At 41.3% G+C, this 520,517-nt stretch overlaps 1 protein-coding gene and 1 long non-coding RNA gene across 8 annotated transcripts; both read right to left on the bottom strand.

Annotated features, from left to right (window-relative positions):
- Positions 1-82,087: 82,087 nt before the first annotated feature.
- LOC142823734 (uncharacterized) lies at positions 82,088-86,142 on the bottom strand. Its single transcript, XR_016348771.1, has 3 exons — positions 85,969-86,142; positions 82,657-82,730; positions 82,088-82,514 (listed from the first exon to the last, which is right to left on the bottom strand). It is a non-coding gene; the product is annotated as an uncharacterized LOC142823734 (long non-coding RNA).
- Positions 86,143-98,633: 12,491 nt separating this feature from the next.
- Positions 98,634-449,184, bottom strand: MID1 (midline 1). 7 transcript variants are annotated; one of them, XM_006120186.5, is made up of 11 exons: positions 448,954-449,184; positions 245,031-245,746; positions 230,571-230,687; positions 164,464-164,559; positions 136,267-136,374; positions 131,407-131,555; positions 124,211-124,338; positions 120,698-120,841; positions 105,769-105,930; positions 103,038-103,245; positions 98,634-101,804 (listed from the first exon to the last, which is right to left on the bottom strand). In XM_006120186.5, the coding sequence occupies exons 2-11, from the start codon at positions 245,688-245,690 to the stop codon at positions 101,456-101,458; spliced, it is 2,121 nt and encodes a 706-aa protein (XP_006120248.1). In that variant the 5' UTR covers positions 245,691-245,746; positions 448,954-449,184; the 3' UTR covers positions 98,634-101,455. The 7 variants fall into 7 exon arrangements, with proteins under 7 accessions (XP_006120248.1, XP_089631348.1, XP_006120245.1 ...); XM_089775222.1 differs by lacking the exon at positions 448,954-449,184 and adding an exon at positions 351,289-351,400; XM_006120183.4 differs by lacking the exon at positions 448,954-449,184 and adding an exon at positions 351,169-351,306.
- Positions 449,185-520,517: the final 71,333 nt, after the last annotated feature.

Raw genomic sequence — 520,517 nt, 5'->3', positions numbered from 1 at the left:
CAAAAATCTTATTTGGGCAAAACTCCCATTAGGCATCAGGACTAGGTCTTCTAGGTCTACACACATGTTATCCAAAAGCTAAAAAGAAATGCTTCAATCAGATGTGAAATACCCACCTGGGGAAGTGAAAAAACAGATTGACAGAGCCAAAAAAATACCCAGACACGAACTACTTCAAGACAGACCCAAAAGAGAAAATAACAGAACTCCTCTTGTTGTTACCTACAGTCCACAGCTCAGACCCCTCCAACGCATTATACACAATCTACAACACATCTTGGAAAATGATCCCTCACTCTCAGAGGCCTTAGGAGAAAAATCGATTCTTGCTTACAGACAACCCCCTAACCTGAAACGTATTCTTTCTGATAAACATGCTACACAACCACATCATAAGCTTCCAGGAACCCAGCCCTAAAACCAAAAAAGATGCCAATTCTGCCCACATATCTATACTGGCAAATTCATCACTGGAGCAAACAACATAAGCCACAAAATCAAAAGGTCATTTGACTGCACATCCAGTAATTTGATCTATGCCATCAAATGCCAGTAATGCCCCACTGTTATATATATTGGACAACCTGGACGGTCTCTGCGGGAAAGAATCAATGGATACACATTGGATATACCTAAAGAGAACATACAGAAACTTGTTGGTGAGCATTTCAGCCTGCCAAACCACAGTCTGATAGACCTGCAAGTAGATGTCTTGCCACAAACCAGCTCCACAAGCCAGATCCACAGGGAGGTCCTGGAATCACAGTTCATCCGCAAATTCAGTTCACATGCTAGTGAACTCAATCGTGATATGGGTTGGTTGGGACACTGCCTACTTAAAAACCACTGAAAGTGCTAACAGCTCTCTGAGTGGTATTCTTCCTGTCTTGAGAATCTATTGACTTTGATTGTTATCGGCTTAGGTTTAATTACCCCTTCTCCAGATACTTAATGATGCTCTGTCTCCCATCCTCCTCCCTTTTTCTTTCTCTCCCACCTCTCCTTCTCCTCTCCTATTTATTTCAAGTTTTCATATCCAAAATCATAACTCCATTCATCTGAAGAAGGGGGCTGTGCCCACGAAAGCTCATGATCCCATCTACATGTTTTGTTAGTCTATAAAGTGCTACCAGAACATTTGTTGTTTTTTTCTGAAACAGACTAACTCGGCTACCCTCTGAAGCTCCAGAATATCAAGAGGCTGTCAAAGCTCTTCAGACAAATAAGAGATGGATTCATCACCATTTTCTCCTCTGTCTTAAAAACAGATGGAAACTGAAAAGGAAATAAAAATCCTTGTGTTGTATATTAAGGATAACTATTCTAATAAAGGATGAAAAATGAGCAGGGAGAAAAATACCCTCCACAGTAACCACTCAGCAAAATACAGTTGTTGACAAAATGATAACAGAATTTCCTTCCTTCCTTGAATAGAAAGCAGTAACTATTGTTTTTCTTACAATATTAGTATCTCTCCTTGCAAGTCAATATGGTTGGCTGGAAAGAAACACACAACTCTCCTATTTATCTTTGGTTGTCTTGGTAAATGTCTCTCATCCAACAGCCGCTGAATATTAGCAAGTGATCTAGTCTAAGGGTTCTCAACATTTTTCTTGCCCCCTTCCACATCATGCTATAATATTCTACAGATCACTTATGGAACAAAAACTGTTTGTCAGTAGATGAGTATCTAAAACCAGTGTTAGGGGGTAGCAAGCAGCACAATTGCCCAGGGCTTCAGAACACAGGGGCTGCGGTGAAGCTAAGTTGCTCAGGCTTTGGCTTCCAAGTAGAAAGAAGGGGCTTGGGATTTTGACTTTTTTCCCTGGGCCTCAATGATTCTAATACTGGTCTTTCTCTCTGGTTTATTCTGGCAGACACCATGAAACCTGCTCAGACCCTTGGTTGAGTGATGCTAGCCTAGTCAACTAACCCATACCAAAAGCTAATTTTGCCTGTTGTACATCCCCCTTCTCTTCTGAAAATTCCAGTCATCTGAAGAAGTGGGCTGTGCTCACGAAAGCTCATGATACCATCTACATGTTTTGTTAGTCTATAAAGTGCTACCAGATAATTTGTTTTTAATTTCTGAAGATAGTGACTATGGATGCTGAATGAATAGTATCATTTATTCGCAGTTCTTCAGGTCTCTTTCTTTCAATAGGATTCATCAATGCACAGACAGTTTACAGTAGAGAATTTCAGCAAAAAAACCCCTCCCACTCAGGTATATAACTCAGTGTATATAAGGTTCCTATAGCATCCAGAGTTTTTAACACTGTGTCAATAAGCCCAAATCTATGGTTGCCTCCAGACCTCTCCCTCAGTGATGGCAATGGTGGTGTCTTATTCAACAGACTTAACCCCCTAAGAAAATGCCGAGGGGGACATTATGCTGTTATCCTGTAACATTCCAGCTACTAGAGAAAAAAGAGATGCTTTTCCAGTATGTTACACTCACCCCATTGCCTACCAACCTAACCCTAATCAATGCTAACTTGGTCCCCCTTCTGCAAACGTCAAGCTCTGCATTTAGCAGATGAAATGGCAAATCAAATGAGACTTAATTATGTCCTGTTTGCAATTTCTAACATGGCTGATCTGCTCCATCACACATCTTGATGTCATTGAACTGTATGTTAATGTGTCAAATGTATCAGACCTAGTATTGTTTAGAAACACAGAATTTGTAATTTATATTACTAGAAAAATGAACAGAGGTTAAACAGAAAAGAACCCTTTCACACATGTAAGGTATTTAATGAATCCACACTAAACACATTTCTAAGTCTCTTTGAATCTTACTTTTAAGGGGGTTTTTTTTGCCCCGAGAGGAATTTCTAATCTTCAGCAGTGAAAGGTCAATATATTAAAATAAATATCCTGAGGGAGTTACCGGATGCCTAGATATCAGCCTTACTTGGTGGATGAATAGCAGGTAAACACAGTTTATTTATGCAAAAAAGGTACAACACTGGGGCATTTTTAATGAGCTCAAGATGATGTTTAAAAATGCTTCACATGGTTCTAAAAAACACAATTAGCTTGGGCACAGCTTCCCACAGGGAAGGCAAAGAATGAAAGCTTCTCACTTAGGCATGCAATTAAACTCCTGGCTGATAGAGCTCTCCAGGGGGGTTGTCTTTTGATATGACTCATTTGTGTACATTGTTTTAATTCAATAGGCTCAACTCCAACTGGGCCAGTGCAGGACACATGGTGCCCTGCATATCCTTCACCCCCTGGTGGCTCCATTAAAAGGTTATTGATTCCAGATTTTGACCAGAGGGACAGTAACAACAGTGACTAACAGAAATGTAGAGGGAGCAATCTGATGCTCATCCACTCTCATTTGTGTTTATACAGAAAAGGAAGATGAGAGCACAGAAAATTGAGTCTATTTATCTGTATGTGAAATCTTTTGGGAACTAGGAGTGGTCAGCCTTGTCCCAAGAGAACAAAAGTTTTACACTGCTAGACCAAATTAAAATTCACTCTTCCCTTAACCACAATCGGTTTTCTAGTACAGTATTTCTGTCTTCTTCCTACTGATGCCATCCAACTCTTGCATTACATTTTCCAATAATAAACTTTACATGAAAGTCCAACCAAAGAATTATTGTTTTGTTTTGTACACTATGGATAGGCAGACACTTATCTTTGCAGGGGCTGAATGACTAAACAGAGGTTACTAAAAAGAATATCTACTTTATTCCATGGTTCACTGTGTTCTTGATTCTGCAAACACAGATGATGAACTTAAAAGGCATGAGTAGTCTTGCTGGAATCAATGGTTATGCTCGCATGTTTAAAACTAAGCATGTATGTAGGTGGTTATAGGATCAGGACCTTTACCTGGTCACCAAGAACTGATAATTTGGCAGTAGGGAAAATAATTTCCAAAAGATATACCTGCATCATCTCTGATGTTGCTTTACTCCTCAATCCTGTACGTGTGGACTCATGAGGTGGTTTCACATGGAGCATCACTGAAGTCCACTTGTGTGCCACAAGAGGCAGTAGTGGAACCGTAGTGAGAACAGTTAAAAAAATACCAAGAATAGGTTGCTGAGTTTTGTTTGTATGTAGCAGTGGCTGTATTCAAACAAAATGGGATTTTTTGCTCATATGCTTGTGAAAGTAAAACAAAGACAATTCTTAGAGTGACATATTGTGTAAAATAATCAAAGACATTAGCTATATCAAATATTGGGTGCCTTAAATCGAAGAAATATTTGTTTCTCAACAGAAACTGGTCAGACCCAAATTAAAATTACTTTCTAATCAAATCATCTCTTTTCTCATAAAAAATCTTCCTAAAGTTACAAGAAAACACCCCCCCCCCCCCAAATCCATAACAAATAACTGGCACTGTTAACATTTTTCAAGGATGAATTGAAGATGGCTTATGTCTATTTTCCTATGAACTGCAACTATACTATTTGCCTTAAAAAAGAATCCACTTTGTCAAGGAAAATTGCCTTCATATTAAATAAAATAATTGTTCATCTGTCACTAGAGGAGATTAGAGCTTTACTTGATTACAGACTTTTTCCTAGATCCTTGGCCTCTTTCTTACTCTATACAAAGCGGGTTGTTGTTTATATTCACGCAGAAGGATACTATTTAGACGAGGAAAGAAACTGATTAAGTGAGTCAGAAACAAATTTCAGTTTGTTCTCTTGCCATTTTGCCTTCCCCCTCCACACCTTTTATGTTTCTCCTTGAGTTCGTCTCATAGCTAAGGAATATAGTCTCAGAGGAGTAGCTGTGTTAGTCTGCAACTGTAAAAACAATGAGCAGTCCTGCGGCACATTAGTGACGAACAAATTTATTAGCTTATGAGCTTTTGTGGCTAAAACTCACTTCATCAGATGAGTGGGAGTGGAAATTAACGAATCAGATTCAGTGACAGAATTGTTCTCTAACAAATTATTTAAAAAGTTTCTTCAAGCAGTTTCAGACAAACAGTAATTAGATGAGGTTGTCAGTGCTTTGCAAACAACCTGTTGGGATCTTAAGCGTGAATAAATATCTTACCTGGTTAATGTACTTCAAAGACAATTTCTCCGCCTTTAATATTTGCATCTCTACATCACATGCTGTGAATGAGACACATCTGCCCTGACTTAAGTAGCTTCATTAACAATGGTCCTACAATTGTTAAGTAACTTTTTTTGCTGTTATATATATACACACTCCAGATTCTGTCATTTCCATTCCAACTCATCTGATGAAGTCACTGCATATCTTCCACTCACCAAGCCAGTCACCCATGGAACAGAGTGTTGCTGTGGAGTCTAAGCCTTGTATTAGTGGCACCTCTCTGCTACAGTGTGAACAGAAAATGTGCCCTGATTATGTCTTGTCACCTTGTGGCGTGGGTGTGTAAGAAATAGCTCTGTCACACTGTCTGTAGTGGATTATAAATGTAAGTGCTCAGCTCAGGACAGACTGTCTGAAAACATGACCAATACCACAAAGTGGAATTAGATTTCACCAACTCAGTAAGAAATGTGAACTTCTGGATTACAGTCTCCCCATGCAGTCACAGATTCCTTTGTCCCCCAGTCTATCTAGCCATTCACACAAATTGGACTTATTGGCAACATATTATTCAAACAAACAAAAAAATGACATGAGATATAAGGTTTCTCCCAGTCCTAAAAAGCCAGTCACTTAGCCCAGATCAACGGATTCGCCAGATCAGAGGTAATCAGTTATTTTTTGTCAAGGTCCACATTTTTTGGTCAAGGTATAGTCAAGGTCCAGACGCCAGAGAAACATTTAATAAATAATAATAATAAATAATAGTAAAAATGAACTAAAAAGATGTTCTAAGTCTGTTCAAAAGCATCTTGTGGTCTAGGTTTTATCCAATCTTCCTATGATCTACCCCTGCTCCAGATCTTACATCAAAGACAACAATAACAGCCAATTCTATAGTAAACTAGCTAAAGATTTATTAGCTAAGACAAGAAAATTAGTTATTAAGAGGTTAAAACAGGTAAAATATTAACTACAGTTAAAACAGTTTGTAACTCCAAACGATGGCAATGGTATAATAAAGTGCCAGTTTCCCAAAGGTCTTTAGGGCTACCCAGAATAACTCCAGAGATCTCTGTCGTCTTGTTCAGTTTTGAGTCTTTGACTGCAGCAGCATCAAACACAATGATCGCTTGCTTTGAAATTGAAATGTGTTCAGTTAAAATCCTTAAGTCTGTGGTCACCAACCAGTAGATTGGGATCTACAGGTGATCTTGGAGCCTCTCACAGGGGATCCTGACTGATTTGGCCAAGAGGCTAGCAAGTGCCAGCTCTTCAGATACCTTTCCCTCTACTGGTGTGCACCCCCTGCCCTTTGAATTGGAGCTGCCTCCCCCACCACTGGGAACCTCCTGCTTGCTGTGCAGGGCAGGAGAGGGCAGGGCTGGATTAAGGGGGGAGGGGCTAGCCAAACAGCTACCCGGGGCGCCAACATATGGGGGGTGCCTGATTGAAGTGGTAAGGGGCGCCGCACACCTGGGGGAGGGAGAAGAGTGGAGCTGATGTCAAGGTTCCCCCTCTCCACAGAGCAGGGGGGTGGGCACAACAGGACCTGGAATGGAGTTTGCTGGCTGCTTTTGGGAGTGGTGCAGGGCCAGGGCAGGGGTTAGCCTACCTTAGCCCCACTGCACCACCACCCAGGAGCAACCTGAGGTAAGCAATACCCAGTCGGAGCCCACATCCTGAAACCCCACCCCAGTCATGAATCCCCTCCTGCACCTCAAGCCCCTGCCCTAGCCCCGAGCACCCCGCACCCCCTGAATGATCCAGACATATTTCGTTACATTTGTGGCAGTTTTGTTCCTTGTTCCAAAGTCTTGATTCCCAGGTTTTATACCAAAGTAGGTGTGACATACATTTCTAACAAAATCTGATATGTTCTGTCTTTGCTTCTTTGGATCATTCAGGCAACCTCAAGATGCCATGTTAGGGGATTACCTGAAAAATGCAGAAAATTCAGAAGAAATGCAGAAAAATGAAGAAAATACAGCCGTAAATATCATTTAAAACATAAAAAATGAAACCATTCTGTTTTGTTACTCCTATAATATATAATATAATAATTTGGTGACCCTCTTCTACAAAATTAAGTTAGATGGCATTTATTTTGATGAATTCAATTAATTTGAAGTATTAATAAGTCACAGCATATAATATATAACACGTTATAATAGCATTTTTGAAAAATTAGACTCCAGTTTTCAGAAAATCTGTACATCATGGGCAAAAATGGATATAATTTTTTAACTCAGTACCCCAAAATTAGTTATGATCAGTTACTTGTTCTCAAACAATGGAACCCATGCAACAGGGTGTTACAGGTCTGTCAGCTTAACTTCAGTATCCAAAAAGATAATGGAGCAAATCATTAAGCAATCAAGTTGCAAACACCAAAAAGATTATGAGATAAGTAACAGTCATAATGGATTTATCAGGAACAAATTATGTCAAACCAATAGGCTGTGTCCAGACTCCATGCCTCCGTCGACGGAGGCATGTAGATTAGCCACATCGGAAGAGGGAAATGAAGCCGCGATTAAAATAATCGCGGCTTCATTTAAATTTAAATGGCTGCCCCGATCTGCCGATCAGCTGTTTGTCGGCAGATCGGGAGAGTCTGGACGCGATGCCCCGACAAAGAAGCCTTTCTTCATCGACACAGGTAAACCTGGTTTCACGAGGCTTACCTGTGTCGATGAAGAAAGGCTTCTTTGTCGGGGCATCGCGTCCAGACTCTCCCGATCTGCCGACAAACAGCTGATCGGCAGATCGGGGCAGCCATTTAAATTTAAATGAAGCCGCGATTATTTTAATCGCGGCTTCATTTCCCTCTTCCGATGTGGCTAATCTACATGCCTCCGTCGAAGGAGGCATGGAGTCTGGACACAGCCATAGAGAAACAAGCCTTGTGGATAGAGGGAAGCAATAGATGTGCTATATCTTGACTTTAATAAGACTTTTGATATTGTCTTGCATGACCGTCTCTTAAACAAGTTATGGAAATACAATGTAGATAGAGCTAGTACTAGGTGGATACATAACTTGTTTGTAAACCATATTCAGAGAGTAGTGATTCAAAGGTATGCTGGAAGGACATATCAAGTGAGGTCCCACAAGGATCAATTCTGAATCTGGTACTGTTCAATATCTTCATCAATAATTTAGACTATGGCACACAGATAAATTTTGTGGATATTACCAAGTTGGAGATTTGCAAGTGCTTTGAAGGAGAGGATTAAAATTCAAACTGGAGAAATTGTCTGAAGTAAATAGGATGAAATTCAGTAAGGGTAAATACAAAGTTTCCACTTAGGAAGGAACAATCAGTTGCACACATACAAAATGGGAAATGACAACCTAGTAAGGAGGACTATGGAAAGGGATCAGGAGAGAGGAGTCATTGTGGATCATAAGCTAAATTTTACTCAACGGTGACACTGTTGCAAAAAAGCAAGCTTCATTCTGGGATATTGTGATGGGATAGACTAGGTTTGGAGGCCCCCTGTTGGATGCCTCATGGACCTGCCTAATCTCAGCCCAAAAAAGAACTGAGGAAAAGTCCTCCAGACAGCCTAGAATAGATGCAGGGGAGCGGATAATCTGAGGGGCTGCAGAAGTGACCATTCAGCGGAATATAAAAGAAAGCAGTAGAGGCAGAGCAGTCAGTTGCTGCCTAGAATTTGAAGAGGATGAACTGGGTGCCTGGCTGGCTGGAAGAGCAGCAATACCATGGACAAGTCAGTGTGGGTAGTTAGAGTCCAGAGGTTGCTGACTTTTACAGATACATTAACTTTTGAGGGTAGGACAAGAAGCAATGGGGTTTAATTACAACAAGGGTGGAGAGGCTCAGATTGGACATTAAGAAAAATTTCCTGTCAGGATAGTTAAGCACTGGAATAAATTGCCTAGGTAGGTTGTGAAATCTGTCACTAGAAAGTTTTAAGAACATGTTAGACAAACACCTGTCAGGGATGGCCTAGATCAGAGGTGGAAAAACTTTATGTCAGGGTCTGCTGACCCACAGAAAAATCAGTCAGAGGCCACCAAAACAAACAAACAACCAAACAAAAAAACCCAAACCAACCAACCAAACAAAAAACCTCTTACTAATGTGTACTCCAGCTGAGGAGAAAGACACACCCAATATTCCCCTCGGACCCCAGAGCCGAGGGGGGCCCAGGCTAGTAGATTTTGTGTGCTCCAGCCCAGGGCCAGCCCGAGGCATTTTGTGCGCTGGGCTGTGCAGGGATCTGCGGCCATGGGGAGAAGGACGATGCTGGCTGGCGCTGCGGGGCTAGCGCTGCGGGAGCCTGTTGCGTGGCACCTGATGGCAGCTGTGAGGGATGCCGCGCACCCCTTACAGCTGCCATCAGGCGCCCCTCATTGGTTGGTGCCTTGGGCAGTTGCCCGGCTTGCCCATGCCTCAGTTCAGTCCTGCTCCAGCCCTACAGTGGGATGGTAAAAGGCTGGCGCACCAGCACAGACTCCCCAATACTGGGGGGAGGGAGGGGTTTCTAGAACTTTAGTGAAAGCCTGGATGAATGATTGTAGCAGGTTTTTTTTTTTTTCTGGTTTAAAAATGTTTTCCTATCCCTCCACTGTTCACACAGTATCTAAGCAAAGGTTCTTGTTCATAACCAGTTTACAGAAATTAGTCTAAACAGGGCCAAGAATGTCTTTTATCTCTTCTATCACCTGAAACCCTATACTGCATCACAGAAATACCCATTAGCAAGATCCAGTTTTAAAAACAAGGAATTAAAAAAAAGCACCAAAACATTGCAGAGAATAGTTCAAGACATCACAGTGCACAGGGAGAAGCCACTAAAATAAAGTCCAATCTAGACAAAGAAAAAGAATCCAGCCCACCTCTTTCTCATCCCAACTAAATCAAGAGACAGAGGGAATCCTCTATTTCTGATGTTAGTGCAGGCTTCATGAGCAATGTATTTACCACATATGAAAAGCAGTCAGATATAAATCCCTCAAGCAGGATTAACATTTTCCACAATGTTATAATGAAGTTTATGATGTGTATTTTTTCTTAAAGACCCAGCTTTTGGATGTCATGAGATTATGGGGTTTAAAAAAAAGCTTAAATTTTTAAAAAGTTTCTAGCCCTCATGGTTTCAGAGAAAAAAAATTGAAGCAATGACTCAAGTGAAGTTTAATGACTCAGAAACTAGAAAGCAAATAAAAAGATCATAAAATATTTAAAAGGTTAAGCCAATATTGTGATATTTTGAAGCCTGAAATGAGAAAAATAATAATTATTTCCACTTAAAATATAGCTAAACAAACAATGACAAAATTATTATGGTCATGGTTTAATAAACAGCTATGGTAGATCTCCTGGAAAACCCTTCATTTTTGTTAAATTTAGAATGTTAAAAATTGCATTTGGATTATTTTATCCATACTTTATAAAAAAGCAAAGTTCAATGAAATTGCTAAACCCCCGACACAGAATTTAATGAGATTTAAATGTCATTTAAATATCCTCGTCAACTATCTGTGTTTGAAGGACAATTCCTGTTTATAAATAAACAGTATATTTACCATTTTCCCCACATAGAACTCCTCTAAAAATGAGTTTTAATCCAACGTATTTTAATAGTTTCAGAAGGTAGTGGCTATTTTCTCCAAGCTCTCCCTCCGCTCCCATAGTTTCTCTTCACCTTAGCTTTTCTCCACATCTGCTTTTTATCTTCTTCTCCCATCCTGTGCCTCTAACCCCCTTTCCCTCCACTATTCTTTCTGCTTAACTGAACCCACAAAAATGCAAAATGTAAGAATGTCAGACTGGATCAGACCCATGCTCTATGTGCCCCAATTTGCTGTCTTCCAATAGAAGGGGAATGAGCAGAACACTAATTAGTGATCCATCCCCTTTTGTGCACATCCAGCTTTTGCCTGTCAGAAATGAAGGACACTGAAGGCATAGGTTGCATCCTGATCATCTTGATTAATAATCACAGATAGACCTAGCTTCTGTAAACATATCTAATTCACTTATACTTTTGACCTTTACAACATCCCCTGGCAATGAGTTCCACTGATTGACTATGTGTTGTGAGAAGTACTCCCCTTTGCTTTTACTAAACCTGCTGCCTAATTAATTTGACTGGGTGAAGCAATAACTTTCTCCACACCACTCATGATTTTATAAACCTGTATCATATGCCCTCTTAGTGTCTATGTGAGGAGAGATTAAAAAAAATTGGAGTTTTCATCTTGAAAAAGAGATGACTTTTTCATATACTTAATCATTTTGTTGCGTCTTTTCTATCTTTTGCAATTCTGATACATTTTTGAGACGGAACAGCCAGAACCATATGAAGTACAGGCAGTCCCCGGGTAACGTACAAGATAGGGACTGTAGGTTTGTTCTTAAGTTGAATCTGTATGTAAGTCGGAACTGGCGTCCAGATTCAGCCGCTGCTGAAACTGACCAGCGACTGACTACAGGAAGCCCGAGGCACAGTTGCTCTGCCCCGGGCTTCCTGGAATCAGCCTCTGATCAGTTTCAACAGGCTGAATCTGGACGCCAGTTCCGACTTACATACAGATTCAGCTTAAGAACCCCAGGCGTCCCCAAGTCAGCTGCTGCTGAAACTGATCAGCGGCTGATTCCAGGAAGCCTCGGGCTTCCTGCAGTCAGCGCTGGTCAGTTTCAGCAGCGGCTGACTTGGGGACGCCTGGGGAAGAGCAGCTTGGGTGCTGCTGGGTTGCTCCAGTAGCGCCGCTCCTCAGCGCTACTGGACCAATCCACCAGCACCCCAGCTGCTCTGCCCCAGGTGTCCTGATTCAGCCACTGCTGAAACTGACCAGCAGCGGCTGAATCAGGACGCCTGGGGCAGAGCAGCTGGGGTGCTGCTGGGTTGGTCCAGTAGCACCCAAAGCGGCGCTGCGGGACCAACTGGCAGCGCCCCAGCTGCTCTACCACAGGCGTCCGAGAAAAGCCTGGACTGCTGGGGGGGGCGTACTAGCTGCGCCCCCCCCCCAGCAGACCAGGGAGACGCGGGCGGGGGACCGAGACGCACCGGGGTCCCGCCACCCGAGTCCTCCGCGGCTTTGCTCCGCATCCTGGCTGCCCGCTGCCCGCGTACTTCCCGGCTTTGCTCCCCGTCTCCCTGGTATGGGGAGACGTGGAGCAAAGCCGCGGAGCACGCGGGCAGCGGACATCCCAGACGCGCCACGGCTGTCCCGTTGCCGGCGTCCTCAGAGGCTTTGCTTCCTGTCTCCCTGGTCTGCTGGTCTCCAGCAGATCAGGGAGACGGGCAGCAAACCCTGTTCGTAACTGCGGAGCCGACATAAGTCGGATCTACGTAACTCGGGGACTGCCTGTATTCAGGATGTGCAGTAGTTATGGATTTATATAATGACATTATTATATTTATTTTCTTGGTTCCTTTCCTAAAGGTTCCTAGCATTCTGTTAGCTTTTTTTTTTTTGACTGCCACTATACATAGAGCAGATGTTTTCAGAGAACTGTTTACAATGACTCCAAGATTACATTCCTGCGTGGTAACAATTAATTAAGATCGCCTCATTTTATATGCATGTTTGGGAGACTGTTTTCCAGTGTGGATTACTTTGCATTTACCAATATTGAATTTCATCTGCCTGGTTACTCTGTGTTGTGAGCTCCCTCTACAACGCTTTGCATTCAACTTTAGACTTAACTCTCTTGAGTAATTTTTTATCATCTGTAAATTTTGTCACTTTGGTTTATCCCTTATTCCCGATCACTTATAAATATGTTGACAGCACCGGTTCCAATACAGAGCCTGGTGGGACTGATCCTCTTTCCACTTTATCCCCCTATAAGAAACTGCGCTTCCCCCCTCCAACTCCATTTTGGGTCAGGACAATTATAAGATTGTGAAATTTCAGTTGACCAAAATGGACTGTGAATTTGGTAGGGCCCATCAATAGTATATTTCTACTGCAATGTTATTATTATTCAAGCATGGAATTTCTATCTATAGAGACTCTGTGGTATAGATTGAGACATTTAATTTTTTTATTATTTTCATTCTGTGCTTTCTTTCACCATGCCCCATCATCTGGAGCTACCCTGTCATTCTTATATATATATTGTACCCTGGTATTACCATGTCTCATTGGTTACCATTATTCTATTATATCAATATTCTCATTTAATATCATCTGATTATTTAGACTTCTAGCATTTGTATACAAGCACTTATAAAATTATATCTATTTAGTTGTCTGCCATTATGTAAGGGTATGTCTACACTACAGAATTTTTTGGGGAAAATGGCCGTTTTTCAGAAAAAATTTCAATTACATCCACTCTGAAATTGCATTGTTTTGAAAGAAAATAGAAAGAACAGAAGGATTTTTCTGACATTGGTAATCCTCTTTCTACAAGGAAGAAGCCTTTTTCTGAAAGGCTTCTTCTGAAAAAAGCCTGCAGTCTAGACGTAGCCTAACTAAATGGGACTCTTTTTCAGTTGACTGTTTCACTTAAGTTCCTGTATCAATTTCTCTTCTCTTTACTAGGATAGAAAGATTCCCTGTTAATAGATCTGGCAGGGACTCCTGTTCCCAAAACAGTTTAAACAAAAAAATCTAGAAAAATACAACAATCTGACCCAAGATACAGATTATTTTACATAGAAAAGCTCCAGGATTGAGAAGCAAAGTCTGATGTGCCTCCAATTGCATATTATGATTTGGATAATACAGTTACTGGTGGAGAGGGGAGGCAAGGCTGGAAGATGTGATGAAGATAAAATAGCATCTGATACTGAGAAACTGTAATTATGAAGGGATTGATGCCAACTGGCATAGCTGAACATCTTTCAACCTTAACAGAGCCAGGAATATTTAGGCTCAGACTGAAAATAAAGAGTCACTGTGTCGGGGTCCCCAGCCCCCGCCCTCTTCTACCCAAAGTTAAAGTAGGCCCTGAGGCCTAGTCCACACCCTGGGGGGATGGGGTAGGGGAGTCCGGGCCCTCCCTCTCCACTGGAACCCAACCCAGGGCCCTAGTAGTGGTGGGTGGTTCCCACCACTGGCTCGGCAGGGATTTCTCCCCAAAACGTGCCGAGCCCACTGGGGGGTTTCCTGCCCCTTGCCCTGGGTTGCTTCCTACCCCAGCCCAGTGGCTGACAGAGACCACACCTACAGAAGCTGGGCTGGCGGCGGCCGCAAAGTTAGCAGGTCCCGTGTCTGGGGCAGCAGCGAAGGGGTTGTCCACTGTGGCGGGGCGGGCGGCCCCCCGGAATTGGCGTTGCGGGCGTGCTCAACCCAGGAATGGTAGCAGCAAGGGCGGCAGTCCCAACACCTCTGGTTCCAGCAGCAGGTCCGCCTGTGGCTCTGGAGGTTGGGCCAGAGCTCCTTCCTCCCCGGAGGTCAGCCGCTACTGAGCGGCCCGGCAGCCTTTTATACTGGGGCTGCGATGTGAGCATGCCCAGCAGGGCTGTGGGGGAGGGGCATATTCTACCCAATAGATGGGCTTTCCGCCCCCCTGTTCAGTGCGGGGCAGGCCAGCCCCGTCACAGTCACCTTGATTGTTAGGCTTTACAGAGAAGTAAAATTTTACCCAGTTACATTTAAAATGTTAAAGCACAAGAACTTTTTTTGTCAAAACACACGTGTGGATGCATAGGGATTACAGTAATTTTACTATATTATGAGAGGAGATAATATAAACAGCTGCCAAGAAGAAAGGGTCTTTGATAATAAAGGGATAGTAGGTACTAATTTCCCTGACCTTGGTTCTATGATGTAACAGGTAGAAGAGCACATTACAGTGTCAAGAACGATTTTTCTACACAAATGTATCCTTGCTTCTGTCCTACACTTTATAGAAGCCGTGGTGTTTTGTTTGAACAAAGTCTTTGAGTCTGGGATGTGACCTCTGCTTCTCAAGTACTACAACAAAAGCTCAATGATGAAAGAGTAATATAAAAGCAGCAACCGATGAAGACTGAGAATGGGTCGAGGGGACTGATACAGGTACTCTAGCTATGCCAATAACCTGGAACTGATTTTTCCTAAAGTAGGGTAAAGTAACTGCACAGTAATTTCTAGGCAACTAAGCGGCATTAGATTTCAGGATTTTTTGAAAAGTGCTTGAGGGCTTTATATATGATGTATTAGTACACAGCAGCTGGTGCTCATCAGTGTGTTGCACTCCAAATGTCCATGTGGGTCTTGCTGCTATGTATTTAGTATGGCAGGATAGATCAAAGCATACTGAGGGACTCATGGTACACAGCAACATAGGCCACATGACACTTTGTGGAAAAGGTAGATTTACTCCTCAGCTTGCTATGAACTAAATGTTCAGATAGATAAGCCCTTGGAAGCATGTCACATTGAAATCAAGGCTTACGCCCTGAAGCTTGAGGGCTAACATCCTTTCTTATTTCATTTTGCCCTAACTGTGGGCATTTTATCATCCAGGTGAACATCTAATCCTCTGCGAGCGGGGCTGAGAGGAAAATCCTTTTCAGTTCAAATAAATATGGATCCCAGCTAGAAAAAAATAAATCAATATGACTGGTGCTACCAAGTTACAGTAGGCACCTATCAAAATTCCACCTAATGTCTGTGATGTTCCTGCCATTCTTTCCATGCTCTTAATGATCTGAAACTGCCATTTCCATTAAATCTAATTTAAAAATCACTGTGTTTGAATACAGTAGGGGAATATCTGATGTAACACAAGGTCCCTGGCCAGATACATAGGATATCATTTTGGGCATGGAATATTTATTCTGACATTTAGAATTCACCGTTTTATTTTGAAGCTACATCAATTGCCCTTCTGCTGCTTGGGGACAATCCTAAAGTCCTTACATAGACTGTGGGTCTATAATGATCACTAAAACAGCATTCTGTATGGTTATGATGCACTGCTTAATTGCTATTAACATGTGCCATCTTCAAAGCAGAAAAGCAGATTTTAAAGCTTATAACCGTTGCTCTTCTCCTCATTCCTGACAGTAGCAATAAACATTCAGGGTTTTGTGCTCCCTGTCTACCAAATTTTAGATTTAATTTTTGAATTTGATAAGAGAAGAGAAGCAGTGCATAAAAGAAATTATTTGGTGCAAAAGCTTTCAAAATGACCAGAATAAAGTTATCTACGAGTTAAATAAAAACTATTGTCCAATGGGAAAACCCGATTAAGGAAAATGGCCAGGTGAAAAAGAAATACAATGCATAATACACAGAGAATGTATTTATTGGAATAGTCCCAATCCCAGATCAAAGATATTACAGAAATGGTGGGAATCCCTACAGTGTTTTTAGTGCCAGAAAATGTTCTTTAAGCCTCACAGGAAAGGCTAGGAAATTCTTTCAGTATCGTATTAAAAAGACAAACAGGGTGCCTTTACACTGCACCCGGAGCTTGAAATAAGCTATGCAAACTGCATAGCTTTTTTTGAGTTAATTTAGAAATAGCTTATTTCTAAATTTCGTGCTGTCTACGTACTTATTTCAAATAAATCGCTATTCCAAAATGTCCCATACTCCTCATGGAATGAAGTTTACAGAGATGTTGGAATAGCGAGCACATTATATTTCGAAATAATGGGCACACTCAAAAGATGCAGAATAGCTATTTGGGGTATCCTGAAATAGTTCTGCAGTATAGACGTAGCCACAGAGTGAATGAGTGAGTGAGTGAGTGAAAGAGGAAAAAAATCCGCGAGCTATGAGTTGTTAAACTTCTGATCAGAATTTCCTCTACCCTCCAAGGCTAATGCACCATGTGGCAGTTCTTTCAAATACTATTCTGATGTGAAGGGAAGTGTGCACGCGCGCACGCACACACACACACACACACACACACACACACACACACACTTTTGAACAGCAGCCAAAATGCAGCAGGGGGGCCTCCACATCAGAATTTCAAAGAATCTCACATGGGTACACATGGGCACAGGAATGAGTTTGAGACCTGAACTTGTTTCTCCTTTCTGAAGCCAGGACTGGGCATCTTTTTAAAACAAAACATGCTAGTTTGGATAGTCTGAAAAAGAGGATCGAGTGGAGCATGGCCAAAATGTGGCTGCTCATGCAGATTCTGGCTGCATATACCACACTGGGATTTTGGGGGGAGGGGGGAAGAAAGCTTTCCTGTGCCATTTGGCACTACTACCCACACCTCTTCCAGCATCTCCAGGACAGATAGAGCTCAGAATAAGACTATCTGCAGCACCTCATTTTGCAGCTGCTTCCAAGAGATATTGTAGTGTGGCAAGGGGGCACCTAATTACTTGGCACAAGTGGATGATAGCTGTGAGATATTGGAGACAGTTTTCACCATGAGAAGATCAAATGTTGCAAATTTCCATATATGCTGAGAAGTAACACCACACCACGCCCATACCTCACATACATTCTCTGACTCTTGAATTCCTGTAACATAGATACATTCATTCTTTGACTTCACAATAAACATAAAATGTCTTTGGCCAGAGAGCTCAGCAAAATATGGTCCCCTAAATTTATTTTTTCTCCTCAAACCATTGAATAGTGCTTAGTGTCTCCATTGTGCAATGGAGGAAAGAACAGGATAGCAATGAATATGGATCAAATCAGGGCCCAGAACATAAAAACATCCCACAGGGTCAGTCCATCTAGCCCAGTGCCCTGTCTCCTGACAATGGTCAATGTCAGGTGCCCCAGAGGGAGTGAACGGAACAGGTAATCATCAAGTGATTCATCCCCTGTTACCCATTCCCAGCTTCTGGCAAATAGAGGCTAGGGACACCATTCCTGAACATCCTGGATAATAGGCATTGATGCACCTAACCTCCATGAATTTCTCTAGCTCTTTTTTGAACGCTGTTATAGTCTTGGACATCACAACATCCTCTGGCAAGGAGTTCCTCAGGTTGACCATGCATTATATGAATGGGCCTCTGCATAAGTCTGAAAATATAGTTCATGCACATTCATTACCATGGCCATCTCAAAGCCCAGCTCATTTACTCACTCACTTCCAACAGCACTGACTGACTGGGAAATCCCAGCCATCTAGTGTGAAAATTGGGCGTGGGACAGGAGCATACATGGGCTCAAACTAAGCATCTCAATGGGAATTTGGATGCCCTAATAAACCTCTGAAGAAATGATTATGTATGATCAGGAGACAATTTACAACCCGTACAAATACAGATGGGGGAAGAGTTCACATTCAGTAAAGGTAACTAATGGGAGTTTTCAAAACTCAAAACCATCAGGCTGCGTCTAGACTGGCCAGTTTTTCCGGAAAATCAGCCGCTTTTCCGGAAAAACTTGCCAGCTGTCTTACTTACACTGACTTACACTGACTGTAAGAAATCAGTGCTTTTTGTGGAAATACTATGCTGCTCCTGTTCAGGCAAAAGTCCCTTTTGCGCAAAACTTTTGTGCAAAAGGGCCAGTGTAGACAGCTGAGATTTGTTTTCTGCAAAAAAGCCCCAATCGCGAAAATGGCGATTGGGGCTTTTTTTCGGAAAAGTGCGTCTAGATTGGCCACAGACGCTTTTCCGCAAAATGTGCTTTTGCGGAAAAGCGTCCGTGCCAATCTAGACGCTCTTTTCCGCAAATGCTTTTAACTGAAAACTTTTCCGTTAAAAGCATTTGCGGAAAATCATGCCAGTCTAGATGTAGCCTCATTATTTTCAATGACTCTGGTTTGGCTGAGACCAGAGGTAGCTCTATAAAATACCACAAGAAAAGTTATACTCACATTAAAAATCATAGATAGCTAGTGCCAGGAAGACCTGGAAGTCTTACAGGAAACCCTGTCCTTAGATTTTGAACCTGACTCCCTATCCAAATAAACTCCAGAATAAGATCCAGAAAAATATCCAAGCCAAACTGGACACTTAGTCGGTTCATCCATCTGATCTGAGCTCTCCAGCTCAGACTCAGTTTGTTGGAGGTTTTTCTTTTTAAGCTTATTTTATCTTGTATGCCTGTTTGTGATCAGGAGAAAAGCTAATGAAGATTTCTGACTGAAAGAAAAGAGGGTGGGCAGCTCGGGCAACTTCACAACTATAAAGAGGGACAGAACAGGAAAAGAGCTAGCTCCCAGCCTGGTTACTAGGCAACCCAGAAAGCTCAGCTGGGCCCAATGAGACCTTCTCCAAATGGTTGTCCCCCATGATTGGGCAAAAAACCCATCAGCCAGCTATGTAAACCTCACAGTGGCAGCAGCACAGCATCTGTTGAATGTGTATTATGCCTGCAGCTGTGCTTGCCCTGCTCCTGTTTTCAGTCCCTTGTTCCAGTCTTTGCCTCCAAGCCCTGCCTCTGATTCCAGCTTTGGTTATGAATATGATCTTTGGCATGGCTCTTTGTCCTGAGCTCTGGCTTCACCTCAGCCCAGTACCGGATACCTGGATCTATATTAACCATTACTCCAAACTGCCACTGCAACCAGCAGGCAAGGCAAGATAGACTTCCCACATCCTGGGAGATTACACACAGATCTCTAGCTCAGGCTGGAGACACAGTGCCCAACTGAACTACAAGAAAATTATTAATGGGCTGGTTTTTATTTTTGTTTGTTTTTTTATGAGGAAATATGCCATTATAGTTCTTTTATTCTCTCAGGCCCTCCTTTGCATTTGGTTATGGGATAGTTGAGAGTAGGTCCCAGAGTGTAAGGTCTTCTGAAAGATAGGAAATGTGTCAGCTTTATGATTTCAGACATCGGGCCAGGTAGTGTGGACTCTCTAGTCTTTCCATAATCTATATACTGGGCATGGTACACCAATGACTGCATCCTTTTTATGTGTACGCGTTGTGACCCAACTTGAACCATGTGATCTACTCAACCCCAGTCTTATTATCATTAGCTCAGTTGTCCATAACCACTGGGACCCAATAGTCTGAGATATAGGCTGCCCTTGACATCTTATTAGGCTTCTGAACGGGGGCTGTGATTTTTTTCATGAATACTTTATGAAAATGTATAGGCCCTCAGTTTTGTGCATACAACCAGTAAGATTGCACAGGTGCAGGAATGCAGAATTGATCTGTGTATGAGATGAAGTGGAAGCAACATGATGGCACCAAAATCTCTTGATAAATCAGACATGTTTCAGATGTTATATGAACTTTATGCTCCCTTTATTTTCCAGAAGTAAACCTCAGCCCATGAATAGTCCCTTCCATTTTCATGTGCCATACTCTTACCTTCCTGCAGAGGGCAACTCATCTTCAAAGAGTTGCATAGGAATGATGTGGATACCCTGTGGCCATGTAGCTCTGTCAACTTAAGGAGCAAGTCATGGGAGAGTAAAAAGAATGGGAAATTCTACAGAAATTGCTGAAGCTTTCTGAAATGGTTGTTAATATACAGAAACTGAATATTAATAGTTTTCCCAACAAAACTATTTTTCATTTGAAAATTGAGGTTTTGGCAAAATGAAAGTCTTCAAAAATAGTGCCTGTTTTTGTTGGAAAAATGTTGATATTTTCTCAGAAAAACCGAACAGCTAAAAATAGAAATATTTTGATTAAAATATGGTGCCACAATGCCTCATGGGAGTTGTAATTTGGATGTCTTGTTTACCCCTTTTAGTTCTGTGGGCTAGGATTTCTGGCTGGACTACATCTCTCATAATAGGGACTCCTACTACACATCCCCTCCCTAAAGAAGAAAGAAATTGATGGACCGTGGGAGAGGCATAAGGATCTTGTGCAAAACGGGAGTTTTGTGCAAAATGGAAGTGGCTACAATGCTTCTTTTTGCACAAAAACCCCTTGCAGAAAAAGAAATGGCAGAAAATATGCTAATGAGATAGCGACTTATGCTAATGATTCCCTCATAAGCATATTTTCTGCTACAAAACCTCAGTGTAGACGCACCCTGCACTGCAGAGAATCAGTACTTTTCAAGCCAAATCAAGAGCTCCTTATCATAATACTGTACTAGACTTCAGTCTCATTTAAGTCCACTGAAAGTCTTACTGCAATGTAACTGAGGTCAGACTCTAACCTGCAATGCCATAAGACACAAACCCATCGTAAACCAATTTGGCTGAAGGGAATAACCCTAAAGATTACATTACTTTGGCGACAACAGTGTTGTCTGATTATTTTTTGGTGGGGTGCTGGAATTCATCTGTTTAGCATCTGTGGCAAAGTTGGTGGTCTTTAGTTTTATTCGGCCCTAATCCATTGGACAGTCAAAAATAAATAATCATTGTTTCAGAAAACAATAAGAAAAGGACAAATAGAGAAGGGATGAAGGCTTCCACTGTGTGCAATTTTCAAAACCTCTGGAGAACAGACAGAAGAGCTGCAGGGACTTCTCAGGGAGTGCAATTTATTGAGAAATTGTCAAAGCTTTCATTCAAAGAGACTGACTCCACAATAAATGGGAGGAGTGTGGGGGCAGTAGCTTAGAGCAAAAGCATCTTACGTTTCTTAACAAACATTCCAAGGTTATCATAAAACAGTCCTGTGTATTTGTGCTGCAGGGTTCCATTAAGTGAGATTCCTTCCCTAGCAATCCACACTGGCTACAGGTTTCACTCAATAGCTTTTTGTCTGACCTTCTGGGTAATTGCACATGACCTATAGTGGGTTTTTTTTTTAATTCACTGAACAAAAAAGTGTTGGGCTTATGGCTGTGAGGCTCCATATCTTATTTTGTGGGGCCAGCATTAATATTTAAATCCTCTGTGGACTGGATTGCTTTTCCATATTGTATGTAGTAGGATTTTTTTGAAAGCAGCTATTGGATTCCCTTTCAGTTTTCTGTACGAGCTAATTCCAAATATGCCAGAAGATAGCAGAGGGACCTGCCTTTTTTATAGTTACCTTAAAAAGCAGAATTACCTCCTGCATTTCAAGGTTTTTACATGTGTCAGAAAAAGATGGGATTTGGTGACCACACAATTTCCCACCTATAAAACATGCAACACATTGAGTTTGATCATCAACAAAGGATTCCTTTATATATTACAAGTTAAATATTTATAAAGTGTTCAAGGGATTGTCACATTAGTAACTAACCAACTCTATTTGTTAATGATCAACAGAACTGCCATAATTAGAGAAGGCAGGAGAGGATGGTAAAAATCACAACTGTGCAGAACATTATGGGAAACCGTACAAATGACCAGGAAAGAAGCAAAGTCACGCTTCACAATAAAACAAAGATAACAAAACAATTAAAGATAAACCTAAGGACTCAGGCTCTTCTGTGGGAAGCTAATAATAGGGAGCTCTCTCCAAGCACCGGGAGACAGCAAAGGTGTGTGTGTGTGTCGGGGGGATGAGGGGTGGGAGGGAGTGTCTGCTTCATATTCTAGAATGTCTGATTCTCAGCCCTCTCTCCTTCAAATTTGAAATACCAAGCTCTTCTCCTTCCCAATAATACACCTTCATATGAGTGTCGGAGCCTCTGGACCATAAAGGAACTTCCCTTCAAATAGGGATTCTGAGATTTTTTCCTGAGATATCTGAAAACTGACACCAAAGTGCCCCTCAAAACCAGCTCCCTATAATTTTCAACACCAAGTCCTAAGACAGAGTACAACATCAGGTCAGTTGGAAAGAAAGAAAATAGTATCTGGAGGTAGACAAATAGGGAGAGGGTCTTTGTATACAGCAGAAAAAATTACAGCAGTTATCATGACAAAGTATGTTTAAGTGATGTGACCACAAATAACAATGAAAAATAGGTAGGTAAGGCAGAATAGCAAAGGAAAACTGGATCATTTTGGCTAATAATAACATTAATAAATCCTTCAGACAGCTCATCCCCAACCATTTATTGTCAGCAGAGGTACCTAGCAACATTTTCCACCTTAAAGGATACTTGCTGTGGTTGACATGAAGAAATGGCATCTCTAGAACTGATGTAGATAGATCACAGAGTGATGAGAGTCATGGGGTGCCTGTGACATATTACTTTCTGACAGTCTGGAAACATTAGCATTCCAGATATTGGACACCTGAGCTGACTAAAAGAGGGAAGCAACATCTTACCGTCGTCTAACTAGAGCCTTCCATGAACTCTCAGCTTGAACCGGCTAGCTGAATTGCTTGTCTGTATCTGGCTCACTGAGACTAAAGGAAATTATTTTGTCTACCTGCAGGAGAAAAGATTAATTCTAACAGGGTTTTATCAAAGAGGAATCCAACTTCATTTTAGTTAGTGTTCCAAATGCGATTGGAATCCCCTAGGATATGGCAAATGGGTAAAGCTCAAATCTGTTTTTACATTTTGAAAATAAAATTGGATATTTGCTTCTGAACTCGTAGTCAAGTGTGCAGAGAAATCAGATTACACAATGAGAGTCATTAGTAATAATCACTTTGCCTCTAGTAATATTTTCACTAGAGGAAAAACAAATTATAGACATTGATTTTTAATATCAAATCTCTTTTCTTGGAAACACCAATGTCCTGGAGATGTCATGTTCCAGAAGCCTGTGATAATTCATTCTGATGGTTAATATACAATGAGGGGGAGAAAGTAATGCATGAAAATACTGTACTGATTTACAACATTGCTCAATCCAATAGCCTTTAATTTAATTTATTTATTTATGGCATGGGAGTGGAAATCAACACAGTATTTGTTCCATGGAAAATGCCTTACAAGAGTAAGGGCACACATTATTAAGGTGGGTTACTATTAAATGTATTGTTTAAGCACAAAGTTAAAACATAAATCGCAACTTACTGAGAAAATTACAACATTTTCTCAAGCCTATGGCAATTCTCAAAGCAACTGGGTCACAGGGTGCAAATTTTTGAAATACCAACTTTGTAATAGGAGGAAAGCCACAGAGATGAGTGAACATGAAATATATACACACATATTGCCCATATTAGCTAATATGTCATCCACTTTAAACAGCACTTAACAGACCTTTACATTGTGAAATAGTTACAGACATTTTTACTTCAATGTTTTGGCTTGGGCCATGAAAGAGACTCTTCTTGTTATGTGAGGTTTCTGGCTATGACACAAAATAGAGATGTGGGGAGTTTTAAGAGGAAACTTCTCTTCTTAAAACTTCCAGTCCACTTGTGCAGATTTAAGATGGGGGTGAGCTCATTTGAGTAAGAGAGAGGAAGATCATTGTAATTATTTCCTAAAACTGAGTTTACCATTAGTCTTTTGAAAGCTTCACCGAGTCACGTCTTCTGACTAATTAGAAGCCCACACTCAAGAAGCGTGTTTTGCCCATTGGTGAGAAATCACTAGACATGGAGAAGTGACACTAAGGCATTTATAATGGCCAATATTTTCAAAACTAGAATCAAAAGCTAAAAATCCTAATTTAGACACCTAAATAAACATGGCCTGACTTCCAAAGATGCTCACCACCTGCAGCTCTCCCTAACTTCAGCAGGGTCTCACTCTTTTCAATACATCCAAATTAGCCACTCCAATGGCCTCCTCCAAATCTCTGTTCTGTACTTTTTTCTATGAATCTCTGTTGCTGTCTCAATTTCCCTCACCAGGATGTTAAAACATCCCTCCAGATAAATTAAAACTCTCTCCTGTCTTCTGGCAAAATGAGATTCTATATTAAACGCTTCCCTCCTCATTGTTTGCCTTGATTGCAGGATTCTCATTAGCATAGAGCTTCATTTTCTTCCTGTTCTTGGTGAAGGCGTGTAGAGAGCATTCCCTCCTTTGTTTTCAGTCATGCCAAACTTGTGCCTGGAAGCGTAAGCAGATACCCACTCAGGGTCTCAAGTCCACATGATTTCTTCACCTCAGATTTTTACTCCCATCCTGACAAAAAAAGCCGAGGAACCCACAACCTTTCACTAAACAGTCATTCCAAAAAGCGTCCAAAATTCCCACCCCAAGCTTCCACAACTCCCAGCCACCTCTTTCCATTTCAGGGCTTTTTCATTTCTTCCTATTATTTCAGCTTCACGTCTAAGTGCCACCTAGGTTATGTCTACACTACGGGGCTGTGTCTACACTGCACCCCTTTTCCGGAAAAGGGATGCAGATTAGACCAGTTGGAATTGCAAATCCGCGGGGGATATTTGCAGTTACATGGCTGCTGCTTTTTTCCAGCTTGGGGATAAGCCAGAGAAAAGCGTCAGTCTAGACGCGATTCTCCGGAAAATAAGCCCTTTTCCAGAGGATTTCTTATTCCTACTTTCTTATTCCTTGAATGTAGGAATAAGAAATCCTCCGGAAAAGGGCTTATTTTCCGGAGAATCGCGTCTAGACTGGCGCTTTTCTCCGGCTTATCCCCAAGCCGGAAAAAAGCGGCAGCCATGCAAATGCAAATGCCACGGGGGATATTTAAATCCCCCGCGGATTTGCAATTCCGACTGGTCTAATCTGCATCCCTTTTCCGGAAAAGGGGTGTAGTGTAGACACGGCCTGGGGGTTTTCTGGGATAGTGGAAGTATCCTGGAAAAACTCTGCTGTGTCCAAGGAAAACGTTTGCTCTTCTGATTTTTTTTTTTTGCGGAAGAGCAGACATGCTCTTTCAGAAGCTCTGTCTTCCTCCTCCCATGAGGAAGAAGGGCTCTTCTGAAAGAGGAGGCTTTTCTGAAATTTGGCCCAATGTAGATGGTGTAGACATAGCCCTAAACTCTTCAAGTGGAGAAAATAGAAATTAGAGTTCCTTCCTCCTTTTCTTCTCTCAAGCCCATTATATATCCTGCCTCACTTCTCACAATGACATGATAAAGAAGCCTAAAGTATCCATCTACCCCCGGAACCATGAATCTAAGCATTTTACAATCAAATAGAAACCAGGGATAAGTCGCTGAACATCCATGGTGATCTATATGGGAGAAGATGCTAGAATATATACAGCAGTCGTTAGACGAAAATGGTTGCAATGGCTCAATTTTTTCTTCTAACTTCTCAGCCTTATAGAGTTTACCATATGTTAGTTTTGGAACGAGTAGGGTATGAGAGGTTTTTGGGGGGAGAAAGATGATGGTAGTTATTTCTTGCCTTATGGACAACAATTTCTGTTTGCTTTAAGTGCTTTGGTGAGAAAGCCCTGTTGTATTCTGTCACAGATCACTCTAGCTAATTATAATTATGGAGAAGTCATTTGCAAAGCTTTGGAAATAGTTTGCCTCTTCACACGTTACTTTCAGTTTTCCAAGCCAGTTTGGAATCCATTTAAGGCCATATTAATGACAGTTTAAAACACAAATCAGAGGGAGGACATCTGTAGGGAACAGTATACAGTTTAACATATCATTCATAAGTTCCCTTATATGTTACAAATGGAGAAGAGAAATAGCTCCCAATTTTCTAACATCTGTGGTATTTTTGACACAGGTGACCTAATGGTGAGAATGACATTTTCCTCACAGTTACTTTCCATAAAATAAATCTGTCAATCAGATCTCTTAGCACAGTCACATGCAGAAACACAGAAAACTAGAACCTAAGAAAAGAGAAAAAGGTGCTCAAAACTTACTCTGGAGGAATTAATTAGAGCTGGTTAAGGATTTTTTGACACAAACTTTTTTCTCCCTCAAAACATGTCAAAATGTGGAAATCAAAGCTTGTCACAGGAAAGAGCCAGCCTTGACTAAATATCATTGAGATGGTTGTAATTTCTGCTCATAAAGTCAGAGAGCGCGCACGCGAGAGAGAGAGATCTACCATAATATACTCTCTCACTCAAAGTGCCCTGGGACACAATGGGTCACAGGCCAGGGAGATAAAAAATGTATGGCAAGCGAACCCCTCAATACCTGGCTCATTTTTCAGAAATTTTGTTTTGTATAAGGGGCACACCCTCTCTAATTGGCTAACTTTTCCAACCTGCCCAACCACTGGGAAAGAGCAGCCAATCATAGCTGCTGCAGGAAGCAGGGCTTCCTCTCCTCAGGAGCCAACACAATTTCCTTAGAGAAACAAAAGCTCAAAACAGTTCAATTCCCTCCCGATGGCTCTTTTGCCCCCTGCACTTCCCTGCAACCCCAGGCCTAGAATGCAGAAAGGGAACTTTGCTGCAGCTGCTCCAGATCTGGGATGGGGTGGGGGGTGGGGTGAGGTGAAGGACTCCAGAGGTGAGGCTGGGGGACAAAACTAATGTGGGAGCAGAATTAATTGCTAGATAGGCAGGTAAGGGTGATGGTAGCCCCTTCACCTTGTTTTTCAGACCACATCAGGTGTTGCCAATTGTCCCAGAAAGAAAGTAACTCATATTACTTAACAGGCAGATTTCTGATATGGGGGAGACTAAGGGCCAAATCAAACTGCTTGGCCTTGAACTGGGTCTCAGAGGAGTGCCCTAATCACTAGCATGCCAGGAGGTGGGTGGGGTGCCATCTGCCTCTCTTCCTTGTTTTTCCATGACTGAAATGGAAAGGTCTTGATTTTGTTCCCGTGCAGAACAGACATTTTTGAAATCTCAAACTTTTTCATGGGACAGGAAGACAATTTCCTGCCTTGCTCTAGAGTTAATGCTATGATATAAATTGGGCTTTAAGGCAAAGCCTAGCTGCATGTTTCCACGGGAACCAGCTGGATAACTATGGTACCTCCTGTGGACTCTGGGGAACTGCATTTTATGAGTCTGTCTTTTGATTTTGTCAAGCTGAAGGCCATTTCCTTTTCATAGTTCAGTGTGGATCAGAAGGGCTACCCCAAGGGTGAAACTTCAGTTGTGAAACCCACATTTGTGGTGTGATTAGACCCATCCAAATGACCCCCGCCCAGAGAATTTACTAGTTCAGCGATTCCAGAAATACCAACTTGCCGAGTAGTGCTTCCATCAAAATAATCTCAGTGAAATTACACTGTGCCAGTTAAAGCAATTCTTTAATAAACCTGTATGATAGATTCATCTTGTTCTCCTGGGGGAGAGCTAGAACATCCTTCCTGGACACTCCCCCTGAACTTATACATGAGTTAGTGGTTAGAAAGCTCTTTAAATCAGAGTCAAATTTATCTTGATTAAAAACAAATGTTGCAAATCAGTGACAGTTGCAGACAGCTGAAGGTCTGCTATTTGTAGCATATAGTTGGAATGAACTGGAAGAGACAGAGTAAAGAACACATCATACAGACTTATATTTTTTTTCTTTTGCTCTCCAACTGCATCATGCCTTTTTTTTTTAAACAAGGTGACAGGTTTTCCATACATGATAACAATATTTCACTCTGCAACATATGGACTCTCTTATGAAAGGTTTAGGCGCAAACATCAGATCTTAAAACAGTCTGACTATGAGTAATGCACCGAAATTTTGCAAACTTCTTGTTTTCTTCAATGTCAGACCATGAGGTAAATGCACTTCACTCACTTTATAAAGATAAAGCCCTCCTTATTTTAATTTGACTCAGAGTAATCCATATCTGCTAATGTTTCACAGCTGTGTACAGGAACATTTAGGCAGAAAAGTGGGATACACCTTTGAACTGTAGTCAGTTTAGACTATGGAAAAGACATCAACTGAAAAGTTTAAAACAATTGGTCTTTAAAAGTAATAACTGCGAATGACACTTAGCATTTTACATGTTTAGAGAGTTGCATAAAAACTGAGTAAATAATAATCCCAATCCTCTGAGTATAGGACGGATGTGTATGTTTTACGGGTTGAACCTCCGAAATCTGGGACTCTGGTCCAGCAACCATGGTCCAGCAGTGCAAACCCAATGGGAGCCCCGTCCCCAGGATGGGACAGCAGAGGGACCGGCAAGCCTTGGCCCTGGGGAGCCCTGGCCAGATGGGGCAGTAGCAGCCAATGGCAAAAGTGGGGCAGGTGGCAAGCCCTGTCCCCAGGAATCCCCTGGGGATTCCCAGTCGGGCAGGGGAGAAGTAGGACCAGAGTGGCTGGGGAACTCCATCCCTGGGGAGCCTCAGTGAGCCAGATCCCAAGTCCAAGCCCTGCAGGCTGGAGACCAGTGGCAGTGGGGCCAGAGCAGAGCCAACAGCAGGGAGGGGGAGCATCCAGGAAGGCTGGTGGCAGAGGACCATCCCTGATCCTGCAAATTGCCTCATCCAGGATGGGTCAGGTCCTGAGGGTGCTGGACAAGGGAGGTCCAACCTTTACTCATTTTACAAACTGGGAAACTAGATCATAGAGACAATAAATAACTACCTTCCACATCCTAATGACTTAACCAACCAACCTAACAATGGGTACTTATAGAGGTGCAAATTGTTCTTATCAGCCTCTTGTAACTTGAACAATCCAATTCGCTATTTTTTTCTCTTTTTTTTTCTTTTCCCCCTCACCTTCTCTTGTTTATTCTTGGATCTGGACTTTTAATACTCCAGTAATCAGAAGAAGTGGATTGTACCCATGAAAGCTCATGATACCATCTACATGTTTTGTTAGTCTTTAAGGTGTTGCTAGACTATTTGTTGTTTTTTAAGTTTTTCCAGTTACAGACTAACTCGGCTCCCCCCTGGAGCTTTTACTCAAGATAATACAGTAAACCAGAAGCAAAACTGGGATTAAAACTTCTTGGATCCTCATCTGATGTTCCAAGCAGTAAGGTAAATAAATTAAATTTTTGCACATAAATTATTGAATTGAAACCTGACAAAACGTATGATATATATTGTAGCATATATTGCAGTGGTGAGAGAAGTGGAAGATAAGCAATTAACATGCTATCATGGTACAATCTTTGGGGATGATGTCAAGAATGATCTAGCACTTGGATATAAAATCAAGTGCTTGAGGAAAAGATGTACTAGAACTATATTTCTGCTCTAAACACCTCCTACTTTGCACATGTATTGAAATCCAGATACAGCTCTGAGTGCAAATTTTGCAGCTTTCTCCATCTTTAGAAATGATCAAATCAAAACCCTCCATAAAACACCAAGAAAATTTGGGGTGGCCTAGATCTGACTCCAGAGCCACATTTTGAGCCATCTCTATTGATATCCTATTTTGGCCATTCAGTTTGCAAATTTGGTTTACCTAAGATTTAGAAGTTACAGATGTCAAAAAAGTTCTTGGAATAGCTATCTAAAGAAGATGAGTAGAATCATTTTCAAGATTCCTTTGAGTTCAATGTGCACTTCAGAAAAAAAAGTTGACAAATTGAGGCAGACAATTTAACGGATATAAGAATGGCTTTGTTAGTTTTGAAAAACCAATGGATTAATACTAGTTTAATGTTGATATAGCTACTAATTTGCAGTAAGTCCACATGTTAATTTTCTCCATTAAGCATCTAGTTCCAATTATGGTGTGATTTTACACTGATAGGATAAAAAATTGTGAGAAAACAGTTACTATGCATACTCCTTTGTGGGAACTACTGTATTAACATTTTAATTTTGGAAGTACGGTGTGGCTTTTACTTCTAGGTCACTACCGTATTTTCCGGCGTATAAGACAACTTTTGATGTTAAAAAACATCCCCCCAAAATCGGGGGTCGTCTTATACGCCGGGTATGCGGCTTTGCAAAGCCTCAGGGGAAGCCGGCGGCGGGGCATCCCAGGCGCGCCTGAACTGCCCCGCCGCCGGAGTCCCTCCGCGGCTTTGCAAAGCCTCGGGGGAAGCCAGCGGCGGGGCATCCCAGGCGCGCCTGAGCTGCCCCGCTGCCGGAGCCCCTCCGCGGCTTTGCTCTGCTTTGCTCCCCGTCCCCCTGGTCTGCAGACCAGGAGGATGGGGAGCAAAGCGACGGAACACGCGGGCAGCGGACAGCCCAGATACATCTGGGCTGTCAGCTGCCCGCGTGCTCCGCGGCTTTGCTCTGCTTTGCTCCCCGTCCCCCTGCAGACCAGGGAGACGGGGAGCAAAGCAGAGCAAAGCTGCGGAGCATGCGGCAGCTGATAGCCCAGACGCATCTGGGCTGTCCGCTGCCCGCGTGTTCCACCACTTTGCTTCCTCTCCCTGGTCTGTTGGAGACCAGGGAGAGGGAGGGCCCCATTCGTAACTGCAGATCCGACATAAGTCGGATCCGCGTAACTCGGGGACTGCCTGTACAGGAAATCCTTTTTGAAATGCCTGGTGCACCTAGTACTTTTGATATTTGCACAACTTCTTTCTGTTCCCCACCTTTCCTCCTGTGCTTTCATTTTAGTATTTTAAATGATACATTTAATCATCTGGGAGAGGCATAAGGATCTTGTGCAGGAGAGGTTTTTTTGCACAAAACGAAAGCAGTTACACTGCAAAAACCGCTTGCGCAAAAATAAATGGCAGAAAATATGCTAATGAGATCACCATTTATGCTGAGTCCTCATTAGCATATTTTTCTGCCGCAAAAATGTGTAGTGTAGACAAAGCTGTAAAGTGCTTCAGCAGCTGCACCTTGCAAGCACTAGGCCTGCTGGATCCCAGTAAACACCCAGACACATGGCTAAGCCAAATGGTATTTTCTCATGGCAGAATAAGGTGGCAGATACTCTCTACACAGATTCTCTAAACACAGAAGGTTAAATAGTTACAGTTCAATGTTTGGGGCCCTGTGGCAGCCAGTCAAGAGGCATAGCTCTGCAGTGCTTGGGATGCTCGCTCCTGTTCAGTCTCTATTCAAACAAATAGGAGCTTTCAGGTTTCCAGACCAGGCTTAGTTACTGTCTCTCAGCACCCTTCTGCTGTGGCTCCCTGTTCAGTTGCTGCTGCACCTCCATAGGTCCACACAGATCTGCACCCAGCTGTAATATCCAGCAGTTACAGCCTGTTAAACAGGTAGCTCTGTCCACACTTCACAGGATTCCTGTAAAGTTCTTTTTGCCATGTGTGACGGCGCGTTGGGGGTTCCCCGTCTCCTGCACCCCGAAATGGCACAAACAGACTGCACCAGCCGGTGGAATAGAGGAAGTTTATTGCCTCTCCAGGATACAGCACAGCACAGATGTAGTCTGGCCACAGAGCTGGGCTAGGATGCCTCAGGCCCCCTTGAGATGGGGGAGACTGGGCCCCTAAACTCCAGCCCCTTCTCCTAGGCTCTCCGCCATGCTCTCCCACAGTAACTAACTAAATTCCCTTCCAGCCCTGCCCCCCAGTCAGGGCCGCATTCCACCGTCCTTTGTTCCTCTCCATGGGGGGTGTCTGGCCACTGGTTCAACCAGTTTGGCATTACCTCTGCCTAGCGAGGCTTTCCCTGCTGGGTCTTGCTCCAGACAGCAGGGGTCACCACAGCCCAGCAAGTACCCCCACTACGTCACACCATGTGCTTCTCATCACCAAATAGAATCCAGCTACATCCTTCCTGGTTAAAGACATTTCCTCTTACTTTGCCAGAGGAAAGGGGACCATGATGGGAATTATAGTCCCTTCTTCACCAAAAGGAAGGGGATTTGAAGTCGGGAGCCTCCTTATAGTTCCCAACTTAGTAGATCCATCACAGAAGTCTCACACAATACCTTTCCGAAAGAGTATTTAGGTTTTGTTTCTAATTCTCTGTGTGTATGACCTCAATATAATAGGATAGGACTGATGATGCTAGATATTCTAAACAAAGGTATGATTCTGCAACCCAGTGTTGTCCCATGGGCCACAGTGAGATTTTCCACATGAGATTTCTCACAGTAGCAGAGACTGTCAATTTGCAAGACTTTGTCCACGATGCTTAAGGATGTGTTTTATCACCATTAACATTGATTAACACCTGTTGATTCCAGTTCTGTTCTTATAGACCTAGACCCCTGTGTCATGGGTGATTTTATGCTTGTTAGAGGACATTATTGGAAAATAAGATAAACTGAGGGCATAGCTTATTAAATTTGGAACATGCACTAGGGAAATACATGCACATGAGTAAATGGGTTGTTAGGATTGTTATGATTAAAGGCCTGTTGTATTAAGCACTCTGATTTAGTTGACTAAGACAGGCCTAAGGAAAAAACCCTGAAGTGTAGATAGGAGCAGTTTTTGGAGTACTTCAGTAACCACAGTATATCAAAGTTTCACAAGAGGGAAGTTTTGAGAGGTTTTGGGCAATCAAATTGCTATTGAGAATATAAGCAATTAGACCTCATTTCCAATATTATAGAATTAAGACATACATTATGTAATTCATGAATATTAATGTTAAATTATGGACACCCCCAAAGGAGAAGGACTTGACCTTGAAGTATAATGAGTTTATATGGTACCTATGTATACTATTACCATTAGGAAGGGTATAAAAATACTATCAGAATTCCAAAATAGCTTATTTCGAAATAACACATCTACACTACAGGAAAGCCTCAAAATTAGTCTGAGGCAGGCTTCCCTTATATGGATGGCTATCTCAATTTAGAGCCCAAGGAGGCACTGGGGAGTAATTAGTCTGAATGGCCCTGAGGAGGAGCTATTTAGAAATAGCAGCAGTGGAGTGTCCATACTGCTATTCTGAAATAGCTATTTCCGAATAAGTGTCATTCCTCGTGGAATGAGGTTTACAGATTTTGAAATAAGCCATCCCTTATTACAAAATTATTTCAAAATAACAGAATTGCTGTGTAGACACTCGCATTGTTATTTTGAAATAATGTCCATTATTTTAAAATAACTGTGTTGGGGTATGTCTACACTACCCCGCTAGTTCGAACTAGCGGGGTAATGTAGGCATACCGCACTTGCAAATGAAGCCCGGGATTCCACGAGGATTACAGCTAGTTCGGATTAGAAGCCTAATCCGAACTAGCTACTCCATGCCGCGTGTAGTCGCGCGGCACGGGGTTCGAACTAGCCGGGATTTAAAAATGGCGGCGCCCGGCTTATGCAAATGAAGCCCGGGAAATTCAAATCCCGGGCTTCATTTGCAAGTGCGGTATGCCTACATTACCCTCCTAGTTCGAATTAGGAGGGTAGTGTAGACATACCCAAGTGTAGATGTACCCTTAGAGAATAATAGAGTGATAAGTAATAGCCAACATGGAGTTGTTAAGAATAAATCATACCAAACCAACCTAATTCACTTCTTCAATAGTGCCACTGGTTTAGTGAACAACAGAAAGCAGTGACTATGTTACATCTTGATTAGTAATACTTTAGACATAATGCCATATAATATTCTCATAAGTAAACTAGGGAAATATGGTATAGATTAAATTATTAGAAGTAGGTGCATAAGTGGTTAAAAATATTCTAAGAGTGGGTAATTATTAATGATATGCTGTCAAACCAGCTGGAAGGATATCTCTGGAATGATCTTGCAAGAGTGTGTGCTAAGTCCAACATTATTTGATATTTTTGTTAATGACTTGGATTTGTAAATGGAAATCTGAGTATTCTAATGTATACGGTTATAAAAGAAGAGGTGTCTGTCATGCCATCTGTCACAGAGAACACTGGGAATACTCAAGGATATACTGGAAGACTCCCTGCCGCTGCCCCCTGCACCAAAGTGGGACATGAAAAGCGGCCCCTCTCCTCATCCTTCCCTCCACACCAAAGTGGGCGGTGAGGCTTGAAAAGAAGCACAATGGGGTGTGTGGGAGAAAAATGAAAGTGGGGGGGCTGAGCGCCTCCCCAGCAAGTGGCCGGTAGGTATGGCGGGGAGCTGGCGGCGGTGGTGGTACCATGCAGAAATGTGCCCGCTGGGGTGGGCAGCTCACTGTCCGGAGCCCCACACTGCTCCTGTACCCTGGGGTGCAGCCTGTCTGGAAGGTGGGGGCGGCAGGAGCCACAGATCATGGAGGGGGGCAGCGCCTCACAATCCCTCGAGCAGCTGCTGCCACAGCACAATGACTTCTCCGAGCAGCATATTGGGCCCTCAGACAAAGAGAAGTGGGAGATGATGCGAGTGGTAGGGCTGATAAGTCCCTGCCTGATGCACTCCTCCTGTCCCTCTCTGGGCCCCTTCCCCAGCCGGTGCTCCATGTGTCTTCCCGCACCCTGTCTTCCCCTGCTCCTGCCCCTTGTGCTGCCCACTCACCCTCCCACCCCACCTCACCCCCACATCCTCCCGTCTCTGCCTCCCCTTCGCATGCTGCACTGCAGCCATGAGGCAGGGCTCAGCTACTAATAATACAAAAGTAGTAGAATCCTGGCATAGAAGATTCATTACAACACTTCCTGCACAATCAGACTAAAGCAAGGGATCAGGTAGAGGTCTGGTGTCATTAATTTGTGACCACAGTAAGGACTAATAAGCAGAGAAGCCCTGATTGATAATTAAAGGCAGTTATACCAGATTAAGTCTAGTATAATGATTTACACTAGCATAAGTGAGAAGAGAACATGAATAAATAAAGAGGGATACTTATCACCACACTGGAATCTGTAATATCTTCATCATCTCCATCGTTCTCCTTTTGTATTTTCTGAGGAAGGATAAACATTGAAGAGAAAAGACAACTGAAAAAAAGATTAGAAGAATGATTAGTAAAAGCATGTAAACTTTTCTGTCCAGTAGTTATTTGTTAGTTGTGAGGATACTCTGAAACAGGTGGAATTAGTGACATAATTCAGCAGTACAAATTCTCCACTTATTAATGAAAGAGAAAATAATTGACACCAAGGCAGGTTGATTGATGGCACAGAGATGTTTGAGTAAGTATGCAGATCAGATGCATGAGCATCATTAGAAGATACCACTATGCATCCACAAATTGAAATGAGCAGCAGGTGCATGGCTGCTGAAATGGGAAAATAAAGCTGGCAGTTTCAAAGGGCAGAAAGATAACATTGCCCTGGGAGACATTAATTATGATGCAGCAGATCTGAAAGCTCCCTGAACCACCACCAGCAGCCACCAGCAGCTTCCCAAGGGATGGAGCTGACACCCTTGGAAGGTAGGAAGGCTAAGGGGGCCCCTGAAGGTAGGGAGGGGGGGTGGCTTCACCAGTGATGCAATGCATAAAGTATCTTCCTCTGGACCCTGGGGTTGATTTTGTTGTCCACCCCCTCTCCCCAAAACAAACAAACAAACAAACAAACAAACAAACAAACAAACAAACAAACAAAAAACCCATGACAAGCCAAAAGTCAGCAGAGCTCTTCTGTTTCAGATAGCAACTTCTCTGCTAGTAACAACAGGAACTGCTGAAGAACAGTTAAAGGACAAGCACTGATTATACAGTTTGGAATGGAATCCTATCGGTCAGATACAGTATCTAAAGTCTTGAAAATCTTTCCCAGGGAAGATACTGTATCTGATATGATTTTGATATTGATGGAAGAGTGACCCCAAATAATGCCTAAACCATTTGTATAACATGGATATCGCCACAGAAGTTGTATTTTAGGTTGGATTTTCCGGCACATATGTAGTAGAGTGCTTTTGTGAGGTGAAATCTCAGTCAAGAATGAGGGCCAAAAACTGCTCTCAGACTTCCCAGTGTAAATTCACAATAACTCCATTGACTTCAATAGAGCTATATGGAATTTCACACCAATGTGTAAAGAAATGAAGATGGAATTTGGCTCTGACCATGTTAAAGAAAGAAAATACCAATTTATAAATGGGATCAGTGACTTAGACTTTCAATGGCTTATTCTCTTTTGGCAATCAGCCATGCTGCTTTTAACGGCAGTTTGTGGTGGGGTGAGTCTGGAGCTTTAAATATCTCCCTGGTTACACTGTGAATTTAAAAAGCAGCACAGGTGCCTTCAAAAGCCGCAGCCTTTCTAGCTCTGGGCAGGGATGCTGCATAAAAGAGGAATGTTCAAAAGTGCAGTTTTGAAGCACACTAAAAGTAGGATGTTATAACTAATTATTTTAACCGTATATTAGCTTCTGGTTACATCAAAAACCACTTAGGATTTTCATCTATTATGCTTACCTTAGACCATAAGGTTTCTAGTTCCAACCCTTTGTCATTTCTTGCTTTGAAAAGCAGATTCTGTAAAAGTACCCTGACACTTCAAAGTGACGTCCCTAGTTCATGGAACAATATTTGAAAAGCATTTCTTCTCTCCCACCATAATAGAGAAGCAAACAACCTGGAAGCTAGAATTTACTGCCCATAAAACTCTGTACATCCTGTCAAAATTAGGATAAAGAAAAGTTTTCTTCTTTTATGCAACCATTTATATAATTATCATGAAAAATAGAAAGAGAGGCTGTATTCACACTTTTTTTTTGGACAGAAGGATAAAAATTACAACCCCATCATCAAAGTATTCCATTATGCCCGGGGCAGGTTTAGCTTTATAAATTGTGACTGTGTGGCTGTCCCTTTACATTCTGAACACTCACTGTATAGCACAGTTCATGGCTAGTGGACTGAAGCCTGAAGTTGGAACTGGACCTAAGAGTGTAGTGGGTGGTAACTGTAACAAGGAGCATTCCAATGTGCTAATTCTGAGTGAAATTCACCTCTGCTTAGAAGGCCAGCCACAAACATTGACACCCCTTAAAGGCTTATGAAAGTGGTACCTAGACCTTGTGATCTTTATCTTTACAGGAGGGTATTTCACCCTTATAACATTTTGTGTATTTCTTACGTGCTATTTGCTCTTTTAGCCAGCAGAAGCTATTGATTTCTTTGGCTGAGTGGGCAGCTGGAGAAATAACAAGAATTTCTGGCAACGAGGATGGGATGATTTTAAAAGAGCAAAGCAGCCAGTGAAGTAGCAGTGAAGGAAACGATATCTGGTTGAAAGAAAGAAAAGGTAAAATGGTTATTTGTGGAAAAGTGATCAGGCTCCATTAGAGTGGAAGAGATGAAGATTTTACAGTGTATGTACAAAGGCTACAGCAACATTTCTATGCCAAAAAGATTGAAATTGCATTAAAACAGATTTCGTTTCATTTTTATACCATTGTCTGGAACATAAACATTTGCAGTCCTGAAAGACTTATTGAGGAAGCCCTTGAGAAGCAGGAGAAATGGATGATAAAAACCTTATATGAAATACTTTAGAAAGAGTCCAAATACATACATACCTCAAACATCCTCAAAGGACGGTAGAGTTTCATTTAAGAAACAAAAAGGAGAATTTGACTCTGACTAGTCTTTTAGGGACTGATCTATTTCCTATTGAAGACAATGGATCCACTCCCTTCAATGACAGTTCTGAGTTCATCCTCAGAAAAAGGCAGACTGGTTTTGATTCACTGTCCTCACCTAAGGTTTCAGACAGAGGAGGGAAGCTAATTTCTCCCTGGGGCTTTTACAGAAAGAGACTACTCAATGAAGATTATCTTCAGGGATACAATACATCAGAGCACCGCTCACATACTCCTCCCCACAGCTAGCATCAATGCCTCTCCAGCCATACTTCCCAGTACAGGGATCTTAAACCCTCAGTTATTCTGATGGAAGCCAGTGTAACTGAGAGGTGTAATGAGCTTACTGTGATGCAGAATATAAATCTGAATATAAATGTGAATATAAATCCATGTGTATGCAAGAGTGGTGAGAAAGTGAAGAAATCATCTTTCCTCTCAGCAAAGTAGAAGACTAGCCAGTAGGAAACACATAGGCTATGCTGGGCGAGTGTTAGTTGTGAACTGCGATGCTTCACAAAGGTGGAATAAGCTTCACCACAGTAGAGACAAACAACATAGAAGTGCCAGCTTCATCACGCAGAAGGAGAGGGGAAGTCCCACGCTCATATTTTCACACCAGAACCCATGAAGAAATTCTAAGTGAGTCGGCCAGAATGCCTCTGGGATTTCCCATTACTGCCACCCATGACACCTCTCTCCTCCCCTCTCATAAAATGCCTCACTATGAGCCTGAACTCTTAGTTCTACAATGGATACAAAATGGCTATGGTTTCAGGAAGCGTACGTTCCCCAGGCCATGGACCTAAGTTTCCAATGGATCTATAGGAATACATTTTGAAAAAGGAGCTCAGGGGCATGGTGAATAAACAGGAAGTTGAGGGGGTGGGTTAGATAAACCCATACAGGAAGGAAAATTGAATAAGGTATCCTTTCTCTTGTAAATAATGTGTTAAAATATGTGCCATACTATAAAGGATAATCTCTGAGGGGTTTGCTGTAACACTGCTATTAATATCAATATAAGCCATGCAGATAAATCCTTGCACACAACTATAAAGAGGTGCCTTGTAGAGTCCTTCTCTTTCATAGACTGAGGCTATGTCTACACTACAGACTAAAAAGTAGCCCAGCTATACTATTTCAGCTGCACCATTGTAAGATCTCCTGTGTTGCTCCTCTATGCTAGATGGAAAGAGCTCTCCTGCTGACATAATTAAATGACCCCTGATGAGTAGCAGTAGCTATGCTGGCAGAGTGTCTCCCAAGCTGTGTCTATACTACAAAGAAAAGTCAGAAAAAGATACACAAATTGTGACCCACAATTTGAGTATCTTTTTCTGCTTTTCTTCCATAAGAGGTTTTTCTGACATTTGGCACGGGGCCAAATGTCTGAACAAAACCTTCTTTCAGAACATCCCTTCTTCCTCATAGAATGAGATTTACAGGGATGCTGAAAAACATGTCTGCTTTTCCGACATTTTTTTCGGAAAAGCAGATGCATTCCTCTGGTATCTTGGAAAAGCTCTGTAGTCTATGCGTACCCCCCACTGACATAGTGCTGTCCACACCAGAGCTTTTGTCAATGAAAAAGAGCTTATGTCGATCAGAGCTCTGTTTTTTCAACAAAAGTGCTGGTGTAGACAAAATCTGAGTAGCCTAGTATTATATAGCATAGCATATGCCCAAGCATTTCTTTCATTATAAATTCAGTAAGAGCAAACTGGAATAATCTAACATTAGCTTGTCATGATAAATTCCTGGGAATGAGTTCTTTTCTAGATTCTCTTATCAATTGGTCTAGTTGTTCCTCTTTTCACTAGTTTGTTTGGTACAGCAATTTAATCCTGTTTCTTCTCATCACCGTGGAAGGAAAAGAAAGCTGAATAGATTTTCATGAATGGAAAATATTTTCAAAGTGATCATCTCAGCCACACAGGGACCAATTTTGTGTTACTAAAGCTGCCTTTAAGTATGTGCCTTTTTATGAACACTTGGGAAACTGAAACTTGAGTAGCACAGTTGCAAACTCTCAATAAAAGGATACCATGAATATTTTATGGAAAATAGGTTTAGGCTGGGATTTTCAAACTGCCCTAAGAATGAGTTCTGTAAAACAAGGGGAATTCTTGAACAACATCCTACTGGAAAAAATCCTTGAAAGTTGGAGCTCTGATTCCCATTTCTACTTTTGAAAGACTTCCCTGAACTTTTTTTAAGGCAGTGATTTGATTCTTGTGTCCTGGAAGGTAACAGGAGGTATGTGTGTGTGCCTTCCATGGCTTCAAGGGAGCCGGCAGCCACCTCTGAAGCCCCTGCCAGGGGTGAAAGAGGAGGGCACCATCCTGGTCGGAGATCCTGGATCCCATTGAGATCTGGGGAGAGGAAACAAATATTCAAGATCTCTGCACTAGGCACAGGAATGTTAATATCTATGGCCAGAAGGGCTGCAGCCACACCCAGAAGCAGGTCAGGATGAAAGTGAAGGAGCTGAGGCAGGCCTATACCAAGACTAAGGAGCACAGCTCCTGCTCTGCAGCAGCACCTCAGACCTTCCAGTATTTTAATCAGCTCCACCACATCCTGGGAAAGGGGGTCAATTCTTCACCCTTATTGTGGACTCTGTCCGGAAGATGCCTACCGTCAACATCCAGGATGGTGTGGCTGTGGAGTCGGAGGAGGAGGAGGTGCTGGAGGAGGAAAATGGGGAGGCCAGCACTGACAGCATGCCCCCCAGCCAGGAGTTCAGCTTGTCCGTGGAGCGTCCCCCATCCCGAGGATGTGTCCCAGGGCTTAGATGAGGCTGGGGGAGGCCCATCAGGTGAGTTCCATTACTTTCCCTAGACACACATGGGGGAAAGCAGCAGGTGATGACGGGCTGCACACTCCTCACCTGGCCTTCTAGATCTGGGGATTGCACAGCAGCCAGTGCATGTGGGTGCACATGGAACACTAGTCTGGAGCAGACAGCCACAATGAGGTTGCCACAAGAATCTTTAACTCCTGCTTACAGGGTTCTTGCACAGGCAGGCCTGCCTTACTCCTGACCCTGTGGTGGTACACCTTCCCACCACAAGCCACCACTAAAGAGGATGGGGTCAGAGACACACACACAGCAGTGCTGCACATGGCAGATGGGCATGTCCACACTCTTGGGGCAGCATCTGCTCCTGGGCAAGCACGGAAAGGCGAAGGACACTGGTCCCCTGCTGGGGGAGACTGCCAGAAGGGGAAGGAGGTGGAGGGGACCCCAGTAACACCCACCCTGGCAAGTGGTATCTGCTGCTGATACACACCTCCCCCAGCACCCTCCCCCCCTCCAGAGAGCAGGGATAGAAGTCCTCTCCGTGTTCATGGCACAGAGGGAAGCAGAGCAACTCTGCTGCTCTCCTCCCGCCCACAGGCTCCTGGCCTGGCTGGCCCCTTCCCATGCCTGCTTGTCCCTGGGATATGGGGGGAGCAAGGCTCCCCCCTCGGATGTCCATGTCCCTGCAGGGAAGTGCCTGCTGTCCAGGCCTCAGATGGCCTTGCTTCAAAACCTTTCGGTTTCAGCTCAGAGCTGAGTGCTAGGCTTCAGACACAGTGTCTCCTGGGATGACTGCCCATCTCGCTTTTCTTCACAGCTGGACCAGCTGTGAGTGAGGCACAAGCCACATCTCCCATGCCATCCTCCCGACCTCGCATGACCCGCAGGCAGCACTGACCCCATGAGGATCTCCAGTGGGAACACTCAGGCTGCCTCCATTCCCTGCACTGGTCTCTGGACTAGCAGGACCAGAGGTTGTATCCTCAGAGGAGGGGGTTGGGAGAGGAAGGTAGAGCAGGGGAAGAGAGGGGTGTGGGATGAAGATATTGAACAGAGCTGGTCCCAAAACAGACCCCTGCGGAACCCCACTTGTTATATCTTTCCAGCAGGATTGAGAACCATTAATAACTACTCTCTGTCTACGTCTAGACTGGCATGATTTTCCACAAATGCTTTTAACGGAAAAGCGCTGCTAGATTGGCATGGACGCTTTTCCGCAAAAGCACTTTTTGCAGAAAAGCGTCCGTGCCAATCTAGACGCGGTTTTGCACAAGAAAGCCCAGATTGCCATTTTCGTGATCGGGGCTTTTTTGCGCAAAACAATACCGCGTTGTCTACACTGGCCTTTTTATGCAAAAGCATTTGCGCAAGAGGTTTTTTGCCCGAACGGGAGCAGCATAGCATTTCCGCAAGAAGCACTGATTTCAGACAGTAGGAAGTTAGTGTTCTTGCAGAAATTCAAGCGGCCAGTGTAGACAGCTGGCAAGTTTTTGCGGAAAAACTTGCCAGTCTAGACGCAGCCTCTGAGTACAGTTATCGAGCCAGTTATGCACCCACTTTATAGTAGACCCATCTATGTTGTATTTGCCGAGTTATTGATAAGAATATCATGCAAGACCGAATCAAATGCCTTACTAAAGTCTAGGTATACCAAATCCACCACTTCTCCCTTATCCACAAGAGTCGTTATCCTATCAAAGAAAGCTATCAGATTGGTTTGACATGATTTGTTCTTTACAAATCCATGCTCACTGTTCCCTATTACCTTGCCACCTTCCAAGTGTTTGCAGATGATTTCCTTAATTATTTGCGCCATTATCTTTCCTGGTACAGAAGTTAAACTAACTGGACTGTAGTTTCCTGGGTTGTTCTTATTTCCCTTTTTATAGATGGGCACTATACTTGCCCTTTTCCAGTCTTCTGGAATCTCTCCTGTCTCCCAAGATTTTCCAAAGACGATAGCTAGAGGCTCAGATACCTCCTCTATCGGCTCCTATGATGCACATAGGCGTGTCCATATCCCCGATCCTGATGGTGCAGTCAGGAAAAAAAGTGCCAACATGCATCTTCTGGAACAAGCTGGAGTTCCTGAAGATGCGGGTGTTGATGTCCATGAAGCGGCCTCAGTGGTCCATGAGGGCCTGCAGGACCATGAAGAAGTACCCCTTGTGGTTGATATAATCTGATGACCGGTTGTCAGGGGCCCAGATTGGGATGTGGATGCCATCAATGTTCCCCCCGCCCCCGCCCTCACACCGTTGGGGAAGCCCATGGTGGCAAAGCCAGCAAGGATGAGATCCACGTTGCCCAGTATGATGACCCTGCACAGCAGGATAGTGTTGATGGCCCTGTAGAAGTAGACAAACATAGAATCACTGGGTTGCCAGAGCCCTCGGGAATTTCCCTAGCCCAAGCCCCTTCCCCCACACCAAGACCAACCCTAACTTGCCCCATCCCCCAGCAAGGCTTTGTGAAGCCAGAACTGGTCAACTTCCCGGGAAGGGAGCTTCCACCCCCCTTCCCTAGAGTACCCCATTCCAGAAGTTCACCACCCTCCTGGGACAATAGCACAAGAGAATCATACCTGCATGACCACAACCCCAACGGTCAATCTCCCCATGCTGAACTGGTTCCCAATGGAGCAGTCTGGAGTGGCAAACGTCCAGAGTGCGATGGCAACTCGCTTCTGGAGGGGGATCGAGGGTCACATGTGGGTGTCCTGTTGACTGAGGTCAGGGATGAGCCACTCTCACAGCGCCATGAAGGTGTCCTTCCACATGCAGTTCTGAAGTCGTTGCTGATCGTCCCACCACTCCATGACGATGCAGTCCACCAGTCGGAACCAAGAGCAGCGATGTGCTGCATGAACAGCACATGGAGAAAGAAGAAGAGGTGCCCTACAGGGAGTCCTATTCCTGCTTTGCCATGAGGGCAGCCTGCAGTAACTGCACCAGGACATGCATCAGGAGGTCAAAGAGCTGGCAACTGCTTTGCAGTGAGTCCAGCTCCATGGCTGGGAATGCTGTGGTGTCTGCAAGGACAACCAGAGTATGTGAGAAAAGTTTGCTGTCTCTCAAGGAGGCAGGCAAAGGTGAAGAGCCTGACACACAGTTGGGGGGGGGGGGGGGCCTTTAAGCACGAGACTTCAAAGTAGGAATAAGAGATCCTCCAGAAAAGGGCTTTATTCCGGAGGATCGGGCCAGTCTAGACGCTTTTTTTCCGGCTTTTCCCCAAGCCGGAAAAAAAGCGGCAGACATGTTTATTTAAATCCGCGGGGGATATTTAAATCCCCTGCGGATTTCCCTATTCCCACTTTCAAAATTAGCATGCCCCTTCCGAAAAAGGGGCCAGTGTAGACGTAGCCAGATAGTGATAACTTGAGATACCACTGCCCCCAGCAGAGGAATCTGGGTGTCTCCCTTTTCACTGCAGCTGGCTGAGGCACATTCTAGACTCGTCTTCTCTTGTTTATTAATAACACCTTCATCCCCTTCCATTCACCTCCCCCACCTCAAACATTCACACCCAGGGGCAGCCCATCCATATTGGCAAACGAGGCAGTCACCTAGGGCGCCAAGTTAAATGGGGCGCCAAATGGTGGCGCAATATCATTGAGGGGCTTGGAGGTGTGGGCACCGATTGCATGGTTCGCCTAGGGCACCAGTTGCTGGCAGCTAGTCTAGGGCCGCTCCTGTTCGTACCAGAGTCCAAGTCTTGTTTCTTGGGAAACATACTAGTGTAAATAACAACTACACTGACTTCAGATTGGTCTCCTAATATTTACACTGGTGTAGGTCATGACCTGGGCAGCTGTTTCTTGCAGCTCCCCTTGGCTGCAAATAGCGAATTGCAGCCAATGGGCGCCTGCGAGGCTCTACGGCTGAGGAACCAGTAAGCAAACAAATTGGAGCTGCCTGGTAGCAGCTTTCTCAGAGTGGCCCCACGGACCACTTTGCGAAACACTGCCTTAGGAAAAGGATGGGAGAACTGTTTTGTGAAGAGAATTCTGTGCTTTGACACAGAAAATTGGGATTTTCCACTACACATCCTGTTGCTGTCAAAAACATGACTGTGTAGTAATGGCCATCTGAGGAGCAGCCTTCTAGGGCTCCAAGCGATAAAAACTGCAGCTGGTAAAAGTATCTTGGAGGCAAAACAGCTTTAAGAATGAGGTGCTGGGAGGGGGACTGGTTGAAGCACATCATGCTGGAAGTAAATCAGAGCTAGTCACTCCTGGATAGTCTGGCTGACGAATTTCCTGCCACATATTTTTTAACAACAGAATAAAATTTCTGCTAGTGTAACCCTTCTGATAATCAAAGTTGGCAGCAACAAGGGCCAGGTTCAGTATCTAGGGGCTCCTTTTCAACATTACAACACAAAACTGGCTCGAGCCTCACCCAGTGATCTGGAATAATTACATACCACCCTCTGGGTGCCTCTAAGGGCACCTCTAGACTACATGGCTCCGTCGACGGGGTCATGTAGATTTGTTTACTCAGCAAAGGCAAATGAAGCGGCGATTTAAATAATCGCTGCTTCATTTAAATTAAAATGGCTGCTGCGCTGGGCCGTTCAGCTGTTTGTCGGCACAGCGCTGTAGTCTGGACGCTCCGCGGTCGACATCAAAGGCATTTGTCGACCTCCCTGGTAAACCTCATCCCACGAGGCATAATGGGGAGGTTGACAAATGCCTTTGATGTTGACCGTGGAGCGTCTAGACAAATAGCTGATCGGCACAGCACGGCAGCCATTTTAATTTAAATGAAGCGGCGATTATTTAAATCACTTCTTCATTTCCCTTTGCCTACAACCCTAATCTACATGGCTCCGTTGCTGGATCCATGTAGTCTAGATGTGCCCTGAGGTTAAGTCTACACTGCAGAGCTTTTCTGAGATACAGAGGTATCCTGGAAAAGCTCTGCTGTGTCCAAGGAAAATTTCAGAATAGCAGACACATTTTTTTTCAGCATCCCTGTAAACGTCATTCTACGAGGAAGAAGGGATGTTCTGAAAGAGGCTTTTTTCCTGCGATTTGGCCCCGTGTAGATGAGCCAAATGTCAGAAAAACCTCTTTCGGAAGAAAAGCAGAAAAAGCTACTCAAATTGCAGATCTTTTTCTGACTTTTCCCCGCAGTGTAGACATAGCCTGACAGCTGACCTGCCAGCCAATCAGCACTTGGCCTTTACCTATTGGCTGCTCTGTTGGCCAATGAGTATACCACTCCTCCAGGTGCTCTGCCATCCAGCCAATCACCAGTCTGCCAGGATGTCTTCAGGTCTCAGCACTTAACACAGCTCCCAATGATTTCAGCTGAAAGTGGGGCAGTCTCTCGAATGAGAGACACTGTCCCAAAGCAGATCTAATGCTTATACCCAGGTATCAGTAATTCTAGCTCTGCAGTGTGTAACAAAACTCTCAGTTGAGACTAAATTAGCTCTGTTATTTTACACGGGGGAAAAAATGACATCAGACCCCTTATGCAAGCCCCACCCTCTCCCTGGGCTTTGGAACCCACATTCCCTGCCTAGTATGTACCATTTAGTTGAGGGTGAGTCCCACAATCAGGGTACACCAAGCACAGTTCTGCTGCCCCTCAATTCACGCAACAAGGATAATAATGCTTTATTACACCTGCCCCAATAAAAAGGGGGCTGGGAACCCTACAGAGCAAAAAGTGATTATTTGGGCAAGTAATCCCATCATGCTGAGCACTGAGGCCATGAATGGGCACAAGGGCGTCCGTGGGCTGAATCAGGGCCTGGAGGTGGGGGGAAGTGTGCAAAGTCTCCTCCTGCCCTGCACGGAGTGCACAGCGCTTAGAAGCGCCACGTGCTCCTGACAGGGTGGGAGGAGACTTTGCACACTCCCTCTGCCCCCGGGCCAATCCAGGCTTGTGGGCGGAGGGGAGCACATGAAGTCTCCTCTTGCCCTGCAAGGGGCTCAGCTCTTAAAGTCAACAGCCAGCCACAGGGAGGGGGCAGGGACAAGAGATTTCATGTGCTCCTCCTCCCCAGGTCCTGATTGACCTGGGGGAGGCTGGAGGGAGCATGCAAAGTCTCCTCCCACTGTCAGGGGCACAGGTACTTAGAGGGAATCGCCAGCTGTTCAGAACTGCTGGTGGTTCTCCCGGGGGGGGGGGGGGTGACAAAGACTTCATCACTCCTCCACCCTCAGACCAATCAGGGTCTGTGGGTGGGGAAGCACGGAAATGTCATGGCCCTACCCTGGGCCACTTCAAAAATTTCTAAAGTGGCCCCCAGTCTATAAATCATTGCCTACTCCTGACTTAGGCCATGAAGGTGTATCCATGAAAACAAGATCAGATTGTGAATTCCTCTTCCACAGCTCATGACTAGATGTCAGGAAAAAGCTCATTCAGACTTTGCTTACACCTGCTTTACTCACACAATCAATCCTAGTGGTTTGAGTGGGACTCATGCTACTTACAGGAGTTCAGCAAGTAGGATTTGGTCTAGAGGCCTGTGATGCTTATGGCAAATTCCTAGGGAATTTAAAGAAAGATGGTACCCTGTTCATAGATTTTTTTTGTAAACAGCCAAGAAGAATTCCACAAATAATCATATCCATTTTATAGAATGATATAGGGTAACTATACAAATCTATAGAGAGGATGTCATTCTTAGTCAAGCCAACAGATCCAGAGAACATTTTCATTAGAACTATACTGCTTTCTGTTCTATAAGGTTAGTGTGATGCAAAGACAAATATATAAAGACATATAAAAAAGTAATATTGTTTGTATTGAACTTTCCTGAGCTTTGGTTTTCCTCATCTATGAAACGATATTGAAAGGTGCTATATTTGCAAACTACTATAGATAATACAAGGTTGTAGGACAGCTTGACTGACACTCCTCCAGATGTCAAGATGTTTGATAGATGTCACAATTAACTATGAACGTTCAAGCACTTCCAACCATTGTGAGAGCTAAAGCAACACACAACCTCACAGGCATCTTTCTATGTATGTCATTTACCCATCACAGTTATGCCTACCAAGCCACTCACTGATTATACTTCAGCATTAGAAAGTTATTTGCTGGCAAGGAAATGTTATTCCTGAAAGTATCATTCTTTAAAGGCTAGAAATGCTCCTTTCCCAAAGAGATATCTGTACCTCACTAGCCCCATTCTTTCTCATGCAAGTCGCTAACACCCTCTAGTAATGCGTTGCTCAGGAGAAACAGAAGCCGGGATGTTTGAACTCTGAAGAAGCAGAGAAGAGACGGAAAGCAATTGGCTGTGGAGAACTGGTTCAGCAGAAACCAATACGCTGGGGGGACACGTTCCAAGGCTTGCACAGCAGCGGAACCTGGGGTCAGCTGAGGGCTTCCAGTTTATCCTGGGCTTCCTGTGGCAGTGGAACCAAGGGTCAGCTGGGGATTCTTCAGCTGACCCCGGGTTCTGGGGAAGTGCTATGCAGAGCCTAGGATCAGCTGGGGAATCCCCAGCTGACCCTGGGCTCCTGGGCTGCCCCTTTCAAATGCGTGCGGAGGTGACATTTGAAAGGGGCAGCCCTGGAACCCGGTGTCAGCTGGGGACTCCCCAACTGATCCTGAGCTCTGCACAGCACTTCCCCAGAACCCGGGGTCAGCTGGGGACTCCCCAACTGATCCTGAGCTCTGCACAGCACTTCCCCAGAACCCGGGGTCAGCTGGGGAATCCCCAGCTGATCTCGGGTTCTGGGGCAATGCCACCCGGAGCCTGGGATCAGCTGGGGATTCCCCATTTGACCCCGGGCTCCACTGCCCCTTTGAAACATGCGGAGGGGGCGTTTCTAAGGGGCAGCTGCTAAATGCATGTTTCAAAGGGGCAATGGAGCCCGGGGTCAGCTGGGGAGTCCCCAGCTGATTCCAGGCTGCTGCCCCTTTCAAGCACCGCAGCAGCACTTCAAAAGGGCAGCGCAGCATTAATGCCTGCGATTAACACGATAAAAAATTTAACGTGTTAATCCTGGACTGAGTTAATCACAGGTATTAATGCATGTCAATTGACAGCCCTACTCTGCATGTATTTGGCTCCTGCTACCAAACGGACTAATTGCATGTTGGCTTGGGAAATGAAATTGGGCTCAGAAATTGTCTCCTATGATATTGGAAAAGGCTCTCAAACAGTCAGACCATTTTAAAATAGCAGGAGTGAATCACAATATTCAAATCTTTTTTTAAAACATTTAACCTAAAAGTAACTTGCAATCTTTGCTTTTAAATCATTTTTAAGAGAGTGAATTTAGGCTATTTTCAAACAAAGCAGGTTGCAATTACTGTGACTGTAAAAGTCCCTTTAAAAATCACAATTTGTAAACAGAATGCTGACAGATACATAATGTAGTGGTGCTACTGGTCAAAGATATTCTAAATAAACATTTGACTTGGTTCCCTTTTCATTAATTCTTGCTAATGAGTTTTCAAGTCTTCTAAACTTCTAATCATGGCTGATGGTAGAAGATGCTCTTCACACTAGGCACAGATTTTTATGTAAACTCACCTGGATAGATGCAAATAGTAAACATTATCCAACCGGCACATCCAATTCTTTCCCTCTGCATGGGCCCAATTCAATTGCCATTAAAGTCAATGGGAAAATCTCCCTTGAATGAATGGGCCCCAAAGGGCAGTCTGGTATTGAAGTTAATGGGGACTTTGCCATTGCTATACAGTGGAAATTAGACAGGAACTAAGAAGTAGTTTATTGCAATCCCAGTCTTCTTTTATATCCCATACATCATAACTGAAATAGCCGAAGAGCTGATATAAGTATTGCTGTGAGTGAAGTGGTGGTATTGCTAGACAATTGTAACCAAGCAGTTTTCTTTTTATTGTCCTCTTACTACACACAGTTGCCTCAAAGTGAGACTGACTAGTCCAATTCTCATAACTGTGGGTTTGCCACGTTGTCATGGAGTTTTCTATTGCTAGCTCTAAATTGACCTCCACGAACATGTCCAGCTCCAGAAACCACCTATTTATCTCTACTAACAGATTTCTACCCCTCTTTTTCTGCTGCTGCCAGGTCTTTGTAGAGGGTTAGGCAGGAGGAGAGTTGTCTTTTAAAACAAACTCAGACAGGAAATACTTGTCAGCATGCAGAGGTTAAAGAAAATGGCTGGGGGAAAAAACTTACAATCCTTATTTGACCAGATTTTGATTACATGTGTCTCCCAGAAGTGAAACCAGAAAGGAAGTTTGAAAGGAAATTCTTCGTCTAGTGTTTTCTTCTACATACACACAAAGGAAAACTCAGCAGCTGCAATAATCTCTGTCTCTCATAAACACATTTAACAAAAGCATGCTAATTTAACAATATTTAAGCATCTGGACAGTTTTGACTGAATAGTAGATCTATTTGGACATTATATTTATCCAATGCCCATTTCATAAGAATAAATGAAACAAATGTAAACTTCTGAATATAAACTGAATTTTCTGTCCTGTTCTTAAAATTAGATTTCTGTGGATTTTGCATTAAAGCAACAACAAGGCATCTTTATTTTAGTACCGGCATAGGCTGAGTCTGATTTGAAACATTTTCTGTCATGGTGCTCTGATGGTAGTTTTTTTAAAAACTTATCAAAACAAGAGAACTTCAAGCGATACCCAACTACATCACAGCAATAAAAAGTAAGTAACCCACATAGATGACATCAAATACACTGAAAAAAGAGTACACTCTATCAGATAAAATAATGACATCAACTCATAGAACAAGGCCTCTCAGAGGCTGTTTAGCAGGACCAGTGCTTAGTTTACCCTAACATTGAATTACACAGGATCCTATGCCAAGGACGCAGTGAACACAATAGTATTATTGTGCTCTCCAAACATGTAGGCCTGAGGGAAGAAACTGCAGTGGGAGTTATGAGCAGTATGTTTTAGTCAGAGAATTCCCAGCCAAGAACTTCGTCAGCTGTTCCACTTTGAGCCTCCATGGGAGTTTATTCAGCTCAGAGTTAGATACATCCTTTTGAAAACACCTCCCCTCCCCCCCTCCCCGGCCAATCCTCGACATTCTGTAGTTCCCTTCTTTTGAGCCACATGAATTTGACATAATGCTCTGCTGGGGTAAAATAACTCTCTGAAAGCAAGACTACATTATCTTTGCCTTTCCCATAGTAGTCACCCTGTGAATCAGAAGGGCGCATTTCTTCAGAGGCTCAACCAAGTTTTAAAGGAGTAGCACACTGCTCTGTGACCTTCCACCAAGGGAGAATTAATCAGGCTAGAACTGTTAATAATGAAGAGAAATTAGCTACATGAATTTCAGTTCAATTAATGGTATTTGTCTACTAAACATCTATCCTTTTACAAATAACATGGAGGGCAGAGCTAGGTTTGTCAACTGTCTACTTACACAAACACTCTTGTCATGCCCCTTCCTGAGGGCCCACCCTGCCCCTTCTTCAAGGTCCTGCCCCCGTCGCTCCATCTGCTCTCCCTCCATCACTTACTCTCCCTCCCCCTACTCATTCACTTTCACTAGGATGGTGCAGTGGTTTGGGACTAGGAGGAGGTGTTGGATCTGGGCTGGGACCAAGAGGTCTGGAGTGTGGGAGAGGGCTCTGGACTGAGCCTGGGACAAGGGATTACGGAACAGGAAGGGTTTACGGGCTCTAGGAGGGGACTCAGATCTAGGACAAGGGTTTGAGGTGTGGGAGGGGGTGAGTGGCATGAGCTCCGGCCAGGCAATGCTTACCACTGGTCAATGTCACAGAGTGGCCAAGGCAGGCTCCAATTCCCTGGCTCCATGCTTCTCTCAGAACCAGCCAATGGGAACTGCAGAGATGTTGCTCAGGGCAAGAGTAGTGCACGGAGGGGCCATAAGGAAGGGTGTGATGGAAGTAGCACAGGGCCTGGGCAAGCACGGAGCCTACCCTAATCCCACTGGACTTTTAGCAGCTGATCTCCTAATTTGGCCTGAAAAGCGCAATTCTGGGAAACTCCCAGCAAAACCCAGAGTGTTGGCAACCCTAGGCAAAACAGATGTACCATGTCTTGTTCGTCTCATTTATTTAGATTAGTTGCAAGATGTTTCTGCATTAGTTTAGTGCTGAAAACTCTAAATAAAATTCTTCAGTCAATCCTAATGCAAAATTAACATTTATTGATCTTACTCTATGGAAATTTATAATGAAATCAGGAAGAACTAAATCCCACAGCTTGAGTAAACAAAACCACAATGTGTGGGTTTCTTAGGCCAATCTACATCCCCCTTCCTTCTTTGTAGGGACTAATTCAATCCAATTATCAAAATGCTGTAGAATCACTAATAAGAAACTTACATTTTTGAAAACAATTTCTGACTATATTTACAAAATACAATAAATGAAATGCACACTTTCATATGATGGTTAATAAAAGACAAATATGATGTTTTTGTCATTTCTGGTTCTGGTTTTCAGTGCACAAAAATTGCTAACCCCTTCCCTCCAAAACCCATATGTCACAGAGATTATTTCATTTGCCAAAGTACAAAAATGAAGAACTAGGTAAGCCTTATCAAGCTGCTGATATTTAGTTCCCAAGTTCCCACAGCAGAGTTAGCAAGATACAAGACTATGAAGAGAAAGAGCGGAAATTAGCCTGTCACTCCAGGAAGGCAATGGCTACTGATCCAAGGAGATGTCTAATCTTAGCAGCTTTTCTAAACAGTTTACAAGAAAAACAACAAAACAGTGGGAAGGAAGGAAGGAAAAGGACATTGACAGGAATGTCTCTTTTAGGATATTGCTGATGGGATCCCTTCTACTGTGGAGGGTCAGAGGGAAATGAGAAGGACTTTAGATGTTATATGGAAAAGAAAGTAAGGCTTTTGAGCAAGTATTTGTGGGGGGAGGAGGTATCCAGAGTGGAAAAACAAGGTTTTTTAAACCTTAAGAAAATATTCTAGGGGTTGTTTGCAAATAAGCAATTTAACCCCCGATCTTCTTTCTTGAAGCTTTTAGCTGTCATTTTATACATGACTCCACATTTTGTAGGTCTCCACTGTGGAGGCTATAGATGACATTCGGTAACGACATGTTACTAGACTATTTACATTTATATAAACGACTATTGAAAACATTCTAGGCCCGGGATTTCCAATCTAGTGTCATACTAGTAAAAATAATCCATTTGGACTTTGACATACAACAGCAAGTTTTTGAATTCATTCTGATGTATTTCCATTCCTACTGCTAAGTATGCATTTTGCAGTGTGCAAAATAGAATGAGTTGGAAATGACATGGAGGGCAGGAAGGATTTTTTTATTGGCAGTATTCTACACAGGAGGAATATGAACTTCCATGTGAACTTCTGTGTATATGATTAATATTCCACAGAGAGAAATTGTCTAAACTGAAGTTTTCTTCAAATAAAAATGTAAACATTAATTACATCGTTCTTGAAAGCACGCACTAAGCATTTGTAACACCAAGAAATGCATTTAAGTTTTCCATCAAGTTACAGGCATTTTATCAAAGTGACAGGCAGAAATAAATATGTAAATGTACAAAAATGAGTTTGGCGTGATGAAATGGGTAACCTTGAAAAGCTAACAAAAAAGCCCTCACACAACCTAACAGTCTTCCTTCAGACAAAAAAGAAGTTAAAGGAATGTAGGAGCAGATTCATGAAGAAATTTAGGCACAGAGACACTGAGCATCTTTTAGTGTCTAGAAAAGCACAAGGATCCATAAAGCCTGAGTTAGATACCTGGGCTTTTTATGTAATGAATGAGGAAAGATAGTTGCTTTGGAATGGGAATCATAAAAAGCCAGCAGGCTAGGCATCTCTCCACCTAAGCTAATCAATGGAATTATGTCAGGTTGGAGGAGGTCTCAAGTGGCATTCCACAAGGATCTGTTCTGGTTTCTGCACCAGTCTCCCCTCCGCCCCTGTAATCTCCCAGATTGCCCTGGGATCCATTGATAGGACAGTTGAGGCAGCTGCTCTGAACTGTCCTATGGCAGGGACAACTGCTTTCAGGAGCTTAATATAATGGAGCAGGTATATTGACTGAATCCTGATAAGGCTAAGCCTGCTACCTAACCCAAAACATTAAAAGACCACATTGTGGAAGGGGTCTAACAACCTGAATGATATCCCTCCCTCTACCCCTCAAAACAAGAATTAATTCAATCACTGCTTATTGCGTGACTGCCATCTACTTCTAGGCAAAAATACGCTTTAATTGGGTCAATCTTTGTTGTAAAAGGGAGTTTTTAAGCCATGAGCCATGACATAAACTAAGTTCATTAACACAGGAAACACGGCAATGGATATCCTCAGCCTGTTTGATTCAGCAAAAATTATTGCCTTTTTAAGTGAACGTCCATAAGAAACATCCAACCCCTCATCTGTTCCCCCAAATGGGGTCAAGCTATATCCTCTCAAAAAGATATTACAGAAATCAGTGTTCAGGAATTTGGAATTGTTGTTATTAAGAATTATTTTCTCCAGCATTTTGGCATTGACATGTTCACCACACCTCATGGAAAAGTGCAAGCTGCAACCCTACCTTAGGTAATAACAGGGTTTATCTATGCCCAGGGAACCTAATCCACAATAGCCAGCAGTTAGATCATGAAAGTCCAAAGCTGAAGGGTTTAGATCCCTTATAAAATTCATGTTTATTTATTTAATTTACTATAACTTTACACATTCCATAAAAGATCTAACCCTTTTTGGAACTAGGCTAAACATTGGGCGTTCAATGATACTTTGTAGAAATGAATTCCAAAGGCTAGTTATGCATTGTGGGAAAATGTACATAATTTCTCTTTCTGCTGAATGTTTTATTATTTATGGACAGTGGCTAACTTGGACAATGAATTTGGAAACAATTTTTAAAAATAATGATAAAATGGGAGGTACAAGCATGGGCAGTGCGGGAAGGTAAGACTGAGGGAGGGAAGCCCCCAGCTTAGCACCACGGGGAGAGTGGAGGGCATGCAGCTCCAGTTGCTCTGGCCCCGGAACACTGGGAAGGGTGGACGCAGGGGGCAAAAACACTCCACCCCCCCAGTATGTTTACAGTAGGTATTCTGGGGGGCAGAGTGTGAGTTGGGCGATACCTGGCAGTTTGAGAAGGCCTATGATGTACCATGGGGCAGTGGGTAAGAGGTAATAGGAACTAATCTAAGACCTCTGAAGTACATCATAAATGCAGCTGAGGAGTTGACAGAGGGAACGTGTGCTCCATACTGCAAGCTGGCATGGAGAACACCTGGACGTTGTAAACAAAAATCCTCAAAAATGATCATCAAAATTTTTCTATCCAGTTGTTACTGGCTGAAGTAAAACAGATAAGCAAGAAGGTGCATTGCCATTGCTAATGGAAATTAAAATAAATAAAAAGTACGGGTATGAAAGTAACACTGCATTACAGGCAGTCCCCGACTTACGCGGATCCGACTTACATCGGATCCGCACTTACGAACGGGGCTTTCTCGCCCTGGAAGTCGGGGCGAGAAAGCCCCGTTCATAAGCTGCTCCGGTGCCCCTGGTCTGCTGGAGACCGTCTCCAGCAGACCAGGGGCACCGGGCGGGTTCCCGCGCTTCTGAGGCTTTGCCAGAGCAAAGCCTCAGAGGCGCGGGGAACCGCCGCTGCTGCCGCTTCAATCAGGGTGCCTGTGGTCTGCGGGGGACCGTCCTGTGCCTGTGCCTGTGGTCTGCTGTGGTCTGCTGGGGTCCCCCGCGGCTGCGGCTTCAGTCCGGGAGCCTGTGGTCTGCTGGGGACGGTCCCCAGCAGACCACAGGCACCCAGATTGAAGCGGCAGCAGCGGCGGTTCCCCGCGCCTCTGAGGCTTTGCTCTGGCAAAGCCTGAGAGGCGCAGGACCCCGCCGCGGCTGCGGCTTCAGTCCGTGAGCCTGTGGTCTGCTGGGGACCGTCCCCCTCCCCGTGTCCCTGGTCTGCTGGGGAGAGGGGGGGCAGCTAGTGTGCTCCCCCCCCCCAGCAGACCAGGCTTTTGTTTTGGACTCTGGGGCAGAGCAGCTGGGGCGCTGCTGATTGGTCCTGCAGCGCCCGCTCTGGGCACTACTGGACCAACCCGGCAGCACCCCAGCTGCTCTGCCCCAGGTCCTGATTCAGCCGCTGCTGGTCAGTTTCAGCAGCGGCTGAATCAGGACGCCTGGGGCAGAGCAGATGGGGTGCTGCTAGGTTGGTCCAGTAGCACCCAGGAGCGGCGCTACTGGAGCAACCCAGCAGCACCGCAGCTGCTCTGCTCCAGGCGTCCCCAAGTCAGCTTCTGCTGAAACTGACCAGCGCTGACTACAGGAAGCCCCAGGCAGAGTTGCTCTGCCCCGAGGCTTCCTGGAATCAGCTGCTGATCAGTTTCAGCAGCAGCTGACTTGGGGATGCCTGGGGTTCTTAAGTTGATTCTGTATGTAAGTCAGAACTGGCGGTCAGTTTCAGCAGTGTCTGAATCTGGACGCCAGTTCCGACTTACATACAGATTCAACTTAAGAACAAACCTACAGTCCCTATCTTGTACGTAACCCGGGGACTGCCTGTACACTAGAGGCTGTGCTTTGGATGTGAAATATTACCCTTATCAAGAGGCAGAATAAGCCATCAAGATGGCAGCAGGGATCCAAGATATACATTGTAAAAAATGACACAGGAAGAGAGGCTTAAGTTTATGTACAAGAAAAGACTCAGAGGAGCAGTTTGTACAAGTTCTGAAAAGAATTCATTACTCTTAGATACATTATTCCTGCAGCCACTGGTCAGAAGAAGAAGGCAGAAAATAAACTTTAGGGAACTGGGAGCATAATGAGAAAAGCCCACTGCCTACAAAGCAAAAGCAAAATCTTAAACAAATTGTTCACATGGCATTTTGAAGGAGGCAGAGAGGAAAATAAAGGCTAACTGAAAAGACCTGTTGGACTTTCTCCAATTATTGTTTTACATCATGTGCCAAAAGAATTTATTGTACTATTTTCACTGCAAATTTATTTTTTTATTCTCATTTTCCCATGAGAAACAAAACTATTCATTAAATGCTCTATAAAATAAATATGTACTTTACATGCATTTTTCTTTTTTTATGCATATTTCTCTGGTGTAGTATGAAAAGCACACTACAAATCAAACTGTATGAAAGCTAGACCTCAAGAATTTTGGATTCTTAAGGACAAATTTTGTTTACTACACTGCTAGTATCTGGTTGAAACTAGATTTGAAACTGTGTCATCTGTATATTGATGATATTTCAAAGGAAATTTGGCCAGGAATAAATTACTATTAGAGAGGATGCCCAACTAGTTGAAAACCATACTCAAAGATTATACTCAATAGTTCACTGTCAAAGTGGGAGAAAACCTCTAATGGGGCAGTCTATCCAGCACATTCAGTAATGGAGTGGAGAGTATGCTTATAACATTTGTGGATGACACCAAACTGTTGCAAGCATTGTGGAGGGCAAGATTAGAAATTCAAAACAGCCTCGTGAAATTGGAGAATTAGTCTGAAATAAGCAAGATGAAAGTCAAGTCAATACTAGGGTTGCCAGATGGTTTCAACAAAAATACCGGACACACTTGACATTACATCACAATCTACATTACATCTTATTTAGAAAATACTGGACATTTATATTTTCTCAATTTGCTTCCTGAATAGAAAGCTCAAATACTAGACTGTCCGGTTCAAAACCGACACCTGGCAACCTTAGTCAATACCCGTGCATAGTACTACATTTAGGAAGGAAAAAAAATCCAGTGCTAACTAACTACAAGACATGAAGGAATCTCCCCAACCTGAACATCTTCACCACAAATAATCAGCTTGAGCCCAAGGCAACTGGCATGGGCCAGCTGCAAGTTTTTAATTGCAGTGTAGACATATGTTAGGGCTCCACAGCCTTCTCTTGTTGAATCAGTTCAGTGGGACAGAATCTAGTGCAGCAGTCAGAAGTCCGAGAGGAGCCCTGAAGCCACTGTGATCTCTTGAGTGGTAATTCTAACTAGCCATTCAGCCACTACAACTTGCAGTCATTCATCTCACTCAGAATATCGCAAATCTCACTTTGCATCTCCTGAAGCAGGGGTTCCAAAACTCTGGAACGCATACCCCAAGGGGCTGTGAGCTATCTCTGGAGAGTATGTCAGAGAATTGTGTAATGGTGGATTTTATTTATTAATTATTTTATGTTGATTGAATTTTCATAATACGCTACTCAGACAAAACTCTAAAACTCTCTGGGAATTTGTTATATAAAATATGCTAGTTAATTTACGTCAAAATGTAACATTGAGAACACAGATACACAGAGACCCTGGCATACAGAGCCCCGACATCCAAACACGGTACAGTATGAGTTCAGTTGCCTTGCAAACGTCCAGTCTAACTAAGCTCAGAACTAGGCAGAGGGGGATGTCAATTGTATATTTTACACTATATTGTACGTAACCATGAAACAGATGGCTAAAAGACAGATAGTGTTAAGAAGAATACACAAAGTATCAGGGATAAGAAGGGTAAGCATATACCAACAGCTTGGAAAGGGATATGCAATAAGAAAGGGTTAGGAACCTCTCCCCTAAAGTGCTTGAACTCTTGAGAGCAAAATGCAGGACTATATTCTAGGCATAAGCAAGAAATCTCCAGGGTTAACCCCAAGGGATGAGCTTACTAATTACAAACGCTTCTGGAACCTAAGACTATAGCTCACAATGCAGATTTACCTGCTTTAATCTTGTAAATAACTCATATTTCTTTTCTTAATTAATAAATCCTTAGCTAATTTATTGCTAGGGGGCTGGTCCCCCTGCTTGCTACGCTCGCCCAGGGAGAGCCCAGTCCCAAGTCCCAGCTCTTCCCCCACATCCTCTGGCTGGCTCTAGCTCACCCTCCCTGCCAGCCAGCCCCAGCTGTTCCCCCACCTCTGGCCACCAGGCAGGGCAGGACTGGGCCCTGGCGCACTAGCCCCAGCTCTCTCTCTGGCCATGAGGGGGGCCAGGCTGAGGCTGGGCGAGTCCCGGCTTGCCCCCCAGCCACTGGTCAGCCTCAGATGGTGGACAGGACCCAGCCATATCAGCTCCTCACCAGCAGCGCAGCTGGAGCAGCCCACATGTAGCAGCTGGCCCCAGCAAGCAGCAGAGGGCGGAGGCGAGGGAGCAGACTGACATGATGTCATCACTCTGTCATCCTACAGGAAATTTTTTTTATACAGAGAGAGAGAAATAGCATTGGCAATAATCATGGTCTCTGCTGCTGGGATCTAAGGTGCAGCTGACCTGACATAAATAATTGGTCCTTTGGGACTGGGTGTACCTTGAACATAGTTGTATTTTTCTGGCATAAGGGGCCATCTATCACAAGGACAAGTTTGCCTTAAATGACAAGCTACATCAGAGTGCCCTAGCAGACTGTCTGTGACTCCTTGGGTATTTGGTTGGTTATAGTGCCTGATAAATTTATATTCAATACTTGGTTTGTGAAATCTAAGTACAGAACTCACAGCCAGTTTGCTGTTTGTGCTCCGCGTCTTAATAGTCTGCCCCGAAGATGGTACACATGCTCTTGAGTCACTGCATGTATTTATCTAATCCAATATATTTTACTTGGAAAAATAGCTTTGAAAAATAATATTTTAAAGCTGTGATAACAACCATAACAAGAGATAAATAATGTGATCATTTAAATGAGAATAACTTAAACGAATTAGGTCTAAGTCTTCTTTCTTTGCACCACATTCATAGTTTGTATAGTTTCAGTCTTGTGAGAAAGGCATTTAAATGTGCTTAAGTTTTTATAGAAATTACCTGAAATATTATTTTTCTAACCTGGCTTTTTGGGATGTGTGTGATTTTGGATGAGAGGCCTCATATTTCTTCTGTAAGGTTTCATTGGTTGGAAAAAAATAACCAACATTTTACAGTAGTATATACATTAAAATCATGCAATTTTTAAAATATGAAGCCCTAGGGTTGCCAGATGGTTTCAACAAAAATACTGGACACACTTGACATTACATCACAATATACATTACATCTTATTTAGAAAATACTGGACATTTATATTTTCTCATTCATATTTTCCCAGTTTGTTTCCCAAACAGGAAGCTCAAATACTGGACTGTCTGGTTCAAAACTGGACACCTGGCAACCCTATGAAGCCCCCAAACAGTGAACCAGATATAATTTACAAAACTCTGGAGTAATATCTATGAGGAGAAATGCTTCTGGATTTATACCAGAATCACTAAGACCAGAATCTGGCTTTCTAATTTTGGGTAACATATTAATGAAGCTCCAGTCTTATATTAGCTACTGAAGCTTTCCCATATTATGCCAGGAATGAAGTGAAAATGATCTGAGGGAAAATTCCCTCACTGTGGAGAGACTGTTAGGCTTACATTCTTCCTAAACTTTATGGAGTTTAAGTTTACACCAAGTTTATTAGCTTTGAGCACAATGAATTCCAAAACATGAGGAAGATAGATTAAGGAACAACCACAAGAACAGAAAGTGTTTTGTAGACCTGATTTTTCACTTTATCCAGCAGGCCCCTTTTTGAAAACAATGAACAGTTTGAGGCAGACATCTCAGCAAAAGCAGACAAATATCTATGCATGACTAATATATGATATTAAAGGATATGAGTGTTTGTACTTGACAGACAGTTGTTGCACAAAGAATATAACAGTGTTTTTCTTTCTTCCATCCTGTATTTATATATGGATGGTTTGTTTATATTTCTGAAAGCCTTAGTGCCCAGAATAGCAAAACGGGGCCTAACTGAAAGGATTATTTGAGAACCATGACTTGTAAGTGATAGGATTGTGCAACCATCCCCTCCAACAAGAAAGATTCACTTTAGTTTACTAATCTATGAAGAGATTTTGGAGCTTTCCCAAGAATCTTATCTCAAAATGAGGTTGCATTAAGAGAGGTTTGTCCAGTATAGAAGTGAGCAGCTACCGTCCCAGGAAGCTGTTTCCTGCTTCTGTTATTGGATGCACTTGATAGAGGAGGGAATGTAAACATTCATGAGCATTTGAGGGGAGATGCTCAGAGAGCTAGATATGGAAAACTGCAATGAGGAAGCACAATTAGAGAATTTAAGCAAAAGTTCTGTCTGGAGAAAGAGTTAACAGCAAAGTCCTGGACTGCTAGAGCTTTCTTTAGTGTACTAGGTTTGTAGGAGGTATGTACAATCGGATATACATTATGGGTGCGTCTAGCAAAAGCAGCTGCTTTTGTGCAAAAACTTGCCAGCTGTCTACACTGGCCACTTGATTTTGTGCAAGAGCACTTATGTTCTACTGTCCGAAATCAGTGCTTCTTGCACAAATGCTTTGACGCTCCCATTCAGGAAAAAGCCCTCTTGCGGAAATGATTTTGTGCAAGAGGGCCAGTGTAGACAGGCAGCTAAGACATTTTGCGGAAAAGCAGGCTAAACGGAAAAAAGCCCTAATGGCCGTTTGGAGACTCTGTAGCCACAGTCAGCTCCTGGATTTCCTGGTAACCCGAGCCCACTTAAAGCAGACACAGGCTGCTGAGGTCCCGAGGCAGGAGCCCTTCTCGGACCTCTGGCCACAGCTCTGCCATGTGGCCCCTGCTGTCCCCAACGCCACCCCAGACCACGATGGTAGCTCCAGGGGGGATCAGGCACCCATACCCCCAGCACAGGAGGCCCCCAGGGCTAGAAAAAGACGGGCCCCATCCTGGTTGGAGCCCACACCTCCGCCAGGGTGCAGCACGCAGAACGGCACACTGTCCCATGCCTGGCTGTGAGGCACAGCCAGCTGCTCCTGGGAAAACCGCGGCATCATAGCCCGTGAGCATGGCCCCCACGGAGCCCCTCGCCTGCTCCTGGTGACTTGGATGGCCCCCCGAGGGAAGTCCTCACTGCGGCCACATATGTCCCTGGGCTACGTGTGTAAGGACTAGCAGGAGGGAGAGGGGGGAAGCGCTCGGGCTGGCCCTAGGGCCACCTGAGTTTTGCTGCAAGGATGGGACACTCCCCAGTCACTCTCCTGGTTCCATCCAGGAGACATCCCACATGATGGGGATCTGAGAGCCCAGACCACATCTGCTAGATGTGCTCCCAGACACTGTGTGGGGATTCATCTCACTCCCTGTCAAACACCATTGATTAGCCCAAAGCCTCACAGCCTCCACCAGCAGTGAGTTCCACAGGTTAACACAACACAAGCGCCCTCCCACCCTCCACGGGGCCAGGACACAGACTGGTGGTTACAATACATGGAGGAGGACCCTACTCCAGGGGCGGTCCTGTATGCAAACATACAACACGGGGGATAGGGGGGTAACCGAGTGGGCCCAAGCCACACTACTGTGGGGTCACCTGGGCTCAAGGGTGGAGGGCATGAGGTGTGGGGACAGTGGCCGGGCTGCCTGATTGACCCATCCTTTCTTCTGTTCCCTGCAGCGGGACCAAGCACAAGCCGGGGACCCTCTAGCCGTGCAGCAGCGGCAGCAGCAGCACCCCCAGCCACCCAACCACCACGGCGGCATCTCTGCCACCGGGAGCAGCTCCTTCGGCGCCACGTGCAGGCCATCAAGAGTGTCGAGGCAGCCATCACTTGGCGCGTGGAGGCGGACATGCAGTGGCACCAGGAGGCCTGGGGCTCCTTCCAGGCCCAGTGCATCCACATGGCGGATTCAATAGCCACCCTCACTGCACACATTGGCCATGCCATCCATTATGGCATGGCCTTGCCCCATGCACCCACCATCTCTCCCCTAGCACTGTCCCTGCCCCCTCCTGCCCCTGCCCCTCCTGCCCACCTCCCCGTTCAGCCTGACCCGACGTGGCCTGCCCCCCATGTGCAGGTCTGCCCCCGCAGGAGCGGTCACCTCCCAGGAGTAGCTCCTCCCCCTCCCAGTTCAAGGTCTCCTCCCACTCCCATCCTAGATCTCCCCACAGAAAAACTGTGTTTGGTGTTTATTGGGAGGTAAGGGAAGGGGAGGGGAGGGAAGGGGTGGGGGAAGGATAGGAGATGGGAGGGAGTCGTAAAGGGAAACTGAGGCAACCCTACTATGGGGCCTGGGAGAACATGTTCGTCAGGGCCTCCTGGATGCACACCCCATCCTGGTGCGCCTGGCGGATGGCAGCTGTGCGGGCCTGTTCATAGGCCTGGCCCTCGGCTGCCAAGATTGTGGAGCACGCAGCATGCCGCCACTACCTCCGTGGCATTCCGCTCACCCATCTCGAGATGAGTGAGCAAACACCAGAAGCGGGCTTTCAAGTGGCCGAAGGCGCACTCCACTTGATTGCGGAGTTGAGAAGGTCGTTGATCCGGGGACGGTTCTGGTCCGGCCGCCCCGTGTAGGGCCGCATTAGCCAGGGCAGCGGGGGGTGGGCTGCGTCCCTGATTACACAGATGGGCATAGGCACATCCCCGACAGTAAACTCCCACCAGGGGAAGTAGGAGGCCTGCCGGACCAGCCCGTATAAACATCCAGGAAGCGGCCAGGGTGGTCCACGAGGGCCTGGAGTACAATCGAGTAGTACCCCTTCCTGTTCATAAAAAGGGCCCGGACGGGGATGTGGGTTGCATCCAGGGATCCCCCACAGTTGGGGAACCTGAGGGCAGTGAAGCCAGCCACCGTAGCATCCACATCGCGCAGGCGGATGACTCTCGGGAGCAGGAAGTCATTGATGGTGTGGTCGACCTGCAGAAACACAGGGGAACACATCACATAAGGCAGGGTGAGTGTGCGCTTCCCTTGGGCCCCCCCCCCGTGATGCCCTCGGTGCTCACACACACACACAAACACACACACACACACCAGGGACCCCTTACCCCATGCCCCCTCTCCCCTACCAGCAGGCCTGTGCAAGGGTGGGATGGCCTAAACCCCTGGGTGACCCAGCCTGGAGTCTTGGCTGCCCCTGGGCATGGAGTGCAGCACCCTCCCCCCACCCCACTCCCCCTGGGACTTACCTCCATGACGATGACACCGACGGTGGATCTGCCCATCCTGAATTGGTGTGCCACCGATCGGTAGCTGTCCAGGGTGGCCAGCTTTCAGACTGTGCTGGCGACCCTCTTGTCGACGGGGCTGGGTGCCCGCAGCCGGGTGGTGGCTCTCTGGAGTGCAGGGGCGAGCCAGGCACACAGCTCCAGGAACATCCGCTTTCGCACGAAAAAGTTCTGGAGCCATTGCTGGTCGCCCCATTGCCCCAGGACCAGCCGGTCCCACCAGTCCGTACTGGTGTCCAGTCTCCACAGTGGCCTCTCCACGCTGGGGTGGGGATGCCACAGGGACGCCATGGCCTCCCTGGTGAGGGAGTCCAAAGCGATCTGCACCTCCAGGTCCTGGAACAGGAGGGCAGCACCCTGGAGCACCAGCTGCAGGCCCTCCAAAATGGCCAGAAGGGGCCAGGGCAGGCACATGGCCACCCCTGGCTCCATGGCAGAAAAAACAAGGGAGATGAAAAAAACAAAACAGGCAAAGGCACTAAGTGGCAAAAGGCAGTGGTGACCAAAAAGGCAGAGGGCAACCACCAAAACTGCTATGGCTGTCAGTCCCTGCAAGAGGTCCTATAGCACGCAGCAGAAGAGCAACGGCTGTGCAGGGAGATCCCTTTAAACACGTGTCTCAAAGGAGCTCCAGCCCCCGCCCCCGGAAAGGGCTGGTGCCCTTTTGCCCTCTGCAAAATGGTTCCAGGCTTCTGCTTTTGTGCAAAAGTGTCCTGCCAATGTAGACGCGCTTTTGCGCAAAAGTGCATCGTTATAACGATAACTCCGGGGCCAATGTAGATGCGTTTTTGCGGAAATACTTTTAACGGAAAAACTTTTCCGTTAAAAGTATTTCCGGAAAATCATGCCCGTCTAGACGTAGCCTATTAGTTTGTACTTTTTCTCACTATCCGTGTCCAGACTCAGGGGTTTTTTCGGGAAAAGTAGCCTTTTCCCGAAAAAACTTCCCCTGCGTCCAGACTCAAGCCGCGTTCTTTCGAAATTATTTCGAAAGAACGCGGCTTTTCTTTCGATGGCAGTAAACCTCGTTTCACGAGGAAGAACGCCTTCTTTCGAAAGTCCCTCTTTCGAAAGAAGGCATTCTACAATGTAAAGAGGCCGTCTTCGAAAGAGAGCATCCAGACTCGCTGGGTGCTCTCTTTCGAAAAAGCGGATTTCCTCTATCGAAAGATCCGCCTGCAGTCTAGACGCGATCTTTCGAAAGAGGCTCTTTCGAAAGATGCTTCGAAAGAGCCTCTTTCGAAAGAAGCCTGCAGTCTAGACATAGCCTATATGTATAGCCTCATAAAGCATGATTAATTTCTTTATCATGGTTTTGTGTGATCTTTTCCCCTGCCGAGAATATAAAAGTTCTATTTATATTTTAAGTTCTGTTTTGGACAAGAGTTAAAAGAGAAGTTTGGGCTAAGAAACTGCCAAAACCCCAAATCCACCAGGATAGTACAAGATTCATTGATACGAAATCACGTTTATGACAAAAAGAAGCAGGGAAGACACTCTCTGGATTTATTCTTCTCAAATGCAAAGTTAGGAATAAATTATGTTGATCAATTTTTTGATAGTCTCTAGATTTTTGACTGCTTGGAAATTTAAGAAAATTCCAGGAAACAAGAGAACCAGCTCCTAAAAATGCGTTCGCTCCATATTTTCCTTCCCAACTCTCCTCCTGATATACAATCAATCAAACTTTCCAAACAATCATTTTCTAAAATCTTTCTAAAGCTCCTCCAGCAGAAACTGAACTAATTTGGACTGATTTTCCCTGTAGGACCCTTCTGCTGATTGAAATTATGTGTCTCATTTCATTCATTCAACTGTAATGACTTTCGCCCTATTTTCAGGCCATGCTGAATTTTTCCTCCTGCAGATGGCATCAAAAGAAGGCTCGTGATGCCATGTGGCATCTGTGAAGCAGAAAAAGTATGCCTACAGCTCTTTGAATGAAACCATGCAGGAAGATCAGCAGTAAAGTGCTCAGCACTGTCTTCTCCCCCACTCTTTCCCCAGGTAACAGTGATGAATTTGTGCTCCGAGCTCTTCTAAACACAGTTTTTTAGTGTGTGAGAATACAAAATAGCTAAACAAGTAATGAAATACCTGCTTTGTCTAGTCATGTAAAATGTTTATTTTTTAAATATTTTCTGAATTTCCATTGTCTCTTGTGGGAACTAGAGAGCACCATAGAAGAATTTTATACAGGGAATGCACTAATGAATAGATCTACAAAGGGACTTAAATGCCACACTGCTCAGAATTTCAATGCCTAAATTTTAGATGCTCTGACACCCAGAGGAATCCAGACAGGGCCGGCCCACAACATTTTGGCATCTGAGGTGAGGAGCTCAAATGATGCGGCCTGCCCCCTTGCTTGGGCCAAAACTCTGAAAGGTCTCAATTCTGCCTTCTTCCTGTTCTACACCTCTCATGGTACTGCTACTGCTCTGCTACCTACATATGCACCAGCAGCAGACACAATTTTCTACATTCTGGGTCCTAGAGGTGCCCCCCTCCCCACAGTCTGGCACCTGAAGCAGCCGCCTCAGTTCACCTCATGGTAGGGCCAGCCCTGAATCCAGAGCCCCAGTTATGCACTCAGCTTGGGTAGTGGATGAACAGCTGGCTGGGGAAGGCAAGACCTGTCCCTTCCAACTGAGGCCCCACCAACATAAGCCAGGTATAAATCCATTTAAGAGTGTCTAAACACAGGGCTGCACCGGTTTAACTAAATACGTTTATAAAGCATACCTTTAAACAAATGCATTCAATTGTGTCTGTGGATCAGGCCTCATTCACAGAATACCCCAGAAGAAGCCCAGTCAGTAGTAGTGCAATAAGGACTTAAAGGAACTACATGGTAAAGCAATACTCTCCCCTCCAAATATTAGTTTAACTTACTCCTATGCCAAGGTGCACACTTTGTCCAGTATCCCTGGCAACACCTGCACAGCCTCACATAGACCTCCATTTTACTGCCAAGCAGAACAGCATGTCCATTGTAAATATGTGTCCAGGCTATTGCAAACATGAGACTAGAGGAGCAGGATGTACTAATGTTTTTGCAGTTCTAATAACCAAGTAACATGCAAATTTGGAAGATGGTAGATAATTGATAGTGGCATGATTCTACTGAAGGAATAAATGTACATTGAAAAAAGACAAAGGAAAGTCAAAAATAACACCCGCATTCTCAGTGGAAGCTACTGAATGGATTCCATGGAATGTGAACCAAAAGTAGAATACAGACTGTCGGACCCAATTAACAAAACCTCCCAGTTGTCCATGTTTAATGTCAAAATATTATGAGACATTCAGAAGGAGACAGCTGTTAGACACTCAATGATACAGTTACTGACCTCAGCAGGAAAGGTTAAAAAGAACCACAGATCTGAACAACATCAGAGTGCATATGATAATGAAAGCCATGTGACACAATCAACACTTCAAGAGGACTTAAATATAATGAAAGATGTAAAAGACCCAGACCCAGGCCCAAGCCCTGAGGCGCACCAACATTTATAAAGCATAAGAATGTGAAAAGTTTGATCTTCACATGAAACAGAGAAGAATTATTAGAAAGATAAGACTCCACTCTACTGCACTCTAAACCACAGAAGTTTAGGATGATAAATGACTGATGGCCTCAAATGACTGATGGTGTCAAAAACAGCTGTTTAAGCAAGTAAAATGGCAATAAATCCATTCCAGTTTTTCTGCAAAGTGTCAGTAAGCACGTTGGCCATTATTGTCTCAATATCACAACCAGCATAAAAACCTAGCATGGGTTTATTGTTTGGCTAAATAAAGTGTTAAGTTTGAGCTCACACCTGTTAAAGTATGCTTAGAAAGGAAAAGTAGTAAGTTTTATAGGATGGATCATGATGGACAGTAAAGACCCAAACCTGATTCCACTGTGAGTTTTATCGAAGATGCAGGAACAGAATCTGATCTTTATTTACACTGGTGTAATCCAGTGACTCATAGAAATAATAAACATTGAAATTCTACACATACTGTCCTTGGTTCAAACAGCCTTTTTTTTTAAAAAAAAAAATAAGCATCCTGCTACTCAATAAACCTGCCAGTTTCTATCCTGTATTCCCAAGGCTTTAGGGAGCCTACTGTCCTAAAGCAAAACTTATGTGCTGCTAGGCATTACATAAGACAGGCTGTGCTTCTGGTTTTCAATCTGTTCTAGGTGATTGATAGGAGGATTTTAAGAATGTTTAATTAAATTTCAAGATAGATAACAGCATGATATAAGTTTTGTGTTGTAATTTGGCATCCATGACTTTTTTTATAATGTCAACAACTTTTTTTTTCTGAACAGTTATTATCCTGTCCAACTCTATTAACACTTTCTTTCTGAACATTTTAAAGGAACTCTAGGAATTTAAAAGTACATTGATCTACACAATCTTAAAGTATAGTCTGTAGGAACCAATCATACATTGGTAGAGGAAGATTGTCTTGTCAGACTGATCTTTTCTAACTTCTAAAGTTCAGTGATAATTTGTCAGATACTGTTATATTTACTGAGAACGTACAGTTTTTAAAGGTGTAATACTACTAAAAGAACATTCCACAAAACGGTATGTATTGTTGATATACTGGCAAAGAAACAGACATGTGGGAAATCCCCAAAAGAAGTAAACAGTGGAGCACAGAATCCTTAGCTGTATTACTAAAACCAACTCCCGTCCTGTTGTGGAAAATGTAACAGTTGGCACATTTGTGTCTGATCAGTCCATACATCCTTTGTAGCTGAACTTTGTAGCTAAGTTTTTAAGCACATTTATGTGATTGTCCATCTGTTTCCTGCATCTCTTTTTAATTAACAGTTTCTTCCCAAATCTACCATCAGCAACCATGGTAGTGTTTTCTTGAACCTTGGCTTATATTTATAAAGGTAACATATTACAATTTTATCCAACAACGATTCTTCAGAGAAGGTCTTATTGTCTTTCCTAAAAGGTCACATAGTTTAAATGTAAAGTGAAATTATTATTCATTATTATGAGTATTATTATTATTATTTTAGTACTACCAGTAAGTCCCAACCTAGACTGGGACCAAAGTGCTGTACAAACATATAGGCTGTGTCTACATTGGCACCCTTTTCCGTGAAAGGGATGCTAATGAGACACTTGGGAATTGCAAATGCTGCGGGGGATTTAAATATCCCCCGCGGCATTTGCATGAACATGGCTGCCGCTTTTTTCCGGCTTGGGGTTTTGCCAGAGAAAAGCGCCAGTCTAGATGGGATCTTGCGGAAAATAAACCCTTTTCCGGAAGATCCCTTATTCCTACTTTCAAGTAGGAATTGATCCTTTATTCCTACTTTCAAATCCCTAATAAGGGATCTTCCGGAAAAGGGTTTATTTTCCGCAGGATCCCGTCTAGACTGGCGCTTTTCTCCAGCAAAACCCCGAGCTGGAAAAAAGCGGCAGCCATGTTCATGCAAATGCCGCGGGGGATATTTAAATCCCCCGCGGCATTTGCAATTCCGAAGTGTCTCATTAGCATCCCTTTTACGGAAAAGGGTGCCAGTGTAGACGCAGCCATAGTGAGAAGCTATTCTTGTCCTAAGGCCTTAAAATCTGATCACCTTAAAAAATCAAATATCCTAATTATTAGAACAACTTGTCATTTTGCAATTTTTTGTTCTTTTTTGCAATCTATAACTCACTTGTTCTTTTCATATTGTGAAAGTATAAAGACAACAGAAGTTCAGTATTAGAATTGGTCGATACTTTTATTTCCCTACCTACGTTAGTGAAAATGTCTGGATGTATGTTGAAATTTGTTGTTGTTTTCTTCAGAAAATGAAGACACAAAAAGCAAAAGCAGGTGTGTGTTTGGAGGGGAGCTGATTTTTTGTTGTTTTTTGTTGCTTTTTCTTTTTCAGTTTTTCAATTAACCCTGAATTCCATTCCATTCTCCATAAACATTTGTTTAATCATAAAATAAAATAAAATAAAATAAAATAAAATAAAATAAAATAAAATAAAATAAAATAAAAACAATCTAGCTCTGCCCAAGATACTTTCAGCTATCCACATATCAACTAGTGAGGGTTCCTTGTTGCCTGTATTCTATTTACATTCATCTGCGTGTGTACATTAAGCCAGACTGGCACATTAAACTGGAATAGCCATGTGAGATTGGAGTCCAATTTAAGCCCACTTGCTGTAGGTTCCAAATTCATGTTTTGTTGAAGCTTTCCGATGAAGAAAAATAACATGTACTAAATGTACAGCAGATATTCTTTCCATATCCAAAACATCTGTTGGGTTTATTTAATATACCCAAATAGATTTTTTATATACATATAAAATATTCAAAATAATTTACAGGCACTATATTAAACATTTATATAGCATGTTGCAACACTGCATAGCATATCAAATGTGTTTCAAATGTAGCTACGATATTTTAAAATGTCCCTAATATATTATGCAAGTAGAGACAGATGAATCTCTATGCAAGCATTAGCACTATAGGGAACTGGAAAAAATCAGTGAATTATCATGAAGTAGTTTTTCTGTTACATATGTGTCATGTACAAAATATACAATGATGCAGTATGAAGATTTTGGGGTGACCTGCATAAGGATTCAGAAAAGCATTTAAGCATATGCATAGTTTTAAGTATAGGAATATTCCTATTGAAGCAAATGAACCTATTCACATGCTTTTGTTAGGCCTGTAGTTTGCTGAGTCAAAGCCTAACTTATTTTTGAATTGGCTATTTGTGAAATTTGAAGTGATTTCAAACAATTACTGATAAAAAATCTGAAACCACACCATCATGAATTCCTCCTCCATTGTGTGTGTGTCTCTCTCTGGCTATGTCTAGACTGCAAGCCTCTTTCGAAACAGGCTTTTTTGAACGTGCTTTTTTGAAAAAGCCTCTTTCAAAAAAGAGTGTCTAGACTACAATCAGTACTTTAGAAAAAGCAAGCCGCTTTTTAGAAAGAGAGCACCCAGGCAGTCTGGATGCTCTCTTTCGAAAAAGTACAGCTTGCATTACATAGTGCCTTTTTTCAAAAGAGCACTTTCAAAAAAAGGCATTATTCCTCGTAAAACGAGGTTTTCCACTGTCAAAAAAACTGCTGTGTTCTTTCAATTTACTTTTGAAAGAACGTGGCAGCAGTCTACACGCAGCAGAAGTTTTTTCGAAAAAAGGCCACTTTAAAAAAAAAAAAAACCCTGTAGTCTAGACACACCCTCTATATCTACCCAATAGAGATGGAGGTGATATCCATGCTTTCATACATCTACTTGATCTAGCTCTCATTGAGCTAATACAACTATAAAGGGCAGTGTGACAACAGTAACATGAGTTGGAACAGAAGAGGCAAAGCTTCGCAATCCGGGTTATGTACTCACCGGTTCCATGGGAATATACGTGGCATAGCGAAGCCATGCCTCTGCTGCCATTCCCCCTGCTGCTGTGGCTACACTGCTATTTATACTCATGCTAGTTCTCATGAAGGTAGTCTGAGTATGCATATGCAAGCAGAGAAATCACACCCTTAGCTCGTAGTGTAGACATAGAATAAAAGTGTATGCATCAATATGAGCAGCGGCGGATATAGGGCAGGGCTCCGCCCTTCAATAGGCCCCGCGCCAGGGGTGGACTGGCCGGTGGGATACCGGGAATTTCCCAGTGGGCCATCCGCCGAAGGGCCGGATGGCGGCTGCTGGAGGAGGAGGAGGAGGGTGGGAGGATTGTGGCAAGGCGCCGCAGCCCCGCACTTCTGAAATTCCCTGGCACCGGCCAGTACGGGCCACGTGAGCGTATGCACAGCGTACTGAAACGCCGTTCAACAGTTGAGAGGGGACACCCGGGCGTGGTGTGGTGTGGCGTGAAATGATGCCACAGCCTGGGACTTTAAAACCGCTCGGCCCAGCATTGACCGCATAGTTCGGCACGTGGCCTGGATCCTAGACCGGGGCCACGGCCGCCCTTACACTGGAAGGCAGAAGTTGGATGGTAGAGGAAGGGGCTTGTGCTGAGGGGAGGGTGGCAGATCAGGAGAAAAAAGGGGAGGAGAGACAAATGCCAGGGGGCCAAGTGGAGACAATGAGGAAAAGGGCAGGAGGGGAGGTGTTAGTGGGAGGAGGGACAGGGTGATTCTGGGAGAGGAGAGGGTAAGGGAACTGGGGACTAAAGAGGGGAGGGGGAGGTGCTGGGAGAAGGCTTGAAAGGAGGGGTGGGCGTGAGGAAGATTGGAGGCATGTGTGAGGGCGTGAGGAAGGTTGCAAGGCATGTGTGAGGGCACAGGAGCATGAGGGGAATGGGGACAGAGGGTGGGGAGGGGGTGGGCATCAGGGAAAAAGAGGGCAAAGGGCGCAGGGGCAGTGAGGGAAGGGGGAGGCACCAGGAGGGTGCAGGTGTCAGGGGATTCTGGGGGTGAAGCAGAAGGGCAGACACCTGCAGGGGTGGGACCAGCACCAGAGGAGAGAGGCGGTGTGTAGAGGGAGGTGTTAGGAGAGGGGATGAGGAGGGGTAGCTCACATGATCAGTGTGGGGCTACTGGAGGAATGGGCACGGAGGGGACCCCTTTTTCCTGTTTTTTCTCCAAAGGGGGGGCACCGCGATATTGTGCTGCCCTGGGCCCCACAAAACTCTCATCCACCCCTGAATAAGAAAGAGAGAGAGAGATAAACAGTGGATATAACTATTGCACACATCCACCCCTTATGAAAAAAGCTATTTGAACAGACAGTCTCTCATCCTGTGTTTATAAACAGCCTAGCACAATGAGACCCTACCCTTAATAGGGGTCTACAGGATGTGCCATGCTAGAAACAATAAGTAGGCATAAGAATTAGCTAGTGAAGGTTCAAATCGCAGTAGGATACAAACAATAACTATCTCTGGAAATCAAAAAAGAAACTTTGGGTACAGTGTTTGGTAAAATGAGTTGGATGAAAAAAATAACAACAAAGTCAGTGGCTTGACTTCCATTAAAGTCAATGCGAGCTGCCATGTAACAGCCAGTACAGAAGTTTTAAAATTTTTACTCTATAAAATGTTAAAAGACTAAAACAGCAGTTGGAGTGCTCTTGGTGGGAGTTTGCAATTGCTGACAAGGTACACATTGCTGAAAAAGCTATGAGTGATTTGACAGCAGCAGGAGTGCTTTTAGTGTTTTAGTTGAATTCCACTCTTTGACAATTACAGTAGAGTAGTGCAGAAAACATCAAAGCACCAGAAATCTCCGCTGTTCATAATAATTATTTAAGCCTTTGAAAATGTTACAACTCAGGGTAGGGAGGGAAAAAACAGTATTTACCTCTTGTATCCCCTATATATTCTCTCAGTCCTATCCTCTTCATTGTATTTTCAGCTATACTTCCAGCCCAGATCCCCTAAATTTTATCTACTTCCTTGTTCCAAGTCTTATCTTATTTCTTACTTCACCTTTCCTGTCTTCCCCCTGTTACTAAATGGATTAGACTCATATCAACCTGACCTGTAGTGGGGAACGTCAGATTCTTGGTATTTGCATCACATTCTCCACAGTTGAACCAACATCCAGCCAGCTAACCCACTTTAAGTTCTCATTAAGGGCCATACTCCCTACTGTAGCTAGAGGATGGGCAAGAAGCACATAGGCAACTAAATTTCTTCTGAATGCTCTGTGCCTGGAAGTTCTGAGTATCCTGGAACTAGAAGGCCCATATAAGAACAACAGTGTAGGCTATTCTCCTCCCTCCTTGGATTAGTTGGACGAAAGAAGAAAAAGTGAGGGCTCAGGACTTCAGGGGGTGCAAGTGACAGAAAGGGACTTCACTCAGAGGATGAGTGAGATGTTTCTGCTTACAATTTATGGTAGGATTGGGGATGGGGAGGTTAAGAGAAGACAGAGAAAAAGCATCCAATAATGCTGAGCTTTCCTTATCACGAATGCCTGGTCATGAAAGCCTTTACATTTCTTAGCTGTTCACTTCTACTTCCACTGGCTCCCTGACTGTTACCACACGCGAGTAATGTTAGGGGAGAGAGATGTATCTCACATAGGGTTGCCAAGTGTCTGGTATTGACCCAGACAGTCCGGTATTTTTGCTTCCTCTCCAGTAAAAAAATTCAGAAAATACCAGACACCTAAAATGTCCGGTATTTTCTGATTTTTTTCCTGGCCAGAAGGTGAAAATACCGGACACCTGGCAACCCTAGCTCCCAACCCCAATACCCTCAGCTCCCCACCCCCAGAACCAATGCTTACCTGGTTCCGCAGGGAAGCTAAGTTCTAGCTTGAACAAAACCACAGAATGGCCTCCGGCAAAAAGCCTAAAGACCAAGGGGAAGCAATGCCTTCCCTGGGTCTTAGTGTTCAAATGCTCTCCTGTTCCTATCCCTATTCTAACTCTGCACTCACTCTGACAGGGGCTATGCTGTTTTAATGTTTTATTTAATTTATTTATTTATTTATTTATGCTTAATAAGTCTCAGAGTCCTTTGCTCAACAACTTTGGTCTCCCTCCCTTTTTTCCCCCTCAACAGAATCTTGTGCCCCGGTGTTTGTTTCTTTTGCAGGGGAGGGGGAAGATAAGGGGGAGGTGTTCGGTATTTTTGGTTCAACCATCTGGCAACCCTAATCTCACAACTACACTGACACTAGGACAAACATCCCAATTTCAATACAATTAGTGCTCGAACATTTCCAGTGTACTGGAACATGTGATCACCCGACTAGAGTCCCCATTCTGATGAAAGCACATCTAAAATTGAGTGAGTGGCTTTGTATCCTGCAGTGGTGCCAATGTGGAAGGTGGATTTTATAGCACTAATTTATTCACTATGAAATGACATCACCAATTGTTTTGCAGTAGCCACAAAGAGCCATCATGGTAGCAAATTTTTGCCATTACTTACAAGGGCTAGATTTATACTTGAGACCTTCATGCCCTAGAGGAAATCTCTTAATCCAAATAGATCAAAGTGGTTTTGTTATTTTTTTAAACAGAGGCCATTCTACCTAGTTCAATGTAAAACCATTTAGAAGTCAGTCCATGCAGCTTTAACTTTCCTGTGAGTGTCTTTTTAAAGTGGTAGGATAATTTACAAATCAGGGGATGTTTAACAAGCTTTGGAGTTTAATGAGTCACTTTAATCCACTTCGCAACCACAGTCGATGAAGTGATAAAAACAAATGATAGCCGTCTTAAAAAGCATCTAGAAGTTTTAAAGGACAACGGCCTTCTTAAATTGAATAAACAAATACAATTGTTCACATATGGGGAAAGCCCGGTAAAATCTGCAGCAGGCTGGTCTAATGTTGAGCAGTCAGGCCCACTGGAGATCCTAGCACTCTATGGCAGCCTGAAAATTTGGTGGCAACTTCAGGTATGTAAAAAATGGAGGATTTTATCTGTGAAATATGAAAATGATTAAGACATATCAGTATGGTGGTATTTACATAATTCATGTTGCCAGAAGTCCAACTCATGGCTCATTCTCTCTTGTACAGTAGTAGTGTAAACATAAGCATTGCCATACTGGGTGAAATCAATGGTCCTGCTAGGTCAGTATCTTGTCTTCAAGAGTGACCAGTACCACAGAGGGAGTATATAGAACAAGGTAGGTGGCATGATCCACCCTTGTCTTTCCCTCCTGGTTTCTGAAAGTGAGAGGTTTACGGTCACCTGGAGGCTGGGGGGTTACATCTCTGACCATCTTGACTAATAGCCGTTGATGGGAGAGTAGGGAACTATCTTCATTATGTTTCGGAGTTAATCTTCCATTTGGATGAACAGGGGCAACTCACTGCTCTTAGACCTATTGTTCCAGGCTGTCCGCATACCCAGAGGCTATGGCATTATTCACATTTCTCAAACGTGATGGCGAGCAACGTCTTCTTTTTTTTTTCAAGAAAGCATGAATTGTGGAGCACAATGCTATAACAAGGGGTGTATAATATGTCAGCTACAGAATTCAAGAGACTCTGAATAGAAAGGATATGTATGCATATAGAAATTCAAGAACACTACCCCATGAATAATTGGTAGAGGCCATTTACACTGGGTCTCAGAAGACTGCACTACTAAACTATTAAACATGAGGCCACAAAGAATTCTCATCCTACTTCACAGAAAAGATAAACCCAATATGACAAGAACTCACTGAGGCAGAAAACTTTCAACCAGATTGGTTGGCATTAACCATCTCACTGCCTTGACATAATTCAGTCTCATTACACATAATGAAGCTCTAGAAACACTGAGCAGTATTTAGCTACCCTGGTAAAAGAAGCCTGCACTCTTCCTGGGAGGTGAAAGTCAGAGAAAAGCTGCTCTCTGTTGCTCACAGATATCGTCAACACCTCCTTCAGAAACCCCAAAGTACTAATCTCCCTGGGGAAAAAGCTGTGATAGTTGCAAAACCAACACCAGATGTAAAAAAACCTCTTTGACCATTTCCCCACCTACATCCTCCCATTCCTGGTCAAAATCAGTAAAAGGGCAGCAACAAGAGATAGCATGTGACACCTGCCAGCTTTCTTCATAATAGAGCTTTTGGTTCAGGAACCACATGTAGCCAGCCATAGAGGTCCTGAAAGTTTACTTCCGTGTAACAATGAATACGGGCCATATTTCCATGCTCTTGCGACTTGACCTTTCAGAATGGTTGACCATATGTAGTGTACCCTTCAGAATCTTCTCCTCCCTTCAAAAGCCGTGTGTCATCATTCGGAACGGTAGTGAGATGCCACAATGCAGATGCTGCTCAGTTCCACACTGATGAAGCCAGCTCTGTCATAAAAACGTGGCGGTGTTTACAGAGATCAGCACCTGGATGAAGAACAGCTGGCTCAAACCAAGCCATCGGCGAGTCTAGTTGCAGGGAGGAAAGTTTTGAAGAACTAGTTGGGGTTGTGCCCTCCCCTTCCAGCAAAGTCATTTCCCCCTGTCACTAAATTAGTATGAACAGACCAGTCTGACTCAACATTGGGCCTAGCTAGCCAGTATGTGTGGAGAAAAGTGCTTTCTTCCATCACCAGAATAGAAATGAGACACCTCCAACTTCGATTAGAGGCTGGACACTGGCTTCCAGCAATCCAGCCATTTGTCACCTGTCAACTGGCATTCTGTAACACGTAAGGTTCACTAGAACTGAAGGTACAAATAAAGTGGTGGCTCCAGCTAGAGCTAAGAGTTTCCTCCCATGAGCAGAATGAATTTTGTGTTGTGCACCAGTACTGAGTACATGCGGCTTGTTTGGATGTGGCACTGTGGCACCCAAGTTACTAATAAATACCTTATAAACCTCTACCTTTTCCCTCTGCTGCTATGTCTCCTCCCCTTGCTCTATCAGCTCTCCTGGTGCCTGCTGCCCCCCAATCCCTCACCCTCCTCTGCTATCCTGACTCGGATTCCTGCCCTTCTCACTGCACTCAGCCCTCATAAGACCTGCCTCCTTCCACCAGCCCTTCTCTCCTCCCTGTGCCCACTCCTCCAATAGCCCCATTCTGATCATGTGAGCTACCGCCTCCTCATCCCCTCTCCTAACACCTTCCTCTACACACCTGCCCTACCTCTCTCCTCTGGTGCTGGTCCCTCCCCTGCAGGTGTCTGCCCTTCTGCTTCACCCCCAGAATCCCCTGACACCTGAACCTTCCCTTACCCCAGCACCCTCCTGGTGCCTTCCCCTTCCCTCACTGCCCCTTCCCCCTTTGCCCTTTTTCCCTGATGCCCACCCCCTCCCCACCCTCTGCCTCCCATTCCCCTCATGCCCCTGTGTCCTCACACATGACATGTTCCATCCCCACCTTCCTCATGCTCACTCCTTCTTCCAAGCCTTATCCCAGCACCTCCCTCTCCAGCCCCCAATGCCCTTCCCCTCTCCTCTCCCAGCATCACCCTGTCCCCCCTCCCACTGACACCTCCCCTCCTGCCCTTTTTCTCATTGTCTCCACTTGGCCCCTGGCATTTGTCTCTCCTCCACCCTGTGCCTTTCCCTTTCTTCTCCTTACCTGCCCCCTTCCCCTCAGCACAAGCCCCTTCCTCTCCCACCCCTTCCTCCTATTCCCTCCCCCCTCCACCTACCTTCTGCCTTTCAGCTTGTGGGGCTGGAGTCTGTGAGCGGGCCCCAGCTGCTGGGCCATGCAGTGCAACTCTGGGCCTAGTGCTTTTAAAGTCCCGGGCTGTGATGTCACGCCACGCCCAGGCATCTCCCCTGTCACCTATTGCGCAGCATTTGAGCACGCCACTCGTGCTCCCTCAGCCCCACCATGTCTTGTACATGGCCAGCGAGTGGTGCCAAGAAATTTAAAATGCAGGGCTGTGGCACCCCACCACAATCCCCCTCCTCTCCCAGCAGCCTCCAGCCAGCCCTTCAGCCGGCCCTTCGGAGGACAGCCCACCGGGAAATTCCCGGTGTCCCGCCGGGCCAGTCCGCCCCTGGCAAAGACCCACTTCGTCAGATGCATCTGACGAAGTGGGTCTTTGCCCATGAAAGCTTATGCTCCAATAAATCTGTTAGTCTAGAAGGTGCCACAGGACTTCTTATCGTTTATGCAGATTCAGACTAACACGGCTACCCCTCTGATTTTTCCTAAACAGTAACTGTAGATTATACTCTGGAGTCCCAAATACATTTCCCTTTATACAGGGAGGGTATGTCTACACTACCCCGCTAGTTCCAACTTGCGGGGTAATGTAGGCATTCCGCACTTGCAATTGAATCCTGGGATTTGAATTTCCCGGGCTTCATTTGCATAAGCCGGGCGCCGCCATTTTTAAATGCCAGTTAGTTTGAACCCCGTGCCGAGTGGCTACACGCGGCACGGAAAAGCTAGTTCGGATTAGGCTTCCTAATCCGAACTAGCTGTACTCCTCATTCCACGACCTCCTCATTCCTGCAGACCAGGGAGATGTGGAGCAGCTTTTCTCACCCCGGAGTACAGGGGCGGCGGGACCGCGAGGTCCCGCACTCTGTGTCCTCCGGGGCGAGGAAAGCCCCATTCGTACCTGCAAGTCGGGGACTGCCTGTATACCCGGCGTATAAGTCGACCCCCGATTTTTGGGGGATGTTTTTTAGAATAAAAAGTCATCTTATACGTCGGAATATACGGTACTATATATTTGAGAGAGTTTATCTGTTTGTGTGTATGTCTGTTTGTCTCTCTGTTCAAGAACTCCTCATGAAAGGAAAGAGCTAGGGCTACCACATTTGAAATACAGCTTCCTTTTATCCTTATTTAAAGCAAGAGAAGGGTTTGGTTGTGCTAGGAAAATGGGATGTGCCTGAAATGGGACGGCTTCTTATAAAACCAAACAGGTAAGAGACAGAATCACCAGGCAGGAGAAAGGGGCTGGCTGGGGGCATTCCTCCTCCCCAGCTGGGACTGCCTCTGCCCTGAGCCTCCACTCCTAGGCACTCATTGGGGGGGGGGGGGGCTGAAGCTCCCCCACCAAAATGTATATGGAAACATTTCTGGCTGTTCCACTTTGTCTGGGAACGAAAGGAAAGTACCCAGTTTGCTGCATTCCTCATTCTGGCAGGGGAGCTCAGGGGGACAGATGAACCTGGACCTGCCCCAGCCAGCAGACAAGCCCCCCCTGCCCGGCTGTGCCCACTGGAGCTGCAGTGGCCTTGGAAAGGCGCTTCTCACCTGACCCCATGCTGCTGTGGTGAGAGAGGGCTGGGCTTGTCCTTTCTCCTCAGGGCAGTCTGCAAACTGAGCTTGTCGACCCCAGCCCCACCCCAGAGCAATGTTTTAACTGAAGCATGTACATTTTCATTTTATTTTCCCATAAAACAAAAATTAGTGGAGTTAAGGACTCATGCAACGCTGGGTAAATCTTCCAGTGTACTATATGACTAGGTGTAATTTGTTAGATGTTCTGTTGCCTGGTTTTTGATCACTCTTCCTTGCCCCTTTTTACTCTCATGTGTAACTCATGCAGTGCATCCTATTTAATAGGTTGTTTAAAAAATATCCCAAGCCCTGACTGTAAAATGAAACCACTTAGATACTTATAATTGATCCATTTTCCAGTAATGGTATTCTACTTGGAATTGTTTGGGCTGGTGTGCAGCTCACCAAACTTTATGATCTTGAATTATAATATGGCATTTCCTATAGGTACTTGTTCAGCACTAAAGGAAACCATCACTAAACTTTGATGGTGAGAATCCTATAGCACGACTGTGGGTTTCCATTACTGTGTTTTAGAACAGAAGTAATCCAAGAATTTATTGCTGCCCTTTTATGCTGGGACAAAAACATGCTACTTTATGACACTATTAAACACCTTGGATTTTTCCCATGTTGGAGATCAAGCTTACAACATTTCAAAAAGGTATATAGCACCTTTCATTATTAAACCCATTGTGTAAAATCATATGGCTTGCCCGTTCTGTTTATAGTCCTGGAAGATACTATGTCTGGTAAGTCTCTTTATTGCAATTCAGTGCCATGCAGACATTACTGTCAAAGATGACACATCACTCTATCACTATGGCTTGTTAGTGAAGAACACCTGGTATAGCCGCAGCAAAGGTTATTACATTTCCCGTTCACAATGGAGGCTTTTAAGAACTAACAATAGACTATCTTTTTATAGCTGGGATTAAGTTTAGAATATGACAAGGAGATAGAGGCACTCTTCTGTTTGTTAGATTATTACCTGACATTTTGAGCAGGGGAAAAATTATGAGATGCTTTTATTTCAAAACCTGTTTTAAAATGTCATGTTTTAAAAATGTTTTTCTATTTGGATATGTCCCCCAACATCCACCCTTTATGGGTGAGAGTTCATTTAGAAGAAATGCACTGATTTTCTTTTAACCTTAAAATAGTGAGTTTGTGTGTCTGTGTGTAGCTGCAATGGAACAAATTCAAAAGGAATTAAGACTCGTGGTTTAAAAGTATGGGTAGTTCACTAGAGTATGGTGAACTTTTAATCACTTGATATTTTACATGAAGACTGGGTATCCTTCCAAAAGATAAGGTCTAGTCCAACCAAGATTTACCTGTCAAACTCACTGGGTGACATTCTATGGCCTGTGTTATCCATGAGGTCAGATTAGTTTATCACATTTCTCATTTCTTCCTTCAGAATGTTTGTGTTTGGGTGTCTGTAATGGGTTTGAATAAAGCACTATGCTTATGTTAGGCATATTTCTTCTAGGGATGTTAAATTTTGATTAATTGTGTAATTGAGTAGTCTGTGATTATTGTACATTTCAAAGGAAGAGGAGCAACAGTTGGACGGGTGTGAACGGGACTGTTTCAATCCCTGCTCGGCTGTTTCCCCACTGTCCTCTGCTCCCCCGTGGAGACAGTGCTGGGGTGAAACGACTTTTAAGATGGCTCTCCCAGCACTTGCTCATGGTGATAGAGGCAGCAAGGGGGGGAAGCGACTAGTCAAGCTCCTACTTAACTACTCGATAAGCATTTGCTAGTTACTAACATCCCTAATTTTTTCTCCTTTCTGTACCCTATCTTATTTCTTTTCTAGGTTATAGAGTAGAGTTTAGTTTTTTTCAGGATTTTGATATATTGATAATACAATTCAATAACTGAAAGAAAGAAAATGACACAATCTTTCATAGAAATATATTTCCTAAATGTTGAATAAGCTGTTATGCATCATATATATTCTCTCTAGGAAAATTCTCTGAAGTTATTATCTTTAAAAAGTAGTTATTGTCAATATTCTCAGCTATTTCAGTTTACTTATAATGCGTGGAACAATTATGAATATTCACAATAATTTTTCACAGATAACACTTTCAGCAAGTTTCTCCTATGTTTTAGTACCTATTACTATCACAAATTCAAATGCAACATATGCAACGAACTAGCATGTGCACATACATATGCTTATCTAGGACTCTCCTTAGGGAGGACTTCTCCCTTTATAGTCTCTGTGGAATGGAGTCCAAATCCTCTATATCAAGGGCGAGCAGTAATACGGCGACAATTCACTATTCTGCGCCTCTGCAGGTATCATCAGTTGCAGCTCCTGGTGGCTGCAGATTGCTGTTCCCAGCCAATAGGAGCTGCAGGAAGTGGCACGGTCCGGGACAACACTTCCTGCAGCTTCCATCTGTGGTCAACAGGAGCTGCAATTGCCGTTACCTGCAGCTATGCAGGTAAATATAGTGGTGGCAGCCCACTAGGGGCTAACCCTAGTGGACCAGATATGGCCCACAGGCTGGTATTTACTTATCCTTGTTCTGTGTGGAATACCAGTATCTTAAGGTTGGGAAGTAAATGCTAATCTCATAGGGTATGTCTACACTACCCTCCTAGTCCGAACTACCTAGTTCGAGCCCTGTGTAGCCGCGCTGCACGGGGTTCGAACCAGCGGGGTTTTAAAAATGGCGGCTCCCCGCTTATGCAAATGAAGCCCGGGAAATTCAAATCCCGGGCTTCATTTGCAAGTGCAGTATGCCTACATTACCCTGCTAGTTCGAACTAGCGGGGTAGTGTAGACATACCCATAGTCTCCTTCAGAGTCCCCATGTTTCATTGCTGCCTCAGACTGCAATTTGCATGGCCTGTTTCAAATTCCTGTCATCTTCTCCAGTGGGATGAAGAAGCTTGCAGTCTGAATCCAGCAAACTGGCAAACTCTCTGGGTCACAATTCTGATCCTTGGCCCTTGAGCTGCTGTTCCTCTGAGTCTCAACCTGACTCCCATTTCCATTAAAAAAAACTCTTCCCTTATTTTTAAGTTCATATTGGTTCCATGTTCAGATAGTGACCAGGGGAGTGTTCTGCCAGGATGCATGTCCACAACGGAAATCACTCAATTACCTTCAATGAGAAAATTAATATGCCTAGGGCCCTCAACACTCAATGATCTGGCCCGTCCAGCAGCGTCCACTTCACCTCCCTTCTTGCCCTGGGACGATTGCAAGCACACAGAATCCCTGAAACAAAATCAAGAAACTACTACTTGTCCTGAAAGTTTCTTCCCTTATTTATGCCACTTAATCTTGCAATGCAAGTATGTGGAACACACAGATACACATGCACAGTTACACACATAAATTGTATAGTCAATTAACTGACCTTAATCTTTTGTTTCATTATGAAATATACTCAAGACCAAAAAGCCATTATCAGTCAGGTTGATTGCTCCAAGACTACAATAATATAGCAGAGGGAAAAGGTTCAGATGATATCAGTCTCCAGGAAGATGGCTTGTGCAGTGATTTTACATTCATCTTATGCAGAAGGTGAGTTTCCAGAGTTACACATTTTTGGTATTATTTAAATGATGGTTTTACAAATTGTACATCTCTTGCTATGTCACTGAAATCCAACCCATCAACTCATTCCAGTTCCCTAGCTTGGTGTGCTGTTTTTTCTTATCTTTGTTTTGGACCCTAGCGTTCCAGGTATAGGTCCCTAGCTTGTAGTAAGACAGAATGAATGTATCTTCATTTTGACAATTTTCCTATTACTTGTGCCAAACGTGTATTTCAGCAAATGTAATGAAATACTTCACGTGTGTGAGCTGGATTATATAAAAGGCATAGGTTTTTAGCTATATAGCCACTATTATATTACTATTCTGTACTCTGTACACAATTAAATATGTACATTGTGGATAATTTGTATATGCATATGATATATAGATAGTTGCCCAGCATATATTAGACAGCACATGAAACACTTGTTTGTTGTAACAAAATAGAAGAAGTCATTAATAAATAGTATAAATATATAACTACTTACTTACTTGATTTCACTCACTCCATAGCTAGATAGCTAGGGGGCTGTTTTACATGATTTTTCTTGAACCCTTTAAATCACAAACTCAGGAAGCAGCCTTGCAAACACTTTCTACTAGCACTTCTTACTGTGACTAGTCACACTGAAATCTAAGGGACCATTCAAGATAATAAGCACTCCTTTCAGTAAGCTTTTCAGGCTTTCAGATATTAAGAAAAGAGAAGTGAGCTTCTGTGATTTAAATAGCTCCTCACTTAAAATGATTAAAGACTTTTACTATCCTACTGCTTTTGAAAGCAATCGGTCAGCGCACATCTGGAGCTCTGTGCAAGAGCTGTGGCATTCAGCAAGGTTTCTGTTTCTAATTGATTTACTATGAAGCTAAAGTGACTCTTAAGATAAACACTGAATCATTCTCAGATTTAAATGTTTGCATTTTTTCCCTTACATTTTTCATTGAACGTTTATTTTAGTTTTTTAAAGTGGAACCTAAAAGCCAGATTATTACATGCCAGGCTTGCTTGGAGCCACTGATGTATCTCTTAAAAAATGCAAGGCTGACTTTAAGTAAAATACAAATATGTGGCAAAGTGTGTCGGAAAAAGTTCCAAGCCCGAGGTGCCAGGACACTATTTAAAAGGTGCCTGTGGTTCAAACACTATACTAAGGGACAGCAGGTGACCCATGCATGCACCTTGCTGAGCAGTTACTCACGTGGAGTTTGAGCCTGCTCATAGTGCAAAGGTTAGGGCTTCTCAGTGGTGCAGATTCTTACCTGTGCTTTGTGTGGAGAGCAAGGCTCCCATGGCTGACAGGTAGCAGAGGAGGTTCATGAACACCCAGCTCTGTAGGCATGCACAGTGGCAGAAGGGTCATGCCAGGCAGAGGGGGCACATAGTGCTACCTCTCCTCTGGTCATGCTATCCAGGAGGCAGCAGGTAATTGCTAAAGATGATGCTTTTCCTAATATTCTCCCATGCTCACAGGATGCAAGAAATGGGACTGTCTGCACAGACAGGGACCAGACAGTTACATCATGAGTCCCTCAGCCCTGAACACATGCAGCCACTGCCAGGATCAGAAAGCACTCTTTCAAAGCACACACACTACCTGTCCACAGGGGCCTGGACCCAGTTGCATGGATGGGCTTTGGATTGCCAGCTATTCTGGAGCATTCTCAGCACACTTCTGCTGGGTAGCATCATGAGCAGTGGCAGGATCTAGCGCTTGATCAGCCCAGCTCATTTCAGTAGAATTTCTCTTGGGCATTACTACTCAGTAGTATGAGTAAGGGTATGTCTACACTACCCCACTAGTTCGAACTAACGGGGGTAATGTAGTCATCCGCAATTGCAAATGAAGCCCGAGATTTGAATTTCCCGGGCTTCATTTGCATGAAGCCGGCCGGCGCCATTTTTAAATGCCATCTAGTTCGAACCCCGTGCCGTGTGACTACATGTGGCACGGAGTAGCTAGTTTGGATTAGGCTTCTAATCCGAACTAGCTGTACTCCTCGTGGAATGAGGAGTACAGCTAGTTCGGATTAGGAAGCCTAATCCAAATTAGCTACTCCGTGCCACGTGTAGCCGCGCGGCACGGGGTTCGAACTAGCCGGCATTTAAAAATGGCGCCGGCCGGCTTCATGCAAATGAAGCCCGGGAAATTCAAATCCCGGGCTTCATTTGCAATTGCAGATGACTACATTACCCCCGCTAGTTCGAACTAGCGGGGTAGTGTAGACATACCCTAAGGGGGTTGCAATCTGGCCTTATAGGAATGGATCATGGTTTACAGGCAATCAGAAAAGAGGAATAGGTTTGTCTTATTTATAGTCCAGGTATAACAAATGGGTAGTGGGAATCTAGACTCTGAAAGTCAATAATATTGTACATTCTTTTTCCTAACCTCACTCTTTTAGCAAGCTAGAAATTGTTGCTTGATTTACTCTTATCCTGGATCCCAACTTCGGGAGAGTTTCACATAATTTTTCTGATGGGAGTAGTCCATTAGTTTTTCAAGTCTGATGTAGACACGTCTGAACTCCACACCTGAATCAGAGCCCCCTTTCTTTTCTGCTAGCTCCACTTTTCAAAAAGCTGGTGGGATTTCTAGTGGTGAATCTCATGCTTCACAAAGTGGCAACAGAGTGCTGTGGGAATGGCTTTTGTCCCACTGCCGTTGCCTGGACAAATGTAAGCAGGACTGCTGCTGTTGATTTAGTAGTAGAGAAACTATGCCCATCTACAACCAGTAATTAAAGGAGTCATCGCAGGAAGAAAAGGGTTTTTTTCGATGTACAAAACTATTTTTAAAAATGGATTAAGAGAATTTTTAATTGTCCTGGTTTTCAGATATTCTGAAAATTGCATCGGTGGCTCTAACTTACTTTTAAAGTAGGGACTAAATATAATTTGTAACATAAAAGCTTACATTTTTCTTCTTAAAGCTGTTCTCAAACACTAAATAGAATAATTTTGATTTTAATCCTATATTACATTTAGCATTACTAGAACAGTAATATACTATGTTTTGATAAGACAGCTTCCTAAAATATTAATTAACAACACTCACTTTAGATCTTAAATGCTTGAATAAACTGGTAAGACTCTAGACTCATCCAATCCATATTTTAAAAAGTATTCATACCTTTTCTTTACAGTAAGCTTTTTCCCCTTTACTCTTGAAGTAAACCAAAGTCAACTTCAGCAGTTGGTCTCAGTTCTGTAAAGCATATATGTTACTTTAAACATGAATAGTTCCATCAACTTCATTGAGACTACCCACAAGCTTAAATATCTTGCTGAACTCGGACCGTAATAACCTCCTGCATTGGCTCGACACTCATTCAGAGAGGGAACAGTGCCAGATGCAAAATTCCCAATGCCCATAAAATCCTGATCTGACCCCGGGTTGCCTATGATACCAAGTGGTCCCATGGCACAAATGCGACTATTCGAGGAATGATTAACCACTTATTGTAACGTGCTGCTGCCAGGAAAAAAAGCACAAGCTTCATAAATCCTGTATGGTATTTGGCTCTGCTAAATCATATATATTTCATTGTAAGTAATAAAAGGTGACTAAATAGGTGTGATTCCTCTGGCATGGGCTTGCTGAGTGATTCTAAGGAAGTTTAGGTAGGGTATCTGTGAGCCAAGGCCCCAGGAATGTGATGAAAAGCTATCACTAAGCCAAATGTGAAATTTAATATTTTGTTTACACTTGTGACTGTAATTAGTGGCTCATCGATAGTCCCCTAACAAGACTGTTTTTAAAGAGGAGAAAAACTCTTCTAAACTTTGCTTTATTCATCTCTCCCTCATTTCAAGACTCCTTACCTCCCCCCCCCCCACAAATGCATACACACACCCAAATCCAACCCTCTTTTACTTCATTAGCTTTAATACACCTAGAATCATTTACATCAGAATTGAATCCTCCCTCCCCCCCACAGGACTCGTTCAGAAGAGCAACACTTCAATGAAAACACCGGCAGGAGAAAGTTTGGGGAGCAGCAAGGCAAGAAGCTCAGCAAGGGTCTCCTTATAGAGTTTGCCCCAGCATCATTCCACTGCAGAAGGGGAAGATTTGAACCGCCTCCATCTTTGTTGCTGTGGCACCAGGGCAGGAGGCAGCCATCCACACTTCAGTGCTGGCTCTGCAGCTTTTCTCAGACCAGTCATGGCTACTCAGGGGAGTCGACAGCCTGCACTGGCCTCTGTGCTTCCAGAAGGGGTGGAGCCTCAGAAGCAAGGGTCAAGGCTGGGGCAATCAGCCCTCTGCACAGCCCGGAGCACAGTGCACCCCCTGTCCCACAGCTTCTTGGAGTGCGTGGCCCAGTGCTCCAGTGGCAATTTAAAGGGCAGGTCTCCAGCCACTGCTACAGCACCAGTGGCAACCCCATGCCCCTTTGAATTTCTGGGCTCCAGGGAAACTACCAATTCCACCCTTCAAACCCCACCTCCTGTTGGCGAGCCTGTTTAGAAACATCTTTTTCCCCCTACACAGGACTCTGGTATATTGCACATTAACATAATGTGAAACATTGAATGACTGTCAATGTATCAGAACCCACTGAGCCACTGTTAGAGGGCTTGTCCCTTCACCTTCCTGGTACTTCTCATGTGAACAAATAACAGAAATATCCAATGTCTGGAGATGCAAACAATTCGATGTTCATTAGGGTTAGCTTCCAGCAAGCACAATCCAGTTTTCTTTCCTTTTTCCTGTGCTTTCCCCCAATTTCTTACTGTTTGCCTGTAATGTATATAGTCATATTTTCAGATATACCCTACCCAGTCATTCTACTGAAATTTAACTAACCAATCCTAACTTATTGTAGCATGATTATCTAACCAAATATATCCCACAACCTTAATTGGCTTCCATCAAGCAAAATTCATTATACAGGAGACAGAAGCAATCAAAGAACCAGCAGACACCATACAGATAAACAACAGAGAAATGGGGAGCATAATAATTTATCAATAAACAAATGAAAATTTTTCAACCCCAGCTATTGATAAGTGGGTCCTTGCCAGACAGAAAGCTATCAATCTAAGTTACCTTTAAATATTCTAGACTCTAACCTTTATCTGACGGTGATAGATCAGATGGCCTTTCTAAGAGTCCGAAATTGCTTTATTTCAGTGTGACTGGTTTGGAATGTGCCAAGAAGTGACCGCACATTTCTTAGCTTATGGATGCTCCTGCTGCTTAACTAAAAGCCTTAGCTCAAGAACAAGACCTCAGACCATAATATACAGACTGTGATTTTGATTCTTTGCTTTTATATCCCTGTGATTCTTAAGAGGCCAGTCTGAATATCTAGATCCTAACACCCACATTTTTCAGAGGTCTTCCACATACTCCTTGAAGCTTGTGAGTGTCACAGGCCTCAGTAGGTCACAGCTGAGAATGCCAAATTCAGAACAGACCACTGAGAAATAGGGAAGACCCATCCCAAAACATTTTTAAAAAAATAGTTAGCGTATACCAGGCCAGTAACAAAAGTGAACTTCTGTCTCATCATATTGTTTAACAAGAAGTCAAAAATATAGTCTCCTTAGGCATTCCAGCTTTTGATGAGTGGTTACTGAAAACCAGTTTCAATAGTTACAGATTACTTTCCAATCCCAAGGGACCAACCACCTTGCCAAATAATTATATAACTCAGATCTTACCCTATAATCACACTGATGCCAATCCTTCAGTAACTAAATACTAATGCATGAAATATTAAAATAAAATAAGAGAATTATAAATGGTTAAGGTATATACATATAAGTGATTGCAAAGTCTGTATATCAAGTTTAAGTAATAGAACAGCTAGCTTGTAAAAGTCTCTCTGGAATTACTCAGACTGAGAGTCATCAGTCATTTTTCAGAGCTTCCTTGATAGAAATCCAGTCCAGAGAAGTGAAGCAGGAAATGAAGATGAAATAGAGACATTTCAGGCATTGTTTTTATATCGTCTACCCTGTGGATGGAATTTAAATAAGGTTGACAATTCTCCTGGACTGGACCGCATTGCTGCGAACAGCATCTGGTTCTGCTGGCTGGGAAAGTTTTCAACCCTAAAATTTACTATCCCAAAAAGCCCACAGCCTTTGTCTGGGGAAAGTTACTGACCCAAGATGAAGACCAGAGTCCCATGAGCATATCACATTTGTGCCTCAGAGTCTGGGACATCCAGGAAGATCTACTGGGCTGAATTTCTTCTATGGCACATTGTTAGCGTGAAGTGTCCTTACTGGAACGCCAACACATAGCTATCTAGTCCTGATGTAAATCCTACCTGGTGGTTGTCACCTAGGAATATAAACCAGGTATCAGATACTAATACAGAGCCAACAGTCATAACTTCTGATAGAGATAATATATGGATTTAATCAGTGTAATCATATTTGATAGAGTGCAACTTTTCCATTGACAGCTTTTATGGCATAATTTGTACTGGATTTACTGAAACTGTATAACAGTAGTAGGAACGTGGCTACCCACGGTCATCTTTCTCATATACAGTATCACAGTGGGTTGGTTGCATTCCCACCAGATGAGATTCCCAAGGGAAAACATGATTCTGTACACCAAAATCTACATGACACAAGCTAAATCATTCTTTGCTACGGACTGATTCCTATGTGCAATCAATCATACGATTACTGTCCAGATGAGAGAACAATGCTGCCATATGAAAGTGATTCCATCTGCTTCAAGTTTGATATCATCTGTAGCAGACACCTACATTTATCTTAGCTAATTAGCTAATACAGGTACAAACTAGATACGATTAAAAAGTATCTAGCTACGATAATATCAGGAACTATTTACATATTTACCAACAAAACACTTAGCTTTGTTGATTACACTGTTCAGAGAGTTTGGAGTCTAAAGTATTTCCACTGACTCATATTATTAATATAATAAATACAAATACAAGAATATCTACAGAAAAAAAAAGAACATTAAGTGAATCCTGTTTTAGGAGTCTCTTTGTTCTGTTGCCAAAGAGATTAGCTTTTATTTTTTTTGCCCAAAGGGACTCTTCATTGAAGCATCATTGTGAAGAATTTCCTTTGAAAAAACTTTAAAAGGGCTCAGTGTTGGAATAGTGGATGGTGGAGATTTCCATATTCAATATGAATTTCACATATGGTGATCCACCTTGGATATAGTCTACATGCATGAAATCCTGGCTCCATCAAAATCAGTTGCAAATTTACCATTGACTATAATGGGGCCATGATTGTTCATTCCATGTGCCTGTCATAAATCCTGTATTTTACCCAAACACATTTATTTAGCTGTGAGATTAATAACATTGAAGATGATCTAAAATGAAAGAATTGTAAAAATCCAGTTTTTTCTCCACTATTGATGATTCATACACACAGAGTTTAAGGTCTGAGAGGACCATCATGTTCATCTAGTCTGACCTCTTGATTATTGACCCCACACCTGAAAAAGACTCCCTAATTGCTGGGTGCGTTACTGAGAAGGTAAGAACACAAGAATGGCCACATTGGGTCAGACTAAACGTCCATCTAGCCTAGTCTTACAACAATGATCAGTGCCAAGTGCCCCAGAGGGAATGAACAGAACTGGTAATCCTCAGGAGAGCCATCCCCATCGCTCATTCCATTTATACTAATTTAAATCTGATGTTTCTTTATTTTATTTGCTCAGCTTGGACAATCAGAAAATCATTAGCATTTGCCACTGAGGGGAACCTCGCAACAGTTTCTTCCCAAGCAGAACATTAAGGGCATGTCCAGACTTCATTGTTTTTTAGAAAAAACTACTGTTTTTTCTAAAAAACTTCACCTGAGTCCACACTGCAATCGCGTTCTTTTGAAATTAAATAGAAAGAACGCAAGGGTTTTTTTTGACATTGGTAAACCTCAAATTTCGAGGAAGAATGCCTTTTTCGAAAGAGCTCCTTCGAAAAAAGACATGTGTGGATGCAGAACAGGGACACTTTTCAAACAAAGAGGCAATCAAAAAAAAGCACAAGTGCCCTGGTGTCCATTCTGTGAATAGCAATCAGGGCTTCTTTAGAGAGAGCGTCCATGCAGTCTGAACACTCTCTTTCGAAAAAGCAGATCTCTTTTTCAATCTGGTTTTGAGGTGTGGATACTCTCTTTCGAAAGAAGCTTGCAGTCTAGACTGTGATGTTTTAGTTTTTTTAACCCTTTTTTACCTTTTTCGCTCGGTTCAGCTGCTGCCGCTGTTGTCTTGTGTCTCACTTTTTGCCAAAGCTCACTCACTAGGCTCTTGCCATTTTGATGCTGGACTATCAGGAGTGCCATACAATTGGATGCTGGACTATTGGAGTTTTACTGTACATCAAGGCAAAACTCAAAGAACAATTTTAGTATGGGTAACAAGCTTATTTTTACATTGCTTAAAATATGCATGAAGCAAATCATTACTAGACAGTAATTCAGTCTTATACATAGGCTAATAGCTTATTCAGTTTCCAGTACTGCTGAGAAACCAGAATTGTTCATACTGAATTTATTCATCTTGAATGGTTTCCCAGTATTAATAATATGGAACACTCACTTCATAGATTCAAAAATGATGAACTCATATTTCATCCTATCTACAAGACCACACTGTCAAGACTTGAATAAGAGAGACTTGTTTGGAGACTTGTTTGAATAATGCATTGTGATTAATAGCTGTGATGAATTTAACCTGTTCTATTTGTGTTAGCATTCCCAAACTGATCCTGATTTCTGGGAATGGTTTTGAATTTGTAAGAATTGGCTGAATAGGGTGAACAACCTTCTGGGTGGCTTCTAAATTGTTATTTTGCTTGTGTGATACTGAGTGTTGATCCAAATATATGAAAAAACACATGGAATGACATGACTCAAACTGGTGGGATTTTTTAAACAAGCCATTTTGTCTTGCCAAAAATATTGGTTTGTCAGAACTGAAACTGTTCATGAAATCCTTCAACAATTTTTAAACAAATTACTTTGAATAATCCAAACCACTATTTTTTTCAGACTTTCCAATCACAACATTTGTCAAGATTTCAACATTTCCCCCTAATGGAAAAATGTTTCAGTATCTCAAATGATGGGATGTTTCCTGCCCAGCTCTAAATAGGACTCAATCAATGAATGGTAGAGACACTGAGCCAATCATATTTGCAGTGGGGTGTGCTATACATTCTTGTGGCCCGGGGTCCACTCTGGGCATTCACCGGTTGTTGTGTTGTGCTGTGGGTGACCCCTACTGGCCTGTGTCTGTAAGCACTGCCCAGCGGGGAGAGGGGGTGGTCCCTGAGGGCCGTGCATGTAGACCATGACTAGCAACTTCACATCTGGCCAGGGGAAGGGGTTTAAACAAAGGAAGGGTGTGGCTACTTGGGGGGATGAGTGTTCTGCAGTTTTGAGAAGGGACAGTCTGAGCATGGGGATGCATAGAGGAAGCAGACTAAAACCAACATAGGGGATTCAGGGGCCTGTGAACCCCTTCCCACCCTCCACCAAGGGAGCTAGGGCTGTCGGCCTATCCTATGCCTATGTCGAGCATATTTCTGAGAAGCAATAAACCCTCTCTATTCTACTGGCTGGCGGAGTCACATCTTGCTGCGGACAGGGGTGCAGGGTCGGGGGTCCCCAATGCGCCGTCACACTGACCAATATTAGTATTTTGCACTTACAAAGTGCTTTTCAGACCATAGATGTTCAAATGCTTTGTCAAAATAGAGGAGAATCATTATTCCCATTTTACAGATGGAGAAACTGAGGTGGCGGGGAGAGAGGGTGACATGATTTTCCTAAGAAGAAAAGAGATGCCAGTGTCATTTGCAAAATAAAGCCACGTTTTCTTATACCCAGACCTAGTCTTAGTCCGGTAGATTACAACTGCTTTCATCTCACATGATTTACAGCTCAATGCCTTCACCATCAAGTTCAGAGGAGCACAACCGATGCCAAATGAATCTCCAGAACTTATTAGATTTGGCCATCATTTGTTGTCACATGGATGGGTAGATAATAGCAGAACTGTAACTGCCAAGTCCAAGACTGAGGTTTGGATTAATTACACTGACCAAAAAAGGACAAAAGCCCTTATATGTTGATATAGAAAGTGCCTACACAGAGGTGCTACAGTGGCACAGCTGGAATGTAAACAAACCCTGAGTACAACTGTACCTTTTATACATGACATGATTGTTTTTATTCTACTTGCTATTTTGATGAGAGTTGGTGGAAAAGAGGCCATTTCCCCCACATTATTTCATGTATTTATTTAATTTTCTGTAAATTTTTAATATTTTAAAACTAAGACTTTTGGAGCAGGGAGAGAAAAGACAGAAAATGGGGAGAACCCCAAGCCCCGATTCCCAGGCAAGTTATTTTTCCCTGTGAAAAGATACAAAAATGTGAAAGGAAACAAAACATTCTCAGGAAGATTTTCATATCATTTAAAAAGCTGAATGGTGTTCCACAGTATTTCATTTCCCACCAGCCCAAGTTTTGTTTCATTCATCACGCAGCAGGAGACACCACAGTGATTTCATTGTACATCTTTCAAGGTGTTGATTGCAAACTAATACAAGCTACAGTGAATTTTCTAGAAAATGTCTAACAACAAAGCAGCCTCAAGAGGAATTTTTAAAAAAGTCCAATACTCCAGGAGAGGAAGTCTCTCGATACACTAGAATAGTTATATAAATTATGACAAACAGCTGGAGGAAGTACACTTTTCAACTTCTTTAGAGAGCATTCAATTTTTTAAATTGAAATAACAGGAAGAATGTATTGTATCTTAGCTTATGGCCCAGCTGTTCCCATGTTAAATGTAACTCAGTACCTGCCAAGAGAATACTTCTGCATACTGCCTTAAGGAAATAGTTGAACATTGCCCGAACAATTCAACCAAGCAGAATGCAATTGAACTGTATACTTTAAAACACACCTGTGTTGGGCTTGAGAAAGCTCACGAGAAACAGGATGGCTTTTCTTGCAGCTAATGCACCTAGTCCAAAGAACTGATTTATTAGGATTGCTGGGCAGATAGCACAAGCATTTGTGCTTTGCTGGATTTTTTTGACTCCAATGGAATCTGAAGCTGATGGGCTTGAGTCTCCTCTGACTTGTACCCATGTAAATCAGGAGTAGCTGCTTTGAAGCCAACAAATGTAAAACTTGGGTAAGTGAAAGGAGAATCAGAGCCTGAGGGCTGGGAATCTCTTTCCAGCTGCTTTTGTTCAGATTAGGACTTCAAACACGCCCTTAAACTATAACTTTCTGCATCACTGGGGAACATAGGATGGGGTCAGGAAGGGAAGCAACAGATGGAAGGATGAGTGCAGACTTGCTTTTTTATATATATGTAGCTGGGGATGCAACTACACTAGGACAACGAAGGGATGGCAGGTTTCTATCCATTCTATATTTTTGAGCAGCAGTCCCCTTCCCCATTCTCTCACGACGTTTGTTCTTAGAGGCAACCCTATTAATGTGACACTGTCAATCATACACCAGGGGAACAAGTGATGAAAAAAGATAGAATCACAATCTTCCTTATAACTAAACTAGGGAAGTAAAATGTTAGCTGGTTAACCAGGAAGCATCACCCTTAGGGTATGTCTAGACTACATCCCTCTGTCGCCAGAGGGATGTAAATTAGACGTACCAAAATTGCTAATGAAGTGGGGATTTAAATATCCCACGCTTCATTCGAATAAAAATGGCCGCCACTTTTTGCCGACACAGCAATTTGCCAGCAAAAAGCAGCAGTTTAGACAGGGATCAGTCGACAAGGAAAGCCTTTTCCGGTCGATCCTGTAAAGCCCATTGCATGAAGCATAAGGGATTGGTCGGAAAAGGCTTTCCTTGTTGACTGATCCCTGTCTAGACTGCTGCTTTTTGTTGGCAAATTGCCATGGTGGCAAAAAGCGGTGGCCATTTTAATTCTAATGAAGAGCGGGATATTTAAATCCCTGCTTCATTAGCAATTTCGGTATGTCTAATTTACATCCCTCTGGCGACAGAGGGATGTAGTCTAGACATACCTTTAGTAGGTAATGCTTGCCAGTTATGGTTTACCATTAACCTGTGGGGGCTGGAGCAGTGCCCTGCCTGCCTTGGGCAGAGGGCTGCTCCGGCCCCATAGGGGGCTGGCTTGCTGGAGACAGGGGCTGCTCCTGCATCATGGACAGCCCTGGCATGTCACAGGGAGGGGCTGCTGTGAACGACCTGAGCAGCCCCTCCCTGTGATAAGCCCAGGCCCACCATGGACAGAGGCTGCTGCAGACACCAGAGCTGCCCTCACTGCCTAGGCCCCCGTTGATTGGTTAACCAGTTAAGCATAATGTTTAACCGGTTAACCAATTCAATGGGATTTTACATCCCTAAACTAAACACACCAGAATCTCACTTGTAAGGCTGCAGTACATAAAGATTATCCCCACTGGATTGGGGTGGGAGAGACTTACTGTAATCATAGAATACTAGGACTGGAAGAGACCTCGAGAGATCATCAAGTTCAGTCCCCTTCCTTCATGGCAGGACCCAATACTGTCTAGATCATCCCCGATAGACATTTATCTAACCTAGTCTTAAATATCTCCAGAGATGGAGATTCCACAACCTCCCTGGGCAATTTATTCCAGTGTTTAACCACCCTGACAGTTAGGAACTTTTTCCTAATGTCCAACCTAAACCTCCCTTGCTGCAGTTTAAGCCCATTGCTTCTTGTTCTATCCTCAGAGGCCAGGAAGAACAAATTTTCTCCCTCCTCCTTGTGACACCCTTTTAGGTACCTGAAAACCACTATCATGTCCCCTCTCAATCTTCAAACTAAAGAAGCCCAATTCTTTCAGTCTTCCCTCATAGCTCATGTTCTCTAGACCTTTAATCATTCTTGTTGCTCTTCTCTGGACCCTCTCCAATTTCTCCACATCTTTCTTGAAATGTGGCACCCAGAACTGGACACAGTACTCCAACTGAGGCCTAACTAATGCAGAGTAGAGCGGAAGAATGACTTCTCATGTCTTACTCACAACACACCTGTTAATGAATCCTAGAATCATGTTGGCTTTTTTTGAAACAGCGTCACACTGCTGACTCATATTCAGCTTGTGGTCCACTATAACCCTTAGATCCCTTTCCGCCATACTCCTTCCTAGATAGTCGCTTCCCATTCTGTATGTGTGAAACTGATTGTTCCTTCCTAAGTGGCGCACTTTGCATTTGTCCGTATCAAACTTCATCCTCTTTACCTCAGACCATTTCTCCAATTTGTCCAGATCATTTTGAATTATGACCCTATCCTCCAAAGCAGTTGCAGCCCCTCTAAGCTTGGTATCACCTGATACCATGATAACATTTTACAAAGTTTATGAAGGCTGGATCATCTTTTCTGAAAACTAAAGGCAGTAAAGTTCCCCCTTACTTCTCAGTAAATATTATATTGGTGAGATCTTGGTGGCAATGATTAAAACAGTAAAAGGGGGACTGTGTTTCTAACCAACTCATCTTTGAGCACTCTTCCAAACCTAGCTCTTCTTCATAATTCTGGCCATCCCAATAAGGATTTTAGTAAATAACTCAACATAGTAACATTATATGTATTCTCAATCAAGTCTTACTCTGCTTTCTGACATAAGAGTATTTATGCTCCTCCCAGAGGAGGCTGAGTTAGCTGAGACAGATGCTGAGTTCTGCAGTTAATGGAGCTACTCCTGACTTACCCATGTATATCTAAGAACAGAATAAGTGTTTCACTTTATGGCAGGGATCTTCCACGTTTTCCATAGTGCAGCCATATTTTAATTATTACTACTACTAGTAGTATTGTAGCAGTTAAGAGGTCCAACCACGGACCAGGACTCCACCGTGCAGGATGCTGTGCAAACACAGTAAAAATAGCTTACAATCTTAATATAAGACAAGAGACAACGAATGGATACAGAGAGGTGAGTACAAGGGAAAACAATGAGGCAGAGGAGAGTATAAAGGAGAGATAATGCGTTTTGTTTACATATGCTTTGGGGGAAATTCTCCCAAGCATCAGGAGCATCATGGGAGAATGTGCAAAGGTGCTTGTTTGAAAATTTCACAAGGGACGATGGGGGCTGGCATCATGGGCCTACTAGAGAAAGGAGTCAACCCTTTAATATTGAATGAGAAATGATAGTGTTGCCCTATTGATCTAAGCAATGAGGTTAAAGTTTGAGGCCCTGGGATATTCTAGCTGGGAGTCCAAATTGGTGGGAGTCAGGTATTTTGCTGATATAATCTTGTTTATTTACAAGGAATGTATGAAGTCCTGTGTCTCTGAACACAGAAGGATTCACATACCAAAAGGTGCAGTGTTTTAGCTTATGAGCCCTCAACTCTCTTGTGACCAATACCAAATCCCAAAACTCTCCTGCTGTCTAGATTTTTTCCAAGGTCCTATTGTACTTTCAGGTTCTTGCTCAGCTTTTCTTGCTTTTTTTTTTTTTTTAAATTTTGCCCCTCTGTTTTTATCTGTGACCTCAGTGTCTGTGTATTCTCACACTCACACCTACCCAAAACAATGCTCAGCCCAAAATCTCTAGTGTGGATTCATACAAACCTTTATTCTTGGGTCTCTCTTATATTTACAGTTATATTAATTGAAAGATAAAGTTACACCTATCAAACTCAGTGGGGTTGTAACTCAACCCATAACAAGAACTGATTTAGCACATAACAATAGGTTGGATGGGGAAAGGTCCAGATGAGGCTGGAGATGGGATAGAGTAGGGGGTGGGGGTTAAGCTGGGAGGGTGGAGCAGATGTTCAGGCAGACAGGGAATGGGGACAGAGCTGGAAGGGCAGAGTGGGGTGGGAGGAGTGAAGCAGAAGGGCAGGCGGAATGGGGCAGACTGGGGCAGGAGGCAGACTGTGACTGTGAGGGTGCAGAGCTGGGTGGGGTTGGTAGAGAGGCTGTTATTGTTACACTCTCTTAACAGCCCCTCCCAACCACAGTGCTCTGGGTGGTTGCCAGTGTTGACCTCCCCCAAAAAACCGGTCATGGGGGGGGGGGGGAATACATTGTGACTGAGCCATGGCAGTGACACAATACAGAAAAGGGAGCCAATGGAAAACTGCAAAGAGGAGTAATGGTCACCCATTTGCAATCTCACACATACCACCCTCCCTTCCCATTTGTAGTCACATGGACCATCTTCCGCTCCCACTCGTGATTACACATCAGCCTTCTTGCAACTACAGCAAATGTTTACATAGCAATGTAATATCAGGAAAATATTCATTGTACTTGTAGCTTCTTTTAATGTAATTTAGCAGCTAAAAAAGGGAAAGAGCCAGTAATCCACGAGGAGACAAATCTCGATAGCGCACACACAAATGTTTGTGAACCACAGATGGGAACCACTGCTCAGTGAGGTTCCTTTGCTCACTGAGCCAATTAGAGACTTAGCAATCAGGAGGAATAAAGGCAGAAAGAGGAGAAATGATGTCAGTGAGCAGCTTTCCTTTTCATCTCTGGAAAATGGGTCCAGCCACACCCTTAACCATTCGGACATTCAGTTCTTGCACTTAGTTTGCTATACGGGTTTGCTCCATTGAATCCCAACTTGGGCTTATGGCTTTAAAATGATCATTGCACACATGGAGTCTTCACTGACCGTCAGATAGCCGCAGCAGTTACAGAATCCCCAAGGAAACCTCCCCCAGCTCTGCCATACATTGTAAAAGCGGCATGTTTTTGGTTCTTGTCTAAGATTGCAGTTCCCCCATATTTTACTTTGTTCTTACAGACCATGCAAAATGCCACAGACCCACAAAAGCCAAGTTTTGAAATGGATGCTTTTATTGTATATTCGGGCATTGAAACAACTGTAAAATAAACAGATTTTTGTTTTTTGAAAATGTCCATACAAATACCAAGTACAGCAAACAGTTCCCCCAATCACAGTCCATACAGAATACATAATGGTTCAAAAACAAGCTAAAAGGGATGGTCAGACACTTAATTTATTGAAAATTAATCTGTATTTATATGTGTGTGTTTATCCGTGCACACACAGAACACTGATAGAATTAATAGTTCATTCGAGGAATGTGGTTTGGCTTAAAATGAAGTATTCACTATTGAAATATAAATCCCATAGCAAGGAATACTACTGTAGATACCAGACCATTTTTTTCCCTCTCAGCCATTGTCAACCTTTAAACACATGGTTGATATTTAAAATGAAAAGAAAAAAATGGGGGGAAGTCTCCAAATATTCATGATACTGTTTTCAATCCTGTTTGATCGCTGCAAGCCTTGTATGATCAGTTTGCCCATTTCTGAAATTGATTTTCAGATATATTTTATCATAATTCCATGAAAAAGAGTGGTATACAACTTTGCCATGTATATTGTAGTAACACACTCTATTCTGCTAGGCAGAAAGTTGGCATCCATCCCATGCTGTCACTTTCTTCCCTCCCAACACCTTTTCACTATTGGTTTGGGGTTTTCTCTCTCTCTCTCTCTCTTTTTTTTTCAAATGGTGCCCTGTCTACTGTATATAATAACTTTCATATTTTCTCACATGCCTTTCAAACAGTCAGGCCAGATCTGCGGAACAAAGTACATCAAGTCTCATTGATAATATCACAAAACACCATTTCAGATTTTTTTTAAATTCTTGGGGAGGGGGCCTTTCTTTATCATCACAGACATTAGAATAAACAGCATGGCATACAGTACGTACATATTTTTCCCTACATATGTCAACTCAGAGAAGGTCAGTGGCTACTCTCTGTAAACAATGGAACGCTGCCATGACAGGAAGTGATGGCTGAACCCTAGATGTTGTCAGACTTATATTTCTCCATTCATTCCACAGTAAACAGAGGACGTATAGAGAATCAAAGGAACATGAGCAGCAATTAATCTCTGTTTAAACAAAACCTATATCATGTATTCATTATTTTCTTCATAAGCGTCTTTCTTATCACTATCATAAGGCAAACTGTAGTATACCATTGTACCTGAAGAATCAATATTTAAAAAATCTGAAGCCAAACTTGAGACCCTTTCATGTTGGGCCCATTAGCGAACAAAGTGCATTAAAGTGTCATTTTCAAAGGACACCCAAAGCAAGGTTTAAAATGACTGAGCCAACCCTTTCCTTACACCTGTATTCCATTTATCCTTATTCTAGGAAGGCAGATATTCATCTTTTGCATATTATCAACAAAACCCTTTTCATTGTCTCTCAAGGAACATCTTTAAAAGGCATCTACCATCTTCCACATTTCAAATATTTCTCAGGAATCTCTAAAATAATCATTTATACAGAAATATGGTAATAATCACAAAGGACCCTATTCATTTAAAAATTAATGGGCAAAATTCATCTTTTGGGTATAGTTTGTACAGCTTCTACTCATCTCAGTGGAGCTGCAGCCACTAACCCCAGGGCTAACTCAGATCCCCTATGTGCAGGTGAAACTCAGACTAATATTACTGCTGCAAATTCGTCATTTACTCCTCATTGACGAAGAGCACTTTATCCCATTAAACAACTCAATGCAACAATACATATTTTTTGTTTCATTGGCTGCTTGTATAATGAACTTCAGTACAGTACTTCTCAATGCAACGTTCATATACCAGGTATCTTTGCTCTTCTTTACTAATACACTACAGTGTGATACAGTGAAACTCTTGCATTTCCTTTAAAAATGTGTTGTAAGTTGTCCACCTCTCACTCCAGATGTACAGGCTTTGGATTGTTGTGGTGTACCTCTAAATTCAGTGGTATGTCCCCACAACTCAACTGTCAGAAGTAAGCCACCTCCAATCACAATGGAACCTTAAGTGATGCATCATCTCATCAAAACAGGAGATAGTCAGACTTTGAATTGGTTGTGCTGCTCCAATGTTGCTAATTTTCTGAGATGATATCAATCTTACATATCCTCAGTGATCCGACTGAGACAAAAGTGAAGCACTGATAGATGGGAATCACTAGGTGATTTATCCATTGACATTTCCAGAAGGTATTCCATGTTTCTTTGTGAATAAGTTTAACATGCAGACCTATTCATGAACAGAAGTAAATAAACCCTTCTTCTTTTTGTTGTACTGGAAAACTCCATTTCCTTCCCTGTTTATTTTATTTCACTTTTTTGGTATGCACATTCTGGTGCACAAAACTGAAGTTGAGAGATGCTGCACACAGTAAGATCAGAGTTCAATGTAACATCAACAGTATATCAATGTGTCCGTTGCACAGTTTCCAGGAAACAAAACTCCTTCTAGTTATCCCCTTGTAAAAACAAAAGTGTAGAAAAGGTTTGTGAATGGGGCCCTTATCGTGCAAAAACAATGAACTTTAATCCAGATAGCCAAATTGAGGAGTTCTTTATATAAATAATTTATAAATCTTCCTGTAAGAGACTAAATACAAAATAGTTCCGAGAAATTATTAAAGCCACATCTTGCCCTTTAATACAAAATACACAGCAAAGAGAGATACCCACATTCAGTTCTGGCTGGAGCCATCTGGGATGTTTTGTATGCCACATTGTCAAATAGCTCCACTGAAGGTCCTGTGGGCAGAATTTTTGCAGTCCATCAGAAAGCTGGCATTATATCCCTTTGCTTTTAGCAGTCACGGAAGCTGCTCAATGGAGTCTAAGTGATCTGGGATAGGCAGGCCCGTTATAATTGTCAAACATTTATTCCACACTGTGAACGTGGGGCACACAGGCTGTGCAAATGTTATGTCAAAGGTGTAAAGGTGTAGAGAGTTCAAAGCATCATAAAAGGCAAGAGAACCATTGTCGTAGTCCAGCAAAATCCCAACACGACGGAGGTGAGGAGCAGGCTCTATAGGAATTTCTTTGCTATTATGTCTCACCACCCAGGCATTATTACAACGGCAAAGCACCCAAGAGGCAGAATTCTTTCCAATCCACTCATGTTTTGGTGCTGTCTTGTAAGAAATACCAATTGCATACCTGCAAAACAAAAACAGTCTAGAAAACAAATGTTTTGTGCCATGCTGTTTTCTATCAATAAAGGGTAAACTTTATCCTGAAAGACTCTAAGGGATGCACTCTCTTTTGTTTATGCATTTACATTCTCATTAAGTAAAGGATAATTAAAATGTCATGCTTAATTAATGTTCCTCCTGGCTCCCAATGTTGTGACTGGAAGGTCATGCAAATCTTGTTGTCCACATTGCTGTTTACAGTTTGCTATGGCAATACTTAGAACTCTTAGCTAAAGATAAAAGACCATTTTTATTCACAAGGAAAAATGGTATGTGCCAAACCTTTGCACAAGAATTCTAATCCTTGCTGATTTAATACATGATGCTGCAGAAAGGTGAAAGCATCCGAGTATACATGGAATGCCCATTTATGACTTGATAGAACCTCTTCTGCCAGGTCTTTGTCAACTTTATTGTACTGAGCACTGGGCCATGTGAGGCAACTGTAGGGGTATGTCTAGACTGCATCCCTCCGTTGGCAGAGGGATGCAGATTAGGCAGGTCGACATTGCAAATGAGGCAGGGATTTAAATATCCCGCACCTAATTTACATAAAAATGGCCGCTGCATTTTGCTGACTTAGCACTTTGTCGGCAAAAAGCGGCGGTCTAGAGGGGGATCTGTCGAGAAGGAAAGCCTTTTTTGACAGATCCTGTAAACCTCCTTGCAGGAGGCATAAACCTCCTGTAAACCTCCTTGTGGAAGCAGGGTCTAACCTGTGATGTGATGTGAAGTCATTAGCAAATATGCATTGTTCTTTTTAAGGAGAATGGGCACTCCAGGCCTCACAAATTTCCCATTCCTTTTATTCCTAGTACTATCACAACACTTGAATCCCATATCATGGTGTCTCTCTTCCTGACCAAACACGTTGGGCACAGCTACCCACAGCACCTACAACGGCTGTTCCACATGACAGCCAAAGGGGCTCATTTAGAATGAAGGGATGCTCCTTTTTATCCCCTATACTCTACAGCCCACTGTGGAACACATACTCGCAGCATTCCCATTCTCTGCAGGCCTGGGAATATTGGAACCAAATCTGACTCCCCTATGTAGCAGTTGTCAATAGACCATCAAGCTGCTTTCGTGTTCCATTCATATTGAAGAATGTTGTTTCAGAAGCACTAACATGTACTAACATGGAAACAAATGCAACTTTTTCTGGTGCTACAGTAATTAAAAATCTGACACATACCATGTACTCCCACTTATAACCACTTCCCAGTAATGCCGTCCACTGTCAATAAACACATTTCCAGCTACTCCATAGCTCCCTTGGCTGGTGAAGCGCTCAGGTGTGTGGCTCTTTTTGGAAGAAGTTTCATCACGCTCCACCGTCAGGTTATCATGTGACACCTTCAACTTTCTGTGGGCAGATTTGGGGTCCAGTTTAAATGGCTGGCCTGGGCACATACACAAGGATGACAAAAGAAAGGTTTGCTTAATTTTAACAAGCACAAGTAAAGTCAAATGTTTGGATAATAAAATCTCTTGTGTTAAACAGCTGAGGCTATATAATAATAATAAATAATAATAATTAATAATACTTATTTTCTTCTCTGGACCAAACTTAAATATACTGAGCCAAACTGCCTCCTAATACACTAAAAAAGAACGATCTTTGTAGATTAGTATTCAGATAGATTGCCGTACTAGTTACTGCTAAGAAAACCCCAGTGTTAATGTCACACTCATTCTCTGCGACCAAGAGCTAACTTGTTCATGAATTGTTCATGTAATTGAAACCAAAAATATGCCATCTCTAGTGATGGCTTTTTTGTTATACATTAGATTTTAGAGTACCTCACATTCCTATTAGTTTGCCAACCATAAAAAAAAAATGCAATAATGGCTTTATCACTATTGCAAAAATGCACTACTTCATAATCCCATAGTATACAAATCAAAAGAAGTGCTACTCTGCTTTGTTCTTTCATTCTCTAAAGTTTTATTTGTACTGGGATGCCAACAATGCTGGATCCTCTGAATTAAAATGAAGGAAATGAACTATAACTTGGTCCAAACATTCTGGTACAAAAGCATTACTGCTGTAGCTGTTGGTGGGAATTTTCTGCTGTAACACAGGGTCTGTAGACAATAACAGGAAGCACTTTGGTAAAACGAGCTCTGTAGATACATAATGGCTGCTATGACTGACAAGCTTACCCATGTTAAAAAGCAGAAAGATCTTTTTAATTCTGCCAGAGAATTTCTGAATGACAACTGGAAAAAAATGACACCAATAGCCCACAAGGTCCTTTTTGTGTGTGTCCTTTATCCTTTTCCCTATAAGGGCAAATCTTCTTAAAAGTTCAAGATCTTTGATTACATGAGTGGAATGTGGAAATAAGCATTCCAGGGTTCTCTGTGACCGTACAGACTTGATTCATGTAAACTTTAAGATGACGATTCCTTTGTATTTGTGAAAGAGCAGCTAAGTAATTTGTATGCAGTGGAATCAAAGTAATTAAAGTTGGCATAAAAATGTCGAATGAGATTGGTCTGAAAAGTGATAACATGCCTTATTACAGATCTCTCGGAAAGCATTTCAAGGAAAAGGTTCTTCCAACACGGTCTCAAACATTATTTTTTGATAATAAAGATGAAGGAATGGCTTTAGATGTAGAAGTATATATTCTTTCATAATATACATATAATTATGCACATATCAAGAGTAAAATTTACCCTTCAGAACATAGGCTTTGACACATTTTTCCCCCACAGATGCTAACAGTATCTGCTTGCTTCTACCACTGGGTAGCAGCAAAATACCTCCTATATGTCTCTCTACCTGTTTTCTACTCTGTACTGGTGAAGTATCATCTGAAGCATGTCTTTCTCTGTACTGGTTTGCCACAGGTCTGATTGTGTCACAGGTACCTGACAGTAAACATCACTTGTTTGTCACACTGTATATCTCAAAGTGAAAAGGGAAGTAAGTTTGCCCTTTCCCATATAAGTCGTTCAGAAGAAGGAAAATACCTGTTTTACTTAAAACTGTGTTTACCACTACACACATTGTTTTTACTATATAAATTGATAACTTAGGGTCAGAAGTGCTGGCCAGGTAGATAGGGGAGGAAGAAGAAATGCACCACCTGCCCATAATAACCTCTCCACCTTTTCATTATACACCAAGCAACAGTTCCTCCAGACCCAACATTCCCTACCCAATTCCCCAAACTGTCTGTAGCCTAAAAGGACTGAAGGATTGGCTAAGGCATGACAATGAACCACAGATAAAAAAACCCCAAAAACTTAGAACCACTGCCTTGAAGTGCTAGGCTATATCCACTCAATTTGGTTCAATCATTTTCTTAAAAGTGGGATCTCTGACTATATCATCTCCACATAGTTTTTAGAATAAATTCTGGGAGACTCCCATCATCATAAAACAGGGATTATTCAAGAGGACCAATTCTAACAATGTAATTCCATTTATAAAAGAAATAAAATTCCTATAACAATAGATGGAAAAGGGCAAGACAATATGAGAATAAAACAACAACAACCAAAAGAAACATTTTCAATCATTTTTTCCTACAGTTGTTTCTGATAGAGATGTTTTCAATGATGTAGACACATCACTGGACCTCCAGAATTACAGAGATCCCTCTGTGTCAAGCACTTTGAACAAGGCAGCATGCTTTATCCTGCTGCACCTTTCAAGCATGAAACCTATGAAGGAAGGAGGAGAGATACTGTGGGAGTGCCTGTGTGTTTGCTGGATTCCTTGTTACTCATTTACACAAGTTCTCTCTCTTTTGTTGTCTCTCTTTCTCTTCCTATATATATCTATAACTCCATGCCTCTGTAAACTCCACTCCCATTCATCTGATGAAGTGGGTTTTGCCCACAAAAGTTTATGCCCTAATACACCTATTAATCCCTAAGGTGCCACAGAACTCCTTGTTGATTTTACTCACTGTTTGTCTTCAGCTTGCCAGGCTCACTGTTCCGGCTGCCTGCCTGATTAATGGCCTTGACAACGAAGATGTACTTAGTGCCACTCTGTAACCCATGCACGGTGTAGTGATTTTGTTTGATATTTGGAACAATCATCCAACTGTCGGCTGAGTTACATAAACCTGTAATTTCAAACCAAACACATTAGTCAGAACATGCTAAATACTTTGTAACTATGGGAGACACAACTTTGAAGACTCATGAATATTTACATTAACCTGAAAATGCATTAAACAATCCATGAGAAACTTGCCTCTTTACTTTCATAAGTGCTGTAATATTTACCAATTGGTTCACTAATTTCCACTGACTTATTCCACTTGCCCCCAACCAGCGTACCTTTAAAAATCTTAATACATTAAATCAACCATGAAAAATGGACCTTTAAAAAACTGTGTGGGGACAATCTGGAACTTTCAACTGTCCCTAAGCAAAGAATGGTTTATTGCTTAAATTTAAGACTATAGGGTGTGGAAATGCCATCAGTCTGTTTTTTGACTTAATTAATTTTAGTTGCATGCTGTAGGATTTAAAGCTAATGTGACTCATCACCATGAGGTTTCTTGAGGCATTTTTGCTGACAGTCTCCTAAAGTTCACTTTTGAGGACCTGAAGCAAGTTGTTGGCGGTGAGTAATTAGTATTACTTTCCATTGCATATTGTTATAAACTTTTATTGTGTGTGAGATGCATCCAGATGAGGGTATAACATAAAAAGAAGCTAGGAAGGAAAGAAAAATGCTGGCTAAACCAAAAGGAGAAAACATCCCACAGTGAGATAGATTGAACTGTGTGGAAATGTTTCCTACAAGATGGTGGAAGGCTCACTGAGCCAAATCATTTACAAGTACTATGTTTAAAACAGCAGTCGGTCTAATTAGCCTTTAGGTGCTATTGTATTATAAACATTTATAGAAATAACAATGCTGATAAAGTGTATAGATTTACAGATATGTAGGAAACTTTTCCAAACTCAGGCTGTCTTGTTTTTTCGTTTGAAAGCCCATTAAGGATAGAGTTTAAGATTCGTCCTTTAATTTCTTAACTGTCTTACTTTCTATCAATGTTCTTTCATTAGTTCATTCTTTCCATCTAGGTACAGTATTTATCTAGACTTCATCACCATAATATCACTATGCCTCACAATTATTAGGGAATGTTATCCTCACAACAATGTAAGGAGGTATTACTTTTATTTTTCAAATGGGGAATGGAGGCACAGAGAGACGAAGGCCTACTTTTTATAGGTATTTAAGTGTGTGGCACTCAGCATTGCAAAGGCTAACTGATTTAGGAGCTTAATTCACAATAAGGGATTAAGGCAGGATTTCAGATGCTACATTCCTAACTCCATTTTGAGAACGTTAGGCTCCTAAATAGTTAGATATTGCAAAAATGTTTGCCATAACATTTAAATACATATAAATAATCTGGGCCTAAGCATATGTCTACATTGCAATAAAACCCCCACAGCACCAAGTCTCAGGGCCCAGGGCAGCTGATTCAGGCTTGCAGGGCTAAAAACTGCAGTATAGACAGCTACGCTGCAGTTTTATAGCCCCAGAGCTTCAGCTACGCGAGCTTCATCTGTGGCCAAGGCATGGATCTTTTATTGCAGTGTAGGCATACACCAAGTTACTTACCCAATGTAAAACACTGGAATGAAGTCAGAAATTCAACTCAGATCTCCTAACTCCCAAAGCTAGTTCTACAGCTTTTAGACCATTCTTCTGAGTAAGTAACAGTAGCACTAAATTTACATTTTTGTATTTTATCTTGTACAAAGTAGAATGTCTGAGGGGTTCCAACTTACTTTGGCGTCTGCTGACACATCAAGGAGATGGGTATTTTGATACTAACTACTGTCAAGATAACCAACAACTTTATTGACTAGACTTGAAACATTTTTGTTTGTTGTTTTACAACAAAAATAAATTCTGGTCTCTTTGTTGTTCATAAGCCAGTCAGCTCTGTGATCCTACTTATTTCTCCAAAACATCAGCTACAAGAGCTTTAAACTATAAGAAACAGTTTGCAGCACTCTCTTAAAAAAAAAGATGTTGAAAAATTAGATCAGACAAATCCATCATCCACCCGTCCCCTGAGAAACAAACCTTGCAGAGGCTCCCGTACTGTCTAGCACCTATAGTAATGCCTACAGCATTATCTGTCCATTTCCTGTTCTATGCCTGTAGCAGATCTACTGAATTTTATTTTTATTCTACTAGGGGGTTGTGGCACCTGCTTCCTACACTCACCAACCCCTCCGCCCCTCTCTGGGGGTAGGCAACCCTGGCTTTCCCCCCCGATCACCGGGGGGGCCACGCCACAGCCACGCCAGCCCTGGCTCTTTCTCCCCTCCCCCGGGTGTGGCCATACCAGTCCCAGCTCTTCTTCTCCTGCTCCTCTGCCCCTAGCTGTGCCAGCCCCAACTCTCTTTCTCCTCCTGCCCCCAGCCGTGACCTCGCCAGCCCTCAGCTCTTTTTCTCTCCCACCCCGTGGCAGCACCAGCTCTTTTGATTCTCATTAGAAAGGATAATGAGACACTGTGGATGGATTCTGAAGAATTTCAGTGCTTGATAATGGTTCTTTCTTCCAGTTTTTGAGATGCCAATGACATACTCAACTGATGTTCCGCAGAAGTAATCATCATCTAAAAGAGGTCCAATTCCTGCTCCTATTAATATCTAAGGAAGTCTGCTGCCAGCTTCAACAACTGGTCAGAGGTAAACAGGTCAGAGGTAAACAGGATGAGGTTTAATAAAGAGAAATGCAAAGTGCTCCACTTAGGAAGGAACAATCAGTTCCATACATACAAGATGGGAAGCGACTGTCTAGGAAGGAGCATGGCGGAAAGGGATCTAGGGGTCATAGTGGACCACAAGTTGAATATGAGTCAACAGTGTGATGCTGTTGCAAAAAAAGCAAATATGATTCTAGGTTGTATCAACAGGTGTGTTGTAAGCAAAACTCGTGAAGTCATTCTGCCGCTCTATTCTGCACTAGTTAGGCCTCAGCTGGAGTACTGTGTCCAGTTCTGGGCGCCACATTTCAAGAAAGATGTGGAGAAATTGGAAAGGGTACAGAGAAGAGCGACAAGAATGATTAAAGGTCTAGAGAACATGACCTATGAAGCCAGGCTTCATGAACTGGGCTTGTTTAGTTTGGAAAAAAGAAGATTAAGGGGGGACATGATAGCGGTTTTCAAATATCTAAAAGGGTGTCACAAGGAGGAAGGCGAAAATTTGTTCCTCTTGGTTTCTGAGGACAGGACAAGGAGTAATGGGCTTAAAGTGCAGCAGGGGAGGTTTAGATTGGACATTAGGAAAAAATTCCTAACTGTCAGGGTGGTCAAATATTGGAATAAATTGCCAAGGGAGGTGGTGGAATCTCCCTCTCTGGAGATATTTAAGAACAGGTTAGATAGACATCTGTCAGGGATGGTGTAGACGGAGCTTGATCCTGCCTTGAGGGCGGGGGGCTGGACTCGATGACCTCTCGAGGTCCCTTCCAGTCCTATTATTCTATGATTCTATGATTCTATGAACTGAAGGATAAAGATCATTCCTATGTTGTTATGTCTAGAATTTACCAAGTGTCCACACTAACAACTGTACTCACAAGCAATGTTGCAAACTCATGGCTTGATTCAGGAAAGTTTTTCTATTAAGCCCTTACAACCAAGAAGTTAATAGGACTCAAGGATGGATTTCAGCTTGCAATTACTTGTGTCCTGAATTGGGGCCTCAGTCAGCACCAGCACATAAGAACAAACCTGCTCATCACACAGTTAGAAAGAATTAAATCTGTTCAACTACTAGTTTCAGAGCATTCTGGAATATGGGACTCCACATCCGGCACTGGAAAAATACAGGGTTTGGCATTCAATTGCTGTTACACTGTCCTGGGCAGAGCTGATTCAGGGAGGGATCCAAGGTGGTGCTGAACACCCCCTTCATGGTGCTGTACACTGTCTATTGCTACGAAGTGACTGGGGGTAGAAGGCACTGAGCTCTCACAGAGACTCTCAGAATAAGGCCATTCACTTCTTTTTCAACCTCTTCTGGGGTTTGATCCTACAAAGGTGTTGCACATCTCCTGGAAAATGCTGATCACCTTGTGCTCCCACTGACTCTTCACAGCCAGAGTCATCCCTTAGTGCTTGTTATGCCCCATCCTTCCGAGCTCATGTGAAGTCGACAACAGTAGTAAGAGGCATGCTCCTTGGTACCATGTAAGTTTTCTTGATACAGTAATGGTCATTTATTAAATCACCTAGAAATCTGAGATCTGAATCGATCCCTAGAACTCTCCAATTAAAGTACATTTTTCTAGCTTGCTTTGGAAACTTTCAACAATATTGAAAACCTGATGAAATCCATCAGAGGATAGTGAAGTTAAAATTATCTCAATAAAAAGCCAATCTAAAACCTGCATTCAAATAGGCATCTGCAGAACTGTAGAAAATGCAGATATATTTGTTATGGGATTTCACCTTCTAGATTTACATATATTATATATTATCTATAAAATTAACTATATGGACAGATTAGGTCATAATTATTTATCTGAACATTAAATTTAGACTCTAGGATCTTGGCATAACTACACCACTGTAAGATATCAGGATATCTTGCTCCTAGAGCCTTGGTGTCTAACATGCTAGCCACTAGTCACATGTGGCTATTTGGCTAGTTCAGTGTGGCTAGTTAGCTTCAGAACTGGTTAGACACCACGGTATTAGAGGTTCATTGAGAAAATTTCTGCAGCCCGTGTCTATTGATACAGAACAGAATGTTTCCAAATAGAATGTTTTGGGGTCAAAGCTTTGTTTGATCATGTGGAAGGTGTCCAAGGATAATCAATGCTCCCTTCAGGAAGATATTTAAACACACACAGTGAAGTCTATCCATATAAACTCATGTTTAAATTTAATTTGAAAAGGGATGCCTTAATGATTATCTTTGGAGGGCAGTCACATGACCAAATAACACTTTGGCCCCAAAAGCTTAAAGAGTAAAGTTATGAGGATGTCCTCGACTGCACTTATAAAATAACCTAAAACAGATACAACCCGCAAGGGCCATATACAACTACAAGCTGGACCTCCCTGGTCTGGCAGCCTTGGGACTTGACTAGTCTGAAGGAGGGAGTTTCCCAGATTAAGGGAGTGTAGCCCCTTCTGCTGCCAGACTCCAGGCTCTACTAGGATCTGTCAGCAAATCGCCAGACTCCCCTGCCTCTGGGCTACTGGGCTCCCACCTCCTCGGCCAGCCTCAGGGCTGCTGGGGGCCCCACTGCCCCAAAGCTGCCAGACTCTGCTGTCTTGGGGCCGCCAAAGCTCCAGGGCTCTGCTCTTTTACTGCTCCAGGGCTCCTCTGATCCACTATCCAGGGGCTGCCGAAGCTCAGCTGCCCTGGTTCCAGTGGAGCTCCACAGCTGCAAGGTTGCTCTGGGGTGTCAGGACTGCCCTGCCCTGAGTGGGTGCTCTCTGGTCCAGGAGCTTTCTGGTCCAGCAACATCCATGGTCCTACCAGACCATGGATGTTGCCCAGACCAGTGTCCTGGACCAGAGAGGTTCAACCTATATTACTGATGGCAGAATATTTTATAGCCATTTTAAAGGAACGTTTAATACCCCCCCCCCCAAAATTCTAGGGCCAGACATAATGGAGCAATCACTTCTTTTATGACATCAAGTGAGTTAGGAACAGAGGAGAATGGCGTGAACATGGAACAAATGATGGATAGGCAAGCCTGGAAAAAAAATGACCTGGCAACCTGAGCCCAGCTAGCTGGAAAAAGGGAAAGAAGAGGGTTTGGAATGACCAGGCAACTGAGCGATACGATATGAACATTTTACAGTCCTTGAGGAGTTGCCACTAGAGCCGTGTGCACCCTTCACTCTCTACTATGGCCAATGGTATAAATGCAGCAGAGGCACCGTTCAGCATTATGCACAGGAGTTGGCACTATTGCTCCTAATCACAACATGTGCACATATTGTTTGTAGATCCAGGTTTCTTGTTTCAAAAATGTAGGGCTTTAAACAATAGGAATTAAGGCTCCTGCAGGTGGTAAAACAATGTAGGCATCCTAGAAGAATTTAGGGAATGTAAATTACATCCTGAAATGGGTGCAGTGACTACAGTGATACCCAGGCAAGATGTGTGAGTTTTTGCTGAAAAAAATAATTAAGTTTTCTACAATCTGGAGGTAATAATTTGTAAAGTTATTTCCCCAGGGTGGGTTGCTGATGCACTTTAAAAACCAGACAAGAAAAATCCCAGTGTGTAAATCCTACTAAAATTTACACTGTTTTAATAAAACACTTCTTTTTTAAACTACGTCAGGAACACATAAGTCACAGGAAGTTTATCTAATCTTCCAAGCATTTTAATTGTTTAAAAATGCTTTATTTCAATAAATTTATTACCAACTTACATTAGTGGAACAATTACAGTGGAAGAGTGGGACAGATATATAACCCATTCTCTCCACATTCCCACATGGATGAATTAATATAGACGGAATTTCTGTTAAATACACAACAATTTTTCAAAGCAAACTAATCTTTGAACACTGTTTTAACAGGCTGAGGTTTTCCTGGTTTTATCCCACATTTGGCACATTGGTTATTGTTATATTAAAGAGATACTCACTGAGAAGGCACAGTAGCATTTATGCACCATGGATTTTCTCTTAAGAATATAGGAAATCCCTTTTAGTGAATTAAAAATCTTAGGAAAAGACAGTAAAATTTTCACAATTTCACGTCTTGTTGACTTTCAAAGATATTAACTATTGAAAATGTTAACCTGGGCAATTTCTGTAGGTTTCACTTTACCTAATTGAAAGATAAAAAACCTGTTTTCCCACCATTCTTTGGGTTCTCAGGACCATCATAAACACACAGTGAGGGTAACAACAATAAATAATATGTTCTGTCTTAGCAGAGTGTTCTTAAAAAAAGAAAAAGAAAGACAATCTGTACCCCAAGGAATTTGTATTTGAAATGCATCAAAACAGCTCAGTCACTAAGTGACCAAGGGAGAAAGGCACCTAGTGAGGTTCAATGAAAGTTGTAAACTTAGCCCACTTGTCAGACTGAGGACTTGATTCTCGTTTATACTAAGGTCTCTTTAGGGTACCTTGACACTAAACCCTTAGCTCAAAATAAGCTACGCAATTTGAGCTACGCAAATTGCACCGCTTATTTCAAGTTAATTTAGAAATAGCTTATTTCAGGGTTTACAGGGACATCGGAACAGTGCACCCATTATATTTTGAAATAATGGGCTTCTTTCAAAGATGCGGAAGTATCCCAAAATAGTGTTGCAGTGTAGACAAACTTAGAATCATAGAATCATAGGACTGGAAGGGACCTCAAGAGGTCATCGAGTCCAGCCCCCCGCCCTCAAGGCAGGATCAAGCTCTGTCTACACCATCCCTGACAGATGTCTATCTAACCTGATCTTAAATATCTCCAGAGAGGGAGATTCCACCACCTCCCTTGGCAATTTATTCCAATATTTGACCACCCTGACAGTTAAGAATTTTTTCCTAATGTCCTATCTAAACCTCCCTTGCTGAACTTTAAGCCCATTACTCCTTGTCCTGTTTCAGAAACCAAGAGGAACAAATTTTCTCCTTCCTCCTTGTGACACCCTTTTAGATATTTGAAAACCGCTATCATGTCCCCCCTTAATCTTCTTTTTTCCAACCTAAACAAGCCCAGTTCATGAAGCCTGGCTTCATAGGTCATGTTCTCTAGACCTTTAATCATTCTTGTCATTCTTCTCTGTACCCTTTCCAATTTCTCCACATCTTTCTTGAAATGTGGCGCCCAGAACTGGACACAGTACTCCAGCTGAGGCCTAACTAGTGCAGAGTAGAGTGGCAGAATGACTTCACGAGTTTTGCTTACAACACACCTGTTGATACAACCTAGAATCATATTTGCTTTTTTTGCAACAGCATCACACTGTTGACTCATATTCAACTTGTGGTCCACTATGACCCCTAGATCCCTTTCCGCCATGCTCCTTCCTAGACAGTCGCTTCCCATCCTGTATGTATGGAACTGATTGTTTCTTCCTAAGTGGAGCACTTTGCATTTCTCTTTATTAAACTTCATCCTGTTTACCTCCGACCATTTCTCTAACTTGCTAAGGTCATTTTGAATTATGTCCCTATCCTCCAAAGAAGTTGCAACCCCACCCAGTTTGGTATCATCTGCAAACTTAATAAGCGTATTCTCTATCCCAATATCTACATCATTGATGAAGATATTGAACAGCACAGGTCCCAAAACAGACCCTTGCGGAACTCCACTAGTTATCCCTTTCCAGCAGGATTTAGCACCGTTAACTTACATTGATCTGTCAGTGTAAGGGGCCTTAATGTGGGAATAAATGAGGTTCAGGCCCTAAATGTACATGTAATCCATCATATGGTTCTGGATTAGGTCCTGAACCTGCAGTTTGATCCATGGACCCTCCTGCTAAGAGTGTAAACTGTCCAGGAGAAAAAAAGAGTGTAACTAGACAAAATAAAGTATTATGCTCCCAATTTTACAGAAGAGGACCTAAGGCAAGGAAAATAAGGTACTTGGCCAAGGACACATGGAAAGTTTATAACTGGGCTGAGAATTGAATGCAGATCGGCTGAGTTCCAGTATAGTACTTTAGTCACATAATCATCCTTCTCTATGATAAAAGTAACAGAGATTGTAGCCATCAGGTTAGATTTTCATCTCTCTTTCTCTCTCTCTCTGCCTATTTGTTATCTAATGTTCTACTCCTCCTGGTCATTGAGAGAATCAAGCCGGTTTTGGTTTTTTTTACTATATATAAACAAACAAATAAAAAATAAGCCTCATTTTCTCAGTGACCAAGAAGAGGCGAATTAATCTCTTGCCTCCTGTATTTGGTTTTAGAAAGAGCCATGAGGGCTGCTGAAAAATACAGTGTGCTGCATACAGTGAAGACAGAATTAAAAGCTGACCTTTACTGCAACATACTAAAGCAATTCCATGATGTTAAAAAGTACTGAATTTTTTACAATATTATGTTTCACATTGTTTAAAAGGGGGTAAAAAACCCCAACTAGTACACAGTCATTATAAAAAGGCATTTATAGCATATAGATTACAGATGATTAGCTACTTTTCAGAGATGCTAATGTGCAAACAGCTCCTCAGATAATATTAGCTTTGAGAACAACTACTGTACTAAAAAGCTGCTTAAATTAAAGTTCTATGTTGTTATAGAAACACTGCTGCCAGGCCTGTGGTAGTCAAGCAATTTGGCCACATTTGGAAATAATCTTTCTTGTATTAATTAGGGACTGGATCAAATGTTAACCTCCACATTTATACGTTAATAAAAGATATTTTAATTTATTATGTTGGACACAAAATGCATCAGCAACGCTTAGGTTTGTTTTTCTTGCTGAATTCATAACAATCTCCAAATGACGTATGCTTTTCATGAGGGAAATGTAGTAAAGACAGAAAAGTGCAGCAAATCTGGCTATGCAGTTCTAAGAAATGGATTCCAAAACAACAACTTACATAAGTAGAATGTGTGGGCATGTATCCAAAGTAATTCATATAGCCTCTGGGGAAAGAAGCATATTGGCTTTATACAGTAGTCTAGCTATTTCCTCCTGACTAATTCATGGCCAGAAATGGACAGACACTCTGGATAGTAGTAACCTGCAGTAACAGCAGCTAGTCCATGCATTGTTTGGAGGGCGAGGTGAAGTGAAGAATGCCTTTTATGATGAGGCAGTATGTAAATCTCTCAAATACAGGGAAACCCACTTTTACTGGAATAACCTTATGTTAAAATAGAATAATTTGTTTTAGAACATCAAAATGAGGACTAGCATACCCAGCAACAGTGAACATGCACTTATAATAAAGTGTTCTGAGAAAAATAAAATTGACTGTAAGAGGGTTTCACTGAATATGCCATTTATCTGAAAATTCAACAGATTAATACTCTAACATTCCAACTATATTCTCAGAAAGTCAAATATAAAAACAAGAAGATTATACTGCATTGCAGGATAAAGAGCATGATCTACATGAAGCAAAAAAATACTCAAGAACACTCTTGGTCAAAACAAGAGGTCATGGGACCAATTTCTCTGGCTACGTCTAAACTATAAGCTTTTTGCTCAAGAAGCTTTTGTTAGAGATCTTCTGCAAAACTTCTTGCACAAGAGTGCATCCACACTGCAAAAGTGCATCGAAAAAGCAATGTGCTTTTGCTAAAGAGAGCGTCCAGATTGCATGGATGCTCTCTTGAAAGTAAACACTGATTGGTATGCACAGAATGGCCACCAGGGCATCTGTGCTTTTTCCCCTTTCCTCTTTTTGCGCAAAAACCCCCTCTTCCCCATCCACACATGCCTTTTTGAGAAAGAACTCTTTCACAAAAAGGCAATCTTCCTTGTAGAAAGAGGAATACCAATTGCACAAAAACCCCTCTGTTCTTTCAATTCTCTTGTGCAAAAATGCGCTTGAGGTGTGGACGCTCTGCAAGTTTTTCCACAAAAACTCTGTAGTGTAGACATAGCCTTTAAGTATGATTGGAAGTTTGACCTAATCATTGTCTACAGGTTTACATCAAAGAAATCAGGGCAGGCTTATAGGAATTTTCCGCTTGGCACTGGCATTTGCAAGAAGGAAAAGGCATCTCCATTATAAGGCATAGGACTTAATCTCGGAGAGAAAAAAGGGAGCTTTACAAGTAGAATAATGTTTATACTTTTTTTATGATCTTGAATAAAACTTTATAGAGTTCCATGGCTTACAGATGAACAAAAAATGAAAACAAACAGCCATCCATTTTTCATACATGAGAGAAGCCAGCAGAAGCTATGAATGTTTTTAAAAAATCAGTTTCTCCAAAAATCATGGGACTAATTCTGATTTCCACCAGTGTAAATCAAGAAAGAAAGTCCACTAAAGTCAGTGGAGTTGCAATGATGTAAAACTGGTAAGATGGGAGAATTAGGTACAACATATTGCCACAGCATTGCTACATTTGTTTGAAATATTAAAACCCATTTTATTAAAAAGCTCTTTAAGATGCTTACTTCATTCATTAGTTTTTATCTGATGTGTTAATGGGTACAAAATTTTTTATTAGGTACATAAAATAGGAAGTGTGTCAATTACATTTCATACCATACGCCGAGCATTTCAGACTGTGCAATTCCAAAAATTATCATATTACACCACCAAAACCCAATTGTACTTGTTTTGTAGGTCACCTCCACATGTGAAACCTACAACATGGCCTTAAAAGGAGATACTTCATTGAGTATTCACTAGTAAACTAGGAATAGAAAGTCTCAGAGTACAAAGGTGCAGAAACTGCAATCACACCTGCCATCATTTACATTTGACATCAAAACCCTTTCCTCTCTTTATAGCATGCCTTCTGTCAGGCATAACACCATGTATGAAAATGGGTCAGGGAACAAGCAGCATGCTACATTGTTGCACAGTCCTGTCCACTTGTTAGTGATTAATCAGAGAATCTTTTCTTTGTGTTGTCTGCCTTGCTCTAATTCCTTTGGAGTACTCTTAAGCCGTTATTGAATGAAATCTATCAATTAACAAGGGTGTACAAGTGTATGCTGAAGTTTACTTGGCCTTTCTACTCAGCTCTATTAAGAATTTAGAGGCTGTTGACAAGAATTAAGCCTACAAGTGAAATACTAAATGCAGGGTTCACTCAAGTATTTGACAAGCATGTGCTTTCAATATCCTAGCACTCTTCTTTACAAAATGATGCTCTGTAGTGTGATAGCACTCAATTTCAGACCTCCATGCAGAGTGCAGCTAAGTAATCCATTTAGCAGGGATAGTAAATGCTCACACCATTTTCAAGACATAGTAATTAAGATGGTGAGTGTGAGAGGCTTGACCCTAGCCACAGGTGTGAGTGCTAAAACTTGGATTAGATATTAGACTTCCAAGCCTGTGTTCAGAGCCCACCTCTTTCCCAAATATTAACAGCAGGAATTGCATTTAGACACAGCCAGGACTTTCATCAAAGCATCTCAAAACATAGGTGACTATTCATCCTCTCAATTAATCAGTCTGGTACAGGTTGGACCGTCCTGGTCCAGCACTCTCGGGACCTGAACAGTTCCAGATGAGGGATTTTGCTGGACCAGGGAAGGTCATTTCTGCCCTCCTTGCCGTAGCCCCCTCCAGCTCTGCCCCACCCATGGCTTCCCAGTGAGCTCCTCCCTCTTTCTGGGCCCCGCTACTCTGCCGAGCAGCATCACTGCCTCTGTGCGTCTGACTCCTGATGCCACACCCAGCAGCCCTGCTACCTAGGCATGTGCAGGGCTTCCACTGCAGTGCCCAGCAGCCCCGCTGTCTCTGCACACTGGGCTCCCACTGCCCTGCTGGGAATCCCTGCCGCCACACGTCAGATTCCTGCTGCCTTGCCAGCCTGCAATGCTCCCAGGTGTGAGCTCTGCACCAGGACTCTGTGGTCCTGGAACATTTGTGGTCCTTTTGGATCACAGATGTTGCTGGACCAGACAGTCCCAGTTTAGAAAGTTTCAAGATGTTGTATTATTTCCTTTATGCAGATGGGGAAAAATCATGCTGAAAATCACAGGACCCAACAAAGTCAGAGTTGGGCATCTATCACCCCTGTAGCATGAACAGTGCCTAAGAAAGGGATGCACAAAATCCAGCATGTTAGATGAAGTGCTTCCTCTGTTAGTCAATGGGAGATGCAGACGACAGGGGTGTGCCCTATGCCTCATCCCTTTTACAGAGGTTGATGCCTAAATCCAGGCTGCAGGGAGACACCTCTCTCTGTTTGCGATCTATAGCCAGACCCAAGGTTCGCTCTAAGCTGCACGGCAGTACAGCACCGCCGCTGCTTAAGGAGCCCCACCCAGCCACGGGCTCAGTGCTCCCTGCACGGAGCTGCCTGGGTGGGGGAGAGGCACTTCTCCCTCACCTAGAGCAGCAGCTCCTTGCTGAGGACAGAACTAAAATCTCTCCAGCTCACAGGGACTGATTCACTGCTCCGTCCTCAGCAGGGACCTGCTGCTGTTGCTGAGGGAGAAGTGCCCTTTCCTAATCCAGGCACCTCCCTGCACAGAGTCCTGAGCCGCTGGCTGGGCAGGGCTCATTAAGCAGCTGCGGGGCCATGCTGCCACATAGCTTAGAGGGAACCTTGCCCAGAACTCCCTTTGCTGGAGTCGGGCAGCTTAGGCTGCTGTCAAACTTCACACAAAATGGGGAAAGAAAGACAGAAGACAGTAGGGAGGTTGAGCCAGGGCTTACTTAATTCAGGAGAGTACCCTAATCACTGGACTATAGGTTTAAGGCAGGCATCTTCCGATTCCAAAAATCTGGGATTTAAGTGCTTAAGTTGCTTTGTGGATTTGGGCCTATATACAATAATAAAATTTAGGAGGTTCATTACTGGTAGAATATTTGCCCAGAAACAAGTTAACCTATAAGCAACAACAATTAAATCTGGTCTTTCATAAAACTCATAGTACCAAGGTGAAGGCAAATGTTCTACTCTAAATCACATAGGACAACGCAAAGGGTTAATGCAATTATAAAAACTGAGTCAAATACAATCACCACGTCAACAGCTTTTCCCACTGATGTTTACTCCCTTTGACTTTAATACACTGAAGCCTTGTTCATACTTATGCCGAGATTGATGCTTTGGAGATCAATTTTCTGGGATTTGATTTAGTGGGTCTAATAAGAACACACTTAATCAAATGCTGAAGGTGCCCCATTGACCCCAGTTCTCTACAGGTTTGCAAGAAGTAAGGGAAGTTGATGAGAGAGTTTCTCCCTCCTGCAGTGGGGCCACCCTAGAAGTTTGATTTAAAATATGTTATCTCCAGCTTCACAATTCTCATAGCTGGAGTTGGGTATTTCCAATTGAATTTCTTCCCCTGTATAGACCTGTCCTAAGAGAAGCTTTCCACTGAAATGAATCCCTGCTTTCTGCAGCCCTACATACAACAGTAGTGGAAAAAACTTTAGTTTTATCTCAAAGGTAAATTTTTCAAAAACACTTAAGTGACTTAGGAGCATGAGTCTAACTGAAAGTCAATGAGACTTCTCAGCTTCTGAAATTGGCATTTAGGCTCCTTAGTCTCACAGATGCTTTTGAACAGAAGCACTTGAATAGGCTTTGATCAAATTTTATCTCTGAGTACCTGAATAATCCCATTTAAGGCAATAGCACTACTTACTTAAAGTTAAGCATATACTTGAATGTTTTGGTGTATCAAGGCCTCAATCTGAAGAAATCAGATTTTCCAAAGAGCAATAGTTTTATTGAGTAATGATTTCTTCGAAAAATCTCATTGTAAGTGTTTGTATGGAAGCTACTAGCTGCTCGTTTTAGGAAATATGGCCCTGGCCATTTGGCTTTGTCTATACTGTACTGGGAATACCATTGCTCAGAATTTATAACTACAGTGTCTGTCTGTCTGTCTGCCTGTATATTATATAATTCTCTTAAAATAATACAAATAGTTTACAAAATTATGAATGCTTCTTATCTCTTATGAGATGGATTGTGTTTGTATAATTTGGAATCTATTTTTTTTAACTCCCACCCTACTACACTTCTAGCAAATGTATGCATAACCAGAAATTCAATCCATACAAGTTTTAAATTTGAAAATCCTTTCAAAATCATTATAATCATTTGACATTAAATATAGAAAACGAGCAATACAAAATGTATAGGAATTATGTGTTTTTCCAATTTCTTCTTGACTTCTGCATATATTTCTATTTGAAGGCACGTTATTTCCTGAAAATCACAATCAAACAAGATAAGAAAATGAGAAGATTTATACTTACTAATCACATTTGCTTGCCCAGTAAAGATGGTGTACTGCAGCTCATAAGAGACCACACTGAACTCATCATCTGAGGTCCAGTGGACAGTGATTGTGTCGTAAGAAGCTGTACAGAGTTCTTCTCTAATAGTTGGAGAGTTAGGAGCTGTGAAAAACCAAAAACAACTATTAGTGAAATGAGCTGACTGACTCAATAGAGTACTTTATCTTTCACCTCTGAGATTAATATGCAATTTTTAAATGGGGTTTTCTGGCCATATGTTACCACTGATTTTTAGGCAGAACATAGAAATGTTGCGTAGGACAGAACTTTGGGATGCCAACGTCTTGCTAACTTCAATGGGAACTTTTAAAAAATTGATGATATGGTTCTTAAATGTGTGGTTTAATTACCAGTATCCAGGAATCCGTTTAATAAAATTGCCACCACCATTAATCATTTCACATCTATGTAGCTTTAATATGAATAGCCCCAATGAGCCCACTGATTACAGAGAAGCTCATACTAAAATGACCCAATTGCACCTGAATTAAAAATAAAGGAAAAAAGTGTTCTGCACGTGTTTCTTGCTGCTTTTCTCAGACCTTCATGATCACTTTAAAAATCATAGTATTGTTCCTTTCCCAGCAATCGTATTTCAACGTAACATTTTGCAATTTTATTGTGCATTAAATACGTTTATATTTTAAGTTTCTATTTTCAAGTATTAAAGAAATAGACTTTGTTCCAAACAGCATTTCTCTTTTATGAAAAAGAGATAACTGAAAAGCATACGGAAATGCTCAAATGTGTTTCATGATCTGTCCATGATTTGTGCAGCTCTAAATATTGTAGCACAGAAGCTTGTCAGCATATTTTTTCCCAAACCAAGGAACCCTTGGGACACATGGGTATTAACAAAAAGGAATGGATATCAACTCAAATAAGAACATTCATCCCAGAAAGGGAACATAAGCAAAAGAAAAGGAAAACAATACTCCAAAAGGGTATTGCTGCAATTACATAGTGTAGAAAGAAAGTCAAATATTGCAGTGTTGCTACCCTGAGTTTCTCTTTGAAATATTAGAGGTTGATATTCATGGGTTGGGTTTTTTTTTAATACTTATCAGAATAACCTACTGGAGGGTTTTTTCGTTTTATTTTGGTTTTTTTTTTAAATCTCTCTGTTGTATCCTATTCTTCCTCCTTTGTATATTTCAATTCTTTCAGTTTAGAAAAGATGATTAAATAGAAATAAGCTGATCTTTGTATTTTAGCTGGAAGATCCAATTTTTGTGGGTTTGCATTAAACTGAAATGCTCATGCTTTCATTCTCTTACATACTTAATGTGAAATCATGGGCTAGAAGAAGAATTTAACACAGAATGGGAAGATTTTATCAGATGCACCTACTATGTACCTAATCTTCCCTGAAACTAGAATATGGGAATGTTTCCAGAGCATTACTTAATTCAATGAATGAGTTAGACTTGAATAGAGTGCGTAGAATCCCTCAACATGTGAGGGACACTACTTGACAGAAATATCTTTCAAATAAACAGAAACGTAATTCAAATAAAATTTGAGGTCTGAATACAATATCCATCCTTGAATGTATAGCCCAAAGCCTTTTGGTCCATTAAACAATGAAATAAGATACACCTTTATAAGTTGTTTATTCACTTGTGATAGATGTTACAGGAGCAGTTTTCTTTAATTGGCAATCCAAGTACCCATTTATCTTCATTGTTTTAACTATTTCTGAACACCATGAATGAGGCAACATAATGGGAAAATTGCTTTTAAAGGGTTAAATTCATTTAATTTCATCACTGTGAACAGAACTTCATTCCACAAATTGCTCCACTGTGTTCAGTGAAACTCTTCATCAACTAAGGTACATTTCATCATGAGAAAAAGGAGTGAAATTTTGCTCTAGCCATTTTTAATTATTAAATAAAATAACCAAGCACACATGAATGTTGGCAAATATATAATGTCTTTATTTCAACACTTGTGCATAAGATACGAGATAGATTGTATTTTGTGCTCAGATGCTTTGTATTTCCTGTTTGTGTTTTGTATTTGAACCATATCCTATTATCAGTATGAAAAACTAATCTGGTAAAAATATGGATAGGTGGGCTATTCTTAACTGGCTAGCCAAATAATAACGAAGAGTGTTTTGGTACTTTAAAGACTAACAGATTTATTTGGGCATAAGCTTTTGGGCTGATTTATTTGGGCTTTTCTGAGTAAAAACCACTTCATCAGATGCATCCAACAAAGTGGTTTTTTCTCATGAAAGCTTATGCCCAAATAAATCTGTTAATATTTAAAATGCCATAGGACTCCTTACTGTTTTTGCAGATACAAACTAGCATGGGTACCCCTCTGAGACATGTAGCCATATAATGAAAATATTAGATTAAAAATGTCTAGCTAAATAGCCCTAAACATTATGTAATTTCCCTTAACCTGAATGAGTGTTGTGCAGAAGGGACAAGAAGTCTGATCTATTTTCAGGTGAAATTTGAGTAAAGGGGTTGTTGAATTTAGACATCCCAACTGCGACAGAGTTAAGACTGAGGTGCTTTCTCTGTTGGTATATAGCATGTCCTAGTGAAATCACATCAAAACTGTGAGGCAGCATTTTTAAGCCCTCTTCGAACAATGTCGAGTGATGACTACTTATAGGCAATGTAAAATTAGAGTCCCTGCCATGTTTTTTCTGTTCTCAGTGAATGAATTTGAAATGAATTGTTCTAATTCTGGTTCAGAAAAGGAAACATTCTTGATTTTAGCATTTTTTTTCCTCTTTGTGGACGATTAAATAGTCTGTGATTGGAGATTATGCAATTTGTTTGGAAGGGCTCAATCCTACAGATTTACTCAGTAAAATTCCCCATTTACTTTAATGTGATTTTTGATACCGTACAATCAACTTGTATATCTGAGAAAAAGATGACAGCCATTATACAACTCTAAACACTGTATGCTTCTTCAGGTATTTCATGGGTGAAATATACTGCAGATATTGATACACAAAGATTTTTCTCATGGCTGATTCTTTAGTGCGGGTCATTAGAATTGCTTCTGGTTACTGATATAATACTAACCTGCCTTAAACAGCAATTTTACTCTGCCGTGAACACACACACACACACACAGAGCTCACAGCAGTACTGGCCTAAGGTAGAACAGGGAACAAATCATGTCTCCAATCAGGCTTCAGATCCAACTTCCCCATTGCTCCAGCAGGCGTATGGGTGGAGACTAATCATGTACTGGGCTCATTCTATTTTCCCTTCCATGTTGACTCACTTGTGCTGGTCAGACAACTAGGCAGGTAGGAGGGACAGAAGCAAAGCGACATATACTCCTCACTTCTGCTCCCTCACTCCTTTCCCTTCCCTTCCCCTTTCGTTGCAAATCTGTGATGTGGGTGATCCATGCCAGGAACCGAATGGGGATAGGAACGTGATGATCCTGGCCCTACTATTTCCCAAGTGAATTAATAGTTTAAAAATATACCTGTAAGATAATCAAGGCATTCCAACATTTTTTTCTCCCGGGTAAAATCAAGCGCAAACGTATCGAAAGTATCATTGAGATTAATTTCAGGGATTAACACCTGGGATGATGCCGTAGCCATGGAGACCCTACAATGGAAAAACATAAAGATGCAGTAGCTTTCACATTAATTTCCTAACCATCAGAATCATCAACCCCAAACTGTTACATTTTTTCCACCATATTTTTAAACACATTCATTTAGGACCCAATCCTTTAGTTCTTACTTTTGTAGCAAAGTCCGCGGGGTCAGCCCATTACTTAGCTGATTCTCAATTTGCTATGTTAAACTATTTTACTCTACAATGTTAACAAAATTATGATCAAACATCAAAATGTTTATAAAATGGAAAAGCAGGGTTTTTCCTTTTTCCGTGGAACAAAATTCTTCTTAGTACTATGTTTATTTGCTTCTGCTGTGCATTAAACAGTCCTGAACAGATGCTGTACCTCTCTCAGCCACTGCCTTGTTAAGCAGCTTCCTGCTTAAGGCATTCCTTTGCACATCTGTCTCAAAAATTGGTTGGGGTCAGACTGCCACACCTCCTCCAGTTGTTAAACAAGTTACAAAATTTTTAACTTCGTAAAGGGCAGAGTGAAGATTACACAAACAGACATCAGAATGTTTCACCTTGAAATGCTTTTTGTTGCAAAATGAACATGCACGGTAATGCTTTTTCAAATCTGAAACTCTTTCTTACCTAGCTCACATAAAAAAAATTGTATTTATTTTTCCAGTAAACTGCATGCATCTGTGATGAGTTTTTCATGGAAAATGAGGGCTAAGGCAAATACTGTATTTGGAACTTTTCAGGCTGATGTTTCAGATGTGTCAATGGGAATGAGGAGTGTAAGTGGATTGTTCAGGAGAGAATTCATACCTATTTGGGCAAACAGATTCACCTTCCTGCTATTACAGAAGGGAATAATTAATTGTGTAAATCTGGAGGCAGATTAGTTGAGTTTGTTTGTCAATTAGTTGATTTGGTTTGCCACGGAGGTTAGGTTCATCAATAACTATTAGTCAGAATGGGTAGGAATGGTGTCCCTAGCCTCTGTTTGTCAGGGGCTGGAAATGGTTGACAGAAGAAGGATCACTCTGAGGCATCAGGCATTGGCCACTGTCGGCAGACAGGATGCTGGGCTAGATGGGCCTTTGGTTTGACCCAGTATGGCCGTTCTTATGTTCTGATGTTTCAGAGGGGTAGCTGTGTTAGTCTGTAACTGGGAAAACTTAAAAAAACAACCAATAGTCTTGCAGCATCTTAGAGAATGTCTACACTGGCACCCTCTTTCGAGAAAGGGATGCAAATGAAGACATTCAAAATTGCAAATGAAGCCGGGATTTAAAGATCCTGCACTTCATTTGCATATCGCATTATGGCGCTATTTCAAAATAACAGATGCTGTTAAGATGCGGTTATTTCGAGAGAAAACTCTTCTCTCGAAATAACTGATGAACCTCATTGTATGAGGAATAAGGGTTATTGTGAGAGAAGGGTTTTCTCTCAAAATAACCGTGTCTTAACAGCGTCTGTTTTTTTGAAATAGCGCTATTTTGAAATAGCGCCATAACATGAATATGCAAATAAAGCATGGGATATTTAAATCTCGGCTTCATTTGCTATTTCAAATGTCTTCATTTACATCCCTCTCTCGAAAGAGGGTTCAAGTGTAGACATACCCTTAGAGACTAACAAAACATGTAGATGGTATCATGAGTTTTCGTGGGCACAGCCCACTTCTTCATTTTCTCCCACTTTCCATTCATCTGAAGAAATGGGTTATGCCCATGAAAGCTCATGATACCAGCTGCATGTTTTGTTAGTCTCTAAGGTGCTGCAAGACGATTTGTTATTTTTAAAGTTTTTCTTATGTTCAATCTTCTTATTCATGAGGCACTGATCACAATTTTTTCATTGCTCTGATAAACCTTTCTCCCAAAACAGAAAATGTCATGATAGGGGTTCAAGAGACTCAAGTCTAACCTTCCTCTTCCTTTTACTCTTCAGAATTCAGTTTTCACAAAGGCCTTTTTCTTCACATGATCTTAGGAAATGTTCAATGGGAATAGAGTAAAAATGCAGTAGAGCACCCAGCCCACCAGGACAGTAAACATGGTTTTCTGAAGCCGTGCTGAGTGATATTTCTCCTGTTCTAGAATTGCAGTTGATCATCTTCATCATTGGTTCTGCTGGGACTGTGGCTGGCACTCTGGTAATTATGCTAGAATGTGTGAAGTCTAGTGTAGGGACTGCAACTGTGTTCACAAGTAGAGTTGGCCTAAACTTGGCATTCTTTGAAAGACGGCTTTGTTTTGATTCAGAATTCCCTCCCTAAATTTTCTGCTGCAACTGTTAAGTGTTGGCACACAACTTCGTGCATTCTTCCCCATTTTCACTGAAGTGTCAGTAACAATTTAGCTATAATATTTCTATCCCTAACAGGAAAAAAAGAGACTCATTTGTTTCTTTTGGGCCCTATATTAAAATAGCTTTGGTCAAAATATTTGTGTCTGGCCTTCCATACCATAAGCCCCACATGGGGATTGCTAGGGAGCATAGAATTGGATTTGTGAACACAGCAGCTGCTCCTGGGTGTCTTCACACGCCTTACATGGAAAAGGTCTCTACAGTAGCTTTGCTAGGCTGGCTCAATGGTAGTACATGAGTAATGGCATCCACTGTAGTTCAATTCTGTGTCCCACAACTTAATGAGCAAAGAGCATGCAGCAGACCAATGTCCTTCTGGTTCAGAAGTAGATTTCACTGCTCCCAGCCCTCCTGCTTGCATTTCACCCCTATAGCATCTGATACTAAGGCTTTATGTAAAGAAAGCAGATTTTTATCCCAGGATGAATAATCCACTAACTCAGTGGTTCTCAACTCATTTCAGAACACAGACCACCAGGCTAATCAAAAACATTTCATGGACCATCTCCTTTTTGAGACATGATAAAAAAAGAGCAGAAAAAAAGCATTTTGGTTTGAAGTGTATTTCTTACTAACAGATTTTTGGATTCTCTTCTCACTGACAAGCTTTTCAATGTTTGGAGTGGTACCTGATAATGCACAACGAATATCGCTTTCCACTGCAAGCCAATTCCTGTTTAGTCTTAACGTGCAACAAACACGAAAATCCAGTCTCACATATATAAGTTGATGCAAATGGTAAAATAAATCTGTCTGTGCATGCTGACAGACTTGGGTAACTCCCGGTCATGCTGGCCCAAAATTTCTCTATGGTAGGCGCTGGTACAAGTCTTGAGCTGCAAAATCATTTTTCAGATCCAAGAATTCCTCCTGCAGATCCTCTGGTCCACTATTAACATCTGTTGTAAATGGATTCCTGATGAAAGATAATCCATCCCTTGTCCTGTCCACCTCCGGAAAGTATTATTGAAATTTGTCTTGTAGCTTCTGTAAATGATTGAGAATTTGCGTCCAAATGGCTTCCTTTTCCCCCAGCATGGCATCCACATATGGAAACTGAACCAAATTATTGCCTTCGACTATTACGATCCAGAGTTCTAAATTGTCAAGACAACAGATTTGCACCTTTCCCTTGCAGCTGAAGATTCAGTTTGTTCAAGATTCCAAAAACATTGACAAGATATGCAAGTTCTAAATTTGATTGCATCAGCACATTTCAGAATTCCTCTTTCCCTTGAGACTGGAGAAATAAATCCAACTCTTCTCTCAATTGAAAAACTCTGTTGAGTACTGCTGACGGTTGTCCCTGCTGACAACCACTGTACAGAAGTGTAGAACAGAAACACATCGAAGTCGGAACCCATGTCCAGGGAAAATCTTTTGAACAGCCTGGTGTTCAGAGCCGATGATTTGATGTGATTCACCACTTTCACCAACCCTTTGAAAACGGCGTTCAGTTGATCAGGCAATGTTTTTGACACCAAAGCTTCCCTATGAATGAAGCAATGAACTCCGATTATCATTGGAGTGTGCTGTTTCACCAGTGTTTGGAAGCCTGATCTTGAGTCCAGCATGGCAGGTGCACCATCAGTGGTGACACCCACAAGATTTACCAAATCCAGACCATGTACTTCAAATCCTGAGCCTTTGTGGTGGTATCAAGAGTCTTACAAAAAAGAAACTCGTCTTTGAAGTCTCCCTCAACCATGTATCATGTGAACACCAATAGCTGAGAGCACAATGCGACGTCGGTCAATTCATCCAATTGTATGGCAAACAATGGAAACTTCTTTATTTCATCCACAATTTGTTCACTGTTGTTCTGAGATATCTCATTTATCCGTCTCGATACTGTGTCGTTAGAGACAGATAGATCATTCAGCTTCCTTGCTGCTTCCTCAGAAGAACAAGCCACACCATCTCTTTTTCACAGGGGAGCACAAGTTGCTCTACAATGGTATGAGGCTTCTTGGGCTGTGCAACTTTGTATTCAACAATGTAGGAAGCGCGCACTGCATTGCTTCTCTAATTGTAGAATGCACTTGTTGAGTCGAAGCGCTGCCGTTTCAGACCTGATAACTGCCGCTCAAAATAATCTTCATCCTTTTGCAACAAGTTGGGGTGACACTTTTTGAGATGGAGTTTCAGCTTAGCCAGCTTAATTGAGTCATTCCCCAATACTTTGAAACATATAACAAACACATTGTGGCAAATCCATGCCTTCTTTTTCTTGAAAAGTGAAGCCAAATTTGATGTAGTCCTCTGAATGCTTGTCTTGACATTTCTTCCTGTTGTTGCCATTATAAACAAACTACACCACACCTGTAAAACAGCACATGTAGCACAGGACGAACGACACAGCAACCGCTCAGCATGACGGTGGCAGCTACACTGACACTCAGAGTCTCAGATGGAAGTTACTGGCAACACAACATGGTTGCGTCCTAGGTGACACACTGCGTAAAACAGCCTAACTGCGGCGCCTGCTCACGCCATGTGACTTTGGACAATGTTCCTGTGGACCACCGAAAAAGTCACCATGGACCACCAGTGGTCCATATACCACCAGTTGAGAACCCCAGCACTAACTAAAAACTCCTGTGGTAGCATGGTTTCCCACCAGGCCTGCAGCAAATAATTTTATACTGCATTTCCTTTGAAATATGTGCATGAAAAAATTCAGTGTACATAACTTTAAGAAATCAGTTTTAGCCACTGGAGTTTCAGGGCCCTGTGGAGGTGACTACAAGTATACTCTAGAAGCAAGCAACGTTTACACATCACTAGAGCTGAGAGAATCATTTGTTGTGAATAATTTATTGAACAAATTTAGCCTCTTTCTCCATTTTGTAAATTGTCTGTGAGCAGTTTATGATTTTCTCAGATTTCTTCTTATTTGAAATTATTTATTGGTCCACAGAGTATTCACAAATGGAGCTGGCTTAAAGTTGAGATTTCTGGAGTGCAAGAAATTTTGAAAGGTGGTTTTGTTTTGATTCAGAAATCCCTCTTCCTCTAAATTATCTTTTGAAAACACAGACACATGGTGTTTCTGAAACAAAAGATGCTTCCCAGAATGACAGCTGTTGGCTACTATTAGCAGTGGTGAAACTCACAATTTCACTCAACTACTGCAAGAGCTCCCAAGATCTGTAGCTCCAGGGCATCCCTGCCATGTGGACTATCCTGGAGCCAGGCACTCCAAATCTTCCAGACTCCCAGCTGTCTTGTTCCAAGACTGCCTGTTCAGGAACTGAGCATCATAGGGACCCAGCAGTCAAGGTCTTGAAGCCTTTGTGATTCTCAGCCAGAGCTGCCTATATGATATGGTTCTTAGCCTAGGAGCTGCCTGCATTAATGTTTATGAGCTCAAAATAAGACTTCCCATGAATATTCCCTCACTGAAAATATCAACTTGGACTTGAATAAACATAATAATTGGTGAACGCACAACAAAGGCAATCCCCCTGCCTTTGATATTCACATTTACACATCAAATGCTATAAATGGGATACATCCAGCCTGACTTCATTAGATTCATTAACACTGGTCCTACAATTGACAGGTTACTGCTTTTGCTGTTATATATAGACCCTGTATGCTGTAATTTCCACTCCAACTCATCTGATTAAGTGGATTTTAACAATGAAAGCTCATGACCGAATACATTTATTAGTCTCTGAGGTGCCACAGAACTGCTTGTTATTTTTAAAATGTATTGTATCTTTAAATATTACTGCCCAGAGATTAATCCTCTAGAATATTGAAAAGAGGACAAATTCCCACACTCTTACTCATGTTGAATTGTAATTTATTGTAGGAATGGTCCTATTAACTTCAAAGGATTGGCTTGCAGAGTAAAATACAATTCACCATAAGTAAAGGTAAAAGAAACCAGCCTATAAAGTGGGTTTAACACAGCCAAATCAAATATAGGTTTCACAGATGAAAATTCTATTGGACATGGTGAAATTTACACACCGTGTACATTTACAATAGATCCACTGATGTCAATGGGACTACTGCAGAATATGTAAAGTTAAGCACATGTAAATAATCTTGGCAGGACCAGGGCTTAATTTTTTATTCAGGAATAAACTGACATTCTAAATCTTCTCCCAACACTCCAGTCTATGCCACTGATTATATATTAGATATAAAGTAAAGACAGCTTTGCAGAAGGAAGGATTTGCTTGGTTCTCCACTTGAGTGAGCCGGAGTTTCAGGCAGCCTAGGGAACCTCAGAAATGGCTTGAAATTCCCATTCTTCAGGAAATGTAATTTTTTTCCCCACTTTGGTATTTTACTTTTGAATTTGCACTTTCAAAAGAAAGGGAGATAATTGTGTCTGGCCAGATTTAATTATAATTGCATTTATCTCTAAACTACCAACCAGTATTAATCAATCTCCATGTATAACTATGCCACTGTCTTCATCTATGTATGATGAGGGTGATGTTACAATACTTTAAACAGTTCCATTCTCACGTGTCTTTCCTCTTTTAAACAGATGTTTTGATTTAATATTATAGAAATACCCATGACATTTTAAGGCAACACCAATGATCACTAGTGTAGAGTAAAACAATTCAGACCCCCTTTATTCTTCAAAAGCACCTTCAGCAAGGCAAGGGAGACAAGAGGGCAATCATAACCAAACAACAGCTCAGAATTTAAGCTCTTGAATCTGCCAGGAGGACATTTCTTAGCAGTCCATGTCATTACCTCTCTGTGATATTTTTAGCAGTCTGCAGGAAGCGTGCATGATCACTCTCCTTCAGAGACTGTTCAGCCTGAGAGATGAGCGATGTGGAGCGCTCAATACACTGTTTGCAGTTTGCAATCTGCTGAGCTAATTTTCTCAGTCTCACCACCTTGAACAAAAACATAAGAAGACAGTCATATCTGTGGGCTCACAAATCACATTACCATTTACACATTGTGCTCATGGCCATAGTGCAAATGGGGTGTTAACATCCATAGCTAAACTGACAAGGAAGAACTTCTTTTCAACCTGCTGCATTAAAATAGGCCACATACATTAGCCAAGTAGAAACCATGTGCTATTTTACAAGAGGACAGTTTTGTTCTTTTTACCTTGACATTTTCCACATTGGAAACAACAGAGAGAAGCCAAAACAAACACAGCCTATTTTTCTTCACCATGAACGTCATTTCCTGGCACTTTCTGCTTACATAATAACTAAACTGTATTTTAATAACCATTTTCGTGAAGTGCTGAAAAATGTGTTAAGAACAGTTTATAAGGTTCGTTGCTTTTCTTTAGTTTTGAACTGATTTACACAAAAATGCCCTGAAAACAAAACTTGACTCAAAGGATTGGTTCATGTTATTTGACAATAAAATGAAAGTTCATCCTTTTCATTTTATTTCATGTTTGTTCAGATCCTAAACTGCCTTGTGGAATTAATTTGGCACCGCTATTCCAATAGAGATTTGATTTTACTTCAGAAGCACAACAATACAAATGGAGACTTGATTTTGCTTTTCCTATCTGTTGCAAGGAGATAGTCAGGAAATCCACTTGAGATATGACTTTGTCATGGAAAGTAACATTAGTTGGAGGGCTAGGGAGAAGACCCATCAATCTTCCTTTTAGAGACAATGTTGGCTCCTGAAGCCTCTTAGTTCCTGAAAACTCTGGGAGTCTTTCCTATTTCTATAAAATCATCATTCCTTACCACCTCCACATAGTTCCAAAAAGAGAGGGGAAAGGAAGGAAATCTAATATCTTTGGACCACAGAAAGACATTAAGCCCGGGTTCCATATAAAAACAGGAAATTTAATGATTAAGCAGATTAGCAAAAAGATCAGAATTGTATACTAAAGTTAACAAAAACTCTAAGAGTCTCATTCATTAAGTAATTAACTTTGTAGTTGTTCATTCTGCTGCCAACTAATGGAGTGCCATGAGACTTATGTGTCCTGAGTGGAAGTGAGGGTCCATATTGATACACTTTATAGCAACAGAGTCCACAAGCAAAAATAAAATATTCCTTTTAGGAAACTTTAAAAAATGTAATATTGACCAAGACTGAAAATCTTTTAACACTTATATTTTTCCCCAAAATACAAGTAATGAAGGGAGAAAAATTGCTACAGAAACATACAAATTGTGATTAGGGTAATGTTCTGGCTGCTCTCTAAAGAGATCTACTGCTATAGCATATTCAGTATGGTGGCTGCTACTGTTGTTGAATACTCTCAGGAAACAACCATTTGTCACACATTCTTCAACGAAAAAAGGTCATCATATACTTTCAGAATGATGCATTTTGGGGTATAATCTACCAAACAACATCTCCCTGTCCTCAAAAAAAATTAAGGACCAGACTGCATAACACTACCCACACGGTTGAGCACTTAAGGCATGTCTACGCTACAGAGAAGATCGACATTCTAGAGGTCGATCATTTAGCATTCGATTTAGAGAGGTCTAGTGTAGACCACTGAATCAAACTCTGAGGGAAGCCCCCACTGGGGTCTGGTATTCCTTGATCTGTGAGAAGTAAGGGAAGCCAAAGAGAGCATATGCTCTCGTCGACCTCTTGCAGTGTAGACGACACAGCAGCGCCGAATCTAGCTACACATTTTGTGTAGCTGGATGGAGTACGATAAGCTGACCTGCCTGTTCTAGTGTAGACCAGACCTTAATGACAAGAGTAGTTCCATTGGAACCAGTAGGTAACTCATGTGAGGAAAGGGGGTCACAATCAAGTCCTCACTTAACTGGTAATTTCTCATGAACACACTATAAGGGGGGTAGGTAAATAGTTAGGAGAGGATCCATTTGTTTAGCTACTGTACAGATATTGGCGGTTGTCCCATGCAGAGCAAGACAAGCTCTATGTGTATGTTCATAAAGAGACAACACTTTGGATTATATTGCACTAGGCAAAAACATGTTCACTGTCTGAGCTATTCTGTGACAAGTAATTAAGTGATAAATGTCACATGATGCACATTAGCCATCAACGGACACTTTCCTGCTTGGCAGGCCCAATATCTGACGTAGCGTTTTTCAGCTTCTTAAAATAAAAAAATGGATGATAACTCTGGAAAGGAAGAATCTCCCTTTCCCTGTAGGAATGTTCTCTCTGAGTAACACATCTCACCTGATTGATATTTAAATGCCTGATTCAGCTAAGTACACTTCATATGATTACACAAGTATACAACAGTGCATTAAGGGCTGCGCTGCTGCATGTAGCCACAGTCCCATGTCAGAGCCCTCAGCCCTAATAACTGAAAGCCCCACTCCAGAATCCATAGCTTTCAGTCACAAGGCCAAAGGGGCATTTGGCAGGTACTGTGCCTCCTAGAATTCTTTGTGGAATAGCTGGTGTACCTTTTTTAAAGAGGGTGCAGTGTACACTCTTTTCTGTGGCTTTGCTGGTCCGTGGGAAGAAAGGAGGGACAGGACATGGCTCTACCTCTTCCTTCATCTATTAACAGTGGTTAGTAGAGAAAGATGGTAGCCCTATCTCTGGGCTCCCTGGGTAGATCTAGAACATTTTGTATTTATTTTCCAACAGTTCTGAACAGGTTTTCATAACACGTTGATAAAAATATCTGAGCCCTGTCTATACTAGTGCTTTCCTCCTGGGTGGCGCTGGCACCACTGCTGTACCACTATTGGAAAACAGGTAGAAACAGTTCCAGTGTCCCACCAAGAGTCCCATTGTGCCTGGCCTGTGGTGGGGTTCTTGTGAAATCCACATTCCTGTTCTGGGAACAAAAAGTTCTTTAATACTTATTTAAAATATTTCTTAACAATTAATCATCAGCAGCAACCTTGTCAGTAATGAAAAGCCTCATCAAAACAATTCAGAGGGTGCAAGTGATGCAGACAGAGTGACATTTTAGAAAGGAGCCAGATTTTTTAAAATATTTGTCGAGTTAATAGCCTGATTATTTTAATAGAAAAAAGAATTGGGCAGAACACTGTTGAACTCTGCAAGTTTTCATTGGTGTGATTAAGATTAGAATCTGGAGTAGGCTCTTGTAAAGATGAAGTCCATACGCTTAATGGGCAGCTTCCAATCAATAGGAAGTTTGCCATGAACTTTGATAGAAGCAGAGTTGGTCTCAATGTATACATAAATACAGCCAAGAAGATTATGCAGAAAGGCTGTCTTGCTACATCTTGAAAGGAGATATATTTTGTTAACATCACAAAGAAGTTCAAGTTCTATCAAATAATGAATGGGACTGTGGTCTTCAAACATTTTTAAAATCAGTCCTTGCCTACAGGCTTTTTTAGTTCAAGTTAATTGGAATATCTTGACAGCTAAGTGAACCATTTAACCTGCCCTTGACTTTATTCCTTGTTGAGCTTTTCCCACACAAGAAGAGTTTATGTTTCACTCTTTTTAACAGTTAAAGAGTAAATGCCATGCTCCAAAGGAAGCTGAAATAATGATCTAAAACTAAGCTGTTCTTTGAGTTAACAGGTAGCCAGATCGCTTTAAAACTTAAATGCATATCTGGTTTGTTTTAGTCAAAAGGTGGACACTAACAATTAAGGATGTTAAGAAGCAGATAACTGACTAATCGTGTAGTTGATACAATTTGTATCTACTATGCAAGTAATTGATAAGGGGCCGCTGCAGCTCTGCAGTTTAAATATAGTAGGAGCTGGGTGCACAGGCAACCCAGCTTCTACTGCATTTGAACTGCAGAGCTGTAGTGGGGGGTAGGTCTGGGACCTGGCGCAAGCTGGGACTGAGCAGTCCCAACTCCTACTGGGTCCTGGACCGCTGCACCTTTGTCTCCCCTGCCCCTCCTCACACTGCAGAGATGTGCAGGGGGTTCCACCCGCTTCTGCTTCTCCCTCCGCCTTGCCTCCTCTGATACAGCTTACATCCCTACTAACAATCACTTTTAGTTGCATACATCTCTATTAATAATCACTGTCCTGCAGTTATTAGGAAAGCAATGACATCGAATTTACATTCTCAATATTTTTAGATGGTAACAACCCCATGTCCCTTTCTGTAAAATATAAGTTAAACTTCCCCATTGCAATCTAAAAAAGTGTTACTTTTAAAGTAATTGTTCCCTGTATAAATATCTTTAATAAATCATTTAAGTTTATCTGGAATAAAATATTCCTGCAGATCAATGGAGAGCAAGTCCTGTGATTCAGTAAATTCTTGCAATGGGCAAATGCCTTCAGATTTCTGATAAAGTGAAATCAGTTTCTTTAGTCCATCATTTTATTAATTAGTGTTGATAACTGAAATTACGTCCCTGTTGGAAAAATATTATATAAATGATCTGATTTTAATAAAATATTTTTCATCACAAATAAAGAACCTTATATGCCGAAATCACATAAAGTTTGATTAACACTAAATAACAATCAGTAAGTATTAAGCTGTGACTGAATATTTACCCAATGCAGACAGTATCTCGCTTCACCTAGAAGTAACAGACGCCAAGGAGTATTCAAGGATTCTTTTAAGTGTGTATTTGTAGCACATTAAGTCGAGAGTCATGGAAGTTCAGAGTATGAAGAAACACTGATAATCCATTTTAACCTTTGGGAAAAGAGCTCTTACCTTCCCTTCTTTGATTTTGGTTCCAATAATTTGTCGTCTCTGTTGGATTATTTCAATAAGTAAGTCACATTCCTCTGTCAGCTTGGTTTCTTGTCGTGATGCATTCACCTGAAAAGCAAGCCACCTTGGTTAGAAAGGTTCTGGTCGTTTAGGAAAAAAAGTATTTTTAATTTTGTTTTACAAATTATGTTTTATTTTCCCTCTGCTAGTCCTTGTGAAATAATAATATGAAAATGCTATTGGGCTTTTAAATAACGTATCACTTTACAGACTAACTCATCAGCATTTTTTAATCCAAGTCAAATATGGGCTATTACTCTCTGGTGCTGTGAAACCTCAACTCTAGTTAGTATCAGGGAGAGCTGAGGTTCCTTACTATTCCTCAGTGGGTCCTTAGCACTTCACAGAATAAGTAGGGTTCAAATAAAGAGCATTTATATAACTTATTACCACAGCTTATACACAGCAGCTTATGGAAAAAATCAATTGTTTAATACACTAGGGCTATGTCTACACTACAGAGGGTTTTTTTTCTGGAAAAACGGCTGTTTTTTTCCGAAAGAACTTCACTTATGTACACACTGCAATTGCGTTCGTTCGATGAAAAGTCAAAAGAACAGAGGGGTTTTTCCAACATTGGTAAACCTCTTTCTACGAGGAAGAAGCCTTTTTCTGATAGAGCTCTTTTAGGAAAAGGAGCGTGTGGACGGGGAAGAGGGAGTTCTTTCGAAAGAAGAGGAAAGAGGAAAAAGCACAGGTGCTTTGGTGGCCACTCTGCCCATAGTAATCACAGCTTAAATGCGAGATAGCGTTCGTTCAGTGTGGACGTTATGTTTTGAAAAAACAGACGGCTTTTTCGATGTGCTTTGGCGGTATGGATGCTCTCTTTCGGAAGAAGTGTTTTCAGAAGATCTCTTCCGGAAAAGCTTCTTCCAAAAGAAGCCTGCAGTCTGGATGTAGCCTAGGTGGTTTTGAGATGCCTGCCATTCTTCTCAGTAACAACATAGCTATGAAATAATTGTGATTAGTGAGAGAAAGCAAGAGAGAGATCTTAGTGTTGGTCAACATTTTCATCAGACTGTTTTTTAAATGGAAATCTGATGGTAGCTGACAAAAAAAATTCCATGGAAAATATTTATTTTCTGTGTAAAATTTCAATTTGTGTAACCCCTCACATACAAACTGATATCCCTCATCCCTCCAAACAAATCCCAGAGAAGATGTTCTCTTTTTAAATTTTAGTCAAAAAGCTTTTGGATTTTCAGTTTTTCAATATGAAGTCAAAATGGAGTCCATGGAGTGAGGGAATACCAAATTTCAAGCAGCTTATATATATATATATATATATTCTGTATACACAAAGTCAAAAGTATAACAGTTGTTTCAGAGTGTATCACTAGTTGAAAGAAGGAATTTACAGTACAGATGTTGTTTAAAATTCAGGCATTACAAAGAACACAATGCTTAAGGAAATGGGGTCAGGCTGTTATATCTCATCTTTACATTATCACATTTATACAGTGCCACAAGAATGAAATTTACCAACATCTAAACTGACAGCTCCTTGCCTGGCGAATAACAAAAAGGCCTTTATCCAGCAAAGCATTTAAACATGTATTTATCTTTAAGCATATTAATTAATACTTAGAATTAAGCACATGATTAGATGCTTTATTGGATCAAGGCCATTTTTACAAAGTTCCCTCCTATTTCAATAGTCTTTAAGCCCCTCAGCCTAATGGTAGATTGCAATCCCCTGTTTTTATTACCATATATCCCCTGAAATCTTCATACAAAAAATCAAAGGTTAACAACATACTCCATAAGCTAGTAAAATAACAGAGGTAGCATTTTTGTACTGCTTAAAAATATTTCCAATACTGAAATGTTGTTTGATCCAATAACCATGGAGAAGTGGGCCTGAGTTGGGCTACTGAGAGCAGGAGATGTCTGCCCTGATTTAGGTGGAACGAAGACATAGGACTGTCTTTCATGAGAATTTGTGCTTTAAAGATATTTTATTAATGTATTAGATCAGGTAGTCTGTCAATGTAGCTGGGCCACAGCAGAGCCGTGACTGGCTCTGCAACTGCAGAGTTTTAATGGCTATTCAATGCCCACGTTTGAAGCTTCTCAGCCTCCCTGTGCTTGCCTCACTCCACGTTCTGTTCCTACCCTGCTCCAGCCTAGACTCTTCCCTGTACCTGGTCTCATTTGAGTCCCATCCCGGCCTTGTTCCGGCCTTCCTGTCTAGGAAGGAGCATGGCGGAAAGGGATCTAGGGGTCATAGTGGACCACAAGTTGAATATGAGTCAACAGTGTGATGCTGTTGCAAAAAAAGCAAATATGATTCTAGGTTGTATCAACAGGTGTGTTGTAAGCAAAACTCGTGAAGTCATTCTGCCGCTCTATTCTGCACTAGTTAGGCCTCAGCTGGAGTACTGTGTCCAGTTCTGGGCGCCACATTTCAAGAAAGATGTGGAGAAATTGGAAAGGGTACAGAGAAGAGCGACAAGAATGATTAAAGGTCTAGAGAACATGACCTATGAAGCCAGGCTTCATGAACTGGGCTTGTTTAGTTTGGAAAAAAGAAGATTAAGGGGGGACATGATAGCGGTTTTCAAATATCTAAAAGGGTGTCACAAGGAGGAAGGAGAAAATTTGTTCCTCTTGGTTTCTGAGGACAGGACAAGGAGTAATAGGCTTAAAGTGCAGCAAGGGAGGTTTAGATTGGACATTAGGAAAAAATTCCTAACTGTCAGGGTGGTCAAATATTGGAATAAATTGCCAAGGGGGGTGGTGGAATCTCCCTCTCTGGAGATATTTAAGAACAGGTTAGATAGACATCTGTCAGGGATGGTGTAGACGGAGCTTGGTCCTGCCTTGAGGGCGGGGGGCTGGACTCGATGACCTCTCGAGGTCCCTTCCAGTCCTATAATTCTATGATTCTATGATTCCCTAATTTCAGGGAATCTATTTCTGACCCTGGGTCTGGTTCCTGGCTCTGACTCACTTCTTGATTTTTAGCTCCAACATTTGAACTCTGAATTTGACTTTGACCTTAGGTTCTGACCTCTACGACCCCGATCTCCTGACGCATGGTCCTGCTGGGCATGTTTGTCATCCTGCAGCTCTGAAGAATTTCTTTTGACAAATTGTACTATTTCCTAGCCACAACCCTGCCCTTCTTTTGACTTCTAGTTGACTACATGGATGGACATTTTTTAAAACAGAACAAAGAATCCCAAATTGATGCAAATTAGGGTAAAACTCAGTCTTGGCATAAGTGGGTACAACTCTTTTTATGTAAATGCTCACTTATATTATGGATGATTGGTGCTGAGATTAATTACTTTATTGTTTAAAAACAGGATTTCTGACTAGTTTCCACTCAATGTATAATTTCTATCCCCATTTATATCACTGATTAAATTAGCCTATTGGACCAAATTCATGTTTAGTGTTAGTCCCCAGATGTCAGTGGAATAATAGTATGGCTAACTATAGCCAACAATGTTTTTTTCAGTGCTAAGTTTAAGAAAGGGGAAAAATAAGATGCATCCACCAAAATTATATGATTCCAAAACTTTTCCTTTTAGATACCTTACTTCAGGCACACAGATTTCTCTTTCCATTGAAACTAGAAAAAATAAACTATTTTTAAATTCTTTTGAACATATATCCAATTTTTATAGCTTACACAAAATTATTACATTTTCCATTTTATTTCAACATTTTTGGACAGTGTGTCCCACAACTTCTATTGAAAAGCTAATTAATTTTGGAGGTTATTCTGATCCCCTTTCTCTCTGGAATATTGATATATTATTTTATTATATTTGCCGGCTACATAGATCTATTGAGAACAAGGTACCTAATTAAGCACATGCCTAACTAACTTTAAACACCAGCAAAGACAACGGGACAACTTATGAACTTAAAAAGTTATGTCTGTGCCTACATTCCTTACTGAATTGGGGCCTTAATTGTTAATTTAAGTCTAAATTTCTGTAGCTTTAAAAAAGTTTTACAACTTTGCTATTTTATACTATGAAATTTACTTGAAACAGACTGGTAGGGCTTTGTGCTTTGGCTGCATGATATTGTTCTCTTCTACCATGCAAAAGATAAGATTTGATTCTAATTTTGTTATGAAAGAATCATTTTTATTTCTGCAGTGCCTAAGGACTCTGAACACGCACTATGCAACCTGAAAACAGGAAGACAATTTCCCCAATCTATGATTTACAAAATGTGCAACAGGTAAAATAAACCAAATGGGTTGGGGTAGAAGATAGGATGAAAGGACAAGCTTATAGTAGTAGCCTAAGCATAGGCGTGCGCAGCACATTTCATTAGGGTGTGCACCCAAAGAATTAAAAAAAAATGTACTTTGACCCCCCCCCATTACCCACACCCCGACCCTGTTAACCACAACCTTGACCCCCATTGGCCACACCTCTGGAGGTAACACTCTCAGGGCAAGATGGACACATAACCAGAAGTAAAAGGTGTCATGTGACCCCCCCACAAAAAAACTTTTCCCACCATCCTCCTACCAATAGGGATTAGTTTGCTCCCCCCACCCCAAACTCCCCTCATGCAACTATCCTGCAATTGCATTACGCCAATGTGTGTGACGTTAACTCGGGGGTGGAGAGGCTGGGGGAAGTGTTTTTTCTAAGAGTTTCCTCCCATGAGCAGAATGAATTTTGTGTTGTGCACCAGTACTGAGTTATGTGGCTTGTTTGGATGTGCCACTGTGGCACCCACGTTATTAATAAATATCTAAGGGTATGTCTACACTACCCTCCTAGTTCGAACTAGCGGGGTAATGTAGGCATACCGCACTTGCAAATGAAGCCCGGGATTTGAATTTCCCGGGCTTCATTTGCATAAGCGGGGAGCCGCCATTTTTAAAACCCTGCTGGTTCGAACCCCATGCAGCGCGGCTACACGGGGCACGAACCAGGTAGTTCGAACTAGGCTTCCTAGTTCGAACTCATTCCACGAGGAGTAACGGTAGTTCGAACTAGGAAACCTTGTTCGAACTACCTAGTTCGTGCCCTGTGTAGCCGCGGTGCACGGGGTTCGAACCAGCAGGGTTTTAAAAATGGCGGCTCCCCGCTTATGCAAATGAAGCCCGGGAAATTCAAATCCCGGGCTTCATTTGCAAGTGCGGTATGCCTACATTACTCCGCTAGTTCGAACTAGCGAGGTAGTGTAGACATACCCTAATAAAGCTCTACCTTTTCCCTCTGCTGCCATGTCTCCTCCTCTTGCTCCATCAGCTCCCCAGTGCCTGCTGTCCCCCAACCCCTCACCTTCCTCTGCTGTCCTGACTCCTGCCCTTCTCACTGCCCTCTGCCTTCCTGAGACCTGCCCCCCTCCACCGGCCCTTCCCTGCCCCCTGTGCCCATTCCTTCAGTAGCCCCACTCTGATCATGTGAGCAACCGCCTCCTCATCCCCTCTTCTAACACCTCCCCTGCCTCTCTTCTCTGGTGCTGGTACCTCCCCTGCAGATATCTGCCCTTCTGCTTCACCCCCAGAATCTCCTGGCACCTACACCTTCCTTTACCCCTGCACCCTCCTGGTGCCTCCCCCTTCTCTCACTGTCCCTGTCCCGTTTGCCCTCTTTTTCCCTGATGCCCACCCCCTCACAACCCTCTGCCCCCATTCCTCTCATGCCCCTGTGCCCTCTCACATGCCTTGCTCCATCCCTGTGTTCCTCATGCCCACCCCTTCTTTCAAGCCTTTTCCCAGCACCTCTCCCTCTCCCCCCCTCCAATGCCCTTACCCTCTCCTCTCCCAGCATCACCCTGTCCCCCCTTCCACGGACACCTCCCCTCCTGCCCTTTTCCTCATTGTCTCCACTTGGCCCCCTGGCATTTGTGTCTCCTCTACCCTGTCCCTTAGTGCCTTCCCCTTTCTTCCCCTCACCTGCTCCCCTCCCCTCAGCACAAGCCCCTTCCTCTCCCACCCCTTCCTTTTATTTTTCCCCCTTCCCCTCCCCTTGCTTACCTTCGGCTTCTGCCTTCCAATTCACGGGGCTGGAGTCAGAGCTGGCCTAAGCTACAGGCCAGCCAGGCCCTAGCCTGGAGCACTGCGCAGTGCTGCCGGGCTGGGCAGGGGCACCCCTGGGGCAACTCTAGGGGGCCACACAATGCTGCCAGGCTGGGCAGGGGTGCCCCAAGGGTGCCACGCGGTGCTGCCGGGCTGGGCGGGGGTGCCCCAAGGGTGCCACGCAGTACTGCCGGGCCAGGTGGGGGCACCCCAAGGATGCCACGCGGTGCTGCCAGGTTGAGTGGGGGCGCACCAGGGTGCATAAGGGGTGGTGCTGCGGGGACCGGGACACAAAAATGGCTCAGGCCGGCCAGCGTTTGTAGTCGGGCCCCTGCTGCTTCTGGAGCTGGGCTGCGCTGTTTTAAAGTCCCTGGCCATGACGTCACGCCATGCCCGGGTGTCTCCCCTCTCACCTGTTGCACGGCGTTTGAGCACGCCGCGCATGCGCGCTCTCTGCCCCACAGTGCCCCGTAGATGGCCGCGGGGAATTTAAAGTGAGGGGCTGCGGCATTCCATCACAAATCCCTCTCCTCCTCCAGCAACTGCTAGCCAGCCCGAGACATTAGGGTGTGCCTGGGCACACCCAGCACACCCTGCGTGCACGCCTATGAGTCTAAGTTTCCATCAATGAGTGGTCACAGTAGCCTAGCCAGAGAACTGTTTCCTGCTCTGTGATCTGGTATAGATTGGGAATGTTTTGCAAGCAAGTTGCAACATGCTTAGGCCCCCTAGGGAAATGGGTTCTCCCAGATTGCCTCAACACAGCGATCCATCTTGCTGATCAAGGGACTTTTCAGGGAGACCCTACAATCTTTTCTAGATGGAAAGATAGTGACTGTTAGGCTGAGCTTCAAGACTGAGTGTGGAAAGTAGAGAAAAATGGGTACTCATCAGAGTGCAGGCAGGGAGCTGTAGACTGCAAGAACCCCTACCCCATAACATAAATCTGGCCAGCTGTTTTTAGTAGCACTAAAAGTGAGCACCATCTTGGAAAAAGCTCTTCTTTTAGAGAGGTTGCCTAAACTTGCATATTCAGAGATGAGAGTCACGTTGTGGTTTAGGTCAGAAGCAAAATAGTTGTGGTGGTTTCAAAGTCCTTAGCAGATATGTGGTAAATCACAACATTATAACATGGTTGGCAGCTCAATTCTTCTGCTGGGAGCTTAACCTTTACTTGACAAAGAGTGAACTCACAGGGCTAAACTCAAACCTACTAAAACTTGTATAATTCATATCTCTGAGCCAAAACATATTGTGGACTCCTAGCAAAATTTGCCTCATGGAACACAACTTTCCTCATGGGCTCATAAAAAGTTAGGCAGCTTTTGCATCGATGCCTCCGGACAGAGACATACCAAAGCATAGAGTGAGATCAGGTACTCTAGCCAGAGGCTGCCCTGGTGAGAAATGCCTATTTGTTAAGTCCATGCTGGTCAAGTATAAATTGACCAGGAAACAGTGTAAGTGGTAAAGTAACATATCTTGTATCTTTGCACCCACTTGATTTTCTTGGGATGTGCAAAATGACAGAAAGGAGCTTGTATCAGGAAAGGCTTATAAAATATGATAAGCCCATCTCACAGTCAATTAATGTCAGTAATATAATTTTCCATTTACATCAGGATGGTCACCATCAGTATACATTTTTGCCCATATAGCCTTCCTCCTTATACTAGATCTGAAGTTTGTGGAAGATCTTCAAAGGCTCAAATGGGAGTCAATAATTCCTGTTGACCTTTAAAGAGAAGTAGATGCCTAAATATTTGTTTTTGAAAAACCTCCCACATTGTCCTCATGTTGAATTTGTAGCCATCCTTCAGTGATTTGCAGTTCACAAACCAGTGAAAAGATCACACTCATTTATAGACACAGTAAAAACTCTGTCAATTATAATGTCGATCATCTTCATTCACATGACGTTATCTCACTATACATTAAAATATTCCTTGGTTCATTTAACAGTTTCAAAAATACCATGGGGTAAAATTCCATTTTCAGTTATCCAGGTGTAAATCAGAGTAACTTCCATAGAGTTACTCTAGATTCACATGGGGCAAAAAGAGTGCAAAGTTGGAATCTACATTTGGTGAGAATATAAATGAATAGAAGACACTTCCAGTATGAAAAATAAGGCTACCGCACTTACGCCTATATCATGGCTTCTCTAGGAAGTGTATGGCATGTCACCTAATGCCTTTTGCCATTTATATGAATATTGTTGTTCTCAGAAGAGAGAATTTGTTGTTGTTGATGATGATGATTATTGTAGTGGCTAGGATCCTGGACCCCACTGTACAAACTTGAACAATAACATCATCCCCATACTGAGGCACTGACAATCAAAGTACAAGACATGAAACAGTAGCTAGAGTACGAGGAAACAATGAAACAATATTGGTCACCATGAGCAGAGTGGTCTCAGAACACCAGATGCCTAGCCATTATCCTAGCTTGAGACTAGGTTTTAGAAAAGGAAACAGCTGATTGAACAGCTTTCATTAAGCAATTGATATCATTGTAATTTTGTTTCCTAAATGTTATTCTTTATATGTGCCCACACAACATTTCCGGAATCATCTAAAGGGACGGTACCCCTCCACTTCCTCCATTCCTTATCTGTATATTATCTGTTTTTCCATGACATTTCTTGAAGTCCATTTGAAGAATTTGTTCTTAAACTAATAGGACAATTAGCTCGTGGTATAAAAACTTATAAGACGTTGCACTGAGATGCCAACACATGAGAAAAATGTGAAGGAAATACAAGGGATTATAAATTATGATCAATAACAAAAAGGCATTTTCTTCTCATGTATCTGGATGGTGAGACTGGATGCTTGCTGTGAGGTCAAACTTCCTCCCTTTTATGTCAGGCCGTACAAGCTAGCATTCTCTACAATACTGGCATAAAACTTTCACATTTTTCTAGTCTGAATGCAACACTGATTTTATCATGATTTTATATGACAAACTGGGCCTTTGGAAATAAGTGATATTAATCAACTTGCCATCTGAATAGATCATATACAACTTCTTTATTCTAATTGGAGCTGCAGAAAGGAACGGTCATGTCCCATTTCAAGTGTGCCAAAGGCTTTATTTTTGTTTATTTTCTAAATCTTACCCACATTTTTCTCTAATCAGGAATTATGGAGTTAGAGACCATTCAGAGCAGGTTTTAAAAACAGTCAGCACAAAAATAAACCAACTTACACAGGCTACCTAAAAATTTTGTGACAGACATCTCCATTAAGCCAGCATAGTTGAACCAGTTTGGGTCAAATGACACAAACATTTACTGGAAATAAATATCCAAACAAACTTTTCCTGAGGTTCGAACATGTTTATCTCCACTGGGAGCATAATTACTAAATGACAAAGCAACAGAAAAAAGGCGGTCATCAAATATTTCCAACCCAATCAGAATGTTAAAAGATTGGAAATCTCATGAAAGAGGTCTACGTTTGTCAGATTTCCAAAAAAAAGCCTTCGGATCAAGGGTACAAGGAACATTCTGATGAAAATCACAGTGCCATTAAATTACAGACATATATGTGTCTTTGACTATAAACAAAATAAACACTGGGTTTGATGAAAATGAAACCAGAAGAGTTACTTATAACTACACATGTGGCAGCCACTGAGGCATAGGTAATGGTGTTTGTTTCTTTCAGGATCACAAGGAAAAATAAACAATGGTTACTTATTTTATAGTAATTGTATAGTCAGCATGGAGCCCACCATAGCAGCGAACCCTCCTTGTGTGCTCAACATGGGAGTCTTTTGATTAGCAGTGCCCATTGGGCCACCCATAAGCCCTGTGCCTCCTCATGCTGCTTTGCAATTCAAAACCCGTGTGCTGCTAAAGATATTGCACAGAGAACAGGTTGTGGGATCCATACATTTTAATACCCAGTCACACCAGGGTAAAAGGCCATTCTTTCTTCAAATGCTGGTGTGAATCTCACTGTAGGTGACCAGCAAACAGTATTAGGGGATGAGGCTCAGGATAGTGGGAATGAGGCATTTCAGCTGCATCGTCAGATAGTGATTAAAGAACAGCTTTCCTAAGCTTCACATCAGATGGCTGGCTGCCATGTCAAGGTAATGATGCTGAACAAATACCAGTGAGTTACTCCATGTTGCTGCTTTGCAGATCCCAGAGATTTTTGAAGCAGGCTGAAGATGCAGTTGGTCTGTGCTTTGACATTTTGAGGGAGAGCAGTTGCTAGCTCTCTGATAGATGGTGGATCTACAATACAATACATGATCAGGGACTCTGACTCGATCATTTAATGGGCCAGATATGGCCACAAAGAAGTGGAGAGACAACCAGAGTCCATGAGGGCTGATGTTCCAGCAGTGCTAGTAATACCAACAGGAGCACCCCTGAGCCACTGCCACAATCTTACCTGGGCCAGGAGCGGGGAGCAACTGAGAAGGAAGAAAGAACATTACCCCTGCCTTCTCCTCGGAGCCCCTCTGGCAGTTCCCCTCCTGCACTGGGCAGCCTCACCAGCTTCATCTCCTGCCACCGTTGGACATGGAGGGAAGAAGGGGAGATCCTGAAAACTGCTAAAATAGCCAGATGCCCATCTACTTAAGAGGGCCTCGGCTAGTTGAGCCCCCATAAACATGGCATGACTGCACCACCTGCCCCATTATTCCTATACCAGAGATACCACTATATTAGGGTATGTCTACACCAACTCGTTAGTTCGAGTGAGGTAGGCAAATGAGGGCAACCGGAGTTGCAAATGAAGCCTGGGATTTAAATATCCCGGGCTTCATTTGCATGTTCCCGGGCGCCGCCATTTTTAAATCCCCATTAGTCCGAACTCCGTGCCTGCAGCTATACACAGCACGGAGTAGGTCGTTCGAATTAGAGATCCTAATTCGAACTACCGTTACTCCTCGTAGTTCGAATCTCTAATTCGAACTACCTACTCCGTGCCATGTGTAGCCACGGACACGGAGTTCAGACTAAGGGGGACTTAAAAATAGTGGCACCCGGGAACATGCAAATGAAGCCCGGGATATTTAAATCCCGGGCTTCATTTGCAACTCTGGTTGCCCTCATTTGCCTACCTAGCTCGAACTAACAAGCTAGTGTAGACATGTTTTAAACATTCTATTCTTTCAAAGATCTTTACCAAGATGAATTCCTCAAGGTCATTTTCTGGCAGATTTCTAGAAAACATTTTGTAATCAGCAATCTTCTATTCTTTCAAAGATCTTTACCGAAACATTCCAAAAAGTAACCATGTTCATGACATGAGAATTGCTTTAATTGCCTTAATAATGAAGAAAGACAAAGATGGTTGCAATTCTGGAAATTTCTGCTCCCTATTTTAGTAAACTAATATTGCAAAATGAATACAAAAGTTTTAGTGATACAATTGAATATTAGCATCCCATCATACACAGATCATGTTGGTTCCATTAAAGGAAGATTAACCACTCATAAGAAAAATATTGCTCTCTTGATCCAGGAAGATTAGATGTTCCCTCCGTAGTTTTATCTCTATACACAGAGAAAGCCTTTAATAGGGTTGAATAGCCTTCTAATATGGCTGTCCTAAAAATATTGATTTGGACCGATATTTCTGAATTAAATCAGAATATTCTATAACGGTTCCCATGCTTCAGTATGAACTAATGGAATTATTTCTCCCACATTTTGGCTAGAAAGAGCAACATTACAATCCTGTCCCCACTTCTTCTTTCTCATATCACTTTTGAACCACTGATCAGAGTATTCAGCCATTGAAGGTGTGACTGGAAACCAGAAACAATACAACATCAGTTATATGCTGATGACTGCTTTGAAAAGAATCCATCCTCATCAATCCCATTGTTATTGAATGCAGTTGATATTTTTTGAAAGATCTCTGGTTTTGATATTAAGCTTGGCTATTTCGGTTGCTTGTGATTTATTCTTAGTTTCAGCATTTTCTCTTTCAAATAAGGAAGGAATTAGCTTATTTTTAAAAATCTGTCCCAATCTTACCAAAATTAATTCTATAAATATGGACTATATAGATATTTCTAAGAAAGAAGAGAGACGGCACCCCTCCTCCCATCCTTACTGGGAAGAACAGAAATAGTCAAAATAAATATCTGACCAAGGATGACTTGTATCATTTGCCTGTTGCCCGTCAAGCTCTCGCCTTTGCTCTGTTCTCAAATAAATTGCATGAGAAGCCTATATATGTGGGATAAAAAACAAAACAAAAAAACAGGCTTGCTTGTCATTTAAGACACTTTAAAAAAATCCTGGGCAACAGGAGGTAAGGGGTTGCCAGATGTGAACCAATTATCTAGAATTCTAAATGTGTCATATTGTAAGATGATGGTTCCCCTCTGGTAGCTCTGAATAAAGACTAGCCTGGTTTGAGATTAAAAAAGCTAAACTATGCCACTTGTTTTCCTTTCCTCTTTTATATACTTTAAGAGGCTATTGACACTCTTAAGGGAAAATCCAGTCTTTGCATCTATACAGGAAAACAGCAATGTGTTAATATGATTACAACATCCAGTCTTACTAATTTGCTTCTTATATCACTGTAAGATGGCTTTGATCTTAAGACAGAAGTTAACACCATGTTTAACACAATTTGGATAGGAAAAAGATTTCCAAAAAATAAAACTACAATACAAGATGATAAACTGACCAGTTTTGATTGACATGTGCAAGAAATATCAGCTATCATCTCACAGATCCTTCTTTCGGGGGCTCTGCTCAAAGATTCATGGAAGGAAAAGGGACAATTGCTCTGTTTCAACTCTCTCTTCAAAAATAACATGTTAAGAATATGGCTTACTGGCTAGATTGTCAGGTCCAACGGGTAGTGATCAATGGCTCGATGTCAGGTTGGTGGTCAGTTTCTAGCGGAGTACCCCAAGGATCTGTTCTAGGAAAAATGTTTTGTTCAACATTTTTAGTAATGACCTAGATGAGGGGATGGATTGCACCCTCAGCAAGTATGTAGATGACACTAAGCTAGGAGGAGAGGTAGATACGCTGGGGGACAGGGATAGGGTCCAGACAGATTAGAGGATTGAGTCAAAAGAAATCTGATGAGGTCCAACAAGGACAAGTGTAGAGTCCTGCACACGGGACAGAAGAATCCCAAGCATTGTTACAGGCTGGGGACCAACTGGCTAAGTAGAAGTTCTTCAGAAAAGGACCTGGGGAATTAAGTGGATGAGAAGCTGGATATGAGACCTTGTAGCCAAGAAGGCTAATGGCATATTAGGGTGCATTAGGAGGAGCATTGCCAGAAGATCTAGAGAAGTGATTATTCCCCTTTATTCAGCTCTGGTGAGGCCACATCTGGAGTACTGTGTCCAGTTCTGGGCCCCCCACTATAGAAAGGATGTGGACGAATTGGAGAGGGTCCAGTTGAGGGCAACCAAAATGATTAAGGGGTTGGAGCATATGACCTATGAGGTTACACTGAGGGATTTGGGTTTGTTTAGTCTTCAGAAAAGAAGAGTAAGGGGGGGATTTGATAGCAGCCTTCAATTTCCTGAATGGAGGTTCCAAAGTGGATGGAGAGAGGCTGTTCACAGTAGTGATGGATGGCAGAACAAGGAGCCATGGTTTCAAGTTACAGTGGGAGAGGTCTAGGTTGGACATTAGGAAAAACTATTTCACGTGGGCTACGTCTACACTGGCCCCTTTTCCGGAAGGGGCATGTTAATTTCAGAGATCGCAATAGGGAAATCCATGGGGGATTTAAATATCCCCCGCGGCATTTAAATAAAAATGTCCGCCGCTTTTTTCCGGCTTTTAGAAAAGCCGGAAAAGAGCGTCTACACTGGCCCCGATCCTCCGGAAAAAAAGCCCTTTTCCAGAGGATCTTATTCCTACTTCAAAGTCAGCCACCTCTGAATCCAGGAGCTCCCCACACACTCTCCTACACCTCAGTCCTCTGCCTCAGCCCCAGCCCTGAGCCTCCTACTACACACACACTGCCAGACCCTGCATCCCAACCCCCTCCCCCAGCACTCTGCACACTCCAGCACCTTAACTCCTACCCAGCTCTGCACCCCCACCCAACCTTCTGCTCTGAGCCTCCTCCTGCACTCCAGGCTCCTCACCCCAAGCCCTACTCCAAAGCTTGCATCCCCAGCCAAAGCCCTCATACCCTCCCACACTTCAACCCTCTGCCCAAGTCTGGAGTCCCCTCCCTTACTCTGAAACCCTAATTTTCACTCCCATCCCAATTATAGTGTTATCAACCTTCCCAACAGGACAGACCAGGCAGAATTCTGGCAAATGCTTCCATCCCTTGTAATTGGAAAAATTGGCAACCCTAAAGTCTTGGCAAGCCCTCAGCTGGCACCCATCCTCAGAGGATGGTGAGGGGGTCTGTGAGTGATTTTTTCTGAGGGTCAATAACCACTGATAGGAACAAGAGTCCCCACTCCGGTCCAATAGAAGTGCTTTTGGAAGAAGGCACAGTTTACAGAGGCCTACTGAACTTTGAAACTATTTCTTAGCTTGTAGTACTGTGCTGACTGACACAGGCATGAGGGGCCTAATGAGATTGGTGGGTGGGAGTGAGGAGAACTGCCTTAGTGAACTCTGTGCACTTTTGTACCTGGCTTCAGAATATCCTGTGGTCTATCTGGGACCTTGAAGAGTGCAGTCACCCACAGGAATTTTTACTCTTTTGGTTTTTTTCTGAGGTGTAAGTCACCACAAACTTTGGAAGTTTACTGCCTATTATTCATTTTTTATCTAATAAACATATATTGGATAGAGCAATCACAGCAAATTCTGTACTAAGATGATTCCTAAAATAAAGATAGAGAATGATCACAACTCATCTGAACAACCAACAATGAGAAAGTACCTCTTGCTGATTAACAGCTGTCTTAGGAAACAAATGCTGTACACCTTTCCATGAGAGCTTATGCACAGCTTAAAGCGATCACTAATTACTCTAACCAACAATAACTCAATTTCCTTCTGATCACTTATTCCTGACTGTCCACCAAAATATAAAAAGCTGAATTACTGCTAGGTCTTAAATAAAGAAAGTGAGACAGATGCTGAGTAATTGCTTAAAATTAAATGGAATACTAGCGGATGAGAGAAGGTGGAAAAAGAACACTTTCATAGCTATTTTCCATGTGATTAGCTACCTTAGTTATAATAATAAAGCAAAACATTTAATATAAGTTCACTGCTTTATAAGAAAACTCAGAAAAAGTATTAGAGGAAAGAGAAACCAGCTGAAATAAGACATCTAATTTGTAAGAAACATTGCTTGATCTGGTCAGGAATTTTCTATTAGCCCCTCTCCCCTCCATTCTCCTAACCCATATTTAATCATTTTACTGAAACTTTTCAGTTTTCTGTTGAGAAAAATCAAAACAAAATATTCATGGCAGGTCATCCCAAATCAACACATCTTAGTTTGCTTGACTGACACGAACTGTTTTGTTTTGGATCAGTTTGACATTAATGTATGCTTTTAGGAGTTGCCACGTCACGCCACTGGGAATCCTTAGTTCATAGCACTATACCCCTACCATCCTTTCTGGGTCTGGTTCCCAGGCTGGATTATGCTTCCCTATTCTTCATCAAAATTCCAACTTCTGGGTGAACCAGCATGGGAGCAGCAGAGACATGTTCCTGACAAGGATGAATTAGCAGCAGTTTGCATATCTAAATCTCTAGTCCAGGCCTGAGTCAGCTCTCAACAGAAACTCTCTATTTTCCATCTTTTCCCCTTATCTCTCCTCATAACACTGAGGAAAAAGTAATCTTCCTATCACTCTACTGGCTTCCTGTGTACAAGTGAAGCTTCTTGTCCTCACCTGATGGCCTTAATAAACTCACTCCTACCATCTTTTCTCATCACCTATTCTCCTACTTCCTCACATGTATATTTTTTTTGCCCACCAATATAATGATAATCAACTCTCACTTCAACTTCCCTTCCTCAATGCAGTGTTGTGAGGGATGAATTCTGTGTATTATTTTATTTTTTCCTAATGAGCTGGGTATTATACAAATATATTCAGTGCTCAAACATATTCCAAAGTAGATTCCTTATTATAAACAGTGCATGTCAGAGCTCTGATGATAAAGAGGGGCTGCTTTACTAAAGTACTTATCAACTTGCTCTGTTGACAGGATTGCCACCTAAACTTTCCTATGGGCTGAGCAGCAGAGGAGACTATAGCTAATCTGAAATCTGACTGAAGTGCTTCCGAGTTTCAGTTTGTAAATGAGTAATAAAAGGAGCTGGCATGATGCCAGCTCATGAAGATACAAGTGAGCATTATTTTTATTACCATGAACAGAGACTTTTTATTGCTTAAGAGTCCTCAGGAGAATACCCTGCCAGCATAGTTCTAATTTTTCCTAGACCACAATCTAAGGGAATTCTAAACTTATTTCATGGAAAAAGGGAGGGAGATGTACTTTGCTGTGCAACTCAGATAAACTCTTTGATTAAGTGGCTTAAAAGTTTGACTAGATATTTGATTTTTTATAATTTAGAATGACAGTTATTTTTCTATTCTGCACATCATCCCCTAGATAGCGGCCTTCCATTAGTCCTTTTTGTGTCATGTTTCCTCCCTATCTTTTGCTCTGCTATTGTTTCACTGATTTAGAGATGCATCTGATCTGCATCATAGGGTGCTGTCAGAGTTAAGGGTCCATCATTATTCCCCCTTGGTTTTCAGAAGATGTATACAACTAGAACATTAATCCACACACATGCACGCACAATCTCTTTTGACTGTCCTTGTCTGCTGAATTTCAGCCTGCAGCAAGATTTGTATAGCCAAGTTAAAATCAAGCATTTACATTAGAAACAGCACACACAATAGGTGTAGCAGTTCTAGAGCTATACACACATGCAAAAAAAAGGCCCCTCCTTGCCTTGTATAACCAAAGAATTATTCTGACTGGGGGGAAAAAACAAAAAGAAATTTTGAAATAGCATCCATAAATCTTGCCTATTATGTTTGGTAGACTAAAAACAATGGTTGAGACACAGATGTGATAGCGTTGTCAACAAGCCAAACCTATACTCCCTCTCACAGCTAATTGTTCAAATTTTTCCACAGCTGTGTTTTAATTAAGTTAGTGCATTTACAGGCCAGAATAGCTTCAGTCTATTGAGTAAATAATACATAATACATGTAAACAATACATGTTTGAACAAATTTCCTAACACATATGTCAAGTCATGACAAGCATGGATGCAGGGAACTGGCAACAGTCCAAGGGTAAGTCCAGACTCAGAACTGAGTGGACAAACTAAAGGTCAGCACTGGAGTCAGAAGCCAAACACTAAGCTGGGGAAGATCAGCAGGAATCATAGATGTAGTCATAGTCAGGGGAGTCAGAAACCAGAACAGAGCAGGGACTTCATTCTGGGACTCCAGCAGGAACTGGGTTGGGAGCAAGGCGAGAGCAGGGCTTAGAAGGACTAGAAGCAGGTTGAAGAAAGAAGCAGAGGTGACAGCAGAGTAAGCACAGCTGTGAGCATAGTACACTTTCAACAGTTGCTCTGCTGCTGCTGGGAGGCTAAAGTAGCAAACTGCTGGTCCCACTGTCCAGTTAGGATGGGGGGGGGGGGCGCGGAGGGAGAGAAACTTGGATCCTGGTGAACTTGCTGGGTTGTCTAGTGATCAGATTGGGAGCCAGCTGTGACGCTGATACCAGTTTTTCCTAAAAAGCAGATAAAACCATTCAAAGTTCTATTGTGTTTGGATTTCCTGGGAAGGTAAGGAATGAAAAATAAGAGAGGAAAATGCATGAGTTAAAAATAACATGTGCGGATGAATAAAAAAAGTGAGTGAAATTAGCTATCAATCAGAATGTACATGTAAAACCAAACAACCCTTCTAAAAACAAACAACTAAACAATCCTGAGTGTGCACATGTGCATGAAGGATGATAGCAATACATTAAATGCAATATGTGTGACCACAAATGGGAATAGAAACACTTAAAATTAATAATATGTATAATCGTTTGCAAGATTAGGACATATACCTTCATATTATAGAGGAAAATAACTTTTTTTTTTTTGGTAGTGCCTCCTCATTCTCCTTCCCCCAAACCCATCAAATTTATACAGAAGTTTTAAAATTGTCTTGAACTTTTTAATAATTTGGAACCATATTCTGCTAGCTTGCTCATGTGAGTATTCATGTTGAAGTCACCAGGATTATGCAGGTCAGTAAGGAGTGAAGTACATCACTGTTTCTTATTTTGTTTTTTACAAAAGCCACCGAAATTATCCTTAAGTCATAGGGTGAACTGGATTTGTTCCTTGCTATGGTTAAACTATCTGTTTTTCTGTGGTAAGGAGTGTATTTGAAATAGGGTGACCAGATAAAAAGCATAAGAAATTGGGACAAGGATTGGGGGAGTAATAGGCTCCTATGAAAGACAGAGTCCCGAATATCAGGTCTGTCCCTTTAGAACTGGGACATCTGGTAACCCTAAATCTAATGTATCAATGGTGAAATCAGTTGCTGGGGAGTTAACCTTGTAATATATAGCAACACCAATGAAATTTGGGTTAACTGACATCATTTCACTGGAGGATAAACACAAGCAATGTACAATATGCCTACAATATAACTCGCAGACCTGGCAATTTTTTTCAAACAGGTGGCACCTAACCCATTTTTCATTTTCTCACAATCACCAGGTCTGTCACGTACAAAAAAGCTGAAAAGTAAGACTGGGAAGGACCACCCCATTCATTTTTCACTTCTTTTAACATTTCTTGTAACATTTACTTTTCTTTCTTTTAGGGACCAAAATGTTAAGCTTTATTACTATTTTATAAGAACAATTGAAAAGGTATTTAAATGAGATTTGTGGCTTGGGCACATCTTAAACTCTGAAACAGAAAATCAAAGAATGGTAGTTTTTTTCCTTCCAAGAGTGATGGAACTATGTTTGGCATTTGGCATACCTGCTGGCTTGACATGGTATATAAGGTTTACTGTTTTGGAGGGTGGCTTTCAGCGCTCCCACTATAGCAGGAGTGGGCAAATTCCAGCCCTTGGGCCAGATCCCATCCATAGGCTTAATCTCTAGCGGGCCCCCACCTCTGTGTTTATCTGCGCCTTTGTAGGTATTGGACAATCGCAGCTCTTGTTGGCCACGAATTGCCGTTCACAGCCAATGCAAGCAGTGGGAAGTGGCATTGTGGTCCACGCTGCTTCCTGCTGCTCCCATTGACCGTGAATGGTGATTTAATGGTGATTTGTGGCCAATGAGAGCTGCAGTTCTTCAATACCTGCAGAAGCACAAGTAAACATAGCAGTGTCAGTCTGTCAGAGACAAACTCTAGCGGGCTGCCATTTTTGTATTGCCCATCCCTGCACTATAACATCACTGCACTCCTTTTCTTGTTTCTTGCCCATCCCTGCACTCCTTTTCTTGTTTCTTGCCCATCCCTGCACTCCTTTTCTTGTTTCTGGATATGTATTTTTGTACATGGTATATCCTTAAGATATATAAAGTTTATCTTGTTTAAAATAACTGTGTTTTTAAAAACCCTAAGGCTGTGTCTACACTGGCACCCTTTTCCATAAAAGGGATGCTAATGAGACACTTCGGAATTGCAAATGCCGCGGGGGATTTAAATATCCCCCGCGGCATTTGCATGAACATGGCTGCCGCTTTTTTCCAGCTCGGGGTTTTGCCGGAGAAAAGTGCCAGTCTAGACGGGATCTTGCGGAAAATAAACCCTTTTCCGGAAGATCCCTTATTCCTACTAGCAAGTACTTGAAACCCACATACTTTTCGTACTCTCCCATCTAATGACATTGAGACCACTTACAGAGAGAATGAGTTTGCTCTACTGCCTTAGCTGAGAGGCAGATGGCTTTTAGCTCATGTTGTAAGAGGCTCATGCACTAAGGTCCAGAGGTTCCAGGTTCGATTGCACTCACTGATGTTACATATGAAAGCAGAAAAACTGGAATAGAAAATGCTAAGGCCCCAATCCTGTAAGCACTTTAAACATATGTGTATCAAACTGCAGGCTCAGGTCCTCCAAGCTTGGAGCAGTAAAGTCTGACAAGAAATATGGCAAAATCAATATTGTTTAATTTTTTCCTTTCCTGACTTCTTTTGTCATTCTAACTTTGTAATATCAATGTTATATTAGCAAGGGGGTTGTTACACTTGACTTTTCTATTTTATTTAAAAGAAAGAGACAAAAAGAAATGTTGCCTAAAAATAGTACTGAGGGACTCACAATAAAGTGTTTATCTTTATCCACATTTCAATTAGTCAAGGCTAGGGTGTTGATCTCTAATGGCACACCCAAGTCCCCAGTGAGTCTTCTGGCTCCCGGCCATCACCTTTTTTGGGCAGAGACATGCATTTCTCTCCCTTCTGACAAAGCATCTCTAAGCAGAACTGTTCTCTGCCTTCACTGTGTTGCTCACAGCATAGACAGGTTTCTAAAGCAGTCCTGCTCTCTCTCTCTTCAGTCAGCGCTAACAGTGTAACGACTGGAGCCTACAGTTACCATACAGCTCTCTTTTTTTTGAAAGACTGCTTGATGCTTATGGTTGAAGCAGTACAAAGAAAATATCTTAAAAAAACCTAATAACCTCCATGCATACTAATAAGGTTACCAGATCATATCCTGAGCCTAACATGGGCTCTGGCAGGACCAGTTTTTCAAAACTCCATCCAAGGGGTTTCCTCATGGTTACCAGTTCATCGCTGAGCTTCAGCTCAGATCAAGCACCTCTCTCATGCAACCTCAGTAGACCTAGACCTAACAGTAAACAGTAAACCCTATATACAACTCTATCCTTAGGCCCTTGGCCCTCCATGGACCAAGGGTCCTGTTCATTTGCTGGATCAGAAAGAAGGTTCCGAATCAGTTTACTACCTGATATTTATCCAAAAATCTTTCCTTGGCTGTTGGTTCCTGGAGAATCCAGTCTGAACAAGTATACATGAATCTCTTCAGGGGACAGCTTCAAAGAGGTTGATAACCAGAAGAATTACATTAGCATCTCCCCTCCTCCAAGAGAAGTTCCATACAATTCCACAAGAACTCATATAAATTTTTTAACACCATGCCCTAAAGGTATTAAACCTCATACAGAAGGGTTTATCCTACTTCAGTAAAGTTTATTCTTATTCCATAAGGTTTGTCCCAGATGTTGCAAGTCTGTCACAGTTGGATGCTTTATGATAACCATGGACGGCTGTTAAGTTTATAGCCAGATCTGAAATTGTCCACATTTCAGTGGTGCTCAGATCCAGGATTGTGATTCAGGCATATCTCGGAATACTGAGCTAATTTATATGCTAATTAGATGAACTGGCTGGGGGAAGGAATGAGCTTTACAGCTTCTTTTTGTCTAGAGAAGATTGTTTGTAAAACTGAGATCAAGAGCACATCTGTTTGCAGTGTGGCAGCTGTATCTTTACAGTGGAATGAGTCAGTGCTTAAAAGAAACAAAAAATGAAAGATTAAAATTTGTAGCATATTGAAGTAAACAGGGAAACACGTTGCTCAGGAGTGTGAAAAATCCACAGCTCTGCATCAGGTAGTTATACTGATCTAATGTCTCTGTTAAGACAGCATTGTGTTGGTGGCAGAGCTTCTCCTGCCAACATAGTCACTGCCTTGCAGGCAGGTGGATTAACTATCCTGACAGGAGAAATATCTCCCATCAATTTAGAAGATCTTCATTAAAGTGCTACAATAGTGATGCTGCATTGATGTAGCTGCGCCGATGCATCACTTTAAGTGTCAAGTTGCCCTGAAGAGCAACCCTAAAATCTTCAGGGTCCATCCACATTTTGGGAATGTTGGTTGTAGGTCTCCTGGGCTGTGTCCAGACTCAGGGGTTTTTTCGAAAAAAGTTGCCTTTTTTCGAAAAAACTTCACCTGCGTCTAGACTGCAGCCGCATTCTTTCGAAATTAAATTGAAAGAACGCAGCTTTTCTTTCGACGGCGGTAAACCTCATTTCACGAGGAAGAACGCCTTTTTTCGAAAGTGCTCTTTCGAAAAAAGGCGTTCTTGAATGCCAACAGGGCTTTTTAGAAAGAGAGCATCCAGACTCACTCGCTGCTTTCTTTCAAAAAAGCAGCTTCCTTTTTCGAAAGTACTGCTTGCAGTCTAGACACTCTTTTTCGAAAGAGGCTTTTTCGAAAGATACTTTCAAAAAAGCCTCTTTCGAAAGAGGCTTGCAGTCTAGACATAGCCCTGCTGGAGGGGTCTTCTGTAACTATACTCCCATCCTCATTGGGAGAATGTCTACCAGAGTTAAACATGTGAACCAAGAAGCGATGTTCCTGGTCTTTGTTTCAGGGGGTATGTCTACATTACAAAGTTAATTCGAACTAACATCCGTTAGTTCGAATTAACTTTGATAGGCGCTACACTAGCGCTCCGCTAGTTCGAACTTAATTCGAACTAGCGGAGCGCTTAGTTCGAACTAGGTAAACCTCATTCTACGAGGACTAAGCCTAGTTCGAACTTACTAGTTCAAATTAAGGGGTGTGTAGCCCCTTAATTCGAACTAGTGGGAGGCTAGCCCTCCCCAGGTTTCCCTGGTGGCCACTCTGGCCAACACCAGGGAAACTCTATTGCCCCCCTCCCGGCCCCGACCCCCTTAAAGGGGCATGGGCTGGCTACGGTGCCCGTGCCAGGTGCAAGCCTGCCAGGACCCAGCTAGCAGACCCAGCACCTGGCATGGCTCGAGTCAGCCACCCGATGCCCCCCAGCCCTCCCCCTCTTCCCAGGACCAGGCTGGCGGCTCCCGGGAGCTTGCCCGGGACCGCAAGAGGCGGGCACCCGCCTGGTCTAGTGCGGAGATCGTGGACCTCGTTCACGACCTCCGCACTAGGCACAGGAAAGTGGCCGTCTAGGGCAGAAGAGCTGCCAGCCTGGCCACCCAGGAGCAGGTTTGCATGAAAATCAAGGTGGCCACTGAGACCCCCGACCCTGATCCCTGAGCTTACAATGGCCGTACTGGGTCAGACCAAAGGTCCATCTACCCCAGTAGCCTGTCTGCTGACAGCGGCCAACACTAGGTACCCTGGAGGGGATGGACCAAAGACAGTGACCAAGCCATTTGTCTCGTGCCATCCCTCTCCAGCCTTCCACAAACTTTGGGCAGGGACACCACTCCTACCCCCTGGCTAATACCACTCCATGGACCCAACCTCCATGACTTTAATCTCACTTCTCTTTAAACTCTGTTCTAGTTCTAGCCTTCACAGCCTCCTGCAGCAAGGAGTTCCACAGGTTGACTCTTTGCTTTGTGAAGAACAACTTTCTGTTACTAGTTTGAATCCAGCTACCCATTCCTTTCCTTTGGTGTCCTCTAGTCCTTCTATTATGGGAACTAATGAAGAACTTTTCTTGATGCACCCTCTCCACCCCACTCATGCTTTTATAGACCTCTATCCTATCCCCCCTCAGTTTCCTCTTTTCTAAACTGAAAAGTCCCAGTCTCTTTAGCCTCTCTTCATATGGGACCTGTTCCAAACCTCTGATCATTTTAGTTGCCCTCCCCTCTCACACCTTCTCTTTCCTTTTCCCAGTCTCCCCGAGTTTTGTTCAATAAAGAGAGATTCTATTTTTGAACACAATTGTCCTTTATTTTGTACATCAGGAAGGGGGGCTAGGGAAGGGTAAGTGGAAGGAGGTGAGGGAGGAATGGGGTACGAGCCCCCGATGGGGAGGACTGGGCTGGCTCTGCGGGCTTCTGGGGGTGGAAGCTCTCCTGCAGCCCCCCAATTGTCCCCTCTCCCCAGATGGCAGCCTGCGGCAAGTGCAGCCGGGCTGATGGCCGAGTGCTGTGATGTGCCCAGTGTGGGTACTCTGGGCAATCCAAGCCAGCACTGCTTTGCAAGCGGGGCACCCCTGAGAACTGTCTGTCCGGGGTGGGGGTCGGATCCCTTTAAGCACAGCCCTCGGCTAGCCTGAGGCAGCAGCTCCACACTCTAAGTCCTCCTCTGATGCCCTGCCGGCACTGCTTCCGGCCATCCTTAACCCCGGTTCAGGGTCCACTTAATGTGGACATGCTAGTTCGAATTAACAAAACGCTAATTCAAACTAGTTTTTTAGTCTGTATCCGTTAGTTCAAATTAGCTTAGTTCGAATTAACTAATTCGAACTAAGTTAGCTCGAATTAGCGATATAGTGTAGACATACCCTGAGATAGAACCAAATACTGCAGTAAATACCCAACTCAACAAGATATTAGCACATACATATAGTCCTACTCAAGAGTAATATTCAATTGCTCACAGTTAGGTGTCAGCTTGAGAACCTTGCTGAACTGAATCATGAAGAAAAGACATCTTTATACCAGAAAGATCAAAATCATACCAAGAATAAAACATCTGTGAGAAACTCCTACAGAATTATCTAGGGATGAAACCAACATGTGTCTCTCTAAAAAAAAACCCTATATTTAATAATAATACTTTCTTTCCATAGACTTTGGTGACTATCTCACAGAATTCTTCAGAGGTATTTTTCTATGTAATTGTAAAAGTTATTTTAAAACTTCTACTTCAGTGATTCTAGATATCTACACCTCCACGTAATACAGAACGATACCAAAAATGCCAAATCCCCCCTCTCTCTACTCTTCTGCAGAATATATTTTAAATTAAAGCTTGTCAGAAAATAGGAAGTTTTGCCAAAATGTTTTCTTTTTTGTTAATTTCATTTTTGCTGAAAACTTCCAACTGGCTACTGTACTGATAGGAAAACATAAATACAACATTTTTGCAAATTTTCTTTGCCTGACAGAAGTTCTCTCACCAGCTATATTTTAAATAAGGGAGTGTTTTATTTGGAATATAACCTAAAAGTGGATAATTAATGTACAGCAAGTGTGCACTTCTGAAACTACTTTAGAAATAATTTGAGAAGAGGAGACAAAAATAAATCTTGCAACTGTTTGAGCTTTGGGTGTGTGAGAATGGTGGGGGGAGGGGAAGTTTGGAGGGGGAAACTTTCCTTCCACAAGACTGTGCACTTCATAGAATCATAGAGCTGGAAGAGATCTCAGGAGGTCATCAAGTCCAGCCCCCTGCCCAAAGCAGGACCAATCCTAACTAAATCAACCCAACCAGGGCTTTGTCAAGCCAAGACTTAAACACCTCTAGGGATAGAGATTCCACCATCTCCCTAGATAACCTATTCCAGTACTTCACCACCTTCCTGGTGAAATAGTTTTTACTAATATCCAACCTAGAGCTCTCCCACTTGTAACTTGAGACCATTGCTCCTTGTTCTGCCACTTGTCACTACTGTGAACAGCCTTTCTCCAGCCTCTTTGGAACCTCCCTTGAGGAAGTTGAAGGCTGATATCAAATCCCCTCCTCACTCTTCTCTCCTGCAGACTAAACAAACCCAAATCCCTCAGTGTCTCCTTATAGGTCATGTGCTCCAACCTCCTAATAATTTTGGTTGCTCTCCGCTGGACCCTCTCCAATGCGTCCACATCCTTTCTATAGTGGGGGACCCAGAACTGGACACAATACTCCAGATGTGGCCTCACCAGAGCTGAATAAAGAGGAATAATCACTTCTCTAGAGCTGCTGGCAATGTTTCTCCTAATGCAACCTAATATGCCATTAGCCTTCTTGGCTACAAGGACACACTGTTGACTCATATCCAGCTTCTCATCCACTGTAATCCCCAGGTCCTTTTCTGCAGAACTGCTACTTAGCCAGTAGGTCCCCAGCCTGTAACAATGCTTGGGATTCTTCCGTCCCGTGTGCAGGACTCTACACTTGTCCTTGTTGAACCTCATCAGATTTCTTTTGGCCCAATCCTCTAATCTGTCTAGGTCACTCTAAACCCTATCCCTGCCCTCCAGCGTATCTACCTCGCCCCTGGCTTAGTGTCATCTGCAAATTTGCTGAGGATGCAATCCATCCTCTCATCCAGGAAATTAATAAAGATATTGAACAAAACTGGTTCTAGAACCGATTCTTGGGGAACTCCACTAGAAACCGACCGCCAACCTGACATTGAGCTGTTGATCACTACCTGTTGGGCCCGACGGTCCAGCCAGCTTTCTATCCATCTTACAGTCCATTTATCCAATCCATACTCCGTTAACTTGCTGGCAAATATATTGTGGGAAACCATATCAAAAGTTTTGCTAAAGTCAAGGTATATCACATCCACTGACTTTCCCATATCCACAGAGCCAGTTACCTCATCATAGAAGCTAATCAGATTGGTCAAGCACAACTTGCCCTTCGTGAATCCATGTTGACTATTCCTGATCACTTTCCCCTTTTCCAAGTGCATCAAAATGGATTCCTTGAGGATCCTCTCCATGATTTTTCTGGGGACTAAGGTAAGAATGACTGGTCTGTAGTTCCCTGGATTGCCCTTTTTCCCTTTTTTAAAGATGGGCACTACATTTGCCTTTTTCCAGTCATCCGGGATCTCTCCCAAACAGGGGTGGGCTGAGGTGAGCTGCGGCAGCTGGCGCCCCAGGCAGAACACACGATTGGTGCCCCTGCCTGCCCAGCCGTCAATGGCGTGACATTATCATTGGGCACCCCAGGCGCCCCATTGAAGGCAGCGCCCTAGGCAACGGCCGAGTCAGTCTATACTCACAGGCCGCCCCTGATCCCGATCTCCACAAGTTTTCAAAGATAATGGCCAAAGGCTCTGCAATGACATTTGCCAACTCCCTACGTACCCTCGATGCATTAAATCCAGGCCCATGGATTTGTGTATGTTTAGCTTTTCTAAATAGGTCCTAACCAGCTACAGTAGACTTCTGATAATCTGGAACCTTTGGGACCTCAGTGGTGCTGGAGTATTGGATATACCAACCCTTTTCGCTCGGTTCAGCTGCTGCCGCTGTTGCTTTGTGACTAGTTTTTTGCCAAAGCTCACTCACTAGGCTCTTGCCATTTTGATGCTGGACTATCAGGAGTGCCGTAGAATTGGATGCCGGACTATTGGAGTTTTACTGTATTTCCCCACCAAGGGCTGTCCACCTCCTTCCATACTGCGTTGCCTAGTGCATTAGTCTGGGAGGCAAAGAAAGCATTGAGTACTTCAGCTTTTCCCACATCATCTATCACTAGGTTACCTCCCTCATCCAGTAAGGGCCCCACACCTTCTCTGATCACCCTCTTATTGCTAACATGCCTGTAGAAACCTCTCTCATTACCCTTCACATCCCTTGCTAGCTGCAATTCCAATTGCACTTTCACCTTCCTGATAACTCCCCTGAATTCTCGAGCAATATATTTATAGTCCTCCCTAGTTTCCACTTCTTGTAAGTTTCGTTTTTGTGTTTAAGCTCACCGGGGATTTCCCTGGTAAGGCAACCTGATCGCCTACTATATTTACTTTTCTTACTGCGCGTCAGGATGGTTTCTTCCTGTGCCTTTAATAAGGTTTCTTTACAGTGATATAGCCTTCTCTGGCACATACCCATAATTCTGTTAACGTATGATATGTAACTCATAACTTCTTGCATTTGTTGAAGTACACATTTGTCATAAGGAGACTGTAAACTTGTCAAAATCAAGATAGATTTGTTCTATGTCTTAATACAAGCTGGGAAAGTACCAGTACCCCGAATGCTCCAGTCCAAAACAAAGCATGAGGAAGGAACAAAACAACAAATTAGGGAACTAGGACAAACTGGACTCCAGTGATGTAGAAAGATGTGCAACTTGTAAAATCATTGCATAACATTTGCTGAAATGTGTAATTTTGAGTACAGACCTTCTGAAGAAATTGAATTCAACACTAGTGCATGAGACATCTTCCTGGGGACCAGAATCACATATAACCTTATCCTTATCCTGCATTATTATTGCTTTAGAGCAATCAACCTGACTGTTTAAAATAAACATCAGTTATTTGGCCTCTTGAATATAAATTATAATAAACCAAAATGTGGTCAAGCAATTGACTATACAATTTACCAGCAGTCAGTGGTTTTGGTTCAGCTTTTGTATTCATTCTCATTTGATTCTGACTGATCTTCTTGGAAGTTCCTCCAGAATTGTTAAAAACTAAAGGATTTCTGAACTGCATAAGTACTGGCTATAAATAAATGTTTTCGGTATCATGTATTTCAAGCATTGTTCAATACTCACTTCCACATGTTGGCAGGTTTGAATGAGTTTAGCCAACAGAGTTTCCAGTTCAGTGTTCCTCTTAATAAGGTTTGTGAGATTATTCTCCAAATTTTGCTGTTTAAAAGAAAGAAAAGAACATTTTAGTATTCTGCAGAATTTAGGATTTCTGGCAAATATATGAAAAATGGTTATACTTTCAGGACTATGGTATGCACATATGGCTCTCTCATTTATCTCTATTACCAAATATTCTGAGCATACACATGGTAACATAAGTACCTATTTAGCCAGGTGTTTGCATGTACAAAATGCACACACCCTTCTTATAAACTTATTGGAATTTGCAATTTTTAAACAAATCTGTAACTGATTTAATAACTGCTAAATATAGTGGTCAAGATGGCCAATATATCTATATTTTTTCATCATTTGAAATAAAACTCTTATAACCATGAAAATAAATATCATCCCTTACCAGTTTTGTTTTCCCAGTTATTTTTGAGAAAGACAATATCAGACAGTTTATTAAAAACCAAATATTATATATACTTTTTGTTTCCTTCATCTGCTAACTTTCTAATACCATCAGGGTCAACAATCAAGTATCTCTAAGAGGATTTCTTCTCTATAATCCTACGAGGCTTATTGCTTATGGATGTTTATCCTCATGTGAAATAAATAAATAGTACTCAGTATTACCAACTCTTTGGCTTTTACTGTGGTTCTCATAATAAGAGAAATTTTATTTCTTCCAAAAACAAATTAATATGAGAGAGTGTGAGCTTTAATTTAAACAAAACAAAACAATATTTTTATTTTTGTTGGTTGTGAAGAACTGCTTAAAAAAATATGACCTTAATGTACTGTAAAAGTTCAAAAGCCAGAAAACAAATACAAATAACTCAAATTATTATTTTTTTAAATCTCATGACTTTTATAAGCCTGACTTATAATGTTTGATCATTCAGGGCTACGATTACTAAGAGCTGTGTGCATGAGTATAAGGCTGATCTATCCACAAATGTATAGGCATTCCCCGGGATACATACAAGATAGAGACTGTAGGTTTGTTCTTAAGTTGATGGAACTGGCGTCCAGATTCAGCCGCTGCTGAAACTGACCAGCGGCTGACTACAGGAAGCCCGAGGCAGAGTTTCTCTGCCCCGGGCTTCCTGGAATCAGCCACTGATCAGTTTCAACCGCAGCTGAATATGGATGCCTGGGACAGAGCAGCTGGGGCGCTGCCGGGTAGGTCCCCGCAGCGCCGCACCTCGGCTGCCTCGGTCTTCCTGTAGGCAGCTGCTGGTCAGTTTCAGCAGCGGCTGACTTGGGGACGCCTGGGGCAGAGCAGCTGGGGTGCTGCCGGGTTGGTCCAGTAGTGCCGAGGAGCAGCGCTGTGGGACCAACTGGCAGCGCCCCAGCTGCTCTACCACAGGCGTCTGCGAGAAAGGCCTGGTCTGCCCGCGTCCTCCGCGGCTTTGCTCCGCGTCTCCCTGGTCTTCTGGGGGTGCGGCGCGTCTGGGCGGTCCCGCCGCCCGAGTCCTCCGGGGCGAGAAAAGCCCCGTTCGTAAGTACGGATCCGACATAAGTCGGATCCGCGTAACCCGGGGACTGCCTGTATATCAAATGAACTAAAATTCATTTTAATTTATACCTTTTGTTATTTCGGTGCAAATTGTGTAGTTTACATTACACAGTCTTTGCTTTTCCAACATAACTCCTAGCATAAACACAGTCACAGGTTATGTTTTTCTGTCTCTATAGTAACATCACAGCTCTGGGCTATATTGGCTAAGACAACTGAAGCAGTTTAGAAGTCAGAAGGCAGTAGCTGCATCTACAACGGGGATTTTAGCAGCATAGTTATGATAGTTAGGAGACATGTTTTTCCACACCTGTGGCTGACAGTTATGGCAACAAATTTTATAAGGTAGACCTGACTGTGTGTGGGTACTTTATTTCAGAATGCAAATATCCTATTTTGATATTGCTCAAGACCCTTCTTAAATATCCATAGAACATTTTTTCCTCCAGTCAATAACTGGAGGAAAACTTATTCAAAAAAATAACGTATTCAAGATTTTTCATTCAGAATGGTGAATTTTGATTATTTCCATTAGTTAATTTCATTTATAGCATGTGTACATTAACTGATTTTATGTTGAAATTCTCCAGGTGTTAACAAGATACCAGTGAAAATAAGGTATATGAAAAGCATGGGAGTAAGAGACATATATACATACATTTATTAAATGCCTCATCCAACCTCCAGACTTCAATGAGAGTTAGATTAAGCCTTACAAGTACATCTGCAAATACTCATACATGTGAGCAATTCTATACACAAAGGTCCCATTTGAAAGCAACGTGGACTATTTGTGTGATAAAATTACTTGCCTGTGTAAATGTTTTCAGGATTTACCATCGACAAGCGATGCTCCTCCCCTACCGTTTGCACTTTACTTTGCAAATTAATGAAATAAATAAAAAGATGCTGAGTAAAGATGCTGTGTAGAGTCATCATTAATTTAATCTCTGCTCCTCTTTTAGGAATGGACTTTATTTTCTATTGTGCAGTTCAGCATAGTGCAAGATTGCTAGCCCAACATAAACATGGCACTTGAGACTGATTATTTTGGTCTTTTGTTTTCACCCTGTGGAAATTACAGACGTTCCCCACATAATTTTGCTGTAGGGACATCTTCTACAGATATTTCATCAAATTAAAAAAAAAAGTGTCCCATTAAAAAGTATATTTATTATGCTAAAATGAGTATATCTGACGAACTGAAAATAAGAGTATAGTCTAGAGAGGTGTATGGAATTAGAATGACAAATGCCTACCGTATTTTCCGGCGTATAAGGTGACTGGGCGTATAAGACGATCCCCTAATTTTTTAGTTAAAAGATAGGGTTTCGTCTTATACCCCAGCGCCCCTCCGCCTCCTTTGCTCCCGGTGTCCCTGGTCTGCTGGGGACCGTCTCCAGCAGACCAGGGACACCGGAAGCAAAGCCTCTGAGGAAGCCCCGGCAGTGGGACAGCCACGGCGCGCCTGGGCTGCCCCGCCGCCGGAGCCCCTCCGCGGCTTTGCATAACCGGCGTATAAGACGACCCCCGATTTTTGGGGGATGTTTTTTAACATCAGAAGTCGTCTTGTACGCCGGTATATACGGTACATTTCTGCACCAACACTAATATTTAAAAGGGCATGAATATTTTCTAACATACTCTCTCTAACTCTTTATTGAACGTGCCTACAATTTATAACAGATAACATTTGTACACTGCACATTTTTGACTGAAATAAAATTCCTAATTTTGGTTTACACCATCCAATTTAAAATTTGTTATATGACATTTATGATACTAACAGATGGGGCATAAGTACATACCAATAAGACAAATGTTCCCTGTAATACAAGGGCATAATGTAAAAACTCTGATTTTTGTCTGATTTAAACAGAAATTTATCTTAGATTGTATTACAAGCCCTGAATAAAAATACAATATAATATATTACAGGGAGATTTCTATATAATATAAACATCGGGACACACAGACATGCAACAGTGGATGCATGGATCCTCAATGATGTATTAATGATACGTTTCGGTATCTGTTCTGCCCCAAATTCTTATATACAAAGACTGAAAAGTGCAGAGCTTAGGGCTAAACAGCAAAATATTTGTACTTAGGCAGTGGCTCTTGATTTATACTCCCATGCTTCCTCCTATTATATCTCATGATATTACAGGTATATTACCAAGATCCTCCACATTGCTTAAACGTGTGTGTGTGTGTGTGTGTGTGTGTGTGTGTGTGTGTGTGTGTGTATGTGAGAGAGAGAGAGAGAGAGAGAGAGAGTGAGAGTGAGAGAGTGGAGGGGGGAAGGCAGCTGAGCAGCCATGATGGGACCGCTTATGAGCTGTGGAACTCCGCCAGCATATGCACAGCTGACACACTGATGACAGTGATGATAGGATAGGCGTGTGCTAACGTGATAGCCATGTCTCAGGCTGGGCTGTCTCTTGTGGTGAAATTGGATAAAGGAGAGAAGTGAAATTTACACCCTCCCCACTTTGGGGGTGTGCTGAGGCAGGCTGAGAGCAGGGCAAACTTCAGCCTGAATGTGGATCCAATGGCACTCGAACCCTGTGTAAGCGGCACAGAGTGGCAATTCTAACCTGGAGGTTAGCTCACTGGTCACTTGAGGAGGGTAGGATTTCACCTTCCTGCCTTCCCTGCACCCCATCCAAATATTCAGGCATTATGCAGATGTAGTGTATTTCCCCAGATGGGACAGCCCAATTCACAAAACCATGAATTTAGCACATACCTACCTTCTGCACTGACCTGCCTTTCTGGAGTGGTCTTACTTCTGTACAACCTGAACTCCTCTGCCCTCTGTGAATGTGAATGTTGCTACTCTAATACAATTAGAACTAATAATAGCCAGCCACTCTTCACTTCGGTTCTAGTTATATCTTATGTTCAGTTTCTTTCTGGCCCTCTTTACGCATAGTTTCTCAACTTAGCTAGTCAGATGTTTCTTGTGATAATTAATATATTTCTTGTATAAATAGTACAACATTGTAAACAACAATGTAACACTTATCTATATTTAAAACATAAAATTCAAACAGATTAAAGTGCTTCAGTATACCCTCAGTACAGAGCTACTGATTTAACACTCATATTTTCTGAATTAGTCTTGTCAATTATATCCTATCATTAACCAACTGTGTGAACACAAATAAATACCCATTAAAAGGCATAAAGTGCTAGACATCTGGATGTTCTTATAAATAGGCCTGAATGCTCTGCTTAAGCTTCATTTTAGTTCTACAGTGGCATTCTGTTTTCCATAGAGAATTGATAAAAGAGAAGGTTGATATTGTGTAACATTCTGTCCAAAGTGGACTTCCATGGTTAAATTAGAAAACACACATTTCTAATGGTAACACTGAGAAACACAAATATGATGTTGAGTTGCATGACTAAGCAGGTCAAACAACAAAAAAATGCTTCATGGTGGGCCTCGACAGAGTATCTGTAAATACAAGAGAATGGCGGGGGGGGGGGGGGGGGAGGGGGGAGAAGAAGAGAGTCACATATCTAATATCATGTATCTACTAATTATGAAAAATAGTTAGGTTTCTGGCCCTTCTGCCAATACGTTGCTGCTTTGTAAAATTTGCACTCAGCCCAACTAAGCGATCAAACCCAGAGTGGTGGGAATGTTCCTATTTATCTAAATGAAGTTCTGACTTCAAAGTCTGCTTGTGATAACTTAAACAGTAATACTGACAAACAACTAGCCAACCCACATGATTCTTTTAACCAGGTTGCTTGAACACAGCAGTTTTAATCAGCACAATTTTTAACTATTGTGTAAACAGGTCAATTGACTAAGTTAAAACTGTCAGGGGAATGAAGCTTTATACAATTATTTTAAAACATGATTATTTATGGAGTGTACTGGGCCAAGTCCAGTCAGAATGAATCACTAAAATGTAATTATAAGGGACAGTTGAATGGGTGGTGTTCCATTTTGTTCCAAAAGTCTATAGAATGGTTTGAGCCAATGTTTGGAAATTGAAGCAGGAAAAATCCACCCTAAAATAAGATTGACTTTAACAGTAAGGCAAATTATCCATTTAGAACAACTTAGTGAGAGATGTGGTGTTACTTGCAGTCTTTAAATCAACACAGGCTGGCTTTCTAAAAGAAATGCTCTACCTCAAACAGAAGTTATGGGCTGGATGCAGAAATTATTGGGTGAGGCTTGTTGGCCTGTCTTAAGCAGGCATTTAGACAAGATCATCTCAGTCTCGTCTAGCCTTAAAACAGATGAAAACCAAATGTGAACCCATGTCTTCTGCCAAATTAATGGTTTCATGCAAAGAACCAGCATGTTCAGAAAGGAAAGATAGCATTTTTCTTCCTTTGGATTTATCAGTGGCTTCCCTCCTTCCTCTACAGATTTGGATAGGCCTAAAGTATTACAAAGGTCAGTACTGTCAAAATGAAAGAATGAGACTCTGTACACATTAAACAGAAAACAAAGCTGACTGGTGCTGACACAGACTGAAACAGCTACGCCTCTGAGACTTTTAAACACAGCCTTAATTAGTATGATGAGGGTTTCTAAAACCAATCACAGTGAAGGACATAGCAACATTCCTAAGAATCTCTTTTACTCCCAAAGATATTTTCCTGCACTGTAGAACCTTCCTATTCAAAAGGCTACAAAGAGAAACATACAAAAATCAGTTACAACAGGAACTGCACAGGCCAAAGTAACATTTTTCTTCTTGTCTGTTCCCAAATGCACACATAAAATTAACAGAGGCACTCCCTTCTCTTTAGGTTTTATATAAGGCTTTTATTTACTCCTTGGCATATTCCAAGAACATTTCTTCTGTGGTTGCAGACCCTGCTATGGCCAAACATTCCAGGAGCATACTTTGCAGTAATAACGTTACTTAGCATTTAGCTACAAGTTGAACCTCTCTAGTCTGGCTAGATGGTTTCAACAAAAATTCTGTATTTTGTAAAAATGCAGACAATTTTCTGTTTAATTCTTACATAAAGTGGGGCATCATGAGGAGGATCGAAGTGCTTCAGATCAACTTACACACAAAACACATATAATAAAACAGATCTTAGCCTTCTTGAGTAACTCTATAGCTTCTCTCTTACTGGCCTACAAAAGTCATGCCTCTGTGGTAGACAGTTTCCTCTTGCTGGATACTTCTGAATTGTGGCTACATTTTTGTTGTTTGACTAGAATAGCTATCACTACTAAACTAAAAGCTCCTCTGAGTTGTTGTCCTGTCTTTGTCTTTATTTCCTTAACTATTTCAACTCTTCTCCTCTCACAGGATAAAGAGGAATTTCATGGGGACAGATACTGGGGGAATATTGGGATAAACGTCACATAAAATACACTTGCTGGAGAAAAACAAATGCAATGATTATGTATGTCTTATTCCAAAATAAATTAGTAACAAAGTTTAAGTAATTTAAAAAAAATCCTCTGCTTAGTTTTCTACCTATATGATCTAGCATAGTGTTTCTCAACCAGTGAATTTTTAAGTTTTACAGCGCTTTGTTATTTTTGTTCTTTTTACACCCAAAATTTTAATCGCTGGCCCAATTACGATTAAGTTGCTGAAACAAATGTGTTGCAATCATAGAAAAAAATGTCATGTGTCTGAAAACTGTAGGTACTGGAGGGTATTTATAAAAATTTTTTTTGAAAAAGGGGTATTTTATTAAAAAAAAAAAGGTAGAGAAACACTGATCTAGCAGGATTGAGAAGAATATTAAATTATATTATTGGAAATTATTCCCTTTAACACCAGACATGACTATAATGACTGTCAGGCCCGTGATATGCATACTAGTTATTTACTTTTAATTTGATAATTTATTTAAAATAGATATAATGAAAGAATAAAATAAGATATCTAGCTACAGTATTTGTCATGAAGTGCACTTACATCTTGCAAGCGCCCCCTGGCCAAGTGCTCATGCCTGCACTCTGTGGTGACTCTGATGATTAAGCCCTCTGATTGAGTCATGCACAATCTATATTTGAAATAAGTCCAATGGGGCCTCTGTCAGTGCCCTCGGTAATGTCTCTCTCTCTGTTTTGTCTCTGCTCTGGACTAGAGCAGTGCCCCACGGTTCCCTCCATGGAGGCAATGTCTTCACCCTCTCAGGGCCTTTCTGAACCCAACACTTCAGCTGGGTCACTATAGTTCAGTTCCATGCTCTAGGCTGCCTCACCCTCCAGGCTACTTCTCTAATTTAGTAATTAAGAAGAGCAGGGTGAAGTACAGATACATCACAATTTTTGTTGGCTGAAACGTTAATTTTTAGAGGTTTGAAAAGGTGTGGACATCTTTTGACTGCTTTTACTTTTGTCCATCTCTGAACATTTTTGTAGCATTGAAAGTAGGGAATGGAATCGTTCAAGTATCATAAGTGGAGATGATCAATCAAATTGTATTTCTAGCCTGCCAAGAAGTGGGAAGTACTGAAAATCAGGAAATCTTCCAAGAGCCTATGCATAAAAAGTGTCCAGCCCAGTCGTGCACACCAAGATGTTAGCAGAAGCATGCATTCCCAAGCTGAGGGTCTGAGCTTTACACATTTCTAATTGTAAAAAAGCTTTGGCTGGCATGAACAGGTAAAAACTCCTCTAAAAATCATACTTTATGTAGTGGCTTCTACAAACATTTGCCTCTCCACTTTTAAAAAATTTTGTTTCATGGGATACATCATGGGGACAATCTGTTTTTAATCAGCTAGTATATATTACTAAATTCTGTGGCCGAAACATAACCTATCTTGATTTTATGGGATTATATAAAAATCAAACACATTAGACATTATGGTGAGTTAAGAAACTTGTCTAGATTAAAATTTTAAAGAGAAATGAGGCTGGTACCGCAACTGTTTCTTCCAGATATCTGGACCAATGAGGCTGGCAACACTTGAAGTTGAAGCCACAGTAATGAAAGGCCCAGTCAGTTTACTGCTGATATAGGACAAGCCATAATATGAGTATTTGAACAAGGAAAGGAAGTGGCAAGTTTTATTTTCAGCATCATTAAAGCATGTTAAGCAAGTGTACAATAAGCATAATAATTGCTGAATTTTAGTAGGTGACAGCAAATATTTTGGTCATGTATTGAATCAGCCAAGGTTCATAAAGCGAAATACTGTTTATACAGTTTTTAAAAAGTGAATTAAATAACTTCCCTTAATACCCAAATTCATTCTTTGCACTTTTATTTTCATTATGAGTTTTATAGGCGACTGTCTGAGCCACCGAACCCATTAATCATTGTAGTATCACATTTCACCCTTTTTTATTTAAAAATTAACTTCCCCATAACCAAGATAATTGAACAGACTGTAGGGCAATAGCAAATCAGTCTAACGGGGATAGAAATGACTTTTGATAGATCTAACTTTGTATACAATTGATTTTACTTTGTGGGCACTCTGTCAAGGTTGTTATCTTTAAAAGAAACTAAAAAAGAACCATACTGTCAGCTCTCTCATTTTGGAGGACTTAAATTCATGTCAGTATTCTTCACTGTTTGTCTACGTGTTTGTTTTTGTCAGTTTTTTCTTGCAGGGAGGGGAGAGAAAAAACCCAATCAAACAAGACAACTGTGACTTAATATGTGAATCATAATAAAAAAGCAACACGTATGTGGTTCTCCCCTGCCCACTTATAAACCTGGCTGGAATATTTACATGAAGAATGTCACATGCCACTAGTGTACTTATGGCACTGATCCTGCACCACAAAAGTCAGTGGTAGTTTTGCCTTTGTCTTCCACTGGTGTTGAATGCAGTCTTAACAGGCTATGAAGCAGAAAATGAGATCTCCTCCGTTTAGGGCTTCATCTTAGAACATGCTCCAGGGAAGTGTAGGGTTCCTTAAATTGCCTTTTCACATGCTCTGCTCTTTGTCAAGTGCTCAGAAGCATCTGTACTGTAGGTTGCAAGGTTGAGTAAACACCTTGGAGTGGGGCTGATTGGATAAATAGGAGACTACTCATATGCTTGAAGTTAGGCTTGAATTTAAGTACATTGTTGAATAAACTTTTCTCTAAATACTGTGTGGCCATAAGACATTTTTCAGTGTGACACTTATGGCAATCGCATTTGTTTTATATTGTAACAGCTCATATGGTATTGGTTTTGTTATATAAATTTCGGGCAGCCTCAGACCTGTGATTTCATTAGAAAATAATCATATTTGACTGAGATTTAAACTACAGAATTATGATGTAGAAGGCCTTGGTCGTAACAAGTAATTAAGGGTACAACATAAGAAAAATGTTGGATAGTATAATTATAATATCTCTCAAATCTGTGATAGTGTGTTGGAGAGACGTCTCACTACGGCATATGGCAGCTTAATGGTGAGTTCACTAAATACCAAATAAATCAGCTTGAGCTGCAAAACACAGATCCTGGTTTGAATCTGAATTTGAACCACCATTAAATTTCAGTTGCATGAAGATTAAGGATTCTAGTTTTTTACACTACTGCAGTGGTTCCCAACCTTTTTTATACCGCAGACCAACAAACTCATTCAAAAGTTTTGGTGGACTGATATAGAAATATTTGCATATTAATTATGGTAATGCATTTATTTGTATATTTGCATATTCATTATGGTAATTAATTGTAAGCAGTCACGTGTTATTTTACAATGCATCTGTATGCACACAATACATGTCATTGTAATGAATTTTTTTATTATTCCCCATCCAAAGTATTTGCTTTCCACCTTTAAAAATCATATATGACACATTGCTAGCTACCCAAAATATTTTATTAAAGCAGCCCAACAAAACATGAGGCTGGCATTAGAGAGAGGGAAGGGGTGCTTTGGCTGCCTCTCTTCCCAGCCACATCCTTTCTCCCTCCCTCCCTCTTTCCTCCTTACGTCCCCTTCCCTACCAGCACATTCTTGTCCGGATTCGGAGCAGGGAGCTTCTACCGCTGAGAAAGTGCCCCTCCCCAGCCAGGAAGCTCTCTGTGGGCAGGGCTCAATTATCAACTGCACAGCCATGCTGTCATGCAGCTCATAGGGAACCCCGCCAAACCAATCATCGAGCCATGGGGGCGTGGACTGGCAGTGGTTCGTGGCCCAGCACTGGTCCGCGGTGCAGTGTTTGGGAACCATTGCGCTACAGGTTCTTATATAAATGTTAATGAAACCATTTAATCTAGGATCACATTCAGATTCTACCATCCTTTTACTACACACCACATTAAAAAACATTGAGGAGTGTTTGGGCCTGAAATTGTGTGGTTCAGGGTCCTGTGCATTTTATACATTAGAGATGCTTACTATAAAGAAAAATAACTAGAAAAATATAGCTTTTCAAACAAATAAAACATTTCGGAGACTAATCCAGATTCATGTACCTTGCTAAGATCCCAATCTTGCAAACACTTATGCGTGCTTCCCTTTACTACTGCGAGTTGTCCCATCAGGCTTCTTAACAGAAATAAATTAGGGTTACCATACATCCGTTTTTTCCCAGACATGTCCTCCTTTTCAGTCCTTAAATCTCTGTCCGGCCGGGTTCTTTAAATATCTAAAAATGTATGGGATTTTTCCCTGCTCATTCTTTTTCAAACAAATTTGACCCCTGAATAGCTCCCCTGTCCCCACCCCAGTCTAGCCCCCATCCCGCACACACGAGGCTGTAGCGACACGAGCAGCTAGTCTCAGAGTTTGCTCCTAAGGGCATGAGGTGCAGGGGCCCCAGAGGGGAGGCATTCGTAGTAGCTGCAGCTGAGGCTACTGCCCTCACTCTGCAGGCAGGCAGGGGCTGGAATACTGGGTGCAGCTAGTACCACACATGAGGCTCAGTGTGCTGCCTGCCCCGGGCACAATCCAACTGTGGCTAGGCAGGGCCCCAGCATCACACGGAGGCAACAGCAGCATGTGACCAGGCAGCCCTGCCGTGGGGTGCGGGTGGGAGAGACTGAGCCTTCAGCTCCACCCTGCAGCAGCGCTCAGCATAGGGAGTCACTGGCTCCTGCCCCAGCTCCCCAGGGGTTGCCCTGCGTATTGCAGCCTGCGCTGGTCCTTAGGGCTGCCCCTGCCCAGACCGGGCGTGTGGCTCCCAGGAGCTAAGGGGTTAATACCCCCTCCACCCTACAGGCTCTGCTCTCTGCTTCGGGAGGGGGCAGGGCTGCTCCACAGATGGGGTGTGGCTGCCAGTCACACGCTGCTGCTGCCTCCATGGGATGCTGGGGCCCGAACTGAGCCACAGGCTGCTGGTGAGGGGCAAGCCCCGGGCAAAGGGTTGGTCCGGGCAGGGAAGTGACTCTGCCCCCCCAGCCCTTTCCCCAGCCTCAGCACTTTTCTCTGGAGGCAAGGCTGCAACTCCCAGCGCTGCTGCCCTGTTGGTGAGTGTGCTGGGGGCACACAGTTTGCGGGGCTTAAGGGGGGTGAAGGAGGATGCGGGGGGAGAATGAGAGGGCTTGCACTGTGGGGAGATGGGGCACTGCAGGGAGATCATGGGGTTGAGGGGAATGAGGCTGGAAGCCAGAGCTGGGCTGAGGTAAGAGCTGCCAGGGTGCCCAGGCTGCAATGGAGCTGATTTTTGAGGCTTTAACTCTTCTTATTTATAGATACTCAATGTAGATGACATGCAGCACACAGTATACTACACACTCATGTTGTATACTCACTATTACTTGTTATATATGCTCATGTTGTTTTAATGTGTTATATTAATTGATCTCCTCCAGAAAAGCTTCTTCTGAAAGAAGCCTGCAGTCTAGACATAGCCACAGTTTGTATTTTCACCTGTTGGCTTCTCTGTTATTTCACTTCACAATCTCAACAGATTGCACAATCAAGAAAAAAATCGTGCATAATTTATTAAGTCTCTTTCCAGCAATACAAATCAATTAACCCATTTTAATCAGTCAAATAAGAAGCAGCTGTAAATATAACCACCTTAACTTGATCTGCAGCTCAAATTTTTCTTAGCTTGAAGGTTAAAAGTCTGGTTTGCTGTTCATCTGCAACCACGTGAGGAGAAGAGTGCAAACTGGTCATATATTAGCCTGATCCATTCATGTGCAAATCCTGGTCACCAAAATTTTTAGAATAAGAAAGTATAAGCTGCTCCACTTTAGTGGATAGACTAACTTCTAACAAAAAATGTCAAATTACAGCTGGAGAGGGATTTTTCTGGGCCTTGAGTGAGAAATCTTAATGTTTCATTTGATCAATTTAGACATTTCCAATTTGTAGAGACTTCCTCCAGACAAATGAGTCATTTAATTTACCACAGCCTTTGGAATTTTTGGGGATTTCCCCTCTATGCCAATTTGGCAAGGTATACACAAATGAAAGGCCCTAGGAGATGACAGCTATTCTGAACTGTTAGTCAAATGAGGGCCTTATTTTGATCTTACCAATTTTACTCTAGAGTAACTGCATTGGGCTCATCACCCTGCAGTACTTCAGCTGTACACTCAAGTAAGTCCATTGACTTCTATAAATCAAGCCTACCAATGTCCATCTAGTTACACCCTGCTTAGGTACATAAAACACACACAGGCAATCCAGGAAGGAAAAAACCTAGGTCCTACATAATCATTGTATCTGACTATAGTTCTTCTTGTCTATGAGACTGAGATATGGTTTGGTGCATTATCCAATACCTTATAGCGAAATCTATTGTTTAAATAGTTGTCCCTGAAATGTATATAGATGTTTTAATATGTGTTAGCAAATACCACAATGACAACAAGATCAGTCTGGCACCTGCAATTTTGGTACCTAAAGTAGGATCCCAAACCTACACATTCATTCTCTAATTTGAGCTGATTTCAGTTATGCAGCCATTTCCTTTTGTTTGAGCGCATAGGGTCATGTAAAGGTTAAAATGAACTATGCATGGGGGAGAAGAGTTGACATGTGTCAAATCCATACTGGTCCGCTCCACATTCTTGGATATCTCCAGGAATTCTGGAAGTGAAACCTGGCAACACTTATCAAACCTCAGGACATCAAGTTTCCCCAGATTAAGATGCTTGGGTTCCTTCTTTCAACACAAAGTACCGTACACACAAATATATAGCACATGTAGTGTGAGACGGCCAAGAAAATAATTGTACAAGTTATGTGGGGGGAGGGAAGAACATGATTCTGCATTGTCTGCATGAATGAAAAAAAAAACAGCTTAGCTTTTAATACTGTTCCTTTGTTTTAGAATGTGTAAATTTTACATTTAACAGTGACACTAAAATAGTAAAATAATATCATTATTGGTAAAGATTTCATCTTATTATTATAGGTCATCAGGTGCTGTGAATTACATTTAGTATAATTATAAAGTAATGTTAAGTATAATTGCAGAGCTATGAAAACCTTTTTGAAAAAAATCACCCAAAAATCTTGTTTCCCATGGATGGCTTATCTTCAACATACCTATGCTATGAGAAGAAGCCTCTACCCAAGATGGGTTATTAGTTAGTAAGACTCTGATTCTTCTCTTGCGTTGCCCAGTGGGTCTCTTGTTATTTTTGTAAAAATGTGTTTGTCTGAGAAGCTAATGACAGCTCAAATCATGTGACTGCTCTGTTTCCATAGCAACTAAATTACTTCCAATGAAAAAACCACAAAACCGCAGACGGACTTAAAAACCTCCTAAAACTATCAAAATAAGAAATTGACTAATCATTCACCAAACTGAACTTTTGACTAAATAGATAAACAACAATAATTACTACTTTGTACTGGTACAGCACATTGCATGTATAGATCTCCAAGTCCTTTACAAAAGGTGAGCAAACATTATGATCCTTATTTTCAGATCAAGTAACTTATCAAAATGCACACCGAGCTTCCCTACAATTCACTGAAGTCTCTCAGAGTCTTTCCATTACTTTCAGTGTTGGATAGGGACCACAGCAACTGAGCAGCAGTTCCAAGAATAGAATCCAGTTCTCCAGCCACCATTGCAATTTAAGACATGCTTTTATGTTCACTAATTTTGGGACTCAGTCTGATGCATAAGTCAATCATAGATTCACAGAATTTAAGGTCAGAAAGGACCATTAGTTCATCTATTCTGACCTCTAAGCCCTTGGATTCACCAATTAACCCCTGTACTGAACCCAATAAAGTGTAATGGCTCTGCAACTACACATGGCCAAATTCTTCGGTAAGTGATCTGACAACTTTCACTTACTTCATCAGAGTTGCAGAGATATATTTGATAGTAGAATTTGGCCCATTATAACATACTAATGACTCCTCATTAAGGCTAAAGCACTAACTCATAAAATTGTCTATATCCAACCAAACAGATGTGCACTGCGCTTGCCAAACCTTACCACGCATGGGATCAAAAGGGAAATCAAGTGGTCAAATACTCCCAAGATGAGGGTTATAAGGCTAGTGTGTCAGAGTTACATTTTGAAGACTGAACGGCTTTGCAATTGGGCACTATTTCTTTAAATGTACTCATGAAACAAGAAACTAAAGTGATTACTTCTGGGCTTGGCTCGGTCTTAAATGCTGTACTTTCACATTCCCAAATCTGTGCTATAGTATGTCTTCGATGTAGAACATTAACGGCTGGATTCTATTCAAAGTAAAGATCTGGTTTATTTCATTTCTACACTAAAAGGCATTAGGAATGGGGAGCTAGATTCACAAAAGGACTTAGGTGCTTACCTCCCAACTCAAGTGCCTAAATCCTAGGCTTCCCTCGGATTCATAAAAACCCCACTCAGGTGCTGCCAAACCTTGTAGGCCTCTGAACTCACTTGATGCCATATTTTCACAGTGAGAGTTCCTGGGTGCCTATGCTTCTGTCTATGCACATAACTAACACCCACGACACAGAGCAATTAATTAACTAGGGAAAGATATGCATTCCTCTACCTAACTCACATATGGGGTCTAATCTACTGCCACTGCCCCACTCTCATAACCTTAATCCAGTGGCTAGTTTACTTACTTGGGGCCTGTGGGGAAAAATGGATCTAAAGAGGGCGTGTGCCAGACTTCAGGTGAGTGCCCTAACCAGTGGGTATATGCAAGGCTCAGATTTTGTCCTGGATATTTTTAGTAAAAATCACCAACAACTTAGAGGCAATAAATATTAATTCACAGAAGCCTGAGAACTGTCAGTGATTTTTACTAAAAATATGCATGACAAAAATGGGGAGGGAGGGAGATCCAGCACCCATAGCAGCTGGGAGCTCTAGAGTCCCCTTACCCAATCCCAGGGGCTGGGAGCTGCAGGGGAAGAGGCCCCACTGTGACTAATCAGCAGGGGGAGATCCTTGCCACCCACAGCATCTGGGCAGCTGCAGGGGGGTGCTCCTCGCTGCCCATGAGAATTGGGAGCTTCGGGAGCTTTGGGGAGCTGGGAGCTCTGGGGTCCACCTGCTGCCCAGGGGCTGGGAGTTGTTGGAGGCCCACTGCCAGAAACCATTTTTCAGGTATATCAGTTTAAGACTGACAAGCTTACTATACTTTTTTGATATTTCTAGCTTACCTATCACTATAGTACCTTGGCAAATGCTATAGTTTTAATATTAAAAAAAATAAAGGATTAAGCATAACTTTACAATAGGACTATGTAGCACTTCCTGTTAGCTTATTCCATCTATCTCTTGAATTCATAATTTCCAACCACTATCATAGTTTCATTATTCTACAGGCCAGTCCCACAACTACAAAGACTTATATGCAGGTTGAACTTCTGTTGTTGCTGGACCAGAGACTCACGGACATCTGTGGTCTGGAAGGACCACGGATGTTGCTGTACTAGAGAGCCCTAGCCACAGAGGTTGCCAGCGGCTTGGAGCTCAGCCAGTCTGTCAGCAGGCAGCCCGCTAGAGCAGTGGCCAGAGGGCAGGGAGCCCTCCAGGAGGTGAGCCCCACTGGCCCAAAAGCTGCTGCTGGCCGGGGCCACAGAGTCCTGGCAGCCAAGACAGAACTCCGCTGTCCAGGGGCAAGGAGCCCCTCTTGCTGAGGGAGCAGAGCCGCTGCTGGCCAGGACAGGGAGCCTCAGTGATCTTAGCAGGACTGCAGCCCTGAGTGGAGCTCTGCCAGTGGGCCGGAGCGGGGCACTGATCATGCCAGTAGCCAGGAGGGTAGCCCTGGAAGAGCCCGAGGCCTGACCTCCTCTGGTCCACCCAACTGCCCCCTTCAGGACCGCTCAGGTCCTGAGGTGCTAGACCAGGGAGGTCCAACTTGTACTTGCAAATCAATAAGGATACAGTAATGAAGATTTCTTTATAGTTTGCAATTAATTAAATTATACTTTCTTCCAGTATAATTACAAATTTAAGTGAAGTGCTCAGTAGCTGCAGCTCCCACTGAATGGGTATAGCTGATGCTGAGTATCTGATAAGATAACTGAGCCTTTACCAAGCAACTCTTTTACATACTCAGCAGTAAAAGAATAGTGGCATTTTTTGCCCTTTCATTCAATAGTGGTAGAGTTTTGTACGCTTTATGGGACAAATTATCAATGTGTATTCTAAGACTTGGTGTATCAGCATGGGCCAAAGGACAAATACTGCAGGACAGTATTGACATTCCAAGCACGAAAGTTTCAAACCATTTTACTTTAAAAACTCATCAGTGGACAGGACAGATTCAATCTATTAAATACCACAGCTTTCAACATCTGCTTGTACAATGTGAGAATCAGATCAGAAAGGAAAAAAGCCTTTGTAAAAAACTATTTTGCTTCAGAAAGAAATAGGTACTAATGAAATCGAGAGGTTAGTACTAAATGGATGTAGTGGAAGGCTGAGAAAAGAGGAAAAGATCTGTACATCAACTAAATAGTTATAGAAAATCCTTATACAAATCTCACTCCCATTTCTCAGCTTTACCTAAATAGACTAGCTGCCCAGCTTTTCCTTAATCAATTAAACCATGCTATTTTCAATGACTGAAAAAGCCACTTGGCTGAAGTAGAAGCCAATCTTCTTATGGGGGTGACATTACAATCCTCTTAATTGGGACTTCCTCTGGGCAACGAATCATCCTAATTAACAGACTATCCTAGTTAAAAGAAAAGGCTATGGCGGGGAGGGGAATGCAATTGTTTGAAGATGAAATAAAATGATGTAGCAAACCAAACCAATAAAAATGCAGGCTAAAAAAATTCATTCTCTTAGATTCATCTCTATTTTTATTTCTTACAGGTCCCGATCTAGCAGAAGATGCACATTTTAAAGCATGTTAATAGCCCCATTGAGTTCAAGTTTAAGAGATTTTTGGCCTGGGGTTTTAATTAGCAACTTCTGTATTAACATTGGAGTTTATAATTTCACAGCTGTCTGATGATCACTTAAACTATTTATATCCTCCCAGTACATCCCATTAAGTGGATTTTTTTTTTTTGCTAACATAAGACTAAACACTTTCCTCGGGATACTTCCCAATAAACTGGCCACCCTACTACTAATACTAAGTAGAACAGATACACTAAAAGAGATGCTCTAGTTTAACCACAAATTATTTGGCTTGATAGAAAAATTACTGTGTAAAATGTTACAGCCTCTATTATAGTGGGGGCCAGACTAGATTATCATAATGGCTCCCTGTAGTCTTAAAATGGGTAATTCAATGTCTAGAGGAGATACAAAAATGAATATATTTTGGTATGGACAAAAACTCAAAATCAGCTGTCAATAAAGCTAGGTACATCTACCTAGTTTTTAATAGATGAAACTAAGATCAGAATTTACTTGAAAATATTTAGACCATATTTTATATTTTCAAAGCTTATATTATTAAGATTGCCTTATACTTCCTTATACCAGGAACTGGTAAGTTCCTGTTTTCATTTGCTCATTTTATCTCCCTTTGTGAAACTTTAATTATTCAGGCTGACATTTTCCATCCTGGATTGTGGAGGTGGTGGTGGTGGTGTGTGTGTAAGTTATTTCCAAGAACAGATTGTGTTACTCATGTAAAAAAATATGGACAACTTTTCATATCAAACTGGTGCTCCCATGGCTTGAGAGTGATGGATATGGTCTTAGGAATATGCCTTTTGTCATCCCTTGAAAATCCACTCAAATATAGCCAAGCTACAACACCTTTAAAAACTGTAGAGGGCCTATGCTCAATAGAGACCTAGATTTTAGGAGCTGAAATCTCTGAAGATTCCCTCTCACTGAGCATGCTGAAGCCTCTGATCTAGTCCTGAGTCAGCCTTCTGCTAACCAGATTGCAGATGCACTATCCACACAGAGCAACTGAGCATGCTTCAGCTGCTATGTGTGACAGGAGTGTTCATGCATCTGCCATCCCTACTGAGTAACTCATTATGTTCCATCCCCTGGTAGCTCTTATTGCTGACCAGGCTGAACGTGAGGCATCCCCTCAGAGTGACTGAGGATATTCTAGTCCAGGGTTAAAGGGATGAAGCCAGACTGTCCCTATGATCATTGCAGGAACCAGAGAGCAAGAAATCTTTTTCTCAGTGACCTGAGAGCAAAGATCCTGTGCTCTCAGTAACCCCACTGCTAGAAACATGGAGGAAGAACCTGTCTGATTTCAATGCAGAAGGAACAAAATCCAGATTGGGGAAAGGAGTTGACTGGAACAAGGAGTCTGGTGAGATTGGAACTGCAAGGTGTGAAGAAAGAAACTATAATTATGACTGGTTGGGCAAGGAGACTGGGGCTAGGAGCTGAGAGGCAGGCTGGGGCTAAAATGTAAGGGAGACAGGGGCTGGGAACCAGAGAGAGGGCAGGAAAGGAAGGTGGTACTGTGTGAGCAAAGAGACTAAGGTCTGAGTGGGTGAAAGTGGAGAGAGACTAGGTCTGTTTGGTCAATGAGATTGTGACTGGGAGCCAGAGGAGACTAGGTCTGTGAGTAGATGAGAGAAATGGGGACTGGGAGCCAACTGAAGTGGGACCTCCAGACTGGGTGAGGAAATGGGGTCAGACTGGGGCTGGGTTGGTAGAGAGACTGGGACTATGAATCAGTAAAGGTATGTCTACACTACAAAGTTAATTCGAACTAACGGATGTTAGTTCGAATTAACTTTGATAGGCGCTACACTAGCGCTCCGTTAGTTCAAACTTAATTCGAACTAGCAGAGCGCTTAGTTCGAACTAGGTAAACCTCATTCCACGAGGACTAACACCTAGTTCGAACTTACTAGTTTGAATTAAGGGCTGTGTAGCCCCTTAATTCGAACTAGTGAGAGGCTAGCCCTCCCCAGCTTTCCCTGGTGGCCACTCTGGGCACCACCAGGGGAACTCATATGCCCCCCTCCCAGCCCCGGAGCCCTTAAAGGGTCACGGTCTGGCTACGGTGCCCGTGCCAGGTGCAAGCCTGCCAGCACCCAGCCAGCAGACCCTGCACCTGGCACGCCATGAGCCAGCCACCCGATGCCCCCCAGCCCTCCGCCTCTTCCCGGGACCAGGCTGGCAGCTCTCGGGAGCCTGGCCAGGACCGCAAGAGGCGGGCACCCGCCTGGTCTAGTGCAGACATCGTGGACCTCGTCCACGAACTCTGCACTAGGCACAGGAAAGTGGCCGTCTAGGGCAGGAGAGCTGCCAGCCTGGCCACCCAGGAGCAGGTTTGTATGAAAATCAGCGTGGTCCACTGAGACCCCTGACCCTGAGCCCTGAGCTTAGAATGGCCGTACTGGGTCAGACCAAAGGTCCATCTAGTCCAGTAGCCTGTCTGCCGACAGCGGCCATCCCTAGGGACCCTGAAGGGGATGGACCAAAGACAGTGACCAAGCCATTTGTCTCATGCCATCCATCTCCAGCCTTCCACAAACTTTGGGCAGGGACACCATTTCTACACCCTGGCTAATACCACTCCATGGACCCAACCTCCATGACTTGATCTAACTTCTCTTTAAACTCTGTTCTTGTTCTAGCCTTCACAGCCTCCTGCAGCAAGGAGTTCCACAGGTTGACTCTTTGCTTTGTGAAGAAGAACTTTCTGTTACTAGTTTGAAGCCTGCTACCCATTCCTTTCCTTTGGTGTCCTCTAGTCCTTCTCTTATGGGAACTAATGAAGAACTTTTCTTTATGTACCCTCTGCACACCACTCATGCTTTTATAGACCTCTATCATATCCCCCCTCAGTCTCCTCCTCTCTAAGATGAAAAGTCCCAGTCTCTTTAGCTTCTCTTCATATGGGACCTGTTCCAAACCCCTGATCATTTTAGTTGCCCTCCCCTCTCCCAGCCTCTCTCTTCCCCTCTCCCACCTCTTTTTCCCAGTCTCCCCCAGTTTTGTTCAATAAAGAGAGATTCTATTTTTGAACACACGTTTTCTTTATTTTGTACATCAGGAAGGGGGGCTAGGGAAGGGTAAGTGGAAGGAGGTGAGGGAGGAATGGGGTACACACCCCCGATGGGGAGGACTGGGCTGGCTCTGTGGGCTTCTGGGTGTGGAAGGTCTCCTGCAGCCCACCGATTGCTCCCTGCCCCCGGATGGCAGCCTGTGGCAAGTGCAGCCGGGGTGATGGCCAAGTGCTGTGATGTGCCCAGTGTGGGCACTCAGGGCACTCCAAGCCAGGACTGCTTTGCAAGCGGGGAGCCCTGAGAACTGTCTGTCCGGGGTTGGGGTCAGGTCCCTTTAAGCACAGCCCTCGGCTAGCCTGAGACAGCAGCTCCACGCTCTAAGTCCTCATCTGATGCCCTGCCGGCACTGCATCCTTAACCTCTGTTCAGGGTCCACTCTGTGTGGACATGCTAGTTCAAATTAGCAAAACGCTAATTCGAACTAGTTTTTAAGTCTAGCTGTGCTAATTCGAACTAAGTTAGTTCGAATTAGCGCTGTAGTGTAGACATACCCTAATGGGGATGGGGAGGATGAGGCAGGAGGGAGAGGAAACAGAACAGAGAAAGGACATGGACTGGGTAGACACCAATGTAACGGAAGGACAGGAACTGGGTGCACAAGGCGACTGGGACAAGGAGCCAGGAAGAACAGACACTGGAGCATGGAGCTGCCAATTACTCCATTGGCTCAAATGGCACATGTTTGTGCAGTGGATCTGATATGTTTGCTTTCTAAAAACCTAGGGAATGAAACGCACAAATCTAAAAAATAATACTATTAAGGTGGCAAAGCCAAGCACTCACAGGGTGTGTCTACACAGCAAAGTTATTTTGGAGTAACAGCAATTCCATTATTTTGAAATAATTTTGAAATAGCAGATGGCTTATTTCGACTTCTGTAAACCACATTCTATGAAGAATAACACCTATTCTGAAATAGCTAGTTCAAAATAAGGCATGTGTAAATGCTCCACTTCTGCTTATTTCGAAACAGCCCCTCACCAGGGCCATTCTAAGTTATTCCTCCTGGGGCTCTAAATCGAGATAGCACATCTGCATCAGGGGAGCTTGCCTTGGACTAATTTTGAGGCTTCCCTGAAGTGTAGATGTGCTATTTCAAAATAAGCTATTTTGCAATAACGATTCCGGAACAGCTTATTCCTAAATAACTGTGCAGAGTAGATGTAGCCACAAAGGTTAGGAAATGCTAGTATTAAGCCTGCCTGTGCAAGACTGCACAGTAAATAAAACCTAGGAAGGCATACTAAACAAAGAGGATTAAACAAAATTTTGAACTCCTGCTTATTCTATCAGTGCCGTCTATTCTGTGCACTACATGAGACAGGGAGTTGTGGAAAAACACATGTGATCAGGTACTTAAAGAGTGCATCATAATATGTACATACAAGATCAAAGTTGCATGGTCAACTTAATTCTGGCATTTCCTATCTATTGAGAGCTGGACTTAGAAACCTTAATAATTTTCTTTTAATATAGTTTTATTCTCTATAGGCTAGCTTGGTTTTAGAGGACAATTTTTTTTCTGGCACCTGCCACCAAATAAAACATGTAATTTTATAATGTTACCCTTCATCAGCTTCGCTTAAACTGAATACACAATGTCCTTATTACTCAGCTCTCAAAGGAAAGATTGTCTTTTTTAAAATTTTATTTTGATTTTGATAATCAAGGATGAAAGCTAAACCAGTTTAGTTCCAAATATAACTCCCAGTGCTCCAATTCTTTCACAAAATATATAATAGCTTTGGCTTACAGCAATTATGTCACCATAGGAAAGTAACTGGAATTTCAATTTTAGAAACTTAAGAACAGACTCTTCAGTGATGTAAATTGTCATAGCTCTACTGATTCCATTTCTACTGGGAGACAAGGTCAAATCAGTATCTTAGATGCCTATATACAAAAGTGAGAAGTATGGGTAATAAGAAGGAGGAACTGTACGTGCTAATAAATAAGTACAATTATGACATTGTTGGCATCACAGAAACTTGGTGGGATAATACACGATTGGAATGTTTGTATGGAAGGGTACAGCTTGCTCAGGAAGAACAGACAGGGAAAAAAGGGAGGAGGTGTTGCCTTATATATTAAAAATGAACACACTTGGGCTACATCTACACTGGCATGATTTTCCGAAAATGCTTTTAACGGAAAACTTTTCCGTTAAAAGCATTTTCAGAAAAGCACGTCTAGATTGGCAAGACGCTTTTCCGCAAAAAGTGCTTTTGCGGAAAAGCGCCCATGGCCAATCTAGACGTGGTTTTCTGCAAAAAAGCCCCGATAGCCATTTTCCCGATCGGGGCTTTTTTGCGGAAAACAAATCTCTGTTGTCTACACTGGCCCTTTTGCACAAAAGTTTTTCGGAAAAAGACTTTTGCCCAAATGGGAGCAGCATAGTATTTCCGCAAAAGCACTGACAATCTGACATGAGATCATCAGTGCTTTTGCGGAAATTCAAGCGGCCAGTGTAGACAACTGGTAAGTTTTTCCTCAAAAGCAGATGACTTTGCGGAAAAACTTGCCAGTCTAGACACAGCCTTGGTGTGAGGTGGAGATGGACATAGGAGACGGAAGTGTTGAGAGTCTCTGGGTTAGGCTAAAAGGGGTTAAAAACAAGGGTGATGTTATGCTAGGAGTCTACTGCAGACCACCTACCCAGGTGGAAGAAGTGGATGAGGCTTTTTTTAAACAACTAACAATATAATCCAAAGTCCAAGATTTGGTGGTGATGTGGGACTTCAACTATCCAGATATATGTTGGGAAAATAACACAGAAGGGCACAGAGACTATCCAATAAGTTCTTGGACTGCATTGGAGACAACTTTTTATTTCAGAAGGTTGAAAAAGCTACCAGTACGGAAGCTGTTCTAGATTTGATCCTAACAAATAGGGAGGAACTGGTTGAGAATTTGAAAGTGGAAGGAAGCTTGGGTGAAAGTGATCATGAAATCATAGAGTTCACAATTCTAAGGAAGGGTAGAAGGGAGAACAGCAAAATAGAGACCATGGATTTCAGGAAGGCGGATTTTGGTAAGCTCAGAAAGCTGATAGGTAAGGTCCCATGGGAATCAAGACTGAGGGGAAAAACAACTGAGGAGAGTTGGCAGTTTTTCAAAGGGACATTATTAAGGGCCCAAAAGCTAGCTATTCCGCTGCGTCGGAAAAATAGAAAATATGGCAAAAGACCGGCTTGGCTTAACTACAAGGCCTTGCATGATCTAAAAATAAAAAGGAGTCATATAAAAAATGGAAAGTAGGCCAAATTACAAAGGATGAATAGAGGCAAACAACATAGGAACGCAGGGTCAAGATTGGAAAGGCAAAGGCACAAAATGAGCTCAAACTAGCTATGGGAATAAAGGAAAACAAGAAGACTTTTTATAAATACATTAGAAGCAAAAGGAAGACCAAGGACAGGGTAGGCTCACTGGTCAGTGAGGAGGGAGAAACAGTAACATGAAACTTGGAAATGGCAGAGATTCTTAAAGACTTCTTTGTTTCGGTCTTCACCGAGAAGTCTAAAGGAATGCCTAACATAGTGAATGCTAGTGGGAAGGGGGGAGGTTTAGAAGATAAAATAAAAACAGAATAAGTTAAAAATCACCTAGAAAAGTTAGATGCCTACAAGTCACCAGGGCCCGATGAAATGCATCCTAGAATACTCAAGGAGCTGATAGAGGAGGTATAAAATCATGGAAGACAGGAAAGATTCCAGAAGACTGTAAAAGGGCAAATATAGTGCCCATTTATAAAAAGGGAAATAAGAACAACCCAGGAAACTACAGACCAGTGAGTTTAACTTCTATGCCAGGGAAGATAATGGAGCAAGTAATTAAGGAAATCATCTGTAAACACCTGGAAGGTGGCACGGTGATAGGGAACAGCCAGCATGGATTTGTAAAGAACAAATCATGTTAAACCAATCTGATAGCTTTCTTTGATAGGATAATGACTCTTCTGGATAATGGAGAAGCGCTGGATTTGGCATACCTAGACATTAGTACGGTGTCTGATATGGTCTTGCATGATATTTTTATCAATAAACTAGGCGAATACAACTTAGAAGGGGCTACTATAAGGTGGGTGCATAAATGGCTGGATAACCGTACTTAGAGAGTAGTTATTAATGGTTCTCAATCCTGCTGGAAAGGTATAACAAGTTGGGTTCCGCGGGGGTCTGTTTTCGGACCGGCTCTGTTCAATATCTTCATCGAGGATTTAGATATTGGCATAGAAAGTACACTTATTAAGTTTGCAGATGATACAAAGCTGGGAGGGGTTGCAACTGCTCTGCAGGATAGGGTCATAATTCAAAATGATCTGGAGAAATTGGAGAAATGGTCTGAGGTAAACAGGATGAAGTTTAATAAAGACAAATGCAAAGTGCTCCACTTAGGAAGGAACAATCAGTTTCACACATACAGAAAGGGAAGCGACTGTCTAGGAAGGAGTATGGCAGAAAGGGATCTAGGGGTTATAGTGGACCAAAAGCTGAATATGAGTCAGCAGTGTGATGCTGTTGCAAAAAAAAGTAAACATGATTCTGGGATGCATTAACAGGTATGTTGTGAGCAAGACACGAGAAGTCATTCTTCCGCTCTACTCTGCGCTGGTTAGGCCTCAGTTGGAGTATTGTGTCCAGTTCTGGGCACCGCATTTCAAAAAAGATGTGGAGAAATTGGAGAGGGTCCAGAGAAGAGCGACAAGAATGATTAAAGGTCTAGAGAACATGACCTATGAAGGAAAGCTGAAAGAACTGGGTTTGTTTAGTTTAGAAAAGAGAAGACTGAGGGGGGACATGATAGCAGTATTCAGGTATCTAAAAGGGTGTCATAAGGAGGAGGAAGAAAACTTGTTCATCTTGGCCTCTGAGGATAGAAGAAGCAGCAATGGGCTTAAACTGCAGCAAGAGAGGTTTAGGTTGGACATTAGGAAAAAGTTCCTAACTGTCAGGGTAGTCAAAGACTGGAATAAATTGCCCACGGTGGTTGTGGAATCTCCATCTCTGGAGATATTTAAGAGTAGGTTAGATAAATGTCTATCAGGGATGGTCTAGCCAGTATTTGGTCCTGCCATGAGGGCAGGGGACTGGACTTGATGACGTCTCGAGGTCCCTTCCAGTCCTAGTATTCTATGATTCTATGATCTCAGAGTGTGCTCTTCAGCCTGAGCTTCTAATAGTTACTGTGAATAAAAGATAAAATAGCTTACTAATATGTCATGAATAATTTCACACAGACATTACAATGTTATCTGACATATTAACCTAAGTCTCTTTAATGTTTAATAGGAACCATTTAAGAATGATACCTTAAAATGGGAAATATATTCAGATATTAATCTAAACAAGACAGTCCAATAACAAAATCTTGTAACTTTATAGTACAAACATAATGTAGAATCTGAAGTGCCAAATTTGCAAAGACCAACTCTCTTGTGGCACAAATTTAGCAGTAAAAGTAGGAACACAAATCAGAAAACATCATTAACCAGTCTGAATTCACACTACTCAAGTGATCCAACTAACTGAATTTAATTATGGCAGAATGTATATAATTTAAGGGAGCTCATGCTTATTCCTATAACCCCAAGGTGAGGGTTCCTATAACCTGTGCTTCATCCCAAAATGACAGACTTTGCCAGTCAGATTACTTTGTGTAGAATTTCACATCAAAACATTATTATAGCAGGGGTGACCAACCAGCTAGGGTACGTCTACACTTGCTCCCTAGTTCGAGCTAGGGATACAAATGTAGGTGACCGAAATTGCTAATGAAGCGGAGATTTAAATATCCCGCGCTTCTTTAGCATAATCTCGCCCGCGCGTTATTCTGCTCATCAGCTGATTCGAACCAGGAAGTGCCCTCCGGGATGTGTTAGTTTGAATGAAACCCCTTGGTTCGAACTAATGTTACTCCTCAAAAAATGATAGATAGATAGATAGATAGATAGATAGATAGATAGATAGATAGATAGATAGATAGATAGATAGATAGATAGATAGATAGATAGATAGATAGATAGATAGATAGATAGAACACAAAATATAGTGATAAAAATAACATTACAGATCATTTTGGACAAGAGCCCTTCCTCAGCTATGTTAACAAAGTGCTATGTAGACAAACAAGTTATTTCAAATTTTTGTTCCAGAAGATGTTTAAAACATGACATTCATTCCAAAGGGTTCCAGAGTTCCAGCTGGGTGGAACTGAGAGAATGACAAAATAAATTTGTTGAGATCTTCATGAGAGCAAGCTGCAACTCTAAAAATGCCATCAATATACCTCAGGAAGAGATTGGGTTTGCTGGCACAAAACTGTTGAAAAAAACATCTTCTCTACAAATCCCACAAATAGACAGGCATAAGAAGGTCCCATTTTAGTGCCCCTACTGACACCTTTAACTTGAGAGTAGACATTTGAATTAAAAGTGAAGTAATTTAATGTAAGCACATGCACAGCCAGTCTTAAAAGAATGTCAGTAGATGGGTTCTTAACAGTTTGATCAGTGAGGAAAGATAAACCAGAATGTTATTCTTTGCCTTGCATGTTACAGTTTTTGACTCAGTGGGACTTCTGGCAATCCTTGCTTTCAACAATCCTCTTCAAATCGGGCTTGTATTAGGTTGAGGCCACTTGAAGTAATTCCCTCTCATGTCAGAATAGATTGATGCTTCAATTTCACATAAAACTCACTCACAAAGGTACATCGACCCAAACATTGACAGTAATCTGAGCGCAGTTTATTTAATGTTGGGGGTATTTTTCCATCAGTACAGTTTTCTAGAACTCAAGTGTGCTTTCCTTTAGAAAAGACTTCAATCTATCATAGTCTGACAGTTCAGTCATCTCAATCTAAGAAGCTGCTTCATCTGTGACTAATGGGGCTTTCAAATAGTCAGTCTCTGCAATGAAAGGGTCGACCAGGAATGTAATCTGTGGCCTTTTCAATGTAGACCATAAAATCTTTCCACGAAACTATCCTGAAGTTTTTCGATGAATGTTGCATGCCGTGCTGTGCTTTTTTCAAAGCTTCAGCTGATTGTTGATCCGTATTTAACAATGAGGGAAAATGTGTTAGTTCCCACCTTTGAAGTTGTGCATTCAACAGCTTGAGTTTGTTGACAAATGCAAATACATTTTGCACTAAGTTAGGCAGCATCTTTAATTTCCTTCATAGGTCCAGGTTGAGTCAGTCCAGATGATGCAGCATGTACACCAGAAAAGCCAAGTCTAAAACCCAATGTGGGTCTGAGAGCTCAGGATATTCTTCATGCTTCCCTTCCATGAACAGTTTCACAGCATCCAAAAGTTCAAAAAAACCCAACAGCACTTTGCCTTTTGAAAGCCACTTTACAGTATAGTGCAGTGGCAGGTCTCCTGGAAGACCTTGGTTGAGCTCAGCAATGAGATTCTTGAGTTGTCTGTGGTTAAGAGCATGTGTATAATTGACAATTTCTAGCATGGGTTTCATTTCGTGGTCTAAATTCAGGTTTTTAGATGCCAGTTGCTCCCGATGGATGATGCAGTGAAATGTCCAGAACTCAGGGAACCTGTCGACAGCTCTACGTAGCCCCAAAAGTCCATTCACAGAACCCATCCGTTGCTATTGTTGCAAGTTTCGGTAAAGGCAGATTTGTTTTTGCAAACACTTCCATCAGTGTTTCTTTCACATCAGTGCCACGGGTTCTGACTTTTAATGGTATGATATCCAGGAGTTCTTGCTTGATTACACAATCCTCTGACATAGTCCGTACAAATATTGCCAATTGAGGTTTGTTATGTACATTACAAGACTTGTCTAGTGTGATACTGAGGTACTTGCATTTCTGAAGATCTGAGTATAGATGTGATTCAAGTGCATCATTTGTGTCAGATATTCTGTGTTCAATTGTGTGGCATGAGAGTTGAAGGTCTGAAACCACTCTTTTCAGATTGTTAAAAAATGCCTCAGAGATGTTGTTTCCATCTTGTCTCAAGAAAATGACAAACTCGCCTTCATTGTAAGGTTTTTTAGCACAGGCAATGTTCTACGCGACTTGACATGAAGCATGTATAACTGTCTAACAATGCTTGGAAAATTTATGGAACACTCCAGTCTGTTTTTCTATTTGACTTTTCAAAGTTTTTAGTTTGTGAGTGCATACTTCCATACCTTTTGGAAAACCCCAATCTATGTTAGAATGAACATAAAAACATAAGAATGGCCGTACTGGGTCAGACCAAAGGTCCATCTAGCCCAGTATCCTGTCTGCCGACAGTGGCCAGCACCGGGTGCCCCAGAGAGGGTGGACTGAAGACAGCGATCAAGCGATTTTGTCTCCTGCCATCTCTCTCCAGCCTCTGACAAACAGAGGCCAATGACACCATTTTATCCCCTGGCTAATAGCCTTTTATGGACCTAACCTCCATGAAATTTATCTAGCTTCTCTTTAAACTCTGTTATAGTCCTAGCCTTCACAGCCTCCTCTGGCAAGGAGTTCCACAGGTTGACTACACGCTGTGTGAAGAAGAACTTTCTTTTATTAGTTTTAAACCTGCTACCCATTAATTTCATTTGGTGTCATCTAGTCTTCTATTTAAGGAACTAATAAATAACTTTTCTTTATCCATCCTCTCCACACCACTCATGATTTTATATACCTCTATCATATCCCCCCTCAGTCTCCTCTTTTCTAAACTAAAAAGTCCCAGTCACTTTAACCTCTCCTCATATGGGACCCGTTCCAAACCACTAATCATTTTAGTTGCCCTTTTCTGAACCCTTTCCAAGGCCAAATTATCTTTTGAGGTGAGGAGACCACATCTGTACACAGTACAGGCAGTCCCCGACTTACGCGGATCCGACTTATGTCGGATCCGCAGTTCCGAACGGGGCTGCCCCAGAGTACACGGACTGCGGGACCTCACGGTCCTGCCGCCCGTGTACTCTGGGGCTTTGCTCTGCGTCTCCCTGGTCTGCAGACCAGGAAGCCGCAGAGCAAAGCCGTGGAGGGGCTCGGGCAGCGGGGCAGCCCCCCCCCCCTCGCGGCTTTGCAAAGGATGGGGACCCCTTTGCTGGGGACCTCTCCCAGAAGACCAGGGACACCCCGAGCAGACCAGGGACACCCGGAGCAAAGTTGCGGAGGCGGCGGGGCCCCCGCCTCCAAGGCTTTGGTCCGGAGCAAAGCCTTGGAGGCGCGGGACCCCGCCGCCTCTGTGGCTTTGCTCGGGGTGTCCCTGGTCTGCTGGGGACTCCTCCCAGCAGACCAGGGACACCCCGAGCAGACCAGGGACACCCGGAGCAAAGCCTCGGAGGCGCTGGACCCCGCCGCCTCTGCGGCTTTGCTCCGGGTCTCCCTGGTCTGCTGGGGGGGGGGGGGGGGCGCAGCTAGTGCACCCCCCCCCCCAGCAGACCAGGCTTTTCTTGTGGATGCCTGGGGTAGAGCAGCTGGGGTGCTGCCAGGTTGGTCCTGGGGGGACCTACACCGGCAGCGCCCCAGCTGTTCTGTCCCAGGCTCCAGATTCAGCCGCTGTTGAAACTGATCAGCGGCTGATTCCAGGAAGCTGGCGGCAGAGCAACTCTGCCTCGGGCTTCCTGTAGTCAGCCCCTGGTCAGTTTCAGCAGCAGCGGCTGAATCTGGAGCCAGTTCCGAGTTACGTACAAATTCAACTTAAGAACAAACCTATAGGCCCTATCTTGTACGTAACCCAGGGACTGCCTGTAAACTGAACTGAGAAGTAAATTAGCACCATTTGAAGTGCCTGTTTCACTCCAGCTTGTTGATTTCTGGTATGGTTTCCTCATTTAATTTTTTTTAATTTATGAAGATTATGGCTTTTTTATAGTTCTAAAAATTCAGGTCTGTACCAGATTGCAAATATGAGAGGTTCAAAAACAATAAGCGAGAGACTCATATCTCAGAATAATTGCTTCAGCCTTGCAAACAACAGCTTTTGAATTTTCTTTAAAGAAATACAGTGTAAACCAGGTACATGCGGATTCTTTTTTTGCCCTGGAATTTAAATATGACATCTGTGTTGCTGCCTTATTCTGCATCCTGGAAGACTTTGAGTTTAAGGTGCTTCAGGCCCCTCAGCTCTAACTCAATGCCCTCCCCCTTCCCCAGAACCAGGCACTCCCAGCTCCCCCACTCTAACCCAATGCCCTCTCCCTCCCGCAGAGCCAGGCACCCCCAGCTCTCCCTGCTCTAACACAATATCCCTCCCCTCCCCCAGAGCCAGGCACCCCAGTCTCTCCCCACTCTCCGCTCTAACACAATGCCTGGGTCCTGGAGCCGTCACTGCCACGTGGTTCTCCCTCCAGTCGCTGGGGCGCATGCACAAAGCGGCTGGCTATGAGCAGTCCGGGCGTGCGGCTCAGAACTAGCAAGAGCCGCATTTCTTTAAGCAAAGAGCTGAATGTGGCTCAAGAGCTGTGGTTTGGCCACCCCTGTCATATAGTGACGGAAATGTTAATGCAACTGAGTGTGATTCAGAAAGCTTTCCCATCTACACTAGAGCCATGACCAAACCAGGGGCTCCATTACAACACAGCTGTTCCCTGAAAAATACTTACAACAGTTCAAAATGTAGTGTGGACTGGACCTAATTGCCTAACCCTATAGCTTAATCCTAGATCTTAGCTTGATTATGGGGATAGTTAGGTCCTGTCAGGGATACACATTTTAACCCTCTTGTTATCAGATTAAGAGGCAGCCTCATTGTAACCAAATCTCCTTATACTTAGTGTTGACAAGGCCTTTGAGATGGATTTTGAAAGGTATTTAGGTGCTTAAAGATGCAGCTAGGGGCCTAGTGGGATTTTCAAAAATGCCTAAGTGCATCACTCCCACCAGGTGCTTACAGCCTATTCACCCAACTATCCACTAGCGATGCAGACTTCCTTCTGGTTCAGCCAGAATCTTTTGAGACATTTGACTTTTTGAAGTCTATTCACAGATGATGTGTGAACACAACAGGCGGGTAAGTCTGTTAAATACATTGTTCACTGTGACTAATTTACGAGGCTGATATTGCTATAACCAGAATGGGCTTTGATGTAATCTTGGCAGTGGACACGTTTTCTCCTCCACCCCAGCTACCTGCTGACTCCAGTAATTGGGCAGCTAAATTCTAGTATCTAATCACCAACTAGCAGAAACTAGAGGTAAGTTTTTTTGCCAGTGAATTTTATCCATCATAAAGGTGTCTCTTACATGCCAGGATTTATTCAATAGAAAAGTCAAACTTTCTTGCAGGAAGGGGAAAAGGATTTATCCTAGTAAATCCCATCTCGCTTATGAAAGCAATACTTCACACGAAAAAATATTTACAGTTGCTAATTAGGGATGTGAACAACTAGTTGACACGTTGACACATTAGTCAGTCAGTCGCTTAACCACACCCCTTGCTGCCCCAATCAGAAAGAGGCAGCAAGAGAGGGGGAGAAAGAGGAAGTGGTGCTTCAAAGAAGCAGCGCCGCATGGAGTCCGGGGTCAACAAGGGACTCCCCTGCTGACCCAGGCCTCCATGCAGCGCTGCTGCTTTGCAATGCCATGGGGAACTTGGGGCCAGTGAGAGACTGCTTGAGTCCCCCACTGGCCCCATGTTCACCACAGCGCTTTCACCTTTGAAGTGTAGCAACAGCCTTGGGATGGAGATGGAGTACAGCTTTTGTACTCACTACATGCTATTCACTGACAGGTCTAATACTTTCCGTTCTCAAGTATTCTAAGGAAAAACATTCATGACTAATTGGCAAAGAACAAGCTGCATTAAGTGAGCTATGTTGTTTTCAGCAGGGTCCAGAGAGAGCCAGACTCCAGAATTACCTTTTAGTTTAAATAACCTTTCTCCGTTTTTGTTTCCAGCATTGAAACGTGCTCTGTGGCCTTTGCCAAATTTCTTCACTTCTGTGCCTCAGTTTCCTCACCTGTAACATGCACAATGTACTTACTTACCTCAGGAGAAGGTGTTATTGAGGGCTAGACTATGACTTGTCCTCGCACAGTTGAGCAACATACTCTCATCACAAAAAATAACGAATAGTCCTGTAGCACTAATGTATACATATATGAATACTATATATATAGTATCATGAGCTTTCATGGGCAAACCCCACTTCTTCAGATAAGTCCCAATCAGTGTTGTTATAATTTGTATCATGAGAGCATTTAGAGACCTGTCACAGATGGAGGCTCCACTGCATGGGGCACTGTATAAATATGTAATAAAAAGACAGTCCTTACTCCAGAGAATTTAGTCTAAATCTATATCAAGAGAGAACAAGTGGACGTAACAAAGAAAGCAGAAGAGTACCAAGTAACAGAGAAAAAAGCCTGTGCATTTCTCTGAGCACAGGCATTTCTATCTCTTTGCAGAGATGGGAAAAGGGTTTAAAAATACTATGTAACCGTTAAAAATTCTAGTGGTTACATGTTAACCTTTTTTGGCCTGGTGGTACTAAGGAGGTAAGGACGGTGGAGTGAGTGTGACAGATGTTGCAATCACATGTAACATCTCTGTGGACCATACTGTATTAAACCTATGAATGGCTTTTGTACCATAGTGTACCATACTCCTTGGGAAGGATTAGCACAGTTCTCACAGGAACTAACAACATTCTGCAATCACTGCTTGTATACTAGGTCACTTAAGTTTACTCTCACCCAGTCACATTACAGATCATCTGTAAAATGGGGTTAATGACACTGAGCTCCTTTATAAAGCACTTTGAGATCTATGAATACAAAGAACTATTTAAGAGCTAGTGATAGAAATGTAGCCGTGTTAGTCTGGGGTAGTTGAAGCAAAATGCAGGACAATGTAGCACTTTAAAGACTAACAAGATGGTTTATTAGATGATGAGCTTTCGTGGGCCAGACCCACTTCCTCAGATCAAATAGTGGAAGAAAGTAGTCACAACCATATATACCAAAGGATACAATTTAAAAAAAATGAACAAATATGAAAAGGACAAATCACATTGCAGAACAGAAGGGGGATGCGGGGGGGTGGGAAGGGGGAGGAAGGAAGGTAAGTGTCTGTGAATTGCTGATATTAAAGGTAGGGAGAGTGGGATGTTTGTGAGTTAATGGTATTACAGGTGATAATTGGGGAAACTGTCTTGGTAATGGGTGAGAAAGTTCAAAGACTTGTTAAGTCCTTGTTGGTAAGTGTCGAATTTTAACATGAATGACAGTTCAGAGGATTCCCTTTCAAGTGCAGATGTAAAAGGTCTTTGTAGCAGAATGCAGGTGGCTAAGTCATTTAGAGAGTGTCCTTTCTGGTTAAAGTGGCAAGAAACTGTTTTCTCTTTGTGATCTTGTCTGATATCTGTTTTGTGGGCATTAAGTAAGCTCTTTATTTAAGAGCTAGGTATGAGTAGTCTTGTATTGATAATCTTTCACTTTAAGATTGCCTTACTCAGCTTTTTCTTTATAAACTAGGCTGTACTGAAGGTGTTCTGACCTAGCATGGATTCTGTTAAGCACGCTCTTAAAACACAGGGTGTGCTTACACTGCAAGAAAAAACCTGCAGCATCAAGTATCAGAACCCAAGTCAGCTGACTCAGTCTTGCAGAGCTTGGGCTGCAGGTTTATAAAACTGCAGTGTAATCATTTGGGGGTGGTAAGACTTTTGGCTGTAAGACCCAGGCCTTCAAACATCTTCACTGATATTTTATGGCCCCATGAGCCTAACTCAGTGGATCCAGGCCAGCCAAGGCCCTGCCCCCGGTCTTTTACTGGAGAACAAGAACCCAATGGGTAGAGGGAGTCGAAGGACAGGCTCGGTGGTTTTTTTTTTGAGAAGCGCAATCAGGAAACAAAACATAGGCCAAGTATTTGGTCAAAGCTGAAGGAATTTCATGGCCTTTCTGTAAAAGGAGCCATAGGAATACTGGTTATAGGAAGAATGGGCTCAGGAAAAGGGATGGAGAGTTATGTGGGCCTATGGTGCCTGGGCGCCAGGAATATTCCTGGGGGCAGGGGGGGCCCTGCTCCACCAAAGGTCGGTGACTGGGTCTCTCCCACAGCCCTACATGCTGTCCCTATGCACCTTCCCTCCCCGAAGATCCCCCGCTGGCACCAGCAGCAGCACAGCTAGAATAAAGTAGTTTCCTGCCTGCTCTTGCTCTGTATGCAGCTGCTGACACGTCCCGTCCCTTCAGCCCCGTGGGAGGGAAGCGTGTGGGGTGTGTGTGTGTGTCTCTCTCATGCCCCCACCCTGAGTGCCCTGCAGCCAATGTGAACTGAAGGGGCAGTGCCTGTAGGAGGCAGTGCATGGAGACCCTTTGACCCTTCTGTCTATGAGATGGTGCCAAATGGGGGTGCGGGCCACTTACAGGAGGTGCCCCAGGTAAGCGCCACACCTCTCACATCTTCTTGCACTCCTGCCCCAGCCCAGAGCCTGCATCTCAGGCACCCTCCCATATCCAAACTCCCTCTCAGAGCTTTAGAAAGGTGAGGGGGAGGGCAGGACTTAGAACCATTCTGGGCACCACCAAAAATTCTACAAACCTATCACTGACGCACAGGGATCGCCTAGACACTTGAAAAGGGTTACAGTAAAGTATAGAAATGATTGTAACTGTGTACCTTCGCCACTTGTTATAATATGATGTTTGTTGAAAATCTGGATTCAGGATTACAATATTTATATTCTTTTGCCTATAGCAGGAAAATTGCCTCACATCTAGAATGTGCTCAGATAAGGAATTTAATCTCCACCAACCAAGATTTAGAAAATAATTAAATTCAGCAGGATCCACAGACTGACTTATATTATCTACACAGGATTGCAAAGTGTTCTGAAGCATGGTCTACCAAAGAGTTGTCTGTTCCTTAATTCCTTCCAAGCCTTTTTTCCTGCTGCTTTACAGTATATAGGAGGCAGTAACTAAGCTGTTTACAATGATTTAGGATTCATTGAAGCATATTAGCATAAACCAAATATTTTACAGTGTTGGAGTCAGAGTTGTTTTATTTAAACAGCAATTTGACATGAGCTATGCATAAAACTGAATACTAATAAATTAAATATGCTTACATGGATGTGCTCTTTGCTATATTTATTTGTTATGGTACCCTGTATCTGCACCAGCTGATGCCACAGAATAGGAACATATGTTTTTTCCCTGACTGGGTGGTTCAATTAATTTAAGCCTAGACTCAGCAAGGAATTTAAGCATGTGCTTAACTTTATGCTTCCAGTACTCCCACTGAATTCAAAAGGTTAACCTTAAGTATGCTTTAAGTGTCTTGCTGATTGGGCTTTGTAAGAAAATACTTACAGCATTGACAGATTTAGGCTATATCTAGACTGTAGAGCTCTTCTGGGATACTGGAGATATCTTGGAAAAGCTATGCTGTGTCCAAGGAACGCGTTCGCTTTTTCGGAACAATTTTTGAAAAAGTGGATGCATTCTTTCACCGTTCCTGTAATCCTCATTGTATGAGGAAGAAGGAATGTGTTGAAAGAGGAGAGTTTTCCAAAATTTGGCCCAGTGTATGCAGGCCAAACTTGGGAAGAGCCTCTTTTGGAATTGCAGTTCGTATTTTGCGTATCTTTTTCCGACTTTTCTTCGTAGTGTAGACCTTGCCTTGGAAGAAGACATCCAATAAACTAACAAAAATAAATGAATGCATTTCACACAGATCAAGGATGACAAAAAAGGAATGTGGGGGTGAATCATAAGCCTGGTAGTAACCCTTTGTTAGCACATGAGACATCTACCTGTAAATTAAAAAAAAAAAATCACTCAAAGCTGGTGAGGAATTGTAAAGTTAGATAATCTTTGTTGTACTTAGAGGCATTTCGGAGTACTGAGCAAGCAAATGGTGGCTACTTACCTGTAACTGGACATTCTTTGAGATTTGGTTTCTATCTGTATTTCACAAATGTGAAATACACAAATGTGAAATACACATAAGGGCCAAGATTCTAATTCCCTCCCTTCCCCCAAGATCATTTTATCAGAGAATGTTTTGTTTAAATCTCGGACATCTTGTTAGGCATATTGTGGCATACTATGCTTTTTTTTTTTTTTTTTTTAAATGCAATTGCATTTTTTCCTTCCAAAACTACTCTTTTTAAGAAGCAGAGAAAGATTTTGGACCATGTACAGAAAGCAGTAACTAATCGGTTTACAATGATTTAGGATTCTTTGGAACATATTAGCATAAAAATATACTTTGCAGTCTTAGAGTCAGAGATATTTTATTTACACCGTGGTTTAAATATATAAATCATGACAGATCTCTCAATAATTCTGATACCTCTAGAAATGTTAGAAGTGTTTAAATATTTATAAACCAACTGTTATAAATCCAGATCTTGCATTAAACTCTACTTCTGCAGTATTCTTATATTACAGTCTATTACCAAAAATACATACAAGCTCACTGTAAATATAACATCAAATGTGCAGCTTGGAATGGCCATCCCAAACCATTTTATGGATGGGACAGCTCTCCTAAGAGTTATTCAGAGCCACAAGTTTGAGTCCATGTTCAGTAATGAATCTGAATGTCCCTCAGCTACAGTCTGAATTCAGTGTTCTATTTGAACTACTTATGTTAAAAAATGGTTAAAGTAAGTGTGTAACTGTTTAAAATCTTAGTAGTTACATGATTACATGCTGTGGACTGTCCAGCTTATACTGAAAGCCGGCTCCCAGCTGCTGGCCCCACTTCTGGGGAGCCAGCTGTGCTGCGGGCTCTGAAGCATAAGCCTTATACCGCAGAGCCTGCAGAATGGGGCAGCAGCCAGCTTCCCGGGAGCCAGTGTTCACTGGCTCCTGCTTGCTGCCCTACGCCCAGCATGTACCAGCTCCTGACCCCACTCCCAGGTCCCAGTCCTACTCCCAGGGAGCCAGCTGCTAGCCATTCTGCAGACTACCCACTCTGTATAGAGCCCGCAGCATGGGGTGGCAGCTAGCTTCCCGGGAGCAGGGCCAGGAGCTGGCGTGTAACCATTACAGAAACTGATAAGCTCATTGGTTAACCATTTAAATGGTTACACTATTACATTCCTCGTTTGAACCCATCTTGAATCCAAATGGGCACATTTTACTTAAAAAGAAACAACACTTTTTTTTCCAGCATAGCAGTCTGAAACTCTGTGTGGTGATGATGAGCAGCCCTACTCACCAAAATTCCTCTAATCCCTGCTTCACTGTTTCCAGAGACATAGGCATCAAGGTAACTACATTTGCTCTCTTGCCCACTTACATGATCCCAGCATTCTGCGATCTTCTGATCTTTATAGTAATATCTACAGGAAAAACATATTTTGTTCTGAGCTAACTCCTCGGTTTGTATAGGTCGGAGATGAACAAAATATGTTCACCCCTGACCTATATAGTTGGAATATCCTCAAGTAAAAAAAATAAAATAAAATCCTCTTCATTCTATAACCTTTACATTGACTATAATTTGAACCTTTGGATCCTAAGAATGGAGATAAATTATACAAGACTCAATTACCAGTTCTTATATGAGCAAGAATTATTCAACTGAATTGCAACATTAAATACAATATTTTGTCACTTTAAAGAGCTTTCTCTCACAGATTGAGAAATGTAATAAAACGTTAGATACCAGATGATGGAAGAAAATATGATTTATTGACTATTTAAAGTAAAGATTGTTGGGAAAGTACATGATTTTCTTCAGTGAAGCTTTCTTTTTGTTGTAACTAGTAATTTAATAGTGAATTCCCTTGTTAAAATAAATGGTGATTCCAATACTTATCTCATGTACCATAGGGAAAAAAATGAACATAGGAACGACATCATTAATGCATTTGACTCTTGATCAAATATTAGCTGTTATCTGATCGGCCCCTGCCTTTTTCATAAGCCCCATTTTGAAAAGTTGTGTTGCATTGTTCACTAATTGTGAACTTTTAAACTTCTTTTGCTTTTATCACCTGAGCACAAATAGTATTTTTTCACACCTTCAGGATAACCTTACAAAACTAGGACTGATCAGAAATTTTCCAGCAAAACATTGTGAGACAAAATGTCTTGAAGAGCACAAAATGTTTCTCCCAAAATGTCTGGGTCCTACAAACTTTCGGCCTATTCAAGATCAATCTTGCCTGGATTTCTGACAAGCTGCCGCATCCCCATTGCTTTCATAGTTTGCAGCTCAGGGGTCAAGACCCACAAGGGAATTCTAGAACCAACAGGAAAAACCATGGTTAGTTTTTCCAGGTGTCTCATTGTAAAGAGAGAACTGGAAAAGTCTCCATTTTGTTATTTTGTTCTGGTTTTTCAGTTTGTCCCCCAGATCCTGCAACAAATAAAACACCACCACCACCACCACCACCATTTGCTAAACTCTAATTGACCCCTATGTATGCCAATTATCTTTTCATAACTAGCCATGTTACAATGGTATTTTAACAAACTTCTTATCCATGGGCAGTTATGTGCTAAATAGAAACAAAGAAGGCACATAAATAAAATGGACATGAATAAATATTGCACCAAACTCAATACTGATATAAATGGGTGCAACGCCACTCATTGGAACAGGGTTACAAATGGACTGAATTTGGCAAGCTAACATTTGAACTGATCTTGGTAATTTATTTAATTCAAGGGAGCAGCATTGTCTAGTGCCTGGAGTATGATTTTGAGCATTAAGAATCCTGTATTTTATCTCCAGTTCTGATAAATGACTTTCTTTATGACTTTGGTCCAACACTCTTTTTCAGTTTTCCTATATTTGAAATGAGGATAATAAGTATCCCTATCTCAGAGGGTAATGTGATGAAGCAATGAATGTTTCCAAAGTGCTCTCAGTGCTTTTGATGGAAGACACTACGTAAGTGTGAGGTAACGTGTGAAATGCTGCCATGTCATCAATATGCTGATTACACTCTGCTCTAGATTCCTTCTTCATGAGCCTAGAGAAAGCTAATCCCCTACTCTGCCAGTTCCTTGTATGGAGTTTGATAAAAGCAGGCATTTAAAAGATCAGTCTGGCTAAAACGAAGCTAGATAATGCAGCTATGGCTATACCCACAGCTGTGTTCATCTACTGACACTAAAATTATTTTTCAATCTTCACAATTCCCAGATAGTAGTAGTGGCCAGAGAGGTCTTCTTTCATTTTCATTGACTAGGAGACTGTTTTCAGATGCAATCCATGCACCTTCACCCTACCTTTTTAACATACAAGACTGGATTATTTCAATGAGCTCTGTTTGTATCCTTGATGTCCGCATTTGGAAGTCTCACCTACCGCAAATTATGCTAGTGCTATTGTCATAATGCAGCTGGCTGCTTTTTAGGGAATGCATCTTTTTAAGACAGATTACACCTGAGCTCTGTAAGGGTTGCTATTAAAAGATTGAATGCTAACGCTAATGTTTTCAATGGATCTTGGTCCGGGGAATTGTCTAGGGCTCAGACTTTGCTACCCAGAGCAACAAGAGTTTTGGAGAATGAAACATGAGAACACTGCACTGAAGTTTGCAGCCACGAACCTTTTAGTAATTGTTTTCAAGTCAGTCTGTGCTACATCATTCAATCCTTTAATTTAAATTAGTAAAATATAAGGCTGAATTCTGCTCCCTTACATGCCCGTATGGATTCAGAATAGAAGTAGAAAACATGCTAAAGCTAAGGGGGTGCTTTCAGCTTGTTGTTTCTGGAAGAATGCTAAAAGAGCAGGTGGTTGGATGCATTCTTGGAATACATTATTTAACAATTCTGTAAAGTTTTTTGAAATGTAACTAAGGGCTTTAACTTGTAATCCTTTATTCACATGAATAACCATTACTCTTGTAAGAAGTAACATTGAAGACAATAGGAATCCTCTTGTGACTACATTTTTTGCAGGACTGGGCCCTAACACTTGTTCTTCATCAGTATGTGCATGAAAACCTTTCATTCCATTGAAGGTTACATGGTTTGAACTTGGCTGGTGCACAAGTTCTTCAGACTACTCTACTCTTGAGCCATCATGAATTAGTGTGGCCTGTCTGTGCCTTTTACTGCACATCATTACTCTGACATTTTTATCTTGCTCTGCTGCACCATTGTTTAAACTAATTTATGTACTTTGAAATGGTCACTTGATGGTTTAAAGCAACAACCCTTCGGTTGTTTTAAGATAGACTATACTTGGCCCTTGCTTGGATACAGGGAAGGGGGAACGAACAAATAGTTTTCACCTCCAACACATTTGGGACAATCAAGCCTTTGTGGTTCTGAAAGGATGGGTCTGGGGTTATAACACACTTCCAAAGGCCAAGAAAATGAGTCATGGTGGTATACCAACCATCCCTCCTGGCAGGAACTGGACCCATGTGGAGGAGCACTTGATGACTGGGACACTGGGTGCATCCTCCAGTATTTCAGGGAGTTCAGAATACAGTATATGGTCCCTGTTAGCCATGCAAGCTCACATCATGCTCAACACAAGCCACCATCTGACCCTTTGTTTTTATTTAGTAAGGACTGAATAAAAACGGATAAGATCCTCACTACAAATCAAAAACTCTCAATATGGCAACTGCAGCAAAGCTTTGTGATTTCAACTACAATCCTCAACATGTATGGAATGGAGGATGCGGCACTTAAGAGATACATGGTTGGTCTCCATGAATACATGAGTATCCCGACACATATGGTCACATCACATGTTAGAAAGTCTGATTTGGATAAAGACTGGGCTGGAAATCTCATGGGTCTCCTCAAACAAACATGCATCTGCTTTTCGCAGCTGGAGTCAAGGAGGGAAAAGCTATCTGAAAATGTAACCTTAGTAAGAAAATATTCCTTGAATTGTTTGAACCTCTAAAGCTTGGTTTGGGTGAACAGTAGTTATGCTCCCTACAAATAGTCACAGACAACATTGTGTTAAACTTATTGATATCCAATGTGAGTGGTAGGCATAGAAAAAGGATAGACTATGGTCTCTGAAGTTCATTGTAAATCGCAGTATCTGTTTGACCAAATTTAGTTCTGGTGATATCACCTGAGTGAGACTGGGGACGAATTTGACTTGTTTTGCCTATAAAATGGATAGAAGTACATTAAGAAATTATTATATACCCCTCGACAGCTGGAATGAACTCAATTTAGTAGAGTACTTGATAAATAATCTGCTAAGGTAAGAACTATACACAAAATATTAAACAGGAGTATTAATAATCAGGAAAATACTGGTCCTAAATTCTAAATTAGTAGATGCTTTAATACACAGTAGCAACTGTACACTACAGAATTTAACTTGAATTGGAAAACAACCTTTATTTTTACATAATGTCTTAAAGTAATTGGACTCAGGAAAGTTTCTCCATTATGCAAATCTTACTATATATTTTAGAAATGTGCATCTGTCTGTCCATCCATGAGTCCATTTGTTCAAGAACTTCTCCTAAATTGTAAGAGCTAGAACCAGCAAACTTGGTATGCAGCTTCCTCTTATCGTAACTAAAAGCAAGATCACAGCTTGGTTGTGCCAGGACAATGGGATTTGCCCAGAATTAGATTGTTTTTCATAAAATGGAAAGGGGTCTGGCAGAAGGGACTGCAGAATGACCACTGGGGCAGCAAGAGGCCAGAGGTGAGGATCAAGACCACTATAACCCTATTGGGCCAGCAGGGGACAAGGACAGAGAAAGGGACAGGTCTACTACATATTTCAGAGAGTTTGTCTGTGTGTCTATTCTTCTGTGTGTACTTTTCCCCCAAGCCGGGGGACCAGCACCCCTTTCCCAGCTGTGCCCACTGCAGCTGTTATGGACAGGCACTTCTCATCTGACCCCAAGCTGCTGTGATGAGAGAGGCCTGGGGTTGTCCTCTCTCCTGCTATGGCAGCATGCATACTGAATCCCTCATCCTGAGTCCCACCCCAGAGTAATGATTTAAATGAAGAAAAACAAAGTTTATTTGAGTTAAGGACCTGAGCAATGCTGGGTAAATCTTCTAGTATAATATAAAGTTATACTAGAAAACAGAGTATGTGCCTCAGAAGTATTTGCGTACATTAATCATCTGACCGTACGAAAGCAGTGTACCTCCATAATGTATAAATCAGTTCAATAGAAGATAAAAAGGTCATGCTGTTTGATTGTTGGCAGAATTAAGTCAGGAGATCCCTGGAATTCTATACAAGTCAGCTGACCTCCTTATGCCTCAGTCAATCTAAATGGATAATTAAGTAGAGCAGAACTGCGCTGGAAATTTGATGCTGCATTTGAGAGGAACATTCCTGATTTTTTTTTAAAAAAGTATATACATCATCATCCCTCAACAGACACTATGAGAGCCCAACCTTGCAAGCAATTATTTGCGTACTATAACATAAACAGTTCCACTAACCTCACTGAGACACTGCATATACGTTACTATCTAATGACTGGGCTCTTAATGATTTATATAGGGCCAAAAGTGCCCCCAGAATTTTACAAAAACAACATACGGGAGGCAAGGCACACATGAAATATTTTCCCATACAAAACAAGCAAAGAACACTGCTATGATTGCCAAGCCAAGCACTCAGGGTGTACTCATCACAGAATAATTTCTGTAGATAAATAATCTAAAAATTCACTGGAGCAGGAGGACTGGGATCCTGGGTGTAACCTCCAAGGTGAGTGTTCTAATATTTGCTCTCTCTGGCCTAATGATGCTTTAATCATTATTCACAGTGGAACAGCTTCAAGAGAAGAGACTGAGGCTGCAACATCCAAATATCCCACAGTTCAGCATCTAGGACCTTTACCCCTAAGATCTGTTCTCCCCGACAGGAGGAGGGAGGTGGGATGGCTTGAACTGCTGGATCTCATCTCACAAGGATTAGTCTAACCACTGGGCTAAAAGTTGTAAGGGGAAATCCTCCTCCCCATCCATCTGTTTTATGTGAGTTTGCTTGTGGGATCCTAATCTTGTAGGTAAGCTCCAAGCACACTTAGGCTACATCTATACTGCAGGGTTTTTGCGCAAGAAGTCTTTTGAGGAAGAGTTCTTGCGTAAAAACTTCTTGCACAAAAGCACATCCACACCTTAAAGCTTTTGCGCAAGAGAGCATCCACACTTCATGGACGCTCTTGCACAAGAAAGCGCTGATGGCCATTCACAGAATGGCCATCAGAGCACCTGTGCTTTTTCGGATATGCTCTTTTTGCACAAGAAACCGCTGAGGACTGTCCACACATGACTTTTTGCACAAGAGCTGTAGAGCAAAAAGGAATTATGCCTCGTAGAAGGAGGTATACCAATGCCGGAAAAAGCCCTCTGTTCTGTCGACTGACTGTAGATTTTTTTTGTGCAAAAACATGCTTGAGGTGTGGACGCTCTGTAGTGTAGACATGCCCTTGTTGTATCACACCCGCAGGCAACCTCAGCAGAGAGACATGTATCTTCCCCTGGTTTGGACATGACTCTGGGCATAGATGTGTGGATGCCTAGAGTGAGACTGTCATGCACATGCCCAGAGGCAGAGACATAAACAACTAAGGGAACTTTTACTGTGAAAATTTAGCTTCTGGATGAGTTTAGGTGCTTATAGGTTTCAATAGCAGCTGTGCTGGGTCTCTGAATACCAGTGGAGCCTGATTCTGGGATTTTGATGCCCAACTGCCATTTGTGCTTTCAAAAAGCTCCCTCTGTGCCAAAATACATTCTCAAAGGGTGTGTCTAGACTACAGGGTTTTGTCGACAAAAGTGGACTTTTGTTGACAAAACTATGCCTGCGTCCACACTGCCTTTGATTTATGTCGATATAACATCGACAAAACTCAGGAGTTTTGTCGACGTATGTAAACCTCATTTTACGAGGAATAACGCCTTTTGTTGACAGAGTTCTGTCGATAGAAGGCATTATTGCATCTACACTGTCCTTTGTGTCCACACTGTTATGTTGACAAAGCGGCTTGCTTTGTTGACAGAACTGGATGTAGTCTAGATGCTCTTTGTCGACAGAAGCTTTGCGACAAAACTTCTGTCGACAAAACTCTGTAGTCTAGACATACCCAAAGAGTCCTGAATTAAGGTTGAACTGATTTAATCACCTGCCATCCTTTTCCTGTCTGGATCCACACATTTGGGATCATCAGCATCACCCACTTGTGACTACATCACTCAGGATCCAGGCAATATGCCAAGAAATTACCAATCAACCACTTTATACCACACCATCTTGAATGCCCTTTGGAACCTGCCCAATGAGCATTTATGTCAATAGCAGCCTTTCCACTGACTTTAGTGGGCACTGAGTCAGGTTTGATATACCGGTAATTCACAGAATGTTGTTTATATACTTCCACAGAGTATTGTGCACTTAATGAGCTAAAATATGTAACAACATACACAGGAAAATGGAATGTGCATTATATTTAGGAAATGTAAAATTTGGTCAGTGAGGAAAGAATTAATCATTTCTATTTCCTGCATGGAATCCAGTCTGCTTGTAGATGCAGCTCACAGTAGGCTTTAATGTGGTAGTTCTCTTCCTACATCTTTTGCTTTAAACTATTATATTTTAAAGGTATCAGAATAGCAATCATTTACCAAATCCTAATGTTCTTTGCTTTTAACTCCAGCAAATGTGCTACTGATTTTAGTGGAAATTTTCCATGCGTAAGGATCTCAGGATTGGGCCATGTTATTTTAGGAGGAAGCAATAGTTCTATTTCTTAGTTCTGTTTCTGTACATGTTAAGTGAATTGTCCAGCATTGTTCTACTTCATTAGTGTGTATGTTCATCATGAAGCGTAACAGAATATGAAAAAGGTAATATGCAAATATCATCCATTTTACTTTTATTGTAATTTAACTCATACCTGTTTTAATTCACTTAAAACATTGCCTGTGAGGCAAACAAATACTAGCAGTTTATCTTCATGTTAGCTTGAATAAGCACTCACATGAAATTCAAGGAGAGTCCTTTTGCCATTAATAAGGATGTGCTCAAATTTTTGCATATTTTCTACAATAATATACAATGGGACGGATTCTGATCTTGCTTACATGAAGAATAAATATGTAGTCACAGCACTTACTTCAATTGTGTATTGTAAAAATGAAAAACTGACTCCAGGGACTGACATGAAGTAAAGTCAATTAAGTGGGCATGTTTAAAGTGAGGCTCCTAAATTCATATTTTGATACTGAAATAAAGGGACAGATTTATAAAAAGTTTTCAGTCTCATATTAGTCTTCTAGTTCTGAAATCTTGGCCTTTGTATATTAAGAGGAAATATAATATAGTGGTAGTTGAAAAATGCAATGATCTAAGGCTTTTCCCCTAAACACTTGAATCGTAAGCATTAATAAATGGATGTATAAATATTGGCATAAATATTATATGGATCGATTTTTCCCACATTTTTGTTTGTTGAGCTTTCATACATTTTTTTCTTTGAAACCTGCAAAAACAGATGAAAATGCTAAACAGTTTATTTTGCAGTCTCCTTACAAATGCATGATTTATTTAAATAAAATGCCTTTGCTTAATTTTGTATGAACAAGAAAGGAAGGAATTTTAGTTTAACATCTTCCACATAGAAAAGTGTGAGATATGTCTTGAAGGACAGTGACAATTTATATCTAACTACAGTAAAACTCCAGTTGTCCGGCATCCAGTGGTCCGGTACTCCTGATAGTCCGGCACCACCTGAAAACCGGAAGTGCTCTAGGCAGCCGGACCATTGGAGCTGCTCTGCTCCGGGCTTCCCCGAGTCAGCCGCTGGTCAGTTTCAGCAGCGGTTGACTTGGGGAAGTCTGGGCAGAGCAGATGGGGTGCTGTGGGTTGGTCCCGCAGTGCCACCCCCCCATCCCCCCCCCACTCCTCCATCCCCCCGACCCCACCCCAGACCTCTCATAGCCCCCCCTTCCAATAGTCTGGCATATCTGATAATCCTGCACCCCCTGGGTCCTAAAGGTGCCAGATTATCAGAAGTTTACTGTACTTGGGAGCAAGAGCTCTAGCTTTCTAGAATGATTTTTGTCACCCACCTGAAATCCCATTGATTGGTTTCTGTAGCTTGTGCCTTTTCTTTAAATGAATGGACTGCCTGCCAACACCTGAATGTGTAAAGCATACAAAGCACAATACCCAACAGACTTTGTCCTACTTTCAAGTAGAAACATTTTAGCTTCCTCAATAAAGTTTAGTTCCTGACTTTTAATCCCAGCTCTGGCACTGACTTGTTCTGTGGCCTTGGGAAAAATCATGTATTTACTTTTCTCAGCATCTCTGTCTGTAAAGCAGAGATAAAGATGGTTATAGTCTCACAATACTCAGGGTTGTTGAAAGGATTACCTTCTGTAAAGCGCTTTGCAAACTTGAGGTGCTGTAACTCTGCTAGAGATTGAGATAAAAGTGTCAGTGGTGCCAAATTTGCTTTATGTTCATGTTATTTGTCATATCATAAACCCACATTTTTCATGCTATGTGGGTGTTTGCTTAGGATCCCCTCCATACATGGATATTCGGATCTTAGTCTGTCTTATAGATTTGCATTTTATAAAGAATAAATATTGAGGAAAAATATTTTAATTCCAAGAACACTGGAATTTGCCATACACTGAGGAGAATCTTTGAAAAAGTGTTCAGGGGATTTTTATAGCGAAACCACAAGCACTGCTATAAGAGCATGGCCATATTCTATATTTGTGCAGCACAATGAGGGTTGAAATTCTTAAGGCCATAGACATCTATTAACTATAATGTCTGTGCCTGTGCTGCTGTGGTGCAGTATTTCCTTATTTCTGTGTGCATTTCATGGTTTCATCTTTTTTACTGTGCTCCAGGGCTTATATCAGAATTAAAAGATAAAAAGAAATAAAAAGAAATGGAGAAGTAGAAAGGGGAACTGAAGCTGGATACCTCCTGTTATAATCAAAAGCCCAGCATAAAATGGAAGACACTAGAACTGAACTATGACCTGTTCCACAATGGATAGGAAGAGGATAACCCCATACTGTGGGATAAGAACACCACTCCCTCTCACCTCTCCTGTTGGCATGCTGCAACTGGAACCACATGTAAGCGGGGGAATGATCCCGCTATTGTGGGGAACTTTCCTGGCTTCTATACACCCCGGTGAAATGAACCAGCGAAAGGATCTGAGTCCCCGCTCCCACTTCCTTTACCCCTCGGCTCCCTGATCCTGAGGGCTCCCCCTCCACTCTCCTGAGTAGCAGAGCCCTTGAAACCCCAACAAGGATGGGCCCAGGTTTCCTGGGGCTTAATCCCTGACCTTGTAGTCACTAGGGGCAGGAGTTAGGGTGTCCCCACTCCGAGGTGCTCTCTTTACATTGCAGGCCTTCTTGGCTCAGTGATCACTTCATAAGGTTCAAAGCAAATACAATTTATTAAACAACAACTGATTAAAGAGAAAAGAATAAGAAAAAAATGAGAATGGTTAAATGAGAACACACAGCCCTGCTCTGTAGCACAGGGACATCAAAACAGCAGCCTGCAGAGTGTAAGGACAGTCCACAGTCTCTTCCTTAGAGGCCCCTTAGAGGCCTTGGATGTGCTGCAGGGGGGGCTGCAGGCTGGACACGCTTGCTCTGGCAGTGCCCACACAGCCTCAAGCTCTAAGTGGCCAGACCCCTCTCCCAGTCCAGAGCCTCTCCCCACACTTTGCAGTTCCCAGCTGCTCACCACATCCAGCTGCAGGCTGTGCTGTGTGGCCAGTCTCTAGCTTCTTGCGTTGCTTCTCTGTTCCTTTTGGCTCTCTGAGCACTGCCAATGACCTAATCACCTGCACCCTACTCCAGAAGACTTTCAAATCTGCACTTGAAAGGGAATCCTCTGAACTGTCATTCATGCTAAAATTCGACACTCACCGCGGGGGGGCTCAACAAGGACACCAACTACCTTACCCATTACAAAGATAGCTTCCTCAATTATCACCTCTAATACCATTAGCTCACAGACATCTCTACCTTTCCCCACCTCTAATATCATTAATTCACAGACATTTACCTTCCTCCCCCCCCCCCGCATCCCCCTTCTGTTCTGAAATTTGATTTGTCCTTTTCATATGTGTTCATTTTTTTTTAATTGTATCCTTTGGTATATATGGTTGTGACTATTTTCTTCCACTATTTGATCTGAGGAAGTGGGTCTGGCCCACGAAAGCTCATCATCTAATAAACCATCTTGTTAGTCTTTAAAGTGCTACATTGTCCTGCATTTTGTTTCGGCTACACCAGACTAACACAGCTACATTTCTATCACTACTCTGGAAAATGACTTTCCAGCTCTTGAGCATTTTGTTGTGGAACAAATATAACAAATACAGAGTATTTTTTCACATAGCAGCAATACAGTTTATTACAAAGAGTGGGACTTATGTCACAGTTCAGGGCAACTGCATTTGTATGCCTCTTCTGTGGTCCTATTAGAGAATAGGACGTGGGTGGGCACAAGCCTGACCACATCTAAAGGACCTTCCCCCAAACTTCTGTGGTCTGCTAAGGGCATCCACTTTCAGGCTATTGACACCTAAGTCATCATATTGCCTGGACAGAGAGACATATTTTTTTCCCTACTGTACTGAACTTTTTTTCCAGGCTGCATATTTCCTCATCTGCATGGTGTTATTCCCATCAAGCCAGGCTGGCTGAACAGGTCAATGCTGCTTTTGCTTTCTCTCCAGAGGCTATCAACAGCCTACTTGCACACAGACACAAATTACCACACACCTTTTCTAAGCAAGCATATTAAAGGTGAAAGCCTTACAGAAAAAAATATTTAAAAAATAATAAAAGAACCTCAATGTGAGCCACAACATTTTTCTGCGGTCACTCCAAACTCAGGCAGGTATCTGTCCTTCCAACCCTTCCTGACGATTCTCATCCCTCCCTTCGGCTAGAGGTCCTGATTTTGCTGGATCAGAAAGAAGGCCCTCAGACAGTTTCAGCTCAGATCCACTAAACTAAACGCTGAGGTTTCTTTAATTGGCAACAGAACTCCTCGCCAGTCGGAGCACTTGCGTCCATCAACCTCCCACTGTGAAGATGGCACCAAGCTTGGCTTAAGGTATGCTGACTCCAGCTGCATTATTTACGTAGCTAGAGATGCGTATCGTAAGCCGACCTTCCAGATCTAATGTTGACCTGGCCTTAGTTTGTGGAGGGCTGTGATAGAGATGTAGCCGTGTTAGTCTGGGGTAGTTGAAGCAAAATGCCGGACAATGTAGCACTTTAAAGACTAACAAGATGGTTTATTAGATGATGAGCTTTCGTGGGCCAGACCCACTTCCTCAGATCAAATAGTGGAAGAAAGTAGTCACAACCATATATACCAAAGGATACAATTAAAAAAATGAACAAATATGAAAAGGACAAATCACATTGCAGAACCCATGAAATTACCCATGAAATTACATACCATTTTTAATTTTAGCTTTATTAACCATTTATAACTCTTCTTTTCTTATTAAATCTTTAGTTAGTGTACGAAGGATTGGCTGATTGTGTGATAGGTAAGATCTGAGATACCCCAGATGAATGTGTAAGTGTCTGATCCTTTAGCATTAATAAGAACCTAACCTACGGCAAAATGAGTTCTCAATAACTACTCACTATGTTAGGCCTGTTCAGATGGGAGTCAAGGATTGAAATGTGTAAGGGGGACTGAGGAAGTGGGTCTGGCCCATGAAAGCTCATGTGTAAGGGGGACTGTGTTTGGCTTCTAGTTAACCAGTGTGGCACTGCAGAATCTCTTTTTTACTGGGTTGATATATCTAATTATAGAATAAGCCACCATTGCGGGTGGCCATTGGCCCTATTATTTGCCACATTCAGGGTAGACTGTAGTCTCAGTGTGGCCCATCCAGGCACCTGATCACAGTTGTCTTTGCTGCTAGTGCCCTCTAACAATCACCTTTCCCTGCAACTTTTTATTTCACCACAGTTTAGCCCTCTGCCTAAGTCATATGTAGTCCAGCCCTCCTGTCTAGGTGCTAAGAGTCCAAATCCAAGTGCAACAAAACTTTGCACAAACAAAAGCTTTGTTCACCCTGTGACAGATATTGCAACTGTAGTCAGCATCTTTGGGGATCCTACTCTCCTAAGTCAATGAATGGTTTATATAGGATTGTGTGCTACTCTGTGGGTACAGATTAGCACAACTTCTATAAGAACTAAAATCCCTGGTGGGTGAGAGCCATGGTGACTTGAGACTAAACTCTACAGAGGAAAACCCAGTTTAAAGTAATAGACAAGGAAAGGTCTTTGGGTATAAAAATAAAGAGTTTGAACGGATACAGAGCCTTTTTTTTCCAATCCAGCAAATGGACAGAATCTTCTGCTCAAGGAAGAAGGGTTGGGCAGACTTTGGCCTGCTAGGACAACATAAGACTGACCAGTGATTCCTAGTATGTGTAGTGTGTTTTATTTGTTTAGGTTCTCTCTAAAACATTATGGCTACGTCTGGACTGGCATGATTTTCTGGAAATGCTTTTAACAGAAAAGTTTTCCGTTAAAAGCATTTGCGGAAAAGAGCGTCTAGATTGGCAGGACGCTTTTCCACAAAAGCACTTTTTGCAGAGAAGCATCCGTGGCCAATCAAGACGCGCTTTTGCGCAAAAAAGCCCCGATCACCATTTTCGCAATCGGGGCTTTTTTGCACAAAACAAATCTCAGCTGTCTACAGTGGCCCTTTTGTGCAAAAGTTTTGTGCAAAAGGAACTTTTGCCCGAACGGGAGCAGCATAGTATTTCCGCAAAAAGCACTGATTTCTTACAGTAGGAAATCAGTGCTTTTGCAGAAATTCAAGCGGCCAGTGTAGACAGCTGGCAAGTTTTTCTGGAAAAGCGGCTGATTTTCTAGAAAAACTGGCCAGTCTAGACACAGCCTATTTGTTTAGGTTTTACCATAAAAATAAATGTGCTTGCTTAAGAAAAGCTGCATGGTAAGTGTTGGCTACATACTGTTTATAGCTCTCAGAGAAAAACCAGTCATAAACTGGTTTGCTGGAGAAATCACAGTGCAAGGCACAATGCAGCAAAGCCTTAGTCCACCCTTCCCACCCCCAACATAGAGCCCTGACTTTCAGATACCTTCTCTGGAGTCCCCTCAGTATCTCTTCCAAACACAGTTTTAGGATGTCTCAGAACAACCTACTTTGCTTCATGTAGTTCCACCTGCCAGCTAAATCTTCTCAGATCTTTTATGAAACCTAGGTGTTTCAGACTTTCATCTGACCCTAATTAATCCAATCTCCTCTGCCTAAAATGTAGTTCATTTTGGCACAGGTGTGCCCAATAAACAGGCCTGGCTAGCCCCAGGCCTCCTAGTCCTCAAGCTGTTTACACTCCCGCTGATTTCAATAGTTCAGGACAGGGCCTTAAAATGGTTTCTTATCCCTCTTTCAATTTTTTTCTACTCTAGTTTCCTTCCACTAATTACTCATCAGGTTTCTCTCTCTCTCTCTTTCTCTCTCTCTCTCTCTTTGTAAATGTAAACTGGTACTAAAATGCAAATCTGCCTTGACATGCTTTTATATCTAAAAATCAGCAGGACTCCTTATGCTTCACTTATCCATTTAAATACTCCCATAACTACATTAAGCAACTCTTCAGTTCTGTCAAATAACAAGCTGTATTGGAAAGAAAGATCAATACTTATTCCAACATACCACAAATCTTGATGTTCACTGATGCAAAAAGCCAATGCACATTTCACTTGCCTTCTGAATGCCTACATCAGAAATATTTGAAAATCCATTAGAATCATGAATTTTAAATGCATACCAATGTGGTTCCGTCAAACAAAAGTTGGAATAGAGAAATGCACTGGAAGATTCAGAAGCAACACTAATATGTGAATGAGAAATCAAAGTAATTGAATAACATTATCCTCATTCAGTGAATGTTAAAACTATGACACGGAAAGCAGTAAAGAACTCAAAAGACATAAACCACAGAATCCTGCTCTTCAAAACAGACAGGCTACGTCTAGACTGGCATGATTTTCCGGAAATGCTTTTAATGGAAAAGTTTTCTATTAAAAGCATTTTCGGAAAAGAGCGTCTAGATTGGCACTGACGCTTTTCCGCAAAAGCACTTTTTGCGGAAAAGCGTCTGTGCCAATCTAGACCCACTTTTCCGCAAAAAAACCCCAATCGCCATTTTTGCGGAAAACAAATCTGAGTTGTCTACACTGGCCCTTTTTCCCAAAACTTTTGCCCAAACAGGAGCAGCATAGTATTTCCGCAAGAACACTGACAATCTTACATGAGATCGTCAGTGCTTTTGCGAAAATTCAAGCGGCCAGTGTAAACAGCTGGCAAGTTTTTCCAGAAAAGCGGCTGATTTTCCAGAAAAACTAGCCAGTCTAGATACAGCCATACTGTTTTAAGTAAATCAGCATTAGAACTCTAACAAATACATGCACAATAATTCTTACTACTGGCTTTGGGACTACACTACCTCCTAATCATATTTTTACCTTCACAACTAGTGTACAGGTATGACTTGTTGGCAAACTTGGCAACCTATTTAACAGAGAAATTTCCAGCTGGAAAACTGGCCTTTTATCTACATTCACTGATTCCCCCCAATGCTCCCACACCCTTCACAGAGCCAGGTGCTCTGGTACACTGTTGGCATGAAATAGACCTAATATATTCCGAGATAGTCAGCTGATAATTCTGTTGATGCAAGGGAGCTTTCCACTGATGGAAAGCTATAGTGGCTTCACTGCCTCCTGTACAAGCCCTCGAACCCGTTGTACAGGGGGGCATTAGGATATTGTTGGGGATGGGGGTGTGGTGGAGGCTACGCTACAGTGTAGCAGAAGTCTGTGCTGACATGAGTACAGTAAACCCTTATATAACATGGTAGTTATGTTCCTAGAAAACTGTGTTACATACAAATGCATTATATAAATGGAAGACTAGGAAAAATAGAGCTACATTCCCAGACATGACAAAGTTGTAAATTTTGGGGGTGCAGGTTCTGAGAGGCAGATTGAGGGTAGGGGGTTGGTGTGCAGGAGGGGACTTGGGGTGCTAGATCTAGGAGGCACTTTTCTTGGGCGATTCTGTGTGTTTGCTGTTCTTGGCGGGGACCCAGCTAGACAACTCTATGTGCTGCCTGCATTCCTCTCTGAGCACTGACTGTGAGGGCAGCGACTGCAGGCAGAGACAGTGTGCAGAACCACCTAGTCCTGCATCCACCTCCACAACGAACAGCAGGCATAGGGAGCCACCCAAAGTGACTGCCTCTCAGATCTAACACTCTGAGGGCTCTGCTTCTCAGGGTATATATGTCTACACTTCATAATTTTTCTGGAAAAATGGCCATTTTTCCAGAAAAACTACACTTATACCCACACTGCTATTGAGTTCTTTCGACAGAAAGTCAAAAGGACAGAGGGGGTTTTCCGACAGCAGTAAACCTCTTTCTACAAGGAAGAAGCCTTTTTCTGAAAAAGCTTTTTTGGAAAAAGGTGTGTGTGGACGTGGAAGAGAGTGTTTTTTCGAAAGAAGAGGCCTCCAGGAAAAAGCACAGGTGCCCTGGTGGCCATTCCGTCTACAGTAATCACAACTGAAATGCGACATATCATCCAATCAATGTGGACACTATATTTTGAAAAAGCAGATTGCTTTTTCATTGTGCTTTTGCTGTGTAGATGTTCTCTTTGGGAAAAAGTTGTGCTGGAAGATCTCTTCCAGAGAAGCTTCTTCTGAAAGAAGCTTGCAGTCTAGACGTAGCCTCAGATCCAGCCAGCACTCTGGGCCCTCTACCATGTGTCAGCTCCCTGCCTCAATCACACTCCTGCATCCAAACTCCCTCCCGCAAGTGTGCTAGATAAAAGTAGTGCACGCAACATAAAAATAGGTCACTAAAGGAACACTGCATTATATAAAAAATGCATTGTATAAATGAGCATTATATAAAGGTTAACTGTAATTAACATCTAGAAAGGGGCCTTATTTCTTGAAAGATAGAATTTGGAAGGTAAACAGATCATTAGGTTGAAAACATATGGTTTTGTGCTAAATAAGATAAGTAAATAGATCAATAGACTAAGAAAACAGAGTCTGAGCCAGCTAAGATAAGAGGGAGAACACCAGGGAACCATTTACTATGAAAAAGAATGAAAATGAGCAAGATAGATGAGGAATGTAGACATGAGGTAAGGAGTAGTCAAGCATGAACAATACATGGACAGAACATGATGCATAGCAATAGGTTCCAGCAGAATAACAAAGCCAATCCAAAAATGTGTGATGCAGTGTATAGTGAACACACTGAGATGCGCAAATGCGTATAAAGGGACAGTCTTTCTCTATAACTTGGAAATGTGATACACCCATCATTCACCTCCCCCCTGCAGTTTAGTTTGATCAGCTTAAGGCAGTGTTGTCATATGCAAATAAAAATACCTGAGTGGCATAGTCTGGAGTCAAAATGAGTTCTTGGGAAGCTGAGTAAAAGGAGTTCACAGAGGGAATTCCAGCTGATCCTATGCTAGTCAGAGATGCTTCAATGCAACTTGAAATTATGCCGAGGCTGGGCAGCTTAGGGCTAGGGAGCTGCAACTAATTTCATGTGCCCATCCACCCTTTTCAAACTCCACGCCACTAATACCAGAAAACACTTTTCATAAACATATGCAATGCTGATGTGTAAGAGCCAGGCTCCCATATAAAGCTAATGCCTGCTATTTTAAGTATACACTTATATGAACAGATCTTAGCATATCAATTGGCAAAGAAGTGACAAACAAACCACAATGTCTTAAATTAGTGGAAACTGTTAGCTTTTATTTAAACAATTTCCCTTTGTTCAAAGTATTAACTTATGGAGTCAGGTTAAGCAAAGATGTTTTCTTTATGAAATATTTTAATAGCAATTGGAACTTGACAAAGAGGCTCAACCAATAGTTAGAAATTGAATTGAATTGAATTTCACAAATAGAATTGAAACAGCCTAATTCTAAAATATTTGGTTAAACAGAGGCTATGAGACACCAGTGGCAGTTTACATCCAGCTCCCTTTTTATTTGAACTCCAAAGTTTGGGGGTAGAAGAGAACCATCTCTACAGTGAATTAGTTTCAACCATACGATAAACAAAACCAAACCAGAAAGCAATCTTTATCAGAAGTATGCAATAGTTAGGCTAATTTTTATTTCCAGCCTTGCTCCCCATATCCAGGTTTAACAAGCCTTGTGCTTCCTGGTTTCAGCCACAATTGAAAGCAGAAGTGCAGAAAAACTGAAAGAAGGTTTTTTTCTTTGCATTTGTGGCCTAACTAGATCCAGTATCTATTGAAAATCTTGCAAAGAAGTCTTCTAAGGTGGTGTAAAGTTCAGTCCTTTCATGGGATGAAGAAGTCCAGATAGGTAACATCTAATCTATTGAGATTTGTCACTATTTACTCCTCTTCCTAACAAAAAATTCTGTCTCCTTTCGCACATATTTAGAAATCTGGTGTCATGAGGTTTTACAGCCTTTCTACTTGTCCCCTCCACTCTTAGTTCAAACCCCACTACTACCTTGAGGCTTACAAATTAGTCACACATCAAGCTGCATAGCATGCTCTGGCAGAAAGCTTCAGAGAAATTCAAGTCTCATTCTGTTGTAGTACACAAACACCTCAGAGTATTTTGAGACTTGAATGTACTAGCAGAGGCATTCAGCAGAGCGTCGCCAAAGCAGTGGTGGATCTAAATGGGATAGGGAGGTATATGCTATCAGTTTAATCAGGATCCACACTTTCATTTTAGAATAATTGTCTAACCCTTAGGATTGTGAACAAAACTATCAAAATATGAACTGATGTAATTAACACTGTGTTGGCCGAGTCCGCTGCCAAAGAGCCTGAAACTAGAGCTCTGAACAGGACTATTCTGTACTCCTGTTCCAAGTGTTATGGCAGTGGGTCCTTCACAGGATCCGAGTCTCACTGCTGGCTTTACAGTAGTCCCACACAGACCTCTACCTGAAACAATAGCTCAGAGAGGCATGAACTCTTTCTGTTTCCCCATTTCGTTCAGTTATTATTATGTATTCAGAGCTCATAAATGTGTCAGTTTCCTAATGGGGAGATCACCTCAGGAGAACAGCTTACGTGCGAATTTTGTTAATTGCTCATTCCACTAAATAAATTGAAGGAGGGAGGGGAATATGAACGTCTCTCTTTATGAAAGAGCACGTCTACACTACAGGGAAGCCTCAAAATTAGTCTGAGGCAGGCTTCCCTAATGTGAATGTGCTACCTTGATTTAGAGCCCCAGGAGACACTAGGGAGTAATTATTTTGAATGGTTCCCGGGAGGAACTATTTCTAAAAAGCAGCCGTGGAGCGTCCACACTACAGCTATTTCGAAATAGATATTTCCGAATAGGCATTATTCCTTGTGGAATGAGGTTTACAGAAGTCGGAGTAAACTGTCCGTTATTTCGAATTTATTTCAAAATAATGGAATTGCTGTGTGGACGCTCTCATTGTTAGTTCAAAATAATTGTGCTGGGTAGATGCACCCTTAATGAATAAACCCCACTCAAAAGAGAACAGAGCTGATGACTTCACACAAGTTACTCCAGACATAACTGACAACAGTCCCCATTAGGTCAGAATGATTCCAGGCTTTGACAACTTGTATCACATAATGGCTGTTCTGGTCAATGGCTTTTTTGGTTTCCCAGTCTCTTATATTTCAGATAGAAATACTTGCTTCTTGTCCTTCTTTCCAAATCTCATTATCAGAATACTACTGTTAGTGTATTAATTAATCAGACTTCATCTCTGACAAAATTGTAGGCTTGCCATTCCAACAAATTCAGTGTTGCCTTAACTTGCTGGATTTCTCTTAGAAGAAGTCTACCTAACAGAGAGGAATCTTTTGGCCAATCTACATGGAAAAAAGAAGACATTGCTTTGACACTCCCCTCTGCAGGAGATTTAGTTCATTAAGAGACAGAGTTAGCCACTCACATTGAGTAGTATTTTACTCTGATTAGCCCAGTTGAAAGCCTAATCTTAAAATAAGGTTTTATTTCTAGTGAATAAGGGTGGCAAAATCTGGCTCATAGAACCTACCTTTATATCTCAGGAAGGTGCTCTAACCACTGAGCTATGGAATATTCTCTCCTGCTTATACATTGTCTCTGTGTCTGTGAGGAAGTGGGGACTAGACCTGTAGTCTGCCTTAATTGGTAGACTATAGAATCATTTACTTTCTCTTTCTCAGATCATTGTTTAAGTAGTTAGCTACTGTGGAGCAGTCATGGGGTCAGACAGAGTGAGAGAATGACTGTGTAGTCCAGTGGTTAGGGCACTCCAGGATCCCAGTCCCCCTGCTCTCAGTGGCTCTTTATTCAACAACAGAGATGTATGATGTGGAAACCTGACATCTGATGAAGTGGGCTCCAGCCCATGAAAGCTTAAGCCCAAATAAAATTGTTAGTCTTTAAGATGCCATTGGACTCCTCATTGTCTAGCTCAAATTGTGTATCTTATTCCAAACTTAGGGTTCAGTGTAGATGCACTGCAACAGTTTACATAGGTTGATACCTGGTTTGCAAGATTAAAGTCGTATTTCCTGCTCTTATAAAAACAGACATAACCTGAGTCCCATGTGATGGTGAATGCTCACCCTTTGTGAGCACCTCCTGTTAGGTGAGTATAAACCTGCACTCACACTCCCTCTCTTTTTATTCTTCCCTTGTTAAAACTGCCCTTCAGTGGCTCCTCCGTCCAGCCAAGTCACGCAGTCACTATGGCTATGTCTAACACTATAGAGTTTTTGTGGAAAAACAGCCATTTTTCTGCAAAAAACTAGTGGAGCATCCACACTGAAAGTGCATTCCTTTGACAGTAAATTGACCGTAAATAGAAAGAACAGAGGAGTTTTTGTGCAACTGGTATCCCTCTTTCTATGAGGAAGAAGCCTTTTTTGCGAAAGAATTCATGGACAGAGGGTATATCAATTTAAAACCCCCTGCCCAGCAAAAGTCAGCATGAATCCTCTTCATCCCCTCTGGAGACAAGCTCTCAAACTCTGAGGCTTCACAGTTAAAAAATAAATATTTTAAACAGATTTAGTTGCCTTTGCTATAAACTTCATTTTAGGTTATTAGAACTTGAAAAGTCTAGCTTAATCTTTCATGCCATTTATGTTTTGCATTTGTCTCGGCTGGGACATGGAAAAGAAGTCACTTTCAGTTTTGTTTATTGTCCATTTATAGTCCATTTCAAATTCTGGTTCTCACATTCTAATATAATCCTTTCATTTTTGGATTGTAGGCATTCGGGGGAAGGGATTTGTTTGAACAAAACATGCCCAAGATGATTTTTTTAATGAACTTATGTTTCTTGTAAACATTTATTTTTACCAAACCTGAATATCAAGTCAAATTTGATCTGACAATTATCCCTGTAAGTGTCACTTATCGGGAAGGCCCCGTTTTAAATATCTTGGGTTCAGAGATTAATTGGTGAGGAAAATGTGTTATAAAAAGGTGGTGATATTATATAAGTGGTTCAGCTGAATCAAGTGTCTCAATGCACAGTATTAATAAAGGGATTGTAAAAGATGTGGGTTAGGTGTAAGTCTTTAACAGCCTTAAACATTTACCATTCATGTGCCCCGAGCCCCAGGAGTGCGGTGCATTCATGGCCCTGCCCCCCGGCCCATGCGTGTCCCCGCCCCCGCCCGGTTTGGGCATCCCGTGCGGTAGCCTGGTCAGCCTGTAGCTTAGGCCAGCTCTGTAGTCGGGAGAGGTTCATGTTCTTCCATGTGTTTATTGTTGCTAGGTTAGTCTGAATTAGTTGATTTGTAGTTAAAAGGGAGTAAAGGAAGAGTTCTTTATGTCCTGGTCTACACTAGGGCTTTATTTTGAAATAATCTCCCTTAGATTGAATAAATAAGTGGAGCGGGCTGCTTATTTAGAAATCTGTACTCCTGCTTTTCTCGGGGAATAGCACTAATTTTGAAATAGTTATTTCAAAATAGAGGTAGGGTGGACATTCCAGTGCTGCTATTGTGAAATAACTAGTCCCCAGAGTTATTCAGACTAATTATTCCCCAGTGCTTCCACGAGGCGTACAGATAGTTCGGAATAGCTTGCTAGTCCGAACTATCTAGCCCGTGCCGCGTGTAGCCCGCGCGGCACGGGGTTAGCACTGGCCGGCTTTTAAAAATGGCGGTGCCGGCTTTATGCTAATGAAGCCCGGGAAATTCAAATCCCGGGCTTCATTAGCAAGTTCGGTATGCATACATTACCCCCCTAGTTCGAACTAGGGGGGTAGTGTAGACATACCCTATGAGTGGTAATTATATGCTCTAATAATAAGAATATAGCAGTAGGGATATATTATCGACCACCTCATAGTGACTATGAACTGCTAAGAGAGATTACAGGGGCTTAAAAATAAAAAACCTCAATAATGAGGGATGGGTATGGGTTTCAATTACCCCCATTCTGCTAGGGTACACATCACCTCAGGATGGGATGCAGAGATTAAATTTCTTGCTACCTTAAATGACTGCTTCTTGGAGCAGCTGGTTCTGGAACCCACAAGGGCAGAAGTAATTCTTGATTTAGTCGTAATTGGAGCGCAGGATCTGGTCCGAAAGGTAAATATAGCTGGAGTGCTTAGCAATAGTCAACATAATGTAATAAAATTTAACATCCCTGTGGCATTTAATTTCAGAAAGGGGAACTACACAAAAATGAGGTTAAACGGAAATTAAATGTATAATGACAAAAGTAAAATCTCTGCAAGCTCCATGGAAACTATTCAAAGACACCATAGTGAGGAAAATAGAACGGAGCATAAACTCAGTCAAATTAAGTATAAAAATATATTAAGAAAAGCCAAAAAAGAGTTTGAAGAACAGCTAGCCAAAAACTGATGTAGTACATAAACTCTGATGTATATAAAAAATTCTGATGTTTTTTATTAATATCAGAAGCAGGAAGCCTGCTAAACAACCAGTGAGGCTCCTAGATGATTGAGATGCCAAAAGAGAACTCAAAGACGATAAGGTCATTGCAGAGAAACTAAATGAATTCTTTACTTTGATCTTCACAATTGAGGATGTCAGGGAAATTCTCAAACTTGAGCCAGTCTTTTTAGATGACAAATCTGAAGAATTGTTCCAGATTGAGGTGTTACTAGAGGAGGTTTTGGAGAAAATTGATAAACTTAACAGTGACAAGTCCCTGGGACCAGATGGCATTCACACAAGAGATCTGAAAGAACTCAAATGTGAAATTACAGAACTATTAATGTAGTTTGTAACCTATCCTTTAAATTGGCTTCTGTACCCAATGATTGGAAGATAGCTAACATAACACCAATATTTAAAAAGGGCTCTAGAGGTGATTCTGGCAATTACAAATGGGTAAGTCTAACATCAGTACTGGCAAATTAGTTGAAACTATAGTAAAAAAATAAAATTGTTAGACACATAAATGAACATAATTTGTTGGGGAAAAATCAAAATGATTGCTGTAAAGAGAAATCATGCCTTACTAATCTACTATAGTTCTCTGAGGGGGATCAACGAACTTGTGGATGAGGGTAGTCCAGTAGATGTAGCAGACTTAGATTTCTAGAAATCCTTAGCAAGGTCCCTCACCAAAGGCTCTTAAGTAGTAAGTTGTCATGGGATAAGTGGAAAGGTCCTTTCAGGGACTGATAACTGGTTAAAAGAAAGGAAACAAAGGATAGGAATAAATGGTAAGTTTTCCGAGTGGAGAAAGGTAACTAGTGGGGTCGGTACTGGGACCAGTGCTATTCAACCTATATACAAATGATCTGGAGAAAGGAGTAAACAGTGAGGTTACAAAATTTGCAGATGACACTAAACCGCTCAAGATAATTAAGACCAAAGCAGACTGTGAAGAGCTTCAAAAAGATTTCACAAAACTAAGGGTATGGCCACACTAGCCACCCTAGTTCGAACTAGGGTGGTTAATGTAGTCATTCGAACTTGCAAATGAAGCCCGGGATTTAAATATCCCAGGCGCCGCCATTTTTAAATGCCCGGTAGCTCGAACTGCCTGCCTGCAGCTACACACAGCACAGGCTAGGTAGTTTGAATTAACACTCTTAATTTGAACTACTGTTACCCCTCATTGCAGGAGGAGTAACGGTACTTCAAATTAAGAGTGTTAATTTGAACTACCAAGCCTGTGCCGTGTATAGCCGCGGTCAGGTAGTTTGAGCTATCGAGCATTTAAAAATGGCAGCGCCCGGGAACATGCAAATGAAGCCCAGGATATTTAAATCCCGGGCTTCATTTGCAAGTTCGAATGACTACATTAGCCACTCTAGTTCAAACTAGTAAGTGATTGCACAACAATACCCTAAGTGATTGGACAACAAAATGACAAATGAAATTTAATGTTGATAAATGTAAAGTAACGCACACTGGAAAAAATAATCCCAGTTATACATGCTAAATAATGGGGACTAATTTAGTTACAACTACTCAAAAGAGAGATCTTGGAGTCATTGTACATAGTTCTCTGAAATCATCCACTAAATGTGCACTGGCAGTCAAAAAAAGCAAACAGAATGTCAGGAATCATTAAAACAGGGAGAGAGAGTTAAGACAGAGAATATCTTATTGCCTCCGTATAAAACTATGGTATGCCCACATCTTGAATACTATGTACAGATGTGGGTGCCTCATCTCAAAAACGACATATTGGCAGTGGAAAGGTTCAGAAAAGGGAAACAAAAACTATTATGGGTTTAGAATGGGTCCCATATGAAGAGAGATTAAAAAGACTGGGACTTTTCAATTTAGAAAAGAGGTGATTAAGGAGGGATATGATAGAGGTCTTGTTATTAATGGTTCACAATCCTGCTGGAAAAGTATAACAAGTGGGGTTCCGCAAGGATCTGTTTTGGGACCAGCTCTGTTCAATATCTTCATCAACAATTTAGATATTGGCATAGAAAGTAACCTTATTAAGTTTGCAGACGATACCAAGCTGGGAAGGGTTGCAACTGCTCTGCAGGATAGGGTCATAATTCAAAATGATCTGGACAAATTGGAGAAATGGTCTGAGGTAAACAGGATGAAGTTTAATAAAGACAAATGTAAAGTGCTCCACTTAGGAAGGAACAATCAGTTTCACACATACAGAATGGGAAGGGACTATCTAGGAAGGAGTATGGCAGAAAGGGATCTAGGGGATATAGTGGACCACAAGTTGAATATGAGTCAGCAGTGTGATGCTGTTGCAAAAAAAAAAAAAAAAAAAAATCATGATTCTGGGATGCAATAACAGGAGTGTTGTGAGCAAGACACGAGAAGTCATTCTTCCGCTCTACTCAGTTGGGGTATGTCTACACTACCCCGCTAGTTCAAACTAGCGGGGTAATGTAGGCATACCGCACTTGCAAATGAAGCCCGGGATTTGAATTTCCCTGGCTTCATTTGCAGAAGCGGGGCGCCGCCATTTTTAAAACCCCGCTGGTTCGAACCCCGTGCAGCGTGGCTACACGGGGCACGAACTAGGTAGCTCGAACTAGGCTTCCTAGTTCGAACGACCGTTACTCCTCATGGAATGAGTTCCTGTTTCCTTCCAAGGGGCTCAGAGCTGAGCCCTCCCCCCATTGCCTGGGGCCCAGCGAAGTCTCTTGCCAGCCCTGCCTAATGATGTTGCAGTTCTACCAGCATCAAAGTGGTTTCACTTCAAGAACTGGCATTACATATACAAGCTAGAGTTCTTTTTTTGCCTGTATAAGTTGTGTCTACACTAGGAAGCTTTGTCTGTACAACTAGACCTCTGGCATACACCTGTACAAACCTTTTCTAACATAGCCATGGCCTCAGAGTCATATTACAAACATTCTTTACAGTTTGAGTGTTTGATTCAGGCTCATCTCTACTTCTCGTGGTATAGCACTTTATCAACAACAGGGAGTGCCCTAAAGGGAGCTACATAACCATATGCCTGTCTGCTTTGTTTATAATTAAAAGATCACAAATCAAATTTTGAATTCTGTTTCATCAGTACAACCCAGAACTACTCCTCTACTTCAATGGGATTACTTTGGATTTACACTGGTGTAAATTATGACAGGATATGGTCAGATAAACCAATGTAAATACTTTAAAAAAACATCCAAATGAGTAGTCCCATGGCACCTTAGAGAGAAACCTATTATATGTATAGTGTCGTGAGCTTTCGTGGGCAAAACCCACTTCTTCAGATGAGCATGAGTGGAGAGTGCCACAGGACTACTCATTTTTTAAAAGTTCCAGACTAACATGGCTACCCCTCTCAGACAATGTAAATACTGTATAATTGAGATAATACGAAGAAATAATAGTATCATAGCAACTAGGAACCCCAGTCTCCAGTCATGGTGCAGTATCCTATTGTTCTAAGTACTATACAAAGAGAACATTTACAATTCAAATACAAAACAAGAAAACGGATGGATAGTAACAGATTCAAATTTATTGGAGCCTGATTTTAGAATCCTTACTCATACTGCAGAATGCTTATTTGATCAAGTACAGTAGAGTCCCTATCATCCGACGTAAACGGGACTGACACATGGTCGGATTACCGAATATGTCGGATGATAGGGACTGCTGCTGGGGAAGAAGCAGCCCTGGCAGGAGCCTCATCAGCTGCTCCTAGAGAGCACGGGGACAGCTGATGCTGCCAGGGCCGCTTCTTCCCCAGTAGCAGCAGCAGTAGCTGTCCCCGTGCTCTCTAGGAGCAGCTGATGGGGCTCCTACTGGGGCTGCGTCTTCTCCAGCAGCAGCGCATCAGCTGCTCCTAGAGAGCACGGAGACAGCTGCTGCTGCTGCTGCTGCTGCTGCCGCCGCCGCCGCCGCCACCGGGGAAGAAGTAGCCCCGGCAGGAGCAGGAGAACGGCCCCACTCGCTGCCCCGTTGTCCTGGGCAGGAGGCAGCAGCTACTCCAAGAGAGTGATGGGGCAGCAAGCGGGGCCATTGTCCCCATCCGCGCTGTATCCGACCCTGCAGCTCCCAGGGACAAAGTCCCCGGGAGCTGCAAGGTCGGAGAAAGCGGAGTGTCGGATTACCGGGAGTCGGATAATCCGGACTCCACTGTAATACCAGGAATTACTCACAAGAGCAAGAGCTGGTTTAAGTAAAGGCTCTACAATCTGACCCTTAATTTGTAGGCAGACAATGCTATTAAAAACAAAAACCAAAACTGAATACTGATTTCGAACGAGATTTTCAAATTACACAATAAAGAGGAGACCTTTTAGCTGTCATATACAGTTAAAATGGCTCCCTGACTTTACTGTAATGCATAGCTGCACAATGAGGTTTTCTAGAGCTTTCCTCTAACAAATTCTTCTAGAAACGTTCAGTTTAACAGGGAGGGACTGAAATAAACTGCTTCCGAACTCGGATATTTACCTGACCTATTGGACCTTTTCAGGAAGGAAACTAATTCCTCCAAGAAAAACACGTGACAACAGATTAATAGTCCCACTATGTGCACAGTAATCATTCAACAAGAAAATTCCTGTCTCTGACTACAAGATGAACTGGAGTTCTTATCAGTCTGAGAATATCTGGAAAAGTGTGCAAAGTAGGCATACCTCTATGTTCCTTTTCCCTTTTGCTAGTGACACTTTTATTACAAACTATACACATCAGTAATTTAGAAAATAAATACTCCTACAAATGTGTCTGTAATTTCTGATAATGTACTTTGTAACCGGATATACTCAGTAGTGCTTACAAGCTAAATTAACACATCCACTTTTTTTCTTTTTAAAGAGGCAATGTCACTGGAGGCAATAAATGGGCAGTTTAATTTGCAAATTTGTTCACAATGGACTTTGGTTTTGTGCCCATTGACTAAATGGCACAGTTTAAAGCCCCATTGACTTCAATGGGGCAGAATTAACCTCAACAGGATCCTAACAACACTGCTCTGAGCGGGGATTTGTTTGTGTGTTTTTCTAAAGAGCAGTGGTGATTTATTTGACAACGTAAATTGCATTGATTCAACAGGGAATGTGCAAACCAATTTGGATGAAGCAAGAAACATTTTCAAACTGCTCAAAATTCAAAGCAAACTCGAAACTTTTCAAGGTTCAAAAAAGCATAATTAACTTTATTTCTCTCAAGCCCTCTGCCCCCGAAACTGGAAGCACTACTTTTTCTGTATATACTGATCTAAAAGGCAACAGTACACCACAGACATAGCACTTTAATATCTGCAGAAAATAACAGATTTATTGTTTTTTCAGCAAGGATTGGAAGCACTGAAGTAAATAAAAATAGTTCTTTGCATAATATTTCTTACCCAGCCAGAAACAGAAATCTCATGACATCCTGTTTGCATGAGACTTTTAGTCCAGTTTTTAGACGCGATGTTTGAGAAAGCATCTGAACATCTGGAGTGCTGCTCCACCATTCCCCCCTGCAAAAAAAGGGGCTAATTCAGTGAGTTGGGTGGCAATTAAAAAAAACGGTGGCTAGGCATTAGGAAGGTGGCTGTTGCTATTACTGTTCTTTTCACTAAGGTCACATAGCCCCATGAGCTACAAAAGAAGCATCAGAAGAAGGTCAGCGAGGAAGCAGCACATTGAGTACAGACAGATTTGTACTCAATTTACTGGTTTAGTAAAACAGTAGGGACATTCTGCCTTCATTTAAACATGTGCAATAAAACGTATCATTGTAAGTGTTGACTAATTTGACCAGGAATTGACACCAGAATTTTTAGCTTGTGGGGGCAAGTATTATTCTTTGGGGTGGGGTGGGAAAAGCAAGAGGGGCAACTAACAGAATGCAGGCATTATATCCTGCTGCAGATAACTTTTTCTAACCTGTACATTTAATTATAACCTTCAACTGTAGCTTTTGGCACTCAGCCTTTGACCCTACCAACTCAAATCCTGTTCCCTTCAGATGAGGAAAGCCCAAAACACAGTGGAACTGCTGTGATTTTGTGGTGGCCATTACAATTAGGGTTACCAGATGGTTTCAAAAAAATACGGGATACACTTGATCTTAGTTGGCGGGGGGGGGGGGGGGGAGGGAGGGGAGAGAAGACAACCGACTGGCAGGAAGCAGGGCTGGCTGGGAGAGGGGTCAGGGGTAGCAGGGCTGGCCGCGGAGGAAGCGGGGGAGGGGAAGCGGGGCTGGCCCAAGCACATGCCGATTCCAGGGTTCTGCCTGTCCCACACATGGTCCCAGGCCAGGAGCACAGGCAAGTCCGGCCCCGGGGATTCCATCCTGCCTCGGCCCCACCCCTCTCCTCTCTACTGCGTAGTTGTGTACTGCCTGGCTGGTAGACACACTCACGCAGTGTGAGCGTGTCTACTAGCTAGGCAGTATGCAACTACGTACTGATACTCATGATAATAATAAAACTTACTTTATTAGAAAATATGGGACTGTCCGGTCAAAACCGGACACCTGGCAACCCTAATTACAATGGCCCACAAGGCACCAATGTACCAGGGAGACAGGAAGCTTGGGAAGGGCAAGGAAACGGCCTTTCATTCTGTGATAACATATTCCTCTGCAGTAAAAGTGCAATGGCTGTGGAAAGTGTATGCCCTTGATGGGAGCAAATGCTGAAAACTTTCTACCTCTTCCCAACTTCATATTCACACACTTTTGCACCCATTTCTCTTCTATTTGACAGAATCTATTTGGATTGCATACATAGAAAAAACACGGAGAAGATCTGTTTTTATTTTTGGTTAAGTTGTATATTGATTTTACTTATGGATGCACCAGCAATATATTCTTTTAATAATTTCCTCCTCTCTATCAGTCTCTCTGTGTGCAGGGGAGGGAGAGTTATTTTGATGGAGAATATAATATTTTAACAAATATTTAAATGGTCTGTTATCCAACCCTTCATCCCCTGTGCGTACACTCAAACAGATACACATACTTTTCACATGTTAATAGATTATGTATACCCACTAGGCTACACCTATGGGGGAAAAGTCAATGTGATAAGAATTTTATTCTTCCCTTTTATCTGTTTTAGTAAGTCAATAAGAGGCAAAGAAAGCACAAAGTGTCACTGACTGGAATCTAACAAATGTAGCAAATGACTTCTCCTAAATAAAATACATTTGTGGCAAACAGCTGCCTCTCTGTAATCAGTCTTAAGTCTGAGCCTATAATTTAGGCTCCTTTAAATAAAAGAGTATAGTTATACAGCCTCATGTTTCAAGAAAACAAAGCATGAATCAAACAGGACACATGGATCATTTTCAATGAAAAGCTTGCCACAGTGCATGCATAGACAACAAATGCTAGACAGTGCTAGCTCTAGACCAAATGGCATCCGAGGCAAGGAGCGTTTTTGGCACCCTCCCCCGTTCCATCTGTTAAACTTCTGAGTAACTTTCTGGCCCACGAAAGCTCATCATCTAATAAACCATCTTGTTAGTCTTTAAAGTGCTACATAGTCCTGTATTTTGTTTCACCCCAAGTGTGGTGTCAGCTAAGCCAAACATGCTGTCAGTTGCCTGGTCACCTCCCCCTAAATTCGGTCCTAAGTCACCAATTATACTGTCTTACCTGACAACTGGGTTCTTTTCAACAATGGAACTCTTCTATTCTGGTGTCTCTTTTCTCATCACTTTCATGGAAAGATTACCTCTCCTTAGTCATCATCTCCCTCAGCCCCAGCATTCTAAGCCTGTCATGAGTGTGCTAAAGATTAAAATATCATACTCCATCCAAAAATGTTTGTGTTTGTTTACAACAAGACAAGTTAGAGTTTATCTTTTAACACAGAATTAAAACATCAATATTTTAAAACAAATTCCAAAAGCGTGAGACATGGAATTGTGCAATATAGTACAGGCAATTATAGGAAGTAATACAAAAAGGGGAGGTGCAGCTTGTGATTTTAGACACAATCCCAAACAAGAAGTGGTAGCATCAATAGCACCATTCTAGGACAAGTCCCAGGCACTTCTGAGTCACTATTCCTCCCTTGCAACCTCTTCTATTAAGAGGAAATTACTTCTTCCACCTCTCTGGCTCAGCTAAACAAATAAGCAATTATCTACAAATTCTGAAAATTATTCAGAGCTGTTATTTTGATGGCTGAAATGAGAGATTTTGGACTGTCACTGGGTGGCTCCCTCCCCTCAACTCCTGTGCATCCAGACACCCACCGCACACCCAGATTCCCCTTCTGAGTTCCATTCCCTGAATTCAGATCCCCCCATCTACCACTGAATTCCCCTTACTTGAAACTCTACCTTGCCAAGCCACACTCACTCTGCACCTGAACCACTCCACCAAGCCCCCCCCCATGCCTAGAACCTCACCCTACCAAGCCCCATTCCCACTAGCTTCCAAATCTCCTTTCTAAGCCCTATCCCTCCAAACCGCCCCCCCATCAAGTCCATACACAGGTTCCCCATGCTGACTTCCAACCACCTTCCCCTGAATTCCCACCATGAGTCACATTGCCCCTGCATCCAGACCACCCCCATAATCCTCTGTGAACCTCCCTCCTCATCTAGACCTGAGCCAAGCCACCTGCACCCTGATGTCCTCACAAAGAACCTTCTCACCACACATGGATTCCCCACACTTGGGATGCTGCCAGGCTGAAACTGCCTGCCCCCTCTGGATCTGGGACCATGGCTGGGTGTGAAGGAGAGTGTTCCTTTTGCTTGGTATTGTGATGTGCTCAACACAGACATGGCTCTGGGGTGTTTTTGAGGGAGGCCCTGCTCTTGTACGGTGTCAGGGTTGGATGCAGACCCATCACTGACGGGGGGGGGGGGGGGGAAGAGGAGGGGGAGTGCTAGTTGATCCTCATTTTTGTGCAGCCAATGGCCTTCATGCCTCACTGCCCCACTAGAACCTCCCTTTCCATTGCCCTTCTAATCTACTGTCTGCAATAGTTTCTGTTCTAGCCCAACGTCACAGCTGATTACAACACTAAACGTATAGTTTAATTTGAAACAAATCTGTTTAATCTTTATTTACCCCTGAATATATTTCCCAGACCTAAAGGCTACGTCTAGACTACCCGTGGCTTCTGAAAGAAGACATGGAAATTAGGCATATCATCTTCCGATCCCTTTTTTGGAAGAGTTTTTTTCGAGAAAAAAAGAAAAAAAAAAGCAGTCTAGACGGGAGTTTTCGCACAAAAGCCCACTTTTTCAAAAGAACCCTGTAAGCCTCATTTTTGGAGGAATAAGGATTCTTTCGAAAAAGGGAGGTTTTGCACAAAACTCCCCGTCTGCACTGCTTTTTTTTCCTTCAAAAAACCTCTTCAGAAAAAGGGATCAGAAGAACATATACAAATGCATGCCTAATTTGCATATCTTCTTTCAGAAGCCATGGATAGTGTAGACGTGCCCAAAGAAAAGCTCTTATGTAGCTCAAAAGTTTGTCACTCTCACCAACAGAAGTTGGTCCCCTGAAACATATTACTTCACCCATCTTGTGTCTCTAATGTTTTATATGTCCGAGAAAGGACACTGACAAAAAGGCTACAGTTGTTTATGAAACACAACTCCTGTTAATCACAAGAAAACATGAAAAGATACATCTCAAAAAGGAGAATTTTAGCCACAGTCATTTATATTGGATCCCCTATTCTTACAGTTTTTGGAGAGCCTTCTGATCCACCAAACACTGTAAAATTGAATTAAAAGGTCATGCTTCTACACCTGCTGCTCAACCTAATGCTTCTGATTGCTAGGGTAAAAATGTCAAAAGCATGCTCTCAAATTACACATCAGATTTTGCCTGCCGAGTCTTTTTTGAACTCACCATTTTTCATATCCATTTTTTTCAGATTATGTGAAAAACTGAATTTAATTTTAGAAGTTGGACTGAAGCACCTTTGAAAACAGATCCTTATATAAACAACTGTTGACATATGATATGTTAATGCTTGTGGCCTAGGGAAGAAAAAAGTTACAATTGAACAACATTCAGTGCCCCTTGCCTTCTCTCTTCCATTTTCAAAATCCTAGAAACAAGAATAACTGTTTTAGAGACCACAAATATTAGATAATCTTGCAAATTTTATCAAAATGCCATGACTGTTACAATATCTGTACCAATCTAGTTCTAGCTGCAATGACACTTCAGCAACTGCAGAGAAGAAAATTAAAGAACTCAGTCAATTCATTGTAATGGAAAAGAGGAATACTAAGTTAAAGTACCAACACAGGAATTTTGTTGAGGCACTCTTTGGAAAAACAAAAGGTCTGAAATGAACACTCACAGGAAAAATTCGCAAGGAAAGTGATTTTCACTATCCACCCCTATACAGGTCATGAGAAAAAAGGCCATCTCAATTTTTTTCAGTCAGCATTGTTAGCACCATATGGCACATCATCCAAAAGTCAACAGTACATCACTTTTTTTCTTTCACTTATTATTTATAGGATACACAAATTATGCTAAGCCTTTTACAGGCACGTTTAAAGACTTGAGGAGTTTATTTGATCACAAGAAAAAAATAAAGGAGAAAACATACACGCACAGCAGTATTGGGCATGCTATTTCTTTTTCCTTTTTTTTTATGATCTTTATATCTAGTCAAGTCCCCTGAATTACTCATCACTGCTGCCTTATGATAAAAATGCCTCCTCTTTCACTTGCCTCCCTCCCCTCCTTCGCCTTCTCCTCTCCCAATTCTTGGTTGAGTATGAAACCAACTAGTTAGATAATATCTGCATCAACCATCCCAAGGTAACTTGAAGGTCTAGTAGGGACAGAAAAAGGCCTCCCTCGTGTTTTCTACCCCACTACCCAGGAGCAGCATCAGCCGTTGGATCAAGGTGTCCCCTTGGTGGTACAATCAATAACCATAGCTATGTATGTTCCTAGCACTATATAGCCTTGACTTAATTGGTCTCTGAAATCTTCTTCTTTAACACTTTAGCCCCATCAAATGGGGTCTGCTCTGAGTCCTCTCCCTCCAAAGTGCTCTGTTCAGTGCCATATCCTCCATCATACCACATGTTAACGTCATCCTTTATGACATCCCATAACTTCTTCTTTAGTCAGACTCTCTGTCTCTTCCTTCATAGAATCATAGGGCTAGAAGAGACCTCAGGAGGTCATCGAGTCCAGCCCCCTGCACAAAGCAGGACCAATCCCAACTAAATCATCCCAGCCAGGGCTTTGTCAAACCAAGACTTAAACACCTCTAGGGATGAAGATTCTACCATCTCCCTAGGTAACCCATTCCAGTGTGTCACCGCCCACCTAGTGAAATAGTTTTTCCTCATATCCAATTTAGACCTCCCCCACTGTAACTTGAGACCATTGCTCCTTGTTTGCCATCCATCACTACTGAGAACAGCCTCTCTCCATCCTCTTTGGAACCTCCCTTCAGGAAATTGAAGGCTGCTATCTTCAACTTCTCATTCTTCTCTTCTGCAGACTAAATAAGTTCAGATCCCTCAGCCTCTCGTCATAGGTCAAGTGCTCCAGCCCCCAAACATTTTGGTTGCCCTCCGCTGGACCCTTTCCAATGCATCCACATCCTTTCTGTAGTGGGGACCCCAGAATTGGATGCAATATTCTTGATGTGGCCTCATTAGTGCCTAATTAAATCTAGATAGACCACTATTTTATAGGCTCTCTCTTTATACAATTATTTTCCTGTTGGTCTCTGCAATATACATTTGAAAACAACAACAGCAGCCCCCCTTCCCTAGATTCAGGAGCAGCTCCTACGACATGGATTCCAAAATATCTAGTTGGCTGCTAACGTAAGTCTGATGGAAAAAGGATGTGAAATAGGAATGACTGCATTATACACAACTTTGAGGAAGGAGAGGCAGCACAGATTATGAATATTCGCACAAGGTGATACCATTTTGTTAATAAATATAAAAATTGTGGATAAGATGTACAGAATAATTTAGAGCAAAAGAAAACAGCAATGAATTTACACTGCAAAGTTTTTAATCTTCTTTCAAGACCCTAATGCTAGAATACATGAAAGAGAATTGATGATGTGTTGGTAACATTACTTGATGCATGTCAAGATCAGAAAACAGTGAAGAGAAAAACCTAGTGGTCTTAATAATCAATTTAATCAAATCCAAGACCACAAATATTAAAATGCCTTAATCATAATCATATGATTTTTGTGTTGCATGATTGCCGGTCACAGTTAAGTGTTAAATGGCTGTATTATAGTGCTTTAACATGTTTGGATTTTTTAAAATGTTTAAACACAATTTGCATTTCCCAGGCTTATAATGCTTGCTTTTAGAATACTTACACAAACGCAGCAATTATTTTTTACACTTACATTTTTATTGTGAACTCTCAAACTCAACTCCACTTTAACACCGTTTTGTCTGAAAATGTATTTGACATAGTTTTAATTTAAAAGACCATGTGAATTTAAAATAATAAGCTCACGGGTCTATGGTATTCTTAATATATACACATATATTAAAAAATTAACTGATTTCTGCCTCTATCACAGCTCACCACCCAACCACTAAGCATTTCCTAAACTTATTATAAGAATTATTTTTCCCTTTACCATTTCTGCTATTTCATTTTTTAAATTTTCAAAAAAAAATTATTTCAATTTTGATATAGCTATTTATTTTTTAACCACATAAATCTCTGTCCTTGCTAAAACACCTCCTATGCACTGGTTCTTCATTACCATCTAAACTTCAAACAGATAAGGAAGATAGCACTGTGAGGAGAGATGGATGGTCTTCTCAGTAAATCATTTGTTCTTGTTAAAATTGAAAGCAAATTTTTGGGAGGGATTTGGAACAATGCTCAGTGCCCCAAGTTCTGGACTAGCATGATGGAAAATTATTACAGACTTCTCAATTGATTTCTTAGTCTAGTTTCCCTGAAAACTGAAATCATAAGAAGAGTGTAAAACTGTATTATAGTATAATCCAGTGGTCCCCAACGTGGTGCCCGTGGGCACCACGGCGCCCACCAGGGCATTTATGTGTGCCCGCCGAAATAGCTGGGCTGGCCCTGCCCCCAGCGCGCAGCACATGCATGGTGCTGGCCCTGGGCTCAGGGCGTGTGTGCGGCCCCTACCCCCAGCCCGCAGCTCATGTGCGGTGCCAGCACTGGGCTCAGAGCGCATGGGCAGCTCCCACCCCCGGGTGCACAGCTCATGCATGGTCCCACCCCCGGGAGTGCGGTGCGGCACATGAGTGGCCCCGCCCCTGAGCACCCGGCATATGGGCAGCCCCGCCCCTGAGTGCCCGGCAGCCACGAAAGGTTGGGGACCACTAGAAATCTGTATCATTTGTTCATTTGGTTGCTCTCTGAGTAACCCATACCATCAACACAACATTTTGTTAAATAAAGTTACTATGAGACAAAAATGGGAGAAAACCAAACAGTAAGTCCAAATAACTCAATGCCTTTGGTAGACTTGCTAAAGTTTTGTTTAATACGCCACAAAACTTACATGGCTACTTATTTTTTAATAAAGTAGATCCTCAGAAAATATAATAAAATATATTATTTTATATTATATTTGAACTTATTTGAACATGTAGAGGAATTTTTTATACCACTTGTTTTTCCTCTGTGACATTATAGTATATAGTCACATGCACAAGTCACTTCAGGCATTGTTGGCTACCAAGCAAAATCTAAATTTACTTTAAAAGATTTTCTAAAGAAAAAATACTTAAAAAGTTGTTACCATAATTAAATGTTAGATAGTACTGCTCCTCTCTCCACCAAAACATTCTGAATTGGAAGAACACACACACACACACACACACACACACACACACACACACACACACACACGAGAAAAAGAGAATTCTCATAATTGTATAAGTATGTTAACATAATACATTTGTGTAGTCAGGAATGATTATTCTATTTGTTACCTAGGTTACATATTCTTTGTAGCACAATAATCCCCCAAACACCACGGCTACACATATATATTAGTTTTATTTTTATTGTCTGGTTATCAGTATACTGCAAGGAGAGGAGTCTGACTATATGTTTAGATAATATTCTATACAAGTAAATGTGATTAAGTATCAATATTTGACACCAAAAAGAATGATCTAGGCAACAGAATACACAATTTTTAGATCAGGCAATATCTAATGCGACAATTTATTAACTCCATGGTATGGATATTTCATTCCTAATTTATGTATTTTAACAATACAATATTTATTAAAACTGTTTGATTTAATTCATGAAGTTCACATAGGGAATAGACAAAAAGCTATTGAATTCCAGTTTCCCTAGGACACATTTTGTCAGGTTAAATATACTTTTATTAAATACGAAAGCTGCATAACTTGAAAGAAAGGTGGCAACTGGCTATTGCTCAAAATCATTTAAAACTAAGCAAGCAGAAGGAAAATATTCAATTTTGTAAGGTAAGTTAACAATTCTTCCACATTCTTCAAACCATATGTTGTACTCATTGACAGAGTGAAAAACTGATCCCATTGACAAAGTCTGTGTTTGTTTCTTCTTAGGTGCATATTCTTTCCTAAATGCATTATCTGTATAATTTCCTCTAAGGCTAATGTTAATAAAAGTTACAAAGATAAAAAGGGAAAAGATATCCATGGATATGAAAATTGGTAATAGGAAAGATGTTTTTAAAATGATACATTAATCAAGTTAAAAATATAGATCCATTACATCCATAAAGTTGCTAGCAATAGTCACAAGTATATGATATATGGAATGCATATATCATTAGATGCATATACATAGTTGTGTATGTAATTTTAACACATACATTTTATGCACACTGACATGTTTCTATTTTCATACACATGCACAATGCATTTGTGCATGTGTTTAAATATGGATATTACTAGTATCTTGAATGTACAGTACTATACACATACACACTTGTCTTATACATACTTTGTTATATATACACACAAAAAACACACACATACATATAGCTATTACTAGTAGCTTTGTGTGCATAGGTATTGATCTATACATACATATACAAACAAATAATAGATGCACACAATGACGTGCTGTTCAAACCTGGACGCACAAAATCATGTGTGGTCATCCAGACTATTTACATGAGTACAGGTTTGCAATGTCAGACCCTGAAGATACTACATTTTCAACTTGATTAATGATCGGTGCATAAATTAGAAAGTAATATGAAAAAGAATGCTGGACTGAAAATTTCAGCATATACTGTGTCAGTATCTGCGCAATGACATTTAGCTATTTAGGGTTTTAACCTTAGGTTTAAAACAATAGGAAAGGATGCATGTGCTTTTATACTTTATTTTTAGAAGCTTTGGATTTGGCAAAGGCTTTCTGTGTTAATATGCCCAAAGTAGTTTTGCAAGATGTAACTTTGATTTTCCCAGTACTTAAATATTTTATAGTGGCTTCCTACTCAAAGAAACATTTGTGAGCACTAAGCTTGTTAGGGTAAATGGATTCATTTTCCCTGTGTCCTGATTCAGATGGGGACCCAGAGGAGATTTTAAAATGGATTCGGTCACAAAATGACCAAAAATGTGGATTTTGATTATAGTGTTGTCTATTATTATTGTATGCGTATTATTGTCACCAATAAATCCAAGCAGAATTTAACGATCCCTTTTTGTTGGTGTACTTTTGGAAGTAAAAATGCAGAAAATGCTAATGAAAAAAGGACCACTCTTGCAGTTACAAAATTCTACTTTGGGATCTATCCTTCATAAACATGCCTAAGACACCGTCAGCATTGATATTAATTTCACAGAAATGTTCAGGGGTACAGAAGACCCAGCAAAAGATCTCTTGATTACGTAGTATGAAGGCCACCCAAACTGATTTACATTGCATGGTATTATGTGAGATAGAACTATAAAAAAGTTACAGACCAGATTCTAAGCTGATGTAAATGTGAGCTGCTCTATTTACTTCATTTGAGCTATTTTTATTTACACCATTTGAGAATTTGACACAAGATATATTTTTTTCTTTTGTCAGACCCCCAATGTAACATTTATCATCCCAGAATGAACATTAGCTGACTACCTCTGTGTATGTTACATTTGTCTTCCCACAATATTCTCTCTCATTCAAAAATCTTAGCTATATTTACATACGTTAACATTAGCTATTGGAGAATTTAATTTTAAGTTGTTTCCCTGAAAAAGTTAGTATATGTTCCAGTTGCATGTTTTCATTCCATTGCTCCAAGACAAAAAAGGAAACCTTGAATGTTCACTGAGTAACAGAGAGTTTTTTTGCCTTCATACAGTGGGTTAAATGTGAGCGTTTGCTAGACTCTTGTGAGCCAATTAATATTTATAATACATTATACATTGTTTATGTAAAAGAAGATTAATTTTAAGTTCTACCACAACGTTAACATTACATCATGCCATATATATTAATTATTGACTTGCCCCATTTTTATTATACACATATATATATGATGTCCTTTGTTAATTATTATATAATCAACAAAAGATTTTTCATGTGATCCTATAACTAAAAAAATACCAGGGACCTACCACTGTAAGAAAATGAGTGCCTTCAAATCACAGAGGGGCTGATAAATGAGGAGAGTACTCAGCACCTCACAGGACTGAAGTTATAACTATCAAAGCAAAGTGATTTAGACTTTTATTTCTCATTTCTAGAGCTTCACAATGACTGTTACATTGACTGTTAAACCCACTCTAGCATGCATGCCTCAGACAAGTGTACCAGAACTCTTAATTAAAGGGCTTCATTTTTGCCACAAAAGGAGCTAGATTGTAATGGCATCTTTTGTCCCATGATTAATGAAGGATGAAATATTGTTTAAATAATTAGCAACACTGCTGGGATAGAATGCAAGTAATTAGCATAGCTTGACACCCAGAGCCACATATCAAAAACCAACTAGTTGCTGTTAGCATCAACAGTATGTTGATTTTAAAAAAAGAAAACCTTCATGGGAAAAAATGTCACAAAGTGTGGTTTGTGCTTTTTTAATAAGGAAGTTATCATTAGAAATTTAAGAATGAGTACAGCGATTCTAAAGAGTAATACACATTCATTTTTTCAAAAAATATTTGTACCACCACCATTTTTCTATCACAGTATTTTCTCAACTATCAGTTTGATCCACTTCTTTTAATTGATGTTGTAGTTTATTATCTTCTACATGGCCATGTAGATGAACAGTACTATATAAAAACTCAAGATCAAGATCTTTCGATTGTGTTGGCATTGCCCTTAATGAAGGTGGAGACTGCAAATGAAGAGTAGATTTGGAACTTGTGCTTGTCTGACAGTATGGGCCAGATCTTCAGCTGATGTAAATCCACATCACTCCCTTTATTGTATGGGATGATGCCGATTTACATGCTGTAGATCTCACTCTAAGATTTTAGCACATAAAATATTTTCAGCCTCTTGAAGAAGAAGGGTAGAGAGAGAAGGGATGGGGCCCAGTTTTCAAATAGGGTTGCTCAGGGTCGATCCTAACCAACTGGCGGCGGCCCCTTGAAAATGGCAGCCCCGGGAGTCCGCCCAGCTCACCTGCCCCTAAGAACAGTTCTGGGCTTGCTTATAGCCAGACAATAGAGCTTTGATCTGGAAAGAAACTACCTGGCCTACAACCCTTCTTTTCAGAGTGTACTGCAGCATATGGAGGAGGAAAGCTGGGATTATATGAAGGAAATGGTAGCTTGAAGCAGATACCAAATAGTCTTCATAGAGGCTTGTTATCTGACAGAACTAACCGTGGGAAGAGATCAACTATCTGACAGGACTGATATGGCCAAGAAAATATGTATCTTGCTACCTTGGACACAAAATGCCAAAACATTGTCATACAATATGTAAAGAGATAATTTTAGCGCAAGAAATTTAGAAGGAATTTAATCAATGATTTGCATTGTCATTAAAGCAAAAATCTCAGAGGAGTAGCCATCTTAGTCTGTAATTTTAAAAACAATGAGGGGTCCTCTGGCACCGCAGAGACTAACCAAAATATATACAATTATGAGCTTTCATGGGCAAAATCCACTACCCTCAGGACCACTCGTGTTATTAAAGCAAAATGGCATCATCTTATATTGCTCTTCTCTACACAATGTATTCATGTTTACAACCAGAGCTAGCAGAAAACTTAAGCACATTAGAAACTAGCATGGCTATTGATATTAACTCAAAGCTATAAAGGAAAGAGACAACTGTTTTTAAAATGCTGCAGTTAGGCTTACAACGTCTAAATAAAATGCTAGATCTTTCCTAATTGCTTATGTTGAGAGCCTCAAAAACATACTTACCCAATATTTAATTATCGCAGATATTTCACGTTAAATAGTGCATTCTTACCAATATAAATAAATGAATGAATGATGATGATTATAATGTAACACTTCTAAATAGTCTACCAAATACTAACATTTCATTAAGCCTATTACTAGTTTTTTTCTATCCCTGTTATTTAATACTAAAGGTAAAATCATATCAATCATGACCAAAAACCTTATATTTATCAAAGAATAAAATTGTGTAATTTATGTAAAAATAACCATATTTCATTATTAAACAAGAAATTCATTAACATTTTCAAAGGAAGCTGTTATTTTCAGCTAGATTGTCTTCCCATTAGTATTCACTGTTTTAATATAATGTGATTTTTATATGTACTCATATGTACACACACACACACACACACACACACACACACACACACACACACACAATAATGCATGTTATTAGCATAACTTTTGAGATATGATCTCAAGATAATTCAACCTATTCACTTGGTTTCTTACCATTATAATCATTGCATAAAGAAGAATGATCTTTTTACCTTCCTACTCATGATCTTTCAATTGTAGTCTTCCTTTGAAAGCTGCATTTCCCTAAGGAATGGGGAGGGGGGGGAAGGGAGCGAGAGGGGGAGGGTTTCCAAGGTTCTTTCTTATTAATGTTCTACAGCATTATGCAAATCTTGGAACTAAAAGATCCTGAGCTCAAAGAGGCATACTACTTCTCAACTTAGTTACCACTACCTGAGTTGGAGTTTTGTTAAATTAATTCCATGGTGAAACTGGAGAACATCCAGAGAATGTGTGTTAGCAATTCCGGCACTACACTGAAGACGTTCAGCAATGAAACACAGGACTGTCAGAACAGCATCGCTACCTGATAGGATAGATGCCATTTCCCTATGAAAGTGAAAGAGAATCATATAACCATAGAAATGTCACAGATAGCTCTGAAACAATTTCATGTTTGTTTTCATTTCTATGTCAGCATGGGCAAATGCTGCTGCTGCAAGAGTGGAGTTAGAATTCAGTTCCCCAGACTGGCGAAGCAAGTGGAGCCCTTAAGGCAGCTCTTACAAATGCATCCCCTTCTTAGTACTGATAGAGGGATTTCAAGTGGTAAGCAACTGCATTAGAAATCATCATCATCATCAGAATATTCAAAGAATGTCTGAAATTTCAATCACTGTCCACTAATATGTATACCCATACATACATCCTTGTATGTACAGCAGTCAACATTAAAAACTTACAAGTTACTATGGATAATGTTTTAAGAAACTAAACAAAGTTTACTTTAGTATTTGTAGTGTATCTGATATTCCCTAGGGTAAATATAGGGAAGTTTAGATAATCCTGAGAACTTTATCTAAGACAAATTAATTGATACCTTTTCAAGAATAGATATATGTATATTATATGCTTACAAAGACATGTGAGAAAACATATTTCCCCAGCATGCAACTAAACAGTCATTACACTTCCTTTCACACCCCACTTGCAAGGGATGAGTAGGTAAAACTAACCTTCAATTTGTCATAGCGGTCACTCAAAGCTGCCACCTGATGATCACGATGCCGTCCAACCAGTTTACACAAGGCACAAATTAACTGGTCATCAGTCACGCAATACATGTTAACTTTCTCGTCTTCATGCTCCAGACACATTAATCCTCGGATGTGAGAGTCCGGAATGGGCTCTATCAAACGGTGGCCCGTGAACGGCTTCTTGTTCGGGTGAGTCGCTTTGAGGCACTCCTCGCAGTAGGATACCTCACAAGTGACACACGTCTTCACTGCTTCCTGGGCAGGGTCCTGGTCACAGAACTGGCACAGAACTTTTTCACTGGATGACATGCTGTTGCTATCAAATGCCCGCTCTCGGCGGGTTTCGCTAGGAGAATTGGGCCCACTCACTGAAGCTTTCTGAAATCTGTCGATAATGTTCTGCAGAGTGACGTTGCGCTTCAATCCGTCTAGACCACGTTGATTGAGAGTGATGACATAACGACAAGTAGGGCACTGGAAGGCAGTGATGGATTCCACTGATTCGTTGGTGGCACAGTGGGAGACTAATATGCGATGCGCACAGTTGAAACAGAGGCTGTGAGCACAAGGCAGCAGCAGTGGGTCTTCAAACAGCTCCAGACAGATAGGGCAGGTCAATTCCGACTCCAGTGTTTCCATCTTCAAGCAAAGCTTTCCTGTGTCGTCAGCGAAATCCAGGGAAGCTGATCAGCTATCTGGAAACATAACACAAAATTTGATTAGGCGAGAGAGAGCAAGAGGGGTCAGCCACGGGGGGTTGTCAACTTTCGCCACTGGTACTATCAAACCACTACAGCAGACTGGAGAGCTTTCTAAAGTTTTAAATCTGCATAGGCACAACATCAAGGTATTTAAAATTATACTATTTTGTATTTTAAAAAACACAAAAATCCTTTTTGTCAGCTTTCTCTATCTTTAGTATGAGACTGAGGGCAACAGCAGATGTTTTCTGATGCTTTTGCATTATTTAAAGCCAAAATTAAGACCTTCAAAAGAGCAGAACAATTATATCACAGTAAAAATAGATTCCTGCTGCAGAACTGGCTTTCTGCTTTGCTAACCTACTGGCATTTTTTTGTATTTCTGTTTTGAAGAGCAGCCGAGCAAGGATTAAGTCAGAGTATTATTCTAGATAACCTAAAAGCTCCGTGTTGCCTCTGTACTTCACATTGTGGCATTGTCTCAGATTGAAAATTTTAAGTTATGTTAGAATCATTAAATTCCTGCACCATGACTGTATCTGGCTCTATATAGCTATGTATTTATGAGTAGTGTAGTGCATAGGTATATACACAAGCAGAAGAGCACAGAGGTGTATGTATATTGTCAAGCGCGCACGTCTGTGTATGTGTACAAGTACATCACCCACCTACTATGGTGTTTATGTACAAAAATACAGAGCAACAGAGTAAAGGACACAATAGAAATATCTAGAGGGGCAAATTAGGAAATATATAATATATTTCAAATACATTTGATTAAGATAAGATATGAGCCTCTGGAAGATCACCAAACTAAAGTGAAATATCTGTGATTTGTTTAGTTTGAAAAAAATGTATCTATCTCAGTGTGTGCGTATAAACTTTGTTGTTACTACTTAGAAAGAAAATAAACTCTTTGCTGAAAATATTCAATTTAGTGGGTTGTGGATCAGCTGAAGTGGATTAGGAATCACCGTTGACTTTTAGATGGAGAGCATGGGATTTTCAAGAAAACGCAGCAGCACATCCCTGGAAAGAGATCAACTGAAACTTCATTTTGTTTCCTCTTCTCTATTCAAGTTACAAGGAATGATTTTGAAAGAGTCGCCGTACGCAGCTCTCCCTGCCTAAGCTCTCATCAAGGGCCCATTGCTGTTGCAAGCAGACAGGTCAGTGAAGCAGAAGCAAAAGCTATGCTTCACACTCACAGCGCTGTACCTCTTCACAGTACAATCTATTTAAGCTTTGTTGCTCATAACTGAGGACAGCTTCAGATGGCACAGCTGCATACTCTTTACACTGTAAAGTCATTGTTCAGTTGTGTGAACTCTTGCCTTCCCTCCCCCACCCCCACCCCCCAAAAAATCACATAGAAATCTTGGTTCATTAAGTGTGAAGAGAACCTGGTGCTCATTAGTAAGCTTGGGAACCAAATCTCTTTGAACTTTCTGCATTTCACTACAATTAATTTGGGACTGCAGTTACAGTGACAGGAATGCTATCTATAACCCCAATACAACCATAACAGAACAGAAAGGTTCAACAAATGGAGGCAAGATTCAAATCACCCTCTAATTCTTACTTAAATGTGATTTGTGGTAAGGGCAATGAGACCAGTTCCAGAAAATGTACGCAGTATGGCCCTTTGCAGTCTTCTAGATATCTGCCAAAAAATGGGAGATTTTTAAAACCCACTGACCCTATCACAATTCTTAATTTTCAGGTCTACTGTGATGATGATCTCGGTTCACCTAAAGTTCACTTTGCCACTGTCTAATTCAGTTATAACTATCCATCAAATGCCAGAAATACATGCTGTGCCTGTTAAAAATTAAAGACCTGTTGATTTGACATGGGTGCAATGATAACCTTCTACTCTCACATCAACCACAATCACACAAGCACACAAAAGATGAAAGCATATGCTGCAGATGAAAAACAATGTCTCTTTTCTTTTCTTCATTCACTATTCCATGGAAGATCCAGATGATCAAAACCTCATTTGTGCTGTCTGAATTCATTCCACCCCACAACGGAATACCTCATCGCCCATTTATCCTGCATTTTATCTGATCCACTGAAAACAAGAGAAGGGGATTTACAGTTGGCAGAAGGAAAGGTTTTAAGCCAGCCAACCTAATCATTACTTCTACATTGTCATTTCTGTGAAACACACTGGCCTTTAGAGTTTCTTTCCTACAATTGTTTTGGATTTGAGGCTTCTTCAGTGCTTCCTTGTATACATGGAAATCTCTCTGACTCTGTGTGTGCCAGCGTAACCCACACACTTAGTGAGGTTCACTGTCCCATGAAGTGGCACTTAGACCACTTACAGTCAGAGGTAAGAACAAGGGAGCTCTACAGTCTAAACTGGGAGCCAGCTGGCTTTATAGCTTAAGCTGTAAAGACTCCTACACTAAGCTCCAAAAATGCCAGGTTCAAATCTACCTGGTGGTGGTTACACCAGATGACCTCCTCATTGCTGTTCAGTTGCCTCCTTGATACCCATAGTTGTTAAAGATCATCAGCTCCAGATAAACAAAGAGGTATATGCACCACTGATCCAAAGATTGGAGCTTATTCAGTGTTTCAGAAAGGACTTAAAAGAGTATTTTGTCCGAATTAGATTTAGGATCATATTCTGATAACTTTACTCACCTTGAGTAAGTACTACTCAGTGTGAGTAAAAGCATCAAAATCTTGCCCTTAGATTGCAAGCTCATTCAGACACAGACCTGTCTTCCTGTTTGTTCAGAGTTGAATGAATAAGGACCTCAAAAAAGGTCATTTTTTCTTGTACCAAACACTGCTGAAGCCTCTAGCAAAGTCATCTGCACCTCCTCTCCTTTGCAGCTGCTGATGGCAATTACTTTTAAGAACACTGCCGTTTTCATTAACACTGCCTTTGTGACTGACCCAAAACTAACATAAGCTACTAAGAGGAACAGAGGAGGGTTTGTTTTCACAGTACACTAACAACAATCCACAGAGGAATGTCTAACCAACTACAATCCTACCATTACTTTTAAGTTGTCATTTTAAACAAGTCAATGCTAGTCATATTAGCAATCCATCCATAACATCTCTTTAAATCAAATGCCATTTTTCTCAAAGTTTCATGCATCAGCTTTCACTTTCCTAAGACTTCTGGAAAAGTTCTAACCTCTTAAAATTGGAAGACTGCACTGTAGAACCAATATGCCAAGCTTCACTATTGGCCGTAAAATTACTGCTGCACCACCAGGGTAGGAGAAATTGCCAAAAGGAAAAGAACTTGGAATGGAAGCAAAAAATTATCTTACCAAAAATACTGCCATGAGAAATATTAAGTTATACTCACAAGAGCTAATTTTAGCAATAGACAACAGTGAAACAGTAAATGCTCACATCTAAATAGTATTTCTAACTGGGAAATCTACTTTGTTAAGAACTCAGTATATGGAATAAGGTGGAAATAGAATGTTGGCCTTAAACGGTGTAATGCCTCGGAAGTCAGTGACAAAACTCCCAGGGCATATCTACACTATGGAGAAGATTGACCATCTGGAGGTCGATCTTCTAGTATTCAATTGAGCAGGTCTAGTGTAAACCCCCAAATCAAATGCTGAGGGAAGCCCCCACTGGCATCCTGTGTTCCTCATTCTGTGAGGAGTAAGTGAAGAGGATGGGAGAATATACTCCTGTCGGCCTACCGCAGAGTAGACGCTGCAGCAGCTCAGCTTAAGGTAAGCCAAATCCAACTACACATTTTTTATAGACGTATCGCGTAGTGTAGCCCAGGTCCCATTGACTTTAATGGGCCAGAATTTAACCCATAGCTCTTTAATATAATTGAAGAACTTTGAAGCGGTGATAACTTTAAGTTGCAAAGGAGAACATCCTCAAATTCTCCAGAAAAATGTAATAAGAGAAATGGACACTATAAACTGAAATGTGACTAAGTTTAATTTAGCTTGTAAGTGCCATCACCAGAGGGTGTCAGATGCATCAATAGGGAGAGTAAGATAAGAAGAATATGTTTGTTTGTTTTTGCGGGGGGGGGGGGGGAGAGAGCTCTCCAGGGGGAGATAGAGCTGGTGGGAGATGGAGGGACTATGGCAGGGTGAGGGCAGCTGGGGACCAGAAAGGTTGGGTTTACGGCAGATGAGGGATTTCCCGTCCCCCTTCCCCCCCACACACAGTCTTTCCAGCACCTTTGATATTTGCTTAAATTCAAAGGGAATAACTCACATGTATAAAAGCCATGCAGGCACATAAGCATTTCAGACTGGGGAATAAGACCCGCCTATATATATAATTTTAGAAAACACTTTCAAACTCTATATTAATTTTATTTTTTTGAAGTCCTGATTATATAAATTACCATGTTATGTCAAGCCAAGAATGCCAGTTATAAAATCAAATGCAAAACCTTTCTAAGTATCACCACAGAACAAATGTACAGTATAGAAAGTATTTGTAATGAACTTCAGTGAAGTTTGGAAGTGGACTCTAAGGCAGAATTACTGGGTGCATACGTGCATGTGTGTGCGTCTATCTAGTGTTGACACAAGTTAGCATCAAAATGGACAATGTCTGTTTTTTCAGGTTAATAGGATGCTGTAGAAATGCATGGTAAAGTGTATTTACATTCTTGTCATAGAATACAATATGGGCAATTTTAGCCAAATTTGATTTAGGATCATATTCTGATAACAGTGAAACAGTAAACTCTCACATATGAATAGTATGTGAAAGTACTGAGAAAGGCAAGAAAAAAACTGTCTAATCTGTAATTGATACACTTGGAATTTCTAGTATTATCCGTTACGAAAGAAAAAAAATGCAGTTTTCATCTGCCATAGGCTGTAAATAGAATCATTTTAAAGGGCATTTGGCATCAGATTCAAGAAGTATTCCTAATGCTAAACAACACTCCTAAAGAAAACTCACAACCCAATCTTTGTCCCAATCCAGTAATTACTTTCAACTTCTATACCTCAGACTACTGAGGTCCTAAACTAGTGATGTTAACCATCAGTGTCAAAGCAATGAAGTGACTAGGTCCATTTTTAAAGGACTGAAACCATCCACATGGAGCAAGTAATGAAAGCTTAAAAAAAATTATTCCTAATACGTTGTGAGGAGAAGCATCAACCACATTAGCGAAAGCTAGTTTACATTGCATATAAGTCTCCATTCACTGCAGAGAACTCTTCTTCCCAGCATTTACATTATAAACTGAGAATTAGTAAAACTTCAAAACTTCAATTCAACAGCTTCTGCCACAAGTGAATGTCATATTTTATGTGAATATTTCACAGTATTCGTACATTTTCATTGCCAAAGGAATTAACTGGACTGGCCGCAAGTAAACCACATATGATGTGTACATAATGTGTGTAACTGTTTACATTTTTGGGGGGAATATTTAGGAAATGTTAAAAAATACATCCAAAGCAAATCTGCCCCACCACTTGTGGTTAAACATAATCCCGACGGCATCATTCTGTCTATGGAATGTGCGCCAATTATAGAACACATGTTCTAAAGGCCCAGTCCTGCAAGTTGATATCAGTGGAACTGAGAGCACACAACACCTCCCAGGATCTTCAGTAGAACCAACACACACACACACACACACACACACACACACACACACACACAAAACATTAGCTTATTATTTGTCTGACTTAAAGAATCTCAACCATTTAGGACTAAAATATTCTTTGAGACTTACATTAAAGCCCAAAAGGGCTCCTAAAACATAATAGCAGATATAAATTTTAATATGCTGTGTAAACTTTAAAAATTAAATGCTTTGAATTTGTGTTTAATAGTCGTGTGTCAGGTAGATCTATATTTTAGCTGGATGATTGAATGCTGAAAATAAAGGGCTAGATCTTTAACTGGTGTAAATCACAATTCCTCGATTAATCTCATAATCAACCTCCATTAACTTTACTGACTTATACCTACTAAAGCAAGGGTGAGGAACCGTTTTCGTTCGGGGCCACTGACACACAGAAAAATCAGGAACAGCTAGCCAAAGACTCAAAAAATAATAGCAAAATGTTTTTTAAGTACATTAGAAGCAGGAAGCCACCTAAAAACCAGTGGGGCCCCTGGACAATCGAGATACAAAAGGAGCAATCAAGGACGATAAAGCCATTGTGGAGCGACTAAATGATTTCTTTGCTTCAGTCTTCATGGCTGAGGATGTTAGGGAGATTCCCAAACCTGCACCATCCTTTGTGGGTGATGAATCTGAGGAACTGTCCCGGATTGAAGTGTCATTAGAGGAGGTTTTGGAACAAATTGAAAAAATTAACACTAACAAATCACCGGGACCGGATGGCATTCACCCACGGTTTCTGAAAGAACTCAAAGTTAAATTACAGAACTATTCATGTAGTTTGTAACCCATCCTTTAAATCAGATTCTGTACCCAAGGACTAGAGGACAGCTAACATAACACCAATATTTAAAAGGGGCTTTAGAGGCGACCATGGCAAATTACAGACTGGTAAGTCTAACGTCAGTACGGGGCAAATTAGTTGAAACAATAATAAAGAATAAAATTGTCAGACACGTAGAAGAATGTAATTTGTTGGGCAAAAGTCAATATGGTTTCTGTAAAAGGGAAATCATGTCTTACTAATCTATTAGAGTTCTTTGAAGGGGTTAACAAACATGTGGATAAGGGGGATGCAGTATATATAGTATACTTAGATTTCCAGAAAGCCTTTGACAAGGCCCCTCACCAAAGGCTCTTGTGCAAATTAGGTTGTCATGGGATAAGAGGGAAGGTCCTTTCATGGACTGAGAACTGGTTAAAAGACAGGAAACAAAGGGTAGGAATAAATGGTAAATTTTCAGAATGGAGAGGTGTAACTAGTGGTTTTCCCTAAGGGTCAGTTCTAGGACCAATCCTATTCAACTTATTCATAAACGATTTAGAGAAAGAGGTAAGCAGTGAGGTGGCAAAGTTTGAGGACAATACTAAACTGTTCAGGATAGTTAAGACGAAAGTAGACTGCGAAGAACTTCAAAAAGATCTCACCAAACTGAGAGATTGGGGAACAAAATGGCAAATGAAATTTAATGTGGATAAATGCTAAGTAATGTACATTGGCAAAAATAACCCCAACTATACATACAATATAATGGGGGCTAATTTAATGAGATCTTGGAGTTATCATGGATAGTTATCTGAAAACGTCCATGCAGTGTGCACTGGCAGTCAAAAAAAACCAACAGGATGCTAGAAATTATTTGAAAAGGGATAGAAAATAAGTCAAAGAATATCTTACTGCCCCTATATAAAACTATAATACACTCACATCTTGAATACTTCATACAGTTGTGGTCGCCTCACTTCAAAAAAAGATATTTTGGCATTAGAAAAAAGTTCAGAAAAGAGCAGCTAAAATGATTAGGGGTTTGGAACGGATCCCATATGAGGAGAGGCTAAAGAAACTGGGACTTTTCAGTTTAGAAAAGAGAAGACTGAGAGGGGATATGATAGAGGTATATAAAATCATGAGTGGTGTGGAGAGGGTGAATAAAGAAAAGTTATTTACTTGTTCCCATAATATAAGAACTAGAGGACACCAAATGAAATTAATGGGTAGCAGGTTTAAAACTAATAAAAGAAAGTTCTTCTTCACACAGCGCACAGTCAACCTGTGGAACTCCTTGCCAGAGGAGGCTGTGAAGGCTAGGACTACAACAGAGTTTAAAAAAGAGCTAGATAAATTCATGGAGGTTAGGCCCATAAAATGCTATTAGCCAGGGGGTAAGGAATGGTGTCCCTGGCCTCTGTTTGTCAAAGTCTGGAGAAGGATGGCAGGAGACAAATCGCTTGATCATTGTCTTCAGTCCATCCCCTCTGGGGCACCTGGCACTGGCCACTGTCAGCAGACAGAATACTGGACTAGATGGACCTTTGGTTTGACCCAGTATGGCCTCTCTTATGTTCTTATACCACAGAAGTGAGAAGCAAACAACAAAAAGAAACAAAAGAAAATAAAAAAATAAACACAAAACCCTCATTGATGTGGTCTCCAACCGAGGAGAAAAACACTCCCCATATTCTCCTTGCACACCAGAACTCAGGAGGGGCTAGGATAGTAGATTCTGTGTGCTTCAGTCCCATGGTGGGGCAGCAGGGGGGACTTGAACACCAGTGTGGGCTCCCCAATGCTGGAGGGGAGGGAAGCCCTAAACCTCAGGGGTAGGGTTGCCAGGTAGACCCCGCCAAAAAAACCGACACACTTGATTCGGGGGGGGGGGGGGTTGTGGAGAAACGGCCGGGAGGGGGGCGGGGCTGGATGAGAGGAAGGGGGGGCGGGAAGCAGAGCTGGGGAGAGGGTCGGGGGCTGTGGGGCTGGACGGGAGGAAGGAGGGGCGGGAAGCAGAGTTGGGGAGGGTCGGGGGCTGCGGGGATGGATGGGAGGAGGGGGGGCCTGGAGGAAGGGGGGCAGGAAGCAGACCTGGCGGGGGGGAGGTGCAGCCACTGGCCACAGCCGGAGTCCTTCAGGCTGCGCCCCCGGCAGCACTCCCTTTAGTTGCGAGCAGAAGCTGGGCGGGGGAGGGGGAAGGGCTGGGAGTCACTCCCCCTGCCCGGCTTCTGCACGCAGCCAGAGGCTCCCAGCTGGGAGGCAGGGCTGCGATTGGCGCTGGGAGCCTCTGGTCGCCTGTAAAAGCCGGGCGGGGGGAGTGGCTGGGAGTCCCGGCCCCCGCCTCACCCCACCCGGCTTTAGCACGCGGCCACAGGCTCCAGCACCAATCGCGGCCCCACCTCCCAGTCACTCCCCTGCCCCTGCCAGGCTTCCGTCCGGCGCCCAGCCAGGAATTCAGAAAATACCGACATGGCACATGTCCGGTATTTTCTGATTTTTTCTACCGACAGACCGTGCAAATACTGGACTGTCACGTAGAAAACCAGACACCTGGCAACCCTACTCAGAGGCCAGATCCAGGCAAGACACAGCCCCTGGACTGGAGGTTCTCAACCCCTGGGCTAAAGAATCTAGCTGAAAAAAATTCTTACACAAAACTAATTCTAACCTCTGTAATGAAAAGAAATGTATTTCAGATGTCTCTCTAGCTATGTAGTACAAAAAATGGGCACTTGACTTTGTCTCTTGTCCTGTGCAATAGTATATACTTTGTGAGAACATGACAGCAACATGTACTTTAAAAAGCCTGTGTGAGAGCCTAGCATAGCTAAAGGGTGAACACCATATTTAAATTCATAACCGGACTAAACTTTGCATATAGCTCTTGGCCATAAATCAAACTGCCAGAAGAAACCCAGAGCCTGTTCTCACATCACACCGAGCCTGTAAGATGGCAGTAAGAGGTGTTTAGAAGCTGCAACAGTCAAGTTATGACCTCACTTGTCTCTCAGGGCCTTTGGAATTTAAACAGACTGGAAGTTCAGTGTACAGATGCAATCTTACCTAAATAAAGCTCTTGCTTTTTTAAACTAATCTCCATTCTACCCACCAAACACACCCTGTCAACTTCACTGCCTTCCTCTCTGCTCCTCACATGTGATTGTTGAAAAGTCCCATATAGAAAGTGTATTTTCACTCTAACAGAACAAAATGTGTTCTCAGTATTATGCTCCACACATTCACAGTCACTATGGAAAGAACAGCTAACTGGCTTTTAAAAGATTCCCTGATGCAGCATTTATCATTTTACTCCAATTGTATGTCTAGCACACTTATAATTCCTATCCGTATGTCCCTGTGATTGTCTGTGTAACACCAATAAGTGTATTTGCAAATCAAGATTGTATTGCTAAGGTTAGTGGTAAATCACTTACGTATTAAAATAGATTTACAGTGAGCAACACCACAAATGCTGTTCCACTTGCACACACACTTTTCATTCAAGGACCCAATTCGTTTTATAAAATGTGAGGGGGGCAAAGTTGGAAAAGACGTAGCAGTGTAGCTCAGAGTTTGGAACTAATCAACTGAGCCTCAAGTAGCCCCATGAGTTAGGTTCCTATTTTACTGACTGACCATGACACACAGAGAGGATAAGGGGCAAATTATAGCTGCTCTGTTGAAGATGCAATGTTGTAGGGGAGGAATACATGGCTCAGAGAGCCTTTCTATCTGTGTGGGAGAATGACAAACAGTGTGCATGTCCAAGTGGTGGCAAGATGGTGACTTGAGCCCATGGCACGTACGTGATGAAGTCAGTGAGCCTGCTCTGAGAGGAATGCAGTCATTAGCTGTACAAGAGATGTCACAGGTGACACCAGTAAGGACACTCCCCACTCTGACCCATGCAGGCAGAATGGCTTCAAGAATGTGTTCTACAGCAGGGTTTCTCAACCTTTCTCTAAGCCCCACCCCCCATGCTAAAACACTCCATGGCTCATCTACGCCACAATAACTGGTGTTCTGCATATACAAACCAGTGCCAGCAAGCAGGGCAATTGCCTGGAGACCATACCACAGGGACCCTGCAAAGCTACCTTGCTCAGGCTTCAGCTTCATCCCCAAGTGGCAGGGCTCAGGGCCCTAGACTTCAGATCCATCATCAGTGGCTTTAGTTTTCTGCCCTGGGGCCCCTGCTTGTCAGAGCCCCTGGGACCTACTTGCAGGCCCCCTACTGGGCCCAGGACCCCTGGGTGAGAACCACTGTTCTACATCATCTACCTACCTTCCTAGCATGGTTCAGGCTCTATGAGCTAGGATACAAACTTGTAAAGTCCTCATAGCAAGTCAGATGCAGATAAAGGAGCAGAACCTCTACTCCAGCCATTAGACACAGCATGTATTTTTGTGCCTTATGTGAGTTTACAGTTTAGTGTAGTCGACTAAGATTTGCAAAACAAAGGTCTCTAGATTTCCTGATTTGAAAATGTACAAGTATCTTTACTGAAATCCTGCATCCCAAGAACAACAAGAAATGTATCTTTAGGTCAGAGGAGCCTTTAGGTCAAAGATGGCCATCTCATTTTCATTTTTGTAAGCTGCCCCTAGATTATTTCCATTTAGCTTTGGCCTGTTGCAGAATGAGCAGAAAACTCAATTTAGCCACAGGCAAAGAACCACCCCTAGTACAGAGCAGTGAGAGCGTAACAGGCTAGCAGTGTCTGAAACAACCTTTCCTATTAAAAGGCATTGATCCTGCTGAGAGAGGGTTCCGTCCTATTCTATTCGGTTCTATTCTATTCAGAAGTGAAGAGGTTCAGCTGTCATATTCCTTCTGAGTAAGAGAAAGGTGGGCATAGTTTCCTACAAAAGAAGATGTAAGGTATGGTATGAACACTCTTTAAGTAGCAGCAGCGTTTCAAAAGGGCAGCTGATCCAGGCTCCTACTGCGCTGCCCCTTTGAAATGTCCTGGCAGCATTTCAAAGGGGAAGCACTGCAGAAACACCTACAATTAACACATTAAAAAATTAATGCATTAATTGTACTCTGCCTTAATCACAAGTGTTGACACGCGTTAATTGACAGCCCTAATAAAAACTAATTGTGGTAAAGAAGGGAGTTCTTTACTTTACCTTGTGTGAAGTCTTTGTTTTAGAATATGTTGCAAAAGGCACCTCCTGACAGAAAGATTCTTCAATACTTCATTGTCTCACAGAGGCATGCCAGCCCTCTTATTTTGTGGTAATTTAAAGGTAACTCTCCCTGCCATATATGAACCATGGCAATCTCAAGTGTTTTTTTCTTTGAATTTGTATGCCTAGTACAAAGAATGGCGAAACAAAACAAACAATTGCCCACAACCACCCAATCCCACCTTGAGGGCTTTCAGCAGCCATGCAGAACAATAACTTTAGTACTTCATTCTAGAGAATTAAAAGCATCCAATGGAAGAACAGTATCAGTAGCTGAGCATATAACTCAGACTACTAAAGTACCAAATGTTATTGTTTCCTTTCAGAAAGAAAAACAATATTGGCGTTATTGTAGGGGTGGGTGGGAAGAGAAGTCAAAATAAAGCCCCAGAATCCAGATGGTACTGAGTTCTAATGAGAATAAAGTCATTTACTATTTGACCTTGGAAAAAAATCACTTATCTTGTGCTTCACCTCAGTCCACCTGGAAGACTGCAGAAAAAGCAGAACCTCATTAATAGCTGAATCTGAACTAATTTTCACTGTGTAAATGCAGGATTTTCAAAACTCTTATTACTCGATCTCTTAATAGTTGGGAGCTGGTGCTCAATTCCCACTTCTCTCCAGCCATGTGTTTCAAAGGCAAGATGCAATGGTGCAGTACAGCATTTGCTTGGCACTGCTTTTCTTGTGTTCTCATTATAACTCTTATCTGGAGAGGAACACAGTGCCTATATGAAATCAGCAGGGGAGACTTGTGTTCAACACCACTCTGAAAAGGTAGCAAAGAAGAGAGAGAAAAAAAGAAGGAAATGGTCCATTGAATGTTGCTGGCTGGGTTAGTGACTGATGTCAGAGAGACAACCATCCAGTACAATGTGCTACAGTGGATAGAGTAAAAATGAATAAACAAAAGCATCTTCCATACAGAATGGTTGGATCAGTACACTTAAAATCAAATATATTCATTCATTAGCCCATTCATTTTTAAGCTGATCCTTCCCTCCCCCGATGGATAGGTAAAAATGGCAAAAACTTTATGACCTTTTATTTCAGGGTTCAGCAAACTTTGACTCCTGGCCAGTTAGGGTAAGTCACAGTTAGGCTGGGACTTTTTGTTTACCTGGAGCATCCACAGGCACGAAACCCCTCAGTTCCAAGTGGTTGTGGTTCACTATTCCCAGCCAATGAGAGCTACGGGAAGCAGCATGCGCCAAGAAATGTACTGGACACCACTTCCGGCAGCTCCCATTGGTTGGGAACAGTGAACTATGGCCACTGGGAGCTGAAAGGCTCTGGACCTGTGGATGTTCCAGGAAAACTAAATGTCCCGGCCTGCCAGCAGCTTACTGTAAGGCGCTGGGAGACAAAGTTTGTCGACCCCTAATCAATAATGACAACATATTAGATATTGAATTCAATAAAATTGTCAACTTTTGGTCTTGATCTGTTGATAAGGTGACCTCCATCTCTTTGATGCTTCACTTTTTTAACCAAAAATATTTGACTTATGAACAAGTATATACATTAGATGCCCAGTCTTTCTACCACAAGTTTTTCTATAGCACCCATCACAACTACAAATTACTTCTCATCACAACATGAGGGGGAAAAATGAATACCTAAACTTAAAGCTCTGTTTGCAATGCCACTCAACAACAAAATATAAAATCTTCTTTAATTTAGCTCAGCTTTATAGATCTAGGACATGTTACATATTTCTGCTCAATTATCAGAGTACAGTAGACCATGACTTTACTCATTTTCCAACAATAAATGTTATGGAAATAATTATTGGCAGCTGTCTAGTTTTAGCCTCACTCCCCTCAACATACACACAAGGATCATTATCCAATAGATTTTTAAAATAAACTACTTTATAAACTGACCTCTCCAAATGTCATATTATTTGCCCTTAGATCAACAACTGTTCAGTTTGAAATACCAATTAGAAACTCAGTAATTGTGGATGATACAAACTCCTGGTTTCCCTAAATAGATATTGCATCTCGTGGACATTACATCAATCACATATAAATAAAATAGTTTACATGCGGAAGCTGCCTTCTATGCCACCTTATACATACTGGTGCTAAAAAAAAGTTTAGCCTTTTAAAAATTATCTCTAGAACATTAGCCTGATTGGTAACAAATTAATATTTTATATCAAAAGTGATTTTAAAATTTTGGCACAAGCACTGTAGAGGGCTATAGGGAATTTCATGTGTACATGACAAAACTGAGGGGAAAATGTACTTCCTTACACTTTTGTTTTTAAATACTTTTTAAGCCGCACGATCAAGTTGAATTTAACAGAATAAAGATGCCCAACATATTTCTCTTTCAGGTTTCTTTAGTAGCATACCACCAATTGATAAAAGAAGAGCATGAACACAATTTAAAATAGCTTATTACCGAGAAACATTCCCTTTTTTGTTAAAACTTTCTCTACGGAGAAGATCATTTTCTCTAATAGCACAAAAACATAAAATGCTGCTTTACCATATTGTTAAACACATTTGAAAATATTTTGAAAATGGAAAATGTTATCTTGCCATTGAAAATTAAGTATCTGTTTCAACTCTAAAGAACGTATCAACACACATACCCACCGATGGATTTCGCCCTAGTTCTTTTGGCTGATACATTGCTGTAGAGAAAGACCACGCTGACCACTCAAAAAATATTGATAGGCCAAAAAGGCCAGATGGTAGAAGCTAAAACTATCCCAGTAATCCTGGAGTGGTACAGTGACTGTGTCTGTAACTGTGAGACAGTTAACACTGAAGCACAACAGGAAAGTCTACCCTACAATTCCAGGAAAACCAGCTCCACCTAATCACCTCCGTCAGAGTTTAAGAATTAGAAATCCTTCAGCAATCCAGATGCCTTCGTCACTGACCCTAAAGCAAAATCTCTCTCAGCATTCAACTTAAATCGAGTGAAAAAGCAACGAGGATCAGATTCTCTTACAGAGCTTCTCTATAACCTGTCCGACAATGATGGCTTGTAATAAGGACATTGGGCTGTACTGCCGCATAACTTGAACAAGTAGAAGCTCAGCCTGCTGTGTAATTAATCCGGAGCTGAATAATGAATTGTAGTTCCCATGCCTGTAAAGAAGACTGACCTGAACTGGCAAAATCTGTCTCACAATCTGAACAGTACAGAACTTTTCTTCTGGAATGCAGAACACTACAGGACAAAAATGGCCAGATCAAGCGATTCCCCTGCTATTTGTATTGTTGTCTTCAAACAGTATTTAAAAATACATCACATAAACAAAGCCTGGCAGGTATTCACCTAAAACCTGGGACAGCTGCGTGAAATACCTACTTCTGCAGGAAAGAATTTCCTTCCAAATACAACAGAGCAATAAGCCATTTCTTTTTGTTCAGGAGGTGAAACACTGAGTAATTACAGTTTTGTAAAAAACATTGCTAAGTGATCAGTGTGCAAGTAAAGAAACCGCAACAGTAAGGTACAGATTAATCTAAAAGCCCCATGTAAAATGTCCAACTGCAAGCCATTTGATGTTATACCAGACTTTTGGACTCCAACAAAGGTGTTAAAAAATTCATGTTAAAGTGGAAACAGCAGGAAAGAATTACTTCCTGGTGTTTTCTGTTTTTCATGTTGCATAGACTTCTTTCATGCAGTTGCAGCACAGCATAGTGAAAGCAAACATACCTCAGATCTTTGGACATAAGGATGCAAGACACACACATTTCTCTTTGGTCTTTCCTCATGAGTTTGCATTTTGTTTACAATGGAAGAAGAAATATTGTGATTATTTAATTTCCTATGTGTTTCATTTCCTTAAAACAATGGGTTGGAACCCTTATTGGCATAAATAAAGTCAGGGTTTTTTTTTTTTTTTTTTTTTTTTTTTTTAAAGGATTTTCCCTTTTGAAGCTGTCCTGCAATGAAAAAATTATTAGAGTGACTAGGGAAGAGGACTGAATCCTGGATCACCCATGTGCCTGGTGGTATTGAAAAGGTGGCTCCCTGTCTCACGTGCTGGCTTTTGTGAACTGCACTGCAAGGCTGCGTCTACACTGTCCTCTCTTGTGCAAGAAAATATGCAAATGAGGCAAAGCAGTAAATATCTCCATGCCTCATTTGCATACTTAATGAGACACCATTTTTGCACAAGGGGCTTTTGTGCAAAAAGGAACCATCTACACAGCTTCTTTTTGTGCAAAAACTCCCTCTTGCGCAAGAGCCGTTTTTCCTGAAAAAAAAAAAAAAACTGGCAGAATGGCTCTTGCACAAGAAGGGTGTTTTCTGCAAAAAGGAGCTATGTAGATGGCTCCTTTTTGCACAAAAACCCCTTACGCAAAATGGCGGTTCATTAAGTATGCAAATGAGGCACAGCCATATTCACCGCTTCGCTTCATTTGCATATTTTCTTGCGCAAGAGAAGGCAGTGTAGACATAGCTTACTATTTTGGGACACCAGAGGTATCCCAAAATAGCTCCACTGCGTCTTCACAAGCCATCCATTATTTCGAAATAACAGGCGCACGCTATTTTGGCATCCCAGTAACCGTCATTCCACAAGCATTAAAGGATGTCTCAAAATAGCACTTTATTTTAAAATTTGGTGCTATGTAGAAAGCACCAAATTTCAAAATAGTGCAAATTGCGTATCTTATTTCAAATCTATTTTGAAATAGCTTATTCTGAAATTTGGTGTCTCTACACAGCACCAGATTTCAAAATAACATGCTATTTCAAGCCATGCCTTATCCCTCATGCAACAAGATTTACCGGGATTCCGAAATAGAGCGTCCGTTATTTCAAAAAATATTTTAAAATAAAGGGCAGCTTGTGTAGACATGGGGTAGCTATTTCAGGATGCTGTAGGTATCCCAAAATAGCCATGCAGTGTAGATGTACCCTAAGGAACCTCTCTCTTCCTGTTCGTTGTATAGGATGTCTACCTCACTTAGGCTTGTGAATCACTATGATTTTCTAGGTGCCGAATTCTTTTTGTTCATGAAGGCCTTAATCTCTAAGTGCCTCAGTTCCCAGAAGCATCTGAAATGTGGGACTTGCATGTGGTTTGCACTCTCTTTGTGTAGTGAGAGAGCAGGGTAGGATTGAGAATCCAACCCAGTCACTCGCAGCACTTACCTACTTCACACTGTTGTTGTGGGGATAGCTACCTACAATAAAAAGACTGTGAGGTGTTCAGATACTTGTTTCAATGGGAGCCAAACAGATTATCTAACACACCATTATGGAAATCTCCCTAATTTAAATCTCCCTAATTTAATTTAAGATTATTTAATTGAACCTGTTACACAAAATAAGAACATTAAAGTTTCCAGAGTCCCCCTTTGAACATGAGCAAAGGCTAGTGGGAGAAGGGTCTGTTCTAACCAAAGGGCCCGATTCTGATCTGAACTTACTTGTGGGATTAAAAGGGAGATTTTTGTCTACATTCAGTGAGAAAACTATCAAGGGCCTAATGCTTCTCACTTTACTCTCATGAGCTGACCATACACTTCAGTGGGATTATTCATGTAAGCAGGCATTTGGGCAGCTATTATGCTGCAAACTGTATTTTTGGAAAAGCTTTATGCATACTGCATGGGACAATTTCAAGGTCTGGAAATACCCGTGCCAACAAATACATGGGTGGTCAAGATAAAAAAGAGAAAAAAAAATCAAAGAACTTGTTCCCAAAAGCAAACATTTTTGCTGTGTCCCCTTGGCCATTTTAGATCTAGTTTTCAATCAGCCCTTTTAAGTTAATCTAAAACATGCATCTAAGTGACTGTTCACCTGCTGCCTTATCTTTCACTCAGCATTTTAAATATTAAAAAGACACCTTTTCATGAAACACGTGCTAGCCTCCGCTCTTCACATTCATTTCCTGTGGACATTCATGACATTCTGTGGATAAGGAAGCAGGACCCCAAAAGAGCACATTTCTCACCTTCTGATATCAACGGCAAGTCTTTACCCCTCAGAGTTGAAGCAGGTTTTAAATGAGAGAAAGAACATATTTCTGGGGGCAGGCTCTCCAATAGTTTTATTCTTTGTCACTTTGGTTTTGCAGAATCCTGGACCTTCCACAGCACCACTCAAAGAAGATTTGACACAAAGTGGTTCTGCTAAGCAAGTAGGATTTAGGGATGCTATTGCTGAACCAGTTAACTGGTAAGCACCATCTGCTAAGGTTATGGTTACAATTAACTTTTGGGGGCTGGAGCAGCCCTTCACCTGCCGGGGCAGAGGGCTGCTACAGCCTCATAGGGCCTTCTCTAGGTGGGAGCTCTCCAGCCTCGTTAGAGCAACCCTTGAGCAAGGTGAGCCTGTTCCTGGCACACCACGGCCAGGAGCACTCTATCCCAGCAGGAGCAGCCCTCATCCATAGCGGGCCCGGCCCCAGCGGGCCATGGGCAGAAGCACTCCAACCTGGCCGGAGCAGCCCCTGACCACAGTGGGAAGATGCTCCAGTCCAGCTGAACTAGAGCAGCCTCCCCTGCCTGCCCCATTTAATCCATTAATTGGTTAAACTTAACACTTAACTGGAAAATTAAATGGGATTTTACATCTCTAGTAGGGTTGTGACCCAACTATCTGTTTTTCACCTGAACAGTCCAGTTTCAGCTTGTGCTATCTGATAGAGGCACTGGGGGAACCAGTGGGGAAGACGACTAGTCGACTATCCTGTCAACTAGTCCTTCACATCCCTAATTCCAACCCATGGAACCCTGCAGTCCAGAGACCAGTTACTTGTGGTGGTGTTAGGGTTGTTAAGCTTTGTGGTGCAGGCAGGGTTGCTCAAATGTTAGGTTGGTGAGCAAGATATAAATACCTAGACAGACCAAAAAAGATTTAGTAGCAATTTCATGTGTCAGTATTTCAATAGATTAAAATGTTTTCCATTTATGAAAACAACAAGGGGTGTATGTGTGCGTGTGTTTATTTTCAATACAGAGGACCTCTGGTAAGAAGATAGGCAAAAATATGGCCCATTTCTGCTTAAAAGAACACAATTCTCAGTGGAAAATGGACTTCATTTTTGCTCATTTTTTCATACCATACCAGAATGTTCCTGTGTGTGCACCCATTTTTAAGTTAAAAAAATGCCAAGATTTAAAATTGAACATTTACATTTTTGAAATTTAAAGTACTTTTAATTTTTTTACTGATTTCTTGGGGGCACAACTGTCAGGCAGCTGACACTCCAAGCAATCAGTCCCCATGCAGGATGCAAATGCAGCCATGCAGTACAGTGAGATGAGGGCCCAGCCACACCACTATAATATTAACAAAGAGAAAAATAAAAATTTCAGGGAGGCTGACATTTAAGAATAGTGTTTGCTGGCTTACATGTCTTCAGTTTGTGTCTTTGGTCAAGTGTAAGGATGCTTACACACATGCTGATTTATTTATGTGCACAGCTTGATGGAGACAGTGAAAATGTTATTCCTTCAATTTCTGAGGAAGTTTATTTGGAAGTAAAAGGATTGTTCAAGAAAAAAATCAAATGTCCTAGTTTTTCTGTCTTGTCCAACTTTTACTAGGTGAGCACAGTGTGTGGGGGGGGGGGGGGGGGGGGGCTGTCTGGGAGCCAGAATCAGAGTTCTGTAACTCTCACCAGCTGAACATGAAGGTTAGAAAAGCCGTACAGATGCTGTGAACAGCACATTCTTAGAGATCTAGAACTCTTCTGCTAGTTGAAGCTTCCCAGAGTGCACTGCTCTCCAGCCACTCCTTCTCGCCACACCACATATGCTCCTGGTAGCTGAGGCCAAGAGAGAAGGAGGCATGGGAGCTGACCTTACACTCATGCCAGGTGCATCTGCAGTTTGGGACTGACATGTGGTTTACAATCCCTTTGTGTAGTAAGAGAGCAGAGTTGGACTGAGAATCCAGCCCAGTTACTAGAAGCTAAATACAGAACTGGTGTGATGTGACAGGAAATGCATCTCCCCTGATGGAAGTTTCCCACAGATGGCTTATTTATATTAAATTTATTTATACTAACCTTCTTTACATGGCTGCTATATGCTACACTCTCTTTACTACAGTTGCGTTTAAATGGTGGCTTCACAGCAGTCTCCCATTGTCTGCTACACCCCCACCTTTTGCTCTCTCTGAGAAGGATGCCTTAGAAAAAGGATTGGCAACTCCATTAAAATGATACACTACTGTGCCATTTATACTCCCTTTCACACTACACTAGCATTTAAGTAAACTCAAGAGTTTGGCCCAATGAGTAAATAAAAGTGGCAATCTTATTAGAGCTCTCTGGAGACTGGCAAATCTGAATTTCAATAGCAGCATGTACTCTTTGGTGGTCCTTGAGACTTAGTGAAGGAAGAACTGTAGGGTACTTGATTTTAAAAATGACTAGATTATGAACTGTACCATCAAATATGAGATTTCCTTTGCTCAAATAAGACAATATCTTTCTAAACTTCGAAGTGAGCCATTCACAAACACTCTTCATTCATACTATATTGAAATCCCTTGTAAGTTTTTTTAAATTAAAAGCTACCTCCACATCCAGCTTAACTATTAGGACATGCTTTTAACATTCCCCTGTGATCAACGGAGCCTTGCACTCAGCAACTGTGTTTTCTTTTTTGGCTAGAGGAGAGGAATAGCTCCTTTGTTAGGTTGTTAAACTGACAGTAAAGCACTGAACTCTAGTCTGACCATTGGAAAGACAGAGAATGATTAGAAAAGCAGCAGTGAAAAGGGTGACAGATCCCTCATATGAAAAAAAAAAAAGAGGTGAGGATTAGAATTGTGTGTGTTCCTGTGTACTCAACGGACAGAGATGGCATACTACTCAGACCATTAGAGAAAAACCCTGTAAGAATGGGGTTGTTCTTCCTGACTCCTCTTACAGCAGCTCCATCATAAAAACAATGCCCTGCAACTTCTCAGAATTCTTGTGTGGAAAAAGAAAACGTTGTAACAAATAAGTAACAAGAGTTTGTTTAAACTGCTTTAAAGATACAGGAATAGGAAAATGTGGTTCAGCCTGAAACACAAAACACAGACTGGGATTATTAAAGGAGCCTTAGGGAGATGGGAGTTCCAGCTGGAATGTGTGGAAATACATATAACCCTAGGCTACACTGGGGATTAGAGACAGGATTGAAACCTCAAATCCAGATATCCTAAAACCTTGGGTAAGTTTGAATCTCAGTCCCTACTTTGCATCCTTTTCTTATGTCTAATGTGAATATTGTGTTTCCTTCCCTTGGTATGATGTGCCTTAAACCTTAATCTAGCAGTGGTCTCCCTTTTTAATAAATGTCTTACCATGATGAGTTCTGATTTCACTTATCCACATGCTTTTCTGTTTCAACATATTGATTGGAATGTAAGGATCATGTATGTTTCTTAATATAGTCCTACTCAGGCTCTTATATCACAACCACCACTATAGAAATTTTAGGGTACCGAAATACCATTCTGAAAATGTTGCAGTCTCAAACCTCCGCCAAGCTAAAGAACAAAATTGCCAAGCTAGAGAACAAAACTAAATTTAATGTATGGTATTAAAAGCTTCAACACTGACTGTAATCAAAATATATTCTTTAGCATAATACCAGATATCTTAGTTTTGCTGTATATAGTAGTGTTACAAATAGGAAAGGGTTGTTTTATAAACAGCGTATCTTAACATTATGCTTGAGTTATATGGGACAACTAGTATTGTGTGGCCAAGTCCCTTTGTTTCCTGGCAAATATTTGATTAAAAAAAAAGGATTAAAGATTGGAAATTCTCCATGTCACTGTTCTGGATAATTTAGATCTCATTTTTGGTTGCAGATTCAATACAGTCAACCGATAGACACTGGCGGATTTTTTGCACACTACTTCAACTGGTTGGGTAATTTTTTATTTTTATTTTTTATTTTTTTTAAGAATGACAGGGTCTTTTGTTCCTCAATCCTGGAAGACCCAGAATTAGGATATTATTATCTTAGATTCTCTGAAAATAATGCCATGCTTTTTACTATAGGAGCACCATGTTAAATCAGTGATTAGTGCAGAGTGTGGGTTCATGAGTTAGTGCTTTTTGTATCTTTTGGTCAATTGCTTCAGCCTGCCTCCAGTTTTTCACATAGGTGATCACTGTGAGAAGATTGTTAGCCAAGCAGAATAAAATGTTAACTATGCTATAGCGATGACCATTTTTAAAGTTAACCGCTACAAGAACAGCCATCAGTGTAGAGGGTTTATGTGCAGACTCCTTCCTCCCTCATCCAACAGATGGATGGACTCACTCTCAATCTGACATCAAATCAGATCTTGTGGGGAAGAGAGTCAGATGGTCAAAAATAAGCCTGTGCATTCTCTTCATTCTTGGACTGCAAGTTCAACATACTTCTTAAAACCTCTAATCTGACGCTGATGAGAGCTTTGAGTACACAAAGAATGCAGGATCAGGTCCAAAGCTTCTTAACAAAGAGGGATATGTTACAGTAGTATCATGTCAGCACTGTAAGCAGCACAGATGGATCTCACAGTGGCCATTTGGATTGAGGAATAAGTCCCAACACGTTATTTGGAATGACTTCAGCCACCACATTTTCCTGGCCAAGCCCTGTTGCATGCATTCCTCTCTCCCACACATATTCCCTGGAGGCTGCACTTTATCTTATGAAAATGATTATTTTTAGATGACTACATCATTCATTCTATGACTATTTCTAGACAAAACTATGTCCATTATCAGCATCTTATTTTAATTAAATTAAGGGCCTGATACTTAAAGTGTTTTTCCCACATAGTAACGAAACCCTGTGTGGCAGATAAAGAAATGTCCCTCCTGTTTGCAAGTGCCAGAGGGACTCTCATGCTCTCTCTGTTTTCCCCTCACTCACACGCACACACAGTGCTCCCTCATCCCAATCCGACGAACACACCCACATTAACTTTATTATTGTGGGACTACTCACAAAGGAGTTCCACAGGTTGACGACACGCTGTGTGAAGAACTTTCTTTTATTAGTTTTAAACCTGCTACTCATTAATTTCATTTGGTGTCTTCTAGTTCTTCTATTATGGGAAGAACTAGACGACACCAAATGAAATTAATGGGTAGCAGGTTTAAAACTAATAAAAGAAAGTTCTTCTTCACACAGCTTCTCTTTTGTATTGTCTCTTTTGTATTTTCAATCAGTGTAGAATGTAACCTCTTTTGAGCAGGGTGTGTGTGTGTGTGTGTGTGTGTGTGTGTGTGTGTGTGTGTGTGTGTGTGTGTGTGTGTGTGTGTAAGTAAAACTAGGCACAAAGGGGCAGTACCACAATAATATAATAATTGGAAATTGGATTGCCCTTAGCATTCACTGTCTGATAGTAATCTGTGTACCAAGCAGTCTTCAAATTAAATAAATAGAGACAGGAATGCTATTTTAAAACTAATCAAAGCATGCACTAGATGTGGTTAGAGATATGAACTAATTTCTGTGTTTTTAGTTCAATTTTCAGGTGCCGTTATTCTCAGAAAGACTACCAGCCCTTTATATTCTTGTTTCTGTTCATCCATGCATGTATCAATTCATCAATGAAAGACTGCTCTAGTGGTGTCTCCTGTTCTTTTGATCCAAATACTGAAAACCAGACTGAGAATTGCCCTTAATGCTTGAAGCAATCAGACATACAAACTGCTGTTACCACAGCTGCAACTCCTTCCACATTCCAGAAAGTAACCACAAAGATTTAACAAGAGAAATCTCTGGTAGGATTAAGAAAAAAAATAAAAAAAAGTCAGCTCATTGGAGTCTTCTGAACTAAGAGCATCTGCATGTAAATTCAGTGTCATTTCTGTGGCACAAAGTCATGACATTTGAATTTGGACTTCACATAGCCAGATAAGAAGGAATCACAATCTAGAGCTTGGATGAAAAGGTGCAGTTGGCCAAGAACCTTTTCTTCTGCAAACCCAATCCAAATGTCAGCCAGTTCAGCGCAAAGCTGGCTTTCTTACTCTGCATGGGCATCTGATGGCTTAGGTGAGAGAACTGCCTTCCCAAACTGCCAGCCAGGCCCAGCCCACATTCCACCCCCAGAGCACCTGCTGTAGGCATCCTAGGGGCAGAGTGTTGCTGCCCCCACCACTTGCCCTCCCAGTGCTCCTGGCCGAGGAGTCTGGAACCGGGCGGCCTCCTCACTTGGGTGAGGCGGGGGAGCCGTGCTGCACGTCCATGCTCCCTCACCTCTCTTCCTCCCCCTGATGCTCCGGAGAGGCTGGCTCGCACTCAACACACTGCTCCGCCTCCTCCCCTCCTAAGGGGTGAGCAGTCCCGGTGCGCTGCCCTGCCTTCTCCCCTCCCCATGGAGGGCTGGGTTCTCAGTGGAGGGGATGGGGTTGTGGTCCTACCTCTTCCAGCCCCAGCTGCACCACAACCCATATTACACTGTGTTCAGATCATGAAGTCCACTGGGCTAGAATGCTGATGTAAATGTCATTTACAAATTGCAGTATAACAAACATTGCAGCTAGAAACTAGACTTTTTGAGGCCTACTCCACACTGCTAACCATGCTAAAGCAACTGCACATTCCTTGCCACGATTTATCAGTGTTAAATCAATTTATATTTTGAGGTGATCAAGAGCTCTCTTGGCTTCTGTCCTCATTTCTTTGAGAGCTCTCCTGAGTAAGAACAGTAAGCATACCCACTTCTAGTCCAAGAAATAATCAATAAGTATGTTTGTTTAATGCAGAAGCTGGAAAAAACAATAAAGCTAAAGTTTTTCTTTTATTTCCACTTACAGAAAAACGAAATGCTTCCACTATGTCTTGCAGAGGAGATTGACACAATGAGAGCTCAGCCCTGCCCTGTTATGCAGCATTCCCCTTTTCTTAAAAGTTCTGCACTGGCATGTACATACAAGTGCAGCAATTTGTCAAAGGGCAGAATTAAGCCCTCTAAATCCATGCCATGAGTGAAATTATTGCCCTTTTTCTGATCAATACCTGTGCCAAGGACGGGGTGGGTAAATTCCAGCCTGCAGACCGAATGCCATCTGCAGGGTTAGTCCCTAGCAGGCCCCCACCTCCATGTTTACCTGTGCCTCCACAAGTATCGGAGCATCGCAGCTCTGGTTGGCTGCAAATCGCCATTCACAGCCAATGTGAGTGGCAGGAAGCAGCATCCTGGTCCACAATGCTTCCCGCCACTTGCATTGGCCACAAAGTGCAATTTTCAGCCAACAAAAGCTACAATCCTCCAATTCCGGCACACGCACAAGTAAACAGGATCTAACCCTGTGGGCTGCCTTTTTTCTATTGCCCATCCCTGGCCTAGGACATGATGAGTTGGACAGCATGAAAATGGCTAACTCAGTAATGAGCCGGTGTTATGAAAATAAAGACGAAGATACTTTTCAATAGATTTAACTTTCACATTCTTTTTCTGCGACTTTCAAAAATATCGTTGTTCAAGGCCACTCTGCTTTAAAGGAGAGGAAAAAATGAAGAAACAGAACACATGAAGTAGATTTAGTGTTTTATTGCAGGATTTAGCAGGAGAAGCTGATTTGTAAGGTGAAAGCCCTCTGAAGGGACAGATCTCTAATAGTAGCAAGGGAATATGAAGACATTAGACAAATTAGATCAATTACATATTCCCTTTTTCAGTTTTGCCATGGTGCACTGTCCCCTTTTTAAAAACAATACAGGCACTGGATTTTCTGTTAAACACGGGCTCCCCTTATTTTTTACAACTGGCAGATCTCCAAAATCTAGCGGTGGGCCAGGCAAGAAGTGAGAAGAGCCACCACCAGAGCCCGTTTCCCATTCCACCAACTCTGACAATGCCTTTCTGTGGAGCGCCAACCCCACAGCTCAAAAAAAAAGGCTCCATTTAAACAGCATCTGAGTAATCCCACAAACACAGACAGCTGCGAGCAGACGGGTAATTTCAAATTTCAGTAATACCCCCAATTTACACACTAAGATAGTGGAAGCTGTGGTTGCTCAGCTCCTTTGAATATCAGGCCCATCCACATCAGTAACTACCAGGGCTCCTTGTGGTATTGAGCTCTATGTAAACATCCAGAGGAAGGAATTACAGGAAGCAATTTGTATCATCAAGTTTTTTTCCATCATACAAACCCCAGAAATAATTAGTATATTCCTGAATATGATCTCCTGGCACTGTATCTGGGAACTAGTTACATGTATATGGGTTCTGTTACAGAGCACTCGTACCACAGCCTTCTATGCCCCCTGGATATTCCTCTAGAAGCGGGCTCAGGACAAAACCAGACTGTGGAATACCCAGCATGAAGGGTCTTCTGGGAACAATGCTGTTCAGGACCCACAAAGAGTATGTAAAGAGGGAGTCAGAAATATAATACAGCTTCCAGCCAACCTCAGGGGGGAGCCACAGATTTAAGAGTGAGATGCTTGGGTTCTTGTATGAATCTTACCCTAGACATAAGGATTCTGAGAGGAGATACTCATTGAACCCATAAACTATACAAAGATTTGGCAGGCAGAGGCCAACACTAAATTTATGAACAGCGCAGTAAGACTTTCTGAATGATATGGAATTGTTTTCACCTTAACACTGAAATCTAAGAGTTGATTGGTTAACATGTTGTTTTATCAGTGAAATGACTGATACACAAATTCCTCATAAAAAATAGCACATTTAAAGTACTCTAGACAAGCAAACACATTTTTTTTAATTACCTCCAACTTTATGCAGTGGAGACAGACATTTCATAAGAGACGACTCCATCAGTTAGAGCCTCAGCTGATGTAAGTGGGTCATAGCTTAGTGGGAGTCCATGAATCTATAAACCACATATACCAGCTGAGGATCTGGCCTCACATGGGTGTGCCAATGGCAAGCAAGAATCACTGCTGTTGAATTTATAGTACCTGAAATGGCCTCAAGTCTTTGTGCCTGAGTAGCAGCACCAAGAGATTGGAGGTTTGGGGGCTTTTCTGTCAAAATTAAGGAAGAATATGGAAGAGAGAATGCATCAGGGTGGCTAAACTGCCTTGAAAGGGTTTTTGGACAACACAAGCAAAGCATTAGCATAGGGTATTTGGAGAATGCACTTAGCCTGTTACCACTGACAGATGCTGTGAACTGTGGAGTAAAGGACTATGACAAGCTGGAAGTCAAGTAAAGGAGGAAACAAAAGAAAGCATTTATAAAGTGATTCCTTTATGCATTTTCCATATTGACAAAATTCACAATTTTAATTAAAAAATACTTTGTACTTCTATAGGTGCCTTCCATAGGAGAGCTCAGAGTACTTTACAAATATTAGTTAACCCTCACAACAGCCCTTTCAGTGGGTATTCTCAAGGACTCCAAATATTCCACATCAGCAGCTCCTAAATTCTGTGGCTGTAACTCCTAAATCCCATAGCAACATTTACTGTATTACATGAAATTTCCTCCTTTCATGTTCTTCCTCAGTCTCCATCTCCAAGAAAACAGACAGCCATGGCTCACAGTTGAAAATGCTCCTTGCCCTAAGATCTGTTGATGATTTTGGGGATTCTCTTATGTGGAACTACAGAGAGAGAGAGAATTCACGGCAATCCAATTAACACCTACTTATGGGGCAGGAACGGGGAATAATTTTTGAGGTGGGGCCACTCCAAGATTTTGGAACGTGATCAAGGAACGCGCTTTTCCGTGGAGAGGGTCCGGGTCTAGGATGGAGGTTGGGCGCAGAAGGGTGCATGGGGTACAGCAGATGGTGTGAGCTCTGAGAGGAAGTTTGCACAAAGGAGGGGGTTGTGACCTGGGTCAGGGGATAGGGATATAGTGTCAGGGAGGGGGTATGGATGCAGGAGAGGATTCTGGCCTGGGAGAGGAGCATTAGGCAAGGGTGCAAAATCTGGGAGGGAGCTGTGACCTGGGAGAAGGGAAAAAGCAGGTGCAGACTACAGAGGGTGTGGGTGGTGACTTGGGGCAAAGGGATGAGGTGCAGGGTCTTGGAGGGTGTTTGGGTGCAGGAGAGGATTCTGGCCTGGGGGCAAGACTCTGGAAGGAAGTTGTGACTGGTGAAGAGGGGTGCAGAGGGTTTGTATGATGACCTGGGGGAGGGAGTTGGGGTGCAGGAAGGGCTGAGATGACAGAAGCAGGCTCTGGCTTTGGTGCTTACCTAAGCCTGCAGCACCCCCAAGGCAGGCTGGGCTCCCTGCCTGCTGCAGTCTCAGGCCACTTAAAACTGCAAGCTTCACCCTCCACCTGGCTCTTAGCTCACAGAGCAGGAAGATACTTGCTGCTGCCCCCATCCTTCAGGCCAATCTCTCAGCTCCTATTGGTTCGTTGTTTCCATTCGTTAGGAGCTGAGAGATTGGCTAGGGTCAGTTCCTATTGGCCAATTATTTCTGGCCACTAGGAGCGGAGGATTGAGCTGGGGGTGGGAAGATCATACGAAGCTTCCCCCTTCCTGCAAAGCAGAGAAATGTGTAGACTGAGCTTTAAACCAGCAGCAACTATGTGCTTGAGGGTCCCAGCAGGATGGTCCACAGGCTGGATCTGGTAGCTTGGCAGGCTGGATCCAGCCCCTGGGATGTATTTTGCCTGGGCCTGTTATGGGGGAAGCTAGAGAGCAAGAGGAAGCTACAGACAGATCACAGAAAAGCTGTGAGATAGAAAATAAAATGTTGGGCACCTGTCTACAGCAAAAAGGGAATTCTGTGCTTAAATACTAAATTTCATAATATTTTGAGAAAATTCTACATTACAATGCAGAAACAGAAATGCAGGACACTTTGGACACCAAAATGATAAATCTCTGAGAAGTATGACACATTGATTCAGGTTCTTTGCACACATAGGGAAATGATATGACATCAGATTGCACTTTTTAGACTAACTTTTTTTTAAGATGAACAGTCAGATTATGACACAAATTCTTTGAAATGGGTGAATTGTACAGTAAGCTACATGATCAAAGAATTGCAGAATACAGTGGATCTGACTATTATTGGCCCCATTCAGCTAAATAATTTAACCCAAGATCACATCTGTGGCAGCTGGAAGTCTGCGGGAACAGGACTCAGCTCTCTTGCTCCCAGTTCTGGATGTTAGCCACAGACCATATTCTGAGATTTCTTTCATGTTGCTAACTCAGAATTTGTATTTGGCAAAACCTCCATTTTTCTCCTCACTTTTGAAGAACATAAATATAAAAGAGTCAGTTGGAATTTAAGTGGTTTTATGGCATTCTGCTTAATTCCATTAAAACATAGGCATTAAGGGGTTTGTGTGGTTCAGGTACTCTGAAATAAATCTATCAGACTAAAGTCTCTCCATTAAAAATAGTAGGTAGAGTTACTTTGCAAGAGACTGAGTGCCAGCAACTCCATGAGCTGATGTCTTGCAGTGATCAGAAACCAAAGCATTTTCTCCTCATTAGCATAGACATGATGTGCAAAAAAGCCTTGGAGAAGAAACACCTAAGGAGGTAAATTTGAACTTAAAAGGCAGCAGCACAGGCATCGCTTAAATATTTAATGCTGAAAGAGGAGTTGCAGGTAGGGGCAATAATTCTTCATTTGTTAGGATAATTTGCAGATGAACTATGTTTACTTCTACATTTCCTCCCATCCTCCTCCAGCCCTTGTTTTTAGTGGATCAGTTAGTACCTGGGAGTAAAATAACTAGTAGTCAATTATACAATAAAAACAAAGGAAAAATTGCCACACATCTGATTAATAAATGAATTACCAGGAAAGGGAAAAAATAGGTTTCCTATGCTGCTCACACTGGAGAGTATTTTATACTACTATAAATGTTGATAATCTCTTTGAACACACCAAACAGCCTGCTTAAAAGAACTGCACACTTTGCACCTGGGAAAAGACATATTAAAAAAAATCCCGAGTACTTCACAGCAGCCTGGTTCCTAAATGGACAGGTTTTGGTCTGATATAGCCACAAGGAGTAGTAGCTTTGCATTAATTCTGTGGCACTGACATTTTGTTGACAATTCTGCTCCCTTTTTGGTGTATCAACAGTGGTGTAGCCCACTCATGAGGAACACAGAAATTATGACTCCAGGGCTGGCAATGAGCTTCCAAAAGGGAGTTTTTGTTCTCTCTCTTCCAGCCAGCCAAGTTTCCTCCGCTTTCCCTCCCTCCTTTTGCTCAGACACCATTCGTCCACCCACAAACCCTCCTCTTCTCCTCCCTTTAACCCCATCCTCATGACCTGGCATAAAAACATCCAAGAGTAATTCTCTGGATGGGTGATTTTTAATCACTGTCTTGACTGGCAGCACCAGGCATTAAACTATGATCCGTTCAAGAAGTAGCATTTATATATTTTAGCAGCTGGGGTGCAGTGCTCTAAAAACTCTTCTGCTACATCTGCTCCACATCTTGCAAAAACCTACTTGCTGAGAATTATGGTACACATTTGCCATCCTTATAGGGTTACAGAATGGGATTAACTGCCATTGTGCATTTTAAAGAGCACTACAGGTCATCTTCTCACAATTTAGCAAAATGGGCCAGGCTTCATCTTTTTTTCCCCCCACTTATCAACATTTCTTCATCACTATTATTTTAAAAATTAAATTCTAGTGCATACCAAAGATTAGTTTATGGAAGCCAAATTTGGGTCATGTCACTATATCATCCTTGTTACAAATTCAGAAGTAGTCACATGTGAATCACTGCTGAAAGATCAGATGATCAGGTCAGAATTTAAATCTAGCATAGTTTCCTGCTTAAGGACAGCATAAAAATAATAAGCCATCTGCTCTTGTTCTGCTATGTAAAGATTCCCTTTCTTTGCTATACTTTTAATAAAGTGCTACAAAAATCACAATTAAATTACTTTAACCAGAATGCATTTCCTCCTTCTAAGTGATTTCTCCACACATTACACAGAAAGATTTGCTATTCATAAAACAACCATTGGTATTCTTTGTCATCCATGGGAACTAAGGCATTTGATGCTTGTTGAGTTGGGTTGGGTTTTTTTACACTGTATAATCGGAGTGAATTTTTGTGGCATATAAAAAGTGTTTATTGGATTTCATAAGAGCAGAGCATACTTTGAAAGTTCTTTTCCTGTAGTTTAGCCAATGCTCCTCAGTCTTGATGGCAACACCACTATTATTCCAGACCTCCGCTATGTACAAACCACTAACTGCTGATGGCTGCTAACAAAATTCCATCAGGAACTAAACTGAGACCATTAATTTTATTTCAGCTGCCACTTAAATCTGATTACAACCTAGGCCTTCAGAGGTGAAGAAGTAAGACTGGAAACTAAACACATAGCACCACTTGTCTTCTATCCCTCAGGAAACAATTGTTTTGAAAGGTTGGGAAGAAAGAAAATTAATATTTTAACATACAGTTGACCAAGAATTTTAGGACACACAGGATATGGTTACACTTCAAGCTGGAAGTGTGAATTTGATCTTGAGGAGACACACACACAGTGGCTCTGATCAAGTTAGTGTTCTAAAAAGACAGAATATAACTGGGGGAGAGTGAGTTGGGGAGACGCGAAGTGCCTGCAATATGTGCGTAGTAGGGTCTCTGATGCATACATACCCAGAGTGGCTAGCCTCTCCTATCACTCTACTGCTGCCAATACTCTCTATTTTTAGCATGCTAGCTCAGAGTATATAGTACCCTAATAATAAATGGTAAACGTGTTCCATGTACCACTTATTTTATTGTAAATTATATTGTCACATATAAATTGTATTGTTCAAATAAGCATATGCAGTGCCAAGACATACAGCTTTATATTATGTGAATGCTTGTGGTTATGAAGGAGGGAAGTTAAAAAAAACTGAGCGTTCCTGTAAACCAAAGTTCATTGAATGGGATCCTGCTAGGCACTGAGCACTCATGACTCCATTCACTTCTTGCTACAGACAATGGGACCTTTGTGTTTGACTTCAATGGGAGGTGGACAGAGCCTTTCTTACAGCAACTAGATGAGGCTCTATGTAATCATGCCTTTTTCAACAAAAAAAGGATTGCCCAAGCTATCTTTATGTGATAAATACCATAAAACCATAAAATAATGGGTAGCTAGTAGGAAATTTATCATGAGAGATTGATTCTTGAACTAACAAAACCAAATAGTGAAAAATTTCAGAGTTGAGTGCTTCAGAGTTAGGCAACTAAAGCCAGAGCCAGGAATCTAAATATAGCTGGTGTGATTATCAGATGCTCTTTGCCTCTGAAGTCCCACTAATGTAAAAGGAATTACTCAGGAGTTACACTTGTGTAACAGAGAACAGCATTTGACTGATAGTGTCCTGGCTGTATGGAAAGTTAGAAATATTCCTGGGTATTGAGTGAATTCACACACTAAAATTCTGAGCAGAGCAAATTATAGATGCAAGGCTTAAAATCACCATATGCTGAGCGGTTGCCAATTTGGCAGCAGCACTTATGGAAAAAGAAAAAAAAACATGACCTCTTTTTCCTCATGCTGTATCATGAAGCATCATGGAATGCCTACCTTATAAATCACAACACTTCAGTTTTTATTTGGAATATATTAAGTGAAGTCACTGAAATACATTTTTCTGACTTATCTTGATCTAAATTTTCCCACTGTAACTTATCTGATTTTTACTTTAAAAAAATTACATCTGGACTGCCAAAGTCCCTGCCAGCTCATATTATGATTCTAATTAAAACCAACACATTATAAAAAATCCTCGGACATTTTAGGCTATACAAATTACATTACAATGCTAAATATTTAGCATGTAAAATATTAGCTTGTCCTCAATTACACCAGCATTGCAGCTAGTGTCCATATTAGCATTACTGTTCATGGTTACTGATAGACAAATATAATTTGTTAAGAATGTTATTTGAGATACAGAACGAAACCACAATGTTACAGTAACTACGGGAGAAAGACATTTTAACATATTTCTTTTTTGTGCTTGTGTGTATCGTCCTCTAACTTTGTAGCAGGTGCCTTGGCCTCTAATGTCAAGGGCTTGGAGTTTGAGCTAAGTGAGGAGGAGCTATATAACCCAATATCTCTAAAGCCAAGCCCAGCATATCTATGGACTGTTAGTTGGCAAGGTACTGCTCATAAGATGTGGCTTCAGTACGAGGCAGGTCTCTTCCTACTCTTTCCCAGTTTCCTCTAAATGCAGGTTTTACATCCTATTATGTAACTACTTATTACCACGTGTAATGTCTGGTATTTTCTGTTTTTCTGGCTGGGCATTGGATGGAAGCCTGGTGGAACCTCCTGTGGTTGCATGCTGAAACCGGGCAGTGAGTTTTTTTTTTTTTTTTGGTATGCCCGACACACGTGTTCTTTTTTTCTTTTTACTCGACAAAAATGTTTTAGCCCGCGTGTTCAGTATTTTTTGGGAGAGTATCTGGCAACCCTAGGTGTTGTGTCCATTTTTTAGAGTCCAGCTTGAGACATCTTAGAGGTCTGCTTCTGGAGAACAGGTGTCCAACATTTTCTGAAAAATCGGGTCCTTTTAAAATGTCCCCGGGCTGGGCAACCAAAAATTACTAATGATTCTTGAAAATACAGACCGCTCACTCTCAGCATTATCTTACTTTGTTTAAATTGAAGCTACGTAGCCAAGAAACTAATGTTTGTATCTGTTCTCAGTGGCTCTTACCATTTCCCACAATTCCCTTCCTGAACCCAGGGATGTTTTTCTTTCATTTCTACTGTTCATGGCTGAATAATCAGAATTTGCTGTATGTATTTCTTCTAAATGATAATCTTACTGCTTTGAAATCAAATTTTTCTTCTAGTTAGAGTTACATGATAGGTACCATATCTACCTTCAGCACATTTTTTTAAATACTAAAACAAGAAAACCTCAATGGAACATAAAAAATGACTGTGCAGAAAGCTCTGTATTGCCACCATTCCTTGCCATTTCTAACATACACAGTTTAGTACACTGGAAATATTCCCAGTTTTCTTGTGGCTGAGCTCCATACAACCCATTTTACTAACACAAACTATCCCCTCATGGGTCATAGCATCAGACACTTGATTTCCAGATTTCAGAACACTATGATGCTAACAGGATTTTTGTATTTCTCTGGATTATTGGCATTGAATCATTTCAAGCAAACGGCCAGATGGAATTAATGGGTCAGATTAAATATGAGGTAAATCTCTAAGTAGAGGATGCCTATTCATCTTTCTGTGGGTGTCATGAATGCAGTGAAAGCATAAGGTGAAGTTTTGAGAGTCAAAAAAATAGCGTTCAAAAAATAACAGCAATATTATCTTTCACTGGTGTTAAAATCCACAACGGAGGGCAACAAAAATTTACCATGGCTTTAAAATTCATAGACTTGGTACTCCTGTTGTAAGAACATGGGGAAAAGTTTATGGATTTCATAGCTTCGCTAATTTCAAGAAACAAGTGTGCTTTTATGTACTCTGGATGTTACTACAGAAAGGGCATGTCTACACTAAGAAATTATTTCACAGTAACTTATTTTGAAATAATAATTACCAAAATAACTTTCGATATAGCATGTCCACACTACAGGGAAGCCTCGAAATTAGTCCAAGCCAGACTCTCTTAAAGTGGACATGGTACCTCAACTTAGTGCCTGGGGAGTAATTACTTTAAATGACTCCGGGGAGTAGTTATTTTGAAATAGCAGCAATTGAGCATCCCCACTACCATAATTTTGAAATAACTATTTTGAAATAAGTTTTATTCCGTGTGGAAAGCAGGAATTATTATTTCAAACTAACCAGCCCCTTATTTTGAAATAACGGGCTTGGTAGTGCGGATGCTCCGCTTCTTATTTCGAAATAAGGGGAGTTATTTCAAAATAACTCCCTAGTGTAGACCAGGGCATAGGGTCCTTCAAGGTTTGCAGATTACTCACAAGTCCCATTCTCCGCACTTCCAGTTTTCTGGCCATACCATAACTTAAACCAGGTTCAGGGTTTGGTTAAGAGGAAGCAGCATACCAAATGGGTGGTCTTAGTTCTTACCGTTTAGCAGGTGTTCTTGAACAAATGGACTCTCAGATGGACTCAGACTGACAGACACACTCTAATATACATACACACAAATGTGATCACAGTCATCCCTGGTGTAATGCCAGCAAAGCCATCACAAACTAATCCAAGTCACTCCACCAACGTCTGTATTGATTTAAACCAGTGTAAATCCAAATGACTTCCAACAAAGTTGACACAATTATGCTGGTGTAATTAAGAGCAGAATCTGACCATATGTGAACAGTTGACACCAGATAGTAAAGGAGGTCTATCAATAGACAGATCTATGTATATCTATATATACACTCTTATGGGCTTTTAAAATATACAAGGGATTAAAGTTGATCCCTGTTGTAACTCCAGCATGGCCACAAAGTATTTAAAAAGCTGCTTTATTCTATATGGAACAGAGTTCAGTAATTCCATTGTGTAAGTAAGTACTGACTGCTTAAGAAACAATTGAACCCATTTTTATACTTTTAAATTAAGAATCACAATTTTCCTGAGATATTGAGTCCCAGAGTAGCATGAATTTTTACAGCTTTCGTAAAAATCCACAAACCTACAAAAAAAAAACCTGTTCCACATTGGAAAAGTACAAATTCCATTTTAACTGGCAGAGCAAGCAGGTACTGCTAAAACAATAATGCACTATCCCTGTACAGTCTTCTTATGTGGCAGAAATAAAAAAAAATACTATTCATTATTTACATTAGATTTGCTCTCTCTTCCTAGGTGAAAAGCCAGTAAGCTATTGTGAAGGAACGAACACTGCACTATATTCACACTCTCCACATTATTGTAATAATCTTTGTACAAAGTACAAAGGTCTCGTATGAAAACTCGAGTTTGCTGATCAATACTGTTCTGATTTTTGAAAATGTGATGACATTGTATATGAAGTTAAGATTCCCTATATAGAATTTGTAACTGGGTATTTTAGCACCTGAGATGAGCTAGCATTTTTGCACCCACTACTTGCTTATTTTGGTTCATTTTTCCATTCCTGCAACTTTGCACCCTCAGCAGCTGCCCTCCTTGCCTCTCGCTCTGGTTATGGTCTAGCCTCTATATGAGATTAAAAACATGTTTCAACCGCATAGGCACATGTTATGAAACAGGTCTGCCCTAAATAAATCATGTGTTCTTGCCTTCATTTGCATTTAAGCAATAAACAGAATAATCATGCAGGAAGAAAGATGCACAAACAATGGGGAAAAACAGCAGAGAACATGCTTCCACATAGTTTCCATGTCTCCTGTTTCTCAGATGGAAATGTTTTTAAGAGAGGACTGAAACTACAAACAGAGCAGGCAAACTCTCCTAGCGTATGTCTACACTAGCTCGTTAATTCGAGCTAGGTAGGCAAATCGGGGAACCGAGGTTGCAAATGAAGCCCGGGATTTAAATATCCCGGGCTTTATTTGCATGTTCCCGGATGCCGCCATTTTTAAATCCCTCTTAGTCCGAATGAACTGCCCGCGGCTACACACGGCAGTTTAAAGTTAATCCGAATTAACTCCTTAGTTTGGATTAACGGTTACTCCTCATTCCACGAGGAGTAAAAGTTAATCCAAACTAAGGATTTAGTTCAGATTAACTTTAAACTGCCGCGTGTAGCCGCGGGCAGTTCATTCGGACTAAGAGGGATTTAAAAATGGCGGCGTCCGGGAACATGCAAATAAAGCCCGGGATATTTAAATCTCAGGCTTCATTTCCAACCCCTGATTTGTTCCCTGATTTGCCTACCTAGCTCGAATTAACGAGCTAGAGTAGACATACTCCTAGAGACTTTTCTCTCCACTGCATTTTCTTCACCTGAGAAACAAAAAGGAAATAGTGAATGGGGGTGAGAGGAAAAGGGTTTGATCTGAAGAGTTTGGGTAATAATCTTACTCAAAGGACATGATGATAAATTGTTTGAATTTACAGTACTACAGTTTGTTCAGTTAGTAAATGTTTTATCTTCATTTTTCTTGTAACCATTTTCTTTTATGCCTCTTTGCTTGTACTCACTTAAAATTTCCCCCTTTGCCATTAGTAAACTTGTTTTATCTACTCTAGTGTGTTTCAGTTCACGTGTCTGGGCAATGCTATTTGGAGCAACAAACAGTGTGTAAATTATTTTATTAAAAGGTAAGTGGAAATATATATTTGTATTGTTCAGAAGAGGGTGGGCAGTATGGGGTATATGTGTCTGAGGGAAGATCTGGGACTGTGGGGGAGTGTTGAGGTCTTTCTGAAATGTAACTAAGATTACTGAGAGTCAAGGTGTACCTGGCAGGCTGCAGTTACACACAGAAATTCAGGAATTGGTTTACACAGGCCCATCGACAGAGGGATCAAAGGGGGCAATTGCACCAGCACTCTGGGTATGTCTATACTACAGCACTAATTAGAACTAACTTAGTTCAAATTAGTTAATTCGAACTAAGCTAATTCGAACTAACGCATCCAGACTAAAAAACTAGTTCGAATTAGCGTTTTGCTAATTCGAACTAGCATGTCCACACAGAATGGACCCTGAACCGGGGTTAAGGATGGCCGGAAGCAGTGCTGGCAGGGCATCAGAGGACGACATAGAGCGTGGAGATGCTGTCTCAGGCTAGCCGAGGGCTGTGCTTAAAGGGACCCGAACCCCACCCCGGACAGACAATTCTCAGGGGTGCCCCGCTTGCAAAGCAGTCCTGGCTTGGAATGACCGGAGTACCCACACTGGGCATATCACAGCACTCGGCCATCAGACCGGCTGCACTTGCCGCAGGCTGCCATCTGGGGAGAGGGGACAATTGGGGGGCTTCAGGAGAGCTTCCACCCCCAGAATCCCGCAGAGCCAGCCCAGTCCTCCCCATCAGGGGCTCATACCCCATTCCTCCCTCACCTCCTTCCAGTTACCCCTCCCTAGCCCCCCTTCCTGATGTACAAAATAAAGGACAATTGTGTTCAAAAATAGAATCTCTCTTTATTGAACAAAACTCGGGGAGACTGGGAAAAGGAGGTGGGAGAGGGGAAGAGAGAGGGTGGGAGAGGGGAGGGCAACTACAATGATGAGGGGTTTGGAACAGGTCCCATACGAAGAGAGGCTAAACAGACTGGGACTTTTCAGCTTAGAAAAGAGGAGATGGAGGGGGGATATGATAGAGGTCTATAAAGCAGGAGTTGGGTGGAGAGGGTGCATACAGAAAAGTTCTTCATTAGTTCCCATAATAGAAGGACTAGAGAACACCAAAGGAAAGGAATGGGTAGCAGGCTTCAAACAAGTAACAGAAAGATCTTCTTCACAAAGCAAAGAGTCAACCTGTGGAACTCCTTCCTGCAGGAGGCTGTGAAGGCTAGAACTAGAACAGAGTTTAAAGAGAAGTGAGATCAAGTCATGGAGGTTGGGTCCATGGAGTGGTATTAGCCAGGGGGTAGGAGTGGTGTCCCTGCCCAAAGTTTGTGGAAGGCTGGAGAGGGATGGCATGAGACAAATGGCTTGGTCACTGTCTTCGGTCCATCCCCTCCAGGGTCCCTAGGGCTGGCCGCTGTCGGCAGACAGGCTACTGGGCTAGATGGACCTTTGGTCTGACCCAGTACGGCCATTGTAAGCTCAGGGTCGGGGGTCTCAGTGGACCACCTTGATTTTCATGCACACCTGCTCCTGGGTGGCCAGGCTGGCAGCTCTCCTGCCCTAGACGGCCACTTTCCCATGCCTAGTGCGGAGGTCATGGACAAGGTCCAGAATGTCCACACTAGACCAGGCGGGTGCCCGCCTCTTGCGGTCCCGGGCAAGTTCCCGGGAGCCGCCAGCCTGGTCCCAGGAAGAGGGGGAGGGCTGGGGGGCATCGGGTGGCTGGCTCGAGCCGTGCCAGGTGCAGGGTCTGCTGGCTGGGTGCTGGCAGTCTTGCACCTGGCACGGGCATCGTAGCCAGCCTGTGCCCCTTTAAGGGGTCCGGGGCCGGGAGGGGGGCAATAGAGTTTCCCTGGTGTTGGCCAGAGTGGCCACCAGGGCAAGCTGGGGAGGGCTAGCCTCCCACTAGTTTGAATTAAGGGGCTACACACCCCTTAATTCGAACTAGTAAGTTCGAACTAGGCTTAGTCCTCGTAGAATGAGGTTTACCTAGTTCGAACTAAGCGCTCCGCTAGTTCGAATTAAGTTCAAACTAGCGGAGCGCTAGTGTAGCGCCTATCAAAGTTAATTCGAACTAACATCCGTTAGTTCGAATTAACTTTGTAGTGTAGACATACCCTCTGTGATTCAAAGGGGTCTGGGGCTCCAGGTACCATTGCTGCTGCTGCAGCAGTAGTGGTACCTGGAGCCCTTAAAATCACCTCCGGAGTGCTGCATGGTGCACTCTGGGTGGCTCTTAAGGCTTCTTGGGGAGGCAGGGACATTGCAAGGCACACTCTAGGCAACGCTGGGGATGGTGCTGCAGCCCAGGTGGTACTGAGGGCTGGCTGCCCTCAGCCCTGCTGTTTCTGCCTGAGACCCTGCCCCTTCTGGAAGCACAGAGCCACTCCCCCTCTTGCCCAGTGTAGCTGTTGGTTCTCCTGGGCTTACATTCTGGAAGGATGTTTGTGAGTGGCACAGCTGGAAGCAATTAGAGAATGGCACCCAAGATTGCGGTGCAGTGGTGACACAGCTTCTCTCCACCCGGCAACAGTCTGGATTGCATTCTAGTATGTCAAAACTGGGATTTAAAATCTGAGGGCCAATAAAGCAGATATGTAAGTTTCTGAGCACCATGCATTTTTCAGCTGAGGTGAATTGAAATATTTTTGTATGACATCATCAAAACAAACTCCATAATCCATTTATGCAGATCAAAGTTCTGACGATTCCCAAAGATCTACTCCTAGATGGGCTTTTAACTGCACTACAAAAGAAAAAAACCTTTGCTGACACCTCATCAAATCACTAATAAGATATGTTAAACACTGAGGTTCCCAATGAGACCAATTTAAATTTTCTTTACAAGCTCTTCCTGACATCTTCCATACTCTTCCTTTCAAGGAGGATGGCTGAAAGGTTCAAAGTCAATATGAGAGCAGAACATTAGTGGAATCTAAAATATACCTGAATAGATATTGACACTATGTAATCCTATTGGAAACTGCCCAGGTATACAACTTTTAATATCTGATATTAAAAAGCCCACATCATTTATCTAGGCTAAGTCTGCAATGAACTCATACCCAGAGAGATCATGGACGTTGTAACAGCCAGGAACTGAACCCATTCACCTGCATCCTAGTCTAGTCCTTTATTAAGTAGACATCCTGCCTCATTATTGTTAAATTTAAAAAAAAAAAAAAGTGAACAATATTTAAAATGAACTGCTACAGCTGTGCATCATACTTTTAAAATGGGGGCCAAATTCTACCAGAGCAATGTCTAAAGAATCTTTTAATTATTTAAGATCAAAGATGATATATGAATGTGAATGCATTATTAATAGTTTATTTTTGCAGACATCGAGACTTTCATATCTATAGCCCCTAGCTGATGCAGTATATCTTCTGCTACTTTGTCTTCACTGTTTATAAGATGTGTGTAAAAATATTCTTGTATAACATAAAGGTTAAAATGAAATGATTCAGCATTATTAAAAATAAGCATAAATTCCAAATTGTTTCAATAGTTCTGAATAAAATGTTTTTAGATGTTCTGTTCCATGTGAAATTTCATTATTTCAGCATTACATTATTCCAATTCAGGGCATCAATCAATCAATCAAAACAACAGCATGTAAATTTTAGAATTCACTGCTGAATGAAAGTTCTGGGTTTTTAACCAGCTCTATAGGAACAAAGCTACTCAATTTTACTTTGTAGCCTTACAGTGTTGAATATTAACTGTTCACTTTTTAACAGAACTAGAGCTTCCCTGAGGGCACTTGATAAATTTACTCTAAAGGATTAGGAATGTTCCACCGAGCAGTGATACACCTGGCTGGATATCCCCTGGGGATACAAATCCCAGCACTGTACCTCTTTTGTACCAACTAAACTTGTGTGAAGTGGCCAGTAAGGGGCTGCATGACTTTCCCTAGCAACAAGAAGCCCCCACACCTCCAACCCTGCTTGTGCAGAATCCACAAACACTCTAGAACAAGAAGGCTACGTCTAGACTGGCCCCAAATTCCGGAAAAGGGATGCAAAGCAGGTAAGTCAGCATAGGGAAATCCGCGGGGGATTTAAATATCCCCCGCGGATTTAAATAAACATGTCCGCCGCTTTTTTTCCGGCTTGGGGAAAAGCCGGAAAAAAAGCGTCTAGACTGGCGCGATCCTCCGGAATAAAGTACTTTCAAGTAGGAATAAGAGATCCTCCGGAAAAGGGCTTTATTCCGGAGGATCGCGCCAGTCTAGACGCTTTTTTTCCGGCTTTTCCCCAAGCCGGAAAAAAAGCGGCGGACATGTTTATTTAAATCCGCGGGGGATATTTAAATCCCCCGCGGATTTCCCTATGCTGACTTACCTGCTTTGCATCCCTTTTCCGGAATTTGGGGCCAGTCTAGACGTAGCCGGAGTGTTTTGTGACAGAATGGAGCGACCAGATATGGACGAAGAAGGAAGTTATATGGCTTGGGTGGATCTGCATGCCAGTAATGAACTGCTGTTGCAAACACTACATGGGGCAATGCAGCAAGTGGCCCAAGTTATGGCCTCCAGAAAATAGGGTAGGCAAAAAAGACCTTCCCTTCTACTGCTGTGGAGGGATGAATCTGACCTAGCATGATTTATGATGAGTATGATATTGTAACATTGGGGGTACCCAAAAACATGAAGTGAAAGATCATGCTATTAAAAAACTCAAACTTTAGTGCATCCAGAGCCTTCACACCCAACCATTAGGGTTGCCAGGTGTCCGGTTATGAACCAGACAGTCCAGTATTTGAGCTTTCTGTTTGGGAAACAAATTGAGAAAATATAAATGTCTAGTATTTTCTAAATAAGATGTAATGTAGATTGTGATGTAATGTCAATGTGTCCGGTATTTTTGTTGAAACTATCTGGCAACCCTACCAACCATGTCTGCAGCCCCTACATGGTGGCACCATGCACCAAAAGAGCACTTTCTTCCAATTTCTAGTCTGCTAACTTATCTCAAATCACATTCAACCGCAGCCCCGACTGGTGGGGGAGGGAAAGTCTATTGCTTTCTGAAGGCAGGCTCTCTTCATGGCTGATTTTACATTTATTTTGCCTCTGCATCAGAATCATTCACCCCCCCCCCCCCACCCTCCCAATTGCTGTAATTTACCAAGGTGCCTCCTTGCATTTTGTTTTTAAAACAACAGTTGACAAGCTACCATATGTGACCAATAACTGCTACTTGGAGTTAAGATCTGCAGATGGTGATAGACGTGGCGCCTGGCATGCGATTAGCCGTGGGAGTTATCAATTATAGGCTAGCCAAAATAAACTAAGAAATTTCCTCTGGGTGTTAATCATTCCAAATCACATTCATTCTCACACTTTAGGCAAAGATTCTTGACCTTATTCTGAGCATAAATCCAAATATTAATTAATTTATGTATTATCACCTGAAGCCACAACTATCCTTTTCACCCCCACAATAGTTAACATTTAAAAAAAAAAAAAAACCCTCCAAAGCAAAAATGATCAAATCCCAAAGCTTCACTGACTTGCTTGATTTTCTACAAAATAAACTACTGTGGAAATTTTGCTCTGCCTTAATTCACATACAGGCAGTCCCCGACTTACGTCGGATCCGCACTTACGAACGGGGCTTTTCTCGCCCCGGAGCTCACGGGCGGCGGGTCGCCACCCATGTCCTCCGGGGCGAGAAAAGCTTCTCCCGGTCTCCCTGGTCTGCTGGGGGGGTCCAGCAAGGCTGCTGGACCCCCCCAGCAGACCAGGGACACCGAGCAAAGCCGCCGCCTGGGCGGCTTTATGAGCCAAGCTGCCCAGGCGGCGGCTTTGCTCCTGTCCCCCTGGTCTGCTGGGGGGGGGGGGTCCAGCGGCTTTGCTGGACCCCCCCAGCAGACCAGGGAGACAGGAGCAAAGCCGCACAGGCGGCATCCCGCCACCTGTGCGGCTTTGCTCGGGTCTCCCTGGTCTGCTGGGGAGGGAGGGGGCGCAGCTAGTGCGCCCCCCCCCCCCCCCCCAGCAGACCAGGCTTTTGTTGTGGACGCCTCGGGTAGAGCAGCTGGGGTGCTGCCGGGTTGGTCCTGTGGGAACCTACCGGGCAGCGCCCCAGCTGTTCTGTCCCAGGCTCCAGATTCAGCAGCTGTTGAAACTGATCAGGCTGATTCTAGGAAGCTAGGGGCAGAGCAACTCTGCCTCCGGCTTCCTGTAGTCAGCCCCTGGTGAGTTTCAGTGGCAGCAGCTGAATCTGGAGCCAGTTCCGACTTACATACAAATTCAACTTAAGAACAAACCTATAGTCCCTATCTTGTACGTAACCCGGGGACTGCCTGTACTGGAAAACATTAAAACTTTATCCTTTAAAAGCAAAATGGGGAATTCCTTTCACACTCCCTTAAAGTATACTGTGTAAGATTGGAGAAATTAATTAACTCAGCCACCTTTCACTTCTAGACTACGAAGTTGCATGTGTTTAGTGATTTTATAAATATATCATCTGACTACATCAGAAACACACAGAAGCATATTAGGTATGACTGGAATTCTGTTATTGAATCTGCCTGCACCATAAACTATACTAGCCAGTGTTATATTGTTTTTATTAACTCTAGATTGAACCACACAAATTTTGATTAAAACGAAAAATATTGATCTTAAAGACCTGATTCAGCACCACACAGCCATAGTCATCAAAAGTATGGGTCACAAGGTTGTCTATTTCACAACACTAATGTTACTTGCACAATAAAGCAAAATATTTCATCTTTATTACTAAGGGCCAGAGATCAAATCCCTTACTCCTGCTGATGAGTGTTTACACACAAAAGTAGACCCTAGTGTGAGTCAATGTTCATTCACCAATGAAAGCACAGGGCTTGTAATCTGGCTCAGTGAAAGCATATAAACAATGTTAAAAACATGATATTAGGTATTTCCCCAGAATCTCTTAAATTGACAGTATTCCTTGAAATTTTGCTTCACTCTTTTTAGCAAATTAAGAGGGTTTTTTGTTCATTTGGTTTCTAAAATTATTTTTTATATCTCAGGGGATATGATAGCGGTCTATAAAATCATGACTGGAGTGGAAAAAAGTGAATAAGGAAAAGTTAGGGTATGTCTACACTACCACCCTAGTTAGAACTAGAGTGGTAATGTAGGCAACCGGAGTTGCAAATGAAGCCCGGGATTTGAATTTCCTGGGCTTCATTTGCATAAAGCCGGGCACCACCATTTTTAAATGTCCGCTAGTGCTGACTCCGTGCTGCGTGGCTACACGCGGCACAGAGTCCGCACTAGCGGACATTTAAAAATGGCGGTGCCCGGCTTTATGCAGATGAAGCCCGGGAAATTCAAATCCCGGGCTTCATTTGCAACTCCGGTTGCCTACATTACCACCCTAGTTTGAACTAGGGTGGTAGTGTAGACATACCCTTATTTACTTATTCCCATAATATAAGAACTAGCAGTCACCAAATGAAATTAATAGGCAACAGGTTTAAAACAAACAAAAGAAAGTTGTTCTTCACTCAGCACAGAGTGAACTCATGGAACTGCTTGCCAGAGGATGCAGTGAAGGCTAGAACTTTAACAGGGTTCAAAAAAGAACTAGATAGATTCATGGAGGTTAGGGTCCATCAATGGGTATTAGCCACGGTGGGTAGGAATGGTGTCACTAGCCTCTATTTCTCTGTAGGTGGGTGACAGGGGAACAATCACGTGAGGATTGCCTGTTGTGATTCCTCCCTCTGGGGCATCTGGTATTGGCCACTGTCAGGAGACAGGATACTGGGCTAGATGGACCTTTTGTCTGACCCAGTATGGCCTCTCTTATGTTCCATTATCAAGCTTTCTGTTATCAGTAAGAGAGAATATTAAATTCCTCAAACTGTAGAAAAATCCCCTTGGGGATTTAAGCATAGGAGGAAAAAAAGTGTTTATTTTTAGTGACTTTTAGATACGCTAAACTCAAAATAACAAACTAAAATACTGTAATTTTTCTTATATGAAACTAACAGGAGAATCAAAACCTGAGGACCTGAGTATTTATTTAAGATAAATCACTTTTGACCATTATGCCACTCTCAGACTGAACCAGGGAAAAGGCACCCATATTAATGGAGAATTGTGTGACATTAACAATGACTTTTCTCAGTACTTTGTTAAGCTTTTCTGTCTTGAACTTACCTGCCTCTCCAACCTGTTGTCCTGGGTTTTGCCCTCCTCTTTGCCCCCAGGATTTTTCCATTTGTGATCTACTCCTACTTCTTCAGCTTTTTCTCTTTAGGCTTCCTTCAGTACTAGTCTACTTTCCACATTCTTCTGAATATGTGTTTACAAATGTGATCAGTGATCTTGTAATGCCTATAGACTTATTCTCATAATTGATCTGATACTTCAAGCACATATGGTTCGTGAATTTCAAAAGTGATTTTAGCTGCCGGACTTGAGACCCTTTAAAAAAGGCCTCATTTTCAGAAACTGCTGTGCACCTGTTCTCTAAAAACCTGATCCGTTCAAAGTGATTCAAGATGAGCACCCAAAACCTGAGGTACCTAAAAGTCACCACATCACTAGAAAACCTTATCCCTGGATTCCTGGATCTATTCTCTTTCCTAGGTTATCATCCCATGATTACCGAGCTCTCTTCTTATCGTTCCACCTTCTTCAGAATTTCCATCTGTGCTCCACTTGCTATCCTGTGCCTTCTTACAGGCTTCTCTCAGGCCTCTTTTTTCTTCTGCACATTATCATTAAGTAACATAGTCCTCTTTCATAGCTTAACTATAGCTCTATACTAATGACTCTCAGAATCTGTTGCTATCCCTGTATAAATGATGCTATAAATGGAGAATTGGAGTTTGTGCTGTGAAGACACAGTGCACAGAGAGCAAAGGGGTTAGTGTTCTCCCCCCATTCTCTCATTCTCTCCCTCAGGCTCTGCTCTAGTGTCTCAAAGGGAGGAGAAGGGAAGAGCCTTCAGCCAGCCTGCTCTCCACAGTACCATCTAGTAGCAGGAACAGTTTCAAAACTGCTCGGTATGACTGGTCAAAATTTGTATGAACATTTTCAATGGACATTTTTTGTTGCAGGGAGGGAAATGGCAAAACTTATTGTAATTTTTTCCCCTGTTTTCTTAATCCATGCAACTCCTTGGACAGCTACCCCAAGGCTAGGATGCACAATTGTTGGAATTGGATTAAGAAAAGATGGGCAATCCCAACCTAAAAAACAGCAGCACAGGCAGTCTCTTGCTATCTCTCTGTCCCACACAGAATTGACATAGCTAAAATAAAATTTCTTACATTTTTTCAGAAACTTTCCCTTCTTTTCTTTTGATAATTCCAATATCCCCTCCCTCCGCCCCCCAAAAAACAAAAAACAAAAAACAAAAAACCAACCCCTCATAACTTTGGTATCATATTTGATTCCTCTCTTTTCTTCCTGTATCCAAGTGCTGCTAACTTTTGCTGGTTGGTCTCTACAACAGCTTGAAATTCCTTCTTCTCCATTTCAGCCACCAGTATTTTGTCTATGCCCAGTCATCCCTTCTCACAAAACACAAGAGGGAAAAACAACTCAAAAGATCTGTCCTCAATGAGAGACTCTTCCTTACTAAAACTGAACCCTCTGCTTCTGTTTGAGGGTACAACTGCATAGAAACAGATAAGTTAAATAATCAAGCTAACCTGTTACCCCTCTGATAATACTCGATATTTGAGAAGAAAGTGTAAAATTCTGCAATGGGCAATTCTATAATAACTTCCCTGGGGGAAAAGTTTTTTCCTAACCTCAGGCATGAATTGGTTGACATCTGTCCTGAAGCATGAAGCGCTTTATAAGTACTTCTCCTTAGCTAATGTTTCTAGTCTTGTTATCCACATTAATGACTAATTGAAATTTTAATCCATCTAAATTCTTCTTCCTAATGATATCTTGCGGCAAATAAGTTTCACCAGGTAATTGACAGTAGTGTAAAAAAGATGTTGTCTTTGATCAGTTTTAAAACCAGTTGGATTTTTCTCATAATGCCTATCATGACCTGCTGCTGTATCTTCATCTCATTTAGATTGTAAACTCCAAGTACCTTGTCTTTCCATTTAATTGCAGATTGCCATATAAGTCATTTATGGTAACATATATGACTAGGTACTGCATGTGCTTATAACTGTACTGATCTACCAATACTATACTGTACTTCTAGCTCCAGTTATTTCTTCACTTCTCATGGGTATCAATAAGGCATATTTGAATGCATTTTCTTATTAGACTTTTGTTCCAATTAATTTTGCTAATGAGGGAATAAGTGCATTTACATCTGATGCACATGTAAGGACTTTAGGGTATGTCTAGACTACATGGCTCCATCGACGGAGCCTTGTAGATGAGTTTACTAGACATAGGAAAATGAAGCGGCGATTTAAATAATCGCTGCTTCATTTATATCAAAATGGCCTCCGTGCTGTGCCAATCAGCTGTTTAGCGGCACAGCGGGGCAGTCTGGACGCGCCAAGGTCGACAGGGGAAGCCTTTGTCGACTGCTCCGGTATGCCTCATGAAATTAATTATTTAAATCACTGCTTCATTTTCCTATGTCTAGTAAACTCATCTACATGTCTCCGTCGACGGAGCCATGTAGTCTAGACATACCCTTAGAGAAAAATTATGCTTCAATATTTTACTTGAACTGATAATCTGAGCACCAGAACTTTTGAAGATTACATTTATTTATTAAAAAAGTGTGCAGAAATGATATAGCTTGTTCCACATTAAAATACTTTCATGCTGTGAGGAATAAGGCCAGGGTCAAACCTGGAGGACTTTAATATCATTCATGTTATTAAAAAGCTAAAAAAAAGCAGATTAAAGGCCTAATTCTGCTCCTGCAAAAGGATCTAAACCTTCAACTCTTTGCATGTGTGTATAAATTCACTTACATGAGTAGTCCCATACAATTATTAATATGCCTACATGACTGGGTCCAAAGGCACTAGCCAAAGGTCCTGCCCTCTGATTCCAGTGGGAGCAAGATTAGGATTCAAAGCTCTTTACTGATTAGGAACAAATGCTACACAAAATCAGAATTACGACTTGCCCTTACAATACTATGCAAAGAAGTCATTAAGGGGGAAGATGGCGGGTTTGGGAGAGGGAGCAGAATAATTAACTCTCCCAGGGTGCTACTACCCCATTTTTGCAAGTGTTAGATGAGCCCTTACTTCACCACTTATCACAGCAGCTAGCAGAGACGAACAGGTGCAGACAAGTAAGTAATCTGCTACATGGAGGAGCAGATTAATTTACTCAGTGGAGCAATAAGGAAGAGGAGGCACATTTCATTCGGAAGTGCCCCAGGAGCAGGCTATCTACCACTCTTGAACTCAAGGCAGATTGTATGGAGTTAGGAAACTCCAGCATTTGTTTTCAATGCTGAGCAAAACTTTCTCTACGTTGGAGAATTAAAAGTGATTTCCTACTATCCTTTGCATTTCATGATTGGAGGAGAAAGGAGGAAACCTGCTTATTCACAATGATAAAGGCAAAGACAAAAAGCAAATTATGAACTAAAAAATAGAGCTATGTATGGCAACATGAGGCATAGCTGTTCGTCATTCAGTAACCTTAACAAGAGTCATACATTTACATCAAGAGGAGAAGAGGCACCTTAGAATTTTTATAGGTTGCTTTTGTTATTGACAGTAGGAAAAAAAGCCTTCTTACTGCAGAGAGGGCATATCAGAAAGAAAGCCAATTTTGGGGTTTTGTGGTGGTGCTTTGTTAGTTTGCTTGTTTGTCAAATGCAGATCTCTACACGTATTAGCCTGAAGGATCCTGGTACAGTATAAGTTAAGTATATATAAATATTAGCAGGACACCACAATGCAAAAAGGATGTTAAATTCTTCAAGCAAGGGGATGACATAACTAATACTGACATAATTTCCAGGCAGCAAAGCAAAACTAGGTCAAATCACATTGACCTATCTAACATAATAAGCATTTTTTTCCAGATTTTTACAATGTAAGCTGTGTCTTCAGGCATTAATGTCTTCTGTTATCAATGTATAGTTGTTGTCACTCTGTTTTAATGTCTTATCACCATGCTGTGTTAATTAGACCAAAACAATATAGTGCACTTTTGAACCGTTTAACTCCAAGTTAGGAATCCTTACTTAACTGCACTCTTGTGTTTATCCAATCAAAAGAGAAGAGCCTTTAACTCTTTACAGCCACTGGTTTCAAGGGGCACTGTTAAAGCTGATATCTGCAAGAAAATATATACTAATCTCTACCAGCTGCATTTTATTAGTTTTTTTAAAAAGCAGGACTGCAAAGATAATTTATTAAATTAAGCAAGCTAGCAAACTCTGCGATGGTTTTGACCTTGATATACCAAGTCACAGCACAGGTGCAGATCTGTGCGTGGAAGTGACTGGAACACATGCACACACACATTTTGCTTTCCTCCCATCCTTTGCCATTTTGTTTTCCTGTCCCAATTCTTTACCAATTCTGGAGCAGAGGGAAAGAATCCCATAGTTGAGACCCTGTTTCTAGAGGATATTATGGCATCTTTTGCACTGGGGATACACCTCCGGGGAAGGGAACTCCAGTCATTAGGAAAAAGCAGGCGTTAGTAATGGGGGAGTCAACCATTACAAACATAGATAGCTGGGTTTGTGATGACCAGAAGAACTGTATGGTGACTTCCCTGCCTGGTGCGAAGGTTGCAGATCTCTTGAGACATCTAGACAGTCTTATGTGTAGTGCTGTAAACAGGATTTACATTTCTCAACTAGCCAATTAGCCCATCATAAAATGGGATTTTCAAGTCTCTCCTCCATGTCCTATTCCTTTACTATCTCAGTCTTCTCTCCTGAGCCTCCGGTCTCTTGCTCTGTCTCTCTTTCTCTCTCTCTCTCTCTCTCTTCCCTCCTCCTACTGCCTCTCTCCCCCCCCCCCTCAGCTCTCCTCGGTCTCCTGCCTCTCCCTCTTCTCCTCCTCCTCCTGCATGGGGAGCACAGAGCCCAAACGGCTGTTTGTGCCGCTTGCTCCCGCACAGCAGCCCGGCTGCCTATGAGCTCCAGCTGCCCCCCACACCATTTCCCTTCACCCCAGCACTGATCCTGCAGCCTCCCAGTTATCCTCCACCTTCCCCTCCCCCCAGCCAGGGTCTGTTCAAGGCCACGGGGTGGGGCCTGGAACCTCTGTCATGCCGCACGTCACCGCCCTGTGCCCCTTTGCCTTCCGCCATGGCGCTCGGCTGACTTCTGCACCACTCAGCTGGGCCACCGCATGGGGAGCGCAGACCCCAAACAGCTGCTTGCGCTGCTTGCTACTGCGCGGCGGCCCAGCTAAGCGGTGCAGAAGTCAGCCAAGCGCCACAGTGGGAGGCAACAGCACCCCCCAGAGGGAACAGCCAGCATTTCAGCGTTACAGAGTCACAGACATTGGGCTACTATATATATAACCTACTTTAGGAAAGGAATATATCTCCCTCAGAGATCAGTCTGTTGCAGAGCTGGATGGCTTTACTGAAACCAGGACCGAATTCTTCACAAAAACCTCCCCACTTCCCAAAATACTTCCTCATTGAAAGGATGCAGATAGTCTTCCTCTCCCACTCTAATATATAGGATCATTTTTGGCCTCTATTCTCAGACATGACAATCCTGAGTCAGTTGTAATGCTTTTTTTTTTTTTACCTCCAAGTGATTTTGATTGTTTGTGGTTATCTTTGATGGTTTCCATCAATAGTCTTGCAAAGTTGATTGAGCTTTGCTTTATGTCACTGGCTAATCAAGGAGGGGTGACACTGTAGTACTGCTTGAATGGGCCATGAAGACATACTATCCCCCGGTGACTAACTTTTATCCCATGTCAATAAAGCATGATCCGTAAATTCTACCCACAAATACATCTCAAAATCATTATGAATCTTGATCCTTTACTGGCTTTCTATATGTACCTTACATGTTATTCTTTATGGATAAATAGCCTGCAAGATTTGTGTTTGATATAGAGAGTGTCAGGTGTGAGGTGAAAGTTGTTGAAAAAAGACAGGGGGCCCTCCTGGTCCTAATGACCTGAAGCATGTGTTATCTGAATATTTTGGAAATACTATAACTCTGGTTATACTTGATATTTAAAGCTGGTTGGTAATTTCACTGAAAACTTTGATTTTCTATTGGGAAATCAAATTGGAATGTTTCATTTCTGGCCAGGTCAGCTTGAATTGGAATATTTTGTATTTCAAAAAGAGTTCAACAAAACATTAAATTTTACAGCAGTGCATTGCTTTGTGAGGGTTTGCTGTTCAGATCCCCAATTCTCTTCTATGCACCAAGCTCCCTAGAAGACTATAATGTAATATGGATTTCCCTCCAACCAAACTACTTAATGTCTCATGAGAGAAACATGACTGTGGGTTCATTATGGGATATGTAGTTCAGGAGACTAGTCTCTGAATCACAGTTTTTCTGGATTTATATTCTGCAACAAAATTTAGGAAGAAAGAAGGGAGACACTGAGATTTGTTTTTTTTTTAAACTTTTCTCACTCTTCCAATCAGTAGAACTTAGCATTCTCCCATGAAACTTGTGATGTAAACCAGTGAAGCTTCAATGACCTCTGCCAATTTATATCAGCAGAGGATCTGGACCATGTTATTTAAAGATCGAGTGATTATGCTTTACAGTATTAGGGCTCAATCTAGAAAATGTTTTAAGCACATCCATGGCTTTCTTCAGGTGAAAAGACTGAAAGAAACTAATAAAAAAAACCTCATGTGTAAAGTTACATACGCGCTTAAGTGTATGCAGGAGCAAGTCATATTATGTAGTGACTCTATTCCCCTGGCTTAAATATTTAAAATTCAACTCAATGAGGATAGTAAAAGTCAGTGCTTTTCTCCTCTCTTTTCCTAATCTAATTAGAAGATTTATACTAATTCCCCTAAGCAAAACTGTCATTAATATACAATTAAAGCTGGGATTCTATTCCCCTTACAGAAGACTAAAATTTATTACAATACAACATTGCAGCTGACAACATAAATGTCAAAATGTCAGAACATTTTCTGTTAAGAATATAACTGTAATGTCTCCTTTGTAATATTTTTTTCAATGAATGATTATATTGTACTCTGATCACCAGGCAGGCGCATGTAAAGAGGAATGGCTGAAGCATAGTGTGTGGGTTTGAAGCAGAGTTGGTATTAACTGGTACACACATAATTATGGGGAATACACATATGTCTAGACCGGCCCCTATTCCGAAATAGCCATGCTAATTTCCAACTTTGGAATAGGGAAATCCGCGGGGAATTTAAATATCCCCCGCGGGATTTAAATAAATATGTCCGCCGCTTTTTTTCCGGCTTGGGGAAAAGCCAGAAAAAAGCATCTAGACTGGCACAATCCTCCGGAATAAAGCCCTTTTCCAGAGGATCTCTTATTCCTACTTTCAGGAAATTAGCATGGCTATTTCGGAATAGGAATAAGAGATCCTCCGGAAAAGGGCTTTATTCCGGAGGATCGCGCTAATCTAGACGCTTTTTTCCGGCTTTTCCCCAAGCCGGAAAAAAAGCGGCGGACATGTTTATTTAAATCCCGCGGGGGATATTTTAATCCCCCGCAGATTTCCCTATTCCAAAGTTGGAAATTAGCATGGCTATTTCGGAATAGGGGCCAGTCTAGACGTAGCCATTATTTTTAGAAAAGAAAAGAATCCCGAAATACAACATTCAAAATGCACATCAGATTTTGCAAGAGTTGGAATCATTTACACAAACATCTACTGTGCAATTAATCAAGTGCTACGCATCAATGAAAATATCACAGCACTGATCCTGTGCAACTGAAATCAGAGATAAAACTCTCATCTACTTCAGTGGACCAGGCTCAAAGTCAAAACACACACTTTGAAAATTTTGACTCAAAGTTTGGAAATCAAAGTGTCAATAGTCAAGATGCAGAATGAATAGTATAGGTAAACATGTAGCATTCCAAAGCTTCACCGAGCAAAAAAAAGTGCTCACCTACAATAAAGATTTTGCAGCACTAACTTTACAGTGCCCTTTCAGCCAAGGGTGGAATAGGACTGAGTTCACCATAGCTATAAAAATCGATCATAGAATCATAAAAGATTAGGGTAGGAAGAGACCTCACGAGGCCATCTAGTGCTCCCTGCTCAAAGCAGAACCAACCTGAACTAAATCATCCCATCCAGGGATTTGTCAAGCTGGGCTTTATAAACCTCCATCATCTCCCTAAGTAATCCATTCCAGGGCTTCACCAGCCTCCTCATTTAATACTTTTTTCTAATATCCAACCTAAGCCTTCCTCACTGTAATTTGAGACCATTGCTTCTTGTTCTGTCATCTGCCACCACTGAGAACAGCCTGGCTCCATCTTTTTCGGAACCTCCCTTTAGGTAGTTGAACACTGCTAGGGTTGACAGATACTTTCTCAAAAAATACCAAACATAGCTTGGAAAAAATTGGCTGAGCAAAGAAACAAAACAAAACAAAACACAGAGGACCAAAGTTGTTGAGGAAAGCGCGCGCGTGCACACACACACACACACACACAGGATCACTGCGCCTTTAAATCCTAGCGCTCCACACTCCTCACTCCCCCCACCAGATGCAGCAGGGGAGGAATGTCCCAAGTGGCTTTCCATCTGAGACAAACAAAAAATACTGGACATTTTACATGTCCAGTATTTTCTGGGTTTTTTTTAAACCGGAGAGGCTGCTGATACAGTGTCCAGGCCAATACCAGACACCTGCAACCCTAAATGCTGCTATCAAATCCCCCATCATTCGTTTCTTCTTCAGACTGAAAAAGCCCAGTTCCCTCAGCTTCTCCTGATAAGTAGGGTTGACAGATGGTCTCCCAAAAAATACCAGTCGTGATATTTTTTGGCCGAGCACAAAAAAAAAAGGAACACAGGATAATAAGCACCCAGAGCTGTGATTCCAACTGGTAAGTGGGGCCATGATCACCACTCTGGGCACTTCAGAAGCTTAGCAGGGGTGTGGGGAGTGGTTGGGAGTCCCAGGCCCTGCCCCCACCCCCGCCAGGCTTCTGCGCAATCACAGGCTCCCAGTGCCAATCACGGCCACACATTCCAGCCACTCCCCTTGCCTGCACCAGGCTTCCGACCGGTGAGCAGCCAAAAAATTCATTGCACATGTCCAGTATTCTGATTTTTTTTTACCGGACAAAGAGTGCAAATACCGGACTGTCCTGTATCATACTGGACAACCGGCGACCCTACTGATAAATCATACACTCCAGCTCCCAGTCATTTTATTGCCTCCATTGGACTCTCTCCAGTTTGTCCACATACTTTCTTGTGGGTGGGGGAGGGGCAAACTGGTCACAATACTCATGGTGTGGCCTCACCAGTGCCAAATAGAAGGGAATAATCACTTCCCTTGATCTGCAGGCAGTGTTCCTACTAATGCAGCCGAACATACCATTAGCCTTGTTAGCAACAAGGGTGCACAGCTGATTCATACCCAGGTTCTAGTCCATTATAAACCCCATATCATTTTCTGCAGAACTGCAGCTTAGCGAGTTGGTCTCCAATCTGTAGCAATACATTGGATTCTTCTTTCCTAAGTGCAGGACTTGCACTTGTACTAGGTGAAATCATTAGATTCCTCTTGGCCTAATCCTCCAATTTGTCTAGGTCACTCTGGACTCTATCCCTACCCTCCAGTATATCTGCCTCTCACCCCTAGCTTAGTGTCATCTGCAAACTTGTAGAGGGTCCATCCTCTCATTCAGATCATTAATGAAGATGTTGAACCCTTAGGCACCCTACTTGATACTGGCTGCCAACTGGACATCAAACTGTTGATCACTACCTGTCAAGCCTGACAATGTTCTGATATTAATGGATCAGATGGCTCCACACTGGAGCAGGACCCAATGGTGCAGACTTCTCCGGACTGGAGATGACAGGCAGAGTGGAGCCATCCCTTGATGTTCCTCTGATTACCACTCTTGTTGGCCCCATGAATGGGATTCAGGTGAGTGGGTAATTGCTTCATGGGTAAGAGTTCCAAACATCAACCATCTGGACTAATAATACATTGGATCTGTGGAAGCGGTCATACGCCTGAAACACTGATTAGGTTATGCTCACATTACTGTATATAGATATCTATGTGGCTATTGTGATTTTTTTTCCCTTGCCACTCACACCAAAATTTTTAAAAAGTGCTGGTGGTGCTGAATGCCCAAGAATTCAAGAGTGCTTTTCAGTGGGGAAAGATCACCTGCAAAGATGAACAGGGAGGTCTATTTCCCAGATCCAAAAGCAGGAACACATCTCAGGGTGAGAGCTACAGCCATAGATTTATTTATTTTAGACAGACAGATTAAACCCAGCCCTTGTGGGTGACATCGGCACCTAGCAGAAGGGTTACACTTACACATGTAGAAAACTTTACACGTGTTGTCATATGGACATTGTGAGAATCATTTTGGTGCTGTGCTGATAGTTGCATGCAATGCCACCTGAGAAACTTTCACTGGTTACCCTTCTGCAGCCAGCCAAGTATGAGAATTAACAGAAACTTTGAATTCGGTTTTGAGAATGTCAAGAGAGAAGTGGCTCGTTCAGCTCCATAGCAGCTGCTCCGGCTGAGCCTGTGACACGGACAAGATGAATACATGGAGAATACAGAACTATAACTTCCCTATAGCTCATGCTCAATGCGCCACTGAAAGTTAAGTGCCCAGAGAACAATTGTCAGTCCTCTTGTACAAATGCAAAAAATTCATCCTCTTTTCCCCCCAAAATAAACAAAGTGTAATGGACTGTCAAGTACCGACTCCTTATAGCAGTGATAAAATATATTATAATACAACTTGATAGTTCAGACATGTATTACGGTGGCAAAACATTTTCATTATAGTCCTCTTTGTTCAAATAAAAATTGATACCAAACCCTCTGTATTTTCTCAGTCCCACTGAGCTAGGAGTAGAACCCTAAGTTTCTTTTAATCATTTTAGTACTTTTCAAAATGTTTTTTAGACCTGGACATATTAACATTTATGTTATAAAAAAAATCTAATCATATTGCAGGACCAAATAAACACCCCAGCAAGTGTTATATTTCACTTGTACATCTTTCCATCCATATCCCCATAAGATGGTATAGTAACAATAAATATCTACGAAGTGGCAGAGAACAGGGAATTATCGCTTTGAAATACTAAGAGTTATTTTTACTATAAAAATCGGATCAAACTGAGATTAAGCAAACTGTTTTGGCATCTTTAAGTTCCATACAGGATAGACTTCATATTACAGGCTTGAGATCTCAATGATGTTCAATAACTTTTTACAGAAACAGGATAAGCACTAAATGCCACAAATGTACAGAAAAAAAATTATGCTGCAAAAGGTGGACTAGCGGATGGGAAACCCTAAAAGGTTTGGAAGTTCAGCTCACATAAGCCCTGACCATTCTGGTGTGTATTCAAACCTTTATCACATTTGTGTATGTCCCCTCTGTTTCTCTCTTACTAGCCTCTACTTCCCTGCCTCATTTCCTCCCACCCCACTTCCTCCCACCCCACTTGATTCTTCTCCCTGATTCCATCTTTCAACTCTGCTGAGCTTCAACAAGTCCCCTGAGCATTTACTAATTTCTCAGTCCCAAAGAGTATCTCTGACCACCCTCCAGCAGACTCCTTACCTTTGGAGCTATTCTGTTGATGGGCTCTAAGGTCTGGAACTGTTTTGAACTGAGTGCAAAGGCTTCCCCAGGTTAGAAGCAGTCCAGAATGCACTGCCCCCACCCTTGATCCCCCAGAAGCCCTGGAATTTGTTAGATTGGAAGTCAGCAGCTAGTCCAGCAAAGAATGCCAGACTTTCTGAGAACCTGAGATGCATTTCATCAAAGGTAGAAGGCCTGTTGGGGATTAGTGAGAGAGATATACACTAAATAATTTAGAACCCAATAAAAGGTTTAGGTTTGGTTCTGTTAAAGATAGGGGAGAAGGTTCCGTTTTTATTTATTCCAAGCTGATTATGCACACCAGACTATTTAATCATATGCTATTTATAAAATGATAATTAATTAATTCAGTATAAAGTTAATAAAGAAGTCTGCTCTGGAATGTTTACTGTTTTAACTCTGGTTTAAATTCTATCATGTAAAGTTTTTGTGAACTTCAAGTCTGACCTCTACAGGTAGGTAACTGAAATAAGTACAGTATCTTGATCACTGGTTTTACAAAGACTTGTTTTTAGACACTGTAGAAGGCCAGTTTCCTGCTGTAATACACAAACCACTGACGAGTTTAAATATTTAAATATTTATTTTTAAAACGTTTAATGCCTACCCTAATATGTGCATTTGGTTCAAAGGCAGTTTTACAAAAGACATATACTGCATAGTAATCACATAGCATCATTTTATACTCAGACTTTTTTCTTGTTTCCCTTCTCCAGATCCACCCTTGAACATGGCATGATCTTTCATAGCTACAAAAGCAAATGTTATTTTCCAATTAGTAAAAGACATATGAGTTTTTCAAAACTTATGTTTTTAAATGTCCTGTTTGGTGACACCTTTTTCTGATCATAACCAACTATTCTAACAAACTGGCCTTTGTCCAGTGATTGAATCCCTTCTGTTCCCACAAACCTACAGCACATGTTGCCATAGTTACTCTGCATGTCTATTTACCACACAAGTGATCAAAGAAAGCAGACAACATACACATACACACACACAAAAACCTTGCCAGACTTCCTACGGGGTAATGTCCAGCTACTAATTAAATGATACAAACTCAGTCTACAGATTCCATACACTTGTTTTCTTTATTATACATGTCACACAAAAACAGCACTCTCGGAGATAAAAATTCTCATTCCAGACAAGACAGCCCTTAATTTTTTTTAAAAAGACAGCATGGCATTCTAAGCAGCACTTCCTAAACCAAGTCTTATGATTACAATATTTCAGGACAAGGAGATAATTTATTCCTTGCTAAGAAATCTAAGAATTAAAAAGGTGCACTAACGAAAATAGGAAATAGAAACCACATGCTAAAAAGCTAAACATCTGTATAGAAGGATGATTTTATATTTTACATGTGTTATTGACTAAAATTCTATTCAGTATGTAAGCACCATATGAATCATATACTATACAAGCTATATGACTACAGCTATGATAAATAAGAATTGACATAGCCTCTGTGCCTTACAGATCTTATCTTCACTTTTAATTAGGTTAATTATGATCCATTAGCAAATTGCATGTCTTATAGGATGCTTTTATAAGACTTTGGGCCCAGTCCTGCCCTGATAGAAGTCGATGGGAAAAGTGCCATTGACTTGAATGGGTGGGGAAAAAAAGACTTATTATATCTGCTTTCACAGAATTCCTATGTACTGCAATATGATTTAGAATGTTCGAGGATATTATTTGTTGTGGGAAAAAATGGAGTTTGAAAATGGGTTTGAATATTTAAAAAAAAAAATCTACTTTCTATAAAATCCATTTGGGGAACTTAAAACAGATACCATACTGCCCTCTCCAGTTTTAAAGTAAATACCAAAAACACAAGCAAGCAAACTGCATATAGCCACAGTGGCCTCAATAAATCTTAGCCCTCTCTGATACAGCTCTATTCTTATCTAAACTTCTGATCTTTGAGAGTTCTTACTCTTTTGATCTCTTTTCCCAAGTAGTGAGCTGGTCAGAGATTCGGCAGATGAAAATTTCAATATCCATTGTGAAGCTGAAGATTTGTTTTGTGGTACCTTGTTTTTTTGGCTATCATGTTAGAAACTACACAATTCCACTTCCTAAGAATGTATTTTTGATCGGAGGCCTGACATTTTCCAGCTTCAAAATTACTAACCTGCTTTCAAAGATGTGATGTGCCCAGCAGTTATGTGGAAACTTCACATTACAGAAGTTTCAGTTAGGTTATTATTTATATCAGACAGAACCGAGACAGCTCTTGCACAGGTTTTAAATTACCTCCTAATGAAAGGCTACTTCTTTTTACCTGTCTCATTTACGAATCTTAGCACAGCATTCCATACAACTAACCAATGATGTCCCGCTAGAGACTGTTGGCCTGGCACAGTTGTAAAGCAGGTTGAATCTTATCAGCCCAACAGGCAGCATATTACATTTCTGTGGGTAATTTCTGTTCTTCTGCTAGGATAGTTAGCTGCATTGCACTATTTTGAGCCTATGCACTCTTGTTCAGTGTCTGTATGCTGTATATTCTGTGGGCAAAGATCATTCATCAGCACAATATACAATTTCATTTGAATGTGATGACACACAGATTTGTTTGATAGTTAACCCTGCAAATCCAAACTATACTATAACGATGACAACAAACTGGCTAGCAGATATAAAAGGCACATCTTTTCCTGAGCACTCATTCTCTTCACAAATTTTAAAATAAAATCAGAAGTGGTTCCTAAGCATCTCATGCCTCTGATTTCATGGCACATCAGTTCCTGAATATTTCCTTTCTTCCTTTGTACTGTACTTCGGTCATCACATTTGGAGGCTTAACATCATTTTAAAAATGCAAAGAGTCTGTTTGATCTCTGTCAACATATGCACGATTAGTCCCTTCAACTCCAGACTATTAGGTCACTGGCTTTTGTTCGGCTAGAACTAGTAGTAAACACAGACTTCTCTCTCTGCCAAGCTGAAATATTTCACACACAAACAACTGAAAACTGGTAGAAACTTCAGAACTGTGCATGGGGTGAAGTGAAGTCAACCAAGTTAGGAAATCTTACACTAAAATACATGTCTAAACATACAGGGGCAGATCTTTAAGTGCTGTAGTTGCTCCATTATGCAGCTATGACAATTTACGCCGGTCAAGGGACTGCTCTATTGGATCTGGTTCTCCTCTCAAATACAGAGGGGGAAAAACAGGAGTAACTCCATTGATATTAAGAGTGTTGTAGCAATTTAAAACTGCTGAATATGGGGGGGGGAGGGGGAGAGATTAGACCCATATTCCCAGCTTTAGGGGTGCAACATCTCAGGAGATACTGCTGACATAGGAAGTGGAAAAAGAAGGAGTTCTGTTGAAGGATAATGGATATTATAAGGAGCCAAAAATATCCTAATGCTAAATCTATCCCTCTCATTTACCTTTTATTGGGGAGTCACTGAAGAACTATAGTTCTTTATATTTTCTCACTTTCTCCCTTCTTGGTTTATTTTCCTCTTCTTACTTATTGACGCATACAGACACATACTTTACAATCATATGCTTCAAAGGGAAGCATCCCAGATAGGCAACATTCATCTGATGGTAGCAAAGTTTGTGTTTTATTTTCTTATGACCTGAGATCTCCCAACTTTCTTCTGATCCTCTTTGACACCTCCCTTTAGTAAGGTTCCCCTTTGTGGTGACAATGCTGTCTGCTGATCACATCAATAAAGGACTAATTGAACTCAAGCAATGCACAAGGTAAACTTTAGTTTCCATTGGCACTCTACTGTGACAAGAACTCCCTACAACCCCCCAACAATCTTAATGTGGTTTAAAAAAAAAAAGCAGGTTTTTGCACACTTGCAAAAAAACCTGCTTTTCCTCCACATGTTGCAAAATGGTCTAAAGTACATGATTATGCTTCCATCTTGTTTTCAAAAAGGGGGTAAAAACACAAGTGTTCCATTTTGCACTGCAGGTGCAAACTCCACTTCTGCTTCTACCCTCTCTTCCTCTCTCCTGCCTGCCCCAAGTCCTACTGATATCAGACAGCTGCATGAATAGACTATGACTCTCACAAAGAACAAGAATATTTTTCTCAGAGCCTGACTTTCATACAGTGACTACTCATAAAACAAAAGTATTGATCTTAGGATGTTGATTTTCAAGGGTCTTTAATTCAGAGTAAAGCTCTTCTGTGTGACTGAGACATACATCTGCCAGTGCTCTGTACTCTCTCAGGTTCTTCTAACTGCATATTTTAATTGCAAATCTACAAACAGTATAGTATCAAAATGTTATCTAATTGTGACCTTTCACTTTCGGAATTAGAAAACAGCTGCTTTTGTCCATTAAAAAAGTAATCATATTTGAATAATCATTGGTTTTCTAGGTTCTTTTCTGCAATATTTTTGAAAACAGAAAGCTGCTTTAAAGCTACTGAAAAATTAAAGTAGTGGCAATTGAATCCCAGTTGATGTGCATGGTTAATAAATCACACCCATGGTACACTGGCACCTCCACATTTATAAACACATCACATTCCTATCCTACATGTCACAAACAAGGTTGTGAGAAAGTCCACACAATGTATTTAAGCCATAGCAAATTGGAATTGATTTACATATTCTACAAACAGCTTTCATGCCCTTTAGGAAACTGAATCACACAATGAATCGCATGACATCACTGACTACCAATAAGATCAAAATTAGTCAAAAAAAATCCTTTGGTTATTTTTTAAATTAATTTCTACATAAAAGGATCTTCAGGCTAAAAACCTAAACTCTGCAAAGATTTCTGAAAATGCTAGCTAGTTCAACAAAGCAAATATTTACAAAACCAACCCAACTCCCTCACTCCTTTTACAGATCTCTAAGTGCTCTGCAGCACGTTCCTTACCTGCCTCATGTTTAGAATTCCATTATCCATCCAGCAGGAAACAGTCTGAATTCAAACTTACAGTGTGATTTCAAAGTAAAAACAAAAATCCATCAGCAGTTTTCCAGTACAAACAAGCTGCTAAGTTTCAGTCTCTCATTTTCCTTTATCTTTTGCTGTGGGGACTCTTTCTAAGACAATGTCAAGTTTCGCAACCTTTCTTCTAGCCTATTAAAAGTCAGGAGTAGTGAGGCAACTGTCCGCCTTGCTCTTATTTCAAATCACTGCTCAGATATGTAGTAGTTGGCTGAATTAGGCCATGAAATAGCCTCACCAATCAGCAAAAAGGGGAGGGAGGTATAACACAGAAAGACTGCCTACATGAGGATTAGGAAAGCTTTCAACGATTTAAAAGACTGAAAGCAGCTGGAAACAGTGTCTAAGACTACAAAGAGGGAAGTCAATTTGTGGTATAAGAGATTATTTTCATTCTTATCTTAGTACTCTGGGTCTGCTCAGAGTTTAACAGGCTCCTGAGATTAAAAAAACAACAACTTGTAATTTAAATGCCTAGTAAAAACAACCCAAAGTCTTAACAGAAAAACTGTAAAGTGTAGTAATACCCATTCTCTTTAGAATCACATATATGTCACTAGCAATTTAAGAAACATTTATTTTGGAAATCCTACCATATTCAAATGCATAAAACACCACAAAAAAAGGAAAGAAAGGAAAACATGCTATATCCAATTTACATATATACCAAGTATATATGTGCCCTGATGAACAAAAACATGAGAATTTATAAGCAAAAAAATCAAAATCACAAAATGTTCTGTGATAAATGCTCATTTGTCTCACTAGTAAATGTATAACCTTCTCCATAACATTTTTACTTTTATTTCTCCTCTCTAGGAAGGGTGATTCCTGCCTTCTCTGGGCATCATTCTTGCTTACTAGTGCCAAGGTGGGCATTGTACACTAGTATGAATTTTATGAAAATATCCAGATTATAAAATACAGCTGGGGAAGCTTTTTTTTGCTTTGTCCGATGGTACCTATTTTTAGTTGCACAGCTCACATAATCAGCTCCTTTTTAAAGGAAAGCCACTCAAGAACGATGTCTAACGTGTGGCTGCTGCTATACTTACATTTTTAAGCCAAGAAAAGGGGAAAATTGTACACTCACACCCACCTCCTCAAGTCTCTTCCTTCCTCTCTACCCCCTCCACCTCCTTGTTCCAAGCCTCAAACTTAAGATTAGTTTAGATGCTTGCTATTCCCTCTGCTCCACTCTAAATGGAAATCTGTCTTTTGATCTCAAGAGACAATCGGGCAAATCTGATGTCTGAAGAAAAGCACCATAGTCATGGATTTGCTACAGCAATGGCTGTTTCTATCAAGGCAAGAAGTAGTCACTACCCAGAAAATTCCTTTTAGCTCGTGGAATCTTTTGCACTGAGCTGCAGAATAAGGTGTCACATTGATGCATTGCCAATAGTTCAACAAAGAGGTTCTTAAAATATGTTTTCTATTTGCCTATCATAAGCACCATGTACTGAGGCTGTGTATGTTGTAGAAATGGTATTGTAGGATAAGGGAACCTATTCCTTTGTTTTGCTATTTAAAAGTTGTATCTCACACACAGCTGAGAAAGTAAGTACAGGCAGTCCCCGAGTTACACGGATCCGACTTATGTCGGATCCGCAGTTACGAACGAGGTTCTCTCCCTGGTCTCCAGCAGACCAGGGAGAGGAAGCAAAGCGGCGGAACACGCGGGCAGCGGACAGCCCAGGTCAGACCAGAGGGATGGGGAGCAAAGCAGAGCAAAGCCCTGGAGCACGCGGGCAGCGGACAGCCCAGACGTGTCTGGGCTGCCCGCTGCCCGCGTGTTCCGCCGCTTTGCTCCCCGTCCCCCTGGTCTGCGGACCAGGGGGACGGGGAGCAAAGCAGAGCAAAGCCCCGGAGCACGCGGGCAGTGGACAGCCCAGACGCGTCTGGGCTGTCCCGCTGCCCCCGTGCTCCGTGGCTTTGCTCCGGACGCCTGTGGTACAGCAGCTGGGGTGCTGCTGGTTGGTCCCGTAGTGCCGCTCTGAGCGCTACTGGGCCAACCCGGCAGCACCCCAGCTGCTCTGCCCCAGGCGTCCCCAAGTCAGCCACTGCTGGTCAATTTCAGCAGCGGCTGAATCAGGACACCTGGGGCAGAGCAGCTGGGGTGCTGCTGGGTTGGTCCAGCAGCGGTGCTACTGGACCAATCCAGCAGCACCCCAGCTGCTCTGCCCCAGGCGTCCCCAAGTCAGCCGCTGCTGAAACTGACCAGTGGCTGACTACAGGAAGCCCCTGCCCCGGGCTTCCTGGAATCAGCCGCTGATCAGTTTCAGCAGCAGCTGACTTGGGGATGCCTGGGGTTCTTAAGTTGAATCTGTATGTAAGTCAGAACTGGCATCCAGATTCAGCCACTGTTGAAACTGATCGGTTTCAGCAGTGGCTGAATCTGGACGCCAGTTCCGACTTACATACAGATTCAACTTAAGAACAAACCTACAGTCCCTATCTTGTACGTAACCCGGGGACTGCCTGTAATACCATATTGGCCTAGATGCTCTGCAGCAGTCAAAGAATACACCGCACAACTCAGAGTAGGGAAAAGATGGCTTTAAAATACCTTTCCATTCCCTTGACCCTGGCCTGGGTGTACACTAGTGTGGTCCTCACAGTTTAAAGAATTCAGGCTGTTTTAATTTGCAGCCCAAACAAGCCAACATGGTTGTCAAGAATAAAGGCATAAGGAAAACACCAATCATGATATCTACACTGAGATGACAGTGATCTTTCCGTGGCTGGAGCGGTTCTAAGTGGCCTCAGTGTAAAATCTGGTATTAAGTGCAACTCTGAAAGAAATGTTTATGCATTGTTACATCCTTAGTTTAGGATTTAGATAATGTAATTAGAAGTGTGTGCATAACCAGGAGAATCCTCCATGGGAATTTTTTGGGGGAAAACAACAGATACTTGTGCCCAGATTTTCAAAGGTACAAGGTTAAAAAAAAATCCTCTCTAGTCTGGCAGCCTCTGATCCGGCAACATCTGTGATCCAGCATTGTGTTAGTTAGCTGGATGTCCACTTATGTGTGTGGCCAAGTTCCCCACGGTCCTATACAGTTTGTTTGTAACCACCAGTCCTGGCTTTCAATGTTCTGTGCTGATATTTAGCTCTAATGTACCTCTAAATGGTCTTCTAAGAGCTCAGTCAGCAGTGGAAATGTTGTAATGCTGCTAGCCAATGTAGACCTCCATGGTCTGGCATATTCTTTGGTTTGATACCAATCAGGTTCCATGGGTGCCAGTCTAGTGAGGTTCAACTGTTTTTAGATATTGCTGTACTCAGCACTGCAAGGCCACACTGATTACTCAGTGTAAGTACAGTAAAACTCAATTGGTCCGGCACTCCTGATGGTCCGGCACCATCGGGAACCCGGAAGTGCTCCGGACAGCCGGACCATTGGAGCTGTTCTGCCCCCGGCTTCCTTGATTCAGTGGCTGCTAAAACTGACCAGCAGCTGAATCGGGGAAGCCAGGGGCAGAGCAGCTGGGGTGCTGCCGGGTTGGTCCAGTAGCGCCACTCCTCGGCGCTGTGGGACCAACCCAGCAGACCCCCAGCTGCTCTGCCCCAGGCATCCCCAATTCAGCCGCTGCTGAAACTGACCAGCAGCAGCTAAATGGGGACGCCTGGGGCAGAGCCGGACTATCAGAATGGGGGGCTATGAGGGGTTTGAGGTGGCATTCCCCCACCCTAACCCTGACCCCTCATAGCCTCCCCTTCTGATAGTCTGGCATATCTGATAATCCGGCACCCCCTGGGTCCTAAAGATGCCGGATTATTGACAGTTTACTGTATCACTGAGGAGTCACTGAGAGCCAAAACTCCCACTAACAGTCAATGTTGTCTGGGCTTCTGAGTGCCTAAGTAACTTTAGAAAATGAGACAATCTCCTAAATCAGGCTGGCATTGCAAGGCTGAACACTGCAGCACCTAAAATACTTTTAACAACATGGGCTTTGGTTTAATATGATGCATTCTAAAAGAAAAAAAAATGTTCTTCCTAAGTAATTTGTACCCCTGAGAGAAGTATTCTGTGGTAAGGGTGATTTAGTAGTAGCCAGATACTTTGGCAAAATTTACCAAAAGACTAGAGAATCACCTTATACTCTCTTCAGTTTTGTGGCAGAGTTTTAACGAGGGAGTCCTAAGAACCACCTCCAGCATTTCCGTGGGCCTCTCACATAACCAGAGCTGCTGATGGAATTGCCAGGTCTCTAGGCAAGGTGAGGGAGGGTGTGGCTCTGTCCCCGTCAAAGAGATGGGGCTTTGGGCAGAAGAGTCAGGGCTAGGTGCAAGTCTCCCACACCCAGCTTTTTTGCCATGCCCAACCTGTGCCACCCAGGGCTGTAGCAGCAATTTAAGGGGTCAGGGATTCTGTCTGTTGCCGTTGCTGAGATAGGGAGCTCCTGGCCCTTTTAAATTGCTGGTCCCCAGGATAGCTGCCCCTTTTGCTCCCTGTCAGCAGCCCTGCATATAATAGCAAATACAGTAGAAATGCCTACATTGAAAAGAAAAGATTTCCAGAAATTTGCATCAGTTAAAATGCCAAACACGGCACCTGACAATCCAAGTATTTTCTCATAAGATATAGGGTTTATCTCCAGGACTAGTCAGCAGAAAGTGAAATAAAAAAATCGATCTGGTCCTATTTGCTGAAAACCAATATCTGTATGGTGCTACTGAGGAATCATTCCACACAGATAAGGATGCATGTTGTAGGGAAACATTTTTACTTAGGTAATCTAAATATCTTCTCTGGTCAGCATTTAATCACCTGTTCCATTAACTTTCCACATTGAAGGAGTGTGGTTTATGATTAATCCATACTGTCAATACACCATGCATTCACTTGGGATACTCAAGTGCAGGGCGGATTTTGAAAACTTGGCTATTCTGAATTCAGCACTCACAAAATGGGGCTGGAGAGTCTCCGATTCCAAGCCATCCAAAAGACAGAAGATAAACAGAGATGGGCCTGGCATAAAAATCTCATCCCTAGACATCTTCAAACTCTGAACAGTTTTGAAAAGATCAGGATTTGGATCCAGGTTTCAATTTACTTTGCCACTACGCTCCTAATTCTAAAGCTAAAACAATATGACAGAGGTTGAGGAAGTGTCATTGCCATGTGGATCAGCAAAAGGACAGTGACATTCCCTGCCCCTCCTGTTTGACTAGTTTGCTTCTATCTCTGTAATATATGGAACACATTGTAATTTAATTAGCTTAAAAGGAGTGAAAGATGAGTCCCCTGCTGAAGAAAGAAGCATTTAAAATCCAGCTTCTGTTGCCTTGGAAGCTGGCATGAGGAGGAGGAGGAGGAGAAGGATCAATAGTGTGGTTCTTTGGGCATGGTAGAACTGCTTTCCCAAATATCTTCATGAAGCAGCACCTGGGAAGAGGTATCTCTATGAATATGCTAGGTGTCTCCATTAGTATGTGAGTTCAGCTGGGGTGGGATCCTGATATATTTCTTAACATGACTGGGAAGAATTTGAAAGAAAAATTATTACAAGTGTACTAACCTACTCATGGGTTTACATTTTCAAAGCTATCTTCACCAACAATAAGGGCTGGAGAGTCACTTTCTAGTCTATATCAGGTGGATTGACATTAACAACATTCAATAGCCCTCTCACATAAGTTATTATACATGTGGGACCAGAAACATCAGCCTCTAATAATGAAACATACTTGCACTGCAACTTCGTAAAAACAGACGCTGAATTTTTTATTGGGTTAAATCCCATTTTTGGCAAACTCCAGCTAATTTCAATAGGGTGGGGAAAAAGGGATTATCCCAATGAGGTTTAGAGTATCGGACAAGTTTGAAGTTTTTATAACAAGTTATGAGGAGGAAGGGAAAACAGTTTGAAACTGTTGGTTTTTCACTTCATAAAAATTGTTCTAAAGTCTCAGACCTCAAAATGGGTTATCCAGTTAATCCCGCCCTAATTAACCTCATACTTTCCAAACCAAATATCAGACCAGAGACTTCCTGCATGAGAAACAGTTTGCACTTATAGTGGAAACACTGTCCTATGTAAAAAGTCACCAGTGAATCCATAATTGTTGGCATCAGCTATGCTAAATCTTAAAACTAAGCTGTCAGGGGGAAATTACATTCTATACATCAATTGCACATCTTTTGAGTTTCTTTTCTTAACTATTCTATTGTGACTCTGATGTCGAATGTGTAGGCCAATGTCACACCTTTGGGCTTTGGCAAGTTTACAGCTATTGTTCATCAGTAAGGGCAGACCTGTTGTAAGATATTTTTATACGACAATAGATGACTCAGCCATGGTTACAGTGATCTGACAGACTATTTCTGTGTTGCTAGATTGAAAGTTATATAATTTGAAAGGAAGAGAGCATTCTGATTGGCCGTGTCTACACTGGCATGAATTTCCGGAACTGCTTAAAACGGAATACTATTCCGTTTTCAGTTTTTCCGGAAAAGGAGCGTCTACATTGGCAGGCTGCTTTTCCGGAAAAGCCCTTTTTCCAGAAAAGCGTCTGTGGCCAATGTAGACGCGCTTTTCCGGAAAAGAGCCCCGATCGCCATTTTCGCGATCGGGGCTTTTTTCCGGAAAAGACTACTGGGCTGTCTACACTGGCCCTTTTCCGGAACAGTGTTCCGGAATAAGGACTTATGCCCGAGCGGGAGCAGAATAGTTTTTCCAGAATAGCGGCTGATTTTGTACAGCAGAGCGTCGTTGCTTTTCCGGAAATTCAAGGGACCAGTGTAGACAGCTCGCAGCTTATTCCGGAAAAGCGGCTGATTTTCTGGAATAAGTGGCCCAGTGTAGACACAGCCTTACTGTATATAATCAAGCTAATTTGTTTGCCAAATGTCATGTGAAAAAAATCTGATTCAGACACACTATAGCCAGATATCCGTCTGTCACCATATTTTTAGCTTTTGGGGGCATGCCTAATACTTCACAAAAATTATCTGATCTATAACAGTTTAGTATGTTTCCCATACGTTAAATTTGATCCAAACTTGGGTCCAGTTTTCCAGTACATCAGGTGAATTTGAACTGGTGCAGCAAGTACAAAGCTGCCCTAGAGCTGGTGTAATATCGACAGGCAGAATCAAATCTGGGACCTCTGGAGTTTAGTGCATGAGCCTCTACTGCTTGGGCTAAAAGCCAGCTGGCTCTCAGGTAAGGCTGTAGAGCAGACTCATTCTTCTCTACGTAAGTAGCCTTGGTGCCACTTGGTGGGGCAGTTCACTATACCCTGTAGATATATGGGTTAAACTGGCTCTCTCAGCCACTGAAAAATTGTTCTTTCATAAAACAATTCTCAGGTGGTACAGAGCTGCTACTTGCTAGTTTCATTGGGTGTTGGCCCAGGGCAATACAGATGAAACCAAGGCCTCTTTACACCCATCTCATCTCCAACTGCCATAATTACCCCTGTGGCCAAAGGGAAGTGACCTAGTCAGCCCTAAGATGAAGAGGAAGACTCTGTCTCCATCCTGAGCTATGCCAGATATAGTCAAGCCTGCCCCATGAGCTGGTCCTACATCAGAATGGAGTAATAGAATTACACCAGATGTGCAAACATCAGATATAAATTTGGCCAGCACATCTTTTAAAAAGGACCATTAAACCAGTTGATACAAACAACAATGATAATTATCACCATCTCAAGATATGAAGTCTATCACAAACAGATTTCCTTTGATTTTAGATATGAGGGGAATAAAGACCCAGTATTTTTCACAAATTAGTAATCACCTCATCCTTCACATTTCAGGCAGAGAGCACTAACTTTCATACCCAAACTAACATGGTTGCAATTCTCCACAAATAGGTTTTATATTTCCTTTCCTCAGTAATTTTTAAACCAACATCCGGAGGAAGAGTAGGATCCAGAATATCAAATACTCTCTTCAATTCCCAAGAGTCAGCAACAGAATATATAAATAACTGGAATAAAATACTGGAACTAAGTGTTTGTAGAAAACCAAAAATATCCCAAGAACTTGGAATTGATATGAAAAATAAATAGAGTTTTAAAAGTGTAAATATTAAAGTTGACCTGAAAAGGGAGGGAAGAAGGGAGTGTGGGTGCACTAAGATCAACATACTCCAATGACTGGAGTGTGGGTGGTGAGAGAAATCACTCTACCCAAAAATGTTCATAATTACATTCTTATTTTTTATTGATTTTTTTTCCAACAACCACTAATATGGAAATAAACTATATGAGTCAGATCCTTAACTGGTTTAATCAACATAATTTTACTGAAATCAATGAAACCATGTTAATTTACTCTAGCTGGCCCATATACACAAATGAGAAGATAAAAAATAACTGATGATGTCCAACATTTTTAAGCATCAAGACACCCCAGATAAGGTATTTATTTCTACTATTGCTCAGAGCTTTTTCCCATGATGCTCTAATATGGGGCTAAAATTATTGAACCTAGGAATTTTAGCCAGCAGGTTCCCATTATGTTAAAGAGGGTCCATTGCTTATGTCAGGAAGAGAAGATCACTTAAAAAAATCATCAACAATCCCAGTTATTCAATATAGCAGACAGTGTAGTACTTGGTAAATACCACCTACTTGTCAGGTGTACTAGCACTTACCAGAGGTTTCTAGAATGTACCTGGAAGCTTTCCTACACTCTAAGAGGGTCAGGACAGGTCACTCCAAGGAAATTTTATTTAGGAGAAGGAAGGTTATTTAGAAGGAATTGGAAAGCTGGCACCTGTACAGTCACAGATGAATCTAACTACAGCATGTTGAACTTTAGCAGTCCTCAGCAGAATGGTCCCCAGAAGATGATTACTACAAGGGGAAATTAGAGCATCCCTCAGGCTGATCTAATGACTTTGGGGGCTGGCCTGACCTGTGACCATCCCAAGGACTGCATGAAGGAAGCAGGGAAGAGGACTTAGAAGGAACTTCTTCCACAATTTTCCCCCCACAGCTCAGACAGACCAAAGATCGCACCGAAAATATTTCAGAGCAGGGTTTTGTTTTGATTAAGGAGCTGGGTGTGTTTTAGAAAGGGTGGGAAAAATTATTAGACTACGTTTGCCTTAATGAACAAAACTGAATAAAGGCAGTCCCCGGGTTACGTACAAGATAGGGACTGTAGGTTTGTTCTTAAGTTGAATCTGTATGTAAGTCGGAACTGGCGTCCAGATTCAGCCGCTGCTGAAACTGACCGCCAGTTCTGACTTACATACAGAATCAGCTTAAGAACCCCAAGCGTCCCCAAGTCAGCTGCTGCTGAAACTGATCAGCAGCTGATTCCAGGAAGCCCGGGGCAGAGCAACTCTGCCTCGGACTTCCTGTAGTCAGCGCTGGTCAGTTTCAGCAGCAGGTGACTTGGGGATGCCTGGGGTAGAGCAGCTGGGGTGCTGCCGGGTTGGTCCAGTAGTGCCCAGAGCGGCGCTGCGGGACCAACCGGCAGCGCCCCAGCTGCTCTGCCACAGGCGTCTGGAGAAAAGCCTAGTCTGCTGGGGGGGGGGGCGTACTAGCTGCACCCCCCCTACCCCAGCAGACCAGGAAGACGCAGGCGGCGGACCGAAATGCACCGCGGTCCCGCCGCCTGGGTCCTCCACGGCTTTGCTCCCAGTCTCCCTGGTCTGCTGGAGACCAGCAGACCAGGGAGACGGGGAGCAAAGCCCCTGAGGACGCCAGCAGCGGGACAGCTGCGGGGCATCTGGGCTGTCCCGCTGCCGGCTTCCCCCGAGGCTTTGCAAAGCCGGGAGGGGGGGGGGGGAGGGCCTCGCTGCCCGAGCCCCTCCGTGGCTTTGCTCCGCGTCTTCCTGGTCTGCAGACCAGGGAGACGCGGAGAAAGCCCCGGAGTACACGGGCGGCAGGACCGCGAGGTCCCGCAGTCTGTGTCCTCCGGGGCAGCCCCGTTCGTAACTGCGGATCCGACATAAGTCGGATCTGCGTAAGTCGGGGACTGCCTGTACACATTTTGATCAAAATATTTAACAAAAGAAAATGTTTCCCACATTTCAGTGCTACAAGACAGATACATGATTGCCCAACTATACAGTGCAATCCACGTACATTAAATTAGCTACAGAAAGATTCTGATATTATATTCGGAAATTAAAGTTTTTTAAAATTTACTATATTTCAGCATAGGAACATAAGTATAGTCATATTGGATCAGACCAAAGGTTCATTTAGCCCAGTATTCTGTCTTCTGACAATGACCAATGCCAGGAACCCTAGAGGGAACAGAACAGGGAATCATCAACTGATCTATCCCCGGTCAACCATTCCCAGCTTCTGACAAACAGAAGCTAGGGACACCACTCCTGCGCATTATAGCCATTGATGGGCCAATCCTCCATGAACTTATCTAGGGTTTTTTGTTGTTTTTTTTAATTGTGTTGAAGACCTGGCCTTCACAACATCCTCTGGCAAGGAGTTCCACAGGCTGGTGACCCTTTCATTTGGTGACTCCTATTTATTTGTTCCTGTAACACAAAAACTAACACATCCGTATTTCCTTTCTCCACACTAGTCATGATTTTATAGACCTCTATCATATCCCCTCTTTGCCATCTCCTGAAAAGTCCCAGTCTTTTTAATCTCTCTTCAGATAACAGCTGTTCCGTTCCCCTAATCATTTTTGTTGCCCTTTTCTGAATTTCTATGGAAAAAAAGCAGACTACAAAAGGCTACATACAGCCTAACAGACAGGAAAATCTACATGCATGTAGAACGTAACGTAAATCACAATTAATTTAATCTGATGTTTGCATATTTTATCAGCTTTCAAAATTAATTAGTTAAAATTATTGCTACTAAATATATACAGAAAATAAGTAAGTAGCACATTGATTACTTTTTTCTCTACTAGTCAAGGCCCTATGAAACCTACATAAATATAAAAAAGCAAAATGTATCAAAGAGAAGAGATGGTCTTAAGTTGATATTACCCTTAACCATGTTGAATAATATCTGATTCATGAGTAGTCCTATTGAATAATGTAAAATCCCATTTAATCAATTAAATGTTATGTTTAACCAGTTAACTGCTTAAATGGGAGCAGGCAAGTGGGCCCCTTCCCCACCATAGGTGGGGGCTGCTCCAGCTGGGCTGCTAGAGCACACCTGCCCACAGGTGCTGGACCGGGGCTGCACAAGCTGAGCTCGGGCTCTGTTGTCTACAACAGGTCCCACCGGGCTGGAGTAGCCTCCTACCCATGGCAAGCAGAGAGCTGTTCCAGCCCCTGCCGGTTAACCATAACCGGTAAGCCTCACTCGATAAGGTGGTTCAGACACAGGATTCAAACTCAGAAGCTGTGCACTGGACCTATATTTCCTACCATAGACTTGTATGACACTGGCCAGGTCTTTTAATATCTCTCTGTCTTGGTTCCTAATCTGTGAAATGAGGATAATTACACTCCCCTAAGAATGTTGTGAGCGTAAATCCATAAATGCTGAGCCAGTGCACAAGATATAAGCCGAATAAGCCTTTAGATAGATAGCACTGTATAAGCCTTTGGATAGATACGAGCAAATGGAGGAAGGGGAGAATTTGATCTCTGTGAGAAAGGAGAGGCATGGCTTGAACAGCCCCTGTGGAATGGGGCAACACCTTCCAATCCCTTAACTGAAAAAGTTAGATGTAGTGAGAAAGATAATATTGATCAAACATATAATGCACTGAATAGATTAAATGACATTTACATTTCCCCCTTAAAATCAAAACCCCAAATGTCTTTACACCTCAATGAAAAAGAAAGGAATACACAGACGTACACACACACAGCTGGGCTAAACCTTTCGCCAAAAAGGGAACTTGATAGGATGATTTTTGTGTTTTATAATAGCATGATCAAGTCTATACAAAAATACAGTGAACCAAAATCCCAAAATTCTTAGATTTTGTCCCTCAATGAGGAAGCAATGGATGATAACCTGAATAAATGCCTTGAGATCTGGCTTGAATATTTTTCTGAAGTTTGTATCGATCAGAATAGCACCTCAGATTCCCCATCAGAGTAGTGCTGCCAATTTTGGTTGGATGCATGCCAAGAGGTTTCACCACCTACCATAACCTTCTATTAAAAACGTATATTTTTTCATTCCTGGAAGATCCAGGGCAATCCTAGAGGGCTGGTGACCCTGCATGAAAGTTAGCCCCATGTAGCTGCAGCACCACTGCCTTAACTTCAGTTACTGTCATGGGGCTGATGATCCAATATGATTTTAGGGATGCCCAGCAGAAAGCATTCTTGTTTTTGCTTTTCACAAGAGGATTAACAGAAGCCTTAGATGAAAACAGAAATGGATTTAATGATTTAATGAAGTAACCCAGAAGGGCATGGATAGATGTCTCTCAACATTAGTCCTACACTATTATGAGAAAGAAACAAGTTCAGTGCTTCCCTATCATAGGATTGCTGTTTTTCTTCTTGTCAGTAGCATTGTTTAGTACTTAAATAATTGTAATTAATGCCTGCTAAGTAAGGAATGAGTTGAACATTAAATCACACTTTTTAACAGTATGGCCGTGAGCACTGTCCTGAAAGGAGTGAGTCAGCCTACTCCGTTCTTACCCTTCTATCTCTGCCAGGGAGCCCTCTTTTCAGATCTTTAAACTGTTTTCAGATGGTTTCTTATGAGCCACCATACCTCAGCTCTTTTAATCACAGACCTATAGTATAGGCTTACCACTTCCCCAAAGAATTTTCACTTTATTTAGGACATATTTCCAGATGTGTATCCTCCTAAGGAATCCCCACCCTCCTCCCCTTTTGTGTGTGTGTGTGTGTGTGTGTGTGTGTGTGTGTGTGTGTGTGTGTGTGTGTTAAATGCAGCTGGTAATAAAAGATAATGGCTACCTACTTTCTTAGGTTTCTGGCAATGTGGTTTTACATTCAGATTCTCTGATTGTTTTCTTTCATTTCAAAAGCCACACCCATTATTGATTTGTGAAACTATATATTTTCACGTGAAGTGCCATTACTTGTGTGCCTTTCCAGGAAGTTAAAATTGTGAAGGCTGATAGTGCAGAAACAAAAGCTATAGTAGTGTGCTTTCAGATAGGTTTCTTTTTCCTCCCCAGTTTATTCAGTCAGCTTCTGACATTTCAATATCCAAAGTCACAGAGAACGACAGGTGTGTAATACCCTGGAAGACCCAAGTGCTCAAAATTCCTGCCTACACTGTACTCTCAGGTACCATTACTATTCACTGACAGCAGTGAAAGAGAAGCACAGTGCTTCTATGTTACACTGGGGGTGTAGTTTAGCATACATATGTAATTTGTAATGCTTGTGGCCACCCTCACTGTCTGTCTCTCTCACTCTCTCTCCTTCCCTCCTCCTCCGCCCTCCCCCAGCTATAACTAAATTTCTTTATGGGCTTAATTTTCATTTATTCAAAGGCTCCTTTCACCCTCTCAGCTGGTATAAAGCAGTGATCCTGTTGGTCCTGATTCTGTATACCTTGTGCACCCCAAACTCCCATTGTCTGGTGGGCAGCGAGTTGTCTACATTATGATATTAACAGCCAGAAGCTTTGTAACGTGTGACATAGACCCCTCAATTTATGCTGCAGAGGGGCTCTGAAATGTGCAGCTATGTCAAGTGATTATGCCACCGTTTATAATCACTTATTTTATAGACCTAGTTCTAAATATGTAGCTCTGGGGAAAATGTAACATTGTTGAATCTCACATTCAGTTACAAGAAATAAAGAAAATCATATTTCGATCAAAACCTTTGAAATAAAGGTATTATTTCAAAACGTAGCTGGTTAATATTTCCTCAAGAGCTTCTGTGCAGCTCATAAGCACCACTTGATAGCCACACACCCATTTTGTTCAGTTCCTAAACTTGTGGAAGGAGAGCAGGATCCAATAGAAAGGGCTGAAATACAGTCTGGAATTGGGGGAGTGGGAGGGACAGTGTGTATGAGCAGGGAGAGCCTTGTGGGACCAGACAGCTACTGTTTGGAGCCCCCCATGAGGTTTCAGAATGACACAGGAGAATACGGCTATCATACCCATTTTCTAAATACAGGTAGAACCTCTGTGGTCCAGCAACATCCATGGTCTGGCAGGACCACGGATGTTGCTGAATCAGATGGCCCCTGATTTGGGGCAGGGGAGTCCTGATGGCCCAGGGAAGCCTCAGGGCTGTGGAGTGCCAGCGGCCTGTGGCTGGTCCTGGATCTCCACTGGGCCCAGAGCAGCTGAGCCCCGGGATAGCAGAGCCCCAGCAGGGACAGGGCAGTGGAGCCCTGGAGCAGCAGAGCCCCGGAGGAGTTGGGGAAACTCCCTCCCAGGATCAGAAGGATTAGACCCGCTCCAGTGCATCGATGTAGTTACAAAGGAGGGGGAGGTGGCTGCCGTGCAGAGTCCAATAGCAGAAATGCAGACTACACCCCCACTCTCACTGGTTACTCCAGTTCAGACACATAACCCAAGTAATGTGCAAGGGGAAGTCAATGTTTGAATTCAAAAGCAAACATTATAATGTAAGGAAGTTTTCATACGTTCTCCTCATAGCTTCTTTTAATTGATAGTATCAACAAAATTGCTTTGGATATTAGCATGCCATTTGGTGCACATTTCATTAAGACGACATTGCAGAGTCTGAAGCAGTTGACTATCCCTTTATACACAGGTTACTATGGTTACTATATTCTATTAAACTGAATACTAAATAGGTGTGCAAAACCAATGCGACTTGATGAATGAAATATTGGTGCCCCAGATTACACTCGTTTATGCAACCTTATTTATTTCTTCAAGATTCTTTCCCCATCTTTCTTTAAAAAAAATGGATTTCTAAAATGTGTATATTGTTAATCAAAGGGAAGATCTGAGGACACATTGGTCCTTCATGAAAAGTGGGCAAGTTAGACAGCTCATTCTGCAGCCTGTTCATAATTAAATCTAAAAATGACTGCTCCATTGTACTGGAATTGTTGGGTAGGGATTGGTAGGGGTTTATCCACAGGATTTAATGAATCATGGAAATGTGTTTACAAGGCAACAAGCCCATTCTGTACAAAGAACTCAACATTAGCATGGCAATGGACCATATAGTTTTTAATGGCTTGAGCTCTTTGTCCTGTAGTCACATGGGGCATTGTGGTTGTCCCACGTTACTGATCCAAACATTTATTTCAGTTGGGATACTTTTTTGCCAATGGTCCTGAAGGTGATACTTAGGAAATCTATTGTCAGGCATGCAAATTGAGAGAAAAATGTGTCACATTAAATCATGACAGTTTAATAAGGTATTACTCACGGGTAAATGCTTTCATGCATTCCCTCCTAGGAATGGCAAGTTTAAAGGAGTTACTGGAAAGACAAGACATTTGGCAATTTAACCTGAATTTCATCCTTGTCAATCTTCCTAACAATGCTGCTAAATAGGAGTTTGAAAATGCTGATTTCATAGTCATTTTTGCATTATATATTTTTTTTAAAAGTATCTGAAAAGTGAAGCAAAGCGAACCTTCTCTGTTGTTTTTCCCCCCGATGATCTAAATACAATGTCTGGGAACCACTTAAGCTGCTTTGGCCATTCACTGCTTATCCCTAAAATGTATCAAATTATGAATAAAAGATTAAAGTTTATTGGGCATGCTAGGAACATAAGAAATTTTCAAAATGTGAAATTACTTTAATAAATGTTATGAGTGAAATCTTGGCCCTGTTAAAATCAATGGCACAACTCTTATTGATTTGAATAGGACTAGGATTTCAGCCATAATCTCACAATTCTGACAAAGAAAATAGCCTCAACACTATTAGCCCATATTTCAAAGACTTAAATACTTGTTAACTTTACTCATGTGAGTAGGTCCGTTCAAATCCATGGGACTATGCATGTGAGTGAAGTTAGGCAAGTGCTGAAGTGTTTGCAGTGCTGAGGTCCATATTTGCATTTTGTTTTCCAAATTACTGGGAAATGGATTAATATTTAGTCTAGGGCTGCAGGTTTTTATGGCAGTCTGGCAATAGCTCAAGAGATTGAGGAAGATAATATATTGAACAGCTATGAGTACTAAACATGCACTCATATTACATATTTTAAAGCCTAGCATCTAACCTAATTCTAGCATAAAAAAATGGACATAACACTGTTCTGGCAAGGTGTTACCATGTTAACAAATAGCATGCCTTCTGTGAAAACCATTAATATGTGGCTTATCACTTCATAAAAGCCTGAATTCACACTGCAACAACAGTAAGCACATGTGGCATGCATACATAGTTTAAGGAGCTCTGTACATAAGCATCCAGAGAAACATTTTTGTGATGTAATTAGCAAGGGTAAAATTAGTCATGTTCAGCCTTTAAATGAGTTTTGATAGTACTAGTGACACTGGAAATTGTAATGCTAAGCAACAGAAGCCCTTGGTGAGGAATGCACTTACAGACCTCTGACAGATCTTCCATTTGGCTGTGCATCAACAGTTTAGTTATCATGTCACCAATGGTGTTACCAGCTTCAGGTTTTAGTCACTTACTCAAAAATTTGGGGAAAAAGGTGGATTATAAAGTAAAGAAATAAAAGTATTTAGAGGTGACATGTGAGTGGAGATGACTGTGAAAAATGAAGACAGTCAGTAGAGAGGGAAATGTAGAAAGTGTAAAAAAGAAAAGAACAAGAATTTGTAAATGTAAGACTTAAGTTAAGGTTCTTAAAAAAGTTAACTTGACAAAAATAAGGCAAGTACATTAGTTGGAGATTTTTTTCCTGCAATCTACTTTTTCTTTGCAAAATGCTAAAGAAGAAGACAGGAAAGAAAAGGGGAAAAGGATGGGACTGTGATTAGTTAGTCTGGAATTATTGTTGTTCTATGGTTCTTTATTGAGGGTAATTAATTAATTGCTACAAAGACCAGACCCCAAAGGAATGTATTAGTTTTATAGGAGAAACCAGTTCAAAGAGATGACAGAGCAAGACCTCTTTTGTTTTTTTTTACCACTAGGACTATAATCCTCAGTGGTGGACACTGAGCATCCTCTGGTGGCCAATAATAAACATCACAGGAATCTCCAGCTCTCTTTATCTCTGCTGCCCAAACAATACAAATTTTTGATTATGCGAACATAATTTGCAAACTTTGCTGAAGAGTAGCCCAGAAATGAATTACAAAGGCTACAGCATTCCTTTCAACCTAAGCTCGAAATCAGTTTCATATACACCTAGATATAGTGATATTTCAGCTATTCAGAAGCTAAATAAAGATCTTTACTTTCAATTGTTTCCAGTCTCTTAAACTTGATAAGCAAGCACCACCAATTAAGAAAGGAACAAATAAAACAGACAGAGCTATAATTGCTTGAAAATTATGCCACCCAATACACTGCTATTTTAGTGAAAGACAACTTGGAACCTCGATTTGTAAATATGTTTTCATAGTTAAGGAAATCACTTGTATGAGCAAACAACAACAACAGTTTAAGTTGTAATTTTTTTAATGTTGGAATTATTAAAAAGGTACCCCACAAATGCCCACTGGGAATACTTTATATTACAGAGCATATTTCAGCTATACTTGAAGTCTCTACCCTGTAATTTTTCTGTAGTTACAAGTTTAAGAACCTATAAGACCTTGCATGCTTCAGATTTGTGGTAAGTTTTCCCCCAGTATAAAAGTTTGGCCATTTGGGATGAAGGAATTTTGCTCAGAACCAGCTTTCTGGCTGCAAAAATATGATGAAACCCTTGAACTCTGACCAGTAAACCACTTGTGCATTCCACATTAGCCTACAGCAACAGGATATCCTGACAGTCAGCATAAAGGGCATAAGAACAACACAGCCATAGCCTCAGCCTCAGATATATTTGAATTAGGATGTTTAAGTTGTCCAACCACCTTATGCATTTTAAATTTTTTCTACTGTGTGTCAGATCATATTTTTCTTTTTGTTTTACCAAGAAGCATCCAGCTATGCCAACCAGCAAACTTAAAAGTCAAAGTAAAATGTAGAAAGCATGTCAACACGAAAGAGAAGAGCACAACTCAGTGCCTTTGGAGCTAACTTCCATAGCTAGTCAGTGAAGACAGGGCAATTATAAGAATTATTATGCATCCCAATACTCTTTTGAAAGGCAAATCTATAATGAAATGGATTGTTATCCTAGTCTGAGCTCTCTCAATTTCTGCTGTTCATTTCTCCTTAAATGTATGAACAATGGCTACTGGTGAAAGTAGATTGCAGCCAGAAATCCCATCATTATCCCTTTATGAATGATTTGTCTGGCTCATATTATTTGTGTGTGTCAACAGGCTGAATCCATATCCTGTTCCCAGAAACGCATGTGGACCTTGCGTTAGTGTCCAAACTCATTTTCCTTCTGAAGGCTGATTTAATTGGTAACTAAAACCAGCACCACCACAACATAAATTTCATTCTAAACTTCTTCCCTGAACCTTAGTTATAGATAATATTTTCTTCCAAGACTTTTTCTGGTCAACATTTTGTTTCATTGCAAAATGCAGAATTAGGATGCCTCAAACATTTCCTGAACTTGTGTTGAATTCGCCAAATTGTTTCATTCAACTCCTTCAGCCCAAAAAATCTGAAAAAAAAAAAAAAAATTCCCAGAACACTTTATGTTGACATTTTTTTAAACAAAATGTTTTGATTTTTTGATGTAAAGTGGCTGTTTCAAATTTTATTTCAGTGTTACTAATAAAAAGGGATTTAAATTCTTGAAAATGAAATGAAATTTTTCATTCGACCCGAAAACTATTTTTTGACTTTTTCAATTTCCCAGAAAATTCTTTAAATGTTCTGGTTTTGTGATTCAGCTGCAAACTGAAGACTCAGTTATTCAGACAGCTCTCAACTGAATTCACTAGTTTCTTCTTCCTAGGCAACCAAATGCACTTCCCTTATTTCTAGAGTGAAATTAATGAGCCACACTTACCATAATAACTCAGAAGAACTTCAGCAGGGTGCTGACACTTGCCAAAAGGATGGCATAACAGAAGTGCCCAATCCTGCAATGTTCAAAAGCAGGGCTACTGAGAAATAACCAGTTGATACCCTGTGGTCTGTTACTTCTTAGCCTTGAAAGAACCGGGTAACAAAAGAGAACATGTTTTATTCAACACATGTTTTATTACATCTTCAGATTTCATCTGCCATTTGGGTAGGGACACATTTGATCTAGGAGTATAGCAAATATTAAAGGATGCACTTATTTTTCTTGCAAAGATTAACTATTGTGCCATTAACAACACATTTTATAGGATGTCATTAACATCAAAGACCAAATAGTTTCTTGAAATGTTTAGAAAGGAAGTATGTGTTACATTTGAGGGGTCGGTCTCTCTCTCTCTCTCTCTCTCTCTCTCTCTCACACACACACACACACACACACACACAGAGCCAGGTTTTACTTGCTCTTACAAGACCCACCACTGGAGCTTTGCAGCTGATATCAATGATATTTGGATCAGGATCTATAATATCACAGCCACATAGTTCAAAAGAGAGACACTGTTTGGCCAGTAGCTGGCCCTTGTCAGCTCTGTGTAGCTTCATGGATACCTGGGTTCACGCTTTGCCTTGCTTTCTTTCACTGCTTACATCCTCTTTGGTATAAGTAAAGAAAACAAGCACAGCTGAGGGATGGTGAAACACATACATAAATACTTATCACTGCAAACAAGCCTGAAGGTGTGTTTTTCGAGTGGAAATCTGGCAGTTCATCCACATGAAAGCTCTTGGGCTGTGGATGCTGATAGTTTACTTACGATAAGGAAAAAAAATTACCAATGAAGAGTAAAAATACTAATACTTTTCAGCCTACAGCCAAGGTGCAAGACAGTGGCAAAATAGGCCTAAACTTAATATATCCTAGGGGAAGTGTCAGGTAACATTATTTGATTAAAAGCATCTACTTTTCATGATGCCTTCTTAACCCATGACAAATACTAATGACACATACGCTGACTTGATGCATTAAATGAAAAGAGAGATGAGGGCTGTTTAGCAAACTAGAGCTCCTGAAAGGTATTTGATTGATAGCCTGGGGGATTTATCAAGTCTTTTGAGCTTTGTCTACACAGACACTTTTTTCGGCAAAACTTTTGTCAGTCAGGTGTATGAATCAGCACTACACTGGTGGGAGAGTTCTCTTTCCCCAGCACAGAGCAGCTACACAGGAGATCTTACAGTGGTGAAGCTACAGTGGTACAGGTTGAACCACCCTAGTCCGGCATCCTCGGGATCTGAGCTGTTCCAGACTAGGGAGTTTGCTGGACTAAGGGGAAGTCAGTGATCCCCTGCTGGCTGCCCTGCTCCTGGGCTCCTCTCCCTTGGGAACTCTACCCTGCCGCTGGCCCTGCTAAAGCTGGCCCACCATGGCTCTCCACCTTGCTTCCTGCCCTGTGCCCCAGGGTTCCCATCAGGGACCATTTAACCGCGACTGGGCCTGCTCCCACAGAGTGTTCTCCGGGGTTTCTGGATGAGGCTACCAAGTGCAGCCGGCCCCGCTGCTGCTGAGGGTTTCCCAGCGGGGGCGCCTGGCCACCCTACCCCACTGCTAGGGCCAGCCCTGCTGCCCCTGGGGATTCCAATCGCCCACCTCCATCAGCCCCTCTTTAGCCAGGGGAGACTGCCTGGTCATCCCAGCCCTGCTGCCACCGGGGGTTTCTTGGGGTTCGTGGCTGGGCAGCCCAGCTGCAGCCGGAGGTTCCGAGGTCACTTGGCCCTGCTAATGCAGCAGGTTCCCTGGCCCAGGAGGGAGCTCCTGAGCCACCACCTGGCCCTGCTGATGTGGGGGGGAGGGATGCCTAGGACTGGGGCTCCCCAGCCACCACCTGGTCCCATTGATGCTGGGGTTCCAGGTCAGGGTGGGGGCTCCCTAGATACCACCTGGCCCAGCAGTGGCTCCCCAACTCCTGCATTGCTTTGGGGTGGGGTGGGGTCTTGGCGGAAGGGCGGGGCTGGGACACAGTACTGGTTTAAAGGGTATGGGGCTCCAGGCCCATTAGAATCACCATGCCCCAGGAATGTTGCCCCCTTTGCTCCTCCTTTCCCCTCTTGGCAGGCGTGAGTACAAATTCTGCAGATAGAAAACTAGATGCAGTACATTCCATTCAAGGTGATATGTTCTTGTTTATGATCCCTTCTTAGGACTGTTTTACAATACCTAATTGCTATGTGAGTTCTGTTCCTGATTATTTTTGTTCTGTACAGCATAAAACAAAAAGGTCAAAACCATTTCCTTAAGTCTGGAAAGCCAAGACGCTGGTTTTTCATCAGAAACGGAAGGCTTTAAACTTTTACAGGAAAAGTCACCAAGTGGGAGAAAGTGCCACAACATGAAACTGCAAAAGCAAACATAACTATTTGGACAAAACAAAAGGAAAGGGACAGTGCTGAGCAGTTCATGTCTTTTGTGCAAAGCTGAAAGTATAAAAGGATTTCCAACATGATTTGTCGGTCGGTCGGTCGGTCGGTCAGTCCGTGTGTGTGTGTGTGTGTGTGTGTGTGTGTGTGTGTGTGTGTGTGTCTCTCTCTCTCTCTCTCTCTCTCTCTCTCTCACACACACACACACACACACACACACACACACACACACACACACACACACACACAAAATGGATTTTTTTGCAGCTAGAAATCAAGACCACTGCTACTGTGGTTGCCAGATATCAAAGATATACTAGTGGGAGAAGAAAGAATGATGCCAAGTTGTAAACTGAAACTACCTACAGACACTGATTTGAAGTCAACCCATAAACAGAAGAAGGAAATACATTTCTTCCCTCCAGCCAGCCATAAGAAGAGATATGAGTCAGTTCCATTTTCTCCATACTGCCACTTACTTTTTAGACTCAGTGCTCTGTCACTGGGGTTGGGCTGGCACAAGGATCAGAGAGGTTATATCTGAGAAGAATTTGGATAAAGGGGACAATGGAGCATTCTTTTTTTGTCCATATTTTATGTGTTTTAGGACACACACTGTAGGCACCAATTTCATGAGTGCTTTGTGGCTGAAAAAAAATAGTGGGTGCTTTGCACTCACTAGCAGCCTGCCAATCAGCTCCTCTCCCTCCTTCCCCCCAATGCCTCCTGCCCAGGATGGATCAGCTGTTAAGTAGTGTGAAGGAGGCACTGGTGGAAGGAGGCACTTGGAGAAGGGAGAAGGCCAGGCCTGGGGCTTTGTGGAGGGGTGGAATGGGAGAGGAGCTAATGACAGAGCAGAGGTCGAACACGTGCCAACAAATCTCAAAAGTTGGCACCTCTAACACGAAGCATGTTTGTTAAATGTGCAAATAGTGTCCAGGAAAAATGAGATGGGGTCTTTGGTGCTATTGCAATACAAATTAAATAAATAGTCAAGACTAAATTCAGATGACTTTTCCCCAGGGAAGTTGCTATGAACTGGAAATTTTTCTTAACAACCCCCAAAACCCTTTGAACTTACAGAGAAATGAGTCACATTTTAGGGGCGGGAATTGATATCAATTAAATATATTCATGGAACAATGTACAGTATTAGAACTAATCACCATCATCTTCCTTCAGCCAGGATTTGGATGGATGGAGACTATCTCACAGATCTCCGGTTAAGATTTTGGATTCCTAACAACAAACCTCTATCTAGTCAGCTACTGGAGTCAAGCATGAGCAGCTCTGAGTCATAGCATATAAGAATATAAGGGTCACCAGAGTGTTCAGTCTCTTGTATATCACAGGCCACCAACAACCCCACACAATAACCCAGTAAACAAAATTAGATCCACATGTGGCAGTCCACAGGTGACTAAGCTATTATGTGCCACAGGCAAAGAAGTAGAGGAACTGAAGGGCACCACTGCCAAAGGCCCTTGTAGGGATTAAGTGAGAAATGCCAAGATGATCCTGGCAAGTGCCTCACATTGAAGAGAAGACAAACAAACTCCAAGATCATGACTGCTGAGGAAAAAGCTAGAAATTCTGACCTAAGTATAGCCCATAGGCTCAAAAACAAAAAAGGCCACAGAATAGAACTCAACATTCATAGTTTAAAAAAAATACCATTTTTAGACCAATCTTACAATTTTTTTGGACCTGACATTAATTTTGAACGTGAGAATCTGGCAATGCTGTGGATGTAGGAGAGAAGAAAGCAGGAAAATACTTCCATCAATGATTATAGCTACCACATGAGGGATTTGAAGCAGCAGTCTCCACTGCTTGAGCCAATCTCTGTAACTGACACTTGTAACAGTCTCACCTCCTGTGTGCATCAGGCACAAAGGACAATGCCCATCATTACTTCAAACAATGCATTTTCTGCCCCTGTTCCCCAAGGCTGTGTCTCCTAAGAGTATTTAGGATCAGGTAGGCTCTTAGCCTCTGTGGCAGATTGCATCCTAATGCAAAATCTGTCCCTGTGATTCTAGGAGAAGCCACTCTCCAAAGGTAAGAGTGATTATATTTACCTACACTGAATATGGGACCCCTGGTAAAATTACTCATATTCAAAAGCTTCAGAGGGGCAGCCAAGTTGGTCATAACAGGAAAAAACTTAAAAAACCACCAATAGTCTAGTTGCACGTTAAGGACTAACAAAACATATTCAAGTGAGTTAAACAACCACCAGTGGTACAAACATTCAAACAAACATCAAGGTGACTGAGTCCCTGTTAAAAGAAAATACTGCATAGCTGAATTCTTTTAGGAGCTTCAGGGGGTAGCCAAGTTAGTCTGTTACAGAAAAAAAACAACAAATGGTCTGGTAGCACTCGAAAGCTCATGATACCATCTACATGTTTTGTTAGTCTATAAAGTGCTACCAGACCGTTTGTTGTTGGATTCTTTTTCTTTACCTTCTTATCTTGAATGCTTTAGGGTTCAAAGGGGAGAGGTGACAGACACTCCCGCTCTCACATGGTGGGGGGTGACCGACTGACCTCTAAATCTTCCTGCCTGGCACTCACTGCTCTCCAGATCTAGCTGGAACCCCCAGGATCCATCTCTCCTCTAGGGAAACGTGTGGAGGCATGTGAGGTCACATGCTCCTCTCCACAGATTTCTTCCTGCGTTCACAGCAGACTGTGGCCCAAAGGCGGAATTTTGGGTGGGAAGGGGGAGCAACAGCCGTGCACTCTGGGATGTGGATTGTTTTTCATCCCGTGCCCTGGACGCTAAGGGCGTGAGGGGAAAATACTTCTGTGTATGCCTCTCACACCCGGCTGGTAAAGGGAGCTCACCAGCCAGGTGTGAGAAGCATGCATGGAATGAAGTACCTTCTCCTCACTCTCTTAGCATCCGGGGCACAGGATGAAAAGCAAGTCACATCTCGGAGCGCACGGCTGCTGCTCCCCCTTCCCACCCAAAATTCCGCCCTTGCTGTGGCAAGCAGCAGCCTTTTAGCAGTGTGGGAGGGACGGAACAGGAGCTGCTTTTAGCTGCAGAGAGGGGGTGGGTGAAAAGGGATGATCTAGCAATGCTCATCTCTTCCCCCTTCCACCACAATTGCTCTCATGTGGCTGGAAGCAGTTTGTCCTTCCCTGCCCTCACAATGTCAAAGAGCAGCTAAAATCTTCACGCCGCTGGCAACATAACCCAGTTGACTCCTGTCCCCTGGCTACAGCATAGGCAGGAAGGGGTTAAGGTCTAAGGATGCACTCAGCATGAGAGTCCAGGGAATCTGACTGCAAGGGCTTCAGGGAACTCAGCCAAAAAGGTGGCTCAGCAGAGGAGGTTGCTGAGCAAACAGAGCAGCCCCACATTCCCAGGGAGCAGGACCCAGGGCTAGCGGGGGTGGGCAGCTGAAGAAGGTGCTAAGCCTCTGCTCCGGGGGCATGGTGCCCAGGGGTAACTGCCGCCCTCTGCTCCCTCCTTGCTACGCCTCTGGCTGTGGAGTAAGCAAGCTCAGACTGTGAATAGGCTGAAAATCACTCCCTTCGTCCACTACTGCAGAGCTGATGGTCCAGTAGGGTAGCAGCTGGCCCTGAATTCTGTATCTCTGTCCCCATAACAGCCTTGCATGCCCACCTCCATCATCAGCCACTAGACCTCCCTCCACTCATCTCTGGTGGGAAGGTGGCTGGCAAGCAGGGATATGGCCAGCAGCAGGACCCACCAGTACTGATTGGGAGGGGGGCAGAAAATACTGGACAACTTGCCCATTTCAAAGAAAAATTCGGAATACTTGCAGGAGGGCTTAATCAATAGGACTGTCCCTTAAAACAGGACAATTGGTCACGCTAAAAATAAAAAGCACAAATTAAAAAGAAAAACAGATATTTCTCTGAGTATAGCTGAGTCCTGAAGAAATTTAAATGCTTATCTATATCAGTGTTTCTAAAATTTACCATGGCAACATTAGATGCCCAGGGCCATAGGTTAGTAGGACTACTTACAAGCATTAGGCAAGCAGGGTTTGTCCCATAGACTACAGAGTGAAGATTCATGTGCTGCTGGCAAGCTATTAAACAATTTAAAATCAGCAGGGGTCCCAAAGCCAGAAATGTGTATACCAATTTAAAAGAGAGCTTCAGGCAGCAAATGTTAAAGATGCTGTTCTCTTTTTTATTGTTTCTTTTTATGGATATAGGCATAAAAGATAGGAGAGTGGTGTGGTTGAAGACTTGCCAGATTTGAAGATAATGTATAAAAGAGCACAGATTGTACATACATCCATTTTTATTGCTATCATGACCTTAGATCACCTTTCACGACTTTGCCCACTTGTATCCCAAAAGACATTCCTCGCTGTCTACAAAACCAAGTAGTTCTTGGCACTGCCCAAGACTGGAGTCTGCCTTTCTTATTGTTCAGTGACTTAGAAGATACCCATGTCCTTTATATGGTGTAAATATGGAATACATCATTCCAGAAGTGCTCTCAAACTGTAGTCATCCAAGCCACCCTCTGAAGTATGGCAGTGCTCTGTATTTAAAATATTCCAGTTGTAAAAACTATGCACTCACTGCAAGAGTGCTTATGAACAGAATTTGAGGGGAAAAATCATATGCATATGTGACTTCCTTTTTTGGCACTAGAATAAAAGACTGAACATTTTAAGGCTTTTAATGTCAGGAACATCTGATAGTAAACGGTATTCAGGTATTTCCCATGAATCCTAAAGCTCCTTCTTTGAGGCTGACAATTACTTGGGTGGAATAGCCAGTCAACATCTGCACTGTCATGTCTAAATTCCTGATCTTGCAATGAACTCCATGCAAATGCAAGAGCTTCCACCTGCACAGAGCTCATTGCAGGATTGGGCCTAAGCAAACTATCCAAAAATGCAGCTAATGTGTTGCCTAACCAGGCCTGCTGACAGAGAGGGCAAGCGGAAAAGGGGATAACTGCTGTGGGGCCTAGCAATTCAAAGGGTCCCAAGACTCTTGGTCACTCCCGTTGCAGCTGGATCCCCAAGCCCTTTAAATAGCCACTAGAGCCCCACATGGTACACTGCAGAGCTCCAGGCAGCACACTCCGGACAGCACTGGGTGGGGGGGGGGGGGGGAAATGCTGCCCTGGTTCCACCCCTTCTGCTTGAGGCCTTACCCCTTCTGGGAGCATGGAGCCCCCTCCCCACACACACCTACCTGCGGGGCCCAGCAAAGCTGTCAGCTCCCCTGTGTCTAGCTATTTATGATAATTGCTTAGAATGGCTGCACACAGCCTGCTGTATAGCACATCCATGTGAAGTAAACAAATTTCCTGTACCTAGATGCTGGAACTAGTGGTGTGGGGGAGGGGAGGAGTGGATTCCATTATATACAGTTTACAGTGTGGGTCAATGGTTCTTGGCACTTCTCACTATACAAATTGTATCAGCACCCCTGTTCCTGTCTATCATTTTAAAAGCAAAGTATCTCTTATAGTGTAGCTCTGAGCAGGCGGCAGCATTTTGCATTTTACACCCAATGCTTGCAAGTTGCAGCAGGGCTCATAGCAACACTATAAGGAGAAGAGGGGAGGTCTATAATTTTGAGACGTTAAAACAAAGTGCCTTCTGAAATTCTCTGGTGGATGTCCTGGATACCGTTAAAGATCCATTGATACTTTCACGGGGAGGAGAAGGGGTAACCCCTTGCTACCAGCTAGTATTGCTTTTCTCAACATAAACCAGGCTATGTTTTTACAAAGAAAGAAAGCTACTGCTGAGCATCTAATGGCTGCTCTATTTGCCTATGCAGTCATCACACTTCTAGAATTTCTTTGTGAGTACCTTTGAGCCATACCAAGTATGAAAGCAGCTATACAAAGCTAAATCTGCCTCCTTAACATTCAGAGGCAAATAATACTCTTAGATATGCAAGTGCAGCTCTCGTTGCAGCCACTGGGTCACTTGAGCATGTATCTGAGGGCAGAACATGCACCTTGATGTTTTTAAACTTCTCATATATTAGGAAAACTGCTTTCACCTTGCAGCAACCATACTAAAATGTCTGTATCGACCTGTAACATTTCTAAGCCCTTTCGTGTTCAAAGCAAAAGCTCTTTAGCCAACAACGGTTACATGCCAATAAAAAGAAAATTTTCCCTAGCACGGGTGCTTCAAAGTATACCACGACACGAATAAACTTTTCAGACTTTAAAACAGATTAAATATTCTGGAATATCTAGTGGTCTGTAGTTTTTTTCTTCAGTGCTGCAAGGCTTTATTTACAAAACCCATATAGTATTTTAGCAAGGAGTTTTCGTGAATGAAATGAAAAGTGACTTTGGCATTGTGATGAGTAAAGCATGGCAGTGCAAATGAGAAAAATAAGTGGAAACCCCACGTGGCTGAACTGCACGGAGGAGTTCTCCATGGGAATTGTACTTGGAAGTGTTTCCCCCTCGTCTCCCCCCCCGCTCTTGGTGAATCCACAGCATTAACTATATTTATAAATGTTATTCCTATATAGTCAAACCCAGTATATTAAGCAATTATATAGAGAGTTAAATAACCACTGCCCATTCTCCTATGCTGTAGCTTTGACGCAAGATACTCTAATCTTAAAGTCTTTTCAAACATTGAAATTGCTTCATCAAAAATTCTTAACACACCTCCCCCACTTTTACCCTATAACTTGTTTTGTATATATTTTCTGGTTCTGCATACCATTGAGCTGCATACTATTCTACCAGCTATAAGTTTCTGAGGGCAAAAAATAAAAGTTACAGAGCCAGGCCTTCTAATTCTAATTCTGATACTAATGTCAAATGCTAATATGTGTGTAAACAATTAATTATATTCTTGCTATGAGTCCAGTTCCTCTCCCTCCCCGCATTCATTGCTTGGTGACCTCTAGGGTCAGCTGTTCTATGAGAAATGGAAACTTATAGGATTCCATCTTGCTAGCCCATAACTAATTTATAGCTTTGCATGGCCTCAGGTGCAAAAATTCAGGATCCAATTTATCACCATAGGCAGTTCCAGCTATAAGAGACAGTCTAGGTATTCTGCAGAACTACATGAAGAACATTAGTAAGATAAAACAAATAGCAATAGCCCCTTTGAAGTGCATATCTTCAAAATTCATAAAGACATACCAAGCTACAGAAAGTCTTTTATACTGATATGGAAAGACTATAAAGCCCTCTAATGATCTCCTAAACAAACAAACAAAAAAAGAATTAATGGCACACTTTTGACACTGAATAATATCGTACCACTGGTGGGTTCTTTCCAGGCCTGTCCTTTCACAATTTATAGACCTCTTGATTTTTTGTTCTTTCCCAATTCAACAATACCTTGAGCAATATTATTTCAATTCCCAGGTCTCTAGGGCTGTATCCAAACTACAAAGAAAAGTTGGAAAAAGATATGCAAATTGTGAACAGCAATTTGCGTATCTCTTTCTGCTTTTTTTCAAAAGAGGCTTTTCCAACATTTGGCCCGTCTACACTAGGCCAAATATTGAAAAAAAAAACCCTCTTTCAGAAAATCCCTTCTTCTTCATAGAACAAGGTTTACAGGGATGTCGAAAAAATAATGTCTGCTTTTCTGAAATTTTTTTTGGAAAAGCAAATGTGTTCCTTGGACACGGCAGACCTTTTCTGGGATACCTCCAGTATCCTGGAAAAACTCTGCAGTCTGGACATAAGCTAGAAGTTGACTATCACACTTGCATACATAACATATAGCACAGGGTTAAGAATCAGACACATGACTAGAACACATATAACATACTGAAAAGAGAACCTATTGTTCCATTTTCTCTATAGGGTGAATATTTTTTACATAAGTCCAACTTAAAAAGAAGTGTTGCCAAACAACCATGATGTGGTTCAAATGTCTGTGCCTTCTTTTGTCCAAACCTAGATCTGCTCTCCCAGGGAAGAAAGCATTTTTGGTAAAGAGAAAGATATGTATCTTCAAAAGTGTAGTGATGTGATCATTGCATTAGGAGAAAAGCACTCCCGAGTTCCAGTTTTGGTTCTGTAAATGAACTGATTCCTTCTGTGGTCCCTGAGGGAATCATTGAACTCTTCTGCTCTCACTTTTCCCCTGGTAAAGTGGGGGTACATCATGTGGTCTAATTAATATTTGAAAAGCAGTATGGAAGTGCTAATTAATGAGCATTATTACCTAAGGATCCTCTGCTCAAGAAATGACTTTCTGTGATTTACCGGTTTAATGGCTTTTAGAACATAATGCAAGATCACTTTTTAAAATATGTTTTTCCTATTGAGTATTGTGGCCAACTCATTAGGGTACAAATATGTTTCTTTTTTTTTTATCAGTTGCTGGCAATACAGGCAGTCCCCGGGTTACATACAAGATAGGGACTGTAGGTTTGTTCTTAAGTTGAATTTGTATGCAAGTCAGAACTGGTACATATTGTACCCCAGGTGTCCCCGATTCAGCTGCTGCTGAAACTGACCAGTGGCTGACTACAGGAAGCCCGAGGCAGAGCTTCTTTGCCCCGGGCTTCCTGGAATCAGCTGCTGATCAGTTTCAGCAGCAGCTGACTTGGGGACACCTGGGGTAGAGCAGCTGGGGTGCTGCCAGGTTGGTCCCATTGCGCCAAGGGCCAGCGCCACCAGACCAACCCAACAGCACCCCAGCTGCTCTGCCCCAGGCGTCCCCAAGTCAGCTGCTATTGAAACTGATCAGCGGCTGATTCCAGGAAGCCCGGGGCAGAGCAGCTCAGGAGCCCCACAGCTGCTCTACCCCAGGCGTCCTGATTCAGCCGCTGCTGAAACTGACCAGCGGCGAAAAAAGCGAGAAAAGCCTGGTCTGCTGGGGGGGGGGGAGGGGGCGCACTAGCCCGGGTTCCGCCACCCGCATCCTCCGCGGCGAGAAAAGCCGCTCCGCGTCTCCCTGGTCTGCTGGGGGGAAGGGCCCCCCGCGCCGCCAGAGGCGGCGACAGTGGGGGAGGCACCCCGCATTAGCTGCATCCCCCCCCCCGTTCGTAACTAGGGGTCTGACTTAAGTCAGATTGACATAACCCGGGGACTGCCTGTATATTTGCAGTTGTCTGACTGGGTGAATTTACTATTTAAAATAGTAATGATGATGGAGACAACATCTATTTCAAAATAAACAATCCCATTCAAGTAAATGCAACTTCTGTAGCTGGAATTCTGACATTTGGTATATAATTCAACTCTCTCGTGTGTTTGCTTGTTTTCCAGCTAAGTAAACAACTATAATCTGTGTTTATTTTCCCCAAAATGATTGGTTAAGACAGGAATAGATGGGAAAGAAAATGTACAGAAATCTGGGTGATATGAAACAACAAAGATTACAACTTGAACAATAAAATGAATTATTTAAGAACCTTCTTACATATTAAAAAAATTTTGTTTCTAGTGCGTTAATGATCTGGAACAGTGTAATATAAGTCTGCTGCTTGTGAAGTGTCTTAATGTGAACACATTATATTAATGTCATGTAAATGACCAGAACCTAAAGCCATTTGGCCCTGGGTAGTCTCCACTTGTCTTATTCAATACAACTTTGTTCATTCAGTCTGACACACAGCATTTCCACAACTTGATAAGAAACTGCTCTTAGGTAGCTTCATCCCAGTTTTTGGCTTGTTCCTTTTGTTGGTTGCATTGCTCTTCAAGAGTCAAAACCCTCAGAAAAAAAACCAGTGTACTAAACCTGATGAAGATAGCCCACTAGAAATTAGATTTTTATATAGGAAATTAGCTTATAAAAGTACATATTTCTTGCTGTTAATATGCTAATTAAATGCAATATATTACTTCAAGTGCTAATACAAAAGTTTGGACATTTGTTGGGAGTCCGTCAGTGTTATGTTGATTTTAAAGCAATCTGTCAGCAATGTGGCTTAGTAATAATAATAATTGTAATTGTTATTAGCTGATCAAGAAAAACAGACGATTGAGCTCTCCTATCAGATGGAAAGAACTACAGTATATAAGTGGAAAGGCTTAATAAATAATAATAACAATAATAATAATGTTGTCTAATAGAAATACTGTAAAAGGTAAGTAGAGCTGACAAAGGGGACTCAAGAGGGTAGGATAGAATTCCAGTTTGGATAAAGTGTAACATGCAAAGAGCCCCATTTAAAAGTTCCTTAGAGACAGCAAATATTTCATAGATATTCCCTATACTAAAACCGAACACTATCGAGATCACAAAATATCTCCAGAACCAGAAGGAACTGCTTAAGTGTGTCTATGTGATGCTCTGCAATGATGATAAATGCATTTTAAAGGTTTTATATATTTATCAATTTTAAGAAATATTTTTACGATTTATTTGGGTGGTATCTGTGGCACCTAGATTCTCCAGTGATTATACAAATGCTTACATTAGAATAAAGTGCACCTAAGCTTTTTCCTATACTTAAACTAAGAAATAATGGAAGTAACTCAGATACTGTGGAATAGCAATCGTCAATGATTTTGACCAATGCACATTGAATAAATATATATATACACATACTATTTATTTCTTTTGGCTTGAGAGCAGCAAGTTCCTGTTTATTTGAACCCTATTACTGAAAATGGCCTTAAGGCACCTAACGGAGTTAGACACCTATGCCCTTAAAAATCCAGCTGAACTGGAATTCATTTATAATTTCAACACTATCAACTTGATCTTGAATAAAGATATCAACTGGTTAATGCACTACAAAGTTAATTTCTCCTGCCTTTGATATTTCCATTTTACACATCAAAAGCTATGAATGGGATACAACCAGTCAGACTCAATTAGCATCATTAAGACTGCTCCTACAATTGACAGGTAACTGCTTTTGCTGCTATATATACTTTGGATTCTGTAATTTCCACTTCAGTTCATCTGATGAAGTGGGGTTTACCCACAAAAGCTCATGATATTTGTTAGTCTCATTGGTTTTTAAAGTTACAGACTAACACAGATACCCCTCTCAGACTTTTAAATGTTATTTGTCCGTATAAGAAGATTATAAGTGAATGCTATTTTGTTTAATATTTTTTTAAAATTCCTGTGGTTCTCATTTGATAATGTAGTCACAAATAAAGCACAATTGATTTTATCACTGCATTCGGAACACTTTCTTGTAGTAGTTTATCTGACAAGGAAAATAATTGTTTAAGATTAGAGGGCTAATGAGACTGAGTCAAATAAAGGAAATTATAGGTTAAATATCAAATCAAAATTTCTGGACAATGAGCTGTATTTAACTGGTGACAGTTTCTCAAGAGGAGTGGGAGACAGCCCTTTAATGAAGTATGCAAGAAATAATATACAGCAAGACAAAGATGCCCAAAAATGTGAAGAATGATATTGCACTGGCAGAGGAACAGTCTGGGGAGACTTATAATTTCTTTATAATTTCTATTATCTACGCTGGCAGGTATAACTTCTAGATGTTTTTAGTTAGAAGAATAACTACATGGAGACATAAGAAACGTCTCCTCTGATTTATTCTCCCAAATTAAAAACATCTTTTTTTTCCTCTCAGTTGGCAGTGTCATTCCTGGATTTGAGGACTCGAGTAGTATTTGAACAGACCATGCAAATGGTATTTCATGTGTTGGCTGGCTGGTAATACCATACAAAGAGTAGCTTTAAACCTCCTGCATTAGAACCCAAGCAGGTAGTCATTATGATGTGCCTGAGGGCAGTGAGATGTATAAGGTCACAGATTGATCTGAGTTCTAACCTAAAACGTCAGTGCCAAATGACAAATATGGAGCACCACAGAGGTTTTCTTTTTTCTCACCTCCAGCTGTTCTTCCACCAACAGCCAGGAAGGCAAAAAGAGGCGGAAGCTGCACCGAATGTGCATATTTTCTTTCCCCTAGCATTGTTGTAGTAACATTAATATATGCTGCCATATAAGTAGCTTGGTTTTCTAATTAGGGCTTTTGCTTTTTTAATATACACACATTTCATATGATGGAAGATTCAGCAAAGAGTTGAAGCAGAAAAAATTTCTAAACATCTATTCTCACAAAGAGTTCATCTGTGGAAGCCTGGGCTTTGCAATGTCTAATTCATGGACTTTTAAAAATACATATATAAATGCATATGTTCATAAAATATTAATTTATATGAATATAAAACTCAATCTTCCCTCCTAAAATTATCACAAAAATTAACAATAGAGAAAGTAAAACACTCTAACCAGCAATTCTATTCACAATGTCTCTTGATAGATTCTAATAAACTAGGCAAAGTCTAGCTCAGTAGAACACTCAAATATAAAAGCAGACTCAAATTGTGCTCGTCCTGATTTCTTACAGCCTCCTGTGGAGAGATTCCTATGGCTGCAGGCATGTGGAATTAATTAATTCAGTGAAACCATCCCCAAACTTTTCAAAAATCTCAACAAGGTTTAGACAGCATGTGACTTGGTGAGATCAATTGTCTCACAATTTAAATCAGAAGATACATCATATACTTGTTCTGAACTTCATTTTGATACATATATTATTTAATTACTTGCCTGGTTCAGTTTACCAGGGGTTGAGGTCTATCCTCTGGTACAAGTGAGAGAGCAGGGGTCTTCTAATAAAGATACTGTACTGCCCCAGGTGCTCTATGTGAGGTTGAGTGGTTTTTAACTATCTTCCCTTATTAAAGCAATCATTAAGGTCTCAGCATAACAACACTAAGAATCAGCTTCTATGGCACCTACATTTGCTCTAAAAAAAATCTCGAGATGATAGGCACCGCTGCAGCTTTCTGGGATTGGAGCTAATTAATATGTTGACTAAGTCTATGCTAATCATGCTCCATCAGACTCAGCTGGATTAGTATGCAAATTGATAAACTCTGTTTTGCAATTGCCTTACCATCTGAGGTCTAATTAGTGATAGACATAAAACAAACAACAACTGGATTTGTATTTTAGAATGTTTAATAGTGGAAATAAATGTTTGGCAGGCACATATATGCACAAAATAGGCGGGGAAAATATACTTACGTGCACGCATGCACACACACACACACACACACACACACACACACACACGTCTTAGGAGCTCAGCAAAGAGACTCCAAATAAGTGGAAAAAGTAAGAGGAAAAGTACTAATTCAGAACAAGAAGTACAAGCGGGTAAGCCAGAGCAAACAAAGCAGTGGCAGGAAACCTCCATTGTATTTGCAGTAGACAAGCAAGCTACAATGTACTTCACACACTACACTAATATGTACAGAACCTATTCCTTCCACACACAATTTATGCACAATAATATTTCTGCAGGTGATATTTTAAAAAAGTACTCAACAATGCTGCCATGGACGTCAGTGGTGAAACTCCTTTTGATTCCAATGAGTTCCGCCAGTGTTGGAGATCTCATCTTGCATGTTTGAGGAGAGGATTCAGTCCTACATATCAGAGAGCAGCATAACAATCTTTTTGAGACTCATTCAGCTCTAGAATAGGATCATCATATCTGATATATTTATGTCTAATGGTAATATGAAAGCAGGCTGCTCCACTGACATCAACAGTGTAAAACCACTAAAACAGGGGTGGGCATATGTTTTTTGGGTCAGGGGCCTCCCACCACAGAGTAATCAGTCGGGGCCACACACAAGTGAGAAACAAAAAAACAAAACAAAACCCTCACTGACGTGGCCCTTGACTCCCCACATTCCCCTCCTACACCAGAGCCTAGAGAGGGCCAGCCTAGTAGATTCTGTGTGCTCCAGCCCATCAGTATGGGTTCCCCAGTGCTGGGGGAGCAAGAACCTCGGGAGCCAGATCTAGGCAAGCCAGGGGCTGCATCTGACCCCAGGCCTGAAGTTCCCCACCCCTGCACTAACATGACAGAATGAGAGAGAGAGAGAAAATACGAGTTTTATCTCTCTCTCTCTCTCTCGATATAGCTATAGCTATAGATATAGATATACACACACATCTATTGTGTTGGCAGTCTGTCTAAATTTGTTTTAGTCAGCCTTTCAGGGGGTGAGACCTTCTTTGGGTTATTATTAATCCAGTGTACAGTTCTATCATTTTGAATATAATTCTTCAAACTGTAGCAGGGAAAAAAACCAACCACAATTATAAAATAAAAATAATTAACACACTTCCTAAATTTAGACCAATCCTTCTGCACAAGCCCTATACCCAGGCCTGCAGAACTACAAATCAAGGCTGGTGATAGACACAAATGCCTAACATATGAGAAAGTGTGTTCTTTCCCTGCTTGAGTCAGGCTAAATAAAGACATGTATCTTGTATTCCCTGCAGTAAGAATGAGGTTCAGAGATGAGGGCCCATCGCAAAGAATTCTATGAGCCACTTACCTTTATGCTTTTTCTTGAGTATACCCCCCTAACATTATTGCAAGCATGGATGTCTTGAGGTGACAAATGGTGGCTGCGCATGACTAGGTCGATATCTGAGATAGATCACGTTACTATTCCTTAGCCAGCTGAAAATCAAGAAGATATCTCAAATCATCACTAAACAGCTGGATGCCCATAAAACACAAATGAGTTCTATAAGATCCCAAACTGTAAAATACCTTGACAGTTGGTCATAGGAGACTCATGTTAGCACTCGGGAAGTCCAACACCTCCTTCCGCCCCCATCAACATTTTAATTGCTAAATGGGATCTCCCCTGCGTTACCCTACCCCTCTGTGTGGCCTTCCTTGCATCACCTCCCTTACAGGCACCAGTCACCCTCGCAATTGATTGACTGACACAAATCAATGGGAGTTGTAGATTCAAAAGTAATGCCTGATCAGCGTGCTAACTGAGCACAGGTATTTCTTTTGCACTCTTCTCTCTGATAATTCACAAAAATAATATTTGGTTCTACTTTCCTTCTAAGAGTAACCAATTGTTTTTAAATGTACACACTGTTGACTAAATTCTTCTCTAATCTACACTGGTGTATCAGTTGACTTTTCTGTTTCAGAACCACAATAACTAAGTCACTAAGTTTGATATGTATCAAAATCACCTAGCTACAGTATTCCTCATATGAAACTTTCCCCCAATTTATCTTATCCCTAAAAGTAAAAAGGAAACTAAACCCTATGTAAGAAATAAAGTTCATCCTGCTATTTAGTGCTCTGTGTGGTAAACATACTCTTAAATGTCTGTAGGAAAATGTCACTGTTAGCATAATGACCATGCTTATTTTTTATATTTTTCTTTCCAAAGCATCCTAAGGCACTAATCATTGCTATAAATTATCAACCACTTAATTCTAAGCACTACTGATTTCAAAACTTTCTTCTCCTAAAAACAAAGCAGGTATATATAAATATTTTTAAAACCTTTTGCTGGGGCAAAATCTTACGCAATCTTTGGTCCCCTCGTCTTGTCTCATCTAGGGTTTACCTAGTCTTCTTGCATCATTACTGATCATAGCTGATACCTGGATAGCAATCTCTTGAAGGCAGATAGCCTTTTGCCGATGGCTTTGCACTACATGCTTCAGGTACAAAATCTTGTAATTTCCTTTGTCTCCTCAGAGGGAGCAGAGATTTATTTTCTTTGTTTCTTTGGGCAAACCATAGTAAATACTTAAGAACTAAAAGAATGTTTACAAGACTATGATAAACTTTGGGCAAAATATGACTTGTGAGATATCATTTGAAATGTCATAATCTGCTGAACATTGTTGTCCTGATAAAATATGTATATCAGCATTGTATGAGAATTTACAAGATCCTACTGCAGGTGTGGGCAAATTCCGGCCTGTGGACCTGATCTGCAGGGTTAGTCCCTGGTGGGCTCCCACCTCCATGTTTACCTGTGCCTCCGCAGGTATTGGAGGATTGCAGCTCTGGTTGGCTGCGAATCCCTGTTCGTGGCCAACGCAAGTGGTGGGGAGCAGTGTCCCGGTCTGTGACACTTCCTGCCACTTGCATTGGAAATAAATGACGATTTGTGGCCAACCAGAACTGTGATCCTCTGCTATCTGCTGAGACACAGGTAAACATAGTGGCGATGGCCCACCAGGCACTAACTCTGCGGACTGCGTTTTTTTTATTGCTCACCCCTGTGCTACAGTATAACATTGTTATAAAATGTTCCAAGCTTAAGAAAAGCAGGCACTAGTTTTGGCAAACACTATAATCAGTTAAGCAGCCATTCTCCAACAACAGGAAAGCGTGAAAGGGAAATTTACATTTCATCACAGCCATGGTTTCAACTTCACATCCATGAGGGACTACTTGTTACCTTCATCCCAGCTGGGGGCAATCAGCAAAAAAGGAGAAAGTGGTATATGAATAAAAGACTGTGGCTTCCAAATCACTTCTCTTCCCTCCCCACCTCTTCTGATGTCAGCTACAATACTCGTAAAACAAAGGAAGCACTATTGAACTGACCAAGGAGCAGTCCTGGCTCGGAGGCTTTTCAGCCAGTACAGACTGACTGTATGCTTATGCTGGTGCTTTTAAATTCACTTAGCTAGTTAAGGAGCTTCAGGGGATAGCCAAGTTAGTCTGTTACAGAAAAAAAAACCAAGAAATGGTCTGGTAGCACTTTATAGACTAACAAAACATGTAGAGGCTATCGTGAGCTTTCTTGGGCTGTGCCCACGAAAGCTCATGATACCCTCTACATGTTTTGTTGGTCTATAAAGTGCTACCAGACCATTTCTTGGTTTTTTTAGCTAGTTAAGTTAGGTATCCCAGAAAAACTCTGCCACGTCCAATGAATGTGTCTGCTTCCTCCCCCCCTCTGCCCCCCGGCCGCAAAAAAAAAAAAAAAATTGGAAAAGCAGACACAGTTTTTTTGGCATCCCTGTAAACCTCATTTTACAAGGACAAAGGGATGTTCCGAAAAAGGGTTTTTCTCTGACATTTGCCCCAGTGTAGACAGGCCAAATGTCAGAAAAGCCTCTTCTGAAACAAGCATTGGAAAAAGATATGCAAATTGCAAATCTTTTTCCGATAGAACTGTGTAGTCTAGACACAGCCTTAGGCATTTAGTTTGCATTGTATCTTTTTACTTCTTTTGTATCCAGACTTAATTTTCATGCCTCAATACTTACAATTACTTTATTAATTACAGAAAGAAAAGAGAAAGTGGTTTCACTATTTAATCAAAACACTGTGTTTGGATAAAAGTGTGTGGGAAACTGTATTTGGGATAACAGAGCTGCTGCGTATCCTTTTTCATTGCTGAAATGATGGGTTTTTATGAGTTTTCATTGTTCCCCAAGGTGCTAGGCAACACAAGACACATTTCTGAGAGAAGGTCTTGGACTAGAAAATCTGTTGATGTTCTTCTACAATGTAATTTATATATGGGTAGTTAATAGCACTCAATATTTTGTAGCTGGGAACAAGTTGCATGTTGGAGGCTGTGTAGTTAACTGACCAGGAGTGCTGCTGCTCTCCAGTGACTGCTCACCAGTAAAGCAGTGTAAAAGGAGAATGGAGGAACACAGATATGCAGCAGTCCAGAATGAACCCTAAGGATTGTCACAATTCCATCTAAATCTTTTCTAATCATATTGAGGTCACAAAGCCTCAACCTACACTCTAGTCATAATAGTTAACACCAGTCAAGCTTCACCAGTACAGAAAAATTCTTACAGATTTTCCTAATGTAAACAAGGCCTGACCAACTTTCCTTATCTTGCTGGTTTTAGCATGGAGGTATTTCAGGGTATGTCTACATTGCATTCCTCTTCTAAGAGAGGAATGCAAATGGAGACAAGCAAAATTGCAAATGAAGCGTGGATTTGAGTTTCTCGCGCTTCATTTGCATAATCACGGACCGCTGCTTTTCCGAAATAGCGTCTTTCAAGCAAACAAACACAGACCCGGGGGATTATTTCAAGAAAAAAACCCTCAGGAGTAAGCGTTATTTCGAAGGAAGGTTTTTTTCTCTAAATAACCCCACAGAGATCGCGTTTGTTTTCTCGAAAGACGCTATTTTGGAAAAGCAGCGGTCTGCTATTTTGCAAATGAAGCACGGGAAATTCAAATCCGTCCTTCATTTGCAATTTTGCTTGTCTGCATTTGCATTCCTCTCTCTGAAGAGGAATGCAATGTAGACATTCCCTCAAAGATTCTTTTGCTTCCTGGAAGTAAAAGCATGCCATTTTATTGTTCTGTTCATATGTAATCAAGGGAACTTTAAAAGTTCCTATGTACCTGCATAGATGTTAGTTAATAATGTAAAAAGCTTGATCAGACTGAGGTATGTTTTCAAGTCAGTAGCTCTTTTCCCCTAGGAAATCACTGGTGGTCTTTTCCTGAAGGGTCAGACAAAAGATCATTAACATGTCAATCCTGGTCTTAACAAAGGTTATGTTTCTACCTTAAGTCTACATGTCTCAACAATTCCATTCTGTATCTAACATTTGTTTTCGACAGCATCCAGTCTGTTGCATCATCTATGCAAAGCTTTAACCTGCTATGAATTTTCATAGTCAAGTTGTTGAATCTGAATATTTACAACATATCTTCTAGAGGACCCAGAAATGTAATATAAAAGATCCTCACCAGGTCTAATTAAAAAGGAGTGTAAGTGTATGCATACATACACATGCACTTATATACACATTTTCTAAGATATCTAGGCAAGATATTTAGTCACACAACATGCATACATATTAATGGAAATGTTATGGCTATATGCACTCATCAGCTCTGAAAACTTCAATTATACAAATATTAACCCAGAGACTTTAAATTTCACCCATCCTTTAGCTCAACGGTGAGCAAATACTGGCCCATGCACCAGATACAGCTCACCATGGTTAGCCCCTGCTGGGCCACTGCTGCTGTATTTACCTGACCTCCAGTTGTATGAGTGCTTGCAGCTCCTGCTGGCCATGAATTGCCATTCCCAGCCAATAGGAGCTGTGGGAAGTGGTGTCCTTGTCTATGCTGCTTCCTGCAGCTTCTATTGGTCAGGAAAAGTGATTCACAGCCAATGGGAGTGACAAGCACCCATATCTGTGAAGGCATAGCTAAATGTAGTAGTATCAGCCAGCCATGGGATAACCTTGGCAAATAGCCATGGTCTTTTTGCCCACCCCTGCATTAGTTAATCTCCTACTCAGTACAATGATTTTAATCAAGTTACACTGGGTTCTTGTAAAACAGTCACTATAGAACTTCAATTTTAAAGTTCCAGCATCATATCTGTCAAGTCACAAAAAGAATAATTGATAATCATACAGGAAGCTGCCACAGTGGTAGTGATAATACCTATAGATAATGAATTAGAGAATATAGCCCCAGTTTGAATGCATGATAAAATAAAGGATTGAAGACTTCTATAAATTAATTCTGTTAATAAGAATGATTAATTTAATAGCTGACCATTTTCAGATGAAATAAAACAAAACAAGCCATTAAAATGTGATAGAATTGACTTTTGATGTAGCATGATTCAAAGTCTTTGGGTGTGTCTACACAGCAGGGCTTAGCTCAATTTGCATGGCTTATTTCGAGGTATGTCAACTGCGTAGCTTATTTCAAAATTGGAAGTATCTACACAGCACTTATTTCAAAATAGAGATTCTTCCTCTGACTTCCCTTACTCCTCCCTAACAATGAGGGTTACAGGAGTTGGAGTAATAAGTCCTCCAGCTTGACAGTTGAACTGCCTGCTAAGTAGACACAGACTAAGTAATTTCGAAATAATGTTGCTGTGTAGATGTACCCTATGTTTTGTTACATGAGTAAATGGGAGCCGTATTTCCTAATTCCTACCCTGTTACATCACTGGACCTCTGGTGGATAAGTGCTTGTAAAAATGGCAGCTTCCCATGAGAGACCAGATGTGGTTTATGCTAGTCTTCGATAATGAAAGCACAACTTCTTTACAGCATATTTAGCCTGAGATATGACAGGGTAGTCTGGTGGTTATTTTTAGAAGGACTGGAAACCATAAGCTACAAGGTCTTCTCTCACACATGTTCTGTCTGATCATAAACTTAGCAAGTACTTTGAATTACACAACCACATACCTTTGTAATATATAGGATAAGAAACATAACAAATTTGGCAAAATGATATTACCTTTGAAACACCCCCCTTCCAACAACAACTCCCAATAACAATGTGTACATAAAAACCAGATATTTTTGTATTTTAATAAGATGAACTAGCCAGAGTACAGGCTCTAACAGCAATTTTATGTCTCTTTTTCCTAGGACCAGCTAACCCAGTGCAGTTTTACTACCTCCCAAATGAAGAGAAATTGCAGCTAACATAGTTTGCTTGCGTCTGGGTTATCACATTTTCTCTTCTATATCATATTTGGAAAGAACTGACAACTAATAATAGAGCCTCATTTTTATCTTCATACATGAAAGAATACTGACAAATAATGAAAAATAATAAAACAGAATTTGCACAGCACTGAAGCAAAGAACCAATATTCATTTCCTCGATTGGTTTCTTCATAACTGGTGTATCAATACTACAAACCTTTACTCACATAAGTAGTCATGGTGAAATCATTGGTGTAAAAATAATACACAGTGTATACTGCACTACAGTCTGGAGTTGAATTACTTTTCCATCTTCAGAATCATAACCAGAAGTAGAATCTGATGTGTTAGTTTGCTGAAAACAGATCCTGGTGTCAAAAGATAATGCATCTAACCAGTGCAGAACCAAGAGCTGAGAAGGGTAAGGACTCCAATGGTAGGTAATAAGTCTACACTAAGTCAACTTCTTTCTTCCTAGCCCCAGTCTATGCTAGCAGCTAAGTTCAAATTAAGATACACAACTTCAGCTACGTCAATTGCGTAGCTTAAGTTGAAGTATCTTAACTCAAATTTTGGTGCCATCCAGACTGTGGGAAGTCAAAGGGAGCACTCTCCCTTCAACTTACCTTTCTCCTCGTAGAAGCAGGACTGCTGGGATCAATGGAAGCACCCACTAGTTCAAATTAACGTGTCTTCACTAGACCTACTAATTGGAAACCCCAAGAGGATTGACTGCAGCTGTTTCAATCATATCTGTAGTGTAGACATGGCCCAGTGGCTCTAAGTTACACTCGTAAGCCTGGGGTCACAGTATCTATAGGTAGAATGCAAAGAGATAGAAGAATTGTTTCCCTTGATGCCAAAATTGTCTGTTTTCTAAAGAAAACTAAAGTTGCAAAATTTGCTTGATATTTCAGCACTCTAATATTCAATTAGTGAGCTTGACATTTCTTGGGACCTCGTTAAAGATTCCATCGGTGTCTATATTAACAGATGCTTCTGTTTTCAAGCCACAAAGAACCATAGTAATGGCTCACTTCCGAATCCATTTCTTTAATAACTAAGGAACTGATCCTCCAAACCTTTATTCATACTCATAGCCACATTGAGATCAGTGGGACTGGTCCATGAGCAACAGCTAACCTTATGAGTATGGTTTTGTAGGATTGGAGAGAGGCTCTTTGTTGTTTAATGAGAGTGGGATCTGTAACAAACAACAGCTAAGTGTATAACATTCTTTCAAGGAGGTCTGATTATAATGCAACTATCAGTTTTGTTTCAGTAGCAACAGATTAGTAAATCATTGTATATAGACATGCATAAGCTATAAGCAATAATAGTTACAAAGGACCATTTTAGCAAGGCATTCAGAACTCAATAGGGGAACAGGGAATAAAGAAGTGAATAATAATGAAAAAAGATTAACACTGCTTGAAAAACTAACATGCTATATCATGGACCACATTTCTGGTTTTCTGTCAATCACTGCTATAACTGATGTCAATCATTCTCCAGTTCCCTTGTCTGAGATTTTTGACTGACCACAAAAGAAACTTTTGTGTAATCATGCTCTTTGCAATTCATCTGAGTCACAGGAAGGATTTTCATAGCTTGCCTGTGGAATAGACATGGTATGCCCCAAGCTGTGTGCACATATCCTCAAGCAATTCAGGCTAAAGTTTCCCACGATGAAATGAAAGGAACTAAAAGATGCAGAAAAATACAAGCTACTATTCTAAAAATAACATGGGGAGGGCGAAAGAAAAGGATAGCTCATATTTTTCCAAATGAGAATCTGAAAACTGCCTCTTTGGGAGGGAGTAATTAGACTATATGTGCACCTGTGTATTTTGATTCCTCTGAGATATTTCCTCCCCCCCCCCCCCCCCCCCCGTTTATCCGTGCATTAAAACAAAAAACAGCTAGTCATTTTGGACTCCATCCACCCCCCTTTTGGGGGGATATTTCTAATTTTTGCCTCCATTAGAGAAATATATTTGCTTTTGTTTTGCTGACAGAGCAAGTGGACCCTGTTGTCTTGGTTGACCATGTGAAAAGTTAGACTGTAATATAGATTCCTCATGCAAAATCCAGGAGAGGTTTGGAATTAATCCAGAAAAGTGAGAATCCTGATAATATCAATGAAGAACAAACAGCTTAAACTTAGCATTTAGGTGAAAGCTTCTCTCCCCTCCCCCCAATAGCTTTCTATAAATTCAAACATTTCTGAAGATCTGAGTCTTGTTTATTTATTATTTATTTATTTAACCAGCTTGGCAAAAAGAGAAGCTAAACCAACTTTGATTAAAAAATAGCAAAGATACTCTACGGAAACTGGCCCCTTTACTGTAAACAGTGTCTCTTTGCAAACTAAGCAGCTATAAAAAGGAGAGACAATACAGGGTGTCCCCAGCATCATTAACCAACTTTCCTGCCTCTTGAAACAATCAGTTCGATAAAGCAATTACAACAGCATCATGGAACAGTAGAACAAGGGAAAAAATAACCTTACCAGCTTCTCCTACAGTATAGAGCTGAAAAGAAAACAAAACCCCAGCTGCTGCATCATATGCAATTGGTCTCCCAGAATGAATTGACTGAAAGAACTCTGAAAGGCTAAAGTCTTTCGTACCCTGTGTTTAGTTTCTTCTCAGCTCCTTCTCTCCGAATCTCCTCACAAAGCCATTCTTTAATCCTCACACAGGAAAAAGAAGCACACACCAAATGACTTCAGCAGAAACCATTCTCCTGGGGAGTGGGGGGGAAAGAGATTCTGCTGGCATTCAACCATTCAGTATGTTAATCCTCAGAGAGGGTATCCAAACAAACTCGCCTACACAGGGTGGCCATTTGAACATCAGGCACCAAATACCATACAAAGAGTGCTTCTCGACAAGGCATAAAAAAAGTGCACATCTCCATTCATCAACATCTCAGCTACTAATTTCTGAAATAAATACACCCCTTGATAATTCTAAGAGGTCCCTATTTACATCTCAGTTAATGTACATTAAAGTATTAATCTTTTTTAAAAAATTAGCTACCTAAACATCCAAAGACTGCTAATGAATCTAATTTTTTTTAAATATAAACAACAAGAAAGAAGTTAAAAAACGTAACAAAATAAAATCAAATACGTATTAGGAATCACTGAAATAAATGGGGATTTATTAAAACATGTATGCCTCCCTAAAATGTTGTTAATAGCTACAAGCATAAAAAACCTATTAACTAAAGTTTACTTTGGGCAAAGATTTCTAACTACATGAAAAAAGCCCATACGTAGTTTTTCCAGATAATGCACCTTGAAGTTACGCCATATAAATCAAATCTCATCCTCAGCATGTCCTTTATAGTTCAAGAAGTCTTTAGCACTTTGATCAAAAATGTTTTTAGAGGAAACGTGAGCTTTATCTGCTCATATCTCTCTGAAGCTCAGAAAAAACATCTGCCACAAAATAAATCAAAAGATGTGGAAAGTCACACCTTAAATGTTGGTTGCTAGCCTTCTAGTAAGAATTGATAAGGACACTTCCCCCCAGCTTGTTCCCTTACTCTGCAGTGTGCCATTTGTGCCTTTCAGACAAAATAAATAGACTTCAAACCACCAGCTTCACACACACTAACGCTTACCAATGCTATTTCAACCTGACACAGGCTTACTTTGTTCCTCTGTGACCTTATACAGAAACCAGAGGTGATGGTTTGATGGATGAGGTTCTCTGTTCACAATATAGGTTGTGACTTCATCAGCTCTGTTCTCCCACCTCCCTTTTACTCCCCCGTTATGGGTTAACAAAGACAAAACAAAAACAAATAAAAATCTACTACAGAAAAAACAATTTTAACAATGAAAATGAAACAGAAACTGGTAGCAATTGCTGAGACTTCCTTTTGCTACCTCTCCAAAGTTGTGAGGGCTGGTTTATTTTCATTTAGTTTAATTTTGTTTTCTAATTTTTTCTGTAGAAAAGGCCATGGGAGTAAGAGGTGGCTAGGGAGACATAAGAAGGGCTAGTGTCAGTAGAACACAGCAAAGCTTATTTTGTCCCACACAAACAGCATGATCAGCCAGGAAGGAAAAAAAAAATTTGGTTTTCTATGTCATCCAGGGCACTTGAACTATGAACTTTGTCAGTTTCTCCCAGCTACAAATTTTATGGCTTTTCCAGGAACTTTGGACAGTTTATTTAACTTCAGTAAGACCCCCACCCTGTAATAGGATTTGTGGGGTGAACTTTAGTTGCCATCCAAAGTCTCAGTATGTTATTGCTTATTATCATTAAAATGAAACTGTAAAATATCAGAGGAATAATATCTACTATTTATTTGAGAGAGTTTGTGTGTCAGTCTGTTTGTTCAAGAACACATAAACAGTAAGATCTAGGACCACCAAATTCAGTATACAGCTTACTCTTATCATAACTGAAAGCAAGGTCCAGTTTTGGTTGTGCCAGGATAATGGGTTGTGTCTAGAATCAGATCGATTCTTATAAAACCATACAGAAAAGAGAATCACCAGGCAGGTGAAAGGAGCTGGCTGGGACTGTCCCAACCCTGAGCCTTGCCTCCCCACACAGACACCCTTGGGGACGGTGAAGCTCCCACCTCCTTCGATTCATATAGGGACATTGTTGACTGTTCCCATTCCTGAGGAAGCGAGGGGAAAGTGCAGTTTGCTACATTCCTCATACTGCCTGAGGAGCACAGGAGGTTGATGAACCTGGACCTATCTCAGCCATGGGACATGCACTGCTCCCCTGGCTGTACCTGCTGGAACTGCAGCAATCATGGAGAAGTGCTTCTCATCTAGCCCAAGATGCTGCAGTGAGAGAAGACCAGGGGAGTCCTCTTCCTGCGGCAGCCTGTGTACTGAACCTCTCATCTCTTGCACCACCCCAGAGCAGTGAGGCAAATGAAGCATGTAAATTTTCATTTTATTTTCCAATGAACAAAAATTAACTGAGCCCAAGCAGCATCAGCTAAATTGTCTAGTGTACTAAAATGTAATTTAGTCACCATACTATTTCAAGCACAGATCTCCCACTCTAGGGAACATTTTTACATTATAGTCAGTAAATAATTTTATGGACTGCTTTTATAGATATTATTATAACACATGTTTCTACATTTAAAGCTATCATGCAGCAATCATTCCCCCACAGAATCATCTTTTGGTAAAATGGATATGGAACTGCACTTTGGTATTAGAATCATAAAACACAGGACAGTTGAATCCATAACATTTCTGATGTCAGCAGCAAAATGCTATGCATTTCTCTTTCACCCTCTGAGCACTGCACCTTCCTAGGGAAATAGACGAGACACTTCCATTCCCATAAATTCTCTATAATTTTATTTACGATAGCTCCTCAATCTGTAACGTTGTTGTCACAACTTTCCTGTGAGATAGGGAAGTGCTATCAGCTCCATTTTACAGATGGGGGAACTGAGGTATAGCGAGTTTATTTGACTTCCCCAAAGTCACACACAGAAAATCTATGTCAGAGAAGTGAATTAAACCCAGGTCTCCAGAGTCCCAAGAGTCATGTCCTAAAGAAGAGACCATCCATCCCAATATAGTTCACATTTCATTGTATTATTTGAGGGATTATTTACAAAAATAAATGTTAGTTTATTGGTTGTTTGAGAACTGGTTGAGCATTCACTGCCCATTATCTGCATCATATTGTTGGCCACCTAAAGTCATATGGTGTAGTTTCTATTGCAAGATGGGATGATCTAAACATTGTAAAAATAAGTTATTTCCAAGTCAAAAGTTAGTCACAAACATTTTTAACTTTTAGATTATTCACACCATGGGTGGCTATGAAGACTGCCTGCAGGGAGGGGCCATGGTGTGCTCTGGGAGGTGCTGAGGGCTAGCTGCCCCCAGCCTCATCCCTTCTTCCTTAGCTCCGCCCCTTCTGGGAGCACAGAGCCACCGCTCCACCTTGCCCACCCTCAGTTCACCCTCCCAGCACTCAGCCCGTCTCTTCAGAATCCACCATCAATACAGCCCCTCAATCCACTCTCCTCATTTCAGCCCACCTGCAGCTCCCAGGCCCTAGTTCAGCCTTCCCAGCATCACCTCTGCTCCTGCTAACGTTCTTCACCCACCCCAGCTCTGGCATGGGGGGATTACAGAGGCGTCCTCCCTCCTACTTCTCAGTCTAGTAGAGGAATAGCAGCTGCCTGGGGCTGAGAGTGGGGACCTTTGTTTGTGGGGACTCAGTAAGGAGGCACTCCCACTGTCATCCTGGCATGGCTGCCACACCACTTTCTAGGTAAAATTAATCCTGACTCATAGTCTGAGGTTAGAACTCTCAATTGTCAGGATTTTTTCTTCAGCCATGTCTAAAGGAGAAGAAAGCTTGACAATTGAGAAGACTATCCCCAGATCACGAGCCAGGATTAATTTTACTTAGAACTCCCCATGTCTCTCGCAATTAATTTGCAAGGGTTGACATGTGTGAGAACCATTTTTTATTGCCTATAACTAATAGCTTTCCTTCTATCCAGGATGCAATCAGGAATTCCAAAATAGCAGAGAAGAGCTCTAAGCACCACATGGAAAGAAATACATTTTCACATTTGAAATAAACAGGCTCCAGCTGGTCTCAAAATGTCAGCCACTCTTGGAACTGGACGCTGGTTATAAACTTGTTCCCACAACAAAAAACATAACAATAAAAAGTAACACACAACAATTGTAGAGTCATTTTATGGCAGCACATAACTTTCAAGCTGACTCACACTTGGAGGCCTGGCAGAAACAAGGTTGGAATTTTGGAAATGTTAGCAGGTATGGACACTCTGATGATATCATTTCTCCTTTACTTACTCACAATTAAATCCTAATTTAGCCTTATCCTGTGCATCTAAAATGCCCGATTTGCATAGTACTGTCTGTGTTTTGTGTTTCTTGCATTAACAAGAAAGAACAAGATAAGGTCATTTGGGTCATAATAATGCCTTTTTAATAGCAATGCTAAATGTATTTTAAATCACCTTGCCTATAAGCAGAACATGGTATGCAATTGCACTGGAAATTATTCTATCAAAACTAAACATTAAAGGACACTAAGCTCTTTGAGGATCTCTGGTGTAACTAATTAGGTTAGCCTAGCACAGCGCTTTGACTTGCTCTTAGGGAAAAAAAATCCAATAGTTCTAGAACACACTGTATATAGACAAAGGTAAAAGAGTCAGTTACCAGAAAAATGTACACTAACGCTCTAATATTTACACATCCAGTATTGTTATTTATGAGCTAGTGAATGAATGAACAAAGACAATACTTTGTCCCCACAACCGTTAATAATATAGCTCCAAGATGAGTAGGTGATAGATTTAGTCACAACTAAGCCTTTGTTGCTTGAGAAAACCCGTATGCTAACGACCAGCTTCTTATATTTGTCACAACTGTTCTTCAGGGCTATTATATAAAAGCAGTTAATGATAACATAGGCTCTAATTCTGCAAGAAGCTCTATGGGGTGGATGCCAGCATCCATGTGGAGGACTGTGGAAGTCACTGGAATTCTGCACAAAGCCAGTTGCAGGGTCAGAGCCATAGGCAAATATGGAAACAAACAAATCCACACACTCTAAGACTTTCACATTGCACAATAAAGAGACTCAAAACTTCTCATCAATAATGAGGACAGACTTTAGATCCTTTCAAAGCACAGGTCTCTATCATGTGAGAGAAAGGAGAATCTCTGATAACTAGTAACAGTGTAGCGTTCATGACCTATGTGTAAGCAGCTCTGATTCCATCTAATAAAGAGCAGAGGTAAACATACCCACTAGCCTGTTCATTACAGAACTGTGGTAACTCTGGATATTCTCTCTGAATAGTTTCAGGCTGGAGGACAGCTCTATGCCAAGTTGTGATGCTTTATTTGACAATAACTAAATACCACTTCATCCCCTTTTAAAAAAATCTCAGTAAATTTTATTAGGTTTCCCTCTGAAACAATAACCAAAGTAACTCAGACAATGTGAAATATTAAAGTATGACCTCCTAAAAATCAGGGAATTGTAACTAGCACCCTGAAAGTATTATACAACCTCCTCAAGCTGTGCAAATCTTGAGGCAGAAGACAAGCTGCCCTATGGGTTCAAGCAGAACTGGCCTTTTATCCTCTAATACCCTGTTATAGTTTTTCTTAACAGCTTTGGAAATATTTTATCTACTGAGACAATGCCATTTCATATATTTTTCCATTGCCAATTCATTTTGGCACATTAAAAACATATTGGAAGCCACACACAACAGCCAAATTTCAGATCTAAAAATAAGAGATCAAGGAGATTATAACTTGAATTTGATGCCACATTGAAGCAGTGGTTTACAACTGCAGGAAAATGCTTTTGCTGTAGGTAAAATACAGGGGTAGAACAAACCCACTTTGATGGAAACTGAAGTTCTCGTTTCTTCAGAGCAAATAAAAACAATTGAGGTCTGGTTTAAGAAATAAGTACTGTAATTAACTGGAAAAGAATCCTTTTGTTATTCTGGATTGTGACTTGGAACAGCAAAAGCAAACAGAATTGAAAGAATTCACTCCAGGTTTTACACAAGACTCAGTGGTCTAGAATATTCTGGAAGATTTAGCTAAAAGCAGAGCTCTAGACAAGATGGATGAATTAATTTGAGCTGCTAGATTGATCAAAAATAGGAAATTTTAGGATCCGATTATGTGCCTTATGTGCTTAATGTTAAGCATGTGTATAAAAGTTGGAAATATAGGGGGCCTTAGATTGTAAACTTTTCAGTCTAAGCGTGCATCTTGCCTGTCTTTCTTCTAGCACAAAGGGAACTTCATCCTGATAGGAACCTTTTACTTGCATAGATACAAATTAATATCCATAGAACCACAGGGTTCTCCTGGGAACAGCAACAGAATGGTAAAAAGAGCAAAAGTAGAACCACCATTACCACGAGCCAGTATCCCATGCTGTAGCTCTACTACCCCCAGCCCTGCCTACTGGGACAAACACTAGGCTCATCAGCATGCCTCTTGACAGAAGGTGCAGACAGCTGTGTGGAAGGGATGGGACAGCGTTGAAGGCAGGGCTGGAGGCAGTACAGCTGTGCCAGAGGAGCTGCTGATGAAGGATGATGATTCCTGACATTCTACTTCTTTCACCACTGCAGTTCCCAGGAGAGCCCTGTAGTTTCATGGGTACTAATTTATATCCACAGATATACCCACCTGTGGGTATACATTTGTTTCTGTGCAAGGCTCTATTTGTAAATTACTACAGCACAAACAAATACATATTTATAATAACCAATGAGTTTATAAGACAGGAAAAAGTCACTTTCGTATTTTAACTGGATTCTATCCAATCACATACATGGAAAAGATGATGGACTACTATGGTGAAAGATGTTTCAGTTAACACATGCATATTATCGTTATGTGCCGTGGGAAAATGTGGTCTTTAGATTTTGCTCAAAATAATGAAGCCTAAATATTTTGTCGATGGGGCAGATTTCAGGACAAGCCAGTGGACAGACAATTTGGAAGGAAGAGGCTGGCAATGCAGGGGCCACAAGAGCTAAATCTGCAGAAGCAGCTCCATGACAGCTGGAAAGGCAGGCCAGCATAGATGAGAATCTGTGGACAGAGAATGGCTTCTTATTCAGTGTGGGAGCTGCTACCACATCACACACAGAGGCATCATGACTGACTGTTCTAGGTCTGATCCAATCCCCATTCAAGTTAATGGCCGACTGTCCTGTGATTTAAATGGAAGCTGGTTGGTTTAATGAGTAAGCGGGGTGGGAATTCTGGAACTATGGGAACAGGATACCAAAACCTTTCTGTTGTAATATGGGGTCATGGTGTGGAAAACACTGAGAACTACTAAGCCAGAGAAGCCCCCCTTCCCTCTCTCCCAGCCATAACCACTTTAAAGAAGGAAAATAGCAGTCTCCATACGTAGAGGTGAACCAGCAGGCACAAGTAACCCATGAAATACCTTCTGAAAGCCTATAACATTCAGCCATAAGCCCCTCTAGAAAATTTAACTGTGGTTACTGAAAACACATTTAATGCCAAATAAAATGGAAGAGAGAAATTGGATGAGGTAATTTTTTTTTATTGACAAGTAGTCCTGCGGCACCTTAGAAACTGACAAATATCTTTAACAGCGTTAAACCTGGGCTTGAATAAAGATCTTCACTGGTTAACAGTCTACAAAGCCAATTTCCCTAACCTTTATTATTGACATTTTCACATCAATAGGTATGAATGAGACACATCCAGTCTATTTAATTAGCTTCATTAACACAGGTTCTGCATTTGACAGTAACTGTTTTTGCTGTTATATATACACACCTTGGATTCTGTATTTTCCACTACAACACAGGTTTTACCTGTGAAAGCTCATGATCTAATACTTTTGTTAGTCTCTAAGGGCTCATCTAGACTATAGGGACTGGTCAAAAGAAGGTTTGCATATCTTCTTCTGATCGCACTTTCGAAAGCGGAGCTTTCAAAAGTGAAAGTAGTTAAGATACAGCTTTTTCAGCTAAACTTCCTTCCTCCCCACCCAGTCAAAAAGCTGCATAAACCTCCTTTTCTGAGGAAGAATGGCTTTTTGACAAAGCGAGGATTCACCGAAAAAACCCGCGTCTTAACTACTTTCATTTTCAAAAGCTCCACTTTCGAAAGTGCAATCGGAAGAAGATATGCAAATTCTTTCCACCATTCCCTGTAATTGAGATGAGCCCTAAGGTGCACAGGGTTACTTGTTTTTAAAGATTCAGACTAACACAGTTACCTCTCTGAGACTTTGTATCTTGTATTGGTGAGAGAGGCAGGCTTTCAAACTCCATAGAGCTCTTCTTCAAATCTCTTACCAAAAGAGGTTAGTTCAGTAAATTATATGATTTCACTCACCTTCTCTCTCCTACCCTGTGACCCACATAGCTACAAAAACTGAATAAAATAATACTTTTAATTTAATCCTTTGCTTGTGCTCATCCTTCTCTCTCCATTTTCCTTCCTAAAATTGTATTTTTCTCCCCCTTTTTTGTGCCTAATCTTACTTACCCAGCAATTAATTTCTCTTTCTTTGGTAGAGGTAACTGACAAAATTAAGTAAAAGCAATGAAAGTCAGTTGGTCACATGGGGGTTTCCATCAGTTTAGCCAAATATATTTTAAACCAGATTTTACTTAAATCAGTGAAACCTTTCTGTGTAAAGCAGTCCTAACTTTATTCTAAGACATAAGGGAGTCACTGAGGGTGCATCTAGACTGCAGGGTTTTTTCGGAAAAATGGCCATTTTTCAAAAAAAAAAAAAAAACCTTCACTTATGTCTACACTGCTATTGCATTCTTTTGAAAGAAAATTGAAAGAATGCAGGGTTTTTCTCAAAATTAGTAAACCTTATTCTACAAGGAAGAACGTCCTTTCCAAAAGAGCTCTTTCGGAAAAAGGAGTGTGTGGACACAGAAGAGGGAGTTTTTTCGAAAGCAGAGGCCTCCAGGAAAAAGTGGCCACTCCATCCATAGTAATCACAGCTTACATGCGAGAGAGTGTCCAATGAGTGTGGGAGCATTTTTTTTTACTTTTTTTTATTTGGTTGATAGATTTCCACTCCATATGGCTAAATGCAGTGCCTTGCATGGTGTCAAGTATCAGAGGGGTAGCCGTGTTAGTCTGAATCTTCAAAAGTGGCAAGGAGTCCTGTGGCACCTTATAGACTAACCAAAGTCTTGGAGCATGCTCCAACACTTCGGATAGTCTATAAGGTGCCACAGGACTCCTCACCGCCAATGAGTGTGGATACTCTCTTTCGAAAAAGCAGATCGCTTTTTCAATGTGCTTTTGAAGTTGTGGACGCTGTCTTTCAGAAGGCGTTTTTTCAGAAGATCTCTTCTGGAAAAGCTTCTTTCGAAAGAAGCTTGCAGTCTAGATGTACCCTGAGACTTTATTCTCTAATAAGTTCTGAACTGATGACAGAGCAATAAGTGATTACAAAGGCAGACTGCACCTCAAACAGACCTTAGAACACCAAATAAGCATTTCTTCCCAAAGCAGCCACTCTTGATGTTGACAAAAATTTAAACAAGCAACTCTCTTCTCACAATGAAGGAATCCTAGTACGTAGTATTAAATGTACTATCACACCTTAAATGCTCTTCAGAGTAGCTTTTGAAAATTACTCTGTGTGCCAGTAGAAGCTACAGTCTATGCTATGGTGTGTTACATTTTGTGAAGTTACTTTAGAACAGCTTAAAAGAGAAAAGGGATTTGTTTTTTGTTTTTTTTACCAGAAGCAAATTCGCTGGTAGACACCCTAGTCTGTTACTAAATACATCTTTAATGTGCAGAGATCTTGCTTCTTTGTTTCCTTAAAGAGAAAAGGCTCCCTCGTATGGTTAATTTGAATAAAGCTGCCAGCACCTCTGTTACTATTCTGCAGTCAACTGTGCATGGAAAAGCTCCATTTCAAACATGGTACATTTCATAGACATAGACTACAGAGTATCATTCCTTTAAAAAAAAAACCAAAACAGGCAAATGCAAGCCAGCCAGAAGCTGTGGTATAGATTTTGATTTTACTGATGTTGAAGGTGAGATTAAACTGTAATTTGACTACAAAATAAAATTGTCAGCTATAAATGTTCACTTTCCAGGATCTGTTATAAACATATCAGCATTTCTAATATTTTAATAGATACACATGATACTTTCCAAGACAAATATTTTGCCATTGAATCAGGCTATAGAAATTGCAAAACAGAACTAGAATTCTATTGGCAGAAACAATGAATTTAGTAAGTGTAATGGCAAATAGTATATTGTTAGTATTTGTGCAGGAATGTGAAGCTGACCAAATGAACTTCATTGCCAGAAACAGATGGATGCTATGATTTGATCTTTACTTATGGTGTGTTTTATTAAGGCTGTAAAACAAAGTCCTAGGATTTAAAACTACATAACTTGAATTTACGCAGTGAAAGCGTGCAGTGATTATTCTTTCGTTTATCTAACATAAATAACAGAGCCCTTAGCTCAAAACAATCCCATTCCCACTAGTCTAAAATAGCACAAGCTTGCCAAGACTAGGAAATAAAAAATCTGTTAGAAATAATATTCAGTTGTTCACTTTTGAATTGTAACAGCTTGTGGTTTATAAACTTCCTTTATTACAATTACAGCAAGTAAACTCTTTCACCAACTCTCCTTGGGCATCTCAGTTTACCTTAGCTGACCAGACTAAAAATGAAATTGTCAGGTCCTTGGCTCAAAGTTGTTTTTACGGCAATGATGTTTATCATAATAAATCTTGGGAAGGCAGCTTGGAAAAAACATTTCTTCTAAATTCATTATGGACTGGTTTCTTCACTGCTAAAACATTGCCATTAACCTTATTTTCCATTTTAACAGGGTTTAATCTATGTTTTCATTTGTTTGATTTGAGTATGAATACCTGGAAGCATTACAGAATACGAATCTGAGTACAACAACCTCTTTAGTGCTGTAATTTCATTGCTATACACTCAACACCTGCACTAACATATTTTTCATTAATGGACTACCCTAAATGTTTATATAACTACCAAAAGAGTTTACTAATGCTCACAAAAATTCTACTAGACAGTTTGCTCTTTTCAGTAACTAAGGCACAATACAATTTTGGAACTTTGTGTTCTTATGGGCATCTACTGACGCTAGCAGCTCAAATGGCTGGCTACCGATTGCAATTCTGATCACATGCTATGTAAGCCAGAGTTTTTCCAAAGAGCAGATTTATATGGAAGAGTTTAATAAATGGTCAGCTTTAGCTCAACAAGTTGTGAATTCCACCTAAACATTGAACAAATCAGTAACAAAACCCCATGTCTGGGCTGTGAAGTGAGATTTCATATTTTAATGCTAGTGTCAGCCTTTATTTTTCCCCCAGAGAACCAACTCCTACTGAAGTCAATAGCATTATTTTCACTAACTTTACTGAGAATTACATTGAGCCATAAGAATCTGGATGCTAGTCATCATTTAGACAATCTAATTCCCATGGAAGTCAACAGGAGATGGATCAGGCTCATAGTAAGATGGGCATGGCAAGATGTTAATGTGAGATAGGACTGGTTGGAGAAGGTCTTGGAAGTGCACAAATGGTCAGCCAGCCTTTAATTACTTTCAGAGTCTCAGGTGGTTTATGTCTCTTTCAGGTGGCCTGTCAGATGGAGCTAGCTAATACAGTGGCGAAGTGCTGTTTTCTATAAAACCAGGAAGGAAATTTGGAAAAGCCATGCAGTTAAGGATATCATTAGTTTTCGGGCAAACATGGTCAACCCCAATTACAGTGCACTGGGAGGAACATTTTTGGATATGGCTGCATCATTCCTCTCAAATGAAAAGGGCAGACAAAAAGCTTCCGTGATTTGATAGTTCTGGTAGCTTTGTATAAACTTAGACTTGGTTATGAATTCTCCTAACAAGAACCTGACATTAAGGAATGGAAATGATAAATTGCAGAAACTTTAACTGCATTTTTTAAAATATGGTTGCCAGCTGCAGCAGTCAGAACAGCTGATATTTCATAAACAGAATGTAAATAAATAAATTAATTAAATAAATTACATCCAAGCACCATTTCCTGCCATTCCTCTATAGATAACCCTTTTAAAAAACACTCATTTTTCAAGGCTATACGTAAACCATAACTTTCATTTAAATAAGACATCATTAACAAATAAATACACAATTGTAACCAGATGAATGCATTAGTCTCCCATGTAGCCATATAATCATATTGTCCCAGAGCCTCAAAGATATTCATGTAGTGGAAGATCTGGACAATTGTCTTTTTCCGCATTCCATCCCTTTCTCACATCTTCCATGTGTTGTTACCTCCTGGTTCTCATCCTAACTTAGGGTCAGATTGAGCCTGGTCATTACAAGAGTGTGCTGGTTGGAAAAGAGGCACAGAGAACTTTCTGGCTTCATGCAAGAGCTGGACAGAATAACTTCCCTTACACTCAAAGGAGTGCTCCCTTGGAAATGTGGATTCTCCTATCTCCATACTCTTCTCCCAGTCCTAAGGCCTACAAAGCCAGCCAAGAATATACTGTATCTGTTTCAAGGCACAATCCCTTCCCAGTCTTTTCCTGGGACTTTTTAGGTGTCCCTTACTTAAGATTGTGCTGCATAGACAAGAGAAATTTGAACGTATGATGACCTATATGTGGACGGAAGTTCCGCTAACAGAAAGAAAAGGAATGTATTAAACTGATTCTCCATTAATAACTATCATTCTAGAAGACAAGTTTAAATTGTGGGGTAGTTAAATCTGTTTTTACAAATTAAGAATCAACACTAATGTTTAAGCTTTTATTGAAATATGGAAGAAATAAGATACTTTGGGTTTTAAGTTATACATACCCTCCCCACCTTCTTTGCATGCCTGTTAAGGTCAGACCTAAACGCATGATACTACAACACTTTTCATATGGATATTCCCACTGAAGTCAAATAGAATACCCATAGGACTAAGGCCTAGTCTATACTAGGAAATTAAGATAGTATAACTATGCAACTCAAGGCCAAGAAAAGTCCACAATTAGTGACCCAGCCAAACCAATTTAACCCCTGGTGTAAATAACACTAGGTCGATGGGAGAATTCTCAAGGAAGTGGATTATCTTTACCCACAGGAGACCCCCAAGCACTGGTGTTGCCAGTATCTTCACTGACACACTACAGTGTCACTGCTGCAGCAAACCCTAAATTTTAATCATACCAGCAAGAATCTGGCCCCAGCTTTGCTTCTTGTAAGTAATATAGCCATTCTAAATTCCTGCGGATGAAACCCAATATTGTCTCAGTACATACAATTCCATATGCTTTATACTTGATGATCATTAAAACAACACACAATATTTGATTGTCCAAAGACTATTCCACCATCTTTATTTCTGAATTACCAGGAAAAGATGTTAGTAGCATCTGCCAGATTTCCTGTAGGGTATTTCACAGAATTAAAGAAATTGATTCTTTAATGCACACTCATTTAAATAAGAATAGAATGAAATATGCCTCTAGCTGTAACAGTAGCTCTAGAGAGAATTGTTTTCTTCTAGCAAAATCTCTGTTGTTTAAAGTCTTGGTTTGAACCCTTCCATTCTGGTTGGAACTTAGTTGAGAGGATTTCAAGTATGTTAGCAAAGATCATCCTTTGTGAGTGACAAGGTCAGCTCCATGCTCCAGGAGTGCGGGGGTTTGGAGAGAGGAGTAAATGAACCTTCATATATCCATTGTAATTGTAGGCTGATATTGAGTCCTACTCCTTCTGAGTCCTAGAGATCTGCACTACACATCTGACAGCTAGAGTCATTTGCTTTTGTGGTGATTCTTTAAGAAAGGCAAATTTTTCTCTGGTGAATATTTGTATCAATTTAACAGTAATTGAAGCAACCCTAGTATCTCGATTGAGGATATTTGCAGGAGGGATGAATATGTTTTCAAAGAGCTGCTGGAATTTGGAATGGGTTAAGACTTATGTTAGGTCACAAAAACAAAAATTATATCGAGTGATTCTTGTAAATATGTGGTGTGAGAATGATACTGTGGTCCGGAGATCTAGATAATCCAGAGACTAGACAGTGTACTGAAATCTGAGTTTCATCTCTACCTTTACTGCAGACAGAGAGCCTCAACAAGTACCAGTCTCTGTTTTCAGCTACCCATCTTTATAACTGGCGAGAAGGTTGCCTCACAGAGTTGGCATTCTTAGCTTAACTCCATTAATGCTTATGAAGCACTCAACTATTATGGTGACCAGCACCATAGAAAAGCCTTGGAGTCTATAAATAAATCATGTGGCTTTACCTCACATACAAAATGAGAAAAGATTACTTTTGCAAGATGGAGCCACCCAGCTCACAGTTACACTTTCATATTTTTATTTCTCTGTTTTTGCATTATTTAAAGGGAAATAACCAAGAGGCTACAAAGCCATTATTTCTGATAATACAAGAACATAATTGTTGGCGAAACTGTTTTCACTTTGAAATTATTTAGCATTTTTATTGTTCCAACAGGGAAACCAACAGACATCTTTTTAAAGATTGTGTATACACCAATAGTGAAGTATGGTGTCAATAAAAGCTGTTAATCGGGGTAGCTATACGGGTCTTCCTTTTATTGGTATGATCTTGTCACTGACTGAAGAGAAGTAACCATAAATCACAAGGCAGATTCTTGGTCTGGATAATATATAGCCATTTTACTCATACAGAATTTTTTTTTAAAAAAAAAAATTCTTTTTTAAAAGGATTCATTTATAGTTCAGCAAGTCATTCAAATTATATACAGCACTACTGTGTAGCTTTCAAAAGAGGCACAGATCTGATGTTTCGGGCATCCTAAAAAAAAATGTAATTAACGCCTCAGTGGTGTTACTGGAGTTGTCATAATGCTGTAATGCTCTTCATATATCTGGTAGTCTGCCAGATGTTCCAAGACCTTAGAGCAACTAGTCCCCAAAGCATCTAGTGCAATGGTCTTCAACCTGTTTATATGTTACCTGGGCCACAGATTGAGAACCATACGACCCACCCCCCACAAACCCTTATGCTCAGTTCCTTCCTCCTAGAGACCCTCCACACAGTGGAGTTAAGAACAGACCCCTCACCCCTAGGGAGGCAGGGACAGCCAGCAGCCCTTAGCGTACATCTGGGCTGCAGCTGTGTGCTAATTGGGCCGCATGCGGCCGCTGGTTGAGAACCATGAGATTAGTGCCTGATGACTTCCCAATGTATTAATACACACAGGCTGTGTCTACATTGGCACCCCTTTCTGGAAAAGGGATGCTAATGTAGCACTTTGGAATAGGCAAATCCGCGGGGGATTTAAATATCCCCTGCGGAATTTGCATTAACATGGCTGCCGCTTTTTTCCGGCTTGGAGATAAGCCGGAGAAAAGCGCCAGTCTAGACGTGATTCTCCGGAAAATAAAGCCTACTTTCAAGTAGGAATAAGAGATCCTCTGGAAAAGGCTTTATTTTCCAGAGAATCACGTCTAGACTGGCGCTTTTCTCTGGCTTATCTCCAAGCCGGAAAAAAGCAGCAGCCATGTTAATGCAAATACCGCGGGGGATATTTAAATCCCCCGCGGTATGTCTATACTACAGCGCTAATTCGAACTAACTTAGTTCGAATTAGTTAATTCAAACTAAGCTAATTCGAACTAACGGATCCAGACTAAAAAACTAGTTCGAATTAGCGTTTTGCTAATTTGAACTAGCATGTCCACATTAAGTGGACCCTAAACCGGGGTTAAGGATGGCCGGAAGCAGTGCAGGCAGGGCATCAGAGGAGGACTTAGAGCATGGAGCTGCTGCCTCAGGCTAGCCGAGGGCTGTGCTTAAAGGGACCTGACCCCCACCCGGACAGACAATTCTCAGGGGTGCCCCACTTGCAAAGCAGTCCTGGCTTGGAGTGCCCTGAGTGCCCACACTGGGCACATCACAGCACTCGGCCATCAGACTGGCTGCACTTGCCGCAGGCTGCCATCTGGGGAGAGGGGGCAATTGGGGGGGCTGCAGGAGAGCTTCCACCCCCAGAAGCCCGCAGAGCCAGCCCCGTCCTCCCCATCGAGGGCTCGTACCCCATTCCTCCCTCACCTCCTTCCATTTACCCTTCCCTAGCCCCCCTTCCTAATGTTCAAAATAAAGGACACATATGTTCAAAAATAGAATCTCTCTTTATTGAACAAAACTCGGGGAGACTGGGAAAAGGAGGTGGGAGAGGGGAAGAGAGAGGGTGGGAGAGGGGAGGGCAACTAAAATGATCAGAGGTTTGGAACAGGTCCCATATGAAGAGAGGCTAAAGAGACTGGGACTTTTCAGTTTAGAAAAGAGGAGATGGAGGGGGGATAGGCTAGAGGTCTATAAAAGCATGAGTGGGGTGGAGAGGGTGCATACATAAAAGTTCTTCATTAGTTCCCATAATAGAAGGACTAGAGGACACCAAATGAAATGAATGGGTAGCAGGCTTCAAACTAGTAACAGAAAGTTGTTCTTTACAAAGCAAATAGTCAACCTGTGGAACTCCTTGCTGCAGGAGGCTGTGAAGGCTAGAACTAGAACAGAGTTTAAAGAGAAGTGAGATAAAGTCATGGAGGTTGGGTCCATGCAGTGGTATTAGCCAGGGGGTAGGAGTGGTGTCCCTGCCCAAAGTTTGTAGAAGGCTGGAGAGGGATGGCACGAGACAAATGGCTTGGTCACGGTCTTTGGTCCATCCCCTCCAGGGTCCCTAGGGTTGGCCGCTGTCGGCAGACAGGCTACTGGGCTAGATGGACCTTTGGTCTGACCCAGTACGGCCATTGTAAGCTCAGGGCTCAGGGTCGGGGGTCTCAGTGGACCACCTTGATTTTCATGCACACTTGCTCCTGGGTGGCCAGGCTGGCAGCTCTCCTGCCCTAGACAGCCACTTTCCTGTGCCTAGTGCGTAGGTCGTGGACAAGGTCCACGATGTCCACACTAGACCAGGCGGGTGCCCACCTCTTGCGGTCCCGGGCAAGCTCCCGGGAGCCGCCAGCCTGGTCCTGGGGAAAAGGGGGAGGGCTGGGGGGCATCGGGTGGCTGGCTCGAGCCGTGCCAGGTGCAGGGTCTGCTAGCTGGGTGCTGGCAGGCTTGCACCTGGCATGGGCATCGTAGCCAGACCGTGCCCCTTTAAGGGGTCCGGGGCCGGGAGGGGGGGCAGACGAGTTTCCCTGGTGTTGGCCAGAGTGGCCACCAGGGAAAGCTGGGGAGGGCTAGCCTCCCACTAGTTCGAATTAAGGGGCTACACACACCTTAATTCAAACTAGTAAGTTCGAAATAGGCTTAGTCCTCGTAGAATGCGGTTTACCTAGTTCGAACTAAGCGCTCCGCTAGTTCGAATTAAGTTCGAACTAGTGGAGCGCTAGTGTAGCGCCTATCAAAGTTAATTCGAACTAACGTCTGTTAGTTCGAATTAACTTTGTAGTGTAGACATACCCCTGCGGATTTGCCTATTCCAAAGTGCTACATTAGCATCCCTTTTCCGGAAGGGATGCCAGTGTAGACACAGCCACAGTGTCTAAGGGTACATCTAGACTACATGCCTCTGTCGCCAGAGGCATGTAGATTAGGCTACCAGACATAGTAAAATGAAGCGGCGATTTAAATAATTGCCGCTTCATTGAAATTTACATGGCTGCCGCGCTGAGCCGACAAACAGCTGATCAGCTGATATCTGGGGTGAGGCATACCTGGGTGGTCAACAAATACCTTTGCTGTCGACACCCGCGCGTCCAGACTATCGCGCTGAGCCAACAAACAGCTGATAAGCTGTTTGTCGGCTCAGCGCGGCAGCCATGTAAATTTAAGTGAAGTAGCGATTATTTAAATCGCCGCTTCATTTTACTATGTCTGGTAGCCTAATCTACATACCTCTGGCGACAGAGGCATGTAGTCTAGACGTACCCAAAGAGAAGATTCTTTACTAGACCTAGCAGAAAAACAGAAAAAAAGCACTCAAAGCACAAGTCTTAGACATAAGGCATGAACCATAGGCCTTATGGAAGTAAGTTAGACCCCTGCTTTTGGCTTCCGTGGTGCCAGGATTCGACCTATGAACAATGCAAAAGGAGTATAAAGCCTGTCCCTCCAGCTTCCTTTTGTCTAGTACCCCAGTTTTGTTGTGAAACGCATTCCTCTCTGCTCCTCATCTAGTGCCCTGGGTCATATGTGGGTGGGGAAAAGAGAGAAGACAAACTAAAAAAAAAAAAAATAGTGGGAAATCTTCAAGCTGTAACAATGTCTCATTGACACTTTGGGGTGGAGGCCAAGGGGTGGCAGCAAAACAAACTGACTTTCGACCATACCTTTACAAATTTAATTTCAACAACTAGGAAAAAATATCACAATTTCAATTGGATAGTATTAAGGTAGCAAATTGCTGGTTGGCATCACTCAGACCTGAGCTGCATTCTGTGAGGCTGCTATTCATTTGGAATTTGTTAAAGTGGCTTTTCAAAGCCATTATGACACCACATCTTCACTTTCCTTCCAATTAATTCCAGACCTTCCAGCCTCCTTTTGCCAGCCTGAATCCACCACAAAAAACAATCTTAAATTTGACACATACATTACTTAAACTCTGGGCTCTGAACAATGAATGAATTCAGCCTTCTCTCCTACTAAATGCATTCATTCTGGTCTCTCCCCTTCTCCTTTAAATGGTGACTGTCTGGTTCTCCCCTGCTTTCCACTGAACTCTTTTCTGCTCCTCCTTTAATGAACGTTGAACTCTCATTAAGCACTGCTGCAATATAAATGTTAAAATAATACCAATGTGATACTTAACAGGGAAATAAAACAGTACTCCCTAGACATCAGGCTAAGTTTGGCAGTATTGTAGTTAATACAATGAGATGGAGGAGGAGAAGTGACCTCACCCTTCCCACATATATGCAATTACTGAAGTATTTGTGTGACTGACAGTGATTGCAAAGAAGAAAGGACAGACAAATGAAGACCAGTAAATTCCATCCATGGATTTGGCAGATGTAATCAAACAGTATTATAAGACATGGGAGAGGAAGGGAACACTTTGCAACCTACTGCATTTCTCAAAGCCCTGATAATCAATGGAATAAGGCACAAACATCATTTTACAAGGGTGGTTGTGCCCTTTGCAACAGTTGCAGCGTATGTATGCATAATTAATAGCCATGGGAAGTGGTTGATGAATGACACCGTAATATAGAATGGTTACAGATGGATTCAGTCATTGCATTTCGAAGATATATGAAATATGGCTGTGGATGCATAGGACACTTAAAACATCAGTAAAACAGTGCTCATCCAAATCCTTGGCTAGACATCTGGCACTAACACAATTATTACTGTGAGACACATCACACAATTACTAAGCAGTTGGCTTAATCAACCTGTGATTAACAGAGACATGAAATAGTCTGTATGTATATAGAGAAGAAAATGCATCCATACATACACCGAATATTTCATCCCTGAATTCTTCCAGCCATAGTGCTGGTTCTCAACAGTAAATCACACCAAGTGCACTAAGATAGCCGAGAACAAACACACACTTTTATCTCTACTTTAAAAAGCCATTTTGAGTAGGAGTTTTAAATACATAGTTTTTAAATAAATACTGCCCTCTTTAGTAACTATGCAATCTACACTGGAAAGTCATTAAATCTAATAGGAGCCACAACTTCTAAACAAAGATAGACTTTAAAAGATAAAATGGATATCCTTCCAGCCCCAACGTCCAGAAAAGCCATTACTTTGACAGCAAGTTTTCATAAGCCCCACCAGGTTACTGCAGTGTTAAAATAAGAATTTTCACTTACAATAAAACTTCTCTATACATGATCCTGCAGTAAAATTATAATCATATAGCCATGAAATTAATGGTGGTATAACACATTCAGGGTTCCAGTTTTAAAGAGAAAATAAAAAATGAACAGATGAGTGGCGATAATGAAACCCCTTTTTAAAAAATGAAAATCTTAGTGATTGTCCTATTTGCTAAACAATTTCCTAACACTCAGAGAAAAAAAACTTGTTTAGAAAAAGGTAAATTATCTAAATGGTTTTTTAAAACTGGTTTATTCGACTTGTTTTATTTCATTAGTGAGGATTAGGCAAAAAATATATGTAACCCATTTTTTTTAAAAAAATGCATTTTCAGAACTAGGTAGAAGGGTTCAGATAACACTGAATAGGCCCTGTTCAGAATAGGAATGTGATGGTTTAACCGATTAACCAATTCACCTGCCCACGGTAAGGCTTACTGGTTAAGGTTAATCAGTGGGGCAGGTGCAGCTCCCCACTTGCTGCAGGCAGGGGGCTGCTCCAGACCCATGGAGGACCTGCTGTGGACAGGGGCTGCTCCAGAGTTCCAGACAGAGTAGCTTCTGTCTATGGCAGGTCTGGGCGCCTTGAAGTAGTGGCTGCTCCAGCATGGCAATCGAAGCAGCCCCTGCCTGCCAAGTACCCTGGCCCACATTCCAGCACAGTGGTGTGAAAGGGGGCTGCTCCAGCCCACTCACTCCCCTTTAATTGGTTATCTGGTTAAACAATATGTTTGACTGGTCCTCCACATAAATAGGATTTTACGTCCCTAGTTCAGAATAGAAAAAAGAATTTTAGGAGGGATATAATGGTGTACACATAAATGATACAGAGTTTTTCATAGCTGTGTTGGTTCAAATTCCAACCAGAGCCTGAGAAGCAGCCAGAATTGACTAATGTACATTACAATAATATACAATAATATACCAGCAGCCCTCTATCAGCTCACCTCCTGCCACCCCCGTGTCTCTTGCATACTGGCAGCTCTGCCAATCAGCAAGTCTACTTCTCTCCCTGTACCTCCTACCTGCAGTTGTTTTCAGTTTCTAGCATGCAGGAAGTTTCAGGCAGGGGAGGGGAAGATCAAGGGTGCAGCAGGCTTTGGAGGAGGATAAAAACGGGCAGGGTTGATGCAGAGGACTCAGTGGTACCCCAGATTAAGATTCTACCCTAGGGAACTTGTTGTGATTGGTAACTGGCCTAGTGGGATACCACACTCACTGCATTTTTTCAAAGCAAGTCAAATCTAATTGGTGTCAGGAATTCCTGTTCTTCTTGGGGAATACTTTGGTATATTTGCAAAGTGTGCTGTAGGGTCACAGAGTGGTTGGCGTGACAAATTCCTTAGCTTCGATGGGATTTAAATGAAAATTTAGCTTAGTTCTCTTGCAAGTTTGAGACAGATGTTGATGAACAGCCTCCCTCCCCCCGATAAACTGGTTTAAACTTAAGCATAACATTTTTACAGTGTGAGAAGGGATTTTATGATTAGGTCGCTAAAGATTTGTGTGTGTGTGTGTGTGTGTGTGTGTGTGTGTGTGTGTGTGTGTGAATGAATAATCTGAGTGTCTGTAGTGGAGTTTATTGAAAACTGAAACTAAAGTACAGTAGCTTTTTGTGTGTGAATGTTATATTAGAGAGCCGCCTAATGAGGTCTTCCTGTATTTGCAAGGGGAAAAAAGGGAAATGATTTTCCAATTAGGGAGACTTCCTTCAACATATCTTCAGAGGATCTGTCTCTCAAGCTCTGCATAGACATAAGACAAGGAGCCAATAGAAGAATTCAGACTGGTTAATGGAACAATTTCAGGGTACTATTTGATGCTTACATTTTTAATGCAGCTGCCAAAATAAAGCAATGTGACATTGTAATTACAAAACTAATAAAACACATTTCAAGGCTTATTACATTTAAATAAGGACACAGACCATAGCTAGAATACTAAGACATATTGATTCCATAGATCTAGACTGCTTTCTCTGTACACTATGCATTCTTCTTTGCTCTCAAGTATACATCCCTGTCACAGGGAGAGCTCCCTCACCCCATGTGTTTTGCAAATAACCCTCACACACTCTCCAGTGGGCTCAATGTGTTTTATTTATATCATCTTATACAAGTGTGTGTTCCTACAGCATAAGGCATACCCCCTAAGCTCAGGGCAAGAGACCTCTCCTGTCATGGGCTTCTTATGCCTTCTCTATGTAACAAAATTAAGTCAACATTAGTTAGGTAATTACTATGGTGCTTCATGGCCACACTAAATGCCTTCTATTGGTGGTGCATGTCCTCATTGGGAATGCTTCCATCAATTTAACTAGAGCTAGAACTGACAGCTAGAGTCTCCTGCCTCTCTCCCTGCTGTCAGCCTTGTGCAGGGCTCACAGCCAGAGCTCTGGCCTGTGGGCCCCAAGGCTGATGGCTCTGCATGCACCCCAAATGGTCATCTTTCTCCATCTTTCTAATAGCTGGTAACCAGACTTACGAGGCCCTGTTCCTGTACTGCACCCATGACTGAACCTAGGGTTGCCAGGTGTCTGGTTTTGAACTAGACAGTCTAGTATTTGAGCTTTCTGTCCAGGAAACAAATGAGAAAATACCGGACATATAAATGTCTGGTATTTTCTATTTAAGTTTATATTATCATGAATATCAGTACATACTTGCGTACTGTCTGGGTGGTAGACACACTCATGCTGTGTGAGCGTATCTACCAGCCAGGCAGTACACAACTATGCAGTAGAGAGGAGAGGGGTGGGGACAGGGCCGGGGACGGGATGGAATCCCCAGGGCCAGACTTGCCCGTGTGCCCCACTGGGACTGTGCGTGGGACAGGCAGCACCCAGGGATCTGTGTGCACCCGGGTCAGCAGGTTTTTCCCCCTCCCACTCATCCCCAGCCAGTCCCACTCCCCCCAACCCCCTCCCGGCCAGCCCTGCTTCCCGCCGGCTGGTTACTCCTCCCCCCCCCACACATCTCCCCACACTGTGTCCAGTGTTTATTTTAAACCATCTGGTAACCCTAACTGCACCTCATCTCTTCTCCCACAGATCAAAAGAACCCCACACACCAATGCTTGTCAAATGGTACCCAGGCACAAGCTCAAACCTAGACTGTCCATATGGAAAAACATATGGTAACTCTATGTAGGCCCAGGTGGTGGGGCTAACAGTCCACAGGTAGTACAAGTAACACAGTGTTTACACAGGCACTGAATCATCCTAACTAAGTCAACTTAAGTGCTACATCTTTCCTGGTGGTGTAGTTATTAAGTCAGCATGTTAGGCTGAAGAATGAAAGTGCCCTTTTAATGAATTATATCTACCAACATGATATTATGTAACCTCATGAATTGTGGCCCAGTTTTTATGACTGGGATTTTATAAATGAAACAGTGATAGTCACTTTTGGGTTAATTTGTTAGGAATCTGTTATGAACTTCTTGTTATTATAACTCCTTTTTAATACATAATAACTGAAGTGACTCCATATTGTAACCAAAATCCCATTTTGAACTTTGTACCTCCTTAATTCTGTCTACAGCTAGGCGTGTGTCTGTAAACTCATTTAAAGAGGTGTATGTGTGTGCGTCGGGTGGGAGGCAGGGCGCGGAGGAGGTGTAAAGGAACCAGTCCCTGAAACCAGACTGTCTGGATGACCAGCTGCCAGCACAACCTTGATGGCCAAAGAACAATGCCAGTGAGCCCTGCAAAAGAACCCACCCAAGGCTACGTCTACACACACTGCAGAATTTTTGCACAAAAATGGGTTATGCCTAAAGGGATCTTGCGCAAAAAGGGGTTTTTGCTCAAAACGGACATGTCCACACTGCTTGTTTTTGTGGGAAAAAACCTTTTGCACAAAAAGGATCAGACGAGATTATGGAAATGAAGCACGTGAAGTTGCTAATGAGTACTTCACTTGCATTGCCTCTTCCGCAAAAAGTTCGTAGTGTAGTCAGAGCCATCATGTCCTGTTTTTCCTTTGGTAAATATGGCCATGGCAGCTCTGTAGTGTAGACCAAACCTAAGTCTTTCCTTCCATTCTCCCCCTCTCCAACTGTCCCCAGCTGTCAAACCCAATCCCCTTTTAACTGACAAAGGACAGGGTGATTAGCCAGTTATCTTCCCAGTTTGGCCCCAGAGGGAAAGTTTACAGAATGGTGCATCCGATGTATGCTATTTTCTATCTGTCACAATCTAGCATTCTGTCCCTATATTTTATCTGAGATGTGTTTTTGTTCCTGTTACCTCTCTCTGCAGCCCTCCACCCCAGACTGATAAACAGAAGAGAAATACAACCAATATTAGAGCAAGGCAAGTAGTATTCACAAAGGGTATGTCAGAGATATGGGGGCAGGAGGGAATCTGTTCTTGGAAAGAGAAAACAACTTATAACACATGAAAGGTGCAGCTCAAGGGAATTATGAAGGCCATTTCCTTGTGAATACATTACAATATTTTCCACATCTTGAACGATCCCATCATGAATATTTAATGTTTTTTAATAATTAGGTTTACTGTTGGTGTAGCAACAAATTGCATCTTGTGGCTTGGAAACATCTACCTATCTTAAATAGTATCATTTTCAGTAAAATGAAAGACTTTAACACAAACTATATCACCCAAAGTAATTAACCATTTAATTGCACTCAAAGGTACTTGATACCAGCTGTGCCAAACAGACACATGCATCCAAAACTGCCCAAAGCATGAAGTCTGAATGTCCTACTTATTATCAGAGGATGTCTACTTAAAGCTGCAGTGCAGAGTAGCAATAGCCTGCAGTAAAAGGGCTAATTACACACTGGCTGCTAGTGATAATAAATAACCATATTATTTATAGAATCCCCAGTCAAAATAGAGGCCCAGTTGTGCTAATTATTAAATGCACAACCCTGCCCCCAAACCTGCCATCATTGGAACCCCCAGAATTTAATTTTTTTTTTGAGGATGACATTTGAAGGCTGGGAGTGGAGACATACAATGTGACATACTTATGTTACAACTACATATCAGTTATCCTTACCTGCCCCTCAACCTAGGCATCAGTACTTGGATTGTTCCAAGTTATGGAAAACAAAACAGGGAACTAACATCGGAAACACAATCAACAGTGTGTCCTTGTTGCCAAGAAGTAAAATGGCATATTGGGGTGCACTGCTGGCAGATGAAGAGAAGTAATTATTTCCCTCTATTTGGCAAGCACTAGTGAGACCATATCTGGGAGTATTGCATCCAGTTTTGAACTCCCACTAGGGAAAGGATGTGGACAAATGGAGAGAGTCCAGCAGAGGGCAAGGAAAATGATTAGGGGGCTGGAGTGCATGATTTAGGAGGAGAGGCTGAGGGATTTGGGCTTATTTAGTCTACAGAAGAGAAGAGTGAGGGGGAATTGATAACAACCTTCCGCGACCTGAATGGGGGTTCCAAAGATGACGAGGAGAAGTTGTCATCAGTGGTGACAGATGACAGAACAAGGAGCAATGGTCTCAAGTTGCAGTGTGGGGGGAGGTGGTTAGGCTGGATATTAGGAACAACTAGGAGGGTGGTGAAGCTCTGGAATGGGTTACCTAGGGAAGTGGTTTTTAGGTCTCAGCCTGACAAAGCACTGGCTGGGATGATGTAGTTAGGGTTTGGTGCTTCTTTCAGCAGGGGGTTGGACTCAATGATCTCCTGAAGTCTCCTCCATCCCTATGATTCTAAGTTCTAGTAATTATGTACGCTTTAATATTTACAGCAAGTTATACTACATGCATTATTTACTATAGTATGCCATTTAGCTATGGTTAGGGATTGTCTGGTAAAAACTCCTCCCTATCCCTAGCATAGCTAAAAACAACAAACGGACTGGTAGCACTTTATAGACTAATGAAACATGTAGATGGTATCACGAGCTTTTGTGGGCACAGCCCACTTCTTCAGATGACCGGAGTCTATAAAGTGCTACTAGACCTTTTGTTGTTTTTTTTCTGTAACAGAGTAACTCAGCTACCCCCTGAAGCTCTCTAGCATAGCTGCAATTTCTATTGAAAATGAACACAAAGGGGAAAATTATACTCTCCTCAGTACTGCTGTAAATTTGGAGAAACTGCATGGGTTTCAACCAGTATTCTCAATTTGGAGTTGTATAAATAAGAGCAGAATACGGTCCATCTTATTTCATTTTTAATTTTGATCTTATTACTGTACTACAAAATTTGACCAACATATAAATCCTTAATATAAATCTGGGGTTCACTGAAGTTCTACCAAAATTTAGAATTCCAATAATTTATGCATTGGAAAATTGGGAATACAAAAACTGTGGCAATGAAAAGCACTTCAGTTTTGGGGGTTTATAGGTGGCAATGAAAAGCATTTCAGTTTTAGGGTGTAATAAAATATTGTTCATGTGCACCATTCAGATTGTTGCAATACCACAAGGTTTAAAGTAGTTATCCTGCAGGGTAGAAGTGATGTTTGCAGTGTAATCCCTAGCATCATGGTTAAAAGTTGTTCTAACCACAACCAAAATCTGAATTGGTGTCCCTGATAAAACTGCAGTCATAACTGAAGGCCGCATTTTAAAAATCAGGTCATCTGTCTACAAAAAAAAAAAAAAAAATCTATTAAGAAACTGAGCTGTCATGTGAATTATGACTTTTCTTCTCAGCTAGAGAAGACTACAGCATTCTCTGAATCTTAGGAAAGAGTTCAAGAAAGATGTTTCACATTCTCAACTTGGAATCTTGCCTTTAACACACTTTGCTCAGGTGACTATATATGCATATGTCTGTGTTAGACTAGAATTATTTTTCCCACAGGGTAGCATGCATCATTTCATAGGCATTGAGAAAAAACAGGTAGTCTGAATGTGCTCCCTTTTTTGGAAGAAGTCTATCTATATTGCAAGAGGTCATATCTGTACACACATTCCAAAAAAAGAACATACTGAAATATGGAATAATGGGAAACACAGAATGCAATATACAGATACAAGGCAAAATCCATCTTTATTAAGAACTCAGTTCAGGGTGCTTAAAGAAAGGGGTAGTCAATAGGCAGGCCAAACTGTGAAATGCTTTTGAACACAGCCCAAAATCTTTGTATTTACTTACCATTACCATTTTTAATTATTTTTTTCTGTCACCTGGACTGTTACTACACCTTGACCACAAAACTCGGACCTTGACAAACATAGTTGACTATCTTTCTCAAAGGGTTTATTGCAAAGGGATGCTGTCAGCTGGTTTAGGCTCCTAAAATGCATTCATCAAAGAAAGTAGAGCACAAGATTTGTTGCCCTGAACAGAGCTTTTAAATGTTCAGCTATTAGATGTCTTGGCTATACTTCATATTATGGAAAAATATGATAAACAAAAGTATCTTCACAGAGGATTTTTAATGCATGAATGTTAATTACTGCTAACATTAGTTGACAATGTTGAAATCAGACACATTATATGTAGATAATAATGAAGCATAAATTTCAGAAATAGTTAAGGAAGACTAAATGAAAAAAGTTAAAAGCTTCTTTCTTTCAGCACTCTAAAGAATGCTCAAGTCAAACATTTTCCTGAGGTATCATATGACACCATGTAAACCAAACCAAAATCTTCAGATTCCTAAAAGTACTGATAGTCAAGGATACAAGCCAAAGAAAAATTGGATTTTCTGGGAAGGAAAATGTTTTGTGGTCAGGGCACATGATTTGGAGCCAGGAGATCTGACTTTTATTCCCAGAACTGCAATAGACTTTTTGCCTCTTTCCGAGGCTTTGTTTCCTTAACTGTGAACAGTGATACTTTATGGAGCTCTTATGAAACTGAATTCATCCAGATTCAAAATTCCATTTCAGAAACTTAGCTATATTAAAAAAGTGCTATATAAAATACAAAGTATACTGGCTGTTGTTGATGCACCACTGTGTTTTACTGAGCTGCATCTGAACAGTCATTTTTCTGCTACAAATCTCTATATTTCTGACAGAGGCTCAGACATCATACTGATGAGGGCTATATAAATAGCTACATAGATAGCTGGGCAGACAGATAATGCTGACTCCCCTTGCTTCAAATAGGAGTTGTCTGAGCTTTTACAGTGTGATAAGAGTTTTATTCCCATTGTCATTGTGAACACATAGGCTGTGTCTACACTGGCAAGTTATTCCGGAAAATCAGCCGCTTTTCTGGAAAAACTTGCCAGCTGTCTACACTGGCCGCTTGAATTTCCAGAAAAGCACTGACGATCTAATGTAAAATCATCAGTGCTTTTCCGAAAAAACTATGCTGCTCCCGTTTGGGCAAAAGTTTTTTTCCGGAAAACTGTTCCGGAAAAGGGCCAGTGTAGACAGCACAGATTTCTTTACCGCAAAAAAGCCCCGATCGCGAAAATGACGATTGGGGCTTTTTTGCGGAAAAGCGTGTCTAGATTGGCCACGGACGCTTTTCCGGAAAAGGTGCTTTTCCGGAAAAGCGTCCGTGCCAATGTAGACGCGCTTTTTCCGGAAATACTTATGATGGAAAACTGTTCCGTTTTAAGCATTTCCAGAAAAGGGTGCCAGTGTAGACGTAGCCAAGGACTCCAGTTATAGCTAACTTCAAGAATATAATAAATTTCCAGTGTTTATTTGTTCTAGTGACCTCTTGTAGATAAATTAAAACTAAAACTTCCTAATTGGGTATGATAGCCCTATACAACTAATTGAGACTCTTTATAAGCTACAAGTGAGAGCTTTGGAAGCTGGAGGATTTGAATTCCATCACCACTCTCAGAAAGTAGTTCATAGTGCCCGTGGAATAAAGCATGGCAGCAACCAGAAGGCCCTAAATCATAGGATTATTACATTTTCCTTTTCTGTGGTCAGTGATACTAGAGTCACTGGAAAAACAACCAAACCCCACTTAGGGTGGGTCTACACAGCAATGTTATTCAGAATAATAGCCATTATTACAAAATAACAATGTGAGCATCTACACAGCAATTTCATTACAGGCAGTCCCCGAGTTACGCGGATCCGACTTATGTCGGATCCGCAGTTACGAACGGGGATTTCTCGCCCCAGAGGACTGGAGCGGCGGGACGCCTGGTCCCGCTGCCCGCCTCCTCCGGGGCGAGAAAAGCTGCTCCCCGACTCCCTGGTCTGCTGGGGGAGCCAGCAGACCAGGGAGACGCTGAGCAAAGCCGCTGAGGACACGGCCGGACCCGCGGCGCTTCCAGCTGATCTGGAAGCGGCCGCGGGTCCGGCCCCGGGTCCCCCGCCGCTTTGCTCAGCATCTCCCTGGTCTGCAGACCAGGGAGACGCTGAGCAAAGCCGCGGAGGACCCGGGCCCAACCGCGGCGCCGATCTGGAAGCTCCGCGGTCCGGCCCGGGTCCTCCGCCGCTTTGCTCCACGTCTCTCTGGTCTGCTGGGGGGGGGGGACGCAGCTAGTGCCCCCCCAGCAGATCAGGGAGACGTGGAGCAAAGCTGTGGGCCTGTGGTAGAGCAGGTGGGGCACTGCCGGTTGGTCCCGCAGCACCGCTCCTTGGCGCTACTGGACCAACCCGGCAGCACCCCAGCTGCTCTGCCCCAGGCGTCCTGATTCAGCCGCTGCTGATCAGTTTCAGCAGTGGCTGAATCAGGACGCCTGGGGCAGAGCAGCTGGGGTGCTGCTGGGTTGGTCCAGTAGCGCCGAGGAGCGGCCGCGCTACTGGACCAAGCCAGCAGCACCCGAGCTGCTCTGCCCCAGGCGTCCCCAAGTCAGCTGCTGCTGAAACTGACCAGCGGCTGACTACAGGAAGCCCGAGGCAGAGTTGCTCTGCCCTGGGCTTCCTGAAATCAGCTGCTGATCAGTTTCAGCAGCAGCTGACTTGGGGACGCCTGGGGTTCTTAAGTTGAATCTGTATGTAAGTGGACTGGTGTCCAGATTCAGCCGCGGTTGAAACTGATCAGTTTCAGCAGCGGCTGAATCTGGATGCCAGTTCCGACTTACATACAGATTCAACTTAAGAACAAACCTACAGTCCCTATCTTGTACGTAACCTGGGGACTGCCTGTATTTTGAAATAAATTCGAAATAACAGATGGCTTATTCCAACTTCTGTAAACATAATTCCAGGAAGAATAAAAACCTCTTCTGAAATTGCTATTTGGAAATAGCTGTATTGTAGTGTGTACACACCACTGTTGCTAGTTTGAAATAGCTCCTCCCCAGGGCCATTCAGAGTAATTACTATCTAGTGTTTCCTGGGGACCTAAATCAAGATAGTATGTCCACATTAGGGGAGCCTAATTTCGAGGCTTCCCTGTAGTGTAGACATGCTATTTCGAAATAAGCTATGTCGGAGTATTTTTTCCAGAATAGCTTATTCCAAAATAAGTGTGCAGTATAGATGTACCCTTAGATATTTTGCTGATGTGTGGCCTTATACAAAACCTATACAGACCAATTCAAGTATGCAGAATGAGGTGCACATTACGTTTTCTGTACTTGATTCTTATTTGCACTAAGGCATCTCTACACCAGCCTGTCTCAAAGGATATGTCTACAGTGCATGCTTATTTCGAAATAACAGAGTTTGTGTCAAGAAAGAAAGAAAGAAAGAAAGAAAGAAAGAAAGAAAGAAAGAAAGAAAGAAAGAAAGAAAGAAAGAAAGAAAGAAAGAAAGAAAGAAAGAAAGAACCTGCTGCTTCTCTCTAGACATATTTTTGTATTTCTGGATACTAATGTGTTGTAAGTTCTTTAACATTTCTATCTGAAATTTTCAAAAATAGTTGTGTAGTCAGTCAATTTTAAAATAAAATTCTGGTGTAAACAAAGCTATGCATTCAGCAATGCATACCAGCTTGCTTGAGTTTATTTTATAATACACCCTCTGCAGATGGTAACTGTTGTATCTCTAAAGCACCATTTTATAACTGCATAGTGATAACTGTGGGCAAATGATGACTTTTGATGGCAACCAGGATATCATATTTCAATCAATATGTATTCTGAATACAAACACTCAAGCAACTTCTTTGCAAAGACCAGTTGTTTACACATAAAGCACATTCAGATAAAGGAGGTTCATGTGAGTGGAAAGGTCTCCAATTTTATGACCTGGTAGCTATTTCAAATTAGACTGAATAAAGTTGCAGGTTAAACAAATGTGGGCAAATTTCCTCTGATCTAGAAAACCACTATAAAAAGTAAAAGCTATGGGAAATGTCTGCCTTTTTTTTTTTTTTTTTTTTTTTTTAAGAAACTAACAAAATAAAAATGCCATTTACGTTCTCATATGTTCCCTAGGGACATTAAAGAATCTCCAAAACTGTTTTCTCTCCTCCCCTGTGCCCCCTGGTTCTAAAAACTGGCAAATAGTTCTATATATCATATGACATGAAAAGCAGACCAGGAGTCTTCACATGGAGCTCCAAATCCTAGTAGTTGGAACAATTTATCCAGATCATGATTGCTCCAGAACTATTTAGTTTCAAGAAGTCTGGTTCAAAATATGGAAATATCCCGAAAGATAAAGTTTGGGGGAAAAAAAGAGACTTTGTTCACAGGCTCATGAACAAAGGCACATAACGAATTGTATCAACAAGACCTCATTACAGAGGCATCTCCTTCCTGCAATGTTCAAAGAAAAGAAAAAAAAGATGAGTGTCAGGTCCACAAAATTCTCAAATGTGTTTGAAATGTCTTTGTCTTGATTTAAACATTAATCGTATCACTGTGATCTCTTTTACTGAACATAAGACTCCATCTCAGGATCATCTCCTTACTGTGTGCTTGCTCCAAGCCTATGGAAGCGAATAGGCTGATTGAAAAAAATCTTTGTAAAGAGTTCCATTGTCTTTTAAATTAGACAGGATAGCTACATATTTAAGATATACACTAATGCAAGAGTAGGTTTCTTTGAGATTAGAGTGCTGTAATATATTGCTTATTTAGTCCTTATACGTATGGCAATATTAGGACTACCAAGAAAGTAACTCCATCATTAGATCAACATTTACCTTTAGTACAATAAATGGAGGCATTCATTTTTGGCACAGATGTTATTGAATTATACACCCTCACCGAATGTGTGTGATTTAGCATTCTGCATACATAATAAAGCTAAGTAAATAAATTGTGTTGAATAGGGAATTTTTCGAAGTCCACTTTTTGTGTTAAAAAATAGTTTATCAGCACAATGGAATTCTCTGAATGTATTCACTGTTGAAAGTTATTCACCAGAAAATTTCTGGCTTTTGATTCTAAGCAAGCAACTGGTAATATTTAATATTCACAATTCTAGAAGAGGCTGGTCCATTCTTTCAACTTCAATTAGACACACTGATCACATGGTACTATTCCATTCTCTGATTAGCTAAATGTAACTTTTATAATAAGTTTTCTAGTCTAAATACTTTCATTTATATTTTGAAAATCATTTCCTGGATGAAACTGGCCAGTTTTTAAGCCAGTTGATTGAACAAGCTTTGGTGCTTAGTAAAGCAGTAACAAATGAAAATGATTGGGTTATATCACTAGCCAACATTCTTTCATGATAAGCAGTTAGATCAAAAGCTTTTGTATGGAATTTCAGACAGCATCTTACAAACAAACAGAGGCCTGGTTCCTGCTCCCATTGAAACCAATAAGACTTTTTGCCATCTACTTTATTGGGAACAGAAGCAATACCACGGGTTGAGCAAAATCAGGCCTGATTTTCATTTTGTAAAATCTCAGCTGTCAGGCTTGGTTGGTTTGATTCTGGATTCCATTTTATCTGAAACTTCAGTAAGTTGGGGGAGGTTGGATTTGAATAAATGGCTCTAGTTTAGGTTTATTTCTATTGAAGACAACTCAAAAATGCATCACAGAGATTTAAAATCTCTACATTTCATGCAGCTATTCTTTCCTATGAAACATTTTAGACAAATTACAGGTTGGACCTCCCTGGTCCAGCACTCTTGGGACCTAACTGGTCACAAACAATGGAGTTTGCCAGACCAGGGATTGTCAATTCCAGCCACTCTGCTGATGGCCTCCAGGGCCACCAGCCTCCTACCCAGGCTCCCCTCACAGCAGCCATCCCATTGCCAGCCTGGGTCACTGGGCTTTGTGGTAGGCCCTGGCTGGGCTTACTGCCTCTTGCCACACAACTGCTTCTGCTTCCATCCCCTCCTGCCAGACTTCGGGCGTCCAGCCCCGCTGCTGCAGGACTTGCTCCACTAATGGCCCTGACTAGCTCCCTGTCCCCTGGCCACAATTCCGGCTCCACTCCTGGCCCTTCAGTTGGGCTCCAGGCTGCTGGTTCCCCAGCCATGGGATTGGCTCTGCTCCTGGCTGGGCTCCAGCTCTCCTTCCCACCCCCAGCCATAAGATGGGTTCCAGATCACCGGCTCCTCAGTCACAGAATCAGTTTTGCTCCTGGTCCTCCGGTACAGATGTTGCCAGACCACAGAATCCCAGACCAGAGAGGTTCAACCTGTACATAGTCTTTTTGATTTTGCTTGAGGGGAGATACAGAGGTAAAATAGAAAAGAGGGTTAAAAATGTCTGTGATGCTCCTGGTAGTTTGAAATATTATTTAGTCATTCCTTTAATCAAATATTTTGTATTCTCTTTGAAAATGAAACACCAATAAAATTATATTAAAAAAGTATCTTGTAATAATTTGGAGGGTTTTTTTTCCTATTCTTTAAAAACTCTGTCTCTCTCTGCTTTAGCTCAACTGAAATTCCACCCAGAATGAACTGACTATGCTTTGAAACTCATGGTTCTGGATCCAACCCTCCCTGAAGTCCATTTGCTTACAAGTCGTTACGTTAACTTGAGTAGCAGCAGAATTGGGCCCATCGTGTCTATACTAATGGGCTTTTGTAAGTCCGTTGTTTAATTATTGGCTTTAATGTCAATGTTTTACTTTGCACCTAGGTCTCAACAAAGATGCTAATTATCTTACCCATTACAAAGATAGCTTCCCCAATTATCACCTCTAATATCATTAGTGCTTAGACATTTACCTCCCTCTCTCATCCCCTCTCTGTTCGGAAATGTGATTTGTCCTTCTCATATGTGTTTATTTTTTTGATTGTATCCTTTGGTATATATGGTTGTGCCAATTTTCTTCCACTATTTGATGTGAGGAAGTGGGTCTGGCCCACGAAAGCTCATCACCTAATAAACCATCTTGTTAGTCTTTAAAGAGCTACAGAGTCCTGTTTTTTGTTTCAGCTACACCAGACTAACACAGCTACATTTCTATTACTGTTTTAAGTTGGTAATGCAGACCTTATTTTGAGTGCATTTCCATGACAAGAGGAGATATGACTGTGATCCTAGGGACCCCAACTGGCAAAGAGTACACTGTGGTATAACAGCAAGCTTCTCTTGGGCCTGATAAACTCACTACACCTAGCACACTGCTTTCCTCAGAATTATCCATAAAAATTTCATGAGCATGTTCAATAAGGGGAAGGGTCACACGCATCGTTAAAATTGTTGTGAAATATATGTGCAAATCCCAAATTGCATGTAAGAAGTTACGTATACAGACATATTGAAAGTATATTCCTTAAAGTCTGACTCCAGGCAGGGTTGACAAATAGGTAATTATACATCTTTCGCCTGGCAGAAACCTACCTGCCTCACTTCAGCAGTACATATTAAGCATTGCAAGCCCATCTGCATATGAAGTGAGATGAACATGTGAAATCAACATGGAGACAGCACAAGCCAAGGAATAAACTGTCGGGAGGTCATTGGACTCTAGGGACAAATAATGACTTTGGGGACCATAAGAGGAAGGCAGAAGATGCCCCTTTATTCCACACTTGAGAAAGTAACCAGGCTGTGCCATTACTTTAAGGAAAATGGGAACTCAACCAGCCTTAGTTAGAAATGCTGTACAACCAGGGGTGTCCACAGCACCCTGGATGTTAATGAGCTGTTTCTAAGGGACTGCAGGGCACTACCAGTGAAACCCAGAACCCACGCCCTAGTGCCCCCATAGGACTCAAATCAGGAGATGTGTCTGAAGCCCTGATCCCAGAACCCCCATTAGGGCTGAAGCCAGGCGATACAGGTTTGGAGCCCAGAGCCCCAGTGCTCCTTATGTGGCAGAAGTCCTGATCCCATGGGCAGGACTGGGGACACGCAGGGTGTTACCTCCCTCCCTGAACTGAAGCACAAAAGCATGGCAGTCGTAAGGGCAGCTCCACACCTCCCCCCATCTCCTTTTCTTACCCCCCACCCAGGTTGGAGGCAGGCAGGCAGAACTAGGCCATGTGGGGCAGCCGCTGCTCTGGCTGGTGCCATGGAGCCAACAGCAGGGTTCTCGTGTCTCCTGCTGGTGCAGGGAGTTGAAGCTGCTCCTCAACTCCCAGCTCATATGCTCCTTCTACATGAGAAATACGTAATTGAAAGTAAAACCTCCATAAGAAATGCTGATTTAAAGACAGAGAACACTTCCCTCTTCTGTATTTATAAAATAATATTTTCAGCATTAGCACTATAGAGAGATCTCCCGTCAGTTACACTGAATAATGGGAAATTACTAATTTGAATGATTTAAAATCATTCCGTTTACCATATGAATGTATGTAGCAACAAATGAAAATAATTGGTATTGCATGAGTAATGGTTGGAAACGACTACTGTTAGTCTGTGGGTATATTAGCTTGCTAGTAAGGAAGAGAGTCAGAAGTTTAAACAAAGATATACAATATGCTTTAATAAACAGGGACTGGCACAGGTCCAATACTATCATTTTTATAGTTGGTATGCTGTGTCATATATGGGCTTGCTAGTTGCCTGTACATACTAATGGCAGCGTGCAAGTGTTTTGATGGAAAACAAATGAACATTTGGCTTAATACCATATTCTTTCATTTAAAAAAGAAGCTACAGAATTTCACCAGGAAATCTTTGATACTGGGGAAGCAAAGAACCCTTGTTCTTGCTGTAGGCAGGCAGGCAGGCAGGCAAGGATGAGGTTGCCAAAGGAATGGTATATATAAAAGTAAATGTGCAAGTGTGAATGTAAGTGAAAAATTTAGAAGACCCATCTACAATTGTACATTTAAGCAGTGAGGGTGATACCCTTTGAGATCTCTGTATAATTTACAAGGTGTCCAGGGCGAAATGTGGAGCTTCTTTGAACATTTTCTGTGTGAAGAGAAAGTATATTTCTTTGCAATGTTGTGGGAGCTGTGTTGCTCCCAGCATATTAAAGAAACAAGGGGATGAAACAATATCTGTTATTGGACCAACTTCTATTAGGGAATGTCTACACTGCAGGGCTATTTTGGGATACCAGAGGTATCCGAAAATAGCTACCCTGTGTCTACACGAGCCATCCGGTATTTCAAAATATTTTTCGAAATACTGGGCACATTATTTCACCATCCCAGTAACCCTCGCTCCACAAGGGTTGGGGGATGTCTCGAAATAGCATGTTATTTCAAAATTTGGCAGTGTAAATGAACCAAATTTCAAAATAAGTTATTTCTAAATAGATTTGAAATAAGATACACAATTTGCATATTGTAAATTTTGAGTTTAGGGTGCTGCGTAAATGAACCCCTAGTGAGAGAGACAAGCTTTCTAAACAAGCAGAGTTCTTATTCCTTTTAATTTAATTTTTATTTTAAAAATGAAATCCCTTTTCACCTGAGTATCGTTCAAATCAAACCCACTATGTTTATGCATTAAAACCCTATTCTGTATGGGTACGTCTACACTGCAGAGCTATTTTGAAATAATCTATTCCAGAATAGTTATTTCAAAATACGTTATTTTGAAATAGCACGTCTACACTGCACGGAAGCCTCAAAAGTAGTCCAAGGCAGGTGTCCCTAATGTAGACGTGCTATCTCGATTTAGAGCTCCAGGAGGCACTAGAGAGGAATAACTTAGAATGGTCCTGGTGAGGGGCGATTTCAAAATAGCAGCAGTGGAGCATCTACATACACCTTACTTCAAAATAGCTATTTCGGAATAGGTGTTATTCCTTGTAGAATGAGGTTTACAGATTTCAAAATTATTTTGAAATAACGGAATGGCCGTGTAGACACTCGCATTCTTATTTCGAAATAACGCTAATTATCTCAAAAAAATGGTTCAGTGTAGACACACCCTATCAGTGAAGGATTTTGCATCATGTCAGGAAATAAGTGTGAACTTTTCTGATCAGACTTATTGTAATTTATTATAAGGCTTTTAGACAGACAGACAGAAAAAAGACAACTATCAATAATTACCAATACTACCCTGCAAGTGGTTTTTGTGCAAACACTTCTCAGTGATCCTAACGGAAGAGTCACTTGAGAAAAAGATTGTGAGACACGGTGCCTAGCAATTTAAACAAAAGCTTTGAGCCAAATGTTCTCCCTGTATAAGTTACTCCTACAAGGCATATAGAAAACCACTCTCCAGGATTTTGACTGATCTTTCCTTTTTCTTCTGTCTATGTACACATTTTTGTAGAGTGTAGGGGTAGGAAAGGGATGGATGGCCATGAAGCCAGGATTCGCCACTTGCAGAAACACAACACTTCTTGAGTCTGGTGATTTTTGTTTTCCTGTGCTTATGGTATTGAAGGGAAGGATATAGTCTTTACTCTTTATTTATTTATTCTGTATTTACTGTAACAAATTCAGCCAGCATCATTTAATTGTAACTGGAATGATGTAAGAAGGTCTGCAGCATTACCCAGACCCAAAAGCCTGAGACACCCTCCTATTGGGTGTCAAAACTGAAGAGGTGAATATAAGAGAGAGGGTCAGTGCTTTAACTCTAAAAAGGAAAATGAAGTTTGGTAGCTTCCTCTTACACACTACAAGGGGCATTAATCTTCATTAAAATAATCACCAGTTGTGTCCAATTTACATTTTCAGATCATTGGCAGACCACAACATCAACAGATGTGTTATTTTTTTCAAGTGAAAAATCAAATCTCTATTTTTATTTATATTTTTTAAATTAAAATGTTTCTGGCTTAATTAGGAAATTATTATTTTAATTACTAAAAATATAGGACTGAAATGACTTGAGCAGCATGTGTTGCCTCTGTCCATATTCAACATGGACAATCAAGGATCACAAGGATGCTCAAGGATCTGTACTGCTAGAAGAAATCCTGTCCCTATAATATTTCTCCATACTGTAAGAATCTTGGGTCTGCAGCATTACTTAGGACAGAAAAGTTATTTTTGGGAGGTTTGAGAATTTGGATAGCTATCAGACCCTTACTCTTCTCCTGATGAACATAATGGAGAGAAGCAATAACAGAGGGAGACGTTAGAGGGATAGATCTAAAAGAGAAAGGTGGCTACATTCCCTCTCCTTTCCTTTGCATAGTTATGTCTGGCATGTCTCCAAAATGCTTGTGTGGTCATAGACAGGCAATGGCTATTCAAAAAAAAAAAAAGTTGCATTTCCCCTTCTTCCATGGGCAGTCTGTGGAACAAACATAACATAGCCTTGTACAGGCAGCCAAGGGCGGCAGGGCTGGTACCAAGCCATGCTGCTGTTTTTCTGGGAGAAGGGGAAAAGGTTTGTCATTTATTGAGAATGGAAGAAAAGCCTCTCTGCATCTAGCCAAGGATCCCAGGGCCACCATCTTTCTGATCCCCAGACTCTGCAGCTTGTAGTGGCCTCCTTCACTCGCTCTTCATCCTCACTCTTCAGTCCCTCTGAGCCCATGATTGCTTGCCCCCCAAAACAGCAGAGAAGCTTTGAATTAGTTTTGTACCTTCCCACCCACCCCCATGTAGGAGAGGAACATTATACTCTAAAAGATTTACATTATGAATGTGTGTTAGAGGGTAAAATGCTGCCCTTATTTATTATGATTTCAAACAAGGCAGAAATATAATCTCAGAAAAATCCATGAAATAATTCGTTGCAGAATGACCCCATGTGGATTATACTTAAAAAAAAAATCAGAGAAATGTTTATTTTGATTCTGAAGTTGCTACACATGTCTGAGATAATTTAACTCTCTGCTTTCACTGTAGCCCAGGCTACAGTGTTCTAGCCAGCTGCAAACTCCCCATCACAATGGCTTTCAGTCCCTGCCCACTTGTGCAAGAATCAACATAGTAGGCTCCTGGGTCTCCAGCTAACAATAGTAACTTCTGTTTGCTGCAAGTCCAGACCCCATCCGACAGTCCCATAAAGACAACTGGGATTTAGAAACGCAAGTCTATATAACTTTTCAAAAACTGAGCCTAAAAATACAATAGAGGCTGCTGCTGTTTTGGTTGTTCTCTTGGTTATTTTAAGAGATTTCAGCATTGCCTGGCCATTGCCCACAACCATGGGAATGAAAACAGATCTCTCTCTCTCTCTCTCCACTTTCTCTCTAATCTAAACAATTTAGGAGGGCAAAAGGATGATTTACAAAAGATTTTACCAGAAAAGGAAATACTTGGTGCTAAAGAGCTGATGAGATTGTTCAAATCTCTATAAATATGAAGGAAAATAGTGCAAAGATAAGATATGTATTAGTTCTGGGTTCAGAGCAAAGCTGTTAGTCTTTCATGGTGGGTCTGAATCAGGAGAAGGCTGCTGCCACAGCATTTCAGACAGCAGGGATGTAAAATCCGATTTCATTGATTAACTGGTTAAATGGGATGTTTAACCGGTTAACCAATTAAAGAGGGGGCAGGCCCAGGGGCCACAGGCCCAGCCAGAGCTTGAACACACCTCTCTCTCTCACACTCACACAGTAAGCCCCACTGCCTTACACACACAAACACGCACAAATCAAGCAGGCAGATCCTCCTCTCCAATGTTTCAGCGTGTGGCAAGACCCAGTAAAGCTGGCATGTGGCATATAGTGCAATTTATTTGCAATTTATTCCTTCACCTCAAGAAGAGAAGGAACTGCAATTCTTGTCTATACATAGAAGTTGGACCAACTTAACTAAAGGCTTAATTTTAAACCAAATAAGTTGAAGGGGTGCAAATCCCTGTGTGGACCTTTGTACTTCATTTTAAACCAGTCTTATTTCAGTTTAGCTTATTTGTAACAGGCTGAGACTAAAGTCAAAGAAGCCAGAGGATCCAGTCAAGTGCTTTCATCAAAATGGTTTTAAAAACACTTTCCAGGCATTGGGTGAAAGCCCAGCTGGGGAAGGCAAGCCCTAGCCCCACCCCTTCTGCCTGAGGCCTTGCCCCTGGTGCCAAGCCCCGCCCACTTGCAGCCCAATCCTTCCTGGCCATGTGGAGAGCCAAGGCTACTCTGCAGTGTCATGGCTCCAGCCTTCCCCGGTGGCCAGGTGGGGGGGAGGAAATCCAGGCTGCTGTGCTGAGGTCCCAGTCTTCCCCAGCAGCTAGGGAGAGCCAGGCTGCCACACCATGGCCCGTCTTCCCTGGCAGTGGCCCCAGCCCTAGGCAGTCGGGCATGTTGGCAGTTTTGGGAAAGTTGTGCCTTCCCTTGCCTACACTACCAAACAACCATGTTTCCGTATAGTTATTTTCTCATGTAGCTAAGGCTGAGTCACAATTACTTACCAGGGCTCTCCTCTTGGGGCAGCACAGCTATACACTGCCCCCTATTCAGGGCTTAGCCTTATGGCTCAGTTTAACCTATCTAGTATTATTTGCGAGTATGATGTGTATAACTTCAGTGTGACATCTTTTCAATGAGTTATTACAATCAAGCTTTGACATAAAGGGCAGTTTTAAAAACACTGAAATGTCCCCTCTGAAACTACAATTACAGCAATGCTATGGCATTGGATAAAGCACACGTCAGAGTCACATTTTTGTTCTTTCAAGATACAAATGGCCCCATAAAAAGTTTTGGGATCGAGGCCAATTGAAAGGGAAACACCACTATTACAACAGACCAGTTAGATACCACTTGATGCATTTCTTAAGCTTCTTTCACTCATTAGACTCGGAGTCTGGTGCTAACTTAGGCACATTTGCCCTTTTTGAAATCATCACAGTGGCAAATGGCAAAGCAGGAGAAGATAAACATCATGGGACACTGGGAGCATGGACTCAGAGTATATAACTCTGATGTAAACCTTTCATGACATTCATAAAAACAAATGAGGATAGGAGTCAATACCAAACACCAAGTGAGTATGTGGGAAACCACTAAAATCATCAATGACTTAGACACCAGCATCTGAATAACAGGACCCAAGTGTCAGATAAATCACATGTACATAACCCAGCTGGGCCTCTCCACATACAACTCTGCAAAACGTTATTTCATTATGTGGAGTCCTTTCTACGAAATGTAAATTGAACAGTTGAGGCATGTTGAGATGCTGAGCAAAGTGTGATATGAATCAGCCTCACTACTTAACAAGACGTCAGGCTGAATCTAAGTGTAAATATGGATATTATGATAGGGAGAAAATGCTATTCTGGCATTTTTCTGACTTGCTCTGAAAGTGATCTCATACTCTTTGTGTTTTCTTGACTTGAAACTTCCCAGCACATTCTCTGTTCTATTCTGACTGTTCTACCTCCTTTCTGTCCCTTCACCATCTCACCTCACTCTACCCATGCTTTATCCTTTTTCCAGTAAATTAATTATGCTTACTTCCGTGTTTTATTATTTCTGAATAGAAGACAAACATAGGAGGGAGAGAGAAAGCTAGAATCAGGACACACATATTATATGGAAAACTAGAATACAGTAAAATAAGACCAGGAATGCACAGATGGTGTGTCTAGACTACAGGTTTTTTTTTTTTTAAAGTGGCCTTTTTTCGAAAAAACTTCCTGTGTTTAGACTGATGCCGTGTTCGGTCAACAGTAAATGAAAAGAATGCGGCACTTTTTTTGACCACAGAAAACCTTGTTTTACGAGGAAGAACACCTATTTTCAAAAGTGCTCTTTCAAAAAACAAAACAAAAAAAAAGCGCTTTATAATTCAAACTGTGCTTTTTTGAAAGAGAACATCCAGTCTGCCTGGGTGCTCTTTCAAAAAAGTGGCTTGTTTTTTCGAAAGTACTGGCTGTAGTCTAGATGTTCTTTTTCGAAAGAGACTTTCAAAAGTATCTTTTGAAAAAGCCTCTTTTGAAAGAGGCTTGCAATCTAGACATAGCCACAGATTTATATACATATCAAAAGACAGATAATTCCTAGATCATAATTAAAAAAACCATGTGTGTTACTCATTAACCAGGCTGTTTTAGAAGGATGATTTTGTTTTAACCTTAAAAAAAAAAACAAAAAAAAACGGAGTCAAGATATTTTGAAACTAGACCCCATGTTTGTATGATCTTTAAGCTTTTTCATAGGGTGCATGTCAAACAAAGCAATTGTATCAGGGATTTTTTCCCTTCCAATTTGCAGCTAAAGAACATCTTGCTGCTACCATGTTTAAGAAATGAGGTAGGCCTGAAACTATACCAAAAAAAAGGGGGGGGGGAGAGATCCATTGGGAGTCTTGTGTCAGTAAATTCACACAATAAATCCAAGATATATGCTTAAAGTTTGGCCACCTTTGGACATTCCAACTAGATGTGGAACAAAGCAACATTCCTTTGCCACACATATTCTATAGCAAGCATCTGAGCTCTTTGGGTAAGGACCATCTTTTTCTTCCATGTTCGTAGTGTACTTAGGACAGACGTGGACAATAATTTTTGGTGGGGGGCCACTCCAAGATTTTGGCAAGTAGTCAAGGGCTGCACTTTTCTGTGAAAGCGGTACAAGATCTAGGATGGAAGTTGGGCAGGGAAGGGTGCACGGGGTAAGGGACTGGAGTGCAGGAGATGCTGTGAGATCTGAGAGGGAGTTTGAGTGAAGGAGGGGATTGTGACCTGGGTCAGGGGATTGGGATGTAGAGTTAGGGAAGAGGTCTGGGTGCACGAGAGGATTCTGGCCTGGGGGAGGGTTTAGGAGGAGTCTGGGAGGGAGTTGTGACCTGGGACAGGGGGGTGCAGAAGGTTTGGATGATGAGGTGGGGAAGGGAGTTGGGGTACAGGAGGGGCTGGGGTGCCAGAGGCAGACTGTGGCTGGAAGGCACTTACCTAAGCATCTCCCAGCTAGCAGCCCTGCAGCACTTCCAAGGTAGGCTGGGCTCTCTGCAAGCTGTAGCCCCAGACCACTTAAAACAGCAGGTAGCTCCCTCCATGTGGTTCTCCGCTCCAGGATGGGGGAGAGGCTTGTGCTGTCCCCATCTCCCACACCAATCTCTCAGTTCCTGTTGGCTGGTTGTTTCTGGCCAATAGGAGCTGAGGATAGGTCTGGAGTCATGAGATCACATGACACTTTCCCGTCCTTCCAGAGCAGAGAGGCACACGGAGCAGCCCTGCTCTTAAAACAGCTGCTGCTAAGTACCTGAGCCTCCCAGCCAGGGGGCTCCATGGGCCAGATCTGGTGATATTTTGCCCACCTTGGCCTAGCCCAATGGGTTCCTAGCCTCCAACCACTACCACAGTATAAATAAATAAATTTATAATAATGCATTTTAAATCTTTTGATCCGAGTCAGGGTGCAGTATCTCTGGAACAGCCAGTTATTCCAGGCTGAATCCCGTAGATATAAACACACAAAGAGAGGTTGCTATAGCTACTTTTGTAGCAGTGGTCTGAAATCTGGAAAAGACCAGTCACATTTTGGATTTTAAGTCCTCAAACCCTTACATGTAAGTATGTGCTGAAATGATTTATTGGATCAAGCCAAAATGCGTATGTCAACATCTTCAAGTTTGGTGTAAAATCCTGGCCTTACAGAAGTTAATAAGAATTTTACTGTTTTATTGAAGACAAGATTTCATTTCTGGTGCCTACATTTATCTTCAAACTTCAGTACCTAAAGTAGGCTATGTTTACTCTGCAAAACTATATTGGGATATCGGGGTATTCCGAAATAGCTATCCCATGTCTTCATAGCAGTCCCGTTCTTTTGAAATATAATTGGCTCGCTATTCTGATGTCCCTGTAAAACTCATTCCATGAGGAGTAAGGGACATTTCAGAATAGCAGGTTATTTCAAAATTTGGCACGGTGTAGACAGCGCCAAATTCCAAAATAAGCTATTTCAAAATAAGATCAAACTAAGATACACAATTTGTGTAGCTCAAACTGTGTATTTTATTTTGAGCTACAGTACAGTGTAGACACACCCTTTAAATGGGTTGATTTCCAGAGGGGGTTGAGTATTCGCAACTTTGGTAGAAGTCTTCTCTTCACAACCCTTCCTCCCCATAATGTTGCGTATTGTATCTTTGTTCACACCTTGAAATTTACGTCCACATCCATGTCATATAAAAATGAGTAGTCCTGTGTTACCTTAGAGACTAGCAAGAAATATATATAGGATCATAAGCTTTCATAACCCACGAAATCTCATGATAATATATATTTTGTTAGTCTCTGGGGTGCCATAAGATTGTGCGTTGCTTTTAAAGTTACAGACTAACATGGCTCCCCTTCTGAGTCTCCATATCATATAGTTGTACCTCACTCCCACTTGCTTCATTTATTATATATTGCAGTTTGTGTTTGCAACCCTCCTACTCAGGCAGAGAACAAATACCTTTTCTTTCCTCAAACCCCATCCCTAAAGACCCTTCTTCCCATGATAATTTCTCCTATACAATGTTATTACTCCTAGCTGGCCCCAGTTCCCCATTTTAATGTTTGTGAACAGTATTGCCCATGTCTAAGTTACATTGTAAATCCATTGTGTCAGAAATGTTTTCCTTCTAAAAAAAAAACAAAAACAAAAAACAAACAAAAAAAAACCAACCACCCTATGAACAGCACTAAACATGCTGGTGCTCAACAAATGAGCCACACAACATATTTAGCAATCCAATCAAATACATTATTTGTTTACAATATTTAGTACAGGATGAAGAAGTGGCCATTATTTTGATTTAGTAGAGAACTTTTCAAACGGTGGATTATGTCCATCAGCGGTCAAAAAAGGCAATCAAGATGGCTGTGAAACACTGAACATATTATAATTTAAATCAAAGAAAACCTCACTTCCCTATTCCCCATGTACTCTTACCATTCAAGATCAAGTATCAGCTTTCAACCTCTCAAAGCACAAATTACACAGCCTGATCATTTATGTCTGGTTTTACTTTTATAGTAAAATTAAGAGTATCACAAACCTGATTTACTTCAAATAAGGGGTAGACAACCTGAAAAAAGTTTAAAGTATGGGTGTAATAGATACAGGGCCAGAGGATCTACCAGACACTATATCTTCTAAGCAGCAGCACAAGATTGGTATGGGCGATGGCAGATCCGAGTACTGAATTATCAGCTGGGGAACAGCTTTATAGCCCCCTAGTTCAAATTTAAATTAGCCTAGTCATAACCTCCCAGCTGTGAATAAACCTCATAGCTCCAAAAGACATTGGGCCAGGAATGTTGCATTGCTACTGTGCCACACCACAAAAAGCTCCTCAAATGGCTGCACAGATTTTGAAGATGGAAGAACCTTGGTGTGGATGTGACTTTGTGATGATTCATCACAAAATCTGTTTGATATATGGTTTCTCGACAAGGAAATCCTCCTCATAGTGCTTACATGGTATTATCATTATGATTGTTTCTAGGTATGCTCTAGCTTTTATGTAGTCTTTAGCCAGAGAGAGAGAGAGAGAGAGATAATACACTTATTTCCCTTCACCCACCTTCTTCCCCCCTCCAATACTAAGAATATCCAGTTCACAGAGAGAAGCAACTGGAATTTCACTTTGCTCTGTCACTAATTAACTGACATTGGTATATCTAAAGGCTTCAGCTTGTCAGAACATGTGTAGTAAGTTGCTATTAGTAACAATGTTAACAGTGAGCTGTCAAATTAACTAAAAACAAAGCAAATTGGTATTTCATGTGATACAGATAATAAGTCTGAAGGGGACGTCAGAACTAAGTAGTTTCAACTCTGGTGGTCCTTCAGGATTATATTAGACATACTTTGAAAGGTCACACAACAGTTAATCAGCTTAGCACAGAAGAATCAACCAGCACCCTATGTTCAAAAAGATTTTTTTCTTAACTGCGTACGTTCTCTGAGTTTTACTAAAATTTGTTATTTTGTATTAAAGATTATTAGAAAAAAATCTTCAGCGCTAACTGACATATTCAATTACACTCACATGTTCCTTGTAGGAGACCTGTCTAGACATGAGAATACAATTGGGACTTAGATAGAACCTGGTTCATTACACCCACTGCTAAATAACACAATAACTTTTTGCATTCTTTTTTGAGCAAATGAAGGGCATTGGTCAACACAATATTACATGGATCCCAGCATTTTTTGGAAATAAGTGGCTTGAAAAGATTCCTTGCATACATTTCCACTGCAAACAAAAGAGGGTTAAATAATATGAACAAAAAGAAATCAAAACATTCAATGGCATATTAGGAATGTACACAAAGAGATCAAAATTGTTTAAAGTAAACAGTTTGAAAGCATTCCAAGCTTCTACACAGAAGGAATTCTATTCTCTGTCCATCCTTACATCAACTATGCAGATGTTTTGATTCAATACAAAAAAATGTGCCTTAACATTGGCTCCTATGGAAAATAATACATTTTATATGTAAAGACCAGATATCATATTAAAACATATCTGAATACCATACCAAACATTAACAAGCAAGATTTTCATGTCAAATATATTTTAATTAAAAAAATTACTTATGTTCAAAAATACATGCAAAAGATTTTTGGGGACTATAGAACAGTATAGGACAAGATATTCATTTGTACCATAGGCTTTGTCTGCGAGGCCAAAATATGATCATGTCCTGTCCTGTTTTTCATTGCCTTGGAAATGGAAATAAAAGGGTGGAGGTCAAGGGCCAACTTCTAAGAATTTCCTCCTCATCACAGATGGAGAACTCAAAAGAAAGAGAGAGAGAGTTGCTAAGAAACAATTGCTACAGTGCACATGCTGCTATGTAAGGATACCCAATGATGGAGCAACACTTGGGGAAATTTTCAGTGATGTATATCTCCACTTTCCAGCAAAGTATGTGTCATGTACTGTGGATAAAATAAAACATAAGGTACCCTCCTTGGGAGTTACAATAAAATCCTAACAGGAAAAATAAAACACATAATGGAATGAAACCCACTAAATTGATTAATTCCCCACATGGTTCTCATTTAAACAAGTGAATTAGTAGTTTGGCAAATCAGCTCCTTTTCCTAATTTGCTCAGATTAATCCTTATTTTATGGCCTACTCTATAAGACTTCATAATACTCATAGGGGACAAACACAACCGAAGTATTCAATAGTGCCTACTTAATTCTAAAGTCAAAGAGGTTTCCTAGCTGTACAGGAAACCCTTGCCATTCGCGGTGCATACATTCCTGACACCACTGGGAGTGGTGAAATCCGTGAATACTGGGGGCATGAGTTCCCAATGGCTCCTAGCCACTGGGTGAGTGCAGGGGATGGAGAGGGGCTAACTGCTGCTGCCACCCCACAATGGGTCCGCTGAAGACAGGCCAGGATGCAATGAGGGGCAGAGGATAGTGAAGTAGCAGGAAAGGGCAGGGCACGGGAACAGGAGAGATTTGCGAATATGCAAAATAGCAAATAGCAATTCTGCGAAACACAAAGGTTTCCTGTACGGGCTCCTGCCGAGGGAAGAGTTTACAGTCACTTCACTGTCATACTCTACTCCCGGGAGAATTCGGCACCTCTGCACAATGCAGAATTTTGCAGAAATTAATGTACATGCAGAATATCCTTACTCCATCTCCCTCATCCCACTCTCCGAATAGACTGCAGAGATTTTAGCCACCACTAGGGGATGCTGGACCCAGCAGAACCTAGTTTGCAAGCAGAAAACAAGTCTGGGAGATAGGGGAACTGGAGGGTTCCCAGGGACTGCAGTTCCCAGCCTTCCCTGAAGAAAGGAGACAGCAACATGCAGGTAATTCCAAGCAAGCCTGGGACCCAGCATCAGGGGGTTTCTTTTTCTGGATCCCTCGGCTATGGGAGGGTAGAGTCTGTGTCTGGGCCAGGAGGGACCTGCACTTGTGTTCTGGAAGGTAAAGGGTATAAATGTCTGGGCCAACGGGGCACAGCTGGCCTCTGGGAAGGAAAGAGGTATGAGTGTCTGGTTTGGAGGGGAGACATGGCTGGGATCTGGGGAGAAGGAGGTGTGAGTGTGTGACCACAAGTAGGCCCGGAGAGGGAGGGGGCAGAGAAGCAGAACTAGGTTGTTGTAGGAGTTTCTTTAATTTTCTACTCCTGGGAGGATTTGTGTGTGTGTCTGCTTTGTTACAGACATACTTACTTTCTACACTGTGTACAATGCCCACATCTTTCCCTTCAGGATGACATGTCTAATTCTCATGAGCAATTTTCTAAAAGCTTTTCTTAATCTTGTGTTATGAACTGCAATTATAAGGGAGAGGAAAAGGAGCTGCTTAAATGATGTTGTCTAAGCAAAGAAGGTCTTTGAGGATGTAGCACATATTATGCAAAGCCACATAATAATATACATTCTGAGTAATAATTGTCTATATTCCAAATAAGCAATTAAAATCTTTTCTGGGCAGGTTACAAAACCCTACCAATGCTACAGAACTGGCATCGCTTTGATCTTTCAGTGATGGATTGCATGTGGAAAGTTTTGTAAAAAATCTGAGGGCGAACACCTGTTTTAATTTGTTCACAGCTTTTGGCACTGGAGGGTTGGGTTAACTTTTGAGATGGGTTCTTTCACTTGTATTTCCACTGAATTTCCATATTCCAAAATCTGCATCTGAAGAATGCTTTGTCTTTTTAATGGAATCTTAGTTGGCATGTGGATAAACTAATAAAGCCCCTGTTGTATGGATTCCTATTATGCTTTTGGTTTTCTACCAATAACTGTTTCAGTTGAATTCCTATACTAGGAATAGGGATGTTAAAATTAAATTAATCAGCTAATCGAGTAGTCAATGGTCTTTCCATCGACTATTCAGTTAGTCGATAAGGGCACTTCCGCTTTTAAATGTAGCGACAACCTGCCTGGCTGTTGCTACATTTCAAAGGGGGAAGTGCTGTGTGGTGTTCCTCCTTTGAAATGTAAAAGAGCTCCAGTGGGGACTTTGGACATTTCAAAGATGGAACACCATTGCTGCGCCCCTACCTCCTCCCTCAGAGCTGGAGCTGGGCCAGCTCCCCCTCGCAGCTCTTCTTCCCCCCACCTTGCTGCCTCTTTCTGATAGCGGCAGCAAGGGCAGGAAGCGACTAGTCAACTAGCGTGTTGACTATCCAATAAGCTTTTGCTTATCGGATAGTCAATCAGTCACTTATTCCCTAACAAGTAAAGAAATCACTTTGTGACTACCCATTAATGTATATAAGGATGAAAATGTGCATCTAAATTTTCTTTCCAATAATTTTTTTAAAACTTACCACCACAAGCCGTGAAATAAACAAAATCCTAGTTATATTTCTTATTACTCTGTTTTATGTGAGATGCACAGCAAACAATATTGTATATGATTAATTCTGATCTATGGCAACGGAATACTATTTTCTATTGAGTACCCCTAATCTCTACCATCAATAAAATCTCCCTCTGTAACTTCATCAAACCCTGTCACGTTGAAAAAGTCTTGTTATTTTTAAAATAAGTTATTATTTTCATTCATCTGTTATAAATATATTTTCATTTGCTTAAGAATTCAAGCTTTCGAGAGGAAGGCTTTATACATGTATAGATTTCGGAGAGTTTTTTAAAGAGAAATACTTACAGTAAACAAATTGAGTGTGTTAATGGAATATGCATTATGACAGCAGTTTAACTTAATGGAAGAATGGCTATTATATGCCTTTTGAAACATAAGCAAACCAAAGAATTACAGCACAAAAAGGATAAAGATTCAGTATTTCCCAGGGTATGGAAAGAACAATAACATAAAATAAATACATAATAGGAATGTAAAAGAGTAGCTGAATAATTGACTCCCCGAGAAGCCTAGGCTTATCAGGTAGCCAAATTGACTACTCGCATTTCCCCCCATATTGCTGCATCCATATCAGAGGCAGCAGTGAGGAAAGAAAGCAGACTTAAAAGCCACCCTCTGCTGCAGGCGCAGTGAAGAGGTGCCAGGGAAAGCTGCAGCAGCAGCAGCTCCATCCATGAGGGGTCCCAGCAGGGAATTGGGACCCCCCACGAACAGGAGCTGCTGCAACAAAGCACTCCCTGTCCGCAACTCCCCAATGGGACCCCAATGAACAGAAGCTGCTGCCCAAGCAGCCTCTGTTCTCAGCTACCCCAGCCACTATAAACAGAGGCTGCTCTGGCAACAACCCCTCTCTGCGGCGGTCTGGGCTGGCCATGAACAGAGGCCGCTTCACAGCAGCCCCTGTCCACTGGGGCTGCTGGACCCTGCGTGAGCCAGGACTAAGCAAGACCAGCTCAGTCCCAGCTCGTGCTGGGTCTAGGAGTTCTCCCTGCTGCAGTTCTTCAGTTTAAATGCAGTAGGTACCAGGCTGTCTGCACACCTGGCTCTTACTACATTTAAACTGCAGAGCTGCAGCAGGGGTAGCTCCTTCTGAGCACCTTTCCTTATTGACTAATCGTGTAGTCAATATAAATTGTATTGACTACACGATTACCCTGTTACCCTCCTCTTCACATCCTTAATACATAGTATTACTTCTTCTTAGGGGGCTGGATCCAGTGCACATAAAAATCTATTGAAATCTTACTTCAGTGGGCTTTGGACCACTGCCCTTTTCATTCACAGAACTCAAACCCTTTTCAAAAGAAGTATCAGTATCAAGTAGGGAGACAGAAGCACAAGGAGATGGGGATGTAGCAGAAGAAGTCAAATGACCTTCCTCTCAAACCTACCCAACTCTTCTAAGCAAGTTAATGATAATCCTATCAGCAATCTGTTTGTGCGCACATACGCACGCGCACCTCCTCCGTTCAGTGAAATGCTGCCCTTAAAGGAAGTATGCTTTGGTTAGTGGCAAGCTACAGAACCCCTGATAGCACAACACTGAAAGCAGTCTGAATAGGGATGTCAATAATTACACTTATTTCCCTCTCCCTCAGTCGCTCAAGAACACCCACTTCAATATTTCCAACTTCCAGCTCTCATTTGTCTTAGGCAGAAACCCAAGTCTCTCTTCCTCCTGACCAACACTTTTAATGCTGCACAGCTCCCTGGATTTTATGGTAATCTCCTCAGCAAGTGAGACTGCCTAAAGAGGACAGTAACTATGTTTTGTTTTCTTTCTAGAAGGCTCTCATTGTATATATTGCCCACAACTATAAATTACCACATAGCTCCTTCTAAGCATGCACAATTATTCTCCAGGTAAAAGCAGTACAGGGAAAACATATTAAAACAATACAAAAACCTACCTGCTTAAAGCTTTCCAGAGGTCACTCTGAGCTCCAAACTACACGCTGGTAAGCTTCAATCCTTCAAAACCCATAACTGGGTACTCCCCATGGTTACAAATTCATCTGCATTCTAGATCTGGAACCAGGACAAAGGCTGGACAAAGCAGCCATTTCTTTATATAGCTTGGGCTTTTGATCTTGGCCTTCTGTAAAAAGTAATCAGCAGACAAAGACCGTCTCTTCAGGGCATAGCTTCAAAAAGCTGTGTTTTTGCATAATCAGAGTTGGGGAATTTGCATTAAACTCTCCCTAAGGAATCCCCAGGAAATCCACTTAGCCCTTCGTCTCCCAAAAGTCTACACACTTCTCTGGGATATTTTCAGTATATTCTTGTGAGCTCCCAAGTTCCTACATCAGTAACATCTCCTCCCTAGAGAGGTTACATAAAATCCCTGCCCATAATTGTTATGTCGTGGGGAGTTTCAGAGTATAGGAAGAAATCAGTGGAAAGGCAGAGAGCTGGAGTAGGTGCAAGTGTCCATTTTATTGCATAGCACAGAACTCACCAGAACAAGCCAAGACTAGCTGGGCTGACCCCAGTGACCTACTCAGTTACCATAACAACAAGATCTATATCTACAACCCAATATACAACATATTCCTCCCCCCTTAATAAAAACGTCCCTTTAAGAAAACAAAAACTAACTATGAAATGAGGGTAGAATGCCTCAAGTTCCCAGCTAACCCTGGGGTTTATTTTGCCCCATCTGTGAGTTAATCTCAACTAAAGGTCCAGCCGTTGAGGAGGCCTCCTTTCTCTAGGTGGATTACGGAGGACATCCGGCATTCTCGCACCCAAAGATGTTATGGGTGCAGGCCTGACACTGGGCTAGGAACTTGAAGTGTGAACAGGTGAGGCTGTTGGATCAGCCTGCTCAGGGAGGAGGTTATTGTTCGCCGCTGGTGGTGATGGAGGAGGAGAGTCAGGAGCAGGTGATTCTTGACACGGTAGCTCACCAGCAGTGGGAAGGACAGGCAACTCAACTGGAGATGTGCCTTGGGGGAAGGAATAACCTGTCAATAACTGATCTACATGCCGCCGCCAGATGAGATCTTTCGCAGTCCGGACAGTATAGGAAACAGGTCCTGTTTGAGCAATAATAGTGGCAGGGACCCATTTAGCTCCAGGAACATAGTTCCGAGCCAAAACTGTCTGTCCAGGACTAAAGGTTCGGTCTTTTGCTCTGGATGCACGCCTGATAACTTGACCTTCCTGCTGACGTTGTACAATTTGTCGTGGTTCTGAAGGTTTCAGCAAATCAAAGCACGTGCGTAGCTGACGTCCCATCATTAGAAAAGCCGGGGACACTTTGGTTGTCGCGTGAGGAGTGATTCTGTAGGATAGTAAGAAGGTGTCCAGACTCTTTTGTATGAGTGAATGTTCTCTAACCGATTTCAAAGCTTGTTTCATTGTCTAGACAAACCTTTCAGCCAATCCATTTGTGGACGGGTGATACGGTGCTGAAGTGATGTGATGGATCCCGTTTGCTTTCATAAAATTTCCAAACTCCTGAGACACAAACTGTGGACCGTTGTCACTCACAAGTTGTTCAGGAATACCCAAATGACAGAAGATTCCCCATAATTTTTGGATAGTACTCTCAGCAGTAGTGGAAGGCATTATACAGACTTCTGGCCATTTGGAATGAGCATCTACCACCACCAAAAACATGTTACCTTCAAATGGGCCAGCAAAGTCAACATGAATACGTTGCCATGGTTTTTCAGGCCAGTCCCATGGGTGCAGAGGTGCCAATTGAGGTGCATTCCTCACACCCTGGCAAGAAATACAAGCTCTTGCCTTCTTTTCAATGTTACTGTCCAAACCAGGCCACCAAAAATAGCTTCGTGCAATTTCTTTCATGCGCACCATTCCACAGTGACCTGAATGCAGTTGCTCTAACATCTGTTGTCTCAGTATTTTTGGAATAATGACACGCATTCCCACAACAAGCACCCCGAATGGGTTGATAACTCTGTTCTCCTGGACATGTAAGGGACAAGGTCAGATGAGACCTGAGAGTTCCGTAGAGATGTTCTATGCATCACTAGTTCTATTACTTGGGAGAGTACTGGGTCAACACGAGTTGCTCTCTTAACTTGTGCAGCAGTGATGGGCCTGTTCTCTACCTGCTCAAAGTAAAAGATTTCCTTCTGGCCACTATCTTGATGTTTGACTGGCAAAGGCAGCCTAGAGAGACCATCTGCATTGCCATGTAGAGTGGCTTTCCGATATCTGATCTCATATGTGTGTCCTGAAAGCCACAATGCCCATCGCTGCATACGACTAGCAGCCATTGGTGGAATACCTGAGTGTGGACCAAAAATTGCCGTCAGAGGTCGATGGTCAGTGAGAAGTGTAAACTTCCGTCCAAACAGGTACTGGTGAAATTTCCAAATTCCAAAAACGATTCCCAATGCTTCACGTTCAATTTGTGCATAGTTAGTTTCAGCTGTGCTTAAGGTGCGTGAAGCAAAAGCAATTGGTTTCTCCTCTCCTGAGGGCATAACATGTGACAAGACCGCGCCCACTCCATATGGGGAGGCATCACAAGCCAACTGTAAAGGTAAGGATGGATCAAAATGCGTCAGGACCTCTGCATTTAGCAATGCACGTTTAGCCTTGTTAAATGCAACATCACAGGCGTCAGTCCACTTCCAGACCTTGTTCTGGCCAAGGAGCTCGTGAAGTGGTTTTAATAGTGTGGCTAGCTGTGAAATAAACCTTCCATAATAGTTCAATAGTCCTAGAAATGAGCGAAGTTGACTAACATTTTGAGGGGGTGCAGCTTCCACAATAGCCTTAACTTTTGAAGGGGACTTATGAAGACCAGTAGCATCAATGATGTGTCCCAAATATTCAACAGAGGGCTGAAAGAATGCACACTTATCTTTACGGACTCGTAGGCCATACTCTTCCAGTCTTTGTAGGGTAGCCTCTAAGTTCTTAAGGTGATCCTCCTCATTCCCACCCATGACCAGGATGTCATCAAGATAGCACTGAACTCCTGGCAAGCCACACAAGCTCTGGTCCATAGCTCTCTGGAACAAGGCTGGAGCAGAAGTTATTCCAAAGGGTAAGCGACAGTAACGATAAAGCCCTTTATGAGTCACAATAGTCAACAGCTCTTGGGATTCCTCCTCTACTTGCATCTGTAAATATGCTTGACTCAGATCAATCTTGCTGAACCTTTGTCCCCCAGCCAGGCCCGCAAAGATGTCATCGATGTGAGGAAGGGGGTATTGCTCTGCACATAAAACAGGGTTAACAGTGACCTTAAAATCCCCACAAATCTGAATAGAACCATCTTTCTTCAATATTGGAACTATTGGAGTTGCCCATGGACTATGGGTAACTGGTATTAGGACTCCATTTTTGACTAGGCGCTCCAGGTCTGCTTCAACTTTTGGTCTGATAGCATATGGCACAGTTCTGGCCTTCAGATATTTTGGTTGGCTACCAGGTTTAATGTTCAGTTTCACAGTGATTCCCCTCATACTTCCCAGATCCTCTCCAAAAACAGCAGCATGTCTCTTTAATATATCAGTCAGACCTGTTTCTTCTTTAGTCATCCGGTGCACTTCTGCCCAGTCCAGTGGGATCTTCCTAAGCCATGATCTCCCCATTAAGGCTGGGTAATGGCCTTTCACCACAAACAGTGGTAATTCTGCAGTCCGTCCATTTAGTTCCACCTTAACATCAGTAGTGCCCAATAGGGGTACTGCTTCTCCTGTATATGTCTTCAGAATGATCTTTGTTGCCTTAAGTGGAAGATGCTTCAACTTTTCCTTATACACCAAGTCTGAGACCAATGAAACTGCTGCACCAGTGTCTACTTCCATGTGTACCGGTTTGCCATCCAACAGTGGGGTTACCCAGTATTCATGGGAGCCCCCTTTCAAAGACAAAACATAGCAGGGCACTTCTTCAGACAAGGTGTCGCTTTGATCATCAGGCATCTGCTCGATGGTATGCAGATTTTCCTTTTTGTTCCGCCAGGCCACAGGCCTCTTTTTCTTTTGTTTACAGGCACACTCAATGTGTCCTTTTTTTCCACACTGTCGACACACTAGGTTCTTACACCAGCATTCTGTGGCATGGTGACCTGTCTTACCACAGCGGTAACATTCCTGGCTCCCCACTGTTTTGTGAGTACGTTCTTGGGACATTTCATGCACCCCAGGGGGTGCACTAAGGTATTGTGCCTCCTGTGTGGCCAGTTCCAGGGAGACAGCAATATGAATGGCCTTCTGTAAGGTGAGCTGAGCTTCTGTTAACAGACGCCTCCATATAGCTTCACTGTGCAGGCCACACACTAACCTGTCACGTATGGCTTCATTTAACATCTCCTTAAATTCAGTGTTCAGCAAGCTTTTTCAAATTGGCTACAAATTGTACAATGGTTTCACTTTCTTTTTGGTCTCTGCTATGGAACCTGTACCTTTCTGCAATTACCAGTGGTTTTGGAGCATAATGGCTACGTCTACACTGGCCCCTCTTCCGGAAGGGGCATGTAAATTTCACTAGTCGTCGTAGGGAAATCCGCGGGGGATTTAAATATCCCCCGCGGCATTTAAATAAAAATGTCCGCCGCTTTTTTCCAGCTTTTAAAAAAGCCGGAAAAGAGCGTCTAGACTGGCCCCGATCCTCCGGAAAAAGTGCCCTTTTCCGGAGGCTCTTATTCTTACTTTGAAGTAAGGGCACTTTTTCCGGAGGATCGGGGCCAGTCTAGACGCTCTTTTCCGGCTTTTTTAAAAGCCGGAAAAAAGCGGCGGACATTTTTATTTAAATGCCGCGGGGGATATTTAAATCCCCCGCGGATTTCCCTACGACGACTAGTGAAATTTACATGCCCCTTCCGGAAGAGGGGCCAGTGTAGACGTAGCCAATGTGACCCCAGGATTCCCACAATGTCACTGTAAGATTTGGTCTCTGGCTTACCAGGGAGCAGCAAACTGCGTAGCAGAGAATAGGTCTTAGCCCCTACAACACTTAAAAATATTGGCACCTTCTTCTCTTCTTTAATGTCATTTGCAATAACAAAAAGTTCAAAACGCTCAGTATATACCTGCCATTGCTCTACAGTCTCCTCAAAAGGTCCCAGTGGCCCTGTAAGTGTAGCCATGGCTGCTGCACTCCCCCCCGCCCCCTTTTTTTTTTTTTTCTTTTCCAGTCTCTGGGTTCCTTGATCTTAGTTTCAGTTTGCACAGGGTAGCAGTCAGTTCTTACCCCCACCTTCCAGAACAGCCAGAAAGAGTTTGTTTTCTTACATTGACTTCTACTTCTTTTGTTGCTGGAGGCAGCACAGGCATCCCATCCTCGTTGCCACTTGTTATGTTGTGGGGAGTTTAAGAGTATAGGAAGAAATCAGTGGAAAGGCAGAGAGCTGGAATAGGTGCAAGTGTCCATTTTATTGCATAGCACAGAACTCACCAGAACAAGCCCAGACTAGCTGGGCTTACCCCAGTGACCTACTCAGTTACCATAACAACAAGATCTATATCTACAACCCAATATACAACAATAATCATACATAAACTCAATACAAGAAGGCCCTTCATGGATATTACAGGACATTGCTCCACCTAGCACAAGTAGGTAGAGTCTTCATGGATTTCAAAGGCCCTGCTGGTTTTTGACATTAATCCCCCTCTCATGTGGAAGGAGGTGAACTAAACCATAGTCCTACTATAGGGGGTCATGTAGAGAAATCCGAGTTTTCTGTCCCCTTCTTGAAGTATTTCTGCTTCCTTCGTAAAATGGGAATTTGCTTACCCATTTATGTTAACTTAGAGGTAATCTGAAGATTACTTAGTAACAATCTGTAAAGGACACTGATGAAAACACTGTGTAAAAGTTCTAATTATTATTATTATTATTATTATTATTAAAGTTTTATTGTTATATTAAGACAATCATGATGAAAGGTATCAGGTGCAAGACATAATAGAACAGAAGCATGTAAATAATGTCAGTGATAGAAAGCAGAGTGAGGAGAAAATAGAAAAATACATCCAGAAACATCTAAGGCATACTCTAGTCACAAGAACCACAGTTGAGTATCTTTGCTGTCACTCACATTTCCACAAAGGCCCAGAGAAATAGAGCAGAGCCAGTCCTGTGCCCTAACAGAGATTATTTGCTAAAAGAAAAGGACATGATGGTTTGAAGTGAATTTCTTACCAAATACTAAGTCATCAGCTGTTACTGAGAAGATGAAAGCTAAGGCAGCAAGGATGGAATTTCAGATGAACTAATAATGATAACAGGGTACAGTTCAGCTGTAAAGAATTTCAGCAATTCACCAGCAGATGGGACCTATAGCATATAGTGAGTGCCTCTAATTATTAGCTTAGGAGAAAGATATGTGCTGAGAGAGCAGTTTAGACTGCAAAGATACTGAGAAAGCTTATGATGGAAGAGTAGATTAATATTTAGCAACACCAACTCTAAACGATAAACAAGAAGAATACAATTCTATATAGTCCAGAACAGAAACGGATGGAGACGTGAATCTAGACCTAATTGAAAACCCACTTAAATCAATTGTAAGAGTCCCATTTACTTCAATTGGAAATTGATCAAGTCCTATATAAGAGATTTGTCTTTCCCCTTTCTCCTTCCAATATTAATTAGAGAGTTTAGTCCAACATTTTCCGATTTGGGTGCTTAAAGTTCTGTGTAAACTCAAAGGCCTGCTTTCTCTCACCAATACAAGTTGGTAAATAAAATAAATTACCTCATCCACCTTGCCTCTCTACTGATTTTCAAGGGACCAAACATTTAAAATACACATGGCAGGTCCAAAATACAAAAAAAACAAATTCTGATCAATAAGACATAACTCAGTTTTACAAAAATGTCATTAATTTAAAGTTTCACAGATATTTGCACTGAGCATTAATTAGGGTTGCCAGGTGTCCGGTTTTGAACCAGACAGTCCAATATTTGAGCTTTCTGTTCAGGAAACAATTTGAGAAAATATAAATGAGAAAATATAAATGTCTGGTATTTTCTAAATAAGATGTAATGTAGATTGTGATATAATGTCACGTGTGTCCGGTATTTTTGTTGAAGCCATCTGGCAACCCTAGCATTAATCAGAAACCGAGACAAGGAAAGATGTAAGATTTAAAGGGTAGAAGTCACTCTGTTGCTGAAGGGGAGGAAGAGTTACAAAATGTAAACAGCATAAGGGGGCTGTGCCCCTCGTTTGCTATGCTTGCCAATCCCTGCTCTTGCAGGGGCTAGGTAGCCCCAGCTCTCCCCTCGGCCACTAGGGAGGGCCGGACTATGGCTGTGCCAGGTGTGGCCATGCCAGCCTGGGCTCCTTCTCCCTCCACCCTTCTCCTGCTGTGCCAGCAAGGGCCCCTGCTTCCTCCCCATCCCCTGCCACACCAGCATGGGTCCTTTCCCCCCTCCCTTGCCACACCAGCCCAGGCTCCACCTTTCCTTCCTCCCTCCCACTCCCCCACCAGTCCAGGCCCCTTTTCCCTACACCCCACCAACCCCTCCACTAGCTCAGGCCCCTCCTACCTCTTCCTCCCCCTCCCTCGCCCTGCCATCCACCCTCTGCCACGCCAGACCAAGTGCCCCCTTTCTCTCCTCCCTCCTGCCAACCAGGGCCCCTTCTCCCCCCTCCGCCAGCCAGGGCCCCTTCTCCCTCCCCACTCCACCAGCCATCCCAGGGACGAGGGCAGGCTGGGCTACTGCACACACCAGTCCTGGCTCTCCACATGGCTGCTGGGAGGAAATGGCCCAGAGCTGCGCCAGGCCTGCCCCCACCTTCTTTTCCTCCCCCCCCCACGTCCTCTGGGAAGAGGAGGGGAGAACTGAGGCTGTAGGTAGCCCCAGCCCTCCATGTGAACCCTGAGAAGGGTCAGGTTGAGGGTAGGTGGGGCTTGTTCCTGTGGGACACAGAATGACATGATGACATCACTCCAGCTCCCACAGGAAAATCTTTTAGTGTGTGTGTGCGCGCGTGCGCACACACACAGAGAGAGAGAGAGAGAGAGAGAGAGAGAGAGGAAATACTAAGCTTTCCTCTTCCTGCTGCATGGTTTGTGTAAGTAGATTAGGGAAAGGAAGATAGTACAAAATAGGTTGTAAATTGATGGTGAATAAGATAATTCATGTGAACGTGGATAATTAAAAATATGATGTATTTATTGCTGGTGACTATAAACCAACAGAAAGACACTTTTAAAAAACATCTGTCTCTCTATAAGGCCCAGTCTACAAAGAAATCACATTGATTTTTTTTAATATTGCTTTCTAAATGTATTACATTAAGTCAGTTGAACCCTCTTGTGTGGACATTCTTAAATCAGTTTAAGAGTACACTATACTGATTCAGTTTAACCTAGTAATAAGCCCTAAAGTTGCCTTTCAATTTGTATTAAGGACAGATATTTACCGCCTTCCTAACAGGAAGGCACATTGCTGTCACCCGCTATCCACATAATTAGGGTAAATGAAGGACTCATTCTTTCACTAATTCTAATCTGCATATCAATACCACCAATAAAAGGTGTAGTGGGATTTTAAACCATATTAACATCATTCTTCTCTGTCCCCCAAAGACACTTTTAAATAAATGGATATACATGTACTTAGCTACACTATTGAAAACCACATGTAATCAAGGCAGATTTCCATTTTTATTCTGTAATCTTTCAGAAAACCGTAAGGTCTCAAGAATGCAAAACATGAATTGTCTATATAACAGATTGAGTGAATTACTTAAAATCCATCTACAGCTAATTAACTGTGTAATAGCACACAGAAGATTACAGATATTCTAAAAAGGTAATCTTTCCCCAGTTTACATTTGGAATTCACATTATCCAAACAGCAGCTCACAGCACCATCCTGTTAGAGTCTCAGAAAAATTGCAGGGACAGATGTGGCACATATATATTTACATTATTTAATAAGCCACAACCTGGCTGAACCTGTGAGAATTACCAAATAATTATGTTTCTGGGGTATTATAAGACACGCTAGGAACATTTCCCTCCACAGAATTCATCCAGTAGTACTATCATTATCTTCTTCAGGAAGACATTCGAGCAACAATTATGTTTCAGAAAACTACACAGTTTACTGTCTATAAATGTGTACTATACACTGTTAATGTCCTTATCTTTTATGAGCTTCAGGGGGTAGTCGAGTTAGTCCATTACAGAAAAAAAACAGCAAGCAAATTGTCTGGTAGCACTTTATAGACTAAAAAACATGTAGATGGGATCATGAGCTTTCGTGGGCACAGCCCACTTCTTCATATGAAAGAAGTGAAGAAGTGGGCTGTGCCCACGAAAGCTCATGATCCCATCTACATGTTTTGTTAGTCTATAAAGTGCTACGAGATCATTTGCTTGCTGATTCTTATCTTTTATGTAACCCAGAACAAGCATTCATTTATTTTCAAGAACCCTCATTTAAAGTGCCTCCTCAAGAAAGGCCTTTGTGTCATACTAGCCATTCGTTTCACGCTCAGTGCTCCTTGGTCTACTTTGAGAACTCTAGGAGCCAGTTGGCCAATGACTCCCGTACTGTGGATATGCACCATCTCCTCTCCCCAAAGGAAACAGAAGTTTCAGAGGAGTAGTTAATACTGCAGTAGGCAGCAATAATTTGCACTGGGAAATGAGTTGTTGAGAGAGGTGCTTTGTGTAAAACAGCTGCTTTCCCAGTTGTTCCCCACTCCATCTCAAGTACATCTCCAAAGCACTCCATCCAAATCTAAGCTTTATCCTATCTGCTCTTTTGTCCTCTCTTTACACTCTCCTTTGCATTGCACAAAGGGACATATTTGTCCCGATATCATATCATTGCTGATCAAACAGGATACAGCACTTAGACATCAAGATGGGGGGAAAAAAATCTTTCCATGTGAAAGAAATATCATGAATGAAAAGGAAAATATATTTTGGATAATGAAAAAAATCCAGTCCTAATTTGCCGCTCCACCACCGTTAATGTTTGCTTCAGGGGTACAGTTTGGATTTTCACTTAAGCAATCTACATCAAGAAAACTGCAGAAATATCCTTATAACAAGAAAAGGGAAATGATAGCCCAAACATTAATAAATAAGTCTAGCATCTCCTGTTCAAACATAATTTTTAGACCTAATAAAGTGTACATCAAGAATACCCCATCAGAAAACTGAATTTAATACTTTAGTATTTCCTTCAGATTGCTCCATCAGAAAAATTGAATTTGCCATGTGTGATGAATAGGGTTGCCAGATACCTTCACAAAAAATCCCGAACATGGCAGGGAAAAAAATTGGTTGAGGAAGGAAAAAAAAAAAAAAAAAAAAAAAAAAAAGGATGCTGCGCCTTTAAATTCCTGCACTCCCTGCTCTCCTCAAGCCCCGCCAGACGCATCAGGGGAAAAATATCCCCGCCAGCCTTCTGTCTGAGAAAAAACAGAAAATACCGGACATTTTACATTTTACTGGGCAGAAGATGCAATTACTGGACTGTCCTGGCAAAAAATGGAAACCTGGCAACCCTAGTGATGAACTGATCAGGGTGAGAAGCTAGATCCACTGCACCACTTCCTAGGTCCCCCACCCCCACCCACCCATACAGTGTATGGTTTCCTTCATGGAATTCCCACTAGCTGCTCCAAAACATCTATGAGCCATACAAAGGAGACCTCTGATGATGCAAATATGGCTGAACTTGATCATCCTCCCAGTCCTTCCTCTGCCCACCCAATTATGACTCTTCACAAATCTCAAAGCTCTGGATTTAATGGGGAGAGTTTTGTATGGGAGCAGTTGAAAGGGAAGAAAAAGTATGCTATAAAACTCCTGTTTTCCACAACCTGTTTTCACCAGGTTTTGATCCATCCTACTCATTTTAGCGTAAGGGAGAGTATGGATATAATCTCCAGCTGTGTTCTCATGGGGATACAGACAGCAAGAGATCTCTCTCTCAGACACAAAACAATACATAGTATGTTAATTGTCCAAAAATGTATGCTATGTTTTGCATTCTGAAAAGAAAGAGAACTTGTTCCCTGGATGAACAAGCTCCAAATAGTTTTTCAATTAAATGACTCAAGTAAAGGGTTGGTTTTTTAAATATACCCTTTCTCAGCACCTGCTCCAGCCTCCCTTACAGACCTTAACCCTTCCTAATTCCCTCTCTACCTCTCTCCTGCATCACACAACTTAGCATTGCTGCTGTGAGAATATTCTCCTTGGCAGCTGCTGAAATGAGGAATACCCTTCCACCACCTCCACCTCACTTACCCTCTCGTCTTAAACCCAGGCCCTGATACTGTGGCTGACTCCATCTGGGCACCTTCAGTCACATACACTATACAGAGCAATACGAAGATCAGTGTGGCTCAGTGTGGACAAAGCAATCTGTAAATGAAAATTAGCTGCAGAATCAGGGATCCTATCTTCAACTTGTCTCCCTCTCCTGAGCCCCTTTGTTTTCCTTTGCCTTAATTATTCTGATGATTCACTGCTTTCACTTCTTTTATCAAAACAGTGTCTTTTCAGAATTGCTTTTAGTAACTTATACCAGAGACTCACCTCTACTTCGTATTTTTTAGTTCTGTAGTGAGTTTGAGTTATAGTTTTTTGCAAAAATGTACCAAGTATGTATGCTATGCACAATTCACGTGTGAAGGCATGCTTAATTCGTGAATCTGAATTCCACATTAGCCACATAGCTCTCAAACTGCCAGGCTTAAAAGTGTGACAGAAGCTTTGAACCTGAGTAACAGGGACTTACAAAGCAACAAAAAGCAGAGGAGGAAGGTTGGAGTGAAGGGTGCGTATCAAGCTCACAATACCTCAATGATTTGGCCCTATTTTCTGTGCAATAGGAATTGTATAGTCTTGTAAGGAAAGTTCGTGAATCAAATTAGTATTCGCTACCATCCAAATTCAGCAATCCTTACTCAGTTTTAATCCTCAGTCCATCCTGTTTCAATCACTGCTGGTCTCCCCCCTCTGAACACTCATAGACAATGAAAATAAATGACCTTTTCCTACTCCAGATGAAGTCAAGAGAAGCAAGCTCATATCCAAACAACAATGGGTTGCATGTTCAGAGGCAGTAGACAGTGGGAGCTGCAGGTGTGCAGTGCCTCTGAAAACTACCATATTGCTGGCTGTTCTGCTGATTTCAAATCATATAAATTTTAGCTAAAATGTCATATCTATTAAAACTGGGTCCTTTTTTTTTTTTACACCAGAAAGGGATGCTACATTTTCCAAAGAGCTGCAATTAATCATATTGCTGCTATTTATAAATGAACTCTCACTTAAGAATTTCTCAGATTTTATTTTCCACACTGAAACGTAAAGTTGGTAAAACTAACATGGAACATGGAGATTGTATTATTTCTTATTTGGGACCAATTCTTCACTCACTTAGACTCCCAGGCTACGTCTAAACTGGCATGATTTTCTGGAAATGCTTTTAATGGAAAAGTTTTCCATTAAAAGCATTTGCGGAAAAGAGCATCTAGATTGGCACGGATGCTTTTCCGCAAAAGCACTTTTTGTGGAAAAGCGTCCGTGCCAATCTAGATGCGGTTTTGTGCAAAAAAGCACTGATCGCCATTTTTGCCATCGGGGCTTTTTTGCGCAAAACAAATCTGAGCTGTCTACACTGGCCCTTTTGCGCAAAAGCTTTTGCGCAAAAGGACTTTTGCCCGAATGGGAGCAGCATAGTATTTCCGCAAGAAGCACTGATTTCTTACATGAGATCGTCAACGTTCTTGCGGAAATGCAAGCGGCCAGTGTAGACAGCTGTCAAGTTTTTCTGCAAAAGCAGCTGGACACAGCCCCAATGAATTCACTGAAAGTTTTGGGTACACAAAGGCTGTAGGATCAGGCTCCCAACTGTGTAAGAAGTGGGAAACTATCATTTTATAAGCTATTTTTAGCAGGACCAATGTGGAAATGTTAACTGTAACTATAAAAGTCAGTATGTTTTGACTACCCTACAAAAAAAAAAAAAAAAGATAGATCTAAATTCTGAAACATCTTTCCATCAGCATAATACAGGGGTGGTGTGCCTTGATTATTCTAAATATATTGTTAAAAATAGCGTCCATAATAGAGAGTACAAAAAAGAACACATTTTTGTGAGTTTCACAAACAATTTTGTGTATGCTGGCACTGCAATAGCAAGACTCAAGCGATGTTAGCATACACAATTTCCATAGTTAAATTGTCACTCATGATGCCAGCACACACTTTTTTTAGCATAAATTGTAGTAATTTCTGTTAATTAAAGAAGATACATTAACCTGTTAATATAGAAGATACATTCAAGACCACAACAACAACAAACAACGCTGGCAAAAATATACAGCTAAAAAATTAATATTCTAACATTTAAATAGTGTGACCCGAACCATCCAGATTATACACCTACACACAAATAATGAAAAATTAATTCACAGAGATCTTTAACTAGCAGCTTTTTTATTTAAAAAAAATGAAAATTCATCTAGCTTGCTCGCTCATGTTTAGGCTTAAGTGACTTAATAGGAAGCAAGTAACTCTGTACAGTTCCCAAAAAAGTTTTCAGAATTAAAATGTCACCGGATCCTTAACTCGAGTTTTGGAAATTCAATGAACATTAAACAATAAGGAGTCTGTATTTTTATGGGGTATTTTTTTCTTTCAACATATAAATTACCACACCTGTTTGAATTCTTTTCTAATCCTTTATAAAAGCTGAGCTGTTATGGTTGCATAAAGTGCAGTATTAAAATATACCTTTGGTTTTCAGTTTCCTAATAAAATCTAGTTTACAGATTCAAACATTCCCTGCTTATATGTTTTATATGCACAGATGATATAAACATATGATCTAGATAATATTAATAATATGAATATACAAGGATTATAAACTTAATCTATCCACCAAAATTTGTGCTGCAAGAGCCATAATAATAATAATTAATAATGAACTGAAACATAACTTGGTTTCAGTACTACCCAGAGGCATAAACTGATATCAGACCCCTACTGTGCTAATAGCTAGAGCATACATGTAGTAAGAAACAGTTCCTGTTGCAAAGAGCTCACAATATAAATAGAAAAGACAGGCAAAAGGTTGAAGAAAGTATTATCTTTCCCATTTTATAGATGAAAAACTGTAGCACAGAGAAATTTAGGCTGACAGTTTCAAGTGTCACTAAGGATTTGGGGAGCCATCATTTGTAGATGCCCAATTTAAAACATTTGAAAGGGCCTGATTTTCAGAAGGCAGGTGCTTACCCCTCTCTGAAAATCTGTTTCAAGATTTTCAAACAGGACACCCAAAAATTGAGGCACTTTTTAACATTCAGGCCCAGCTGACTTGCACAAAGTCACACAAAGCTTGAGCCACAGCCAAAAATGAACCTATATTTTCTTAACACCCCCCTTAGCAGATGGTTCATTTGTAAATACCAATTGTGTCATGCTATTAATTTGCTTCTCACCCAATTCAAAATAAGCCAGGCATTTACTTGAAGCTGTTTATTCAACACCCTTTCAGAATCAGTGGTCTGCAAGACTTATTTAATGCTGTAATTTACTATGCTTCTGATTACCAAGGAGGGAAGATTTCTCAAGACACTTCCATTAAATACATTAATACGGTCTGACAAAATGTTTTGTTTCTGAAATCATTATGGTCCCAGTTCTTCAGGCAATATTCTCATTGATTTCAGAACTGGAAAATGAACCCCTACAAAATGATTTCCCCTCTTTTTTCCCCATGGACTTTGCAGTTCAGTCTTTTTTAGATTATTCTTGTCTGGTTGAAAAATTAAGACTGTTTGTTTTCAGTCCGTTAGGGACAGATAGATGCACACCTGCATGGAGCAATTGGCTCCCATAACAAAAAGCTCTTCCTGCTGAGTCTTTTCCTTTCCAAAAGCACAGCAGGAGTGGCTGAAGTTAACAATGAAACAAACAGTGACATCTGCTAGATGATCAGCACATTTACCAACAATATCAATAGAGGAAGAAAGAGAAAAATCAAAACATTATATCATCACGATTGTTTATGCCAGGCCACAAGTTTGCTAGGAACAAACAAATAAAAGACACAGTCCCTGCCTTGAAGATCTATTTTAATAGAAACAAGATAACAACAAGAGCATTAGGAACAGGAAATAAAATCAAAAAGAGGAAAGGGAATAAATGGGTAATTTACAGTAGTCTACATCAGGGGTTTTCAAACTTTCGGTTGCTGCTCATCAGGGTAAAGCCACTGGTGGGCTGCGAGATGCTTTGTTTACCTGAGGTTCCACAGGTATGGTCACTTGAACCTCACAGTGGCTGCAGTTTACTATTCCCAGCCAACAGGAGCTGCAGGAAGTGGTGCAGCTGGGACATCAGTTCCCACAGCTGTTATTGGCCAAGAACAACAAATCGCAACCACTAGGAGCTGAAAGCAGCCATGCCTGCCGAAGCTCAGGTAAACAAAGCATCTGGCAGCCCGCCAGTAACTTACCGAGATGAGCCATGACTCAAAGTTTAAAAAACCCGATCTAGTCTGATCTCCCATATAACACAGGCCACGGGATTTTGCTGAGTCTTAGCTTCCTAATTTCCACCTATCACCATGAATTCTATGTAGTAAAGTTGCGAAATAAAACTGCCCTGTTTAAACATTCTGGTCCTAAGGAAGCAGATATGTTTTCTTTTTACAAGATCTAGCCCTTAGTTTGTTAATTTCAATTAGTTACAAAAACAAAATGTTTGCATTATTTAACACACCAAAATATAAGTTAATTATTTAAATGAAAATAATACCGAACTGATATACATGGTACAAAAATGCATTAGTAATAAACTTCTCAGTAGAAGACTAATTAAAATTTCACTATGGTTTAACTAAAACCTATGCCTAGAAACTAATTCAGAGATGATTCTAATCACAAATTTTTAAAGCCCTGAACAATACATTTGTGTATAGTAGAAATTAAACAAAGTATATCTGTGAAAGAGGAAATAAATTGGAACTGGAGGAAATAAAATGGCTGAAATTGAAAACTGTAGTTCATGTGGGTTTTTTTACATAAAATTTGTCAATTTCATATGAAATTATAAAACAGGTGTGGCACATACTTGCATCAATATTTAGGGAGAAGTCCATTTGAATTCAGAGAGAATCCACATGTGCATTTATGATAGTTTGTGGATCTATACATTTATGGAACAGCTAATTGTTTATTTGCTTCTAAAAATTCAAAGGCTGCTGTTAGCATTTGTCAGGTTTCTTTTGCCTTGGTTAGTTATTTTTTACATCCATTGTTTATAATATATTGAAAGCAGGCAGCTAAATTATTTTGCTCCTGATTTTTGTCCCCTACAACACATGGAAACCCTGATTTGTAATTTCAGAGTTACTTATTAGTGATATCTAGAATTTGACAGTTGGGGGACTGGCATTTTTGAATAATTTTTAAAATTGTTATTAGATACAAATGCAATGAAACATCTGTTTATGAAAAACAAAGAAATATGTGGATTTTTTAAAACAAACATCAGAACAGGGCACATTTTGGCTAAATAAAAACTAATTTACAAATAAAAGTTCAATATAAACTCTCTCTATTTAAGGATATTCTTTATCCGCTCATTCTATGCTTGACAGACACAGACGTATTTTCTTAAGTCAATGCATGTATATATTTAATAAGGGTAAGGATCTACATGATCTCATAGGTATTGTCACTGACGATAATGAAATTTTCCATTGGATGAATGAAATCTGAACAAGTTTACCAGCCCAACAATTTAAAAATCTAGCCATTCTCTCAGGATCCTCAGCTTGCTTCAATATCTGGTTACTATATTAGGACATAACTATATATCTCCACCGTGAACAATTTATTTGCTCCCAAGGAAGAATTGGGTAACACCACTGAACAACTTGATCTGCAGCAGTGAGCACATCTCTTAATCCTTGAAGTATTTCCATGCTAAGTATTCTTCCATTCTTCAGATCATTTTGAGTCAGACGGCACCTCATCACCCTATACGATCTGCGGAGAATTCTCCAGCAATACTGCCCATGTTACCATGATGCTGGACAAGGGAAGTCATTACAGAAGCACAAGGAAAACATGCAAACAGCTCTGGCTCCAGAGATCTCAGTCTAAATGCACTGATTTATCCCATTTCCTTCCTCTCCCTCTCCTTGAGGGAATGAAGCCAGGGAGATTCTGAAAGTGGAACCTTAGAGTTTACAGTTCCCATGGAGATAAGATCCATTATCAGCAATCTTTTGGTTTCCTAACAATGGGGATCTGGTACTGAAATTATTTAGACAGCACTAAAATAAAAGGGTCTCTGAATTTTAGTCTTTTCTGGCATATCTTGCCAAACTCAGACATCCCAAGATTTTTATTTTACAGATAAAACAAGATTCTGGATCTTCTCTTTTGCCATTTCAGTATAAGTGCAGAATGAGGTTTACCTATATTTTTATGACATATTAATTTTCCACTTTTCTTGGATCAAATGTGATGAGTACTTCTCCCAAAATGAATGCCTTCTTATGGCCCAGTTCTGCAAACACTTAAGCGTGTGTGTATTTTTACTTGCTGGAAAAGTTCCATTACTCACCTGAGTAAATTAATCATATATATGCTGACAAGACCAGGTCCCATATAAAGAAAGTATGTCATTTATTCAAGTGTTTGCAAAATCATACTCTTAGGGAGCAGACACCCTATGTTAATAAAACAAAGGACCCCATTGGATTTAAATTTTCGACTGAAAGTTTCTCTTTAGTATAACTGATGCTATATGAGAAATATAAGCCTGATTGGTTATTTTTATTTCCTACTTGCTATCTCTGGAATTTATCACTATTATGGTATGTGATTGTATGGGGACTTCCATAATGGAGCCCTAAGCTGCAAATGAGGCCTGTAGGTACTACTGCAAAACAAATAATCAATAAAATACTTCAAAATAATGACCTTACTCTCCTTTATTATAAACTTTAATTTGTTTGTGTCTTTTTTCCAAACCTCCCAATGCTTACATCAGGGATTACTATTAAATATATTTGATTATGTACATGTTACAGTAAAAAAAGAAAAAGTAAATGATCCAGTACTACCTAATTATAACTATACTATGTAGCCATCACCTTATTCTGCCTCCTCCAACCCCTCCACCTGTGACACCGCTTTTATGTATAGTCTTGTATTACTCATGTGTCTCAATTCTACTCCCATGAATCATCCCAGTGATCAATGAGGAAATACCCATGTGAGTAATGTTAATAGTTACTGACGAGTGGAAATGTTTGGAAGGTTGGGCCCTAGTTAGAAAGCCCTTTGGGGTAGTGACTGCCGCTTACTCTGTGTTTCCAGTTCTTTGATCCCATTCTGTCCCAATCTGATACAATGTCACCTTTCTGCTAAGCAGCAGTCTGGAGTGTTGCAAGTTGGCATCACTATGGAAATCAGTTATTTGAAGTGTAGCTTGCATTATTTGACCGTTTCATTTCAGGATTGGCGTGTGTGTGCAATCAGCATACAGGGCAATCCCTTCTATAAGGAATCTCAGCACACTTCCAGTGCCTAATTCCCATGGAACAATTCTGTTACAAGAATTGACTTCAATCAGAGCCCATGGCAGAAAAAGAGACTAATTGATTTTGCTTTGTAATGGATCAGACTATGTTTACTAGTGATCCAATAGACACAATTTTAATTAGTCTCAACAAAACAAGACATACCCACAGACCAGCTTAAGGATAGATGGTAAAACAGGAAGTGATTTTGTTTATAAAATCAAACTTTGACAGCTTGTATTGCACATCAATTTTCACTGACCGTCAGCAAGAAGCTCAGATTTTCTCGAATCACTAGCCACATACACCTAATGAAAGATTATTTTTTCCATGGGAAATAGCAAAATGCTATACTCCCACTAAGTTTGTTATCTATGTTATGGCTATTGGGAGATGGTAACAGTTGAACTGTAACTGGTGTGTCTTTTAGTACAGTGATAATGTTATTGAATCCTTTGACTATGGAAGAGAAGAACAGTTTCTTGCTGTTGTTTTTGTACTAGATATTGGCAGCTGAGGCTCTGCCAATAGATAGGTCCAGGGGCTCTGCAAGAAAATATTGTATGGAGTGATGTTTTTAAATAAAAACTGAGAAAACTGTTAACCTACTATTTTGAGAATTATTGTGGAAATAAATGGCAATAAATAAGCCTTGCCATTGCAACATGCAATGCAGGCAGAGGGCATATAACACTGTGCATAACTCGGCGAAACACTGAGCCTGAGCTGCAGGCCTGATCAAATGCCGGATTCAATGCTCTGTATAAGTCACAGATTTAAGAAGATATTTAATTCCTGCTTTCTTTGGACCAAAGCCCACGGCAGCATAGTAACTCTGCATGCTGCATTTTCATTCAACATTTCACAATGCATCACTGCCTGTCACCAAACAAATTCTCCATGGATAAATGGGTAAAAAAAAAGAAACTTTGACTTCTAACAATCAGACTTTGGCTGGAATGTACGAGCAAAATATTGGGACAGGAAAAGGACAGTCACAGACTTTTGTGACTGAAAAATAGGAAAGTGAGCTATTGAGGAAGAAACCACTCTCGTCCACCAGGTTGGCAGCAGGTAACAAGAAAAGCAAGTTATTTGTCTTTTGGATTTACTTGCATTGGAAATAAACATGCTCCTGATATACGGGGTGTGGTATGCAACAAAGAACTTTCCAATAGTTCTCTGACATCTGCTAAACTACAAAGGCATTTAGAAACATAGCATTCTGACCACAAAGAACAAGGCATAGGTTAGTAAATAGTAAACTCTCAGGTGATTAAAGTCACCAAATCATATAACAAAAATGCAACAAAAGCATCCTGCCATATTGCACTTGCTGGAGAAGCATATACAATTGCAGAAAAACTCATCATCCCTTGTGCAAAAGATATTGTGATGTGTATGCTTGAAGGGCAGTCTAGTAAACACATGGAAGGAATGGTGCTATCAAACAATACTGTTGCATGTTGCATTCAAAATCTTGCTACAGACATCAAAAAAGAGCTAGTAAGGGCTTCACCACATTTTCAGTAACCTGCAGGGGCTGAAAAAGTTTGGGAAACCCTGGAATATTAGCTGGCTTGGTGTGGTGCTTCCTATTTGACAAGTGGATATATTGTCAACCCCCTGAGTTAAAATGACAGACAAATTCAACTAGAGATATCTTCCCGGTCTGAAAAATGCAGAGAAGGCCAGATTCTCCACACCGCTACTGACCTTTGCGCAAATCAGGTGGCACAAGGATACTATGATCTAGCCAGAAATGTCAAACAGAGAATTATCCTATTGGAGGCAAACTCCCAGGCAGTGCAAGTGTGCTGAAACCAGGTCCTGGTGGGAGGGGGTGTCCCAAAGGTAGTCTCTATTCTGCTACTCCTCTGCTAGCACAGACTTCTCTAAAAGACCCTACACCAAAAATGTAGCTGAGAACAGTCCAGAAGCAGCTTTTAGGTATCCCTGGGCAAGGGTGCCATTTCGGGAGGATGGGGGGCAGCAGCTGTGCATTCCAGGATGCCCTAGAAGATTTACCCGGTGTTTCTTGGGTTCTTAATTCAATTAATTTTTGCTTTTTGGAAAATAAAATGAAAAATGTACGTTCTTTATGCTCTGGGGTGGGGCTAGGGATGAGGTGTTTACTATGCAGGCTGCCCCTGAGGAAAGAGGACAACCCCAGCCCTCTCTCATCACAGCAGCTTGGGCCAGGTGAGAAGCACCTCTCCATGGCTGCTGTAGTTCCAGCAGACACAGCCAGGGGAGGGATGAATGTCACCTGGGCTAGGGCAGGTGCAAGTTTGTCTGCCTCTTGCGTTCTCCACGCAGAGCAAGGAATGCAGCAAACTGCACTTTTTCCTGGCTCCCCAAAAAAGAGAATAGCCAGCTACTTCCCCATACAAATTGACGGGGGAAGGGGAGCAGCTTCTGCCACCCCCACACTCCCAAAAGGGCATCAGAGAAGTGGGAGATTTGGTGCTGGAACAGTCCCACATTGGGGCAGGGGGCACTTTCATCTGTCAGGTGATTGTCTCTTTTTTGGTATGGTTTCATGTATCCCTGTAAGAATAGGGGGAAGGGGATCTGCAGCTCCCTTCCTCTCCCCCACCCCCCGGCTTTCTAAATAACACCTGGGAGGTGGAAGGTTCAGGGCTAGGGAAGACCAGGACAGCCCCAACCAGCCCCTTTCACTTGCCTAGTGATTTTGTCTTTTTTTCCTGTATGGCTTTATGACAATCAATCCCATTCTGGGCATATCCCATTCTCTTGTCACAACCAAATATCAACCTTTCTTTAAGATATGATAAGAGGAAACTGAATACCAAAGTTGGTGATCCTAGCTCTTACTGTTTAGGAGGAGTTCTTGAACAGACAGACAGACAGATAGATAAACACACACAGAAAGTCTCTCAAATATATAGTAGATTAAGCATATTCAGTGCTACTAACAATAGTTTAATCACACACAAAAAAGTAAGTTTCTTGTGTACTAACATCCTTCTAACAAACCATTGTTTAAGGAAACTGGCCACATCACATTCAGCAAAAGTAACACCTTGTAACTTATTTATCTAAGAATACATCAACTCAGCTGCAGGATCTAGTTGTCAGTTAAGTCCTGTTTCTATTTTCCAAACTGAATAGCTGAGATGATCAAGGTAAAAGGAACAATAAATAATTTGTGACATTGACGCACTGTATGAGATGGGACATTTCCGGTTAAAATCCAAGATTTTCCTTCCTCCCACTGTCTGTAACCTAGAAGTGCAGCCATCCTTGGACAGAAATCAAGGAACTAAGAATGTTTTAAGAAATTGCTTTTAACTTCAGCAAGAGGTTGGTTCTGTGGTTAAGTCACTGAACTAAAATACAGGAGTTGAGGATTCAGTTTCCTTTCTGACCTTGGACAAGGCACCTTAGGTTTAATGTCAATAATACCTTAACTGGCTTTTGAAATCTCAACTTTCGTTTCTTTGGTGCCTCAGATCCCAGTCTGTCAAGTGGGGATAATATACACCTGAATTTTCCCCTCTTTGTCTTGTCTATATAAATTGCCAGTTCTTCAGAGTAGCAATTATCTTTTACTATATGTACATATGGGACCTCAACAGGGATCTCTAGAAGGCCCACCATATTCCAAAAACATATAATGGAAGGTTACCTTAAAACAAAAGTTACTTAAATGACAAACAAATTAAAGCAAAGGTTGGAAAAGAGCTAACATCTGAACTTCTGTCTCTAGGTTCAAGTGTCATTTGAATACATTACTGTGGTTACAAATAAATCTTTCTTCAGTATAAAGCTCCCACCACTTAGCCCTTCTTACTTCATATCTGTAAATGTGGTTGTTAAACTGTAAACCTTCCATAAAGTAGCACAGGCCTTGAATGTCACCTCACTATTTTCCCCAGAAAACACAACATCAAAAACTCTAATTGTTTTAAAGTTATGAGGCTATAAAGTTTTCTTTACATTCATTCCATTACCTTTGTGACACCTGCTGTAAATACATCTTAGCTTAATTGATGGTCTCTAAACAATCACTGTTTATATTCACCATGGAGTTGCTTAAGCATGAAGGTAACAGTTAATGTTTGTTGACATGTAATATCGTGGATGTCACTGAGGGGGAAATCTCGCTCCCCTGGGGTACAGAGCCCCCAGAAGGGTCCGAGGCCGGAGGTCAAATCAGTGAGGCAGGAGAGAAACTTAGAAGAGAAAACTTTATGATGCATGCATGCAGGCTGTCACTTCCAAGAGTGAAGCAGCAGCCCTGACAGACAGATTCACGTATCCTTTATACAGAATGCTTAGACAGTTCAGTTGTGGATTGTTCTTCTTTAACATATCAAAGTCTCAGCAGAAGTACTCTGAGACTTCTGTTCACCCCAGGAGTGCTAGAAGTAAGTTTTTACAGTACACAAAGCCACATGAGAACTTGAGTGGAGGAGTCTACAAGGCAAACTGTGACAAAGATAAGGGTTTACATGACAAATTGTGACAGACTAGGAGTCTCCATGAACTTGAGATGGGAGGCATTGTAAGGGTCTTGATTAGAGCTAATTTGATTTCTCTCTGTTACAGGGAGAGAGGTCTGGAAAACTTTTAACCCTTACAGCAGTTTTCTTTTAGAAAGTTATGATTTCTGCACAGTTCCCCCCTTTAGACACAATTGGAGTTATTTGATTTTTCTCCCACAATTCCCCCCTTTAATACTCCTATTGGAGTATTACTCATAGTTATTCTAGACATTCTTAGGTATTCTTCTTTTGCTGGGATGAATTCTTATCTTAGAGGGAGGTTTTCTTTATCAGTTGGGTAAATGATCCACTGCCCATTCACCCCCAGATCTTTACCAGTGCCAATATTGCTTTTAAAACATAAGGGAAACATAAGGGAAGCATTCCCTTATGGATGTAATGCTTGAGTAAGGGGAATCTCTGAGGCAATCAGATTTTTATGCCAAATCTGCCTGTTCCCCCCCATGACTATGTACTTCTGGCACAGTGTTATCATTCTGGGCATCTACCCACTCCCGCTCTCCTGTAGAGTACTGACTACCAGTAGATCTGAATTTTTAGGGGTCTGGTCCATAGGGAGGCAGGAGTTGGGATAAACTGTAATGGTAAAAGGCCTTCAGAGCCTTTTATAAGCTGTTCACATATCCAACAGTCACTTGTATTGGTGAGGGACACAACCTTTTGCAGGGCTTCCCAATAAGGGTGAGGAAAGTTATATACTAAGGCTATTCTGACTACTAAAAGAAGGAAAACAATCCCCATCTTATTATAGTATCTTAAGTCTCTAAAGTAGAAAGGATAATAATAATATAGTAATTATCTAGCAACTAGCAAAGCAGTCTCTTTAACTAAACTTAATCAGTTAGTATTGTTTGGCTTGCCTCTGCAGGCACTCTTCGAGGTTTCGTAGTCTCTTAGTTCACTCAATACTGGAATGGATTCCCCTTTGTGAGAGCTATGGGGCTCCAGGCTCACCTGTAGGTCTTTGCTGGTACAGTCCTACCTCTCAGGTTGTACCTCGAAGCTCCTGGTGGAGGCCGGTTTGGTAACAGTCTGGTTTGAGAGTCTGCCGCCTCGGTCCGCTGAACCTCGTCCTCAGGTGATTCCTCCAGGGAGGGGTCCTGGGTGACGGGGTCAATCAGCTCTGTTGGATCTGCAGTTCGGCGTACATGACTTGCGTGGATCCACGAGGCGCTCCTTCACCTTTACTGCTGTGTGGGTGCTGAGCAGCAATTGGAACGGTCCTTTCCACCGGGCTGTCAGGGAATTCTTTCTGCGATGTTCCTTCACGAACATAGTCGCCTGGTTGGATGTTGTGGCACGGTACATCAGTAGGTACTGGGAGGGCTTCCTTTACCCGCAGGTGCAAGCTCTCCTAACCGTCATTTTATGTCTAGATTTCTTCTTTCTGTGTGGCTGCTAGCCTGTGGGCCTCCTGCAACATTAAACTGCTTACAAATCACACATGAATTAGATATTCTTGACAGCTTCTAGGTGCACGCCTGGGGCGTACCATTGTTTTGGGATTTGGCCTTATCGTGGATGTCACTCAACTAATGGATTCAAACTAAATGGAAACATATTCTTACAAGCGCTAGCAGGAAATTCCAACCCCTAACCCACTTGCTTGTTGACTGATTCCTGTTAGCTCTTCTGATAATAAGTGTCCATTCAAAGCACTGCTGTGGGCCTTCTTCTTCTATGTTTTATAGCCAAGCAGTCAAGTAAATAATTCAGGCCACCCTCGAACATGAGGAAAAGACAGGATAGCAGACCTTGGCCTAGGTCATCCCAACCTACCATAAAACCCATGGAATGATATCCACGGAAGCAAATCTCCACAAGGACTTTTTCCATTCCACCCTCCACAGGTTTGCCTCTGTAAAAAAAGCCTTAGGGGCAACTCCTGCACCTGAGAGATTCCAGGGATTAGTCAATCAGGATCATCTGCACAAAGACTCTGGGCCTCTGCACTAATTCCTTGGTTCCTGGCAAAAGGGCTTTCATGAAGCTGCACTACTTTGGCCTTGACTGCTTTGAGGCCCCTGAATGGAATCCAACAAAGAGATAATGCAGCCCCAGGCATCTTGTGAATTGACCTTCTATCAAATGACTACTCTCCAGGGTGTGGGAAACCATGCTGCATAGATGACTGATGAACTTCCACGCAAGAAGGAACTTTCCTCTTTCTATAAGGAGTCGGGCAGCATGAACTAGACCCTTAAGAGGGAGTGGGAGTTTTCCACTAAAAGCCCGAGTAAAAGAAATATGATCCTTGTGGTATTAGCAGTTTGGGAATCTATTCCTCCAAGAGAAGTATGTTCTGTAGCAGAAAGGGAGTGATCTCTGGAGGATTTTAATGTTGCAAAGGATAAAGAAAATAGTAATCTGCATGCACACCATATTTGGATTTGCTTTATTATAGAGTCTCTTTTCACCTCAGTGGTCATGCTCAGCTGACATGTTAACATTAGTGAATTTTATACATGAGGCTAGAGGGAGAAATATACCCCTGTAAGATTTTGCATCCAGCCCAGAAAAATTGCTAAGCACACTAAGGGCAACTCTGGCAGCAGCCGCATGATCTGCAGGCAAAGTCAGTTATTTATAGGGTTGCCAGGTGTCTGGTTTTGAACCGGACAGTCTAGTATTTGAGCTTTTTGTTCGGGAAACAAATTGAGAAAATATAAATGTCCAGTATTTTCTAAATAAGATGTAATATAGATTGTGATGTAATGTCAGGTGTGTCTGGTATTTTTGTTGAAACCATCTGGCATCCCTAGTTATTTAAACAGGAAATGAATGCATGTGAAGGCAGATCTTTCACATCTTGGTGGTAGTAAAAGTTAATTGTAGCTACTGTCTCTCTCCTTTAATTGTGTTTTCTTTTTAGAGAATGATCAAATTTTCCATTGAAGTTAATGGTAGTTGGATCAGGCCTTTAAAGTCCATCACTTCCTATTTCCTTTATACATTTTTAAACACTCACAATATTTAAATCATATTTTTTTATTTAGGGTGGCTGTAATTTCCTGAATTATATATCATATCCTATATAAAATTAACCCATGCAGTAATGCAGAGGTGTAGACTCCTGAATTATGGAATTTAACAACACATGGGCTATGCAATCCTATCTATATCCAGGAAAAACACAGTTAATGCTATAAGAAAAAACTCCTGATACCCATGGAGAATAACAGACCTGCAGAACAACTGCCAAATGCTTATTCTGATAGCTATCAACTCCAAACTCCCCCAGTCAGGGAGGAAGATGTCAGATTGCACCAGGTGATTATGACAAAGTGTCACACTTCACAGTAAGCTGTGGATTTGTGGAAAATGCACAATAAAGGCTCAGGTGTTGCCAAAATATCTGGTTTCATAATAAACCTATTCTAATTAATGTAAATAGTCAAAAAGCTTCAATCTATGAACTGGGCTTTAGTATTTCTCTTGTGACTTGAGTGAAAACATTAACATTAAAAAATAATGATTTTAGCTGTGAGGTTTTTTCTTCTTGCCATTGGGGAACTGATTCCTGACAAATTCTATTTCTTGATTTATCACATTTCACAGAAAAATGCAACTAATTGCAAAATATAATGACTATATTTACAATACAGTTATTCTATCCCACAGTGGTTTAAGCACCTGTGAAATCCAATGGTAGAGGAAAACTACTGTGGTACTGTGGTACAGTTTCCTTTTTATTAGTACAGTAATTCAATACATTTACTTTCCTGGACACTGTCCTTTTATCTGACCCAAGTTAGAGCTTTGCTGCTGAAACATGGCAAGAAATCAGTTTCTTCTGCAATTTGCATGCTCAGTATCAGGAGGTTTCATAACATGGCTAATAAAATAGTCACAGAAAGGTATTTTTATTAAAAATACTGATTTGATTTCATAATTTTTCTATAATGATTGCACTTTCTATATGTCACTGTCTCAATATTTGTGTTTAACATTGTATTTTACCACATTTGTTTATCTTTAACTCAAAGTTAGCAGCTAAAGTCATTTTACCTTAATAAAGAACTCTTAATTGATTCCATTTGATGGTTCCCCCTCCCTTCACAATGCAAAAGTAAAGCAAGATACATATCTTTATTGATATATATGGAAGAGGCAACAAATTTTTCAATTTACTACTGTATATGCCACTCTTGCTTTACATACTGATACACAACTTTCTATTGCTTTAGTTGAAACCATGCATCCAAGGTTCATTTGGCCCTAACTCAATTATTATATAATTCTTACATAAAATAATAAAAAATATACATCTATCTGCCACAAGTGTTTGATTTAATGAACGTAAAGAAACCACTGAAGAAGGAACCATGAAAAATTCACAAGCTTTGCTTTCCAAGCTTGAAAAGAAATGCTTGTCTTTGACAAGATTCTAAAGAATGCTCTCAAGTCAGCAAACAATCTATAATACTACCGTGAAGAAAATGCTTTCAGAATTTCCTCTCTCCTTGTCTTTGTTATAATCCCAGTGCAAACAGGCTAAATCTAAATATGCCTGCCCTACTCACAGATCCTTATCCTAGTCAAACTACTTTTCAAGATTTGCTCTTTAAAGGCTGTTACCCAAGGACTTCAGCACTGATCCCATTCCAGGAATGTGGTTGTAACTAGGGCTCTTTTCTTAAAACAGATAAAGGGAAAGGAAATTTTGGATATAAAATTCAAATAAATTGTGAAGTAGTTAGCGCTCATGTGAATCCTTTCTTTGGTTCCTTTAAAGGAGAAGCTGCACTTTCTAGTCCTTTTCTCTGTAAAGACAGACATAAAAAAAATGTAAATCAATGGTAAGTGATTGTTAGGATTATAAAGGAGTATGCCATTGGGCTGGAGAGGACATAAAGATTCTCTCCCACACATAATTTTTATGTAAAACAAGTCAATGACATTTGGGCTGTATCCCACTCATTCTGCTAGAGTTTATGATCAACCCAATGCCATGTAGCATGATTATGGTAGTGAGATATTGCTTGCATTTGAAGGGGAAGTGATAAAATGACAAAATGCTAAAGCCAACTCTTGTGAACATTTTCAGCTGTCTCTGGGTAGCCATACTCTAACTGCAGTCACCACAGCTATTGCAAGGGGAATGCCCTTGTATCTCCCATCAGTGCCTTTAGGTACACAAAGAGAACATGTAACCCACACACCTAGTATGGTTCACTGTTCCATTCTGTGCCACCTAGACCACAGCAACAGATAAGACCAAGAGACCTCTACAGCAGTGTTTCCCAAATGGAGTTCTGCGGAACCCTGGGGTTCCACGAAGTAAAAATAAGGGTTCCGTGAGAAAATTGCATTACAACATTTTGTGATTTAAAAAAATAATTAATATGTAAGCATTTATGAATTTTATTGAAAACAGTTTTCATTTATGTTTGCCACAGTAAGCATCCCTGTGTAATGCCAGCTTAGCCAGAGAGTGGGGATGATGATGTCACAACTCAGCACTGCACACGCAGTCAATCAGTGGTGCAATCGCCTGTTATATACCACCATTAATGGTTTGTACACATTAAATGTGATTTTTGTTTTTAAATATGTGCAAATGTTGATCTCATGACCTTGTTTAGCACTTGTTTATTATTTTCCTTATTTATTTGTGGTCTACTTTTTCAGCTCCATATACAAGACTGTTATTAGGAGTTCCGCAAAATTCTTTTCAGTTTAAAGAATTTCAGGGTTCTGTGGCCAAATAAAATTGGGAAATGCTGCTCTACAGCATGGCCTGGGAACGAGTTGGCTTTTAGCTCAAAGGGTAGAGGCTTATATACTAAGCTCCAGAGGTCCAAGGTTCAAATCCACCCAGTGGTGGGCATCTAGAGACATTTCCCTGAGGTGCAGGGAATAGGAAACAATGAGGCACTGAGCGGGAAGGTGGGGATAGTGACGGAAAGATTTATAGACCAGGGAGGAAGTAAAATTTATATCTTTGCAAGGAGATGAAATAGTATTTTTACAAGCGACCATTATACATATCACTTACTGAGGCAGTCCTATGTTAAAATTTTGGCAACACATTTCTGGATTAATTTCACCATGAAGAAGGCATCATATACTTGACAAGTTAGTTTTATCACTACAGAAAAAATATATTTTAAAATTAACATTTCATTAACAGAGTAGATGTACTTTCTTGCAGAAATTTTAAGTTCCCTCACCTACTTTGTGTGGATGGCTAACTAAAGTGGAATTGTAATCAGTCAGAAAACAAAAATGTACCTTTTTTCATTCATTTAAAGGCACTTTTTGCCATGGCTATATTCTTAGACTGCACCGAAGGAGGGGGGACTCATCTACTCATATAAAAGGCAGCCGGCCAACTAGTAGTTATTTTAAAGAATGCATCAATTGTCTAAAATCTTGCACCTTAGTACAGATCCTGTTTGTCTAAAAAGCATACAGACCATTTAAAAATGGTCTGCTGGAGAAAATCCAGAGTTTTGCAGACTAAAAGCATATAACTTTACAACATTCCTTTTCAAAACTTTCCTGAAAATGCTGGTTAACAACCTTTGATGAGTAAAGGGAGGGGAGTGAATTTTTAACATTATCAAAACATTTTGAGCCCCATCTCAGAAAACCCATATGAAGGATAAAGTGAAAGGGGAGTATCTGTGAAGTATGACAGACTCCACACTTTTTCCATCCTTGCAGTGAGACTTGAAAATATCAGTCATATCGTCGACCAAGAGAAGAAGTATATCAGTTTATCAATTAAGGGCTCCCTGCCATCTGTTTAAAATTCAGATGCAAAAAAATCATATAGCTATGGTCTGTTCAGCTTTACTGGCTTCCTACTTAAATCATATTGGAGACCCCAATCCTAAAAATGCTTACACAAGGTATACAGTTATGCATTTGTGTAGGTTTTTGAAGATTGGGGCCTTTAAGCTTTGTTCTTGTGTACTAGACCATCTATTTTAGTATCCTCTGTAACTTATCTCCCTTTTATATATGTTTCCTTAAATCCCACTGGACTTAGTCTTTTGAAAATGGGACTGGGGTGTGTTGAAAATTGTATGGTACAGCTGTCCATCATTTATTAACCCTTTATAAACTATTAATAGAATCTTCCAGATGTGACAGTTGTGGAATTTCTATATAATATACACCCAGATGTAACAGCTTCAGGATCACTGTATATGATCTGGTAAGTGAGGTAAAGTAACTTCAGAATTATCAAGGTTTAGTAGACTTTCCTGAATGTTTTACTGACAAACTTTATATTGGGGAGGGTGAAATATTTATTATATATATCTGAAATGCTTCAATTCAACAGTGACTGCCGTGAAAGGCAACACAATGGCTTCCCATCTAAAAGCATCCAGGCACACATTTGGAAGACAATCAATGAGGCTGTTGGTTTCAGAGATCCTGCCACCTGCTGCTTCCAAAGCTGGGAGTTACCACATCGCAGGTAGAAGCATGATTCTCCTGAAGGAGAGGCAGAGGGGTTTCTAAAGCATTAACATTATATTTTCAAAAGCAGAAAGCAGTGGTCAATGAGCTATGACATGGAGAAAGCGGACACAGAGAGAAACTCTTCAGATGAATGTAAAGTGGAAGATAATTAAGTGCCTGGTAGGGTGGACAGGCATAAAATCTGTTGTTTTTTCTTCTTAAATGCTTTTGTTCTAATAAATTGGCTGTCTGGTCTACCATCATTGCTCCCAGAATAAATAATGTGCAGCATCTGGACAATAAATTGGGAATTAAATTATATTGCCTGCAGGGCTGTCTGGGGGGTCCCTTTAAGCGTGTATCTCTGGAAGCCTCTGGCACTGGCACTCGGAAACAACTGGTGACCTAAAGCCCTGCCTGAAGTAGTTCCGTGTGGCCTTTTATGCGAGACGGTATCCAATGAGTCTGGATGCTCTCTTTCGCAAAAGCGCATCGCTTTTTCAGTGCGCTTGTGTGTGGATGCTTCTTGCACAAAAAGCCTGCAGTGTAGACGTAGCCTTAGTTGTGAAACTCAGCCTCCCATGTTATCCATCTATAGTACATTATCTTCCAGCCTCTCTACAGAGTAGCATTAGTAGAAGTAGAACCACTTTCCAAATAGGATCCTCTTCTTTATCTCTTTGTGAGACAGCAGTGATTCTGGCACACGTTTTGTTATTACTGATTACATAGAAGTACATAGGATAAAATACTGGTGTCAAGTATCAGAGGGGTAGCCGTGTTAGTCTGAATCTGCAAAAGCGATGAGGAGTCCAGTGGGTCTTTGCCCACGAAAGCTTATGCTCCAATAAATCTGTTAGTCTATAAGGTGCCACAGGACTCCTCGTCACAAAATCCTGGTGGTGCATTAGGTAATTTCTTCAGTAGCTTTCTCACTTAGGAAGAAGTGAGTGTTTCTTCTCTGACTGTGGCAAGAGGTCCATTCATCTCTGTGAGAATACAAACTTCCCTTTCTGAGCTTTGCACATTTCTCAAAATGTACATCACAGAAATTATAGATGGAAACCACCCCCTTCCACTCCACTCTCCCTGCTAGATCATATACATTCTTTTATTGGCTCAATCTCTGTTGGTGAGAGGGACAAGTTACTTGGCTGCTACAAATGGAACCAGCCTTTGGATCCCATGCGCTATTTAAACTAACTGTATCTGGTTGGTGTCCTGTTTCATCCCTACCAGAGGTATTTTCGTAGGACATAGAACTCTTAATCCTTTTGGGTAAAATTAAAAAAGCATATAACAGACTGAAGACCCTAAATCTTATTGTTTTGAAATGGGATTTTGTTTCTCGTTCTACATTTTATCAAGTTCTTTATCCATTCACATGTCCTGCTGCAGATGTATTGACCGGAGATTTAAAGAGGAGGTTTTCATTGCTATGTGAATTCTGTATCCACTACACATCTACTGAAAAAAATTCTGAAAATCCATGATAGATACAGGGTCTGCTCCTAAATCCATGCTAGATTTAGGCTACATCTACACAACAGCCTGGATTGCTGCTCTGAGATCGATCCACCTGTTGTGACTTAACGGACCTACTGAAGACCTGCCAAATTGGACACAGAGTCTCTCCTGTTGACTCTGTTACTCTACCCAGGATGAGAAGAGCAAGATAAGTCAACAGGAGGGTCTCTCTTGTCAACCCCTGATGGTGCAGGCCCTGTGGTAATTTGACTTAAGGTACGTCAACTTCAGCTTCATTATTCATGAAGATGCACTACACTCAACTTTCTGCTGTAGTGTAGATGTAGCCATATTTTAAGAGCTTGATGCTGATCCTCTTTAAGCCAATGAGAAGTATAAGTCTTAACTTAAATGGGAACAGGAATTGGGCCCCAACTTAGCACATGCTATGATTTACTCCACTTGGGACTAAATTTACTCCACCCGGAGAAATAAAAAAGCAAATTGAAAGAGCCAGACGAATACCTAGAAACCATCTACTTCAAGACAGACCCAAGAAAACCAACAATAGAACACCACTTGTCATTACCTACAGCCCCCAACTTAAATCTGTCCAACACATTATCAATAAACTACAGCCTATACTGGAACAGGATACTAAACTCCAAGAGACTCTGGGAGACAGACGCATAGTCTCCCATAGACAACCACCTAACCTCAAGATGATTCTTACCAACAACCACAGGACATACCACACTAATACCAACCCTGGTACCTTCCCTTGCAACAAACCCCGTTGCCAGCTTTCTCCACATATTCATTCTGCTGATACCATTATTGGACCTAACCAAGTGAGTTATAAGATCAAGAACACATATTCCTGTGCATCCAGAAATATAATTTATGCAATCATGTGCCGAAAGTGTCTGTCTGCTATGTACATTGGACAAACGTCTCAGACACTTCGCCAGAGGATCAATGCCCACAAAATAGATATTAGATAGGATCACAAAGAAAAAACAGTTTCTTGCTATTTCAACCAGAAAGGACATTGTCTCAACGACTTAATTACCTGCATCCTGCTTCAAAAGCCTTTTAAGACTGCACTTGAAAGAGAATCCTCTGAACTGTTATTCATGCTAAAATTTGACACTTTACACCTGAGTTTGAATAAAGGATCTAGTTATCTTACCCATTACAAAGATAGCTTCCCCAATTATCACCTCTAATATCATTAGCTCACAGACATTTACCTCCCCCCCCATCCCCCTTCTATTCTGAAATTTGATTTGTCCTTTTCATATGTGTTCATTTTTTAATTGTATCCTTTGGTATATATGGTTGTGACAATTTTCTTCCATTATTTGATCTGAGGAAGTGGGTCTGGCCCACGAAAGCTCATCATCTAATAAACCATCTTGTTAGTCTTTAAAGTGCTACATAGTCCTATATTTTGTTTTGGGAATAAAAGTGATTTCACAAGTTCAGCATAGGAGTTTCTGGAATTGGCTGAACTCACCCCTTTTTGTTGAATATTGGTGCCAACTTTTACTATTTCCAGATCAGAGGTTGTGTCGTGTGTTTTAGTAAGTTTTTAGTTTGAGATCTGTCTTTAGTACAAATATACTAAAGACTTCTGATTTTATTCGTATACAGGAGAAATACTAAACCATGCTCAGTAAAACATCATATTGCAAATAAATTTTAACTTGGGATTTAACTTGTGTGAAAGCTTTCGAGATAATTTGTCTAATAGCAAAATGTTAAAAGCTGGCTTTGTGCAGACATATGGAAGTACCAGCTGCATGTAATTACTGAATTTTTAGTAATGTGGTTCAATTTAATGTTTACAAAATATTTTTAGATGCAGAGCTTCAGTCAAGTCTTGGAAAGAGTGCCATATACAAAGAAGATAAAATGTAATCTGTTCTGACCAACATAGCAATAACGAAAAGGCAATGGTTGCCTTTCAGAAGTGAACATTTGCCAACTGTTGCAACATTTCTTATTGTACATACCACATCATTTCCCTACATTCATGATAGAAAATTATTGCTGCATGTCAGAAATCACTATGACACTGTGACTTTGATTATATTTTAATTGGCTAACTGCATTTAATGGCAACACTATAATGAGTTGATGTTTTGAATCTAATGCCTTTTGGAAACTTATCACATAGGCCTTGGGATCTGTGTTGGCAGTCCCGGCAATTAGGCCAAAGACTGAGTGAGTATTAAGCTCAGTGTGGACCTGTGCTTGCATCTGTTCTGTAGATATGTAAAAGCAGAGGTGAAAGTAAGGTGGTGCACCCCAGTGTGCCACTCCAGCAAGAAAGGGCTGACTGCAAGCGGAGGCTCAGCGTTCTCCCAGGTGGGCTCCTCTGTAGCCTGCTGCACCAAGTATCAGGCAAGAAAGTTAAAGGGGATGGCTGGTGGCACATCCCACACTGCTCTGGGGCTGCCACAGCCTTGAGCCTGCCCAAGGACAGTTAGGGTATGTCTATACTACATGCTTATTTCAAAATAAGCTATTCCGGATGAAATACTCCAAAATAGCTTATTTCGAAATAACACATCTACATTGCATGGAAGCCTCAAAATTAGTTGGAGGCTGGCATCCGCATTTAGAGCTCCAGGAGGCAGTGGGGAGTAATGACTTTGAATAGCCCTGCGGAAGAGCTATTTCAAAATACCAGCGGTGGAGCATCCACACTACTGCTATTCTGAAATGCTGTTTCAGAAGAGGTGTTATTCCTTGTGGAATGAAGTTTACAGAACTTGCAATAAGCCATCCGTTATTTCACATTTATTTCAAAATAATGGAATTGCTGTATAGATGCGTGCATTGTTATTTCAGAGTAACGACCGTTATTCTGAAATAATGCTGCTGCGTAGACACACCCTTAGGGAGGGCAAGGCAGGCTGAAGCTCCCTTCACCCCACTGATTTGTACCACAATGCTGCTTGATGTTCCCTCATCACTATCAAGGAGCGAAAGGAAAGCACACAGCGTTTCTGCATTCCTCTCCCTCTGGCTTGAGCAGGCAGGATGCAGAATGAGTGATACACAGGCTCTGCACTTTCCCCTTGCTCTCAGAGGGTACATCGACACTGTGGGCTAAAGTCAAGTTAAGATGTGCAACTTCAGGCACGTTAATTGTGTAGCTGAAGTCGAAGAACCTTCACTCAACTTTTGGCATGGTCCATACAGCAGAAAGTCGACTTCCCTTACTCCTCGTGAAATGAGTGTTACGGAAGTCAGAATAGGAAGCCTGTTAATTCAAAATTATTTTGAAATAATGGACTTGCTGTGTAAAGGCATACTCTTATTTCAAAATAAGCATGCAGTATAGACATAGCCTGACAGTCATGGATAGGGTAAGAGTAAGCAGCCTCCTGATACAAATATGGGGGCGGGGAGGGGTTTCAGTACCTCTCCCTAAATGTTGTCCTCCCCCCCCCCACACACACACACCTCAGACGCCTTCCCCGAGACCTTCCCCACACATCCCAGCACCCTGGCCTGACTGCTACATCCCCCACACTCCAACCTCCAGCCCTGACTCTTCTGCTCTGAGTCCCCCATATCCTGACTCCTGTACTCCTCCACACACAGGAGGGGCTCAGGGCAGAGGCCTGGGCTAACACCCCCAAGTCCTTGCCCAAATGCCTGCACCTTCCATACCTTACCCCTGCCCTGTGCCCCCTCACATTCCCATATACCCCAACACCCTGCCCTTCATCGCACACTTAAACTTCTTATATGTACTGTCATATTGCAACCCCTTGCCCTGAGTGCCTTGCGCTGTGGGGGGGGGGGGGTGAGGAAGGGGCGGAGAGTGATACGACTGTACCTGTGAGAAATTTAAGTTGCTTTCACCCCTGCATAAAAGACTTCAAATTCCTGGGCTGTAAGACTGAGATCTTTTACAACTACAAAACTGAATAAAAAGAACTCTGTTGGCATAATTATTCACAGCAACAGACAAAGAATTAAGATTATATGTGTTCCAATACTGGTGATGATGATCCTGCCTTGATAGATTGGTTTGTGGTCTCATATCACAATAGAGATTTCTAATAATCTAAATATTAGACAGATATCTGTTAATATAAAGACTATCTGCTTCTCAGCATTGATTATGTATTGGCCTATTGTGGAAGAGAAAATGTACACAGCCTTGCCATTTTATTACCGATGATCACACACCTGAGAAAGACTAACCTTGTTTAGGAACTCAGTTTTTCCAATCTCACTAAAATTATTGATCTCAAAAATACTGAGTCATGTAGCTGAGGTTATGGAAAGTATCATGCAAAAAAAAAAAAACCCCCCCAAAAAAATCAATCTCACTTCCATTTTCATGTTTATCATGTGCTGTTTCTGAGATCATTGATACTAATTTGGGATGTAACCGGTCAAGAGATAGGCCTACTATTCCCAAAGCACACCTAATGGATACTGCAGTATGGAGTGCCACATTGATCCATGCCAGTAAATGAGTCAACACTGAAACATAAGCACTCAACATATCACCCGTGGTTATTTGTTGATCATGCCAAATAAATCCTACATTCTAAGCAACAACCAGTTCTATTCAGTGTACTCTGAGAAAGACTTCGGCATACAACTCTTCCCCCATCTTGCTTCTGGAAAGACACAAAGTACTTTATCTTCCCTACACATTTGCAAATGGTTACTCTCAGGCTTGCTTTACATTGACAGATATTGCACTATTATGTTCTTTATGTATGTCATAATCCATAATTAGCATTCTCGTGGAGAAAATATATATTAGTAACTATATTAAACCCAGTGACTGTTTTCATGTTAATAGATGTGTGAATGATCTTACTAATTTGTAACATTTATACAGATTGGACCTTCCTGGCCTTGCACGTTCAGAACCTGATCACTCCCAAATAAGGGATTTTGCTGGACCAGGGGAGGTCATATCTGGCACCCCTGTTGTCCCCCCTCTCACTCCCGCCAAGCACTGGACTGGCCACAAGCACCAGTGCTCATTCCCTACCCCCGCCCTTGCCTGCCATGCTGGGCAACCCAGCTTGCAGCACACTGGACTTCCAAGCCTAGTCTGTAACTTTAAAAACAATGAATTGTCCTGTGGCCATGTATTTTTGTAGGTTTCTAAGGTGCCACAGGACTACTTGTTATCATTTGTTATCAAAAGCCATGTAGCTAGAAGGAATCCTGCAGGTTAAACTTGATACTGATGATAACTGTAGTTTGAAGTAAAAATAATCAGTTAAAGTTCTGGAGTTCCAGCCCAAAATAATTTACCTTGGAAAAACTAAATAGACGTCAGCAGACACCGCAATCTGCTTGGTATCACATGTATCATGCCAACAGTTCCATCCAAGTCCTAGGAAAGATCAACTCTTTAACTTCCTAAAGTCAGTTTAGAACAATGCAGCAGTATAGAGTGCAAAAAAATAAAACAAAACAAAAATTCAAATTTTCAGGGTCACAGCAATACCTTCACTTCTTTTTACAGTCCTGAAATTTTGCCTCTCATACTGGAACTCTGAATACTTTCAAGTTCTTGGTAGGCAAATGAAAGGTTCTACAGCTAATGATTCAACTTACTTGTCCTCTTTCAAGGTCTCCTTGTCTATTAGGCTTTGTTTCTTTCATTTTCAAGTGACATTCTTATTAATTATGCTTGAGTTAAACAAACAGATAGGAAGATAAAGAACTAAACCTGGAAGGCATTTGAGGCTAACATACTGGCAGCCATTTAAATTCACATCACAAACATAATAACCTTAATCCACTACAAAGAGTTATATTAGTTGTGCAATTTAGTGATATTGAGTGAGTTATAGTAAAACCAAGCTTCAAGAGCTTCTCATATAGCTATAAATATTGTTCAAAGAAACAAAGTTATGGAGATAGATTGAGAAACTTCTTTCAGACTCCGGATAATGTTTCATAAGAACACCATACTAGGTCAAGACAAATGGTCCAACTATGTCACTATCCTGTCTTCTATGAAATACTTCAAAGGAATTTAACAGAACAGGATAATTTATCCAGTGATCCATCCCCAATCATCCAGTCCCAACTTCTGGCAGTCAGAGGCTTAGAGGCATACAGAGCATGGTGTTGCATCCCTGACCATCTTGGCTAATAGCCATGGATGCAGCGATCTTCTATTAAGTTATTATGTTCTATTTTAAATCCAGCTATATTTTTGGCCTTCACAATCAGCAGCCCCTGGCAATGAGTTCCACGGGTTGACTGTGCATTCTGTGAAGTAGTATTTCTTTTTGCTTGCTGTAAACCTGCTGCCTATTAATTTTCTTGGTTAACTCCAGCTTCATGTGTTATATGAGATAAATAATACTTCCTTATTCACTTGCAACATGCCTGACTTTACAGATTTCTATCATACCCTCTCCTTGATCATCTCTGTTCCAAGCTGAATAGTCCCAGTCATTTTAATCTTTCCTCATATGGAAGCTGTTCCATACCCTTTAATCATTTTTGTTGCCTTTCTGTGAACTTTTTCCAATTCAAATATATCTTTTCTGATATGAGGTGATCAGACTGGATGCAGTATTTAAGGTGATACCATATAATAGATTTATATGGTGCATTATGATATATTACTTTCATAATGGTTCCTAGCATTCTGTTATCTTTTTTTTTTTTTTTACTGCTGCTGCTTACTGAGCACATGTTTTCAGAGAACTAGCCACAAAGACTCTAAGATCTATTTCTTGAGTGGTACTGGCTAAGTTAGACACCCCCCACCCCCATTATATATACAATAATAATCATAAATGTAATTATTTTGTCCATGGTGAACTACTTTTCATTTAGCAATACTGAATTCCATATGGCATTGTGTTGCCCAGTTACCCAATTTAGTATGATCTCCTGTAACTCTTTGCAGTCAGATTTGTAGTTAACTATCTGCCAGATTTTGCCACTTCTTTCAGACTCCAGATAATGTTTCATAAGAACACCATACTAGGTCAAGACAAATGGTCCAACTATGTCACTATCCTGTCAGTGTTTATTCATTTTTCCCATATCATTTATGAATATTTTGGCCTGCATGGATGCAAATACAAATCCTTGTGGGGGGGGGGGGACGGGGGGGACTCCTATATACCTCTCTCCAATGTGAAAACTGACTTATTTATTACTACCTTTTCTTTCCTACTTTTCAAACTAGATACTGATCCATAAGAAGATTTCCCCTCTTATCTCATGACAGCCTACTTGGCCTAAGAACCTTATGTAAGGGAAGTTATCAAAGACTTTTCTGAAAGTCTAGATATGCTGTATTTACTGGATCACACTTGTCCATACATTTTTGACCTACTCAATGAAATCTAATAGATTGGTGAGGCATGATTTCCTTTACAAAAGCCACTCTTCCCTTGTCCATGTAAATGTCTGATGTGTTCTTCATGATAACTTTCAACCAATTTCCATGATAATGAAGTTAGGCTTACTAGCCTGTACTTTCCTCCAGAATTGCCTCTAGACCCTTTTTAAAAGTCAGCCGTAAATTAGCAATCTACCAGTCATCTGGTATTAAGGCAGATTCAAATGAGATTACATACTACAGTTAGTAGTCTGGTAATGTCTTATGTCAGCTCCTTGGGAACTCCTGGGTAAATACCAAGTGGTCCAGATGGCTTATTATTGTTTAATGGATCAATTTGTACAAAAAGGAATATGTTGTATATAGTTATATCACCTGAAAAATAATTTACCGTATATTACACATTGATATGATCTGTTTTGTTCTGTGAACATAGCAAGATTCTAGAATGAGGGCTGATAGATTTTATAATTTTCTTTTCTGAAGTGTAGTTAAGTCGGGTGCATTTCTGTATGCCCAGTTTTGAGCACTGTGTGCTCCAAGATTGTGTGGATGTGTGCCAGTTTTAGGCAATTTTATTGACAGTCACATGATTGTTTACAATTTTTTTTAAATCAGAAAAGTGTAACATTGTAATATTGCAAGTGTAATATTCACCCCTATTACCAACTTTTCCTTCTCTTTATGTCTCTGTATGTCATTACCTAGGATCGTCAATTTACTGACGTATTTTAAGGTTTACTGAATAAACAAATCATACATTTCAGTAAATTCCAGTGATCTACATCATGTAGAAACAGAACCTCTTACGTAACACACATGTGCAATAAAAGCAAACAGATGTTTGCCGTCTAACCACTACACTAATGGAGGTGGTATGGCACTATATCAAAGGCAAAACATAACATATGCAGAATTACCCATTAGATTTTTAAGTACAGCTGCATAGTTTTGAATAAACAACCAATAACTTCTTCAAAACCACTTGTGGCAAATTTCCATGCTTAAGTTAAGAATTTATAATTAGCTGCTAATTAAACTCCTCAGATATAAGAGTTTGAATTTCAGACAGACTATGAAATTTGAGACAGATTAAGAAGATTAAAAATGTACAGTAAAAATAAGGACTTCTTTTACAGAATTAACACACTAGGAACAAAGTCAGTTCTTCATACACAGGAATAATAGACAAGTACAAAAAAAATAAATCCATCAGAAGTCCTGACTTTGGATTTCAAATGGAGCCTCCAAGATTACCACAGTTACCATACAGCACTTCAGGAAACCCAGCAGTGCTGAGCAAATACATCAGTGGAAGCTAATTTTGAACAAGGCAAGACCCTTGAAAAGGATGCTGTGCATTTCTATAGTATAACAAAATGAGACTGTTCTCAACTTGAGGAAATAACTAGAACTTTGCACTTTGGTATCTACAAATGTCTTGTTTCATTCATTTTCTTGAAAGTAACCTCAGTTGGTTTTAAATGAAGCTGAAATTATACAAATACTCCATGGAAAGAAAATCCATCACATCTAATAAGAGAAACTGTCTTCTTCCATTCTGCCTTCACCCTAATTCTGATAAATTAACAGCCACCAACATTACTACCAATGGATGTGAATCCAGGAATGAGACTATTGCAAGACCTACAACCAAAGAAAATGTTTCACTTCATAAGGTGAAAATGCTGAGTTTTGTGCTAAAAATCCCTCCCTGTTAAAACTGATTTAAGTAGTAAACTGTTTTCCTAGACTTGATATATTGTACAAAGAGCATAAAAGTATGAGGACAAAGATCTTGATTTTGCTGATTGAGGCCAAAATTTAGCAAAATAATTTAGCATTTAAGGGCATGTTTAACTTTAAGCTTGTGCTTAAGTCTTATTGACTTCAGTATTGTTGACAAAGAAGTTTCTTGGTATTACTTTATTCCTTTTTGTCTTTCAGTTTTAAACCTGTCCTTCAATACTTTGCTGAATCAGGAATTTATCATGAAAATAGCCAAATTCCCTTAGAAAATACAGTATTACCAAGAAATGTCTGCATCAACAACATAGACTTGCATTCTTTCAATCACTAGCCCGAGTGCCAAAAATCAGACTGTGTTGACTAGTTTAGCAACAAATAAAACACAACAGGAAATATATTTCTAAAAGAAACCTGGCAGTTTCAGCCTGTGAAGGGTCTCAGCACCTATAAAGCTAGATGCCTGAAACAGGAGTTGTGGGTGCTCAGCACGTTTCAGGATCAGGTCCAAAGTTGTAAGCATTCCAGAACACTAAAACTCTGATACGCGCTACCGAAATATATCCTGGAATAAATACAGAAACAAATAACTCAAAAAGATATGCCTGCGTAAAGACTATCTGACATAACACAAGACAGATGTGCTGAACTAATTTGCTCTCCAGAGTCAAATGGAAGAGACCTTCCTAGTCTTCTTTTTTAACCTAGTGGTTTTCTGAACTTTTCATGTCAGATAAGCAACACAGAATAGCTGAAAGTATGATGTATCAAATCTTTTTTTTCTGATAAGGACTCTCTGTGCCTGCAAGGACTATTGGTTTTTACCCTTTTTACATTTAAATACCTATTTCTTTCTGATCTGATCAAGCAAGTTAATGTTGAGATCATCAAGCAATATAAAATTTGAGCAGACTTTCACGCAAGTATTTTGAATGAATAATAATTTATTTAATACTCTAAGTAGAACTGACCAGTGATTTATCATCAGTATCATTTCAGCTCTCTTGTTTGATCTGGGAAAAGAAAAACTGTTCCCTGGCTTGTGACTTGTATCCTTCATTTGCATGGCTCTTAAAACACACTGGCTCACAGCAGCTGGCACTGTAAAAAGCTACACAGAGCTTCCAATAGAGAACATGCTGCTTCAATCTTAGACTGCAGAAAGTGTTCTTCATAACTACATTTATGAATGCAGAAGTTCCACACGGCCAAGTGGGGCTTTATGATTTTGGAATAGCAGTTGCACTAGGAAATATAACACCAATTTTGAATTTTAAATTTCCTGAATAAAGCAGAAAGGACTGCAGAAGTTAAAAAAAAAAAAGGGACGTGATATTTCAGAAAATATATTCTGTGCATTTAATCTTGAGACAGCTGCTGTCTTCTCTTCAGCTGAGTCAATATGCCCTGTGAACACTTCATTATCATTAATCCTAACAATGATTCTATGCAGGATCTACAAAAGGTTGTTATAAAAATTGTCCCATTGACCCCACCCTTTTTGACACCTGTCTCTCTTCAAGCTATTCCTAGAGATGTTGCTTGCAACTCTGCAGATGCTGGCAGTTCTTTTCAATTAGGCATGTGCTTCAGGGGAAAAAGGTCACATAAGGGCAATGAAATCACACATGCCATATAAAATGCTTACACTAGAAAAAGATAGCGTAATAGAATGGTAAAGCCCTTAACAAAACCCTACAGAGAGCACACAATTAGTGCTGCATGTTCATCTATTATTTCAAGCTCTCTAGTTACATTTTGAAAGCCTCGAGTTTTCTTATTGAAAAAGCACTAAGGTATCAAAATGGAAATGTGATGTGCCCAGCCTCTGCTTGCTAATGTATAGGAGCTCTTAACCCCAATTACATGAAAAATTTAAAAAGTAAAAACAAGTAAACAAAGATGTGGCTCTGAAAAACCTGTTTAATCAGGGAAAAGAAACGGCTGTGTAGTGAACAATCAACGGTGACTTGGAAACTTTTCAAAATACCCTTAAATGCTATTCTTTCTGGATTAAAGAAAGAGAAACATTCATTTCTATAGTCACCTTTCCTTTGAAAATAAAAGTTTAATGACAACTACATCTAACAGCCCCAGTCCTAAAGTTAACACTATTTGCTAAACCCACAAATGGGTAAGAACCCTCTTGAATTGATTCACCAGCAATGTTTCACACAGAAGCAAGCAAAATAGTTTTTCTCTAAGTAATCACACCTTAGAAATGTGAATACAGATGTCCTACTCAATCATGTCTGTTTTGAAACTCAGAATGTCAAATTAGAGTTGTTCTGTTTCCCTTCATCCTCCCTCATGTTTAGACAGCTAAAGATGGTGCTAGAAGTACTTACATACACACAGAAGGCCTGTTGGGACACAACACCTTCGCTTAGATTCAATATGTGCATCTGCAAAGCTGACAATGCTTTAGTCTGAATATCATCAATGTACTTCACTGTTTTCCTTCAAGTTAAGCAACTGATCCAAAGACAGAGAGAAAAGTTTAGAGGTGAATTACATTATTTAGCCTGGAATTAACCTTTAAAACAAAATTATACCTTTTCTCCACTGACCATTTAAAGTGGAAGTTTTTCCTCAGTGTTGCAAGGTGTATTAAAATGGAAGTGTTCTACTACTTGGGCAAAACTTGTTTAACTACTTGGGCAAAACTTGTTTAAAAATACACATTTACTAATGAAAACTATCAAGGAAAAAGACTATGAAATATATTCAGCTCAAGATAAAATCTTCCCAAAAGGCCCTCAGACAGTAATGCTAGGTGCTCCACCCATAAAATAGCAGAAATACTGCCTTATGACCCAAACTCCACAAATATACTGCATTTGTCGGATGAATTCCCCCCCCCCCCTTTTTGTGGGTCATGGACCAAAAAAATAGCTAGACTCAGTTTTAGCCAAATATACAGAGTTCCTTACATGTAGCTCATTGGCAGTAAGACATATTTAACCACTTTACACAGGGCAGTGTTCCCAGTTTCCAAGATTACTTTACTAGCATGCTGTCTCTGAGAGAAAGTCAATGTGCGAAGAAATATGCCCATTTTACAGATAAAGAACTCAGGCCCAGAGTAGATTAAGAAGGAAGGGAATGGTTATCTAGTACAGGGGTTCTCAGCCTTTTTTGAATCACTCCCCAACCTGCATTTTTTTGGAGGAGGGTGTAGGTGTTTCTTTGTTTTAAACTTGGAGCCTATATGCCATTTACTTCAATTTACCCTAACTGCCCTCATGACTGCAGGGTGGTTGGGCCAAATTTGAATGGTGATGTGACACCATGTACCTGGTTGCAACTCCACTCTGTAATTTAGAAGGTGCACTTCCCGCCCTAGAAAGTTAGACAGGCCTTTCCCCCTCATAACTGAGAAACTCTGATCTAGGGGATAGGACATTGGATTGAAAAGCAGAAGATTAGGATTCATTTCTCATCTTATTCTCAAATATTCTTTGTAACATTTGGTTAATCTAGGGACATTTTGGTCTGCATTTCTACAATGCCTAGCACAATGGAATCCTGGTCCACAGATCAGGCTTCTAGGAGCTATGATAATATAACTAAATTAATCGGTAATATCATGTGCCTCAGTTCCCATCTGTAAAATGGCAATAACACATCTCTCACAGGGTGTTGTACAGTTTAATTCCATTCATGATTATGAGGTATTCAGATTAGTGCCACATAAGACAGAACAGAATAAATAAAGAATATGTGTTTCTCTTGACACCATTTCCTGTTCTTAAAGCTTGTATTTTATTTGCACACACCCATGATAACAATCTCTTATCTCTATCCATACCTACGACACAATCACAGAGTTGCTTGAGGTACCATAAATGGAAGCCAGCAAAAATGGAGTGGGAGGTGAGGTGAGTGAAATACAGTAGCTGCAGTTTTTGCTCCTGGTCCTCAATTGCCAAATTCTCTGCCACTGCTGACTTCCATCAAGACTGATGATATTTCAGAAGGATAATATGGTATATTCAGATGCGAGCCCATGTCTAAAAACACACTATATACTTTCCTTGCTATGCAGATGATCCTGTAAAAATTCTATATTGAAGATACAGCATTGCTGTTTCAAATATGTAACTCCTGTTAATGTATTCACATTGAAGGTCAAGAGTTTAGAAATATTCTGTACATTTATGAATGGGAAACTAAATTAGCATTTTAATGTTGCCAATTCTTTATCATGAATGAATGCTTTAGCCAGGAAATATTACGTTACAGGAGCTTGCAATTCAACTGCTTACTGTTGGGCGCATATATATAAATCTTGTCACATTTTGAAAGTTAACTTTGTTTTGTTTCTAATATAATCAGTTTCGTAAAAATATTCTATATTTTTAGAAATATGAATGTAATTTTTTTGTTTGTTTTGCTATTTTGGCCCTTAGGAAAGATACATTCATACCAACTAATTTCTTAACACAGATTTCTTTTTAAAGAGATTGTCAGTTAAAGCTTAGTGCAATGCAATTATATGACAGTGAGCCACCAAAATTCTAGAAATGGAATCACCCTAAAAACAAAGTCTGCACCTGTTTTTAAAAAGATTTCTGCACAATCTTTTGCTGTGGAAGGTACCTCTAAGAGAAATCAGATACAAAAATTACAAATAAAAATTTCTGTATCATCAGTTCAATAGAACTTGAATGAAGTTCTGCAAGTAATTGCCTTTTAACATTTACTGGCCTAACTGCAATTAGAACGCTATTGAAATAGATTCTTTCACATTTCCACTTTTAATTGCATTCTTACCGAGATATTTTTAAAAGAACTCTTTTGCACTCTGGTTTCAACTCCGAATCTGTTGTAAAGGCTATCAATCTATAAGCAATTCACATCTTTGTTTTGTACTTCAATAATTTTTATTTTAGGAGAACAAGTTTTGCAAGACCAAACCTGTAGCTTATTTTTAAATAACTTGTGCTTGTTATTATTGCAGGTATCCCTATATTCCACATAAGGCAAAAAAGGACATTTCAGTTGTGCTGACTGAACTCCAGTCATACCAATCAAAATGAAATATTCTAGAAAACTATGAAATGAAGAGATATTTCACTTTTTTAAAGATTCCACATTTTAAACCTTAAACATAAGAATGTTTAGTGTGTGCATATTAGTATTTAGCATTCTGACATTTGCAGGAATTCAGACATTTAATCAAAAAATCCTAGCTTCATTTCCAGAGTTTCAGCTTGCATCTGTGTTACATCAAAGATAAGAAAGTTTGGTAATCTCTTTGGTAAAGAAAGGTGTATCTAAATTAGAAGCACATGGAAAGTCAGATAAGCTTAAATACATATCCCACACAGATGTTGCTGTGCAGAAGAGCCCTAAATTGTCTACAAGTATTTCTATCATGTGCAAGCCGTTTTAGGAAAGAACTAGATATAAGAACAAGACTTAATAGTAGCACTCTGATTTCCTCCTCATTCTAACAAGGTCACTTCTAAAATGCAAGTATATTAGTGACTTACCAGCTTCTCCATTTTTATAATGTCAGTTATTCTTTTCCTTAACTTCTGTTTTGGATTTTGGGGTGTTTTTTAAGTTGGTAGTTCCTCCAAGTAGGGTGCTTTGTTGCCTGGCTTTTGCTGTTTTTCTGCAGATCAGCTGAACTGTAGTCAGTTTGATTCAGGAAGCTGTGCTCTGTCCAGCCTACTGATCACTCCCACTCTCCAGGGTGTGTGCTTACTTGTCTCTGTCAGTCTAAAATCCAGCCAAGCTCAATTAAGTATAACGTGTTTCCTTATATAGGTAAACAAGCATTACATTCTTGGTGTAAGAATCTAATTGGGAATAGGTTTAAGCTAGTTAACTCCACAAATACCGAATAGGTTGGATGCATGTAGGTTGCTAGTAAGCCCTGTAAAGAAACTGCAAAAGGAATATAAATACCAGTTTAATTTAGAGCATAGCTTACCTTCAGTTCAAGTATTCATGTTATTAAAACTGAAGTATTATTGTTACATTAGATAAGCAGAGTTTGTTTACAATAGAGTTATTACATCCTCATTGCCCAATACCTGAATATGAATGAGAGAAACAAAGCACAAAATATGTCACTGGTGCATGTATTTATGTATAAACACAGAGAGAATCTCAAAGCTCTAAAAAGTGAGTAGTGCTAAGAATGTTTAATACAAGATTACAGTAAACTTTGAGTGCAAGAAGCTGTGGCTATGAATATTAAAGCAATAAAGCAGAACAGAAAACAATGGGATAAACAACTTGTCATATCCTCTTTTCTAATTCCTTTGTAGGTATTTTTAGGTTTTATGCTCTTTGGGACAAGGATCTCTTTTTTTTATATATCTGTGAAGTCACCATCATATCTTGGGATGTTTTACAGAAATAGCCAGACACACAGAGTGTCCAAAGGGCATGCATGCCTCTAAGGGAATGGATATTTATGTGAGGCATTGTGGAACTAATACATCTGAATTTTTCATGTATCCCTTTACCTCCCCTCAACTGCACTCTGCCTACTAATCCATTTTTTCATTTCTAACATTTCAAAACCCAAAGCGACTTCAACAGTTAAACAATTCATTACAAATACCACAAGTTAAACATAATATTCAGCAACTGGTATAAGATCAGGTAACAGGTGGCTTATTAGGGTTAGAAACATCAGGAATCCTCTCTTTTCAACATAGTAAGACTTTTTGTTTAGTTCCAAGAAACCATGATATATTTTTCTTTAAGAGCCTTATATTATTATGTACTGTTCAGAAAAGCGATGTTTGATAATTTTCAATTGTTTCAATGCTTCATTAGTTAGAATATTCCCCTTTATCTGAATCAGGAGCATTTGGCCTCATGATACTGAAAGCGCCTGTAGAGAAATATAAAAAATAATGCCAGTAAAAATTGTAAAACACTCCATCAATATATGTAAAATAGTCTATCTGTAAAATATGTGGCATATACCAAATACCTGACCATAGGATGTGGTATAATGTGGTATTCATAGGATTCATGTAGGATGATTTAAGTACAGGCAGTCCCCGAGTTACGCGGATCCGTCTTACATCGGATCCGCAGTTACGAACGGGGCTTTTCTGGCCCCGGAGGACTGGAGCGGCGGGAGGCCCAGATGCGCTGCAGTCCCGCCGCCCCCGTCCTCCGGGGCGAGAAAAGCTGCTCCCCGTCTCTCTGGTCTGCAGGGAGACCGGGAGCAAAGCCGCGGAGCACGCCCGCAGCAGAACAGCCCGGGTGCGCCTGGGTTGTCCTGCTGCGGGCGTGCTCCAAGGCTTTACTCCCCGTCTCCCTGGTCAGCAGACCAGGGAGACGGAGCAAAGCCGTGGAGGACGCGGGCCGCCACCCGCGTCTCCCTGGTCTGCTGGGGGGAGGGTGCAGCTAGTGCCCCCCGCGCCTCCCCCAGCAGACCAGGCTTTTCTTGCCTACGCCTGGGGTAGAGCAGCTGGGCGCTGCCGGGTTGGTCCCGCAGCGCTCCTCGGCGCTACTGTACCAACCCGGCAACACCGCAGCTGCTCTGCCCCAGGCGTCCTGATTCAGCCGCTGCTGGTCAGTTTCAGCTGCTCTGCCCCAAGCGTCCCCAAGTCAGCCGCTGCTGAAACTGACCAGGGGCTGACTACAGGAAGCCCGAGGCAGAGTTGCTCTGCCCCGGGCTTCCTGGAATCAGCCGCTGATCAGTTTCAGCAGCAGCTGACTTGGGGACGTCTGCGTTTCTTAAGTTGAATCCATATGTAAGTCAGAACTGGCGTCCAGATTCAGCCACTGTTGAAACTGATCAGCTTCAGCAGCGGCTGACGCCAGTTCCGACTTACATACAGATTCAACTTAAGAACAAACCTACAGTCCCTATCTTGTACGTAACCCGGGGACTGCCTGTAACTCAACAGTGGCTTCACAACTTGTGGGTAATTTGTCCATGCCAAACTTGTATAGTATTATGATAAACTATTTGTATTACACCGATACCACACTACCATGTATTCACTCCCTATAATGAATTTTTACACAAAGCTAAGTCATATTCACATCATACTCAAAACAGTTGGATACTCCAGAGGGTAATAAAACAGATAATTAAAGTTTGAGATGGCTAATCTCATACAATAGCAGCCATTTCAATTATGACCTGACTCTCAGTTCTGATTCTGGCCCCATTCTTCCAACAAATCCACAACTTTAAAAGAAAACCACACCCCAAATATACTCCTTTCCATTACCCACCTTTGTTCACACTTAGGTCTTTCCTCTCACACCTGCTACTTCTCTCTCCATCCCGTCCTTTACACCACAGACCCAGAACCTATTCACTCACTGCCTCCCCCCCCCCCCAGCCTTCTATTCACTGCCAGTCATGAGCCAAAGACTAAAAAGGAAATCAATATGTGGATTTGAGCCCATCACACATAAATAATCACTATTCATCCACTGAATCCCAAAATAATGTGTTTGTCATATTTCTAATATATGGCACAGTGATCACACAAACTTTCTTCATCATTGAAATGTGCTAGTGGTTTGGGAGGTATTTGCTTTCCTTAAAACAGAGAGGAGCAGCAGAATTAGCAGTCTCTTAAATCATAAAAGTATTTTCTCTAAACTTTCACTGTGTATATACATCAAGAAGTTACACTACTCTAATAAGTTATTTTATTACATGTGGTTAGAAGATTATTTTTCATTAGCTGCTGTAATGCACAGAATGCCTTTTCAAAAAACAATCTTGAGCAGTTGCCTAATGTTAGGGGTTGAAAAATTATGCAGACTGTCATTCATGAACTCTCTGCAAGTGATGATAGAATATTAATTACACCAGAATCACCTCATATATTAAGAAGTTGAAAAGTATATCTTGAGTATGCATACATGTGTGCCTATTCCATATGATATTCTCCTCCTTTGATCCTGTAAAATATTTCTTTTTAAAATTTGGGAAGTGGAAAAATTGATATGAACAGCATCAGGAATAAATGCAAGTAATGGCTACAATGAGTTTCCCATGGTGCAATACTCTGTGTAGCTTTCAACACAAAACCTTGCAATTTAGCTACACTGTGCCATCCTCCTTTGGAGAGCTGGTAGCCTGTTTTAGATAGTCAACATTCACTAGAAGCTGAGATTATTGTATTCTCCACCTTTTATCTGGCATCTATTTGTAATTACAATGAGCTTTGTTTACTGTGGATAAGGTCAACCTCTAAGGAGGACCTCAAAGGTCAGTGAATAATCCCAGTGAACCACTGCCTCTTCATGACTGCTAATTGTTCTCTTAAGTAGCTGAAATCTCTACAGTGCAGGCACCTATTCATGAGAACTATTCTCTCCTTAAATGAGTGACTTGCTTTCATTCTGCCTTCATAACTTGTTCATAAAATACACAGTGTTTCATTAGTTAGATAATGCTGGAATCAGTACTGGTGCTCAGAAACAGAAATCCAGTGAAAATTGCAATTTTCCCATGTAACCGGGTGAATTTGGAGAAATCATAAAGGGGAAAGGCCTTATACCAAGAAGCTAAATGACCAAAACCCATCATTTAAAAAAAATCACAGCTTGCCTTTCCTATTCAAGTACCTAGTTTAAGAATACCTCTCACTGTAAAGATCTAAGATAGGAATTCAATCTATTGTTATGGAACTCTACATTTAATTGATCATAAGTATCTGTATAGGTACACTAAACTATAAGGCTACAAAAACTTCCTGCAAACTCCAATCTTCTAATCTATCATTTTCTGAAATCTTCCCTCTTTAGACTGAAGCCATCCATGCTTGAATACCACAATCAATTGGCTAAATTCACTATGTTTAAACCAGGAAAGATGTACGTTTGGTTGCACCACACTTATGCCACAATTTTAACAATTAAGCTACTCTTGCACTCTTGAGAGCTTGACTCTGTGAATTCAAAGGCAAAACTGCCATTGAATTCACTGGAGACAGTGGGACAGGATTTCACTCTTTTTCTTGATCATGACATCTCTTAATCACCAGCCTAGCCTTAAGCTCTGCCAGAACAGTTTTGGTAGAATTGCTCCTTTCTGACAGGCCTATAATTCAACAGTTCATGTCCTTTTTCTCCAGAACATCACCCAGAACTGAGGACAGATAAGTCATGCACTCTTCAAGAATGGCAACAATATGGGAGGTGGGGGGGTTCAAATAAAATTGACAGATTCAGTCCAAATAGAATAATATTTAAAAAACAGAGAAAGCCACAAATAAAACTCGAATGATTGTCCGATTCCTAAAGAAAGTCTGATGCTAACTGAACTCATAGAAACATTGGTTACAAATGAAGAGTCTAAAAGGCTCCCATATTACAGTTTCTATTTGACATGTGAGCCGGCGCCTCCTGAAGGTGTTAGCATATGGGCTGGTTCAGGCCAGAGAGCCTCAAGCTTTCATTCAATCCCTACAGGTGTATTCTTAATGTTTCCATGTCCTGGGGAGTGATTATTTCTACAACAGCACAGTTAACGACATATACCCTGAGAGTGCTAGTTCTCCATTTTAAGTAAGACATTATAATTCCATGAATACAGATAAGTCATATATACAGATATATCAAGTATATAAAAACACAGCTATCAAAATAGGTATTTTGATGTGGAGCTCTTTCACCCATTTTATCCTTTTTTCTCAACAAATGCACAAAATAAAATTAATGCAAGAAGTTATATTAAACATTCATGTTGCAATTGAAAAGAGGCTAAGGAGAAGTCAGGAAATGAAAAGATTAAAGGTTTTAGAATATGCTAACCCATTTGTGTTGCACATAATGCACGTGTAAAGTATTGGGTCAAATGTTAAGCATGTATCTTAACTGTGGAGCACAAGCTGTATGGATCAATTCATTATTCATTATTTGGGGGGAGTGAGCATGCCAGGGACTAACCTTGTGGATCAGATCCAGCTCGCAGGCCAGAATTTGCCCACCTCTGACTTAGGGGTAAGATTTACACAGAAAATTAGGTGCCTAGATAATTACTGGGATTCAGGATGCCTGAGTTCAGCACTTCAGAAGGATTGGGGGAGACAATTTAGAATGGAACTCACAAAGACTTGCACAAGCTAGGTTATTCCTTTTCTTACCTAGCCAATGGGGGAATCACTAGCCAAAGGGTATGTGCTAACCCCCTTCCTTCTCTCTGGGCCACAGATCGGGGCCTCCCTCTCTCTGCTTGAGAGTCTCTACTGCAAACCCTCTTTTGATGTGTGATGGGGTGTATCTACCCTGCAGGGAGTTACCCTGGCGCAGCTGGCTAAAAAGGCCTCACCCCCACAGCCCTGCTGGGCATGCTCACAAGAGAGGCAGGGTATAAAAACCTCTGGGGCCACACAGTTGGGGTTGACCACCAGAGGAGAAGGAGCTCAGGTCTGAGGTCCAGAGCAACCCCAGCAGCTGCCCCAAACTCAGCAGCTCTAGCCAGGGAGGCCATCTGGGAGGGTCTGACCCGCTGAGCAACACTACAAGAGCTGAACAATGCACTGGAAATGGTAGGAAGTAGCCCAGGGCAGAGGATTGCCATTTGGGCATTTGGTGTGTTTCAGTAAGAATCCCCACCGAGTAGGCAGCAGAATCCTCCACTTTCAACAGGGCCCTGGGTAGGGTTGCCAGATGGCTGAAACAAAAATACTGACCCCCCCCCCCCTCAAAAAAAACACCGGGAAAAAATTCTGTTGAAGGGGAAAAAAAGGGGGGGGGGGGACAAAGTTGTTGGGGGGGGGGGGGGAAAGGACTTCAAGACTTAAGCAAAATAAAAAAATAGCATTAAAACACCATGTCCCCTTTAAGAGTGAGTGCAGAGATAGGAACAGGGGGAGCGATTGAGCACTAAGACCCAGGGGAAGCATTGCTTCCCCTTCGTTGGCAGCCATTTTGTGCTGGCAGCCTTGCGGAACCAGGTAAGCATGGGGTTGGGGGGCTGGGGGAGTCTTGTGGGAGGAGGAGGCTGGGTGCTGAGTGTTTGTAGGGTTGCCAGGTGCCTGGCATTTTTGCCTCCTGGCTGGGGAAAAAAATCTGAAAATACTGGACATTTTAGGTGTCCAGTGATCTCTGGATTTTTTTACCGGACAGGAGGTGAAAACACTGGACTGTCCAGGTAAATACCTGGCAACCCTAGCCCTGAGACCCGGTGGTGTGGAAGGGCCCATGTTCCCCTACCCCTACACACAGCAGGCCTGCTTCCTAACAGTGCAGGAGGCTTACCTGTGAACTAGCCCATATTCACCGTGATAGAGGGAACTTGGCTGTGAACTAGCCCCTCCGCCTGTATTCATCCTGAGAGAGGGAACTTTGCTTTGAACTTAGCCTACAAGCCATATTTACCCTGGTAGAGGGAACTTTGCTAGGAACTAAGCCTACAGGCTGTGTTTACTCTGGTGAGGGGAAACCAACTATGAACTAGGCTGTAATTACCCTGATAAAAGGGACTTACCCATGGACTAGGCCTCCAGGCCACATTTATACCTGTTGAGGGAAGAGTACTCTGTGGCCTAGGCCCCTAGGCTGCCATTGTCCTGGTAGAAGGGGCAGTGACACAAACTTTGGGACTTCCGGACAGTCAAGAGGGCTTGCTGCTCAGCATGATGTTAGGCACCTCTGCTTTTTCTGCAAGAAGCCATGGAGTTGGAGTGAGAAGGAACTTATAATTTTATCTCCGTAGTCAGAGCACTGATGTGGAATGTGCGAAAACCCCATTTCAATTGCCCTTTCTTTGCCAAGGGAGGGAGGGGATTTAAACGTTATTTACCCCCACAGTGGAACAGCTTCAACATAGGACCAGAAATTTTGGGCATCTGCAGGATGGGGGTGAGGAAAGGGTCTTTATCAAAATCTGGGATCTCAACCACTAAGACAGCTGCAGTTTTAACTTGTTTTATACCCCTTAGTCTTTTGAGATTTCCATAACTAGTGAGTAACTATCACCTTCCTTTAAAGCTTTACAAATATGTTAATACTTGGGCTATTATCTGATCAGATGAGGTGCTCTAACTATCTGAAAACATTGTTGGGATCAAACCAACAGAGACCTTTGAGCTAGGAAGAAGTAGGAAATTGTCATGTATGGAACAAAACACTATTAACTGCTCTTAACTGCAAGGCTGTATCTAGACTGGTCGCTTGAATTTCCAGAAAAGCACTGACGATCTCGTGTAAGATCGTCAATGCTTTTCCGGAAATACTATGCTGCTCCCGTTTTGGGCAAAAGTCTTTTTCCGAAAGACTTTTGCGTAAAAGGGCCAGTGTAGACAGCACAGTACTGTTTTCCGCAAAAAAGCCCCGATCGTGAAAATGGCGATTGGGGCTTTTTTGCAGAAAACCGCATCTAGATTGGCCACGGACGCTTTTCCGCAAAAAGTGTTTTTGTGGAAAAGCATCCTGCCAATCTAGATGTGCTTTTCCGAAAGTGCTTTTAATGGAAAACTTTTTCGTTAAAAGCATTTTCGGAAAATCATGCCAGTGTAGACGTAGCCCAATAGAGCTTGTGCTACTCCCAGTTTCACTTTGGGGCAGGGAGTTTGTTTATAAATAGAAGGAGGCAGGGCGATTAAGATAACAAAAAACTTATTCAAGTAATTGAAGGATCATGAAATGATCGTGAAAACATTACTAGGTACTTCACTTAAATGGTAGGGAAAAAATAGTAGGAATAAATAATGGTGCACTCCAGACTGCAGTTCGTTGTATTCAGAAATGTTCTTGACAAAGTGGTAAACAGTGAGGTGGCAGATGATACAAAATTACTCAAAATAGTTAAGTCCAAAGCTGATGGCAAAGTATTACAAAGGGATCTCACAAAACTGGGTGTTTGAGCAACACAAGGGCAGAAGGAATTCAGTGTTGATAAATGCAAAGTAATGGAGTCTAAATTAGCTGTTACCACTCAAGAAAAATCTTGGAATCATTGTGGATAGTTCCCTGAAAACATCTGCTCAATGTTTAGTGGCAATTTAAAAAGCTAACAAAGTTGGGAATCCTTAAAGGAATAGATAAGAAGACAGGAAATATAATGTTGCCTTTATATAAAGTTATGCTATGCCCTCTATCTAATATATATGTATTGTATTTAAGAGTGGAGATGTAAAAATTCTTGCATTCAGTCACTGAAAAGGCTCATTGAGGATAATGTAAAGTGCTTTGGGAAACCTCAGTACAAACAGAAGTGATAAAGAGAAAGCAAAGAAGGGCAATACCAGTAAGGAAGTTGGAAGCTACCTTATGAGGAACAAGGTAAAAAGGAGATACTGTTTAAACAAACCAGAGTACATATGAACTCTCTATACCCTTTTTTTGGTTTAATGGACATGTATAAAAGAGGGGGAAGACTTATTCAAAGTTGGCCAAGGATACATTAAAAGAAGTAATTGTCTTCACCTAAAGAAGAAGTTAAGATTAGATACCAGGAAAAACTTCCGAAGAAGAGCTATTAATCAATGGAACAGCCTGCCAAGAGAAGCCACAGAGACATTATCAGAGAAAATACTTAGTGCGAGATTAGATAATAGACTCAGAAGAATAGCATAGCAGATAAACCACTAGAGTCATGAAGCTTGACTTGATAACCTCTTCTAGTCCTAATTTCTGAGTATTTGTTTTATGCTACATGTAAAAAAAAAACCTATTAATATTTTTGTTCATCAATATCCGTTAAATGACCAACACTGCAAATATTCACCCATTCCAAGAGTCCTAAGTCAAATGAATATTCCAGCTGAAATAAGTTTGTGTTAAGTTGTTTGCCATGATAGAAAAATTTCAGAAAATTCTCTCAATGTCATTGTTAGAAAATCCTTCAGATGCTAATTATCAGGTTCTAGCTTGAGATCAGAATATGGAAGACATTTCAAATTAAGGTTTTGGACTCATCCACTGAAATGAGCTGGGGGAATTCCCCAGATTTCCTATAAACAGACAAAAATGTTTGCTTCCCAAGGCTGTTAGCTGAGGTCGGAGGACCATGACAAATCTAAGGCTTGGGATGATGAGCCTGCTAACACTTGTGGCATGTGTGGAGAAGGTCTCTCAACAAGCCCCTTCAGGTTCACCAGAGAAATGATGTATCCATGCGGAGCCCTATTCTTGTGCACCTCCTAGTGTCTGCAGAAGTGTATCCCCTCTATGGAGGAGCTACATAGGAAGAGGAGTGTCTTTCCCCATACTGACCTTGATCTCTCTATTCCCAGTTCCCAAAGACTTCTAGCAATGGACCAGTGGATCCACGAAGATATACAAGAGTGGGCTATTTTTAGGAAGTCGGGAGGAAGAAGGATAACAACATTAAAGCCTGAATGAGGATTGGTGAATGATGCTCTTTGTATGCTATTAGTTCAATTGGTAATTTGTAAAGTAGGTATTTGCTTTTCTCTGGGTGCTGTATGAATATAATGAAGTCCACAGTTGGTGCAACCATGGCATAGTTAAGATTAGCACTTTGATTTTGTGGTGACTGCTAAAATGACACTTATTATGTAAAGATACTCTATTGCCCCCACCCCTCCATTCTGCCAGATCTCCTGCTGCAAAAAGATGGGAGGCTGATACCTCAGTGACAGAATTACAGTAGCTCGGCTCCAAGTATTAAAGGGATAGCCATGTTAGTTTGTATCTGCAAAAATGAAGAGTCCTGTGGTACCTTAAAGACTAACATTTATTTGGGCATAAGATTTTGTAGGCAGATTCATGGAGTGGAATTTACAGAGTCAGACAACTTATAGTAGCACATGAAAATAAGGGATTTACTAATTCCACACCATCAACCTCAGCCTGGACCAGACCACACAAGATATCAATTTCCTGGACAATACAGTGCAAATAAGTGATGGCCACATAAACACAACCCTTTACCAGAAACCTATTGACCACATTGTTTACCTACATACCTCTAGCTTCCATCCAAGACACATCACATGAGCTATTGTCTACAACCAAGCCCTAAGATACAACTTCATTTTCTCCAATCCCTCAGACAGAGACAAACACCTACAAAAAACTACTGTACCTAGCTGTGGAAGTGAGGAAACAGATTGACAGAGCCAGGCAAATACCCAGAAATCACCTGATTTAACATCTACTATAAAAAATCGGCACCTTCATTAACTGGAGTGTTTTAAGCAAGATGCAAGAAGTGACTCTTCCACTCTACTTTCTGCTGATTAGGTCTCAACTAGAGTATTGTGTCCAGATCTGGGAACCACATTTCAGGAAAAATGTAGAGAAATTAGGGAAGGTCCAGAGAAGAGCAATAAAAATGATTAGAGGTCTGGAACACATGACATATGAGGGAAGACTGAAAGAATTGGGTTTGTTTAATTTGGAAAAGAAAAGACTGAGAGGGGACATGATAGCAGTTCTCAATTATCTAAAAGGGTGATATAAGAAGGGGGAAGAAAAAATATTCTCCTTAACATCTGAGGATAGGACTAGAAGCAATGGGCTTAAATTGGAGCAGGGGAGGTTCTTGTTGGACATTAGGAAAAACTTCCTAACTGGCTGGTGGTTATGCATTGAAATAAGTTGCTTAAGGAGGTTGTGGAATCTTCATCGTTGGAGTTTTTTTTTTTTAAGAGCAGGTTAGACAAACATCTGACAGAGATGGTCTAGATGGTGTATTGTTCTCCTGTGAATGCTGGGGACTGGACTTGATGACATCTTGAGGTCCCTTCCACTTCTCTGATTCTATGGTGCTACTACAGGACAAGCCCAATGAGGAAAATAACAGTACACCACTGGTTATTACCTATAGCTCCCAGCTAAAACCTCTCCAGCATGTCATCAGCGATCTATAGCCTAACTTGGGAACTCACTCTCATAGAACTTGGGAGACAGGCCACTCTTCTCTTGCAGACGCCTCCCCTCCCCCAACCTGAAGAGCAAATACTAACCAGAAACTACACAGCATACCACAGAAAGACTAACCAAGGAACCAATCCCTGCAACAAACCCCATTGCCAATTCTGCCCACATATCTACTTAAGCAATACCAACATAAGTCCTGACCACATCAGCCACACCATCAGCGGCTCATTCACCTGTACATCCTCTAATGTGATATATCCCATCTATGTGCCAGCAATGCTCCTCTGCCGTGTACATTAACCAAACTGGACACAACTCGGACATCAGGAATGGTTACATACAAAAATCAGTAGGAGAACACTTCAATTTCTCTTGATACTCAGTAACAGATTTACAAGTGGACATCCTTCAACAAAAAACTTCAAAGCCAGAGTTCCAAGAGAAACTGCAAGAGCTGCAATTCATTTACGAACTTGACACTATTAATCTGGGTTTGAATAGGGACTGGGAATGGCTGTCTCACTACAAAAGCAGTTTCCCCCCCTTGGTATTTATACCTCTTCATCAGCTGTTGGGAGTGGACCTCATCGACTCTGACTGAATTGACCCCATTAGCACTGGTCCTCCACTTAATAAGGTAATGCCCTTCTTTTCAGCTGCTGGTATATTTATGCCTGCCTCTGTAATGTACACTCCATGCATCTGATAAAGTGGAGTTTTGCCCACAAAAGCTTATTCCCAAATAAATGTTAGCCCTGGTCTACACTAGGACCTTAGTCCAAAATAACCACCCCAAGTTTGAAATAGTAAGTGGTGCATCCGCACTACCAAGCCCATTATTTTGGAATAACGAGCCATGGAATTCAAACTCAGTACTCCAGCTTTTCATCAGGAATAACACTAATTCCAAACTTGTACATTTGAAATGATGTTAGTGTGGATGCACCGGTGCCACTATTCAAACTAATTGGCCTGCAGGAGGTCTACCACACCTCCCCAGAGGACTTCCTGGGACTTTGACTCTGAGGTAGTTCATCCACAGTAACGGAGCCTGTCTCAGACTAATTTCAATGCTTCTCCATAGTGAAGACACACTTCAAATTTGTTAAATTAGGAGTTCTTAAATCGAATTTAATAATTTCAAAATAATTTCCTAGTCCAGACATGGCCTCTGACTTTAAGGTGCCATGGGAGTCTTCATTTTAGTAGCGTGGCTCCTTACTTATGCATTCCAACCTTTTAAATATTTGGGTTTCTTTTTTTAAATTTAGCCTTAGATGGTCTGAATTTGTGTGTGTGTGTGTGTGTGTGTGTGTGTGTGTGTGTGTGTGTGTGTGTGTGCGCGCGCGCACTATGTGAGCAAAGAGAAAACAAACCATAAGCTTGAGTAGGAATTTTGAGAATGATCTCTTATTCAGCACAGTCCTTCTCTTTATCAGACCCCTAATGCAACATATCCTGATCTTCTCTGAGAATCTAAGATTTCACTTTAACTCCACAGATTTGATTATGTCTAGTATTCAGTGAGACAACTCATGATGGAAAAATTCTCACGTAAGGAATTTGCAGAATAGGGCACTGATGTGATATTTTGCCATGGGACATATTATTCACAGAAGCAGCTATAAATGGCAAAGTATTGACAAACACAGAAGTTTAATTAACTCCAATGTCTAAGAAAACTTTTCTGCTTGTAAACTGATATCTAGCTACTGGAATGTATTCATTGTCCTGGGGGCTTCACTACCCAAGCACCAATATTTGCTCACTTAACTGTTTATTTTCCCATATTGCTTAAACACCTCTCATTATTCTCTCTTTTCCAATAACGTTAAGAGCGTAACTGAAGGGCGATTAGGACATAATTGCTCAGCCCTTTCTGGTAATTGTTGTGACACTAATTTTATGAGTTTGGACAAACTAAAACCTGTGTCCAAAGCAGAACATGGTTGTACTTTCCTTTTAAGCAGGAATGTTCTGTTTAAGGATAGTCTTAGAATTACACAGTTTGAAGAGGAAAAGAAAAGTTTGTTTTTGTATTATTTGGGGGATGGCAAAATAATTATAAAGGGGCTGCTTTTTTACTGCCTACTAGATATCAGGTTAATATTAAAATTATTAGCAGTCATAAAAACAAATCCAGGAAATAAAAGAAATGGTTATTCTTTCGGAAACAATCTGGTTCCTCTCACCTTTCTGTGGTAGCATGTAAGCTTTCTGTATGCTTTGGCACCGAAAAAGCAGCTTTTTTCCCTTCAAAGCACAGGAAATTCTCTCTCTCTCTCCTGAACTATACACTACAAAACGATGCATGAAAATTGACTTAAATCTTTACACAGTTAATTTTATTTTACATAAACAACTACTGTCAGCAGAAGCTAAATATATTGCAGGTACCAGAACAAAAAAAAAAAATGAAAATGAGTCAAATGTATCCTTGCTAAATATGAAGTGAAGGATATGTAAATGAGGCTACCTTTCTTGAAGGCCTGCCTCTTCCCTTTTAGAAAAAACTTAAAAAACAACAAATAGTCTAGTAGCACCTTAAAGACTAACAAAACATACAGATGGTATCATGAGCTTTCGTGTTCAACACACCTGAAGAAGTTTTATATGTTTTTCCTGTTAACAGACTAACTTGGCTACCTCGCTGACCCTTTTTAAAAAGGTGTTTAAAGGTGCCTTTCACAATTTAAATACAAATTAGCTCTCAATGACGTGCTGATTAGTTGGAATAACAAGCGTAAAAGCATCTTATGCTTTGTTCAGACCTGCCAATAGCAATTCAGTGCCCGAGGATAAAAGTCAATGGGCCCCTTGCTCCCCTTGCCCTCTGGCCTTCTCCCTTTAATGGAGTTAAAAGCTCCCTACCAAGAGAAACTACGACCAATCCTCCTTTGATCAGAGGAACCCCTGGCAGCTCTGTACCTCACCTGCTCGGAAGGAGCCTCTCCCTTCCTCCTGCCTGAAGGACCCTGGGACTGGCTGTAGCCCTGCCTTCCACCTGCCTGGAGGAATCATGGGCCAGCTGCAGTCATGCCTCCCGTTCCTAACCCTAAGCCCAACCTAGTATTTGCTACTCAGCCACCCTGGAACTTTCATAGAGCATCTCAAAAGCATCTTTGAAGAGACACTTTTCCCTGGAGCAGTTTAGCTCTGGGCAGGGAAGGAGAGGTAAGGCTGTAGCTGCGCAGGCCCAGAAGGGCACTCAAGTCTTCTCCAGGTGGGCGGGTTTGTAGCTCCTGCTGAGGAAGGGGTCTCAAGACTCCAGCCACAAGGGGTGGATGTGGGTGGAAGGAGTGGAGCTGGGGGTTAGCCTCCCCTAAGTGGGGCTCTACCTACACGCCAATCTCTGTGGCCCACCAGAGTGATTTAAAAGGGGACAGTGAGGTTCCTGTCTGCCACTACCATGGCAGTGGCAAGGACCCCATGTCCCTTTTAATGCTCCATGACCCCTCCCCCATCTGTTGATGGGCCTGGCTGGGATATTATGATCTTTCTCAAGCTAACCAAGAATAATCTGAAGAAGTGGGCTGTGCCCACAAAAGCTCATGATATCATCTACATGTTTTGTTAGTCTATAAAGTGCTACCAGACCATTTGCTTGCTGTTTTTTAAAGAATAATCTTGGTCAGTATCTATAGAACAAGCCACTTATGAACTCCTAAGCACAGGAGGACATAAATGTGGGTGATTTAGTAGAAAGTGCTCTTAGCCCTGAATGCCCAGGAAAACAATAGCTCAGCATGTTTCTGGACAAGAAGACCTTTCCAGTATACATTGCTGTAATGTGTCAGGGCATTGTAGTACTAGAGAGATAGTATTATAGATGAATACGTCTACACTAGCCCCCAGTTCGAACTAGGGAGGCTAATGAGGGTGACCAAAATTGCTAATTTAAATATCCTGCACTTGATTATCATATTCCCGGCCGGTCGCCATTTTGGAAACTGACTAGCCCGCAGTAACTGCCCGCGTCTACATGCGGCAGAGAAGCGGGATTCCGAGATAAACCCCTTAGTTCGAATTAACTGTTAAACCTCATTCCACAAGGAGTAACAGTTAATTCGAACTAAGGGGTTTATCTCGGAATCCCGCTTCTCTGCCGTGTATAGACACGGGCAGTTACTTCGGGCTAGTCAGTTACCAAAATGGCGACTGGCCGGGAATATGCTAATCAAGCATGGGATATTTAAATCCCGTGCTTCATTAGCAATTTTGGTCACCCTCATTAGCCTCCCTAGTTTGAATTAGGGGGCTAGTGTAGACGTACCCGATGAGAGGTGAAACTCACCATTTGTGGACACTTTTCAGAAGAGTAGGATTATGATCCCTTGTCTCCTAGCTAAATGCAAGTTTGGATAATTACACTCTGCATATATACATGTCCCTTGCAGTTTCAGTTTGGTGTGATATTATTCATTTGTTTACTTTCATGCTGTGTGGCACTGTTGTAGGATGTTTAACACTGGCTTGGTTGCCTTGCTAAGGTACAGAGGTTTTTCCAAATTTTCAGAAATGAAATTCAATGGAAGTTAAAACCCTTCAGTCACTTACACACAGTGAAAAGTAATTAGGCATCTAACTCCCGTGCATTTCAATGGCAGTTAAATGCCCAAATAAAATATCTTTGAGTTTCCGGGTGTTAGGCACTTTTGAAGATTTTACCCTGCGTCACTGTAACAAAATGCAAATCCGAGCCAGCTGTTCATTTCAACCCCCAGCTCACCCTCTGAAGTTAAAAGCCTCTTCTTCAGAGATGGAGGATGAACTTTGAACTCTGCCACAATGTCTAACATCCTTCACAACAATTACCACTACTGAATCACGCTTACCATGTTACACCCTAACGGTAGTTATAGTCCTTTGGAGGTTGAAGTGGTTCCCGTGTAAGCATGTACTTTTTAAAAAGTGTATACAAGTTTTTGATTCTTGCAAAAGGTTATACATAGCTTTCTAAAATCCCTACATAATTCTAAATTTACTTTCTCTTTCTTGGTCTATTTTAGGAACTCTGCATTCATGGCAGATCAGCTCACAATGCACTATCACACGCGAGCATGTATCAGCAAGGAAGACTGCTAGATAATAAAGCTTCTGATATTCCGCCACTTTTAGGTTTGGTCAACAAGGATATTGAAGCTGAAGAAATGTTGTTTGTTCCGATGTTATGGATTATGTATCCTTTCTGAGACATATCAGCCTGAGGTTTCTTACTGTTTCCAGCAAACAAGAAGATAATTGAAACCTTTTCTGCATTAAAACCATGTTTCCTGTCGCAAGAGAGATTGACAGATCTAATAACACACACAAGCTGAAAATGAGTAATCATGTACTCAGAACTTTGGGCCTACTTCATATACCTTCAGACCACTGTGGCAAAGACCATTCTACTTGTCCATCGTTTTGTCATATGATGCTTCCTTTGAATCCCTTGGCTCTCTCTTCTGCATTGCATAAAACAAACTGCTTGTTTTGACTGTCCCATTGCAACCAAGAGCCCTGCCAGCTCTTTAAATAGCTCTCTGCTGGCTTTTGCTGCAGCTCTTGCCGGAGCTGCGCTCTTGGGCGCACCCACTTACTTTCACCTCTGCTTATAGGAATATTCTGCCCCACATCTACCTGCTGATCTCTCTCATTTAGTATCAAACAGCTGACACTTCCTCTGAGCAGCCCATCGTGTCAACTTTCACTATACTGCCCATAACAGTTTATCATAGCAACTATCATTGCGTCAGTGTTTCTTTATATTCCGCTCTCACCCAACTGTTTATATCCATCCAATATAAGTTTCTTGATTTATATTTAATGTAAGATTGTTGAGCGAGGACTGTTTTATAAATGGGTGTTTGTACAGCACCAAGGCCAGTGGGGTCCTGGGACATAACTGGGGCTCCTAGGCACTGCAGAATAAGAGCTCAGAATAAGAAGAACTGGGGCTAACAATCACAGTTAACTCATGTGATTAACCCAAAAACATGAATTGCAATTAATTGCCATTTTAATTGCAAAATTAAACAATAGAAAACCAGAGGAAATGTATTAAATATTGTGGGTTTTTTCATATTTTCAAATACAGTATACTGATTGATAATTACAACACAAACTACGAAGTGTACAGTGCCCAATTTATATTATTTTATTACAAATATTTGCATTTTAAAATGATAGAAGAAATAATATTTTTCAGTTTACCTCATGCAAGTATTGTAGTGCAATCTCTTTATCTTGAAAGGACAACTTGCAAATGTAGATTTTTTTGTCACATAACTGCACACAAACAAAACAATGTAAAATTTTAGAGCCTACAAGTCCACTTACTCCTACTTCTTGCTCAGCCAATTGCCAAGAGAAACAAGTTTGTCTACATTTCTGAGAAATATAATATGCACACCTGTTATTTCAGGTAATATTGTAAATTGAGAACAGATTTTTCACACACTTTTAAAACTGGCACAGCAAAGTATTTATGTGCCAGATATGCTAAACATTTGCATGCCCCCTTCATGCTTTAGCCACCAATCCAGAAGATATGCCCCCATATTTTAATGGAAATATGTTTTTGAAAATGAATATGCCTAACTCAAATATGCTTTACGCAAAATGGGACAAGTAACCTATTGTTCAAGAGCTCGTAATCCCCTGAATGTATATATTCTATTTGTGTGCATATATCATGTATGCAAAGTTAGACATATGAAGTGTAAACCTTCTTATTAATCTAGATCTTCTAGTAGTACTTAAGGAACTTAATGGCCCATTGCTCAAGGCAACGATCTGTGAATTGTTTTTTTTTCCTGTAAGCCTAAAGTATAGTTGGACCTACATAGACATATGACCATGTTATCCAGTGCTGGAATCCATCCTGAATTTGGAATTTTTCCACTGGGGTGGAGAAAATGGAACAAAGACTTCTTGCCTTGGGGAAATTCTATTTAAGGGATAGGTAGCAAACAATTATGATCTTCAGCTGACTTCACAGACTACCCCTCCTCCCCATCTCAAGGGAACACATTAAAGGATCTGGAAAGAAAAGAACTCTAATGAGGGGAGGAGCTGTTAGAGAAAAGATTAGCTTTGGCTTGAAGGACTTTACCTGAAATAAGGTCTAGGGTGAGAAATTATGATTTGTAACAATTTCTCTCAGTGTATTAGCCTTAGCTGGCATGTTTTGTTTATTTTAGCTTAGTATCTTATTTTGATCTATCACCACTTCCAGACACTTATGTCTAGATTAAAGGGTTTTGTCGACAAAACTATACTTGCGTCTATACTACCACCGAGTTCTGTCAACAATAAGTTGACAGAATGTGGCAGTTTTGTCGATGGTGGTAAACCTCATTCTATGAGGAATAACGCCTTTTGTCAACAGAGTTCTGTTGACAAAAGGCGCTATTGCATCCACACTGTGCTTTTTCAAAAGAGAGCGTCTAGACTCTCCGTCGACAAAGAGGCTTGCTTTGTCGACAGAACTGTCTGTAGTCTAGATGTTCCTTGTCGACAGAAGCTTTGTCGACAGTATCTGTCAACAAAAGCCTGTCATCTAGACGTACTCCCAAATCCTACTTTTTATACTTAATAAAATCACTTTTGTTTATAATCAAATCCGATGTAAATAATTGTTTCCGGGGGGGGGGGGGGGAGGACAACAACTGTGCATCTCTCTCTTTCACTGATAAAGAGAACAAACTCTATGGCCTTTATACAGAGTAAAACAGATTCATTTGGGGTTTTGGTCTTGTTGAGGTGCTGTCAATTCCCTGTAACTCTTAGATCTGGGCTATTATCAGTGTCTTTGTTACTCTCTTGGAGGACCTTTACCCCAATTGTGTGCCTTTGCTGGAGAAGACCAGAGCTTCTGACTCAGCAGGTCAGGGTGGTGGGGCACCCCAAAGGGTAGATAGTCGGGCTCAGTGGTATGATCAGCACATTGGGTGACAGTTTCAGAGAGATCTCTGAAATCTAACTCATCATAACATGCTTCCATGCTAATGATGCATGTTAAAAAAAATGTGTTGATTCAATTTGCAGCTGAACTCCTTGAGGGAGAATTGTATGACTCCTGCTCTGTGTTTTACCCACATTTTGCCATATATTTCATGTTACAGCAGTCTTAGCTGATGACCCAGCACATATTCATTTTTAAGAACAGTTTCACTGAAGATCTGAAAAAATTCAAAGAAGGTACAAATGCGAGATTTCTAAAGACAGCTACAGCACTTGAACCTAGATTTAAGAATCTGCAGCGCCTTCCATAATCTTAGCCTGACAAGGTGTGGAGCATGCTTTCCGAAGTCTTAAATGAGGAACACTCTGATGCAAAACTACAGAATACAAACCACCAAAAAGGAAAATCATCTTCTGCTGGTGGCATCTGAAAATGAACATGCATCGGTCTGTATTGCTTCAGATCATCATCAAGCAGAACCTGTCATCGGCATGGATGCATGTCCTTTGGAATCATGGTTGGAGCATGAACAGACATGAATTTACAGTCCATCTGGCACATAAATGTCTTGCAATGCTAGCTACAAGCGTGGCATGCAAACCAAATGCCTGTTCTCAGTTTTAGGAGACATGTAAATAAGAAATAGGCAGTATTATCTCTTGCAAACATAATCAATGAGCAGTTGACTGAAGAAGAAGTGGAACTGAGTGGATTTGTAGGCTCTAAAATTATACATTGTTGTACAAAAACAACTGCACACAAAAATACTCTACATTTGTGAGTTAACTTTCATGCTAAAGAGATTTCACTACAATACTTGTATTAGGTGAACTGAAAAAAATACTATATTTTTACAGGGCAAATATTTACAATAAAAATTAAATATAAAGTGAGCATCATACACTTTGTATTCTGTGTTGTAATTTAAATCAATATATTTGAAAACATGAACAAATCCAAAAATATTTATAAATGGCATTCTATTATTGTTTAAGAATGTGATTAATCTTTTTATTCACACAATTAATCATGATTTATTTTGAGTACAAGACATCCCTAATACCAATAAAAATACACTGATCTGTCAATGATAGCGATAAGGTCTGTTTGTTCTGTGAACATCCGTCTAATGAAAACTAAACTGAAATCACCACCTTGAGGCTGGTTAGATTTCTGGCAACTTTTTTGTCTGTCTAAAAAGATGGAGGATTCTCTATACAGCCCATCAGCTTTGCCATTCAGTCACTAGCTGGGCTTAAGGTAGTGTTACTCTGTTGACCATCTGGATACACTACAAAGTCCCTCCATAAAAGCTGGGTTTTGGTGAGGGCTGACCAAGAGGTAGGTTTTTGTTTTGCATGATAGAACTGTCAGAGGGGCTTCTGATTTGCAGCATATGTGCCAATTGTAATCATTATTAGAACTGGCCAGGTATTTTTCTTTGTTTTTGTTTTACTGACAACGTATTCATGTGTCCAGCCTGAAGATTTTCCTTGCAAAATATTTGTTTTTATATAAAACTTTTGTCAGGAAAGGTTTTTAGGTCCAAGATAGAATTTCTGATCAAAAATATAGAGAGACATACACACCATAGAGTACCTAATAGCCTGGTGGTAAGGGACCTGTGATGGGAGGCCCAATTTCAAGTCCCTTCCCTACCTTATTCAGAACCTGGTCTTCCCACATCCTAATTAAGAGCCTTACTAACCAGGCTATTGACCAAATGGGATTTTCTCCTTCCTCCTCTCCACCTCCTCCACAATCCTGGACCCCACCCTAACCCTCCATCTCCCCCACAACCTTGGACCTCAAAAACCTTCCCAGTATGTTTTCTTAAAACATTTCTGGTTTGATAAAATGGCATTTTTCAAAAAAAATTCTAGACAATTTTTAACCCGCTGTATCTGGGACTAAATACAAGCCATCACCTAAATGCAGCAATGTCTATAGGGCCTGCATTTCTTATATATAGTTGTTCATTGCATTATTATGGCACTAGACAAAATGGTAAAGATCTAAACTGACAACTCATACTAAGCAAAATTGCAAACATTTATGAAAGACACCGACATTTTTTAAAAACAGAAATGGCACTTGGGCACCTAACTCCCATTGGCTCTCAAGGGCTATCAAAAAGCCATTTGTGCTCTTGAAAATCAACTCCAAAAATCTATTTTTCAATCAAATGGATAAAGCGGTCAAAATACTTTTTTCTTTTCCTTTCCAACAACAACAACAAAGCACTTGGAGCAGTAGTGAAGATAGCTATCTAGGGGGAAAAAAAGAAAAATCAACATTATGAATTTTTAAATGAACCTTTTGCCCTCAGCAAGCCCTGGGATGTTTACAATGTCATTTCCAGACAGGATACAGTAAATTAGGACAAACACTTTAAGGCTCTCTCTAACAATATTTGTGATCCATAAGCATGCATAACAGAATCCGACAATGGCAGAAGAGAGGCAGAAGATTTTCAGTGATGCTGTAGAATTGCCATTTCTATATCCTGTAATTACCCAAATAATGTATAGCCTACCATCAAATGCTTTTGCTGAGAGAGATTTTTTTGGTCTTTTCAAAATCAACAAATTGACTGATGTCAGAAACCACAGTAGGGCGGGGTTACTGAAGCTAAGTTGTTGGTAGTCATTAACTACCAGAACCTCTCAGGTCAGATTTCATGGTTTTAAGATCATGGCTTGAAGTTTGAGAGTAGTCTTAATCTTTGACCCCAAATTTCCTCCTATTCCATGGGCCTTGCCAGAGTGAGCCAGCCCTCCAGTTCCCAAGGCCTACAGAAGTGCAGGGTCCTAAGAAGCCTCTTGCATTGCTTGAACCTAAAGCCATCAGAATTTTCAAATGATTATTTTTGTTTCTCAAATCATCTACTTGAAAATGTCACAGCTCTGAAAGGACATTAGTACACAATGCATAGAAGACTCTGTACTTTCCAAAGGGTAGAAAGGGTAGAAATCTTCCTATACAATGCAAGAGCAGAACCACAGTCTCCTGTCAGCACAACAGCCATGCACCGCAATATGCTGGTTTAATTTGCTTTACATATGGAAGATTTTATAAAGTTTAAAGTGTATTGTACACAGTTCCAAGCTGCAGCTGAATTTTATAGCAAGAGTTATCCAAAACACATGACTGAATGATAAAACAATGCAGTGCCATTCCTGAAGTATTTACAATGGACTTAAGGTTTGATCATTTTCTTTGCATAAATAACACCACAAATAAACGTACTTAGCAGCAGATGGCTGTGGAACTCAAATACCTGTACAGACAACAGCAAAAATACCCATCTCAAGATTTCTGAGGTGGTTTGCAAGCTTTGTTTTAAATTGTTACATATGCAATATTCCAAACTAATGCTAAATATTAAAAATATTTCTGTATACTATATGTTAGAAAGAGCACAGTAAAGGGTGTCTTCAATGCACTGAAAAAGACTGTCAATAAACACAATACTGTAACCCATATTGTCCAGCTATTCAGTCAGCCCCAACTCCAGCTCCTACAAATGTGCTAAATAAATGTCCAAAAACAAATAAAAAAGCATGTAGCATGGCATACTATCCTAAGTCTATATGCAGAGCTTCCACTGATATTAATGGAAGTTGAATGTACAGAATGCATCCCTATGGTAACAGCCACAACCCTTAAATCTTAATCCGTGATGTTACAGAGTGCAACTTGAACATCTGGCTATCCTAGGCTTCTGCTTATTAACCAAAAGTCAAGAAGTCCTATTCTTTAGTGTCTGGGTAGCAGAAGAATAGCTTTCATGATTCAAGTCTAAGGGTAATAGAACTCTTTAACTTACTGAGAAAAAAGTTCTTTGTTACCTGAGTTGCCCATCAGCCAATGTTACTAAGAGCACTTAATAACTGCTAGTGGTATTGCATCTTAACAAGCCAGAGGTGAACACTTTAAGTTCTTCAGAAAAGAAATTATTTCACAGATTCCACAGCTGGTATTGTAATTTACATGTCACTGAAAAAAAGACTGTTTGGGGAGGCAGAAAGAAGGATCAGTGAACCAGTGTATTACATACTAGCAACTTCATCCTTCCCATTTTATCAACCCACTTTCTTCCCTCTTTAATTCCTTCAGGGCACGTCTACACAAGAGGGCTAAAGCCAAAATAAGCTATGCAACTTGAGCTATGTCAGCTACTTTTGGCGCTGAGTACACAGCAGGAAGTTGAAGGAAGAACACTCTTCCTCAGACTTCCCTTACTCCTTGTAAAATAAGGGTTACAAGAGTTGGAGTAAGAAGTCCTCCAGCTCGACATTATTTTGACATTATGTCGAAATAACTGCTTGTAGTGTAGACATGGTCTACTTTGTTTTGGAATAATGCCAGTTATTTCAAAATAACGTTGCTGTGTAGACATACCCTCAGTGTCCTTCTCCTTCTTCTCAATCCCTCTTTTCCTTATTTTCATTTCTCCCACCCACCAGCTCACCTTTTTGTGTCAAAAGACATACATTTTAGGGGGGCAGAAGGTAAGCACCTCACTAGATTCAAGTCTGCCCCACCCATTTCCAAGTTGGAAGCAGCTAACGAAGAGATCTCTGTCTTGCTGCTCAGCTGTGTTTATTTTCCACTACCTGCAGCACGACTATTGTCCTTCCCATGGATCTGTCTATTTTCCATCCACAACTTGCCCAGCTGCAGCGCAGACACTCTAGACAGCTTTGCTCTGGTCCATCATAGCAGGCCAACCTCCATGTCTACTGGGTTATGTCAGCAGGGTTACAGATGTGAAGGCAGCAGAAAACCAAACAACACTAGGAAGTCAGAACATAGGTAGGGGCAAAAGTAACAAATTTCTTACAGGTACAGTTGCATTGTCCCTGTGCAGGGGGGCTCAGAGAAGAGATTTGAGGGAGGGTTGCGAGACAACTGTACCTGTAAGACTTTTAAGTGTGGCTGGAATGGGGGAGGGCTCAGAGCAGAAAGTTGGAGTATGAGAGTGTAGGAGAGGGCTCAAGACAAAAGGCTGGAGTATGGGGGTTGCAGAAATCTGGGCAGGGGGCGAGGGCATGGCGGTTCTCAGGGCTGGGGGTTGAGTGTGTGGGAGAGCACAAGGGGGCCTCCCTAGGACAGCTTGGGGGGTGAAACTCCTCCTACCAGTGGTGTTTGTTACTTGCTCTTCCCCTTCCTTCATTGTCAGGGAGCGAAAGGAGCACTCACAGCATGGGTCACTCATTCCTCTTCTCCCTGCACACACCAGACATGGGGGAAAGGAATGTAGGGACACTGTGCGCTGTCCTCTCACTCCCTGACATTGATGGAAGGGGAACAGCAAGCCACAAGCAGCATCAGGGGAACCGACAGCCTCCAGGGGCCCCTTGGCAAGGTGGGGGTACAGCTCCACATTCCCAAGAAGGAGGTCTCAGGGGGAAGGGATGGAGCCTAAGGCAGCCAGTCCACCCCACCCCTCAGAGCATGCCCACCCCCCACCGCAAGCCACTCAGAGTGTGTGATGCAGTGTTCCAGCAGTGAATTAAAGGGGTCCGGGCTCCAACCACCATCGCTGCTTTGATGGTGGTTGGGGCAGTCCCAGAACCATGTGGGGCATGCCCTCAGCCAACCCCTGTCAACAGCCTGCTTAGCGCAAAAGCTTGCAGGAGAGCCTCTGGAAGCCTACCTTCTCCTGCAGAAGGACTCTCCTGCAGGGTGGGAACCTTTTGTTTTACATCCCTCCCTCTGTGGAAATTTACCAGGTTCAAGATGATATGGTCACATGTTTCTCCAGACCTTCTGGACTTGCAGGACAAACAAGGCTGTTTATAAGTAGATCACCCAGTCATTAGGCCAATTAGCACATTTCAAGCCACAGGTTGAAAGTCTCTTAACCAGAATGCTCTGGTCCGGCAACAGCCATCGTCCGGAATAGATGTTGCAGGACCAGAGAGTTCCGGTGTAGAGTCAGCAGTAAGGATCCCTGCGGGCCTGGCAGGGCAGTGGGCTGCCCACAGAGAGCTGACAGTGGGGCTGCCCAGTGGAGTTGGAAGATCCGGTATGGGGCTGCCTAGCGGAGCTAGAAGGCCTGGCATGCGTGCGGCTGCCCAGGGAACATTTTTACATCACATGTTTTTGGTATGATGTTTTCGTATTGCATGTCATTTGGACTGCATTTTCTTAGAGAAACCAAGCCATCAGTTTTCCAGTCACAGCCGCTAAGATTCAATGATTGGCCAGATATGACAAAGTGTATCAAAAGTATACTGCTAGCCTTAGAAACACACCAAACCTCCTCTGTTCCCCAAAAAGTAGAAATTAAAAAACAGATGATGTAATTCTTTTCTATGGTACTCAATTTACTAATACCTTTAACTGGATTTTTTCTAATGAGGCAGATAATAGACAAAGAAGCTAGTGGATGATTAGATGCTAAGCTTTATATATACTCACTAACAATGTGCAATGTGAAGACGGACTAAAAAGCCCAAGCTACATTTTCAGAATTGTTAAATAATAGCCTCTGTGTTCACCTGGACTCCTCACTCTTCTGGAGATCCAAACAAGCACACAAAAAACCCACCCTACTGCACCACTCCCTTCACTGATTCCCTTCCCTCATGTAGTACAGGTTAAAGTCAAGGTTTTCAACTCCACCTTCAAAGTCTTCTGTGGAATTTACCTGAGGGACCACAACAGCCTATATGATCAGGGCCTCCCATGACAGCTGCCTTCCACTAGCACAATGGAAAGATCAATCTAAAAAGGATATGCTGCACACATGAGACAGAGAGAACATTTTGGTGTGTGGCCCACACATTTGGAACTTCCACCTGAAACTGATCAGAATGACTGTGCACTTCAAAGCAAAATGCAAAGCCCACTTCTTAGAGCTATTAAATAGATATTAAATCTCTTTCTGTGAAAACCCTGAAAAACTTTCTGTTCCACGTAAAAGCTGATATCAGCTGGTTTTAGAGAGAAAGAATATGTGAACATGTGCACACATACTATACAAACCACATTAAGACTGCACTAACTGACAAGACAGGAAATTTTAACTTAACCACTCCATCAATAGCTCACACCATTCCTGTTAAAGAAAAGAAAAAAGAGAAAGGCCTGACAACTCTGGAGAATGGAATATTAACCTTAAGCTTCAAGTCCCTGGATTTTATTTGTATGTCACCACCTTAATTTCTGTGGATTTAGTTTCACATACTGAATTTCACACTATTATATACATGTTTGTTCTCCGGAGTCCTTGCTTTTCTTTAAAATAAGTGGTGGCTATGGGGGATGAAAAGTAGAGCGCTCTTCTATTAATTACATTAGAGATCTGAGTCCAGAACAATTACTCTGGTATTAGAAGGAGGTCTATGAGAACAGAAAAAAGATTTACAATTACAGGCCAAAGATGTGGTCAGATCTCTGCTATTGTTTTCAGGGTAGATTGCATTCCATAAAATATAAACTCATTTGCTTCACTAGAAAAAACTACACATACCTGAGTAAGAGTATCATCCTGCCACCTCCCTTCTCATCAAGTTCAGCCAGATAAACGCTCTGAGTCAGATCCACCAGTTGTGCAAGCTGGTGTCGTTCACTGACTTCACTAGTGCCATACTGATTTCTAACAGCTGAAAATTTGGCTCTCCAAATATAAATTCAATAGTTCAAAGTTGTGGTTAGAAGACTTTATCAGAGAATTATAAAGTGCACGTTCACCAGCTAGCTGATGTGGTGTGACCTTCCACATAAAACATAGTGTCTACTTGCTGACCAGCACAGCTGTGTTTTCATGCAGATTGAAACACTGTTATCTCTAAATTCAAGTCTTATGTTCCAATAGGAGTGTCTTATTTCTATGCTACCACTGAAGCTTGCTCCCTCCCCCCCAGTGATGACCTATATCAGATATTTCTGTCAGTCAGTCCAAGCTCCACCTATGAATCCTATACAAAAATAGTTTAATACTCTAGAACAGGATGGGAAACATTTTTCAGTCAGGGGCCACTGACTCATCGAAAAATCAGTCAGGGGCATCTCACAAGCAAAAACACAAAGCAAAAAAAAAAACCCCATCAACTGATCTCAAGTGAGAAACAAAAGAAGAAAAAAAAAGAAAATCTTACTTTCAAGCTTCTCCCCTCAGCAGAGCGAGCCAGGAGGTATAACAGTCTTGAGCAAAAGGGGGTTTTTGCTCAAAAAGGAAACATCTACACTGCTTGTTTTTGTGCAAAAATTCCTTGCACAAAAACAGTTCCGAAGAGATTATGCAAATGAAGCATGAGAAAATGCTAATCCACGCTTCATTTGCATTGCCTCTTCCTGCAAAACTCTTAGTGTAGACGTAGCCGAAAAGTGGCTCGTGCTCTCATAAAACCTGTCTGGTGAGAGGAAAGGTCAGTAGAGCAAAATGAAAAGAGGTGAGAGTGAATGGTCAATGCATTCTAGAGGTGATCTAGAGAAAATGGGAAGTGGAGTGATAGCAAATATAGCTCTCTCCATTCTCCTTCTTTTACACAGTGTTCACATTTTGGAAAACATCGGAGGGTTTTGAATAATTTGAAAGAATTTGCATTTTACTCTAGAATAGGAGAGCTTTAAAGTTCTCTGGTTAGGGGCATCCATCAGGATCATGGGCCCACTGTGCTACATAGTGTGTAAATACAGAACTGGAAATGTAGGACTTAAGTGACCTCAAGAAGTCTACAAGTCCAGACCCCTGCACTGAGGAAAGAACAAGTAAACCAAGACCATCCCTAGATATACATAAAAAGACACTGAAGAGCTTGCAATCTAAAATTGGTATCAACAAAGTGAATGGATTGAAAAATATATTTTATTTCTTCCTGACTCATGACCAAACACAAGAAAACAGCCAATGAGTTTACTAGACCCATTGATTCCATGAAAGTGGTCATCAAATGTAGCACAAGTTCATAAATATTAACTTTCCACTTTACATTTTAATTTAGAGGAGGGGGCACGTCCTGGATAAGGAAAACACTGAAAACCAGCATCCTATTTCAAAGACCTTTCACATTTTATTTATAATTAGGGGAGGAGCACAGGGATTGCACCCCCACTTTTCCCCCACTTCCTCCACAACATCTGTTTGTGACTCTGGGTATGTTTAGACTACAGAGCTTTTCCAGGATACCAAGGAATGCATCTGCTTTTCCAAAAACAATTTCAGAAAAGCAGATGCATTTTTTCGGCATCCCCGTAAACCTCATTTTACAAGGAAGAAGGGATGTTCTGAAAGACGGTTTTTTTCTGACATTTGGCCCTGGGTAGATGGGCCAAATGTCAGAAAAGCCCCTGGTGGAAGAAAAGCGGGAAAAGATACGCAAATTGCAGTTTGCAATTTGTGTATCTTTTTCTGACTTTTCTTCATGGTTTAGACACAGCCTTCTACACTGAAAATTCATGTCACTACATCTCCTGGAGAGAAGAGTTCAGGGCAAGCGAATGATGCTCAATGCAATATTCTGCAAGGGCAGAGCCACCGTGAACAGGAATAATCCCTACCACTTCTCTGAAATTAAAACATTTGATTGAAAATGTTGTCATACAAAAGACCAACAAACCCTCAGTGAGGAGAAGGAGCTAATGTTAATGGTGAGTGTCCCTTTCATCATACAAAAAGAATGAAAAGGCATATACTGGGCTTATCTTTTTATAAAGAATTCACAATTTAGAACCTCATCAAGTACGGTATTTTTTTTCAGTTCCACTAGCATCCTCACCACAACAAAATTTTCCAGTTCAACAGAAAATGATGTCCAAATGTCTCGAGGTGAAATACAGTCTAGTTGCAAGGATATAGTGTTTCCCTGTCAACATCAGTGAAACAGCAATACAGAAAGAGTAATCTTATCACACTGCAAGAACTGATTTCTTTCTTAGAAAACTTCAAAAAAAATTCCTCTATAGCTGCTAGATTAATAGATTTCATGGCCAGAGGAGACCATTAAATCATTTAGTCTGTACTTCTGTATGTAACACTGGCCAGTGAATTTTATCCAGTTCCCTCTGTATTGAAGTCAATAACTTTTGTTTGACTAAACCTGTTATGCTTCCAGAAAAGCATCCCGCCTTTATCTGAAGACATCTAAAGATGTATAATCCGCCACTTCCCTTGGTAGTTTGTTCCAATGGTTACTAAACCTCGCTGTTAAAAAATGTGCGTCATATTTGTGAAGTAAATTTGTCTGGCTTCAGCTTGCACACACTGGTTTTTGTTATGTCTTTCTCTGCTAGATTAAAGAGCCTGTCAATACATGCTATTTTTCTCTCTGGGTAGGTACTTACATACTCTAATCAATCACCTTTTGGTCTTCTTTTTGATGAGATAAACAGACCGAACTCCAAGTCTTCCACTGAAAGACATTTTCTCCAATCCTAGGAACTTTTTTGTGACTCTTCTCTGAACATGAATATTAAAAATAAAAGCGGATGCAACTGCAGCACCAGAAATGCACACAATATTCCAGCCTCTGCCTGCACAAATCCACATACTGAAGTAAAATTCACTTCTATACTCATAATCACTATACACCTTTCTATTTCTATATCCAAAACCCATATAATCCCTCTTCGTTGCAGCATCAGAAAGAATGCTGATTCCCTCTGACCTCTAAATCACTTACAGAATCATTGATTTCCCATATAGAGCCCCCCATTTTGTATCTATGGCCTGTCTTCTTTGTTTGTAAATATAAGACCTTTCATCCGATTGTATTTGAACACATTTTCTTTGAAAAGACCCAGTTTACCATGAAATGCAGATTCCCCAATTTGGCTGTCCTGTCCTCATCATTATTTACCATTCCATCAACCTGTCTCTCATCTGAACGTGTGGGTTTTGTATTTACTTCCAGATATGTGATGAAAATGTTGAATTATCTTGGTCCTAGAGCTGATTCCTGTGTATCCCCATTAGACACATATCATGTGTAATTGAAATATCATATGCTAAGTCAAATGTCTTTCAACAGACTATTACATTCACAGTCAAATTTGTAACCATGCCAAAAAATGAAATCAGGTTTATTTGACCAGAACTATTTTCATAAAACCACACTGACCAACATTAATTATATTCCCATACTTCACTTCTCATTGATTGAATCCCATATTAGCTTTTCCATTGTTTTGCCTGTGAGTGAAGAGCGGCTCATAGGTTGACAGGCCTATCACTCCCCAGTTCATCTCTAGCTTTGAATTTGCGCAAGAACACTGGCAATCTAATGTAAGATTGTCAGTGTTCTTCCACAAATACTATGATGCTCCCGTTCTGGGAAAAAGCCCTCTTGTGCAAATATATTTGTGCAAGAGGGCCAGTGTAGACAGCTCAGGACTGTTTTGTGCAAAAAAAGCCCCGATGGCGAAAATGGCACTTTTTGCGGAAAAGCGTTCGTGCCAATCTAGACGCTCTTTTCCGCAAATGCTTTTAACAGAAAAAACTTTTCCGTTAAAAGCATTTGTGGAAAATCATGCCAGTCTAGACGTAGCCAGAGAGAGACACAGAGACAGAGAGTGGGCTTAGCAGAATCCTGCCCTGAATACACATTTGGACAGCCTGGGAGAGCATCAGTGTCACTCTGGAAATGTTCCTGGTATAGTAAGAGGAAAACATCAAAGACATTGCAGATTTAAAACTTCCTCCAAGAGTGCAATGTGTAGACACAGGAAATGGAAAAAAAACTCAAGAGAGAGAGTGATAAAAAGGAGCTTCTTCAAGAGGACACTGGGTTCCACATAAAGCTTGTGACCTGTTGGAATTCCACCAAAGCAAAATGTTGAATAGCTTTGGCCCAAGCTCAGAATCATGTCTTCAGCACAGCTCAAAAACCACGGGAACCAAATAGACTTTGGAAGGGATAGTTCAGAAAGAGTGCCTGGTCACCTGTGTGACACATCTAATATTGTAAAAAGGATAGGATAATCAGCACACTACCATGCCATAACAACAAAAGGCTAATAAGGGCCTGAGGTGGAATCCTAAAGAGCTATGAGAAGACAAAATCAACTAGAATAACTGTCAATGTGCCATCTGATACCATTCCAAGTGTGCCAAAAATAATATTCCTAGTAACCCAGCAGTGTCCCTTCAAAGTTTATATTGCCAAAGCATGATTGATGGAATCAAAAGCTGCCAATAAAACACGAGAAAAGCAAGACGATAGAATTTTTATCCCAATGTAGACAGAAAACTTGTATAGTCCATGCACATACTCTATATGAAATCCCCATGCATACATGCAAACACAACAGTGTGTGTTATTGAGGATTCATAGACGATATTGATTGACAAACTTGTCATATGACAAATTCTGGGCATAGAATAGATTTTTGTAAAGTAGGGAAGTAGCTACGTATTCAAAGCCCGACAGACTGGATATTAAGGACATACCAAAAATCAATCTACATTGAAATTCTTAAAATTAACAGATGCAGGGAATGGCAAAGTGAGAAAATACCTAAGTAAATCTGTGACAGTCACCCTGCCTCAAACACGTTGTCTATACATTTAAACTCTGCACAGACATCTGAGAGAACTCTTTGTACAGACAATGAGGAGGTGGGCTTTGATCCTTGTTTACATCTGAGCTGAACTTGGCGCAGCTCTGTTAAGGAGGCCAAAGTTGCCAACTTTATGGCTCCCTTATCCTGAAGCTAGCCAAAGACTGAATCAGCAGTCCCTGATGTAAATTAGAGGATATTCAAAGGTATCCTTGGGGTCTGTGGCCCCAAGGACCTGTTCCAGCCACTAGGCATCAGCATTAAAGAGACACAAAGCAGCGATAGAAAGGCTGAAAACATGGCCCATTGTCACTGACTTAAAGATCTTACAACCTATTCCTGTATAAATTATAACAATTACGAGAGCTGTCAAGTTATTTTTAAAATTAATCATAATTAATCACAACATTAAAAATAGTCATGATTGATCACAGATTTAATCACACTGCTAAACCAAAATAGAATACCAATTTAAATGTATTACAAATATTTTGGACTTTTTAAATATTTTTAAATATATTCATTTCAATTCCAACACAGAATATAATGTACAGTGCTCACTTTATTTTATTTGCACTGTAAAAAGATAAATACAAGAAATGGTATTTTTCAGTTCACCTCTTGCAAGTGCTGTAGTCCAAGCTCAGTCATGTCAATGTTCCAATGTGCTCTGCACTGACGCACTGGAATAATTTGTCTTAATCTGACTGGGCATTACCTTAGTCAGCCTAATAATTCGGTAACTAACGTAAAGCTTGTCTCTTTGGCTCTTCATTAACTCCTACCATTCCCATCTTTATGTGGTCTCCAGCAGAGATGGACCCAAACCATAGACGTGAACATGCCCAATATTTGAGAAGTCTGGATGCTTCATGCCATCTCTTCATCTTTAGATACATGTACAGAGGTGTTTCTGCTGTAACTTGCAATCATTTTGAAAATGCTCTCTGTATACTTAGATGATAATGTATTTATCTTATGCATTTCCATAGCATCATGGTGACATTCATAACATTTTAGAACAACTCTAAACACAATTTTTAAAAAATCAAGTACATTAATTACATTAATAAGCTGTGGAAGTTACTGTAGTCTTGTAGTTCATTTTCACATTGATGTCTTAGTCATACAAAACATTTTTATTAAAGTAAGTTATTAAATATAAATTATTGTCTAAACATGTGAAGAAAAATTAGAAAATTACAGTCAGAGGGATTCAGGCAAGAAATTGCAAGTGACCTGATGTCAAATTCATGTTTTTCTTTATATTTCTCTCATTGTACCTTAAAAAGAGGTCTGCTGCCACAGATTTAAAGGAAACTAGTTCACATTAAATGAGATGACATTATTATAGTGTAACTCGGTGTTAATTAGGAAGAACTTTGAGACTGCAAAAGACAAAGGTACCTACTGAAAGTTGGAACAAATTTAGATGTAATACGTAAAGTTGTGTAAATCAGTCTCCTCACACTCCCAAAGACATTGGTAATAGATTTAAGAGAATCTTAACTGATGTGTCTTATGTACAGGAGAGCTTTAACAAGGTGTAAGGAGATGTATACTAAAGTGGTACCCCTTGAGAAAACTCTTCTGCCTCCTCAACATGTAAGTGACACCATCTAAGATTCCCTTATGAATCAGCAAAGGGGATGTAACTAAATCTAGGAGATCTTGGAACAAATTCAGATGTGACTTGGGAAATCTAGAGAATTAGGTGCAACTTACATTCTAATGGCACAAGAAGAGCCAATACACTATACCAAATTAGATTATCTCTACACTTAGAGTCTCTGACACTAAGATTTAAATATTTAGACTTTTTTAGAGTCACCAAGTCCGTTTTAGCAGTGATGTATAGATCCCTGTATATTAACTAGACTTCTTTAAGGCTGCTTTTATTTACTCCCCCTTCTTTTCTCCCTCCCCTTCATGGTTAAGCTACACTAGCTTTCACTCTAGTGATATGTTAGAAAGTGTATGTAAGTAGGTCTAAGGGATTCCAAATAAAATGGAACCTAAATTTGTATAGAGATTACAGAGGCACAACACACTGTGCTTGTGCTTGGGGTGAATGTCAAGACAGTCCATTTCCTCTTGATACAGACTCATTTCCTTATTCTTTGCCCTCTGGTGGCCACTCTATATATTTACAACTAGTATCACATACTTCCTCTGAAAAGGAAAAGTCGATAAAATTTTTATCCAAAAGTTCCATAAAACAGGAACATAAAATCAAGAACAAAATGGTCTCTCATAGATGGGGTAGACTGCCTGACCCCTCAGCCTTATGTTAGGGATTTAATCCAGCCTTATAAAATATTGAATAGTGATAGAAATGTAGCCGTGTTAGTCTGGTATAGCTGAAACAAAATACAAGACTACATAGTCCTGTATTTTGTTTTATAACATATTATTCCTCTAGCTCTCTTTTATTCCTTAAATTTTATGTAATCCTGCAGAGTAGCAGAAGGCTGTTTTTCTCTTACTATCTCCTTGCAGGGAAAAGATATGGAGGACATGCTATGGTTCTGTGTGGACAGGTAGAAAAATTCAATCTCGGGGTAACAATCAAGATGTATTGAGATCCACCTGCTTACCACAACTGATATTGATGGATGATTCCTCTTGGTATCCTAACAAAGTAGGATTGAAGTGTCCTGGCATATCCCTCCGCTGTCCCTTTTTCCTGAGACTCTTCCATCCAAATGTGATCTGGAGTCAGTATTCTCAAAAAGTTGATTCTGTGGTGTTTAGCAAAGTCTGCTTTTGATGGGTTTTATATTGATCTTCCTTTTTCTGTAATCTCAGAAAGTCAGGTCAACAAGGATCTAGTTGGCAAGTGTAAAGGGTGCATGTCAGCGGGAGGCCACACTGACTCCCTCTACTGCCCTGTTAAAGGACAACTGAAGTGTGGCCGTCTGTAAACAATTTGTCTGGAATGTCTCAGGCCTAGCCACAGGCCACGCAACAGTTTATAACAGCCACACCCTTGGTCAGGGCAGGCACCAAATAAGCAGTTTAAGGACTCAAGCCTTTCAGTAGGCTAAAAGGCAGTTTACAAGGCCCCTGGCCTTTAGTTCAGGCAGAGCTGTGGATTAATAGTTAAGGGCCCAGCCTGGGGCGCAGCCTGGACAATCAGTTTATAAGGTCCAGTCCTGGGTTAGAGTAGGGTAGAGAGACAAAAGTTGAACAAGATTGGTTCGATACAGTTTAAAACTCCAGCTGGTTCCCAGCTGGGCGGGGTTCGGGTCTCCTCACTGGCAGAGAGCCAGCAAACACAGGGGTTTTGCCCCCACAGAGGGAAGCCTGCCACCTGAGGAGAGTGGTGCAGGGGAGACACAGGCCCACCCTCTCTACTGCGTCCCAGCCCAGGACCCTGACAGTGGTAGTACGGTGGCCACTGGGTCAGCAGGGATCCAGATTGCAACATGTGGATCAGCAGGGATCCAAGCTGCAATAGGCTTCCCATTTGACTTGGGTGCTGCTCCTCAGGGTCAGCTGGGGACAGAGATGCTGGCAGCATGTCCATAGGTTCCAGGTCGGGCTCAGGCCGAGGCACAGGAGGACCAGTCCAGTCATCGGGGTCCGGCGAGGGTCCCAGAGGTCTCAGTAAATCTTCGGGCCTCGGCAGCAGTCTGGAAATTGGCTGTTTTACTGTCCACTGACTGCATTTAAAATGTATATAATGATCCAGCAGTGCTAACAGTGAATTACTTTGGCAGACTGAAGTGACTGTTCATCACACACACAAATAATGCTCATATCAAGCAATACTTCACCCACGCAAAGGAACTCTTCATTTTAATTCAATATTATCATTCTACTAGATCACACAAATTAGAAGAAACAAGATGAAACTTGTATAGAAATTAGAAAGTTAAAAAAACAAGGGACTGGAGTGTGCATCATATTCAAAATGGGATTGTGATGGGCGTCGACTTCCACACTAGACTGGAAGGGGTTAAGATGGCAATGTGGACCAATTAACTCCAGAGATTGTATATGGAGGAGAGGCCAGGGGATTTATTGGGAACAGGCTCAATTTCACAGGAACAACTGGAATTTTCATAAAATCCCGGAGATGGCAAAAGAAAGATACTGGAGTAAAGGAAGCTGCAGTCACTCCCCTGGACAAGGGAGGTATGTTAGGGTATGTCTATGCTGCAGAGTTTTTTCTGGAAAAAACTTCACTTACATCCACACTGGAATCTCATTCTTTTGAAAAAAAATCAAAAGAAGAGAAGGGTTTTTCTGACACTCTTTCTACGAGGAAGAAGTCTTTTTCCAAAAAAGTTCTTTCTGAAAAAGACGTGTGTGTACAGGGAAGAGAGAGTTCTTTTGAAAGAAGAGGAAAGAGGAAAAAACACAGATGCCCTAGTGGCCACTCCATCCACAGTAACCACAGCTTAAATGAGAGAAAGCGTCCATTCAGTGTGGACATTATCGTTCGAAAAAGCAGATCACTTTTTCTTTTGCTTTGTAGACACTCTCTTTCGGAAGAAGTTTTTTCGGAAGATCTCTTCTTTTACGAAAGAAGCCTGCAGTCTAGACATAGCCTTAGTGGCTAGAGGGAAGTCCACAGTAACTCCTGGAGATGAAGGAGCAGCTATTCAGAGCTGCTGCTAAAGATATGCTGTTTGGATTGGTATTATATTTTGTTCAGACTTCTGCTGTCGTAACTGGTTCATGGTTCATACTTGTTTTGATTTAAAACTTACTTGCATGTCTTGCTTAGATTGTATTTTAGGGATTGCAATTCTGAGGCACATCAGAGCAAAACAACATTATAACATGCATTTGCGATATTTTTAATGTTACATTTTGTTTCTAAATTATTATTTTTTTCTGTACTGGATTGCACAGTTGTTAGCACCAGTAGTAAATTCTTCAGTAAAAAAGGTTAGTATCAACTCAGTTCTTATCAGGGAGTAGAGAATTAAGATATCTCTTCAAGCATTTTACAAATAAGATATGTTACTTAAGTCTGGCCTCACCAACTTGTGCAACATTGTGGAATAATTAAAATATTAGGCCACCTGACTCAGCAGAGCATTCACTTGCACTGTAGCACAGATTAAACACAACACTGTGTACATTTAGTTAAATTCATTGCTAATGTAAATTGGCATTTATCCCCTGAAGCCGAAAAACAGAGAATTTGGCTCTATAAGTTCTACAATTTACTTTAAAAGACATATACTTGCCACAAGGCCTTCCATCAGCCTAATTCATCAGCCTGCCTTTTTATAATTGTATTACCAAAACTATAGCACTGAGTAATTGTATATCATTGAGTAATTCAAAATTATTAGAAGCCTACAAACAGAGGTAGTATGCTCACACACTGCATACTAATTTAAAGTTATTGGAGCACAATTTATTTCTAGGACAGCTTCAGTCTTCCATACTGGAATGCCATTTATTATGCTCCTTTTGAGTGTTGCAACTAATTGATAGTTTGAGGTAAATAGAGAGCAAGAGAGACACAAAAAAAGAGTCCCTATACTAATTTCTATTTACATGGCTTGAGGGAGGGAAGAATTACCAATACTTCAATGATATTTCCATCAAGGCCTAAATTAAGAAATTGATTCATGAATATATTGTCTGTGACAGGTCCGCGGGGTCCCGCACTGGGCCCGGCAAAGCCTTCACTGTTTTTCCAGAGGGCGGGGGAAGCCGCAGAGAGGAGGAAAAGCCATGCCACCAACAGAGGCCCGGTGACCCGCGTATGCCAATTATGGGAAGGAGTGGGCTGAGCCGGGAAGAAAGTGACATGGCGGAACGTCCAGACGTCGTCACGGCAGAGTGTCAGGCAAGCATGTCCAACAGTGGGTCCATTCAAAAGGGCGGCAGCCAGAGGAACAAGAGGGGTGTTGGATGACGGCAGAGCCCAGGGACGGACTGGGAGACAACCCAACCCGGAGCCAGAGCAGAACGGCAGCCACCCTGAGAGGACTGCAGCAACAACGAGAAGGAGGAAGCCTCAGAGACTCCGGTAGGAACCCTGGTCGGTGAGCAGCGTGGCAAGGATAGCAAAGGGGGAAGGAAGCAGCCCAGGGCAGGGTGATATTGGTACCTGTGGACTAACGAGTTTCAGGCAAGCACCCCGTCATCCGGGTAGGGATCTACTCATCCCTATACTATAGGGCCCCGGGCTGGGACCCAGTGGAGAGGGAGGGCCCGGGTCCCCCTTGCTCCTTCCCACCCCCTGACGGGAGGGAGAGTGTAATTCTTACGCGGTCGGGGGATGACCAGCCCAACATACGTAGAATTTTGCGGAATGAATCCAAAGTAACTCAGTTACCGCAAGAAATCATTTTCAGCTCACCTCAGAGATAGTGGACATATTTGATAGGTGATTTGGAGATGAATAGGAATTAAGTATGGGGGCAGCCCAGTTTGACTGCTGGCAAACAAAGCTGGTTGAGATGGATGCAGAGAGAGCAGACTAGGGTGCTAACCCTGGCAAACAGCATCAGGCCCATAGGTTGATATTAGCCCAACCACTGCACTACTGCCTGAGCTAAAAGACACATCTATAAGCCAAGGCTGTAGCAGATGTATCAAACTCTGGAGAGGGAAGGGAGCAGAGGATGCTGTCAACTGGCAGAGAGGGCAAGCTATAGAAGGAAGAGGTTAAGCATGAGGAACTGGCATGTAATGCAATAAACAACTAGCTTGGGGAAAAGCAAAACTAACAAGAAGTTCAGGAGCAAGAAGAGCTGATAGGGATGAAGATCATCAGAGCTGGCAGGGTGACAGTTGTAGGGCTCTGGCAACAGAATGAGCAAGAATTATCAAAAAAGGAGAAAGTTGCAGGGGCTGGAAACAGGAATGTTGCAGGTATGTAGAGCATAGCAAGAGATCTGGCCATAGGTGAGTTTCAGGAAACTGAGTCATAGGCCTAGTGTTCCAAGTAGGATTCAGGCCTCATGGCCAAAGTCCAAATGCCAATGTCCAAGGTCCAGGCAGGGTCAGAGCCAGAGACTGGAATCAAAGATTAGAGTGAGGGTGGGTGCAGAGCTGGAGTAGGGCTTGCAATGATGTGTTGGAGGGGAAATAGAGGATCCCTAGGCATAATTGCTGAACAACTTCTGATCCTCTGCAGGTGCAACAAAGCTTTCATACCTCCTAACACTGCTAAGAAGCTGAAAAAAGATTGGCTCATACAGCCTCATCAGTTTGAAATAAAAGAAAAAAATTGGTCAGATAAAAGAATCTAAAGTGATGATTTATGCACACCCTATAATCACATAATACATATTTCTCCTGGAGGAATTCTGCATCACTGCACAATGCAGAATTTATATTTTGTACAGAATGTAATGTTTTTACCACTGAATGGTCTTTAACCTTTTTAAGCACAAGATTACATTTTCAATTTAAGTGCAATGTAAGATCTACCTCAAACCCAAATACCCCGTCCCACTTCCTTCCTGCCTCTTCTTTGAGGCCCTGCCCCTGCTCCACCCCTTTCTGAGGCCTTACCCAGCTCACTCCATCCCCCTTCTTCTCCCATAGTCACTTACTTGCACCAGGCTGGAGTGGGGGGTTGGGATGCAGGCTCTGGTCTTGGGCCAAGGGATTTGGAGTGTGGGAGGGGCACTGGGCTTAGCCCAGGGTAGGAGATTGGGATCCAGGACGGGTTTCAGGGTGCAAGCTCTGGAAGTTTGAGTGCTGTGGGACTCACATCTAGGGAAGGAGGCTGGGTACAGGAGCAGGTTCAGGGCTGAGTCAGAGGTTCAGGAAGCAGGCTCTGGCTGGGCACTGTTTAACTGACAGAGCTTCTGGGTGGTGGAGCAGTGGGGTTAAGGCAGGCTTACTCCTGCCCTGGCCCTGCACCACTTCTGAAAGCAGCCGGCATGTACAGAAATAGTTCAATGCAGCCATGTGCTGCCCCTCATCAACAGGCACTGAGCCGATAGCTTTTACTGGCCATAGTTCCCCGTTATTGATCAATGGGAGCTGCAGGAGTGTTGTCTGCAGACAAGGACAAAATATGGCAAGTCCCTGGTTTGCCTTTTTCAGGGGCTGCCGGGACATGCCAGCCACTTCCAGGAGCAGCAATTACTACAGGGATAATGACTCCAGCCGTGACAGGTCAGGCATTTTAGAACTCACTACTCAAAGAATTAAATTTAAGCATGAGAGAGAAATGAAAATTATGAAATGCACCGACCAATCAAAAAACAAACATAAACCACTTTGCAAGCACTAAAAGACATAACAACAGTCCCTATGTATGTGTTGGGTTGGGAGATGAGTATTTGTGAGAATGACAGACACACAATGTGTGTGAGAGTGACAGAGATTTGCATTGCCAAGCTCCCTCCATTCCCTTCTCTCTGTGTGGAGATAGAGTACCAAAGTGGGGGGGAGGAAGGATTGGAGTCCAGGAGAGGCCCCTCTGCTCCACCACCCAGAAATTGTCTCAGAGCATTGGGGCTGGCAGTGCAGCAAGCTGAGGTCACAGGGGAGGGAGGACAGAAGGGGAGGGACTGGGGCTAGCTTTCCTGAGCAGGAACTCGGGGGCCAGACAAAAAGGTCCCAACAGCCTGGAGGTGGCCTATGGGACATAGTTTTTTCCCCTTGTCATTTTAGCTCCAGTAGAAAAGGTTTATGCATTAAACTCAAGAGGCCCCACTGTCTCATCCCCACTGTCACAATAGCCCCGGATGTGTCATTGTTACAAATGGAGGCACCACCAAGACGATCCCATCAGGTCATCTCAGCAAGAGCAGCACTGAGCAGTGGAGCCAGTGCACCACTAACTATTGTCAGTGGTTAGTGTGTTAGCAGAACCAAAAGGTGAAAGTGGAACCTATGCCTAAAAATACCTGGTGAGGGCAGAGAACCATTTAACAAAATTGCTAAGCAGAGTGTGAAGAAGTGCATTGGACTTTATAAGGACTGAAACTATAGTCCTGTGTGTTTATCTCCATATGACAGAGAACAGTGCTTGGTGCCAATAATGCCAAGGTTGCAGGTTCAATCCCTGTGTGGGTCACTACCTATAACACCAATCCATGCAGGAGCATTAGCAGGGGGAACAAACCTGGGAGCTCTTGAGCTTCATGCATGAGCCTCTACTGTATGAAGTGGGCAATAAAACCATGGCCGTTTGCCAGGATTAGCCCCTGATGGGCCACCGCCACTTTGTTTACTTGCACATCCATTAGTATGGATGCTGGTAGCTTCCGTTAGCCATAGATTGCCCCTTCTGGCCACTGGGAGCTAGGGAAGTGGTGTCCCAGTTCACATTTCTTCCCACATTACCCATTGGTGCAAGCACCTGTACCTGTGGGGAGACAGTTAAGTACGGGTATGTCTACATGGCACTTATTTTGAGAGAGAACACCTTTCCTCCAACTTCCCTTACTCCCAGTACAATGAGGATTACAGGGGTTGGAGTAAACAGTCCTCCAGCTCAACATTTCAACATTATGTTGAAATAATTGTCTGTGTGTAGAAGTGGACTATGTTATTTCAGGATAACATCCATTATTCTGAAATAATACTGCTTTGTAGACATACCCTACAGTGACAGCAGCCCACCAGGGGCTAACCCTGGCAAACAGCATCAGGCCCATAGGTTGATATTAGCCCAACCATTGCACTACTGCCTGAGCTAAAAGACACATCTATAAGCCAAGGCTGTAGCAGATGTATCAAACTCTGGAGAGTCTTACCATCATTAAAAGGGAACACAATGCCTCTCTGAGCAACCAGAGGTTACAGATATATGATTCATAAACCTATACAGCCTTATTAAACAAACTTCTTTTAAACAGACCACCTTGAAGTGTATATAGAGGGCTGCAGGTCTGCTGTACCTTTATTAGAAGATCAGCTCCAATAAACAGCCAATTTCTGGTCAGTCCCTTGAGTATCGCTTAAGGTGTGTTTCAATATAGTTTGTAAAGCCTTCAAACAAAAAAGGTGCTACATTAATATAAGATTATTAACATTATTCCCTTTATGCTACCCATGTGGCAAGCATTTGCACTATTCCATCTTTGCAGGTGTCTAAAATAGCCTCAAGTTTTAAACTGAATTAATTTTTAAACTATTTTCCTTCCTACTCGGCTTCACACAAAAGGAATAGCTATAGAATAAAAAAAAACTTCAGGTATCATCATCAGAACAATATCCAGCTTCGGTTTCCATTTAACTTTTATATTATCTGAGATGAAGGGGGATAGAGCTCTTACATTAAAATGTATTATTTGATTGCATTAATTGAAATGGAAGTTAAATGAAGCAGAGCCATGTGACAAAATGGAGAACAGCTTGCTGGGCATATCCCCTAAGGTTATATGCACCTGAGCAAATTTTTTGAAGTTTTCAGTGTTGATTGAGATGCAGTGCATAGTTTTCTCAGCATTGTTAGAAAGAAAATATGAAATCACATCAATACCACAGAAAGTTTCGGATACTGACATCACATTATGTCACACATTTGGTGAATATCATCATGCCATCTGATCAGGAGATAACATTTTGTAATTCTCCTCTCAGGGGTTAGATATACAATAGAAACCAAAGAGTTTCAAATTTGAAAAAGAAATATCTCTGTTTTGTACTTCCGAATGTCCAGGACATGCCAATTTATGAAGCAACAGTTCTCAAAATCAGGTGTAATAAATTACAACAGCAACAGCAGTCATTAGCTATAGTAACCAGACACATTTTGAATTCATGCTTGCACCATATTCTATTCAGTAAGTAATAAATTAATTTGTATAGAATGTATGCACATGTGCCTATTGTGTTTCCACTGGCTACACAGGCTAGAGGTCAAATAGAAGTGAAGACAGTTTATTCTGTAATTTGCCTACCTCTGTGTTTGCTGACAAAGCAATATCTTAAGAGGTAAGGCAGAAGTTAACCAAAATGTCCAGCGTGCACAACTGATCTCTAAAACTCTTCGGATTTTTTTTTCCTTTTTGTATTAAAAGAAAGTTAAGTATTTCTTAACAAAATCCAAGTGAACTTATTGGGTTTCTCAAATACCCAACATACCTACTGTCTGTCTTAAAAATTAACAATACTAGCAATTTTAACTGTACTTTGTGTTTTAGCAAACATATTGATAACACATATATGAGAGATACTTATTGAAGGACTGCAAGTCCCCAAACTCTGAGACAGAATGCTTCTAATCAAAAGTGATAGAAATGTAGCCGTGTTAGTCTGGGAGATAGTTTGGCTCATTATAACAACCGCGAATCTGTTTCACAATATCCCTAATCTTTGTTAGCAGATGTCTGCCTTTGGACCATATGCTAGGTATATTACTTCCATTGCTATTTCAAGTGCATGGTGAACAATTCAACAACTGTCTTCTCCTGTCTGAGGAGCATCTGGCACAGCCAAAACAAGGCAGGCTGATCTTTTCGAACAAAGAATTGAGTACTGTTAATGATTTATGGATATCAAAGTCTTGCATTTAGAACATGATGATATCTCCTTTATAAATATTTGCATATTTGTTTCTAGATGTTTAGCTGCTTATGGGCTTTATAGGAATTTCAAAATGTAAAGTGGATGTTACTGAATTTATACTGACAGAGAAGGAGCAGTTTCATGCTGACCAGGTCTTTCTCAAAAAACCCATCAATTGAGGGTGAAAGACTGCCTTATCCTCATTGCTTATATCTGTCACCTTGGAAGCTCTGATCTGACAGTGGTTTATATTTTATACTCTGCCTGTATCTCTATGTATATTTTGTAATAATATATAGGCCTAAACCAGTCTCATACTGATGCTACAATTACTGTATATTCCAGTCATTAGCACAAAGTACCCAAAGAGCAAAACAGTGGTAAAATCTTTGTGTGGAAATTTAAAAAACAAGACTGAATTCATTACAAAGTTAATGGTATCAAAAGCTGTTAAAGACACAAGAGAGAGAGCTTTACTTTTGATTAAAAATATTCCCCATAGTGTCTTTTGAAGTCCCTCAAATAATTTTCCATAGGTTTTGGAAGTGAATTTTTCAGATTTCTAGTAGCTCATTCTTATGGGTGAAAGTAAATTTAATTCAGCTTTATTAATATTATTTATTTGTTCTTTATTTTTCCACATTGGATATTATTGCAGCTATCATCTTAAAGGACCTGATTGTACAGTCATTTCATCAATAGTAACAATAAATAACAGTCTTTTAAAACACAGATTAGAAAATTAAACTGTTCTCTCAGATATAATAATGTTACTCCAGAGTAATTCAAAATTCCAGTGAAAAGCCAAAGTAACTCCAAATTCTACAAACTTTAGTAGATTCATTTTACATTTGAGAACTGAGTCTGGCCCTGTGCTTCAGGTTCTTCCATAAAGGATTAAATATGAGAAATGCACAGACTATGAGCCAGATACTACACAGCATAAATATGAGTGTCATACCCTGGCCCAATGTGTTTACCAAACACAGTTATGCATGCTATAGTCAATTGGTGATTCCAATTTAATTAACCAAATTAAAAATTCTGGATTGCTATTAATGTGTTAGTTTCTAATTAGTGTGTTGAGAATTGGGAGGAAGACAATTTATGGGGAAGAAAGAGACTGAGAAAGTGTCTCATAATCTTGTTTCTTTAACAAATTACAGAACAAATTAATGTAATCTGAAACTTCACGTCTTACTATGTTTACTTTATTATACTTTAGTTTCTTTTTTACTCTTTTCTTATTAGACAGCTCTTTGAAACACTAAAACCTCTAAAGTCTCTTTGCCTCTTTCAAATCCCTCTCTCTACACTGTTAGGCAAATATTAGATTTTAAGTTTGCTACGTGAATTAGTTCTTTGTGATATTGTCCCACAGTGGGCATTTTACTGATCTAATAAAACCACAATGAAAATACTGTACACGACTTAATATTGAAACCCAATTATTGTTTTTTCAGGCTTTATTTCCAAACAAAAAGTGGCAGTATGTTTGAAATTCCTTCAGCTAGAGCTGTCTTTGGCAGAGTACCAGCTAGTCAGAGGAATATACTGTTAAAACATCACACTTTCCCTTACCACTAACAGAGCCAGGAAATGATGTGTATATATAGGTTTATATAAAATAGATGTCACTCAATCATGCACCACCTTTCTAATTATTTTTATTTTACAGAGATGCCAAAGTTGAACACAGGACAGTGGCTTCACCATGTTGACATCTATTATGGTTTCAACCCCAACAAGCAGGCCATTTTCTCAATACCATGATTTGGTTTCTCAGCCAAAATGACATTTCTCTGGATTCCAGAACTTCAGGAAAATGTTCTGATTTGAGGATGAAATCAGGAAAGTAGTCAAAATGTACATGGGGATAATATTGGAATCTCTCTTGCCCTATTTGCTGTATGATATTAATGCCTGCACCAATTTTGCTTCCATATATTGAGGATTTGACAGCAATCCTCAGAGTCTGGATCTGTTGTTCATCAGGGAGTGCATAATATACTCACAATATTCTTAAAATAAACAAATTAGGGGCTGATCTGATTCTATACCAAAGTTTGGATGAGCCCCATATTATACAACAATCATGATTTGATAATGGCTTTTTTTAAAATATGTTATTTATTTAAAAATTTCTGAACATATATAGTGTAAGGCGGTGGTCACCAACCAGTAGATTGGGATCTACTGGTACAGCCTGGAGCCTCTGACAGGTTTGGCCAGGAAGCTATCAAGTGCTGGCATTCAGCCCCTGCCCCCACTGCCATCCTACTCCTGTCCTCTGCTTTGGAGAGGCACCCCCTAGGAGCCTCCTACTTGCTATGCAAGATAGAGGAGACAGATAAGGAGGGTGTTGATATTAGGTTGTCCCTGTCCCCTGTCCCTGTATTCCACCTCCGCAGAGTGAAGAGACTGGGACCTCGGAGAAGGGGTGGGGCAAGGGCAGGGCCTCAGAAAAGGGACTGGGAAGGAGGAGGGGCAAAGATATTTGGGTCTAAAGTAGATCCTGGAATGACTTAAATTCAAAAAGAGTGATCTTGGTCTTAAAAAGTTTGGAGACCGCTGATATAAGGTATACAAAAAACATCAAGCAGCACAGTAAAGCAACATACAGCAAATCCAGAGAAAAGTCCAAAGAATATCTTAGGCCTTTTCTATACGTACCAGGAGATCAGCACTGCAGAGATTGATCTCCTGGGGTTTGATTTATCAAGTCTAGTAAGGATATGCTAAATCCATCGCTGATCATCCTCCCGTCAACTCTGGTGCTCTGCCAGGTCACAAGGAGTAAGAAAAGCCGAGGAAAAGGTTTCTTCTACTGACACCTCCCCACTATAGTAAAACAAAGTAAAGGTGCATCTACACAGCAGGGCTTAACTTGAAATAAGTTATGCAAATTAAGCTACGTAAATTGTGTGGCTTATTTCAAAATAGCTTACTTTGAAATTGGGAGCATCTACACAGCACTTATTTAAAATAGAGCACTCTTCCTCCGACTTCCCTTACTCCTCGTACAATGAGAGTTACAGAAGTTGGAGTAAGAAGTCCTCCAGCTTGACAGTATTTTGACATTATTTCAAAATAACTGCCTGCTGTGTAGATGCGGACTAAGTTATTTCGAAATAACGCTAGTTATTTCAAATAATGTTGCTGTGTGGATGTACCATAAGATATGTCAACTCCAGCTATGCTATTTATGAAATGGAGTTGCATACTGTAGTTTGACTTTGCCCAGTAGTGTAGACCTGGCCTTAGAGTCTCAACTTTTCCAGTAATATTTTATGAATTGCTTATATACTATATGAAATAGAAATATTTCTTTTCTATTTCCCTTCAGCCTTATGAAAACAACTGGCTACAAAAAGAGATGGCACAAAAGAGATTGTATTAGGAAATTAAACAGAAGAAAATGAAAGTAAGAAAACAATGGATGACTGTTCTGTACCTTTGTCATACAAGAGACCCTATCTTATTTCTAGGAAGCCTTCCCAAATGACTGACACTTTGCTGAGCATGAATGCATCTAAAGGTGCTACTTCATTCCTATACAGTAGCAATTCCTTAATGCATGTTAAAGGGGGAGGGATTTGCCATTAATTTGGTAACAATATCTTTACGCATAATGGCAATTATTCCATAACTGAGTTTATTAAGATTAGTAAAATTAGGGCAACAATATTTGTGGAACTAATGTACCATGGTGTATGATCTTAAATACTTACTTTTTTCTTCATTCTGAAGACTGCTTTGCTGTTATCAGTTGACTGATTAATTGCCATCACATGAAGAAAAAGTTTAAAGAAAACCAAAAATCAATATCTCAAAAATCTGCTTCTCTCCTATTCAAGATACAAACTACAAATCATAACAATAAAATCCAAATATGAGAAGTGCAATAAAATTATTCTGATGAAGACAAATTTAGAAACATTGTAAAGAGATGATTAAGGGAACAGATATGAATGATGTGGAACACGTATTATTTATCCTTTCCCCCAATACAAAATCAGGATTCACATGATGAAATTAATAGGCAGCCCGTTGAACAAAATATACTTTTTGCACCACATACAGCTAACATTGGAACTACTTACTATGGGATGTTGTGATGGCCAAAAGTATAACTGGGTTCAAAAAAGAAATAGATACATTTATGGAGGATAGATCCATTGACAGCTATTGGCCATCATGGGGAGGGATATAACTCCATGACCGGAGAACACTAAACCTCTGACTTCCAGAAGCCAAGAGGTAATGATGGGTGGATCTCCCCAAAGTTGCTTTGTTCTTTATTGTCCACTGTAAGAGTCAGAATTCTGGGCTAGATGAACCATTGTTCTGATTCATTATTGCCATTCTTATGAAATTCATTCAAACTGAAGACTCTTTTTATTGGTTGGTGCTATTTGAAGGGTTCTTCTGAATTTGAAAAGAACATCTACAACCAACTCAAAATGGATAAGGCAGACCAGCAGGCTCTCTTCTCCATGCACCAATAATCTTAACATCAATTTTGAAAACAACAAATAGTATGGTAGCACTTTAAAGACTAACAAAACATGTAGACGGTACCATGAGCTTTCGTGAGCACAGCCCACTTCTTCAGATGACCAGAGTTTTTTGAAGATATCCAAACAGCAAGAGCAATTTACCAGTGTTTTGACTTTGGAAATTGCCTCTTGAAATAAGAAACCTACAAATGTTCTGTATAGTACCATGCTGAGTAAGCAGTATAGATAACAGATATGCAATATGTCACTTCTGACGATGAACCCAGACTGCACAGACTTAACACCATGTAGTCTCTCAAAAAAGCTAAGAAAATTACAGATAGCAGCACGCAAGATTACACTTTGCTAAGCAGTGTCAAACCGCATTGGCAATTTTCACCTGTCAAATGCTTAATTACAAAGGGATTATTGCTTTAAAAAAAAGCACAAGATCTGGATGATCTGATCTTCCTACCAACTCAGCCATTCATCTGAAAACATTTAGCATATGAATGTGCATTGTATTAAAATAACTTCTATTTTTGTACATTTTCTATTTTCCTCTTTTTGTGAGATGGCATCACTGCTGCCCTTGTTTATAGAGATTATTAAAGCCTTGTGTGATACTCTTCTGATAGGAAATCTTTGTCTCATACCTGGCATGGATGAGAAAACACGCACTTTGCATCAAACCTGCCTAACAGCAAGGCATGAAAAAGCTCCCCCTTCAAATTTCTTTATCATGCTGTTTTTAAAATATGTTATTTATATGTATTAATCTGATTACCTGACTCTGAAAGAAGGAATGATTTATCTCATCAGGATTGAAAACATGAATATGGCATGAAAAGGAAAACAAATAGTAGGATGACTGGATTGGACAATTTAGGGGGTTGATAACAGGGCACAAAGCCTTTTCTATCTAAGCTAATAGCTCAAATCTGATAAAGGCCAGAAATGTCAGAAATCTGTACTCTCTGAAGCTCTGTAAAGCAGCATGCATATTTGCAGTGACTTTGCAAATATATGGCTTTTCAGTGGCCAATGTAGTGATGAGTCTCAGTCCAGTTTCTAATAGTTCGTTTTCCATTATGTTATTCTTCCTTTCTTTGTCAAATTATAGAAGAAATACTATGGTACCAAATCAAAAGCATTTGTTATATGGGAAGGTCTACATTTCAGCCAAACGTCAGCTTAATTCCAGTTATGTAAATACCTTGGATGGAGTCAACATATCTTAAATTGACCTTTAGCACCATCCTCAGAGTTGAAGGTCAATGGGGGAAATGCTTTTTTTGACTTCCCTTACTCCTTGCAACAGTGAGGTGTACCAACGCCGATGGGGGTGCCCTCAGTATTTGATTTAGCAGCTCCTTACTAGACCTGCTAAATTGAATGCTGGAAGATCAACCGCCACAGTGTCTAACTTCCTGCAAGCATAGATGTGACCTTTAAGTAGCTGAAATTATATACATCATTTTTGTCAGTAATTGATGGCATTATTTGGTTGTAAAGAAAGTAATAAAAATGCCATGTCTACGAAACCTATTACCAACAACAGGACCTGCATCCTTGCTGGCATTCTGAAAAGAGACACCAATAAAGTATTAGCAATAACTACTGAAGTCAATGGCTACTCACCTCTATTATTATAAGAGAGAGGTAACAATTAGAACACCTCAAGAAGTTTCAAGATTTGAAATTAAACACGTTTTAGTCAAAGTTCAGCAAATACGAGATCAACCTTTTAGCAAACATGTCAGCCCATTTTTCAACTTGCTCTATGTAGCATTATCCTTTATTAATCCTTTTTTAATCCAAGTGACTAGAACCAGAAAACAAAAGTTCACTCAGGTCCCAACACTCGTGTTTTTCACACCATTAAATCAAACTCAAATCACATGATTACAAGCCAAATAAAACACAAAAAGAAGAGGAAGGATAAAAACATTGAAAATTAGAAGATTTAACTGTGCTGTGGCATTCCTCTCTCAGCCCTCCTTAAATTAAATAATGAATGCATGACATAACCATAGTCACAAGCATATACAGTCACATACCTGTATATAGTAGCTACCTATGATTGACTCATTGGGATATTTCAGATGGTGTTTGCAAGCTAACTTAAAGCAAGACCAGACAATTAGGATGACCCACTTGTTTCTTAAAAAAAAAAATTTTTTACTACCTTAGACATTATTCTACCCTGTTGCCATAGATGATTTCTTCTGTAGCAAACTACTTTAGATACTGCTGGATTTAAATAAAAAGCTATTGTTCTTCAAACTTGTAAGTGTGACTAATCAGTGATAATGTAATATATAGAATCATGGACTACTAGAACTGGAAGGGACCTTCACAGATCATCAAGTCCAGTCCCCTGCTCTCACAGCAGGACCAGGCACCGTCTAGATATCCTGACAGATGTCTAGCCAACCTCCTCTTAAATATCTCCAGTGATGGAGATTCCACAACATTCCTAGGCAATTTATTCCAGGGTTTAACCACCCTGACAGTTAGGAAGTTTTTCTTCACATCTAATCTACACCTCCCCTGCTGCAATGTAAGCCCATTGCTTCTTGTCCTATCATAAGAGGTCAAGGAGAACAATTTCTCTCCCTCCTCCTTATGACACCCTTTTAGATACTTGAAAACTGCTATCATGTCTCTTCTCAGTCTTATCTTTTCTAAACTAAACAAGCCCAATTCTTTCAGTCTTCCCTCTTAGATCATGTTTTCTAGACTCTTTCCTGTTTTCCGGACTTTCTCCAGTTTCTCTGCATCTTACTTGAAGTGTGGTACCCAGAATTGTACACAATACTCCACGAGGCCTAATCAGCAGAGTAGAGCAGAAGAATCACTTCTTGCTCACAACACTCCTATTAATACATCCCAGAATCACATTTGCTTTTTTTCCCCTATTCTCCAACCTAAACCTCCTTTGCTGCAATTTAAGCCCAATGATCCTTGTCCTATCATCAGAGGCCGAGGGGAGCAATTTTTCTCCCTCCTCCTTATAACACCATTTTAGATACTTGAAAACTGCTATCATGTCCCCCCTCAATCTTCTCTTTTCTAAACTAAACAAACCCAGTTCCTTCAGCCTTCCCTCATAGGTCATGTTCTCTAGACATTTAATCATTCTCGTTGCTCTTCTCTGGACCCTCTCCAATTTCTCCACATCTTTCTTGAAATGTAGTGCCCAGATCTGGACACAGTACTCCAACCGAGGCCTAATCAGTACAGAGTAGAGCGGAAGAATGACTTCTCGTGTCTTGCTCACAACACTCCTGTAAATGCATCCCAGAATCATGTTTCTTTTTTGCCACAGTGTCACACTGTTGACTCATATTTAGCCTGTGGTCCACTATAACCCCTAGATCCCTTTCTGAGGATGTGTCTGGACTACTACGGCCGTCTTTAAAAAAATTCCCCTGCATCTAGACTGCTATGGCATTCTTTCGAAATTAAATCAAAAGAACGCGGCATTTTTTTCGACCGCGGTAATCCTCATTTTACAAGGAAGAATGCCTTTTTTCAAAAATGCTCTTTCAAAAAAAGGCATTCTTGAATGCAAACAGGGTTTTTTTAAAAGAGAGCATCCAGACTGCTTGGGTGCTCTCTTTCGAAAAAGTGGTTGCTGTCTAGACACTCTCTTTCGAAAGAGGCTTTTTCGAAAGATTCTTTCAAAAAAGCCTCTTTTGAAAGAGGCTTATAGTCTAGACATAGTCTCAAATACTCCTTCCTAGACAGTCGCTTCCCATTCTGTATGTGTGAAACTGATTGTTCCTTCCTAAGTGGAGCACTTCGCATTTGTCTTTATTAAACTTCATCCTGTTTACCTCAGGCCATTTCTCTAGTTTGTCCAGATCATTTTGAATTACGACCCTATTCTCCAAAGCACTTGTAACCCCTTCCAGCTTGGTATCATCTGCAAACTTAATAATCATACTCTCTATGACTTTCAGCTGATTTCACCCCAAATGCATAAATAATTTAGGTGGGACAAAAATGCTTCTAGTAAATATATTTGCCATAAAAATGTTGCCCAGCTCTAGTAGCAATCCCAATGCTGTTTTGATTGCCCCAACCACACAGACTTTACAAATAACACCCAAATGCAACTAAGTTTGTTTTTGTTTTTAATAATGTTTTAACGTTTTGGTAAAGCTACTGTTGTAATATAGTCCATGTTTCTCCTTTAGAAAAGGAACTACCCACAAATGCTGAGATCCAAAGGAATTTTCAGTTGTGCTGAGATTCAGTGAAAGAATTCTTCTCTAACAAATGTTTTTAAAAAGATTCTTCAAGCAGATTCAGACAAACAGTAATTAGATAAGGTTGTTAGTGCTTTGGCAAATAACTTGTTAGGACCTGACAGCAGCTCTTTCTGATGGAGTGAAGTAAGAAGGGGTTGGGAGGAGAGACCATTTTAAATATTTACAACTTGTCTGCATGCCAGAAGAAAGATTGCGGGGGTTCTGGAGAAGAGTTCTTTCTCTGAATGCCTTGCTGAGCATTCAGATAGACTCTTTCTGTCAGCAGATTTCAACTTTTTTTTTTCCCATGGAATCTGTCTGGTGCTGGGGGATGAGTATGTGAGTTGTTCTATCTTGCATTGTATGAATGGCCTTTAAAAATAAGTACAATGTGCTATTACAGGCAATCATTTAGACAGCACTGCAAGTTTATACACCACATTCAGAGTAAGATGCTTCTCCTGCGCCAAAGAGTTTCCATGCACAATTCAGGGGGAAAAAGCCAAGCTTTTAAAAAGCATGTCTAGTGCACTTCTTAATACTGCAGCAGCAACTGATCTCTCAACAGCTATGAGGGCCAGTGACTGGTGCCCCAATCACCTTTGCAGACAAACTATTGCCTGGGCCCCCACCATTTCATTCATGTAGTTTGTGTCTTTAATTCTACAAACTCTTTCAGGCAACAGACTTATATATAATTTTTAATTCCCAGTCCTCAAGCTACTCCTCTGCAATTCCTCGGCTCCAGTCTTTCTTTCCAGATACAAGTTCTCAAGTTCATGTCATCTTTTCACACACTGCCCTGTGCTCTGCTGCATACTTCCCCTAGCACCTTCTTTAATGACTCTTCTTCTAGCTGTTGTTTCTGTAATACACCCCTCCTGTCAACAACGCACCCAACTTCCAGATTCTTCTGAAACACTAAGTCCCGTGACATTTGACATAGGCTGTAGGAAGGTTAATGAAAATTTATCTGACAAGTGGCTGAAATTGGCTTCCATTTCCTCTTCAGAGGAGGGAACTGAGAGACAAGAAACCAGATTCATTTACTGGATACTGCGAGACTTTAGGGCTGAGAACAATAGTCCTATCTAAAACATTTGGTATTTGAAGAAAGCACAAACACTGGTGAAACAAGAACAAAACACTGGAAGCAATTTAGGGCACAGAATTTTTGAAAGCAAAGGAAATGGCAGATTTAAGTAATTTGTTACACTTTTCCCAGACAGGCATTTCTTAGTCTCTTTTTTTCAGAATAATTAAATCTTTGTAGTGGAACAGAATAAATCCTGTGAATTAGCAGTGGAGAAATGGGTCTGGCCCACAGCAGTGGGGGAATGAATCTGATACACTAGCTGTAGTTTACTTGGGGACAGTCTTAGTGACAGACACAAGCAACTACTTGGCACCTTTCCTGTGCTCCAAAGGCTTATCTTCGGTAGAAAATCTTGTGTCAGCTACTGTTACATTTCATGATGCCAGTTAATCATATCTGAACAATTATGAACTTGACTGCTCTGTGTCAATCATTCCGTCACGGGCAGCACCATGTCAGCTAACTCTTCCCCTAACAATTAAGCACAATGAGGCCACTGCAACCTTCATGTTGCTTTTTCTAGCTAGCTGGTAAAACAGATTACTGCCCCTTTAGGGGTTCCCTTACAGTGGATAGAGAGAAGGGGGGAATTTAAAGGGACACACAGAAGATGCTGCTGGGATGAGGTCAAGAGAAGGTTACTGTCTTCCTGCTTAATGGAAGATGGAGGGCACCGGAGCCGACAGCCCCTGGACAAGGTGGAGGGGCAGCTCTGCAGTCCCAGAAGGGGTGGGGCCTCAAGTGGAAGGGCTAGGGAAGCCAGCCCAGAGTGCCTCCTGGAGCACCCCATACTAGCCCGTAGGGCTGCCTGGAGTATGCAGCGTGGTGTTCCAGCAGTGATTTAAAGGACCCAGGGATCTGAGCCCTTTAGAATCACCAGACTTCAGCCCAGTTGCTCTTTTGCCCTGCCCTGTCAGTGGGCCTGGTGTGGGGGGAGTGTCATTTATACTCCTGGAGCCCTAGGAAGATTCCCCCCCCCCCTTTAATTGGATCAGGGCAGATATCCAGTGAAAGCACTCGATATGGAAGGGATATGGTTAACAGATAAAATGGATTAGTAAAGGGTGTAAAGGAAAGCAAACCTTAATGGAGAAGAGAGGGGAATTCAAAGCTTTTACATCTACAAGAGCTGTGAGCTGACACCTTCCCCGGTAAGCGCCTGCTCACTTCATAGGAGATGAGGGCAACGGCACCCCAGCAGCAAGATGGCTGAGACCTGGTTGGTGAGTCTGTGGAAATGATTAAAGATTCATCTGCACTGTTCAGTGTGTGGCTGGGTATTACCAGATATTTTAAATGAATAATGTTGTAACCTAGTTCAACCACATCCATTGCTTCCACGTCCATTGCAGGAACGGGGTTGGCAGCAAATAATATTTCCTGGCAGCACAAGGACTAACAATCTGTGGCCTCATAACTTAAGGCTACCCCATAGTTAAGGTGCCACAGGACTACTCGTTTTTAAAGTTACAGACTAACACAGCTACCCCTAAATACAGGGCCGGCCCGAGCCATTCGTGCGCCCTGGGCCCCGGGAGTGCGGCGCATGCGCGGCCCCACCCCCAGGCGCGCGGCACCCTTGGGCCCTGTGCGCCTGGCACATGCGTGGCCCCGCCCAGTCTAGCAGCCCTGCGTGGTGCCCCCTACAATGGGGCGCCCTGGGCAGTAGCCCAGTCAGCCCGTAGCTTGGGCCAGCTCTGCCTAAATAGTCACAGCAGGAACAGGAAGTTGCTATGTATTTGTGTCTTTAAAAAAGTGTTTTTGGTAAATATTTTTCTCCAGGGTTTCATCTTGTGTAAAGATCAGAGTTTCTTATTAGCATCAGTTTACTGAAGAGAGACATCCACTAGAGATGGGGTGGGCAAATACCAGCCCCTGGGCCAAATCCAGTCCAGGTTTTGGCCGTGGGTGAGCTGCCACTAGTATATTTACCTGTGCTTCCAAAGGTACCAGTGATTGCAGCTCCTGTTAACTGTGGGTTGAGCAACAGCGTCCCACCAAGGGATAATCCCAGTGAACTGCTGCCATTGCCCACACCTGCCCTAGAGAGAAGATTCTAGCAGTAAACAGCATGGCCACTGTTTACCCCAACTACTCCCTGTACAGTAAATCTGATTCTAAATTCCATTTTACAGAAAATTATTTGTTTTACTTCCTTCCCAACATAGGGTAAGGCAACAAGTCCTCCCATAAAAGAGCCTAGTATTTTACTCTTGAATTCAACATTTTAATGGCTAAGCCTAGTGCAAACAGAATGGCACTTATGTTAGAAAATCTGTTCCCCTTTTTAGTCTTTAAAGTGCTACATTGTCCTGCATTTTGCTTCAGCTACCCCAGACTAACACGGCTACATTTCTATCACTGTTCCCCTTTTATGATTCCTACATTTATATTAGCAGACTAAAGAAAAGTACATTGTTTAAATATGCTGTTTTTACTAAACCGTTCCCCTTAATTAATTAGGTAGCTAAAAGTCATAAAAAACCTAACACAGTGTCCCACAGTGCAGGCCCCTTGTAATTAACATACCAATTAACACTGCACTTTAAGTAAAAGTGAAAAGAGAGAGATGAGGTGCCAGTAAGAAAAAAGAGTCTGTGTATCATCAAGAATATTGCTAAACAGTCTATAGGCTGTGCTCTTTCAATCAATTACTAATTAAGAATGTTCAAGATTTCTCAAAGTAACTGTTGTTTTTTTAAACTCAGTAATGTGCATCAATCGCACACATACAGCTATGTCCAATGTTGTACCAGCTGATAAAAGGAACCATCCTGAACACAATACAATTGGCTGTTTGCTAGTTCACTCCTAAGTGATGCTATGATAAACAGTTTAAAAAAATGAAGAAGTTGGAGATATTAGCTGCGTCTACCTTTGATAAATTGGTAAATGGTAGCATTGGTAACCAGATATATTGGTAAATGCTAATTACACTAACCATATCCTATTGGTGAATAACTGCATCTTAATTTTAGCCTGAATTTGAATAATTTCAGCTTCTAAGGATTTTGTAATGCCTGCGAGATTTAAGAGCCTTCAAGTTAGACAAAAGTATTACAAGTTCTGATGGTTGGACGTTAAAGCTAGGCAAATTTAAACTAGATATAAGCTACATTAAGTTAACAAAGGACCATTATGTCATCCAGTCTAAACCCCTATCACAGGCCATTACATTTCACCCAGTTACCCCTGTCTTAAGCCCAATAACATCTAAACCCATCTTCCAGAAAGGCATCCAGTCTTGACTTAAAAAGAATTCACTACTTCTACTGGTAATTGTCCAACCGTTAATCAACTTCATTTTTTAAAATGTGCCTTATTTCTCACTTTGAATCTGTCTGGCTTCAGCTTTCCAGCACTGTTTCTTGAAATTCTTTTTTTCCTTTGAGTTAAAAATTCCTTTAGTACTTGGTATTTCCTCCCTACAAAGGTACTTACACAGCCTAATCAAGTCACATACAATCAAATCTTTTTGATAACATAAACAGATTAAGTTATTAGGGCTTCCTTCTCCCTTGTTTTTAATGTTAATTGTATTGACTATTCTGGTCACCATTAACCTTTTTAGTGACAACTGGAGCAAAGTAGGTTCTTGAAGCCATCAGTTATTAGCTCTTTCCTGCTAAGTAGAAGACCTACTCTTTCCTTCATCTTTCTCTTGCTCCTAATGTACTTACAGAACCTTTTATTATTACTGTCTTCTATGGCAATTGCTAGTGCTAAGTTTTCTGATTTGTGTCTATATGCTTGTGCTTTTCTTTTTTACTCCTGCTTAGCAACTTGTCCATATTTCCATTTTTTGTTGGATTCCTTTTTGATTTTCAGGTCATTACATAGCTCTTGATAGAACCACGTTGGTCTTGCATTATTCTTCCTTTCTTCACATCAGAATAATTGGCAGTTCTGTGCTCAATATGGTTTCAAGAAATTGCAGCCTGCCTCACCTCCTTTAACCCTTAGATTGCCGTCCCACAGAACTTTACCTACCATTTCTCTGAATTTATTAAACTTCACCTTTTTTTTAAAGTCTATTGTCCTTATTCTGTCACTCTCACTTTCCTTAAAATAAGGAAATGTGTCATTTCATGGTCACTTTCACCCAAATTGCCTTCTACTTTCAGATTCACAACCCATTCTTTCCTGTTGGTCAAAATTAAGTCTAAAATGGCTGCCTGCCTCCCCTCATCTCCCCATCCCCAACCCCCTGTCTGCTCCAGCTACTTTCTGCACTTTCTGAAACAAAGAGGACCAGTGAAGTTTGGAATTGCTTAATAATCATTAGCTGACATCATGAAATGTGACAGTAGCTGAAATATAAAATTTCCTACTGAAGACAAGCCTTTGAATCATAGGAATGTGGGATGCCAACCATGTTCCTATGACTGTCTCGCACTAAACTGCATGATTTTTTTCCTATGGTATACCAGACTTATTTCCCCATTCCTGTGGGCCAGACCCTTTTCTCCACCCCTAATTCAGAGGAATTATATAGCTAGAATACAAAGAACTAATTATTCAGAAAAAAAGAAATTAAGAACGGTCTGTCTGAGGGAAGTGTAAAAACTTGTTTAATCTGTCATTTCCTTTGCTTTCAAAAGTTCTGTGTCCTAAATTGCCTCCAGTGGTTTTTGTTTGTTTGTTTCACTGAAATTAGTTTTTTTAATACCAAATATTTTAGATCTGACTATTGTGATCAACCTAAGGCTCACAGCATCTAGTAATCAAATCTGATTTCTTGTCTGTCAATTCCCTCCTCTGAAAAGGGAAAGGAAACCACTGTCAGCAACTGCAATTTCTTGCTAGATAAGTCTTTCATTAATCTATGATCTAGGTCAAATGTCATGGAGCATATTATTTCAGAAGCTGTTTGGAGGTTTGTTTTCAAAAGACAGATGATCTGCTCTTTCTAAGAATCTTTAAAATACCTTGTGTGGACTCCCAGAATTTTAGGCTACCAAAATCACTCCTAGCATTTGAAAATTTAGGCTGAATAAAAGTCTATTGTAATTCTAAATTATATTTTGAAATATCCAAGTTAGTGTACACATACTGCATATTGCTTTCCTGCCCTTTGAACTTTCATACTGCTCATCTTAGTACAATAGTATAGCTTGCTATTAAAACAAGTGCCATCTAGTTTTATAGATAACAGGACAAGACTTAGTATTGTTTCAGGCCCATCTTTGGGGAGCTGACCCCGAGATCTGCACCTTTACCAGACAATAGGATTGTACCATGTGTGTAAAACAAGAGCATGTCTGCCTGTATTAACAAACAACTGGCCACTGATATGTTGAGACTATTCTCATTGGATGTGGGATGCTCCTTTTCTTTTCTTTTCGCCCTGTTTCTACCAGTTTTTGTTCCCATAATTAGCTACACGTGGCCAGTCTGCATGTAAATATCTGTCTTTACTGTACTATTTTCCAAATTAAACAAATCTGCTTTTAGAATACTAATGTAAATATAGCCATATTTCCTTCCTTTCCTATTCCAAGTAAATTGCAAAAAATTAAAATTACATCTTTAAGTCACCAGCATTCTTGAGACAAATGATATATTTCTTCATTATCAGAAGTACTCACACATATGTGAAGTCTATGACAGAGTTAACAGTTGTTTATGAATGACTGTTTGCATGAGGATACAGCATTTATGTTTAAACATGAGAGCTGCTGCAGTGATGATTTGTATATCTTCTCCTGTGTTTTTTATTTCATCTAGCAATGCAGAGATTATAGTTCTGATTCTCCTTTGGCTTACATCACCACAAACTGAAAGGAACTCTTTTAAAGTCTATGCAGTTACTCCAATGTAAGGCTGGTATGACTGAGGAGAGAATCATGGTCCATTTTTCTAGAACATATGTTCACAATGCATTACAGATGCTTAATATACTTGGTTCATTTTGTGGGTCTATATTTGGAATCTTGACATATAAAATAATATAAATGAATAAGTCAACAAATCTCCTAACTATAATTTATCTTAAAGTGGAAAGAATACATCATCATCAGAGCTAAATTAACCAAGCTCTTACGACTTTTAAGATTAAATTACTAACATAAACAAGATCTGAAATTTCTCCACATAGTATCCCACATAAACATCAGCAGAGCAAGATTTAAATGTTTTCTTATACTGATCATATGTGAGTGCAGAGATGATTTCCTAGCTAAGATCATGTCTCATTTTCATTCAGAAGGATAATAAGAGAACAAATGTGTATTCAAATAGCTATTAATTAAATTGCTGTCACTGAAATACTGGTGTGAATTGATATTAACATGTAAGCTAAGTATTTCACAGAAAGAGGATAACAAAAGAAGCAGTTTACCAATGTTCTCCTAATGCCAGTTTCCAGCAAGTAGTCAGCAGCTCACAAAAGCTATATTTTTATTTAACTTTACCTGGCTTCTTTTTAATTGGCCCATGAGGAACAAGTTACCAAGCAGTGGATCCAGTCACTCTACAGGTCCTATAACCAGAAGTGCATGGTTCAGCCTTAATTCTATACTTCATAATTAAACAACCACATACACAGATGAAGCCACATACACAGAGTGAAACACAAGATCTTTTTGTACTTTCACATATTTGAAAAGGGATATTTTAATTCTCAGGGACATATAGTGGGCCTTTTCTTTCCCTTATACTGTATCTCATGAAATAACAGAGTGATACAGACATTTTGCAGGCCAATATTCTATGTGTACAACATGGAAAATAAGTTACATAACAAACTTTCAAAGGTTTTTTATAGTATTAAAAGAAAAGAAAAACAGGCTAAATTCTACTGTCAGTTACCCCAATGTGACAATCTTGAATATAACCATTGCCATTTCTGGAGTCAGTCCACATTGTCACTAGTGTAACTAAGTAGTGGTTTTATTCTGTGCCTTCTACTTCAGTGATTTTCATTTTCATTAAGTTTTTACAACATGCCTCTATTTATTTCCATAATTGTTTTCATTGTTCTAACTCAATCTAGATCTAGCCTTCAAATCCCATAAATTAGGGGCTGTTGATATCTGGAGTCTGAGGTAAGCCAAATACATATAAGGAAATTGGCCAACCACAAAACTGGATTCGATTCCATAATGCTTCTCTTCGGAAATTTATACTACGCAGACCTAACATTCTAATTAATTCACATTCATCTGTAGTTCTAACCCCTTTTTAATTTGTTAGGTCCTTTAATCTTTTTTGATGGTAAGTTCAGGAAGTTTATTTTTATTAAGTAATGAGTTATAATTAACAATTCCAAATTAAGTCTGAGCTCAAAGATAATAAAAACATATTCAGGACGCATGCCCATCTATTTTGGGGCAGGGAGAGGGTGATAACATGACAACTCACTAGCTAAAAGTAGATGGGGGACACATTTATGTACCTGTCGCACATAAATTACAAGAGTGGCAATAGCACGAGTAGAAACAGAACACGTTTAATCTCTTCCAGTTCCCAACAGAAATTTCACTTTTCAAAAGTTTCAGAATTAAAGGCAAAAAGAAAAATTTACTCATCAAAAATGGCCCATGCTGTACATATGGACATCATACATATATAAAAATGCTTGTATATGTAGACACATTGATATTTGTGCACATGTAGAGACATGCTCAATTTTAACCTTTAAATTGTAATAGTAAAAAATGTTCTCTGGGAACAAAGAGGCTTATCTTGTGAAACTTGAATGGCAAACTTGTTTTCTCATAAGCATATCTTTGACTTACAATTCTTTAGTCTTTTCATAAGAAAATCATGCCTACCTGCAAACTATATGCCTTTAATTTTACAATGACATAATAAAAAAGATAAAATAAAATTAATAGCAATGGAACAGACATTGAGAAAGAGACACAGAGAGAATGAGAACATTTGCCTTACCTAATTAAAGTTTTTGAAGGCTAAGTATGCACTTTGTGTAACCTTTAGCCAAACAATTCTTACCATTTTGGTTTGGGTATGTTCCAGCGTTTTGCTAAAGGAGTTTATTGTTCTTACATCTAAAAGAGAAAAAATGGTCTTTAAAGCACAGATTTAAAATGAGAGGTCTAAGGCCAACATTCCTTTTTATTACATTGCCCAAAGACTGTGTCTTTGTTGCAAAGATGACAACACAAAAGTAGATTAGCAAGAGACATTAACTATGTACTGTGAAATAAACAATTTACAAATGTAGTAGTAGTAGTAGTAGTGTATCTACCATCATAGTGCCTAGGATCCATTGCGTCCACATTTTCAGGGAATATTTTTTGTTACCCTCTTCAAACTTAGACTATTTATATTCTTTTGCCCATTAATAAAACAGCAAACTTTGTTGATCAACGCTTTCAATCAATGTCATGCCTAAATGTAAAGCAACAATTAGAGAAACACAGTAGCTGCAACTGGACTGGCAAGTTTTTCTGCAAAAGTGACTGCTTTTGTGGAAAAAATTGCCAGCTGTTTACACTGGCCGCTTGATTTTGCGCAAAAGCACTGATGTTCTACTGTCCAAAATCAGTGCTTCTTGCGCAAATGCTTTGACGTTCCCATTCGGGCAAAAGCCCTTTTCCAGAAATGGTTTTGCGCAAATGGGCCAGTGTAGGCATCTGAAAACTGTTTTGTACAAAAAAGCCCCAATGGCGAAAATGGCGATCGGGGCTTTCTTGTGCAAAACCGCGTCTAGATTGGCACGGATGCTTTTCCGCAAAAAGTGCTTTTGCGGAAAAGCGTCCGTGCCAATCTAGACGCTCTTTTCCACAAATGCTTTTAATGGAAAAAATGCCAGTCTAGACGTAGCCAGTGAGTGAGGCAGTACCTTTTTCTGAACCAACTTCTTTTTGTGAAATAGACAAACTTTCAAGATACACAAAACTTCTTCTTCAGGTCTGGGAAATGTAGTCAGGCAATGTCAACCCTATGCCTTATGTTGAGAGAACTTATGTTGCTCAGGGATGTGAAAAAAACCACCCTTCCAAGTGTCACAAGTTACACCAACATAAGTGATGGTGTGAACAGCGCTAAGTTGGCAGGTGAGCTCTCTCCCACCAACCATAGATTCTGATGCTGATAGAGGTTGTTTTATTTATGTTGACAGGAACTCTCTTTCGCCAGCATAGAACGTCTTCACCAGATGCGCTACAGTGGCGCATCATTGCAGCGCTGTATGTGTAGACTTGCCCTCAGCAGGTCACAGCTAAATAGAAGGTCTTCAGCTCTTCTTCTTCTGCTGTCCCTCAATGCTAGGCTGATGTTTGCCAAGGGGATTTGTTGGTGGGTTTTTAAGTGGCTGAGGAGCCCAATTCATGTCCTATAGATTTTTCCCACAGAAAGGACAGGTATAATCTTGGAGACATAGTTGTGGACTGTTATGCCCTCTCTTTCCTATTTTTGTTGCTTCTGTCTCATGAGCACATCAGGCCGCCTCAAAACAAGCTGTGGCTTGATGTATGGTGTTGCGCCACTGTATTCTGTTCCATGCTAGCCCTCCCAGTTTGTTGGACTGAGGCCTCAGGGATGTAGCTGTGTTAGTTTGTAACCTGAAAAACAATTAGTAGTGTATATATAAGCGAGAGACAAAAGCGCATGATACTATATATATTTTGATAGTCTCTAAGGGTATGTCTAGACTACAGGGTTGTTGTTTTTTTTAAAGTGGCCTTTTTTTAAAGAAACTTCCCCTGTGTCTCGACTGCCGCCGCGTTCCTTCGAAAGTAAATCGAAAGAACGCGGCAGTTTTTTCGACCTTGGAAAACCTCATTTTATGAGGAAGAATGCCTTTTTTTGAAAGTGCTCTGACAAAAAAAGGCGCTATGTAATGCAAACTGTGCTTTTTCGAAAGAGAGCATCCAGACTGCCTGGGTGCTCTCTTTTGAAAAAACGGCTTGTTTTTTCGAAAGTACTGGTTGTAGTCTAAATGCTCTTTTTCAAAGAGGTACCTTTCGAAAAAGCCTCTTTCGAAAGAGGCTTACAGTCTAGATGTAGACTTAGGTATCACGGGACTACTCATTCTCTTTTCAAGATGTACTGTTAGTAGGTCATTGAAATACTTCTGCTGCCCTCCACTAGCCCTTCTTCCGTGACTTCACTGAGAAAAGAAGTATTTGCTTTGGGAGATGAGTGTCAGGTCTACATACACAGTAGCCAGACCAACAGAGTTGGTATTTCATGTCCAGCGCTCCTATCCTGCTGTTGTTGGCTGCAGAGAGAAAGCTGATGTTAGTGTGTCGGTCGTCCTAGATGATCCTGAGATACCTCCTGAGGCAGCACTGCTGGAACCACTTCAGCCACTTGAGATGTCATCTGTAGGCCTCACACCCGTAGACAATGGTGGACAGGTCAACTGGCTTGTAAAGAACCATCTTGGTGCCTGTTTAAGATTGAAAATGCATTTGAGTAATCTTGCAAAGGATGTGCTGGCATAGTGGAGCCTGTATTCAATTTCTCTCTCAATGCTAGCTGTTTGGGAGAGGTGGCTGCAATGGCGTGGGAAAAGGTCCACATTTTCTAGGGATTCTCCACTGATGGTGATTTGATGAGAATAAAGAGTAGTTTATTCAGAGTACCGTAGTTTTTCCACTGTGGAGAAAGAAACCCAGACTGTGATAGGTATCTGCAAAAAGATCTAGGATACTTTGCGGTTCAGATTCAGTGTGAGCGAGAATGGTGCACTCATCTGCATACTGAATCAGTGATGCCAATTTTTGTGATCTTAGATTTTGTTTGGAGACTTTGGCAACTGAAGAGTTCATCATCCATACAATACTCAATCCTGATTCCATTAGGAAGATGGTCACAGATGAGCATCAGCATCACAGCTAAGCAAAAGGAGAAGAGTGTTGGAGCAATGACACAGGCCTGCTTGACACTGGTGCGAATGACAAATGATTTGGTCTCAGGGCCATTGCACAGATGGTGTCAATCATTTCATTATGGTGTAGTCTGATGTTGGAAATGAATTTCTACACAGCATCTTCCATAGGGCACCGTGATTCATAGTGTCAAATGAATGAATACCATGAACAGTTCCTAGTGTTGCTCTCTGCACTTCTCCTAAGTCTGTCATACCATGAAAATCACATCAGTTGTGCCCGGAAGACACATTTTGATTTGTGTCAGTGTACAACTAGTGACTATTTTTCTTTACTGCCAGGCTCTCTGAAGATTATGTTGGGAACTAATAAAGATGTTTTTCCCCCCCAAATACTAGAGTTTTATTGAGAAATGAAAACAGTTCAGAAAAAAATTCTGTGCAAGTTAAAAGTGAGTGCACAATAACTTTAATAAATATGTGGAATAAAGCTTAAGCAATCAGCAGAAACACACATGTCCATTTTAGAAACACATACATTAACCGTGAATCTGTCAGGTCAGTATGTGTGAAGCTGTGTTTTTCCTTTTCATCCCCTGCCATGGAGTACTGGCATAGGGATGCCCCCCAGTGCTGTTATTTAGCTGTAATTTACTCCTAAATATCTTCTAATGGTGTAGTAACAGGGGAAGTGTAGGTAATGTTGCTAGAAAATATTGACCTCGAGTGGTCCTGCAAATTCTCTGGGTCAGTACTGGTCAGGTCCCAAGGGTGCCAGATTGGAGAGGTTCAATTTGCATATAAAACAGTGATTGTGACTATGAAGCTGTTGTGATAGTCTGTGGATCTCAAAATTACGCTTTCTGAAATAATCTTTCTTCATAGTCACACTTTTCAACAAGACCTCCACAGCGGCACAGATATAATTTAAAAGAAAAGCAAACTTCCACATCATAAGGTAGGGCATAAAAGTAACCATGATACAGTAATGATCAATCTTTGTATAAATTATGTAAGACACACAGAGTGAAAATCAATCAAGAGATATCTACTACAACAGCTGTGATGTTCAATATACTCATCTATTGTGTTAAGCGAGTTTTGTGGCCATGGCTGTACTTTTTTGTATTATGTTCAGTTTGTTTGTTTTTTTAAACAGAATACTATTCAATTTTTATTTACAGATGTTTCTTTGAAAGAATCATATCAAGCAAACTAAAGGATAAAGCTTCCCTAGAAAAAAAATCATAAGCCATTTATCTTTAAAAGTTTAATTTATATTTCTTGGCTATTAGTGCTAACAACTGTGAGTAGTGAAACCATGCTTATATTGCACTACAATTTCACAAACATAAACTGTCTTTCTTACCTTTGGTAACTGCAAGCACTTAATTTTATAATAAAACCTGTATGTTTAACCTAGTAATCCAAGTAATTTCTAATTGAAAAAAAAAGTCTTCTTGCATTCTTTAGCTGGATTAATGAAAGCAAACATGAATAACAGCGGAACACAATTACTGCAAGTTTGGAATTGAGCTGCAAGCAACCAGAAGCCATACCAAAGGAACAAGTACAGATCAAATTTCTGAACAAAAAATTCTAACCACAGTTGAAAAGCTAATGGTCTTTACCTGGATCAAATTTTATCACCATAACAGAAAAATTAGTAAAACAAATTAAACTTTACCCCTGTACTTTAATACAGTAACAACTGAATTTAAGACATTTTTAAATTGAAAATATTTACAATTAAGTGTTACTTGCTATTCTGTTATGAAAATCTAATAAGGCCTTTTCAAAATATGTTTTTTAAGGTAGCAAATCAGTTATCTAGATTGAGAGGGAGAAACCGTTATCTTTTTGGCCATTTGGTATATCTATTTTGCCTCTGATGTTTTAAATAGCATAGGCTAAATTCATGCCTTGTAAAACTCCATTATGTTTTAATGAAGTGTATATATTATAAATGTTACTGAATTTTGAGGAACCAATGGATTTAACAAGATTTATTATGCACCTAGGAACAGAATGAAATCCTAACTTTACTGAGGTCAGTGTCAATATTCTCACTGATGTCATGGGGGAAAAGTTTTCACCTCATGAGTTGAGACAACTGAAAGTATATGGTTGATACATCTCCATAATGCTAATGTTGAGACCCAACCTTATTTTTTCTTCAGAGAAAAGCTGTGATGACTAGTCAAATAATTACACTGACTCTTTCATTAAAACATAATTGGAATAAAGAAGGCATGAGAAACTAACTCACTTGGTTCTGCTTTTAATTAATCTTTCTGCTGTCAAACTTATTTTTCCATTGCTATTGCCAGGAAGGCATGAAAATGGTGAATGAAATTCTGTGTTGTGTTGTACAAGAGATTGAAGGTTGAAAGGTAACAACACTGTTGGTGTACAATCACTGTATTCTCAACTATGTCATAAAACTCCTAACTGCAGTATTGCTGAGGCAACTATATTCTACACTAGCAGAGTTCCTTTCTCATGGAGGAGATCACAAGATTGGGTCTCCGACTGTAGTTTGATTGTTTAAAAAGGCTCTCTAACTTCAGAAAAGTAATAATCCCTGATAATTGCATGTCATATACAATGAAGTAATATGCGCTAGCCAACGCTGCCCAAGTTAGGCACCCCGAATCTATATTTAGACAGCCAATAGGTGACTTGAATTTCAGTTGCTCAGCACCTCAGAGATTCTAGTCACCCCTTTAGTTACTTATAGATGGCATTGGGCGCCCAAAGTTGGGCAGTGATTTTTGAAAATGTTAGCCCCGTATAGTAAAGGAACCGTTACCTTAAGATTTTTGAGCAATGCGTAAACAGAGAGGTTCAAACAGTAGATACAATTATGTATCAGCTCGATTATGTTTTCCAGTGGCAGAGTAATTTATTTATTTGGTAAGGGGTCGTCTTCTATAAGGCAGATTCTTCTTAGAAGAGATTACTGGCAGGCTTAGCAATTGAACCTTTCTTTAATGCAGGAGTAGTCAATAAATCAGACTGTGAGCCAAATCTGAACTGCCAGATGCTTTTGAACAGAGTGCAACAATTTTTTATTTAATCATTGTCATTGCTTTTGTATTATTTTCTCTTGACAATACCTTGACCAAGACATTTTCAACTTGACCAAAAATAATTGCCCCTTAATGGTTAAAGTGCCTTTCAAAACTGATCTCAGAGAGGTCATCTGACGGAGTGGGTCTTTGCCCATGAAAGCTTATGCTCCAATAAATCTGTTAGTCTATAAGGTGCCACAGGACTCCTCACTTTTTCAAAACTGAGTTTCTCCATCCACTTCTTATCTTGGAAATCAGAGTTTTAGAGAATAATTGCATTGGAAGAAAACCCATACAGTATGAACATTTATTCTATCAAACATATTTCACTAGTCTACAAAGCTTTCATTGCAAGCCTCTTCTAGTTTTTATTTATTTTTGCTCTCATCATATGTACTTCTCTAATTGCAAGTGTGTTGGTTTAATTATTTACCCTCTTTCTAACATATTATAGACAGGAGAGGAACCTCTTAATCAGTGAAATTTAATATTAAAGAAAAATAGAGCTTCTCATAATTACCAAGTACAGTTATGTAGGACTATACCACAAGTTTGAATCCTCAGGATTTCCAGATTCAAAACCACAACAGTTTCAGCTTTCACATAATAATATTGTTTCATTATGTTGGAATATTTTGGACGTTGGTCCACTTCACTATTTCAGAGCTTTAATAAGAACAGGAGGGTAGAGAGGGAAGAGAAAAGGGCTTTCTCAGTCAGCACCATACTTTTTAGATGAGAAACAGTGACATCTGTGTTTAAAGCCAGCCATTCCAAACATGTATTAAGTGCTCATATGTGACAGAGTGACATGCCTGCACATTTAAATACATGTTTTTTATTGTTTCACTTTTTCTCTCTCTCTCCACTTGCAGTCATACCACTTTGGTTTTTAAATCTGATAGATCTCAAGTTACAGGAGTACCATCAACTTGGAAAGTACTAGTACTGGTCAGGAATTTTTTGATTAAACATCTTTCATTGGAAAATGTTGATTCATCAAAAAAAGTCTCAGGTCCAGAATGGAATTTCTTGCTAAAATGAGAGAGAGACACTGATCCACTGACAACATTTTAGTTTGCTTCTGGGAGCTCTACCATTTGCCACAGAAGACAGGATTTGCCAGGATGCCACCCAATAGGTCAGAGATACAGGGGTAGTGAGAATAAGGATAGGGATACAGGGCTAGTGATTTGCAGCCAGATTACAGTCCATTTATGCCACATTAGTGGTGCGAAGGAATCTGGATTTCAGAAAATAATCTGTTTTTATGAATGACACAATCTATAAAACCTTCCATTAGAGGAATCTTATCTCTGTTCATATATGATAAAAAATGATCAGCACTTACAGGTTAAGTCAAGATTTCACTCAGGTAATCAGCTGAAACATAAAAACTGAAAAATATCATAGTTATGACTATTAAAGGATAAACTACAGGCCATCATACTAGCTGTGTTTTTTAGACTCATAAATGGTACTATGAAAGCCTAGACAGATTAGCAAGGAGGTAACCCTGATCAGCATTCCTCTTAGGGTGTGTCCACACAGCAGGTCTTAACTCAAAATAAGTTACGCAAATTGAGCTACGTCAATTGTGTAGATTATTTCGAAATGGCTTATTTCAAAATTGGGAGCATCTACACATCACTTATTTCTAAATCGAGCACTCTTCCTCCAACTTCCCTTACTCCTCGTACAATGAGGTTACGGGAGTCGGAGTAAGAAGTCCTCCAGCTTGACAGTATTTTGACATTGTTTTGAAATAACTGCCTGCTGTGTAGACATGAGCTAAGTTATTTCAAAATAACACTAGTTGTTTCGAAATAATGTAGCTGTGTAGACAAACCGTAAGAACTCTGCCTTTCTTCAGTTCATCTGAGAGAGGGAATTATGACATCTCAGAACCTAGCCATTAATTTGGGTAAAGAGCTAAAATAAGCTTGGCAGTCATTTTCAAAATTTGCCAAGAATATCAAAAGGAATAAGAATGATGTGGCTCCATGATATGAAGCTGACTAGATAACACAACACACTGGGAGATAAAAGTTGTGTATATTTATAACTGGAATATAGATTTTTCTCTCTACTTATTTGTGGTGATATGTGACAATATCAAAGTGAGAACTTTAGGAGCATAGTAAACAAGACTTCTCAATTCATATGTCAACTGTTCTGTGCAATGCAATTACACAGGAAACCCTGGCACTGCAGCTGACACACTTGGTTGATGTGCTTTTCACAACTTTGCAACCTTCCTGCAGTATCTTGCAGGACATACGAGGAAAACTAAGACTTGAAAGCAGCTTGCTTTTTCCTGTCAGATATGGTTATGTAATCCAAAATAATAAACCCTTATGATGGCAATAACTCTCCTTTAAGGTTTGCCCTTTATATATCCAAAGCTCCCAACTTTTCCCTTCTTTTGCTTTTTTCTCTAAACCTGATGTGAATTGTAAAAAAAGAGAACCTCAGTTTCATAAAATGATGTGTTTCTTATAACCCTCAACATTCAGACAATTTATCATATTCACAGTAGTAAATTTGTGATGGTGGTATTGTCAGTACAGAGGTTCTCATTCCTCCTCGGGACAACCCTACCAATTGCCTACTATTTTATCCTTTATTTTTAATATTTTTAAAATAATGATTCCAGCCCAAGCAACTAAGAAGATGCCACTAACAAGAGGCACTAAGGCTATGTCTAGACTGCAGGCTTCTTTCGAAAGAGGCTCTTTCGAAAGCATCTTTCGAAAGAGCATCTTTCGAAAGATCGCGTCTAGACTGCAGGCGGATCTTTCGAAAGAGAAATCCGCTTTTTTGAAAGCGAGCACCCAGCGAGTCTGGATGCTCTCTTTCGAAGACGGCCTCTTTACATTGAAGAACGCCTTCCTTCGAAAGAGGAACTTTCGAAGGAAGGCGTTCTTCCTCGTGAAACGAGGTTTACCGCCATCGAAAGAAAAGCCGCGTTCTTTCGAAATAATTTCGAAAGAACGCGGCTTGAGTCTGGACGCAGGGGAAGTTTTTTCGGGAAAAGGCTACTTTTCCCGAAAAAACCCCTGAGTCTGGACACGGCCTAAGAGCAACTACAATTTGTCCCTGAGATTGCCTCTGTACCAGGCCTTTATTAACTTAACAACAGCACTTACCATTGCTGTGCAGTACTGTAGTAGCTTCAAACTACTGTCATTCCCCAAACCCTGTATGACCTCTGAACTTACAATAAACGTGTGACTGTCTTGCATCTGGGGATTCTCAAATACCACAATTTATTTACAGCTCCTTAACTCTGGAGCATGTTGATGAAACCACGGAAAATGGCATGAGCCTCTAGCATTAGGAAGGTCTGTACTTGGAGGAATCTGGAGCTTTGAAATATATGAAACTATTTCCTGCAACTAAGAGTCAGCATCCCAACCTGCCTGGCTGGATTGTGTTTCTCTAAAATGATTATTCCTAGTTTTCTCCAGGTCCTGACCAGTGTTCCCTCTAAATTGCAAGGCAGCACAGCTTCACAGGTGGATTAATAAGCCCCACCCAGTCAGTCAGCTTCCTGCGTGGAGCCCCGACCCTTTGACTAGGCAGGGGTGATTAATCACCTTTGAAACTGGGCTGCCCCACTGCTCAAAGGGAACATTGGTCAAAATCCAAACACTATGCACCCCCTTTTGCACCCTTCCTCTGGTGAGAATACTCTCCTGCATCCATATTCCCTCCTGGACCCTGCACCCCAATCTCCTACTCTAGGTCACAATCCCCTCCTTCACCCAAACTTTCTCTCAAACCCAAAATCCTTTTCTGTACCCCCAAGCCTCTACCCTGAGTTCCCTTCTGCACCCAACCTCCATTCCATACTCCCTCCATAGAAAACTTAAAGCACTGCCCTTGGCCATATTCCAAAATCTTGGAGTGCCCTCCCCCATAAAAAATTATTTCCCATCCCTGAACTAAAGCATATCTTTTAGAAAAATATCCAGTATTGATTTCAAAATGTCTAGCAAAAAAGAATATATCACTGCTCTTGGTAAATTATTCCAATGGTTAATTATCCTCACTGGTCAAAAAAAAAGTCATGCCTTATTTTCTTGTATGAATTTTTCCAGTTTCATCTTCCAACCATTAGATCTTATAGATAGAATTGACCTCCATTATCAGATTTCTGTTCCCCATGTGAGACTGTGGTCAAGTCACCCCTTTAGCCATCTCTTTTTTTAAGGTAAGTAAACAAGACTCGAGGCACTCTTACTATGAGTCATATTTTCCAATCCTTTCATCAGTATTGGGGTTCTCTCCCTTCCTATCCAATCCAAGTATCAGAGGATTCTTGACTTTCAGTCCTCAGCTCATAGAAGTAGGGAACCCCTAGTTCTATTTAATATATACCAATATTATTACTTTATTTGTGGGGTACAGTATGCAATAATAAAGCTTCTTCTCTCTTTAGCCCGCATCTTTCAGAGTAGACTGGGCACTTGGGGAGGTCTCCAGAGAAGTCCCTTTGAGCTAATTTGGGGTGGCTATTGACAAAGAAGAAGCACTCTTTTGGAGACTGTGCCCTCTTTTGGAGACTGTATTTTTCTTCTAATAAAAAATATCAATCAGCAGTGTAGAGTTGTTGCTAGGGTAC

Source organism: Pelodiscus sinensis, chromosome 1 (assembly GCF_052426305.1).
Source record: "Pelodiscus sinensis isolate ZL-2025 chromosome 1, ASM5242630v1, whole genome shotgun sequence".
Lineage (NCBI taxonomy): Eukaryota > Metazoa > Chordata > Testudines > Trionychidae > Pelodiscus > Pelodiscus sinensis.
Note: the sequence above shows the minus strand (reverse complement) of the source record. Positions and strands in the feature narration are given on the sequence as shown.

Bases quoted from the DNA above. Each gene is read 5' to 3' on its own strand.
- MID1 (XM_006120186.5), bottom strand. From the start codon at position 245,690: ATGGAAACACTGGAGTCGGAATTGACCTGCCCTATCTGTCTGGAGCTG. The intron at 131,556-136,266 runs GTAAGAGCTCTT...TTTTTGTTCAAG, and splicing joins CCAAAATCAAAGAAGGGAAG to GTGGTGAGACTGAGAAAATT. The intron at 101,805-103,037 runs GTATGTGTCAGA...TTTGTTTTGCAG, and splicing joins GTTATAAGTGGGAGTACATG to GTATGCAATTGGTATTTCTT.